The sequence below is a fragment of the Gymnogyps californianus genome, chromosome 15, assembly GCF_018139145.2.
Source record: "Gymnogyps californianus isolate 813 chromosome 15, ASM1813914v2, whole genome shotgun sequence".
Taxonomy (NCBI): Eukaryota; Metazoa; Chordata; class Aves; order Accipitriformes; family Cathartidae; genus Gymnogyps; species Gymnogyps californianus.
In genome coordinates this window covers 5,776,601-6,324,802 of record NC_059485.1, presented here as the reverse complement: position 1 = coordinate 6,324,802, position 548,202 = coordinate 5,776,601, and the positions used below count along the sequence as shown (strand labels likewise).

The window sequence follows — 548,202 nt, the reverse complement described above, 5'->3', positions numbered from 1 at the left end:
TACCCACCTGAGCCCCAACCCCAGTCCTGGCCCAGCAGCTGCTCGCCCCTCTGTCTTCCCACTCCAGGGGCTTTGCTTCATTAACTTTCTGATAAGCTGAGAGTCCAGTGCTGAGTCTTAAGAAATAGGCAGTAATGCCAAGCCTTCATACTAGGGTAAAAATAGCCCTAAAAATTTAGGCAATTAGTTAATTAGCCTCATTTACTTGAAAGCACAGAGTGGCGTGGGAAGACTTTTCCGCTGTTTTTGTTATGCTTTTCCCATTCACTTTGTTTGCTTTTCCCTTGCCATTTTCTCTGCTCCCTGACATAGATACAAGCACCCAAGGCACTTTAAAGTGGTGTATGCAGGGAAGTGAATGCAAGCCAGGACAGGATGCTGCACAGAGCCAGGGCAGTGCTGCAGGGAAGCAGGACTGGTTCTGGTACCCGGGCTTAATGTGTCGGCATGTCATATTGGGAAGCAGGTAGCTTCTTTCCATGCTGTCCCTTTCCCGTCCCACCTCTGACCCTTCATCACAGGTAAAGGCTGTGGCACATTCAGGGTGACTCACAGCTATTTGACAAATATCTAAGGGGCCGTACTCTGCACCTCGCTGTTCATAGCATCGCTCGTTTGTTCCCAGCTAGAGCAGTCTGTGTTAGTCCTTATCTAGTCCTTAGGCTTGAACTGACTGACAGGTGAAAGGAGGCAAGATAAAACAGGCATTTATTGAGGGGAACCGAGATGCTAGAGCAGCAAAAGGCTCAAGGCAAGGGGACTAGGTTGGTCCTTAACACACTGGCAGAGCAGCATCCGCTCTCAGCCTGCGCCTGCCAGCCCCATGGCGACTGCATCCCTTGGTCCTCACTGCTCCCACCCAGCCCCTATGGACCATGTATGGTCTCCAGGCAGAGCTGCTCAAAACCTTTGTCTTTGCCCCTTGCATGGCTGCACAAGCTCACCTGGTTTGGGAGAGCCGGTGGTCGGATCCCCTCCGTCCTCCTCTGACTCACACAAGTCCCATTCATTATTGACCTGGGGCGTTGAATGAATTCTGTCTTCCTGAATTATTTCTGAGGATATTAGATCTTCTCAAATTGTTCATCTTCCCCAGAAATGACAGCTTGCAGGCACCTGGGAATAAATGGTGCCTTGGAACGATTTCATTGTTTCTATTCCAGGCAACAGGAATTCCTCAGATCTTGACATCAGTCCCCAAACCCTGGCGTGTTAGCATAACCTCCAGACAGCTATGAGTTTCTTGACCCAGAAAAAGGATGGGATTTATTATGAACCCTGGGAGATGAGTGTCCTTGCAGCTCATGTACCCTAATGGTGCGCAGCATATTGTGTGCCCCTCTGGTTGGAATTTTCTTGTCGAAACAGCTCTCCGTCAGCAAATGCCACTTCCACGAAACAGGCTTTTGTGTGTGAAATCCAATCAATGTTGATTAATTTTCATTTTGAAAAAGAGGAAAAAAAAACCCTGTTAAAAATGTCAAGATGCCTTCTCTTTTCATTCTCGCAAGAAGGGCTTCAATTCTTTATCTCTTAATGACCTTTTGTTTAAAGCCTTTGTGTTTTATAAGAAGCATTCAAACGGGATGAAGCAAAATGAAGTGTTAAATATCTTTTGAAGAAAAAATTGTCCATTTCCATGAACTTTTTTTTATTTAAAGGGAGGAAGGAATCGCACTTCCTTTCTCTCTGATTTTTTGCCTTTTTGTCCTAAACCGAGCATACTTTCCAAGGCTCCCAGCTCTGCCCTGGCTGACACGTGGCAGCCTCTCCCGCTACACTGTGTGCTGCGGGGACAGCTCTGACTCCTGCCTTGACCCCGCTCACATCGTCAAATCTCCCTCGAGGTGATGGTGCTGGAGCCGAGCACAGGGATCAACCCTTTTAGCCCTGCTCGAGGCTGACACCGCTCTCTGCAGCATCGGAGCCACTGCGGTGACCGGCAGGTATGTCCCCTCTTGGCTCCTGGTGCTGCTACATGTGTTTTTGTCAGCTCAGGCTCTCTTGCTGCACCAAACCGGGATGACGGCATCCCAGAGCTCTGACTTCAGCCAGCATGCAGGCACAGACATGGTCATGCCGTCAAACCGTGGCTGCATCCCGCTCCCCTTCAGTCAGCAAAAAGCTCAGCCATCCTGAGGAGCTCTTAGCTCTGACTGCCTCTCCCTGGCAGCCCATCTCCTCCCTAACCACTGCTGCCTTCACAGGGATGTTATCTCATGCTGAGTGCAGCATTCCCCAGCAAGTCTACCTAACCAAAAAGCTTAAAAAAAAAATTGCCTTAGTTGCTCATTACTTTTTTTAATGAGTGTCTCTCGTTTGACTGGCTAAAGTGGACCAGCGTCTAGCACGAAGGATCATTTTTTTCTGCAAGCCAGGGATGATGTATCAGCATGTGGGTAGGACACTGAGCTTTCTCACCTAGCCCTGGAGTGGTGCCTTCGTTAAGAGATGCAGGGCAGCAGGATCACATGGTGGAGGATGTATTCATGGAGAGAAGGCGTTTGCGCTTGTGCGAGGTGAGCATAAATCATCATGGACCATAGTGTAGCCCTGGTTGTGTAGCACACACAGTGTGCCTTGTGCGTGCTTCAGCTGCAGGCTGGAAAGGCAGGAGAGGAATGCAGGGTGCTCAAGGCAGGAGAAGGTGACACCAAGGCGCAGTCAGTTGGGCCAAAGCTTTCATCGCTATGGTAGCTTATTTTTAGAGCTGGTCCACATTGTTTCACACACATTAAGAGTTTTTGTTTGGTTTTTTTTTTTTAATCCTGGGAAAAAGGTTTTTTGACCTACATAAAAAGGTTTGCATAAAGCTTTTGCATCCTTCAAAATCACTCATAAAACTTTAAAAAAAAAAAGAAAAAGAAAAAAAGTTGTTTCAAGTTATTTGAAACTAATGGAAGAAAGTTCTCTCTGATTTTCTTAGTTTTCCTTCTCTCATTTCCTTTTTGTTTAAGTAAAAAGCAGGGTAGTGGGAGAGAAAGGAGAAAGGAGTCATTAAAGAGAACCGAACATTTCTACTTTCTACTTGAAAGAACTAGAGTTGAACTGGAAAATGTTCTTTCAACTTAAAGAAAAAAAAAAATCAGGAAAAAGTTTTGGCTGAAGGGTAAATATAAACGTTTCCAGTGAAAAAGTTCTGAGGGCAGAACGGTTATTTTGGAGCATTTCTCTTCCCCAGCACCAGGGGATTCCCTTAGTTGTACACTTAAAAATGCGAGCTGCACGGATCACAGCCAGCGAACGTTTGGGTTCCTCCTTGGGACTGTGACTCTCCCGCTGTTGTGTGGGGAAACAAACTCTCTGGATGGGGGATGCAGAGTTAGCACAGTTTTGTTCCCAGGCTAACGGACCTACATGGACAGTTTTAACCTCCGGAGCTGGAATTTCACCCATCGGCAGGGCACGAGCACTCGCTCTCACAGTTAATGAAATCTCTGTCTTAACTGAGGCTATGAGGGACAGTTTCAAAGTCATCGAGCCTTTATTAAATCTACATCTCTTTCCGTTGCACAGAGCAGAGCTCTCCATGCATGTGTCACTTTTCGTTTTCCTGGCACCACATCCCTCTCTGCCTTCCGACACATATGTCTCTCGCTGGAATTTCTTCTCCCAGCCTCCAGCACTCGAACAGCCGAGCAGCGTTTGAGTGTCTCCAACAAGTAGCCGCTGAGCCCGAGAAACGCATTAGCTGCCTGACCTGGTTCCAGCCAGGTGTGAAAAGATGCAGTGGCTCTGGCTCTGCTCCACCTTTTTCGACCATGTGAGGAGAGGCAGAAGGCTTCTTCTCCCTCCACCAGTTCGCATCATTCAAGTCTACTTAAAAAAAAAAAAAAAAGAAAGGGATAGGAGTGGCGAGAGGATAGACAGAGCCAATCACGGGGAAAGCTGGGCAGATTAAAAGGCATTTACTGGGCTTTCTGTACTAGAAATGAAAGAAAACCCCTTCAATTAGCCATCTGCCCAAGGAGCTGAGCAGGAAGGGATAAAAGCTGAGATGCTTTTGCAGGAGCAAGGGGAAATCGCCAGCCACAAGACGGCTTGCGGGCTCTGAGTCAGGTGTTGTCGTCAGAGGGGTGTTCATCGCATGGCTGGCGTGAAAGCGGTGGTGCTAAGGGGGGACCTTCCCTTGGAGGGCTGCCAGAAGGCTCCGTCCCGCTTGTCTGCCTTCCCTTGCTTGCTTCTGCAGCTCTCCTCCTTCTTAGGGACGACCCGCTTTTGCAGTCCTAAATTCGTGCTCAGAGCATGGGAGCTTCACCTTGGCAAGGGCTGGTGCTCATGTCTGGAGCAATAAGCTTGCTCGCATGCTCGGGGAGGTGAAGTGGCTGCTGGGCAGCGTGGTTACATGTCACGATCCTCATCCTCCAGAGCCAAGGGCCTCCTGCCCCCATACCTGCACATCCCATATATCAGCATACCCAAACCCCTGGCCAGTACTTTGGGTCACTTGTTGCCATTTTGTGAAGCAAATAGGGCACCTGGGAAGGAAAGAAGCAGCTGTTCTGCCTCCCCGGGCTTCGAGCATCCGCTCCTTGCACACACACACACAGGTCCCCTTCACCTAACAAACAATTATTTAACAAAGTATGCAAATAGTATAATTACTGTTATTTGTTTAGCTCTTGTAAGTGTTTAAAATGTAAATGTCAACTTTGGGATTTTTGCAGGGTACGTGTGTGTTGTTGTTGGCTTTCTTTCTCTTGCGTGTGTTCTCCCTGGATTGCAATTTGATGAATTTCTCCTTGTCCTAGAAAAAAAAGCTAATGTGATTTCTCTGCGATTACAGCAGAAGATGCCGAAGTGGGGATTACTCACAGTAACTCCTCTTACTTAGCAGATCTGAGTGGGAGGCAGGATTCATTACACCGAGCAGAGAAACAAAGAGGAAATGTCTTTCAGCCGACTGCTTGTGTCTGCAGAGGCAGCATCCTCGCCAGTGCCAGGGCTTCCTTCCCTGGAAGGCAGAGGGTCAGGCAGGGCAGCGACAGCGATGTCGGGACCTTGGCAGCAGGCTCACGGGGACCTGTTTCTGGCCTGCCACAGCTTCTCCATGCACAGGATGAGCGTCGAGTCTGAACTCTGGTTTTCTAGGAGGTGATTTTTTTCTCTGCAGGAGGCTGGAGAAATAGAAATCATATTACAGCCACCCTGGTATGGATCTACCCCACTTGCATGCTCAAAGTAGAGCCCTGGCACTTAGTACAATGATATTTTCCAAGGGTATGTCCCACCATCACCTGTTCTGGCTGGCATTTGGTATAAATTGAGCACTGAGGAGATGGTCATCGGTAGATCATGGCCTGTAGTTCACACAATTGATCCAAGGCCTGTTACCATCGCCTGTGCAAGACTTGGGGAGTCAGTCCATACTCCAGATGCTACTGAGTGGCCCTCGCAGTCCAGTCTCAGCAGCGGGTCCATGCTGGGAAGGCTGTTGCAGACAGGGCAGGGCCTCTGCAACTGCAGCACCTCTGCTGCTCTTTCACGGCATCCCGTATCCCCTGGGGAGGACCCAACCATGCTGGGGCTTAAGAGCTTTCTCAGATGCACAGCTCCAAGATGAATCCAGTTGGATTCATCAGCTGGCAGCAAGCCTGGCACCAGCTTTCCGTTCAGTTGGCTCAAAAGCCAGCCCAGGAGTTGGCGTGAAAATGGAAAGGCTGCATCGCTCCCGCATCCCACCCTCCATCCCCTTCATGGCCCCTGTCCACACAGCATGCCAGGACATGGAGCTTATGGTTTCCATGTGAATCCCAGGGTGGCAGAGGGATAAAAGGTTTTCACCTCCAGTGTGAACCAGGGGAACTGGAAAGAGCGAGGTGGTAAACACAACTAACAGCTCAGCTCCCAGAGGAGCAGGGAGAGCTTCATGCCCAGCTCAGCACTGAGAGGTGAGCCCCAGAGCGTGTTGCACAGCCAAGGGCGCTCACTGCTTGTGGCAGGAGGGGATTCAGGACTTCTCCACACGCAGATGCTGTCACTGAACTGGGTGAGTCCATGCCCAGCATGGATCTAAGTCTACTGGGATCAATGGTTGCAGCTGAGGAGGGGTTGGGGTGTAAGCCTACACAAGGTGGTAGTGAAGCACAACCTGGGCCCTGTGGCATGGCTGCAGTACGGCAAGAAGATGCTGAACCAGGCTTTCCTGCTGCTTGAGGTTTCCCCTCTGCTCTCTGGCAGGGCACGAGTTGCTGGCCCAGGAGCACTTTGGCGTGCTGGCTAAATGCTAGGAGTTGGTGCATGGCTCAGACACGTTTATCTCCTAAATGGGGGCTGTCCATGCTCTCTGGACTAGCTTGTTAGTACCCTGCTGTCGGTGCAGGTACCTACGGCCGTGAGCGATGCCACGGGTCCCCGGACACCTGCACCAGACGGTCAGGCTGTGGGGTGGAACCAGCGAAGCCGCTTGTTTCTTAATTGCAAAGACAGGAATCCAATGACCTTTGGCAGATTTCATAGCCCAGCAGGCTCATGTAATTGAAGCTGGTGATGATTTGTCATGGCTCTAGGCTCTCCCTATCTATTTCGTTCCTGCTTCCTCCCTCAGTTTCTCTTATTCCCTCTTTCTCTTTCCTTCTTTGTGATCTCATTATCTCTCTGCCTCTCTCTTTTACTCTCTTCAACCATAGCACTTCCCAGCATGAAGAGGTACCTCAGGATCTATTTGTCTTCGAGGGATTTAGGTTTTGTCCCTCACACTATTTTCTCCACTTCACATCCATTATCCAAGAAACACTCTTTCTTCCCATGACCAGGAGACCTGCAGCCATCAGAAAATTTCACCCCATTCCAAGAGTAATCATAAATAATGCACTGCTGCAGTCAATACCCCCAAAGCAGCCACGAGCTCCAAGTCCCAACTTCCCACCCCCATCAGGTGAAGGTTGAAGCAACATTATCATTTTTATTTAAATTCCCTTGTAGGTGGCAGGTTCAATGCTATTAACATATTTCAATTCAAGCCATTCTTATTTTAATTAGCCTTAAGTAATTAGTTCTAATTCATTGCTATTTTTTGCTTTGCATATTTTGGGTTATTTACTTCCCTTGCTAAGTAACAATTTGATGTAATTATGTGCTACTCATTCTTTCTATTTACATATGCTCACTCACTCAGATTTCCTCGTTGAAATTTCAACAGATCCTTTGAATTCCCTCTTGAATTGTTTTCTGAGTTGTCAGCGGTGTGGAAATTGTGGGGTGGAAAGAGAATTGATACTCTTCTCTGGACATCCCTGGTGCCAAAGGCAGTGACAGTACATGTGAGCACCTGGGCTGGCAGTGGGCTGCTCTTGGCAGGGAAGGTCCATTGCCAGGCTTTGTTCCTGGGAGTCTAGATTCCCATATGAAAGGAGTTTGGGGATCGTATCCAACTCTCTCTGTCTTCCTCTTGGGCTGCTTTAGCTCAGATGCCAAAGGAACCAGTCGCTGTTGCCGCTTCCCTTCATTTTCGTTGTGCAGCCAAAGATGCTTTGGCTTTCCAGAATGGAAATGGCCTGGCTTTCCAGAAGTGCAGCACCTCTGTTCCTCAAAAACTCCGCGCCCTTTAAAATGCTTTATTTTTTTAGACATTTTGAGTACTTTGAGCAAATTTGCCACATTTATATGTGGCAGTTTCTTAACTGGAATGTACTTTTATCTCAGCAGCCATTTTCCTAAATCCCCTCAAGGACCATATTCTTGTCTTCACCTTCTTTCCTCAAGGATTGCCCTTCTCTTAGCACCTTCTCCGTAGCTGAGATTCTCAGAGGATCATGGTTCATCCATCTGAGGCTATTTGCTGATCAGCTGCTCTGAATCTATCTTTTTCACTCCCTCAAAACTTGATTCTGAAAGGTCTTAACATGACTTCCTGCAAAAATGTGGATTTCATGCTCACATGGAGCGTGTGCATACCTGTGTGTATATGCCTAGCAACTTTTAAGTGCATTATCCAACTCCAGCCGAATTTGATAGAAGGTAGCAGTCTCAAAAATAGCAAGTTCCCTCAAGGTTTGAGAAGACAGGCAGAGGTAGAAGAGAGATGCCCTACTTCTACTGAGGAAAAAGCTGCCATGTTGTGCTGAGCCTTTATTTGATGCCGGCGAATCCATTTGGGAGACAGCACACATCTTGGCACCCCACCCACAGGAAGGACTTCAGTCAGCACACGCACCTTCTTGGGTGCCCAAGTCGATCAAGCTCAAGGAAAGCAGCTTTTCATAGTTCTGGTACTCATGGAACTACTTGTTTTTTTCAAGTAGCTTTTTCACTAAAATCTTATCAGCCCTTTGAATCCATGTACCATTAGCAAATGCTGCTTGCTTCATGAATATGCACGTTCACAATGTGTAGCATTGGCTTAACTGCTCCCATTGAAGTTGATAATAAAACTCCTGCTGACTTCAAAGAGAACAGAGTCAGGCAATGCTGAGTGCTTTGGAAAATCCCACCCCTGGTTGTTATTTTATTTTTAACACATCTATTCAGGAGCTGTGGGATGGGACTAAATACTCAAGAATGAGTAAAGAGGAAAAAAAGAAAAGATCAAACAGCCAACAATGAAAATCCCGATTCTGAAGTAAATATTTAACAACCTGTCCTTGGATCTAAGACTCACAGTGGGACCATTTCTCCTTTCCTGTGAGGAAGGGACACAAATTGCTGCCTTGAGGCATGAGAGAGTCACTATGCACCTCACACTGGCCTCCATCCATGATCTTCTCACAGAGGCCATCGGTGGAAGTTTAGATCTGAACAACACAAGGTGTGGGACCTTCAAACTGTGTCAAGGCTACACACATGCTCATGGATTGGAGTGGAATTGATTCCTTAAATTCTTCCCCTACACTTGAGTTTTCCATGTCTAGGAGGGCCCAGAGAGGGACTGGTCCCCTCTGCCGGCACCAGGACAAGGCAAAGACCCAAAGCATCCCATGGATTATCAACTCTGCAAACTAGCAGGCTACAATTCTCTTCCATCTTAAATGATCCGTTCCTCCACTCCTCTCTTGCTGTGTGTTGTGCAGGAAAAAGGCGTTGCAGAGTTTTACAGCTCTTCAGCTTTTTTTCAGATGAATTACGTTCTCAGGTCTCCGTTTTCCCCATACTTGGTGCCATGGTTTCCAAACTGCCATGGGAAGGTGAAGGATCCCTACTACCACCCAATTTAGCAGAGCACTATGCATCCAACTGACTTCAAGGGGCATAAACATGCTTAAAATTGTAACACATGAGTGATTTCAACTGGGCAGAACTCACTTAACTTAAGCACATATTTACCTATTTTGCTGAATCGAGGCATGTTCTCCTTACAGGGACTTTGTGTTTTAGTGTCTGCTATTTTGGTACCTTCTTCTCCTAAGATTATTTCCAGTGGAAAGAACACGGTATTTTTCATTCCAACAGTATTTTTGGTAACAGTTACTATTTCCTGACAATATGTCTGTATTTTAGGACAAAACCAAATTACATGTTGGAAGCTCCTTTCCCCACTGCTGTTTCTCCAGCACTACTCACGAGCCAGTAACATCAAGACCATAATCTGAAAGAGGCACAATAGACACTATATTAAGTTTTATACAGACTTGCCATCAAATTACATGCAATAGCTACTTGATCATGTTATATCAATCCATTTTTGCCTGTCCATTTGAAAAGCAATTGCTTTTATCTTGATGGCTTATTTTTTAATTCAGACCTTGCAAGGATTTTACCTATAGTTTTTGTCTGATGACAGCAGAATTCTCCTGTTCATCTCTTTTAGTACACTATGATTTTGTTGGTGCATAGTTGCGTGATAAGGGGTATAGGCAAAAAGGACCCTCTCACCGTAACTCATTTTAATTGTTTTTCTGATTTTTGTCTTTTATTATCTGTTCCTTGAAGTGAAGTCTATAAAAATCTTGACAGCAGTTAGGACTTGATGCTGTAAACAGTCATGCTAAAAAACAGTGACAAATATTTTTTTATTTTGCTCTCCTGCCTGCCACCATGCTCTAGAAGACTGTAAATTTACCATCAAACTTCTGCAGAGTTAGAACCTGTCTTTTCAGCTCAGTAGATCATAGGTAAAATCCTACTCCCTGGCTACACCATATAATCGTTATTACCATACAAATCCTGAGTAGTTTGTGTAATCTTCTAGGCTGCTTTCCTAATAATCAAGTGCTTTAGGAGAAAACAGGAGGATCATAATTGTGGAAAATTGTATCATGTTGCATCTTCTGCCCATTCCCTGAGATCAAAAGGGTTAATTTTCCCTTGCTCTATACCTTATACAAACTTTGTATCAGTACAATTAACTCAATTTGGTGCAGGTGAGCACAGAATAGGGCATTATCTTATGGTGTTATCTTATATTACAGATTTTACTTGATGGTCGGTTCCTTAAACTTGGTCATGAAAAGACCAACAGAGATTGAAAGAGTCTCCAGTTTGGATTCAATACAAATTATTCCTAACTTCCATCCCAGATATCTATTGTTTTTCTGGTCAGTACTTTTACTTGAAGATTAATACTAGTTTGCTCTAAAAACAGTTGTGTAGAACTATACTTGACTCAACAGCTTTTATTATTAAAAAAAAGCCTGTAAAGTTATGGTTGCACTTTTTTCTAAGTGCCAGAGACATCTTGGATAGTTGCAGAAGTAATCCACAGAATGAGTAGAAATCAGGAAGACATAAGTTCATACAAAAGCTACATTATCTGCCTAGTTGGAACCTGCATACTTTGTTTTAGATTGCAGTTTTGTTCTGAAACTTATATAAAAACACATTATGGGATGAAACTTTTAGGTGTATTAAACCCATCCCATAATGTTTATTTTTGTATATGGACAAGAGATTACAGCTTTTGTTTTGAGCTTCCAAAGTCATCATCAAAAGCAATTGTTACTTTTTTGAATACTTTGTAGTCTGGTATCTGTCCTACACTGGTTAATTCATGTAAATCTAAAGAAATGGTTGCAGGCAGGATGGCATCAGAAATATGGAAATATAGCATCTGGGTAGAAAGGGTTGGGTTTTGCAACATTTCCATTGAAATTATTTTTTTCTGCCAGATGAACAGATGCAGTGAAAACAGTCAGTCTTATCTGCAGCCTTTCTTTTGGGGAGATTAAATGAGTGAATCATCTATCAAAATATTATTTCATTTGATTAAATAGAAGATATTTATAGCATTTCTAAATATAAACCAGAGACAAAAAAAGGAAGGTTCACAACGAATGGCCACTCTACACAGTCAGATGCTTTTTCTGTACCCCAAAGTATTTTTAAATTCCTATTTCTTCACCTAGGTTGGGTGAATGCAGTTCACTGTGCACTGAGAGTGTTTAACAGACTAGTCCTGATGCTCATATTTTGGTCTGATTCTGTGGGGTACAGATACGTTTGCTTATAGATTTCCCTTTGTTTCACATACTAATGACAACATACCTCATGGTTTTCAAGAGTCTGCCTTTTTCTTATATTTTGGTACAAAACATAAGAAATGTTTCCAGATACCTGGAAAGCCTGAAAATTTAGCAATGAGGTGATAGAAGAATTTGTATCTTGCAGGAAATTATAAGATTTTGACATTTGTTTGTAATCTGAATAGAATATTAAGTTAATATTAAAATATATTTCAGGTTAGTTTTAATGTCATTTAGATATGAATGTTTGAAGAGTTTATTATGTGATAGAAATGAAAAATTCTCCTGAAGTCTTGAAAATGAAATTTTTGATTTATCGAAATGTTACTAATTCTTTTAAAATGTGATTTTACCAGAACTAATTCGTGTCAGGAGAAATTTCAGTTCTGCTGAAATGCAACTTTCTGGTGGGAAAGTGAAGTAATGTCTGACCAGGACTTCCTGACTGTAGAGCTAGCTGGTCAGAGCCTTTGCCAGGAATTAAACGTTTTTTAGCCCTTTGACCATTGGTATGATACCGTAGTGTTGGGCTTTTTGGTTTTTGTCTTTTTCCTGACTGAGCTACATCTTCTTATTACAATAATTTTGCATTTGTTCTGAAAAATTTCCATATTTTTGTACATATATATAAACTCCCTTGTAAGAAGGCAAGCCAAACTCTTTTATCTTACTGCCACTTTCATGGAAGTCTCCTTTGGCCATTTTTATTTGTGATTTTGCCTTTTCCCTTGATTATGTATTGAGATTTCTGTAGGACTTTCTAGTGTTCTGTCTTGCTTTTGGTTTACAGTGTTCATCTTTGGAGCCTGAAGTCTTTGTACTTCTTTATCAAGAGAGGCAATTTTTTTATAACTATATCTTCTTTACATTGTTAGCAATTCCAAGAATTTTCCTGAAATAAGAGCTTTCACTGCTTCTTGTAAGATATCATCATGAGTAATCCTGAGTCATTTAATTTTACATATTCTGAAATATCTGTTCTAAGATGGTCATACTGACATTTGTGTTCTCTGTCAACATAGTATTTAATACTGAGTCTAATGCCGTACTTTCCCTGCTTTCCAGTGAACAATCTGAACCAAAAATACATCGTTATCTGAATGTTTTCGATCAAATATTTAAACGCTAGTATGGAAGATGATTATTGACTTTTCAGTTAAATGATGTAGTCTTCTGCAGAAATCAATTTTCCTTATATATTCACCAGCTGTATTTAAGAACTAGTATTTGGCTAGCACTTTTCAGGATTTAAAATAGAAAAATCTCTCATGCGGTGTCTTTCCTTAAGACATCTCCAACACTTCACAGTCACATTAGCCTGTTTTTAAATACAAGAAAATTGAGGGACAGCTGTAGAAACTTGTCCCAGGTAACTCAATGGCTGAAGCAGGCAGAAAAAGAGAAACTAAGCTGAAAAGGAGAAACAAAGCCATCAGTGCTGTATTTGTCCTGCTGGACTGTCATACCATTAAGTAAATCTGTTCAATTCACAGGAGTCTAATTTATATCACTATCTAAGGAGTCTAATTTATATCACTGCTCTAAGAAGCCTGTGTGTTGTGCATGTGTGTATGTTCCTAGACAGAGAGATAGATGCACACTTCACATGTCTACGTTACTTTTGGTATTGCACCGTGAACTGAAGGTCTTGCTCAACCCTGTCTTGAACACATTCCCATGAGCACCGTGAACATCCCCTTAAATAAGTATGATCCATCTTGATTTTCCAGACAAGTCAAGAAAAAACACTGTTTTTTTCTGACAGGCATAAGCTAATTGGTGTAGAGAACTGAAGTCTCCAAGGCATTTCCCTGGACCCTGAGGAACCCCTTGGCTTCCAGCCATCGGCTTTTTGTCATCAGCTGCATTCTGCTTCTGGCAGTAGTATGCCCCAGGAAAGAGCACAAATCTTTCTCCTTGTGAATTAAAGCCCACAACTCTGGGTTGTTAAAAATCCTCCATCTTTGTCTTTAGCCTCATGAATTTTATTCCCACTCTTCCTGCATGCTTGTTGGCTTTGGAGAAGGGTCCTGACATCCTTTTCGTAGTTTAGCTGCCCCACTCAGAACCAGTTGCAAACATTTCCTTTAGAAAGCTATTTATGGATGGCAGTCTAGCCTGCCTCTGGTAACTCTCCTTCCATTTATTTCCGTATTTCTATTTGATTTTTCTCATGTTGATCTTTGAAGTTGCAATGTCTGGTTTTCCTGTAGAGTTCCTGGATCTCCAGTCCTGGGTTTTGCACAGATAACCTGGCCCATGGTATATTGTAGGAGTGGAAGCTGGAGAGGTTTGGGCATGATGGCTCTAAAAGGTGCATAGGTCTTGCTTTTCTGAGAGGACTGAAATTGGCCACCACTGAAGTCATGGCAGTAATAATCTCATTGGTTTCTGGAAGACTCATAGCAAGAAGCCTCCTAAAAGATAGTAGGATTATTTTTGCAGTGTAAGTTATTAGCATTGACCCTGGACTATGGCAAAACTGAGACATGGAGCCTTCTGTATACAAAATAGCTCTCAAGGTTGTAACCAAACCCTTAAAATTGCAAGACATGGCTGCTCAAAACTGGGAAGATGGGTACAAGAATACAGCTGATTTTTCAGAACTAAATTGTTGATTTTTGGAAGCTTGGGTTTGCTAATCTCAGGAAAACCCAAGCTCAGTAAAAGGCTTGATCGTTTTGAAAGGCTACACTTAGTTGAGAGACCAGTCCCTGCTTTCCTCCCAGGACCGCAAAATTACAACTTTCAGGCCACACTTTGGAAGGGATTGGATGTAATCTGTACCTTTTGCATGACATAAATGAATTAGATGAGGTGATCAGGCACCAGAGTGTCCTCAGGTCTTAGTTAAATATTAAGATCACCACAGTGTGTGCTTATGATGAGAGAGGATTTCTCCTCATCCATCTCCTGCCTGCAGAGAGAACTGCTTCTCTTGTGTCTGTTCACCGTAGGTGTTGGTCAAGTGCTCCCAACCTACCATTGCTATGACACTGTGTTGCCACAACTTGGGTTGCTCTCACCAGTCAAGCACTGCCTGTTTTAGCAATATAAAGGTTAAGTGTCTAGGCTAAGTTCATCATCTAGACTCCTCCATAGTCGGTGGAGAAAGTTCAACACCTCCGGAATGTAATTCATCCCATCCAAAAATAGATGTCTAAGACGGGAAGAATGAATCACTCTCTGGGGGTTGGTGCGCATCTCTCTGTTCACTGATGATAAAAGAAGTCTAGACAATTACCTTAACCTAGACATCCAGCTGTAAGACACCTTCAGCTGTGTGAGATCTAGCTATGCTTTCAGGTCCCTAAAGACTGATTTCAAAACCCCTGTTCAAATGCGAACTAGCTTTCTGATTTCCCTGCAGCTTTCAAGCTGAAGTCACTTTTGACAATCAGACTTCTTCTGTCTCAGTGAGACACATACGGCAGTTTTACCATAACTGAATAGCTTTTTAATGAAAGGGTTTTTACCCTCAGTCCCATCTGGGAGTTATCCATGAGAAGCTGATGATGGTTTGGGGAATATTTCTCTCTATTACTTGCTGAATCATTGCTACCATTAAATATTACTGCATAATTTCCTCACAAGGAGCCTGTTCCATGTAGATAATATTAAAAATGTGGTCCCCGTTGGTTACTTTGATTGAATACATGCCACACAGCATGTCCTCCATGAGCAGGAGCACAACTTTTCAGCTGGTAGTTGCAGACACTCACATTTGTGAGTTCATTTCTCATGGCCTGAAATTAATCTCTCATCCTCGCTCTTGCCTTCCTGTGAGCTCATTTGTTAAAGCATTTGGGGAAAGGCAGTCAGGGAAGGGCAATGGATGACTGCAGAAGGAAAGGGAGAAGGCAATAGAGTAACAAGACCGTAAGGAGTTGCAGTGCATCCATGGAGTCCTGGAGAAAGAGGCTGCAGTGGAGGCAGCTGAGAGGAGGTAAAGCCTCTCACATTGGACAAGCAAAGAGCTGCCATATCCACCACTGCGGTTCCTCACTGCCCACCTTGCCGCATGGAGATGACCGTTGCAGGAACAAAACCAGCAGAGCAGCCCAGGGCGCTTGAACATTGGCTGCTCCCCTTTCCAGCCTACGTCTTAGAGCAAAGCCACCTTCAGCTGGTGTTTCAATGAAGAGACCAGACAGTAAGCAGAGGCAAGCACAGCCCAACTCCAGCCCCAGGTGGTTGTCCTTGTTCCCAGGATGGTGATATCTGTTCCTGTTTGATTGCAGAGCAGGTAGGTGAGAACGATGGTGTCTCCAGTGGGACAACATGGCTCACCAGCAGAAGTGGGCAGACCTGTTGCTTCACGGGCAGGGTGGACTGTTGGAGGGGGAACTTCAGGGTGCCAGTTTGTGTGTCTAAAGCTTCTGTCCCAGGCAAGTTAGAAGGAGGAGAGACTACTCGCCTTCGGTGGCTCTGCAAAGAAGAACATCTTGGTTCACCTTGAAATACATGAAGATTTAATTCCTTTGATTTTTGCTTTTGGATTATTTTTTGCCCTTGCCGTTTTAAAAAATTCAATTCAACATGGAAGCATAATCTTCAAAGAAAATACTGAAACATTTTGACCATTATGGTTAACGGAAAACATTCCTTTTTTCAAGATGCCTTTCGTCCCTCTTTTTTGGCAGAGGGCAGTAAGTTTGGATGAATCCTGAAATCTTTTTTTTTGTGTGCGTATGTGAATTTTCTAGTTGCCAGAGAAAATAATTTGCCCAGTGATGTTACAGGTGTCTCTTTGCCTCCCCTGCCAAGACATCTGCCCGCTGCTGCCTGCAGGAGCCCTTGGTGGAGTCTGAGCCGAAGCGATGGATGTGTTTCTCTCTGGGAGTTCCCTGCTTCAGTCCGCGCTGTGTCAGCTCTGAACGCAGCCTGCCAAGATTCAAGCAAATATTCAAGAAAAGGTTGAGGTATTCACCGAGCTCGAACTATTGTACAAGAAATACCCTGAAGCAAAAACAGAGCTATGAGACACCATCACACAGAGTCGCTTCCCCCACCCCGGCAGGCACCATGCTGTACCAGACAAACTCCTCCAGATAGGATCCAGGCAGAGATGTTTGCTTAACACAGCAGCTCTTTGAAAGGCAAATAAATGGACAGTGAAGCTACACAGACATGTCACTGTGCAGCGATTTCCGTTTAGCATTTACGTTTAGTGCCAGGAAACCCTGACTCATGAATATGAAATCAGAAGGAAAGGAAGAAAGCAGTTGTTCATTATTAGAGCTTCGAATTGGGCATGTGGTGGAAATTAGCATTAAAAAACGCACAGGTTAAAAAGAGAGGGGCTGGCCCTGATGGTCCAGGAGGCTTGAAGACTCCAGCTCTGCAACCAGGGGATGTGGTTTTCTGGGGTGCTCTCTGCTTGCAGGCTTTGCCCACGGGGTGTTACTGCTAGAGAAGAGCCCTGAAGCTCAGGGTTACCCGTGATGAGGCTCTTGCTCGCATAGAGGCAGGGGAAAGCAGATCCTGACTATTCTTGGAAGTCCTCCAAATTACAATTACACTGAGGCAATGGTGAGCAAAGGCAGAGAAGAAGAGCCACTTAATAATTATCAGAAATAAGAGAAATAACCAAGAGCAACCTCCAAGGGAAAGGAGCAACCTCAGATAGAAATCCCGAGGTCCAGAAAAGAAAGCTCACATTTAATTGAGACTCAGTACGGTCAAAATGAAGGAGCCCACAGCCCTGATCCTTCTGCAGGTGGGATGCCTGTCTCTGCCCCACACCTGTGCTCCGGAGCTGAGAATAGCCTCTGTGAGCCTGGTGCAAGCCTGGCTCCCTTTAACACGAGCTGTCTTTCTTCCAGCCGTGAAGGTGGGACACCATGCTTCTTTCTGCACCTATTTCCCCCTGCAAAAGATAAGCTTGTTCTGCCTCGAGCCCCCAGTGCCAGGCCCCAGGGAGGGATGTGGGTCAGAAGAGTGGATGCTATTGCAGCAAATATTTTTGATGGTACCGGGAAGGAAGAAGCAAGTAGAGACATCGCTGCAGGGTGGCAAGGGCTTGATTTCCAAAGCAGCTCTTTGCATATAACCCTGGGAGCAGCTCAAGGCAGCGAGGAAGCATGCCGTCCCTGCTATTGTCTTTGTCTGAAGCCACCCAGCTGTGCTGTATAAGTACCCCTCTATTTCCTTGCATCTTGGTAATTCCAGTGTCCTTAAAATATTATGAGAGCTAATCTATCAGCATGGGGTGCAGCAGCTCACAGCAAGAGCAAAACATGCAGCAGATACTCCAGGCCTGGAGCACGCGAGGTGCCGTAATGGTGGCCGCAGGGTGGGCTGGGCAGGCAGTTGGATGATGGGTTGGGTGGGCAAGCAAGTGTGCGTGGGACCGGGCAGATCTGCCACTGTGCTCCTCACCCAAGCGTCCCCGTGCCACCTCTGCCCTCAGTGACAACACCTGATCATGGCTGTTTTGCAGACCCAAGCTTTGCCCCGAGGCTGGGCCATGGGAAGCTGCCTGGCAGGGCTCTTCTCCACCCCACGCTGGCTGTGACAGCTTCAGAGAGTCGTTAGCAAGCAAGGAGCACTTGACGTGAATAATTAAAATACCTGCTGTGCTTTTAAATAGTTCAGAGCCAGCCTTGGAGCTGCATGTGTGAGCGATGGCTGCTGTCTTTGGAGGAGGCCTAAGGAAAGAGGAGGGAGGAGGGCTGATACTCAGTGGGAAATTAAGGGCTCAATGCTCCTTCAGGCAGGAGGAGGGATGGTGCTGGCAGCTCCCATAGGGATACGGGCAGTCCCGACCCCTGAGTGGAGACCGGAGGCTGACACAGCTCTCCTTGCTGATGAATGGGCATCCGTCAGTGCAAAACTCTCCAAAGTCTCCTCTCTGCCAAAGGTTTGAGAGGAGGCTGAGCTCAGCACCTGCCCTTCCAGCCACCCCAGGGCTCTCGCGCTGGTTCAGCTCTCCAAACCCGCGGGATGAGGACGTGGGGCAGGAGGACGGGGACAGCACCGCAGCCTTGGGGGCAGCAAGTCACTCCATCAATGCAGGCAGCGTGGGGTGCCTTGCCTGAGCACACACAGGCGGAGTCTGGAGAGGATGCGCTGTCTTTTCCAAAGATGCTGTTTCCCCAAGATATCAATTAGACACTGAAATGAAAACAGTTTCTGCATGAACAATTAACAAAGAGTTTCCCGCAGCCTCTTGGCAGCCGGACTCCCTCTGTTCCTGCGATGCTGTTGCTACCCCCAGCTGCCTCCGAGTTTTTATCACAATAGCACTGAAGGGCCCCGGCCCCCACGGCTGAGGAGCTTCATGAAACGGGGGAAGATATCAAACACCACGTCGGTGTCAGTGCCACTGGAGCGTGGAGCTGGGAAGCTGTAAATCATCTTTTCTTGCAAAAAAATGGATTTCTAGGCAGGGGATGGAGGGAAAAATTACATTCCCCATGAGTTAGTTTCAGGTTGAATTAAACAATTGGTTGACCATAGATATATGTATTTTTTTCTATATATATTTTGCCATGGAGAGCCTGGGAAATTCCAATTTGGGGTCACTGAGCAGTGATTTCTTTTCCTCCATTTTTTTAGTTCAGCCAATGATCCAAAAAATCAGTTATTTTCACAGCTTTGCCATAAATACCTCTAGGGCAGGTGAAAGCAGAGTTTCTAGTAGAGACAGGAAAAAAAGGCCATTTGGGGACTGGGGCATGGCACGGTGAGGAGGGAGGGAGAGGTGTGTGCCGGCAGCTTTGCAGCAGCACGCGAAAGGCATCCCGATGTTTGGTCCTTTCCCTGGTCTCACATGGGGAGTGGGAGCTGCCGCCTGCCCCCCTCACCCATGGCCCTTCGCCCGCGAAAGGCAAGGGCTCCGAAGCTGAAGATCAACAAATTAGTCGTCTTCTCCCCCTATTGCAGAATGCTATCTATCCAAAGATTTCCTTTAATTTAGAGCTGTGTAGAGTTTGAAAAGCCCTTCAAGTTCACTTGGGCTGATGAATTGGTAATTGAGTGTACCTGGATGTTGGTGCCGTCTTTGCCTCTCTCTGCATTTGTATCAGTCCATGTTTGTTTTCCCGAGCTGTAAATCACTCAGAGCTTGGAGAGGCTTTTATCAAATCCTGCTAGGAGTCAGTCGCTTTCCCTTTCACAAACACATTGCTAATGCCACGTGGAACCCACTGGCTTTGCTGCTCATTTAAAAACAATGAGGATGTTATTAAATGGAAAAAAAGAAATTCCTTAGCAACGGGGGGAAGGAGGAGGAACAGAATTGCTCCTGTCTCTCCGGTGCTTGCTCCTTCGGTCTAATATCTGTCCCATTGATCTTCTAATATGCTCTGCTTTGAAAGCCTGATTTATTGCCCCACGCTCTCTTATCTCCCTGCGTGTCTCAGTCCGTTAGAGCACACATTGTTCTCAGCTTCATTAGCAACCAGGCAGGTCAGCTGCCGGCCCTTGGTCCGGCCTCACACGAGCAGCGTGCCGCCTCCTGGGCTGGAAAGTGGTGCCCCTTTCTCTGCAGGATCTGGCCTGCCCAGGCCAGCGCTGGGCATGGAGTTAAGCATGCGGTTTAAGGGAGTCAGGCTCTTCATCTTAAGGTCTCCAGGTTCTCCAACGTGTCCTCGGCGCCCATCTCTCCAGTGGCCTCTGAAGATACCTGGCCCTCTCCATCAGCTGTAGAGGGACCGCAGCTGGCTCTGTTCCCACGCTGGCCATACCCAGGGCTGATACTCGGTCCAGTGAATGCGCTCTAACACTGACAGATTGGGCAAAAGGGAATTTCAAACGAGAGAGGTAACAGCCCTGATTTGCAATTCTTGGAGCCGCTCCGGTCCCTCACCCAATGGAGGAGCTGAAACAGCACCACGTGGCTGGCATAACCCATCAGTGCAGCCTACGTTTTGAATATAGATTGTTTTCAATGAACTGTTATAGTGCTATTTGCTCAGGGGAAAAAATGGCAAGTTATTTCCATTAACAAAGAAACGTGAAAACTTTGTGATCTGCGTGTGAACATTTTGTGAGCATAAAATGAGGTGAAGTTCACCAAACGGATTATTCATCACGAATTGTTCATTCAGCTCTAATTGCTTGGGTCTAGCTGTTGTTAGACAGACTGTGTGACACCTTTGTAATATGCAGTTAGGGTCAGAAAAGTGTTGGTAGAAATGACTTCATGTTAAGTCAAGCTTTTCTTTGGGTGTAATGGTACTATACCTGCTTAGCTTAGCAAGAGAAGTAAATGATGCTGCCTGGCTTCTTGTTGTCACTGTGCAGCCCAGATAGCTAATGGAGAGTGAGTTGTGCCTTATTGACTCCCACTTTCTCTGTAAAAGGAATAACTAAATTCACCTGCAGAATCCCCGTCTTCTTATGCATGGCAGCATGCAACTTCCCTGCATCTTAGCTAACTAGATTAGAGATTACGCATGCCAGGATCACTGATGGGAAAGCACAAGCTAGAAAGCATCTGGCTTGGCTTTCAGATCCCAGGTGGCATTTGCAGGACTTACGCTTAGGAAAAGCATCACTTTTTTTGCTTCTAACCTGACAAACTTTGTCTGGAAACCCAGAGGAACAAGCAACAGGGAGCCCCACCGTCTGTCTTTCAACAGCATTTTCTGAAAAGGAGCTACACTTTAAAGTCTCACCAGTTCAGTCTTTCACTTTACAGACTATGTGCCCGTCTCTAAAATACCAGGTTATTTTTTCTTACCCCCATAATATTCTCATCCGACATTCACTCTCCTGGAAATCACCAATCCAACATTCGCCTACTTGCATTCAAATACCTGTCATTGTTCTTGTGCTACTGTCCTTCTCCTTCCAATTTAGAGATTATATTTCATAACTGACCTCCAACTACCTATTGCCTCCCCGTGACACTTCTCACCCTTGTCTGCCTGATTGATTAGTCTATTATGCTCTCCATGCTCCTGATGACTTACAGATTGCCCAGTATCTGTCACAGGCTTGCTTTTGTTCTGTAATATTTATTCTTGGAGTTTTGCAACACCCTCCGGCTGTCATTCTCTTTCCCCGTTCACTGTCCTCTGCCTGCCTCTCTTGTGGACGTCTAGTTTGGAAAAAGGAGAAGAAATCTTTTGTGAAAAAAATCCTGCCTGCTGTGAGTTCACACATACGCTGGTTAAAAACCACGTTTAAGATGCTGTCATTTTCAATGGGGGTCTTTATTTTCTTTGCACCATTTGGAGGTAATAAAATGTCACCAGATCAGACTGCGATCAGTGACACGCTGAAGGCAGCTGTCTCCAGAAAATTTCCTCACCTGCATAAGTCAATGAAGCAGTGACAGAGCAGGGAGCAATGTTGTGTTTAAAGATGCGTGTAGGTAGGAGGGTTCTGCCTCCATTGGGGGAGAGGTCTGGGAGGTGTCCCAGATCCGTCCATCTCCCTGCGCTTGTCAGAGGTTGTCCAGCTCTCTGATATTGTTCCAGGCTTGTCCCAGCTCTGTCCATCACTCTGATGTTTAATTAACTGGCCTGTTCTCTTGGATCTTGCACTGGATTTGTGTTGTCTTTCTGAAATACCTCTTAGGTCATGCCTGAATATTACTAACAGGAGGAATAATAAAATGGTTGTCACTAATATTGCTATTATTGTTATTATGTTGATGATAATAAAACAAGACATTGAATATCACAAAGATGAGTACGGTTACGATCAGTGTCACTTCTTACTATACTGGTTGTCTCGCATCACAGGTGAGCAGGAGCTTGACAGCAGTGGTAAGCATAGAGAGCCCTGGCCAGCCAGGCATCCAAAAGTAAAAGAAAACCAGAGAGGAGATTGGAAGTGACCAATGAGGACAATAAAATCACGCTTAAGATTTAAAACCACATTTATGAGACCAATCCCCAGGTGTAAGGATGATTATTAAGCTTATTAAAATCTGTCCGTGCTGGGTGGCTGCCACCAGCACGGCGGTGGCAGGGGCTCCTCACTCCTCCAGGAGCTCTGCGCCGATGTCTGTCTTGTACCAGCTGCCCTGTGCATGCCCAGAGCTATCTGTCTGCCCTGCATCTCTTTCAGTCCCCGTCTGGCATTTGTCCCATTCTTCTTACTTCAGTCCCAGGTCCCCTTCCAGCATTTCCTACAGTCCCTCCTCCGCTGGCGGGTGGATTTCTTTTCCCTTTTAGTTACTATGTTGAGCAGCTGATCTCATTTGGACCTCCCCTTGGTCCTCTTCCCATTCATGTCTGGTCCCTGCGTCTGATCCATGACTTGAGTAGCTGTGCTGTCCCTGGGATGGCTTTGTGTTAATCAAGCCGTCAATCAATCTTTTATACCCCCTGATGAAACTCCCTCTTATGTTTTCTTTTTTTTCCTTGCAGTTCAAATACCGGGCTTGGTGACCATCTTGTGGGATCCTGAATGCTGTGTCCAGTGTGCCTCCCAGCCCCTGCAGACAACAACTGGGAGACGTTCATGACTGTAGCAGGAACCAGCAGCGACACACAGGCGCAAAGGTAAGGGGTGACCTTGTCGATTGCATCTCTGGAGTGAGAGAAGTAGCTGGTGTGAGACAGCTGGCCATGGGAGAGAGCCAACGAGGATCGCGTGGATGGAGCAAGTCTCTCTGGGGAGGGTTCAAGTACCTGGAAATCTTCCCCAAGAGTGCATCGCGAAGGGGAGCCTCATGGCATTCGTTTCCGAGGGGAAAGAGGCTGGTGCAGACATGGACAGCAATCCAGGGTTGTGTTTCTCACATTGCTGTTCTTGGGGTGATTTCTGGTGGGCCTCTTCTCTGAGCGCTGCCCAAGCATGGACCTTCCTGGGGAACCCTGAATGGCTGAGCTGCGGCTACTGCACTCCTGAAAGTGCGGTAGCAATGGAAGTTATCATGGTTATAATTTTTATTTTTATTTTTTTAAGATCGAATTCACATTCTTCTGTTACGATTTAAGGAATATCTCCTGTTAAGATTTAAGGAATATGGAAAAAGTGCATTTTTTTTCCCCAGATGAGAAGTGCAATGTGTGCTTCCATCCCAACTTCTACAGAATTGTGTTTTACAAAGCAGAAAGAGAACATCAGGTTCACGTTGGTGCTGTAACTTAGTTTTCTAAGACCAGAGTTTGCCCTGTGTTTCCTGTTGAAATGACTAGCTGTGCTGGACACACAGAAATTTTCTCCCTCTTTCTCATCTCCACCTTGACATTATGAAAAGGATTTTCATCAATCCATCGAAAGAAAGAGATAACTTTTGTATAAAAGTGCACAGTTGACAGGGTTGAGTTTTTTGGGTAGTATATAATTTTTTTTACACTGTTATTATTTAAAATATGCTTTTTAAGAGGACAAAAGGGAATAGTTTAATGGAAACAAATTTCTATAGCAAAATGTGCAGCTGGATAAAAAAAGATTATTTCTGTTATTGCTTGGGTAGACAGGTGAATTTGGAATTTGAGTACAAAAGGTGTTAAAAAGTGTGCTTAAACTTCTCTTCAGTGTGCTGTTGAGATTGAAAAGAGTAATCTTTGGAGAAAAACTTTTCTCTGAGCCTCCATTTCCAGCATTGTCAAGTCTGTAGCAGCAGCCTTTCCCACAGCTATTATCATGTTTTCACCTTTTCTTCTTCCACCTCATTTGTCCTTTTTTGAAGAAAATGCAGTGCTGGTGAAAGGCGTGCAGGTCTGCGGGCTGGAGCTGGTCTGGAAGGGAGGAACGGCGGTGCTGGAGGTGCTCAGGCATCTCTGGAGGCCAGATGGGACTAAAAGGATACAGTCCCTGATGGGAGGGAGGGAAAGATGGACAGCCTGGCCTGGGGGTAGTCATTTTGAAAGCATCTACAAGTCTACAGCTCTTAAGACCCCCTTTTCAAAGTGACTTTTAACCAATTAGGAACATAAGCATCATTGAAGATAAGCAGAGCTTAGGTGCTCAGGTCCCTGCGGGCAGACACAAATATCTCAGCAATGAAGACAGACAGACAGCATTGCCTGTCCTGATGGATCCAGAGCCAGAGCCAGGCAATGAATTACAAATATAAGTGCCAAAACAGCCGGCTTGGGACACAAAGAATAAAAGACAGTTATGTTATTTGAGCTGATAAGCCCTGCGTCTTGAAGATGCTTGCATCAAAGGCTCCTGCAGGGTTTTCACAATTGAGTGTTATACCATCCAGCATTGAGTTACCAAAGATGTAAAATGGAACTTGCAGAGAAAGCTTCATGCCTGCCACAAAGGCACAGAATAAGAGTTTGTTTTGAGAACTATTAGGCTGCATAATTGGGGATTGGTCTCCGTGGACACTGTGAGATATTGCTCCCCACAGAACAATGATTGCCGTTAATGTCTCAGCTCCCTGCCTCCTTCTGCCTTCTTCTCCCCAACCTCTGCAAGGCCTGGGTCAAATGCTGCCCAGCCAGCATGAACAGTATTTCCCCCTTCTTTGGTAATTATTGTCCCTTCTATTCATTTCTCAGAAGCCTTTTCACAAGCAAGAAGTATTTTCAAGGGTTGCAAGCATTCGTCTCAATGGACATTTTCATGGCTATTCTCCTTGGAAGAGCTGGAGAGCTAATTTACTTTATTAGACCAAATGAAAGGAGCTTATGAAGGTAGCCTGTGCAATATTGTGCAGGGGGTCAGGGAGCTAGAGAGGAGAGTCCTCTGAGATTGCCACTGAATTTCTTGCAGAAGCTGAAGAGTAGGTGTTGCTGTTTAATTTGGTGCCGTTCTTTACGTTGTGTAGGCCCCCTTTCAAACAGCCAATGCTGAGATCTTCTGCATGGTCCCGTCGCTGGTCTAGCGACGAAGGCTTAAGAGCAGTAACATTTGTAGGGAAGCGTAACATCTTTGGATTGGCAAGCCTGGAGGTAGCCATGCTTGCAGCACTGGATTGCTCACTTGGGGAGAAGGTGCCCAGGTGACTCTGGTGAAGGTCCACACGATGGGGAGCCCCGGCCAGCCCATCCCTGATGTGGGCAGGTAGCCGGCAACACCCGACGGCGTGGACCCTTCTACAAGCGGCTTCATGCAATGAGCAGATGACTAAAAATCATCTCCTGGACAATTCACTTCATTCATCAATTAAATTGTTTGCTGTGAACAGTTTGGCCCCATCGAGCTCCAGGATTTCAGCCTTTTAATTTTGCTGGCAGAAGACAACAGTGCCATGTCCGTGAAATCTGCCTGCCAACTGCTTCCCCTGCTAAGCATTTTCTAGGCTAACGATCCCGAAAACCTTGCCAGCAGCCCCAGCTCTGTCCCTTTCAGGGCAAGCCACTCATTTAAACGTGAGCACCTCTAAATGACTCCATCTGCTAAGTGACGTTAGTAAAGAAAAGATTATAGCAGGAGTTATTGCCGTGTCCTCGGTTATAACCCTCTTGTAAAATGGGCTGGAAGAACAAGGGGACTGTGAGGAGCCGACGCTCAAAACCACCTGGGTGGCTGTCAGCTTGATTTATTTTCTTGCTCATTAGATAAATTAGAAAACTGGCAAAAGAAATCTTTGCCCACTCTCAGCTGCTTGGTAACCTGCCATGTGGCACGAGATGCCGGCCGCAGGGAGACGTGGCTCCTTCCCACCTCCCTGGCCCCTCTCCCCCGGCCACCCCAGCACCTGGGCAGGAGAGCAGGGATGTGGGATGGGACTTGGGTTTGCTGGTGCCACACATCTCCTCGGCGGTCCTGTCATCCTAAACCACCTCATTGACCCATCTGACTGGCCGCTGGCAACCACGAGAGTTTCGCTTTTCTCTAATATTGTTGATTTTTGAATAGCAGCACTTTTCTAGGTGAAAACAGCGGTACCAGAATTGCTTTTGAACACTAGCTTTGACCTCAGAACTGTTTGTTACCTTTATTTCGCAAATCAGACAAACTAAAGCAAAATAACCCGGTTTGTGGCAGTATCGTCAGCCAGGATCTGCTGCCCTTCAGAGATGCTGGTCAACATTTCGGTCTTTGGTATTCGGGTGACTTGTGATCAATCTGCCTCCAGCAGCTGCCCCTCTTGCTTATGAACCAGGCTAATTTTTGTCTGTCAGAAGGATGGAGCTTAATGGTCAGACTTGCTTTAAATCCCTGGGTAAAATTCACTATCCAGGAGGTCAGACTACAGTTACAGTGCCTTCTAACCTAAAAACTCAATGAAATCTTCAGACTACATAACCAAATGTTAAATTTGGATCATTTAAGCCATCTTCAGTATGTTTAGCTGCATCTGATGCACTTCCATAGTATGAAATGAGGCCACTGTTATACACATAGTATTTATATACGAAGAAAAGCTTCCAGCCAGGATGAGCTATTAAGAGACTGCAATGCATTTCTCAGCCAGCGTGGAGGAATCCCCACTGCAAACAGATGCTGAAACCAGGGGAGAAACAAGGCGGGGACCTCCCGGGGAAGGACACCTCGGGAGTCCCAGCACCGCTGTGCCTGTGCAAGGAGGTAGGGCAATACCTGCCCTGTGGACCATGGTCGGAGCAGATTTTCTCTGCTCTCCATGCCCCTTCTTCTGCCCATGGGACTTCTGCACTCCCTGCACAGGGTCCTTGTCACCCTGTCTCCAGCAAGCATTGGGATGCTCGTGTGCCCATGGCTCAGCCTCCCACCAGGTGTGTGCCCATGTGTGCAAATGCTGCCGGGTGGCACAGGGTGGAGGAGACGGGGCTAATTCCTTCCTGAGACTCGCAAGGAATCGGCTTATGGCCCAAAGCTCTGATTACTCTTATCTTAGCCTGCATGATGATAACCACATCCTGAAATTACCCGGCTTTTTTCAAAATCCAGGGGCTGGTTTGGACTCAGCTGACCGACGTGAGCAAATTCCAGCCCTGCTTTTACCCCCAGTGGGTTTGAGGGGCTGCGAGCCAGCACAGACTCAAGGCTGAACTTGGGGGAAGAGGTCTGAACCCCCAAATGCACCCGATGGGAAGCGCCTGGGTGCGATGCCCGATCCCACCTGCCAGACCCGATGGAGCCCGGTGCAGAGCAGCACCGTCAGCCCCTTTCCAGCTGCCGTGCTGGAGCTGAGCGCTCAGGCAGACTCACCTGCTGGGATCCAGGCAGCTAACGTGCCTCTGAAATGGCTGGCAAGGGATAGATGCTGTCAAGTAAAACACGGAGTGAAATGTTTGGCTGATGGGATTAAACTGTGAATCCCACCCGTCTGCGGCGTGAGATGCAGCACCACACGCTCCCACCCACCGCCACTCCCCATCTCCCACCGCTGCCCGCCAAGCCCACCCTGCTTGGAAATTAAAGTGGGGAAATCAAAGTCCTTCTCCCCCGGCTCCTGCTGTGCTGCTCAGCCACTGACATTAACACCGAAATGGCTGACATTAGCTTTGAATGGATTTTAATAACCCCCTTGCGAGCCTGAATTACCCACGCAGCATGAGGTCCAGTGTGCGTTTGGAGACCTGGCGATGAGCAGTGCGTGGGGGGCTGAATCAGCTCCCCAGGCTGTGGACGCGGGGCCAGACCTGCTTGAGGAGCTGTGGTGGCTTTTGCCGCTGCAGCCCCTGGCACGGGACCCTGGCAGCTGCCTGGCTCCCGGAGAGCCGCTGCTCCGGCCCCTGCTGCCTGCAAGCATCCTGCCACCAGCGGGTCTCCAAGGGGCTTGTGAGCTTCCCAGCACTGGGGATGCTGGTCCAGGTGGCCACTTCCGTGGGATGTTTTCCCCTCTGGGGCAGCGTCTGGGCTGCTGCAGGGTGGTGGGAATCCCCCCGGTGCCATGAATGAGAGCAGCCCCAGCCCCTACCCCATGGCACGTGGCATAAAATAGCAGCCTTGGTTTAGCAGAGCCCTCTGGATGGAATGCTAAATGAGATCATGCCTGGCCCAGCTGAGACTCCGGACTAGTGTATGAAAATCTAGCAAGAAGATTAAAAGGTGTCTCCAGGCAGAAGAGGGTATTTATTTCTTTCTTTGTGGCTGAGATGCGCGTGGTGTGGGAGTCACAGGGACGGTGACCTCCCCTGAGCACCTGCACGTGGGCAGCGCCGTGTCCCTGCGGGGGCTGATCTTGGGGACAAGGCACTGGCCAGAAAAGCTCCTTCTGAGATGCAGGCAGACACGTCCGATTTCTCCTGCCGCGCCAGAGAAAGGCATCCTGCCCGGGCTGCAGGCTCGGCATCTTCACTGCCAGCCCTGCGGCTCCTCCGCAAAGGGAAAAACCCACATTTTCCTCCTCTTTTAGAAGGAAGAAAGCTAAGAAAGGTTGTCAGGTGGTTCTCACTTCTTCTGGAAGATGAAGGGCCTGGCAACATGCTCTAAAGTTACTTTTTCTCAGTCAAAGGTCCCGAGATCTGAGTGAACGATACAGTCTCCTTACTCGGTCACAAAATCTCAGCACCATTTGGGTGAAGAGTGATGGTTTCTAACTGCCGTCGAAATCCACATGTATTTCCAGTATGGAAACAGGAATATCCACAGGGATATGGACACCAGATCACAGCTGGGGTGGGCCAGCAGCTTCTCCAAGTCAGGCTCAACAGGGGCTATGAAATCATCAGGCACTTTGAAGAACTGAGGACTGAAAACAACGCCTTAAAATGTCCGTGATGATAATGATTGAGTTATATTTAAGAGGCTCATTCGTACTAAGTAAATGCAAATAGTTTACATGGAAAATATTTCCCATTAAGCTCATTTCTACATAAAATGCTAACAGATTGAGATTATGACTCTAATGATTATTTTTATTGCTGGTTTGTATTTAAATGGCATAAACTTCCCCCTACTGTTCTCTTTTGGGTTAAGTCAATAAAACCTATTAAGAAGGTTCATCTTCCTCTAAGATTCCTCCCTCTCTTCTTTCTATCTCATCTCCACTGATGCCCTTTTTATCCACCCACCACTAGAGATTTTTCAGAGCTGCCTCCACGATATTGGTGCTGAGGATTTGAAAATCCCCTTTGGCAGAGCAGAGTGAATCCGGTCTTTGCTGAGACGGGGGACTACAGAGGAACTCAAGTGCTGTTTCCTTCCCTCAACTTGGGACATATTGCAAGGAGATGCAGTTGGAGACAGCTCTTCTCTCCTCTTAGCCTCTCCCCTCCTGTTTTAATGGAGAAGCTATACCTACCTGTATACCTATACCTCCTCAGCTATAGATGCTTTTGTCGTGCTCCTTCAAACAGTGGCTGTGGCTCGCCAAGCAGGTGCTGGATTTCTGTTTGGAGAGGAATTATCCTGGTATATACACAGTGAAAGCCATTAAGACACTGACCTTTAAATTGGGCTTCTTCCTGCTCATGTAGGGAGGAGGTGGGTTGAGTGCCCAAATCTTATTCATTTTAATGACAAATCCCTCACATGGAGGCTTTGAAATGCTTGGCTTTAATGCAATTTGCCTCCCTCTGCTGCAGCTTGGCTTTACTGTGCAGGGGATGTCTCGGCTTCCTCTGCATAGTGACAGACCCTATAGATTTGCTCCATAACTACGGTGCCCAGGTACCATTGTGTACAGATTTATGAGCTTAGGGCAGTGCTAGCACAGGGATCTCCGTGCTCCTTAATCAGTATTGCTGACCTTTCTTTCCTCCATTACTCTCAGCATCACTTTTTTCTAGCTTAATTTGCATAGGTTTCATGTTATCCATGTTTTTGCTTTGTCCCTGTTATCCCATTACCCTGGATAATCAAAGTTGGCTGTAATAGAAACAGCAGAAACAATTTGCTTACCCTCCTATTACAAGATATTCCCTCACTAAGTCTGAGAATACCTGCAGTTCTGTGGTAATGCTAATTAACTGTGCATACATATAGAAAGTAAAGCAAACGGCACCGGGATCCTTTGGGATGGTGGGGATTAAAGAAAGATAAGATATTATTCTGCTCTTTCTCTGTGCTTCAGTGTCCCTACCCTCAATGGAAATTGCTTTGCACTTACAGAATAAAATGTAATACATGGTGGGGGGAGTCACTGACTCTGCAGAGAGGTGGAGTTGGAAGGAGCAGATTTCCCTGCTAGCAAACCCACTATGAAAGTAATGATCCTCCCCGATGTCTTGCTTCTTGTCCCTGTTCCCAGAGGGGGTAGGATGGGGCAGTCTTTATCCTGTGCTGGTCCCCAGGCCTCAGAGCCCTGTGGTACTGGGCAGGGTTGTACATGGGCACCGATTCCTCGGGGCTGCCGCTATCCCCCAGAGCTGGGCTCCAGCATCATATGGGTGGAAAACCTCCTGTCCAGCTTCAAGGGCTGGTTGAAATAGTGGCTGTAAATGTGAATGCCCGTTGCAGTGCAGGGTACCTGCTGTTGGAAGTGGCTGTTGCATCCATCAGGACACTTATGTATCCCTCCCGCATCTTGGGCATCTGATGCAGCAGCAGTTTCAGAACAGGCCAAAGTCCTGGGGAAAATAAGGAAGACGGGAATGAGAGAAGGAAAATCATCAGGAGAGGGGAGGTGCAGTGGCAGGACAGGGTGCTGGTACTGTCCCAGCCGCCCCTCTTCATTTTGCACTGCATAGCGCCATGTGGCAAGCTGCAGCCCATCCGTGAGGATACGTGGGGCAATCTCCCACCATTTGCGTGCAACATCCTCTAAAAGTCTCGCATGAGGCTTTCTCCTGAGTGTCAGCCAAACGAAGAGTGACTTACGCAGCCAGGCATGCGTGGAGGACTGTCAGAGCTCTCCATGTAGGAGAAATCCCACACAAGTCCACCCACCAGCTCCTCGCCGAGCTCCCCAGCTCCTCTGCCAGCAGCGTGGACAGACACCATCAATGCACCTCAATGGAGCATCTGGGACTGGCCCTGGAGCCACGAGCACAGACACACTGTGTCCCTGGGTCTGGACCCTGCGCTGCTGCCACCCCCCGGGGTGAAAGCTCCAGGAGGGTGGTTAGACAGGCCTAGCTCTCCCCCTGCCTCTGAAATTGTGAGGAAGCTGTTATTTATCTGCACTCTGATAATCACTGTACCTTTGATGCAATACTCATGTTTGGGATTTTACCACGTCTCTCATCCTCCAGGTCTGTCAAGGAGCTTTACGCAGCCGTGACTCAGAGAGAGGCATCAGTGGAGAGAGTCTGTAGATACAGCCAGCAGCTGTCATGTGGAGGGTATAAATAATGTATACGCACATATATATGCATGACCTACGAGCTCAGGACCTTTCCTTCCTGAATGGTACCAACTCCTTTAAAGGATGCTTGCATTATGCTATGGCTCTGGCCATGCCAGAGGGCTCAGATTACACACGCATACCCCACATCTGTCCTAGGTATATGGGGATGGACAATAAAAGGGATGATAGGGGTGAGGGCTCAGTGCTGCAGGTCCCTCCTTGCCTGCTTGGAGCAATGTAATAACTCCTTCCTTGTCGCTGAAACCTTCACTGCTTATTGCTCACCATCATTTCTCTGTGCGGTTTTAAGACTATAGGTACCAAAGTGCCTTGCTCGGCTCACAAGCCTTATGGTCAGTAAGATGCTTTGAAACTGCGCCCATGGTATTCATCCTTTAAAGCAGCCCAGGTGCAGGTTGTTGGTACAGGGAGCTGCAAAGGGCTTTTAAGGTGCTTGGGTGCGAGCCAAAGAGATTTGCTGGTACAGTCAGGGCCCAACCGGCTGCACACCGAGGGGCTGAATGGAGCTGCGCTGCGCCTTGCGCTGCGAAGATGCAGGTGCATCATCCCAGCAGAGAGCTCAGTCCTGAAATACCTGAACCACAGCAGAAGAAGTGGGGAGACTCAGATTTGAGTGCTGGCTGATGTCAGCCCTGAAATCAAGCCCTTTGTCTTATTGCCAGTCATCCAAGACATCTTGGTTCTGATCAGGCGGCGTAAGCTTTAATTGTAAGAGTGGGTTTAAAAATGAAAATATAACATGAGTTTGACTTGTAGGAAGGGATGCTTGGGATTGGAGATGGGACAGTGTATCACTATGGGCAGCTGGGAATTTCTTGTTGATTTTACATAGCTGAGGCAAAGGTAAACTTCCTATTAACTTCCCTGAGAGAGTTCATAATGATTTGACCCTTAAAATTAAAGATCTGGAGCTAAGCGGCTGGGCTACCGACTTCAGCGCAGCCTCCACCGGTAGAGTTCAAGCAGCACGCTGAAACAGCCAGCAGCTTTCGACAGCAATTGTGCTCAGCGCTGTTCTGTCTCTTCAACTCCTGACATCATTTGGGGGGAAAAAAAAAAAAGGCAAAGGTTGAATTCACGGGCTTTGTTTCTCCGCAGTTCAAAGGATACAACAGCCTGGATTTTAATTGGCACCAAGTTCTCCCGACTGGTACCTGGGGCAGTCCTGAAGACTGACACCCAGCCAGGCAGGCAGAGCAGCAGCCAAGGGGGGAGGGCTGTTTGAAGTGCTGGGTGCCTGCCACCCATCTGCAGGTGCTCAGAGGTCTCCTCGCCAGCGTAGCACTGATCCGGGGGCAGAGGAGCGTTGCTTCATGTCTGATCATTAATGCAACAGTCTCTTCTCTGGTTTCCTTCCACTGATCTTCTCTGTGCACAGTCCAGGGGGAGCCACATGTTGAGCGGTTTGTGCCGGAGATCACAGCGCAGAGATAATGAAGCTGTTTTCTTACCCTTTGCGTTTCCTGACGGTGCGGCTCAGCCTGGTCTCACACCTCTGCCCAGCACCGGGTCCGGAGCCGCAGGAGGCAGTGGGAGGCAGATGCTCTGCAAGCTGCCGGCAGCGTGGGCTGCGTGCCCCTATGGAGAGAAGCGGGAATAGCTCAGTCTGTGGTCACCCTCAGCTTAACCCCAACACCTTGGCCAAATGGAAGTCATCAGCGCTGACATGTAAACCTGCTCCAGTCTATGGAATGCAGGAAGCTCCTGGGATGGAGGGGGTGTCAGCCGGGCTGTGAGCTCCTCCAGCAGCCGAGGGTGGGCTTTGCTAGGGGAGCCCTCGGAGGTCAGGTCCCAGCCAGTGCCAGTCCCCACCCTCTGACAAGGGTCACAGGGAGACTGTGGCACCATGCAGTGATGCATGAAGCACGGGCTTATTTCAAGCACAGGTGGGATGGGGAGCAGAGTGACCCACTTCAATAAGCACAGTCATCTTCCACCCCAACGGTGCTTGGGACTTTCAAATCCCTTCTTGACTGAGATCTAACAACAGCATCTTTCCTGCCTCCCTTCTCCTCTGCCCAGGAGCAGGAAGGCTCTCCGGAGAGCAGCTCCAGCTGACGATTTCATTAATGCTTAGAATGGGGACCCACCTGCTCCTCTCTGCAGGTTCAGCATCGCTCCCACCTTTCGAGTTGCCTGCTTTCCCTGACCTCACTTCTCCTTCCTGAGCTGGCTCATGACTCTGCATCCTGCAGGCTTCCTTGTCCCTCCGTCTTTCCTGCTCATCTATGATTTGTCCCCAGGAAAGCACTTTTACATGTGCCCTCTGCTCTGTGTCATTGTGCTCCATGCAGATACCTGCTTTGCCCCAGGACCCTTTATCATTGCCACCAGCACAGTCTCAATAAGTCCTGTGCAAGACAAAAACCTCAGCAAAGCATTGTCAGCCTGCCTGTCCCAAGCTAAGCTGTAGCTATCAGTCCCAAAAGCCCAGTGGGGTGGATATAGTTATTGCTGGGAAGCTTTCTATTTACCACGACCTTTCTGACATTACAGTAAATGCATTGCAGAGCCCAAGAAGTGTAAAAATAAACTGCAAGGAAATCAAGACAGCTAATTAGCCAAAGGTTACTGCTGGGCTCCGTGACTGTCAGCCCTTTTGAAGTTCTCCTTCACACAGGCAGATGTGTGTGCAATGCTACTGCTCCTTTGAATAAATGTCTTGGTTTCCAGAGTGGCTTCATAGCTGGATGTGACTAAACACATGTGAGTCCTGTCACAGCAAGCCTGGGCAGGATGCTCACATCCTTTAACCTCGCACTTCTCCAGCGCTGAAGAACATCTCTTCTCGTGGAGTGGCTGATCAGCATTGCGCTACTTCCCAGCACCTTGTGAGCGGGGGTGAGCTGGGAGGTGAGGAGAGGTCAGAGAGCTGCCTTTCTGCATAGTCAATCCTCCGTCCTGGAGATGCTGCTTCCCCTTTGGTGTCCCTGCACTCTGCACTGTGGTCACAGTGGAGGAGACTGCTGGTCACCCGGCTCTGGCTGGGCTGAGGGCTGTACCAGCCATCCAGGGTTTGGATGGTGCTGTTGGGGTGCTGCTCCTTGGGGTGAGGAGCCTGGGGAAGTGCTGGAGCACATCCCCAGCACATCATCGTCTCACCCTGTATGTCCATCATTCCTCAGTATCCGATATTTTCCTGAGGATAAGCGTCTTGCATGGAGTTGCAGGTACACCAGACATCACAAGAGGAAGGGGAGCGGGGGTCCTAACTGAGCCGAGGGCTGAGAGAGGGGTACAATTGCCATGCCAAGAGAGGCTGAGCAGGTCATGACAGAGGCCTAGGTGGACTAGGGTACTGTGTTTTGTTCCTATTTGGGCAGGAGAGCTCTGGAGCAGCGAAGGACCCCTGGGACTTTGAGCCGTGTCCCTTCAGCCCAGCCATCCCCAGCCCTGAACTGTGGGAGCTTTCTCTTCCTGTGTTCCGAAGCGCTCTGCACAGGGATCAGGGAGAGTTTGGGCACAGTGACCTTATAGGTAACACAAGCATCATCTGTGCTGCCCTCTCCCTTCTCCTCTCAGGTTTTCCCCTTGTTCTGCTTCTTTTGAGCTCCATTTCCCCTTGGAAAACCCTCTTGCAGCTCCCTCTTCCCTCTCTGCAGGTTTCTCCTCTTTCCCCCTTTCCTCCTGCTGCTTCACTCCCTCTTGCTTGCGGCTCGTGCCGAGTGTCATGTGTTTGCTCAGCATCGCTCCTCCTGGAACGTTAATTTGCTGCTCGTTTCCTTATAGACTTTACACCACGAGCTGGGGCTTTGTGTGCATGTGTGTGTGTGATTCAATTAAACAAAACACAATAAAATCAGGGAAAACAGAGAGACACAGACAGGCAGCAATTCCCTGCTCTCTGAGGGCTAAGTCTGTCTGCCTGTGAGCTTGGCCCCAGCATGGCTTGCTCATGTCGCCACATGGGTTTGCTTGTAGCAACCCTCTGGATCTCGTGCTTGGGGTTTCCATCCCTCCACCGGGACCCTGGGACGGCAGCTACTTCTGCTCTGCTGTCAGGAGCCGGGGCTGTTCCATCAGATGAGAGGTGAACCTCGAGGGAGCTGGCTGTTCACTTCAAATAAGCCCTGAAATGCTGAGGCGTCTCCAAATGCTCAGCCTCCTCCATTCCTCCTTTCCCTCTGCACAGCTCAGTCCCTGCAGCCCTTGAGATCCTCCAAGCCTCCCCCTTCCCTCCTCCAAGCCAGCAACTTCCCTGCTCCCTGTCCTGCCCTACCCACGTCCCTTGTCACCCTCCTGGTAGCAGATTTCCGCCCTGCTAAGACCAAGCTTTCTCTCAAATCACACATTTTCCTTGCAGTGCAACCTGAAAAATAGCAGCTGTGCTGTGGTGGGCTTCATTTCCTTGGCTGGCTGGTGGGCTTCCCTCCTGCTGCCCTGTGCCCCTTGCTGCCTTCCTGCCTTGTTTTCTTTTCCCTTTTCCCCTCTAATCCATTCATACCATGAACATATGCTTTCTTAGCATCCTTTGCTCCCAGTCATCTCCCTGGCAGGTTTCTCGCCTCTCCCCATGCGCGCGAGTGTGGGTGTCTCTCTCCTGGAGAGACTGTTTCTGCTCAGTCGTCCCCGGCTGGCTCCCTGGCTCTGCAAATTTATTCTGTGAATCCAGCCTCTTCCCCCGGGTGAGCCGCTCAGCTGTAAATCTGATGGCTAAAGTGGGTCAGTGCAAGTGGAAGGAGGTGGTCCCGGGAAGGGCAGAGGGAGAGCAGGCACGAGAGGCCACCAATGCCAGATTACAGGGCGGGTGGGAGAGGAGAAGGCGAGGGCGATGTTCTTAAAAAGTGAAGATTTCAAGAGTTTTTAAAATGCACATGAAATGTGATTAATGAAATCCTGGCACTCAATACCCTCTCCTTAGGCAATACCTTCTCCTTAGGAAAAAATACCGACAGCAGAATTGACCCCCCCTTCCCGACAGCATCCCCCGCCACGCAGAGCCCTCCCGGGATGTGAAAGGTTGCGCTGTGCCATCTCCACTGAGTTTAATGTCCCTCTGGAATCCTGGCAGGGGCCTTGTGCTGCTGAAAGGGAAACATCCCGAGGAGGGCAGACCCTGATTAGTGCATTGGGGCTTGTGCCTGTTCAACAGGGCAATTGCCTCTTGCCCAGCTACCCACCAGCCACCCTCAGGGTGGGCTCCAGAAATGTTGTAGAGAGATGCTCCATGCTTTGAGCCTCTGCCCTCTGTCCCTTCCATGTAACGTCAGAGCTCCTTCTTGCACATTTGGAGGGCTTCTTCTAGTACCAAGGGCCTATCCTTATCTCTGGCCAAGCCAATGCTTATTTAAACAGCAGGAGGTGCTGCTCCCCATCCTCTGGGTCATGGCAGTCGTGGTGGCTGTGAGATAACACTGTCCCTGACTCCTGTCTCTGGTGACTGTATGCCCAGCAGAGGCAGGATGGATGTAATAGCATGCCCCACCTTAGTTTTGGCTCCTGGCTTTCACAGGCTGAGACTGTCCTGTCACTTAGTCCGTGTGGACCTTCTTGCTGAGCAAAGTTAAAAGATGGGGCCAGCTTTCCTGGTGTGCAAACCCAGGCCTGGAGAAAGGAAGGCAAGGAGGTGCCTTGTGGAGCAGAGAACCAAGGGACCGTCCACCTTCGTCCTGAGCTTGACCAACACCTCCACATGGGGACCCATGCTCCCCACACTTTTATCCTCATGGACCACATGCATCCACAGCACAGGAATAAATTTTAGCTGACAATGGTTCTGCAGAATTTCCCGTGCATGCAGCCAATGCACCTGGAGCCATTCCCAGATGTCTCTCCTCATTAATGCCCCCTTAGCAATTTTCTGAGGACCAGCATCTATCTCCAGCATTAAAAACAGTCCCTTCCTCTTTGATTTATGGATATTAATCCATGTGAGCAGGCAAGAGGCATGACATGTCTACACAATATATTCATTATTAAATTGTTTTTGTTCCTCTCCTTTCTCCTCCATCTCCAAGGCTGCACCTTTCTTATCTCTCTGTAACATTTGAACCTGTACGCTGCACTCAGAAAGACAACTTCCAACATGGAGCAGTCAGCATCACTTGGTAGGTCAACCTTACAACTCCATGCTTCCTCCCCAGCGGCCACACTCAGACTCCAGCAGAGAGAAGACCCTCTTAGCCCCATCTCCAAGGGTATGTGCTCAGGGTAACTGCTGGTGTGGTCAGGGCTGTGGGACGCTGTCAGTCCCACGTCACTTGTTCTGATCATAACACAGGACAGGCCAACTGCATGAGCGTGCTGGCAGCCATGCCTGAAACAGTGCCCAGGCAGGGATCCAGCGAGTGTTAGTTTCTTCTGCAGTCATTCAGATGCTGGCTCCAGATCAGTAATGGCTAGTGCTGTCCAGCCCCCTGATTCAGGGACCGAAACCCAGGTAAAATAGTGTTAGCTCTGCCGGCTCCAGTCTCCCACCTGCTCAAGCCATGCTCCTGGCTCTGGGTTGGCAGCCACCTTTGCAGCACGTTGCTGACTTCTGCGGTGCCATGCTGTTCCCAAAGTACATGGCAGATTAGATTTAGCAGCCAGCACTTGGCTCCTAGTGATCTCACTGTACTATGGCCTGGGAAGAGAGGAAAGAAAGATTTCAGGACCTTGACAAGGGGCTGCTTTCATTTTCCTTTCCCATGTCTGTGCTGTATGAGAACTCAGCCTGCTCTGCACCCTCTGGACAGCCCTTGGACTCCTTGTGGTGCCCAGGATGATGTTTCTGCAGGGCATAAATCTCAGCCCACCACTCTAAGTGCAACCTGCCTCAGGGGCAGCACCCTGCAGGAGAGATGGTTATCCCCTTCCCATGCTTGGCTGCTGTGCTCTCTCCCAGCCCTGATGCCTGATGGCAATGCTGTTCATCCCGCTGAGGTGCACCCTGCTCCCCATGGCAATTTCTGCAGACCCATCTCCCTGCTCTGGTTGCTTATTCTGGTCAAGGAGTGGAAGGCAGGCAGTTTTGGGGATCCCATCCCTCTACTTCCAGGCTTTGCAGGCCCCTCAGAACATTCATTGCCCATCTCTGGACCTTGCTGTTGGCAGTGTGACAGCTCTGATGGGACAGTGAGGTAGAGTTATCTCAGCTATCCCCCTTGATAACCCAAATCCAAGAAGTCCCTGCAGCTCATACACCTGCCCACCAAGCTGCTGTGGACCATACCTCTCAGCACAGTACCTTCACAGTAGCGGGTGCCCACTGTGTGCTCGTGGGCTCTGTGCACGCCAGGTCCTCTCTGGAAGTTATGCTTTTCTCTATTGCTTAATAGGAATTGCAAGACAAGCTTACCTGAATGGCTGTGCCCCTTGCAACACAGCCTGTCCCAACTCCACTCCTCAGGTCCACCTGGGCTAAGCCACTGGTTTCTCCAGACCTGCTGTCGCCCTGCCGTAAAACAGCAGTTAAAGCAAAAGAGTGCAACTAAAAACTGATGGCATCTCTTTCTCTCTTTGCAGCCTGGTTTAGCTGAGCCTCCCCCAAAGTACCTCCCTCTCTCTTGCCCACAGCCGAAGGGATTATCCCCACTTTGCACTGCCCACACGACTCTCCTCGTCCCCACTGCAGCTCTGTGCCTCCCGCGGCTCCCTGGGACAGATGAGAGGAAGCAGCAGGACATTAGCTACTTCAGGAACTCAAGAGCAGCTTGAAAAATATTTGTGTTCTTTTGGTAAAAATGAATCTGTCCCAGTGGTAATAAGGCTGCTTTTGTTCAGCAGGCTCTTAGCAGTGATTATTGTTGTTTTTCAATTTAAAAACCAGACAGTCTATTTATAATGTATAGTATGTGGACCAAGATTTTTTGTTTTCTTTAACCCAGCCTTTAAAACGTGCTCTCAGTTCCACTGTTGACAATCCAAGGAAGCAGAGGGCTATCTGTCACCTGCAGACTGCACGAGTGAAATGATAAGCAAAACATAGTTAATGGAGCAAGGCTGCAGAGATGCTTTGGGGAACTAGTGGAAGATGCCAGGTGGGAAAGATCTGGGGCTGTAGCCAGGAAGTGCTTTCGGTGGCATTGGAAGGGCTCTGGACACAGGGGCAGAGTACTTGCACTATCTATGGCCACACCACTGTCTATCTTTTTCTCTCTTGTCCAAAGCAGAGGTTGCTCAGAGCTCACATCAGCACCATCCACAGTGCTCTCAGCACGGAGACCGGGAGAAAAGCCAAACTCCGGTCTTTGGCCTGGCACTGGCTCCAAGTTGGCAGAGACCTCTGAAAAGTAGCTAATGCCCATGGGTGCTGAGGTGACGGTAAGGACAGCGGTCCCAGGGGTGCATTAAGAGATCCAGCAGAGCACTGCCAGGGGTTCTGGCCTGGGCTGACAAGCTCTTGCATACGTAATATGAACATCTACACGCTTTGGGCATTGGCCCAATGTTGGCCTGGCATGGCCCTTTCCAGTCTAACAGTGTGGATTACTCTGGCATGCCAGCCCTGAGTGCTAGTCAGCTAGCAGGGCTTGCTTTGATTTGCCAATGCAAGACATTTGGAGCATCCTCGCCAAGGATGCTTTAGCACAGAAACGTCATAAGATGCAGGCACCAAACAGCTTGTTGTAGCAGCGTTGAAGGTGCTGCTTTGGGTGCTGTTGAATGCTCCTATATAGGGCATGGGATGCTTTGGCACGTTGGTGTATTGCTTTCCATGCACAGTCCAGCATCATCACTAGGACTGAACAGGAGGGAAAATTCACACTTGCATATGAATGACCCAGTCCCTGTTGGCCAACCTTCAGCTCACTTGTTGACCCAAGAAGCTGCTTGTAGCAGACTTTGCTGTAGACAGGTCTTCTGCAGGCCAGGTTGCCTTGAGTTCGCAGCCAAGCTAGAGGCCGTGGCTCTGCTGCCTCCGCCATGCTGAGGCTGCCATTTGTTCCCCTTCTTACTGCAGCTTATCTGACAGGGTTTCTGTCTCCATTTCCCCACACAGCCCCTTTTACTGCCACCATTTAGTTATTTTCTTAATTAAATATAGATTATGGCACTGGGAATAAGGGATTATTACTTATTCATAAGCTACTTAGATTTTAAAGTGTGTGCAAAGCAGGGCTTATCACATGTCTGTGTCTGCCTCATTACCATGTCAAGGGCTAGAGTGAGCTCCTATGGCTGCCGGGGCTTCACCTGAACCTCGCTCCTCTTTCTTCTCTCCCCATGGTCTCCGCACCCAGAGGAGCTCTCCCATCTCTCCCTTGCTGTCCCTTTTCCAGTTGAGGCTTGCCAGCCTTTTCTCAAGGAAACCATTTTCACTGTCGTCTCCCAAGCTGTTCTGGCCCCTCCATTACGCCTCTGCTTTGCCCCCTTCCCAGGTTTGTTTGCATCTCTCTCCCGATGCTTTCTCCAGCCCTCCCGCTGTGCCTGCAGCTGAAGCTCAGCCATTTTGCCTGCACCCCCGGAAGAACAGGGACTTATCATCAGGAGCAGCTCTGCAGGAGGTGCTTTTTTGCAAAGTTTTCTAGGAAATTCCTCCCAGTACCTGGGTAATTGTTGACTGAACGTCAGCCTGCCCTAGGAGGCAGCAGGAGGAGGCAGGGGAAGGTGCTGTTGGCAAGTTGATAGGAGAAGCAGAGGGAGGAAAGCGCGGTGGGAAGATGGGTGCTGTTGCAGGTCCATAATGCTCCCCCAAAGCCTTGTGCTTCTTCAGTGTGCCCAAGCAGAAGGGTTAGGAGCTGCTCCTTCCACCCTGGGACAAGCAGAGGCTTCCCAAGCCTCTTTTTCTGCCTTATAACAGTGGAGCACTCAAACCTCTGGGCAACAATAGTAACAATAAAACCGTCTGACCTGGTTTGTGCACACCAGGGTGGACTTCTGTCTCCGTCTTAGTCCAGTTTTTGCTGTCCCCAAATAGCGCCATTAATGCCTGATGCTGCAGGGCTTCTCCTGGTCTGCTGGTGAGCCTCCAGGTGGGAACAGGGCAGCTCATCACACACTGACCTGAAAGAAAGAGGGAGCATTAAATCCCAGTGCTCATCTCCCCTCCAACCTCCCGGCTCCAGGGCTGTCCCCGGGGCTGCAGGACGGTCCCAGCATCTCTCAGCAGGTATCCCTGCTCTCACCCTCGGGGACCCATTAGCATTTCCATCATGCTCGTTCCATCTCCTCCTGTTGCTTCTGCACCTTGCCTGGCTGAGATGGCAGCGTGGGGCTGTTTCTGTGTAAGCCAGCCTGACACCTCCATCCTCCACTGTCCCCATGCCTCCCATGTGGTTCTTTCTGACTATTTTAAGGACTAATGCAAAGTCCTGGCTTGATAGCCCTGAGTACTAAAGACCTTTTGTCAACAGAGCAGATACAAGACAAGCTGCTGCAAGATTCCTCAGAGCAAAATGATCTTGATAAATTGGAGAAATGGCTTGAAATCAATACACTGAAATTCAATAAAGTCAAGTGCAAAGTGTTTCACTTAGGAAGGCAATATCAAAATCGCAGATATAAGATGGGGAAGAACTGGTAAGCCAGCAGGAGAGCGGTCGAGGCTCGAGCAGTGGAGTAGCCCTCAAACTGAGCAGCAGACAATAACCTGATGCTTTAGGAAGAGAAAGAAAAGGCACATCTTGCCCGCAGATGTATTTATAGTTTCAGATGGAAGACAGCAAGGTAATTTATTTGGCTCTATTTAGTGCTAGTGAGGCATCAGCTGGAGACATACATCTCCAGGTTTGGACACCACAACTTTAAGAGACATTCAGACAAATTGAGGGAGTTCAGAGAGTTTGGAAAACATGCCCTGGGAAGATGGACTGAAGGAGCTGGGTTTGTGCTCCAGGACAGAGACGACTGAAGGCGAGGGAATGTGTAACATTCATCCAGTGTGGAAAAGGCAGTTATAAAAATGATGGTGATCAATTGGTCGAGGGTTGGACAAGCTGTAATAGGCTTAAACTGCAGCCAAGAGGCCTTGGGTTAGATGCTCAGGAAAAGCTTCCTAAGAGCAAGGTTGGCTGAGAGCCAGTGCAGGCTGTACAGGGTGTGTGGGAGCCTGTCCCCTGGAGGGCTTCAACAACCAAATGAAGAAGCATCTGCATGGAGGTCACCTCCATGCAAGTCCCACTCTCTCTCCCACCACAGGGATGAGGTTTCACCAGCACCCCAAGCAGGATTAGCCATGTCCTTCGGGTTACCAGGCTGAGACAAGCAATTTGCTTCCTGTTGTCTCGTGTCCTCTTACCAGCCATACCAGGTCATGGCCAACCTCCCAGGGCCCACAGGGGTTATGTCCCTGGCGTGCCCAATTCATTCCACCCACCCAGGGTCCTGCCAGCTGTGTTCCTCACACGCCTGGGCAAGATGCTCCCAGCCACACTTCTGCTCCGGGTTTCTTCTGCTGTTGGACCACAATTTCATTTCTGTCCATCATGGAGATACCTAAAGAGCCTATTCAGGGTCTAAGATTGGGGAAGAAGATGGAGACGAGCATGACTTTGCAGTGAGCAAATTACCAGGTTGAGTTGTTCCTGTATCTTACAGTACTGTCTGAGAAGGATCTGCATCACCCATCCCTCCGATGTGCCTGCAGTGACTCCATGCCTGATCATGCTGAAACCTTTAGGATTTGGCTGTCATGACCAGGGGCACCTAGATATATCTACACACACATTAAATTCATCTGCTCCTCTGTTTGACTTACACCACGAGCTGGAAAAGCCAATAAAAGAAACCAGACACTAAAATGGTCATGCTGGGTGTCGCCAGGGATGCTTTGCTGTTTGAACCGGCCACACATCCCCATGGCCTCAGCCCCACTGACTTGGTTTTCAGTAATTTGGTGGCTAGCTGCAGCCCTCCTCCAGATCAATCCCTCTCAATTGCATTTTTTGATCATAATTAATGTTTGCTGTGTAATTACATTGATTTTTTAATGTACTCTGAGAGACGAGGGGAATTCATAGCCCCAACGCATGAGCGAGGGAGGGGGCATGACGTTGAAGCTCACTGTGCTGAAGGGGAGAGCAGCAGGGGCTGCACCGGGGGTGTGCAAGGAGGGGATCTGGTCAAATACCCCATGTTACACAGGGGCATTACCAAGCTGCAGTGGACAGCTGGACGAAGGGCTGGACATGGAAGTGTTTGCACTGCCGCTCCTTTATTCCCTGGTCAAACTGCTCTGCCAGCCCCTGCTTTCTACCCACGAGCCCTGGCAAAGCCCAGGGAAGGCTGGTTGTCTGCAGTCCTGGCAGCCCTGTTGCCACTACCGAGCTCAGCAGGGAACAGGATTTTATTTATTTACCAAGTCACAGTAGAGAGAGGGATTTCAGGGCAGCCTGAGCTTCCCAGAGCTGTGAGGAATGGATAAAACCTGCTCCAGCTTTGTGCAGGGAGGCTCCTGCAAGTAAGAAACCTCAGCCTGGGCACAGCTGGAGCTGTGTCCCCCCTGCTCCTCGCTCACTCATGCTACCAGCAGCTTTGTCATGAGCATGTATAAATCTAAGAGGCACCTGTAAGCCTCCCAGGCTGCTTTGTGCTTTCTGAACAGCCGAACTGTTATAGCCAGCACCTGCGCAGCACGCCCCAGGAGATGCTGCAAGGAGGCAGCTTTCGGTAGGAGCTGCCTCAGTGCTCAAGCCTGTCAAAACCATGAGGATTTGGGTGGCAACACCTGCAATGAGCTTAAGGATCTTCTTACTCATAGTAAAAACTACCTGGGGGGTGCTGGGGCTCCAGACCTCATGATGAAGGAGAAGGGTTCTGGGCTTTCGGCCATCCAGGGGTGTCTGCTGCCTTCTGCATTCGCTATGGCAAGGTCCACAGCTGGCGGGCTTGCAATGCCAGTGCTGCAGCGGCTCCCCGTGCTTCATGCAGCAACACGGGTGGTGACATCTCCCAGGCCGCATCTGGGATACTGCAAATGTGCAAATGTTTGTTAGAGCACGGATGCGCGTGGCGGGTCCCCGCAGCTATCACAGAGCTGCTGTGTAAATGGCAGAAGGGCAGTTTGTATTCACGTTGCCGACAGCCCCCTTGGGCTCAGCAAATACCAGAGTAGTAAGTCACTGCCGGTGGCGGCACATGCTGCTGTAAAGGGCTGGTGTAAGGGGGGGGACACAGCCTTGCCTGTGCCCTCATCAGGGAGCAGGCAGCTCCTGGGCTAAGGCTGGGGGCAGCCACAAGGTGGGTGCCTGGCAAGGACTGGGGTGCAAACACTGCCCACAATGCTGATGGAAAGGCCAAATCCCCTCTGCATCTCCTCTGACCATAACACCAGAGTTGGGTTGGCAGCACAGCTCTCCATGCGAGTGCCAGCAGGCGTTTCTTCAGAAGAGATATTACAAACTCATCACCTGCTCATCTCCAAGCTTTCCCCTTGTTAGAAGGGATGTCTCTCATATTTTTTTCACAACATCTTGTTTTGCATCGCCTGTTAATTACGTGCCCTCCAAGGATCATTCTTGCCTGAGCAGTTCTGAGGAGGCCACGTAGCACCGGCTCAGCACTGCCCAGATGAGAACGCTGTGACAATCGCTGCTGAAAAGCAGCCTTGTTGCGCACAGGTGTTATTAAGCAGCCACAGATGTTATACATTTTTTTCAATTAAAACCCCATAAATTAAAAAAAATAATGAGGCAAGCGTTGTGCTCGGCAGAGACAAAGGAGTAAGCCATCAGCGGCATTGTGCTGGGCATGCTTGCCGCTCTGGTCGGCAAAACGCTCAGCTGGTCGAACAATGCGGCGGCCGAACATCTGCAGGGACTTTGTGTTACAGCACTGGTGCGAGGAACATTTGATTTCTGCATTGGCGAGGGGCCTTCAGTCCTCCTGCTCCCCCCTCTTCCTGGCTGGCGTTGGGGAGAGGTAGGACCAATCCTGGAGCTGTGGCCGTTGGCGGCCACTCCTCGCATTTGGGTGGATGTTGCAGGAATTGGAAATTAGCCCTTTAAGTAGGCTGCGAGCCCATTGGTATAACAAAAGTTTTGTCTTCAGGGTTTGAGAGCTGTGGTGCATGGAGGTAGCTCTCCCTTCTGTGTTGTGTGCATGCCCTAAATGCAATTATTTGGCTCCTACCATGTCTGATATTATTATTGTTCTTGCTATCTTCGGTACTTTTATGGCCCCATCACCATAGTAACTGAGCATCTCAAAACCCTGTAAGGAGGGAATAATATTATTCCCATTGTAGAGTTGGGGGAAGTGAACAACAGCAAGGCGCAGAGCTGGAGATATAGGAGGACTTGGACAAGTCCATCCATGGTCAGGGTCTTGGGGGTCATACTCCTGCTACTTCCAATTTTAAGCCGTCACTTTAACTTTTCCTGGGCAGCCTCCGGCCATGTTTCCATCCCACTTCTCTTCCTCCTGTCTTGAGTTAGCTAAATAACAACATCCCACCCAGAGCTGCTCCCTCCTGGGCTCTCTCTTGCTGCCTCCCTGCCCCGTGGACCACCAGCGGACGGGCACTGCCCAAGGCAGGGGAAGTGTTGGTTTGCTCTGCTGAAGACCTTTTGTTTTGCACAGACAATTTGAATGCATCTCAGGCCAGTCCCTGCTCAAACGCATCTTTAAATATTGAATGAAAAACAGAGTAGCGTCAGAGCAAGGCATGTCAGTTTTTCTTCATCCCTGACCTATTCCAGACTAATTTCCACCCTGGGGGTTTAGCCTTTTTTCCTGAGAGACAGTTGATAGAGATTCAGAAAGAGGGATTTGAAACAAAGTCTTCTGCAGCACAAGCAAATGATTCAACAGGTAAGGGTAAGCCAATGTGGTGGCCAAAAGCCTGACCTGGATGTCCACCTACCTGCCTCTGGCCAGGCTGTTCTCCCCTTCCCTGGGCACCTTCTCCCAGTGGGATGAGGCTGCTCCCTCCCTGGCTTCCTGCACCACCAGCTCCCGGCTTGCGGTGTTGCCATCACGTTCCCCGACACGCCAGCTCCTCGCTGCCTTCCCTGCCTTGGGTCGTTCTGGAATAAAACAATCTTCAATTATTCCTCTCCCTTTTTTCCCCTTTTGTGCAATATATCATTTTTTAATTAAAAAAATGCCTCGTGGAAGTGTAACGGGCTATTAAATGTTTTGGTCCATAATTAACATCAAACCCCTGACTTAAAATCTTTATGGATTGAGTGAGCTCCATTAGCTGCTACATGAATAACACTGTACAACTCTCGGAGGCCCATGGAGTTCAAATCATCCTGTTTCCCCTGCAAAGGGGAAAAAAAGAAGTCCTCGCCGGGGACTCACTGCTCCTCTCCCTGCAGCCACCGCATCGTGGGCCACCCTGGGGCGAGCAAACCCCCCACCGCACCCAGCGCTTTCCCCACGGGAAGGATATCAGAGCCCTGTGACAGCCGGGAGTCCCATCGCTTTGTGCAGGGGAAGGCAGGATGCGACCCTGGAGGAAAGTTATCTCCCCGTACAAATTGCTCCCTGGTAAATACAGCAGCGGCGGCACGAGCAGCAGGGTGAAGATAACGCCATGCTATCTCTCGTGGGGATCGGCACGGTGGCGGCAAACTCCCATAGGCAATGACAGGCGCAGCTGATGGGGTGCTCTTGCAACCAGGCAGCAGCGGGCATGAGTTATTGGGGACTTGCAGCACATTTCCCACCCTCCTTCCCAGCTCCCAAGGGAAGGACAGGAGCTGGCAGGTTGCCTTGTGGTTTTACACGCATGCCAGCAGGTTGGAGACAAACCCCATGCATAGAGGAGAGACAGCAGGGTCCTGTGTGTTGTCCCTGAAGCAAAAAACCCAACAGGCACCACATTTTGGCTTGTGCCGGAGGTGGCCCCAAATTGCTGCCCAGTGCAAGCTGCTCCCCACCTCCAGCCCAGGTGTAGGGTGCCCAAAATGCAGGCTTGGGGCTGCCCAACTTCAACAGGTCATTGATCATCTTTACTGATGCATGTTCCAGGCACACGCTCGCCACCTTCTCCAGAGGACTTGGGGGTTGAGGAGGTTTGAATCCCCTGATGATTCTCAGCATTTGCTATAATAAATTAATAGCATTTCATACCCCTGGATCACCGTCTGGCGTTGGCTCTTGGCAGCAGTGACACATCTGTTGGGGCTACCAGCAAATTTCAAGCACTTCCATCCATACTTTAAAGGTGGAAATAACATTGGAGCTGAAGTACTGGATATTGCTGGATTACGGATGACCAGCTCTTGTTTGAGCTGATGAATGCAGCTGCCACCTTGCCAATTTATGGTATTATTCCTTCTGGGCATCTCCACTGACATGTTCATTATGGCCATCGGACACAAATTGACTCACTTCTGTATTCTTGGCTTTCTGAATTAAGCTGGAGTTAGGAGATACTGATGTTCTCATTAGGTTTCTGCTGTGTACTTAGCTATTAGCCTGCTCTTGCTAAGCGGCTCTGGACTGTCTTTCGGGCTTTGCTTGTACATGGAATGAGCTGTCAATTCAAAAAGCCTTGGCCGTATCTCATAGCCTGGCTGTCACTCAAATGCCTCATAACAGCGAGGACATCAGAAGCAGACACTCTCCAAGCTATGAGAAGATGGTTGACTTTCAGCACTCTTCTGTTTTTCCCTTGAGCCTAAAATGAATTTTTCCTTGAAGTAAAGGAATCTTGGTCCACCTGGGACAGGATCCCTCTGCAATCCCCAGTGCTACACTGGTGTGGCAGCTTGGCCATCCTCTGTGACCCATCTTCACCTTCCAGCTCCAGCTCTTGGATGAGGAGGAGAGCCTGAGGACGAAGGCCAGGCTCTAGCGCTGTGGAGGAGACACTTATCTCCCAAGCAAGAGCTGCTTGGGACAGCACCGCCCCGTGAACACGAACAAGCACAAAGTGCTGCCATCGTGTCCAGAAGCCAGGCTGCACCACAGGCACAACTAAGGCGATCGCAACGTGGGAAAAGAAAGGCAGAAGCAGGCTTGGCACCACGGGCTATGTTAAAATGAGTCCAAGTCCTGGCGTGCCCCGTTGTGATGTGGGAGGGAGCTGGGAGGACCATCTTCCCCTGGGCAGGACTTGCCTGTCCCAGAGCATCCTGGGGGGAACCAGAGTGATATTTTAATAAGCTAAGTATTAGTTGCATCCCCAGTCCCCTCCTTGAGACTGATGCTGGGCAGCGAGGCTGAAAATTAATCCCTTACAGGGTTTTAATTTTTTTGCATTATTTCTTCCTTTTTCTTCTTTTTTTTGATTCTCATCTCAGCTGTACTAAACTTTAAAAGTCAACAGAATATGGGATACACAGCAGGGAGTCTGCTGGCTCCCTTCTGCTCTCCTCCACTTCACCAGCCCCAGTCCTGCGGGTCAGCAGCAAGGTTTCCTGCACATAGCCAAGAGCCTGTGGAGAAAACAAAGCCGGGGGAGAATCCAGTTTCTGCTTCTTTGTTTTCAACCCTGCCCAGGAGTGGTATAAACTCAAATAGGCACTGCTTCAATCAAGCTAGCTTCTGCTGAGTCAGCTCCATTTAAAACTTGGCCTTTCTAAAAGACCGCAACTCTCAGAAACCCCGGCCAAGATTTTATGGGTAAATATAAAATGAATTAGGAGGCAGGTTTTAAAATAAAGGTTTGCTCTTGGAATCCAGGGATAATAATAATTTCTTACAAGAATGCAGAATCTCTTAATCTTTAGCCCAAAGGTGCATGCTCAGCAGCACGGCAGAGGTGCTGCTGAGTGGAATTGGATTGAGCTGCTCTTGGACACCTTGGTGGATCCCCCATACTGGCCACTGGCACACCGGCTGCTGCCCAGTGTGGGCACGCCTGGGTTGGAAGGAGCCCTTTTTTTTGTTTTCTTTTTGCCTCTCTGGTAGCAACAATCCTCCGAGCTGGTTGAAAAACATCACAAGGCAAGCCTATTCACTCCGAAACTGGTGATTCAACTCCACCTAATTGTTTGGAGGGGAGAGATTGATTGCATTGATGTTTTCAGCAATGACATTATCAAACAGGTTTCATTTGGATAGTGTCATTTCAGCTTGCCCGTGCGGCGTGGCTGGGATGCTCCGATTTGTTTGTGTTGCAACAGAGTGGCTGAAAGAGATGGAGGGAAAAAAAAATCCATTTTGAAGCATTTCTTTACTGCAAGAAAAATAACCCAAAATCTTGACTTGTGCCCCCAATCTGCCACAAAATCAAATTTTGCTGTCTTGGAAGTTCTCACAAGCCGAAGTGTCTGGGATTCGTCCAGCCAGCTGTAGCGATTGCTGCAGCACGATCTCACTTTGGACAATCCGGGAGCACCAGACATCATGTTGAAGGCACCATAGGGACATGGAGAAGGTGCAGTCCTGCCCCAGCACATCCCCTCTCCGCATGGATGTTTTCCAGCCTGTCCCCAAACAGTGTTTGTGTGTTTGTAGTGACAGAGCCCCTCCACCTCCCAGGTAACCCACTGCCATGCTGCACAAGCCGTTTTTGTCCTGATGTCTAACCTGATTTCTCTTGCTGTAATTTAAGCCGATTATTTCTTGTCCTGTCCACCATCGACAAAAAGAGCAGATTATTCTCTTCCCCTTGGCAGCAGCCTTTTAAGCACTTGAAGACTGTTATCACATCTCTTCTTCCATCATCTCTTTTAGGCTAAATAACCCAGTTCTTTCAATCTTTCTTTGTAGGTCATGTCTTGTAGACCTCTGATCATTCTGTTTCCTCCGTGCTGCCTGCAGCAGCGCCATCTCCTTTTTAATATGAGCTGCCAGTACCAGAATCTACTCCAGCATAGGCCTCACCAGCCCTGAATGGACGAGAAAGATGATTTTGTGGGTCTTGTAGGCCATGCTGCAGCTCGTATATCCCAGGGCACTGTCTGCCCCTTGATGTAACACTGATACCTCGTGTTCGGCTCAGGACCCACTATAATTCACAGACCTTTCTCTAGGGAACTGCTTCTGATGGTCTGTAGGCTTGGTGTTTCCCATGGGGTTTTGAGGTGAACAGCAAAAGGCAGGAATGAAGTATCCTGCATGAAGGTTGCGTTCTCTTGTACTTGTCGGTCTCCTCCAGATCCTGATTTTGGTGTGTTCATGTATTCAAAGTACACCTTTGTCAGGCTTTTGACTAGGCTGTGTGATACCTGGGTTGGATGCTATTCAGCTATTCCATGCTTTAAGATCATCCTTTAAGTTGCTGGCTCCCATTGCCTCATAATTCCTAGTGTTTTATCTCTTTCATGCATGTCCTTTCACGGTCTAAGCCATGCTTGTGTTTAACACTGGATAACCAGCATTTTATGCAAAAAAGATGAGATTTGTAATTTTCTGCAGTCCACAGGGCACTGAAAAGCAGACCAGCATGGCCTGGCCCCATCCCCCAGGAGCTGTGTTTAGAGTGAGCTGGGTGTCTTTCCATGACTTGATTTTTTTCCTTAGAAACTGGAGGTTTCTGATCGGAAGAACTCACTGGTGGAAAGCTGAAGACTGGTCCCCAGGGCTCAGAGCTAAAAGGACTCAATATGGGGACTCCAGACAGTCCTAGGGGAAGCACTTTCACCACCCAGACACGGAGTCAGTCTCTTGCTCCCGATGAACTTTTAAATCATTTACACAATGTGGAAAAGCCACAGCCCAGAGACGGGGCAGGACGGATGCTGCTGCTCAGTCAGACAAGGGGAGAAGGGGGGAAGGAAACCCCCATGCTCCAGGTGAGCCTCTGAGCCTGGGCCAGAGCTGACCTGTCAGCGGACCTATCTGATTGCCTGTCCTCCTCCCCTGGGACTATCCCAGCATCAGCTTTGTTCTCCTGCAGGCAGCAGCGCTGGAAATCCCAGCCATGGGAAAGGTCTCGAGGGGAAAGAAATGCAGGTCACTGCTGGGACAGACTCTCCAGGCAAGGGAGTGCACGCAAAGGTACTTGGGTTATGATAGTAATTAATGCGGACATTGCTGGTAATGGCAGAGCTGGTGCTTTAAGTAAGTGCACGGAGGCAGGAAATAAACCCCATCAATTTTTAAGATGTCAGCTGTTTCATGGGGCAGCTGCAGAGATGGGAATGACTGGACCTTGGTTTGTTAGGCACCCCCTGCCCACAGCCGGCAGCTGGATGCAAACACGTTCCTCCCGTGCCATGGGATGGACCTGCCTAGCTGCCAGCTGCCCTGGAAAGCTGGAAATGGTCCCAGTTCAGTGAGCGTGTTAGCAAGACTGTGGGTGACAGTGGGATATTCAACCATTCAATCAGAAGGTGCATTTACATGATGATGGTTTACATGAGGGTCGCTGTGTTGCTGGTTGCAGCTATTCAGTCCGTGCTTGCAATGGGTCCCAATTCAGCAAAACATGTTTGACTGCAGGTGAGGGCTTTTCCACACCAAACCCTTCTCATGCAGTGGAAGAACCTCTTTTTGGCTAGGACCTGAGGGATATTTCCAATATTTGGGCAAACACCCTGTTCCCACTGAAAACCAGGAGTCTTTTGTCCCCAGTTCCCGCAGAGTCAGGACAGAGACTGTCGCAGAGCGGGTGTTTTTATGGACTGGCTGCACTCTCCCTTCGCAGTTCTAATTACATTGTATATTTTGGAAATAAAAATGTCCTTTTTGATGATATCAGTCAGGAAAGCTCTCTAGCATTTCCAAGTACAGAGAGGGGGAGAGGCAAGTGATCAAAGGCAGGCTGTAGTGAGCTATTGGAGGCAAGCCTGAGGCCACTGGGGGCAGAAGGGCCATCGTCACACTGGCTTGTGATGCTCAGCCGGCTCCCTGCACCCGCACACTCCCCTGTCCCCATCATTGTAGCTGAGTGTTTGGGTCTGCACACCCTAAACACACACTGATGGAGAGAGACAGTCCTTGCCGTGTGGGCACCATGGTTTAAATACACACGGTGGAGGGGAGGGATGCTTACCTTACTTTACAGTTGGGACAGACACATGCCAAGACCAAGGCCCTGCTCCCCACAGGGGTGAAAGCATCCAGTTGCTCTCGAAGAGCTGGAAGCACTGCAGGAGTTGTCTGCTGGGAGAGGCACGGTCTTTGCAGCAGGCGGAGATCTAGGAACTGATGAGCAGAAATCTAGGGCATCAAAGAGCAGAGATCTGGATAATCAAGAAGAGATCTAAGGCATGGAGGAGCAGAGATGTAGGTAATCAAGGAGCAGAGATCTAGGGCATGGAGGAGCAGAGGTCTAGATAATCAAGGAGTAATGATCTAAGGCATCAAGTAAGGTTGCTCTAGGGCACCAAGGAGTGGAGATCTGGGGCACTGAGGAGTGAGACAGGATCTGTCTCACAGGGATGCTCCCAGAGCACCAGCATCACTCCCAGGCTCGCAGCCTGATGCCGAGGGTCATGCAGGAAGGCAGAGATGGGACTGACACCCGGCCCTGGGTGCTGGGTGCAGCCCTGACCAACCTTTCATAGTCCAGGGGAGAGGGGGACAAACTTCCACAAGGAACTCCACAGAGCATAGTAAGCTCACAGGGCTGTTCAGAACAGCTGAGCCTCGACTGGCAGCCACAGGCTCCTCTGAGGGGGAACTACAGAGCTGCTTCAGCCAGCGGGAAGGAGCCTGCCTCCACGTCACCAGCAGCAGTAAACATGATCTGTCTGAAAAATAGAGTCATGTTAACAGTTATTGATCTATAACTTTTAACCAATTTCTTTTTTACAATATTGGATTGCGTCCTAATTTTAGCTTTTTATGTTCGGCACTAGGCAAACTCCACTCCATCAGCAAAAAACAGCCCCTGTGGGCCAATCTGCACCTCCCATTGAGCTGAATGATAGAGAACTGGAACAATATTTTTCGACAGATCAGTTCCTGTTCAGGGTAGCGGTGGCCGTTATGCAAATCAAGCTATAAGATGTTTAAAAGTCTGGAACCATTATATTTCTTTATTTCATTAACATCAGTGTGAGCTAGCAAGTTAATACGACAGAGTGATCCCATTCCAGGACTTACACAAAACAGTCCCCCCATCATTTAACAATACTGGTGATTTCCCCTAACGGGTGCTCCCAGCAGCTGTACTGGGGGCACTGAGGCATTTTTCGCAGCATGCAGCTGGGCGAGGGGCGAGTGACAAACGTCTCTGAGCAGATTAGCGCACAGGAATCCTCTGCCCGAGCTGGCAGATGGCTGGGAGGGCCCTGCTCATTGCAGCAGGCAGACATCCAGGAGGATGTGGGGACAAGTAGGGGATCAATTACAAGGGCCCGATTTCCCGCTGGCTCCTTGGGGACTTTGCTGCCCCTCAGAGCACCTGCACAAAATCTCTTACGTGGTGTCCTCACCCGTAATTCACTGCATGGGCCAGGAGAAGTTGCTCAGGCAGAGATGCTCTGGTGTGCACAGAGGTATAGGCATGCAGGATTCAGATTTACAGGGCAAGGCAGGAAGCACGAAGAGAGCGGTGTTAACCCCATTTCCTCCTGCTCTGGTGCTGGACACACACATTTTCCCAGCACAACAGCAATATGAGGACCTGAGGACTGATATATAATACAGGCATGATGTTATAGGGCAGAGAGATTTGTGCTCCAGCATATGCCCTGGTGCCCAGGTGGTGGCCGTCCCTCCTCCTCCTCCTCCATCATATCAGCATTGTATCAGCACTGCCACAAACGTAAGCCATCACAGTCAGCTCTATCCTCCCATGTATCCCCCACCTCCACCCCACCAAGGCACAGATACATTCACTAAAACAGCAATGCAGAAAGACACACATCCCTCTTTGTGGCCCCATTCAGCTGAGGGTATTAGCAGCCAGCTCCTCTTTACAAATAAATAGAAAACTAAAACGTAGTGCTATCATGCTAGCAAGGAAATTATGGCGTCCTGGGACTCAGCACTTGCATTAGTGTCTTAAGGAAGGGAGTGGATGATACTTGGCCGTCCATAGAAGCCGGCCCACTCTATGTGGTCCAGCAACCCTGTGAGAAGCTGACTCTCTTTCCCATACCATACACCCTCTTCCAGCCATATAACTCACACAAAAGAGACACAGACATATGCACACTCACACGTACATATCTATTTGCATAGATCTGGAAAATAAAGATCACAGCGTGCCACACTAATGGATCCCAGTACTATAATAACTCCATTATAAATGGCAATGTCTCGGAGCATTACTGCTAAAGACTACCTTTTAGTGTTGAAAATTTTAATTGATTTTAAAATACACAATCAATCACAGTTAATCAAGGAATCATGAAGAAGCTATTGTACACAAATACAAAAAGACAGCATATAAACCACAATTAATGACCACTTAAACAATGGTAGGAATGAAAATAGGATTATTTATTAGTGTTTATGAACAGTAATGGATAAAGTAATGAAGCAGTAGCATGGGGGTGTGTTAGAAGCCAAAGTTTGTGATATTTAACACCAAGTGGCCATAAGTGACTTTTCAGTGAACAGGTCAATGACACAATTTAGAGCAATCTTTCCAAAGGAAGGAGACACCGTTTCTCCTCCCTCCAAACACTGCCATCGCCCTGCAGTTGCTGGTGGAGGTGATCTGTCCTGAAGCAAGGTGGGGACCAAGCCAAGAGCAATTCCTGGGTTCTCACCACAAACCCAGCCTCTGTCCTAAGGCTGGGCTGCAAACCTGTCAGGCACAGCCTTGCTCCATGGCAGAGGGACCTGTAGCCCCCTGCCAAAAATGCCTCCGGGCTGCCTTTAGCCAAATGTCCATCCATAACCTGCCAGGGAGGCTGTCTCTCCTCCCAGGGACTGTCTCAACATACACCAATGCAGCTGGACAGCTCTGTCTTTAATATTAAGTAGAGTGATTAAAATCCAGCCAGGTGCCGTGTCCCAGCCTTGGAGAGCCGATTCCTCATGTCTCAGGGTGGCACGCAGCCTGACGGGCCAGAAAACAGTGAGCAAAGCAAGGCCTGGAGGTTATTAAGCCTGTGCCTGAGCCAAGGACAGAGAGCTTGGGCTGGACAAAGGAGGTGAATTCCACGGAGGCAGCTCGGAGGCCCCTAAGGTCTGTCCTTGACCGCAGCTCCAGGTGGTCTGTCCAGGATTTAGTACAAAAGACTATTTTGCCTAAGCTGGCTTTATTCACGCAGACATAGCAAGAGACTTGCAAGCCCAGAACCATGCACTACCAAGGCACACACCAATACAATTGTACCTATGCTGCCTGCAGACCCATTTTGCTCTTCGCTGTGGTGGATCAAGATCTTCCCACGCCTCGTTGCAATGCCCGCTGTCCCCAGGGACAGGCAGAGGCATGGTGATGTGGCATTCAGCCAGCGAGCAGTGGCAGAGCCCTGCTCCCTCCTATAATACAGCCCTCGCCTTGCTGCTGTGCACACAACAGTTTGCAGCTTTGCAACCAGAGCCATTTAGTTTCTCTAAATTAATAAGCAGCACCCAGGACCCCACTTCCAGCTGCCCGGCACATGGTGCAATGGAGAGGCAGTGATGAAGTGACTCTGAATAAGGAGGAGGGGAGAGTCCAGAGGAACCTTTATCCTGTTGCACCATTCCCTTGAAGGCAAGTGCCATCTAACCCCAAAACACCACAAGCACATCACCCTAGCTGGTGTCCCTCCAGAAAATGGGTGACTGGGTGAGTCCCTCTTTCCCTCCTGGGGCAGGAGCATGGGGATATGCTTGTGGACAGACATTTCTGTAGTGAGATGGAGGTCTCAAGCTTTACCAGGGACAGCTTTTAGCACTGCATTTAAACTCCTATTAGTCACCGCAGATCACAACTTTATTGCAGTGTCAAGGCTTGGCACCAGAAGCCTGAAAAGGAGCTGATGGCAGGTCAGACCCCATAACCACACCTTCCCTGGGGTTTTGGTGTGGGGCTGAGGATACTGCAGCCCCTCACTTTGAGCCCTGCCCGCCAGCAGCCTCCCTCCCCACGGTGCTTGGGCTCACTTGCAGATCAACACCTTGCTCTCCTTCAGTGTCTTTTATTGCCTTGCAAGTTGGCCCCAGGATGTTTTATCACACCATAGCACAAAATACAAATGAAAAACAAAGGGGAAAAGTTTGAATCATTTTTTTAATATATTCATCCCTGTGCAGGGGAACAATGATCCATCTGATTAAATCTGCATGCTGGAGTTTATTAAACTGGGTTGGCCTCTTGCTTTCTCTCTCCTTTAGGCAGGGACAAGCTCATTAAAATGAACATGCTCTGCTCCCTCCCCATTGCAATCCTGCTTCACACCGCCTCTGTGCTGCCGCTATCTTGTAGGCATCGCCAGGAGCTGATGAATAGGGCTCTGCAATTCGGTTTTCTCTGGCAGCAGCACAGCAGCTGAGCCTTGGTATGGCTTTTTGACAAAGGGTAGGAGATGCCTTCAGCCTGCCAGTGCCTCATGGCTGCTGTGAACACGCATCTGAGAGGATGTAAGAAAAGGCCCGTTAAAATTGGAGGGAGCAGGGAGGGTAGCAACTGACCACCTTGCTCTAGCCCTGCCCCAGCACCTGATGTGTCATTTACCTCCTCATGGGCTCTGTTTCTCATCTGTAAAATGGGTTTGATGGTCACTGCTTCCCCATTAGGATAATTAATGGCTATAAAGCGCTTTGGATCCTGCACTAATAATAAACCCATTGGTAATGCCAAGGTGACAAGTGGGCATCTAAGACAGTCTCTCCCCTGGGACCAGGTCCTTGCACAGGCTCCTGAGTCTGCCGGCAGCTGCCTACCCTGCAGACCCTACTCTCCTTGGGCTACCCCAGGAGGGTCCCCAGCCCATCCAGCCACCCTCGCTGGGGAAGCATTTCCAGCAGGCCAATATTTGCTGCAGCTCCTCTTCGTCCTCAGCAGCCCTTCAGATGCAACCTAAGTCTGTTACACCCTGGTGATAACAGTGGCTTAGGCCATATAATCCCTCCTTTACTTGACTTTGGGTTATTTTGAGCAGGAGATTAAAGGAGATTATCTGCATCACCTGAGATGCTGCACTTTCTATCTCTATCCCCTTCCTTCCATGCCTGGGGCTCACCCAGTCCCAGGCAACAAAAACCCTCCCTCCTTCCCCTGTCCTCTGCCATGCTCTTGTCTTGGGGCAGCTACCTGGCTGCAGGGCACTGCCATGTGGGGGTCCATCATCAGCCTCGTTTCCTGGACCCAGCTTCTCACCTGGCCACCCGTGTATCCTGCACACCTGCATCCTGAGCAGAGTCCAGAGATGCTCCACAGCAGGGGAAGGAGAAGGGAAGGCACCCCAGCACACTGTAGCACTAATTGGGATTAGCTGTTCAGTGGGCTTCTCCTTGAGAAGGTGGTGGCAGAGAGGATAAAGAAAGTCCTCCTTTGGGCACTAGGAGCTTGTGGCCCAGTGTACTGCGTTGAACAGCAGCCACTTGTCTCCACAGCCAGAGGATGGAGAAGGATTGCCTGTTTGGAGCATCCCACGCTATAAAAAAAGAATCACAATAACACAGGAAAAGCACTTAATGTCTGTGTTTCATGCCCAAGGAGGAATCCCCATTGCCTGGCAGCACCCAGCCACGGGCATTGCCCAGACAGGGCAAGGAGCTCCTTCCCATGTTCTGAGACCATGTGCTGCTCTCCAGCTCACTTCAGCTTGGATTTAGCAAAGCACTTAAGTGCTGGTTTGAATTCCTCCCAAAGCCTTGCTGAAATCAGCAGCTTTGTTGAATCAAGGTCTAAACAGGCAGAGCTACTAGCAGTGACCAGGAAAGTTAATTCTCCTTCCTCTCGGAGGGAGAGATGCTCAAACGTCCCAGGAGTGGGGAGCAGCTACCAAGAAGCAATAGTTCCCCTGGAAAGCAAACACCCACGCATGGCATCCCACCAGCACGTGTGACCTGTGCACACGTTCACGGCAAGCTCACACCTTCATGGGCTGTTTTTCCTCATTTCAGACTACACCAGGCTAGAATCCATCTGCCACCCTGGAAATTAATAGCAATCATTAAACAAAAAGAGCTGGCAAAAAGAAGCCTGAGGTGAAAAGCAGCTATTTCTGCCAGAAAAAAAATTAAAACTATTTAGACATACACAAAGTCATTTATTACTGTGAAGTCCTCCCTCCACCTGGGGTTTAAATCTCATTACAGTTTGTCCAAAACAGATGTTACCCTTTTAGCAGTAGATTATTAACGATAAACTCCATTCCTCCAGAGAGGGTAGGTGTTCTGGGTTCACTTGCTTTTTCAACTTGGGTAACCTAACCTCCACAGGAAATGTTCATGAAAAGGACAGGCAATCGAAATCCTGGCATAGTTCCCCGCTTCTATTGTCTTGGACTCCAAAGTTTTTCTTTCCACTCTCCATATCTTTTGGAGGTCTCTGGACAAGCAGGAAAATACAGCAGCCCAGAGAGTGGCCGCAGACCCTGCTGAGGAGCAGGTATGATGTTGAGGAAGGGCTTTCGTGTGCTGCAAGCCCACGCTAACACACCAATAGCTCCTACTGCTGCTTCTCCACCAGCAGCTTGACATTAACCAAGTGTCAAGACAAAACCAGTTTCTCCTGGGTAAAGCCTGGCATGTACATGACCCATTTTTCCAAGCTTCTCTGCTTCTACCCACACGTTTTTGGGTAGAAGGCCATTTGGTTGGATTTTAGGCTTGCTGGCACCATAGAGGAGACTATATGGTCCCTCATACCTGTGGCTGAGCATTCTCTATGGGCAAAGATGGGCTTTGCTTATTCCCACAAGTGCATGGGCATACTTCCGTAGGAAGTCAGCTAGCCTCGAGAGGAACACTGACTGGCACCCAGTTTAACCAGCCAAGCCCACAGTAGAGCCATATTTTTGTTCTGTTTAGATTTAACTTAATCAAGATACCTGCTCAGGAATCTAGGAGCCACATTAACCATGCTGTAAACACAATCAAATGAGACATTAATATCAGCTCCACACAAATGTGGCCATCTGGCTGCCCAGCCATCTCCCTGACCGTTTCAGGTAGGGGGAAGCGCATCCCCAGCACTCTCCAGAGACCCTCCTAAATAGATGTTCTCACAATGCCTCTCGGAGTGCGCCTGGGAAGCCAGCAAGTACCTGCTATTTTGGGACTGTTGATGGTGAAGCCAGTACCAGCATCTCAGGGCTGTCTCAGAAAACACTTTTTGCTATCAGTACAATTTTTTCTGCACCCCGAGGGAAGCAGCAAGAGCTCTGCTGCTGGCCATGTATGTCTGAGTACTCATTGCCGGAGGGGAGTCATTCCCTCAGCACAGCATGTCTCAGGCCTTCAGACTTTATGGCTCACAACCAAACCCTTCATGGAGCCCTGAGGGACCCAAGGGGACCCCCAAGTAAGCAGTGTACTCATCTCCCTACAGTTGCGGGGTATCCTTGGGATGAGTCCATTGCATGTCCATTCGTGTTATGTCAAAGGCATGGCAGAATAACTGCAGGGGCTGCACTGGTGGGAGAAAAAGGCTGTAAGTTCATGGCTGAAATCAAGCTGTTAAACAGCAGCTGAGGTGAATAAACACCCACAACCATCTCATGAGCTCTGCCCTCTGCCAGAGGGTAGAGTCACTGCTATCTCACATCCCTCCGCAGCCTCATGTGCTAATCTGCACCAACACTTCATCCCCCATCCCAGACCCAGCTGGAGCACAGACCTGCAACATCCAGGCCCACCAAGCCGCCACCACCACCAGGCTGGGACCACTGCCCCACATCCCTCAGCTCATCCTAGCACTGCAGGGACCTGGAGAGTGCAGCAGGGCTGAACACCCTCCCTTCATGGGGGCCAACAAAGGTGCTCGTGGCATGGATTTTGTTGGTAGCATGGGTATTTGACCCATGAGGAGTGTCCTATAAAATTTTAGCAGGAAGGGCGAGTGCATATTTCCGCTGCTGAAACAGACCCACAGCCTGTTAAAGTGTTTTTCTGTAGAAACACAGCATCTGTTTGAGTTAAGAGGTCAGGACATAGGCAGGGTTGGGAATGTTGCAGAGGACCTCTCTTGACCTAGGGAAGAAGAGGGTCCCTCCTCGAAGAGCTGACAAACCTGAGCTCCTCCATCAGAGCTGTGTGCAGGAGTGGGGCCATGCTGGGTGAGCTGTGCGTGCAAGGTGGTCATGCTTGGTTTCCTCTGCAATGCTGTTATCCTGAATAAACATTAGATTGGTTTTGGAGAGCTGCCCAGATGATCATTAACCTTCTCCTGGCCCACATCAGGAAGCCAGCCTGCAGCACTGAGCTAAAATTAGGCCTGTAGGGCACTGGGGCTTGCCAGATATTGCTATGTCTGGGCAGAAACCCCCTTCAAAAAGTGGACAGTCAGAGGGTTCAGCCTTAAGCTGGGTTCCTCAGCTCTGGAGGACAAGAGCTAGATCATTACAATCACAAAATAATTTAGGTTGGAAGAGACATCTGGAAGTCTTCTCCAACCACAGAAGCAGGACCAACTGCAAAGGTGAACAAGTCAGTAAGAAGTTAACGAAGGTGTTTGCCTACAGCATAGGCACAGCGATTCCTGTGTGCAGGACACTTGCTGCTGAAAAGGTGAACTCCTTTTAGCCTGCCCAGAGATCACAGCAGACCATTACCATGAAGTCCTACATATGCTGTATATTTTCTTGTCCATCTGCCAACACTCAGCAGTACAGTCCACCTAGAAACTGCAACTGAGGTAGGCACTGGCCAGAGACCCCCACTTTCTGGCTTGAGACCCCTTCACAGGGGAAGAGTAGGACAGAGAGGGAAGAGTCCTTTTGAAAAGATGACCTTAAAAAAAAAAAATCAGAGCAAACAAAACACTTGCACCTCTGAAAGTAATTTCTAACAAAGCTAACCATTTCATGGATCCACCACCAGATTTCATCCTGTATAAAAGTGGATTTTCCTGTGTGGGATGCAAAGGGTTATGCAGGCCTCGTGCAAAAATAAATTAACGAATGAAAACAGTAAACCCCTCTTCCAAATAGCAGCAAAGATCTGAGCGAGGATGACAATGCAGCAGAGACAAGGCACAGTTCAGATTGTCAGTGCTGAGGAACACCAGCGGCTTTGCTTCCCAGCGCGGGGCTGGCTCCCTCCATTGTATCCGTGCTGGAAAAACATGCTTTGATCTTCAGCACTATTTACAGGGGGAAAATGGGAGTCCTGCTTCCACACTAGACCTCTGCTTTCCTCCAGCCTAACATCAGCATAACCGTCCCATAACGGAGCTGTGATTCAGGCTGATTATTTCTAAGGAAGAACCCCATCAAGTAAATACTAGAGAGGCTTTCCCCCATGGAAACACACTTTTCTTATTACTATTGTTGTACCTGATCAGAGCTCTTAGTTCTCCACATCCCCTAAAATCTTTTTCCTCTTCACCTTCCTCTAACTCTGCCCCTCTAATTGCACTCCTTGGCTCTTTGAGTGCTCAACTGCACAGTCACGGGCTGGAGCTGACATTTCATATCTGCCCGTGCTGATATTTCAGAAGGCTGGTTTAATGCATAGGTAACCCAGCTGGGCTTAAGAGGTTGTTCACCAGGAAGATCATTTATGCATTTACTTAAACTCAGTGGAGAATTTTGCTCAGTGGCCCACAGCAGTGTGCAATAGGGTTGTCATCTTTCTTGATAGACCCTGGAAGCTAAGCAGCATGAGATGGATGTAAATGACTTCAGACTGCAGCTGAGTGAAAAGCAGAATATCTGTATTTCCTGAAATCCTAAGAGATAACTTGTCTTGAAAACATTGTCCTTTTAACCCAGAATTTATTTTGCCATAGAACAAAAACATTCTTAAAAATGTTTGTGCAAACAGGTTTGTTATGGCCATCCCCAGATTGCAGCACTGGCCTCAGCCTGGCTGGTGGAGGCACGATGGCTTTGAACTAAAGCGCCCATCAGACACTACAGCACCCAGAAGTTTACAGCTAAATTGGCCTGAATCTCAACTTCCAAGAAAGATCATAGCTTTTCAGCCAAAGGTTTAATTTTGCAGAAAGTGCATTTTACACCAGAAAACCATTTTACTGGAGAATTCCCCATGCAACCAGCTGCAGAGTAAGCTCTCTCCTGTGGAAATCCATGTCAGGCAGCAGCAAGGGCTGGCTGTTCAAAGGGAAGGCAGGGCAGGAGCCAGGGGTGACCCCAGCACAGGGGTTCCCTCCCCACCCAGGGTGCTTTCTCCCAGCACATGAGCACAGCAGGCAAGGTGCTGTCAACAGGGTCCATTGACAGTCCCAGGCAAGAGAAGAGATGAACCATATCCAGGGTCCATCCAAGGAGTCCAGACAGGAGCAAAAGGAGACGGGGCCAGGGGCAGCACTGGACACAAGTTACAGTGCATGTCTGAGGGCTCCATCCGGGTGATAAGCCACCTACCACACAGGCCTGAAGTCTATCCTGGAGGCAGGACCACAAAGCAGGATCGGAGACAGGCATGCCAACAGCAGAGCTCAGGAGAGGACTGGAGGCCCAGGGCTGAGCTTACATGGAGCTCCTGAGCCCGTGGGCAGAGGGTGTGGGTGGAGGCCCCAGGTGAGGCTGATCAGGGTCATTAGTGTCTTCAGGGCCTTGACAACCAGAGGCATTTCAGGCTCCTCAGACTGACATTCATTTGGCCAGCGGTCTGCAGAAAGTGTCCCGTGCCTCCTGCAAAGAGACTGCAAAATGAGCCAGCAGCCAGAGAGTCTGCGGACACTAAAGAGCCATCAGTGTCTTGATCTCAATTGGCTTGTATTCCACTTGATAGGAACAACCCAAGGAGAGAAACATTGGCCCTAGCACCATATAGAGCCCATGAGTGTTGATACACCGGTAATAGTAATGCCCCTGTATAGAGACCAAGTGTGTAATTTCTGTTTGTTTCTCCCAGCCTACCCCAGAAAAGTGATCTCTTCCACATCCCTCCCACCTGGCTGCTTGTCATCTAGTCTGTGACCTCCCAAGGTCTCAGTAAAAGCTATCCTGTATGTGATGCTGGGCACTTCTCTCTCAGCCCCCCTTTACCTCTCTGCTTCATTCCTTCTTCATCTCTCTTCAAACCTCAGTGGAAAATATATCTCTTCTCCCTTGCCTATTTTTCTTAAATAATAAATAATAGCAGGAGAGAGAGTAGAATTGACTGGAGAACTCTATTATCTAACACTGTGAGGCATTTGGGAATAAGGTTGGGATGCACAAAATGCTGCCTAAACCCTGTCTGTGGAGGCAATATTAGTACCAGGACCTCTGGATATAAAATGAACTTGAATTTTACAGGCCTGGGCATCTTTATTATTCAGCATGATTGTGATTCTGACCAACATCACCCGGCAGGAGGCATGTAGCAAACACCAGGAATACGAATGAGCAGAAAAACCTGCCTGGAAGCCTCCTTTCCCCACCTGACATATACAGGATGGACGTCAACCCATTTAGGGGAGACTTCATCACTAATAAATGTTTTCTCTGCCATGTTGGAGCTGCCTCCTCGGATTATTTTATGCATAATGAAGAGCCAATGTTCATTTTAAAATTTGGTACCTGTTAGCCGAATTTTCCCTATCCACCTCTTTGGGTGACTAAACATTTATCATTTGCAATGTATCGCTCCCATTTTGCTATGGCTCTCTTTGTAGTGGGGCTCCTTCATTTATTGATAAAATGGCCCAAGCGGCTGTGAAAGAGGGTCTAAGAGAAGCTGAAACACAGCCAGCTGGAGATAGAGCAGCTAGGGAGAATGAAGTTACGGAGATGCAGAAACGCCAAGGAGAGGAGCGCTGTTGTGTGTATGTGTGTATACGCACACACACACATGTTACTGTGGCTCCTTATCTTCACTGAGTAAATCTAATCCTCGGTTTGAAATAACTCATTCAGTAGAATAACAAAAATTAGAAATTGAGTGCCAGGACAGCGTATCTGCTGCCCAGCTCACTCTCCCTCTACCTACCCCGCCCCCACGGCTGCTTTGTTTGCTTCCTTGCAGCTGCTGCTCTGGTTTAATTTACTGAGATGCCATCAGTTGGGAGGTGGAAGCAAAAACTTACCAGCCACCCTGCACTGGTTCTTGGAGCCCCAGCTTTGCCTTTTCCTTTCCGCTTCCCTTGCTGTGGGTTTTCAGCCAGGACGAGGTTGCTGCTGCTCATCCAGTGCGGGCTGCAGCCTCCTGGACATCACAAAATCACAGTGGTCCCTCTTTGCCACTGAGTTGTTGATGGGGACCAGGGCTGGAGAAGCAGGGACAGGTAGGAGGGGAGGACATCGCAGGTCAGGGCTGAGGATTAGCAAGGCAAAGCACGGATCTGGCTGCAGCGGGGATACTGGAGATAAGAGGCAATGTGTAGGAGCAGCAAGGAGTGAGGGAGTTGTCATTGCCCCTTTGCTGGCCTCTGTAAGCCACATAAGCCTGACATCTTCTCAGCTGGCCAAACCATGCTGCCTTGTGAAAGCAGAAGGAAAGGGAGCTACAGCAGTGTCTGCAGTGCACACATAACTCTGTGCAGGAATGATATTTTCTGTAAGGTACTGGGTGGGTACCATGGCCTCCCCATGGATGTGGCCTCTTGTCATCGTCAGCGTGGTGCCACAGTTCAAGATATCTCTGACTAAGGTTAAATTAATAATTTCAAATTATTCCTCCTATTGTTATTCCACACTGTCTTCATACCTCTCTTTTGCTTCTTTCTCAGTCAGTGAAGGAGAACCCCAAATCTCCACTTTCCTGGTTGCTCTTCACATTAGAGTTGTAGGTGGTTTGTTCCCAGGTTTTCCCAGGCAGCTCTGTGGAGGGTCAGAGGACTGGAAAAAGTGGTGTCCAATTGGGTTACCAGGAGAATAAAACCAGGACAGCTGGGCAAAGACAAATCAGTCAGGCAGGAGGGTCAAAACACTAGCTTTTCTTGCTGATTTTTACCCAATCTGTGGGGAAGAGGCGGGGGGGGGGGGTGGTGTGTCGCTCCCCTGCTCTCCAGAGCCACGTCCCAGCTGCAGGAGGTCAGGGACAGCAAAAGCTCCTCGGCTGACCGGCTGCTCTATTTCTAACCTGCAAGAATCACACCCAGGATTTCAGAAGCAGAAATGAACAGAAAAGGGAGATTAGAGGGGAGGTAAAAGGTAGAAAAGGGAAGAAGGCGAAACCTCCTGGATGTCTGTTATCTGCTGTTACAGGGAGATGAGTCGGGAACCACTGCGAGTGCCCCTGCTCCCGTCCTGCCTTGCGGGATGCTCGGCGCTTGGCTGATGTCGCAGCGCACACATGCAGGCACACACCCACATGCACCCGCATTGGCATGATGCTGGGAAGGAGGCTTTCGGAAGCCAACAAGATGAACAATTATGCCTTCTGTGCAAAGCAACAAGACCCACTTTTCTACTCCCCAGTCATGTCCCGGCAATCTAATAAAAAGGAAGATTAGCCCCTCTTTCCTCTCTTACATCTCCTTAATGCTGTCATTTTATTCACACTTTGCAAAGCAAATAAACTAGCAAATTGCTTGCTTTAATGAGCTGAAATTAAACTCAGGCTGCTGATAAAATGCCCTTTCTCCTTTCTGTTGTTGGGAAGGACTCATCTGATAGGCAACATCCAGGAAAGAAGAGAAAACGCACAGCAGGAGCCTTATTCAATGTGTTTGAGTCATTTACCATTGCTCTTCTTCATCCCTGACACCTCCAATTAGATGAGGGAGGCACATGGGTGATGAGAAGGCTATAGGGGATCAGCCTGGCAAGGTCTGTGGAGGGTCTGTCTCTGCTCTTTGCTCACGGGATGGTCCCGCTCCACTAGCTAACACAGCCTCTGACACAGGCTGCAGCCCACAGCCTCCCCACGGAGGAGTGACAAGAAACCTTCCTCTGCAAGAAAAAGGCTGGTTCGCCTATGCAGAGCAATCCCAAACACAAGCTTGCCCAGAGAGGATGGTTGGGTCAAAATGGGAGTTAGAGGAGACAGAAAAAGTGCTTGCTAAAGACAATATGCCAAGATGCATCACTCCCTGCTGCCTGTGTTCTCTCAATTTGGCAGGGCTTTCCCCTGCCTGTGGGAGGTCCCCATAATGCACAAGCCCATGGAGGAGGACAGGGAGATGCTCGTACCAAGGGCAAGCACTGCAGGGCAGCAGGCAAGGAAAGCACCCTCTGTGCCATCCCAAAGGGACAACTGGGGCAAGCCATTGCCTATGGCTCTGCAGGCCAGCACTACCCTTCTCCCACACCCTTAGGGGCAATGTGCACCCCCACAGGAGGCAGTCTGAGGAGCTGGAGACCAGGCTGGTCCCTGTGGCAGAGGAGAGCGGGCACATCTAGAGCCCCGCTTGCAGCTGGAGGGAGAGAAAGTCTCCACCTGCAGCACAATGCATCTGCTGGGATTTTCATCCCAACAAGAGGAGCTCGCGGCACTTTCCTTCAGTCTCCCACAGCCCCGTAAGTGCTATCATTATCTCATGGTACCGGAGAGGAGGCTGGAGCGCAGAGAGGTTAATTGAGTTGCCCAGTGCTGGGAGGGATGTAGCAGCAGACGTCTTTCAGCCTGGCACTGCAGCCTGTGCCTCCCTGTCAGCTGGGGAGGTGGTAAGGGGGGACACTCATCTGCAGTGCCCCTGGGAGCACAGTCCCTCTTCCCTTCCTCACTGGCTCCAAGGACTCGGCTATGCCAAAATGGGCTGCCAGGTCCTGGCAAAGCATCCCAGGGCAGGGATGGCACATCCTTGCAAATATGCTCCTGCCAGGGCAGCAGGTACTGTTCCCCAAAATGGGGTTACCCGCAATATCAGTATCACTGTGGTGATATAAGGGCTTCAGCTGAAATAGCAATGTAAAAGCATGCTAAAGTCCAGGTTTGTATGCCCAGGAAGGAGGAGACGTGAGGTTCAGCTGCCTTGCCCTCAGCATCCCTTCCACCCAAGCCCCATTTCTAGTAAACTTTTGAAAATCTGGTTTTGTTGAGCTTTCTGCCAAATGTAGCTGGGATAGGACAGCACCAGGCACTGGGGAGGCAGAGAGAGACCTGCAGGGCCCCACAGAAGCATCATCTTAGGGCCAGTACACCTCACCCACACGCGACTGCACAACCGCTGCAGACAGTACAGCCTGCAAGAAGGGTGTACTGCACACCCTGCCCTCCGTGGGGGCACTGAGTGTCTGGCTGTTGTTTTCCCCCACAGCCTCGCCTGCCCTAGCAGCTGGTGGAGGATCTGCTGGAGGACAAGGTGGCCAGAGAGTCTCACGTGCAGAGAGCTGACGTGAGAGCAGATCTTAGTATTCATGTAATGGAAACCCAACTGTGTCACCAGGGAATAGACTCATTGTTCACAATCCAGAAAGAACAAATAAACTGTTTTACTGCTCATTATTACTGGCCTGTTTACCGAGGTGTAAACTGTGAATGGTTAACAGGGATCTGTGCAGTGAAACAAGGTCTGCTTCATTGCCTGGTATCACGGGTGGAAAAGAACCTGGTTTCTTCAGGACAAGGGCGAGGGTATGGCATCTGCCTCTAAATGCCCCTTGAGAATTTAGATGTAAGATGTGCCCATCTCCTTCATGGATGCCCAAGAAACCTCTGGTTCCTACCAGCTGTGTTTTCAAGGAGTGCTGGTGGTGTCTTCCTTGCCTCCTACAGTCTGCCCTGGGACAAGGGAGACAACCAGAGCTCCTGTTCCCAACAAAAGTCCCAAGAAGGATTTTTCTAGATAGGCTGTGATGTTTTCTCCCCATTTGTGCGCAACTCCATCTCTGCCACAACACCTCACTGCATCTGTCCTACCAGCCCAGAGAGCTGTTTGGCAGTAGAGATGTCCATGGATGATATTTTCAACATCTTGTGGAAAAGCATGACCCAGGAGATGTTGACGCTCATGCAGTTCCGTCCTCTCCACTTTTGCCTTCCTGTTTCCCTACGAAATTACAAAAGGAAGTAGAAGTGCTGTCCATGGGTATTCATGTTTAGTCAAAAATGCAGGAAAAATAATGGAAAATGTGAGCCAGGAATGAGTTTTTTTTCTGTGGGAAGTGAGGCTGCTGGCAGCCCCATAGGTTTGTGTCTCATGAAGACTCTTCTTGGTCTTCAAACAGCTGTTTCTGGCTGGGGAGGGAAGGTCTTGTCCTGTCTTCTGCAAATACTCTTGTTATGCCAGTGAATGGTTGAGAGTCTTCCCCACCTCTGCATCATTTCACCTGGGAGGGAGAGAGAGGTCTTGGAGACAGGCAGCAAGCCCCAACCACAGACAAGGACATTGGATGGTGGACAATCACGCTAGCATGTTTTGCAGTCAAAGAGTGCCCTGAAACTGCTGCTCAGGTTCCCAGAAACAGCTCAGGTGCTTGATGCTGGGCTTTATCCTAGATGCCACACAGCAATGCAGTCTGAGAGACACAGTGTCCTCAGTCAGCATCCCCTTCTGTGGGCACTGCTGCGGCGCACACCAGCACGCAAGACAGTTAGGATTCCCCTCAGCAAAACGCTGCAGCATCAAATCTACATCAGAGTGAGTTGTCTAGACTTCATCTGCTCTCAGCAGAGAGGAACAGACACTTCTGGGGCATCACTCCTCTCCTCCTAAGGTAGACACCTAAATAGGTCAGACGAACGGTGCCCTGGATGTGTGTTGGTCTCTCAACTGCCTATAATGTGATGCTGGACAACGGGCTCAGAGGATGACCTCCACGGTCAGTGACCACCTTCCCTCGTGCTGCTAAATGCCACTGGTGGCAGCACCCAAATAAACCAAAGGCTCCTTGAAAAGTGGTAGCCAGAGTTAGAGGGCAAGTGCCTAACATTAAGAGGGAGTTGGATGCATCTCCAACACCTCTAAACGCTAACTGTCTTTCCTTTGTGTTTAGTTTGTGCTTGTGTTTTGTTTTGAGCAGGTGAGCCGAGGGACCGAGCGGGAACAGCCAGACCCACGGAAGCACGTGGAGATGGGGACCAGTGTCGCGATGGGCAGCAAAAAGAAAACAAGGAGATGTACTATAAAAAGTGAGAGGAACGCTTGTCTCTAAGCCAGAGGGACTCCTCCACACGGGCACCTAACTTCATGACTCCCTCCCCGAGATGCCACAGACCTGGTGATGTGGGACCAGCCTCAGCCACCCAGGCCTTGGTAGTAGCCCCCGGCCGGTGGCTGCAGAGTACCGTGGGCACAGAGGTCCGCTTTCTCCACGGACACTTCCCTTCCATCTCCAAGCCATGAGGAGAAGGGAGAGGCAAGCGAAGCTGCCGAAGAAGCACTAGCCCACGTCTTCCCAGCCCCTGTCCTGCTCCCCGCTTCTGGCAGACCAGGAACCCCTTCTCCGCACCGCCCTTCCAGATGGCAGGTCACCGGTGGGCCGCGACGTCAGCCCTCTGCGTGTGCGTGGCAGCCGTCTCTCTCCTGCACGCCGTCGGGGTGCGGGCAGACTGCTGGCTCATCGAGGGGGACAAGGGCTTCGTCTGGTTGGCCATCTGCAGCCAAAACCAGCCCCCCTACGAGTCCATCCCCCAGCAAATCAACAGCACCATCGTGGACTTGCGGCTGAACGACAACAAGATCAAGAGCGTGCAGTATGCCTCGCTCAGCCGCTTCGGCAACCTGACATACCTCAACCTGACAAAGAACGAGATCTCCTACATCGAGGACGGTGCCTTTTCAGGACAGTTCAACCTCCAGGTGCTGCAGCTGGGTTACAACCGACTGAGGAACCTCACCGAGGGCATCCTCCGGGGCCTGGGGAAGCTGGAGTACCTCTATCTCCAGGCCAACCTCATCGAGTCCGTCACGCCCAATGCCTTCTGGGAGTGCCCCAACATAGTGAACATTGACCTGTCCATGAACAGGATCCAGAGACTCGACAGCAACACTTTTCGGGGCCTAAACAAGCTCTCTGTCTGTGAACTCTACAGTAACCCTTTCTACTGCTCCTGTGAGCTCCTCGGCTTCCTGCAATGGCTGGAGGCTTTCACCAACATGACACGCACGTATGACCGGATGCAGTGCGACTCCCCACCCGACTACACAGGCTACTACTTGTTAGGCCAAGGCCGGACTGGCTACCGCAATGCTCTGAGCATGCTCTCTTCCCTTTGCACCGGTGGCTCCTACACTGTGATCCCTCGTTTTATCCCTCCCAGGTACCAGGTGACCACGGTGCCCTCCGAAAGCCCCTGCTCTGAGGAGGATTGCTCCTCTGGTGACGGCACGACCCCACAGTTCTCCCTCTTCACACCCATCGGTGAAACGGAGGTGCGCCCCAACATCCAGGTGAAGCACCTCAACCACAACTCAGCCGTCCTCACCGTGCAGATCCCCTACCCCTTCAGCAAGATGTACATCCTCTCCCAGTTTGAAAACGGCTTCTCCTCCATGATCACCAAGCTCAGGAAGAAGGAGGAGAACATCACCGTGAGCAACCTAGTAGCACAAAGAGATTACACCTACTGTGTAGTCTCTGTCCACCAATACTCCAAGTACAACCACACCTGCGTCACTATCACACCCACCAGACCCAACCGCAAGGAGCCGGTGCCCACCCCTTCCACTGCCACTCATTATATCATGACAATCCTGGGCTGTCTCTTTGGCATGGTGATTGTCCTGGGCGTTGTGTATTACTGTCTCCGGAAGAGGCGCCAGCAGGAGGAGAAGCACAAAAAGGCTGCCGGCAGCATGAAGAAGACCATCATCGAGCTGAAATATGGGCCAGAAATGGAGACCACCAGCATCACCCAGCTGTCCCAGGGACAGATGCTGGGCGGGGAGACGGTGACCCGCATCCCCTACCTGCCTTCTGCTGGCGAGGTCGAGCAGTACAAGCTGATTGACAGCAGCGAGACCCCCAAGGCCACCAAGGGCAACTACATGGAGGTGAGGACAGGTGAGCAACCTGAGAGGCGAGACTGTGAGCTGTCCCTGCCGCCGGACACCCAGAGCTCTGTGGCTGAGATCTCCACCATTGCCAAGGAGGTGGACAAAGTGAACCAGATCATCAACAACTGCATCGATGCCTTGAAATCTGAGTCCACCTCCTTCCAAGGGGTGAAATCAGGGGCAGTCTCCACAGTGGAGCCTCAGCTGGTGCTGTTATCAGAGCAGATCCCCAGCAAGCATGGATTCCTCTCCCCTGTCTACAAGGAAAGCTACAACCACCCTCTCCAGCGACACCACAGCATGGAGGCGGCCCCCAAACGCTCCAGCACTTCTTCCAGTGGCTCCATACGGAGCCCCAGGTCCTACCGCTCTGAGGGATCGGGCCACAAATCAGAAGCCAAATACATCGAGAAGACGTCCCCCACCACCGACACCATCCTCACTGTGACACCGGCTGCGGCCATCCTGCGGGCAGAGGCGGAGAAGATCCGTCAGTACAGTGAACACCGGCACTCGTACCCCAGCTCGCACCAAGGGGAGCAGCACGACAGCATGGCGGGGCGAAAGCCCTCCATCCTGGAGCCTCTGACCCGTCCTCGCCCCAGAGACCTGGCCTATTCCCAGCTCTCGCCTCAATATCACAACCTGAGCTACACCTCCAGCCCAGAGTACACCTGCAAACCATCGCACAGCATCTGGGAGCGCTTCAAACTCAACCGCAAGCGGCACAAAGACGAGGAGGAGTATATGGCAGCCGGCCATGCCCTACGCAAAAAGGTCCAGTTTGCCAAAGATGAGGATCTTCATGACATCTTAGACTACTGGAAGGGCGTCTCTGCCCAGCAAAAGTCCTGAGTCCTCACACAACTCGTGACTTAACACACTAACTGGACCAAAAGAAATCCGCAGCAGCTATTTTTATTTAGACTGTCTTTGAAACAAAATAAAATTAAAAAAAAAAATCAATAAAAATAAAAGAGAGAACAAATTATGAAAATCTATAAATATTCTATATAATATATAAAGTGAGATATTAAAATGTCCTCACATTGGTGAGACGCACCAAAATTGAACACAAACTTTACAAAACAAACAAACTGTGGAGTGAAAAAAAAAAGGTTTTGTTTCATTTGATTTTTTTTAAAAAAATAAGAAAAAAGAAAAAATTGAATATAAAAAGAAAGAGAAAGAGCGGGCAGAGAGCTGAGGTCTGGCATTTCCCAATATTGCATTGCATGAGTCCCTATTCCGTGATTTTGTGGATTCTTTGTGAACAGTTTGTGTTCTTCCTTCCTTCCCTTCCAAAATCAACAGCAACAAAAACAGCAACAAAAACCAAAAAGAGACCAGGAGATCCATCCTTTGGGCTGTTTTTGCAAACGGAGTCTTCCAGTTTAGACTTTTACCCGGTTGAAGGCCCGTTCACATTTTCACTCACTGAGAGGTTTTACCACACATTGTATTGTAAACTGAAGTCATTAATTGTACAGAGAAAATTTCTATATTTGCAATGTTTGCTGTATAATGAGAAAGAGAGAGGAGGAAAAAAAAACCCCAATACTACATCTACTAAAAAAATATATATATATATATTCACCTGTTTGTACCAGGTTTCAATCACGGATTTTAGAGAAGGAGATGGAGTTTGGTTTGAAAGACTCTTTTGGTGGTTGGTTGGTGGTTGGTTGGTTGGTTGGTTGGTTGGTTGGTTGATGGGATATTTTTTGGAGGAGGAGGGAGTGCTTGGGTTTCTAGGTGTTTGGTTTTGATTTCTCCCAACAATTGTCTGTGTCCAAGTTCTCATCACTTCCAAGTACATTGACAACAAAGGCACGTATCCAGAAAAGCGGAGTCCCCCACCTTACTCCAGGTGGGAGACCATCACCACCAGGAACAGGGAAGGGGATGAGAAGTGAAGGGTTCTTGGTTGAGCAGGTGCCACCATGCAATGGGATTTCTCCTGCAAATTAAAAGGTATCGGTCTCTCCCTCTAAACAGACATATCTGGAGAGCGGTGACCCTTGGGGCCAGCCACTGAGGGGTGGGTTATCCCCTTACCTTTCAAGATGGGGAGCCAGCAATGAGTTAGAGCAGAAAGCCTCTTGCCGCTCTCCAGAGAAGGACATCATTGAGGGGTGATTTTTGCTGAGGGAGAAGACACTAAGCATGTACAACTTGCCCGTATTGAGCTATTACAGTAGGCACAGGCCCTGGCCCAGGAATCCTACCCCTCACTCCTGGGACTCCCACCACCGCACACCACCGCACACCACCGCACGTCCGGCAGCTCCCCCATGGACAACCCCAAACGCAGCCACAGCCTCAGGCAGGGAGTGCAGCACCTCCTGCCTGCAGCCCTGGTGCTGCCCACGGGGCAGTTTGACTCCCATTTCACATGAGTGGCTTTGGAGATGGACACCCTGGGGAGCCCCTGAACGGCCCTTGGGACTCTGAGCCTGGAAGGGAAGGGGGCGGCCCTGTGTTCATGTCTCGTGTCCACCCAAGCAGCCACATGCCCTTCAACCATTGGTCTCCAATGCCTATCCAAGACTCAATAGCTTTTTGCCCCATCTCTAAAATACTGACAGATGATGCCCTGCTCATGGGGTGAGGAGGAGGAGGAGGGAGGCATTGAGGCCATGAAGGCAGTCCCAGGCCATGCTGGTGGCCGAAGGACACAATTTTGCCCTGATTAGCTCCAGCTGAGTCGCAAGCCCCCATGTCTCACCCCATGACCGAGACAAAGCGGGGGCCACACGAGGGTCAGGGAGCTGCTTTGCTCCCCCGGTGAGTGTGTGGGAGCCCAGCGAGCCAGCTCAGTGAGGTGATAAGCTCCCCAAATGCAGCCCTTTGGGGCCCTGCTGCTTGCCAGAGTTTTTCCCTTGCATCCTGCTCACGAGTCTCTTTGGATGGACATCCTGAGTCCTGATGGATGAGCACTAGGGCCCAGAAGCGAACGATATCCCATCCTGTTATTTCAATATTTCAAAGCGATTTTGACAGGTATTCTTGCAAAAGGTTATGTTTGTTCAGAAAGGAGCTGAGCCAGGAAGACACAGAGCAGGCTGGGAAGTGCACGAGTTCATTCCCTGTGGTTATTTGTGTAGACAACAAACCATTAGCAGGGTTTCATAATAAAAGGGAGGCAATTTCCCCCGGAACATATTCACTCTGCATGAGCAAAGGCACATTTCTCCACCTCCTCCAGGTGCCCCAGATCCTGCCCGCAGCATGCAGCTTCCCGGAGCTGCATCTTGCTCACCAGTCAGTGGGCAGGACCTGGAAAGGGGAGCTGAGAATCACCCCTCTCTTGTTTCGTGACATCGTGGTGGGTCCCTCCCCAAATCTCAGCTGTAGCACCTGGACCAAAGCAAACCCTTCAGCCGAAACCACCTTCCCTTGCAAACCCTGAGTGCCTCCTGGAGAAAGAGGAGTTGATCAGCAAGGATGGATAGGGGAAACGGTAGCGGGGCCTCCTGGCACTGCTTCATGGTCTCAGGGGATTCCTCAGCAAGAGGCTGGGATGGTAAAAGGTGGTGGCAGTTCATGAGTTAATTTCAGCTCACACGCTCCAGCGATGGCAGTCACTGATAGATACCGAAAGACCTTCCTCAATCACTCTCCCCATTGAGACCAGTTCCCACACCAGTTTGGAAATGACATCGTGACCATCTCCACAGCAGCCAGGAGCAATGGCACAACCAGCAGAGCGTAACGCCTCGCTGTGGAGGCAGCAGCACGTCAGCAGCGACTTCGTCTCTTTACCTGGGGCGAGTCATTTTGCTCCTCTCTGCCTCTGTTTCCTCCTCTACAAAATGCTTCCTTGTGCTGTTGAGGGTGTAGGCTGGTTGGGGAGGCTCAATTAATTAATTGCCTGTCTGTGAAGCCCGTTTAGCTCCTAGAATAAAAGCCGCTATAGAAATGCAAAGTTGTTAGTGGAATAAAACAGCAGGGGCAGATGAAATCAAAGCCTGATTCTGTTTTCACACCAGGATTTCACTGGTCATAAACCAACAGAGACCGACACAGGAAATGTGATACAGCAGCGCTGGCCTTTCTAAATTAAACACTTCCTAGAGGCAAACTCTCTGCAGTTGGAGAAAAGGAGGGTTAGAAAAGGTCTAGGCCCTTCCATCTCCAAGGTATCTCCAAGGGAGGTACCTGCACATGCAGCACCCCGTACCCCATAGTTGGGGCCTCGCCATGGGTCTCAGAGAGCTCCAGATGGCTCCTTGGGTGATGAACCAATGTCCGTGCTGCTGAGCACCTTCCAGCCTCCTTGCCCTCCCTCCAAGATAGGGCGCAGTCCTGGCAGCCATGGTCCACGTCCCTTGGCATGAGATGCCACAAGATGAGCTGAGAAAAAAGCCAGGCAAGAAAAGGGAAAGTCCCACTGTCCCCAAAGCCACTGCCCCATGCATGGACCTCCTGGGGTGCCTCTGCACAGGGCCTGGTGAGCTCTGTCCACAGCATCCTCCATCCCTGCGAGGCAGCTGCTTTACAGACCCCTCCAAGGGCAGAGGGAGAATTTCACCACCTGCGACCTGTTGGGTGCTTTTTTTCTTTATTTTGTCTCCTGTTCAACCACCAAAGCTCTGAAGCTGCTTCTGCAAAGAGAAGTGGTACCTGGTCCAGCCAGGCTGTTCCTATTGCCCCAAACCCACCCAAAGCAAGAGGGCTCTCTGCCAAGCAGAAAGGAGGGGGCATGGGAAAGACATGTCCGAGTGAAGAGGAGGGGAGGCCAGGGGAAAGGTTTCTCCTTCATTTTGCCCCACCTCAAGGGGCAATGGGGACCAGTGAACTGGGAGCCAGCACGCAAAGCCACCGCCAGTGCTGAGGACCCAGGGGTTCCCATATCCCTCTCCTGCAGCAGCCTGGGCTCTGCTGCTGGAGAGCGTGAACAAAGGGAAGGGAAAAGAAAGGGAGGGAGAGGGATGAAAGGCAGGGAGAGGCATGCGATGCAGAGGCAGGGGAAGGCAGAGGCGGTGGGAGCAGCTGTGCCCGGCACGGGACAGGCGGCAGCCCCCGGAGAGGCCAGCGAAGGCATCGAGCAAAGCTGCTCCGAGACAGATTTTTTTTTAAGAGAGAGCAGTTGTTTCCCTGCGGCGATGAAACAGAGAAAAGGAGCAGAGGGACCCGTCGCTGCTTCTGCCCTGTGCCGCTCTGAGAAATTTCCTCGCTGGCCAAGGTCGGAGGGAGCCGTGTCTGCTCCTGGGAAATGCTCCTGGAGAGCTTCAAAGGCAGCTGCCCATGGCCCTGCCGAGCTGCCCCATCACCATTGTCACCTCTCCAGGACACCCCCGATGAGCCCCAAGGGAACGAGCACTCCTGTACCGCAGGGTCCCCAGGCTGCCTGCCAGGCATGGGGTGTGTATAGGCTGGGGCAGGGAATGCAGACCCAAACCCACTTCAGACAGCACAGCTCAGACCTTCCTCTATCACAAGCACCAGCCGTGGCGTTGAAGGGACGCTGACACAGCCGATGCGCGACAGGACGGTGCCCTCCGACGTGGATTTCAGGTTCCCATCACCACTTCCCAGCCTCTGCTCCCCCAAAACTCTTCAGGCGCTTGCATGCCCCTGCGCCTGCTCTCCACTCCCACTGCTGGGCTGTCACCAGCGGCCCTTGAACCCCCGCCACCTTATTGCTCCCTCCCAGCCCTGCTCCCGTGAGCCTGCCCATCACTTATAGCTGCTATATGGGAATCCTCCTCCTGGAGGGCTCCGCTGTTCCCTGCAGGACAATGATAGCCCTGGGGCCGTATGTAAATGCATTCTGCTGATGCCCTTTCTGTGTCCACAAAACTGCTGTTGTTTAAACCACCGGTCTTCAAGGGCAAAACCAAGGCAGAACTAAAAATTCCCCCTCTGATCCCTCCCCCAGCATCTCAGCAAAGACAGCTTCTTGTTGGAGCATAAATCCAAGCCCACGTTACCCACAGCTCAATCCTCGCTCTGGTCCGGAGTCAGCAAAGGACCCTGCCACATGTTACAAAGTCTGTGTGACATCTAGACCCTGGATATTATTTAAAAACCTGTAAATTAGGACAGAAGTGTCTCTGTGTACAGACGTGGGCCATTTAAGCCCAGCATTCCTGGCGCACCCGCCTGTCCCGGTTTGCACACCAGTTGCGTCCATGTGTTTCAAAACATGGCCTGTGGGCAGTGCAATGTCCACACATAGAAACGTGGGGCAACAACGGGTGGCAGTGGTGGCAGGCACTGCCTGGTCAGATTCCTCCCAGAGGCAGCAAAGCACTTGAGAAGGGATGTGGCAGCCCTGGAGCTGGTGGCTGCCTCCTTCTTCGCAGCTGATGTGTGTTGGAGGTGTTGCACCTACTCCCAGTCTGGCATTTGAGCCTTCTGCTGGCTTCAGCTGAGTCTGCCATGAAAGCAGGTGACGATCCCACGGGAGGGCATCTGTGAGGATGCATGGGGGCCCTAAGGCAAGAAGGTGCTCCCCGTTCACCACCCAGACCATGACAACAGCCAGACTGTACTGGCTCTGCTCAAATCAAGCCGGTGACCTGCGGTGCTTGCTGGGCGGTGGGACCTTTCCTAGGGCTGCAAGCGCCACTGGAGCCATCTCTTTTCCAGCCCCATTGAATCTTATGGGTCAGCCTATGCATCCACACCCGGGCGATGTCCGGGGCCACTGGAGAGCCAGTGGCAGAGCAGGGCCCTGGGCACAAGCTCCAGCAGCCCAGCCAGCTCCTGCACCTGCATGCTCCCTCACTCCCAGTGACCCCAGCTAACCCCCCGTCCAAATGCTCCCCCCTGCCCCGCTTTTAGATCAGCCCTTCCCTGAATCAGGGCTGGGTCTTGGCGAACCAAGAGCTCCATTGCCTGAGACCCCCAAACTCATCACCATGGTGGTTGTGGCTCTGCAGAAATCAGGAGCTGCAACACAAACCCCGCGGTCACGCACTTGCTGCAGCCTGGCTGCCTGTCAGGCTCTGGAGCAATAAATCACCTCATTTGCAGGAGAAGGGAGTTAGCAAGGGCAGGGGACAGTGCGGTGGAGGTAGCCCGATCATACAAATCCTTTGGGCGAGGAGGGGTCCAGGAGAGACCGCAGGCTGCAGAGGGGTGCACTGCGGTGCTGCTGGACCGGACCAAAAAGCAGCAGATTGATGAGAGTGACTGAAGCCAGCATGCACTGTGTTGGGCTATTTTTAGCACAGCCGGCAGAGCAGGAATTTGGGAGCCCAAGTCAGAATTTATTTGCATCTGTGAGTGCTCATCAGGGGAAGGACCAACAACGCGTCACCCGGGCACAGCAGCACCCTCCCTGCCCATTTTGGGACCGGCTCACCTTGGCTTCAGCTCCTCTTCGGTGCACACCACGTCCCTCTCCTCCACAGCGCCCTGTGGGGACAGTGCCACCACCCCAAGGCTTGGAGCTGTGAGCACGTGGATGCACATGGACACAGGACGGGGATAGAGCAGAGGAGAGGGGATAGGCTTCAGGGGATGAAGGGGTTATTTGGGAAAAGCCCTGATCCTGCCTTAAATGTGCAGGGGGTGTCAACAGGTCTTGTCCTGTAGCAGTGTGGCTGCAATACTGCCTGGCTCCATGGAGCAGTGCCAGGCAGGTGTGGACTCCGGAGGTGCTCCAGCCCTCTCCTCCAGCTCCTCTCTCCCCGTTTACTCACCACAGGCTTTCCATCATGGAGCCCTAAGTTGGTTTTCCTGGGTAGGTGTCTGGAGATTAAATTGTTCTTTAGAGAGAGATGTATAGCACATCTCCGTTCCTTCATCTCCAAACCACTGCTGCCAGCCGATGCCCCGAGGTGCTGAAGGCAGTGAAGCTGCTGGTGGGCATGGTCAGTGGTGCTGGAGAAGCCAACCCAACAGCTGCTCCTTGGCTTGTAGCAGTGACTTTGGCTTCACTTGAATTTACTTACACTCCACTTCTTCACATCTTTGTGTCATATCCTCTGTTTTACCCCTCTCAGCCAGCTCACCAGCACCACCAGAAGGGTGGTAGAGATTATCCAAATGCCACCTTGAGAGTTTTACTCATTCTCACCTTTCCCCCATCCCCGCCCAGTACTTAATGAAGGGAAACCATCTGATCCAGAGTGAAGCCAGCTTTCTGGACTCAGTTTCCTCTGTGCAAGGGATGAGATGACACAGAAGTATCAGGGATGTGGATTTTGACCACGTGGGGAGTAGCTAAGCAGGATGCTAGTTTTTACTCTAGTTTTGCTGCCCTTCCTTTTGGTCCAAATTGGATGTGAATGTGCCTGTTTCCCTCCCTCTGCAACTTCTCTGTCCCTACAGAGTAACCAAAAAAGTCTGCCAAGTCTCTGAGTTTGCATGTGTGTGCCTTTTTAATAATTCAACGGGAACGTTAATGACACAGGGTGCGCTGTTGTTCCTCTATGTGCCGATCGCTTCTCACATCCCACCAACATCTGTTTTTTCACACTCAGCTCAGCTGTCTGGAAATAGCCATTTGCTGCTCACCTTTACTTGCCTTGCCATTAAAGAGCTCATTAATGTACTCCATCCCTGCTTTCTTTGGGACTAAAAGATTTCCATTTCTGTCTTTTATCAGCTTTCTCATGGTTTATATCCTCTCCTCTCTTCACCATGCAATGCCCTTTTCTAATGAGCTCTTCTCTCCTGGTCCATCTTCTCCATTAAGCTATACAAGTGCTGTCCCCCACGTTGTCCTGCTCATCTCCTGGGCTCTGTTCTGGGTCTATCGTATTCTTTAGTGTTTCCAGCTGTGAAAGGAAGCGATCAGCCCCACATACAACATCCACGCTTTCCTCCCACCCCACTCGCCTTCCTTGCAGCTCCCCAGCCCTCCGGTCTGGCTCATCCCACCACAGCAACCAGCCTTGACAGCCTCCTCCGTCCTTGCATGAGCCCCTGCGTGGCTTGCCCTGATCTGCAGGGGTGTGATGGGATGCCTCAAAGCTTGCGTGTGGTGCCTGCAGCTTGTCTCTGCTGGGGGCCTCTTAAATCTTTTCCTCTCTCTCAGCATTGCTTTTACACAGCAGAGCTCTCCTTGGGCATCTCCTGCCCTGCAATCAAGAGCTACCCAGCCCATCCGAGTGGCAGGATGCCTCTCTGGGTACTGTGAAAGCTCATCTGTGGTCTCATAAGTAAACACTGGCACTCTTCACACGATGCAGCTAAATTAATTAATCTCATTCCACCACATTTGTAGCCAAGACACAAAGGTTCCCATTCCCTGCAGTTGGGGCTTAAAGCCTGCTTCTCCCAAACGTGCCCTCCTGCCCCACCTGGGATTTGTGTTGCAGTAAGATTTGAGGAGCGGGAGCAGAGCAGTTGTTGGGAGTCGCCCCAAGGGGCTGGCAGAGCCAGCAACCCCCTGGCCAAGTGGCCACGGAGTACATGGGCACGAACCGTCCGCCACTGTCCATCCGAAACATCCCTGAAGCGTTCAGCTCAGTTTAGGCTGACAAAGAGCTTGCGTGCGCGAAAGCTCTTGTGTTCTGGGTTTTTTTCCCCAGCCATCTCAGGTGTTGCAATAAGAGATATTACCTCTCCATACAAACCTTACCTCAATTATATCCTTAGATCATTCTGGCTGTAACAACACTACCACCCACTGCAGAGTTCACACACATACATCTCTGCCTGGGAAATCCCGGGCAGAAACGTGGCAGCCCTACGCATGAGAAATCCTTCAAGCGCTGACAGCTGACAAGCCCCTGAGCTGCTCCACAGCCTCCTCCAGCCTTGCAGGGTGATCACAGCTCCTAAAAGACAGTCAAATGCAGACACCAGGGCTCGGGGTAAGACATGTGCCAGGAGACTGGCAGCAGAGGCTGGGGAGAGCAGATGCCCGGCGTGGCCATCCCAAACCTATTTCCATGGTGGAGCTCGCAGCCGGGAAGAAGGGTGAGCTGAGACGTGGGCTGGTTTCTGATGTCCCACCCACCTTGCAGTTCCATCCTGGAGACCAGACGGGTCCCGGCACAGCTGTCAGGAGAGTGGGGAAGCAGAGAAGGAGGTGCTGGAGCAGAGCTGGGAGCTGCCACTCACCACCAGAGATGGTCGAACCCTTTCTGATAGAGTCGGGAGGCTCCTCTGGCTGAGGGGACTGAGAAGTCCCTGCCCCAGGCTGACTTTGGAGAACAGCACTCCCAGAAGAGCCCATCCGTGGTGGTGAAGGACTCAGCCACCGATCGCTGCTCCGGAGCTGCCAGGAGAAGGGGTGGATTCACCCACTGGGTGTGAAGTCTGAGCCAGTCCCATTCTTCTGCAAAGCCATAGACGTATGCGGCTGGAGATTTCCAGTGAGACAAGGTAGTTTGGCTGGCACCAGGGTACAAAGCCCTCCTTTGGATAGTCGATCTTTCGCCCTTTCTCAAAGATGAAGAAACGAAAACAGCACAAGGCGTCACAGGAAGATGCCAGCAAGTGGGAGGAGACAGCTTATCCAGGGACCTAATTTAGCTGGAAGGAAAGGGGAAGGTTGCAAGATGTTCCCCTATTAAGAAAGAAAAATAAATATGCAAGAGCAAGGAGCCAGAGGTCAAAGTGCCTGTGGGGAAGTGATGCAGATGCATTTGATTTTAAGAAGCCAAAGCAGAGCTGGGGCAGATGCTGGACCCAGAACGAAGGCCGTTTCAGCCCAGGACTGAGAGGCAAAGGTTAGGATGAGGCTTACAGAGACCTGGAAACCATAGAGGTGAGTGAATTGTAAGCGGCACTGCATTTAATCTGAGCAGAATGCATGAAACTGGATAATGTAATTGGAAGGGTTATTTAAACTGAATATTCAGAGGGAAAAATAAAACATTGCAGGGAAAATAATAATACTTAGCACTTGTAATGTGCTTAGCATCTTCAAAAACTGGTCAGCCATTAACTGATTGCTTCTCTGCGAAGTCCAAAGGCTAATAAAAAGGGATGGTTCATTTAGTTATTTCACAGCTGAGCTTCTCAATAAGGCACGAGGAAGAGATCGTTGCTCTCCAACATGCTGGTAAATAAACAGTTGGAAGTAGGAAAATACATCTCAGCACTCGGTCACAGCTTCTTGCTCAGCTCCTTCCTTCCTCACCTCGAGCTTGTCCAGACCAGACCCGTGACAGGGAGCTTGTCTGGAGGTCTGGCTGGGGGGCATGCCACGGATGGGTCCAGGTCTCAAACACTTCCAAAACTTGGTGTCTCCTGCCCGGGAACTGCCCCAGTGCCAGTGTCTACAGGAGCATGGATGGGGCGTCCACAGGGCAGGAGTGTGGGCACTTTTCCGTGGGTGGATGGGGTGGGTGATTCGGGCTCAGAGAGACCCCAACTGCGCAGCCCTATTGCCTTGGCAAGCGCGGAGGCTGGAGGGAACACAGCAGCCTTTTGAACGGCAATAAAGATGGAGGTATTTTATGTTTGTTTTACTTAAAAAGTAAACAGTGCCTTTTGTGTTTGATGAGCAAGCGATTTTGTAAACACTGCAGAGAAAACATGACACAGTTGCACCTTGGTGATTTCTAGCCTGTTTTCTTGGCAGCGGCAGCGGAGGAGCAGATAAGCACCTGAGCGGCTGCCCCACACACGCTCCCCAGTTGTCTGGGGGTGGCCGAGGGTCTGGGGGCTGCTCCTCTTCAGGCCCAAAGGGAAACAGCCGGGAAGAGGAAACTCTCATCAGGATGGAGCCATTCAGCCATTGGCCTCATCACTTCAGAGAAAGGGAACTGCACAGATGCTCAGCTGCCCCCATAGAGGTGCCCTATTTTTGGCGCAGTGATGCTCCAGATCCTGCTTTGCCAGGGCATGGGTCTCCCAGAGACCCTGCTCCAGGTGTCCCAGCCCCATGCTGGAGGGATGTTTCCATGGGGCTACACAGCTGGGTCCCACCAGCTATCCCGGGACTGTGCAAGGTCTCCAGCTCACCCATGAGCTGCAGGGGCAGCAGCCAGGAGAGGGCAATGGTTCACCCACGACCTGCCCAACCCCAGCAGCAGAGAAGAGCTCCTAGAAGATGCTGGGGACCTATTTCCCCACCTCACTGTTGGGTGATCCAAGAGGAATCCTGCTGCTTTATAGAAGAGATGCACAAGTATTCATCTCTGAAAGCATTTGCTGGGCTAAAATACGCCCTCCCCCCAGAGCAGACCAGAGCCCACGGCTGAACTCAGCTTTTCTGGGACACGTCCAGCAGCAGCAGTGCCATCATCAAAAGCCTTTGGTGGAGACAGGGGTTGAGGGATCTTGCATTCCCCTGGCTTTTTGCCCTAGGCACTGTCTCCTGCTCTCTCAGCTGTGCTTGTGGGCTTTGTGTTTTCTTTCTCTTTCTTCAGGTTTTCTTCTTCTTGAGTGAAATGTTCCCCATCTCTGCCACTAGCATGGCCCTATGGACCCTGTGCTGGGAGGATGAGTCAGGTGAGAGCAGGAGGAGGTGAGCAGGGACTCCTTAAACCAGTGTTACCACTAAGTGCCTCTCCCCCGAGGCAGGTTTTGCTTGAGTGAGGCGTATGGGTCAGGACCTCGATGATTTACAGTGCAGGATATGTCCTCCTCGTTGTCTGGGGGACCTGGGGAAGACGCTGAGTGCAGAGACAGCAGCAGCCTTGCTGGGTTGCTAACATGTGTTTCTGACCGGAGGAAATCTGGGATGCAGCATGCTAAGGATGCCATGCTAACTTCTGCTAAACGCTCACGTACAGCCGGGTAGCAGATATATGGACTGTGCAAGACACTGCCGATTTTCCTCTGCCTGTTTTTGGCATAACGAAGCCCAATGGGTGTGTATAAACAAAGCAAGCATCTCTCTCACTGGACCTCATGCATCATTTATAGCCAGCTTTTCCATGGCACAAGAAACATTTACATATGCCAGCATTAATTCCGAATGCCACTTCAAAGCCATCTCTGTCTAATGAACCCTGTGCGCTGTGCACAGCAAATTCCACCCAAAAAATAATTAGCAACACACGCCACCAAAGCATTACAAGGGGAACACAGCACACCACCTGCTGAAGCAAAATGAATGCCTGATTTATTTATTTTTTCCCACTTTTTAGCAGCATTCAGGTGCTGACTCAAAGCTGTGCTCTGTTCTCGGCTTTGTAGGGCTCTGGGAAGTGTCACGTTCCCGCTCTGCTTTCCAGGCTAGGGGTATGATTGATTTGGGGCGGGGGTTTATATGTTTTCCTTAGATCACAACCGGACAGAGCTGTGCAAGACCCTGCTGGTTTCTCCGTGCTAGGGGTGCCAGCTGGGATTTAGGGTGCAGGCAGCTCTGTGTCCCTTCCCCTGAAGTTGAATGAGTCCCAGGCTTTTGGGATGCTGTCACCTCCTGAGCAGAGCCTCAGAGTGATGGCTGGGAGCAGGACAGGACACACCGAGTCTCACCCTGGTCTGACGTTCCCGTAGAGCCTTTAACCCCTGACTAGCATCAGCCTCACTGAGAAAAAAAGAAATTGGAGATGAGATCAGGAGACGAAGGTTTTGGTGTGCCTACCAGCCATGGGTGCTCCCACCCTGTGCCGGCTGCAGGCAGCCCTGCTGTGAACAGCTCAGGGAACCGAGCTGGCTTTACCGAAATTATTTCTTAAAGCTGTGTTAGAGCTGCCCAGCCCAGCTCATGCCAGGAGGAGCAGTATGTTTTGCTCAAGGCCTCGCGTGGTGGCATTGCCGTGGGAGAACCAGGTCACAAACCACCGTGGCAGACGGACAGAGGCCAAACCCGGGAGGTGGCTGTGGGCACAGGGGGACCCACCGCACTGGGGTGATGCTGGGATCCTGGATTCCCCCAGGTCCTGTCCTCCTCGAGTGGAAGGAAGATGTTCCGCAGGGCGCTGCTCTCAGCCCTGTGCTGCATTGCCCATGTGTCTCTCCGGTATCAAGCCGTGGTATTCAAACTGTCAGTCTCTGCCTTGCTAGGATGCAAGGGGTTAAACTGTTCTTCCTATGCAAATTAGGCTTAATTAATCCTTTTCATCAGTTGCAAATATACCTTCTGAACCCTATTAAAAACATGAATATGCAAATTCAGACCTTTTTTAATACTCATTTTCAAGGACTTCGAGTCAGGCTTGATTATTCGACTCCCGTTAACAGCCTGTAAAACCTGGTGCAAAATTTAATTTCCATTTTAAGTTACCAAGAAAAAAAATGAATCTGTTGGTAATTAAGCTAATTACAGTGTTACACTAAAGAGGAGACAAACAAGGAGGACAAGATCATTCATTACATTTAACACCGGTTACAGGACCTGGGGACTGTGCAAGGCCAGAGTTAACCGTGAAACCAGGAAAGAGCAGTGATGGAAATGGGGTCCATGTGGGGAGGCTGCGGCTTTTGGGGGGGCCTGGTGCCTTCCTCACCTTGGGAACATCTCTGCTTCAGCCCGATGAGCCATCCTCCTCCTCCTCCTAAGGAGCAAAGCGAGGAAGAGGAGGTGCAGCCAGGCTGGATGGGTGTTGCAGGTGTCGTGGGGTCTCTGCACAGGGCAGGAACGCGCTTGGGGTTGGGGTTTCAGGGCAGCCTGTAGAACCACCCTACCTGCCAGTGTGACTGGGACTGAGCATCCCATGCGGGTGGCATTTCCATCCTCCCTGAGCACTTTCTCTGTATTCAAAATACACGTGTGGGGTGCAGAGTGGCAGTTAGCTGAACTGGAAGCACATGGGAAGAGACAGGTCCTGCAGATGTGGGCCGCATGTCCCGCTCTCCCACAGGAGCTGTGATCCTGTCCTCGCCAGCGAAGAGCGGTGACCTCCCAAAACCTGACAACTCCCTTTGCAGAAGCAAAGCCATCGGGGAAGACCCATGACAAGACTCTGCAGAGGCACCTACAAACCACCGCTCCACACCCATACTGGGGGGGGAAACGGAGGTACAGGATGTGTCCCCCTATAGCTCATGACCATGGCCAGCATACGTTGGGAGATGCCAACCAAACCAACTCAGCCTACACCGCCCAAACCTCCCTTGGGGTCACCCATCAGGGCTGGGGAGTCAGTGCTGGTGGCTCCCAACTTGCCCATCAACCTTCCCGTGCCTCCCAGCTCTGCCAGTGTGTAATTAAATAAAAAGTGCTGCTATAGACTGTTAATTATGGTTTACCACCGCAGTGATCCCTTAAAATCAGTCATTAGCGTGCCTAGGATCTATTCTGCACTGGGTGTTTTCTAATGAGTTAGCAAAGTTAACAGGTGATTTGTCAGAGCTATAATCCTCACCTCGGGGCTGGCAGCTCAGAACAGCAGCACGCCGGCGGGCTCGTGCTGTCTCCGTACAGGGCAAGGAGTCCCACAACCTGGGTGGAAGCACACAGGTGACGCTCTGCCCGCATGAGGCCAGGGCTCGATGTCCAGGATACCGGTGCACAGGGCAGGAGACACCAGCATCGAAATGAAGTGCTAGTGTTACCTACAGACTTACCCAAAGACATCCGTCATCGGCAGGATGGATCCACCCAAGAGACCGGTGATTTTCTCATTCCTCCTCATCTCAGCATGGCTGCCAGGATGAGTGGCTCGGTTCCCTGTGGTTTTGGTTCATTCCCCGCCATCGCCTCCTCTCCGGGGTTGCTCCTTCCCCTCCCAGGAATCACAGCGAGAAGAGCTGTCACTTCAGAGCGTGCCACTCAAGGGCAGCTCTGCCTCGTAACAGCGAGATCGGAGCGGGGAGCTGATCACATACCTCCCCAAGGGCTGGAGCGTGACTCCCAAAACAAGCTGCGGAAAGACACGTGCACGCCGAGGAGCCGGGAGAGCTGCAGCGGGGAGAAGGGGTGAAAGAGGGACAGCACGATTTGCCATCACCCCGTTATGTATAAGGCTGGTCTCCTTCCTGCACTCCACGGTCAGTGGGGAGTGGGAGGCACCTCCAAACCAAAGGACCTAAGTGAGGTTCATGTTCTTAATTTCTCTTTAGGGAGACTGCTTCTTGGTAGTGGTTATGGGGACAGCCTGGCACATGAACCAGCTGCTATTACCAGCAAAGCGAAGTGCCTGCAATCGTACGGCACAAATGTTACCCAGTAGATGCTCGCGGAGAGAGCAAAGGTTCATCTGCCAGACTTCAGAGCCCTTCACCTGCCTGGAGAACATTTTCCATCACGTTGATACCAGAAGTTTCTGATCATCAGATAACAGGAGTGTGATGATAGAGGTGATAAGGGAAATGCTCTCGCCCTCTAGCCAAGCCCTGTGCCTTGCATGTCCTCCTGCACGTGCATCCTCCTGCCCTTCGACCTGTCTGGTGCATCTTGTCAAATGTGTCATATTCTGGGGAGAGTCAGGGATGCTGAATTACCTTCTCAGTCCCTACAGGCAATCAACTTGCTCCCCGAACCATGAGATATGATTGCCCTTATTATTTTAGCTTGCATAGCAGCGAGTCTTGTTAATGGTCATAAAATTATCTAGTCCTTATTTAAATCCAACAACCGTCTGTGTTTCAATGACCTCCTGATGGTCTCTGGCTTTGTTCCAGGTTGAAGAGGCATCAGAGGGATCGGGGAGGAAAAAGAGGCAGTGGGAGGATTAAAGAAAAACAACCGAAAACACAACAAGCAACAGCCAACAAAGAGAATTCAAAGTAAACCAGGGAATATTAAAGAGAGCTCAATCAGTCACATGGAGAGTTCAAAAAAACACAACCTGTCACGAAGAGAAGGAAGCAGCATCAGGTAAAATTAGCAACACTAATAAACTCATCAGCACTGGAGCCCAGGCCAGGAAACAGCACAGGGAAGACGAAGGGGCCAGGAGATGCTTGATCCCATGTTGGGGAAGCAGGAGAGAGAACTGACGCAACCTGAAGGAACGTGCTTTGGTGGAGGAATGTGGTTTGGGTGGAGACCAAAGACATGGGCTGCTCCCAAGCCCTCCAGCATCAAGGAGCTGCCTTTGCGCTCCCTAGCTTACATGGCAGCGTTTTCTTTAAAGTGTATTTTCCTTCTGTTTTGTCCCTTGTATTTGCTTCAAGGGAAAACATGCACACAAGGAATGCTGGAGACCCAGCCATTGTGGGTGGAAGGAGCAGGAGCAGTCACTGGGATGGCTGCCCAGGGACGGGGTCTGCAACTGTCCCTTAGTGAAGGCTTTGGCCAGTGATTTCTACATAGAGCGTTTCTGAAGCAAAAATCTCCTATTTCCTTTGGATGCCAGACCGCTCCCCTGTCCTTTCAAATAACATCTATGAGCCTGTGGAGTACCAAAAAATTTTACAATAATAATCCCCTCAAAGAGAAACAAGAAATGGAAAAACCCCAAGCAGCAGAGAACTGTTTTAATGTAACCAAGCTCCAACACAGATTCCCATCAATTTTGCAGCAAACCTGAGTCATGAAATTAAAAGTAGCATCAGCGTATTTCCTATTAGCTAGGGTTCCTTTTTCAGAACAGATCATACATTCCTACCCTATTTTTCTAGACACTTGTGTCAATGCGATATCATCAGATGCCGTTCAGTCACTCCTCTTAGCCTGAAAAAACCTTTTCTGTTGGGAAGGATGGGATTTTAATATTTAAAAAAGACTTCGTGAAAAAGCTTTGCTGATTTATTTATTTATTTATTTATTTATTTATTTATTTAATATCCCTCCCCTGATCAGAGTGGGTGCGTTTTGTAGCTTTTAAATATCATGCAACTTTTAGCATCGCTGCTATTAAATCCGAATCTGCTGTCACAGCAGGCAGCGCGAATGTGATTTACACCAGCGCAGAGAGCCTGTTCTGTCCTCCCCAGCTCCTGCACTTGCCTCCTCAAGAACGCACCCTCATTAGCCTCGGTCACCTGGCATCTGACACTGTCATCGTTTTCCCAACGTCTTCGAACAGCTAAAAGCTGTAACAGAACCAAAGCTGCCCTGGCTGCGTCATCTCCCACATGGAGCAGCATTGGCTGCCAGGGTCCGGCATTACCTTGGTGATGTCCTAGGAAGGCTTTTGCCTCTCTCCTCCGAGGCTTATTTTGACACATCCACCCGTCAGCCCAACTCACACCATTCTCAGCTGTCTCTCAGCCCGCTGCTGGGGTCGGGAAATGAAAAGGGCGGGTGCTGCTCCGTGTTTCTTCAGCACGCTGGAGCGAGCAGAGGAGAGGGATGAAGAACAGCCAGCAATGCCGGCGCCGCAGCTGCGGGATGCTGTGTCCGACCCCCACCGATCATGAGCCCCAGTGGGATGCTGCCACGCATCTAGGCTCCCCGTAGGGCTGCATTTGGGGTCAAATAAATAACCTTCACTGCTGGCTGGTGTTGGGAGGCCATGACCGGGAAGCGATATTCCCATTTCACAGAGCCTGCAGTGCAGAAGGGCCTCACTGGCTTGTTCCAGGACAGGCAGAAAATCCAAGAGCCAGGAGTGGGATTGCTCCTGCCCCATCGCTCTCCATACCCCAATCCTCTCTGCACCCCCACAAGCCATTGCAGCTCTCCCCCCAACCCAGCAGCAGTGTGAGGAGGTATTTGGGGATGCTCATCCCTCTCCATTGTGGCTCTCCTGCCCACCTGGAGCCCAGGGCTGCCCAGACAGTGGCTGCATCGGCCACCCCCAATTACCAACCCCATCTGTGCTGGGAGAGGCACACGGGAAAAGGCACTTTGCAAGGAGCTGTGGGGAGGGAAAGGCCTCTCTGCCCTTAGGGAGTCGGGAAAACCCCCGGGGGCTTGCAGAAGGGTGCAAGGCAACAGCCTCTGTACAACAGCACGGCACCCCCCCGGAAGGCTCTCATCTGGGCCTTGAGGCAGCGGCTGTTGCTCCATGCAGTGGGGAAGGGGAGAGGAGGGGGCCTCCAGCTGGAGCCCCGCTGCGGCCAGGGGCATGAGGGAAAACCAGTGACTTTCCAGCCCTCGAGGTGGGGAGAGCCTGGGCCCAGGCTGCCACACAGCCTCTGGAGACAGCATCAGTTGGCCAGCAGGAGAAGATAGCTTTTCTTTCTTTAGAAACTGTGTCCTCCCCTTCCGTCCAGTGCCCTGTTTCTTCCTCTCCATCCATCCCCAGCTCCACTCCTGCCCTTCGCTCCCTAGGTACCCACCTCCATCGCAGCTTCATGCTCTTCCCCCTTCTCCTTCCCCTCCTCCTATAGCGTTACATGGAAAAGATCCATAACTAACGTCTGTGAACCCCAAGCTTCTCATGGCTCATCCCAAAAGGGTTTCCCTAGTTCCTTCTCAGGCATCACACACTTCCAGGACAACTCTGAGGCTCATGCAAACAACATGCAATGATGCCAAGAGCCAGGAGACACAAAGCAGGAGCAAAAGGCTCCAGGTTCAGAGATGTGACCTTAGGAGAGGCATGAACTTTGCAATACCTGCCTTAGCCAAGAGCTCTGCTGCTTTCAAGGACCGTATGGCAGTACTTGACAGCTCTTTGCCCTGTTTGGTATTTATATATGCACGCAGATGAAAAGGGTTGATCAGTAGAGGAGCGGGGGCTCGCAAGCAGTTTGAGTGAAGGGAAGCTTCAGGCAACACTGCAAACAAGACAGTGCTCCGACACACACAGTCCCCCAGCCGTGCATTAATAAATCATATTTTACAGCTTATAGCTGTAAACTATAAACCTAGCAAGCGTGCATGGAGACCCAGCGAGCATACGCACACTTGTTAACACTCTCGCCTCTCCCCTCCAACCAACTGCAAATTTATTACCAATCTCCCAAGATTTTCTAAAAGGATTTTCCGTGAACGGGGCTGGAGCTTTGCAAGTGATGAGCTGAAGCCAGATGGGACTTGTGCCCGCACCACCTGGGGTGGCTGAAACCTGCTGTACCATTGGTGGCAACCAGGGTCTCTGTTTGCACTGCCCTGGGGGGCTGCACCCGCAGAGGGGGGATGTGGGGGGCGGTGAACACGGTGGCAGGGCCCTGCAATGGGCTGCCGAGCCCCACGTAGCTTGGCATGGAAGGAGCAATCACCGCGAAATTCAGCGTCACATTTACTCCTCGCAGCTCCGTCATGGCTGAGACAAGCAGTATAATGACGGTGGCAGAGACAGGAGCTGCTGTGGTGGCAGGGTACAGCCATATGTTTGGGGCTTCATCCTGAATTCAGTGTTGGAGCTAGAAACTGTGGAGTCTCAGCTCCTCTTCCCCGTGCCCAACCGCAAGCCCGTGTCGCACAGGTGGCCCAGGTGGCTTTGCAATGGTCACACTTCCACATGAATGCTCCCAGGCCACCATCAGTGAGCCTTAGAGCAGCCAAGCTTCCCAAAAGTCCCAGTTTCACCTAGTGCACCAAGCCTGCTCACTGTGCAACAGCGTAACGCCACGAGCAGGGCAGGGATGCTGCTGGCCAAAGCAAGACAGTTACTCCAACGGCTTCCCAAGCCATGAGCAGGACCAGGCACTGCACCACGCCAGCATATCTAGCCAAGCACCCATCCTCACAACACACCTCTCCCAGCCGCGCTGCCTTATTAAACTTAGTTGAACAAATCAGTCTTGCTGGGAGAACGGGGTGCAGAGCAGTAATTCATCTGTCTCTGCTCCCCACCAAAGGTGTCTCGGAAGACTAGTGTGTTTTCTACCCCAACTTATTATCCTTTCACTCTTGGGAGGCAACTTTCCAACAGGCAGAACGTGTTTTCCCTTGTCGCTCTCCAGCATCGCTCCTCGCCTCACTCGTGTTTTGCTAAGATAGAGGGTTTATTGTAAACTTATTAATTACTTCATTTCTCCTGCAAGGAGCCAGGAGAAAAATTTTCAGAGGCAGCCAGGATCTGCTATTGTGTTGGCGGAGGAGCCGAATGCGGCTGACGTCATGATTCATTTTCCCCATGACTGAGGAAGGCGACTCTCAGTGCCACGTCGCGCATATGAATCAGCCAGCGTTCCCCTGGCACAGCATGTCAGGCAATTCATCTTCCACCAGGACTTCTTCAAGCAGAAGAGAAAACGCCAAACTTTTGCTATTGCATTTTCCTGCGAACCCTGTGGAGAGGAGGGTTGGGGAGATGGGGGCTGCAGCCTCCCCAGAGCACGTGCTTGTCCCTCCACCTCTGATCAGTTGGGTCTATAGCAGCTATTTTCCGTGCCTGTAGACACATCGACAGGTCCCAGAGTGACTCCAGCATGCATGGCCAACCCTGCAGCCACTGTGAGCATCTAAGCTAACTGCCTAGCCTGCTTACTGCTACCTTCTCTCCAAGCTTAGGAAGTATGTTCCTGCTGATATCAAGAGGAAATCAATATACACAGAAGTTCATAACAAACTAATCTGGTTTACAGCATGAATGAGACTTGCCTGGAAAAACTGAGAGAGTGATGTCCTCCCTTCTCAAAGCAGTAGCAGCATCAGACCATGGATGGACGATCTGTTATCACGCTTTACATGTGGGACAGCACTGGGGGAGCACAGTGTATATCCCAAATAAAGGAGTCATACATCCAGTTTGGGAAGTGACACTTTATTCTTACGACAGAAGAGCAATATCCATTGTAACACAACATGTCAGACTTCAGGGGGTGCTCCATCCTCCACGGAGGAGAGGAGGAGGGAGACCCCCAGCAAGGTCAGCAGGTACCCACAGCCTGGTGGCAGGCAGCAGGCTAAGCCAGCGGCAGTGAGCACACCCCAAAGAGCTCCTTCCCACCTTCTGCAGTCCTGAGATGATAACCAAGAGCCCAAGAGTCTCGGTGAGGAACAAAAAGCACGCCAGCGACATCTGAGCACACCACACAACACAGAGGCGTCAACACAGGTATGGGGTCTTCAAATGGCCATTTATGCTTGTGCTTGTCTGCTGAGTGATGGCAGACTCAGGTAACGGGATATCTTGAAAATAATTCCAACCCTGTTGAGTGATGAGCTGTTTGCAAGAGCAGGAGGTATCCACAAAGAACCCGCTACTCATGACTGATCCTTCCCCAGGTCCCTGTCCTCAGGGACAAGCCCTTGGCTCCCATTAGGAGAGGACAACCATGGGGGCAGGAAGCACCAGCCTCCCGCAAGGCTCGTCTCTCTGCTGGGGCCCAGATTTGGGGGAGCCTTTTGGGAAAAGCTGCGAATAGTGATGCTGTGGCTCCTCAAACCAGCAGTTCCCAACATATTCCCAGAGAGATGCTGAGACAGTTGGGGCAGGGATGAACACATTTCCCAGTTCAAAGGCAGGGACTGGGTGTTGGCACAGGAGAGCCCTGGGATGGAGCTAGACTTGCCCTCCCATAGGAGGGAAATGATGCTTTTCAGAGGAATTGGTGCAGTTTGGGAATCAGCATGAAAGAAGGGGGAAGAATGAGTTCCCTGCAAAACAGAAGCAACCCAATACCACAAATTAAGGGTGGGAAGGGAGAATTTGTCCTCGCTACCTCAAGTGTCCTGCCCAGGAGTGCTCCGCACCTGGCTGGTGGCTGGCGGTGGGACACTAAGCAATGGTCTGGCGGCTGAAAAGGTCGAGGGTGAGGGCACTGAGGAAGGCTGGGATGCTGTCCTGACGAAGCAGGTGGAGTTCGATGAGCTCCCGGATCGTTCGTGAGAACTCGGTTTCCAGAAGCTGCATTTTTCCACCGGAGGAGCTGGAGGCCTGAGGGGAAAGAACAACAAGCCCATTAATATGGCAGGGTTTTAATTCACCTCCCGCGACGCAGGGGAGAGCTAGCGGCATTGCCCTGAAGCCTCCTTCGGCATGGATCCGCCTGTAATCAAGGACACGTTATCTGCTGCAGCGCAGGTACCCGGCACACGGCGTAACCGGGCTGTTATTGAGTTGTGCATTTCCAACGTCCCCACGCAGGACACCTGCGTGAGCCTCCCCCAGTGACAAACAGGGCAGTGTGGAGATGAGGGGTTTGACCGTCCTGGAAAGAGGGCCAGGCTGTGCCACTGGCACAGAACCGGGTGCCCACATCGGGGTCACCGTCACCATCACCACCCAGGTCTCCGGTGGCAGGAGCTACACACAAGGCTTTCTCTCCATGAAAACACTTATCCCTGAAGTCATTCCACTTCTGTAGGAGGAAGCAGACCTGTTCCTAATTAACACGACTCCTTCCCAATGAGCTGCTGATCCACCCCGCATCCCTAAAGTGTTTCTGGATGTTTAAATCAGCCTGGCAGCACATAGCCGAGAGCTCCAGAGGAATTATTCCAGAGATGCTCTCATGAAAATAAGGAAACTCAACATGTGGGAAGACATTACAAATCTCCTGTAACATATAAAACAAGCAAAAAAAGCTAAATGCGAGAGAAATAAGGAATGCTTGAAGCCTCTCCTGCTCCCGGAGGCACAAAAGCAGCTTGTTTATTAATAAACAGCAAAAACATCACAGAGCAAATGCTGATTTTTTCCCCTGCCATTTTCCTCTTCAAAATGCTCCCATTCCTAATTGCTCGCCAGCTCTGCTTCCCCTCGGAGCCAAGGCAGGGCAGCGCGGGCAGTGCCGGGCAAAGCCAGCATCCCCCCGGGGTGTGCAGGAGCGGGCAGACCCCCACCCCAATCAAAGGATGCCAAGAGCCAGAGTGGAGGATTGCCACATGAAGGGAAAAACATGGCTTTACCTGCTAGGAGAGAAGGGAAGCGATAACCACCGAGACCCTGGGGAACCTGCTTGTTTCTGATTTCATGTTCTCAGGAGCCTGGACACATTTGATTATGAACTTTTCATGTATGTGTCACTTTGGATTGCAAAGAGCACAAGGTACCGAGGATGCCCCTGTCACCCCTGAGCCAGGCAGGGAATCTAAACAAGGTTTCCACGTGGAAAAGTAAATTAGCTTTTGTTTAAATCTCCTCCACTTCAGCTTGGTTGTTTTTCAGCAACTCCAAAGGATGTTCAGTGCTTTAATCCGCTGCTTACTGGAGCTACCCGACTTGCTTTCTGCGCATCTGATGTACCACTGGGTCAGATTAAAGAGGCTAAGCAGGAAGAGGGCAGAGACGGCAGATGAAGAAGCCAGTTGGAGGCACAGGGAGGGATGTACATCCACAATCCATGTAAAGCCAGAGGCGCAACGCGAGGCTGTAGCATAGCTAGGAGCTAGTACAGGGGCTGGGTGCTGTGAAAGCAGCACAGGTTTTGTTTTGCAAATCCCCCCCCCGTGCCCCCGGATTTGGCTGATGGAAAGCAACGGTTTTGGAAGAAGGTCCGAATATTATGAATGCATCGCTTGTGTCTCCAAAGTCAGCGCTGACTTGGATTCATCTAAAATGGGAATTCAAGCTCTGTATGAAATACACACTGCCTCCTTCGCAGATTTAAAACACTCTTTGGGCACAGAATTAATTTTCTAAGAATTTACAAGTAAATCCATTAATTGGTTTACTAGTTTAATTAATTAAAGCAAGTTCCTTAAGAAATTTAGCATCCAGTGCCAGACCATTTGCTTGTGTTTTATGATCTCGGAAACAGAGTAACATAAATGTTTTAAATTTCCGCTCTACTTTGAGCTCACTGGTGTCGTGGGTGAAGGCTACATTTGAATAATTTCTTTTTTATGAGATTAATGGTAATTTCTCTCTACTATTCTTCATAACTGAAGTTTCCTCCTTCAGCAGAGGCAGAAGAATAACGTTCAGAGAAAGTTATGTGAACAAATACATGCTTCTGAGAAGACTGTTATTTCCCATTGAGTTCAATGGGACTGTGGTTTCTCTCGGTTGTTGGATGGCCAAGGGAGGCACCGTCCTCCCCGCCGTGGCCTCTATCTCCCCAGGAACTCCAAAAAATCCAAAAACCCCAAAAAGCTTCCAAACCCCAAACATCTCACCCAGGTTTCTTACGATCTCCTCTGTAACAGGAACAAGGCGAGAAGGCAGCCACTTGGAAAAAAGGCAATTCTTCCTCTGCCGGGAGATGTTTACATGCTAACTTTGAGGATGGATGCACTTGCAGTTCAGTTCATTCCATCTCACATTGCTTTTAAAAAAAATTTAGAAACTGTTTTTTTTCCTGGGAGTGTTTTAAAATTGCTATCACTGTTAACTTTCTTATTATTTGTTTTCATTGCTTTTTTTCCTTCACCCATCTGTTCATAATGTAGTATAGACTGGGATATATACATAGATTTGTTGCTTTGAGTTCAACAGCAGGAGTACCTTTGCAGTATGTGCTTTACAAATAAAGTGATTATATGAAATAATAGCAATATGTTCCCATTAATTCATAGGACTTCTTTTCAAACGCCAGTCTGCACCCTGCCTGGTGCACCCAGCGAGCCGCAGGCAGAGAGGGAAGCACGGGGGTGGGTGGCGTGGGAGCGGGAGCGAGCAGGGGATCACGACAAGGGAGGGGGATGCGCAGGGGTGTGCGGGGGCATGGAGGGGGAGGACGCTGGAGGGGATGCTCTGCTGAATGAATGCTGCAGGATCTGGTTGTTACACACTGTTGTGGATCAATGCAGAGCATACCTGCGATTCCAGCTCTAAAAACTGGATTTATGAAAGACACAAAGATGAAATTTCCAGCGGTTCAAAGCTGTAAGGGCGCTCGAGTCCTCCTCTTCACAGTTTATAGCTAGGACTCCCTCCACTCATTTTTAATCAATTTTTTAAATTAAAGGCTCAACCCTCAAGGAAAAACTCCTGGACACAACCCCTGCTAACAAGAACTTGCAGGTGACAGCCCATACCAACTATTCACATGACACACTCCATGTAATGCAATTGCCATTCACTCCAGTGATGCATCCCCGGGAATCCTAAGTTTAGATGAAGCCAAAAGCCACCCAAGCCCATCTCGGAAGAAAATGTGAAGCTGAGGAACCTGAACAAGTGTCACTGATCCACGGGGACAGTCCATGAGTGGGAATGGGGCAAGACAGACCAGAGCATATTCAAACCCAGCCCTAACTGCTCTGTGCCCAACGCTATTGACACGTCTTACTCAGAGCTACACCACTATAGTGTGTTGTCGCTTTTAAAGAGAAGCATGAAAGAAAAAGCATCAAGATTTAGAGTCAAACTGAATACACGGGATCAAAGGAAAAGCTGAGCCTGTGAGTACCCCGATCCGCCTCGCAGTCAATGTGTAGAGGAGTCAATGCAAGAGGAGACTTTGGGGACCACCATCACGCTGCACTCTTCCTTCCCCTACTGTGCTGAGTGAGCCAGCCGACTGCAGCACTTCACTAGAGATGCAAATATTCCCACTGCGCCCCCAGTTACCCTGAGCACAGAGCAGCCCAGGATGCTGAAGCGAAGTACTATGAGAATACCATCTCACAGGTACTCGTTACATAGACCTATATTGGTTTCTTCTAATTCATGGAAAAAATCTGCCTGGCTCACTAAACTACTGAGATTCAGGTCTGTGTTATGTTTTATTCAGATCTCAAATACTTGCAAAAGGAATGATTCCAGCTTTCGCTAAGCTCCGTTGCCAGTTCAGTCTGATTTAAGGCCTATCGGGACCTTTTCTAGAAAAGCAATGGAAATCAATCTTTGCCCCGTGTTACCGCACGCTTGGTTCTGCTGGTGGGGGGATGCAACTTCTGTCATAGATTTGAAGGGTGACACCCTGTTTTTCTCCTTGCAGGCTGCGCTACCCCATAGAGCAATCAGATCAGCGGGCAGATTTCATTATATTGTAAAACACAAGAAGACAGGTCTATTTACCACATGGCGACATAAACTTGCAGTAGCTGCTCCTGGATCTGCTCGGAGAAAGGAGCCGTTAGTACAATTGTTTTTCTATGAGAATCAAGATCAGCTGCTGCCTGCCAGAAGGAAACATCATAAATCTTCCTCTTAACCCTGGAAATTGGTGAATTATTCAAGGCTTTATAGTTTAGATATACATATAAAAGTCTCTCAAATAACCACCAGCGTGGTAGAAAAGCGAGTTCTCCTCTCCAACAGGAACCATCTCAGCAAGGAGCAGACAACGCAGAAGATGCGGAGGAGCAACAGGCATTCCCGAATGTCTCTGCTAGGGGATGGACCTGCAGCTGGCTGGACCAGGCTGGTAATGCTGCAACGTATGGACCATAAAGGAAGCTCTCTCCACTGTTGTCGCTTCAGCGTAACATATGCAGAGCTTCTGATTGCACTGATTCTGCCGAGACGGCTCTTTGCCCCCATGCTGCTGTTGCACAGAAACCCTCCCTGAAAGCCAAGTCCCAGCATTTACTTCTCCGCTTGTTCCACCAGCTGAGAGGTAGCTGTTTCAAAAGTGTGACAGTGTCTCCTTCGGTCACTTACAAGCTAACATATAGTTCAGAAGTGCACTCTGAACTAGATACACCAATTTTTTAGTTTCTTGTATGCCCTTTTCCTCTTGTCTCTAAAGCTAAAAACAATGGATGCCCCTACTCTGGCTCCAAAAGTGCCATCAGCTATAAACTGGCGTGCAGCATGACTTTAACCACATGAAGGATGCTTCTTGAAAAATACTAGTTGAGTGTAAGACCCAATGTCCTGTAGACCTTCAGACTCTGGAATAAGATTGAAAAGAGGGTGGTTGCATGCCCCAAGGAGAAGGCTGACATGGGGATGTGGTATCATGAGAAAACATGGTGTAGAAATGCAGAAAAAGGGAGAAGAGGGCTTCACCATTCAATACAACTTGAGATTTCAACATAAAGTGGGGATATTCTACCTCTGATTTCCACACCGAGAAAGCACAACTGCCTTTGGGGATGTGATCCATGCAGGACATGTGCTCCTGCGTCTTCAAACACACCCCACTAAGTGCTGGAGGTGGAGTTCCTGAATGGGTTTTGGCAAGTTGACAACAGTGATGGTGGAGCTTTGTGCCAGGCGCAGCAGGCAAGAGAGTTGTGTCTCAGCTTGGGAACCTCAGTTCAAACACCTCCGCAGCATGAGGAAGGATGAAGTCTAGGACTTTGGCAGGGCTGCCAGAGTGGCTTTCCACCCCTTGGCACAGTCACAAGCCTTTGCTTTGCAGATGCCACTCAGCCATGCTCTACGGTAGATGGTACTTTTCAAGGCTAAGATGTATTAGGGGTCAAAACGAGCAAGTGAATCAGTGCCCAGTGACATTTACCCAGTGAATGTATCGTGGAGGCACCATCTCATCTGCTATGCTCCTTCCATAAATCACTGTCCGTGCTGTGTCCCTATGCACAACTGCTCTGAATACACACAGCAAACAGCTCCGTGCGTGCCGAGGGAAGGGGCACCACGGCTTGACATCTGAGACTCCATACAGCGCTTCTCCCTGCTCTGTTCAGGTCCACAGGCTCCTCTGGCATTATGGGCCATGTTGTGGCCACATTCTCCTCTCTCTGCCCCAGTTCTTACTGCCATTTCCCTTGTCCTTGTGGTGTTCCCCACCCCACCTTGAAGCCTGCTGTGCTGCCTGCTCCAACGTGGGTTATGCACATCTCCCCACCAGATCGATCCCTTTGGCAATGTGCCTTCATCATTTGAATCTCTCAGACCTCCTCGTCACATGGGACAGTCAATCCCCCTTCCCAACGCCTTCCCCCATCAGCAGAAGTCCTCAGGGTCGGCTGCACCATCTGATCACCTCCTGAAACCTCTGCAGCACTATTGCCGTGTGTGCCACAGAGCCTCTGCCACCAAGCGCCTTGGGCACATTGGTGGCCCTGAAGGCCCCTCGCTCCCTCTGACGCCTTCCCCGCGGCGCCCACCGCCTACCTCGGCACCCATTAATACACATAAACCCTGTCACAGCCCAACAAACCTATTTGAAAATATCTTTTAAGAAGCTGCCGGCTCTGACCTTTAAATGAGAAAATCCTTTTGTTTCTGGCTCTTGCTTCGGATGCCAAGATTTTTCTAAATGTCAAAGGCCGCCTTCTCCACGTGCAGATGTTGAAGGGGGAAGCACTGATGCTGAGTGGGCTGGCACCCTCTCCCCGGGTCTGAAAAGCTGATAAATCACGACTACGGGTCACTCCGGGCAGGCGCACACACACACGGCAGCCCACCAAGCACAGAGCCAGCCAAAAAACTGCAGTGCCCAGAAAATACCTAGGGAAAACACGTGTGTGTGTGTGTGCACGTGTGGAAACTGCCTGCTGAAGTTATAACAATCCAAACACGAGGTTTTGAGATTTAATTGCGCAAACTTGGCTCTCTCGGGTGATGATATCATTATCAAAATCCCCCAATTGAGTTACGCCTCACCAATCAATCTCTCCTAAGCATCGTGCACTGCTCAAATACCACGTCCCCAGGTAGCCACTAAATCACTTTAATTAGAGGCTGTTCATTTAAAATTAGAGAAATATTAAAAAAACAAAAAAACCAAATTGTACCACAAGATGTGCTTACGGCTGGAAATATTTATGAGGTTATTTAGCAAACTGTTTACTGGTTTCCATCTTCTTTTTTCGTGGTAATGGGCAGGTTTCAGCTGGCCTGACAGGACGCCTGCCCAAGGTAGCTCTCGTAGGACGTGCAGCTCTTCATCAGTCAAGTCACCTACCTTTCACAGACGACCATTCCTTGTCTGCAGTGAAGTTTTTCCCCCTTTAATATCCTCTTTGTAACCCAAAAGAGGAAGAGCACTTCTTTATAATAATTGCTTCTTGCCAAGACCTCTGACCTCCGTGTCGCCAGCTTGCTGTATAAAGTGAATTTATGAGGCAGAGAGAGATGGATGCTGTAAAGGGCCTTCCAGGAAATGTAATGAAAAAGCTGCTTTTAGCTGCTGAGCAAAGAAAAGCAAACGCCTGGCAATGCCAAGAAGAAAATTGAAAGCTGGGGTGGGATAAGTGAGAAACAGCCCTGCGTGCACTGAGATTTATAGCCAACGTTTCCTTTCTCTTTCTTATTATTCAACATTGAGATGAACCACAACCCCACGATGTCTTTCGCACAAGAGGTCAGCTCGTATACTTCCATCTTAATCAGAAACATGACCCAGGCACTATGCGCACAAGTGACAGAAGTGATGCGGTCCTGGATGCTGCACCAGCTCAGCAGCAAAGAAACACAGAGAGGGGCGCATTGCATAGCAGTGAGTTTCTCCCTACAGTTACATGTTTTGATCTATGTGAGCTCTCCTGCACCCGATGTAAAAAATGCAACATGTAAAAGAGAGCTGGGACGTGCGCTGAAGTGCCTGCACCCCTCTCGATGGGGAAAACCGGTTGGTGTTAATCCTGGGGGACGGTGCTCTGCGCAATGGAGGGCAAGTCAGCACCTTCTCTCAAAAGGTTTCTCCTACAGGTTAATGCCCTTTAGACTGTCAAATGTGATGCCATAAAAATAAGATCAAAGGCTTTAAAATAAGAGAAGCATATTTTCTGATTCATACTATTACTATTTTATATCTGAATATTCCTATAGAGCTTTTCATCCTGGAAGACAGGTCTTTGAACTGCTGTGATTTCACCTATCACTGAGGAGCAACCCCCGGGGTAAAATGTGACAGCTATTATCGGGGTGCATTAATGTTACTCAACAGTTCAGGACAGACAGAGACAAATATATCCAATTTAAATCATGGGTTTGAAGAACTGCTGCTCGGTGTGGATTAATACCCATGCATTTTCCAAAAGTGCTTTGAGAGTTTTAAAGGACAAGTACTGAAACTAAAATTCCCCATCTCATCTGTAGGATGCATTCAGCCTCACACCATTACGCTGTAAACTGAACATCAGTATTGTCAAAGAGGGAAGATGGTAACATAAATGATTCACCCACAGCATCTGCTTTTGCATCCACAGATTCTGATGGGGACCTCCAAACCAACTACCAAGGAGATTCACCCTGTGGAGATTCGTTGAGGTGATACCTAGAAATGGTTCAGCTGAAGACAAGACTGGTGAGAGTAAATCACAGCAGACTATTCACATCACAGAGAAAGGAAAATGGCATGGGATGTCCACTCTAAACTAATACTGGCAGTAGGCTTTAAGTCAGAGCTTGAGATCATAAATTATAACTTTTTAACAGGCCTCAGAAGTGCTAAATACTGTTCAACAGCCAAATACGTTTATAAACATCAACCATGAAGGAGTGTAGATGAGAGCAAGGCACAGGGCTCACAGAATTTTTCCAACCCCATCCTATAAAAATCCAAACTATGACATTATGCCTTTAAAGCCAATACTTCAATAAAAGGCTCAGGATCTTCACAAATCAGTGTCTTTCCTTGACATACAGGGAAGCCGTGCTGATCCCCCAGCCACACGTCCCTCTGACCTACAACGAAGCCCTTCAGAAAAAGCAGCCAAACGCACGTTATCCCAACTGCTGTCACAATCACACGCTGCAGAGCTGGACCGCTCCAGCACCCAGGCTGCAGCTTTCCAACCATCTGCGAGGTGACCGTATTGGACTGGTCAAGCTGCAGAGTGAGTAGCTAACAAGCATTAACAACATCTAGCCCATGTGTTCTGTCTAGTAAAATGCCAACCCATCTGTCTGTAACATTAGCGACTCCATAGAAGCCATATGCAGGAGAGACATAAATTAGGGAGAGAAAAATCTCCCGTTACTTTCTCTGAAATGACTCTGCAGTTGTAGCCTGCACTGCTAGAGACTGGGTGTTATTTAAGTTCTGTTTTCCCAGCCAAATCACAGCCTCACACAGCTCTCCAGCCCTGCCATCCAGAGGCAGTTTCTGGTCTGTGCCTGGCCCCGATGAACGTAGTGGCTTGGCACAAAGGGAAAAGTAGGTGCAACTCAAACCAGGTCCCAAACCTCTCTCCCAGGAGAGCCAGAAGCAGACAGACAACTTGAGGGAGATACCAGGGACTTCGCAAATGAACCCAGCGCACAAGAATCCCTCATTTAGACAGGGAACTCGTTAACCAGCCAAGTTGCTCATCACATTCCTCTCCACCTCCCTTGCTGGGAGGAGAGCTGGAAGCAGTGGAGGAGCAGAGAACCAAGAACATGGACCTTCTGCAACACAAGAAGGAAGCACCTATGGGAGAAATGCCAAAAAATCATCTGTGTGGGCTTTAATTAAGATGGCCTGGTTCCCAAAGCAGGGAGATACTCCACTAGTGAACTGCAGCTGTGAGCATGAGGTCTATAAGAGAACATGAGCAGCTAAGTTTGCAAAACCCTGCATCAATGAGAGACGGCTGGAACCACGGTGAATTTTGATGGCAACTTTTTGCAAGCTGCCGCGTTGCCTGGGAGATAGGCATCCGCTCCCCAGAGCAAACCACCGCTCACCAACAGGCAGAACTTGCTGGAGCCTTCACTGCTCACTGAGTCACACTAGGCATGCACCGTTCCTCTGCTTCGCTGCTTCTGCATCATGCTCCTGCCAGGGGCCTCTGCTTTCCCTTCTCCAGATTAGAGCAAATAAGCAGGAAAGCCCAAGACTCACCCCAGCTGAAGTGCCTGCACATGACACAGGGTGCAAATACGTCACACAGACTTCAGGACTCAGCAGCTGCCAACTGGAAAAGAACCCCCTCATTTGGGACCTGGGCATCTAGTTTTGCAAGAGATGGAGGGTGAGTGCATGCGGCTGGGAACGGTTAAACGAGCAGATTACACACGCCTGCGAGGCACGTCTCACTGGAGCGACTGCTACTCTGCGATAGAGCAGACACCAGCGTGTGATTAACATGTTTATTCTCCTCATCTTTTTGGTATCCTTCTGGAAGTCTTGTCATAAGTGGGGCGGATGGAAGGCTAAAGAACTGAACAAGAAGATCCTGTGACTAATAATGGCTCAAGAGACCATAAGTGATAAACTTAATGACAAGCAGACAATTAGACCTTAGATATGTGGCTGAAGGATGGGACAGTATATGGAGCATGCCTGTTCCCGGCTCATTGAGTTTGCAAGGCTTGTGGGGGAAGGAGTAACAGATGGACCTGATGGCAGATTACAGCTGAAATTCTCACCATGTTTATTCATTACCCTCTTCTAGCTCTTGTTTGTCATAGTCTGGCACCCCGGGCTAAAATGCAGGTTTAAGCCTTACATCAAGGAAATTGGTGACATATATTAGTCACCTCTGTGCAGAGCCAGTGCTCTGCATTACAGTCAGTGCTACAGAGACCAAAGCCACTGCTCAACTAGGAGCAAGAAGAACTAGTCAATAATTACCTCCTCCTATGGGACTGTGTGACTTGCTTAATAGTTATGATCTACCAAAGTGGAATTTAAGTGCTGGCTTTGGAAATAACATTAGTTGCTGTTGCAACATGAATAACCAAATTTCACAATCTTAGCATGAGTTGAGGAAGGCGCTTTTATTGCTCTTGCTTTTTTGCTAGCTCACATTTTGTTCGTTTTTCTTCATTTGAAATCGCTGTCATCAGCACGACTGTCAACAGGACCAAAGTAAGCATGAGTTGTCACTACCCAGAAAGCCAAAGAAGGAAAGGAAACTTGATTTTGGACATGCAAAACATTTTTCTTGTGTCTTCAAGAATGAGTTTTAACCCTTAAAAGCTCACAAACCCCCTGTGGGGAAGCACATTTCTCAGACTGCATCTATAGCCACAAGTCAAGATTTATGCTGGGGGAGAAGATGTCATCATTTAAAAAATTTCATCATTTCTTTCTCAACTTCAAGACTTTTGAGTGCGTGGAGCTGGTGCTTACCAGTAGCTGTATTTGCGGAGTTACTCAACCAGACTGGTAGTCCACGGGCAGGAAAACCTGAAGACCAAGACAGTAAGGAAACCAGTCAACTGGCCTGTGCAGGTTGGGTATGTTCTGCTTTCACGAAATGGGCTTTTAATGGTAAACCCAGTGTGAAACAAAGAGTCACAGGACTCCTCTCTCCTCGAGCAGATCTGATCTCACCGTAAGAAGGAAGCCCACAGCTGAAGAGACAGAGGCTGCAGCTAAGGAGTGAATAAATAGGAAGATTTCAGTATTCAGTGAAAAAGGAAAAGAAATTCCACTGCGTCCCTCAAGGGGACACTCAGACCTTTGGGCTACGACGCATTTGCTGAAAGCTTCTGCTGTTGCCGCCTGTGCTGTCATTTGGCACTAACCTCCTGAAGAACATGGCAAGACAGCACTGCTGGTTCTCATGTCTGGATGAACATTCTCCTCTTCCCGTAGGGAAAAGGAGAGGTTTTCTATTTAGTGAATGCACCATGTTCGAGCAACCTCCGAGGAATCTGCCTCAGGCCCTGGCCCTCTCCATCTGACACACATCTGACTGGTTGTCTCTTCCTGCTGGTGTTCTCCCACTGATGCGCTGCCATCCGCCAGTCAGCTCCTTTCGCTGGAGGTGCGGGGGGGGGGAAGATTTATGCAGACACCATGTATGCAATTATGAAAACAGAAGACAAGACACCCGGATATCACACAAATTGATGCATTTTTGCTGGCAGGCTTTTTGCATGATCCAGTAACAGCTGTCATGCTCCAGCCTCTCTCATCTGAGCTCCGCTACCACTTCAGCATCCTTCCACATCCTTTAAGAGCGCTTTCTTCCCTTCCCTTGTGCAGCTTGCTCCAGATGCCACAGCAAAGCAGGCAGTAGCATGGGATGCAAAGGGGAGACAGTACGATTGGTTTTCATAGCAGCATTAAAATGTAATGTTCACTTCTTTAGGCAAGATGCCGCTAATTAGCAATGACCTCGAGGCAACCAAGCTGCTCAACCAGCAATCCTTCCTACTCTCGAGCTCTTTAAAATTTGCCCTTTTCTTGTGCCAAGTCTTTCGGCAATCTTCCCTAAAGCCCAATAGCGATCTGCAGACATACACATAGGCCGTCCGTTGCCTTCTGGAGAAAGGTGGCGGTGGGGAGTTGCATAGCAAAGGCCAACTCAAAGAGCTTGGGCTTCATATCTTCTCCAACCATGTCCCCGACTCTGCACAACGTTAAGGAAAGGAAAGGACATGCCTACAAGTTTCCCTGCCAGATCAGCTCCTGCCGTGAACTCTGCAGCCTGGGAGCCTGTTACTCCCCACATCCTCCTGGTTTTCATCACTCCACGCTTATGTTTGCTTTTGTAAATAGATTTAACCTTTCTAAAATTAACAGCAGAAGAGAACTTCTTTTGGCAGAAAATCAGCTTTAGAAAGATGGAGGAATATAACATTTTCCAAACATTTGAAAACCGCAGACTAAAGATATGTGTTAGTCTCTCCAGTGCATGCTGGTTTTGCTCATTATTCTGAATGTTAATACATTAATAGATCCTCTCCTGATTAATGGCTGTACTAGGCTCTCTTTCTAGGAACACATATGGTTCCTTCTTGCCACAATATTGGAATAGAGAGCCAAAATATTTAAACAGTGACACTAATAAAAGATTTTATCCCCCCCATCCTGATGTAAATAACTAAGGCTGGAGCCAGCTCTTAGCTCTAAATGCTTCTTATCTCTCAAAAAGTTCTTAATCAAATCTGAACATACTGGCTGAGGCCCATTTGATATAATTGGGCTGTCTGTGGTTACGACACTGCAGCAATAAAGCCACCATCTAACATTCACTCACCCTGCAGGCTGCTCTGCGTCTGGCTGAAAGAAGCACGCTAGTTGGGCATGTAATGAAACATGGCTTTTAAAGCTAGGCGTGTGTGTGCACGGGCTGTTTCTACCTGCAGATCCAGGATGCTCCATGCAAGAAGCAGGAACACATTTCCCCCCCCCGCAAGGTTAAAGTACTGCCCTGAATTAAGATGATTTTCAGGGGACTCCAAATGCTTCTCTCCCAGCTGTCCACACTCGGCAGCATTCATCCCACCTGCTGAAGGACATGGGAATTACCCAGCACACCGCCCAGAAGGTATGGTGAAAAATTCTGGTAGGGGATATCGGGCTTGTCTTGAGTCATAGGTCAGTTGCCAATGCAGAATTGCCTAAAAGATCTGTTCCTCCCTCACTTTTTCCCATGCTATGCCATTACCTTTCCTCTCTGCTGTAGGTCCGATACTAATCCTACCTGTCTGATGCCATCAGCTGCTACAATTAACAGCAGTTTCCACTTTGTGCTGCTTGCAACACAGTTGATCAGCCCTCTCACTGGCTAAGAGTGTCACAACCTGACTGCAAGCAAACCCCTGAAATTTAAAAAAACCTTTTTACATTTCAAGGAGCGAGACCTGCAACGGGAGGGGCTCCAGGTTTGTACTCCAGAAAACATTTATCACTATAGGAGTGAAACATGGTGTGAAAATAAAAGCTCTTGAAACCTGCTTTCACACATTCCCCAGCGTGCCCAGAGGTGTTCCTGCTATGATACACCTAACGATGCTCTTGAGAATTGTTTTCACAAGCAAAAAAATACAAACAGAACAGCAAAAGAGTCAAGAAGTATTTCTTCAAATGCCTCAAATCTAGGCTATTTGTGCTCTAAATACGTTGTAGAAACAGTGCTAATATATATTCAGATGTTACAGAAGGCCACAGGAAAAGACCTCAGCAAACAATGAGTGCCGTAATGCAGAGCACGTCCTGACTAAGGTGTCAGGTTTATCTTAGATCACTGACCTCTGGCCTGCTCAACCTGCCTGTATTTTACAATTCAAGTTACATTTATTTGTGTATATATAAATGTGCAAGAGATACTTGCATTCTTTCTTGTGTAAAAGACACACAGAAAGCAGAAGATGCAGATGAGAAAACAAGTGGATGAGTTTCCTTGGAGGTTTCATAGACAAAGATGTTTAAACGAAGTAATTTAAAATGAGAAAGAATCTTACAAACAAAGTGCTTCTAAGCATCGCATTTCACTTGCTTGTTTTCAACTAAATTTGAAAAAAAAAAAAAGCCCCAGAGGGAACCAAACCACTTTAGCTGCTGCTTCCTCATTCCTGATGTCCTCTGGAGAACTTCACCAATTTTCTTCCCTACCAGTTACACACCAAACTTTGCAGAACAAGTAAGTCTACAGCAATGAGGAGAATTAAAAACATTAGCTACTCATTGCTCGTCACACCTCTGAAGGGTAGGGAAGCACTAGCATTACCTGAGATTGAGAGACAAGAAGAAATGGGCTTCCTACGTCTGCAAGGCAACGCAGAACCATGCAAAGGACTTGGCGCTCGAGTCCCATTTGCCTCCTTTGCTGCAGAAACCAGAACTACCTCAAACCACGGGGCTGGAAGGGAACGTGCGAGATGTGGGATTAATAACATTTTGCAATAAATCAATCATAAACTCCACGTAACAGTGTAGAAAGGGGATGCTCGCAGAAAACCCCGCAGTGATGCAGAGAGGCACCTGCAGCCATCGCAGGCCGGCTGCGGGCGCAGGCCCCCGGCGAGGGCTCAGCCTGTCTCGGGAAGGGCACTTCAGCGTGCAGAGCGCTGTTCAAGCCCAACAACCAGCCCATTCATCCTAATGACTGCTTCATTCAGGACAAGCTGACACATCGTTCCCACAACAGGACCCCGCAAATGACTTTATTTAACCAGGAAAACAGATTTGTGTTGTTTCTAAAGGCAAATGAATCTAGCTTTGGCTGCAGAGGGCTGAGCTGTGTTTCTCTCAGTGCCAATAAAAGCATCGGGATTGCGGAGGAGACTTAAGAGACTGTGTTTGCCTTCAGTCTCCCATAGATCATAGCTGAACAGAAAAAAGGGCTCACGCAGCACAACAGATCGGGCTGCAACTGTAAAGAAGTTCAACGCTTTTGAGGCTGTTTCTCTCAAGTTCTCAATGAATTATTTTGAATTTAGTTAAAGACTTCCCACAGTTTACTCGTCTGCAGTGAGAGTGGGCATCTTGGGGAGGGGATGGTGAAGCATAACATTTCTCAGGCTGGTCAAAGAAGATGCTATTCTTTATTATTTTATCACTTTTCAGCACATACGTGGCCCCACGTGTGGCTGAGCTCTGCCCAAAGATGCAAATGTGAGTATTTCTGTGCTGGAGGTTCCTGCCTGTGTGCTCCAAACAGACAAAAGGTGAATGGGGAAACAGGTCCCCAGAGAAGCGATGCAAAGTGCCCAGGGTCACACAGCAGGTCGGCAGCGGAGCCAGGAGCCACGTACAGCTCCTGCAAATCCTCCCGAAACACCCAGGCTGCGGGGCCCCTCCGCATCCACACGGCCGGGAAACTTCTGCCGCTAAGGTGCAAAGGCAGAGGCGGATGTAATGAGATGCATTTATTAAGTTGCTATGCAGGCATGCACAATTCTTTACTTTTTAGTGCCCAGTTACTTAACCTTAATGCTCCACTGACATTATTTTTTGCATGGAATTTTATATACGTGTCTATGGACGAATTTGCAATATATAAATAGCGTAGATCAGAGGTGACCTTTACATTTGTGCATGTGGAGATTCATACAGCATGAGGGCTAGCTAGGAGGCTGAAGTCATTACGATATGTTCTCTTTTAAAGTTTCTTATGAATTATTTGTAAGCTATTTTCTCACTTATTTTGTTATAATACTCCCACATACTCACCAACCAGTAAAAATAGCTTAACAGTGAATACATGTTTCGGAAGTCTGCCTATTTTTCTTTTGTGCAGTAGCTGCTGTTGCCATGCTGTCGTTGCTATGTTTTCCTTTTTCTTTCTTTTTCTTAAGAAGGGGGAAAAAAAAATCTATTCCCTAAACACGCTAGACTAAGTTCATGGAACAAAATACCTGAGGTAGAGCCTAGAGGAATATAACGTAATCCGGCTGGAAGAGCATAGCTTATGTGTAGAAGAAAGTCTTCTTGACACTAATATACACATTCATCTCTGAAAGAGTTAATGAAACTACAAATAATATTTAGACAGACTATTAAAAAGCTTCCGGTAAAGATAATTAAAAAAGAGTATTAATGTATCTTAAAAACCGGGCAGTGAAAGGTAAAACTCCATGCTCAACTATAGGTTGATAAGGAGGTAGCGGTAAAAAAGATTAAAAAGAATAATGTGGCCAAGTCTCATCTGGAAGATAAGATAATGAAGTTGCTCAAGAAGCTTGTCAAAACAGTCCTTAAAGCTTGACAGCTAAAATTTGGCTCTGTGGGATGGCCCTGAGAAATGCACACACTCTTTCCAAAGGCCACAGGTCCAAGGTGCAAAATTTGATTCTGGGTTGTGGGTCCCAGATTGCCACCTTCTGCCTCTGGTCCCTGTATGAAAAGCAGTGGGAGTTTGCTGAACTGGGGTTGGGGCTCAGCAATTAAGCTCTGGGAAGACATTGCTTTGGGTTGCCCATTCCTCCGCCTCTCAGCTCCAGAGGAACTTAGATGATCATTCCATCCTCAGTCCCCTGCCAATCTCCATGGAGGTCCGTGGAGGAGAGTAGCAACATGATGACAAGAATCGATAGTTTCAGCCCAACGACTGATGACTTAGGAGACAGAAAAAACTACGAGATGGCAAAATGACTTAGGTGGGTCAGGAGTGTGGAGAACTGTGAGGGACCGGGAGGACCTGTGAAATTTGGGTCATTGGGCAACGCTACGGCAAAAGAAATTCAATACAGACAAGTGCAGCGTAGTGCATGTTGTTCTGCCAATTTAAAGGACTCTTAACACGCTGATGGGTTCAGAAATGATGTAACCTCTCAGAATAAAAAGCCAAGTGCCACTGTGGCCAGCCTAAAGACAACTGCTCAGTGTACAGTGTCACTCAAAACACCAAGTAACATGTCAAAATAAAATGTGTTTAAAAAACCAAAGGCTAGAAGTACCATGTCATGTTTTTATACAAGTTGAGAGCATGTCCTCTTCTCCTGGGCAATGAGTCAGCCTTGGTGAATTCAGTACAACAAGAGGGCAAAGATAAATTAGGTTTCCCTTGTTCGAGGCACGTGCTGTGTAACCTGCCTCTTTCCTCTGAAGAAGATCTCCATCACTGACTGCATCCCTGGGTCACCGGGAGAGACATTAAAAGCTGGAACAATTTACTGCAGAATTAAGAAGGGCAACAGTAAAATAGAGATGGGCAATGTGGTGAATGCTGAGTAGGATGCTACGCTAGAAAAGAGACTTCCAGTATTTCAGGTACTCTTCAGCTATTACGCTCCTTGACTGAGGTGGGTGATAGTTACAAAGCACAGCTGGATTGAAGATGCCCCTTTCTCTTTCTGGAGTTTGTCTGCATTAGCTGCCGCTTTTCTGCATGGAAAACCACGTTTCCATAGGTCAAAAAACCTCCAAGCCCCCACCTGTGTGGGGCACAGGTGCTACACCTGACTATAAGCTTAAAGCACAGCACCATCAAGACCAGTTCTGCCATTCACTGTGTATTAATGACTCCTGCCTTTACCTGCATCCTGTCAGCCCCGGATTTTGGGGTCTGACAAAGACCGTCTTCCTCATGCCACTGTCCATGAGGACCACCACTTCCAGCCATGCCAAAGAAATCATAGAGAGCTGCGTAGTCCCATGGTTAAGACCTGGGAGTCAGGAGCTTCTGACTTTATTCCTCACTTTGGGTCCCAGTATGAACTACACAAGCAGCATCATTTCTCTGCATCTCAATATCCTCACCCTCCACTAGAACTAATAACTCCTCCACCAAGCAGGCATGCTGTGAGAATCAATTGGTATTTGTAAAGGCCTTTGAGAAATGTAAGGCACAGTCTGTATGTGAAAATTATTGATATGATTCATTACCAGGCATTCATACTCTATTTATACAACTCCCAGTCTATTACTAAATATTATGTCCATTTGAATATTGAAATCACTGCTGCTAGTAATTTCTGCTAATGTTACACTGGTCTTTTGGAGGTAGCTTTTTCGACTTGAATGGGAGAATTGTGGAGGCAGTGAAAAAGGGAACAAATGCCAGAAGAGGAATTAAAAAGAGGACAACAGCTCTGTGCAGGCTTCTTGGAAAACAATAAAAAATCCATTTAACAAATAACTTTGTGCTAACATTTAGCTGATTCCTCTTTCCATGCCCTTTCTTCTCAACTGAATTTGTGTGAAAATCTGACCTCCATTAGCGAAGTATTAGCCCTCGTCTGTGAGATGAAAATGAGCAAACCTGAGCGCATTGTATCTCTCCAGACAGACCACTCGCTCCTTGCATGCTGGCCCGAGCGACGCCCGAGACCCCTCTCCGTGACCAGCCTCCTTTGCGGGGAGCGAGGATGCTCCATCCGAACCACCATCCTCCGACCCCTCAATCACCAACTCCGACTTTCTCCGCGCAAGCGCCCTGCCTTTTACTTTGCCATGCTACTGAAAGCAGCACAATCTGGGACTACTCAAAAAACGCCGTTTCTGAGAAGAGCGAGCATATGTCTATACATTATATATTTATTCACACACTGAGGCATGTTCCCACTCCCGAGACACACACGGTATGTTCCGACTTTCTCACTCCAGCATGTTTTGCAAATCTGCTCTCCACCCCCTCTATTCCCTCGTTTCACTTTATCAGTATCTTTTTTAAGGGAAATGCTGCTTACTGTAAACTGGAAACGTTAACATCAGGCCAACAGACCATTTATTAAGAAGCAGCTGTGGGAGAGGGAGCGATGGGGCACAACTCTTTTCCTGGCTTAGCCTCTTTTCCTTCCAGTTGGAATATTTATTTCCTTGCTGTGATCTTTCTACTCACTCTTTGCGCTGACAAAATGCTGCCAATATCTGCGGTGCGGGAACTCAAGGACAATCGATATTTTCCTTGAATCAAATACAATGATTTTTTTTTTTGTTTTCAAAGCTCAACATTTTGCAATTAAACCTCTCAAGATATGGGGAAAGTTGAGGTGGGGGTTCTTTTGTGAAAGGCAGGAGGGAGCAGCACAGAAGCAGAAACCAGAGCAAACCAGCAGTGAAGCCAATAGAAATATGCTGCATCGTTTCTTCTTCTTAATACATTTTTTACGAGAAGTGAGATCTTTGATTACATTTTTGATTAGGAGAGACAGGCATTGCCCTGCCCAATGCACAGTTAGAGGGAAAGGAGCCTTTCATGTTCATAGATATCAGACATCAAAACAGCCATTCCCAACTCTTAAGAGGATCAGACAAAACTGCAGCTCAAACTGTGCCAGGGACTTCGGTGCAGGCAGGTTCCCAGTGGAAGGCAGTCTTGGAGCTGTAAGAAATCATGTGGATGCTGACACTCCTGTTGAGTGTGGGGAGAAATATGGGGAATTTATCCCAGGAAAATCCAGGACCATTATAAGGGCATTTCAGGATGAGAAGACTGAGAGCCATGACAGCCAGGCTGCAAGGGGAGCTGCCAAAAAGGAGCTCCTGCTCGTAAGGAAGGAGTAGCTGCTCCATCAGAGGGTCCAGGTAGGACAGCTCAGTGGGAAAAGCAACCAGCCATCACAAATGATAGCAGGATTTTTACTCATATCACAAAGAGGTCACAGCTTCCCCTCTTTCTCCTTCCTAAAGACTCATGGACTTACTGGACCTCCCAAACATGCTGATGCCCAGTCGCAGGATGAGTACGCTGACAACCCGCTCCACTGTGCAACGCAACGGGTCTCCGTCTTTAGAGCTGCAGAGAGTCCCACGTGGCCTCCCTGCTTTAGAGGTCACCTTGATTTGCTGATAACCTACAACGGTTGAATCGCACAAACAAGAGATTAGAGTTCTGATCTTGTATGACTCCAGTTGAATACTAACAATGGCAGCACAGTGTCCCGGCTTATCCCTCACCATCACTGCAACGACCCTTCATTTGGCTGTGGGATCTGCAAAATCTCAATGGCTGGAACGAGACAGGATAGCAAATCAACTCATCAATTCATTCAGAGTTTAGTTCAGCCTGGATTCAAGCACCTTCTCCTGCCACAGCTTGCCAGTATGAATTACAGAAGCAAAAATCCAAACCCTTGACAATTTTTCAAGGTCCCAAATTTTTCAGGGGCTGCCTAGGTTGGTGGCAAATATGATGCCCGTCTTACCAGGATTTGGTGCGGCGGTGCAAACAGATGTCCTGAAAGCATCGGCTGCACCTGAAGCTAACTTGGATGCTAACTCAGGCACCTGAACCTTCGCCATGTGTGCTGAATACTGACCCTCAACCGTAAAATGGACTTGCTGGTGCAGAAGCAGTTGTATCTCATCGCACACAGTCTGGCCACCAGTCTGTTTCTAATCTTTCTTTACAGAGGAGTGTCCTTCAAAGTGTTGCAGCACCACCTCACCTCTGCCGTCACCCTCCATCTTCCTTCTAAGTCAGGGTATCACATAAAGATAGCACTGGGACTGTGCAGCCACCAACACCAGGACACTATCTAGCCCAGCCTGTCTCTGTCTGTGGCCTCCATCCTTGGCTAGCCCAAAGACCTGGCAGCAGTGATCTAAACGGCATTAAGCTGACTCCACGCTCAGACCGATAACAACCAGGTTGCGATGGACAATTGTTCCTTCTCCCAAGGCTGCTGCAGATTTTTATCCTCTTTTTCCCTCCTAATACAGCAATAATGTCAGACCTAGGGAGTCTGGGAGATGCCCACAACTCACTCTCAACAGTACATTGACACCCAGCCCTACATCTACATTAAAGATGAGCACAGCCATCACTCAAACAGCCGAGCGCCTGGGTAAGATAAGTGCTTGGATGAAAAACAGCTGGCTCCAGCTCAGTCCGGACATTGCAGAGGTACTGCTGGCAGCGAGAGGATCTGCCAGAAAATTCAACCCCATCTTCCGCTGAAGTGCCATATCTATCTGGGAGATGAATAGCCCTTATTTCCTTCTGCACACACCGCTGCTACTGATAGACACCAGAAGTGGCTGCAAACACCTCTTCCCCAGTTCAGACCAGCCAGGAGGTTGCAGCCTTTTCACTCCGACGTAGGCTTAGCTAGTGGGATCTCAGCCTCTCTTCCAGAGGGTATAATTCACAGGCACACTTCTCAGCTGCATCAGCTCACAGCAGCTTGTCCACTTAGCACACAGGCAGGTGAGAACACGCTGTAAACCAGTGCTGCGCTGTATTGGCTTGCCATTAAATAGCAGATACGCTGCCATTGATTTCAGTTAGATTTTTGTTCCTAGCAAACGCTCTAGAAATACTTAGCCCAAAGCCTGAAAGTGCTTCTGAACACACGCCCTCCTTGTTTTCTATTGTTTATTGACATGTTCAGTATCTCTCAGTGTAGAAGACAGACTGGAGGAATGCAGCAATCTGATTTTCCCCACCAATGTCACCGATGGGATCAGAGCAGCAATGGGAGCACCGCTATTCTGTTGCTCTTGCGGCTTTTTCCTCTGTGAGACATGTAGACCTCTGATTGTGTTTGAGGCTTTGATTTCACTAGCTGCACTGATTTGATGACATCACCAATTGTTATTTTTTAATCTCTAACAAAAAGTGGTGAGCTGCTGAAGCCGCAAGCACAGCCCCATGCAGTGATTAGCTGCGTGGTGGAAGAAAAGTAAGATTGCCCCAACATTTTGGCACGAATAACAATGAAGCAGATAATTTTTCTAGGGACGCTTTCCTGTAAAGCAGCATTTAGAAAAATGCCAGTAACATCCCAGGGATATTTGGTCCTCCGGATGACGAAGAAGAAACTGCAAATTAGTTCTTTCTGCAACCTGTAGAAACGTTGCTGTATGTGGTCTCAGTGTTAGAGGATGAACTCAAGGTACAGAAACAAATATAGCAGGCAACACGTGCCATGGAGGATTTGTGCAAACATCTCCTCCTAAGTATAGCTCCCTCCTGCAGACTCTTGCTCTAGGTCCTGCTTACCCACACACCATCAAAACAGACTAAACCCAAGACCCCAAGCTTTGTGCATGGCACGCCTGTTGAAGCAGGCTGGCCTGTATTCTTATGCTACAGAGAGGGGCAGAGTGAGGAAAAACAAGGAGAAAATGCACTCTCTAGAGGAAACCTGTGTTGGTGAACAAAGGAAAGAGGCAGGAACAGGATGCGGCACCAGGGAGTTAACAGGCACCGGCTGGGCATGTTCAGCTCAAGCAAGCATTATCCCAACCAATTTATATGTAACCACCTTAGTCGAAATACCACTTAATTTAAAACATCCAGGAAACAAAATAATGTCTTCAAGGTCAGGTGGGGCCAGCTTGTTAAGGGCAGGACAATTTTATTTCCCGCTGACTTGCCACCCATACTAATGGTCCCTCCACAAGAGCGCTGTCAAGGTGAAAAGAGCAGCATACAACTCCAGACTCAAAACAGCCTGTGACATGCGACAAAACCATCTGCAGCTTCACTCTCATGGCTGGTACAGTCATAACAGCACAGCTCCCAGTCCCAAACGGCCAACTGCCTGCAGATGCGTCTGTTAAGTTGGAAATGAGAACAGAAACCTTTGAGAAACACTTCAAAAGATGAGCCTCTGGTTCCCCTGCTCTTCAGCCATATATCTGGAACGGTGCCGGGCGCCAGGGGAAGGGACTTACCTCGACAGCACAATGGCACTCTAAACACAGTTATTTGCAAGCCACACTGGACGTAAATGGCCTAGAAGTCCCCCTTTGCCCCGGGTTCCTGTGATGCTGCTGGCACACACTGTAACACTAGTGAGGCTGAGGACACAAAAACTCAACCTGGTGGTGCCGAGGGACACCCAGGATCTCGGAGCAGCGTGAGCTGTCAACGAGGCAGCACACGGCCACATGGCCACCTTCTACCGCTCTCTTTTTCCTATTCATAAATGACTCACCGTTTCCATAAAGGTCAAGGTATCAGAGAGTAGGAAGGTGTGGTATGAAGAACTACGCAGAGTCAATCAGGAAACAGCTTCTGCACCAGCCGCAGGACTGCACCCGGTCAGCAGGCAAAGCCCAAAGGCAATGCCCAACTTGGTTAAAATAAAGACATTTTCCTCCACGTGCTGTGCTGCCTTGTACACATGCTGTTCCTCAGTTTTTCAGTTTGTAAAACAGAGGAATACTTGGTGTACCTCGCAACAGTCCTGGAAGGCTTAATTCACGTTTGTGGAGTGCTTTCAGATCTTAAATTGGAAGGCATGAGAAAGCACAAGTTGTTATTGTAATTGCATTATTAAGTGCTGTTAGAAAAAAAATTCAGCTTATGTTTCGTAGGATTCAGGTCCTTCTTCAGACTAGCTTTATGTCCCTTGACACATGTATTTGACAATAACCCAAATAGCCTTGATCTTTTATTCCCAGCAGGGTTTTCTTTATACCTTAATGAGGTCTCTTCTTAATCTTTTTTTCCAAAGGATAAACACCTCGTCTCAGTATAACCAAATTCTCTGAGCTGCTATGTGTGAGCCTGGTTTCCCTCTGCTGGACTGGGTCTGCTTCTGTAACACCAGTCCAGTAAGGGGTCTGGACTGGTCAGGAGGAATATGGATGGGATCTCACATATCCCTCGCAAGATGCCACAGTACACTTGCAAATTTGCATGCGGTATCTTTATTTCTGCCAGTTAGGACATTCCTGAAATATTTTACTGCTCCTGAGAGCTGTGCCAGGTTATTTAGTCCCAAATACAGCAGTATTTTTATACCTCTCGTCCATAATGCCTTAATCTTCAACCTTATCTCTGTTTTGTAGCAGAGGATGCTCCCAGGATATATTCCTGACTATATTTCTGTCTTCAGACTCCAGTATTTCACTACCCTTACCCTTACCATTACCAAATCACCCAGAGATCTACAGCCTTGTTGATACTGACTTTCTTCTCTCCTCAATCCTTCTCTCAGGTTTCCTTTTTTTTCCTCCTATCATCTGCAAATTGCATTGTTTTTATCTTTCACTATGCTGGAAATCTTATCATGAAAGAGAGACTTTTCTTTTTTCTTTTTTTAATTAGTACTTGGTAATATTACCAAGCTGTGAGTTTATGGCTTTGTAGATCTTGTATTTTTGACACTAATTACTCACAAAGGCTTTTAAAGCAGCATTTCAACATAGCAACTGCCATGACTGTAATTAAGTAAGAAGCAGCAGAAAAAGTCTCTAGCATTCCTGCCCCGTATCACAGCTCAGCCCCCAGTATCACTCCGAAGAACGAGACCAGACGTCGAAAACATATTACTCCCGACGCACGCACAACTCTCCCTACCCTCACCCAAGCAGTCGGCTGATGTATTAATAGTGCTGTCAGCACGGAGGATCCACAGGGATTCACCACTTGCCTATTGCCAATCTGAAGGGCTTGGCTAATTTTAGACTCGTGGTTTCTGCTTCTTGCGGGAGAATGTTTTTCCCCTGTTCAAACCTCAGAGACTCAGGTTGTACCGACCACATGACTGTGCTTGATTTATTTCGTCCCCATCGTCTCCTCACTGGGACCCAGAAGGAACGTGGAGGGACGTACTGGTTTCCATACCGATGCTGGACGTGTTGCCTGGAAGGTGCCAAGGCAGCAAGTGCTCTCATGATATGTTTGTGAACTAGCTGTTACAGGGATGATCAATTAAAGGCATCTCACTGGGGAGAGTTTGATTCCACTGGCCTAATTCATTTTCAAATTACTCCAGGATGCTGCCTTGTAGTATCACATTATTTGTTCTGAAACTCCAAATTAAGGTTTTATTGTGCCATTAATTTTTATGCAGAAATTACCATTAAAATCAATGTTTTCTGCTTAAAACTTGACAGTTTGAGATGACTGATTGTCTAGCCTGTTTCCGATTGCTTTACCGCCTCGGAAGTGGATGGGTCCATCCTGGTGTGCCGCTAACTCTGAGCAACATTTTCACTGCACCTTACCAACACTTGGGCGTATCCATCCTAGGCACCTGAGACACCCACGGCAGCACAACATATGTCTCCAACATCACAGGCTGCTGTTTCCAACATCTCCTGGGGGATGCAGATCCTCCTTCTGCTAACGAGCCAAGGATAGCGATGGAGCCAGGTCTCCAGTGCAGGTCGGAGCGCTGCCCTCCCTTCTGCCCTGGCAAGGAGAGCTCAGGGGAAGAAGCCGGGCACGGGCATCCCCAGCCGTGCCAGCTCCTCCCGCTGCGCTGGGAGAACTGCCCAAGCAAGGTCTGCACTGGGGGTTACAACCCCAGCCAGGCTGCCGAGATCAATGCCTCATTGCTCCTCGCTGTCCCTTAGCTGCCTGTCCCCACCTCTTGCCTCTTGCCCTCTAAATAGCCTGTCACGGTGATTTGTCGTGTGGTTTGTACAAGCCACCTTCCGATCTACGGCAGAGATACCCACGCACAACAGTTACACCAATATTGTGCAATACTGGTGGTAATAATGGCTATTCAGGTGCAAGCGATGCCGTTTTAACGCTACATTAGGAGCACTTCACACTGATGCTGGCGGAGCGAACAGCAGTACCGCAACCAGGAATCACTCACACCTTGCCTTCCCAGGACAATGCAGCAGGGCACACGTGTGACATCCTCCGCTGTCACGGGCATTTCTCCCGTATGCTGTTTGCTGATTGCGAGGCTCAGCCTTGGCAGGTGTATACGGGCATGGGGTTTGCTTCCTTTTTAATTCTTAAGACCAGTTATCTGGGCTTTTGTTTTAAGACAATTTTCTTTTCTAATTCTGGAGGTGCCTGCAGGGAGGTGGGCAGCAGGTAAGGGGCAGGGGAGAATTTTTCTTGAAATAAATAAAAGAATATTTGCCCATCCTGCAGCAGGCAGAGGAAACCAAGAGGAAAAAAAGTTTGATCCTCTAAATATAAGGCATATTAAGCAAAACTGAATGTGATACGTAGTGAGTATCTGTGACAAGAGCAAACCGATCCTGCTGTTGGAATATTCATGCAAATAGGAGCAATTTCACTATGATTAAAAAGGCAATTAACTGAAAAAAACGCCAGCAATTTCAGAAGCAGCCTGTGTGTCAGTGAGGCCTCCACGCAGTGCTGAACTGACATTTTGCTCACTTTCATATTCCATCAACGAGATACTCACTACTACAGCTTGAGAGTACTAATTACCCCAACTGGAGGCAGATGCTCTTAGAAAGACTCCAACAAAGTCTACACAAGGCACTTCACACGCGGTGCACAGAGAGGGGGTTGCACCAGCATCCTGCCTTTCCCACCCCTGCTCGCTCTGCTGCTCAGATGAAAGACACAGGCATAAAGAGCATCCACAAAAAGAATGGGTCCAAACTAAAAATTTTCAGCCTGTAACACAAAGCATTCAGGGAACGAAGCGCAGGCAGAAGCGCAGTGTCAGAGCCACTGCCTCCTCCGCTGTCTGCTGATGGGATTAAAAGCATTTTCCGCTCTGTGGTCAGATCCACAATCGGTAAATACTGATGAAAAATCTTAAATTATCTGTGTGATAATCTGCACGGGATGAATGTGATAGCGAATGATCCCTTACAAACCAGCAGGATGTTAAAAGCAGCATCTGCTGTTGACACCTTCTGGAGATGCCCAAATAACTTGCCCCCACTCCAGAGGAAAGCTGAGACCAATGCTGTCACCCAAGCACTGGTCAAAAGCGCAGAACCTCTCATTTTCAGAGCTCTTCAAACCCCAGATCACCAGAGATCACTGTGTGACCACCACGCACCCCAAGCATCGGGTGAACTCAGTGCAAAGCAGGCTGGCTGTCACCTTCCAAAAACAAGCTATTCATTTCCACGACCGCAGGCTGCACATGCTAAGAGGCATCAGCAAATTTCTCCCCGGCGGCTGCTGCTCCATCAGCATCCCAACGCCCGTACGGACGGAGCCACTGCAATATGCATGAGGCAGCTTCGGACTTGTTCCCTGTGCAAGCTGAGTGTCCTCTGCTTGTCTTTAATGATTAACTGAGCAAAAGGCTTACCCTCCGCTCAAGACTTTCTGCGGCTGAGGTATTTTGCAGCTAGTCACAAACTCAAATATATTTCCTGTCCAGCAGATACTGTCTACTCTTGAGAGCAATTTTTATTGGATTTGTAATCCCCTTTTCAGTTCTTTCTCTCCCCTTTTAATATTGCCTTTTAAGCCCTTTACCAGGAGTTCACTTTCTGAAGGCCAGCAAGGAACAGTGGACACAGCCTTTGGGTTTAAAAAGGAATATGCACAGAATGTTAATGCAAGAGAAACATGCAACACTCTGACCCCTTTCAATTAAGGTGCCATCTCTATCACCTTTAGCTGTCCTGTAAACTTCGACTTGCCCTGAAACAAACAAACAAAAGACCCAAAATATCAGTGCTTCGAGCTGAAGCTGAGACATTTAACCATTTATCTCCCCAACACAACATGCGCTGTGACTGCCTTTACTTATACAACCTCTCTAGACCAGATTAAGTGCCAAGTGCTGAACAAGGGCAAGCAAAAAATGAAACTGGAAGCTGTTAAGCAAAAGAAGAAAGGTAGTTATGTAGGGGTGGGTCCCACCACAAAAAACTGCAGCCTCTGGTACCTGGAGAAGCACTGGGACTTATGGCTGAAACGTGGCACTGAACGAGGACAGGATACACCTGTCTGGATAGACGTGAAGGGCAAATCCCAACAATCCAGGGAAATCTGGCGTTTGCCCACACCACTCCCCCTCAGATCATGTGTCCAACTTGCAGAGAAGACGGGTAGGCAAAGAAAACGTTCCTTTTGATCTGCCACACGGTAGGCTGAGAGGTCACATAAATACAGGAGGACAAGAGCAAACCCCTCATTTTTCTCCAAAGGAGATGAGGCCCCTCCACTCAGCAAGCAGCGAGGAGGATTGCAAAGGCCTTCGACAGGTTCTCCAGCCACGTGGGACTTCACTAAGACCAAGAGAGGCAGGAGGGAGGGCAGCATGCAGCATATGGCTGAGGCAAAAGTCTAAGGAGCAGATCTGGTGTGGTGCTCTTGGGAAGCATCCCTGTGGTCCCCTACTATACCATGTGCTCTTTGTCTTCAACTGAACAATACAAGACTCAAGGTCCTCTAAAGGCAAAAAAAAAAGTCATTTTTAGACCACTCTAGCAGGTAGAAGTACATGATTATGTCTCCTTTGTAGCTCTAGACAGAGCTTGGATGAACCAGACTTCTCTCCTCTAATCAAGGGTTTTGTGGACCTCTGGGGCTCATGGTGAAACATGTCTCCAGCTCTGCAGCTCGCCTCAGTGCTGCAAAGCCCTCTGCAAATTGAGAGGCACCTGAGGTTCACCAAGGTGCTTCCGACCTAGCTTAATTAACAGCAACGAAGGAGGAAACAGTATTTCCCCGGCTTGCTGATCTCTAGAGAGAAGTAACCGAATAAAGCGATGGGTGGAAATCCTTTTGTCAAAACGGAAAAGGAGGAAACTCTTTTCTCTTAATCAGCGCCACGGGAGATTGGGCTGGTGAGGTCTTCATGGCTGCATTGCTGACCGTGGCTCTGTGGCCCAAAGCCTGCCCTGGCTACAGCAAAGTAACCTAGCATGGACAATATGAACTCCATCCTCCCACACCCACATTTTCTCTCCACCTCTCCTTTCATGACCGTTCCAGTATTATCTATCTCCTTCACAGGTGAAGAAAAGCTCCTTAGGTTTATTTTTCCTTCTGTCCTTTTAATTCCTCATTTTGGCACTGGCCTCTCTGTACAGAACGGTGAGCGGGATGCTATAGCCTCCCTGCATCATTTTGCTTTATGTCTAGAAACATCTGTATGTGCAATTAGAGAGCCAACTCCTTTTATGTCCCTAAATGAGTAGTCTTAATCACCGCCACAAGAAGTCAAACCCTGGCTGGGCAGCACAACTCAATGATGCAATTCTCCGAGCAGGGCTGGCACTGCCTGCGTGCAGGATCAGCCCTCAGGAGAAATCTCCCACCTAGGAGCAGGTCCTCCAGGCTTGTCTTCTCCACGGAGGCATTTTCACAAGTGTAATTACAGGGAAGCAGTGAGATGCTTGTCTGCTCTGCTGAACGCGTTTCATCAGCTTTCCATGGCGCTGAGAGACTGAGCTCCAGGCACTGGTGCAGGCTTGCAGCGATGTTAGTTGGGAGCAAATGGCTGCAAGCTGGGGTTTGGCATGCAGCGATACACAGGGGCTTCCTCCGGTGTGGCTGAGGGAGTTATAAAGGGAATTGTGTGATAATTTAATAAAAAATGGTAGAAGCAATGGATGCCTGGATTCCTCCAGCACCACATCTCTTTTCTCCCCTCTTTTCACCTTCAGCCTCTGCGCCAGCCCTTGATGTCTTGCCCTCTTTTTTCTCCACCCTTCTCTGTCATTTCTCCATCACCACAATTGAAGCTCAGACCCTCACATCAAGCCCATTTCCCCCCAAAATTACCCATCTGTGTTCCACAGCCAGCCAGCCCCCACCAAAAGAAATGGGCTCAGCGGAGGCTTGCTGCCACCTACCCCCCAGCTGAGGAGAGCTGGTCTGCGTTGGGCCACGCCATGTCCAACCCAGCTCCGGTGCCTGCACGTCATGGGCCTTTCTGCCACCTCCTCCTCTGGCCTGAGCCTGCTTCTGGCTTTCTCTCACTCTTTCTAAAGTGATCTCTTCCTTCCACATCCATTTTCCAAAAAAGATCCCTCCTGAGGAACCTTCAAAGTCCATAATGCCAGAAAAAGTTATGGAAATACAATGCCTCTAGACCAACTGTAGGAAGCATTTTGTCCCCTGGAAAAGAGTACAGTTGATATAATTTGTGTATGTGCAAAAGGTATTAACTCCATTTTCCACTTCATCAGCCCCCTGTGCCTGCATGGAGCCTCTGCTTGTTCTCAGCATCCAGGTCTTGAGGAGTATTTTGTTCACCTTGCAGTTAGATTTTACGGCATGCTTTCCAGTGACCATTTTGGATTCAAAAGGAGTGCTCAAAATATATGCAGTCCCGAATTTTCTCCTTTAGATTTATGATCTGCTCCTTTAGTATGTAGCTTTAAGTCATTTTATTTCAAGCAGGAATATTTTAAAAGAGTAATCTGTATATGCATGTCAGGGAAAAGAATTAATTATCGCTCTAATTAAAAGGACAGTGTTGAAAATAATCTCTCTCTTTTCGTGCTGATTTTGCCCTTTTGCCGTGAGTAAGCTTTACATTTTTGCATGTATATGTTTCTCAAGGAGTTTGAAATTAACAGGGCTTATTTTATTTATGCAACAGTATCAACCAGAAGTTGTGCATCAGCAAAATGCACATTAGGCAGATGGCAAAGGCAAACATCAATGATTTTGTGTAGGTACCAGATAAGTAATAAGTATTATTATTATTATAATAATATAAAATCCCGGATTACTTTAAAGAAGCCTAAAAGGCACTCCCTCTCCCCCAGGCTGTACTTCAGGTTTAAGACTGTAAAATGTGTCAACTAAATTTTGTGACTGCAAAAAAGGCACATCCCCGGATAAATGCCCCCCCTCCTGCCCCGAGCAGCGCAGCCCTGCCGTCAGGGTCTGGTTGGATGGATCCAACCGTGGTTCAGTCCCCAGCCTGGGGCCAGGCAGAGGCCACCGTTGGCTCGGGGTCCATCTGCACCGCCAGCTTTCCTCCCCACGTCGCCGGCAAGGCGGCTCGCACCCTCCTCTAGCCCGCAGCACGCCAACTGGCTTCCCAGGCAGGGGTGCTCAGACATAAGGGAGCGTTGGCTCTGCTGAGCTCTGCCTCCGCTGGGGATGGAGGCAGCTGGATGAAGCCACCTGGCTCTGCGAGCTGCCGCCGAACTCGAGCACAGCTATCAAAGATAATGTCAGCGCAGCCTACGTGCATCTCTTTGTGTTTTGCCTTAAGGGAGTGAAGGGTTCTTTAACCACAGTTTTATGGTAGCGATAGACAGAGAGAGGTGGGAACTGCATAGGCCAGCACAACCCTCGTTCCAGGGATCTTAAATTAAGTAGGAAAAAATCAGATTAATCCATGGGAAAATGTTGTTATACAAAAATATCTGGCTGTCAAAAGGCTAATTAAGTCAGTCATTTGAAACTAAACAAAAAACTTGGGAACACAACGCAGGGAACAAGCCGGAGCTCACAGTGGGATGAGTGAAGCGATCCACAGAGCCCCAGGATTATATCAACAGTATGTAAAGCCTCAACACATAGAAAGACTAGCCAAGGTTTACATTTTAAATCATGCAAAATCCAAAGTCTCCCACCTAATCTAAAAGGCAATCCTGACCTCCCAATCGAACGCCGCAACTATTCCTCCAGCAATACTCAAAAAAGAAAGAGAGAGAAGATCAGGAATACTAGACCACTGCATAATTCAGCGTGTTTTGACAGTCACCTTCGGGGCATATCACACTTGACTGCTCATCATTCTCAAACATGGGTATGAAAGAGGCTGGAGAAAGGGACACTAGATGACATAATGGAGAAGCAATTAAAGACCACAGAAAACCAAAAGGCAAACCAGCTGCATCTTTCTCTAATTTATAGGACACAGAGCAGGCAGTATGATTGATTCATACGTTTCTCATCCTATCAGGAGGAGAGCGGTTATGTACCGGTAAGAAACGATGTACAGCATGAGAAGTGCAAGCTACGTGGCCCCCGTTGACATAGCATTTTGTGACACTTCTCCCTCTTCCCAGGGCGATGCTTGTCGAAAACCCATCAGGGTTTAGCACTTTCTCCAAGCATTAATGCTTTAATGAGACACCACGACACCCGCTCAAAATGCGGACTTGGTTCTTGCACAGAGCTCGCAGTACCAGGGGAATGGCTGCACTAAATGGTGGAGGGACTTCAGCACTGTAAGCTCCACACGCAGACTCAAACTTAAATAAAACTCATTTATAGTTCAGAGCCAGTAAAATAGTGCCTATTGGTAATCTGCAGTAGATCCTCTTCAGGTAATGTCTTGGAAGAACAGAGCTTTCTCTCATTTTCTCTCTCTGAATGTTCTTCAGGCAACTCTTCCTTACCTTATCCACTATCACCCCCTAGATGCTGACAGTTCACAGACAAGTATGTCAAATAGGTCTGCCTTTCCAGTGTATTAGTAACTGTTTCCTGACTGGCTTGATCTTCTGTAAAAATGTTAAAAATATCATAAACACACTGTTATATTTAATAAGGAGACAGAAAAGATCGGAAAAGCCGAGGATCAATGTGAAATAGCTTACACCCGAGTATCTTTAAAGTGTTCTCTGGAAAAATACAGATGATGGGGAAAAGAAACCATGCTGCAGAGATCTGGGCGGCTGCCCATAAATCCAGAAGAAAATTAAGTCCCCAAAGCTCTGAAAGTTGCTATTGCTCTCCTTGAAATAAGCAATTGGGTAATCAGCGTTAATATTAAACAGCTTGTTCTGAAAAAAAAAAAGACAATTCAAGAGATTCTGCCTTCCAGCATCAAGAGACAGTCAGAAAACCTTGGACTAAAAAATGGAACATTTTGCTTGTTCCTGAATCCACATATCTAGCTGTGTGACCATGATAATAAAACACCAAAAAATGAGGGTCATGCCAGCTCTACCTGTCCCCTTGCCCTCCAGCATCTCAGCTCTGTATGGAGAGAATTCACCGGGTGGGGAAGCAAAGGGCTTGGTGACCCACGGCAGCACTGCCTCGTGGTGCAACCTGCTTGCACAGCCGGTCCACCTAAGCTGGGCTCCCTCCTGTCCTGAGTATGAAACATGGCATCAAGTTAAAAAGAAATAGGGAAATGAGAGTCATAAGAGACTGGATATTCCAAAGTTGAGCTTATAAATGCTTTTAAGATTGGACAATTTTTATTCCACGTGTATATTTACATATAGAAATATATACGTATAACCTCTACGCTTGTCATGGCAAGTTTCCTTTGCTAGCTTAAGTCCAGAGACCTTTAAAAACAACAGCAAGTAGAGTTTCTGTCACTAAATTACAGTGCATTAAATTTAGGACTTTCCAGGCTAAATGTAAATTCTGGGGCCACTGGAAAACAATGCATCTTCCTTTCGCAACAGGATGAATGTCTGTTTCCTGACTGTGTGACACTAAAGGGAAGATTTTAAATCAGTCTGAAACAGCAAGCTTGTCTATTCTGAGACTTGAGCAGTCAAAATTATTTTAGGGGGAGAGAGGCTGGAGGGATAGATGAAGCAAAATACGTTAAGCAGAGCAGCTTTTCTTTTTAAAGTGGCATCTGCATGCCATGGCTGGAGCAGTCGCAATATTAGCATGAGTCCCTGGGGGGCGATTATGGGGGAGAGTCACCGTATTGCTCAACAGACACACCACCTTCATTCCTACATCCCCATGGATGTTTAGGCATGTTCCAGCTATCTCTGGCAAAACCAGGTATTTCTGTGTATTTACCTTCAGATCAGTATGACTGTAGCATGTGGGTAAACACAACCACGCACACATAGTGCCCACTGTACTGTGCAGAGCTGATACAACTAGCAACCATAGAGATGGCTTCATTCCCTGCCTTTTCAATGGTTACCTGCTGGCACCAGTGGGGTTAATTCTTCTTGGTATCTATGCATACCTGGGTTGGTAGTAATGAACCATCGAAACCTGCCAACACATGAGAACAGCCTCCCTGGAGAGGGTGCAGAAGGCTAACTTGGATATTAGCTTTTAATGAGGGCTGGCCAGGGAGGATGGAGCGTGATACAACAGCGTAAGCACAATAAATACCGGAGAGGTGGGGACACTGAAGCAGAGTCTGCAAAAACCGGAGAGACGGCCAGGACAGGCTCTGGGGAAGCGCGGGGCTGAAGCCAAGGCTGCCGGTGTGCCCGTGCCTTCCCACTCCTGCCTGCAGCCCCACTAAGTAACACCGGCTGCCTTGCAGGGCACAGGCTGCTGCAAATGTCAGCCAGCTGAATAGTTCAGGAAGGGTCTCCGAAAGGGTCTGAACTCACAGGAGCCCACTCGAGCCATGCTGACGTGAGACAGGAATGTGGAGAGAGGGTCCCAGGTTCACGGCAGCTGGGCTACAGGGCTGCTGCTGGAAAACCAGGAGACCCAGGGACCATCATTAGACTCCGTGAGAGCCTGTGCTAAGGGCAGAGACATGGCTCCTGGTGAAATAGCATTTTGTGCCATCCATATTTACAGGAAACCCTGAACTTAACTAGGCCTTTATCAGCAGATTACAGCTTCAGGGGTTGGAGACTCCTGAACTTGAAATAAAAATATACAGACTTCTCTATCCCTCTCTTGCTCCAGTGGCCTTACAGTAGGTGCACTTATCCAACTCAGCTCTTTCTCAAGAGGCTATTAATTTTTCGCTCTGTGTGTACAGGTCTATTACAGGCCCATTCATAACCAGCCTGTACAGCGTTTGTAACATTGCCAAGCCACGAACTTGGAAACAAAGGGTAATTGCACCAGGTTCTCTGAGTTCACTTTGCACCACCACAATATGGCACGACTCTGTCCAGGAGGCCAACAGCACTGTGCCAACAGACCCCTGATCCATGAGCCTAACAGAGCCGAAGGAGCAAACACTCCCTCCCTCCGGCTCTGGCTCTGGGAGTCCCGCTCTCTCTGTGCACCTCCTGTGCTCCAAGCATCGGGGAGCGAGCGCACGCCGGTCCCCAGCTCCCTCCTCCCCTTTGCCTCCCTGTCCCCTTGCTCTCGGTTTCACATTCACAGCCGCATGCCTCCTGCTCCTGAGGAGCCACAGCTGCAAACGCAGCAGTACCTGCCTGGAATTGAAAAGCTGGACATGACCACCTCATCCAGCTCTGCTGACTTATCATTTTGCTATCACCTATGCCTCATTATCATGCAGTTTCTCACCAGGTCTTGGCTTTCTTACCACTTTCTCCCCCTTCCCAGCCCTGCGCCTCTCTTCCCTTCTTATTAAACATGGGCTAGATGCTATCTCTCAGTCCTGCTCGCTCGTTCCCCATGTTCCCTCTATCGATTATTTCCAGGGAGCTCCCGCCGGCTGCTCCCCCAGCACCACGTTTGACCTTCCCCGGCATGAAACAAAGCACCAATGTCAGGCGACTCTCAGCAACGCAGCAATGTGAAACGGCCACTTCAGCTCACTCCCATTTCACAGACAGAGGGAAAAAGACGGAAAACTTGGTCGGAAAAGCTGTAAAGGAAAGAGATCAAAATACAGCATCCTAACCGAACGGCTCCTCCCTTGCTCAGAGCTGACTGCATGCCTTTGCAGCACTGAAGTGCGGCTCGCTCCAAGTATTTGCCATGCTCCAACCCACTTCTTTCCCTATTTAATGGAAATGGTGGAGCTTTTTAACTTGCACATTGACTGGCAGAGAGAAATCCTGGGAGCTTAATGACATCCTGCAAATTCATCATCACTTGAGCTGCCAAGGGCCTTGTAACAACCATCCCACATACTCTTGCAAGGATGACATTGGCACTACACACTAATGGTCTCAGGAATCTTTTGGTTTGACTTGCACTTATGTAGGTTTCCTGTTTCTAATGCATTCAGAGCAGAGCACAGGGAAGGAAAAAAAAAAAACCAAAAAAAGCTTAAGAATCACTTGGGTTTCTGCAAATCAGCTGAGCTGGAGGGTAACAACCCAGACGGTGAGAAACATACCATCAAAGGAGGGACCAGAAGCACAGCAGGATGGTACAGAGCTGACAGCAGCCCAGTTCGCTCACACTGCTGAGGCTGTGGAAAGAGCTCACACACAAAAGGAAGAACTTTAAATAAAGATGAAGCAGATGCAGCGACATTGTTGCATGGCCAATGCATTCAGTCTCCACCTCAGAGGTTATCAGAAGCAAGACCTTTTCAGTGACCTTTCCCAACCCCTCCATTTCTCACCAGCAGGTCTCCTCATACTCGGATCTGGACTATTAACCCTTAAAGTTTCCCACTTCTCTCCTCCCATTTGTTATGTCCATGCACTCCTTTAACCCAATGCTGACCTCTCTGTTTCTCGCTCCACAAACCCTCTTCATCACATCCATGCCGGGGGCAGTCCTCGGTTCCCTCTTCTGTAACACTGCCCCTTTCGGTGAATTCTCCCCCTCCCACACTCAGCCATCATTTGTATGCCAATAATTTCCAGGTTTAGTTCCCATCTCCTCTGTTTTTTCTCTTGGCTCTCTGCTTAGACATCTCAAAGGCATCTCTCAACCACTTCCTTAAATCTGGACTCTACTTAGTGCTTTCGGGGCACTTTGAACTTGGAAGTGCTCAGCAAATCCCAGTACCTTCATCTTTTTGCCTCCTAATCCTTCTGTGCTCCTCTTCTCCATCAGTACTAATAACTTCACTTTTTTTTTTTTTAAATAATGAATATCCTAAAGTATTAGCCCTAACAGTTAATATATGACTCCTCTGAGATTCAGCTTCCTGTGCACAGGGTGGACTCAGCTCAGTGCAAACAGCTTGGCTGTGAGACAGACCACTTGGATTGCTCTCTCCTTGGGGCCAAGGAAGGGACCAGACAATCTCATGTTTTAGCTCTTTCCCCTGTTATTCTGCTCTAAACGCCTACAAAATGCCATATGGATGGATGCTACCATATGCATTTACTGGCTCTGAAAGCCCCCACACAGGGAAAATGCACAGCTGGTGCTTTCTTAGGAAAGCAGAAACACCAGTACATAGGCAACTTGTATCAGAGAACAGCACAAATTAATATTAGAGACTTCCCTGCCAAGCAGCTTTAACCACCATGGGACACATTTCCTCCCTCTTTAATGCACAGTCCCCTCTCTGTCACCCGCTGGGCAAGACCATCTCATGATGAAGAGCATAAAATTGCTGTATGGATACAGAGCCTATGAAACCATCAGTATAAAGTTATTCTGGATGCCAGAGAGCTGCTTCACTGATCCAAAGTCACAAGGATACCCCCTGACATTGACTCAACAAGACCATATTTTCAAGCCCTTAAGCCACTTGTCACTTGATTACAGCATACTCTCTTTGAAGGAGAGCACATCTGGTAGGGAGGAAAGGGTGGAGGAGAACCCTGTAGCCTCCAGAAGGTGATTTTATCAAAGGTGGTAACTGAATGGAGCTACAGCTATTGCTGTCTCTTAGGCTTGTAGAATTTAGAAATGTATCCAGGTGACATTATATGATTTAAAAGTTAATTAAACTGAGTGATATAGCATAACAGCCCCAGGTGTTTATTTCAAGCTAGGCTGTTTCTACAGCATTTAGAAGGAAAGAATGGGGTGGGGAGGAAATCTAATAAAAAAACCTTGTGAGTGTTGCATTAAGAAGTAATCACACCATTAAATCATTCTGGTTCTGGAGCACTTCTAATACCTTCACATCTGGGCAATTCTCTCTAGCTCAGGCTCGTTTCCATCGTTGTGCTGTCCTCCTTCCCAGAGCTGGTAGGTTTTTCCTTTTAAGAACCCCGGGAGAGAGCTGCACAAGCCGGCAGCGTGCGCAGCAGCCCGAGGACTTTGTGCATCGGCTGTGTCAACAGCTACACCTTTGCTTGAAGGCATGTTAGATCCCTTCTGAGCGCTAATGGACCGGCTGGACCCGCACCATCCCTTCCACACTGCTGCTGGGCTGGAAGGGAAATAGCCCTGAGGTGGGACACAGTGTTGGGTACGCAGCAAATGCTGACAAACCTTAGGAAAATCAAGAGAGTGGCTGGAATGTAGAGGAGATGTGAGTAGGGAGGAGCAGAAGGATCCAGAGAAAAAGACCTTTCATAAAAAGGAAAGTTTGGGAGAGATTATTTTTCTCCCTCAAAGGCGTTTTTATGGAAAATGCAATGATAAGAAATTGCCTAGGCAAGACTGAAGTACAAAAGTTTCTGTTGCTTCTTGGTAAGTCTCCCAGAATGGGAACGTCTCCTTCATAGGCACAGATCTGTCCTCAAGACCACATTGACGGAGCCTCCTGTTTTGCAGAACATTTGTCCCACATGCCTGATAATTGTCTGACACCAACAGCTGACTCTCTTTTCAGAGGTTCACCACCTTTTCTTCCATAGTTCCAAAATCTTCTAAAACTTTTGATCTTCAGATCTCAAGATTTGTGAATCCCTAGCCAAGCACCACCTCACACAGTGTAAAACCAAGTGACATAGTATTTCAGCAAAAGCAGAGACGGAAGTCATAAGAGTCAGGGGTGGCAGGATGGGGAAAAAGAAAGAAAGGAGGTTTCAGTATCATCATCTCACCAAAGGCCCTGAGATATCTCAAAAGGCATTGCGTCTAGGAGAGCTCCTCTGCATTCAAAGGAAAAGTCCATTTTTCCATAATTCGTCAGGTTAATAAATGACTCCCTCTTCTCCCTACAGCCTCTCCTATTACCAATTCTCATGCAGCATGCCGGAGCCTCCTTTCACTATTAATACCACTCACTGTGAAATGTAATTACCAGCTCTATCACAAAGCGTCAGGCACATTTATCCACTGTACACACTCGCTGACTCCAGATCACATCAGTCACTGGCTGGCTTGTTCTGACAATGTTGTCCAAAGGAAAAAGTGTCTGCACAGCTCCCAGTTAACTTGGGCCACTTAAGTGGAGCATGAAACTGTTCTGGGGGTCCAAAATGGGTTCAATAGGCAAATACAAAAACAAGAAGCAAAGAGAAATACTTAATTTAATACAGACTCATAATTTAAATCCAAAGGAAAGACTGGTGATAGGCAGAGTGAACTGTTTGGCTGGAGAAGATGGATGAGTAAACGCTCTAGAAAGCAATTCAAAATGATGGAGTGAAATGAATGGCTCCCTCCTCCAGGCTGACACAAGCAAAATCCCGCCTTTGCTTTATGCTTTAACTCTCGTCATTATGTTTTGATTAAAGCCAATACAAAAAAGCTCACTTACTCTCCCTTGCTTGTGGCTTTCTTCTTCTGCCTCCCTCTTTGCAGCCGTTTCTAGCAAGCGCATAGGATACCCAGAACTCACATTGTTCAATCCTTTGCCATTTGGTGAAGCTGCAACTCTCACAAAGGGCAGGGACTCAGCCAGACATATCAGCTTTAGCTTTATTTAAAAATCCTATTAGTTGGAAGAGAAAATAATATACATTCTTACTGATATCCAACTGACTCTTACAGTAAGTGTTATCAATTCCATGGGGCTAGAGCCAGCCTTTCCTGTCCTGTCTGAATATCAAGTATGTGCTTTGAAGGCGGTACCTTCATTACACTCAATATTCTTGCAGCTCTTTAAAAGCAGGCAGCCTATGCTTATAATGGGGAAGAAATAAAAGGTGAATTTTATTTACAGTTGAGTGTTACCACGGGCCTATGAACACCGAAATAAAACCAGAGAAATGCAACTCAAAGTACTGCTGACAAAATAAAATAAAAATAATCAGAATACTTGAAAAGGAAAGAAGTAGAACCGAAACAGGATTAGTTATGTTAACTGCTTATCTGTTGCTGTGTCTCCAACTTTTAGACTCCGGTGTCTAAAGCCAGCTAACAATCTGCACACCAGTGCCCAGCGTTTTCCTAGACAGAGCCAGGAGATAGATGTCTTCTGAAAAACAAAAGGGGTTCGGAGTTTTCTTCTTAAGAAAAAAATGAAAACAGGAAAGAAGAGCTTGCAAAAACTTTCAGGTTCTAAAAAACAGAGGATTAAACTTCTGCAGATGAGAAAGGAAACGAGGTAGGCGTCTTCCAATTAAAATAAAGCATAACTGTGTGACCTGCTATGGCATGTTTGTCCTAGGTACACATCACAGCAACACCCCGAATAAATCTCTGGGCTCCTAAGAGTATCACAGCACTTCCCGGAGCCTAGATGGATCAGATGTGCCTCTTTCCACCTGACTGTGCTCTTCAATATTGACCAAAAGCAACTGGTGGGGGAGAAGAGAAGGAAACAGCTGAACTTCAAACCTTTCCCACGCCCTCATAATTTTGGTGTCACTTTCAATAATGATAAATTTGTGGATCATCTTCTTCTAACCTCACACAATAACGACATTTCCTGCCTTGATTCCAGCCTTTTTAAGCATGATGGTGGCAGATGGCAGGCTATTACACCGCATGGCCACACAGCAATGGAAGCAGGAAGGATTATTAACAAAAATAGTAACTCTTCAAAATCAAAAAGGTGAGGGTGCATGGAAGAGCTACAGTTTTATTTTTACACCTCAAATCAGTTATTTGAATGCATTATGAATGCTGTAAATATACCCAATAGATATAATGAAAATACATTATTAATTTTCACTCATTATTAACGAACTTATAAATTCACAAGTGATGGAGCCATGACGGTGTGAGGGAAAGGTCATGAATAATAACTGGAGATGAATAATATATGCACAGTTAGCTCACAGGATACGATGCTCATATGACTGTAGTCTCTCATGTTTATTTAACTCAACAGTGCATTGACTTTTTATTCTTTGCTAGATAATAGCAGAAAGAATTACAGGGACTATAATCCCTATTAATTCAACATAACAGATCACAACGGACAGCTGATCCTTCTGCGGGGATGCTCCTGCATCCTAACTAATGCTAAAAAGCCGGGATCCCCCTCTCTTCTCCATCACACTCTTCCTCCATGACATCATCTTGCTTCGCCTCATTCATTTTCATTGCTGGCACATGGAGAATGTCAGATCTAGAAAGAGCTGTAGCAGACCCAGAGACAAACTCACGACCAGCCCGTGTGGCGCGTGAGGGTGACTAACCTGAGATCAGTGGAGACTTGCCAAAATCTCTGGCGATCTCTCAGTGTGACAAACAGGGGAAGGCAAGCCGTGTGCTGTGTGCACATACAGACGATTTTGTTTTGGTTCCATCTGTTAGGACTAATTTGTTAATTATTAAATAGATAATTTATCATCGCTGCCTGCTTGATCGGTGTTTATTACCCACGGTCTGAGGCAAAGAGAGTGCTGTGTGAATAAGGATGGGATTAATTAATAACGAAAAGTTCAGGCAACTGCAAACTTGCGGCAGCTGCTTCCAGTCCCTGTCTATTCCTGAACAAAAAGGAGGCTGGGAGAGGGAAAAAGCACCAGGAATTCAAGTCTTTGAACGTCAAATTTCCTCCTTTCCTCACAAACTAACCCCTGCCGGATGATGGAAAGCAAACTCTACCTCTTAAGACATTCACCTCAGCACTTTCCAACCAATTTCTTCTTAGACTGGATCCAGCTACCCTGTGAATCACAAATGGTGAATAAGTGGTTCTGCAGGTCAGCATCACTGTGTCATCCCCAGTCCTGCGGAGAAGAACGGTGTCACTGTCCCCTGGCTACTGCCATTCAGGAGATCTATAAACCACAGTCAAAGCAAAGCAGCAGGTCATCCACCTTCGGCTTCGGTTGGGGACCCCAGCTCTGCCTTTTCTCCATCAGCCGTTGATCCATTGGTGCCCACGCTCCTCTCCAGGTCCTCCCGTACTGTAAGATTCATATTTTTGTGAGGCTTCTTCTTCAGCAGCTACTCCCTCCTCATTGCTTTAATTTTAGAAATTTGCACTTGTCATTCCTCGAATGGAGTCTCAAGACCGGCAGAATAACCAATGTCCAACCAATTGGTGGTAACAGTAGGAAGCAAGAAGTTTTCAGGGAATCCCTGATACACTGAACCTTGCAACCCTCATCTCATATGGTAAAAGGTGAAAGGAAAGACACACCTGTGATCCACCTTCTTTCATTACTGAAAGGTGTTCACAAAGGTTCAAACAATGACATTCCAAGAGGAATTTTAAGAGAGAAAAAAAAAAATCTTCCTAAATATGCCAGCCTATGCAACAGGCCACAGGCAAAATAAACACCAACTTGTCTAAACATACAGGAAAGATCTTGAAACGCAAGGATGCTGAGCTGCAAGAAACCAGAGAAAATCATTCACATGCTATCAATTGATGCTAAGAGCACACAGGTAAGTGATAACTTCCAAAAAGCCAAGTATCCAACTCACGAGCTATTCAGTCTTCTAAAGGGAGGCATCAAGGGAAATCAAAGCAAAGAGATGGTAAGTTATTTGATCAAAGACACTTTTAAGGTTAATGGACAGGCCACAAACAGCAATCATGCCTCCAGTCATGTAGTCTGAAAAAAAGATGCATCATGTTTGGTTCATGGTAGGAAAAGACCTTCCCATAAAACTTAATCAGCCAGATCTTTAGGGAACTTCAGGTGACATTTTGGTTAACCGTTGCTCTGCTACGCCTCCGTGTAGCTGCATCTTCGCTCCCTCAACCACTCATGATCAATTTAACAAGTATTTTGTACGAACAAAAGTTTTCTTGCTAAATAATTAATTATGACAGAGTAAACAAAAACTTTTTAAAAATGCATGTTTTGATGTGATTACTTCTTTAATTGGCTGGTTTAACATTTGAAATTTGATTTACTTTTCAACTTGATTATCCTCACCGCAGGGTCAGGCTGTCAGAGACACAAACGAGCGCTGAAGCCTCTGGCGCTCCCCATCAGGCCTCCCAAGGGAGCTCGCTCGGTACTTCTGCATTCCTCCAGCCCCCTTCCCTCTTTTATTATTCTTATTTAAGAAAGGAAGATCAAATTCAGGCCAACAGCAGACATACGTTTCCTAGCTCTCCATTAGTAATTTTAAAATGAGATGGTGCTCTGGAGCCCCGAGTATTAATCCCAGCTCTGACAACTTCTTTCCTTAATTGCCTGAATGAAATCTCCACACCACCCCAACTGTGTTTACCCATAAAACAAGCGATGATAACAAGAAGCCAGTAAGGTATGCCAGTGAGTGGATTAATTATGTTTGGGAATTGCTTGAAAGATGAATGCTATGAGCTGGGACAAACAAAGCCATTGAATTTTCAGTCCTGTGACAGTACACACACGGTATGACAAGTCTGATGAGGTGACAACATCTCCAGCTGCCTCCGATGTAAGGTGGATCCTTACATCAGCCCGATCCCTATTGAAGCACAGGAAAGCCATCTTCTTTTCAGCAGAATTACCAAGTTGTTAGTAAAGGCTGCCACAGATTTCTCTTTCGTACTTCAAAAGAGCCCTCTGCACTCTTTTACTACTTCCCGGTACCAGTATCTGCACTATCAGGTGCACTATCAGGTCCTCTGCTCATCAGCAGTATCCCTGATTTCTCATAGGTTCACAAATTGCGGAGCTCAAAAGAACCGTAAGAATCAGCCAATCTAAACTGATGAAAAGCACAAGCTGGTGAATTAAGCAAAACAGTTCCTGCATCAGGCTCATAATTGCTAGCTGACTGAGAACATTTCTTGTACGAGAATATCCCATCTTCATTTAGACACTTCAAAGTGATGGTGAATCCCCCACATACTGAGATAAATAGTTCCAATGGCTAATTACCCCTGTAGTAACAAAAGCATTTCCTTATTTCTAATCTTTCCTGGTTTCTCCTTCCAGTATTTGATCTTGTTACACTTTTGTCCGATAGATTAAAGAGCTCTTCACTAGCCAAGATCTCCTTCCCATATAGGAACTCAGACTATGATCAAGCTACTTATTAACCTACTCTTTGTTAAGTTAATTAGAAGGAAATTCTCCAGCCTCTCACTGGTTTTAGATCTTGAGGTAAGGCAGGAGAAACAGAGACTGCCCAGCAAGCATTTCCCCTCTTTTCAGAGAAAAACAGGTTAAAATAATGATGTGATAAAATAGAGGTGCATGTGCCACGTGCTTTATGCTGTCCATCACATCTTTACGTTACCCCTCCTGCCTCCTCTTCTTCTGGGATAGGTTGATGTAGGAGGTGATGCTGGAAGTTGGTTACAAGCTGAATTTGCACATCTTCTCAAAGATCACCGACCCTACCTCAATGGAGACAGAAAAGGAGGGAGGCAAAGACTGACATGCCAGGAGATTCTGCTGGAAGACCCAGAAAGAGGCACACGACTTTTTGTCAAGAGGCTGCTTTCTAAGTCGGCGCCTGTCTTCTCTGCAGGCCCTTTGCCAGCTGTTCTCTCCTCCCAAGGCTGCCTTGCTCTCTCCTGCCTGCATGGCAAATTACCTACACAGTCATCTCTTCCCCTAACGCTGATGGGAGCCCTTGGATCACTTCTCCCCTCTCCTCCCACTTCTCTCACACACGTGCCTTCTCTTCACTCTCTTCTTTGCCAAATCGCCTTAAAGCGTGCTTTCTCCCCTCCCTTCCTCTTTTCGCTTCACATCTTCTCTGTGGGAGGACTTACAGGGCTGGTGCTCTCCTCTGCATGCCATAAGATACCTCTTCTCAAATCCTGCTCTGAACAAGAGCTGGTTTTCTGCTCTGTCAATGAAGCTTTTTGGTTCTCAGGGCTGTGAGGTTACATGAACACACCTCCTATGTGAAACACTCCAAACCCAGACCCAGCATGTCCTCTTCTCCTTTCCAGCCCTTTGCAACACTCCTGCCCAACTGCTCAGCCCTGCTATGCTTCTCGCTGGTTTAGATGTGAACAGACCTGTCTCCAAGCATCGCTGTAAGCACAAACACGAAGCAGCACAACTCCAGGGCAAAACTGCTTTGCTACCAGTGGCATCTCCAAGCAGTATCATCTTCCTGTGAGTCACTTGCTGGGAAAAGAAGGTGGGAACAGCTGTGCTGTCACCTCGAGACTGACTCCTCCATACCCGTACTGCTTCACAGTCACAGAAATGTTTCTTCTCAAGAAGTATCTCATTCTGACTTGTGCTAACCACTGGTTGACTTCATTCATCATTGATTGTCTCCTCTCTGTGAACTGGAGTGCTGCTGCAGATGCATTTTGATTTGCTTTAAATTGAGTGGTAATGGTGGTTTTGTTATGCTTGTGTTGGTGCTGAACAGTGGCATTCCAGTTGTGAGCAAGCATGATGCCATGGTAGAGATCTGGTGGGAGGAACAGTGAGCATCACGGTAGATATCTGGCGGGGGGAAGCAGTGAGAGAAATCCACTAACCAGCAAATATAAAACTGGAACTACAAACCAAGAGGTGCTAGGTCATTTAACGGCATCACGCCCCTGATGAATGAGTTCTAGGTGAAGAGAAGGAGGATCCACCTTGCCGCACCAAAGGAGAAAACAGCTGGGAAACAGCAACCAGGCTGAGGGGGCTGGGAAGAGGTCAGACTGTTTCCCTGTTAACCTGATCTGGTTTCTGGGAACGAGGCAAACCTGGGAGAAAAGGCTGGGGTCACCTTGGTGTAAGAAAAGCAGGAGAAAAAAAAAACACTTGCCAGAAGACATCAGAGGATGAATTTAGAAAACAAAAATCCTGCCATTTGTTTCTTTTCTCTACCATCTTTTGGTACCTTCTCCCCCAAAACAATGACCCAACGCTTCACGCACTGCTCTCAGCAGTACTCGGGAAATGGTGGATTTCAAACACTGCTTGGCCCATCTACGGGGCAGGATCCAAAGACTGCTCTCCGTGGCTTTCTCCCCAGCAATTACCCACAGAGCTTTCTCTCCCCGCTAGCAGCAACAACCCTAACGCTCAGCACACACACTGCTTCCTCCTGGTCTACTCAAGTGGTTTAATTAGAAGTGAATTTAGTGCTGATGGGAAGGAACTAATGGCAAGCAGCAAGAATGAAATGAGCTATCCCCAGAAGAAGCGCGGTGAGACAGGAGGAGAGCTGGGCTCAGCCGTGCCACGAGGGGTGACATGCCCCAGTGTCCCGTGGATAGGGCAGGCTCAAGTACCCTCCTCTTCGGATAACAAAGATCAGCATGGTGGATCCTGGGCTGCTGACAGCAGGACACAAGGGTGGGATGGTTTCTGTTTTGTTCATGTATCTGCTGTTTAACAGGAACTAGATAAAGGGCAAAAACCCTTCCTGGAGAGAAAAACTACTGCTCAGTGTCAACGATTTTCTGTCACTTCTGGCCAGGACCCAGACCTGGCCTGGGGACGTCTGGGTGAAAAGGTCGGGTCTCTATTGACTTGTATTCTGGCAGTGCCAACACCGGCAAAAGACAATTTTTCCCATCAGTTTGAGTTATGATTTATTGGTACAGGGGTTGAAATTCAATAAAATGAGCTTTTCCATCATCACCTCCCAGCATTTGTCTTGATGCTCTGATAATTTCACAAAGACAACCTGGGAAAAAACCCAAAGCCCAGCCCCAGCGAGACTAAAGGCTGTCAGATACGTATGTCTGTGCAACCACATTTTGTAACCGGCTGTTGTGCCACAAAGCTGCCACTCGCAAAGGAGGCTGCAGAGACAGAGACCGTCCCAGGTACAGAACGATCCTGAAGTCCATGCTGGTGGCACAGCCAAGCCTCCACGAACTGAGCCCAGAGAGTCCAAGTAAATGCAGGAGGCTGTTAAAAGAGTCAGCGCATCTCCCACAGAGGCCTTTAGGCAATAGCAGCACCAGGAGAAGAAAGAAATCAGCTCCTAAGAGTTGGTTCGGACCAGTTGTGAAAGTACTCTGGACATAAATTTTGTTATATTAATGAGTCACAGCGGTCACATAACCCGCCATTCCATCATTTCTTCCTTTCTAACAGCCCCTCTCGGAGATCTAATCTCAGTAAAACGCTGGAAGAGCCTCTCAAATGGCCGTGTTTTACTGCTGTCAGTCTATCACCGGTTCCTCACGCCAAAGGGCCACGGGGGAATAATCTCTTACTTCAGAGATCAAAGTCCTGTATTAATGACCAGGAGCTGCCACTCACCCCGGGCACAGACCACCCGAGAAACCTGCTGCCTTTCACCAGCCAAAAGCCTCGTTTGTTTATAGCAGCAGCATTAATCTGGTCGACGGCTTTCCGTTGGTACAGTCATTTTTTAGTATTTATTTAGTGCTCAAAACACAACAGGTATTTGTGGAGACATGACAGAGGCAGAGTCCCTTCCTTGAAAAGCCTTCAGGCTGATAATAGAAAAAACCCTAAAAGGAGATGAATGGGGCTGAATGGACAAGCAGGATGGGCTTGCAGAGATAAAGCACTCAGTTGCTCCTCACTACTCACGCTCACAAAGCGATTTTATACAGCTTTCTATATGCATGTAACACATGCAATGAGATGGTTCCTTTATTTGGATGTAAAATGGGAGACTGAAGGGAAAAAAGGTGGAAGTGGCTGTATGGACTCCAAAGAGAACAAATAAGTGCAGAGGTGGGAAGGATAAGGAGCCTGAAGCCTCTTCCAAGCTCGCCTTGAGGCACCTGGACATGTTACAATGTCCAATTTTCCTCTGGATCCAAGGTTCCCCGTGCAAAGCCAGAACCTGCCCATCCTGCCTGCTGCACTTCACTTTGGACTGGCTAATGCTAAAATTTGCCAGTTCTCATCCAACTGCTGCGGAGCCATGTTATCTGCCCTCTTTCTCATGTCCCAAAGACAAAAGAGCCAGGAAAACCAGCTAGCGAACTACTGAACTGGCACAGCCTTCCCCAGAGAGCAATCCATGCTTTTGGACTTCACGAAAACAAGGACTTAGTTCGAAGCTCTCAAGCATTTTTAAAAATTTATGTTCTGAAAAGTGCTTCAGAAGAAACTAAAGAGTATCTTTCTCTATTTTACATGGGGCAGTGGTCTTCAATCTATAGCTCAACAGACAACATACAAAGATTTAAGGTAAGGTAAGGTAAGAAAAGCAAGCTTGTGGTCACTGTAGGTTTACATCCACTAGACAGCGTTCATATCTCCACCAGGAAACATTTAGATATCTATGAACTGAAAACAGCTTCCACAGGTTACAGCACGAGATTTCCAGACTCAGAGAAAAGCCACGAATGGAAGGGAGGTGGTGCCTTTGGGCAGCCCGGCTTTGCTCTGCGGTAAGACATGGCAGTACCGCTCCCGGGCTGCCTGCGCGTGGTCTGCACCCCAGCAGTGCTCAGGAAGGTTATGCTGTTGCTAAGAAAATCAACATTTATGATTGTCTCTTAGGCAACTCTGTCATCTATACCAGTCATCTGAACACTTTCAATGTTTATATGGATAGTTCAGGTAAATACAATCTCTGTATGTGCTAAAAAGAAAAGGATCTGAACTTAGAAAGCCAGCTTGGGCTTTACCAGCAGCCAGAAGCATGTATCTGGAAGCAGCAAGATCAAGTAACTCCAAAAATTGGGCTTCTATAGCGAAGATGGACAATATTTCTATTTTGGGTTTACTGTGACCATTCCAGGCCACATGCAATTTGCCCTTTTTTTGCCTGTGGTCCAGGGCTGTCTGGTAAAAACTATTTCAGAAAATACTTTGTGCACTGAAGGCTTTGGTGACTGCTGGCTGAGAGCAGGCCCAGCAGAAAGGGCTGAGAGAGGCCACCCAGCCTTGAAGGTTTAGGAGCAAGAGGAAATATCATTAGCATGCGGACTGGCACATTAGCGAAGGCTAGGAAAAAGAGGGAGGTAAACCTGAAAGTTTTGACTTTTCTAACAATGACCAGAATTATTATTGCCTTTTATTCCAAGGAAATCTCCTTTTTGCAATCCCCCCAGCAGGATTCCCATCAGAGCTGCATCTTCCAGATGAGAAGCTGGGGAATAGGATGCATTTGACACCAGGAGAACCTGCTCAGCACAGCCACGCTGCAGCCAGAGGCTGCTCTGCCTCTGCTCTGGGTGTGTGCCAGCGGACTGGCTCTCCACAAAGCCCAAATCCAGCGCAAAAAGAGGCTGCTGTACATGAACAGGAGCGTGAGCTCATCCAGAGAAGGTGTTATTTCTGCTGGGATTAGGCAATGTGCATGGAAAGCCATCTGCTGGGAAGCAGGAACATGCCTGGCCTCGCGAGGATGCTCCCTCGTGTTTGCCACTGTTCTCATCTCTCTGCTGGACTGGTTTCAGACAACTGCCTCACACTGGCTGCCACTCCACAGCAGCATCAAAACCCCATCGTTTCTAGTTCTCTCTAACATCCTTTATGTATTCCCTGCCCAATGATTCTCATTCATTTGTTCAGGTGGCCAAATGTCTACCGATCGTGCTGTCCTCCACGCTGCGTACAGCTGCCTCCCACCGTGCCCTCTCCACGGTCACCATGAGCCGCACGTCCTGCCTCAGGGGACAAGCCCAAGACCAGCGATGTAAAAGACCTGTGACCACGCTGTCACTCCTACCTCTCTGCCTCTCAGCTCGTAGATAGAAAGAGGCAGAGGAGGGAGAATAATAAACAAAAGAAAGGCATTGGTTGCAGAAATTGTATTGCTTCGGCTCCAAACATTAAAGACGACAGCCCACAGCACTCCCCTGGGGACCGATTCCAAATCCATACATACAGACCTGGACATTTCCTGGATAAAAGCTTCCCTGCCTGGGTTCATTTCAACTCTAACAAGACCCCTACTTAAGAGAGAGACTGAGCTAACAGAAGGCAAGGCCAGAGGCTGCAGGGCTTAATGGATTTGGGAAGAGCTGAGGGATTGCTAGTCCCTGCTGGTGTGTGCTCTGCAGCCCTCCTGCCCAGCACACCATCCTCTGCTCCCAGAGGACGGCCAGTCTCTGCACTGGAAGGTCCTCTCCAGTACGAGTGAAGGGAGGCTGTGGCTGTGCACATACATCTCAACCCTATGGAAGAGAGAACGTAACAAGCACCGGTGGTAGCACATAATGCAGGATACCATAATGCCAGACAAAACTGAGTATTTAGCTCTTTTGCTCCAAGAGAGCAGTGTGACCTTTCCTGTGTGCCTGGAGATACTTAGCACTGCACAGTTTGGATAAAGAGGGTTTGTAGAAAGGGAAAACAACAACAACAAAAAAAAATCCCAGTGGTCTACACTGACAAAAGCACACACATAAGGCAGAGGAGCAGCAGACGAATTTCATGCCTTGATGCAAAGACTGCATTTAAATAACATACAGCACCACATTTCCCTTCTGGCTCCACTACGTTGCTCATTGAAAGAAATCCATATGGTTAATCTGGCAGGGAGAACGTGCCTCTGTGATTTTCACTGAGCTAATGGAAGCCAATAACATTACCTGTATCTTGGAGGACAGCATTCCCACCCATCCCAATATTTGTCTAATAAAAGGTCAGCCCATTATATGGCATCTATTTGCAAAATTAAGAGCCTCTCTCCAGTAGCTAAATGCTTGCTTTAGATTTGGAATTACTGTAATTAAAGTTACATTGTGCTCGGATTGGTGCCAATCACTGCAGAGCTCCAGGCACGACCTGCCGTTCCCAGCGCCATGCGCCTGGGCGTCCCACTCCATTAGCTCCAGGGAATTAGCTGTCATTAACGAAGAGATGCACACTCCTTCGTGTTGTCAAACCGCAATCAAGCGGGTCACAGGTGAAGAATAAATACTTTCAGAACAAGCCCAATTACACCATTTACATTTCATTACAGAACCTGTTTAATCCACTGATGGGCTCCCAAGTTCTTCTGCCTAATAAACAGCATTTCAGAGGAATTAATAGGCCCTGCAAAACATGCTAATTACACTCTTTTGCATTGCATTTGCAATATTGATTTTAAAGTTGCCACTACCCCCTCCACCCTCCTTTCGCAGCCCCAAAGCCTTAACTTTCAGCAAAGTACACTCAAACCAACCTAATTACTGGTGAGTTTAGAAGCTAATGCATCTCTCTTGTCAAAGCTCAGTTCCAGCGAAGGCCAACATACAAGGAGGGATTTTCACGTCCATAACTTGTACAAGTTCCTCCAGACGACCACTGGAAACAGCTGCTGAATAGCAATTACAGGCAGAGAGCAGGCATCAGCAGAGACTTTGCCATAGCAACGAGCCTAGCTGGACCCGCTCCCCAAAGACGCCTCCTCCTCCCAAAGACCACAGCAGCGGAACGGGTACGATGACAACACAACCACTGCAATCTCATTTTGATTTGAAATCGAAGCTATTTGATGCTCTCCTGGGCACTGAACTGTTTAAAAAACAAAAGGAAAGTTTATTTTCAAATTGCGGGCCTCAGCTAAACCATTCGGAAGAGAGGAACAAATCAGACACGCTCGTGAAACACGCTGTCTGGCTGTTTATTCACCCTGGCTATTTTGCCCAGCTCCTGCCACCGGCTTTCTGTTCTTTTCCTCCTCTGCATGCTCACTGTGCCCTCCCCTCCACTTCTCTGAAAACCATTTTCTTTATTCAGTGGGTTTCGTTTCCAACCTCTGACTTTCTGCACTGGCTTGGTGGCTGTCACTTACCATTGTGGTTTTATCCAAAGCTTATTGACAGCTAAAAACGCTCAGAGGAAGAGATGGAGAGAGGGGCAGCAGTGCTTGCAGTGTTCTTCCACAGCACCTGCAGATTGTTTAAACAGAGCCAGCAATAAAGGACAACAACCTGCTGTGTTTAATTCCTTTGCTAACAACAAAGCAAGAAAGAAAAGCCAAAGGAAGCCACTCCTGGGCTATCAGAAGATGGTGAAATACAGAGCAGCCACGAGCTGAAGTGACAAGGGGGAAAGAAGACATGGTCACATCTGGGGGGACCGACAATACAAATGGTAGACAGCAGAAGGGAGCTCGCAGAAAACAGAGGTTGTCCCAGACAGCTGTTCTGTGAAATGGGACATGGCCTCAAGAAATGCAACAGAAACTCCCGCATTTACTCCGGCCCTCAGCAACTTTCCCCAGTCATAATACAGGTTTCTAAGGAATGGATACGGAAGCAGATACTGCAAAAATGGACATAAGGAGTAGTCACGGTTTAATGAAGATGACACATACTGCTCAGCTGTATTGTCTCTTGGCTAGGAATTTGGGCGCAGGAAAGAGAGCATGTCCCCAGCTGCACCGAAGAACAGCACAAGTACAACCCATGGCCAAGGATTTAATCTCCTGTGTATCTAGTTTACGTGAATGCTCATCCAGGAGCAAGTTATTGCACCAGTCAAAACCATTTGTGTTAGCCCAGTCATCCATGTAACCCTCTTTCTGAAGTGAAGACCAGGTGCTCCTCAGTGCCCCAGGTAATCCACTGCGTTCAGTGGCCTTCCACCACCTGGTCAAAGAAATGGCCCACGAGCCGCCTCGTACGCTCTTTGCACAACATGAGAAGCCTCCACCCCTACGTGCCCACACTTCTCTCATCGCCTTCAACGAGAACATCTGGCATGCAGGAGGCAGCTGTGGTAGCAACACATGCAATTGGCATCCAAGACATGTAGGAAGGTTGGCTGGCATCTTGTACCATTTTATAATTATCATGTGTATGGGATTTCTTTTGCCTCTCAGAGATTCTGGAGGGATTTACAAACTTAAAATGCTACAAATAATACCGTGGGATCTCTTTTCCCTCATAAGCACCAAACTGGATTAGTTAGTTATTGTCTGGAAAGCACTTTGAAGTATCACTTACGCTACTAATCATGCAGCTCCTGTTTAACACCACCTACCAATGCTAGCACAGGCTGCAAAGGAGATATAAATACCAACCACATTTTGTTAAACTTGTGGGAGTGGGGAATTTCAATAGGTAGAATGTAATTACATTAATATTTGTCAAAAATTACCCTTACTCTCATAAAAATGCCACAAGAATCAAAACCTACAAGCAGTTCTATGTCTCTTCCACAGGGCAGACCCTTAGGCAACGCAACATCTCCTGACAGCATGCTATGCCCATGGCTGCCTCAGACAAGCGTGCTTTTTAATGCAAAACCTTCTGACAAACCTTTACTTCAGATTTCCAAAGCAGGGCTAACCCAGCCTAGCCCTGCATAGTTTGCAACAGCAGAGAAGATCACAGTACAAGGAGAGTTTGCAACAGAACAGCTAAGACCACCTCTAATTTAAAGTGATAGAAAAGCAAATTGAGAAAAAGATATAGTCAACTATTTGAAGCTTAGCCCTTCTTAATCATCCATAGAAAGCAACAGCTCACTCTTGCCATCTCATTGCACAGGTAAGATTAAAGACAGGCAGGAGATTTTTACCCCGTAGTTACAATGATTAATGTTTCTAAACAGACATACAGTTTGAAAGCACTATTACAGGAAAAAGAAAAGTTGTTGCTTCATATTCTCAACCCACTATTTTCCCTGGGCATTGAGCCAGCGACTGAAGAATGAGGAAAGTTGCTATTTAAAGAGTTATCTTGAATTGCAAGGTTCGGTAATGAACATGACTTGTTACAGTCCCCCTTGCTAAAATCAGGGGCAAATGAAAAAGGCATGGATGAGTGCTCTGCCGAGCACTCTGTCCTCAGTCAAACTCGGAGCAGGAAGACTGGCGATATGCTTCTGACAACTGTCTCTCCATCCCAGTTTCCCTGGTGGCATGAGAACAAACTTCACTCCTTCATTGCCAGCAAAGAACCGGGAGCCGCTCTGCACAAGTTACCTTTCCTGTCTGTTGCTGTCAAGGAAGATGCAAGAAGATTATTCCACTGAATTCAAAGAGCAAGACATAGCAGCTTTCACTTTTTATACAAGCTACGAGGCTATATAAAGCTACCAGTCTCATAATTGTGACATAACACATATCCTACAGAGGATCATGCTGGGAAAAGAAAAGGTGTGAGCTTCCATGAAGCCAATGTTCCTTCCTCATTAGTTGCTGCAATACTTCTGAGAACAACTCCTGCCAGAGCTGGGATGCTACATGTGTGCTGGCTCCTTGCTAGGAGACACGGGAAATAAGTTGGAAGAAGTTCCTGCAAAACCAGCTTGAGGTCTGTCTGGGCATGGTGGGTTGCTCTCAGTTCCTATCATACCTCATCATGCCCCAATGTAATTTAAATAGTTCAATGTGGGAAATAGGAGGAGAATAAAGTCCATAGGTTTTGTTTCCCGCTTAGTCTCTGGAACACTGATCTTATGAGTTGTTGCTGTAAAACCTCTCAGAAACAAGTCCAGTGTGACCTCCTGCATCCAGGGCTTCCTGCTATTATAAACTCTGCAAAACAGCATGCCGTGTCCTGCCCGTAAGGCAGACAGACAACAGACTGTGGTCTAATTAGAAAAGACATGCTTCCCACATTCTCCGTAAAGCTGCCTCAGCCTACAACTAAGGACAAATAAATAACTGTCAGGCTAATAAGCCCAGAATCATAGAGGAGGGAAAAAACAGAAATTGGATCTACTCAGATCTCACTTATGTGATCATGAAGAACGTGTGGTAACAACTGTGAAGACAAACAAAACCAGCTACGGTCGAGCCAGTTCCTCTTCAGCAGACTCGGACCTGCTCCACCTCAACAGACTGTGCCAACCCCTCGGCATTTTTCTGCGTTTCCAAACTAGTAAGAGGCACAAACTGCCACAGGTGACTAACTGGAGCATTTCAGCAGCACAAGAGGACCTTCTCCATGTTGATGTGCCAGAGCACCATAAGAGGACAGGAGCAGATAACCAGTATGGACAGCTGGAGAGAACAACCCAGCAATGGTGAAGATTGCGAGGCTGGCACACGCCACCAGGGCTGGCCATATCAGAGATGTGTTTATGATGCTCTTGGGATAAAAGTGTTGCAGGGATGACGTCCAGAAGCTTTGTGTGCATTACCTGCATGGATCACAGCCAGTCATTACAAAAATCCTGAATCTAGAGCCCTCCAGTTTTGCATCCTCTCTCCCCATATCCCCATAGGGAGGGATCCACCAATTCCAGGCACTCTTTGGACCTTCCCCAAGAGCCAGTTGTGTTGCTGGCAACCTACACTGTACAACTTTACCAAGAAAGTTCCTCAGCCTGTTGCTGTGGTTGAGAAAAATGTAAGAATCTACATCACGAAGAGAGGATTAATCCCAAGTGACAGTTTCCAGCAGAAAACATGAAGATCAAGTTGGATTTACCAAAACTGCCTCAGTTCAGTCCCTCCGTTCCTTCCTCAACCACCGAATGACCATTCAGGCATCTGTTCAGAATTAATTTTCATTAATCTATTGCACCTTTCTGCTCACAGACCCAAGGCAGGGCCTGGCCCCTGGACATCTGCAGGGCATTGGGCCAGTTCACTCCCACCAGGAGCCTGTCCTTGCAAAGCAACAAGGGAGCATCCACTGGGACAAGCAGCGCCAGCTCCCACTTATCAGTAGTACCGGCTGTCAAGTGTCACTCCTTGGGTGTAACCATGCACTTGACAGAAACACTGGTGTTTCCAGCGCTCTCTTTTACTTAGTGAGGAGAAAACAGGGGCTGGACTCAAGACCAGGAGGCTGCTTAGAGCTTTTCCCACAAGAACAGTGACAGCAGGAGCCACCATATGGGATGAGACATGAAGCAACTTTGCCTTAGCCTTGCTGATTGAACAGGACTAATCAGGCTGAACTTGGGGCCCATCTGCTGACCACTCCGATCACAGGCTACGTAACCAAGAAGCTTCACCCATGAGCTGGCAGGACTATGGGCACGTATGGTGAGGAGGGAGCACCATCTACACACTCACTCACTCCTCAGTCCCTTTGACGCTGCTCTGAAGGAAACCGCTTCAGCTCTGTCCTGGAGAGATTAGTCTCTGGAAACAGCGAGGCAATGCCATGTGTTGCTGCTACCTCAGATTACTAATCAGCCTGGAATATGCATCATTTGAAGCAGAAATGTACTTATTTATTCTAAAAGAAAAATCTCCACATTGAAGAGACTTTGAAAGACTCAGTCCTCACAAGGTGCTGCTCAGCTCTCGGGGACCACTGGACATCTCCTGCTCATGGCTGCAGGGTTTGAAAGAAGCAGCAACCCCATTGCAAGGCTGTAGAGCCCTGGCTGAGCAGAGGTCAGTAAGAGAGCTCCGGGCGATGGAGCTGACTTCGCTCTGCCTCAGCTTCTTCTGCTTTTGAGAAAGGTGGCCAAGAGGAGTTGGTCCCAGAGCCATTCTGGTGGTATGCCACTGCATGAAAGGAGGCAGCCCTGGGGAGGTATGGGAACACGACCTCAAGAGACACAAGCCTTGTTAACGTGCACTTCATTTTGCCCAAAAGGCAGGCTCAGCACCACACCATGGGCTCAAAACCCTTCAGCTTTTGTCCCCTCCAACTTGTGGGTGCATCAAAGCATCAGCCAGAAGCCTGGAAGCTCAGAAGGTAGAGATCCACCATGGAGAAGGTGCAAGATGCACCAAGGTAGCAGATTACAGCAAAAGCCCTGACCTAGACTTTGGGTAACTGCAGCTTGGTCTCCATGACACCTTTGTATCCTTGCCCTGTGCTGAGATGGCTGGTTAGGGTGCCTGTCCATGCCAGATACGTTGATTGCTTTCTGCAAACAGCTTATCCGCAGAGAACTGGACTAAACCCAAACTCATTTCACGTGGGTCACTGACCAAGAGGGCAGGACGTAATGACTTCTCATCTCTATCTGCACAGGCTGGATCCAAACCACTGATCTATAGCACCACTGAAACTCCCCAGTTTCACCCCATCTCCTCAGTTAAAGGACATCTCCTTCCCACCGACATCCCCCTAGTGACTGTGTCAGAACTAGCAGACCTATTTCTCTGCAATGCCTAAAGGAAAATTCCCCTTTCATAGGCTCAATTATAGAGGAAAATCTCAGCATCTGCCCATGTGAGTCAGCTATTCTCCTGAATCCTAACCACTTTGTCTGCAGGAGCTGGTTGGGAAAGGCAAAACCAGAAAGACAAAGAGGGTTGTGTCCTAAATAAAAGCATGTCTAAACACTTGCCAAAAAAAAAGAAAAGAAAAGACAAGGGGAAAACCACATTTAGCTTTGTAAGGCAATAACAAGCACCGCAATATGCAGCTTCAAGGCTACACAGCCAGGTCAGAAAACCCTCCAGAGAGAAAGAATTAGGCCACAAAACTCTGATATTAGCCGCTAGAATCTGCCTGCATTATCCAGAATTTGTGGGTGAGGCCCCTCTGACAGCTGAGCTGGCTGGTTGCTCTCCTTCACACAGGTATTTATATGTTGATGGACTGCGGGATGCAGCTCTGAACTCTCCGAGAGAAAGACAAGACGTGACCAGGACACTGAGCGTTGCAGGAGTTGCCTCTACCTTCCCAGAGTCAACAGACCACGCCGGGTCTGTGTGAGAGGCATCCATTGATCTGACAGCCAGCATCAGGCTGCCGGTCTGGAGAGGATCCCTGTGCTAATTTGTACGGAATCTGGAAATCTGGAGAACTGCAATCCATATTCTGCTCTCTTTTGGATCCACTGATGCCCGTGGTACAAGTGCTTGCTGCTGGCCTATTTATCTCTGCCTCTAAAACATGCGTGCTACAACTCCAGTGAAGTGAGAGACGGCTTTGGCAGACAATTTTATGGAGGAAAACTCTTTGAGGTTATTTGTCCCTACTCTCCTCAAGGGAATCATTTCAATATTATGAGCAACAGCATTGCTGAAGAGAACATGCAAAAACCCGGAAAATGCATCATTTTATCAACAGAAGCAAGGTCATCCAAACCCGGAGATGACTACATTCAATATTAATATCTCCTTTCTCCAAGCAGGGTTTGAACCTCTTGGTAACCATCTATTCCCCAGAGAAACGTCTTCCAGTAACTTTGATGTGAACTAATTAAGTTTGCACAGCCACTAAGTGCCATCTGCCTGCCACAACACTGCCAGGGACTCCACGGAACAGGAGAGGATGGGCTGTCTCATCTCACACCACCTGCTGTACCAGCACCCGCTCCTGCACCCTCCTGTGTTTCACAAGCCCCAGTGTGACCCGCATCTGGCAAAGGGAACAATTTGCCAGGGCACAACTGCGAAGCCAAAGATGCCTCCTTTCTGACACATGCACCTCTCTCATTCGAGCCCCAGGTTATTCTCATTTTCAGGAACTCCATTTGTTTCTGCTGTTCCAGCCCTAAGCTTTTGTGTACAGTGTTTTAATGAGGTCCATTCCACTGATATAAAGGGCACATCGACCACATTGCTCCGTTTATTTCTACTTGGAACATCCAAGATCTGCTTCTCAAAGAGTTTGAGAAGATCTATTAAGAGTCCAGCCCCGATTGGTAAACAATGTCCATTTCTGGACTGGCCCTGGCAATCCAATCAGTGAAGGCATTTAAGGACAGGATGTACAATATTAGAAAATGAAAATGCTTTGAAAAAATTCCTCCTTGCTTATTTGCCAGATAATGACAGAAGAGCCCATGCCAAGCACAGCCAATCTGTCCTAGGGTGTTCAGAGAGACAGTCCTTATGCCGAGACATCCTTTTTTTCCTTCTTATCTGCCTAAACACATCCCACCCGTCGGTCCTCACCCTCACCTGGGCCCTGGGAACACCTCCAGAGGCTCTTTCTCCAGCAGTGCAGAGGCAGCAAAATTCCCAATGCTGCATGATCAGGTAAGTTGGTGCTTTGTTTTTGTCTCTCATTATAAAATGTCCTGAATTTTGCACTTCGCTCTCACTGGAGGCAAGGATATGTTGTTGAGTTGTCTTCCCCTTGTAAATATTTGCTGTTGAAAACCATTTGCAGTGTAGAACTTCTCTAAGGACAGGCAGAGAGGCTGATGCTCTGCTGTATTTGAAACTATTTCTTACGTCATCCACGGTCTTTCCCTACTATTTTTACAGGTACTTTTAAGAAAGATCGGATGCTATTCTGCATGCAGAAATATAAAGATAAAAAAGAAGAAAGGCAAGACAACTCAGCAAGATAAACTTGGAGAGTTAAGCCTAAATTTGGGAAAGCCAGGCTCAGCTCCTTGCTGTGCCAGACTCCCTACATGACTCTCCCGCCCATCTTACAAAGGGATTAACAGCCTTCCCTGACAAGGGTACAGCCACACACATCCACTAACAGACCTGAGAAAAACCTCGAGAGGGTTTTTCACCAGCAAAGTCTGAAGGAGCGCTGTTAGAGGCAGCCTTTGGCTACCCCAGCTGTCTTCCAGAGCATCATCTAATCACACCTCGCACTCTGCCCCATCCCTTCCCGCCGTGAACTTCCATATAATAACTGAAAAATGTGACAAGCCTAACTTTAATCATGTTCTAACCCGGGATGGTATCATTAATCTCGCAGCCACTGATGGGTAATTTAATTAGGGTGCATTTGTAATCAATTACAATCATCATTTAGCGCTATTGTTCCTAACACGAGCAGAGGGGAGTCAGAAAACTGCATAGCTGATCTTAATTACACTCACACACTATGCAAGCCACTCCCAGCCCCAGCCTTTCACTGCTGGTTTTGTAGATAAAGGAACACGAGCACCAGGGACCCTCCACGTCGAGCCCGGCAAACATCTCCGAGTGTGCTCCCCGCCAGCAACCAGTGACTACTAGGTCTGTGAAATAGGACCTTTGATGGAGGAGGTGACAAACTCTAAGCAAACAGCTCAGAGCTGAAGCAGAGAGAGAAATACAAAGTCAGGATAGAAACTGTGCTTCTTAGTTCTCTTTCTCACCACCTGTGAACATTTGATACAGATGTTAAGGTACAGCCAGACACTCAACACAAGTAAATGGACATATTGTAAGTCCAGAAGTATCCCAACTAAAGTATTGGATTTATTGAAACACTTGATGATGGTTGTATAGTCACACCGAAGCTACAGGCACATGAAAGGCTGTAGTCACTAACAACGTTATAATGGAAGGAGAATAATTTGCCCCAGAGCTTTAAATCCATCTCTACAAGACAGTATCAGAAATTTCCAGCCAAAAATCTTTGTCTCTGGTCAGCTCCTTCGCTGCTCTGTGCAGGGTGTGTGGCAGCGAGTGCATGTATTTATTTCAGACATGACTTCAGTCTGCAAAATAGGAGCAATCTGTCAATGTGGCTGAGAGCCAACCCATCTCCTCGGTATCTTGGTGCAGAATATACAGGCTCCACCACAGACGTTGTGTTGTGGCATCCCACTTCTGGTGGCCAGGCCAACCTGCTTTTGAATTGAATCGCTCCGAAGAGCTGCTCAACTTTTGTTGGTCTCAGTGAAGTATTTTATACAAAATGCAACAGCTCTTATGCATAGGACCAAAGGAAAGGAAGCCCTATGTATCTCCTCCAAGAGGGTGGCCAGGACACCTTTCTGGGTGTTTTGGACATTGGTCTCCACTCTGAAGAACATTTGAGTTTCCAGACCTCAGTGTAAGCAGGAGGAATGGCTATCCCCCAGCTGGGACACCCCTGTTCTGGCACACTCCTATGGGGAGGCAGAAGCGAGGTCAGATCTTTAAGAGCTGAAGAGAAAAAACAAACCCTGGGTTCCCATGGTCTGGGTCAGTGTCCTAAAGGCAACATGACCTTGTGTCTCCCCTCCTCAAACATATTCACTGAGGCTTCACAGCAACTCCATCTGAATTGACTAAAAGTGTCCCAAAGTGCTTTTTTCCAATTAATTTTGCCAGATATCATGAAGGACTCCTTCCTACACATGTGGGATTTGCCTTCAAATCAAAGGATTCCTGGGCAAGGCAAAACACTGGTTTTTGGCAACCTCTTTTTTAAATAAAGGCTTGAAACGGAGCTTATCAATTTGGACTGGCAAGCCATGCCCCTGTGCCAGCAAAATGAGCAAGGAAAAATTATTAAATACATGTGCAAATCCCCTGTGGCAGTTTAATATGGAAAGAGAAATAATTTGACGTGGCTCAGGGCAGAGGATAACCGCACCTCTGTGATTTGGTAGTGCTCTTTCCAAGAGTTAACAAACCATCGGATAAAGTACTGGACAGTAGTGAACAGAAAATAGGGAACAGTCTGGAATATACAATAATGCAACTTTTTAAATTGGTGGCTTATACTTATCTGAAATCTTGTGCACTTTATTTACGATAGGCCCAGGAGAGTACTGAAAAGCACTAGAGAGAGGAAAGAAAGAGGCTTTCATAAAACCCCCCAGAAATTCTGAGAAAACTGTATGAAGGGACAAAACCAAGAGGCTCATAAAAGAGGTCTATAAAATACTGAGATTATAATAAAGGAAGAAAGGGCACAGCTATTTGTCCTGGAAGAGGAGACCAGGAGAGAACTCAACTGAAAAGATAAAATTTAAGGACTTTAATTTTCATGCAACGTATGTGTTAATTAACCTGTGCAACCACTGCTGTAGGGGAGCAGAAGCACAGAATTTAATGAAAATTAGAACAGACAACAACATCCCATTTTCTAAATGGCATTTCTGCCATTTCCATTTTGCTTTCGAGAATGGGATATGGTCAAAAGAAACCTCCTTTTCATCACATTATTAACAATGCAGTAACTGATCAGCATTTCATTATGTTTTCCTAAGTTGAGAATAACTTCTGCGGCAGCACTCACAGCTGGTAGCTCCGACGGCGAAACGCTGCTGAGTTACTCTTTCTGGGCAAGGTTTTGCCCGCTCTGCCCCTGCTCTGCTTTAAGGGCAGGACAAGATGAGGGTGGTTGTCCTGTCCCTGCTTTCCTCGCTGCCATCCGCAAAGTGCTGCTGTAGGTGGGGATGGAGCGCAGTGGGGAAATGCGTGAATGCATTCATCGGTTAACTTCGTAAAACCCTTCCCGTCATATTGCACCTAAAGACTGAGACACGGCTAAGCCAGAGACACACTGCAACTTAACACAAAGTTTCAGGCAGACTTGTTACCTGCTCCCATCCCCTGCCATTATAAAAGCTGAAAAACACAAGGGAAAAAAAGTCTATTTATTGTTGGGTTGCTTGCCAAATGCAGAGTCAGCATTTTTGGTACGTACAATCAGCGTTTCTTTGTCAGTCACTTCTCCACCTGCTTTCACGTAGCGAGTGAAAAGGATAAAATACCTTTTTTCTAGCAAAATGATTGTAAAGCCACTTCAAATTAGTGGAGGGGTGCAGGCACAGGTGCAGCTCTCAGCTGCTGCACTCGAAGATGACAGGGTTACAAGCTGGCAGTGTCACTCTTTGGCTGCAGAACCTCTATTGCAGCAGCTCTCAGCCCTACGACTTTCCTCCACTCTCAACTTTGTGAAATTCTGACTTTTGAGAGCTGACATCATTCAATCCTTCTCCCTGCTGGAACTGATATATTTCAGAGATGCACTGGTAAAAGCACAGAGTGCTCATGAGATGTGCTATCCCAAGAGTAATTTTCCCTTTGTAAATAAATTTTGGCCACCACCCAGTCTGGGTGGGATGACTGGGAAGCAGCTGATATTTGAAATCTCAACCATAGCATGAAAATAGTCTTTAATGAACTGTGTGTCTGAGGAAAAAAGAATTGGCTGCAAAATAACAAGTGATAACCCTTGGAAAAATAAGCGAAGCATATGCAGGAGGAAACTCCATTAGAGCACTAGCCATGCAATTAAAGATGGATGTGGTAAACTCGTGTGCAAGCAGTTCACGGTGCTGCTGTGACCCACAGGCCCATTAGCTCTGGAGCAAGGGTAAGCTGATTAGCTCTGGAGAAGGATGATGGCAGAACTCATCAGCTAAGCTTGTTAGCTGCCACACAAAGTTGGTGTACCTTGGAAGCTTTGCAAAGTGATTAGCTTGGGGTGGGAGGAGGCAGCAGAGCCTGTTACAGTAGATGAATAACCCAAAGCAGTCACTGCGTGGGCACGAGCTCTGTGTACAGATCGGCTGCCTGGGCTCTGGCTGCCTGGCAAAGCTGGGGGGAGAGGGTCTGCCTCAGTTGGGGTACAGGGGAAAAGACACCCATTCCAGGCCACAGTATGTCTGCAGCCTGCCAAGCCCGTGTCTTGGTCACAAGCCAAGGTCTGCAGCCTTCTTGCACAATAGAATTGAGCCCCCACGGTCTGCAAGTCCTCCTAAATCCCTGCCTGCCATCGCTGAGTGAGCTGGGATCTGCACCACGAAAGGCTGGGGAGGCGGATGCTGTCTCTTTGCCAGCCCAGGACAAGTACCACCAACTCTCCCCAAAATACCTCTTGACCAAGTCTATTTTAAATGCAAACCAGAGGAGCAGGATAATTCAGCCCAATGAGAAATGACAATTTTCTTCCATCTCCCTTCAGTCTGCACAGTGACGCCCTGCAGTCATTCAAGAACAATTCCTTTCTCATTCATGAAACGAATTCAAAGAGGTACGGCTCTAAACACCTCTCTTCCTTCTGTGGTGGGACCCTGCTTCAGCCATCTAGCTGGGAATATGACCAACACTTTGTGCATTTTTATACAGTACGGAAACCATTTTGTCCCATCTTAAAATGGTTCATACAGCTCGTTACAAGCTGCTTCAGCTCTCCGAAAACTGCACAAACCTACTTCCACTCGAACTGCCTGCCCACAAGCTGAAGCAAAAAAAGAGCTTTGGTCTTTCTGCCAATTCACTATGGCTGAAGTCTTGTACATGTCAGCTTCTCTTTGCTGTTTTTTTTTTTTCTTTTTTCCATAAAAACAAGACTGGGACAAGAATATTAAATGTTAAAAACCCAAGGAAAATAAATATTTAAAAAGCTTTAATCACAAAACCACAGATTATTTAGGCTACATGTGGCTATAAGAGTGTAGCAAATGTCTATAAGGGTGTAGAAAGTTAATTCTCTAGGGTACAACCGAAGAGGGAAAATACGTGCTTTAACTTAACACTTTCTAATTTCGAAGTGCCTACCTGCAAAAGTTCATTGTGAATGCACAGAGATGTCTTATGCATTCATTAAGTCTGTTTGGTTAATCTGCTTTTACATAAAACCAAAATAGATTCATAAACTTCTCCAAACTGCCCCAGCATTGCCAGCATTCTTCCCTTTCTGACAAGCTTTGCAAGACTTGATTTGATTAAAACCTTTCCTTAAATTTCCATATCCCGAAGTCAAGGTTCTAGATGACAATCTTTGTTTTTGTTTCAAAATAAAGAAACTTTACAGTTGCAAAGAAAACATGATGCAAGTAAAACCGACAGCTCAAAACCAGATGGCAAATAAAATTAACTCAAAGCATATTGTTATTTTTACATTGCATTTACAATTTTCAACACTCATATTTGGCAATACTGCTGTCCCTCATTTTATGTAGGTTAAAAGTGAGAAGCAGCTGTCTGCTCACTCCAAAGTCAAGTATTTACCCCCAGGTAGGATCTATTTATGTGCATTTAACCAACTATTTATAGTAATTCGAAAACAGAAGGTTTTTATGAAAAGTGCTGTCACAGCCTTCACTATAACAGCATCGCTAACATCTTCTCCCTGCTCCCACCGGACCTTCTAATTTGGTAACTCCTTTGGTAAAGATGAGCTGGAATGTTGGGACCTGTGATATTAAAATTTCTTTGAGCAACCCCTCTACTTCCCCAGTTGCTTTTTTGCTGCTTGTAGCAATAAATCTTCCAGTCATGCTGCCAGGCACCAAAACACTTATTACTTTTATTAGATAGGCTACTAGGGCTTTGGGAAGTATTAATAGTCCATCAGAAGAGACACTGGCACCAGTCTCCAGGTACTCGAGGCAGAACATCTCTGCGCGACGTGGATGGTGATGAGCACAGGACGAATGCATAGCCAGATGAGATAGTGTGTCACCCACAGACATAATCTCCCTTCATCCCACGAATCTATTCTCCCTACTGTCCTTTCCAAGAAACATGACAGTCACACAGTGAGATTTCTAAAATGAGATATATGCCCCAGTCCCTTAGCAAAGCAGCAGTAGGAGGAAGAAAAACAATTCGTTTCTAGAAGCTGATATTCATCACTCTTTGCCCTATTCACTGCTCCTACCACAGCAAACAGGACTATTCTCATTCCCAAGCTTGACTGCGCAAAGATCCATTAGATAAAAAAATATATCTAAATGAGAAATGCAGCAAAAAGAAATGAGTTTAGACAGCTCCTCCTCTCTGATCTTGACTATAATAATTATGTCCATGTCGTGTGAATTCATGGCTGCACATCCTCAGCATAGCTCATTTTACCCACTAACTTCAAAATCCTCTTCCAGCTGTTCCTCCCTCTCCTCACCCACCCTTCCAGGTGTCCAAAAATTCACTCATTTCTCTTTATCATCAAAGCTTTCCGTGACATGGCCTTTCCTTAACGCAGGTACTCCTCAGCAGCCACAGACAGACCTTGCTCTGCTAAGGAAGGTTTGTAGCTTTGAAGCCCAGAAGACAGTTTCACCCTTGAGCCCTCCCATGCTTTTCCCTATGCTGCCCTTCCAGGCTGGAAGAGACTTTTGGGAGCAATCCATGCAGACATTAACACATCCTTCCTTCAAATCTTTCCAGACGCCCTCCTGCAGAGAGAGCTACAAAACTCTGGCAGTCGATCAAGACAGGCAGGTGACAAGCCAGCTCTGTCCCTCTTCCTCTTGCTGGCTGCCAGGTTCCTGCTGTGCCCTTCGACCTCCCTGTACTGCCAATTAACAAACCAAATGAACCAACAACCACAAGTGTAAACTCACGACACTGTGCCAACCACCACCTAGTCCGTTTGCTCATGTGCTGTTCCTTCCTTCGATACTCCTTCAGGTTTTGCTTTTCGACTGTGAGCTTTCCGGATAAAGCATCTATCTCCACTTATTTTTTCATACAAGAGCCAGTACTAATGTGGTTAATAATAGCAGCTAACCTTTGACTGCTAAAGTATTAGCAATGCCACCCATAAAGCTGTGTTCTATTTAGTGAGTTGTCAGAGCAGTAGCATCATTAAAAAGCACATGCACATAACTAATGTATGTAGAACACTGCGATACAATCAATAGGTTGGTTGATGTTTTATTCCAAAACTGATGGAAGCAAAGGGCTCGGCAGTGAGAACTGCTGAAAGCAGGGAAGCAAGGCAGGTTAACACTCTCATACCGTAATGGTCCTACCACCTGGTTTGCAATAGCAAGTTCTGGTGAAAGCAATACATGTGGTTTTTGAAACCCAAATGACCCCCACGGTCTGTGGACTTTCACTGGCATACTACTGTCCACTTCGTTATCCCACCACTTGCACCGGGGCTTCTCCTCTATTATCCCTAATTCTTCCTTCAGCTTTGTACTGAGACCAGTACTTTTACGAGTACCCTCACTCACTCTCCTAATGATTTCTGCCTGGATTTGCAAGCTCTTTATTCCTTCTCTTCTTGTTTCACATCAGAGGAACGAAGACTTTCGCTGCCTAGTGTTAGCTTTGTGTCTGTACACGATGTTCTCACTGGGCTCACTGGGACCTGCAGGCTTTATAATTAGGGCCAGAATTCAAGCAGCACCAAGCACACTTGCAAAGATTTTCTTCAAAACCAAAAGGAAACTTCCCCACTCTTTCCCAGCGCAGGCCCTCCCTCCTGCCGCAGCTCCGCAGGCTAAAGATCACTGCTAAAGAAAAAAGCAACCACCTTTCCCTCCCCAGCACAGCGAACCCGGCTTGCTCTCCATGAGCAGCAACCCACCAGCCAAGGCTGCAGTTCCAGGCCGCAAGCTTCAGAGCTCTTTCCTGGTGTTGCATTAACCAATCTCTTTGTAGGCAACCAGGGACTGCAGCAGCCTGTCTCCCCACAGAGCTGAGAGACCCGCAGTACTTCTTCGGAAGACCGATTCCCTCCCGCACAGCCACGTCAGCCGCTCTGCACACGCCGGCTTGACCCAGCGATCCCCAAGCTCCTGCCCCACAAGTGTTCCCTCCAGCCCGTTTGGCAGCTCCCACGGGGGGAAGATGGGACCTGTTGATTTCTGCAGTTTTGTATAAGTGTGAATTGATGAGCTACTTCAGGAAGCTAATATTAATTCCTGGAATAACGTGTCAGGGCTGCCTTGCTGATTACCCCTTATTCCTGTCTGCTTACAAACAATGATTACAGTCTAATCTCAGCACTCTTGGAGGAGCTGCGGAGAGTACCCTTCATCTAGTGTAATTATGTTCCAGCTCCCTTGGAGCTGAGGCTCTTACTCACTCCTAGCATTATCTGCAGACTAATCTAGTCGGCTGGAATGGAGGTAAAAATTACTCCAAAGAGCTGTAGTAAGCTCTTGCTCTGGCTCCAAAGCCAAGTTAAAGAAACCAAATTGTTTTGTAACGGTCAGACAAAGGCAGAGGATGAAGGAGAGATGGATCCAGCATATGGCAAAAGCGAGTGTTTGCTGGCACTACCGACAGTCGGGGTTACTTTAATACAACTCAATGAATCCCGTTTTCTGCAGAGATGCTCAGCCTGCTGTGTTTCCTTCAGCCTCCAGTGTGCTCCCACCCATTCCCAGCAGGATGGATACACAGCAGACATCTCTGGAAGCGCTTTTAAAAGAAAGCCTTTTCCCAATGGGACTTGGTCATACGGTCTCCCCCAAGTTGCTCCTCCACACTTCAGTGAGACCTCACACGGTACTATGAGGCAGTAAGTGCCAAAACATCGCCAGCCTTTCAAACATGATGGGAAGGCTTAGCTGTTTCCAGAACTTTTGTTCTAAATATCAAAGTCAAATACAGTATACGCCTGATTTAATCCTGAAAGGCTTCCAGGCAACTTCATTTTGCCTAAAAAACACTTCTAGGTAACTGTGTATGTCAACACCCTCTAAATCCATTTTCTGATTATGTTCTTTTCTCCAAGACCTTCAAATTATAATGTTGTTGTAACTGTTTCCCTTCAACATAACTACATTCTAGAAGGACATCAAAATTTCCTGCTTCTCTTGTTAAAAACACACACAGTTTTATACCACCTCCTTGCGCAGACACGACTACGATCCTCTGCTCAGCCACAGGAAAGACGTCTCCCTCCGAGGCTGAGAACAGGATCCTGTGCTGCCTTCCCTTGCTGGTGACACTGGTGGTGGCGATGGGACAGGACGACGGTAACATGTACTGGCAACCACAGCACAGGCTCTCCAGAGACCGCAGCATGCACTATGGTTGTCAGCACAGGCTGAAACTCTGACCGCTGTTTCTTATTCAATACTGCCACAGGTACCTGCTAGATTAAGCATGCAAAAAAATCTGTTTGCACGTGTTGCAATCACATTTTGCCTTTGCTGGGGGGACGTATCTGTGAGCAGCAACCCACCCCTGTGAATGAAGCAAAGGGATGTACTCCAACCATGCCTGAAGCGCACGCGGTTTAACTGCAGTAATCTGGGAAGTGAGACGTCACTCCCCAAAGCCTGATCTCCCAGAAGGCAACCTGATACCTGGGCTGCCAAAGGTCCTGTGTTTTAATTAAGTGTTAAATCTAGTTTGTTGGGTTTTTTTTAAATCTAGTAAGATGTTTCTCCTTCCCACAGTGCCGTCACTCTTTGCTGTGCTGTAATTCAGTAAGGAGAACAGTTAATTAAGTTTGAACAACAGTGTCTAATGACTTCTATTTAAAGCTGTTCATAAAAAAAATATTACAAGCCCTTAGAAATTACCTAACTTTGGAAGCTAACATGGTACCTTAAGAGAATAAAACAGTATAGTCCTGCACACTCCCACTTCATAGGTATATCTTCTACCCCAAGCAGAACAGTGGAGCAAGGCATCCACTACTGCCCTACAAATACTTATTTTAAATTTAAGTCCTGATGAGAACACCATAAAAATAACAAAATGTCTCTGGATGCAGGGATCAAAATGAGTACTAACAGCATCACTGTTAAGTGCAGTTTCATTTAAAATATTCTTCAGATGCAGGAGTAATACAGCTGCTTCTAACCTGTGTGGGGCTGTGGCCTTGAGGAAAGAGACAGAAAAGCAAAAAAGTCCTGAAGAGATGGGAAATACAGAGGAGACAACAAAATGAGACAGTCTAGAAAACCAGACAGCAGTCCAACCAAAGCAGAATCACCCAAACTCTCAACAGGAGAAGGTAATCTCACCACAAGTGGCTTGAAAAAGGAACTGAGGATAAGAGAAGGGGGAACGGAGGGTTAGCTATTCTGTTCGCCGTCTGTACAGCTTAATGCTTACGTTCATCTCTAGTATTCAACAACATGCACAGAGGTTATGCTGAGACATGTGATGGTATAGGGCCACTTCTAGCCCCTACACCAGAGGAACTCCAAGAGTAAAACACACACAGAGATTTAGAGATGTCACTGGTAGATGATAAACACTGGAATTAACAAAGAAATTAATAAGAAGGCTGTTCAAATATTAGCCTAATTTAGCACAGAAGAGGAGATCTAGTGCAGCATTAACCTCAGACAGACCCTTTAAAAACACATCCTGGAAGACGTGTGCTCACTACACCCACTCACCGAAGTATCTCTAGTGAGTTTCCTCCTACCTGGTATCTTGGATCTGGAGGGAACCCCTCAAGGTAACTTGCTTCCTAGTCTCAACTCCCGCTTAATGCATAGACTTGGAGTTGTTAGGATTGCAAAAGGGAAGCCTTATTTTTCTTATTCTTGTTGGCAGAGAAGAAGTGACAAAGACAACTATCCACCACTGTTCTTCATGAACATCACATAGCCACAACACAAGGATCACACCTGATTTATTTTCTATGCAGCCCTAATAAAAAGACCTCTGCTCAGACTCTACTCAAACTAAATCTTGCCAACATAATAAATAGAAACATGAAAATGAAGCCTAGTTTCATCCTCCTTTTTGAAGTCACCAAAGGGACATACTGAAGGGAGTTCAGCCTTTCCCCCAGAGAGGAGATGGATTCCACTGGTCCCCCATGATGGGGACACATATTTACCTCCTTGCTGTCAAAGCCATCCTAGGTGTCATTTCACCATATAGCTCTCCCTGTAACTTGGCAACTTTACTCACTTCACAAAATCACCTGCAAGCTCCCATACCACATCTCTTATCCTCAGAGGATCATGAATCACCAAGGCAGGATAATATTTGAGGACCTAAAAGTGTACTGAAGTTGTTAAAAAATAAATCGGCCTTAAAATTGAACGTGTATACCAGTGGACAAGAAAGGAGCAATATTGTAGCCTGACTCCAGAAGGTTTTCAGGAGCAATCCAGAGAATACGAGGCCTGTAAAACTTATTTCTGTACCAAATAAAACTAAACAAGAAACAATAAACCCCCAGGTGAAAATAATACTCATAAATAAAGAAAACATTCCTCTCCTATCTAGTAGAATTCTCCAAAATTCTTAAGGAAAAAAAAAAAGAATCCTTGAGGATTAGGTTTAATTACTTGGATTTTCAAAGCCTCTGTGACAAAGTACCATCAGGAAGGCTACCAGAAAACTGTCTGAGCAACGGAGCAAGGGATAGAGTTCTATTACAAATCTAGAAATTAACTGAATGAAATTAAAAAAGGAGGTATAATACCTGATCAATATTCAACATAGCAAAAGATTACACTGGCGTTCCCCGAGGACCCGTTTTGTCTAACATATTCTTCAGCTATTTGCATAGGAGAGTGAGCTGTGATGTGGTGAGACTGCATATGCCATTATTGGTTTGGGGGGCATTGAGCTGACCTTGGCTAGTTTGCCTCTTAGGAGCACTAAAACGCTTCGTCTTCACTGCGGGTTATCTTGGGAGAGGTTCACTTGCTTTAGTTACAGAAAATATAAAAACACAGCTGTTTAGCAGTTAAGGAGAAACCTAAAAGAAAGCACAGAATAATGAAGATATTTACTCTTTTCTTGCAAGATGCGAGGGAAATGATACCCAGAGGAACTGAATGGCAATTTTAAATAGATACAAACCCCTCTTTTCTCAAGCCCTGAATTGACCTCTGGAGCTCACTGTCACAGGCTGTCTCTCAGATCAAGAGTTCAGAAAAGTCCAAAACTGGATTAGATACATTCATAGCAAGCTAGTGGTGAAACACATTTACCACAGCTTATGAAAAACATCTTTTATAAAGATACCACGGTAGTTTCTTAGGCAGGTTTACACCACAATGTGTTTTGAAAACTGAAAATAAACCATCTTTCTATGTTTGAACAAAACTGAAAAACCTCCCTCTAACTTGCAAGCAATAAAAACTAACACTTCAATAGCAACTTGCACACCAGAATTGGAACACCTTGACAGACTAGCAGTCATTACTGCTCCCATTTCACAGATGGGGAATGAGACAGAGTGAAACAGTCAGTAGCGGAGCTGGATTACAGTCAGGGGATTCCTGGATTTTTCAGCTGCCTGCTTGCCAAGAGGCTACTGTATCTGCTGACCAGCGAGAAACATGCAAAGCGGCAGAGCGAATCTCAATGGTGAAGAAGAGGAGCATCCTCAGCTGTTCTCAGTCCCTCACCCATCCCATCCATGGCCCAAATCTGGGCAGCTTTGCACTGCGGTGGAGGGCTCCCCAGGGAGCTGCGCACTTCAACAGCGTTCGCTGGAAGCACATACCCCTCTGGGATATGTATAGGATAACTACGAACACTATGTACAGGATAACTTTCCAAAACCAATTCTATCAGTTCCCTCAATTCCCTACGGACTGTGATTTGCATGCAGATATTTACAGGCAGCAGAGGGCTGGCAGGCTCAGGAGGAGCAGGAGGGCTGGCAGGCTCAGGAGGAGCAGAAGAGCTGCCATCCAATTTGGCCAAGAGCTCCAGCAATGCCCCTTCTCACTTTTTACGCCAGGTTGCGCACATAGGTGGATGTTTGAGGTTGAGCCCGTCTACTGTCAGCTAGGAAGCAACTGTTCAAAGCAGTATACGGATAGCTGAGGAAAGCCTGCCCTTCACGGTTTCCTCTTCTGTGTCAAGCCAACCCTGTGGTCAGCCACCAGCTCTCTCCACAATCCAACCCCTCGCTTCCCTCCAGGTGACCATATTTGCTTTCCAAATGTTCTTCTGTCAGACACACGTCCTCCCGCTGAGCTGCACAATCCAGTGTCTGCACACATTCGCTTTTACGATTTAAAAAAAAAAAAAAGAAAGGAATTTATCTTTAAAACCTGTAACAGCTTGAGGAATCTCTAGAGTGAAACAGGAGGAGGGAAGGGGGAACCCAGGTTAAAAAAAGCTGTTAATTAGAGTCAAATTTGCTGCTTAACGTGTCAAGAACTAGTGAGTTACAAGTTAATCAACTGTTCTGAGTTCCTTGGGAGAGCAATAAACCTGATGCCTGAAAATGGAAGGAGAAGGACAAGGTCACGGTCTTCAAAGAAGGTGCCTTTAAAATTGCTTAACCCTAAGGTCCAAGCTGGGAGCATCCTCAAAGAAGCCAGGACTTCCCCCATTCTGAACATCCTGTTGTATCACTAATCATCAGCACTCCAAGTCTTCCACAGTACGGTCAGGTTCAGAGCTATTTCCTTTCTTCCCTTTTATCTGCACTAGTTGGGACTTCTATAACGTGTGACAAAAGGCACAGAAAAGATCGGTAACTCTTCGAACCCTTGATTTTTTGTTTCCGCTGTTCCTTTTCAAAGGATGTTGCAAAAGCCTAAAGCAAAAGGCAGAAAAGAAACATGGAAGAGTCAGAGAGTATCCATCAAGCCCTGAGTTCAGGATCCTGCATTCCTTGTGCAAGAGCTATGAACATCTCCCTACACCACGCAGTAAAAGGAGCTGGCACAGCAGGAACTGCCTTAAAGAATAAATTAATAAAAACAGCAGAGAAAAGAGAGTGAATAAAGCCTGTCAAGAAATGAAGGGTTTTGGAGATTGAGTATTTCCCACATTTTAATGCATCTGGGAGATAGAAGGCAAATGATGGGTGATTTTCTTTTGCCATTGAACTATGGAAAGATTTAATCTATTTTCACTCCAATTTACTCTTTGCAAGTCTAGCCTAGATGGAGTACATTCTTCTTCCCTGCAACGTGCTAGCCATCATTACCGTTTCTCTGTGATGGCTAAGAGAAGAAAAGCTGCAGTTGCTATGGGATCTCTGTCATCACCCAAGAGCTTTCCCAATGGGGGAAAAAAAAGGGAGCCAGAAGATAAATATTTATAGCAGAGGATTCCACCAGACTTTTAAACTTCTGCTAAAAGAGGAGGCATTAAAAACTTTTTTTTTTTTTTGATTGAGACACAGCAGTTGTGAACCCCATCAGCAAGCATACACTCAACTCCAATAAAGTTGTTAATCCACGAATATCATTCATCACTCAACAGCAGTTCAACTGGGCCATCTTAGTGGTGCAGGTGAGGTTTTGCCAAACAAAGAGGAGGAGGTAGGCTCTCTCATCTGGAGAACTTTTGGTTGTACTCCTTCCAGTGCTCTGCCCCCCGACAGCAAGCTCCTGCACAGAGGCTGAACTATTGCTCTTTATAACGATCAAAGACAACGATACGGCTGTTTACTGTGCTAGATGGCAGCGGGTGTTGCAGTTGTGGCTGCCAGGCAGGCAGACGACGTGGGAACAGCACGGCACGAGGCTCGCTCCCGGCTCAACACGGCATGGCAGAACTGGACGTTGCTCAGTGTGGGCACCGCGGTAGACCATGCTTTCTCTGCTTTTGCCACCATGCTCTGCATCCCTCTTCTCTTCCCTGCACGGATGCTGCTGGAAGTTTTTAAAAGAAAAATCCTTTTCCTGAGAGATTTCTTCTCCTGCCTTGCAACCTCTACTTAGTTTAGGGGGCAAATGTGCTATCCGACTGTTGTGGAGACAACATGGACTCCTGAGGTTGGGACTTGGCACAGAAAGGAAGAGGAACAGATGCTCATAGATTTAATTGCAAAATATAATTACCCACAGTTTTGAACACTACATACAACATATTCTTGTAAATGTAAAACAATGGGAAGTGCCCTCTGTGTCCTTGTGGACACCCTGGGTGTTCCTCCAGATCTTACCCATATTTTCCATACTGCAACATTTCAGCACTGGAAGCAGCAGCCTTCAGAAATGTGGGGAGCACGGAGGATTGCTTCACGTATAGCAAAGTAATCTTTTTAGCGCTAATTTTCTTGTTCCTCTACAACACCCAGATCCTGAGGGAAAGCAGAGCCCAAAGCTAGCTCTGGATAAAAAGATTAGTTGCTTCTGCATTAAGATGCTTGTAATGATTCAGCAACTTAAAGCCATCTTTCTACCAACAAGGAGTCTTTGTGGTTCCTCTATAAGCCGATAGTTCAAAGGGACAAATAAAATAAAAGAATTTGACAGAAGTCATTATCACCTACAAAGCTGTTGTACATTTTTGAGTACAAATGGGTCAATTGTGCCCCAAACTTGCAGTTTTATTCAGCAGGGAGAATAATCCCATCCTTCTTTCCGAAAAGAAATCTACAATTTTGCCTTCCCTAACAAGCAATTCACCTGAAGCATTAGCAGTTAAACTAGTAAGAGCAAATGCAGTGTCATCCACAGCTCCTAGGTATGACTGTCATTTCCCAAAAGGCAGGTGAAGTGCACTCAGGACAAGCAGATCTCCTCATGGGGAGAGTGACCAGCTATCTCCTGTCTGACATCCACAATATTTCAGACTCCTTTAAAACCAGGCACTTCCAATAAACTCCAGGAGCAATCAATCCTCTGCTCTTGCTGAAAACTGTTGCTGCACAGAGGAAAATAAACTACAGAATATCTCGGCAAACAATTCAGGGTCAGAAATTTTTCTTTTCTAACAATTAGTAGAGAGCCTTTGCATACCTCCTTCAGCAGTTGCCGAGTGCGGAGGGAAGTGGAGAGGGTCACAACCTTAATTCTGGACACAAATTGGCTGCTGGTTCTCCACTGCCGAAAGGGCCAGAGGAGGTTACGGCCATGCAGTAATGAGCGAGATTACACTGCAATCAGGGAACGGAGATGTGAGCTGGAGAGACGTGCTGAAGGCAGGGAAAACATTCCTTAAATTAAACCCCTATTGTTCACCTTGTCTCTGCCTCGGTGGATAATCCATGAGACTCTGAGCTCCTGCCAGGAGCCAGTGTGAATAATTCTAGGGCATTTTTCCTACCTGTCGGTAATATAGCAGTCTATGTGCACACGAGCTTTCCACTTCTTTGAGCCATATGTACAGGAAGGTAAATTTTCTTTAATCCCTGGGAATATCCTTTCCTTTCCCTTTTTCCCAGTAAAATCTATACTGTGGTTTTTCAGGATGAAGGTGTGCAAGCTGCACTGCTGAGCAATCATGAGTGCAGTACGTGACTCCTCAGCACTTTGTGCATCGTTAGAGCGAGGTTATGAACAGGACTGGGGGGGGGGGGGGGGCTGAGGGTAATGAGACTATCATCTGTCTGGAGGATGATGTGTGAAAGTAAGGAAGGCAAATTTGCAGAGGAAACATGCTCCGTTTGTGAGGTTTCCTTCCTCTGAGACAGACTGTGAAGAGCCTCACACCTGAAGATAACCTGGTGGTAGTAAAAGCCTTTCTGAAGAAGGCTGCAGGGCAAGAATTACATGAAGATGGCAGGACTAGTCTCCTCAGTGGACACGTGACCCAGCTTCCATGTTGACATGTGCTGTATAGAAATATGAATACAGCAACAACTGGCAACTCTGTAGCTCTCAATACCAGAGACTGTGTAAGAACTTGGGAAATACTGCATTGGAACTAATGCGATGTGCTTTGAGATCTTCATTCAAAAGACTTCGTGTAAGACTGTAACGGCGTACTATATACAGTATGCTGTGATGCTAAATATATCCATGCCCACTGAGAACAGCAGCAATTTGATTTGAGTTCTATCTTTCAAACTGCTATGGATATCAACTCTTGCTTCCTTCTTCTCATTAACACCGCTGTAAAGTGCCTGGTACAAATCTACATCAAATGAATATAATTACAGAGGAAAATACATTGCATTAACCTGTATGTCTGGCCTTCCCTTGCTTTTTCTGTCTTACCGCTGTTCTTTCCCTCTTTTCTCCTTTCATTTTTGTACGGCAGTTTTGTTTCTATTTTTCTTCAAAATTAATCTTCATTGTCCTTCTTTTCTTTCAGTCTTTCACCTATTCCTTGTTTCAAGCCCAAAGTTGATTGCTTTCCCTTTTTTTTTCCAAGTTTGATTGATTTATTCTGCACTTACATAAATGATTTTATACAAAGCATATAAACTACAGAACTCCCTGCAGAATATCATAAGCACTGCTACCACCCGGGTAGGTAAGGAGGAAAAAAAAGTGAAGTTAATGAAGTGCTAAATTAAGTAAGAATCTCTTACATCATACTTTGAAGCTTGCCAAAATCTGACTCTTCAGATGTACTGCAACAGCAATTTTCTAAGACACAGGTCCTTTGCAGGCAAAAATCTTTAGTGTCAGACAGGAAAAGAAATACAGATTCTCCCAGCTGCTATAGCAGGGACCAGGGGACGAGGTAATCTTTCAAACAACCAGGCCCCAAGTCATCAGAGTGTCGCTACTGCATGGCATCCAGAACAATGCGATTCTTCTTGCCCGCTACGGAAAAGAAAGGGAAGGAAGATGAGGGAAGGTATTTCCTTTTCATATCTCATCTGAAACACCTGCAGGACTTCAGGCAAGTGATCTCTGTTGAAATTCATTGCATTGCTCAATCCATCCTTGCTTAATTCATCTCATGAAACTCTGAAATGGTACCCAGGCTACAGGCTGGCTGTCTACAGAGATGGGAATTACATCCCTAATTACAAGATATGGTACTGCCCTAATAATAAGTACTGTGCTCAAGAAGTCCCCACCCAGGGGGATGAGCTTTGACCTCTTTTAACAAAGACTGCAAAATAGTTGATAAGAACATTAAAGCAAGTCACTGCTCCAGAAACCGCGCGTTCACTTGCTCTAAGCACTCTAGTGCTGGTTGCAGAAATTAGCTTTTGAGTACATCTCACTAGTTTGAGTTGGTGATAGTTGTCTGTCCCCCAGTGCTGTAACACAGATTTGGGGCAACAGCATACAGAGGTGTAGAAGGGGAACTAGAAAGGCAGATAGTTTTACCTCCACAGTATTCACTTGTTTTACCCCACAATCCCCTAATAGCACCAGGGCAAGTTCAGCTCAACAGGTCCATTCCAGGCATTGCTGGAGAAATTAATCTGAATTTTTCATGCGTCTTCACGATGAGCCTTCACAACCCCTGGAGATGAACGGCTCCTCTACAAAACACACCCTACCCCAAAAAGAACTGGGCCTTGCTAAGCTGTCATTATTGCTCCCCACCTTTCCTTTCAGACAGCTCCTCTTGCCCTAAGAGCGCTCTCCCTCCTCAGACCGGCAGCAAAAGACCGCAGCCATCTCTAACTGGGGACATGTTTTCTTCTCCAGCACAGATTCATCGCATTTAACAGCAAACCTTCGATTATCACAGCACATGACCATAAAACTTGCTCAACTGGAAACGTTCAGCTATTTCTAACCTTGCCTTCAGTTGTCTTCTTTCTTTTGCCCCCAAAGCCATCTAAAATAGTATTCTCCTGGAACCTCTGTGCAGCCTGCCTAGCACAAAGTTAAACCATAAGTCAAAATGATTAAAATTATATGGAAATATATACATCTCCTTCAACACTGTACTGGGAACATGGCTCCTAATGGGACATCACTACACATTACTCATAAGGCCAAGACATGTGGCATTTCCCAGAGAACCTGCACATTCTCCGTTTTATGCCGGATGACTTATAAGCTGCAATCAGTCTTTTCCTTTTGGGGCTGTGCCTTCCATACGCATAATTTGAGTCCTTAAAATGAACCCCCTGATCTGGATTCCACCTGCTTGTGAGAAAAAAAAATATAAAAAAAAATCTTGGAAATATACAGCAACAAGAAACTGGCAGGACAAACTCACACTCCCACTGTGCCAAATTGCAAGTTTAGTAATTCTGTTTTCTTCCCGCTGAGTGGAAGGTGTCATTAGCTGCTGTATTTAGAGCCACAGAAAAGGTTCTTGGAGCAATCCCCAGCCTCTCTCCAAACCAGGTGGCTGATGACCATGGGAGCTCTCTGCAGCTGGGGACCTTCACCTTCATCTTCCTGCAGTCACCACTTCAATTTTAACAGAAAGGAAATAAACAGGGCAAGTGGCATGATATGAAGAGAAACCCTCAGGCTATGTCATTCTCCTCTGGGCTGAAATTCATCCCTGCATCAGGGCCACTTTAAAGTCCCTGCACTGCATAAATCACTCTTGGGTGCTTTTAACTCCAGAATAGTTTTCCTTCTGGGATAGGATTTCTCCTCTAGGCAGGTCTCTGTGGAGTACCCACTGAACCAAATCCTCATTTCTGAAGATTAATATAACAATTCAAAGAATCATCCTCTTACTGTGAGCCTTGGAGGGAGCACAAAGGCCTTAGAAATGTCCTGCAATCACGCACATGTGCACCTGGGCTTGAGTCTTGTCTGCCGGCAACAATCCTACGTGCTTTTGAGAAGGTCAGCCCATCTGACCATGAGGAGACCTCCTGCTTATGCAAACGTGCCTGTCCACTGCGAATGCCGCGCTGGCTTTGCTGGCAGCGCTGTGCGACAGGGAGGAGGAACGGCAGAGCGCGGTTGTGTTTGCTTGACGAGATTTTGAATAAATAAAGATACAAATCCATAACCATAGGCGGTCTTCATGATGCATGCAATGAGAAGAGGAGGGGGAATGTGAAGAATTGCCCCTTTCATGTGGTGACCAAGGATGGGAACGCCCTGCTGTTTCCAGATTTGTTTGGGATGGTTGAAATGAAGACCACCTGCGCTGCCTGAGAATTGGGAAAATCTGTGCAAACATTCATTATTTATAAGATAGCTGTCCAGAGGCAAATTGCCTGGAATCCATTAAAGGGAGAAATCCCAGCTCCCTCTGGCAGTTGCCTGGCACAGGCCTTTTCCACTGACAAAAAGGGAGGGAAAAAAATCACTTTCATTTCTAATTAATCTTCTGGTATATAATACTTTTAATTAGGAAAAAAAAAAATCTGCATGCTCTTTGAGAGTGGAAGGAAGGAGCCAAAAACGAGGCAGAAAGCTCTGGCATCTTGGCTGCAGTTCAGGCCTCGTCTTCTTTAAATCTGCCGGAGCAGGTGAACCCTGCAGCCTGCTGCTTCGCTCTCCGTGATACGACTGAAGCCCCCGCAACGCTTCAAGGGTCTGCTTTGGAGACGAGGAGTAGGACCATGTGTGTACAGACTTGGCTATTGACCCTGGAAAAGACAATCCAGGTGAAGATAAGCAGGGAAGAAAAGTATTCGAAAGATGCCTCAGACAGAAATGAAGCGGACTCTGTTGGACAAAGCATGGGCAAGACAAGCAGAAAGGCCCAGGGACAAGGAAATACAACCCATACATTATCTCTTCAAAATAATACCCCCCCCAAAAGTTCATTCCCCAACCCCAAATTTCCTAGCCCTTCTTTCTCCTTGTAATGTCTCTCTTCCCTGCATTCATTATTAATGCCACTGGGGGTACAGATTTGCGCTTTCGTTTCTGAAAAATTAATTCAATGATTAAAATTTCAGTCCCTGAGTGATGGAAGCGGCTCAGGCAAGCTGGAGATGCCCCTTTGCAGTTTGAAAGCCTTTGGTATGCTGCCCGCTTACCCCCTGCATGAGAAGCCTCCCTGTAGACCTAGCTCAAGGGGGAAAAACTGGTAGGAAAATGTGTTTTCAAGTTGATCAAGTTCCGCTTTTGTGGAGAAGTCATTTCAGTTTAATACCCTATCAATGCTCAATTCAGTGCAGAGAGCAAACCCCAGGTTCTCCCAAAGCTCAAGTTCTCACGACTTTCTACGTGGTCCCCTGGGTAAGGGAAAATCTCCAAATGAACATAGATACTAATCAACACTGTACATCTGTCACTCACTGGCAAGCTGACTGTTGGCTGAGAGACTTTTGGTGTGGCTAATGAAATTTTCTATGACATTGTGCTTAAAACGAAAAAACAGCAGGGAAAGGCCCTCGGAGAAAGACACCTTCTCAACTCACAAAAAATGTGGATTTTCTCATCTGCACCCATGCCTATCAGCGGAAAGAGCAAGACCCAAGGAACCTGCGAACTGGCGAGGAAAGGGGGCCAGATCACACAGTGCCCACCCCGGGGGGCAATTTTGCCCCATTCCAGAAAAGCAGTGAACCCCACTGCAAATTCAGTATCAGCTCAAGAAGGTCCTTTCCTGGGCTGCAGCGGAGCTACCCTTCCCATCAGCTCTGCATCAAAGGAAAAAGCAGGCAAAAAGCCTGCGTAATTCTCCACTCTCAACTCCTGGCACTGTTATTTTTATTTATTTTAAAACAAATATGACAGGGAAGTCAGAGCTCTGAACGGCACACAGAGCTGAGGAGCTCAGAACCCTTCTCCAGATTTAGATAAGAGAAGGAGGAGGAAGGGCTGGATTTAAACTTACAGATACCGATTTCATTCCTAACGTGCTAAAAAATGGCAAAACAGAACAAACACAAAAAAATAAGACTACCTTTTCCATGGCACTTTACTGAGTAAAAACCCAACTAAACCTTGAAGCAGAATAAAGACGGCAAACTCCTCCATCGTTGGGAAGCAGCATCTTTCCACTCACATATCAGCAACAGGCTGAGAACATGGTGGGAACTCAGGGCAGCACTGGCAGGATATTCCCCACCAGCCAACACAGCACTGCTTGTGCTGCCGTCGTGGGGATAAGAAAGGGACAAAGAGGAACGGGAAGCGCTGCGAGGAATTCTGCCGAAATCCTCTGCAGGCAGGAAAATAGCAAAGCTCTGAAACTGAGAACCGATTTTCTCTGAAGCAACAGGATTAGTGACAGCCCACGTTGCACTTCATTGGGGTTGTGACAACTACAGGAACACTGCTCACTCAAAGCCAACTCCTGGATTCAGACACCGTGCGTTTGCTCCTGAAATATTTTACCAAAGCAAAGTTTCTAAAAACTCTACTAAATCGTGAATTTGGGGGAAAAACCTCTTTGCTAGCTCCAGAAGAAAACACGCTGTGTGTATCACCAGCACTGTGCTACCAGGAACAAAAAGCAACGCATGGAAACCTACTTTTTACCGCATTTGCTGAAACTTTGCAGGGTGAATGTGCAGAATGTTGGTTGCTTGGAAAACTCGCTGCTTTTCTTCCTCGAGATGTGGCTTTGTGGAGGTTTCAGAATACGTGGGGTTTTATGTGCTGGTCAACTCCTGAAGTTATTCTGAGCTGAGAGCCTTTAGCACTGTGGTCCTGTATCTACAGGACAGACAGAGCATCAGTACGTGCAGTATTGGCTCCCTCGCATGTTTTCATGTGCCAGCCTTCCTGCCTTGGGACAGGTTCATTCATCCTGCTCTTACAGGGTCCAGGTGGTTTTACTGAACCCGTAGCTATTAAATCTCCCCTTCGGAAAAGGCTCCAGAGCAGGATACATCCCACCTTGCAGCAGCGTTGCCTCCAGCCTCGTGACACCAACACACCTGAGCAATGACGTGCAGGGGTGCACAGCCCTGACGCTCCGTGCAGAGCAAAGAGGAAATGGAAATGCTGGAACAAGCACTTTGGCACAGCTTCTTGGCTGGGCTAAAGGTTTATTCCTGGGATGCTGCTTTCCTGCAGACTAAGGAAAATTAAATTTAGCACTTTGCAAATAAATAGGTTAAGGCTGAAAGGACACTATTTAGGAATTTACTGCTTACAGCAGCCTCAGAGATTATAGATCCATCACCGTCTATTACCTTGCTAGTTACTGCTTCCACTCTGTCTATCTTCCCTACTTACAGAGCGGTCCTTTCATCAGGTCTTTTTCTGTTCCAACTTGAAACTGTCATCACTCTAACGGAATTATATGAAGAAAAACAACTTTGGGCTGCAGTGACTCTGCCAAGAAGCCAAGGACATCTCCTGTGCTTTCCCAGGACAACACGGTGAGATTCTTGCCTGACAGAGACATGCACAGACGTCTGACAACCTCCTGGGAAATACAGTGACGGACAGCTGTTTAAACACATATACAAAATCTCTGGGCCTCCGTGCAACTGTCAGCTGGGCCCTTTCAACACCCAGAAACACAAGAGCTTTCGCAGGGACGGCAAACCGACAGCTGACTGGTAACCCTTGCTGTGGATTCATCGTAGCTACATTGCACATGGCATGAGAACTAGTCACTGAATGCACCAACATGATTATAAACCCCTGCCTCCTGCTGCATGCACCTCTTCCACTATCTGCTTCATATAAAAATCATCTGCAGACAGTCCCCTCCTCAGAGTCGGATACATCCCAGAAATGCAAAGTGACAGCTAGCACATGAAACGCTCTCCAGAGCCTTCCATTAAGACAGACAAACCCTTCAGTTTAAGGTTGAAATTTATGTCAGCTCCCCAGAACATGGTTGATATAGATCCACTGTTACCAGCTACCTACTTTAGCTGAAACTGAATACAGATTAGGGACAAATTAAAATTTTCAAGCCTCAGTTTGATATATTCCCTCCAAGATACAGGCAGACAGGCTTGTCGTCTTCTAGAAGCTAAAGATGCTATCAAAAGGTAATCTTGGGAGTTACCAAAGCTGGAGGTCATCCTCAACTCTCAAATTCCCTGCTTCCCCCGTGGAGGAGAAAGCAGCAATGTGATTTAGCTATGAATCCTTATAAGATAGGTTTGACATAAAATACCTTTCCGCACTTCTTCCTCAAAGGATGTTCTCATGCAATTGGCAAAAAAGAAAATACATTAAATCCAAAGTCCTAAAATAGTACTAAGTTACCTGCTCTTACCGCTAATATTCACATGGGGCAGAATGAATGCTTTTTGTGTGTGGAGTTAGGATGATTCATGTCCTTGTTTGTTTGAAGCAAATGTGAGAACAGGATAGGTTTTTCACCATTTCCATGTAGATGAATAAAGAGAGTTGTTACGTTATTAAATCCTAACATTAATCTGTATCCATGTTAAGTATTAATTTCTTAAGTATACAGAACGTAAAGAGCTGAGCTGCAAAAACTGTTGTTCTGTAGCATAGGGTAGGACTCCACTAGAATCACAGCAGCCAGTCCCCGTAACAAAGCTCTCCAGAAGGATTTTCAGTGTACTGCTGCATTCTGTCAATGCTCCACAGATACACCACCGTGGCATGGACACTAGCATTAATAGACTCATATTGCACCTCTGACAGGACATGTTATGATCCAGAGAGCCTGCATGGCATGTTGTGCTTAAGATTCCCCGATGCTGTGAAGTGCATCAAATCTTCGAGAAATGCCATGACTGAATGCTTGATGTGCTTCCAACTCTCTCCAGCAATAACTGCCTCCAAATAGAGGTGGGATGCCTTGGAGCAAAGCAGAAGGTACACTCACAGCGGTTATTATTTTTGCTTTCCTACAAGCAGTTTCTCAAAAAGAAAATGTAAGAGACCTCTGCGTAGGTAAAGGTCTCAGGGAACACCCAAACACAGCAGAGACTGGGATCCCATGAAGAAGAGCTGTCTAACAAGCTTTGAAATATGGGCTCTTATCTTAAACTGGCAAGCCAGTTTGAGAGAAAGTGTATTAACTGGTTTATGCAACGCTAACTTTATGGTTAAGAGCCATGTAGTAATTGAGCATTTAGACTTTGAAGCATGGAAGCAATACAAGGATGACAGAGGAACGTATGGCTGTGAGATCCCAGCTCCCGGCTCACCCCTGATGGTGCTGCTATGACCTGGGGCACTCACATGCTGGCGGGTGCTTTGCTGGATGTTACCAACTGCATCTCACCTCAGAGGTGTTTCCTGGAGTTAACTGCTTTTCCTAGCAGTCTTCTCACAAAGCTGTTCCTGGAACATACAGGGAAAAGGTGAAGAAGTGGTACAAAAGTGATCTTGAAGTCCCTTGGCAATGCTCTGACTGCATGCCCTCTGCACCACCAACCACTCCTTACAGCCAGCTAAAAAGAGGCTTCAGGGATGTCCATGTGGGATCACAAGTGGAGGAAAGGGCCACCGGGATTACTAAAGTCCCTGACACCATTTGTCACACAGGGATGGCATGGAAGATGATGTCGTGACAGTCTTGCTGCGGCTGAACACGCTGGCCTTGGAGCAGACCAACAGAGGCCCAGAACTGACACAAGGCAGGAGAGGTGGCCTGTCCCCTCCTCCTCATGTCCAAAGACAGACGAATAATTGAGACTGTGGTGCAGCCAGAGAACATGGCTGAGATGTGGGGTACTCAAACTCAAGACTTTTCCCCCGCAAAAGGATAAAAACCTCCAGCAATTTCCACTCCTTTTCATGTGCAGCTTTGAACATAACCATACACAAGCAACCAGCAGGGTTGTGGTTTGCTGACACGGCTCTGCGTGTTCTGCAAATTCACAACAGAGCAGGCAGGGAAAGCAACAAGCGTGCATCAAAAGCTGCTTTGCAAAACACCCATTTCATGCGTGCTGCAGCGAGGCCTTCGTATTCCCCCATCGCCCGGACTCAAAGGCATCGCCTTTTCCTTCAAGACTGCCGATCACACAGGCTCTAAGTAGAACATCTTTTGAAACTACCAGAGACTCAAATAAATAAAATTAAATACACTGAAGAGATTTAATGCCAGCTGAATCGGGTACCCACAGAAAAGGAAAGGAGTGGCCATACCACCCCAGGCCCCCGGCCCACGCTGGCTGCACCACGCGTCTGAGGGACAATTTGCTGCGTCCATTCATGTCTAACAAAAGCTGGCTGCACCGGTTACATCTCCAACCCATTCACACACAGCTTCCCCACCGCAGAACATTTTGAAAAGCTTCTCAAACCCCCGTGAAAGTCCATGAATGGTAATATCCTGCACCCAGGTGAGAGGGATAGAGAAAACCAGAAGGTCGAGTGACCTAGAGCAAAGCCATGCGGCGATTTAGCAGCAGAGATGGGAACGAGAATCCGGGAGGGGTTTTGCTTACGTCTCCTCTGCTTTATCCGTTATTTAACACCATCTTCATCTCATGGTGCGTAAACACAGTCCTGTCAGCCCACACAGTCCTTTGTAAGCTGTTCAAATACAGCAGCAGGCGGACACAGACATCCTTCTCTCCCGAGACCTCCCGCAGGGACACCGGGCACAGCCAGTGACAAGAACAACTCTTCTTCAGCAAATTGCAATCACACGGGTGCTGGGAATGTGGTGGGGGAGGAGAGGCTTTTATTGTAGCAGGTAAGTGAGCCAGGATCTGCTCTGCCTCCTGCTAACTTACGCTGACATAGCAGCAGCTTCTGTGTTGTCCGGGGCGCAGGGTTGTGCTGTGGCGTGCAAGGCTGCCTGGCTCTGCCATACGGCACGAGGATGGAGTCAGCAGCTGCCTGGTCTGGGGCACAGGCAGAGCTAGGGCACGACCTGGCCCGTGCGTTGTCCTACACCACGCATCCCTCCAGGGCTGCAGATGTTGCTACACCAGCCTGGATGCTCTGGTTTAACTAAATTCTCATCAGTGACCTGTGCTCCATGTTGGTGCACGTGACTCTCCCTAGAAAGCATGGGCTGTCTCTCCCATTTCATTAAATAAGAGATATTTTAATGAAGGAAAAGGGGATTTGGAGGGAGGTGAATTGAAAACTTATTAAAAAAAAGGTGTATTCCAGTAATTTGGTTACTTACTGTTATTGCACAATCATAGAAGCATTTAGGTTGGAAAAGACCTTTAAGATCATCGAGTCCAACCGTAAACCTAACACTGCCAAGTCCACTAGAAGCCATGGAAACAGATGCTGAGGTCCTTCAGCTGGGATGGCTGATGTCTGCCATGTCCTGTTGCCTGGATGAGGCCACCAGCAGTACTGACAGTGATGGTGGCTGAAGTCAGGTGCAGAATTTGTGGGAATAACTTGAAGTTGCCTTTTTTCAATGCCTTGCTCCTTTGCCGAGAGAGGGGAAGTGCAGATGGAGAGGCAGAGCTCATGCTACCACAAGCAGGGTGCTGCAGGGAGGGAAACCTGGAGATACAGCACCGGCACTGCCATGTCCGTGGGGCATGAAGGAGCAAAGGGAAGGGAAACTGCAAAGGAACTTGGTGGCCAACAGCTGACGATTACAATTCCCTGTTTGCTTTGCAGAGGGACAGCCTGAATCTCAGATGGCATCTGTGAGCCAACCTCACGTTTCCTGCCCAAAAACAGGCCTGCTTTTTTGAAGTGACGGGTTATGTATCTGCCTCACAGCGTAACACATCAGTCACTCCATCAGAGAGGATGCACCCACCAGTAAGACAAATCTCTGACCTTTCAGAGAGCCTCACACGTATCATCCTCCTGCTAGTCAGGAAAGACTCAGTCACTGGAATAATTCTCCAACATCATCAGCATTAATTACCTGCATGGCTGGGTCTACCCTGGCAGACTCAGAGGCATGGCAGGGAAGGTGAGCAAGTGGTGCCAACATGCTGGAAGCGGGTATTGCGCCAGACCAACAGGTAACAGGGGAGTGTATTCCCCAACCCAAAGTTGCTCTGTGTTCCCCATCAGCACAGTCTCTTTATCCTCACAACAGTCTAGTGACAGTGGCAGGAGCATCATCCACCTCATACAGATACGAAACAGAGGCAGAGAAAGAGCTTGGAACGAGGCTTCAGCCCAGCCTCCTGAAGTCTTGGAGCAGCATCTTTTTGCTTAGAAATTCTGCAGTAAAAAGAAAACCTTTTGTTAGATCTCTCCACTATCCTCGAGGTGACTGGTCTCATTTGAATAAAAAAAAAAAAAAAAAAGGAAAAAACCCTACCCTGCCCTAGGGGATAGGCAGTTGTTCAGGGAAGCACATGCAGTAAGAAACTGTGTTGGGAGGAATAAAAGCATGAGAAAAAGCAGAATAAGATGAAGACAGTAGCAAGAACTAAAGTTAGGTCCTAACATGAAACAAGCTGCTATAATATCTGAAAGAAAATGATGCGTAGGAAGTTTAAATACAGGATTTGATGCTGTAACACCATAGATTGTTCAACAGCTCCTGTTTTAGAGCTGCTGATTAGTGCAACCCAAGATAGGTCCTTGCTGACCCTTCCAGGAATCCCAGCGCAATCATCTGGCAGGAAGGCATCACGCTCGCACAGCAACGGCAGGCGTTCCCAGAGCTGAGCAGAAATCAAGTCTCCAACAACCACACAGGCAAATTGAAAACAAAATATAAAAATAAAATAACTTGTAATTAACAAGAATGAGGAGTTAACAGAGGCCTACAATCTCTAATCAATCTCTTGCTGCCTGGCCTGCTCCACCGATGAGTTCCATTGTTATTTTTGATTGTGCGTGCAAGAGTGTAAGACGGCTGCTAGAAGAATAGCACTCAATCAAAACTGTGATTTCTTTCTCCCCTTGAGACTCATCAAGGGTGCGGCAGTAGGAGAGGGGAGAAGATAGAGATGCAAAAAGAAACAAACAGCTAGAACATGCTTCTCAGAGATAGTCTGCTGGGTTCAAGGAGGAAATAACTGAAACTGCAGGTATGCCAAGCATGCGACTCAGATTCAGAGCTCCCAACAGTGCTGTCAGCTTCAAGACAAAACAGCAGCACTCAGGCAAGTAAAAGTAATCCCTGTATTAACCATCCTGCGTATTCCGAGATGTACATCGTTCACTGGTGTGCCCTGGCCAAACTGATGCTAAGGCTGCGCTGCAATCTCAGCAGACTGGACTCTCTCCGCTATTTAACCACACAAGTTTTGTCTCCCCCTTTCAGCCAGCAGTTTGTCAGCATCACTTTGTGTTTGAAAAATAGCCTCCGAGTTCTTTCTTATTCAATCTAGCCTCATTTCCCTCCTCAAGAAAAGAGAATTAAGATATTACTTCTTGTGCGCATAGCTGCCCTATTGCATTTTACACACCCTGTCAATATAGAGGTAACAGGATGGCAGGGTACACAGGCAATGGGGCAAGCAAAGGAAGACTGGGAAGTTAAAGGTGGTGTCTGTCCTTCCACTGTACCCTTCTTCCACACAAAGCCTTTATCCTTTTCACTCCACTATGTTCTGCCTCTTCACCCACGGGGAACCACATCAGAAGCAGGTGTTCACTTTTCAGATTGCCTTGAAGTTTGACAGTGACAGTTCCCCTTATAGATCTGCAAACCAACCCTTTATGTAACTCCTTAAAGAGGTGTGCATCAAAGACAGTGTGTGCGCACTGGCTGTTAATTTAACAGGTTGCAGAAAAGCTGTTGATTTTATTACCAATTCAACAGGACACCAATAAAGGTTTTATTTTGCAGCAAGAAGTGCCAGCCCTGTAGCTGGCAACATTCTCAAGCTGTGTCAAGATGCTTCTGGTTTTGTTTGCTGTCTGATATCTTGGGTATTCTCTTTCAAGGCATAAAGCCTATCAACTTGGGGATGCTCTTCAATGAGCTACCGCTGGTGTTTGGGTTTCCATTTGGTAATTTTGACAGAAAATAACAACATGGGAGAGACCTGGAAACAGAGAATTCTGTACGCTGCAAGGCTGGGCTCCAAGGATACAGAGAATATCTGTCTAAAGGCAGCCTTTTGGCCAGGACTGTTTATGAGCTCAGACACACAACACTGCTGTGATACTGGAGAGAGTTTGTCTGTGCTAACTTCCTTACCAACCAACTTAGACCCAAATAATTTAGACATGAATTACTAAAAAATCTGAGCACTCCTTTCTGAGAAAGTAGACGAATCTGAAACCAGAAAGATTTCAAACACTGCCAGATTTGAGGTAGCTGTTACACAGGATCAAATCGATTGCCTTTTCAGTCCAGGATCCTGTCAAGAAAGAGACCAGCACCACATTCATGCCACAACAGTGGAAACAGTTTACCTGAAGCACAGTGAATAACCAAGCACAGATTGCTCTCTCTGAGCACTCTTCTTGCTCTCTCTTCTTCACTCAAGTCTTCATTCCAGATATTTCCAGAGGATGGAGTTGGGTGTTGCCAGGTACAGCAGCAGCAAAACCATATGTAGACACAACCCAAAAAATAAGCAGCATGCATGGGAAGTTTCTTCCTAACCTATGCAGTAAGAGGTTGCCTTTACACCTCAAAGCAGAGCGCTCTGCATGTCCCTACTTAAGGTAAATGTAAATATTTAATGTAGAACTAGGTATTATTATTTGTCCACAAAGATATCTTACCATTTTAGAAAATGTACTGAGCTCCTGCTCTCAGCAGTACCTTGAAGCCATAGGGTCTATAAAATAAAAGGATTTCCACTCTTTTCATTTTAAATTGATTGGCTTCCAATGCTTTGGCTGGGATTGTGTCTTTAGGCACACAAAAAGAAAAAGCCCATGATTTAATTTCTCTACACTGTTTGTTCATTTGTACAAGCGTCTCCAAATCATCTCCTCTTCAAATTTGACCAGTCTTTCTGTTTAGCAAAAGACGTTCGTTGTCTGAAACAATTGTCATTGCCTTTCTAAAGACCTCATTTCCTTACTCTCATTCAGGATCTATCCAGAGACAGGGTAAACAGCACGATGTACACACGGCCAAGCAATGACATCCTGATTTGCCACCGCTTAATTCCAAGTTGGCTAAGCTGATTTTGAGGCTCCCCGGCAATGTTTGTTTGTTTTAACAGATATCTTTAATGGATTGTTACAAAGGGAGTCAATGCAGTTCTTGGATATCTCATGGGTGGGCTGGCCTAGACACACCAGTCAAGCATTACGCAGAATGCAAAGTCTGTGTCATGGCCTAACACATCTAATGTACCAGCAACGGGAACAGAATATGAAACTGTCAAGTGCCCCAATAACTATAATGCATTACATCCCACAAAAAAATCATCAGAAACCAAACTCCTGGTGAGGAATCTGTAACACTGCTTTCCACAGCATTTAATTAAAAGAATAAAAAAAGAGCAAACAAGCGAGAGCGAGCTGTGAAGTCTGAAATGCGCCTTGCTGCCTACGCACTCACACACAGAGGGTCTGAAAATCACTGGAACATCCTTCAAGTTGATGAGCTCATCTGTTGCATCGACAGGGATCGCCAATAAACACTGATATGGTTTCATTGGAATTCAGTGCTCATTTATAGATGCAGTCATTCATATTCGCAGCATGGCACTGTGATTAACCCTTTCTTTGAAGCTGTAATTCCAATTAATGCGAATCGGCTGGACTCATACAGCATGTAGATAATAAGCTCTACTACAGTAACAGCATACCTTGGTCAGGAAAACCAAGCACATCTTTCATCTTCATTTAGCTTTGAAGGGGTTACATTACAGTAGCTCCTGTTGCATCCCTGCTATTGAAGCCTCACTGAAAATTAAATGCCACCAGCAGTGCTACTGAAATATGCTCTAAAGTTTACAGACAAACTACAGAAGCTTGTAAAGTGCCAGGGGACTTCTCTGGTTTAATTAGAGAGAACCTGTTCCATAAATTGCTTGAATGGAATAAATACAAATAGCATTCCCTGCTTTGTGACCTCTTTGGGTTAATGAAATGCACACAAACACCCACAGTCTGCTGTGGCTCAGAAATTCCACAGCATAAACACACAACCTCGCTGGAAGCCATACTCAGGAATCAAGCCTTGGTACATACATGAGAACCAGCTGCCTGGACTCAGCAAGGAAATAATTTGTTGTTTATATTCTACTGCTATTCTAAGCTGCAGACAGTGGGAATTGTCTGTGATTTACTGAACAGGGAGAAAGAGTCTGAGATTTTGTTGTTCAGGCTCTAATTAGCAAATCTGCTTCTCCTATCCGAAGCGGTGTCTGAGGTAAGAGAGGCTGAGGAATTCCATGAATCAATAACCAACCCACCCTTGGCTTTGGGAAATGTGAGATCTGCTCTACCTGGTGACACTTACCTCCATCCTCTGGACATACTTGGGAATAAAGACTTGAGTGAAGAAGAGAAAGCAAGAAGAGTGTTTAGGGAGAGGAATCTGTAGTTTATTATTCACTCTCCTGCATGTAAATTATTTCTATTGCCATGAGATGAAAAAGAATTTGATCCGACTGGAGACAAACTACTGAGATGCCAGCCAGTTCTTGTTCATGTGTCCAGTATGCAATTTTCTCACGTTTTCTTAACTTTCTCCAAGCATGCCATCTCTCCTACGACGCAGAAAGAACTGCTAGTTGTACTGTCTGGCCATGGCATCCAACAGACATCTCCAGGAGTCTGCAGAAGTTTCGTTCACTAAACATTTAACACTACAGGTGTGAGCACAGGCCTCTGGAGGTGCTAGAGCTAACAGCATTGCACCATCTCAACAGAGAACTGTTTTCAGGATTCAAGGACAGTACCTTAAACCGAACAGAGTTATTCTCCTCCCTGGACTCTGAGCTTTCTTTTCTTGCTGCTGTTTGTCTCAGTCCAGAACCCTCGTAAGGCCAAGTAATACAACTGTTTTGGGGCTATTTTCCTAGTTTTAGTAAGGATCCTAGGTGCTGTCTTATACTTACCCTCACCTGCTTTATTTGTTGTTTTTTTTCTTTTTCTGAGGCTCTAAAGTTGCAGAACAGGAAAATGTTTGTCCTGTTATGTAAAGAAACAATACTGCAGCAATCCACATGCGGCACACAGCTGTAGGTCTGCAGAAACAGAACTTCTCCAGTTCCTGCTTGTAGAGTTCCCTCCTGTACTGAACACCTCCAAAACCCTCATCCTTCTCATAAATGAGACTTACCCAGGGGGATCAGTGGGAGGCAGGTATGATTTTAAGTGCCGCTGTGTTTGCCACCGAGAAGGAGAAAGTTCTCCCGCTGACCTGTAAACTTGGGCTGTTGACACTTGAACCAACGTAAAGATGGAACTTAACAGCCTGGTGACTCTAATGTCACACCTCAGCCTCTAATGCATCAGCCCAACTGTGCTAGCTGGAAGGTAACACAGAAGAAAAACAGCACCACAACCCAACCTCAGACCACCCAGCTAGACCAATAAAGGTATCAGACTGACAGAAGACAGACTGTTATTGCTACTCATCTGTGCTGTTCACATAAATGGCACTTCACACACACAAGGATGAGTTGCTGCTCAAAAGGGATTCCAATTTACATAAAGACAAGATGATGACATGCAGACAAGCTAGAGGATAGCAAACACAGCAAGAACATATATCTTGTAGTGAAGTAAGGATGAAACTTTGATGGTTACATAAGGTTTTATTGCCGCAGCATATATAACTGATAATATAAAAAGGCGAAGTGCAAGGCCAGATGCCTTAGGTATTATGCATATATAGTCTCTTCTCTTTACTCCTGACTTTGATATATAAGTGGGAGAACAAATGTCAAACCTTCTAAGGTAATTTTTTAAAAGAAGAAAGGATCTTTACTTCCCTCATAAGGAACACCCTATCACATAGCAGGGGGGCAGTGATTTTCCAGCCTAATCACTGAGAACGAGCAAATACATTCTGGCATGCTGAAAACCATGAACCCAAAGAAGCAGGTGCAGCGAGGGGTGCGCAGACCTACCTTAAAAAGCAGGCAGTCCCCTTGGTGCTCAGCGTAAATGGAGGTGAGTCGATACTGGTTCTCAGTCGTGATGTCGATCTGGTACCCCGTTAGTGTGTAGCACACCTTGCGAAACTCCTGGATCTTGGTCTGGAAAACTTCTTTCAGACGCTGATTTTTTAGTTCTGCACTTTCCACTTGCTTCTTCAGCTCTATGTAGGGGAAGAAAACGGGTACTCTGTTATACGTCATCAGCACAGAGCCCTTGCGCTGTATTTACAGTGCTAGCCAAACCAAGTGAATTGAAAAGGTTAATTAAATTTTTAAAAAGTGAATTAAGCAGGCAGAGTAAAGAAACAGGCAAGCTAGATTCCTCTCCTCCTGGCCCCAGCAGACCAAAAGATAATAAACTGGGGAATAAGGAAAACAGACGTGTCTTGGTGGGATGGATTTTTCTTTTGCTCAGCCAGCCTTTTAACAACGTACTACAAAATTCAAAGCTATAGCATCCATTTCCCCACATGCACACATCTTATTTTCTACACGGAACCCAGAGAAGGGTGTTACGCTACATGAAGCAAGGAAGTGGAAAAATGGTAAGAAATACGCCTCTGTATGGCTGCATCAGGAGGAAGCTGCCTATAAGGGAAATCTCCTCCAACGTACTCTTGATTTGACTGTAAGTGCTTTGATCTCAAATTGACATACTGCTTAGGAATCCCTCAAGATTCGGGAAGGGGCTTTTATTGTGATAAAAACCGAAGAGTACCACCGCCTCTTTGCATTTGCTACCTTAACTGGACTAGTCCCTAGAACAGAGGTCCGTGAGACTGCCTGTCACTCACCCTGTGTTTTATTGCTACAAAGGGAGCTGCCAGTACTGTGAATCCTTCAAGAGGATACACAACAATTACCATGAATCTTTCACCCAAGGTGCCTTCTGAGTAATTAAACCTCGATTTATCCCCCCATTAATTACAGAGATTGGCTTTACTTTAATATACACTAGAGATGTCTCCCAAGTCAGTCTGTTTTATCAACACTGCAGTCCAGGGTTAGAAAAAAACCTGACTCTTTCTAACAGCAAACAAATAGACTTCCTCACTCGGATACCTCTTTGTCATTCTGAGGTTGTCCTGGTTTTGTCTGGGATAGAGTTAATTTTCTTCTTAGTAGCTGGTACAGTGTGTTTTGGATTTAGTATGAGAATACTGTTGATAACACACTGATGTTTTAGTTGTTGCTAAGTAGTTCTTATCCTAAGTCAAGGATTTTCAGTTTCCCATGCTCTGCCAGCAAGCAGGTGTGCAAGAAGCTGGGAGGGAGCATGGCCCTGACAGCTGACCCGAACTAGCCAAAGGGATATTCCATACCATGGAACGTCATGCCCAGTATATAAACTGGGGGGAGTTGGCCGGGAGGGGCAGATCGCTGCTTGGGCATCGGTCAGTGGGTGGTGAGCAATTGCATTGTGCATCGCTTGTCTTTTCTTGGGTTTTATTTCTCTTTTTGTTTGTTATATTCCTTTTCATTACAATTATTATTATAATATATTATTATTAGTCAGTATTATATTTTACTTTACTTTAGTTATTAAACTGCTCTTATCTCAACCCACGAGTTTTACTTTTTTTTTCCCCAATCCTCCTCCCCATCCCACTGGAAGTGGGGAGGGGGGAATGGCTGCGTGGTGCTTAGTTGCTGGCTGGGCTTAAACCACGACAGAGGTTTAAGGCTTTGTCTGTGCTGTGATCAGAGACATAATTGCAGCACCTGTAGGCCATATGTCTTTATTTTAGCTAGTTCAGGGTCCAGCAGTAGGATAGCAGAAACTTCAGTGCAAAGCGGCTGCTTCAGTATGAAGGAAGGTTTTTGGCTGGGCTTATAGAGCCCATGCTAAAGCATTGTTGTTTCCCAAGCGAGCTCAAGAAGTTTTTGCTCGAGTATTTGCCTAAAAGTCTTTCCATCGGCCTCCCAAGCGTAGTGCAGGGAGGATGTAGGATGGTAACTGCGAGGCCATGGACTAGCCTGTGATTCACCTCTGAGCAGCTGCAAGTGCACCAGGAGAATGCGAGTCTCCTCTTATCTTCTGTACTGCCTTAGTTAGGCGCTCCGGGTGGGACAAAAGGATAATTCCATGTGTTAAGTTAAAGTGCCTTAAATGCCACTGAGGATGCCCCTGCTCAGAAGTACTTTGGCCTTAATCCAATTCAGCTTAATCCCCAGGCAAGGACAGGAACTCTTTAATGGTTAAAGACAACTACATGTCCCTTTACTTCTGAGTGAGAGCATCCACACAGGGAGAGTTAACGCTGGCCAACTCCTTACCTTCGGTTAATTCAGCAACACCTTCCTGAGCGGCTTGTGGAGATGACGTATGAGCAAAGTATTTCCTTTACTCTGGGTCTCCCCCCAGCTGTATCTCACTTTATCAAGGGCAGCAAGCTAGTCTTGGGGAACATCACCAGTCTGTTCATTAAAACACTGCTATACAGGGAACCCCAAATTGCTGGGGGATGTAAGGTAAGTAAAGTGTCCAAACCCTGCTTACAAGCCCAAAGGGTTGTGGCTTACACACTGCCCCTTCTCATGAGCTTGAAAAGGCTGTGTCTTTCCTGACCACCCACCTTCCCATTCATACCAAACTCATCACTGCATGATTAACTCAACCCTTCCTTGGAGTGTTACAACCTTTTCCCCATCATCTCAGCTGTGTCTGGTCTTTGATTAACCAAGTAATCAGCCTCTGAAATCAGGAGGTTAACTGGCAGCTCTGACCTCAATATTCTCACAGCCTTCGTTCAGCTATGCAACTGTTAAGGACAAAATCCTATATGTGAAAGTGAAAATGCAGTGACCACGTTGCAGTGGTAAATAACATTTCGCCACTGTCAGAGACAGCACTGCCTTTAATATATCACACATGTCCGATAGCGAATTTTTTTTTTTCCTAATAAATGCAGCCTAGCCTTGGAAAAGTAAATCTGCCTTTTCCTACCGCATCTCAGAGGCTGCCTTTCCTGACTTTTATAACCTTGGAGGTGGATGGCACCCTAATTCATGAACTCCTTGAACAGCTTTCATTATTCATGAAGAGTTAGTGCCTTCTCCACTGTTTTGTCTCTCAGACTTGGTACTGCTAATGGCCATCACAAGCATCCTCGCACCCGTTGGGCTGCAGCCTTATCACCCACCCAACAGCACTGGCCTAGTTAGACTACAACCATGTGAATCTAGGATAGCAACTAAGTGATGGCGACTGCTTTCCTCCACTACCCTCAGGGTGAAAAAGGAAAAACTCTGACTATGATCAGTCTTTTATGCAAGAAATCCTGAGCTTTTCAATTTAACTGAAGGACTAGCAAGCCTTCACTCCTGACAGTGTGCCCTCGCCGCCTCCCCGCCGTTCCTCCTGGCCCTCTTTCCAGTGCCTGCGGCAGTTTTGGTGTATTACCGCGTCAGCCGTCCTGGCTGAAGGAATTCATCTGCATGAAAAAACCTTATCTCCTTGTTAGAGATGCCTCGTGTCAGCCACTGGCACAAGGTGCTGAACTCAGTAACTGCTAATGTAGATGCAGCCAAATGTGCCAGCACCAGCCAGGGACAGGATAAAGCGTTGTCATCCCCTCTGTGGCTCCATTAGCCATTCTCCAACAGTGTTTCCTTAGCTTGGGGACGGGGCAGGAAAAAACAAGCAGGCACAGGGACACGATAGGAATGCTTAAGTTTGCAGCTGCCCCCAGTGAAAGGTCCATTGAACCCTGACTGTAAAACAGAGATTGCTCTTCCTTTACGCCCAATTAAATTGCAGTCCTCAATAGTTCAGCTATAGCAACTGCTGATGCCTACCTCCTGCAGTATTTATCCCGTGGAAACAATTCAACTAGGGGCTATTCCCAGATTAACTGAGGACAGCACTCAGGACTGTGACTACTCCCCTGCTTTCCATTGAGGCCTCTGCTGACACAACCAAGAAGCCACATTGTGAGGAGGATTCACGGAAGAGTAACTTGACAGGAAGGTAACCTGAGACTTGAGAAACGTAGGATGGGGTCCCACTGCTAAAACAAAGCCATTTGAGACACCCTAGGATATTTTTCACAACTTCCCACCACACTTCTGCAAGAAAGAGATTTCCTGCAGGTTCTGTGTCGTACCAGCCAGCCCTAGGCCAATGTCTCGGACACTTTGGGATGTCCAAAATGGCACAGGATGGCTATTTTTAGGCACGGGGTACCTATGTAGCCTCTCTGCACCATGGCTCTGCCCGCGTACGGCCTGGCACACAGATTCCTGCACCAGAGAACAGCACAAGCAGCATATGCACTGACTTGGGGACAGTAATTAATCTTTCTAGTATTTCCCCAGCCAAGTGAAGATGTTAAGCTAAGAGGCAGCCCATTGTTTGCTCTGCGTCTGAATGCAAAGATGTGACGGCACTAATTCTTAAGCCTCACCTAATACCGCTAATTCCCGCCAAATTTCTAGCACAGTCAGGAAAAATTGATTTAAAAGTCATCATCTGCACAGAGTGCAATTCAGCGTATTTCAGAGCAATGTTTAAGGCACAGCCACAGAGGCCACTGAATAGAGGGAGATCCTTTCAGGATGGGTCGAGGTGCATTAACAGAGCAAGTTTCTGATGACAGCATTACTGTTTCCACCCGTTTTATCTACCGCCTACAGAACATTGAACGTCTTGATCCTTTAAGATCTTTCACAACATTTGGAGACTTAGGTTTAATTATATCTTTAAAAGACAGTGTTTGAAAACTAGAATCCCTGTATTTAGAGTACCTGTTTGAGTTCCTGTGTTCGACTCTATTACACTTGCACAAAACAGGCAAGAGAAGTTGCAGTTGTGCTCTGCAGAAGCCATGGATGGGGAAAGTCACACATAAACATCCTTCATCCCAGAGAAGGGACGCCAAAGCATCCCTCACTGAAGCGTCAATGAAACAAATAAGAACTGAGAAAATAAGTGTGAGATTTGGCAGGCTATACCTTGGTCAGGGATAATGACTGGCTGTTTACTTTGCCTGGAAAAAAAAATAAAGGAGGAGAACAGAGAGAACAGGAAAATATATGGAAATCATACTGCCCCATCTCCTTTGCATTCAGGCCAAGAGTATGTACAAAAAGTTGCCTATCCTGAAGAGTTTGATGGGAGAAAAAAATCCTCACTGAAAAAATCAATTAATCTATTACAAAATTAATATTTCCAAATTATTAACTTCCCCCTAATGATGCTACTTCTTGAAACACCTTGTATTTTCACACACTTATATCAACTTTAATGAATAATTCAAACTATTTTGGATAAATAAATAAAATATGAGTTGGGCTTTTTTGGTCTCATATTGAAAATGTCACTGCTTTTTATTCTATTGCTTTTCCACTCCTTACATCTGAAAATGTTCACAGCTGCCTGGAAATACCACAGCTTTGGCTCTTGCTCCGAGTTCAGCCAGGTCAATCAATAGCAATAGCAGTCTCTACACCAAAGAAAACCAAATCCACACTTAACCTTTTCCCCAGGGAAAGAGGAGGAAACAATGTGGCTCTCAGCATGCCAAAAGTGGGATGAAATTAAATGTATCACTAGTCTTTTCCAGGAAAACACAAATTTGTTCTGCCCATCCTCAAAGATGCCACAAGCCATGTAGCTGCATTAATTCAGTTGTGATCCCAGCTAATATATCTCTCTCTCAGAAAGGCCTGAAGTCTTTTCTAACTCTCCAATAAAGGTTACTTTCCCTTAGTAATATGTTTGGGGGTCACTCACTCTGACACACACAGGATAAAGTATTTACACATGAATTCCCATCCTTGCTGACCCTGCCAGAATGCCTCAGACAGATGCCACCCAACATTGCTATGGAGGATACTGTATTTTTACCAACCCTGCTCTATTTAAACAACAGACTGCTTAGATTTTGTTTCCAGCCTACAGAAGGGATGCCAGTACCATCTTGTTCACACAAGGTCCGTAATGGGAAGAGGAAATGCTATTTTCTCAATTCCAAGAAGCAAGGCCACAATTACCCTTATTCTCTCCCACCTACACAAGCTGCTTCTCTCCATTTCCATAATGCTGTGCCTGCCATGCAATGTCACCCATCCATCACTCCCACTTGTCCACCCAAACTGTTATTTAATTACACTCTCCTATTGCAGGTCTGTCCTTCCCGTCTGACTCTCTGCAACTCTAACGCTGCCCTTCTGCACCTGACATCCTTCCAGTCATTCCCCTGTTCAAACCCCGAGCTGAAATTTTCTCTTCCAGCTTTAGTTTATGAGGAACAGTGTCTGAAAAGAGTTCTGTGATATTCTGTGAAGGACACAATATAAAAATAAATTGTATCGTATTAAATAAAGGCTAATAGAACAAGAGCTGAGCATTTTCTGATGTAGGCAAGTTTATGACCATTGCTTTTGAGAAATAAAATTCGCTTTGCTAGATTTTATAGGTGTGTTTTATGCCCTGGGGGAGTGGGACCACACAACCCGACCGGCGCAGCAGCCCCATGCCACCCTTACTCGACGTTACAGTCTGGCAGACTCAAACTGCTCTTTGCAAAACTTGCAATTTGTGACATTACAGCCATGAATTATAACTTTTCTTGAAGGTAAAAACAATTTTATATTCAACAGACTGCACTGGCTGTTCAATTTTAAACCTAAGTGGTATTTATTTGATCAGTCAACATTGGTTTATTTTTAAACTGTGTATGTACCATATGGTTCAGTGCACCTCTCAGCCCCCTCCTCCAGCCACCAGCTTGCCCTTCCAGCAGCTCAGGGAAGAGTTTTCAAAGGCAGCACATTACAAGTAAAGGTCTCCACCACCGTGGCCAGCTACAGCTCTTGCACTGTCCAAGAACTCTCGACTAAGAAAACTTCCCATGTGTTTCTCTTCACTGAAGATGGTTGTCTGAAGCCCCTATTTCAGCAACCCATGTATCTTTACAAGGGTACCATTTCTTGGAAAGAAGTCCATAATTAACCTTTATCCTCAGATAACCTGCACAAAGTGGGAGAGGACACCAGAAGGCTAGGGTGAAAGAAGCAGGACATTGAGGACCAGAGAGAGGAAGCTATGGAAGAGGATGAACTTTCTCTTGTAGTACCTACACACACATATAATATGGATTAGGATTAAGTAAAGGGTTCTTTTCTTTTCTTTTTCTGATAACGCTGAGATTACAATGCGAGGTTGCAAAATTCACAAGCACGCTTGACGTTGGCCTACGTACAGAATTCAGCCCTGGCAGATGAACCACCACCGAGCGAAAGGCTCCCTCAGGGGATCCCAGCGTGGGCACTGCTTGAAGCTTTCTCTGCCCTCCTTCTCCTTCTTGGCCAAGCTGTTTCAGAGTGAGGGAAGGCAGGAAACAAGTGGGCTTTTGGAAGCCCAGCTCAGCGCCTCAGCCACCCCCGCAGCGTGTCCACGTTGTTCTCAGTGAAGGCAGTGCAGTGTTGTGTAAAGAGACCCTGGGTAGCTTTAAAATCACTGGCTTAAATGATGTGAACAGCCTGCTTGCAGCAATACAGAACTCAGTGGGGATGGCAACATTCACCCCAGACGCAGGATAAATTAACCTCAGGAGAGCTATTTATTGCCCAAGGTGGACTTCACCAATTAGTATGATATGGCACAAACCGTTGGGAAGTTAGGATTGTCACACTGGTCATAAATTGTGAACCAACCAGGAAGACATCTCCCTCCGTCCCCCAAATGATGATTAAAGTCTTCTAGCCACATTTCCCTTCCATACGGCAATTATAGACCAACAGCACTTCCCAGAACAAAGTGATGTCAGCCAGAGCTGGAGCTAGTCATTAACTTCAGATGCAAAAAATAGCCTCACCTTCAAATACAAATATACTGTGTCGCTTAAGTTTACAGGAAAGTAGTTATCTTCTGCTTCTAGAACAAGCCAGCAAGTATGAGGCATAAGTCTTCCAGTCTACCTGTTTTCCAGGTAATCTATTTTGAAGTTATTAAAAAAAAAAAAAAAGTCACTGGGACTTTTCAGGGGCTGTAGTTCAGGGAAGTCTGGTAGCAAGAACAGTGGCATAACTTGTGTCTCTTGTCAGAGGAAGGAGAATCACTTCTCTGCAGTTTCCAAGAAAAAGAGTAATTTTGAAACCACTCAAGTGTCTAATGTAAGAATTAATCCTAGGGACTATACAATTAACATATATAATATGCATTTTTAATTACATGGGGTGGTCTGCAGAAGCATCTAATAGACAAATTTATCCCCTGTCTGATCACCTCCCCTGCACTCTGCCCATTATTTTGTTTCCACTGGCACATCACTACTATTACTACTACCCCAAAACACTGGATGCTATTTAAACCTCTGAAACAGCATCCAACATCTGCTATTAAAACAAACACAGAAAAACTGGTCCAGAAATATTTGTTTGTTCCCTCTCAAAGTGAAGATTTTTTGCAGGAGTTATAGTCATTCACAATGCAGGGTGGACAATATTCAATCATGCATTAGAGACTGCTTTACAGTTTATTATCTAATGATGTTCACTGAGGCTACAAACAGGAGATTTTCACCACTGGCAAGAGATGATTTCAAGCTTTCCCAGGAGCAAAGCCATTTTGCTCTTACTCCAGGAACTTTCTATGCTCAAATTCTGATGCTGAGACTCATGGAAATGCTATTTTGACTCAGTGATAGTGTCCAAGATTATGTTACTTACAGTATCTTGTCTCCCTCTCTTCCCTGCACTGTGAAGTCTGCGCCCACAACACAAAGATATCGTAGCTTTGCAGGCAGATGGATCTAAATATAGAATTAATAAACACCTAAAGAGATTTCTCCCATTTCTAAAGTAGCTTATCAAATAACTATGTGGTGTAAGACAGAGTCTGAGATGGGACAGGGCACCACACAGGCATCCTTTAGTTCTTCTTTGGGATGCACAGACTGAACTCTAAACCCTGCAGACTCCCTGACTATTTGGAGCGTGGTTGTAAATAAGCACATGCTGCTGCGTTGAACTAAATCCCTGCCTACCCATGAACTGCCTCTCTTCTTGACAGACATTATAACACCGTCTCCAGAGCTCACTTATCTGAGACAAAGCCTAGTGCCCCCATCCCCTAGGTAAGGCGGCTTTGCTGAAAGGTCAGCCTGCCATTTCATTTGTTTGCATGGCCTGCGCTGTGCGCAGCACGCAGGCAGGCTGGAGGGTCGCACAAGACGGTGAGGAAAAATGCACAGCGTTTTAGCCAGCCAGCGGGCATGAAAATAGAATTGTACTGCAACAGATAAAAGCAAGTCTCTGCAGCACGCCACCTTATTTGTGTTTTTAATGGGAGAAGATTGTGGAGTTTGGTTTAGGGCTTTTGTTCCAAAGGAAATTAAGCTCTAAAAAGCCTCCGCTCACTCCTATTCAATCCTTCCCCCCCCCCCCCCCCGTTTATCCCCTTAATAGTGTTTTGAAGTGTTGGCACTGGAAACATATTGCTCTTGGCCTGAAAGCACTCTGGATGCCAACTAGTCAAACTTTCCCCAGACCCTTCTCTTTGCTCTTCGTGCTCCTGCAGCAGGCCCCGAAGGCACTTACTCTGCTCAAAAATCACACCAGACATTTCCTCTGTGCGCTCTTCCGAGTGCCCTGGACCTCCTCTCGCAGGATAGCAGGTTCTGCCCTATTTTTATTGGCATATTTTTCATGTTCTACTTCATTTTCTGGTGTCCACTTTATGAAAACAATCCTTTAAAGATGATCGTGCTGGAGCTGAATGAAATGATGGTTCAGCATGCAGCAACAGAACAGCAAGAAGGGAAAAGGGGCTTTCAAGTAACAAAACTGCAGGAATGTGACACAGAGGTAAAGACGAGCAATCTTTTTTCCCTGGAGCATGAAAGATGTTTGGAAACAGAGCCATCTCCTGGATAATCAGGCTTTCAATCACATTATTCCAGCCTCTGGAGCTCATATTTCCATCGCAGGAGTCTGAAGTGTTACTATGGATAGGAAGGGTTATTTCCTTTAAGCTTGTGCTAATGCTCTTGAGCAAGAGGTAAAAGCTTCAGGTCTCCAGGCAATGCCCACAAACTGTCCCAAGACTGGAGGACCACCAAAATCATCTCTGGGCAGGGAGACAGGAAAGGTAACATCTGTCTCAGCCCAAGTGCCGAGTCTCCTCTCACGATTCTGAATTATTCATCAAGTGCTAACTTCCAAGCCAGTTCAGTTTTAAATTTTTAAATATTTAATAATTGGGTATTAAATATTCATGCAATTTTATTAGAAATTTTGGAAGATGGGCACTAAGGCTCTAATTATTAAGTTCATCATTGGGACTGACTGGCTACTCAGAGAGACTTTCTAGCTTCCTAGAGAGAGAGAAGGAAGAAGACAAAAGGCAAAACAAGTATTTATGGACCTCTCTGACTATAAATCACAAGACAACACAGATACCCGTGCCATTCGTTTTCAAAAAAAATCATCTCTTCATGAAAAAGCTGAGAAACCTACAGTGGGAATATGCTAGACAGCCCTCAGCTGCAGTTTATAGAGTCTTTAAGAGCTTAATTTCAGTGTCACAGAGAAAGACGTCCATCTCGGACATCTGCAGTGTATCTGATTGGTAAAAGGACAGTTGAGCAGCCTCTGACTACAAGAGCAACGAGAAAAACATGCAATAGGTCTCAGTTGTGATTCAGGGCAGATGCAGGGAAAGTTCAGCTCGATACACACCTGGAAGGAGATAAATTCCTCCCTTTTTCTGATGCCTGCTCAGAGGGGACATCAGGATGTACAGTTTCCCCTGAGCTGGTCTGACAACTTGGATTCATTAAATATCCATGCCTGTTTCTCTCCAAGTAGCTCCTGCAGACCATGTTTTCTTCTTTTCTACCCCCTCCTTTTTAGTAGATGACATCTCTTTAACCCTGATCCATGCTGAGAGTGAGCCCATGTTCCTGTCCCTCTGTATTATGAGCGCACATTCCCTACCGCGCTGAAAATTGTACGGTTTACACAAAAGATGACACATAAGCCCTGGAATTATATGCAAATGAACGGATCCGTTCCTCATTTCTTACCATTACAACTCTGACTTTCCAACAACTGCATGGGGTAATTTCGGCACCAGCTTTCAAACAAAGGGCATCTCTGTGTTATTAACATCTCACTGTGGCAAGCAGTTTGTCACCTTTCACAAAAATGATCCGAAAAGACACCAGCAATTATTCCTAAGGAGATTATTGGGTGGCTATGTCCCAGCACAGCAGCTGGAAGCTAAAGTGACATAATATTCACTGGGAAAACTCCTTTTTCAAGTCAAGAGAACATGGAACAGATTAAAAAATGAACTAAATTGGAAACAAACACAAAACTAAAGGAAGAGTCAAGCTTGTTCCCTTCAATTTTGTTCATCTCTATACCAACATTAGGAACACATCTTCAGAAGAGAATTAAAAGCTCCTGATCATGACACAAGATGTCAGGACATTAACTTTGGAGACTTATCCTGGGAAGAAGCTTGGCATGTTATAAATAAAAGACCTTGAGGAAGAATGACTCAAGCACCTCTTCCAGCTGATTTCTAGGTCTTGTATGGTTCTTCCAACACTTTTTAAGCACCAAGGACTAAACATCTGCAAGACTGACAAGTGTTCTCTTCCTGGGATTGCTGTGTAATTCCTGGTTGTATCTTACAATATGGCCCAAGAACCAACATTTACTTGGCTAATGTTCATGAGTGAAGTGAGGCAAAGAGCAGAAGCCCTATTAATTTCACGTAAACAGTTACTCATGGCTTTTGGACGGAAAGGAGTAAGTAGGGTCCATGCCTGTGCAAGAAGGACCAAGGGATCCAGTCACCCAAATTTCTTCAGCAGTGGGGAAAACGGTGTCGGAGAAGGTGATGTTCTACTGGCCGTCCTTTGAGGACAGGTCATTTCTAGTTACATGTCAAAATTATATTAAAACAAACAAACAAACAAACAAACAACCCCAACATAACAGTCTGCCCTTGGAGATAAAAGTACAAATTTCTTACGAAGTGAAAACTTTTGCTAGTGCTGAACCAGGTTGTTACCTTCACCTCTGTGAAAAATGCTTTTTGTTACTTTGATGGAAGCTCTTCTAAAGCCCAACGCCCATGTTTAGAGATCTCCTCTTTGGAGCCAGAGAAGCACAAGAAAATCTGGGCAAGTTTCCTGTTTGCGATGATGGGAAAGAAAGAACTATTGCTGCACATTTTGGGTGCGTAAACATATTAAAAAAATTATGAGCTTTGTCTATTTCAAGTCCAAGAAACATCTGTACAGCACATAATGGTCCAAAATGGAGCACTTCAGTGCGTTTGTTTCTTCACCAACATTTTAAAAAGTTTCTCTACATCATCTAGGAGGTATAGTCCCGAGTCAGACATCATGTTGCTGCCATACATTCACACAATACCTTCCGCAAGCATAGGACAAGAAAGCCAATATATAGAATAATACAGCCAGGGGACAGAACAGATCCACGAGGAGGCGAGGACACGCAGTGACTTTGCAAAGTTAACTTAACGGGTAATTCACAATAAATAATTAAAAAAAAAGGAGTAAGAATAAGATTTTCAGAGAGAGAGAGAATGCAGAACAGATTTCAGGACTGAGTCAAGCACTCTAAAATCTAAAAGAAAAAAAAAGAAATAGTGGGATTTGGAAGAATGAGAAAACAATGAGAGAAGGACAAACGCAGTCAGCCCACAGCCACCCAGAAGGTTGTATGGACCTACCTGCTAAAGACAACACCTTCTGTGGATTCTTAGAGCTCTGCCTAAATGCAGAACAAGGGCAGTTTGAATAAAGGATCTAGGCAAATCATCAAGGAGGTTAAAATCAGTACCGCTTTTAATTCTTATCAGCTGAGGGACTTTGGTGGAGGAACAAACAGGAGTGGTGACTGATTTCACACCTGCATGTTCAAATGACCTTAAGCAAGGTGAGCAGGACCACCTGGGAAGACCTCAAATCACAAAAGAATACTTGTGAAAGGATCTAATAAGACAGAAGCCCATTCTTTTTTCTAAGAAAGAGATATTTTACTGGCCTATAAGCCTTTTTGTGGCAGCAGAAAAAAAACCAACACCCAAATGACAGATTTCTGCTACATCGCAGAAGGCTCAGTATCTCTTTCTTCGAAGGAAGGCCACTGAAAGAGTCTAGTAAAGGGACTCGCTAGCTTGAGAGTTTACACTAGAGCTTTTGGCGTAATTTTGACTGCAAATAATAACAACAAAATGCTCTGACAGAGGGGGTTTGGGTGGAGAAAAAGGGTGAGGGAAGTAGAAACATTCTTAATGAAAATCTCATTTAGCAATTTTTTTTTTATGTGCTTAAAAATTCCACTGAGGTCACCATTATGGAAAGATGAGAAACTCCTGGGATAAAGGCTGGAAAATCCTGGTAGTCGTGTCACATTTAGCAAGTCAAAGATATGTTTGTATAAGGCTGTAGAGGGCTAAATCCATTTTACATGCTGTATGTATTATTAATTTCTGACAGTGGGCTTAGAAAAACCTAATTCGCTGGAATACGAGCTCCTTTTGAGCGGAGGGAAGCCTTTTCAAAACTCATCTTTTATTGACTGAGTCATTTTTGAGTCAATCTGTCTGCTTTCGGCAAGACAAGAGTTTTAAATCTTCTCTCTTTTTTTCCTCCTTTTTGAGTCGTGGCAAGTCTATTAAAACCTGCTAATGTATGCAGCAAGGCCTCTGATTTGAAATGTAATGAATTCTTCAGATAGTGGCAGATTAGGGGGAGAAGATGATAGAAACAGCCAGAGACGCCAAAAAAAGAACTCTCCAGAAAAAGAGGAGGAGAAGGGTGAGAGGGAATGAGAAAGATTAACTCTTTTTATCCAGAAGAAGAAAATCTTTAAGCTCCATTAATAGAATCAGTTAAAAAAGCAAAACTGGAAGAGGCAGAGCATCTTCAGGCTTGCCTGGGGCTGAACGAGACAAAGAATAAATGAATCTTTCCTCCTAGAGTCTCTTGTAAGATTAGGTAATTCCCTAAGTGAAAAATGAATAACTTAGAGAAAATTAGCTCCATCCGTATAAATAAGCCTTCATATTCCAAAGTCGTCACTTCCCAGAGCTTCCCAGGCGAATGCCCTGAAACATTTTTGCTGTTGTGTAACAGATGGTTTCCTCCTCCCCCCTTCCTTGGTTTGGTTCCAACCGCAGTATCTTTCAGGTGATCTTGTTTTAGCACAAAAATGAGCATTTTGGGTGTAAATCATCAGTCCTGTTAGTGAAAGGATGCTTGGCAGTTTTATTGTATTCAGCATCTTTGAAGTGCTGGACAAACATTACAGAGTTACACAAATGAGAGATTAGCACAGTCTCCATTTTACAGACAGAGGAGCTAAGGAAAAGAAAGTCAAGGATGCTACTTAATTTGACAGCACTGATCTAGTGATAGCCCAGGCTGAGAACGCAGAATCTGCTGAATCACAGCACAGACCTGGGATATCTTCCTGTTTAACAGGAAAATTCATAGCTCAGCCTTGAATTTGATGGCTTTAAAATATAAAATTAGCTCTATAATAAAGTTCTAACGAAACAAAACCTTAGAGAAAACAGTCTGATGGAGCACAGGTGACCCAGCGGATTATAATTAAAATTAAGCTCAGCAGAACTGATGCAGGTGAGTAAATATGGGAGACTGAGAAACTGGTCCTGTCGAGCTAATGCCCCTTCACTAATGACAGGCATTGAAACGTTTTAACAATTAAGAAATCCCAAATAACAAAGACAAAATACTTCAATTTAACATGCAGCAGAGGTATGTAAGTCCATGCATGTCTTGAAGGAGAGACTGTCTTTCCCTACAGATGGAAGGCATTCAGTCCTCTATCACACAAGTCAAACTACAAAAGGCAAAAAAAAGTTTAAAGAAGTGCAAGGTTAGCTCAAAAGCTGCTGGAGGCAGAGAGACTGTGGAAAGTAAGCATGAGCTGGAAAAAACAGCAGCAGGAAATCTTTGCAGTGGGATACAGGACACAGGTAAAAGCGTTATCTTGGAGCCCAGCAAGCTATGGGAGTTAGCCTGGCTTTTCAAATTGCTCCCAGGTATTGTCTGCTCTTGCTGGCAGAAACACATTTTTTTCCACCCTGGAGAACAGCAACGGCTGTATGCCTGTGCCCACTATCTCCTAAACTCTATCAGTCCCTTGATGTGATTCTCCCCAACTGGGAAACTGTCTTTTCCTACCTGTTTGCTTCACAACCCTGACTCGAGAGCCGCAGAATTCACAGATACAAACTTTTACATCTCCACATATTAGTGCTTTTGGAAAGAAGAGGTTATGCTTGCTTTTATGTACGTAGACACAAACCCGACCTTTAGCTTGGTCCCAACGCTCTGATTCAATAGCTGGCACTCACTCTCTGAATCAGTAATGAACTAAAGGTTATGGCAGGGAGCACGCTGTGCTGTGGATATACCATTTTTCAGAGAAGATAAGAAACTTAGACCTGGACCGTTACAGAAGAGGCAAAGCTTTTTCCTGGCAGAGCATTTTTATTTGGGGACAAGGGCACGAACCAGGACTGTGGGATCAGCCCTCATGTCCTGTACAAATGCCATTCACGTAACTGCATTCTGCCTCCTCCACTTTCAGGTTAAAAAGACTCTTCTCACTTTCTGCCATAAGGACGGTTCCTGTGTGGCACTAAGCGGTTACTATATTTCACGCTAGTCATGGATGCATTTTAGTGATGGATGAAGCAATCCCTGTGCATATTTCCTATTGCTGTGAAGTTTACAGAGCACTTTGGGAATCCCGAGAGGCTGACATGCTTATTGCAGCAAGCCCTGCCAACACCAACTGCTGTAGCAGGCTCTAAGAACAGCCTACCCCAGAATATCACTATTTTTCCTTTTCAACTGCAGTCTGCATTCCCCCTACACAGCCTCTAGATCCCTCCTTCCTGCTTGTTTGTTTGCAAGATCCTCTTGCTTCTTGGCATTGCTTGAACTCTTCCATCTCTCTAACTCCTGAGAGCTCTGAACCAAACGCTGCCTTGGTGCAGGACCTAGCCTGTTTGAAACAAGATCAGTCAAGAAAACGAGATCGACGGTGCTCAGTCACTAAAGAGAATATTTTGGTATAGAAAAAGAGCATAACATATAGGTAACCTTGACTTTTGGTCTCCAACAATCCACACCACACCCAGGGAGCAAGCGCACAGAGAAATCTGCTCTCTTGTATTGCAGTCTTCCACGATAAGGATTCATTTCAGTTTTAGGTTTAGAGAAGATTTCACACTCTGCTGCTGTGAACTCTTCTCACTGGGGTCAATGACATCAAGTGCCACGGAGACCTTGCTGCTGGCATGAACGGCACTGCTGGGACAGGTCAGCCAGAGGTTTAGGAAAAATACATGTTGAGGGACAAGTGAGGAAAGGGAAAAACAGCACGCACAAAAGGTCTCTGTGCATGGGATGTGTAAGCAATGAAAAATAGATTTAACCAACTAGGCTAAATCAATGAATTAGCTCTGTGCTCAAAGAAAAAGTTATCACTAAAGGCTGTGCTATTCAGTAGCTCACTTTACATCTGAGAAAAGTCTGCAAAAATCCTCTTGCATTATCCCTAGCCTTATAGATTTTTTCTTTTCATTGGAGGCTCAGAGTGGGGATTACCCATTAAGGTGCAGTGGCCAAATCACATTCAATCTATCTCTGTTAAAATAAGAAAAAGCTTTGGTCTTTCCTGTCCTCTTCCATCTCATTCCCTTCCCATGTCCACATCCAAAGCATTTAGCTCCAACTTGCAATAGGTGCACACGTCCTGAATACCAAGAGGGGACACAGGATGACATCTAAATAACAATACTCACTTCTCTGTCCTACAGGCTGCATCCTGCTTCTTCAGCACCAAAGAACAAGAGTTCATTTAAAATCTTCATCTGCTTCTAAACCCAGTAACGATACAGTTAGCAATCGCCAGTCAGCATTGACCAATTTTGACCTGCACAGTTTCCATGATTTCATCCCCCCTTTTGTGAACAGAGGTGTTGCCATAATGGTGACAGCAGCACTGGCAGGTCGGTAGCAGAGCATCTGGGCTCAACCACACCGCAGTGCTAAAACATCTGCAGTCGTTCACATCTGGCCACCCCGATGCTTGACCTAGCAGCACCAGCTCGAGCAGATGTGCTCAGCGAGGGATTAAGTGACCACGAGAGCCAGCTCTGAGCTGTGCCTCCTGGCACCCCGGTGGGACCATAACCAAGTGGAGTTAAACAAGGGAGTTAGTAAGTACAGCCAGGGTGAGGTAATAAAAGCAAAAGAAGACTAAAGAAACACCTTCACAGGCAGGTGAAGCACAAAACTACAGGCAACTAAAATGCTTTTACCACATTGAGTTTTTATAGAAACATGTTTGCTTTTTCTCAACCACAGAAGTCAGAGACTGTAAACATCTGCTCGTTCACGCAGTCTCTCTCCCACAATGTTTTGATTTAGGTATTTTCCTGTAATGTTTGCAACTTAAACACATCAGAATTGTGCCAAGGCTTCTGAAACAGTACAAGGGATTGGATTTATTAGAAAAGTGAAAAGTTAATAAACCCAAAGTCATTAAAACAAATTTACAAGAACCCTGGCATCGCTCTGAAGCATTCCAAAGCAGAAGAGCTGAAATTACCTTGAAAGCGTCTTTCCAGTAAAACTAAAATGACCTCCCTTTCAGCATGAGACCTGTTGAAGTATCCTGACCCTTTGGACATTATAATCTTCCTTCTGGACAGCCACGTGTCAGTTATAACATTAAAGTATTTTAGTTGATAGACATTATCAACAGTTGCTTCCAAAAGTTAGTGAGCTGGAAGCAAGGCATGGCTGTTGTACTCTCAGTGCTATTTATTCTGCTGCTTTATTAATTTTATTTATTTGTATTAGGATTCCAAAACAAAAGAAGTCAATTATGGCTTACTAGGAATTATAAAGAACTTGTGTAATTGGGTTTCTGATTTAGTTATCAATACAAATAGACATGCTGCACTAAGAAGTAAAAGATAAAACCATAAAGCAAGGTTTGCATTATTTGCAGCCGCTCAGAGTAAAAAAAAAATTTAGAGAAAAGCTAAAGAGATTTTTATTAATGCTTTAGATGATTTAGAAAAAAGTCACTTAATCATAACATTGTAAACAAGGAAGTTCTACAGCAGTATTTAAAAATATCTGAAATTGTTTCAGGAGCCCCATTGATTTGAATTAGGCAGCTGCATAATCACAGGGGCTGCAATTTTAATGAACGTTTCAACAGGAAATGTAGAGCTGATTATATATATCAAAACAGGAAAGATCCAAATGCTGCAGCTCCTCTTTTTTTTTGTTGTTTATTACCTTAGTCTGCATATCCAAACCAACTCTAGAACTAACACAGAACTTTCCTGACTGCCCCCCTCTCGTTGGCGGTAGCTCCCAATGCTTCTGGCTGCAGCTCTGATCTTCCTGTCTTGATACGTGTCATTAGGCACAGCATTTTGAAAAATAATTAGTGATTCAATCAGATTTTACACTGGATCAAGTGACTGGAAACTTCAATGCTGCGCTGCAGTTTTCCCTTAACATACTTTAGGGCATGTTATATATACTTAATTAGATAATGTTTATACAGTGCTTTGAAGAAATAAGGAACTCTGTTAAGGGCTAGGTCGTATTTTCAGAAAGGAAAAGAGCAGTGTTGAGACAGCATAGGCACAGAGGGAGAACAAAGCTCTGAGAAACTGAACACCACCTTGTTCTCAGAAAGGTTTCAGGACATCTGAGAAAAAATACATCAGTAGCTTCCAACATCTAGGCACTAAGAAAGAAACAAAAGTTGTAAAACACGGGATGCTGCAAAGGCACTTAAACGACAATGTTGCCGATACGGAAGTGAGAACAGTGGTAACAGTCAGAAAGGCAGCAGCACCCATACAGAAGAAAAGCTTTGTGTATACACAAGCACAAGGCATTGATTATTACTCTGTTAAGGCAATTTGCAAGATAAAGATTCAGACAGAGTCGTAGGACTTGATGAAACAAAAATGAATGGACTCCACTCCTGTGCACACTCTTATTCATAAGAGTGGGAACTAATGGAATAAAAGCATCTTGCTTCCTATTATTTTGTAGTGAGGGAAGCAGGGCTCTTTTTGCTAAAGATAGGGTGCTTTGTTAGCTGCATGCTAAAATACTAAAATACACTGCAAAATACAAAAATGTGTTCGCCACAGAAGTCTTCCTAGCAGAAACAGGGGACAGTGCATGGTCTTCACCAGACTAGGTAGCCAGAGCAAGCACCGACAGGAATGTAGATCACAAAGAGAGGGCGAAGGCCAGGTTCTCCCGTGGATCACGATGAGGCACCACACAAGTCCTCACAAAGGGCATCTGATCCAAACCTCTATTAAAAGAATTTGGAGAGCAACAAAGCAAGCTGTGGCTAAATCCACTCACAATGGCAATGAACAAGTGATGTTGCATCCAGCCATTTGCCTCCCTACGGGGCAAGCGGCACAGAGTGTGCTCCACAGAGTTTCCAGCAAGTGATGAAAGCAAACAATGTATGCAGGGAGCTTTAAAAACGATTGCAAAGAGAGCCCTGAGCTTCTGTTCTGTGCGTTTTTTTCTTTTTTTTTATTTGCCTATAACTAAATTACATGATTTCTTTGCAAGTCTAATTAAGCAGTTAATTGATGCTTGTGCCCTTTAGCATCTGGCATTTAAGATTAAGTAAATAATGGAGAAAAGTGCGTGCAGCACCCAGCAATAATTAAACACAGCAAGGGTTTGTTCCCCCACCCTCCCCCATTTTAACCTGTTATGTATAAATCTCCAAGGATAACTGTCTTTAATAGCCTCAAATACACTTACACACCATCTAATGATACTTGACAACAGTATTTTTCCTCCTAGAGGTGGTGGATAGTAGGTGTATCTTTGATCTTAACCAGCAGGTTTTATTTTACACCTTGCACTCAGGGGAAGGAAGAGCTTCACTGCCACAACTCTACCCAACTGAAGAGCAAGTTAAATGGATCTTCATGGGAACATACTTTTGAATCCAGCAATGTGAGTGTTGGGATCATGCATTAAAGATTTGTGGTCAAATTTCTCCCTTTCTCATGCGCTTACTCCTTCCCAATGGTCCATACAACGTTATTCATCCATTCCCTACAGACTACGGAAATGCAGATTATGGAAAAGCTTTCCTGTTAGTCTTCTACAAGAAAGACTGAGTTATATAAAACAAAGCTGTATTAAAAAAAGCCCTTTGGACAAAAAAAAAAGCATCTGGAATTCTAGACATCACTACAGAACAAGGATTTGGCTGGGGGGAATCTGTGTTATCTGTAGGCATTTGCAGGCACTGTCTCCAATGTTGCTGGTGCAAGGCTCACTGTGGATTGCTACACACAGGCACTTCAACTCACTGCTTGGAGGAAAGGAGCGATGATTTCATGTACAAAAAGTCTGATCAGGACACACGTCTGCTGGGGACTTAAGTCCTGGCTATGTTTAAGGTAAGCTCAAGAAGTAGGCCCATGTGAACCTCATGAGGTTCAACAAGGCCAAGTGCAACATCCTGCACCTGGGTCGGGGCAACCCCCAGTATCAATACCAGCTCGGGGATGAAGGGATTGAGAGCAGCCCTGCGGAGAAGGACTTGGGGGTACTGGTGGATGAAAAGCTGAACATGAGCCAGCAATGTGCGCTCGCAGCCCTGAAAGCCAACCGCATCCCAGGTTGCATCAAAAGAAGCGTGGCCAGTAGGTCGAGGGAGGTGATTCTGCCCCTCTGCTCCGCTCTGGTGAGACCCCACCTGGAGTACTGCGTCCAGCTCTGGAGTCCTCGGCACAGGAAAGACGTGGACCTGTTGGAGCAGGTCCAGAGGAGGGCCACAAAAATGATTAGAGGGATGGAACACCTCTCCTGTGAGGAAAGGCTGAGGGAGTTAGGGTTGTTCAGCCTGGAGCAGAGAAGGCTCTGGGGAGACCTTATTGCAGCCTTTCAATACTTAAAGGGGGCTTATAAGAAAGATGGGGACAGACTTTTTAGTAGGGCCTGTTGCAATAGGACAAAGGGTAATGGTTTTAAACTAAAGGAGGGTAGATTCAGACTAGATATAAGGAAGAAATTTTTTACGAGGGTGGTAAAACACTGGAACAGGTTGCGCAGAGAGCTGGTAGATGCCCCACCCCTGGAAACATCCAAGGTCAGGTTGGATGGGGCTGTGAGCAACCTGATCTAGTTGAAGATGTCCCTGCTTATTGCGAGGGGGTTGGACTAGATGACCTTTACAGGTCTCTTCCAACCCAAACTATTCTATGATTCTATGATTTTTCACATGTAGAGCACTGCACTGAGTCTTTGCAGTCTGATCTTAAGAGTCCAGTTTCCTCAGAAGGCCACACATTAAGGACTGGACTCGAGTTATAAGACCTACTCCAAGACTTACACTGTAAGAAACTCTGAAACAGCCACAGCAGACCCAGCTTCTGCTGCTCCCCCAACAAGCCCACTTAGGAGCATGAAGCTTAGTCCCTGCCTCACACTCCAGCAGGTTAACGCGAGTCAGACTGCCTCTCTAATACAGCTCTGATTTAAACTAACAACAGTATGAGAGGTTTTTAGTTCTTCCAAAGCTGCCTGACGGAAGGAATTGCTGCCCAAAGATTAGTGTCACAATCTCTTTAGACTCTGCAAGCAAGAAAAGCTAACGTGGAGACTCACGCCCACCTCCCATGGGTGCTGCGAGTCTTAATTAGTATCTCTAGCATACTCACAGACCTTTGGACAGAGGGTGCTACAGAAGTGGAAAATATTATCATCATTATGCCTGCTACCACAAGTGCTGGCATTCAAGGCAGAGACTTCACAGCAGATGGTGAAGTCACTAGCACGGCTGGCTGCAGTTATAATTTCCCTCATCACAGACTCTCCTTGTTGGAGCAGGCTTCACCTCTTGATGTCTGAAGAGCAAAACAGAACCTGCGCTGACAAGACTGCATCGTGCCGGTCAGTATTGCTGACACATTCAAACCGGCCAGCACTCAAATCACTAGAAAGTAAATCATCTAAGGGACTTTCTAATTAAAAAGAGCTTCACTTTCATGGCAACACTTTCTCCCGCCTGTCACAGCCAGCCCTCCCCTGAATTCTGATCATTAAAGGGAAAAAACAAAGAATTAGTCAGCTTTTGTTAAGTGTCAAACATTCCCACTCTAAACCATGAGCAAAACAAGGAGAGACATTTTATAGCTCTCAGAGCAACTTTATAACCTCCTAAACACTATTTCTGTACCTCTTGCTAACTGCTCATTTGCCCTAGTTTTATGGAACAGCCTGGCTCACTCCACCTCTGACAGAGGAGAACAGCAGTGGTTAACATGCTGCGGTAAGTGGGATATGCGTAGTTCTAATTTTTATCCTTATTTATTTCTAACTGTCGGGGTTAGCAGCCTAGGACTCAGAGCTACCTGAGGCATAACTAAGATGCCATTAGCTTTAAATCTGTTCACAAGTGCTGCAAGCATCCTCTCCATTTGGCTTAGGACATCACCTTGCAGATGAAGACTTTGCATACACGGGAACATTCTGCTTAAAATTTTTCGTTCACCAAAAACTTCCTAGGGACGCCGAAATACAAGCACAGGGTAATGCTCCCCTCCTCTTTCCGTGGGTTTTTCAGGTTGTAAAATGTGGAGGATCCTGTAGTAGAAAGAAGTGCTTTGAAATGGAAGTGAAGAGTAATCTCCGCTACTCCTTGTGGCACCATGGGAGTCCAAATACATTCTGTGGCGAGCTTGCAAACACATCAGCGCAAAGCCCACGTACCAAGGAAGGGACATCGTGGAAACAACCTGACCAGGAATTACTTCAAATGGTGGCTGACGATGAAAATGCCTTTAGCCCACATCTGTTACGCAGATCTAACATCACCAGTTCTAACTTAGGATTTATTTTTACCACTTTTGTAAAACAAGATGGAAAATTCCCCTTGCCTAAACTCTGCCTCATTTCAGGGAATTCAGTGCAATATGGCAGTCTAAAAGGGGAATCACACACCGTCGTCATTATCAGCCTATTCAGAAAACCCTTGCTGAATCTTTCAGATCTGCGCATCACCTTTGATGCCACTAGCGGTGAGATTTTTGATTACACATCTGCAGTCTCTAGCAAACGTGGATACTGCCTACGGTCCTTCCTTACGGAAGTCACTGATCTATTTAACTCAAACACTTCTGCTGCACAACTATGATGGTATCTGATCATAGCAGAAGGTAACTTTACAAAGCTGCATACCTACCCAATAACCCACCATGCTACAGTACTCCAACAGGACACATCAAGACTCTTCTATTCAATACAGACAGAAACATGCTTAGACAGCCAGAGAGTGAAAAGGCAATTCGTGAATCTGATTTCAACCAGCTTTTCATCTGTCTGATTTTCATCCATTGAGCTGGAGCCGGTTGTATAGAACAATTAATATGCTGTTCCCTAATGGAGGCTGGATTGACTTACTGCTCTCTAACTGGAGATCATTCCAGATAACCTGGCACTCAAATGGAGAAAACATGGAAACACTGAAATAGCGAGCGAAGACTGCATCAGCTGCTGTGACTACATAAACCACACCAGGTAGCTTTAGTTTAGTCTAAATAATGGATTGCTCCCAGATGCTCAGAAATCCCTGATTCACCGGCATTACTTTCCCCTGAGTTTTAAGACTTGCTATGATTTAACCCCATGCCTTCACCTCCTTGGCACAAAATCACACCAGAAGCACGAGACGACAGCACCAAACCCAGCGCCATGCAGAATGCTGCCATCTACTCACTGATCTGTGCCGTGCCCGGAGCTGATCACAGCAGCGCTCCGGCCGCTGTACTGTCCACCAGTGCATTCCCAAGGGGATTGCAAGGTGCTGGCTTTTTTCCAAACAAGCTCAGAGGATCTTACACCTTTTTGTTTAGGACACCGTGTGATTAGTAACCACTGGACAAGCTGCCCAGAATGCCTGGCTGTTAGCAAACCAGTTCGATAGGTGTGAAGATACTAAGAGAGGCTTCTCTCCCTTCCTATTGACATTCTCATGTCAGCACCACATTCAAAAGGCTATAACAACGTTATCACATCATGGTACTGATGTCAGTGCCATGATTAAGATGGCAAAGTAATTACAAGTGTCTGCTTTTATGCGCTGATTGCTTTCCAAATAAATGTTCTCCATTCCAAATAAATCCACTATGGATTAACATTTCTCCTACTTGCTCACCGCCTAGAATGTATTTGATTAGAAAAGCCTGATCAAAACTCTGCTTGACCATTTTTCAGAACTTCACCATTTTTCTTTTCTTCATCAGGAAGAAAAGTGTATCCATTAGTTAACCTTTTCAAACACATTCTTTTTGGAGTCTAATTCAAAGAAGGATTATAAAAAAATCATCAGACTTGGCATGTGAATAGCTTTTTGTGAGTGCAGGGAACAAGCATTCAAATATCAGAACATCAGCATGGGAAGATAAGGGTAGCTGTATACGTGCATGCTTATCTGAATGCAAGATCAGTACTGTGAAACCAGCATAAACACCAAGGACAGAATCCATATATTGATGTAATTCTTAGTGGTACTAGTGCATTTGTGTGAATTTGCAATTCAATAAAGCTTATTCCTTAAAAAGAAAGCAAGAAGTTAAGGATATAATTCAAGGTCTTTTGAGATCAACAGGAATTTTTTCCATTGCATTTGAACATAGCTCCCTCTCCCTCCCTCCCAACATGTCTACTAGAATATTAAGAACAAAATTACCTGGAATTTGTTTGTACCATTTTTAAACAAACCAAGAAATTCTCAATTCTCCTAGTCTGCTTTCTAACCCAGCAAATCCAAAGCTCCCCTTTCTTCCATGGCTAACATTTCATGTATTTTAATCCACATTAGTTTCATACCAAATAAAGCCATTGAAAATACTACAAATACATGTGGGTGACAAATGAACTGAGGCAGGAAACATAACTTTGAATCTCCTGACTTTTATGCAATTAAAATTTCAACTTAATTGTTGGATCTGTGTAGCTTCTCTCATTTTAATATGTAAATCAGTCTCTATTACTCTATAGCTCAAAGAATGTGTTACTCTGCTTACTTGATTAGGCTGGGAATTGCTGGTCCTGCTGTCACTATGTTTACACTTTAGTGACAAGTTTGCACATCAAATTCACATAATGCAATGTCATCAACTTACTCATCAAATATAAACTTCTTAAATACAGCCGCTGCTCTAGAATATTGAAACAGCCTTATTTTACTTCATTTACAGCCCCTAAATAATCAGAGTAAGTGAAAAGAAAAATTGGGAACACAACTGGAAAACAGTATTTCCCAGGAAAAGCAGCTTCCCACAGAGACAGGTGGGTAAATCAGAAAAAAAGCCCGTGCAAAAAGTTGTCCTTTGGCTTCTGAATTTTAGTTGTATGTTCCCCCTTTAAAATGTGGAACGAGTAGACAGACTTTCTTTCTCAGTCTCTACACATTCACCCCACCTCATTTGGGATTCAGTGTTAAGGAGTCCCTATTTATTCTGTGAAGGCAGTCAGATTTCAGCTCCCGGCCATGTATACTTACCTGGAAATTGAAATGAAGACTCCAGAGAAAAACAGCAAATTCAGTAATTTTTTTCCCGTTATGAACCTGCCATAACAAGAATACCGCCATCTTGGACAGTATTGAGAGGGAAAGTGTCAGTAAGTTTATAATAAGTTCAGTATTTTCCCTTTCCTGGCATTTTTCCGGAATCTAATAAACGTCCCCAACCAAGGGGACGTTCACCTTGCCAGCACAAGGCTTTTCAAGACATTCCGGGTAACCTCGACACCCCTTGCAAAGTTCCTCGACTAGATTTCCACTACTCTCTACTGCTCACAAAGGCATTAAGCTTTAATTTCCAGGAGAAACAACGCATTGACAAGATGCAGAGCAAAGATCTGAGGCTCTCCCCTGCCTGAGCGCTCTGCCATGCTGGCAGGCTGGTTTTTCTAATGTCAGGGAAATCGTGTCGGCCTGAATTTGAGACATCAGCACAAGCCTTTCTTCTCAATCCTGCTGATGAATGAAAGAGCATTTTCAATTGTGTACATCCAGAGGCCTTATGGCACATCGTTCCTAATCAAAAGCCGCTCTGTGATGCAAACTGCTGTAAGAGGCAGCTCATATCACAACCCTGCAGGATCCAAAGGGCAGCTGCAGATAATACTGCATTTCCTTCCCTTCAGGAGAAATGCTGGACTGGAAAGATCTAGCGGGAGCATCCTGACTGCTACATAGCCACCAAGAAGGCAACAACCAAATAACGAGAGCTTGACTCAAATACCCAAGCCGGAAAACACAACTGCCAAAGTTTACCAAGACCCATAAAGCTCAACAGCCTGTTGGCTTGTCTCCGGTTGATAAAGAAACCATCAGCACAGAGGGATACAGAAGAACCAGAGGCATGTAGAACAACTACAGCCATGAAGGGTGCTATCTGCAATGTGGCAGTTTCCGTACGGTACAAACTTGATGGTGTTTTATAGGGATTTGAAGGGTGGGAAGGGGTTAAAACACGGGAGAGAAAGATTTTGGGTCCTTCTGCTGCTCATTGACTTCTCTCCTTGCAAAGGCTCTGAACTTCCCTGGTTATAAATGAAGGAGCACAGCTACTTCTGGGGGCTACTGCTGGTAGTGAGAACAATTCTTCCTTGTGGTCCCTTTGTGTTTCACTCAGCTATTGATGGACTGGGAACTAGAAACCCACATCAGCAAGCTTAAAAATAGTTTCTATCACTGGTTCTCCTCCAAAGCCACATACAGAGTAAGCCAGGAGGAGACAGAATACTCCCTGTCAGCCCAGGTTTCTCCACACGTTTTCTCTTGATTTATCTGGTCCCAGAAGTTACCTCTAACCTTGCTATCTGCCTATCTGTAATGACATTAGCTACCTCTAACCTTCCCATCTACCTCAGCAAAGGTGAACTCTTCCTTCTCAGATGTAACACCACAACTTTACTGCATCGGTACTGAATAAGGAAAACGCATCCACCTAGGAAACAAGCAACCTTCTCCCCGGCAGTATTTTCTTGCGGTGCTACTCATTTCCATTACATCCAGATTCAAGGCAGGATCTCTAAGCCCAGAGACCCTTCCCTTGGGAGCCTCCTTCCTCATATTGCCACAGAAACCATTGCAGATGTTCTGACAGTTCAGTGTTTAAATTTGGTCCCCCTCATCACATATATTCTTGTATTTTCTTTTCCATTTCCTTCTCCCTCCCAACTTATTTTACTATTTCCTTCTTGGTAAAGTGGCTTTATTTTCTCTGGAGCAAGGCTTCTGCTTCTACTAAATATTTTGTAATCAACTTCTACACAGTGCCTAGCAAGAGGGTACGAGATGCTTTAAAAAAAAGCCCTCGTAAGAATCACTGGAGCCATATAGAGGTATTAAGCAGGTTCACAGGCTGTCTCCTAGATAAACAGAAAGACCGAGGCCTCCAGGAACTCCACACGTGAATTGGGTGGAAAAGAGGGTCCAGGAGGAAATGCTGCAGCTCTTTTGCTCTTTGTGAAGGCTAAGTACAGTCTGGGTAGTAACCTTTGACTGACACCAAGTTTTACACATTCTGTAGCTACAACAGAACTACGTTACAGAATTTATTACAAACCTCTGGCTCCCTGGACAGCAGACGGAGTCTGAAAGTCCCAGCAGTGTCTCACTGGCACTTCCCATCACAGTTTCACAAGAAGCTGCAGGCTTCAGGCATCCTCGGAGGTTTGTTCGGTCAGCAACCCGTCTGCCCGCTCGTGTCCCAGCCGTTCGCAGCACACAGATTAAGTCGTGCTCGGGGGCAAGTCTCTCTGGCTGTTTAACAGACTCATGGCATGTTGCCATAGGCAGAGCACACAGTTTTCAATATATTCAGTGCTGCATGACTTCATATCTGTGTTATCTCCAAAAAAACTTGGGAATCTATCTGGATGACAAATGCTATGTATGATAAAAGCAAGTTTTTTTTAACCTGGGAACATTTCTTTCAGCTTTCTTGAGGTACTATACTTTCATTCAAGCCAGGAAACCTGGTTCTTTATAGGCGCCTGCGCTGACTTCAGTAGTGCAGAGCACTTAGCACCAAAGGCCACACTGTTGCTGAATCGGGACACACGAAGGTTTCAAGGTATTTTCCCTTGTGGCTGGGCTGCCCAAATCTATTGACACCACTGTAATGTAAAAGGGTTTTGTAGACTCTGTCCACAAACTACCGTAACACTGTCAATACTGAAGTACAGGAGGTCCCAACTTGGCTATGGTCTTTTAGGAAAACAGGTATATTTAGCAGCCCCACCTCGTTACCTATAGTGCTGGGCTGGGACAAAGGGATATGGATGATAAGTAAGGAAATCAAAGTAAGCTCTATTTAAACTACCAGCTTATTCCCAGTCTTAATATACTATTCAGGTCCCAGACTGGTCTAAATGTCTTGCAGGAGAGAAACTAGCACCATAAAAACAATAATGATAATAACTAGCTGAGAGGTGAGGGGATTGCCCCAAGGAGGCACTGCTCTTCAGCTGCAGAGTCAGCACGGGAAGGCAGGCAGGCTCTGAGTGGGTCAGGCAAAGCAGCTCCCAAGGACTGCTGCTAATAACACTCATCCTGTGTGCTACTCTCCATATCATTTGTGTTTTGCACATTAAAGCTATGCAACATTTCTGATGCAGGTCGTAGTAGGGAATGATTTCTTCCCCCATCAAGAACATGTGGCCATCTCTGGAGTGAAAGAGGACAGAACTTCATCAGTACACAGCAAAACACCAGAGGCAAAGACAAGCTCTTTATAAACTTTAGAAGAAATCAGGATGTGCAGAAAGCAATTACTTTATTGAAATACAGGCAGGGCACAAAGGCTAACATCCTGCTCTCAAATGCCCTGGACCTTAACTTTGCGTCTCTTTAGAAAGAAGGCAATTCCTTCAGTACAAACTGAAAGGGAATTGGCATGTTAAACACCACCGAGAGAAGTGACACCTAATGAATCCTTCCTCCGCTTTAGGAACAGGCATTAGGTGACCGAAGAAGAGCTGCCCTCTGTGCACTCACCTGGCCCAGCCTTGTTTGACCAGCGAGATGCTGGGAGCCACCAGCACAAAGCGAGATACGGATGCTGCACTTGCACGTGTGCACCCACCAACAACTGAGGTCACAGAAAAATCCTTCATCAAGTGGACTCAGGTTTCATTTGCAGGTGCAGCCCTCATCATGTGTGGATTTCCTGTACGCAGATGGTAGGAAGCACCAAGGCTTCCAAGCACCAACAGCTCAGCCAACTGTGGATGGAGAATGGCAACTTCTAAATTCCATCTGCTCCTTTTTTGTCGCCTTCTGTACTCAGAAACACATTCATCAGAAGCACAAGCATGCTGGGACAGTGACAAATTTTACCATCTCTGGCTTGTCACTTCAACAAGATTAGATTATTTTAATATTAATTCATTACCCAATTTAATTCCAATTAATTACATTTTTACAAGGCCCTGACATGGCAGTGATGCTGGAGACAGCCTCTGCTGAACACCAGATGTAGCATTTCTGTTAGGGTCAAACACCTGCCTTAGAGCGAGATTCCCCAGTCCTTCATCAAGGACCCCCTTTTCTTACTTTTCCCTAACAAGGGAATAAGGACACTGAAACCATTGAGATGGATGAATAGCTTTCCTCTTTGGTGGGATTAGGTTCAGGAAAAGAGTTCACTTCCAAAATTCTCCACAGATGGTTGAAATCAGAGTTGATTTCCCCATCCTCCTTCCTGGTAGGGGTGCCAGCCTGTCTCTCAACAGAAAGAATATTAAAAGCACTTTTCCTCCTTCTCACAGGGAGAGGCTGCATGAAAGAAGGGAACGCTCCACTGTACCTATGGGATAGCAATAAATCATGACAGCTTATAGAAAATTCGCATTACTGCATTCTTTAGTCAGGAATCAGCTTCCACAGGTCATCCACTCTTACCTTCAAATATACTACTTTTAAGATGAGAACACAAATGGAAATAATCAGCACCTGAAGCATTCTCATTTCCACCTTTGCTTTGCTACAATACACAAGTCATTACTTCCGTCAGCTCCCCATTAGCTGCCACCTACCTATTTGCTTGCAACTAAGACCGAACTCTACCTCTAGCAGCACCAGAAAAGAAAAATCAAGAGGTCCATCAGGACCACAGAAGACAAAAAAGGAAGATCTAAACAGAAATGGCCTGGAGAGAAACAGAAAAATACAGGAAAAGCTATGGAGCTGAAAGAAAAAAAGCAGAAGATGCAGCCTGAAATAGAGAAGGGGGGGTGCGGGGGGAAGGTGTGAAGAGTACGGGAAAGAGAAGTGCAGAACTGGAACAGATTCCAAAGCTGGACAGTGATGCCCCACGCCACCTTTCCAAAGCTGTTACAATCTGCATCCCTGTTTCAGAGACAGGAGGACGCAGAGCCTCTCCCCAGATGGCAGCCTGACCTTGGTGCACCCTGCTCTTACACAACCCAGACCCGGGCAGCCACTGGGAGAGAAACGAAACACCCATAAAGCTACAGCCCATTCCCGTAATGCGGCTGCCACAGATCTGCCCCATTAATACCGCACAACCCCGCGTGCAAATTCATACTTTGAGAAAGGACAGCATGTTGTTATAGCTCACATTGTTCAAACCTCTCCTTTGCAATAGCCCTGGTACCCATTTTAATAGAGACTATTACAGCATAAATGAGAGGAAAGGACCACTGAACTACGTGGCAAGTTTCCAGGCTGTGCTGCAGCCTCCAGCGGTTATGCTCAAAGAGATTTAAAGTCCAGCATAACCTTGATTTTTAATAGAGTCACATTTAATGAGCTTTAACGTCCACAGTAATAATTTCCTTATTACCTATCCAGGAGTTGGAACCATGATCAGAAAAAACGTGCTGCACTCCAGTCCAATGAATGAATTTAATAATGGCCAATACATTATTATCAAAAACATCAACATCATTGTCCTTAATACTTTTTTTTGGTTGGTACAATTATAATTCTTTGAACCTTAAGCGTAATTGTTGCAGATCACATAAGCTTGCTGAACACAGCAAACCTGACTGGCAAGAGGCCACCCAAATCCCTCACCTCTGCCAATAAGCCATTCAGGCTATATGGCAAAATAGGACAATAAAATCTTACATTTACCTCTATCTGTCAAAAGGCAAAATGCAAACTTACATATGACCTCTGCTGTCTTCCCAGCTTTTATCCACAATTTTCCTACTCTGTCCTCGGTCTCCCTTCATCCCATTCAACTCTGACACGAGGGACCTCCCACCTCAAAAGCTCAGAGAACTGAATTTGCCTCTTGCATGTGTCATACGAATGAGATGGATAAACAGACATATGGGTATTGCAGCTGACAGAAAGGGGTGCAAGAAAAATTCTAATTCTTGTTATTTTTGTACAGAAACAGCTTCACAAACCTCACTGAAACCTGCTCCCTTATTATGCACAATAAACCTCCCTCCCTAAGGCAGCCAATTGCACAGTGACAAACAGAGCAGAGGGAGTTTCTGCCACATGCTCCCCATTTCGCACCTTGAAAATATACTAAAATGGAAGGCATACAGCAGCCGTTCCTGTGGGCAGAGCTGTTGAGATCCTAAGAAAACAGTGAAAGCTGGATCTTCCATTTCTTATCCAGAGGGAGACAGTGTAAGTTTTCTGGCCACGTGAATCCATGTTGTTAAACCACTCCTGGAACAGCTGTTGCATCCACACTGCGGATGCTGCGTGAGTTAAGCAGGATAGAGTCAACGCAAAAATGGATGCAGCTTGCACGGCGCGCTTGACGAGTTGTCTGCCCTGCCCCAGCAAGAAGGCCAAACCTGGCATTCACCTGGTTAATTTAAAGCCAGCTCAGATATGCCTGCTAACCTTGCAGTCAGTGCCGTAACATCCTCAGCATCTCTTGCGCATCCTAATATACACAGTCTTCATCCTCTGATACTGCTGAATGCTCCCGCAACAGAAAGGAGGGTTTAGGACTATTTATGGCAACATTCCCAGTGCATGACAGCGATGCACACAAGCACATAAAATACAAGAAAAAAACCAAGATCTTTCCATATAACCTGGCTTACTATACACATGCCCTGGTCTCAAAGAGAGTCATCCACAGGGCTCCTCCATCCTTCACTCACAGCTCTTTTCCCCATTTTGTTTACATAAACCACTTCCATATGCACTTACAGGCACTCTGAGAATGCAAAGGGCCCTCCTGTGAATGTGATAAATGACACTGAAGTGTTTCCCACCCTGCTAGGCTCTGCAACTGATGCTCTCTCCCATCTGAGTTGGTGACCAGAAGTCAGAATGATGTAGCACGGGACTGGGGCAAAAGGAAAAAAGCATCACATATATGAGAGGCTGGAAACACCCTGAAACCCGGTGAGCTGTTTGTTTTCCTGTCGGAATCAAAGGCAGAAGAGAAGACAGCTTTAAAAATGCATCCCTTATGAGCTAAAGACAAACCTGGTAACATCCCAGCACAGAAGCACCTCACAAACAGCTAAAAGCAACTGCGTGAAAGGAAGCAGAATAATAATTATGAATAACAAATCACAGGAGGCATACGTGAGAAACGCATTCTCCCAGAAGAAATAGTCTAATTACTGTAGATGATACCCCAGAGGTTCATTCATCAGCGGCAGAGACAGAGTTGACCTCACCTCTGCATCCTCTCTGCCCCTGACCGGCACTCTCCTCCCTGGGCTCGAGGGGCACTGTCAGCTGTGTGGATCTGCAGCAGTAGATGTGCCAGCTACTCGGGGGCATAACGACAGACAAGGGCACTGGGCAGCAGCGTCTACCGTAATTTAAAACGCAGTGCATTTCAAATTCAGATTGCAACACAAGAACTATCCCCAAGAACTGCTTGAGTCTTACCGGGGTCTTAGACTGGAAGCTCCTACGGGCAAAGGCAGCCTTCCTTACACATTCAGGAGGTGTTTAATGCTTATGCATTTGTTAGAGCATCCACTAACAACAGTGACAAACTGTCATTGTACCTCTAACATCCAGTCAGCTCTTCACTTTATAAACCACCCCATCTACACTTCTCGCCGTCATATTTTTAAGGCTATATAGTACCATAATCCACTCTGAGATGCTGCAACAAACACATTCTTAGCAGTAATAAAGTACTATTGTTTGAGCAATGGGAAAACAAGCAAGCTACTTTCAGAGAATTCTGGTGTCACAACAGTGAAAGATATTTTCTTCTGTGTATTTTCTTTGAACCAGGGCTCTGTCATTTTGTGGGTCTCAAGTCTCCAGCACACATAGCCTTCAAGGAAAGCTCTGCCCTTTTAGCTTCCATCCGAGGGAGGATCCTGACCTCTGGACACTGACCACGTACGTGCTGCTGGAACACAACAGGTTAGCTCCACATGGACCTTCAGCTCTCTCTTATTTTTCTCTTCTCTAACAAAAATGTTTTGAGGGCGAGGTACATGCGAGACAGTTGCAGCAGTAAGATCTCTTGGGCTCTGCAGCATGACTTGACTCTGCCTGGTTCCCTCGCAGTGTTGTAGGTGATGGGTCACGTTTTACTGATATCCTTATCTTGATTTACAGAGTCTGAGAGCATGTCTGGAGGTGCTGACTTTGGGGTTACGGTACTAAAAAGTCTCGTTCAGGTATGTGAAGGGAAGACGGACTGTACTGGAGGAGAGCCACAGATTCTGTGAAATGTATTTAGCTCAGTGAAAGAGGTACTCTATTTTCATGGAGTATTGAATGTAGCTGTGATTAATGGGGCACATATACACTGATAAACAATATTAATTTGTTTTAAGCCAGGTCTGAAAAGATTTCAACCACTTGCTTCCCTGCAGCTATGAAAGTTATTTCCTACTGTCTGTACTACCTCAAGGGCTAAACCAGCCCTGAAAGGAAGGAAATATTTCCTTTTACTCCATCAGCAGCACCAGCCTATGAAGGCTATTGTATTGGTATTTCATTTATCATGAGCAAATGATATGGATTATGATTATTTATCCTTACCACCTACCCTCTGTACCAAAGTGCCACAGGATTGCCACCACACATTCACTCTCTCCTGCATCAACCTCGCTTTTTTCATTTTCCTTATAACCATTCCATCAAGTACACTGTCTGCAATGTCTCCATCTGCTTCTGCAGTCAGTTCCTCTGGCAGTATGGATGAGTAAGTGCATCTTCATGACCAGAAGCCAGCAGCCTACCTGCAATTTCTTGTGGTGACTGAAAACTCCCGACTCCTTCCAAATTCCCAGGGATGGAGCCGCCTCCTTCGAGCACCCTCACCAGCTCCCTCAGCCTTTCACACTCCTCCTGGAGCTGCTGCTGCTCCTCCTTGCGCTGCTGCTTGGCCAAGCTCGCTGGGTTCATGCTGAAATGAAGAACTTTGGTTCTGCTCGGGTCATAGTCACCCTGCGTGGCAGAAACAACAGAAGCAGATTGAGTAACTGATCCAACCTCCAAGTCCACCCAACCTGTACCACTCTTTGTGTGAAGACAAAAAATATTACAGCAGAAAAAGGGACACTTATGCAGTGATGATGTTTTATTCCAACAGTTGAAGTCAGCCAAACCCAGTATTGCTTCTCCTTCTCTTGCTACTCTCTCTTTCAAAAAAAAACCCCAACAAATCCACCCACAAAAACCCCCCACTCAGCAGAGCTTGCTCCCTGGCTGACACCTCCACAGTTAAATTTAACTCCAGAAATGAAGTTTTATAGCGGTATTTTAAATCTCTTGATAGCAGGAGATTATAACGAACACACAGATACACCCTTAAACTACAGCAGGACACCCAGTACTAGCCTAATTTATTACTCGTACGAGCCAGCAACGTCCCTATGACTCCAATGGTGGAGTCATTAGCAAGTTGTATCAGCTCATCCCAAGGAAGTGAACAGATATTTAATTTTATACTTTTTTCTCAGAGGTGAGTTGTATTTATAGCAGTTTAAATAGTCAGTCAAGTCCTAAGATAGCAAATTAATAATCTTTCAAAGTGAGAGGAAAACACTGATGTTACATTTGTGATTTCAGAGAGACAATTTTCATGTAAACTACAGGAAGCCTCACGACCATAAAAGTAGTAAAGCATGTGCTAATGCTGGCTTCCACGGCACTCTGCCCAGCTGAAACCCTATAGCAGCGCCTGCATAAAAAGCCATTTTATATGGTAATATTTTTCCTTCAATTAAATCTCAGGGCCTAAAGTGATTTTGTAAACATTAATTAACCCTCAAGAGCAGCATGAGGTAGGTATTATCCCAATTTTATCATTTCATTTTCATTAAAGACGTGCTAGAACTTTATGTGGGTTTTTTTCATGCAAACCAGAGCAGAGACTGAGCAACTTCATCCTGAATTGCTGGTCATTGCTGGTTAGAGACCCCAGAAGATCCCATTCCCAAACATCTTTTATTGAAAATACTCCCTCCACAGACTGTAAAGCACCTCTGCCCACAGCAGGGAGCGAACTGCCGAAACTCGCTGCCCCAGAGCCTGGCAGCAGATGCAGCACTGGTTCAAAAATGGGTTTGACAAATTCAGGGACCACAGCTCTGTAACTGGACCCTGCCAGGGGAAGGCAGGGGTGCATCCTCCAGCATCTCTGGCTGCTGGGAGAGTGCTGGGGAGCGTGGCCAAGTTTCTGGGCTCTCCTGAGAGAGCATCTTCCATCACTGCAGTCAGAGATGCTCTTCTGGGCTGGATGGACCACGGGTAAGGGCCAGCTAGGCACTTTTTATGTTCACATGCAATGCTTGCTACATCTCACAGCTGTTCCAGTGCCTTCTTGCGGGAAGCATACTGAAATTCTCCTTTAAAACCGCACTTTCTAGATGTCAGCTGGGCAGAAGGCAGCTGGAAGAGGTGTGCTCACCTGCACAGACGCCGGCGCCCGTGAGCAGCGTCGGGGTCTGGGTCCAGCAGCGCAGCCAGCGACGCGCAGGCACTGCGGTGCTGACGGCTCCCCTGCGGTCCCCGAGGCTGGCTCCCCCTCTGCCAGCTGGCTCCCAGGGCCATGCCAGGCAGATGGGCCCCACTGCGGAGGAGAAGCAGCCAAAGCTGAGGCTGGCAGGATGCCGGCAGTTATGCAGGCAAAGGGGAAGCGCAATTTAGAGCTGGGAGAAGACGTGAAGTCCAAAGGCGCTTTTGGTCAAGAGAGCATGGGGTCCATGCGCTGGTGAATACGAGGTTAATGCCTTCTCGCATCTACCACCAAAACTATAATTTAAAACTGCACAGCTGGAAACCTTGAATTCCAGTGCGACTGGCATGGAAAGAATCAATGTACCTGGAAACCAGCAGATGCTCTCACTGCTGTGTTTCCCAGAGAAAAAGGGCGTACAGTTGTTCCTCATAACTACTCTGAGAAACCAATATGGCGCTCCTCGTGAGAAATCAGTTTAACCACATCTGTCCATCTAGGTAGAAGAGACACTCACTATTTCACAGTGTAAGTACAAGTTAAAAACAAAGGGAGATCATCTCTATATCTGTATGTCCCAGGCCAAGATGGGGTGGGAGGAACCCCCCAGCACAGGAGGACACGGGAATCCCCAAAGGGCTGTCCTGGTCCAAGGAGCTCACTACAGAGAACTGGGGAAACTCAGGCATGGAAAGCTTGGGTACCCTTCCTAGCTGTCAGCATTCCCCGCAGTGAAAGTACGCGGTCTTCCAGCCCTCGGCCACATACCAGGCAGGTGATGCACGTTCTCATACTGCCCAAGCCTCGCAGAGCTCAGGAGACCTACGGAAACATCTGGGAGGGCAGCATTGTCCTGCAGCCCCACAGCAACGGGGCTTCGTGACCCCATTTCCATGGGGAGGTCGAGACAAACAGCCTGGACCTGACAGACAGGCCTTTAGGACCAAGAGAAGAAATAATCCCACTGACAGCCTTGGCCAAGAGAAATTTAGGAGAGAACTGAAGGACTGGGACCACACGCAGCATCTTGGAGATGTTGAACAGAGGGAGCATGAAGACAGCTGTAACAGCAGCTTATCAGATATATGCTCCCCAGCAGTACACTGGCATTTACAAACCTGTTTCAGCACCCAGCTACCTAACTTCTCGTGCTATTTGCATTTCGGGACTCTTCCAGACAGGTCAGGGCACTCGCTCTCATGTTTGCCTTTCAAGGGAAGAGATTCAACCCCAAAGTTTGCAATGGGGTTTACGCTGGCTGGCAAAAGGATGCTCTTAAAATCAGAGCTGCGGAACCCGCTTCTCCCTGCACAGCCCGGTAGCACGGTATTTCTGACAAGCTGTGAAGGGCAGCTCTGGCCCCGTCTCCCTCGCCAGCTGCAGCGCCAAGGTCAGGCAGAGATCACACCTCCTCGCCCTGGCTGCCACCACCACGCTGGCTCCAGCGCACAGCGCAGAGATCGCCTGCGCTTTCATACTGCACCATCACTGCAGACGCTCACGCAAAGGCACGAGACAGCAGAAGGATCTCAGTGTGGAGGAAAGCCATGCAAACCTGGAGACTGCTGCTACCTCTCTGCTGGGACTGCTTTAACCTGTGCTGCACTAGTCTGTTTATTTTGCAGGTTGTTCACTCTTTTAAAACATCTCTCTGGCCTTTCTATACAGCTCTGCCATGAAACTGCAGTGCTTTGGCTCTTATAGCTCTTTCAGCCCATTTATCCTCTCCTTTTATAACATGCCCCCTTGAAAAATCATGCTCTAAAACTCAGCAGTAGGACTTAGCCTTATTTTCAGGGCTCACCAGCACTCCTGAGCATGTCAGTCTGAAGCTACACTGAGACAGGTGAATCTCCTAAAAACCCACTGTGATACGAAGGCTGTGGCAGAATCCATCTCGTTTAACATTTCTGGGAGATCACTAACATATTTGCTATGCTACTCACATTTTTGGGCTAGGGGAAGTAGCTTTCTCTTTATTCTACACAGCACACATCAAACCAGTACATTTCTCCCTACAGCTAAAATATTAGTGCTGCTGGTGTATATTATAGTAATGCCTAAAAGAAACCAAGTGAGACAGGAATCCCAGCATGCTAGGTCCTGTACAAACCCCATAAGCAACTACCACCTAAACCCCAAAAACAGACAACAAAGCCTGAAGACGCGGTATGTGAGGGGAGCAGAGGTATGGAAAGATGCAGTCTCCAGTTCGAGACTCCTTAGCAGCACTGTGTCAGAAATGAAAAGAAAACAAGTCTTCAGAGATGACCCTCCTCACCACCGGACCATACTGCCGCCTCACACAGTTGCACCAAGCAGAGCGTTACTTAAGTCTCCGGGAAATTTACTGACATCGCATGGATTTTTCAAATAAATGCAGGAAGCTTTCCATGGAAACAGTGCAGACCAGAGCCAATTTCTGATGAAAGGGATCAAACGCATGGGTATGTAATACCAGACAGCCAAAACGGTATCACAACTTCAATCATTTGGAGTGTTTTTCCAAATTTCTGAAGGTTGGGAGTGACTTTGGTTGGCTCTAGGAATAGTCATGGCTGGAAACTGCTAAATATAACAGACAACAAATCAGCATTAAAATCTCAGTAGCATTTGAAGAAAATGAAACCCTAATGTTGGTAAGAAACCAGGGACCGAAGAAAGCAAACAACCTCCTCCTGGAATCCCTTTAGCTCTGGAAAATGTAAATTGCTGGTCTTCTCTGTCAACTGCTCTTCCCCCCACAATAAATTAGTCTCACTGATCAGAATTTTGTCCTTTCAGCTCTGCAACAGAAGCCTGGAAAATGGTGTTTCGGGTGCCGAGAGAGAAGACCTAAACCAGATTTGCCCATTTAGAAAATCGTTTCTAATCTAGGGCCACTGATGAGGAAGACCAAACAGTAGCATTTGAAAGGCATGGTACAGAAGAGACGGCCACACTCTTTGAACAGGAGCTGGGACTCCCTGAGCAACTGCCCAGGAGCAGCTCCACATGTTCCTTCTGTGCTGAACCAACACATGCAAGGAGGTGTTGCTTAACAGAGTTAAAAAGCATCTTGCAACAAACGGTAATGTATCCCTGGTTTCTCCAAGAAGCATGAAAAGTGTGCTTCAGGTTTGGAAACTTGGCCCGAACGCAAGAATCGACCAAATCCACTTAAGCTCATGGTACCTTTATATAGAAATATGAGACATGTGGGGGATGCAATCAATATATGACTTACAGACAGTCCCTTTGTTGGAAAGCCACCCTGTCCCTGGTTCATTCAGTAGATAACTTGGTAGATCGTTCTGCTCATCAGCACATCATGGCTAGTTTTTCAGAAAGCGAAGATGATACGTTACTGCTAGTTTCTTGGCAGCACCCCCTCTTTACCCCTGTTTTTCCCAATACTTTAAAATTTGGAAATTGTAGAGATGCTGAAGAGTAAATAACCTGAACTAGAGAGAACTGCTGGCGTTCATTGATTCTTCTTTCAAGGCATAACATTGAGCCAGTAATTCAGATTTGTCAGAAAAATGTACACAGAGCTTCAATTTAGGAGGAAGCAATAAATACCTTGATTGATTGCAACCAAGTCTGGTTGACACTTAGTAGTACAGTGAATTATTCATTCCTGGAAAGCAAGATGCTAACTAGCTGATTTGGTGCTTAAGGCAGCAAAACCATTTTTGTGCTCTCAGAAGGGCATCGGACATTTTACAGAGATGATTTGTTGACTCCACATGTTAATATGTTCTACAATTTGTGAAATAACATTGTTTTGATGCATTATCCTCAGCCTTCCAGACACATGCCCCAGGGTAGGCACAAGGGAAACTCTCTCATAGACCACTGAGAAGAACCATCCCACCACTTCTGTCCCGATCGCGCAGTCATTATGCGAGACAGCCACCGCAGATGTGACACACAAATATTGTCTTAATGCAATATGTTCTAAGCACACACTGGGACATGGCAGAACTATTTAGTAAGACTCTGGCTATCAATAAACTTTCTGACAAAACACTATGGAAAAGAGAATTTGCAACAGGGCTAATTTGCCATCTAGAACAGAGGTACAAACTCAAGTCAGATGCTGCTGCCTTCCTTCCCACTTCCATCTCCCAGCTTGAAAAATAACACCCCGAGGAGATAATTGTGCTGATGCTATGTGTCATTTTTTAAAACTATATTATTGGCAAACAGTCAGTATGTTGGTCTACATGTTGAAATTATAGCTCAAAAACTTCCGAAGTAATCTCCCCATTAGGGAAGAATCAGTCAAGTGACGAAGCAATGAATGAAGACAGGATTGCTTTAATCTCTGAAAAACAGAAACTTTTCCTTTAGAAGAGGAGTTGTTTAGAAGAACAATGAAAGCTGCCAGTGACAGCACCTTGAAAAGGGCTGAACTTATTCTGGCATCTCTCCTCCTGGTTGTCTGAAAACTGCACAGTCCCAATTCAGGGATGTCTTTCTCCAGGAGCTATAAAAGCTTTTCTTTCTACTCAACTCACTTTCACAGGCCCACAGGTAAGAATGAAGTACTTAAAACCATGTAGACTACTTTACATTTGATGAAACATTCAGTGCTTAACAACTCCATTTAAGATCTATTCATCTACTGCAGATATTTCCAATCGGAAGGTAGAACTGGCAGCAAAGGGAATAGTCTCAACTGTTGCGAATACGTTTATCTAACATCACTAATGAAATTAAAGAAGTTCATACGTCCCAAGGAGGCAATTACTGTCAGGATACAATGTCAGCAAGCACTGTCAAGGATTTTCAACTGACTTCACATCCTCATAGACTCCTCCTGTTTAATGCATTTGAAAGCAAAGTCGTCAAAACCCATCGATGAGGCTGACATGCACTTAAGTGCCTTATTTTTTTCACAGTCTTGATGTCTATCAACCTCAAAAGATTGTGATTTCTGAGCAGCACAATAAATTCTGGTGGAGCATATGGACAGCTGAGCTTAATCGCTACTCGCTTGCAATGCAACAGATTGTGCTTGCCCCTGCTGAGAAAAGGCTGACGATTGGAAGCTCTTCCAGGAAAGGACCATTTCTTCTTTGTGCGACTCTCGCACACAGTGAGCGCCACCCAAATACAAGCAATACACACTGCTGCTTTCTTAGCTAAGGAATTCATTTCCATGCTGACTTCTTAAGAGAAAAATCTCCAAGGTTTCCGGACTGGGACGTATTATTCAATACCAGGGAACTTAAATAGAAACAATCTAAGGAGCTTAGTAGATTGTATCAGCTTTAAAGAAATAATGGGTCCGTAGTCACCTTGGAAGAACATCCGAAATAAAGACTGCATCTATCGGTAGGAGACAGATGGGAAAGTTTCTTAAATACAGATATAAAACATAAAGCACCAATTGGAGGGGTGGTAGAAGGGGAGGGTTTGAAAAGCATCCAACTGGCCAGGGAATGCTCTTGCTTCTATTTGCTACCTCTTGTAGGTAAAAATTGTGAACACTAACACATGGCAGATAATTGGGTATATGCATGTGGTGAATGTCCAAAATTGAACTTTTGAACTCTCAAGCAGAAGGTGCTACTTGCTCACTGCAAGCACAGCCTGGCTGTAAATTTTGGTAAGACCTGGACTAAAACAAAAGTGGCACATCTTGAATCCTCCAAAGATAGAGAGACATGAGACAGAATCGCTGCTTAGGAGGCTGATCAGAAGCTGATCAATGATTTAGAATATTTAGATGGGGCAAACCAGGGGCTTGGGATTCCAGAAAGAAAGGTAGTGCTGAAAAGAAGGGTTCCCAAAATGGGAAGTGGTCCCAGAAAGAAGAGGGCCTACAAAGAAGAAGGTGACGATCCTGGCTGAAGGAAAGATGCTGGAAGTAGAGGAAGACCCTGGAGATCAAAGATGCACAGGGATGAAGGCCAGGGGATGCCCTGGGGCCTTGGCCAGAAACACTTGTGACTGGTGACTGCGAGCAGACAGGACTTTCTGCCCAACCTTCCCACGCCAGCAGCGATCTCCCTGCGGGGGAGGGATGCCGAGCCCAAGAGAAGGCAGCACCGAGGTGGGGGAGCGAACAAACAACTGCGTAAAAAAACGAAGTGGGGTAAAACGTCTGATATCATTGGTTCTAAAATAAACCCCAGTGTCCACATCTACCATGGGTTGCTCCTTACTCTGTCCCACCCACGACTGTCTCCTGTCTTTGTTTTGTGACAAAATGTTACCCAAGGCCTCTGCCTGGTCTCTTGTTGTGTCAGGCTCCAGCTACTGAATTCTTGCACAATCCAAGTTTCTGATGCTTGCACTGCTAGAAGGGCTGACGCTCCTTTGAGGACCTACAAGCTTATTCTTGGGATTCAGTGCCTCCTCCTGACCGCGGATCCTTTACACAGTTCAAGCTGCAACAGGAACGCACACCTTTCCCAAGGCTTCAGGTTTCTGGAATTACTGTTTTGCTTTTCCAAAAACATGTGGTATTTGTCAGTAAACACAGCCACGCACGCACACAGGCTTTGCACACAGCTAATAAATACCCTGTTGCTTTTACTGAATTATGAAAGCAGAGAAGTCACAAATCATTAGAAGTTGTCTTTGAATGTATTTATCTTCAGCTTACAGTTAATAGTATAGCATTTATGTAAAGAATTGTCTGCTGTTAGTTCTGCATCAATACCCATTGGAAATTTTACTCGAAGATGGAGAACAAAAAAAATGGTGAGAAGACAAAATTGGAATTTATCACCTAAAGGGCACATGCAAGGTCCCCAACAACAACAGCTCTTGTTGCAGTAGCTTATTAACTACGGTCGGCCTGGCTATACAGGTGAGCAGCTTCTACCTTTATTTTATTTTTACTTTAACAGCTTTTTGAAAAAAATCTAAAAATTTGGTTACTCAACTCTCTCCTACAGAAGGATATAGGAGGCATTTCTGCACCCGGTACACGGCAGTCTCAGAAAGCTTAATCCTACCTCAGGAAATGCCATTTTAATGGAAATTCTGTTTCTTGGTTTTGTTGTTTTTGTTTCTTTGCTCAGGCTTGTTAGAGTAATTAGAGTAAAACCCAAAGTAAACCACATCCCAAAGAATTCCCTCTGTACCCAGTGCACAAAGTGCAGCCCACTAGCCAGCCCCGGCTCCCTCTGTCACAGAAGATAACTACACCAAGGGATCTTTAAAGCCCTTGCAACAGGAGCTGTATCAACAAAAATGGATTGCAAAGATGAGACAAAGCAAGCTAACAAATAAGCAACAACAACCACCTGCTCCTCATAGCTTTGCCAGTATGCGCACACTCGAAATCAGAAACAGTTGGGGAAAATAAAACCCAGAAGGTGCTGGATGTTGGGGAAAGGCTCACTTGTTCCCACCAGGTCTCATGCCGGTTCCCTACCTTCTTTCCCACATTTCTCTCTCCATCATCTTTGTGTGTGCACCTGCAGCACACACAACCCTGAAACCTGGCAGCAGAAATTCACTTGGGCAACCTTTTCATCCTTCTCTTAGCCAATTCTTAGTCCAACTCCTGCTGCTTCTTCCCCCAAACAGGAAGATCTTTCTCCTTGCCCCAGTGATGTGACCTCCTGTCCATACACCTTGATTCAGGCAACCCTTCTTCTACGGCCTCCTGAACACCCATGTTAGTCATGTCCAGAACAGCGAAGGTGAAGATAATCTGTGTTAGTCTGAGTTATGCCTCTTCATCCCCAGTAACTCCTCTGTAGTTCCCACCAGCACAACAGATTTCAGAGCCTTACCCTCACATGCAATGACATGAGTAATCCCACACTACCTTCCCCACCCCATCAGTAATGCCACCTCCAACACGGGGATCAGCTGCTCCTCCCACAAAGACTTCTACAGGGCTTTTTCTTTTCCTTCCTGAGCTGATCTGCCACACTACACATATTCATTGATATTCCTCTCTATGGCCCTCTTTTACCGCAGCATCTACAGCAAATTAACAATGAGACAGAAAGGCGGTTAGAGTTAGGATGTATCACAGACAAAAAAGCTCTAATCACCCTAATCACACTGCTCTAACACCAGACCATATCTTTTGGTACAACATGTAACACATTTTGCGCACTGCTGCAATACGAGTAATAAAATAAAATGTCTCACCAGTGGTGCCGAAGCCCTTCAGGTACAGTTTTAAAAAGGAGATCTTTTCTCTATACCCACTTTCAAATGCATTATCCCCTGGAGGATGCAAGACTATAATTTGCATTGAGTGAGGCATTCAGATGAGGTCTGGGATGCAAACAAACGTGACAAGAAGGTTAAGAGTCAGGACAGCAAGACATGGAATGGCACGGAGTTGGGATAATCTAGAAGAAAAAATGCATTCAAACGTTCACTGTCCTTTTCAATTGCTGCTCTTCCCTTCACTGAAATGGAAGAAAATCACAGTCGGCTCTAGGATGGTTTATTACCACCTAGAGATTTGAATTCCAGGGTTTCTACACTAGTTTTTTCAAGTCAAGGATTCCTGTCTTTCCGGAGAACAAAGTCCATAAAAAGTTGCTATTATTTACACTCTAGTAGCATGCCGAGGAGACCTGGGATGGTTCAAAAACCTCTGATAAAGACACTGAAAATAAAAAGCACCTAGGTTCTGAAAACAGCCCAAAAGAGCTTATAGTTTGAGCTATAAAAATTATTTTTCAGAGATAAGACTTAACTTCATGGTGAGAAATGCTGGCTTTCATAGATCTGAATTTCAAAAACCATTTTATCAACTTTCCCATACAAATGAAGTAACTTTGGTTAAGAATACTGTTGAGAAGTGTCAGACCAAAGCTAGCTTTTCAAGAGAAGTACACATAGTTTAAAAAAAAAATTAACTACTTCTTTGCTGCTCTGTTTTCTTATCCTGCACGCAACATGCACATACGGATAACTGTACAAATAGACCAGAACGACAGAAGACACTTGAAGTGAGATTTTTTTTTAGTATTTACTCCAATCCAGATATTCAACCACTCAAAGCTTTCCCTCCCAACAACACTCTATAAATCTCACTTTAATGCCTCCGTAATTCTGCGTTTCCTGGTAAAGCTCTACTTTGGAATGAATTCAGATGGGATTTCACGGGGAGATCTCAGAGGAGAAAAGCGGCACAAATCGGCTGTGCTAGCCTGGGACCCTCGGTATTCAAACAGGAAGGGAAGAGTCAGAGTGAAGTATGACAACAGAGGTCCCTCTTTCAAGGCTTTATAAAGGAAAGCAAAACTGCAATGTAATAAGATTTTCCAGTTAATATATCTCATTAGCAAAAACCAAAACCTCTACGGGTATTTTTTTTAGATAGTATCTTATATAAAAAGAAAGATGAATAATTAAAAATTATGTAAAAGCCACCGCCTTCACGATCTGATGGCAGGATGCATCAAAGTTCAGCTGAGCGTATACAAGCCTGAAAAGTAAGTGACAAGAAGAGCTGTCAATCATGTCATGTATTTGTACAGCAAACACATTGCATAGGCTGGTTGCTGAGGTCAACCACAACAGCATTAACAGCAACGCTGAAACTTCCTAGAGGCTTCAAGTACACCAGGAAGTTTTGATCCTGTAATTTAATGCATATAAAGGCACTATTATATGTCCTTGCATGTATAACTTTGACCTGGCAGGGTAGAAAGCAAACCCTGAATAGCTCCGCTGCCTTTCAGTGAAGGGACGTGCACTCTGGGTATTGGTTGCACCACAGAGATAACCTGCCGTCATTAACAGATTCCCTGCCTCAAGCTGGAAGCAGTTCCACTTAAAGAGCAAGTCAAGTCCCCTTTCACATCCTATAGAAACTGTGACAGACGCAAATGGTTTGGAGGACTCATTTCTGACAGTCTCCTCCAGCAGCCGGGCAGTGTCTGAGTGGGTTTTATAGCAAACGTGCTCCAGGTTAAACAAGCCTCACTCCAGCCTCTCACTACGAGAGGTTATTGCCTCCCACACTCCTTCTGCTTTGGCCAAGCAGAAGAGAAAAATGAGGAAAACAAAACATGTCCCTGCAACACACCGAGGGGAAGAAGAGCTAGAGAAGAATTGCCAAGTTTTATTCTTTTTGCCACAGTCACTTCTCTTCTCAGCGATGTGGTGTTTGTCTTGACACAGTTTGCCCCTGGGGAGAGCTCGTCTTCCCCAATACCACCTCAACATCCAGCCAGGTCCCAGGAGGAAATTTCTCTAGCAATGGATAATTTGGTAGAGGGAGAAGTGAGAGAGCAAATAGGGACCTTCCAACATCTCAGAAAAACATATATACATGTACATACCTTTCTTAATTACCATGTAGCTACCTACACTATTCACCAGAAAGAGTCACTGCAGTTTCACTTAGATATGTTGAATATGCAGAACCCTCTTTTGTTTGCCTTGCTCTTTCTCAAGTAAGAGACCTGAGTATCTAAAACATCCAAATATCGATTCAGAGGGTACATTCGCTTCCAGCTCCTCAGGGCAAACAGGCAAATGTTTGATTTTCCCTCCCTTTTCACCATTTGATCAGGTTACTTTATTTAAGCAAGTTGTACGATCCCTGATCAAAAGAGCTCTTTTCCCCTTCTCCAAGAGCATGGAAAAGGTCTCCTCCATCTACTTCCTCCTCCCCATCTGGTGATGATTGCCTTTTGGTCCCAGGTTTCCTCACCCAGCTCCTCGGGAGCTGGACTCTGCTCCCTTGGTCCCCGTGCAGAAGGGCATCGCTTTGTGTCCTTTTATTCCTTGAACATTAAAGGTTTCTACAGACTTGGGATTAACAAACATTAGAGAGGTCCCAGGCAGTGAGAACAGGGCTGTCATGGAGCAGCTTGCTGTGCATACAAAGAAACCCTTGACTAGAAGAGTCAGCAATGCAAGAGAATTAAAAAGCACCGTTAAATAACCCTAAATCCTCATGCATATTTATAAACTACATCACATCAAAACTAAATCAATACCCCTCACTAGTTACATATGGCCTGAGAAAGTAAGAGCTGGTAACTTGGTTTTGCTTTACCCATTGTACTGATAAGACCCAGAAAGTCTCCATACGGGAATTTCAAGCTGTTACATAGCAGGGTGAGACAGAGCAGAGGGGAGAGGAGGAGCAGCCATCCACACCATGCAGACAGCACAAGGGATCCACCTGAGCCTTGTCTACAGAGAAAAGTTTCAGTTTAAACCCTTCTACTCCCATGACAAAGAGACAAACATTTCTGGCACAAGGGCAGGTTTTTCGATTTATGCTGCACCTCTGTAGGTGACAGAAGCTACATGCCCCCACCATTTCATACCCCATGTGCTGGGTGAGGCTGTCCACGTGGGGGACTTATATCAGCACAACCATCTGCTTCAATACACTTTCTTGGCTTCCACTGGGGGAAAATACTTCTTGGTTGCCTGCAAAGGTTCAACTGTTTTTCATCCATTTTTTCTTAAATGCAATTTGAACCAAAGATACGGGAAAATTTAGGAACGTCACACTGGGATCACTGGCCCATTAGCAAAATGACTCTGTCAACATGCTGAACCTGACATATCAATTCATCTCCAACAACACATCATCTTTATTCAAGCTTAGAATGCTACAAAGTTGAGCCAAAACCAATTTGAATCTATCTTGAAATATATTTGGTAGACACAAAACTGTCCAGACATCAGTGCACGACTTAATGGTCTGAAATACAACTGTCCTGTCTCCTGTTTGATTTTATTTCACCAGTTTTACTTCACCATGCTAATGGACTGGAGAGCAACAAGCACATTTTGCACAGAGATGTGATGGGGCAATGATCTCAAATTTTACTGCCAAGTTTTCCCAGAATTATGACTGCCAGGTCAACCTATAAACTGTTAAGACCCTACAAAACTTCATTCAAAGCACAGTACTTCCTGCTGTATAAAATTCAGGCTTTGATTTTTATCATCACTTTCCTCACTGTCAACATGAATCACAATATTTTTATGAAATGAGGAGTGAATGAGGAGAAATTATAGTTTTCTAGTGTTTCTCAGTGGGAAACCAGTTCATATAACAAACCACTGAGGAGAGGACAGTTCAGCCTTACACAACAGCTATCACAACATGCTCTTGCGCTGCAGTAGTTACTTCTTTCCCATTAAGTTTTAATTAGATAACATATGCATAACTCAGAAACACAGACTAGCTGCAGTTGAGAAAGCATCTTTTCAACTTTATTTGAGCAAACCTGAGAGACAGCCTGTCCGTACTTTGCTAACTACGGATTTTCAGATGGCATCTTTAAGCACACAATCACACTGACTTTCAGGTGTCAGATCACATTTGCTATGGAGGAATGCATTTTTCCTTCGTTAGACTTCTGGAGCAATTACCTGGTCATTTTTCATATTTCAGTTACTGTTTTGTTTTTAATGCAGTTTTAATACCTTAAAATTACTGCTACTTCAGCTGCAAGCTTCAGCGGTACACAGGTTCTCCGAGGGAGCTAAAGGCATTTATTCCGAGTTGCTTTCACAGGCAGAACCCCCAAGTAGTCTTTGATGCATCTGGGATGTACTGACACAAACCAGGGAGTTTCTGCCTGAAACTGATACTGAATAGTAGACAAGCACCTCAGAATTCAGCTGCCTGAACCAGCAAAAAGTGGCCTCAAGAATAACGATAAAAATCTTACTTGCATAGATTTATACATTTTTATCCTCCAGCAGGTCAACAGCAAAAAAAAAAAAAAAAAAAAAAATCAAGAGAGGTGATAAGGGAAAAGCACAGTTGATGTTAGTGATTTCAGAAAAAAATATTATTTTCTGTAATCACTGTGAAACGAGTACAAATCTCTGCCATCATCTTGCTTAACAGAGCTCAACAATGCTTACATCTCACTTGAGAGGAAATATCCGTTTCCGTTATTTCAGCCCACTCAATCACTCCTTCCCTACTTTCTTCTCCAACTTAAAACCTTGAATCAGATGAATTCACTTACTGAAGTTTGCAAATTACTAATCACCCATTGGCAGTATTGATCGGCACATTTTGCATTTACTGCAGTCAGAATGAGACAGCACTGGCTGGTGAGTAGACTCCGAAGACCGAAAAAATGAGATTAACCAGCTAGCCTCATACAGATCAAGTTATCTGCTGCCTTGTTCACTTTTCATGAAGCTTCCAGAATGCAGCAAACTGAGTCCCCTTAACTCACAAGACCAGACTGATACACAACTCCATTAGAAGAAAAGCTCAGAAAAGGCAAGTAACACAACTTCATGGAAAACAGGTCTTGTCAAATAGACTTGAAGAGATTTCAAGTCTAGTTAATTAAGATAACTGTGTTGACATAACAGAATAGGAATTCTGTAAAATATTTGCCTTGGTATCAAAATCGCATTTTCTTTTAAAACTAGCATGATGCAAAATCAGACTACAGCAGTTTTTAAATGGCCCAAAGCTGATGAACTAACAGTGACATTTCCCAGTTACTTCCAATAAGAATTGCTTCTTTGGCCAATTGTATGCAGCATACATTCTCTAAGATACGTAAGAAAATAATAAATCCTTACTAAAATATGCAGATAACAAAGGCAGAATTGTAGCAAACAACAAAGCCCACAAAGATAGCTTAGAAATCTGATTGTGCTGGGCACAATCATTCCACATGAATTCAAACGCACCATGAGACATCCCAAAGCGCAGAATGTAGTCTCAGGTATATAACACAGCAGGTACTTTCTGGAAGACAATGTCTGCAAGGAGGGGTTTTGGCCATGGTTAATAACTAAGGGTTACCTCCAATTTAATGCTGTGGGGAGAAAAAAAAGGAACAGTGAAATCTTTACGTACCTATGAGTAGGACTAGAGAAACAATATTGTCTCTGAATGCAGCATTGATGACACCACTACAGCGATAATGCATCCAGGTGAGGTGTGCATGCATAAGAGGGTTGTTGAAAATTAAGGAAAGTTGTGAGAAGATATCCATGAATGATTCATGGTCTGAAAAACACGTCTCACAATGGGAAATGAATGGAAATCAAACTATTTCATTTACTATGGAGAAGGCTGAAGCAATTTGATCCGGGTCTTCAGTGGAAATCTGACTCTAAGATGGATCTTTAATCTAGCAAACAAAAGCAGAGCAAGAACCCAATAGCTCACGGTGAAGTCAGTGAACTGGAAATAATATATATTTTTAATAGGGATGGCTAACCAGGGAAACCAATACATTGTCTATTGCTTAGTATCTTTAAATCAATATTTGGTATCTTATTAAAAAGAGGCTGTGGAGCAACCACAAGTCACTGGGTAGAGATTTCTCCTAAAACTATTTTTTGTGTTATATAGCAGATCAGACTAAATGGGTATTCTTTTTGGCCATAAACCTCTTAAATCAACTCATTCCACTTCCTCCAATTCAAAAAAAGTGTTATCCAATACTTTCATCCATTCTCTCATATCGTTAATTCCCCCTCTTACTTTCTAAGCCTCCAGACAATTCTGTAACTTCAGCATTTATTCCTCTTAGACATAACAAGAACCTAGATGTTATCACTGACAGTTTAATCTTTTTCAAGGGGAGTTTTAATTTGTAGAAAAATTATATTAGAATCAATGCCTCTAAATACAAAAATACTTTCAAATCTATGTTCTTTTAATAGTTCAGAGTGGCAGAGCTGCTCAAATCCTCAGGTGATGGAAAAGCAGAATGACACTTAAGATACAGCCACTGAGATTGCGCTTTTTTTCCTCTAAAGGAAATATCTTTTTCACAGTCGTAACAACAACTTGAACACACGCATGCTGATCCATACAGATGTAATCCAGCTCATTGGAAAACTACAAAGGTTATTGGTGATTAGAGTGCAAAAAATCAGAGAATGGAAACAGGTTTGTCACCTGCCATCTTTCTTGGTCACTAGGCTTTAAATCAGGGAGTCTCCGTCCTGATTTAAAGGGAGTAAAGTTAATTTAAGGACTTCTACTTTTCTGGGAGACGGTGAAGAGAGAAACAAAGATGGATTGAGATGTGAAAGCTCAAGAAAAGAAGTCACGAAACACAAACACATCTCTACATACATCCCTCTTGACCACATGTGTACACATTCTTTGTAAAATAACCATTCTGCACGCATGTTCATCTTCATTAAAGCCAGAGCTTTAACAAACTATTTCTCATGTTCCCATCTAACATCCTGCCACCAGTCACCCATCCATCTTCCACAACTGCCCTCTGAAAGCAGCATCTGCCGTCTAGTTTTGAGCACCTTTGGAGACAATGAGGCACCTGAAGGATTACGGAGTGGAAGTGGAGCAGGGAAACAAACAGCTTGAACAAGCACAATTTATCCCTGTAATCCCAGATTATTTCTGTCCTAGCATGCGCGTGTCACGATAACAACAACATGATTGTGGTTCTTCATGTCCGTCAAGCAGAGGTTCAGACGGATAGATAATTATGGTTCTGCCCTCAGGAAACACCTGGAACATCATGAGCTGGCACACTGAGAAAGCCAGCTTCAGCAGTCAGCTACAAACTGGTCTTTTGTAACAGATAAACCTGGCCCACTAATCTCAAACTTGGTTCCCCCCAACTACCCCCTTGCCAGTGCTAGTAATTCTAATCCACATTAAAAAAGCCCTACAGGAGACTGTAACATGGCTGCCTCTCTATACTAAAAAGAAAAAATCCCAGACATCCCTGATTCCTCAATACATGCCTGCTTTCTCTGGATCAGTAATGAGTTTGTCCATGTTGAACTTGAGAATACTATTCAATTTTATGAATTCTGCCTGGATCCTTACCAACTGCAAACTCTAATTTGTTTTCTGAATGCTATCTCAACTGTAAGAACTGATCAGTGCCTTCACTTCAGCTCTGCAGCCTGTATATTAAGTTAAACCACACACAAATGTGTTTGCCTCTCTCAAAAGCTGTTAACCAAGATAGTCTCCTATTCAAAATGAAGCATTACTAGGCAAAGAACCAGTGAAATCAGGAGTACTGCTCTGCCAGGTGAGATGGTCAGCAAATACTGGGCTACCAGGTCGGGCAGTCCACGCAACCTCCTTGGGAGGAGCACGTGGCCCCGAGGGCTCGACTTCTGCAAAGATCAATCAGCTGTGCCCAAGAAGGGCCAAAACTGCTCAGGTCCAGGCAAACTTAACTGTACCAGAATCTGACAACGTACCAAATCTGGTGGATTTGGACAGGCGTAATAGATGGTCAAAGGAAATTTGTTACTGCAAAACCATTTTCTTTCAAAATTGAATTCTTTCCCTCCCAAACCACACTGCGTCAACAGGGGCTGCTATGGCCAAGGCCCTGACCATCCCTTTCGCAGCACAAGGGACCAAGTTTCAGGGCAATTATCCATAAATTCCACAGAAGCCACTTACACTGTCATACCCACAACAGAGCTGGGATTTGTATCATCTCCTTCCTTATTGCCTGCCAGACCCATGCACAGTTGATAAAACTGGCCACATCTCCAAACCTTTTGGTGTTACCAGCCCCTTGGCTCTGCTGTAGCACCACCTTCCTCTCGCTGCTGCTCAGCTTTCTCTCCTGCCTCTACACCTCATGAACATTTATGTGGGAGGTTTTACTTTTCCAGAAATAACCTTACTTGACCAAATATTTATAACTAAGTGAACAAGAGAGCCTGAGACCTGTTTTTTTTGCTTATGACAACCTTATTGCTGATCTGTGCTTCTGTCAGGGATGGGTTTTGTTAGGATGCTGCCACAGTGTAGCGAGCATCACAGCAACCAGCCAACCTTTGTTTTCAGGAGATTACCAACTTGTTCCTGTGTCCCTGACACAGGGTTGGAAGTGGGAAACTAGTCTTATTGTGCGTAGGTTGCTGTGCTGCACTGCCTGCCTCTATTTGGGCAGCTGCTGCTAGTCCAGATAACTCTCATCTCTGAAATAGTCGTGTGAAAATAGAGCGCAACAGGCACCCTCAAAGAATAAGGTACTTGGAGGCAGAAGGTGGATTAAAATCCATTTTTTTTTATATATTACTCCCTACAAGTGAGCTGTCAAGTGCTCAGTCTCTAAGCTTTTGGGAAAGAACAGTAGCTGAAAAAACACAGGGACACTGAAGAGCAACAGGGAAGTGGAGTAATGAGAGATTCGGCTGCTAGTGCTAAAATTTTAAAGATAAATTCTACTTATTTTCAAACAAGCAAAATATTTTCCAATTCTTTCTCAGGACATGGGAACGTGCAGACTGACAGTGGACCCAAGGCTGCTTAAAATCTGATCTACAGTCTGGCTGCTGTGGCATGCTGCAAGGGGTTTGCAACGTTCAGCCTTAGCTGGTCTCTCTCAAACATGCAGAACCCTTTGAGCAGCTGTGACAGGCATCCCAAACATCGCAGCAGAAAGGGAACTAGTGTGGGGGAGAGAAGCTGGAGTAGGAAGATGGAGGTAGCTTCCGTGCAAAGCACAAGTAAAGAGAGCTGAGAAGGCCCCGCCATGGGACCACGCTGTTGCTAGACATCAGCAGATCCCTCCTGGGATGAGCAAGAAAACCAGCATGAGGTAAGGGAAGATATTCCAGGCTCGATTTCAATGCCTCCGTCCATTGCAGTCACATCTACCAGAACCACCTGAAATCTCCATCTATCACCTCCCTATTTTAAAACTAATCAATACCACTGCGGGACAGCAACTTTCTGTGCAAGCAGAAAACAAGATGGCCTACAGCCCTTGGAAATCCTCCCTGTTCCCTACCAGCTTGATACCAACTCTGCTACTGTGTCTGCATCACGCACAGCCAGTGCTGTAACACGGCCTTAAACAATGCAGCAGCGGCGACTACTTTGCTTCCAGCAGCTCAACAAGCCTTGAGCCGTGAGTAGAGAAAGAGCCCCCTCTGCTTGCTTCTCAACAGCTCTGAAAAGTGTGTGTACAGACACTAAGTGTTTAATGAAAGGAAAGTACTCTTTTACTGAAAGAGTATATGGGACGTAGGAGCTGTTAGCTATGTTATAAACCCACGCGTGTGTGTGTTGGGAGAGGAGTTTTGAAGGGGAGAACAGCTACTTGAGAAACAGAAAAAGGTGCAGTCTACAGACACACACAGTACTCCAGCTGTAATTGGCTTCAAGTAATTCATAGTGGCCAGGTGGCTAAAAGCTAGAGAGAACGAGGGATTGAGAGTGCACTGCACTCCATGAGCACAGGCAGCAAAGTGCTATCCAACTGTCCAAACAGAGTTTTTAAGTGTTTGGCAAGAAAAGCTCGGAAGAAAGTTAACTAACCGAGGAGAGTCACCAAGAGAGGGATGGAGGGCAGTACAAGTCCAACACTGAAAGGAAAAGATGAGAAACAACTTCTGTGCCCCCTCGACCGCACCGTTTTTCTTCAGATGTGTAATTCCTATGGCATGGTGGTTCAAGTGTCAGAGCCCATCTGAACCTTGTCAGTACAACAGCCTATACTGATGCTACTTCCAGAGGAGATACACCCACTGGGAATTAAATATCCTGGCACAGAAAGGTTTTTAAATAATTCTACCCTTTCCCTCATTCAGTACTCTTGCTAGTAACATACACATTAAAAATAGCTGAGGAGCCACACACGCTTCTAAGACAAACCACAAGCCTTTGCATTAAGTTCTACCGACCTCATATGTAAATCAGCCTGTAAAGACTGGTAGCCCATTATATACTATTCAATTACTACAGCAGGCATCCATCCTGTGCCTTTCACAGTGATCTGTAGCCTGTAACAGGTTCATAAACAGCTCAGAAAGACGACTGCTGTAGATTTCACTTAACTCCTTATCTATCTGCTTTAAATGGATTAAATGACTGTGTCATTAAAATGCTTGAAGTAAGCCTTTGATCATAAACTTATCATTTTACAGTTATTGAATCTGATCCCTAATGAATCTTAGTCTGCCATATTTCTCTGTCTTCTGTTACCAGCCTTGCTCCCCATTAGTCCTGGCTCCTCAGTCCTAATGCGACTGCTTTGTATGCCAGACCACTGCCTCCTTACAGACCTCGATCGTATCTGCTGATTGCCCAACCCAGAGGAACGGATGAAGTGCAGGAATTTCATTTGAGGTGGGGTCAGGAGGAGAGAGAAAATAATCCACAAAATACAAACCACATAAAACACTCTTTACATATTCGCTGCACAGCTGCGTGACTGCAATTCCTTTTCGATGGCCCTTTCTTACAGCGATCCGAGGGCCCCTGCAAGCTGCACACCAGAGCAGAGAGGGGGAATTTGGGCAGTGCGCTCTACCACTCTTTAAGGAAAAAATGTTTTTTATTTACATAATAAAGGGATGAGAGGAAAAAAAGCACTACTGAGGTCAGGGGATTTTCTACCACAAAGCACCATCAGATTTTATCGGCTGTAATGAAGGATGTGCCTGATCTCTGCAGCGTGCAGAGGCAGGGGGAAAAGCCAAGCTTGTGCTGCCGCGAGTGCCCCAACACAGACAGCAGATAACAGCCGCCAGCCAACATCTAAGCACGGCAAGGGGAAAGCCACTGCAGATCCTGGAAAAATGTCACAAGCCTAGTCAGAAGCAACCAGTGAAAATGGGAGGGAGACAAAACGTCAAATGACCTGGTCCATGAGCAAGTGGGGTTGCTAGTAGTCAAAGAGAACAAATGTTCACTGATCTGCAACAACTAGTAGAGATGGGGGACCATGTGGGTTTCACTGAGGTTATTCTGGATTCCAAGTTTTGTTCCAAACTCAATCAGGCTACAAAACCAGTGATTAAATGTGGTGCTAAATCTAGCTTCTTGCACCAGTTTAGTCTTGGCAAATCAAAGGGACTTACTAGGGGCCCACACAGGAGGGCTGGCAAAGGGAATCTCCAAGTGTTAGGGTAAAGATAACAAACAGGCAGGGGCTTTTGATGCATTAGACATTTATAAAAGTCTTTTTTAGAAGAGAATGTCAGTCTCGGGTCTCCTGAATCCTTATATTTTCTCCTTGAGAAGACAACAACCATTTTCTGAAACACTTCAGAGATTTTTTTTTTTAGGGAAGTCCATTTTCGTCAGGCACAACAGAAAGGGTACACTTTAGGAGTTCACGTCTAGCTATCATTCAAAACAATGTAGGACTCCATGGTGAGAGTGGCTTTATCCTTCAGTAATCACTAGACACAGAAGGGAAAACAAGAAGGTCCTTCTAGTAGCCATAGTAGAGGAAAAGTACCGTGCAACATTACATGAGAACCGAATGTCTGTTTCAGTTGCGAACTCTATTAAAGTCACATGAAAGTGTTAAACCAAATGCTGAAAAACCACACGTTTGATATGGCAGAGGCCTATTATGTCAACTTGCATAGTCCTTGCCAATGCAGCACACTGACTAATGTTAATCATTCTGCGTTCTAATTATCTTACCATTATAGCAATTTCCCTGATGATCATCCTTTTTTTTTTTCCTTTTGCTGTTGTTCAGTGTTTTTCAATGGTGCAGGCTGTATGGCTTGGACCACCTCTTTGCCACCCGAGTGTTTCCAAAGAATATACCAAAGGGTGTGTTATTATCTCTTTCCGTCATTCCCTTGGCTTACCAGGACATACTTCGTACTTTTAAACAAAAGAATGTGAAAGAGGAGGATGCTGCTTTGCTTCTGTCCCCTCACATGCTATGGACTGAAACAGATAGGCTGTGGAAACCTCCCAGATGACCCAGTGCTAACCTCTCCTGGCACTTGGTCCAGCGACACAGAGCGTAGCAGTGTTGACTACGATGGGACAGCAGGAAACAGCATCCTTGCTATTGCCCAGCTGGAGTGAGACTGCCTTAGTAATTGCAGTAGAGCAAGAATGGATTTAATTTATTTTCTGCTTTACTCCAGAGACAGAAAGAGGCCAGACTTACCCAGTGGCCTCATTCCTACCCCGAGAGCATGAATTACTTGCAGATTTCACAGTGTGTAGATAGAAGCAAAGACACAGACAACTCCCTTGAACCAAGGAAGTGATCAGTCCTTTCTGCCTCATCACCCTCATGTACGTACAGAGACATTTTAATTAGCTTCCCCTATGTCTGACAGACATCCTGGGTCACACAGAGAAACCACCTTTCACTTCCTACCCTCACAAAATTTGGGAGCTTTAAAAAAAAAAAAAAAAAAACCAAACCAAACCCACAACCGAAAAAGCAACCCAGTCACCTCTTCCTTCCTACCCAAGCAATTCAATTACTTGCCAGACAGCACAAAGAATCCATTAGAGAAGAATATATTCTGCATTTGCTGTGGAAATCTCCTGGTGATCTTATCTGTCTCTCAGTTCAAGCTCAAAGCTCAATTGTTTTTTTCTGCCAGTACAAGGAGACTTCAAGCAGCACTGAAATCTTTTCAGATGGGAGAGTCACCTCTTCATTTAGAATTTACAAGAATAAGAGAGATTTATGGATAAACTGAAACAATAAGAGGAATGGCTATGGGGCAACCTACTGGATTCTGAAGGGCTTTGAGTTAACTGCTCCAAGCAGCAAATTCAACATTATCTTGATCTGACTGCCTAAAGAAATAAATACTTCAGAAGCAGCCTTGCCCAGTAACAAGTTTTCAAGCTATCATTGAGTAAATCGGTAGAAGGGCATCATCTCTAACTTTCACGCATATCTAAAGGACTCAGACTATCTTTTTGATCCCCTGGAAGCATGCAACATCAGTAAAGAGCATTAAGTTGAACAGAATAGCCAAAGAGCTGAGATGGGGGATGAAAGGGTAGGCTCAGGAGGAACACGCTGGTGAATTGACTGGTAGGTCTGTTTTGCAGTATGTCCAGTATTTTTTTCTCTAGGATGCTTGAGAGAATGGACCACACAAAACTCTTCAGGTGCAGACACAGATCTATCTTCTAAGCAGTTAGTGCCAACAGCAGCATCATACTCAGAAGATCATAATCATAATCAGAGACCCTGGGAAAGCAGAAAGGCCAAAAGACATTGCACATTCAATCCCTAAATTACTTGGATGTCAAAGTTAGTGTCTACGTACCACCACAGCATAGCCACTAGGCAGCACCAGGGAAGCCATTTCATATGGTATACAATCACTATTCCTTCCCACCATCCACCTGAAGAGGACCCTAATGAATATCTACGATACTGCCACCTCCTTCATTTCAACTTCTGTGAACCTTAAGGGAACAGTCTGACAACCGCCACGGTTGCTGCATGTCCAGGGAAGAACCCCCAGCCCACACCCTCTGTCTGTTCTCCCTCCTGAGCAGTTATTTCCCTCTCCGTTCAGCTGCCTTTACCACCCTCTGACCACACTCCATTCAGATTCTGTTGAAACAATCCGGGTGACGTTCCCTATTTTACACCCATATACATCAAGTCATGTCTACATGTAAATACAACTGCATGCATTCTAATAATTGTCTGCAAACATATATATCTCTATATATAAAAGATTAAATTCCCTGGTATTGTATTTAAATGTTCAGGCTGCTCCACCACGATAATATTAATCATAAGAACTCGCACATATCTAATCACGCTTTTCCTTGCACACTGAACAGATCAACCTATGAGCAAGCCCTGACTCCTAGGGAAATAACCTTAAGGTCAGCAACTCTAGCTGTGATGGATCTAGAGGGAAAGCGGTTCCACAGCTGAGCTCCCTTGCAGAGACTGCCCTGCCAACAGCTCTTCACATCCCCCTACTCATAAAAATGAGAAAATTTCTGTAATTACTACTGATTGCAACTGTGGTAGTATTGCACAGAGAGAAAGGATGTGTCCACTGGAAGACAACCAAAAATACATGAGAGGATCTCTGTGGAGCTCATCCTTGCTGCACAGCCTTCATGTTACTGGTTTTTCAAGTTTTTCATCTTACTAGAGCCAGAAGCACAATGAACCCCCTTTTCAAAAGCAGCCTCTTTGTTCTGAAAGGTCACAATCTCGACTGAACATCTCATGTTGTGTCCAACATGCACAATCGTTTTCAGGGACTTTTTATTTCATTTTAAATGTCCTGCCAAAAATGCAAAGAACAGGCACAGTTTCTGTATTATTTAAGATATGTGGGGTTTAAATGTTGAGCAGGGGAAGCAGCAGTGTTCCTGACAGAGCCAAACCCCATGCTTGGGTAAACACAGATGTGACAGATCACCTGAGAACCCTCCCATCTGTATTTAACACAACTGGGCTTTACAGACACCACCGCTCCTTTGTACACACAGTCGCCTCATGTGACACCACTGATTTTTAAAAAAAGATACAAAGAAGATGCTCTTTCCGCAGCATTTCACTCATCCTGCCATCCTGACTGTCTATCCTCATTTAAAGAGAACAGCCCTTCTACCTAAATTAGGCATTGTTTTCCATTCTACTGTTACCTGTCTTTCAAATCTAGGTAGGAAAGCTGTCAAAAACAATTACTTTTCTGACTTGTCTGGATCTCTGTCTCTCTAGAGTCTTACCAAAAAATAGCAAATGGAAATCGAGGCAAATTTGGAAACTTAGACTGGGAAGAGACTGTATCATGATCTGACTGCATTCGGGGTGTGCTGGCAGAGATGCTCTGATGTCGGGGTGCTACTTCTCCCCACTTACACCCCTAGGTCTCCCCAGGCACATCACAAGCTCCGATCCCTAGCAAGCCTGGACTGCAGATCGAATTGCTCAATGCCAAGCATTTGAGTGACAGAGGCACGTCAAGTTTCCCTTGTACTATTTGATAAAATTCTTTAGGGGAAACCCATTTTCTTTATGTAGATCTCTGCCTCCAGGCGTCAAATAGGTGGTAGGTCGGTCTGATCAAACGGAAGGGCTCTGGGATATGTAAGATAATGCGTCAACATCTCACACGCTTGAATCCCCCTGACAGAGGTCACATAAAGAAAACGTGTTTCACTGATGCACACTGCCACCTCCATCAGTGGCTCAGCTCAGAGCATCTCCCCATTTTCTCACATATATTTTAACATCATTACGACCGCTGCCCACTCTTCACTGTGACATGAAACAGGCAGATTTTCCTCTTCTCCTCATCACACACACACACAAAATTGGCTGAACTCTGACTTCATTTCCTTTCCATAATCTGGGTAACACATGCTGGTCTGTCTCTTAGAGATGGTGTCAAGTTTTCCGCATACCAAGTAGTAGAGGAAAAATCCTGCACCGTAACCAGAGTCTCCTTATCAGAAGGATAAAACTGTTGAAGAATATTACTGAAAACTTTGACTTTACAAAGACGAGTGGCAAAAAGCCAGACCACAACAGAAGAAGTGGCAAAGACAAGGGCAGCATGAAACTGTGACCTATTACTTTGTTTTAATCAAAAATTCGAAAATAATTGGGTCATCAAACAAAGGCTGAAATGATAACGAGTAATGAAAAGCTAAAAGTCTAACGTGGGGAGAGCTGTAACTTATGGACGTGGTATTCATAGAAATCTGAGAAAAAGCACAAAGCTTCAGTAAATAAACCTTGCCAGGCATTATTTTCCCTGTACGGGTCTAAACGACATTTTTGTTTTGTTTCTGTGACATCGCAGCAGAATTCAAAGCAGCAGAAGAATAACAGAAAATGAAGGAAAAACAACTGAAAACTAATTCATGCCATCAAATGATTACAGAGAAAACCCAGAAAACCATAAAGGGACAGTCACTCTTATCGTTTCCTGAAACTTTGCTTTTTCTTTGCTGTGTGATAAATAAGATTAGAGGAGCTTAAAAGTGAAGTCTTTTTTTTTAAATGGTTGTGTCTGTCTCCTCAGCCTTGGCTTTCACTTGCAGGATGATTCTGGGGAATCAGTGAAACGCTCTTCTTGCACAGAAGCCTTCTGTAGTTGCTACTTTCTACTACTCCGTCGGCTAGCATTGTAAGTTGTTGGGTGGGGCATTTTATAAACACAACGGTGTGTCTGAATGTGTAGTTGTAGCTGAAATTACTGATTTTCTTACATCCTTGCTCTTTTTACCATACAAGAACACTAACAGAGTGGTGTCTCTGTCACCATACTTTCCTTTCACAAAAGCAGTACACACACAGAGAATACCCCCAGATTTAGTGGTTTCGTGACCCCCTGCCATGCAACCAAGTCTTGCACGACTTTTAAAACCTCCCCATTCATTCTGCAATACCTGTTCAGAAAATCAAGGCTTGTTTCAAGCCAGCTTTCTTGTACCACAGCAGGACCCGGACAATTTCTTGGTGTTTGCCCCCTGCAGAATACATGCACTCTAGGAGCAACCTCCTCCTCAGTGTAGCAGCATACCCATCTGCATTTTGTGCTTGTCACCAGTTTCTCTACTCTAGCATGGATGCCACCTCTTAAAGTTTGTGCTTTGCGTGTACTGGTACAGCGATCTTTTCCAGCGGGACATTCCCCCTGCCCCAGCTCTCTCCCTGCTTGCTCTGAGGTCGCCATGCTGCTGCTCAGGTACTGATGCTTAGCGCACTAACCTTTCCCTGTTTCAGAGCTGTTCAGAAAACCCAGCGCTCACCCTTCCTCCCCTTCTGCTCATCTAATGAGCTGTGTGATGCCACACAACTGCTGATATTTTCAGGGATAGCGGCAGAAGTACATTAATGAATTTATGATGGATTTTTGTGTTAAATGTATTATGCAAATGTTAATCAGTTTCTGCAGAACTTTGAGAAAGGTGCTGCATGAAATAAACAATACGGTGGTAGCTCTGGCAGTAAAATTTATAGAGCTTCAGGTGTTTAATATTCAATGTGCAAATTTCTTTTAAAAAAATTTTTTTTAAAGGGCATGTTGGTAAAATTTCCCTGCACAAATGTGAATCTACTCAATCCTGGTCCCCGATGTTAACAAATATTAGCAAGTCTGTACTCTGTGTGTCCTTGTTTTATTCGACATCCACTCTGCACATCCCATTTATCAAGGCCACTGAGGCCAAGAAACAGCTTCTCCTTGAACCGCCTAATGACAAATCTACAACTTGATGACATGTTTATACTTCTCCTCTCTGCTCCCATGGAATGTTTCTAATTCCTGTTAATTCTAATAAATGTGATGTATTCAGAATTAACATGTACAAATATTTGCATAGCCCCAGCTAATTCAGTGTCACGTAGTCCTCAAGGCTTGGAGCATTGCAGGTGCTACTCTTCTTCCATTTTACACTGGTTCTAGGACTTTCCTCAGTACCTAATCCACATGGCACAAGACACATGATGTTTTCTCCTAAATAACACATATAACCCTTTTAGCACAATTTATAGGCACATTACAGGGACATTCTTTTCCCCCATGTTCATTTGGGTAGCACTTTAGCATATACCCTTAGCAGTTCACTGTGAAAACTAGAGATACCTACACAGCAAAGCAGTTTGATCGCAGTTCAACCAAACTAGCTCAAACAATAATTGAAGTGAAGGTGTAACAGCAGGGGTTTTTGCTTATGCTAACCACCAGAGTACACGCTCAGTGACTCCACAGCGCTTCTCTAACCCTTGCATGTTACTGCCTGTGCCATACCATCTCCAGTGCTATTGTTACCCACGGTACCAGATTCACTCAGTCCCTGCTGCAATCACAGCCAACTTGCTGCATGCATATTCTCCAGCGTTCTATGCAAGCATCACATACCTCTGATCTGTCATAAATGGATACCCATGATGTCTAGGTTATATGCTTACAGGGAGCCGTAGAGGCATTTAGGTCATGGGGAGATTCCTGAAAGTGTAAAGGTAGCTGCAAATACCTGAAAATACCTTTGCAAAGAGGCTAAGAATTAGGAATGCCAATCTCCAAATGAAATGCCTGTGCTACACTTGAGCTATTGGGTCAATAATTAATAGAAATGGTATAAATTTAACCAAGGCAACACAGATGTTTATCACATGTGTTTTTCATTGGTGTTTTGAGCAAAACTGTGGAGTAACCCCCAGAGTGGTCTCTGCCAATATACACTTGAGCAGATACACGCTTCCTTACATTAGTGAAGACTTGCTGCAGACTGTGAAATTTAGAAGATAATCTTTGCCTGTAAAAGATGAGCTTATTGCTGATAAAATCCAGGAGTCTGTGGAAAGGATCACAAATTGCTCTGTTCCCCATCCACTCCCACGTGCTCCCATGACACTCAACGTACTGAATGACTGGGGCAGCACAATATGATACGACCTTCTGCAGACCTGGACCTGCACTTCTCTGCTTAGTTCATCTTCTTTTTACTGGGTCTCCTGCTGTATATTCTCAGCTATTCTATCTCACAATTAAATCCCTCTGAAGCACACACAAATTTGTTCCTACACCTTGCCAAAAGCTATACCTGACTGAAGAGATGCCAAGTGGTTTGCCCAAAACAGTTTAAAGAAGCCTTTTTTTTTAAAAAAAAAAAGGGCTGAACTTGACCACCTGAGGTTTTCAATGAGGACCAGCTGTGCCACAGAGGCTAATGTGGACCACAGCATCCACAGATGAAGGCAAAAGGACAGGAAGTTTGTGCAAGGGAAAGCATGGAGATAATCCAGGCAGACGACTCATGAGTATTTGAGAGGTCAATTAGGGAGCCCTGAAAGGTTGACAGTGTCCCTTTAAGTTTTATAACAGTGTAAATGATTCATTCATCATTCTTCACTGGTCACATAATGAACAGTTAGACTGTTAAATGACCTCAACCTTGCCTGGGGCTCTTAACTCCAAGCTAGTTACTGCCTGGCCGCCAAAGTCCTAACTATAAAATGAGTCATTAATGCTTAAAGAGGAGAAACGTTCCCTGTCCACCACACAGAGGAATCTGCGCTTGGGGTACAGCTCCCAGATGTTTTGTTAGTCCCTCAAAACACAGCACTAGGATAAGAGGGAGACTAGCCCAACCACAAAGGTTGCAGAGACAAGGGAAAAAAGAAACGTGAGAGCACTCTGGATGCCCCAGCACCTTCATCGTCCATGGACATTTGACTCCTGGAGAACTTAATACAGCAGACAGCAGCCACCCACTCTCCCTGCAGAGCCTCCTCTGCACAGAGGCTCCAACCACCCCAAGTCCATGCTAGCTTAGGCAGGCCAATTAAAATGACCTAAAGTAGACAAATAGGACAAATCTTCAGACACTCACTCTATTTGTATCTACCTTTACCAATTATGTCAGCTACTCTTACTAAAAAAATGATCTGCTTGCAGAACTTGCTTATTTCTTATCTTCAAATCATTACAGCTACAACACAACTACCACTGAAGTGGACAAGTGGTTTACGCTTAATTTGTGCAAAAATAATCAATTTAAAGCCTGGAAGAAACTAAGATTTAATTTAACCAGGTTAATATCTTAAAATGTAAAGTGGTCGATAACAATAGCAAAGTTAGACATTTAGAAAGGAACTACTGCACATGCATTAATGAAGACCTCAAAACACATTAATAAAGCCATGCCAGCATGAAAAAATACCGCCAAATACTTTATGGAGTATGTTTTTCTCAGGCAGTTCCCTTGTGGACACTGTAATAGGGAATTCAGTCCCTTCTATTCTGACAGCAAAATTTAGCATAAATACCACCTTCTGGCTGGGGAAAGTTTTCTGATGACTGTCCCCATGCTATGTAGGTAGTCAACTCTTTCCGAGCTCTTTGAGATAATGGGCAAAAATAAATTATTTCAATATGTATGAATAATACTGCATTTTTATGAGTGTTGCTGTCATATTACTGACCAGCAGAAAGGCTAAACACAACTAGTTACTACTGCAACCAGGGGCATCGCACTCAAAGTTGATCAGTTCAGAGTTTGTGCCAAACCATGAACCTTTCACACAGCCAAACTACCCTTGTAGGGTTTCACCTAGTCCCTGAGATCCTCTCCCAGCTTTCTGTGACTCTGCTCAGGTTTCCTTGACTGCCAGCATCCCCAGGTAATTCCTTTTACTCAGAAACAAGCAAGAAAATAAAGACTCCTTCCATTTAGCCTCATAAATACACATGCACACGCTCAAAGGGATTAGGCTGCTAGCTTGGCTATGGGACTAGAGGCGATTTTCAAGCCCAAACACATCTCAGTGTAAAAAACATCTCCTCCCTGCCTTTTATCCATACAGATCCACTTATCTGAACTCTAACCGGAGTTTCATTTTTCTCACCAACCAGCTGTGAACTAATTACGAGGACTTCTAACTAGTCCTGCTCCCTCTCCAAGCATATGGATCCAATTAAGTCAAACTGCAGCTGATTTTAATCAATCTTCCTTGAAGCAGCCAAACTTGAAGAATCTCTTCTCCTTCAGCTCGAAGAGTAGAGGAGAGCAGGAAAAGCAGGAGAGTACTATTTGCATAAGGAACACTTCACATCCGCTTGGTTGCCTGTAAACACAAGGCTCCTAGCAGTAAGAAATGCTAATTGAACACTCCTCAGAAGTCTTTCCTCCCACTTTATCCGAAAAGCACTGATCAGTCTCTTTTGTTCCTGGCATCCAGTTGCACTTTTCCACCAGCAGCTCGGGAAGATGGTCCAGATCATTTCAGATAACTAAACAAACCAAACCTTTCACTGAAATCTCAGCAAGTCTGCCTACCATAGGCCGAGCAGTAACAATGCATTTGCTTTCCTGGAAGCCTTTTCTGCTTCATCGGAAGAAAGAAGGGTAGGGGAGAGGAGATAAAACTGTCTGGTTAAACCCACTCTTTTCATATATTATTTGAATCCCTCGCCTGAGCCACAGTTCAAATGTTTTTCTTAAGATAATGTCCTGAGCGATGAGGAGGCACCCTCAGCAGGGTGTCATTTCTCTACAGTTCCAACATTTCTTGTGTTTTTGTAATCTGAGGGTTTTAGTAGCAGTAAAGACCTGACCAGTGAGTAATATCCATGCTAAAGTCTTTATACCAGTGAAGGAAAATCAATGCAGCCTGCAGCTAGGTGTCAAGAGCCAAGGGGTTTTGGAAGAAGGGGTGTGTGGAGGTGGAAAGCGCCTTCAGCCATAATTCAAGCTGTCCCCACACAAGCAGAGAATACAGAGAGATGTCAGATGTTATATACGCTGCTGCAGACAGCTATCAGTATCTCAGTTTCTTTATTTGCTAATACCGAGCTCAGGGAGTGTGAATCACACAACACAGAAGTACCTTTCCACGTGCTCGATTGCCCTCTGGCCAGTCCATCAGGGTCCTGTAGTTCACAAAGTGGGCTACTGTTATCAGCAGCCAAAGCAGAAATGAGCAAAATTCATGTGCCAATACTCGGATACAAGTGGATGTGAGAGGAGGCAAACATTTTTGAAACTTTACTCCTTTCCACACATCAATACAGTCAAACATAGACGTTTTTAATTACCAAGTATTAGCCATATCTCCCTAGATGTCATTCACTGCACGCAGCTTTGTGAACTCAACAGACTTCAGTCCAGTGTAAAGCAAAGCCTTAATTCTACATCCTGCCTCTTCCAAATTCACAACTTCAATACACCCCTTCTATGTATCTTTCATTTAGTAGATAAAACCTCTGACTTTCTGGAACTGCATTTTAAAAAAGAAGGAACTGCAGATAAAGATCTGCCAGAAATCGCCCTCATCCTACCTTGTTTAATGTCACCCCCTACTTTCTCTTACACCTTTATTTGATTTGATGCCACGCTTTTCCCATGTTTGTAATTTCAATCATCTTTCTGTTCAGTAAAATTTTCTTGTGATTTCTGTATATAAAGTTTGTCTTGCCTTTTTTTCCCTTTGTGATAAAGAGACATTATTTTAACCCATAATTTCCCAGTGATTTTTTTCAGAGATGGGAATAAATAACATGTCAAACTAGCAACATTTCAGTGACCTTATCTGAGTGTATAGTAATATTTTCAGTGTATTTGCTCAGCACTGATAGAAGAGGTGAATTTCTAAGCTTATCCTTAACTTAGTGGGTTCCCACTGTAAGGAACCTTCTTCCAATGTGTTTATAAAAAAAGTCATTCTAAGCTTGGCCTGTCAAGATATTTGATTCTCAAGGTGAATAAAAAATGGGAAGGCTAATGTTTTCCCCTCTGAGGAGTTCTGAAATCTTGACCATTCAGGGGGGCACACACTGATCAATACTGACATTTTAGCATTCCGCTTACATATTCCTATATTTATGCTTTCCTCTCTACTCCTCCTCTTTTGGAGAAGCTGCTTTTGGCATCCAGTCCTCTAAGACACAAGTAAAGTGAGAAGCTGAGGAAGGGGGGAGCTACTTCTTGTTAAATAAAGAATTAAAGTCATGTCCTCAGCCTTGGCAAAGCAGATATAAGAGCATAATTACCTTAATTCAGTTCACTAACTAGCCTTTTGGGGGATTGGCAGGTTGCTCTTCCCTAGAACTGCTAAGCCAGATGACCACCTTCCTTCTCTTTTTCCACACCTACATGTTATCTCATCCTTCCCATATAATTTTTACTCCGCTCTATCTGCAGGTCATTCCTGTTCTCCCCCACTCCCTCCACAAAGCCCTGACCCGCACAATACTGCATTCAAACAGCAAGCACCATTAATGAGAAAGGTCACGGGAATCCTGTGACGAGCTTTCAAAGCCTTTTTGGCGAACAGTGCAACTGTTATTGTATAGTAGCTTTACCACAGTATGAAGGTCCCATCTTGTTCCTATCACCACGTTACTTTTCTATACTGTGAAAGCTCAGCTATCCAAACGGTAGCTGCTGCTGATCTCCTCCACCGACGGCAGACAATTAGCAAGACTACACTGAAGACTTCGGACCTTTCCTCTTTGAATGTGCAATTTAAAAAGCTTGGTGTTTTGGCATCTCAAAAGCAGTATGATCAAACAAAGCAGAGCATCTTGAGACATCATAAAGAAAATAAGGAATTCCTCTGGTCAGGCCTTCTTGGAAAGCCAGCAGCCATTGTAAAACAACGTTGGCAGATTAAATGTGACCTGAGTGAGCTGTAATCTGCTCTGAAACCAAAGCTGCTGTTGTGTTTGTTGGAGACCTAAGCATCCAAACCCCAGCCCAAAGCTTTCATCTCCTTCTGATGACTGAAACCCAATTAAAGGAGAGCCGGGTGACAGGTTTCACACTAAACATGGCTTAGCAGAGATGCTCAGCAGCTCTTAGCTCCCTGCTTTATCAAAGCTGTCACTTCCCCTGTCTCTAGGAATTGGTAATAAAAAAAAAAAAAAGATTTGATTTGCCTCTAATAGGTGTCAAGATAAAATCAATGGTCTGTCTGAAATCTGAGTAATTTCAAACCTGCAGGTTTTCTACCATGAAGCAATTTACACAAAAATGGAAAAAAAAGAAGAGAGAAAGAAAGAAAAATTAAGAGAATGAAATGCTACAATGCCGAATTGTTCGGCATATCAGAGAGAACAGAAGGGAGAGAGAACACTGTTCATAGCAGGATGGGCTTTGATTAAACAAACAGGCTCAGGTTCTTGTTTGCTCCAGCACCTTTCAAACAGGAAACACTATAAAAGCTTGAAGCAACTGCCATGCCCCTCCTGTGCACAAAAAAGCTGTTCCCAGAACGAGAGCAAGCTGAATAGACAGTCCACTCAACTGCTGCAGGTGCCCTTGCCCTCCTTCAAGGAGGGTGAGACTTCACGGATCTATCCAGAGCGAAAAGCTGAAGACCTTCTGCCATATAGGACAGCACTACCTCAGGAAAAGGTAAAACATCCGCAGTAGCACAGCAAAAGAAACACACCCTTTTGTCCTTCTGACTCCACACCTTCTGCTCTCCATGTCCGTGGCCTGGGGATGCTGCCATGTCATCCTCTCAACAGCACTAATGGTTCCTGGTTTGGAAAACTACTACCTACTGCGGCCACAAACTGGTGGTCTCTGTCTCCATCGCTGATAGCAGCAGTGGAGTCTTCAGTACAAAAGGAGCTCAAATTTTCATATCAGCTCCATGCTGTTAAGTCTTGTCTACACTCCTGCTTTGGCGTGAATGAATTTGGAGACAGACAACTTATGGTAGTGGAGTTATTTAAAATGGAACAGTTTTTAAGGCTCCAAGAAAAAAAAAAGAAGAGGTTCTAGGCAAAGCCATCGAGAAAGACAACTGCATTTGTGTGACTGCATCTGACATCAAAACACTCCAAGAACATGGTCAGAGATACAGTGTGTTGGTGCAGTTTGCACAGGCTTCCGAAAAATGCCTTGCCCAGACTGAGGGAAGTGAAGTTGCGTGCTGTGAGCATTCTGGCACATCTGTTAGACCAGCTACAGCGAATGGACCATGTCAGGCTCTCCAGCTGCTCTGGACCTCCACGTTTCCTACCTGCAGAGTTAGCTTCTCCAGTTTCATTTCCAGAGATCTGTTCTCCTCTTCCAGCTTGCTGCGTTCAGCTTCCAGCTCCTCAATTTTCAGCCTGGAGAAGAAAGAGAAGTTAATAGACACTGTTTCTGCACAGTCCCACCACAAATAATCAAGTAAAACACGAAATCACAAGCAGTATAAGATTATTCCTGTATTCAGTACCACAAAGCTACGCTACTGAGGCAGTTAAAACATATGACTAAAAGATACAAGTTTGTATGATGAAAATATAATTTGTAAAAGTATATTAAAAATATACAAATTGAATATAAAGCAAATCCAACTTAGATACTTCCTGAACCACAGAGTCGAGACCATCATGTTTAATAACCAACAACAGCTAAAATCTCCATGAGTGCATCAAATCTCTTTTTGATCTGATTTATACTTTTGGCCTTCACAGCACTCCTTGGCAGTAAGTTCCACAATTTAATTATGCGCTGTATGAAAAATTAGTTCATTTTGGTTTATACTTCACATGTGATTATTTCACTGAGTGCCTGTTAGTTCTGCTATGAAAAGTTGTGAATAATTGTACCATACTCCTCTCTCCACACCACTTTACAGGCCTCCTCTGTTTCCTGAAGAATCTCAATTTAGTCTTTCCTCACATCAAGGATTTTCCATATTTGTGCTCATCTTTATTGCCCTTCCTTGTTCTTCTTCAAGTTTTATATGGACTTTTTGCTATGAGAAAAGCTAGAACTACAAACAGCACTCAGATGTATTCAGTGGTATAATAAGGCTTTCTGTTTTGTTCTCAGCTTCTAATAATTCCTAGTATTCTATTTGTCTTTTTAACTACAGAGCACCTACCTGAAATTTTTAGAAAACTGTTCACAACAATGTAAGATCTCTTTCTTGAGTGATAACAGCTCATTTAGAGCCCACTATCGGGGGAGTAAAAGTAAAGGTGCTTTTTCTTATGTGCATGGGTTTTGCAATTACTGATGTACAACTTCATTTCCCATCTCAGCATCATAAGATTCTTCTGAAACTCTGAACGGTCTGATAAGCTGAATAATTTCATATCATCTCAAATTCTGTCACCTCACTACTCACAAACTCCTCTGTGTTGGATAACAAGTTCCCAATAAAAACCATTCTAGGACCTAGTGGAAAACCCTTGGTATTGTGAAAACAACATTTATTCTTTGATTTTCCATCTTTTAACTTTGTATTGCATAAGCAAATTAATGGAAGAAAAATGCATCAAGCTTTACAAAGTAGAAAGACATCTGGCTCAGGAAATCCTGGAGACAAGGCACTAGAAGCTAGGAGAGCCTTCTGGCAAAGCACCCCAGTAGCTTTGCCCTATTTGCACGGTCATCCACCACCGGCCATCCCTGCAGACAGTACACTGGGACAGCCAGCCCTCTGTGATTTTTATATTCTTATTAATCCAACAAAGAACCTTCTTTCTCATTCCATCAGAGTAAAGTTTCTTTGTGACCTCTGGCTCAAAGCTTTTTGAAAGGTAAAATATATTATATCAACCATATCGTCTTAGCCAAACGATTGCTGAATCCTTCAGAGAACTCTATCAAACTTGTTAGGCAGGAGATACTATTATAAAATGTTTGATATAAGATTTTTGCTTGCATTTAAGTACAGAGTACAAAAACCTTTATGCTGCTTCAGGAACCTCACCTTTCACGTGTTAACTTTCTGGGATTAACTGTGCAACTAATGCATATCAACACAGATTTTTGCATTCAATTTTCTCAGGATCCTTTTCCAGAATATTTTTAAAAAATTAATTATCTTGCTTGATAATACTCACTTTTAAATGATCTAAATTAAGCTGAAAATCTTTGCACCATGACAATAAACAATGCACCCATCTGCCAATATCCCAAAATTATGCAACAGAAATTTCAGGTACAATGAAGAAGTTGTCTCCTATTCACTGGGCAAAAGTTACAAACTCTTCCATAGAAGCTGGTTGTTCTACAACATGTTCAGTGCAGAAACATCTCCTTTATAAATATGCAGCTTGAATTGCTTAAATTATTTGTAAGCCCGACCCCTGCTGGTAATTTGCAGATATTATAAAGTATTATCTTTTTTCACTCTTGGAAGCTTCTAAAATGCCGAGGAGCAGCTTTTAGCATTGTCTAGGCCATTAAAAAAGATCATCAATAATTTCCAGAAGAGACGCAAAGCTAGCAGGGATGGAGGATGCTGAAGAAGCAGGAGTCTGAAAAGGTCGGAAAAAATGGAAATTCAAAATGGAATTAATGCTTTTAACAGCGTGTTTCTAAATGGACTGCAGAACAGGCCACAAGAAGAGTAACATTTTTCTCTGAGGAACAACAGCACAGCAGCTACTGAAAGGTCAGAGCCAGACACAGGACTCTCATCAGTACTTTCTCCATATTTGACACGCTGAATTTTAATTTAGAACACATTTCTCCCCATCCAGCCTCCCAAATAAGCTGTGATGTTGCCGTTATCTGCCTGCAGAACTTCTCTCCATGTGGAGGTTTAAGCTCAGGCCTCTTAGATGCCCTTTAAAAACCATTCATAGCAGTCACCAGAAAACACTTCACAAAGATCCGAGACACAAGCGAGCTGTAACAAGGGTAGGTTTAACACGTTATATTTTTGTGCTATTTCACCTGCAATTTTAAGATTTAATAATTTGTTCGTGCCCTCCATGCCTCACCAAAGAAAGAGCAGTGATTCAAAGCCCGGGGCGCTCGCAGTCAGGCAGCAGACATACCCAGGCCACGTATTTTGTGACCGGCAGCATGCACAAGAGCACCTGCGAGCGTGGCTCGAGTTCACAGCCTCTCCCCCGTGAGCTTGCCCTTGGGCTCATCCCTCCGATGCCTGCTCCTTCCCAGTACCCCAGCTATCAGGGTATCCTCCTTTCCAGATACAACGTGGGGCTTCCCGCTGTGCGCTGGGGGAAGGTCAGCCCACGGAGGTGCGGGGAGCTCCCCTCCACGCTGCCTCGGCTCCGCTCTCCTTCAGAGACAAAACTTGCCGATTCCTCTGCGCTGAGGACCGGTAACATCGCTGTAACCATTTTGTACCAGAGAGGTTTTTACGACTGACTAGCACTTTCACTACTTATCACTCTTCTAACCTATTTTTAACACTGTTAAGTGTCCTGGATCTCCATTGGGAAAACATTAAGAACCATTAGCAAACAGTTTGTGCTATTCTAGCTTTGCTTTCCAGCCCTGGGGAACTCTTCCCAATGGCAAAGAGAGAGAAGCAAAGGAAATCCTATCTATATATAAACACAGCAAAGCATTTGCAGCTGGTGGTTAAGATACGGCAGTCAAATATTGAAAAATATTTACTTGCTTGGCACTTGAATATTTTCACTTTGTAAATTCAGGTACAGGGCCAACCGGGTACTGCTTTTGGATGCACCAGCATCCACAAAGGCAGCCTTAGTCTGCATACACCTTGTGCTCTGTCTGTCCAGGGACATCTGCACAAGATATGTGATGCTATTTTATCACCAATTTGCATGCCTCAACTTGTTACATATAGGAGTTACTTTCAGGTAGGGAGAACAATCCAAGATAAATGAATGTGAGAACCACAAAAAGCAGAGTACAGAAACATCTAGGTACAGCAGAACCATCTATCAACTTAATATTTGGCCCAGAATGAATGGCGGTGCCCATTTTAAAAGCAGCCTTGCGGCACGAGGAAGGAAGAAACATCAGTTACTTTCTGAAATACTGACACTATTCTCAAGTTTTGTGATACAGGGAAAAATCATTTGGATTAATTTCTGGAAAATTTACCAACTTCTCTATACAGGGGTTTGGAAACATAAAAATATTTAAACTCTGGCAAAGATCTCTTCACATTTGTGGAAGACTTTTCCTGCATCAGATGCAGACAGCTTAACCCAGAGTCGAAGGCTCCGCAGGCACAAGGTAAATTCAAGCCACCGCCGCAGCCTTTCACAAGATCAAATTTAGTGCAAGAATACCGATTCCTCGGCATTTGCTCAGACTTGTGGATTTTACCACTTTTAAAAACTGAGCTTTATATTGCCTCCACTGCATGTTTCACTGTCCCAAATTAGAAGAGGGAACAAGAAAACAAAAACCAAAAACCAAAACAAAACCTACAGCCTCAGGTCTCCTGAAATGATACTTGTGAGAATCAGGAGACATCCGACCCGCGTGCATTCAGTCTATCTAAAAGGTGCTTAGATGGTGAGCAACGGCTGCTAGAGAGAAAAGCCAGGCTGCCTCTATTTTAGAAAGGAAGAAGGGGGGAATCTGTTTGATTTTCAACAGCATCTAGGCACTTCCAAAAGTCTCTCAGTCCAGAGCTTTTCAGTGGAGTTAACCAGTGACAACTCCCCACCATCACCCCTTTATCTTTCTTTTATTCGTTTTTCATGTTCTCAGATGTGTTATGTGATCGCCTGTAGAGCAGCGTGGATATCACCGACAAGGACATGTCTCACAGAGGCCCCATCTGCGAAGAGGACATGGCCATGTGGAAAAGCTATTGCTGAACAGGAAACTATTGAATGGAGCAGAAAATGTATGTGTTGGGAAGACGCTATTAAGGGATCCAGATGGCATTGAGATGGTGTTAGGAGCAGAGCAGACAGAATTCCAGCAAGTGTGACTAATAGGCATTGGCAAGGACATGAATTTCTTTTGAATTACTGTAACTCTACCCAGTCACTAAATCCACAGAAAACATTTAGGATTTACTGGGGTTGCAGTTTGACAGCAGAAAGAAGTTCAGATTTGTTCCAGCTGAAAAGGTCCTTCAGCTGTTGCCACTTAAGTCTTTAGTGAAGTTCTTTTTAAATATATTACTTTCATTTATAGGTTCCGAAATACTAGTTTCTGCACTGTTACCACCTTCCCCCTAAAAGGTGCTAATGCCTAAATGCTCTCTGCTTTGCTATACACCACAGTGCATGAACTCAACAGTTTGACCACTTTTTCTTTTCGTAAGATCTGCAGAATATAAACAAATATGATTTCAGAGGGAGCAGCAAGAAGTGTGAGAAATGACAGCATTAGTAGCGGCTTTTATTGTCTCTTCAGAAACGATGATGCTGGGAGAGAGTTTCACATTTAAAGTTATAAAAGGTCTGACGAAAGAGCACTTTGTTCTCAAGAGGAGCAGGAAAAACTGATAAAGTCTTTCAAGTTTCTCGCTGAAAATTTACTTTCCATACTAAAGAAAAATGAGACAAAAGATGTATTTTTAAAAGGTCTCATTCACTCACAGGAGGTGAATACAGATTCAAAGGATTAATATGGATTTTTTTTTCTCCTTTATGTGTCTCCTGCTTTTGTTTTCAGAAGTTAGCTTCTAACCATGGGGTGTATATGGAAATGCCTGGAGGCTCACAGTCCGTTCCTGCTCTGCAGACACCCTCGCTGGCTTCTGCTGGTTTTCCTCTATTTTTCACATTCCTTCATGACAGCAGCTAACTGGAGAGGCTGGGCTCAGTCCGGAAGAGCAGACGCATCGTACTGTAGGTTAGTGGGATTTCAAAAACCACAATAAACTACAGAAATTGAAATAACTCCCTCATAAGCTGTGGCATTTCTTTCCCCACTTTCCAATTTGAAAGCTTACATTCTTCCCCATTTTCTGCCAGAATTAATTTCTGGCAGCAGTCTGTAGAAGGCACAAGTAGCAGCTCCTTAGCAGCTACGTAGAATTGAGTAAACCGGTCCTGTTGAGGCCCACAAGGACACCGGAGGAGGACGAGCACAGCAGACCTACTCCCTTCCCATACTAATCTCTGTTCTCCTCCAAACCCCTTCTGTTCTTTAATCACAACTACCCAATTCATCTCTGCTGTACGGAGAGGACACATCCGGCCGAGCCACGAGGAGTGTTCTGGCGTGGACCACAGCACATTATTCCTGAACCCCAAAAGCCTGGGGGAAGATACTGGTTTATCTTGTGCTCCTTTGAGAAGGAGGCTCTTCTATGAAAAAACAACTTGGCCCGGTTTCTTGTCCAATGCACAGAAAATGCCAGAAAACACAAAATAAGGCCCAACCATATCCTTTGACCGCTTAAGTCTAGAAGCATAAGAAAAAAATCTTTATGGAGTCGATTCTGCAATGCTGAATGGAGTGTTTCAGAGTCTGAGAAGACACCTGAAGCAGTAATACTAGCCAACAGTAAGGAAAAAGGAGCAGGGACTGGCTTACCAGTTCTCCAAGCAAAGAGAGCTCCAGCAGAAAGAGAACACTTTGCACCAAGACATTTAATGTTAGAGCTGAGCAGTGAAAAGGGTGATTAAAAACAAACAAATCCATGCTTTTTAGAACAGCTTTGTAGCTAAATGACTAGCATCAGGGCCTGGGACAAGTATTTAAATCAGCCGTAACAACAAAAAGTGGTTCAGTAAAAAGCGACAGAAAAAACAGCCTGGAATTAGATCCCGGGACTGTGGCCTCTGTGCATCCATAGCCTCAGAAGCATGTGGTACTAAAATGGGAAAGAGAAGAAAAGACAAAATATCATTCAAACAACTGCAGAAGCTTAGCCTCTTTGCTGAAACAGCTTTCAGTGTACGGCTCATCACTGGAGAGTAGCTCTGCACCATCAACAGCTTTACTGGGAATAGGCCTGTGTTTCTGTCATACTTTGTGTGAAAGGTTTGACACAATTTCATGAAAGGAGGAGAGAGATGAGAGTAGTAGTCAAAGAAATTCTTTAAAAACAAAGAGAGAAAAACATTATCTAGGGGAGTTTAGGGCTACCTTTGAGCAGAACCAAACACCACAATCCCATAATAAGCATGTACTTGCGAGCTCCACTTGTCCCTGCCCAGGAAATAGATTTTTAATTCAGGGCAAAGCCAGACATCTCTATTCCCACTGCCAAGAGCCTTCCACAATATGAAGTGGCCCTGGACTATGTGGCAATCCAGCTGTTTCCCCCTACATTGTCCCTGAAGCTGCTCAGTTAATAGATGGCAAACGCTGTTCACTGAAGATAAACACCGAATAATGAGTCTTAGAGGTGAAAATAAAGACACTGAATGTCTCCTACATGAAAGGGTGCTGCAGCCCATACCAACCCAGGGAGGGAGAGACTGAGGAGGTACTGTAGAAATACTCTGAAAACCTTCAGCTCCCAGAAGGCAGCAAACAGGATGCTGGCTTTTACTGATATAGAGACATATTATTAATCAGGAGTGACGGGTTTAATGTTGCCGAGGAGGTGCTGAATACTTCTGCAGCAGTATAAACACCAGGTTTCAGAGGGTCCAGTGCACCTTAGCAAAGGAAAAACCTGAATGAGCTCAGGTCAAACAAACATCCACAATACGCAAAAGCAGATGGAGACAGGTTTATCCCCCTGAAAAAAGGGAAGCCATAGCATACTATCCTTTACCAGAACTCAAACATATGATAGAATAAAAAAGGGAGATGTATGCCTTGGGTCTCCAGAACTATTACACCACCTTGAGGGAACTATAGGAGTGAGTCCCTAAGATTAGGTGTACAGCCCTAAAACGTATTGGAATAGCTTAGCAGAACATGTGTTATTTTCAAACACCTCCCTGCTGCTATGGAACTGGGCTTTCAAAGCCGTAAAACAAGCTCCAGAGGCAAAGCACAAGAGCAAAGTCATAACGTACAGGCCCGTAATTTCTGCTTTCTGCAAGATTCTGCTTGCTGCAAAATCTTGCTTTCATTCCGATGAAGCAGTAATGCTTTATAGTAATGGAGCTGAAAATATAAAAGAATTAAGAAGTGAAACTCCAGCCAAAGTCTTACATCAGCTGAGAATAAAAAAATTCAGCCTGTCAAGATCTGATTTGCTCAGCTTAAATAAAAGGAACTTTATTAAACATTCAGAAACAGATGAACTTTTCTGTACTCAGTATTTATTGTGTCACCTGTTTTGGAATGGAAGCTGTAAATGCTTTAATAAATACATGGAAAGGTTGTCTAGCTTCACTGTAGCTTTTGTAAATGCTCATGTATCCTCTGCTGAAATGCTGTTTTGTAACTTCTCTTTCACTGAATCACAACAGGTACCCCCTCTGCCATCTGCAGCAATGCACAAGGGGAAACATCCCTCTTTTATCTCCAGTGCTACACGCACATCAGTATTACAAAAGCTAGATTCTAAACCTCTTCACACACATGCCAACAGATCCTGTATTTACAGTCGAGATTTGGTCAAAACAAGAAACAAACAGCAACGCTGCTTCCACAGGAAAGAAAGTCAACAGGGGGAACAGTGACGCAGGAGCCAGTCTAATGAATTAACTGAGAGCAAGAGACCCCGAAACATTAAAAGAAAAGAGCCTGCAGCCTCCCAAAAGATAGAAAAGCTTATAAAGTATCTAAATGCAGGAAAGATCAGGGACTGAGGCTTTCTGTTAATGCTTCATGGATTTCTCATGTCCATAAAAGCTGGCAGGAAAGCAAAAAGTGTGCTCGGGAAAAGAACATCTTACTTCAGAAATACAAGGAAAATATGTTCTGATCGATGCTACCATGCTGTTCCCTGAATAGGAGGCAGCCTATGTACATAGGCAGTCTATACGTATATACTTTTTCATGCATTGTAGCATGGTGAGGTCCTGTACCTGGTGCTCTACCACGAGATGGCAATAACCAGAGCAGGCAGTGAAACTACCCGGGGCATTTCCCTTCTCATTAGTTCCACTGAGAATAGTAAAATCTTCTCGGCGTTCCCCTTGCTTTGCCTACCTGAGCATGTCAACCTCCTCCTTGGTGATGATGGTACTTTGCTCAGCTGTGCACTCTTGAGACTTCAGGACCTTCATCTCCACCTCCAGCTGCAGAAGAGAAAAGGCATGAGTTCCTCCAGTACTAATAAGGGGCACACATGAATGGCAAAGGGAGGAGGAGGAAATCATGATGTTCTGCACAGATCAGACCTTTCTCAGGATATAGACGTGAGGCACAACTCTTCACGTGTTGAATGTCAAAACCTCAGTTAACCCTGTTTCCCTTTGCAATCCTTTTTGCCTTCCCCAACATTTTCTCCAAGGTAGATGAGGCACAGAAAGTTGATCATTTCTAAGCAAAGCTTCTGCTTCTCTTCCAGATATTTCCCCTACCCATCCCCGATGGATAATGGGATGCAGAGAATTATCTGTGTGGTATTAGGAGCTCGCTAGTACCTGAGATTCAGTATTGACAGTTCAACCTCATTTAGCTTCAATTCCTCCCCAGAAGAAATGAACCACAGGATTATGCTGTCTTGTTCAGGACAACTGTGAGGCACGTACATTGAATCAAAAAGACTGGGGAATATTTCCAGCACTTTCCAATATATACTTCTAGCTCAAGCTGCTCAGGTAGCTCTGGTGGAACAAACAATTAAGAATACTTTCTGCCTCTGGCCTTGTTTGGGAAGGAACTCAGAAGAAAGTACTTGAAAACTCTACAGACATGAAAACTTCTTACCCAGACTTTACCATTCCCAGGCTCCCTGACTTATGGGAAACTGCATCCCTAATTCAGCTATCAAGACAATGCATAGATTGATAAACTACATATGTTACTTGTTTCTAAACCCCTCAGAAAATGATTTATTATGAAGTGTAAGCAGAGACAAACTACCTAGAGGATACTCAAACTTCTGTTCCAGCACCTTCTCCCAGCTTAGACCTTCTTCACACTCATCCTTGAGATTTTGGATTTCCTTTTGTCATCTTTTAGCACCTAGCAACTAATTCCCCTAATAAATCTATTGACAGAAACTATATTTTTCACTCAGGAGGAAAACAATAAGCAATCCAGCCCTAATTATAGATGCAAAACTTATGACCACAGAGAGCTCAGTGCTCAGCATCAGGGAAATAATCCATTAATACACCGTTCCCTTCAACAGCACGGATTAGACTTGTAGAGCAAAATCACATTGCAACGGCAAACTTCTTGCAAAGACAGCAAGCTGGCAGAAACTCCCCAATTTTACAAGGAAGAGAAGCATATTGACACGTGCAGTCATATTGCTCAGCCAGAACTGAAATTTTGACATATTGCCTCTTTGCCCTTCTATGCTTACCAGAAAAGACAGACAGAGCATGGCAGCACTGTTAGCAAGAAAGGGCAGAAAAGGGATGGTTGGATTATTCTCTCTTTCCCTTTCTGATACCACAGGGATGGAGCAGAAGAGAGAGTGTAGAAAACAGGTTTTAGTCAAATTTCCCCCTGGCATCCCGAAGCCCTGCATTCTCCTCCTGCCTGTCAAAAGGCATCCAGGAAGAAAAAATAAGCAAAGGCCCACCTGCATCATCAGGCTGTACAAATGTTAATGTATATTAGCTGCCTGATAAGATTATCACAGCCAGAAATGCTTCCCTCAATTTTCTGATTACTGAGCTTATCTCTCCCAGCTCAGCCCATCACAGATGGCTGGGGATAAAGCAAGCACGCCAGATAATTCCAGGAATGTGAATAAAAGGTACCGGGACAAGGAGCAGGCTTCAATTCCAACTTACTTCTAGCATGAAAACACTCATTATATCTCCCGTTTCCTGCATCTGCTGAAGCCTGGATGTGTTTGCTATTAAGAGTTTTGTGCTGCTTTCTGGACTCCATGTGGACAGCATTCGAAGATGGAAGGGCTGGTAAATATGTTATTTATCATAGGCTAAGCGGGCTCAGCCTTGAGTCCAACTGCCACCTGCTCACCGACACGAGCAGATAAATCACGGCCGCCTTCTCGGGGGAGAAGGGGGGACAGAGGGGGTGGGCGAGTAATCTGCTGTTGTGATCTGGGGTCTCTTGTGTTGGCTGCATAGAGAGGAAAAAAATGGAGTGTGTAATGGGAAAAGGAGACAGGAGAGTGAATGCACACATGCTCAAGTGAATGCTGCCGTGAAAAGCATCAGCACAGGTCTCGCCTCATATACAGTGGTGACAAATTTGTGCCAGGTACGCTCAGTAGCAGTGTGATGAGATTCTGCTGGGTTTCTAAGAATAAGCCATTGAAGGAGAATGAGGAGGGAAGGGCACAGGGACTGTAAGAGCATTTTATGTCATTTCTGTGTCTTCCCAATTTTCAAGCACCAAAACTACCTGGACGGAAAATCTGATGTGCCTGACGTGAGAAGGGAGAGGAGGGCACAGTGGTATCTTTACAGATGAAACTGGCTTGAGCAGTTAAATGTTGACACAGACCTGCTTCCCAGAACTAGGATTAAAACTACTGGAGAGTTTCAAGTTCAAGCCAAGGCACAACTTTGTGCCATAGCAAATTATTGTCATTAAAACCTCACTAGTCGTTTATGAAAAAAAGAAAGTAAAACAATTAAGGTATTAAATATTTCATTCAAAATATGCTGCTTGTTTCCTTTAATTGTTAGGGTTTCAGTGAGGAAAACATCCCTGCCTGCCAATCTCACAGAAGATATTAAAAATGTTACTTATGTCTTTTCCAGGGCAAAAAGAAAGTTAGTTGAGATGAGTGGCTTATTGTTGGGATCCAATTCTGCGTTTTCCGAAGGCAGCACAGTGCAGGCAAATAGGTCTTCACGAAACAAGAATGAAGAGAGCAGCAAAAAAGAGCAAAAAATAAGGAATCCGTTGATAAAACTTTCCTCTTACTTGCAGTTTCGCCTGCTGGACAATCCAAGCAGAACATGATCTCACCAGCCTCCGGTCAGACCTGGCATACTCATACCAGCATAGCACTGTGTCAGACATTGCCACTACCCGCTCCTCCAGCTGGACCTTCGCTGCAGTTCTGCGCATGATGCAGTCAAGACAGAAAACAGGGAAAAGAGAAAGAAGCAGCAGAACTGAATGAGGAAAATAAGCAATAGGAAGGCAGTAATAGGAGAAATACAAACCCATATTCTACGTAATTTTCAGCACTATGTGCAAGCCTAAGAGGTGAGGAGGTTACCGAGACCGTTCCCTTTGACACAGCCTCTCAGCATAGCTCCGGGGACCGGGTGATAAGCATGAAATGACTCGCCATGGTGGCAGAGTTTGTCCCTTCCCGTTCACTTGTCCTCTTGGTACCAGTGGCAAAGAATGGCCTCAAGAAGGGATAAGGAGAGGAAAAGCCAATCTCCTCTTGCTGTTTTCTCTGCCTACTTCCCATCACATCCCTTTTCCTCAATTATTTTCCAGTCCTAGTCTCTCTTGTTCATCAGATGCCACTTTCAGCAGGCATTTTCCACTTTTCGGACTAACTCAATATTCCTGTCTAAATTCTTTCAATTTTTGTCAATAATTTTATATAACTGGCTGAGTAAAACTTTTATTACTTTGAATACATTAAACTAGTAGAAGCCATTACCCAGCAGAGAGGGGAAAAGGGCTGCTTAAATTACAGCTCATTGCTGTATTCCCCCATTCAGTACCAAATGACCTAGGTCAGGCTTGGATCCTTTAGCTCTCTGATGTTGATCTGTCTCTTCTAACTAGCATTGACAGCAGAAAGAGAACATCGTCCCAAAATACAGCATTGCATCTCTTATCCTGAAAACTGCACAAGAGGGACCTAAGTACCTACAACTTCTGCAGGAGCTTCGGGGTTAATATCACGCAGCATCAGACCCCCAGCGATATCCCCACTGTACAGAACACATTAGCAACTTGAAAAGAAACCAAGCTATTGGTTTTTTTTTTAAAGTTATCCAAGGTTTTTATGACACTAGAAAAGGCAGAATAACGAGTAATATCAGAGCCCATGACTTGTGAATAAAACACATAAACAGGTACTTAACATTTTAACTATGTGATGTTCTCTTCTCAGAATATACTGGAGCCTCTTGCTCTCAACCTAAAATGATCCCGTTTATCCCAAACCTTTTCTGCTCTCTTCACTTCATAAGCATGAATTTCAGTCCAGCTTTATTGCTCTCAATAGAAAGTGATCAGGACACATCCAGTACATAGAATAATTTTAGAATGTCCACTTTCACAAATACGCAAGTACCCCAAAAGATGAAATGCAAATACTTTTTCCAAAGTAGGTACTGTCATCATTATTTACAAACCGAGAAAGAGAGGAAGGAAGAACATGGATGGATTTTCGTCTAGTGTTTAATTAAATGAAATATCATTCATCTTTCAGCCTTACTTTTAAACCTGCCTGGACAGGATTTCAAGATGGTGGTTCTCCTCCAAGTGTTAATGACATAGCAAACACCCACAGCAGCGTAAGAAATAAGTTCCTTGCCCGTTCTCTCTTCTGGAGGAATTATTTAAAGATATATGAGATGACAGGAGAAACATAAAATTATAAATTCATCTCCTGACAGCTAGAATAAACAAACCTTTACTTTAGAGAGCTGATTTTCTTTGTATTTTTCTGGCATTTGTCATTTCTGACCCATATTTGTCCCCTCCAAGACAAGCACTCTGAGCCTCCGCAATGCCACGGACCCGCTGTTCCTCCCACTTGATTCCAGTGGGCTTCAGCGTTGATGAAGACAAGCCTTTCCAAAGCATCCTACTGACCACTACTGTCCACACCCCATCTTCAAAATGAGACTTATCACAGGACTTAAACTTCTAAATCAAATCAGTCCCCCTTGAAAACCACCTTTATGAACTTCTGAAAATTTTAACACACTACCCAAAATAATGACCAATTCTCTGTTCAGGTGCCTCATTTTGAGTAGTAAAGGACTCAAAATCTAAAGTATTTCAGCTCACTGCTAAATTTAGGATTTGCATGTTGAAAAAAAGGGGCCGGTTTATTCGCCCACATCATGTACACGTATTTCACAGAACACATGCTGGATACATACAGTTATTATTTGAATAATGAGTGCATTTTAGTGAGGGGCTGATACAGCAATCTTATCCTGATGAAGTGTGTCTGCACGTCATTCAGCATTCTTGGAATTGTAAAAAGCAGGAAATGCTGAATCCATTATAAATGTCTAAAGGTTCATTTAACAATGGGCTGATGCAACATCCTTTGAAAGGCCTTCCTCAGCAAAAGAGCTGATTTTAAAAGGCAGAGATAAATAGGAACTGAATTGCACAGAGCCAGCATGGAAAGGTGAATTGAGAGGTTGTGTTTGACTACAAGTCTCAACACAATTCAAGAAGCTATTTAAATACATAAATATTTAAATGTATGAAAACCAAGCAGACTTGGAAAGGAAGAGTGTACACTAAAATAGACAAGAACAGAGAAATGGGACCCTGAGTATGACCCATATGCCGAGGTTTGAAAACAGGCAAACTACTGTTCCCCAGGAGCTTGATACGCCAGTTATTCTAGTGATGCTATTTGTGCTTTTCTCCAAAGGATGTAACAGTGACTGAGGACCTTATTCGCCTTTCTTCCCACAGAGCAGCATGGCAAGCTTGGTGGCCTCCTGTTGTCTACAAGCTTATAAATCTGGTGTCAGGACAGAAATCAAACATACATGAACACCAGTGAGTTTAATTTGGGTGTCCAGCAATACTACAAAGTAGTAAGACACCATGCTGAGCACTTCCATAGATCATTCTGCTCAGCAAAAGAAGTATCACCTCTTCCATATGCCCAGCCCACTGACATTCTGAAGGGCTGTTCCCATAAAACATCTGCACAGAAGCACACATGGGGAGAACTAAGCCTCACCAGATTTCTTAGTGAACTTCACTTTTCTTCAAAGAAATAGGACAATACTTGCAAAACAAAATATTACTTGCCATTTAGAAACAGGCTAAGCAGCCCGGGATTAGTTGGTACATTTTCTTGGGAAAATTAATCCTTGATGCTGTTGTGAAACAAAAGCAATAAAGCCAAAGAAAATGAGATATTCAATAAAAAGTGTTTTAGAACTACCTATTTCCCACTTGGTTGAAGCAAAAAAATATTTTTTTTTTCCTCTTTAAAGACAAAGGCTAGCTGGATCAGAGTTGCCAGTTTGTACGGGTTACCCAATCTGTAACAAACTTGGTGTGCTTTTATCACTGAGAAGACAGGGCTAGAAGCAACCTTCCAGCAAACAGTTTCCTAAAAATGTACTCATGCATATATATTATTGTAGATACACACAAACTGGGAAATGGACATATGCTGACTTCTGCTTCTCTCCAATACAGTCTGGATTGTGGCTTTTCTCCTCCTGTTGCAGTAAAAAGAGAGCAATTTTTCAAGTTTATACCGAATGTCATTCTATTTCATTTCCAAATATAATCTCCCAGAGAGAAGGTTCGCTTGCCCTATTTCCAATCTCTAAAGTTAATACACAAATTTATATTCCTTTCTCCCACTCGATCTCCTAAATTAAGAGACGTAATTACTAGGAACGCTTGCTACAAACGAATAAAGTGCCAAGGGAGAAGGAGCTGTCACCGCTGGACGTCTGCAGCAGCCACCCTCCTCTCTCTCCCATCCCCGGAGGATCCTGCTTATGAGGCAGTTTCTATCTTTCCTATTAGCAGGGGTAGCTCACACACAGGAGCAGACGCCAACCCCTCCCTTTCCAGGCAGGACAATCACAAGGATCAAAAGGACAACATTAACTTCAGCCTGTCAAGGAGCCACTGGTGCTTGCAAGGATCATTCCTCCCAAATTCACCTTTTGCCTCTCCCCAGTTCTGCTGACCTCTTGGGCGACATCAGGTTTCCTTAATGACAGCGGAGAAACTCAAATCTGCGATGTAAAAATTCAGCCCCAGTCTCATCCCTCTCCCCCCTCCCCATCTCCAGCACCCTCTCAAAAGGAAGATTGATTATTATAATCAGACTTTAGCTCTGACACAGCATTTGCATTTTCAAAGCACAGCATAGTCATTAACTAATTCATCTACCCCAAGGGAGCCCTAACGAGCTTTCACCTCTCTCCCCTCTGATTCCCAATCTGCAGGCAGCCCACAGCTTTTCTTCAAACACCTCCCCTCTACATTGTGCTGCACAAGCGCAACTTGGTGAAACTCCAGACAAGCTCAGTGAGCCAAACTCAGCCCTGCTGCAGAGGAACAGAGCTCTGCTGCTAGCAGCTAAAGAGGACGAATGCACAGACATCCTATTTAAACTAGTTAGCCTAAGGTTTCCATATGTAGTCACAATGGTATAGGGTATTACAGGAAACAGCTTCTGTTCTGCAAAATAAGGCCGATGCCACAGGGGTCCCAAAATTACCATGCTCCCGTATGAGCAGCATCAACTGCGAGCCTGAGCTGCGTGCCCAGCTGCAGGCATGTGAAGAAAAAAGCATCATCACACCACACCATCCAAACCCCCAGCCTCCTCCCGCACAGCCCATCCAACAAGCTCTTCCCCAAACACCTACAACACTCCTTTGCCCCAGGACTCAGCCTCCTGCCCCTGCTTAAGTCTCTTCTCCCACCCCAACACTGCCAGATGCCAACCCTCCCCACTCACCCACCTCCCTTTGCTCATCTCCGCACCCAGCCCCTGCAGAACCGCAGAGCCTCGCACCCGCAGGTGCTCCACGCAACAGCAGATTATTGTTGATGAGCAATAATGTCTAACTGGAAGCGCTTAAGCCATATTCAGATGATCCATTTCAAATGCTCCTGTCTGGAATACTTAAGAGAAAAAAATCAGGAAAATACTTATTTTCTCTCTTACTTTTTAATCTACAGCAAATAGGGCTGTTACTTGAACAGGGGATAATGTGACAGTACTCAAACTGTTACCCTGTAGCAACGCACTAAGGACCAAGACTTGGTATCTCAGTTGGAGGTGCAGAAGGGTGTGCAAAAGCCTGCAGCTTTGAACAGCCTGATGCTCCAGCTGACCCATTCAGTGTAACACTTGGGGCCCTTTTTCACAAGTGGTATACACAAAACCATACACCGGCTCTGGAAGGAGCCTGTCCTTCTGTTTGAAGGACAGATGCTCTGCTGATGCTACAGCATGTCTGAAGGCAACTGCCCTGGTCACCAGCACAGACCCCATGTCAACAGCAAGTAATGCGCAACACCAGTCATCATGTGGTACCAACTTAGGATGGTTTTGACCGTTTTGTCTTCTTGAGCTTTGTTCCCCCTTTATGCTGTGCAAGATGTGACAGTTTGGAAATAGGCACTACTGGACAGTTCAGCAGGACGGAAGCTGGCTCAGAGCTCAAGATGAACAAAACTGGAAAGTTCACGGGGAAGAAGAGCAAATATCCCGTGCAAGAGACCCACTGAGCAAGGGAACTGGAGATGTTAACTTAAACCCGTGAGTTTATTCAAGTATAATTACATATTTCAGCTCTCACTCCCAGAGGAAGGAGCAGACAAGGAATCTTTTTCTCTCCACCTTGCTGCAGCCCTGTTCTGCCCACGCTCCCAGGCGCAACTATGAGACCCCACCATCACTGCACGACAGCAAAAATCCCTGACAGCTCCACGTCCAAAAACCCTCTCTTTGCTCTAACAGCTCATTCTGAAGAAGGATCACCTAATTTCCATGTCATTCAGCTCAGAGCCTCTCTGCTGTTATCAGCCTCGCTCCACCACTTTCACCAGCATGTAGATGACTGTTTCCTTTAATTACTACCGAAAGCTCCTCCCACCAGGGAGAGCAAAACAGCTGGTGTCCACGGAGAGAAGGAACTCTGGAGTAATTAGCCTTAAATGGCTGACACCTCTTACCCATTACTCCTGGTTAGAACAGCAAAACACAGAATAACAGTCTCTTTAGGGAACCTGTCAAGGTGTCAGACTGAATGTGTCGCAACCCTGTCCAGTGTGGTCACGGCACTGGTGCAATGGAGTTGTCTGTTCTCAAGAAGAGCATCACGCAGGTCACTTCTTTCACGCAGGAGTAGGCCCTTTTGCTAGAAGCAAGTCTTCTAGCAGCTGTAATTCACAGGCAAAGCAACAAATAAATCTGCAAAGATGTCATACCTCCTCCGTACAAAGTTTGAATACAGTTTGTTTCCTGAAAGTATATCCTCGAGGAGTTTCTGGAGCATTCAGTCAACAATTCTCATTAAATGGTAGCTTGTAATCCCACCTCTCACCCCCCATCCCCATCAGATTTCGTGTTGAAAAATCATGACATACTAAACAGTCAGAGAAGAATCTATGTATTTTACCGACCACCTAGGAAGATCAAAGGCGAAAGGAAAGAGGAATCTAACATCCATTTTTGTTCCTTCATCTCCTAACATAAATACAGTGGAATCAATCTCTGCTTAATATTGTAAGAGAGCAAAGGAGCCTTCACTGAGTGCTAGACTTGAAAATTGAACTTAATCCTCTTGCTCCAACTCACATGGAACAACCCACAGCCTGTACTTCAACGTGCTTTTAAGAATAGCGCTCTTGCTCCCACTGCATCTCCAGCCCAACTTTGCAGTTTGCTACAGCTGGGAGCGCTTTTTTCTGGCATGTCTCGGCAGAGAGAGGCAGGGCGAGCAGGGGCCAGCAGAGCTTCATGCTCAAGGTGCTTTCTGAACTCCCAGAGATGGGAAATACGAGGATGGGGCAAGGAATCCAGCTATGGGAAAGCAGCAGCTCTCTCGACAGAGCCTCCCAGCTGCCTTCAAGGAAGTGGCAGACACTTGAAGGAGTCTTGTTCCCACATCCTTCCCCAAAGAACAAGCTAAGAAGAGCAGATTTAAGGTTTTCTAGCTAAATGACCCATCCTGAGGCCCTCCTGCGACAACAAGCGGTAGGCTTTTAATGCATAAGAAGTGGGAAATTTCCTTCCTCGTGCCAAAAAGCAAAGGTTACAGGGCCCTGCCAAGACTGCTCTGCCCATTTTAGCCTCTCAGGATTATGCCTGCGGTCCCCTTCAGTTGCCAGCAAGCAATCACAGAACGAAAAGCAAAAAGCACTTCCCTTTCAAATACCGTATGTTCAGTTCTGGTGCCAAAGCAGAAACCTGGCATTTTAACCTTTGGTGAACATGTTCTTGCTGCCACCACCAATAAACTCCAAGGTCCAGCTCAGAGGGGAGGGAAGGTGTAATAGATGTGCGATGGATGACATTAGCACTGAATACAGCATCAACAGGACAGGGCCTGGCAGGAGCTCGATTTTATACAGCCAGTCTTTAGAGGTTAATGAAATATTCATAAATAAGTTAAAATTCTCCTGACGAGCTAGATCCTGTAATACAACAAAGAGTTGTCAGCCTCAATTAAGCGATTCCAAAGAGGCAGAGCACTGCCATTCATTATTTACCAAGAGGTCATAGGAAAAATTCTGCTCTATGATCTTCTTGTCCCTGTGGATAAATTACGTTTTACAGCTCCTGCTGGAGGACTCTGCTGCCCTGACAGAGCAGCTCAGAGAGACCCCAGCCTGCCACCCACTACCTACCCCAGCATCTATCAGCCAAAGGCAAAAAACACTGGGAACAAGCTCTTCTAAGGGCACTGAGACACAAAAAGATTGAAAGCAAAACAAATAACATAGCAAGCTGATTATGCTGTCAGTGCAAGGACTAAGACAGTCTTGAAACTTCATGTTTTTTCAGCCTTTATTTCCCTTTTTGTACACACAAAGCCAGCCCTGGGCAAGAAGAAAAGTATCCAGCAACCTTTGATCTGCAGGCAGGTCCACTGAACATGCCCTCAATGCCCCCCTAGATCCCATAACTAGAGATCTTCTCATCCTCTCTCATGCTCAGAATAAACTGTGCCTACAGAATTGCGTTTCTCAGATCAGAGATCTCAGGATGGTCCTCTTCTGATGCAGGTACAACTTCCCAGGACTGTGAAAGCAGGAGGAAACTGGTCTCCATCCTTGTTACAAGCAAGGTGGAGATTAATGATTACTTTGTCCCATCCTAACACGACTGTTCAACAGACCAAGTCTTCCTTTCCCTCTCTGGACATGCACTGGAAGCACATGTTCCTTCTACAGTTTCTCCAAGCTGCCTTTTAGGCAAGGCAGAAAAAAGGAGCAGAAATTACTGAACCTAGGGGTATCCGGGACCTCTCACCCCATTTTCCCCTACCTCCAAAGTGCTGAACATAGCAGAGAGCCCCTGCACCCTCCAGGAAATTTTAGCTCAATTAAATCGAACCATGCGAGTCTGAGGTAGCCTATAAACTTCTTACAGACTCCGTAAAGATGAAGTCTGGAAAAACACAATACTTGCATGCATATTAATTATGCCTTTTGTATCTCAAGGCTGTGCCTACTATAATAAGGTTTCTGATAATATCCCTATCCCATTCATTTTATTTAACGAAGTAACTCAGTGTAACTCAGATTTTACAGCAACAACAGCAACACTGACAACAGGACCACTCTAACTGCAGCACAGCAGTGTCCTCTGCACAGGAAAACCATCCACCTTTCTCCTCTGCTCAACAACTGAAGAGAAAAAAGCCCTACCCCTTCTCCCTCCCCAGTCCTTGTTCCAGTTATAATCCTGCAATGCAAAGGTGAGAGCACATTACCAACTCTCAGCCTATTTCAAGTTGAAAACTGGCGCAGTCGCTATCATCCTTTTTACCAAAAAGCAACCCGTTGCGTTTGTCAATACAGCTTGGGTTTTATGGGTACACCTGTAGCACGGAGGACTCTCCAAATGATGGGCTGAGAATCAGATCTGAGCTTGAATTGCTGTTCAGGTTTGGGTCAGACTATTTTCCCGCCATCCGGCAGTACCTGTCCCACAGGGAGCCCAAAGGGAGGAGCAGCAATAACGCAGCTCGCCACTTTAGGCAGCTACGTTTCTTCCTTCTGAAAGTCCTAACCCCATGTCAGCTGTTATTGCCTTCAATGAGAAAATGAAAACAGTCCTGCTGAAACCAAACGGTGCTGCTGCGTTCCATAAAACTTTCACGTTAATGGATCCAACAGCAGGTTCATTTGTGTAATGGGACTTTTAAACAGACCATTTATTTGTTTTTAATTTGAAGGGAATGTACTGTTTGATCCCATGTGCCTGGCTGGATTTTTAAAACAGAGATAAACCACAAGAATTGGCTCACTAAGTCTCTTCTTCTAACCTAATTAAAATAGCATTGAGATATTAACATACAGAAGTGTAACGTACTGATCACCTCTCCAGTCTACAGGCAGTTTGTCAGCGCTCATCTACCAAGATCCCAAAGCTTCCACCACACGCTCTGCTTTGCCCACAGTCACATGCAATAGATGCTTCTAATGTTGCCACAGTTTTGTGTGTTGAATGTGAATTTTCCAAGGGGGAACGTGCAGCAGATGCAACACAACCACCCGAGGCCATTCATCATTCCCTATGCTAAGGGGGAGGGGGGGAGGGAAATCCTGCCTCCGGTCCTCAGAGCTCAATATATTCCTACACCATGGGGAACAGCAAGGACTAATTTTAATGTACTTGTTTACAACAAGCACTGAGAGAGAGCTCTCAGCTAGGAAAAGGAGAAGAGAAAAGTAACTCTGAGTACTCCCATCCCTCTGTTCCATGGTTTACTCTAGCTGGAGAACCAAAGCTCTACAATAAAAACACAGGGACAAAAGTTGAAACAGAGCATCGATGACTCCTGCACACTCACCCGCCTCGTTCCAACAAATCACATTTCTAAATTAACAGGACCACATGATAAAGTGAAGAATAACACAAACGCTGGGAAGTATATACAGAACAAACAAGCAACAAAAGGCTCTGCTGAAACAAAATAACCTGATAGAGAAAAAGATGTCTCAGACATTGATCATGAAAACATATTTAAAACAAACAAAATTCACTGAAGATCTTGGGTCAAAAAATATAAACACACAAACACAATTACTGCTAGCACAAAGCAGGGAGGCGTTATCATAGAGCAGCATAAATAGATCAGACAGAAGAAGCTAGCTGAAAACTGAAGGAACAGCAGCAGAATTGAACTGTAATAGTGCAAGGCCCAGAACAGCTAGAACCTCTCCTACAGACTGAGTCTTCATCAGTCAGAAACTAGAGAGGACGACAAAGAGCTGGGTGGATTAATCGATCACAGCACGAACGTCAGTGCCACGTGGCAGTGGAAATGGGTAATGTGGTTCTGAAATGGAAGAGCTGAGCTATATCCAGGACAGAGAGGTACCTGCCTGTACTGGATGCTCCTGTAGAAGATCCTGCTGTACAAGCTACTGCTGGAACATCACCTGGACTGACGTGACCACTCTGGTTACTCGTCTCCAAAGAGACACAGAAAAACAGGAAGAGATTTAAAGAAAGCTGCAGGATTCATGAGGAGACTGAAGAGCCTGTTTTAAGAGAAGACTGCAAGAGCTTGATTTGTTTAACCTAGACAAATGAAATGCTGGGAGAGAACAATTGTTTTCTATAAATATGTCACAGCATAAACATGAGGGAGGAAGAACAGTCACTGTAGTTTAAGGAGAACATTAGCACAAGAAAAAAAATGGATATTAACTGCACATATATTTTCAATTGGAAGTGGGAAGATTTCAGCTATCAGAGCAGTCTTTCAATGATAGTAATGGTACAAACAACCAAAGCAGTTTCAAGACAAGCTTGATAAATTTATAAACTGAGGTATATGCTGCAATTGCCTCAGTTACCGAAGGACTGGCCTTTATGATCTAAAAGTCCTCTTCCAGTCTTCTGTTACTATATCATGTCATTCTGGATCAGCTTTTTTTGCTGTCTCTTTATAACCAGATTCATGTTTTTCAATCTGATTTGAGAACTGCATATTTCCCTAAAATTGCCTTACTAAAGCTATTGCCGTGTTCATGCTGCTGCTCAGCTGAGTGCCACACTACTCATCTGTCTTGGGTTTGCTAGTCTCATAAGGTGTTAGGATAAAATCTGTCAAATGGTAAGGAGATTTGCTGTCGCCTTGCTAAATCAATTCAGAAATGATGAAATACATTTTTCATAGATGGAGACTTCCTGCACCGGTCGGTCATCTCCTGTGCCCTCCCAACCTGTTGGTTCTATACATGTTCCAGCAAAACTTCATTTTTATTTATAACTACCGTGGTTCAGTACTCTAATCCCACATTTAATTGCCATCCCATTGTAAATAATACAGAGAATTTACATTTCCACTACTGAACACCACTTTTGTTCTTATGCCTGGTCCGTTGTATTTCTTGCATGTTTAATAACTCTTAAACAATTAAATGATCTATATTGGCAAGCTATCCAGGGCAGGTCTTTCTATACTCAAGTTCACTTCTTTCGTATTATCATTGTTATCACCTGTAAAGTAAAATGTAACTGAATTTTTATCCTTGTCAGGTATTTCTCTTAAGTATCAAAAGTTACAGTTCTTAAAAGTCTGGAGGTCTGATGCAACCACTAGAAAGTAAAATCTTTCAGTAATAATGCAAATGGTTTATGAGCTGTGTGGGTCTCTTGTTGTTTATGTATTGAGGCCCGTTGCAATTTTCCCAAACTCTTTGCGATTCTTCCGTGTTGCCTTCCAGTTAACAGCTAGTTCCCAACTACATCACGCACAGTGTTCTCTGAGTTTCTTTCTTTCATGTATTCTCCTTTCTGTCTTCATTGCTTCTGCTGATAACCATCAGTGTACGTAGTCACTGACATTTAAGTTAATCCTAAACATTATGCTTTCATCAGACTGAACACAAGATTTGGCTCCTTAACTATTCCTGACCTGCTGCCCTTAAATAAAGGTCTCCTGTTCTTTGCAGAGGGTTAACCAACACTTTTACTCAAGGCAAGGGGCATTCATTATTTTCATTTTAAGGTGTCTTTATTTCTTCTGTAAGGACACTCAATTTATGCCGTTCATTTTGTGACGGCTACATTCTTGGACTTCAAATCTTCTTTATCTCCTACCCTGCTAAGCAATTCTTCTGATTCTTATATCCATCCTTTTTAATCTGCTGGAGGGTGAAATATAATTTGTTCCAATGAGCAGTCTATAGATTTCAGAGCCCACATGGGCCAAGCCGTCTTTTGAAGATGAAAGCCAAAAGATATCCAGAGCACCTCAGGGCAACGAAAATACAGGTGATACTTTTTTAATACCAAGTTGACTTCCCTCAGGGATTAATGATGGAGAAAAAAAAAATCTTGACATGAATGCCCGCTGCTACAGAACCAGACTGAAAGAAAGTGTAAGATCAGGGATCACAGCCGTTGCTTGGATGGCAAGCTTGAGCCAAACAATTTCCTCCTGTCTATAAAGGGATATGAAAAAGGCAAATGAAAATTAGAAAAACTAACACATCTTCTGCTTCCCTCCCTCAGGGAGAGAAAGCAAAATAATATAACAAACAAGAAAGCATTTTCCACAAATAATATTTTGGTGTGAGCGAAGCTAGCTCTCAGCTCTGCGCCAGTAGAGCATTAAACTAACGTACCATAAGTAGTAAGATCCTGGGACCACAAAACAGGGAGCCATATGTGTGAACTCTATGAGCAATCTCCTGGCACATCCTGGAGATAAAGATACTGGAGCACTAGCCTTGATAAAGAAAACATCCAGTGCTGATAGAATTGTCAGAAAAGTGCACATACATACACAAAAATTGCAGGAAAGAAGTGTGCTTAGGCACCAAAAAAAATTCACAACAAAAAACATTCTTTCAGCAAATAAAAGAAACACAAACCCCACAGATCTGTGGGACAACTAAGTCATCTGAGCCCTATCAGACTGGTGACTCTGTTCTGTACCACCTCTCAGAAGACTGGGCAAGCACTGTTCCCTTACAATAGGAACACACTCAAACTGTGAATAAAGAAAAATAAATAAGTGAAGGGTTAGAGGGAGAGAAAAATCAAAGTGTCATTGTTATAATTACACAGCACAATGATAAGGGTAATTTTTCTTAAATCAGAAAATAAATTCTAGGTTCAAGTTCCCTGAAGGATATAAAATATTAGAGGATTTTTTATGGTTGTAATCACAAACTCATTTCTCCAGCCACTACTGGCCGTGTCTAATTAGGGCAAAGTATGTTAATGATACAGCAGCACAGCCCAGAGACGTCTTCAGTTGCAATATTAATTGCATTTAGGGAAAGAAGCATGAATTGTGCTTATACAAGCTAATTAGTATGGGTTTGCTAATTAATACTGGAAAGTCAAACTGCCTTTGTCTTGTCAACTGCAATTAGCTGAAGATGTTTAAATTTCTTTTCTTTTTTTTTTTTTTTGTTCTTCCAGTAGTAAACTCACTTTAGCTGACAAGCAATGAAATCATGTGCTGGAGCACTCAATAGCAGTTAGGGCAGCAAGTCCATCCCAGTTTCCTCTAGCAAGACCTTGTGCCCTGGCCTAGCACAGTGTCCCCTATAGCACACACCACCCTTCATCTCGTATTGTCCCCGTGGACACAATTCCCTGAACTAGGGCCCTCTCCTCCCAAGGACACAGAGCATGCAGACAGATACTGTCTTATTGAGGCCACGATCCTATCAGATTTATCCCACAAGTATCTTACTTTTAAATATTGCTATGTAAAGAATGAATTATTTAGCAGGGCAGCTAAGATGCTCACCATCGCATACAAGAAACCCCATCAAACTCATCAGTGAGATCCAATCAGCTAGTTCATTAGCCCCAGAGCACACCGCTTCATTTCCAGTGCTCTGGGGAGGGTGACAAAGCCATTAGCACTCTTCAGGGTGGCAGTAGCGATGTCACCTACACAGAGGTTTATCCCAGAAGCATCCCAAAGACCCCTCGGACTGTACGATAGCACCTGACAGGTGTTTATTCCGTTTCACTTAGGGCCATAAGCCTGTTTGCAGAATGGCTGATGAAAAGCAACATCCACATCTGTCAGCACCCAGAGTAGGACGAGCCCTTCTGCATCCCCCCAGCCACGGAGGCTTAACGTCAAACTAAGCAGCAGCGGATCACGGGTGAAAAAGGGAGAGAGGGATGAAAAGGAAGGCGAGATGCCAGGAATCCAAATCAGGCAAACAATTGCTGAAGCGTCAACTTTAAAAGAGTCTGAAAATAAGGCCATCCAGGTGAGACCCTGATCTGGAGAGAGGGGAGAAAAAAACCCCAACATGTAAAGAATATTTTGTTGGGTGGCGGGGAGAAGAGTGAGGCCGATGGTACAAGTGCTGGAGCCCTTGGGCGGGCAGCTAATGGAAGAGCCTCATCCAAAGAGGACAGACCTCTGCCACCCCTAACATTGTAGAAGACAAGAAGTGACACATCTTTCCCTACCAGGGAGGTTTCACCTGGGGGTGGAGGAGAACCATCTACCACCAGTGAAAAGGTGGAACTATACTGTCAGTTTCTCCTCAAAAGGGAAAAAGAGGAAAAACAATCTCTCTTCCTCCATATGAAGCAATTTTCTTATATTTACTGAACAAAATTAAAAATGCTGAATAAAGCCCACCTCACAATCTGCAATCCATTGTCTAAACCACTACAAAATACAGCCTATTCATGTGAGGCTGATGGAAGCTTTACTGGAAGATCACAAGACCTGCAGTTTTCCACTGAGTAACCCAAGGGAATAGGCACTGAACACTGACTGCTGCTTTATCCTCTGCTGATGGATGATGCACAACACCAATTAATGCTTTAACACTCCAAGTCCCAGTTTCTCCAGCTCTCTGCTAGCCTGTTCAATACAACAAACTTATGAAGGCAAACAAAGAACTCAAAATCCAGGCTTAACAAGCCAAGAAGAAAAACTTTGAAATGTTTAAAAAAACCACACATCAGAACATTTAAAACATAACAGCAAACTTATCCTCTGATACATCTAGTGAGCACAATGCAAAATTGATTGTATAGAACTTAAAACTGTAACAAGGCAGCATGTAATGAGATCAGATGGTAAATAGGATTAATTCAGTTTTCTTTGGAAATATCAGTTCTGACCTGTGTCACCACAGAAAGCGGCTGAGCATACAAAAATGTTTGCCCACAATGTAAGACCACCCCAGAACCGGAATCAATTAACACTCTCATTACGAAAAATCTGATGTTGAAACAGCAAGGAGCACAAATTTAAAAAATGATACCAGCAGACGTATGGCAACCTATTAACAGTACAGCAGGGGCACACTAGTTCTGCCCTTCAGTGCCCTAGCAGAGTTAAGCAGAAGTCTAAAGAGACTAGTGTTGACACCGTAGTTTATGATTTGGATTTTAGAGCAGATGTCTGTTTAGCACCTACTTACTAGTCAGTGATGCATGCCTATTTTTTCATTAGTAATAAAATTAATCTAAGTGTAATTTTAATAAAATTAATACTAAGTGTAATAAAATTACACTTAGTAATAAGTGTAAAACACGTCTACAGAATGACTGTCTACATCTTGGATACTGCTCAGGTTTTTCTTGTGACTAGAAAAAGTTGCAGGAATCCCACAACTCACCCATTAGCAAAAACATTGGTTCACGAAACAGCTTAATGCTGACACTTCATTTATTCCCAAGTATGAAGAATTGTATACAACAGTCATGAAACTGCACATAAACCTCCCTACTGCCTGGTTTTGTGGCCTCTATTATTTTTGATCCTTGAGGGAACTGCCAATAAAATAGATAAACCCAGCAGAAAATTAACAGATATTATAAAAAACTAGTTTGTGGTAATTCTGTCCCATCTCATCTACTTGTCCTTTGCACACTTGAGACTGAATCAAAGGTCCCCAAAAGAAAGGAGTTAATTCAGTATGAAATTAAATGCTTGCTTCTGATCTAGAACTACTAACAAAGAGAAAGGAAATTGCCAAAATAAGGAAGACAGACCTCTAGGTCTCATCCAACACTTGTTCCAGGTGAGTACGGAGACAGAGAGTGCCAAGACTAGCAGTAGCGATACAAACTTTTACAATGCTTATTTGCTATTTATTTCTGAATATTTGGAACTGATCCACTGTTTAAATGAACTGAACTTTGCATATGTTACTGCTCTGTAAAACAATTTTAAAAAACCCAAAAGATGAACACTTACCATCTCTGCTCTTTGCTTATGATTTCCCACTTCTTCCAGAACTTGAGACAGCTGAGCCTTCAAGAGAAAAAAAAAAAATAGAAAATGAAGTCTAGGATGTATTTTTGGAAGTTTAATAAGACTGCACTCCTTCCCCTCCAACTAAAAAAAGCCACTGAGGGCACCATGATTTTCACGGCATTGAAAAGGAATTATAAGCGTTGGCTCTTGTCAGCATCCCATTCCATGAGACAATCCTGTCCCAAAGAGCCCGAAACCTACATGCACAAGAAAGAAGAGGTTTATTGCAGAGAAGAATTCCACTGGATTAGTTATCCCAAATTTCACTCCCATGGTCCAGTCAGAGAATCGTGCCTCCTCTCCATTTCTTTGGAAGTTACAGAAAGAGTGGTCTAAAACCCACCCAATTTTGCCAAGCTTAACTTCAGAGAAAGAAGAGGCTTGCTCCACAGCTCCTGAAAGGTGTGTGTGTTTCAAGATAACTTCACAGAAAATGTTCTGTTGAAGTTCTGGGTATAGGGTTGGATTTGGAAGCCTTCAAAATTGTTATGGTAAAATACCAAAAAAATCTTCTCTGAAACATAACCCTACTGAATTTCTGTGAGAAAAGATACCAACACAAGAGTTTTTTTCTTTTTTAAGAGGAAATTTGAAATCTAAAGAATCTCAAACCAGAGCAGAAATATGTTATCCCTGTATAATTTGGGGAGAAATGGGAACTTGACTCAGACGAGGATCTTTCACAGAGTTTTGTTTATGAACAGGATTTTAAATGAAATGGATATTTTGGAGATGGTTAAGAGAAGCCACATATACTACTTGAGTGCTATTACTTCCCACATGTTTTATTTCACAACATTTTGCTAGCCTGCAATCAGCCTTTCTCTGGCTAGCAGAAAGCCCCCAAAATAGTCACAACTGATGACAGAGAAGCTAATTTAAACACTGTAAACAAACAAGACAAGAACTAAAAAAACTTTCCTACAAACTAATTCACGTAATTTCAAGCAGATATTCATTAAAACCCTCCGGAGTCCCTCTAACAATCTCTTGCCACACATGAAATGGGTCTTTTGAGTACTACATCCAAACCAGAGACAAACAGCAAGCAGTTTATTACAATGAAAAGGAAAACATTAAGCTTTGAAGGCTAACTGCACTGAAATGCAAGCAAACAAAAAAATTACAGTCTTAGGGTTCAGCACAGCAGAAGTTCAATTTTGCAAACAAACAACCAAACAGTTCAAGACTTCCCTGGCCCCAGAGCTTAGTAGAAACTGAAAAAGTTACAGATTCTTGCTGTGCAGGGCCTGGGATGATGTGACATTATTTAAGGAACAGACACTCAAATAAGATGAAAAGGGTTTTAATACAAGCCTGGGACCTGGCACAGGGAAATGAAACTCACTCATTAAACACCGCGGGAGATGCCAGTCCCAACCAAACATGGAGTGCATGTACAAGCAAGTGAGAAGAAAAAAATGAAATTATCACCAAGTTTGATGCTGAAACATCAGGAAACTATAAATTTGCAGACACCTGGGAAAGACTTTTTTCCCCTTTGCTATTGAATCAGGTAGAATTACACCAGCAGGCTGGAGCCAGAAGAGTGTCGCACGGAGAAGAATTAGAAAACATGCCTTCAGAGATGTTGTTTATGAGAGATGCTAGCATAGCCTCTGCAAAACACCCCAAGACCGACTGAATATTTTTGATCAAAACCACCCCCAACTTTTCTGTATATTTATTAGCCTTAGCTATATGATGATGACCTTTAGATGGGAACTACTGACCTATTCTAAACTAGATGTAAAGAGCCATTAAGAATTACATATCTGCTTACAGTAGCTACCATTCCTGAATTTGAGGGTCATGTCTCTGTTCAGCCTCCTGTTAGTACAGACTCCTGTAGAATCACAGAGTAATTCAGACTGGAAGAGGCCAGTTCAATCCCCTGCCCAGAGCAGGGTCAGCTACATGAGGATTCTCAGGGCTCTTGGTCAGCTGGGTTCTGAGTCCCTCCAAGGAGGCGAACTCCAAAACCTCTCTGAGCAATCTGTGCCAAGCTTTGGTCACCTTCACAGTGGAAATATTTTTCTTTATAATATCATGACAACAGTATGCTAGGAACCTGTTTAATTAGATGGGTATACGAGCATTTTAAAGTACAAGACTTCGATAAAATTCAGAAAAAAAGGATAGAAAAGACCCTGACACATTTTACTTCAGGAAGAGGCTGCAAAAACTTTTTGACAGGAGAGAAATAATACAAAGGGATGGGAGAAATCGGAAATACAAGCAGGAAATATCCCATAATCTACCTTATATATAATATGGCTTGGGGAAAATAACCAAATACAAACCTCTTGAGCTGCTATGCCAGCAGAGACCTAGAGGCAAACCTGGACAGCAAGTCCAAAACAGCAGCATGATAATGGCAGATCAATACGATTTGAAGAAGTAATCAGATAAGAATTAAATCACAAAGTAGGTTTTCTTCATTGCATTTATTTCTAGGCAGCTCATCTCAAAGGGAAAGAGTAGCTAACTAGAGGGAATTCAGAGAACAGCAACTAAACTTACTAGATTGCTGCAAGAAATGATTTATGAAGATTAAAAGATTTTTCAACATATGGTTTGACTACAACTCTCACAGAAGAGCAAAAGGGACATATTTAATGCATTGAGAGCTGGTACAACGATACAGCTGGAAACAAGAAGGCTTTTCCAGCACGGCTGATGCTGACTGATGCACTCGCAGACTGGAGCGGGGATCCTCCCTGCCCATGCCCACGTACCCAGGCAGGCGCAGAAGCACAAGACAAAGCCCAAACTTTCGGTGGGGTCCCCTGTGCCTGCTCTCGCCTGGCTGCGAAACAGATGATCTGAATGCTTTATCACAGCCAGTCTGTAAACATTAGCCCTACCCCAGACTTTTTATTAGCTTAAATCAAATATTGAACCTAGCTCAGCTGTTAGAGGACAGCTGCTTGCAAAGTGATTCACTGCCATATTCCTTCTAGGCCACAAGAAAATACAACCTAATCACCAGCAGCATGACAGATGCACACATTTTTAATTATGAAGAAGAAATTAGGCTCTGAACTTATCCCCACATCTCACTTAATCAGAGTGCTTTGGAGGAGCTGCCAGCCACCACGGCCATGGAAGGAAGGAGCTGCAGAGGGCCCTGGAACGGTGCCTGAGAGCGTGCTGAGCCCCTGCACCCAGCCCCGCTTCGGGCACTTACCAGGAGAGAACTGAAAGAAATAGTGTTACGTTGTTTCTTAGAATTTACCTTTTCAGAAACAACCTGTTGGATTTCTGGGTTCAATCATCTCTGGCCACTTGCAGCCAACAAAAGCATGAGCAATGAACCTGAGCCGTTCAGGGTGGTTAGGAAGGAGATGGTGTGCAAGAGTCCTTGACCCCTACACCAGCAGCCATGGGAGGGTTATCTGCAGCAGATGCTGAAGCAGTTTGCTAGTCCCATCTCAGAGTTTCGCACTGGGAAAAGCAATGTCCTAACTATATGTAGCTCAGCTCTGTTTTATGGGCTTTTCGATTGATGACATTCACCTCAGTATCTCAAGAATCTCTCAGTAGTATAGACTTGTGTGTTGAATTTTCAGACTATGCATAAAAGTTAACTTAAAGCTCCAAGGAAATTCTTGTTACTTAATACACATGTTAAATTCCCACGGTTCACTGAGCTCAAGCAGTAAGAAATCTGATAAGCAAAGAGATATTAAGAATCAGATACACAAATACATGTAAAGTCCAATTTGCCCACTGAAGGCAGCACAACCAGGTAAAAGAAAATCAAGTAGCAAAGCAGGAAAAAAATTCCTCTCAAGTATTCAGTCAATTACTTTAAGCCTCCAAAAAAAGGGTTTGTCAATTCAAAACATTCATCTTACATGACAACACAGTCTAATCTACTGTCAATGCTACTGTTATCCTCAAAAGAGAGCGGCAGGAAGGGAAAGATAACCTGTGCTCTGGCCTCGCTGGGATACTGCGGCTCAGGGCTGAAAGAGGAGCAGGAACGGTTTCCAAGGAGAGGAACCGATTCAGCTCCTAAGGACACATTTCTGAACTGTTTAGCTTGCTTCCCTGCATCAATCATTTGTCTTCTATACCTTCCAGAAGTCAGCCTTCACTGACAACGCTGGAGGAGGCTGGTCAGGGAGGGTTTAATGAATGAAACTAAAGCAATCTGGTGGTTACAATGCAGGTGTTAACACCGACTGCATCAACAGCCCCTCACTCTTCTCCGGGGGCTGAACGTGAGCAGACTGCCCTGACCAATACACAAGCAGCTCAAATGTGAGACTCACTTGTAGGAAAAAATTAGCTACTCAATCTCTAATGAACAGTCTTTCTCTACACAACAATAACCTCCGCTCTACAAGCAATTAGCAAATCGAAGCACTCTCTTTGTGGACCTGCATTAATTTACTCCTCGATGTTGCACATTAAATAGCTCATAGGTACGGCACAGCACAGTAGTAGCAAGAGCCAAAGCCATAAAATTAAAGCTTGCTTCAAAGAGTTAGGGAAGCAAAATTATGCGTGCTGCATACAGGGAATAAATCAAAACAACCTTCATTTGGAAACATCATTTTAGTCTTATGCTTTCATCAAAAAACATGATTATCCTAACAGTCACATTAATACAACGTATGTACTTTACAACGGAGAGAAACAAGCGGCACATTCACTACCTCAAATTAAACAGAGTCATTTTTATTCTTCCTCATCAGTGTGAAATACCTGAGAATATACATAGCCGCCTATTCTGGGGTTGTGCTTTCACAGCTATAAATCCCAGCTGCGGGTCCCCAGAAGGAAGGCCACTTGTTGGAAGGGCAGCACCACCGCATGGGAGGGGAAGAGGAGGAGGTTCAGCCTGGCAGAGCTGTAACACAGCTGCAAAACATGGCATTTTTACAGCACGCCGAAGCCCAAGATACCCTTAGCAGCATTTTATATGCAACAGTTGTATGCAAATTCAAGTCAAGTGTGATGATTGGCAAATTTAGGTATAATGTTAATTAATAGCTATTTCAAATTAATTAACTTCTAAGATAAATTCTCGCCTCTCCTCTTTGAGAAAGTTAACACACAATTTAAATTTACAAGGATATATCGGCTACCGATCAAAGAAATATGGAATCTTGTATGTTCTAACATGCCAAATCATTTCAGTTTCCTTGTGCTGGCTGCCCCCCATTCCCTGGGTAATTTCACAGTAACTTACTTATCTGATCGCTTACAAAAGAAGATATAAGATGAAGCTTCTTGGCTCAAGCTAGATGGCCTTAATGTGTGGCTAAAATGCGATGTGACCTATAACAGGGTCCAAGCCAGCATATCTTATCTGATGCCAGAAGCTGGGGAAGAAGTAAAAAAAAAAAAAAAAAAAAAAAAAAAAAAAAAAAAAAGGCACAACATCACCTCTTTCTATCAGATTCAGGAGACACAAGGAAAACACGGTGCATCAAAGCTGCAGCTGGAATACAGAAGGAAACCCGAAAACATGGCTGCACTCCCAGGACAGTTCTGATAAGGACAGCACTGATTATAACACTTACAATTCAATCAAATCTAAAAACATGTAGCTCTATGCAACACACCGATGAGTTACATGGAACAACGTAGGAATATTATGAGAAGACTTTGAAGAGGAGGTTGCAGTCACTAATTATCTCGCACACAAAGATATTTTTATAAGATTCTGGCTTGTAGGGAAAACAGGAGGAAAACTTTGATTTCACAAAAGCCACAGACAGCTTACTTATGAGGGTGGCAGAGGCTGAGACAGAAGTAACTCATCAGCCACTTGCAGTTAGACTTCAGTTTATTTGCATACTGTGATCCTGCATATTAAAATATTGTGAGAACTGAAATGAAATTTTCATTAGTGTTCAATCTGAAATCTCACCCATGGGATTCAGCTTTCAACAGTTAATGCATGCATTTGCCTGTTTATACTTTAAAGTTATATATCCATTTATACCATGCTCGCCAATACCTTCCGCCTTCAATCCATTAGCACACCATTACTGCAGATTGGTAGCAGTACAGTATTGTTTTAGCATCTCTGAAGTGCACCACAAAATTACACTGGGTTAAATGGTCATTTCTAATTTAAAATATTTTGATGCTTTGTAGATGAAATTACTGATCTTCCACAAAATTGCATCAGTTGAGATCACAACCAGGAAGACAGTTTAGTATCAGACATTGCTGAATAACTTCCTTGCTGCTTTACAGATTCAATTTTGCTCTTCTCAAGAAAGTTCTCCTGGTTATGAAATCAAATGCACATCCTTTATAAAGTGGGAAATAACAGCTACAAATAAACTCTGGTGCTGTCTCAAAAGCATCAAAAACACCACGATACCTTACAGGAGCTGGATTGGAGGCAGCGGGGGGCTCGTTCTGATCAAGGGTGAGGGGGAAAATTCCCCAACAACTTTTGAATGTGTTTCAGAAATTTATATACAGTGAAGCGACACTCACTCTGACTTGCAGAAAAGCTGCAATAGGCAAAACAGAGACCATTACTTACTGACATAATTTATTTTATGTGGATAGGCTTACAGCTCAATGAAAAGCATGTGTCTCAGGCCACAGCTTATGTGGTTTTCCATGTAATTTAGTCCTTCTTAATTTTACCTCAAGCAAGGACAGGAAACACAGGAAACCAGAATGCCTGTAAGTAAGATGTCCCACATCTCCAGGGACTCCTGCTCCTGGGCATCACGGCAAACCGCAACACCCAGGGACTGAAGGCTACTGCTTTGTGCAGAGCAGTGAAGGGTGTTTTTCATCAAAAAAGCAAGAGCTGCTACTTCTTTGAGAACCAGTTTTCTACTGGATTTGATGTGCAGCAGGGAAATGCCGCCCCCAAGTGAAAGACAAAAAGCAGCTGGTTACCAAAATGAAGGATGAATAAAGCAAAGGCTCTTGGGTGCTAAACAAAAAAACGATACTGCAAATTGAAAGATTGCTGAAGTCATAGTTATAATTACTGAAGATACAGGGAAAACATCTGCAAGATATGGGCTCCTGTCAACACACTATCAAGATTTACTGGACAAAGAGATAACCACGAAACCTTTCTCTTGCTTTTAAGTCTCAAGGACAGACCAATCTCTCTCCTTCTCTTTTAAGAGACACAGTCACTTATTAATGTCAAGAATTCTTGACAGTAAGCTTATTATCATGAAATCACCCCAAACTCTCACTGGTTAGGCTATGAGAAAGGGGTGTAAACAAAGTCACTGTGGAACAACTGATACGAGGAAGATAGGATTTCAAGCAGAAATTGCCCACATCCTTATTCCTGGCAAGTCACTTGACCTAGCTTAAAATAAGCTGCATAGTTCTGCAGCAGAGACCTGGCTTTTGTTCCCACTCTGCCTGACAACTGCTGAGAGACCTGGGGCAAAGTACTAAACTCTCTGAAACTCCTTTTTTCTCTCCCTCTCTAATGTAAAGATAATACTCACTCTGTAAAACCATTCAAAAATCTTTGACCGAAGGTAATCTCTGAGCACAAGGTGCCACTATTGACACAGAACGCACCTGATGGGCCACACCACTTGGGCAGTAAAAGGATTAAGCACCATATTAAGTGCAGAACTCGAGCACCTCCACGTTCAGAGGTGGCGGTAACCTAATCTCCCTGATCCTCAAAGCAAAGGTGACCTTCACAACTGCAATAAAATGTAAAACTTGGAGAAAGAGTCTGAACTTCTCAAAATCTATTCCATCAACACTGTTTGCATAATCTCCCAGGCAGATGCTGTCAGGTAAGTAACACAGTACCAAAGCAAATTGGGAGATGGAAAAATGCACAGCATTATATTCAGGAAAGGATGAGTCCCTGGAGACTGGACAGCCCTATGCCAGACTGAAACACTTAAAAAGAAAGCAGGTAGGTGCAGGCAGGTAAGAAAGTAAGGGGCTCAGGTGTTACCAGATTTCTCATGTGACAAAAAAGCATCAGATTTGCAAAAACATCTCAAAACAAGAGCAAGCATTTGTTGTTTTACTCTCTGAGCTGCAGCCAAGGTTGAGGCGAGACTGAGGGGCAACAGCTGAGCGACTCCTCTCTCCTCCTGTTTTTCCTTGATGTTTTCGTTCAACACCTTGCTAAGACAGAGCACAGAGACCAAAAGATTAGCACGGCTCTGCTGGGAATAATACACTTTTGCGATAGGTCTCCTTCCCTCCACCCCAATCAAATGGTGCTGTAGTCCCTGGGGAGAGAATACGCTGCCAAACAAAAAATGTGAGTTTGCAGCTGCTTCCTCAACAGCAAAGGGCAGCCTGACTGATGAAACTCTGCCAAGCCAATTGCTTCGAGCATTACGCAGTCAGCCAGTACAGCATCTCCCGGACGCACACGAGTGACTGCCGGATGCTGATGGACTCTCCAAAGGAGTCATTCCCCATCACTGGAACACCCATCAAAGAAGCCTCTGCCACTAATATTCTCTTTGCGGGCTCAGAAATATTCCTACCTCAGAAAAGCAGCTGAGTGTGCAGTTGTAGCAGGGAGTCCCTTCTCTTTTGCTGATCCCCTAGTAAAATTTTAACCCAACAGCAGAAAGATAACCTGGCATAAAATCTGTCTGTTGAGGGATGACCACAAATCTCTTGCCAGGAGTAAAACAGATTATTAATATATTAGTGCAACTAAAAAACATTAGGAGAGTATCAGCTCATTCCACTGAGAAACAGTAAAAAGGGAAAGGAATACAAATCATTTGGAGGACACTAAAGAGAATTAATTTTACTGTGCTATGATCAAATCTCTAAAGCTGAAATGAAGGGATACCAGCACGAGATTCTGAAATGAATGTAGCGCCTCTGGGAATCTGGTTATTCATCACTATTTAAAGTGATCTGAAAACTGGTACTATAAGCGATTCTGGGATCCAGCGAGCACGATGTTTTCTTCAGGTTGTATTAACCCTTCTTGAACTGGGAAGCAGTGCTAGAGACTACAAGCAGAAGACCCAGTAGCTAATGGGAACACAATCCCTTGCTATTAGATGTAGTAACGAAGTTGGTTGGGGAAGGGGGGAGCAAATGTTTGTGCATTTGTTTAATTTTCTGGCAAAATTTTAACTCCAGCAATTTTTTTTTTTTTTTTTGGTCTCCTTTAGATTATCAGCAGAATGAGTTCAGGCTCCAAAACCCCTGTCCTGATGAAAGCAAACATTAGCACTCACCCAACCCAGAAAAAGGGAATCTCAAAAACTAAAAGTGGTGGCAATATGATACCCAGTGACTCTACCAAATTGTGAACTTTTCTGCCACTCCTTCCTACGCATTTTTTCCAGTACCACCTCCCTGGATCTAGGTTCTCCCCTGTCAGTTGCCTCCAACTAGGTTTGATAGCTAGAGAGAAAGAAACGACATTTAGTTGATGAGGTCTGTAAATTAGCCAACAAAAATGTTCACTCTTATCCATTCATCAGAAAAAATGGTGGAATTACATCTTTACCTAAAAAAACCCTTCTAATTTCAGCCCGATGAGTCAGCAGTGCTGCATCTCATCACTAAGAATGATTCATTGTCACTGCACTTCTCAAAGTCAAGAATAAGGGTATTCACCCCAATTCACTGTCATCTCATAACTACTCTGGATCCAGGCACTGTGTTTGCATACAGTACTGTTGTAATGATTTATGTGAGTGTGTCACTTTTAATTTAAAGGTATAAAGAGCTATTGTCAGTCTACCAACCATAAAGCAACATTTTCTTTTCAGTGGGCTGACAGTTGAATACCTGGAAAATATTCTTGCTTGCCAAGAAGGAGAGGTCTCTACACCCCTATAGCCTAAGGGTGGCAAAGCTTCTAAAGACACTGGTGCATGGCCAGTATCTTTGGAGAGAAACAATACTTGGTTATGAGCTAAAAGAAGCTTTTCAGGGGAGTTAGAATCTGAACAGAAATTCAGACAAAAGCAGTATGGATGGAAAGCCTCTGCCCCAAGTGGAAGCAATGGTGAGGAAGAGGGTTTTGTGCATGGATTAGACCCCAGCCACAAGATCTGTAGCTGGATGAAACAAAGGATATCGGAAGCTAAGCAGCAGCACAGCTGTAGTTTTCTTTTTATACAAGTCTCCTAATATCACAGTCGCTTTGATTAACCTTTCTAACTATTAAAACAAGGCTACTGAACAACTTATACTGACCTTAGCACCCCTGAGTACTCAATGGCAGTACCTTCCTCTAAGTTGCCCAAGGCTGTTTGGCAGCTGGTGATGTGCGGTGATAGTTCAGAAAAGATGTCTTTAATGATATATGTGTGCTGTGAGCCCTGTCCCTAACTATATCTCACTGCTGTCCCCACAAACACGCTCCCAACAGGAGCCCTCAGGCGTGTCGGCACACTTCCCAGTGCAACTGTTGTGAGCCAGCCGGCAAACGCCATCGGGGAAGTGAAGATCCATATTTAAATCCAACTTTTTTTTCTTCTGGGTTAATTTTAATCTAGTTTGGTTTCTTGTCCTGGTTCTCTGTATTACTGCACAGGTTGTGCTAGCTCAAATAAAGGTCAAGGAGGGGCTTAAGCCAGCACTACCCTTGGCTTGCGAAATTACAGCCAGCGTATTTTTGGCATCCAGCAGAACAGTGGGTAAAGTGCCTAAGCCTCGGAGGGTCTCCAACAAATTTTAAACACTCTTGGAAGTTGCTAGGTAACAACGTTCACCCCCTGGACAAGGTTGTGCAATGTTTGCTCTGACAAAGCAGTGCTTGTATTGCCCTTGCTTCCGCCCTGGGAACGTATTTGCTGAGGACCTGTCTCCTCTGCTGCCAGAGTATTTCCAGTCTCCAGTCTGGGTGTGTAGTTGTATTTTGCTCAATAAAGCAAACATTACATTTTAAACATAGCTATTATAATTAGCAGAAGCTCATTGCTCAATTCCCCTTCCAGACAGGGATTTCCAAATGTCACAGAGTGCTTAGCACAGCTGATCTGCGCAGACGGCTGCTCTAAATGTGACTGACCTAGGAGGGTCCAGAGCAAAGAATCAAGTCCTATCATGGGAGGTGAGACAAAAAAACAAATAGGATAATTGTCCTCCTTCATCCTGTACCTTCATTTTCTTGTATTATCTGTACAGCACTGTGTGCAAGGCAAGTTTAGCAGAGAGACTCTCCTCTTGAACACAGAAGGTATATTCACACTTGAGGCCAAGCAGGAATTTCTCTTGGAATTTTATACCTGTTCTCTGGGTCAGGCCCCCAGATGACTCTACCTCATCCTGGTTGTCCTGCCAGGGTATCATGGCATAAAAACAAAGAGCAGTAAGGGGGGAACAAAAAAGGGAAAAAAACCCCAAACTAGTACAGCTACTGGCTGCTAAAACCATTTTGCAGAGGCTCTGGCAAATGCAGAGACACAGCTTTAAACAGTATTTGCTTTCTAAATCTGTTTTGGAAAAGCAAAAACAACCTTAGTCCTCACCAGTAATATGCGGCATTAAAAAAAAAAATCGCAAAGTATCTTTTCCCAACACATACCTACCCACAACAAAGAGCTCCTACCCTTGAAGGAGAATGCTAGCACTTACATTTCCAGGTATTGAAAAATCAGTGGTTTCCAGCCTCCTCGCAGACAAGCTTCACTTCAAAAACCCTGGCAACACTCCACACCTCAGCATGTCCCATGGAGCCAGCAAAAGTCCAGCTAAGTTTATTAATGTAGGTCTCATGCAATATCTCACCTGTGATGTACTTGTGTCTCACCCACAGCTCCTGCCTCACTGTTTGGGATATGCCAGTATAAACTTCCTACACCTCTCCAACGCCCCATGAAGGACTGAAGATGATTAGCACCAACCCTGCTCAACAAAAGGAGAAACCAAAGCACAAAGATCATGTGTCCTTTGCAAGGCCAGAGAGGCAGCCACAATTTACAATTCTAATATTATACCCCATCAGTTTTGTACTATAGACTAGGATTTAGAGGCAGAATTTGCCTTAAGTTGTAGGGGAAAAAAAAAAAAAAAAAGAAAAAAAAAGGGGGGTTAACAGTACCTTTATCCAAAGACATTCCTTGCATTGAAAAAGTAAAAAATCCCCCGAGATGACAACTGGAAGAAAGAAATTGTGTAAAATACATTTTTACCACCCTCAAAATAAAACATCTCTGCGCACCATGGTCATGCTCCTGTAACTTCCTTGAAGAGAAGCAAAACTCTTCTACTTTTACTTGAGAATTTATTCAAAATAAACAAATCCCAATAGAATTTAAGCACGCTGTAGAGGCTCCAGCAAAAATCATAAAAAAGCAAGCAAACTAAAAAGATCTTCCTTGGCATGTTCTTGAAAGAAGGATTCACCACATTTCTAATTGACTGCCACTGTGGCTTAAATGAATAATCTATAAATAGGCAACAAATGCAAAGCAAGCACTTGAAGGAAACAGCAAGGTTTTTTTTGTTTTCTCTTGTTATTGCTTAATGGTTTGTTGGGAAGGAGGTGGCTAACAAGGCAGAAGAAACGTGGTAAAAATATAAAGAAACAGAAAAGGATGGGGTGTAGGAAGGAGGGACAAAAAGACATGAAGACATTCAAATGTATGAAGTGCACAAACATGTTTTTGCCTCTAGTTTTCCAGAGGACTGAAGGACGAGGAATGGGAAAAGGCACACAGCTATGTCAGAGCATCAGCTAGTAACTGTACCACACTTGAGGTAAGCAGGGACAGAGAGACAAAGAGGTAACAGAGGCAGCATCTATCCCATGCAAAACACAACACCCAACCATGATGCTGACTTTGGTGCAGTTCATTCAGAAACAGCACTCGGGCTCGATGGTATGATGGAACTATTTTCTGTAGGCAAACTGAAGCTGGTATTTAAACCATGAGTACACAGGGAAAACATGCTTGTGACTTAAGACTGAGGATACCCTGAAGATCCCCACATATCCACAACTTGAAGAAGGCTTTTATGTTATCAATAGTCTTATCTGAAAACTCAAGCTCCCGTGGGCCATCTTGGACTGATTTCTAGTCTTTTCTACATATCAGATTCAACATATTATTAAGTGGAGTCATTAAAGTAAAGCACTGGGAGTGTTCATGCAGCCGTCTTGTGGTAAGAGTCATCCAAAACAGGAGTAAATTCAAAAATATTAAAGTTAAGCAGACATCCACATCACAAGAAAAGTGAAAATACTCATGTCAATGAACAACAGAGCTGGGGGAATGTGAGTCATTCCCAGAGAGGATCTAGTTTCTGGAAAGCATTTGCAGGAAAATTTCTAATAAACTCCATTTTATAATATTGAATAACCATTTCTCAAAATAACTGGAATTTTTATTTCACAGCTCTTGTTCCAACCTGTCTGTTCACTCTCCTCCTCTCTCCCACAGCTAGTCTGACTGCCCACAACATCCCCAGTCTCCAGCTTTCCAGCATTCATCAAAGCAGCCAACTTAATTATCCTTTTTAATTACTCCTCTTAATCCTATGGTCTTTCTTTCAAGCCTGAAGGAGGCTCTCGCAGAATCCAAGGAGCAGAAAACCTTCTGGTTTCTCTTTCCAAGGAGTCTGACTAGCTTTAAGGTCCTTCACTACTCCTGTAAAGTCCTTCCTTGCAACTCTGTGGCAGATCTTGTCCAGCAAGTGGAGTTTGCCAGTGAGTAGCCCAGGATCTCCTCAGAGTCTTCTCCTCTGTGGGGATGGAGGCTAATCCCATGCCAGCTCTGCACAGATTTACAGCTTTCTCAAAGTTAAATTATTTCCTCCTCTAGGGAGGTGGAGAAGGCTATCAAAACAGCCTGTAATCCAAACTTTTAAACTCCATCAGTTAATATCTCCCCTTACTTAAAACAAGGTTTGGAAAGGGTATGCAAGGGGTAAACAAACCCCACAACTATAGTGACAGGAACAGAACAAATAAACAAACCATCCTTGCATAGCACAGGCGTGATACATATTCTGCGTTTGCCAACCACCAGTTTAATTTTCATTGTAAAAACTTGGAGGAGAGTTACTGTGAGGGCAAAGTGCAGGATTAATCAATCTGGGGCCAAAGTCCTTTGTTTATCCACGAAACAGACAGAGCAGAAAGAACAGAAGTGTGTTATTTCCTTACATTGCCCCATCAGTGCTTCTCAGTTTTGGGCTGAAAGGATTAACTCCAGAGGGAGCACTGCAATTTTATCTTAGACATGGTCCATTCGTTCCTCGGCCCTTCTGCTCAGACTGCCAACAAAGATGTCAGACAGGATGATATTTTTGAGATGCGAATGTTTATCTTCTCTGAGTGAACCAAACAGCAACTCATTTCAGGAAAGCAATCCAGCAACTCACAATCGCTTCTCGCTCTAGCAAATGCAGACTGACAAGGCAAAAGGTGAAACAGCTTGATGGTCCCATTAGAAACCTTTGAGTTTCCTCGCACCTGAATGCCTGTCTAGCAAAGCCATGCTATAGAAACATAAAAGATCTCCATTTGGCAAGGAAAGGAAAGAAGTCAGAACATATGCCAAGATAATCTCAGTTATTAGCTCCCGCCACAAAGGTACAAGATGTATTGAATTGCTCCTCCATCGCACAGCATGGGATGCTCTGAGGCCGGGAGTTCTATTTCAGAGGTGTGTACAGGCTTGCCGGTGGATGGGCATTACAAGGGATGCGGTGAGTACGCACACAGCTAATGCTGCAGGCAAAATTAAATCAAGCAATAGAGCCGGGTAAAGCAACATGGAGCAAGACAGATAGCTCCCTTCTGTAAATATTTGCAAGTAAGACTTGTGAACACTTTTTTTTTTTTTTAAACCTTCTGTTCACACTTCAATTTTCTTTCTTCTAAACTAAGCGGATAAACAGCTATGAAGATTCACCTTTGCCTAAAAGTGGCTGACCTCAGGCTTGATACATGCCAAAATGGTGACTCACTCTTTGTGGAAGAGGCCATATAGGAAGGGTATATAAAATGCACATTTGTTGTAGGAGTGGCTGTATTTGTGCCATGCAGCAGCTCCCAGATGTTCATGAAGACTTGAGCGTAACCTTTTCCCTCTCTCAATCCCCTTTGCCACTCAGAAACAACAAGTGGAATCCAAAGAGCAAGTGGAATGCAACAGAAACTAATATCTACAATAATTACAGTAATGTGTAAAGTGTTGATGGGCTATAGAAATCAGATACAATGAATTTGGGTCTTGCCTGGCCTAAATAAAAAGTGCTCATGATCTTGAGAGGAAATGCCACTTATGAACAATAAGGTCATGCTGCACTGTGAAGATAAATGTCATTTCTCTACATAGCTGTGATAGTCTCACCTACTCTCTTCAGAAACATACGTAAACAGCAAAGCAATAAAAAGCCTGCAGAATTAGCCTGGGACACCGTGTTATTTTAAGAGCATAAAGTCAGTCATCTAGAGTTCTTTAGATATGCTTTCCTGAACACGCACTAGGAACACGTATGTATGTATGTATACATGTGTATTTACATTGTGCTTTTTGGCAGTAATAATAAATTTAAAAAATTAACTGACACTTTCAAACAAGCTTGGATATGTTTGGTATCATGTATGTCAAAAGAATTTAAGACTAATCATGTATTTTATACTGTTATAAACATTCCCAGGAATTACATACATCTGCATAGGCAGTTCTGCACTCAGCACAAGCCCCCACACAGCCTCTGCCAAGCACAAGGAGCAACTCTACTTTAAATAAATACCATACATAATGCTAATAACGTCTCTCTTTTCAACAGCTCTGCATCCTGCCATGCTGCAGCTGAGATACAATTAAAGAACACTCAGATGATCTTTGAGCAAACGGCACAGACAGAGCAATCTCCACCTATTAAGAACGGCAGCGTCAGAGGCGCAGGTACCTCCAGGTGAGGCTCTTTGAACAAGGGGGTTCTCCTTGCAGCACTCTGCAAGCGGGTGCTCTTGCCTTTCATACCCACACACGTGGAAGGCAAATAACAAGTGAACGTGGTTTAGCCACTGCTTGAATGTTCCCACCTAGAGAAATACGGGTTTGTCACCACAGTCATGCAGACATCACTCCTAGCTGTCCGTAACACCTTTCTTCGTACAAAAGGTCACAGAATGCTTCAGAAGCCAGCCACCTTATTGAGCACACATTTTATCTGAATATTTGAGAAATCGGGTCAGGGAACTGATCTATCCTAAGGCTGTATTTTCCACTAATGAAATGACCTCTTATAAAAGGGAATAAACCAGATGATTAGAAAGTGAAGAACACTGCATCTGTATGAACTGTTAATAAAACTAAGAGTAGTCAGAATATATTTGCCAAAGACAGGGTTGGTAACAACTAGCTTAGCAATATCTGCCACATAAAGATCATTGGTTTATGGTCTCTACCATTAGGCCAGTTCCCAACTGCATTGCACAGCCTTGACTTTAAGAAAAATTCAGAGTTTGTGGGCTCTCAAGAGATACTCCCATAAATTAATACTGATACAGACATTCATCATTTCTTTGTGTACATAAATAATGTACGGTGGCAGTCTTTACACAAAGAAGCCTCAAAAAACTCTCCCATTACACAAGATATTCTACTTAACCTCTACAAAATAATTACTCTGCTCATGTTCATAGCTACTGAATATATCATTGGGTTTTTATACACCAATAATAGTGTAACATGTAATCTTTCAAGCTTCTTGTTGACTTCCTTTAAAAATTAAAAATATTCAGGTTTAGCAACTCTTCCAAGAATCAGCTTTCCAATGGAAAAACGAGCTGTTTCTACAATTTTCCAAAACAAAGTAAAGTTGATGTTACAAGAACTCATGTTTGCGAGTCTGATGTGTGGAATGCAGGCAAGAGAACACAGAATACATAAAAATCAATGCTTTAAATCAGAAATCAGTTCTGTTTTTAATGTGGTCTTGAATAGAACTGAAATTTGCGTATACGTCTGTCAAAGCTATAGCCATTATAGTGGTTTAAACAAATGGAAAACATAAATCAGTTCAATACGTCAAATCGATGTGCCGTGCATTTCATATCTATGTTACTGTCACCACAGTTGGATTCATGGCACATGTATTGTACAGTAGTACTGCCTGTTTTATTAAACAGCATAAATAAAATTCAAAAGAAAAATGTTACAACTTGTGTTACAGGAAGACTGTGGCTTTTTCCAAAACTTAGGACTTCCAGTTTGTTTTGCTGAAAAGCTTTTAGCACAATCAAAGCACATTTGACATTAATACTGATTAAAGCAAATAGATAAATTGCAAAGCCTCTGAGAAAACAGAATTGTTCCTTACAATTTAGTTGGACCACCCCTGAACAGAGGAGATCTCTATCAACAGCTTAGTTTTTATTCACAGCTTGGTGAAAACCGCTATCAGCTGGCTTTTTCACTTACTCTGTTCCCAGCCTTTTCCAAATATTAGCAGGCTAGTCACGTTTAAGTGAAAAAGAAAGAGAAAAAGAAAGAGAGAATTCCAGCCACCTTCCTTTAAATTCTGTTCAAGTTATGACTCGCAATTGTGCCGTACTCTAATTCATGACCTTAATATGAAACCAAACTGGGGAAATGGAGATGCTGCAGCCCGTGGACAAACCAGTCTATAGTGGGAAGACAGGGTGAACGTATGGGAACCAATGCAACTCATAACTATGGAGAAGTATTAAGGGTGAATAATTATGTATGTTCTGAAATAAAACAATTGCAATTGGCTCTTGCATTTAGGCACCATTCAACGAACTGTGCTCAAGCACTATGCTGAACTAGGCTTTTTAGACTAATTAGTTCCTTGAAGAAACACCTCTTCTGCTACTGGTAATTAAGGTCAAAACAAAGAATCAATGGACTTCAAAAAGAAAACCAGGACAGCAACTACTGTTGTTCTAATTGCCACAATAACCAAAGTATTAAGCGTATTAAAGTGGATCTTACAATCTTTGCAAACTACAAAGAGCAGGAGTGCTAGGATCCACAAGAACATGGGAACAAGCTTGTGTTGATGTTGTTTTCTCAAAGCACTTTTTCTGTTTATATATTATAACTATTTGGTAACAGGATTTCAACAAAACTGTGTAGCTGGAGCCCATAGAAACACAGTGGGCAGAAATGTGTTGAGCCATGTAACAAGCCTGCGTAGAGGCTCTGCAGGAAATCTTTGGAATCTTTACACCGTGTTTTAAAATATAAATTAATTATTAAAAATATTAATCCCTCTTTCTTACAGGAGACCATCATTGTGAATTAAAAGATGACACGAAAACACTTACAAATACATACTTTAAATCTTAAATTATGCAGAGATGATGTAATTATTCTGAAATGAAGCACTACAAATCACAGAATTCAAATCCAATCATTATAAAAATCAACAAATCTCAACAAGTTCAGAACATCTCTTAAGACGCCCAGACAAGCACTATTTAATGTCATTAATACAACACAGAGTTAGGGAATAGCTAAAATTTCCATGGCATTTTCCATGTAAAACGGTATCCCGATGTGCAGTCTTAGCTTTTACTTTTTTCACAAGATATTTACCTCCTTTCTCCCCGAGAATTGCTTGGTTTCCACGAGCTGTTAAAACTTTCAGCAATGCAAGAATGTTCCTAAGTAGTAGTTCTAATAATTAGGAGATATTTAACATTAACCCTACGTCTGTGCTAGCATCGAAGCCTGAATCACCAATATGGTTCAAAAAAGACGAGATGCACTGGCCTGAGAGCACCTCTGGCAAATCCAACATAAATGAACCCGGTTTTTAGTCTGGAGAGAAATTGGCCAGGACTGGCCAATTTTTCCTTCCCTAATGAGCCAGGCACCAAAATATTTATCTGGTGGTGAGCCACATGAACACCTACCACACACTTCAGGCAACGTTGGGCTGGAAGTGCTCCGGAGGATGTGGCATTGCCTCCAACGGGATCCCATCACCCTGCTCCAGAAAGAGACCATGTACCCTGGAAGCTGTTGGGAAGCTTTGATCATTCCTGTCCAAGGATCACTCAAGTACCCCCAAAGACAAACCCTGCTACCAGACATGTGGCACAGCACTGACATGGGCTGTAGCTGCACAGTCCACATGGATGAGACCAGTGCTACACAAAATCACCATGCTTTCCACCTTGGAAGAGATTCAAACAGGTTAAATCTCTGAATTAAATGCAGAATGCAGTTTGTTCTATTTGTTGAATGTTTCTCTAACATTGCAAAAACCCAAACAATTCTGTAATTGTGGAAAGCAACACTGGAAAATGGTGCAAGCACTAGAGGAACCTGCCCAGCAACCTCCCTACTGTCTCCCAGCCCTTCCCTCCGCACTGCCTGGCTTGCAACAGCAAGCAATAGAGACCAACGTAAGACGTAGGAACATATTTGTACATTTGGAAAGCCTTCCCTTTGAAAAGCTGGAAGCTACCTGTTCCTAACCCCATTCCCCAAAGATGCTTAATTTGCCTTTTTCCTACTGTCTTCTGCCTGTGAGGGAAGAGACATGTTATCACTGCGCTACTTGCATCCCGATTTCAGCTCCCTGCTCCCACAGCTGCACACTCGCAGCAGGAGGTGATATGCACCATATTGCACAAAAGCAGCTCTTTTATGCGACGGCTTTGTCTGCTGCCATTTGCCGCGGATGGGGCCACTGCTCCCACTCCAAATGTATTCTTGCTTCCTCCTCCACCTAAAGACATCTAATTGCAGAGCCTGTATCTCTAGGCACAGGCATGCAGGCTCTCCAGTGCAAAGCGTTTTAAAGCTCTCAAAACCGTATGAAATGCTCTCCCCTGTTCTATTGTGGTAAATATGACTCATAACTGCACATCAGTTATCTTCTCTTTCCAAAACATCACAAAGAAAGAACCCAATTTTAAATCTTCTGTAGGAATTTAGACCCAGTGCATCTGTTTCTCTTGTCTCCTATAGCCAGGTACATCTGAAGCTAACCCAAATGCCCTAGGTCAAGCCTCGTTTGTGTTTGGTTATTCATAACATCACCAGAAGAGGCTACAGCAGGATTTGTTCATACCAAGAGCATTTTAAGGGGAATATAGTTAGGGAGGAGGGAGAAATTTGTTTGTTGCTGGCATCTATCAATCTGCTTGGGGCTGAAGTGAGATCCTTCAGAGGCCGAGTACAGGAGCATTCCCACGTCCTCTGAGCATCACACCTAGACAGCAGGTTGATGATACTAGCACAGTCTCACCTAGGCTAGGTATGCTTCCTGCAGACTGAAAGACTTCAGACAGCAGGAGTCCATCCTAAACTCCCTGCATTGCTAGCACGGGTGATAATTTATATTTATCATTACTAGAAATTTTTATGTTGAGGGAGAGTCAACACATGATCTAGTCAGTAAGAGAACTAGGGGCAGAGTGTCATGGACTGCACCTACATCAGGAGCATGACTTTCAGCAAGAGGTGATGGCAATTACAGTGTCTCCCCTTGTTCTTACTGCACTCGAAGCACAAGAGAGCAGCAGAGTTGGAAAATGCTTGTCTGTCCCATGCACTTCAATAGCCTACTTCAATACGCAGCCAAGAGAGGCAAAAGGGTCCTTATGGCTACTCGTTGTTCAGCAACTGGGGGCATTTTTCTGGGGGCTTGTCTATAAAGCAGTTTATCATAGGCTAGAGATACAGATATTGTCTTAGTTAATGATTTAATTTACTCTATGCAAGTTGGTGCCAGGACGTTCTCATTTCTTGAGAATGATGGAGGCTTGCTTCCAGTTAGCTGTGGTCCCTAGGAACTGCTGAGTTAAAGCCGTTCTTAAACTGTCAGAGCATCCACACACTAAAAATAGCTGTAAAAATCTATGTGTACTGAAAACAATGCCAGTTTGAGCAGAATATCTCCAGTATAAGGCAGTGCCATGGACTACTTCTCTTGACCAATTACTAACTTTCAGGACAGATCCAAAAGGGGAATCTCCTCAAAAAAATTAATAGTAACTGAGTTTTAAAATCTAGTTCGACCAAACAAAAAGTCTCAGATACGCAGAGACAGGCTCTGCTGCAGCATCAACCAGTTTTAAGAGGCACTCTTCTTCTACATAGCAGGGACTGTCACCTTTAACAAATCATTAAGCCCCTCCGTGACTTGACTTCCTCACTTATATGATGGTTATTTGCAAGGTGCTCTCCCAAAACACAGCCACTGGCAGGTGTAAAAGGGAAGGGAGGAAACTAATGGCTCCCTGACTTGACAAGGTCACTCGGGTCTGCAGGAAGATGAAACATGTGAAAGAAGAGAGAACCCAAGATAATCCATTTTGCAGGACTGCCGGAGGACACGGAGCCTGACCTACTCTCCTTTAGAAAAGAAAAGAAACACAAAGGACCACAGCGGTTCCCGGGAAGGCTCGAGTCTGCCAAGAGATGCCAAAGTGTTCGAGTTCAAAACGCTATTTCGATAAGATGTTTGCTTTGTCAGAAGATGATGTCCAGCCCTGTGACTGCTTCAGCAATCAGTGGTAGCTGATGCATGGAGCACATTAGCATCATCTCCAGAGAGAGCCTGTTTTCTCCCACATGAGTCACAGATAAGATGCTACAATGACAGCAGAAGTCTGGGCAAGTGAAACATATGCCATTCTGGAGTGGCAGGAAAGCTCTAGTGACTCGGATTTGCTCATTATGGACATCCGAAGCAAGGAGAGTAATCTCACTGCTTCTTACAGTCGCCACCGAGAAAAAATAGTGCACAAAGGTTGGATGGCAGCAGAGAGGTAGAGAAAGCAGGCAGAAGAAATCTGAAAATTAAAACAAACTCCTCTGTACCTTGCACAGATGGGAAGAAATTTCCCTGTAAAGTTGCCATCCTCGCAGAACCCCCTTCTGCTATGTAAAGAAGCAATTTACCTTTGAGGGGGAGAAGAAATACGGCAGAGGATGGATAAAGCAAGATAAACATAAAGTGTGGATGAAAGAGAGAAAAAAAAGAAGGTAAAAAAGTGGAAAAGCACTGATGGGGGAAGCTGGGTGAGAGACAAGGAGGAACTGTTAACTGCTCAAATAAACATTTTATTGCATCCGCACGTAAAATTTAAGCACTTTAAACACCGGGGTGACTGCTAAGTAACTCCCTTTGCAAGGAGCAGATTTGTGGCTAACATCACAAGAATCAACAATGCCCAATTTTCACTGCCAGCAGATGTGCTACAGTTATCAGGTGCAGATAAGGTGACAATATTTGGTCAATGAGTTTTGAGGTCACCAGTAATGCCCATGGTGGAACAAAAACACAGAACATATGGCATTTCATGTGCTGAAACTGTCAGACTCATAATTAACTGATTAGAGTACATATGGTGCTCACAGACAGTGTAAATCTCTCAATGTAAAAAATGCTGGAGACCATTGAAGGTGTCAGCATGAGTCTTCCTTGCAAATCTCTCTTCATTAAAGTTTCATATGGAGCCAAGTGTGTTGTAATAAAATCGCTATTAATGGAGTTATATTTATGACGATTTCTCTTTTGTGCAGCTGGATTTAACTTTTCAAACACTAAACTCCACATCAGAGCTTTTTCACAGTAGCTGCTGCATGCACAGAAGCTTCTTGTTTTGTCATATTTACCTTGAAATTAGAAGTAATGGGAGCTAAGGTAGCAAAAGTTAACCAAGATTGGCAGGAAAACTGTTAATATCACCAGTATCAAAACAAAAATTCATGCTGTGATATAAATATGGCTACAATTCTGTTTACTTTAAGTATTTGTAGCAGGCTGGCCAGGGACAAACTCATTCCCTCTTCAGCTCCAAAACACACTTTTAAGAAGATGGTGAGTGACACTTCATTAACCACGTGAAATAGGCTGACACAGCCTGCTTGCTTTTCCAGCCACCATTTCAGATGGCATTTTTCTTTGCCTCTCCCCCCTGTTTAACATTCAACACTCCGTAAAGTGCTTTCTTGAACCTGTCCAGCCAGATCGGTGTTGTGGAGTAGGGCATGAGGCTGGGGGCAGGCAGTTCTGGGGAGGATAAAGCAATCAATTTTGGTCCCAGAACAGACTACGTGTTTGCATGTCCATGCATTAGAGATCCAGCTTTTCTCATCAGTCATCAATGAAAGGGATATAAAAAGTTCCCCATCAGCCTTTGTTCGTCTTCCAGTCCTCTGCCCCATCAGGCTCTGATAGGACTAGTTCTTATGCAGCGACACTGCGTCTCTGAAGTGATCCGGGATGAAAGCATCCTTCTGTATTTCAGTTTCTGGAAAGGTGCCTGTAAATCCAGGCGATGTCTGCGATGCAGATGCAGCAGCGCTCCCAGCAGCTGTCCTGCCCAGCAAGGGCTGGGGAATGAGGGAGTCAGGCACAACTCAGTGTATCGCCTAACTCCATCCTCCTAGCATACACTAATAAACTACTCACACACAACCCTCCAGGGCTTACACGCTCCTCTCATTCCTTGTGTTCTTTTGAACAGCTTCCCACCTCCATTTATACATCAAGCAAAGGACTTACCAGAGACCTCATCTCCCTAATGAGTTAAAAGCTGTTGCCTCAGCCCAAAATCTTCCTAGTGCCACGCACTTTCCTCCTCTTTTCTACTGTGTTATCACTATCACTCCGTCTTCACCAGAGAGCTTCCTGCCTCACACAGAGCTGCTGCTGGAATGGATGGGAAAATCTCCATTTTCAGAGTGAGGAAAAATCCCTGTTAAGAACATCACTTTTTCCCTCCATGGCTTGTTCAGAGGTGGGGCTGCTGGTAACAGATTAGGGCAGCCAGAAGAAACAAGGAAAAAAAAAAAGTATCAAAGGGCTCTCTGCTAGGGAACACAGAAAGAGGTTTTGGTAAATTAAGTATTCTGTAGCAAAAAAAGAAAAAAAACTGTGATAAAAGAAGTCAGGGAAGAGCGACATGGTGCATGGTGTGAATTTTAAGGTTTATGAACAAAGCTGAAAGGTAGAAGCTACAAAATGTCATGCAAGAGGATGCATTTGCCTTAGACGCTCTAAGGGCTTTTTTAAACTCAGGATGCTCCTGGACCACGGCAATACCTGCAGCCTCCCCAGCAGAGATGCAGTGCACAGGGACTGTGCAAGGGCTGCTCCTGCAACAGGCGCACAGCTTTCCCAGTGTATGCTGAGCTGCCAGAAGCACTCCTCTGTGGGTGTAACTGTGGTTACCCGCAGTGGTATATCCTCTGTTAACTAGGGATCTTAATTGTTTTCCACAATTTAACCAACTTAGCCTAGCAACAAGTAATAGTGTCAGCCAGCCTTTTCAGCTCAGATCCATCACTCTCCTTGCAGCATCCCCAGATCTTACCTAGATCTCATCAGAACAGTTGTGCACATTGCTGGTTTGCTGCCACGTGCATGATGCTCGCAGATGGGTGCTTCTCATTCTTCTGTGGTACTCTACAAGCCAGTTGTGTGCTGCCCTCCCAGCCCATCCACACCAGCGGCTCCCAGGATGCCCCGACCCTTTTGCCACACTTAGACTTAAACGTGTTGAAGTTCCCTTTTTCCTTCCCTTCCCAGCCCTCCCCATCAGAGACTGTTTCTTCCACATCTCAGAAACAACTGAGGCTCCAAGGTGCCTCATTCCTGCCGTCTCCTCTGTTTGTGAGATGAGTCATGCAGGTGTCAACATTTCTAAAATTTGTACAGAGCTGGGAGGGTGCAGAGCATTATGTTAGAAGTTATTAATAGCTGCTATCGACCAGTTCTTTGATCTACAGGCAGTTGATTACAGCTGCTGCTCCTGATGATGAGACACCAGGCGTCCTGCCCTGTACCTCAATTTCCCTCTCCAGTTTTCAGATTTTTACTAAAACAAAAAACTTTCCCTAAAAATTTCAAAATAGATGGGATTCAGCAGTCAACACTGCAGTCAGAAAGGCAAACACAATCAAGTGAAGCATAAAATTTTACTTTGCAAGGGGAATATCAGGTCTTTGAATCCTGCTTCTAGCAAAGTCTTTGAAAGGCTTAAAGGTTGACATCACACAAAATAAACCTCCAGAGAATGCAGCTCCTTTCTGAAATTTTCCATGTAGCCCTTAATCCATAACCACGAAGACAAACTTAGAATTTGTGCCCTATAAATAATTAGAGGGGTGTAGCAATTGGTTCCCAAACTCTTCCATGTTTTCACCTGAAGAAGAAAAGGTAATTTGCTATTGCCCAAAGACACCACGCACATTTGACCTATTCAGTGAAACAATTTGGGAAATCTCCCTCCAACAACCCAGAGCCACTGCTGGAAACAACTAAGAAAACAGGATAAAATAGCCACCTATCACTTTATGTCAGCATCATCTAATCCTGCTCTTTCTGGTGGTAAGCAATATGGTGATCAAAAGACAACACAGAGAAATATTCTGAGACAGACAAATTCAGGCAAATTTCCATTTTATCTGATGTTACCAGCTAATTCTCTATCAACTTGCCCAAAACTTCGCAGAATTCCTTTTCTGAGAAACAGGGATGAAGTGGATCTATACCATGATACTCATCTATACCACACTACTCTGCTCTGCCTGCTAGGGCTTTAAAGGTCATTGGAGCCAGTATTGCCTGGCTTAAGTCCCCAGCTACCAACACAAGAAAAGAGCATTTTTAAGGATGCCAGAAGCAACAGAGAGGTTTGTGCACAGTGGGACAATCCACTCTATGGCTTCAACATGAACCCGAAGAGCATCAATTTCTACAAGTTTTACTCCATTTCAATTATGGCATCTATAAATCTGTATGATGGTGGAACTAGGCATGAAGAAAAGAAAACTCACATACTTATGACTATTGTAAAGCCTATGTAATAAAACTGCCAAGCTTTAAGATCACAGACGTATTCCAAATATTTCAACTCATGACCATAAAGCCCACTCCACTATGACAAAGTCCAACAGAGAAGAGAGGAACCATTTGGCAAATGCATGTTAACATTTACCTCATTACAGTCACATTTCAGATTACAAATTTTCAAAAAGAGAACTAAAAATAAGATAAGAATTCCTTCAAGAAATACTTCTATCTTTGGAAAGAATGGGGTTTTTTTAGAGAAAACCTAGTAAAAAGCATTTAACAGAGTTACTGGTATTCTGGGGTTTTCAGGCCCAATGCCAAGAAGCAAAGAATTGACAGCAGACACATACTTTCCTTCTTCAACCCTTAGAGTAAAGCTCTTATAAACACACACTCACTCACACTGTGTACAGAAGAGCCTTGCTACACATGCGATATAGTGAATCACTTAGACTAGACCACAGAGAAGACACCACACCTGCTGTATTTCATTACCCCTTTACACAACCCTTTAATCCGCAGGGACTAGTTGTCACTCCAGCCGTGCAGTACAGCTATGCTTAACACAAAGCAGACTCATCACACCCAAAGATGATTATTCTTGGCTTCTGCCAGCTTCAGGTGCAGAATAAGAACTTGTGGGTCTTACTGATCCTGGAATTTTGAAGTCTGAATTTTGCAAATCTGTCTTCTGTGAGAGCAGATCACATCGCTAGGCAATTCAATTTTAAAGGTCTCAGCTACTTCACCTCTGGGGTTAAGGCATGATGGTTCTTTATTACCTCCAGCTCGGTGTTATGAGCATGCAGCTTCTGCACCATCTCCTCGGCCTCACGCATACGCCGGTTCAGCTGGGGCGAGTGCTCTGAAGGGGTCAGCTCGCTGTCATACGACTCCAGAATTGCTCGCATCCCATCACGCTCCTGTCAGGAAGAACAGAAACCACCTTTAGGGATAAAGCCCCTGATCTCACTCCGAGGAGAGGGTTCCCAGAACGATATTCAACATTTTTGCCCATTGTTCTTTTATATGGCAAAGAAACCCTGATGGATATACACTCATCATCTTCATATTGGCATCAAGCCACAGACGTGAACACATAGTTCTAATAAAATAAATGTTGCTGCTCTGAAAACTGAAACATTGGACTGTCTTGTGTATATATAAAACCACATATCCCTTGCAGGAAAGAAACATGCATACACTCTAACAAGCAGATGGCAACTGAAAACAGAGCCTGCCTTCTTTTTGGAGACATTATTCTAATTCAACATGGCTGAATGGGTTTCTTCAGCAAAATATTTAGTGTAGTACTTGACATTTTTCCTGCCAAAGAGTTCCAGCAATGAACGAACAGAATTGTCACAACAGAAATGAAACAGATTTGACAACAAACAAAGCGGCTGAGAGCAAATATCCTCTAAATGGTATGTGACTTATCACTCGTTAAACATTGCAACATTCAGTTTTTTCAGAGGTTAATATCTCACAGACAATGCGTTTGGCTCACTTCGCTCTTTGCTGGCAATTATAACTAAGCATTTGCAGAGAAGGACAAAAAGAAGGATCCCTCTCCCCTCCCTGAGAGTGTTTGCACTCCCAAGTATAAAGCTTGGGCTGAAAGCTAAGGGTAAAACTTTTTGTGTGGGCCCCTGGTTGAAGTATTTCCTAACGCGTTCCCAACTTCAGACAGCACCTAACACCTACCTCCAAGGCATTGATGGAGAAGAATGGGGACAAATGGCTGAAAATTTCAAAGTCAGGTGTGTTTTAAGGAGATTACTGTTTACAGTGCAATATGCATACAGGGATTAGCCAGCTGATGAAGTGTTTTATCTTTTGACTACATGGAAGAACCTTGATGTTTGCGAGGCTACAGAACAGAGTCAAAGAAGCACAGGCCCCTGGCATAAATCCAAAGAGCAAAAACTCCTAGGAAATCTTACAGTGCTGCCTCCCTTTATTGCTGAAGTTTGCTACCTCGCCCTGTTACAGAAATGCTCAAGTGCTCTGGACAAACCAGTTCTCTTGTGTGAATTCTGCCACCACAAAACCGGAAAATATTATTAGAAGATCACTCAGCTTTACAGCTGTGCAGTTCACATCCAGACCAGGCCACTGCCACTACACTGAACCTCGAGCACTTCATAAACCCAGCTTGGCCGCGCTGAAATGCTTCACTGGGATCCTGCTCTCTTGGGGAAATCAGGAATTGCCAGGGTAGAAAAAGATGTCCTTTCCCCTCACCCCTCAATGAAACAGGTTGTATTTCAGATAGTGAAGGTGATGCTAACTGCTCAGCCGAGCAAGCCTGTATGCAAAAGTTATCTCCTCCTTCAAAATCTAAAGGTCACAGACTGAACATGGATAGCAAGTGTACGTGTGGAGAAGGGAAGGAACATTTGAATTCAAGGTGTGAAAATAAGACGAGGGGCACTGCCAGAGGTACAGTGTGTGTTCAGAGCATGCCACGGATTGAAATGTCAGCCAAGATGGTTGGGTTGGTCAGCAGGCAAAAGGACCCCAAGACCAAAGGACAGCCTGAGGCTGAAGGAACAGAGATAATAAAATAATAAAGAAAAACAGGTTTTAACATAAATAGTACTAGAAGCTATTACTAGCTCCTTGCTCAGGTCTGAGTGAAGAGAAATACTTTTCCAGGGAAAGAACAGTTTTGCCATAGTTTAGAAAGAATTATTCCTCTGACAGACATATGAAAGGACATACTTCCATGTTACTGCAGAAGGAGAAAACCCAAACCCAGCCACACCACACCTGCCTTGTAATGAACTTGTGTAGCAGAAAGGCAGCAGCACAGGATCGCTCCATCCTCCTCCTCCCCCTCCAGCATACACACACATCACCCAGTCTGCCCAGTCCACCCTCCATAAGGCAAACTGCTTTTGCTCAGGAGATGACTTCCATTCCCCATTTATTGCAGAATCGTTGTCTAAACCACAGAAGAGAACGTAATGACAGCATTTAGCAAAGGTATTAGTTTGATCCTTGCATGGTGTTGCAATTAGATCTGCAATTACAGCATCCTCTCTCTTTCTCTGTACTCCTAGCTGCTCCACTATCCTAATTTTCTACTAAGCATCTTTCATCGATGTGATAATTTAACACTGCAATGTTCTCTCCATTACAGCAGGGCAGTCACAAAATCCTTAGCCTTTTTTCAACAGCAAACAGGACCTCTGGCAATTCCCATCACACTTGGCTTCCAATTAACTGCTGAATATTAGGTCATTCAAGTCATCCCCAGCAAGATCCTAGCAGTTCCCCAAGATGTTCAGCTGCAAGGGGGACAAACTTCTGCTTTCATGTTAGGAAGGGAAAACTGCATGGGAGCAGGACATCCCTACAGGCTCTTTCCCCTAAAATCAACTACAGACTTTGCCCTTCAAAGCCTTTCTCTTAAAGGAAGAGTAAACTTCTCAAGAAAAAACACGCACGGTAAACACAGCACAAGCTGTATTGGAAAAAAAGGTGCTGAAAAGCTGAAATAAAGGGTGGTACAATTAAGCACTTGATCCTGGAGTTTAGTTCTCCTCTTTAATTATTTCTAAATATTAATACTGTAATGAAATCAATTCTCAGCTTCCAACAAGTGGTCCCCAGCTCCATTTTTTAAATTTCTCCCCATCAAGAGCACTTACTGAAAGCTTTTTGCTCCCTCCTAAAGATCTTGTTAGTTTGGCAGGAAACAGAAGTTCTTGTTGAGAAGTCCTCTGTCTAAAAAGATTCTCTAAAATGTAATCCTAATTTAGTAATTGCTGCAATCTCCTCATCCCACACGACAGGATATTCCCCAAGCCCCATTAAAAACCTCCCCAGGGACTTTCAGATGCCCTTTCTAACCTTTTTCCAACACCTCTGCTTTCCTGCTTTCTATCAGGAGAGTATTCATCAGAATTACTAAAAAGCGGTTCCTCTGGGAATTTCCAAAATTTACCCAGCACAGGGCATCTCTGCTAACTCACCATGGACCTTACACCGGCTCACTTCCAGGTGCTCTTTACCTTGACCAGTTTCAAATCAACACCAGAACAGAAATGCAGCTTACTCTAAACATGCCCTAAAAGCAGAATAATTGGTTTTGATGTTCATTATAAACTTAGGAAATTAATGCCCTACAGCAAACTCTGGTGCTGCAGCTTGCAGCTGTGTTTGAGGAGATGTAAGTTTGAAAAAGAGGAACGATAGTGATTTTTTGAAAGGTTGAACAGTTTCCCTTCCTTCTGCCAGCAACAGCCAATTCACCAAACAAATACGCCTCCTACTATTGCATAAGTAACTAAAAAGAAAACATGTTTTATAATCTTAACCACAAACTAGAGCTAATCCCATGAAAATCTGCTACGGGAAAGTACAGGAAGGCATCTCTGCAAAATGCCATCCCTAAGAGAAGACTTCTCTCCAGTCCTCCCACCAGCTCCTCTATTCCCTCTACGTAAAGCCAAAATTTAACCTGATCGTCGAGTAGCCTGAAGCTAAGGGAAAGTCTCTTTCCCCGGCATTCACACACCAGAGGGCTACCAGAGTGGTTTAGAAACAGCAGTAATATAAGTGGGCTCCTCCAGGACTTTTGGGTTAATTTTAGGGAAGGACCTGAGAACCGTTCACATAAGCACCATCATCATCATCCCTACCAACATTCCCCACGTCAGTGAAGCAGTGCTACTGCACATCTCCAAGGGCAGCCCGCAGCTTCAAATATCTGCACGCTGAGGAATGCGAGAGTGACTCCCAGCTGTGCGCTGGAAGCACCTGAAGAGTAAAATATAGCCAAAAACATTTTAAAAGCCATCTGACCTTATATACATACATATAAAATCAGGCCCTATTCCTGTTGATGCTTGTTAGCCCCTCCTCAAACATACATACACACAATTCACCACAGACTTTCTAATTAGTTGAAGAAAAGAAAAAAATCAATAAGAAAGAAATTAAAGTTACAAATCTAACTGAAGTCAGTCACACACCCAGGGAAAATTTGTTCCTGGGGTAAAGTTTATCTAGTGTCATAATTTTATTGAAATCCTATATCTTCCTATTGACTTTTATCGTTTCAAGCTGGATGCCAGAGTTATCATTATTAGAGTCTCAGTGTTGCTTGCAGGCCTGAGGTTTGGGGTTTTTTTTTTCCCTTTTATAAACAAGCTGTAATTGTCTGGTTTATTGATCAATAAATCTTTCAACTGCCTCTCTTCACCCAGCTTCTGTTCTGGTAAGTCTCCTGCACCATTCTCTGAAAAAAAATATAGGGTTGTTGTTTTTTAAAGAACAGATTGTTTTGTCATTAGCAATGAAAGAGCAGGAATTGTGCCGGTCGGTTCCGATAATGGCTTTTTAATGAGAGATTCTAGTCACAGTAAAATCTGCTTTATTTCCACATGAGTGAACTTCAACTATTAATCCACAACCCAAACGCACAGCTCAGTTGCTCTCTCACTTCTGCATGGGTTAGAGCCTGGCAGAGGAGACAGACTTTGTAAAGTGGAATCGTAATGATATTTCCCACTTGGTGCTTTTTTGATGGTACAGAAATATTCCTGTTCCTAGCGCTAGAGGAGGTTTTTGTTTAATTAATGATAATTTTTGGAGAATGTTAATAGACTGCTTCATTATAGGAAATCAGTGGCAAGATTTCCCCCTCCTCTTCCTCTCCAGACTCCTAACTCCAAATTAGTCATAATAAGAGAAAATTTCGAGACTGAAGAAAGATATGGAGCTTCAACATCAAACAGATGCTATTTGCAATCAGGTATAATTTAGCTAACTATTCCTCATAAAAACACAAATAAAAGAGAAAGATGACTCTTGATGGAAGTGTAACAGAGGTCTATGCTTTCTTGCTTTAAGCTATACAAATACATACATAGAAAAAGGGAGATGGTAACTGGGGCTCGACCAGATGTTTAACATTAGTAAAATTAGCAGTGTGAGGTGTGGGAACATAAGCCAAAATATGGTCAGAAGTAACTGAAGAATACTTAAATATATTAGACTGTGTCAGGACCTATCGACAAAACATATCCTTAGGATACTTCAAAAATTAGTCACGGTAATCTCTGGTCCACGAGCAACTATCTTTGATGAACTCACAAATGGCAAGACAGGCCCTGAAAATAGGACAGAGGAACAGATCCAACCTTTTAAAAGAAGGATGGATGAGAAGATACAGACTCTGGCAATTATAAATCACTTCAACGTTTTGGTATCTCACAAAATACTTGAAGAAAACATTAAGAATCAAATTGCAAGCAGCTAGAGAAGAATTAGAGACAAGAAACAGTCAGCTGAGCCTTAATGTGAGTAATATCAAACCAGTCTAATTTCTTTCTTTGACAGGTAACTTGTCTGCTGAATAAAGGCAAACAATAAATGCGATAAATCTCAACTTCAGTGATGTGTTTATCAAAGAGGAGGATTACAATTCAACATCATCTCAGTAATTTAGAGAAATGAATTTGTATCAAGGTGATGAAATTCATGAAAGCAAAGCACAGAGCCCTGCATGTTGTGTAGCAACACAGGCACCAGGTACCATTAATAGCCTGCAGCGTCAGCTGGCATCTACCCCTTCTCCAAGCTGCCCGTTTGCATCTTCCTCACAGGAAACACGTGCATCCCACTTCAAGCTCGATGGGATACAGGCAGCTGCCCTATACACCACAGAAAAGCATTAGCCGGGAAACGCACAGGGCTACTGACAACAGGTTCTGCCCCAATCTGATGGCTGGAGGAATTGATAAGGAATTGATACATTGTTAAGCGTTACTTTGTAATTAGGCTTCTCTCTTCAAAGACTATGTTCACATCCCATTGCCTTACGGAAAATGGGGGGAAAAAAGTAAAAAAAGCGACAGCAAGACCCAAGAAACAGGGGTCCGAAGGCAGAGCTGTGGCTAAAGGCACATTCGGTCAGACTTTGCTATTACAGGAACGCATCTAAGGGCTCTGCATCCCCTCAGCTCCTGACTCTCTTGGAGCACTGCTAACAAGCGCTAATCAAGTCTTCCAGAACAGAAAAAATCCAAGAGTTCTATGCCAAAGAAACCCAGCAAAAATTAAGTTACCAGAAACTTTGCAAATCCTCCTTGTCTACAGCACCATCTACTATCACCAGAAGGCAAATGTTTCCCCCTTCTCTTACCACCCTTAACTTTTGTACTAATCATCTTTAAACCAAAATTTTCTATTCCCAAACCTCCAAACAGCTTCCTTCTCAGCTACAGCCGTTTCCCAACATTCTTCTCTGTGGCTGACCTATTTTCACATTACTTTGCAAATTAGAACTGACTGCAGACACATATGTATATACACACCATTGACTTTCTACTCAAGACCTCAATTAAAACAGCATTTACAAAAAAGCCCGTTAACTCCATTAAAACATCCAGCAGATTTCACCACCCTTACATGGACAAGAACGTTAAGGAATGGTTTTTCAAAATATCATTACCTCTCGAATGTGACTTTCTATATATCACACCTCTGCTTGCATTTTTGCCCCTCAAGCCAATATAAGACTATTGCAGGAGTCTAAAGATGGATTTCACCTATAAAGAAGTCCCAGTACCTCCAGCCATGTCTAAACTGAATAGGTGGGAGAGAGGTCAGAAAGACTGATGTACTCTGTAACCACAAGCACACAGCAAACCAGGAATTAAGCATCCCTATCTCTCCCATCATCTCCCTACAAGCGATGGTTTTTATCACTTTTTCTGATACTCTCATAACGGAGCCATTTTCTTGCTAGGAAAAGTAGCATTAAGGTTGAACACCAACTTTTCACTCAAGGTTGGAAGTCTGGGGAAAGCAGCCACCAGGCAAAACTGTGGTGAGAAGAGGACACAACCAGGCAGAGAGCCTGAGAAAGACGATCAAAGGCTAATTTTAGGTGCCAGAACAAGGCATTCAGAGACACTCTTAGCTTCCCAACCATCATTTCTTAAATTTTGGAGAGACTTGGCAATCTGACTGCTCTTTTGGCAAACATTCAGCAGGCAGCTTTAAACGTACACCTACAAATACCTGTGTATTTTACTTGCTCTTATATTCCTAAATTTATTTCCAGATTTATAGTTCTTCCTTTCTAGCTCTTGTCCCTCACCTCCAACATTCTCTGCAGAGGGCTCAGCTTGCCTTATATCCTGGCAATGGACCAGAGGACATAAATCCACTGTAACTCTTTTAATCTGTCTCTGATAAATCCCCTGCTTACTATCTTCTGGAACATTGTGCATGGTCTCTAAAAGCCTCATTTTGCTTATAGCACATACATATGCCAGCTGACAAGCAATCATACAACTGACACTGCAACAAACTAAATATTATCTGACTAAAATATCCCTGGGGTCCTCTTACTTCACAGTGAGTTTAACATGTTTAGTTATGTTTCCTAACCTCCTGCTGCCGTGAAATAATTTTATGATTTTTCTTCATTTAACTCCCTTGTACTGGAACACTCATCATTGCCTCTCTCTAGCATGAGCTTGCTTTTCTATCTCGGTGTATTTCTCATCTCTTCATTCAAAAAAACCTCTCTTCTTTCTACCATTTTTCTTCGCCCTGCTGCTCAAGCGGTGGCGATCTTCCACAAGTGTGAAGCTGCCTTATTCACCTGCCTCAGCACAGGGCCACTCTTCGTCTGACACTGGTGTCTGACACAGTGTGCACAGTTCACATTTGAAAAACAGTCATTTCTTTAAAAAAAAAAAAAATTAATACCATACCTTCTTCAACCTAGCCACTAGATTACCATCGCTGACAGAGGGAAGGCATACAACTGACAAGTAAATGTATTCATCCTTACTGGCAACAGAAAACTAATATCTTATTCATCTATTCAAAGAAAAAAAAAAAAGAAAAAGCCTTATTCAACCCTGAAAAGAAAGTTTTTGTGAGGCTGCATCAGATTCTTCTATTCTGCCAGTGTCTACAGCACATAAAAATTCAGCCCTATGTTCATTCCTTACCCTCGGATTTCTTTTTCCTCCTGCCTACTAAGTAACCCAGATATTGGCCTCTAAATCTCTTAACAGCCGGTTTCCTGCAGTTTTAACCGCTTAAATATCATTAACTTGGGAGAAAAGTAAACTGAACTGTGCTCTAAGCCGGTGCAGTTATCTCTGCAAAAATAAAGGAGGAGGAATCGCACCACCGTCTGGGCTCTGTTGCTGGGGTATTCAGGCTAAAACAGAACTGAAGCAGGAGGGCAAATCTCTCGCATCAGATTTTGAGAGGATAGAAAAATCAGAGGCCTGAGTTCATCCAATCAGCTCAACACAGCACGTTTCATTGAACTTGAAAAGTAATTTCTTGGTCCCCTTACGATGTGTCAGCAACTCTAGAAATATGGCAGCTGTGGCTTTTTGAAAAAGGCAAGAAAAAGGACTTTTAGCTAATGCTTCAGAATATACATCACCTGACTGCTTTATTAGAAAATATTAATAATTTCCCATATTTTACTTAATTCATAAAACATTCCCTCTACCTCCAGAGTATAAAAGATCAGCGACTTCAATAAGAGTTTCAGAAATTATACATCAAGTTATCTCCTAGGTCACCCATAGCATATCTGCATTATCTTTAAAGGATTCTCCTGGGCAGAGCGGATACAGCTCCTTGCCCTCACAGCCCAGCGACATCTCCTTAGGAAGAGGACACCGTGCAGAGAAGACTGAAAAGTCTGGCTACTTATCTGCTGCAATAGGACTGTCTCAGGCAAGCAAGTGTCGTGGTTTAACCCCAGCCGGCAACTAAGCACCACGCAGCCGCTCGCTCACTCTCCCCCCACCCCTGGGATGGGGGAGAGAATCAGGAAAAAAACCTTGTGAGTTGAGATAAAGACAGTTTAATAGGACAGAAAGGAATGAAAAACAATGATAATGATAATAATAATATGACAATAGTAATACTAAAAGAATTAAACTATACAAAGCAAGTGATGCACAATGCAATTGCTCACCACTCGTTGACCGATGCCCAGTTAGTTCCCGAGCAGCGATCCACCCTTCCCAGCCAACTCCCCCAGTTTATATACTGGGCATAATGTCATATGGTATGGAATATCCCTTTGGCCAGTTTGGGTCAGCTGTCCTGGCTGTGTCCCCTCCCAGCTTCTTGTGCCCCTCCAGCCTTCTTGCTGGCTGGGCATGAGCAGCTGAAAAATCCTTGACTTAGTATAAACACTACTTAGCAACAACTAAAAACATCAGTGTGTTACCAACATTATTTTCCTACTAAATCCAAAACACAGCACTATACCAGCTACTAGGAAGAAAATTAACTCCGTCCTAGCTGAAACCAGGACAGCAAGTTAAGTAACACGCGCCTTAACACACGTGAAGCCTACAGACAGACACCCACAGCACCTACACTACAAATCATCACATCACGTCTGACCAACTTTACAAGCCATAGGGTTGAATGCATCTATACAAAAGGCCTTTCTGCCCACTATACATTGGGGTTAAAATGTTTTCACTTATCTATAACAACTGTTGGAAACTTCCTTCAATTACTGTCTCATAACTAGTAGGGAACTGCCCAGAAGCCCACAGTATTCATAGATCTACCCTGATGCAGAATACAGAGGGTAAAAAACCCAAACAGCCCACACATACAATACCACATCCAGTGCCTACCCAGCCCTGATGCTCAAGTTGTTGACCAAAAACCATAAAGCATTTTGGTAAGTACAGGAGGCACAGTGTGCAACTCCCATGCTACATAAGCCATCTATGAGGCAAAAGAATACATAAACTTATTCTTCTTGAAATGATAATGACCATAAGGCGTCATTTCTCACCCAAGCCGTGCTCCCAACAGTAAGACTGGGCTAGCTTAAGGGACAGCTTATTTAATCACACCCAATGATTTATCTAGGGCAAAGCAATAATAAGCCACTACTTTGAACTAAAATTCTATGATTTACTTGGATGTGGTCAAAATACTAATTTCACGTTACACAACACACGTTTCACATTACCCACATGATGTGGGTTACATGTTTTAACTTGTACCCTTTGAAAATATGAATGAACAATCATTTTAATGCTTTGAGTATATAAGCCAACTAAAAAGGTTGGTAAAGGTAAACACAAACTGTACCAAGCAACACTTCCTCGGCTTTTTTTAAGATCAGTTTATTCTCTCAACCCAGAGCACAGTTCAGACAACACCCACACAACATGTCTCATTAGCTTAATCAGGAGCCGTCTTCAGGGTTTGCTCTCAGACAGCAAGTAAACACCATGAAGCTCAGCTACTCTTTAACCTTGTGAACTGCACTTCTGAAAGTTTGCTGCATTTAAAAAAGAAAACGTGCCACCTTGGTGCTCTGGATTGCAGCTTCTCGAGCAGAGGCTTGTCATACGCTGGCACTCAAATCCCGTATAAACATCAGTGCAGGCTGGCAGAGAAGACCATGAACCATCCCTCTGTGCCTGGGATCCTGTTCCTCGAGACCCAGATATGGTGAAGAAAAAATTGGATGCTTAAGAACCAGGTGCAAGGACCACATCAGGCAGGTACAAGACTATGGTGCTTTACCACCATTCCAGTCGCACCTTCACCTTGGGCTTCCCAACTCCAAAAAAAGACATTTAATAAATACTTTTGAAAAACAAGCTCTCATTGACAACTCCTCCGGATATTTTTATTGATCATATAAATATCCAGTCTCATTCTGAACCCTGATAAATTCCTGACCTTGCCAGTTTTCTGATGGAAATGAATCCCATTGCTTTTTTCATTGCTTGAAAATGTATTTTCTTTTATCAGTTTTTAATTTGCCACCTTTCAGCTTCATTGAACATCTTTGTTCTTGCATTGCACAGACATGGAAAACAACAGCTCCCAAACAACTTCTCTAAACCATTCATTCATTAGACTCTGCGCTTTCAACTTGTCACCTCTTATTCAACTACTTTTTAAGGTAAACAAGTCCAATTTTCAGTTTTCCAGCATAACTGCTTTGCCAATCTTTCATACTCTTATCACCCGTTTCTGACTGCTACTCTCATTCTGCAGCATCCTTAGCTGAAGTGGGTTGATGAGGAATAAATGAAGAGAAACAGTGAAGATGCACCGCAAGTCACTGGTCCCTTCCCCACCTCTCTCTGTAACGGGTACACCCTCACCGAGCTCCTGGCTGGCTAAAGAGCTCATGATCCCGATGTCTGCTGCCCATCAAACTCTTTCACATACAAGTTACCGACAGACCCCACTCCACCAGCACGTCCCCACATGCGAGGACCCCCTAACTGCGCTCAGTGCCAACTACACAGGTTGGCAAACACCTACTGCGCAACAACTTCAGAGGGCTCAGCCCATCGTCCGAGAAGCAGGACAAGATGCTCTCCCAAAAGCTGCTGAGCCAGGGGATGGCAAAAGCCCAGCGATTTGCAGTTTGGGAACACAGCAGGCAATAACCTCCTCAACCACACCTAGCAGAGAACAGAAGAGAAGAGGATGCATATATACTCCCAAGAAAGAACCTCCAGCTCTTGTGACAACAGCCCACATACAGATTTCCTCAAATTTTAAACATTTCAGAAATGAAACTATTACCTTAAAATAGCCTACAAGTTAGTAGATGTAATATTAATATTAGGTGCCACTCAGTGAACACCTTCCTTTTACAGTGTCACCAGAGTGCTGGTTAATTCACGCAGACAAAAACGACGTTCCTTTCTTTGTTCTCCCTCCACTGCCTCTGCAATATTAAGTCAACAAAATCTTTCCTCAAAACCACACTGACATCAGGAATGTTATGCTCAAACCATTAGACAAAATGTGAAGCACTGAAGTCATGCTTCATTAAAAACAAGTGGAAAAATCAGTTTACCGGAAGAAAAACATTATTTAGGAAATATATGCATTATATACATCTGAAAGAGAATGATGATTAAATGTATAAGACCAAAACATTCATCAGTCTTTTAATTAATATTTGACCACAAAATTATGCACACTCCCATTTCTTTATATTCTATTTTCAACAAAACCACATAGCAATAAAGAGCAGAACAATAGTATAAAAAAATCTACTTTGTTGCAAGCTAAAACCATTGGTTTGCTTTCATACTAATGAACTGCCACGTATTAGAGAACAAAATGGACTATCAGCTTTTCTACTTCCGGGCACAACTTCATCAAAGTGAATAGAATATGGTATGATCACAGAAATGATTGTCAAAAGAAAAGACACAGTAACAGAGGGAAGAAGTCTCTCCCTGCCACATAACATCACGGCAAGAGCTGGTAAATAGCAGACAGTTAATGATGACCTCCTACTTCCATACTGCAACACACCCACAATGAAGAACCTTCTGGATAACTTGGAGGCACTCAAGTTGAAATTTAGCCTTTCCTATGTTCCACATACCAGAAAGACAATCCAAAGGACACCCAATCCACCATCGGCAGAATTACCGAATTTTTAGTTTGCAATCAAGTAACTCCTCAAGAAGACAAAAAGGTGAGAACAGACCCATTTGCACAGCAATATTTAAGCATACAACACTTATCACTAAATTTGTCCCATCTCTGGAAAAAAGTCCATTGTGATGTGTCAGGAAATACTATCAGTGCTATTTTTATTATTCTAAAAAAAAAAAAGTTTAAAATGAAGTCACATATCTGTTGCTATATTTGGTTCTTCTGCTATGTTTCGTTCTTCTGCTTCCATTTGTGAAATACCATTATATTATTTAATAACATGCCTTTCTCTCTAAGTGCCTTACAATAAACCTGGCCAGAACTCTCCTGACTTAGTACAATCTTTCTCAAATACAGCTTTATCTTACCAATGAATGTTATATGAGATGACGTCACGTTCAATATAGTCTATTATCAGCAATAGACAGACTCAGACTTGCACAACAGTTGAGGTTTGAAAGCTGGTCTGGAGATTGTCTACCCCAACCTCCCCTGCTCTCCTGGATCCCCCTTCTCTCCAGGAGCATATTCCATGGGATTCTTCCGAGCAGGTTCATGAACAGATCAAACTCCGCTCTCCTGAAGTCCAGGGCTGCGATCCTGCTGTTTGCCTTGTTCCCTTCTCTCAGGACTCATTTTAAACTACTTTAACAGCATCCTTACCATTCCCCTTAGGTTGTTCAAAAAAGCCTCCACAATCAACATAAAATCACTGGATACCACAAACACAAAAAAGGTTGGTTTAGAGATGAAGGGAAGACAAAAGGTAACAAGAACAAATCGTTCAGCTAGAATTTATGACCACTTCACAATCCCTCTCCTCAACTTCTTCCAAAAAGCTGTTCCTATTTTGCTTGCAAGTATTATTCTTCAGACTTGTCCCTATTATTTCACCTCCAATAACAACATACATGAGCTCTACCACATTAAAAGAAAGCATGACCACTGTATTGTTTTTGTCAGTGCAGTCTCAAAGATGCTACCCATGATTACTAATTCACTAGGACTCTTCAGCTTACTGAGGGTAAGAACAGAAGCACCCAAAAAGCAGCAAGTGGTAAGTTTCTGCCTCTGTCTTCCTGTGCGCATCAAGGATGCTGAACACACGCACAAACAAAATCAACAATCAAGGCTATGCAAAAGACTTGTTGTGCAAAATACCTGCCTCAAGTCCATGGAAGAAGTAGTGCAAATTTTACAGCATATGTCAAATCTTTTCAACTTTTTCCCTGAATCAAATTAGTTACTAATGAAACAGTTTATGATTAATACTCACTTAAGTCAAGAAGTAAATTGGGGAAAAAGCTATTAGTTGAACATGAGCAAATCAGACTCGCTCCAGATATACATAATGAAATGTGCATATGTGAAGAAAATACTATTGCTGTATTTTTAGAAGTCTTCCATTTCTGAACACACTCTGTATTAGATCATCACATAATATCCTCTAGTGGCACTTCTGAAACATGATGCAGAAGGTACAAGCAGTTCTGAAACATGATGCAGAAGGTACAAGCAGTTGATGCACTTGCAAAATACATATGTACCTTCTAATGATGTACTTTCTAATGATCTAAATACGTGAAGTCTCACAAAGGCATGCATGTATCTCACTGGCCACATACACAGGGCTCCAACAGAGAGCTCCATTCAGAGAAATATTGATCCCATCCATTTCAGGCTCGCTTGCCGAGACCAGGCTGGCTCGCAGGCTCTGTCATTTGGATTTCCCCCTCGGTCCAAGGCGGCAGCACACAGAGGAGCTATGGTCATGGAGGGAGGAGAGGGCAAACCACAGTTCACCAGTCCTGTCTGTACTCTGAGCTGCTGGGGCAGCGCATTGGAAGAGTGAACAGAACAGAAAATATTGGCTAGAAATGATCTCCTAAGCCTATAAGCACAATACTAGGCAAAAATTTATTACCTTTTCCTCTAGAGCAGTCTTTTACATATTTGAAGATATGTTTCTCCACAGTATTCGCTAGTGTAATTCTTCACTCTTTCCTCTTACTTTTTACCATTTCACTAGATAGTTAATAAATATCCATTCATCTCCAGAAACTGAGAGGAACCACTGTAGTATCTCTCACACAGAGTTATCCAGACCTGACTGGAAGGAGAGCCAAGACTGAATGAGACGAGAATTAAGGACAAGAAATCGCTTTGTAATTGAAAACTCAGGGCCAGTCACCATGACGTAAAATGCAGGAGACTTGCAGAGCCATACTAAAAATCAAAGCAGAGAAGAAATGTCTGTGGTCTAATAATGGCTCAGGCCCCAAATTTTATTAATATTCTGTACTTGCACATCCCACAGGTTACCCCACATACCTAATTTTAACACCGACCCCTAGAAGCTTTGAATTTAGAAACAAATATGGTACTAATTGAAAACCCCTCCTCGTCAAGCCTGTGGCGTAGATTGTATAAAGACCTGTTTCTCCAGGGGACACAGAATGGAAACTGTAACTGTAATTTAGGTTTTGAATGCATCGAAAAGGAAGAAAAAAATACTGTCAGTTCAGTATGTTCAGCATGTATGAAGGAGGAAGACATGAAAAGAATAAATAGCTTGAAAACTAGGGAGCTCTGAAGTTTTCATCTCAAAAGAAAAAAAAAAAACTTTACACAATTTTAAAAACTTCAGAGGAACACAATCAAATAAAGGAATTAATCTCCAGCTGAAGTTTATCTGCTTCTAAAAGAACGTACCTATTCAAACATCTTTTTCTTTATCAACAGTTTAATACTATAAACAAAAAAACCCCAGCAGCATAACAAGTGAAATTTTTAGAGAGAGCTTCTCCCTGTCTCCTCCTGTGGTACCAAAAGGCAAACAGCTGCTCACTTTCTGCATCACACGTGCCATTCTCACACTGGCACACAAATGGGTTTTCTGACAAGCCAAACTCTAATATTAGATACCGCTCTTATTAGCTCAGATCAGAGAGTGTGCTGTTAAACCCTGCAGGTACCACATTCTGCAGAGGTTGCTCTCTTTATTTCACAAATCATATGTAATTGCCTCTTTAATATCAGCCACTGAATTGAGTTGAACACTATCATTCTTCTCTAAATTAAACATTCCTGCACTTCAAACATATATATTTCATACTTAAAGAATACTTTTTACAATAAAAGTACTTCAAAAGCTTAGAATTGAAGTTATTAGACAATTTAACCCACTGATACAAACAGCAGAGGGAAAAGCAAAGCCACTCCTCCCATGCTCCAAACAGCAATTTCTTTTTCACTAGCCACATGAAGAAACAGGGGGTCTCTGAAGTGGTTTTAAATTCTTATGTTTGAATGAACTGTATGTGATTGATATGGCTGTTACTTGTAACACCACAGGAGCGTGTTATAAATAACTTGGTGTTATCTATAAGCGTTGTGTTGTTTTGCACACCAGCGCAGCCCGAGAGGCACGGCATCCCACAGCAAACGCCAGCTGCGAGAAAAGTTTTTCTGTAATGTTTGCACAAACTTATGCACATGCTAGCCTAAGTTTGCTAGCAATTGCTGGAGGTTGGCAGAAACCACGGCACCGGGGACGGGCACACGCCTGCGCGGGCATCGCACACACGGGGCTCAGCAAGTGCAAATAGGTGAGATGGGAAACAAATACGAGCTGGGCTTGCTTCTGCTTTCAATGTTAAGAAAATTCATGTGGTCTCTACTGTGTCTGTTACCAGAACATTTTAAACAGCCACGAGGCTGCTGACCAAGAAATGACAGCCTGTCTGTGCTGGGTGGTTAAAGCAATCATTAAGCACTTGCTTAGCGTGGACCTGGAGCTCGCTGAAAGGGGAGGACAGTTACTCATCACTAATGCTTACTTTCACACCACTCTCCTACTAAGCTTGCTAACGGTCTGGCATGCTAATGGATAATTCAGGATTTTTTTTTTTTCCTTTCTTCTCATCTACAGTCTTATCCGCTACGTTAGAACTGATTTAATTACTGCTAAATCATCTCCAACAATGTATGCCAAGTCTAGCCTTGAATTGCTTCAAGAGGTGTGATTTTATCCCTTAGTATCTCCTGCTTTTTCACTTATTGTGGGAATAGTTAAACTGCATTTCTCCAATTTGCTTTTTAAATGGAAAAGATTACTGTCAAGAGGTGCAAGTTTCATATTTCCCTGCCACTTACAGATGACATTAGTCTCTTCCTTGTTCATACCTACTGAAACAATGCCGTCTCCTGGCATGTCGACTTTAAAAAGTAAATGCAATTGAAGTTTTCACCATGCAGCTCACAAAGAAAGATATCTGCACATTATAATTGATTCCTCTTCTGATCTCACTGGTTAACAGAAATAATTGAATTTGGCACCCTTTTTAACACATTCACATATTCCTTTACGGTGAACATACTCCCTGCTTTTGTCCTTGGTCTCATTTTCAAAAACTTTTATCTTTAGTTCGCCAATCTAGCACAAGCAAGAGACTCTCCAGTCTGGGAAAACTGGAGCAGAGACAATTAAGACAGGAGAGAAGCAGGAGGAAAAATGCAGTATAATATATGCAAAAGCAGATGTCTTATGAGGACACTGTTATAAGTAACTTGTTCATGGAACTCTTCCACTTAGCAGTACAGAAGTGTAGGACTACCTTTAGGTTTTTATGCTGCACTCTTTAGCAGTCAATCTTAAAAGCAGCCTATTATGGAAGTTCAGCATCACCACCTCCATTTTCCAGAAGGGGAAACTGATGCCCCGCAAGATGAAGTGGTTGTGGTCATTCAGCAGCTTAGAAGAACTGGGCTAAAACACAGACCTCTTTCAAGTCTCTGTCTGGGGATCTTCCCAGTGATTAGGTCATTCTTATCAAAATGAAAAAAAAAAAAAAGTGTTTATCAACTACACCCCAGCTCTGTTTAGGAAAGGGTTGCCACCATTGTGCAGCCACTTCTGAGATGCTGCCTCTCCTGAAGTCACACCAGAGAAAGGCAAAAACAGAAAGAAACAGTAAAAGAAAGTAGAGATGTTAACAAGTATGAATATTCCCAAGTGTTCCTGTTACACGTGCTCCAAATTCTCGACGTGCCGAAGTCATGAAAGACGGAGGGAGGTCTAATTCCTTTCTAATTATTTTTGTAGAAGAAATGATCAGTACCTACCAGAATCAACCAAAATATGGCTTTGAATTGTAGGAATAAAAGAGGAAATACGAAGATGCTGCTTTGTGACACTGCAAGGAGACCAACCCTCTAGAGATGAAAATCAACAGTTCTACCTGTAGCCACTGACACTTTGTCCTGTCCCTCGTATGAGCAAAGGAACTCATACAAAGAAACCATTCACAAGCAAAAAGCTTCTCACTTTCTTCTAGAGTTAGCTTTCTGCTGATTTAGCTTCAGAAACTTCATTTTCAAACCAGTTCTAAGCAAAGAAAATGACCAGAGCATTTAGTTTGGGAAGGGAAGAAGGGAAGAGGGACCATCCCTTTCACAGCGACATGTTGGATAGGCTTAGCTGTGCTGTGAAACACTGCATGTCAAGTGGAAAAGCACAAGTTTTAGGTCACAAACCCAGAAATGACTTCCAGCAGCACAAAGCCAAAGACTTCCCTGTAATCTGCACTTCACACACAGGCGAGGAAAGAAACCATTCCTGATCTCACAGCCATAAAAAAAGCCATCCTTCAGCAAAACTGAACAGAGCTACATTTGCAGGCTAACTCGTCAAGCTGCTGAATTTATATGCAGCAACAGAACCATGTAAAGATCAAATAAAATTAATTCTGTCAAATAACAAATTAATTGTCCATGCCAACCTCTAACGTCTCCATCATCAAATGAACTTCCATGTTATTTACCCACCACAACTTCCCACGGGGAAGGAGAAAGACAGCTGCTGAGATTAAAGAACGAAACAGAGGAGCCTCCTAGACAAAGGATCTTTTCATTTTCTAAATGATTGCTCTACTCCAAAACGTCTTATGAGAAATAATGTTTTTTTTTTTATTCTTTTAACAAGACCAAGATACAAACTGCCTGATTTGATGCTGCTACTTCATTGTCTCAGAACTGAATGCAACAACTTCTAGTGGTAAGGAGAGATAGGCTCATGTAGAAATAATGTTCCCATTACAAGAAAAATAAATTGTCAACAGACCTAAGAAAGTGTATTTTTCTCATTTTTTATTTTTTGAGGCATGGATCACTGTAGTTCTCACCTTATTTGTTGACAACAGGAACATTTTTAAAAGGCATAAGATGACAACAACAAAACCCACTTTACGGTAAAACTAGGCTATAAATTCTTTCAAAAGACCAGAAAAGTGACACATGCTGCCAGATCCCCACTGCTCTTATTTTACAATCTTATTTTAATGCCTCTAAAGCAGTCAAAATCGTCCAGTTTGACCACACCAAAGAATACCTCTCAAAATCATCATCTAATGGACAAGTGTTTCTGGGAAATAAAAGAAAGCTTTCTCTAACAGCAATGTCAACACTCCATCCCACTTAAACAATCTACTTCTGTGCCTGAGGACTGCCCAAGCTTAGGAAACCAGCTCATAACAAAGAGCTGATCCATTTAATCCTGGAGAAGTCCTGGGAAGAGAAAGGCAAAAGGGGAGAAGACAGCCCTCACAGAAGATTTGGAGAAACTCAGGTCTTTGACCTGATCAATCCGACAACTCACTATTTTTGATCAGGCAAGCAGTAGTAAAAGATACAAGAGATCTCTTACTTAGACAGAAGTCTAAGTGCTTTGTCACACAACATACAATGCTTACTTGAATAGGGTTTTAAAAGGTTATTACTTGCAGAGTTGTCATGGGATAACTGCCCAGTAACATCTTTCAATTGTATTGGGATATCTTCACTACAGAGCCAAGAGCAGGACTGTATACTGTGTTCGAACTTGTCAGACTTACAGTGGTCAAGAGTTCTCTAGATTACAGAGTGGTCCTACCCAAGTTCTGACCTGAATGTCCCTGCAGCCACAGAGGAGAGCAAAAACTTGTGCACAGCAAAACGACGGGGCATGACCTGGAAGAAGTCTTACAAAAATGAGCACGATCTATCAAACAGGGATTTAATTTATCCTAGCTGCAATGTTTTTCTACACAGAGATTAGGAGCAACAGAGTCACTCTTCCAAAGCAGAAACAAAATAACTTTTAGTTAAGAAATAAAGCAGATGGTCCATGTAGATTAAAGAGTAGGTACACTGCAGTGCAACAGCACACTGCTGCGCACAAATCCCACAGTAATTACAGCAGCAGCGTTATTTCACTAATGATGCTATGCCTGTGAACTGGGACAAATTAACACAAAGACACACATGCTGGTGACTTGCAGCCCAAGGGAAAGTGAATATGATGGAGACACAGACATTTAAAGGAATCACAACAGATTCAATGCTGCAAGGTACAGGCAAGCAATATGCAGCCCCAACAAAAAAGGAATATGGGAAAGGATGTGTTCCTCATCTGTCCTAGATTTGCATGAAAATTGACGTTCTCCCTAGAGACTACACAACGGATCTTTCTCATCCCACTTCTATTTCAGCATCTTTACTGTTAGTCCACTTTCCTCTAACTTCTGGAAAGGCTGGAGATCAGAATCACTGTCACTGGGATACGTCCTCAGTCAGGCTGAAACAGCATTACCTGGCCCATGGGCTACTTTGGTCCAAGTGTGAACTTCCATAAAGCAAAACCATAACAAACTATATCACCTGCATTGACATTTCACTTCCAAACATCATGAACTACCAGAGCAGTTAGTCCAGGGCCTTATGTCTAATGAACGCTGCACAATTCTCCCAGCGTTGTGACGTACAGGAGGACCTGAGGGGTGTCCAGCACACCTCCAGCCACCGAGCAATCCAGCTCACACACTCACTGCTCTGCACACACATCCACGTAAAGCAAAAGTGCAGCCTGGGCTCTGCTTTATACCCACAGCAATGCCAGTGTGCTCCAGTTCAAAGTATTACTAAATCCAAGTCAGAGGAGGGTGGGGGAATGTGAGCCCAATTTCGGGAAAAAACAAGAAAAAGCCATTTGAGACAAAACCATGAATCCCCACTCAAACCAGTCCCTGATTTAAGTAACATGACACAACCTACATCATATCTGAAGAGGTGTGGCAGCTAATATCCCATGCCAATGATTTCAGGCTGTTCAGCCTGTCAGTAGTGGCTCGTTTTCTCGGACCTCTGGGGATAGAGGTGCAGTTTGTAATGTGGCTTATTGGATGTTATTGATGCTGACTGTTTCCGGGCTTCAAGATTTGGCAGGCAGTAAGAGTTTTCCTGGTCTGGACCAGTGGAGAGCAATTCAATATTATTTTGTACTTTGGATGATTTTAAGCTAATGAAGGTCCTATTCTTTTTTATAACTCCCCATGCAAATGTTAATTTTTAATAAACTTTGCCCAAGTAGGATTTAAAGCTTATCTCACAAGACATATTTAGAGCAGTGCCATGGTGAAGTAATTCTGGGAAAAAAATATGTGCGGCTGAAAATAGGATATTTCTGCATGCTTGCTTTAAAGTCTACCAAGAGTTTTCTGCACAGACTGACTTGTCGTCAGACTAGTCGTTGCACAGGACTGGAATTATTAATTAACAGTCAAAACCTGTGCCTCTCAGGCATGCTGCAGATGAACTCCATTGTCACCGCGAGCTCTGCACTTTGCATCAGTGATGCAGGAAGGCTGGAGGTAGTAGAGAGGGTGGGAAGAGCAGACAGATTTTGTTTAAACTTCACACGGCTGGAAAGGTTAATCTGATGCTAACAGGCAGCATGTTGACTGAGCAAAAGGCTTTAGTATCATCAGTCTTTCTCTGATGATGGGGATAGGAGCTGCCCTGATGAAACACATGCAGAGTCTGCAACATCTTGTGGGCTAGCACGGGCCATGCTGCCAAATAAGCAGGAAAGAGGACCACTGTGCTTGGCTAGCATCCAACTGAAGAGGGCTTTAAAAAGTTGCTGTTGCTGAGGGACAACATAGAGCTTGTTACATATCTGTGCTCAAGACCTTATAATTAATTCAAAATAATTAAGCTTAATTATGTGAATGGCAGAAAGACTTCTACGTATCGTTTTCAAAACCTGTTGAAGAGTCTCTTCGAATCTATAACCCCCGCAGCCTTGTGTTTTATTCTATCAGAAGTTAATTAAGAGAGAGAGAGTTTCAAAATGTATTAAGAGCTATCACACATCTAGGGGTCATTTGCACTGAAGACAGGAAAACACATTAATGGGAAAGCTGCTGCAAGCATCTGAGCTTTCTTTGCAACATTCACAGATGCAAGGACAGAACTTATGACCTCTCTTTTCTATCAGAGCCATTCAGAAAGCTAATGCACAGAAAACACTGTCCTATTGAATCAGACCCTCTTTAGTCCTTTCATTTGCTAATTTTTTATATATATATTTATATATATGTTTATAAGACTGTAAGTGCTGTGCATCACTTCTTCCCCCACAATACTACTATTGTCAGCAATTGCATTCAACCGGTACATAGAAGTTTCCATGAGGGAAGAAAAAAAGGCTGGAGATCTCTCTCAAGCATCAGGATTTACCTTATATTTCACAGCTTTCTTAGCACGTCTCATCAGGAAATGAATCCTTTGACTTCGGAAAATCATCCTTTCCTGGGCACAGGTCATCAACAGATGGTAGCATATAGAAAAAAATGCTGCTTCTGAAATATTCATGTTGTTTACTGCTCTAGGTTGCTCCTTTGCTTCCTATCTTGAGGGAAACCCAAAAATTAAAAACAAAAATCTAATTTCGGTATTAGGAGTCTTGCCGTGCTGCCTGGTTTGCTCTACTTAAGTTCCAGAAATCAAACTAACATAAAATTTTAATTAAAAAAAAGCCAATGTAGTGACAAAAAAATTTTTCCTCATTATTTGAAACTCTTCTTTTCATCTGTATCTGTAAAATCACCTTCTGCTCCCAACATCCACGTACATCACGAAGAATCAGAAAGTCTGAAGGAAAGGATGCAGAATGAAGGCCCTGTGACCCACAAATCAGACATATACCGACACTGGAGAATTTTAGTTCTCAAAAAAGGTTTATGTTCTCCTCCCAGCAGCAAAGCAACTGTTGCATTGCAACTAAATATCTCACAGAGATTCGTATATTTACAGGTGCCAGAAAAGGGCTATTAAAGAAAGCAGCAAATATGCATGCAATACCTGAAAAACTGACAAGTACTTTTTCTTCTCAATTCTTTTCTAGTAGATTGCATTGTCTGTGGAAAAATGTTCAACCTTAACTATTCATCACCACTGAAAATACACGTATTCTCAAGCCCACGTAACCTATTAAACAATTGCCCCTTTTTGGCTGAAGTGGTCTTGATTGGGTTTCTAATTTTTCTCACTCACTTTTTGCACATTTTTGCTTTTTAATTCAAGTAAAATCTCTCAGATGTGTTATAGAAAAATGTCAATAGACTGATGAAAAATTAAACCTCACTTTAAAAAAAATTAAAGCTCCACTAGACATGACCTTGTATGAGCTTAGACCTCAGGAAGGTGGTAAGAATGAACGCCTATAAGCACCAAAAAAAAGTTTGCTGTTTATGTTACATTGTCAGGTTTGAAAATTTCCCATCTTCTTACATCTGTAGCAGATCACAGTGCAGCTGCACGTCCTTTTGACGTTTCTTCACAGCATCCATCCACTCTGAGAGGCCACAGGCTGCAGCAGGTGGAGAACGTGAAAGATACAAGACGGAAAAATGTACGTATTTAACAGAAGATACCTATAAGGGATGTGTCTCCAAAGGCTGAGAGTTCACTCCTTTTTGAAAAACAGCTTCTTCTAAGATTTCTAAGAGTGGTTAGTGCAAATATTTTGAAAGTCTTGGCCAAAGGCTGAAATTTTCCCCCTGCTCTCTCCTCTGTGCAGCCACTCAGAAAATTACTTTGATTTTTTCAAGCACCATCCATCCCAATCAACTACAGCAGAGTTGATGTCCTAATCCCTGCTTGGAGAGCACTTCTGCACTGTGTGACCTTACAAATTTGGGGGTGACTAGAATCAGCTCTAGTCCTGGTGACTAGACCTACCCCCAAGGGGCTATCATTGCTCCCTTCCTAGCAGTAGCTCCAAACTGAATTATTTAGTGAGACAGAGTGTACCACATGATGTGGCTCCAATACAGTCTCAAAATAGACCAATTGTTTTGACTGAATAAAGAGACCATTTGTTAGAGAGCAAAAAAGGTCTGGATCTCTTTCTACAACAATGTAACACAGAAAAAAATTCTCCTTTGAGCATGTGGCAAGATACAATTGAAGAATTCCACATGATATACAAAATAAAAACCTCCCTCATGCGAAGTACAACATAGATGAAAGGGAAAAAAAGTGTATATATTATCTATAGACACACACACACACACACTTATATCACTGTTAGGAAAAGCTTGAGAGTAGTTCTCTGCTTTTGTTAAATGTTTTCATATTTGCCCAAAACCAATATTGCACACACAAAAATCAGAAGTCTTACCACTTGTGCAAGAGAGATGAGCTTTACAAATTAAAATACTATTATTTTTTATTTTTTTTTTTAAGCATCGGTTCTCGTTTCTATTTGTCAGAGTTCCTGAAAGCAGCATCGTGTTGGCCCTGCCAGGGACAGGCAGCCCAGGCAGGGACCGTACAAGTTATCTGCTCCACATGTGGCTCCTTTCCTTTCGACTACCACACAGACGTCTCCCATCTTCAATAAATTCTGAGTGCTCAGTGTCTTTTCTGCTGGCAACCATATCACAGTCCCCCAACCACACTTAGCAATAGGATTTAGTCAGCAGAGACACTGAAACAATATTGGTTTCCTCTGCTACGAGGAACCAAGTACAACATATTACACTCTGAATTATTCAGACCTCCACAGGCCTGGGTAACAAGCCTTTAGCAACATCTAGACACCAGGGACAACATTTTCCCTGGTGTGGCTCAGATGATGTTAGCAGAACCACAACAGGGAGAAATTCAGCCTTAGGCTTATTGCACGGCAGCATTTCATCTTGGTCAGCCCCACCAGGCTCGCTAAGGAGAGGATCTGGAATATCAAGCACAAGAAAAAACCTCAAACACCAAAATCCCAAGGCATCTCTCGCCTGACATCCCTTTCACAGCATCTGTTTAGAAGGCTGTGCTACAAAGCCGTAAGCATGCAGGGGATCACTCGTGACTTTTCAGTGTGGATGACCTCCTCCCCCTGCCTGCCCCCAACTAAGTCTCCTAAAGGTATTTCCCTCTCCCTCATCTTTAACTCTTTCACAAAATGTCACATTGATTTTCAAGGCCAAAGAACAGCCGTCTGACATCTTAGAGTAAAACCATCATGTTTTCCACTAGGAAAACCACAAAAGACTGAAGCGAAGAAAAAGACTAATGCCAAATAGATGTTTCACAAAGGTCACATGAAACACAGGGACTCTGGCCTCAATGGCAGCCCATGGTAAGACCATGTCTTGTTTTGCTAAGCTAGTCACTTCGTATTTCACTTGCACATTGGGGAACAAAAAGCTGCAGGAAACAAATCTGTCTTTGACTGCCCTTGGTCCTTGGAAGCTTAATTACCTTCAGTACCCTCAAACTATCTGGACTGCCTTCAGCAGCTGAAAAAACTCTTTACCTATGCTCAATGATACAGATGGGTTTGATAGTTTTGTTTAAAAATGCAGACAGCAAGTCTTCTCATTTTCCTAAAGCATTAAACTCCCTCTTGAAATGTAACCTGGGATCAATTTTATTTCATCTGTTATGTAGTAGTTTTAATAAAGTGTTAAAATGGAAGACATTGAAAAACTACACAAGAAAATAATCCTCTGAAATAATGTGAAAATGGAATGGGCAAATAATAATGCAACTGGAGCAGAAAACTATTACATTCATTCTCGGTTTGCTCACACACCGAGCACCTACTCTGCTTAATCTTTCCAAGAGAAGGCAACAGTAGACACCAGTCCCCACCACAGTCTCTGCTCCCAGGTTTGTACTCCTAGTAAAACTACTCATTACTTCTGCAGAAAAGAAGTTTCTTCTTTAGAACAAGGCAGACAAAAAAACCCCTTAAATCTGTCTATTTATAAAACTGCTTATGTAAAGATACTATAGTGAATGAAGTATTAAATTATGCAGTGCGAGATGTAATAGAGTGAATTATATTCAGTAAGATCACACACTACTGAAAATATGCAAAAAGCAGTGCTGCTGACTGCTACACTGCTGCTTCCACTTCCAAGCTAAACACACACACATATATATTGCTCATCTCATTATTTTCTACTGTTTCCATGTGTGATAACATGCCCAATGCTGACACTTCTCCTATTCTCCCTGGCAGACCCTACATTAGCATGTAAATAGCTGGCAGATAGGAAGAAATGAAAGCAAGGAAGAGCTCTTTAATTAACTTTAATCCTCTGAAAATCCATACGGCAATCTGTTCTGACAGTTTTCTACACGGGATCTTCTTAGGAGGTCCCTAAGTGCTGCCTGCAGATCACTGCCAGGCTAGAACGAGGAGAAAGAATGAACAAACCAATTTTGGAGACAATATTTAGACATTTTTCTGCTATTAAACGATGACTGGTGACTGCCATCTGGCATTATCAGAGCTGTCATTAGTCCGACTCTGGATGGGAAACAAAGAGATGCCATAAGCAAGACGACAGCGCACTTCACATCCGTCTGACAGCCAGTCCCCCGCGCCTGGGGTAAGCGTGCCAGAGCTCACACATGCACACTCAGATACACATATACACATCAAGCAGCCTCCTCTAGTTTCCAATGCTATACATGCTATACACCTATGCCCTCTGGCCCACATTTTCTCAGCCTGTAGTAAACACAAAATCCTCAAGGTTGAAGAGCAAAGCAATTTCATTGTTAGAAAACTTGATGAAACAGCTCTATAGTAGTACACAGTCCTTCAAATCTTGAATGGCAAAAAGGCTGGCAGACTACAAAGGAGTAAGCTGAAATCATTCCTCAATGACTTACATTTTCCAAATGTGACAAGTGTTATTCATAACCCTCTATTACAGGAAATCTCAAACAAATTTTGGTGGGGGAAAAAATCTAAGGATAAATGGAAGGAGATGCAGTGCCACAGTCTTCAGCAACACAAGATTGTCAAATAACTCTTATCTAGCAGGTTAGATTCAGCTCTGGAAGTGGTATCCTGCTGGTTGATGGGAGCCAGTACAAATCTCGCAGAAAGATCACTGGTGCCAGCCATGCCTTGGAGTGACCACTTTGAGGCCACTTACAGCTCAGAGAGCTGACCTGTAAAACTCCCCAAAGAGCTGCACAAAAATTGAGTTTCTTGCAGGGTGACTGGGAGCAGCTTAAGAGCGTGCACCAGCCAGAAACGCAAGGAGTCAGCTCTCAGTCCCCTGGGTTTCTTCGGAGCTGAAGGAGGGAACAGCAGAACTCCTGAGCGTCCAACAGGTACATTGGGGAAAGCCCTGGCTATAGCACAAAGCCACCTGCACGAGGAGCCTGGAGAGCTGGGGGGATGCAGGAGGGAATGACATTAGCAGCCTGCTCTCTTGCTAAGACTTCAAAATCAATGCAAGATAAACAGGCAGTGATGCAAAGATAAGAACCTTGAAAATCTACCTGATGAGGTGATATAAAAGGCAAGTAAGGCTGAAAAAGGAGGACAAAGTAGAAGGGATGCATCTTTAGGGCAAATCTCCGGCTTTTATAATGCAGGAATAGGACTGCTAAGTCCAGGTCAGACACCAAAAAAATCTTGTATCAAGAGGGTCAAAAGTACGAATTTCTACCTGCCACACTCAGGTTCCCCCCATCCTTTTCAGCCTAGATTTCCAGAATATTTACAGAGCGGTTTTAACAAACATAAATGAAAATAATGCAAAAGATAAATACAAAACCGTACCTTGCCAAGTCTGCTATTCCCAGAGGATTCAAAGAATAAAGATACAAGAACAAGCGAAAGGTGCCTAGATCACAGACATACCGCTAAGCAAAGAAAATCTGTTATACAGCATCACCCTATAACTATCTACAGACTTCCCCAAGCCCATCAACTAGTTCTCCCATTCCTATAATTTCGTGTTCTCCTGCCAGTTGAACCACACTAAGTATAAAGACTGTATGTCATCAAAATCCCCCCTCCTAATTTTTTTAATGCTGTAATATCAAAAGCAGACATTTCACTTTATTCATCATACCAGATTCCAGTGCTAGAAGATACATAAAATATCCAGCATGGCAACTTCAAAAACTTGGTGACTGATAATGCTCAGAAGAATGGACGCTTTTATGAATATGTAAGCATGAATTTCAATAAAATGACCTTTAACACAACAGATTCCAGCTGAAGTAAGAAGGAAATCTCTACTGACACATAAATTACTAAAGATGAAGGTGTTCCTTCTAAGATTTACCTTACACAGAATAGTCCTCATACATACTGATCACTAATCCTCTTTAAACTATGCACCAGTTCCCACAGCTCTGAGAAGTCATGTTCTAATCTGATCTAAATTTTCCAGTAAACACCATAAAAAGTGCATTTAACAGCTATGAAGACAAATAAAAGATAAAATTGGAATAAGTTCATAAAAACATTATAATCACATCCATGATTAGTTAAAAGATTGCACTTTGGCCATCTGGTAAGAATACTGGCACTGATTATATCTGAACTATGGCCTCTCAGCTTATCTGCCATCTGATTGCTTCATTTTAAATAAGTATGCAACCACTAACCAGACAATTTCTTTAAAAAAAAAAAATTAAAAAAAAAAAATTTAAAAGGGGAAGAAAGGGAAAATATCCACGAAGTAATACCCCAGATAAAGCATAAAAGATTTGAAATCTCAATCTGATCATAAAGAACAAGACTACCTAGCTCTATATACTGTCCACAGGTGCACATTTCAGCAGACTGATTCATCTTCACTCATACAGGGAGAAGACAACGAACATTTCAGAAACTGCTAGTTGCAACACATGAACTTGCAAGAGTATCTCAAATCGTTATCAAAATTTGAAAGAAAACAAACCTACCGATCTCCATAGATTTTTTTTTTACATTACCAGTTTCATAAAGATGAAAATAAAGACAAACATCAAAACATAGAAAGTCGTGATGTTTGCATAAAGTGAGAAAAGGTCACGTAAATGTAAAACATAATGGAGAATTTCAAGTAAGTAAAAGCCACAGCAATAATAATAATTTATATTTTAAAGGCAGACAAATTTCAACACAATGAAAACTTAAAACCCCAAAACAAACTGAGATGGACAACTGCATATACAGGGCAATTCTTCAAGTCTATCAGAAGTTAGAAGCACGAGTGACTGTAGCTGCACTCTGACTCTGACCCAGCAAAGATACAGGCTCTGAAAAGAATTAACACAGGTCCTCTGCTGTATTTTAACCAGAGAACTGTGACAGAGGCAACTAAATGCTTCAAGAAATGAAACTGCACTAAGGAGAAGATATAATAATAATAATCTCAAAGCTAGATATTCACCCAAGACCAAAAAAACAAAGGTGTTAACAGACAAAAGGAATAAAATGATTTATCATTAAAAATGACTATTGTATTGGAGATACTAGACAGCAGACATCCTCCTATCTGTTTTGAAAGAGGAGATAAGGTTGTTCTGGGAAATTAGAGTCATTGGCAAGGAAGTTTCACCTGATCATTAAGAAAATCAGTTTAGAAGGTTCAGAATTACAAAGCGTCATTTTTAGTTGAGTGTAACAAGATAAAATAGAGAAAGATAAACATAAGCTTTTGTTAAAGTAATTTAAACTGAACTAGTTAACAATTCTCTGAGAGAACTCACAGGAGAGCTAACTAGTGAATGCAGGGTTTTGAAAGTCTATATAAATGACCAAGCATCCCTCAGTTTTAATCGTTATACGAGAGTCAAATACCTGTCAGTAAAAGCTGGTTAATGGAGGAGCACGCTATTCTTCCTTGCCATGGAAAGCAATTAGCGGCAGGCTACGCTAGGGATTAGAGCCAGAAGTTTCATTCAGTATACTTATTAGTGTAGAAAAACGGGGGGAAATAGCAAGATGTGTGCTGACAACATAAAATATTAATGTTAGCAGAGTCTAGAGAAAACGGTGAGGCATTCTGGAGCACCTAAAAAAATTAATAATGAGGGAAGAGCAAAGGCTGATAAGCAGACTGAGCACACACAAATGCAAGTTAATGCAAACTGGAAGGAAAAAAATATTAGATTTCATGCAATGTACATGCAAGCAGCTTTTAAACCACAATCTCCTAGGTATTTGATTTGGACACCCTTTGGAGCTATGACATCCCTACGGACGTGTCAGCCAGACATGGCCTACAGAGAGGAGGGAAGGGACTCCAACCTGGGCCTATAAACTGGGCCACAATCTCCACAAACAAAATCACTTCAGCAACACGGCTCCAGGAGAAAATCAGATCCTTGTACTAATATAGGTTCACCGAAATGATAATAGATGCTTCCAGGATACGACAAGAGTCAGCAGATGTAGAAAATCAGTGAAATGCTGATGCTAACACAGTGGAGCAGGCAGTATCAGGGAATACATACACACATGCTACACCAAAGGACTTGCTATCTGAAGGAAGGTCATTGTCACACAGGTAAGGCACAGAAAACTGCAGTCTGCATTGCGGGACTCGGTAAAAACCCAAATATTCTCAGTAAGAAATGCAATAAACATTTAACAGCTCTTCCACAGAACTCCTGTTTGACTTGGGCTCAGGTCTTCAGCCATTTCATCCGAGCATCTCTGTTCCCCATCCTCTTTTATAATTGAGATAACGGTGCTTCTCTATCTCACAGGAATGACAGAAGGAAAAATGCAACCCTAAACATCGAGTACTGCTAAAATATGAGTGACAGTGTCATTCAGGTTCCCAAAATAGACAGTATTTAACCTTCATTAGTTGTTAACAGCTCTCATAACTCTACCAAGCATTGATGTTCAGCTATTTATAACACATTTAACTCCAGACCAAGTCTCAAGACAAAAAAGAGAAAGGACAGCCAACGTAACAAGATTCCTCCCCCCAGAGTTCCATATCACTACTTCTTGGGGGAAAAATTTGCACAGAAAAAGAACTCATTGGTCTGGATGAATAAACTTTGTAATTCCCAAAGCTCTCCCTGGGGAGAGCAGCAATCTTGCTTGTTACATCTTAAGCAGCAAAATGAGAAGATACCATTTTTCTTAAGTTGTATTTGTATGAAGAATGTGAACTCTCTAATTTACATTTAATTTTATTAGCCTTCCTTTTAGCATGTTAAAAGTTAATTACAAATCAAAACTTTTGATGCAGATCATTGGGCATCCATTCATTCACATGGAGGTATAACCATGATCCATGTGCAGAACCACAGCAGAGGAGGAACAGCTTGCAGGTTCTGTCAGCTGAAGAGCATCCAAAATACAGCGGATTCTCCATAAAGCAAACAAAGTATGACCCCACGCCTACCGGGCCGGGGTCAGCAATAAGTCCTTTATCCGCTGTTATTGCTAATTCAACTGGAAATGCGCACTTTGATGTTCTGGCTGCAGTTAAGAGTTCCAGTTCCTTCAGTGGAGCAGTTTGACATTAAAACTAAGCCTGTGTAACTGCTGGCTGAGAGGCAACAATTCCACATCCCTGCTCCTTCTCCTTGAAGGAAAACTAATCAGACAAAAACTACCTCTGCAGAGGGAGAAGCAGTGAGTACATAAACAATGACAAGGAAAACCCCAAACTCAGCCTAGCTAGCTGAAATGTAAAAAGGCCTCCTCAGAAAGTGAGGATATTTTTGACAGGAGACAGATTCAGAGGAGCCAACTTTAACTGGTCCCTTAGAGGGATCAAATCATTCCTAACGTTAGGGAGCGAACGCCAACAGAGATCGCGACTCAGGACGCAGAGGATGTGCCAACAGCTGCAGCAGAAGGACCGTCAGAACCTCAGAACTCACTAATCCATGTCCAGGCAGGGAGGAAAGTGAGGCAGGGAAGGTATGCACATTTAATTACTTCTGTCTGTATTTCTGGTTTACTTGTGTTTTCTGAAGGAAAACATCAGATTTAGAACATCAGATTTAACATCCTTCAGTTTGCATATGCCTCTAGAGAGTTAAATTATAAACCTGGCTATTCTTTACAGCTGTTCAGCATCCTATTTAGGATATATTCAAGGGATTCAGCAGTTTTCTTTTTACTTCTCTTTTATGCAAGTAAAAAGCCAATATTGGAATGCAAGGGCTACAAACATAGCCTCGGGTCAACATCACACATGACAAATTCATGTGCATAGATATTACATAAGAAACACGTTGGCTAGCATAAAAGGAGGGGGTGGGTTAAATAGGTTTCTTGGGGTTTTTAATCATTTCTTTGGTAGAAAAGATTTCATTTAAAGCCTTTAAAGTGTGATGAACACGCTCCATTACGAACAACTCACTGAGCTACCCGTGAACTGTACCTCTGTGACAGTTACACCACAGGGAGAAAGCACAGGGACAAGCAGAATCAGACACTCAACATCTCTTGTAGCTCACACATTCAAAGAAGAAATGGCCACTAAACTAAGTGGTACTTTTCTGCTCAGGAGTGGAGAGGATTATTTAGAGGCATATGAAAGCAGGCAGCTCTCTTGCAGAAGGTAATCACCAGTGCTGTTGAGCAAAGCTGTGCCTGGATGGGACACTGAGGTAGAGCAGGAGGAACGTGCAGCTGCTGCTGTTTAGGGAGGTGTTTAGGGAGGACAAGTAATGGCTCTGACAAAACTAATAGCTTTGTGGCTTTAAATTGGGAGGGAAAGGGGACAAGCAAACAGATGAGTTGCTTGGTATTTTGCTAGAAGCAAACAGAAGAGCTGAGATTTATTTAAAGGACTGGCAGAGTGAACTGGAGGTAGGAAAGAAACCGCTTCCAGGGAGACCCTCCAAGCACCGTGGTTGCAGAGGCTACCCCCACCCCAGCCCATGCGCGGGGGCTTTGGTCCGTGCAGGCTGAGCCCGCACAGCCTCGTGTGTAGAACGGGTAAGAGGGGAGAAGGATGATGGTCAGGGTTACAGCAGGCTAAAACAGGGAGTGGGAGAGATGCCACCGGAGTAAGTATTGCCACTTGTTCATGTTCACTTCATGCAAAAGGTCAAAAATTCTCTCGCACGGTGGTTTTTATTTTTAAAAAAACACCTAGAGTGGTTCACGAGCATTTTTTTCCCCCAGCACCAAACTCTTACATATGCTATCTTAATAAACATCTTCACGTTGGAGAGGGATAAAAGGCATTTTGTTTTGATTTCATTATATTTCCTGAAATTGCTTTTTTCTTTCTGCATTTTTTTCTTGCCATTCAGTTGTGGTGGCCCTCACAGAGGGATAATGCAATAACACTTCTGACAAGGTCAGCTTTCCAACAACTTTGCAAATGGCATTTCCCAATGACAAAACAAGCACAGCTTTTCTTTTGTAATTAATATAATAGAAATGTCAACCTGGAAAGTTGGTCTCCAAAGGTAGTATGTTATCAACAGAAAATTAATTTTTTAAAGCCAGAAAGTGTTTCCTTATCTGTAAAACTGAAAATACTATTTATGTAGTAGAACTACTGTTATAAGCGCACAACATAAAATTTCTGCAGCTTATGTATGTGTCTGAAAAAACAGCAACTGGGGAGAAGAAGAGTTAAATTGCTTAAATTGCTAATTCAGACACTAGATAATTTTGAGGACTGCACATTCATTTTGCAAATTCATTTTGCACATGCCCTGTAGAAGCACACGGCTCTATGCTGTGTGCTCATACTGAAAGAAACATTACTTCACATCCACGCTTATCTTTAATTTAATTTAATCACGTGTTTAATGCACAGAATTAGTCTTCCCAACTACTCTCCCATCCACGTAAGCAATAACAACCAGCTGTTGGTCCTGGACCTACCTGTAACCTAGATGTCTCCCATCTGAGGCACAGAAGGAAGGGTGCAGGAACAGGGACTCTTCCAACTGCTTCTCCCAGTGGAAGGAAGCCCCTGCTGCTCAGAGGGAGAAAGGGAATAAGAGGATCTCCTCTCCCTGAAAGGGGAATGAGTTCTTGGCACTGTCCCACAGAGGGACATGGAGGCATTGTCCCATGGAGGTTGAGCCCATGGGGCTTCGGGCACACTGGACTCCATCTACCTCGGTCCAAACCTACATGCTATACAGTCAGGTAGGTCAAAGCTCTACCTAGGACCTGCTGCTTGTTGTAGTCTGAATCTCTCCTTCAAATGCGCACAAGGACAGTGAGCCCTGAGTTCTGTCATCCAATTCTTTCTATATTTAGTTTTTACAGCTCCTTACAGGCACTCAGGGCAAGAGAACGTGAGCTTCAGAGTGCCATCAGCAGGGTGGAGAAAACTGAACGGAGGAAGCTGCATGCGCATCTTGGGTGGAGCAAAGGGGCGGAGGAGAAGAGTATTCAGCTGCAGCAAAACAACAGATCTTGCAGTTACAGCATGGGCTGTCACAGCAAATTAGCAGAATGCAAATTTTTCTGTGAAAAATATTTGCCGTCGATGTCAAACCCAGCCCTCCAGGTGTTTGCAGCTTCTAGGCACGAGATCAGCACAAACCTTCTCAAACACTTGCAGAAAAGTGATCAGTTTAAAAATGCTCCCCCCTTCAATTACTTTCACTTCAACCACTTTGTCTCAATTCCTTACACACAGTCTTGTGGCACCCAAAATAACAGTGACTCGAAGACCAAGTAGGGTGTAGTGTCCTATTCCCTTCGTGCTCCATACGGGAGCAAGTACCTGGGATGGTACAGCACTGGAGTAAGCACATTTCACTTCCTATGGACCCAACACAGTGGCAAGCAAAGGGACACATTTGCTGGAATCCTTAGACAATCTTTTCTTCACTACCCAAGGAACGTGAGGAGATGTAGACACAACTACAGACAGCGTATTTAAACGTTGCTCTAGCTCTGCTTCCCTACACTTAAAAAGCAGCTAGGATCTTCCTACATACAAACTCTACAAATCATAAGACTCTCATAAAAATAGTCCTCCTCCTCCTGACAGGAAGAAAGTTAAACATCATCTTGATGTAAAAAATCTTATCTTCTTTTCCTGTCTCATGCTTACACTTTGTCTACCTATTAATCCCCTTTCCAAATTCCTGACTTCAAAAAAGGTAGTGATATTTCTGGGGAAATCCTGAGGCTCTGGATTCATACAGAGGGAACATCGAGCCTCAGTTCCCCCACTGTCCCAAATTGCTTCCACCTGAACAGGAAAATTTATAGTTAATGGCTCTTCACAGCTCCTGGTCTAAATGTCCCACACAACACTAAAAAAAAACCCAGCAGATGTCCCGTATATTGAGAAACTTGTAATGTAATAATCTCATGACATCAATTAGAATTCATTAAGTGAAACTACACCAGTTCTTCAAATTAGCTATAGTTTCTATTAAATAATGTTGTTGTCTCTGAAATACTACCTAAGCAAACATGCTCATAAAATAGGGAACAGTTCATTTCTCCTCAGTGCACCAAATCATGGGGCAAAGACCATTTCCACAATGCTCTGAAAAAACTCATTTGAATTCTAATATATTCATCAATTTAAGCAATGCTTGACCTGAGATGTTGTGAACATACATTGAACAAAATAGTTACTACTGCATGATACTGTGCCAGGAGCAATCCAAAACTCCTTAATTCTCCAGACAGTCCTTCAGTTTTATAAAAATTTTGGGTCTTCATTTGAAAGGATGCTCTGAGTGACTGGTGTCTGAGTAGTGCAGCTGTTCTTACCACAGGCTCACATCACGTGTTGAAATAAGCTACTGTGCAATTACTTAATTATCTCTCTCTCCTATCCTTTAAAAAAATCCACTGCGATTCAACTTGAAGCAAACCCAGTTAATCCAGTTTTATGGCTGAGAATTAAAACAGAGAGAAGTCAGAGATTCAAAGCTGCAGTTCTTGTGGCAATACCACCACTCTAAGAGGCACAGATATTAATGCCTTCAAACCATAAGTATTTGAGGAACAAAGAAATGCAAAAACCCCTTTTTTTGTGCAGCTTATCCTAGCTAGTAATTTAGAGCCTGCTGTTCAGAAATCCTAAGTCCCTTCCCCTGTCCTTGGATGCCGCCCAAGCCCATGCCTAGCTACCTCACTTGGCCACCTCTTGTTGTTCACCCTTCCCTTGCTTGCAAGGCACAGAAGTGAGGTTTGTTCTGCCCGACTTCCCTTAACAATAACTCCCTCATTCCAGCCATCCATCTTCCCGCTTGCTTCTCTGCCATAGCCGCTCGACCATCCTTCATAATTCAGGGCTGAGGAGCTAAGGAATAAATGTTACAGCACACGCATCAAGGGAACTATAACTTTGAATTACCTGACCTGGGTGAGTTTAAATTCTCAGCCATAACATTGGATTAACCTAATTTCTTTTTATTGAATATTTTACCTTTAGAAATCCTACAGCCCTTTCTCTCAGAGAAATATGAGAACTGAAGGTCAAATAAATTCTTTTATGGGTATATTTCTAATTTTCATAATCTAACCTCTTAGCATTGAGCATTAATATCTAGTGGTGGTAGAACAAAGCAGAATCCAGTCAGCGTTCCGGGAAAAAAGATCACATTTCTATAGCCCTTCAAAAATACCTCATAAAATAACACATAACTTTTGACTTTGCTGCATATTCTGAATTGTTATAAAATTTTTAAAAAACCTCTAAACACCTTGCTTAAATAGAAATTATGTCAGACATAACATCAATAAGAATACAGAGGCTGTCCTTGTGCCTCCACCTCAAAAGCATCAGATATAAAGATAGTAATGAACTCCATATTTTTATCATTACAAGGTTTACCAGATACTTAAAAGAGAAAGAATTGCACAGAATTGATTCCCAAAAAATTGCTAAGGTAATTTTTATGAGCTCTTTCATGCTTCTAAAAGGGAAAGGGAAGCAAGGCCCACGAGTCAATTCATCTTCTGCCTCCAGGCTGGTCATTTGAAGCCAACATTCACCATTTCCATGTCAAAAGCCCTCAGGTGACTAAGCTCTACTCTAACAAAGCGTATCACTTTCACGCCTCTGTGGGACAAATTCCTATAGGTACCCATACAGATACACAAAGAACTAGAATATCCAAAGTCAGTGAAAAGGCAAATTTATCTACTAGCTATGAAGAATTAGGGCAACATCAGATCAAGAACAAAAGATCTTACTAGAGAGGATCCAATGGAAAGCAAGAAGGCAAGGGCAGACCATGCTCCCAAACATCTGCAGTGCCCACAGCCAGGGAACAAACTCTGTCATCTCGGATCCAGAGATCCCTTCAACAGATGCAGACAAGTCAGAAACTGAAGGAACTCTTAGGCTTTGAAAAGTCATTTTGGAGCAGGATAAGGAAGTGAGAACTCAACAACTCTGCTACTTTCTTCATTGTGTAAAAAAATTGAGTAGTAAACCTATGACCAAATCGGGCAAAGTAAGGAAACTAATGTCAAACAAAGAAAACCAAGTAAAAGACAAGCATGCATTTGTCTGGGAGCCCATGCCAGAAAACACGCATTTCTCCTCTCTTCCAGAAATCTGCAAATCTCACTGGAGAAACAGTAATATTTTCCGGCTTAAAGATACTTCCTCCTTCCAAATGGTCTTTAGGCACTGCTTCGAAACTACAGACAGCCGCTGCTCCAAACACATCGATTTCAGCTCTCCTTATTCATTCCTTATAGAGAGATTCTGCAATTGTATTAGTAAATTATATTAGCAGGCCTCGTGGAACAGCCTGTTTCAAAGGAAAATGGCTTGTACTCACTTTATTCTGGAAGACAATTTCCATTTGCTTAATATAGTCATGATATTTTACTGAGGTAATTATACTCTTAGCTATCAGTAACAATTAAACCCTTAGACTGAGGTTGCTTAATAAAGGTCTCAAAATAAATAACACATTCCAAACACAATATTCTTAAATGTCAAGCATGCAAATAAGATCTTGTAATGAATATAATGAAGCATCAAGTATAAATCAGCACAAAGTTAGTCTGTCATTGTACAAATCTCTGCAAAAATTGCCGTTAGAGTATTGTGGGATTCTGATCAGCATGCTACAGAAAGGGCAGTGCAGGCACTGCAGATGAAATAATTTCCTTAAATGTTATGACTGGTTCATGAGAAAGGCAGGGTGAAGCCACCAACGCTGCAATGTTTCTATAGTTGCAGAGCTGAGTGACTTGTGTAACGCAGTCAAGACTATGGTGAGGCTGATAAAATTTAGATTTGTTCTTTTGTATTTTCTGTAGCAACTTTCATGAAAACTAGAGTCAGACCATTCCGTTACAAGCTAAATAAAACCCAGAAGCAGACAAATTAGGGGGTACAGACAAAGGAGAAAAATCACTCTCAAACTGAGATCTAGAGATATTTGAAATCAGGTCAATAGATCCTAGAAAGCTGCTACATATGGAAGGCGAGAGCATGGTTTAAAGGTCCTTACAATGCAGACAGCAAGATGACTAAGAAAGGTAAAGTAGACCAGTGACAGACATTTAAAAAAACAACAGACAGGAGAAGTGTTGTCATAATAAATATTTGCAGAATCTCCTTGTAGAGCATCCATTGCAGGCAAAGAGTGGTACAGCAAATTACCTCCAACGCTGCTACGTATGGGAGGCAGCTGCCTGAGCTCCAGAAGGTGGTTATGTGGATCAGGACTAAACCATGACACAGCAAGTAACTGGAAGAAGTTACTCAAAAAAAAAAAAAAAAAAAAAAAAATCACAACACATTTGGGTTATACAGGAGGAAAAAAAACCCCTAGTGTTAAAAGAAATTCTCCCAGAACTCTCTTTCCCTGAAGCACCTCCACCTCACAAGACACAAGGCTGTCAGAGACCAACAAAAGCAAACACAAAATGTGGTATTTCCTCAACCCCAACAGAAAATGTCTACAGCAGCAGTCATCAAACCCCCAAATACCACTTTCTCCTCACAAAAATTAGCATGCTTTATCCAGTAACCCAGACACTCCTGTGTAAACCACAAACACAAAGCCCAACAACCACCCTGCACCAGACTGAACTCGGGATCAATATAACACCAGCTAACGGGGCGGGGGGAGAGGGGAGATTTTTCATAAAAGCATCTACCTCTCTCTGACCTGCTAGTCCTCATCCTTTAAAAAAGGCACCCTACAAGAGGAGTCTGGGAATTAAAATTCATGATGTTACTGGATACTAAAAATTACAATTCAGCAGAGACCTGTTCAAACCCCCTGTACTCCGCAGGCAGCAATTACCTCTTTCTCTGTCCTACAGAGCTTAATGATCTTCTCTCTTCCCTTGCTATCATCCCCCTCCACCCATAACTACCAATCACCTTTTCTCTGAAATTATTTAACTGATTAATATAATCAAGTTGAAATTAAAGGGAACTGTGCTCAATCGAAAAGGGTGTTGAGTCTCTTTCAAACACAAAGTGCCTTGTTTCTCCTCTTCTCAAGCATGCAAGATGATCTAGTAAGTACTACCTCACCTGACAAAACTTGCCTTGCTGAATCACAGAATAGGGAGCAGTGGCATCGCTTTAAAATGTATTTATTTGCAGGCATAAAAAGGAAGATAACTTCCATGGCTTTATAAAAATCTACAAAGGGGAGACACAGTGAGCAGAGGGAAAGGATTGGCAAGGGTCAGGCTGACAGCAGTTAATAATCACGCGTAGAGTGGCAGCACAGCTGGTGATGCATGAGTAATGGTGCTGCTTAAATGACAAACATGGAGTCACAAAGTGGACTGAAGGAAGGAAGAAGCATAGTATAACAGCCAGGGAAAAGGATTCAATACTACTCATAACACAGAGGAGCAGCTCAGTTCTGCCCCAAAGACATCCGTGCTACCTGGACGCAGAGCACAGGGTATGATACCCAAAAGAAAGTCTGTTGCAAAGCATCTGTTTGCCAGAGTGGCTGTTTTTATTGCTACTGAGTGCAATATTGAGTGCAATATTTAAAGCTAATTTTTTACATATCCCAGGAAAAGGGTTAATTCACCTTCTTCACTGAACCCCCAGAACTTTAAGATCCTTCCTTGTGCTTTAAAATCATGTACCTCCTAAGAAAAAACATAATGCAGGACCCAATATGACAGAAAAACTATCAGCATTATTTTAAATCTTTACTGATTACAAAACAAAGCAGATGGCAAATCAAGTCATGAACTCTGCATCTGCCATGCTTAATGAATGGTTTAATTACCTAGTCCCATTTCTGATGCATCTCTGCCATTCTCAGCTCTGGGAGTCACTTACATCCTTCGCACTGACTCTTGCAAAAATATCTTCAGGAACATGTGGTATGAACAGTCAGCTGGAGCTGGTTAATCAATACTTCTTTAATCTCCAACTTTTATGGTGATGGCCTAAATTATGTCTCAATAGAAACAGATTTCCTATCAGATCACATGATCTGGCTGAAAGCTCAGAAAACAAAATGGAATTTTTCAGCTTCTTCTCCAGGCAGCGGAGTACCCAAAGGCAGACAAATGCACAGACGGGAAATAAACACAGAAAAACAACAACATCCAATACAATCAGATTAATTCATTTGCTGCGTTATGCCTTACACAAGAGCGAGGGATGCAATTAGGACAGTGTACATTCACAAATTCTACAATTTGAGAAGCAAACTGGACTCATTTGGAGTAAGTGACAAGAAGTAACTGAAATTGGATTTCACATTTTGAGTTTTGGTGTATGCAAATAGGCAAGAGCTTCCCGCGAAGGATCACGCACCAGCTGCAAAAAAGCAGGGCATTTTGTCTCTGGTCAAATCTGCTGCACATGTTACAGGCTGTTCCTACTTACTCTACAGCTACATGCAGTTACGTCCACCAGCTCTGTGCACAGAAGAAATAACTGTTTTAAGGAGACACTGAACTGCACACGTGCAGAAGAGGCTGGCAGGTCTGAACCCTAACAGCAGCTGAGTAAGAAATACAGCTAAGGGCTGATCACAACCAGGTAAAATCACACAAGGAGAAGATGAGGTGACAACCCTAAAAAGATCCATGCAAGCCAATTTTTGGCCCTCCACATCAGAAGGCTTTGGGAACCCTTTTACTGCTTTTCTCCAACCTCACTTCTGCTGCACAAGGTCCATTTGTGCCTCCTGAAAGCTGCCCTACTGAAACAAATAGACAAGAGCTTTCTTTCCATTTACTGACTCAATCAGCTGCTTGCACTCGGATAAGGATTTCAGAAAGGGTTTTTCATTTTAGGAGACCTACATGTCATATAAAATTTCCTAAGAGATTCAAATTTTAGCCATTCAGTAGCAGAGCTGACTGTTTTTAATAAGCCTACTTCATAAACAAAGACCAGGAGTTGTGTGCAAAGCTCTCCGAAGAAGAGAAATACTCACAAGCTTAAGGACAACACAAAAGTTAAATATAAAACTGTGTAGGTAAACATTGGCATTCAAAGCCAATACAACAGTAAATCAAACAGGAAAAAGGGCAGAGGTGGACTAGGTCTTTCCTCAGCATTTCAGATATCTCCCATTACTGCTGTATCAGAACTACCTCAGGTAATAAAGCAAAGATTAAAAATTTTCCTAAAACTCTGAGCAAAGCCAAAGCAAAAAGACAGCACAACAGACAGCAAACCCAGCCAAGTGGATTTCTAAAAGAGCAAGTGAATACATCCCTTCAAACATCAATTTCTTTTTCATCACCTTAAGTGAATGGAGTGACACTCCAGGCGATGCCTTCAAGCCGTCAATGTCTGAAAACCTCTAGGGTGTCCAAATCTAGTCTTATGTTTCACTGAAAACATGTAAATCAGAAAACTTAAGTACTGCCTTGATTTACAAGGACATACGGGAGAAAGTAATCAACTAACATGTTCTAAACAGCAGTTTGTCAACAGGAATAACCAGGACGCAGCTCCTACGCCAGCCCACTGTCAGAGGTGGAATCAATTGGGCTGGACCACTGCACTAGTATGTCAAAGACTGGAAAACGCTGTTCTTCAAGTCTGCCAGGGAAGAGAGATTTGTAGTGACTCACAGAAGTATCCTAGACTGACAACTGTGCCAATTCCAAACAGTAAACCAACTGGAAAGGCCCAAGTAAGGTCAAGAAAGCCCAAAAGAAGCAAATGAGGCGAGGAAGCAAGCAATGGAGGGAGAAGTTAAATGCACTGAAATGGAAATATGAGAGCAACCAAGAAAGACAGAGACTATGGCAAGTAGAAAATGAACAAGACTGAACAAGTGAGACAGGCAATTTGTGAAAGCCAAAAAGTATTGTTTGAATCTTGAGGAAAAAAATTCAATAGCCATAACAGTAAGCTGAGACGGAATCAGATTGGCAAAGCAAGGACCTCCTGAGGAGAGTATGTTTACTACTAAAATATTAGGTACTGCTGTTATGAAATGAAGAACAGCTTATCGTTTTCTATTGATCTTTTAAAACATATTCAAGGCCTGAGACTTCCAGGTTACAAATTGAGCCCAAAGAAAGGATACCTGTGACTGCATTAAACTTGCATTGTTAAACATGTCTGATGCCTTTCAATCCTTATTTGCTCAGCATACAGGAACAGATTCACTGCCCTACTAGGGGGTCAAATATACACAAATGCAAAAATCACACTATCAAAAGCAATAGCAATTCAATCATATATATATATAATTGTCTCCCCCAAATTAGATTTTCACAGTCCTATTTAACAAGACAAAGATTCAATAGAGAGAGCTCATCTTTTCCATTCTCAAATTACATAGAAGCACACTGTACTACTGATGCCACTAATTAGATGATTAAATACCATTCTAGGTGATACGCTTTCAATGTAAAATAATTATTTTTAACAGGCAATATATTTGCTCAATCTCATTTTAAATCACAATATCATACTTTTTTAATTAAATGAAATTCTTTCTTCTGATTTTGCATGAGAAGAGCAACCAGTAGGAGAAATAGTGCCAAGGACGGATTGCCCAAGTACCATAATGCACGTACTCCTTCACAAAGGACCCCTAGCATTCCCTGGGTGGAATATAAATTTTCAGAGAACAGCAAAGTCTTTATTCCTTTAAACCAGGTCAGCTGAGGAATCATTGAGCACTCTGAAAACTTCCACTGTCAAAACACAAGTTTATTTGCCATGGTCTGATGAAGGACATTTCCAGCTTTTCCTCTACTCCTCTTCAGGGGGAGGATAGCAAACAAAGCAAAGGCTCTGTCTTTCTATATAAATTAGGGTACAATCCATTACATGACAAAGTACTGTTGTCTTTTTGTCCAGCACATAAAGAAAAGTAATGATATTTTGTGTTGTATGACAAAACATGTTTCTGCTGAGGACTGGAAATAAGTTAACAAAGGGAATATTTTAGAAACCGTCTGAGAAACTTTCTTCAGGGCTGAGCAGCCCAGGGCAATGCTAGACAGCTGAGAAGGTTGCAAAGGAAGGATTTTTATGGGGTTCAGTATCCACCTGTGTCATATCCAGCCAGGCCAGTACCAAACTAGAACAGTATGCAGGGCTGGCTGCTGCTGGGGGTATTAGAAAGACTGAGAAGAGATGCCTTTTCTGTTTCCATGGAGAGAGTTTGGTCCATCCACCCTGATTGCAGTGCCTACCTCGGTGTGAAGCAGAAAGAACTGCTGTCATTTTTCTCTTCTCACTTATGTGACTCTCCGTGGCATCAAATTCTGCAGCCAGAAGATCTGATAGAATATCCTGTTGTAAAGTGGTTGCTTCATGCTTCAAGAAGCCCTGCTTACCGCACCATATATCACAGCTTCTTTGGCTCAACAATGACATGGAATTACACAGAATTGGGTGCAGCACAATTAAAATCAATCAAAATGCTTTAGTTGACACTGAAAATTAAAGCCTAAAGCACAAGTAACACAACAGCTCCTTTCACTCTTGCTCAGACACTCCCATACCAGCATCTTTCCTCCCCCTACACAGTGACGTGCCTGGCTCCCTCTCATGCGCTCTAACTACTCAAGCCTGACCTTATGCACACACATAGGCTTACTTACATGAGCAGTTTTATAACATCAGGGAGATTGCTCAGATGAGTGAAGTTTTGTAAGGAGTATTCTTGGAAAGTGAAGTAACCATCATTCTGACTATAGAGAATTATTATTCCCTTTGGGGAAAGAGCGCTCTCAGAATTTAATATAAAGTTTTCAATGCTCTACAGACTTCAAAATTATTGTATAGAATTTCATCACGAGAGCATACCTGATATAGGATAATGCAGACTTCTTTGATATATCCTATAGAAAGAATCTTAAAACGTATTTTCAATTTACTGGTCTAGTGCCTACCATTACATTCGAACAGACTTTCAGCGTAAGAGGACGGCGAATCTCTTACTCTCTGTAAATTGTTTTTCCACAGGAACAGTTGACAAGGTGCCGTCGTTTCATTCTCTTTAGGAAAGGAGGCAATGCAGCCAAAGCCATTATAAATTCCCTTCAGTGGCTCAAAACACTCTAGTGACAACATGATTCAATTCTCTGCCCTCGCACAATTGCCAAGCCTGAGACGAAGTCACGTATTGCCAACACAGCATGAGCCCAGATGGGGGGAACACTAGCAAAGCCTTAGGATGTACTAGTACTTTTATTCTAACGCAGTCCTAAAGACAGGTTTCATGTCTCTCATAGCACCCACTCTGCAAAGACCCCATAACAACTTTGTAGTACCAGTTACAGAGGTGAACAAAGAAGAAATAGCAACGACTGCACCTGGAGGAAAGAAATAAGGACACAGGCTTTTCCAAACATTATCTAGAAGCTCACCTTGGTGAGTAGCAGTACACGTTTCTGCAGCCGTCTGACCAGTGCTTCGTGCTGCTCACGTTTCTTCTTCTCATCCAAGAGCTGGCTCTGAATCCGTAGTATTTCCTCCTGTAGCTGCTGCCGGGCCTTCTCTAGTATTCGGGCACTAAAAAAGACAATACAGACCTGTGAAATCTTGACCACTGCCTCTTAGTCAGATCAGAAAAACCTGAGAGGAGAAGCATCACCATGATAGCAGGACACTGGGGCTGGTGCCATTTCATCTTATGGCTGCACCACTGGAAACCAAGTAGCTGCAGTCTCATTATCAGAGCTGTTCTCAGAAAAAGATATGAGAGAAGAACCATCCCAGTGACAGCCTTCTTGTTCAGCTCAAGACAATTACTGGAACCTCACATATACAAAGCATTTAAATAATTGCATATCTGTTTCAAAATCAACCAGTTTGCTTTTGAGAAGATGCCTCATTTTCAACAAATGACACACAATCTTGGGTTCTACTGTATCTTTTCATCTTTTTCTAACGAAGTAGAAGTTAAAACTGAGGTTTAGTGTGATCTGCTTTGACAGACAGATAATACTCAGCAAGTAATTATAGCCACCACCTGCACATTGCTCTTGCCAGCACTCTATATTGGAAGCGAAATGCCTTCTGAGGCCAGGTGATTAGCACTTCTTTTGCAATGCGGACATGATTCTCAATTAAGCCAGAATAACTTTCTCCATCTTCTTCTCGGGTCTCTGTGCAGCATGACATGGTGACGCACAATTATCCATGTATTCCTGGAGATGTTCTTCATGCATGCCCTTCAGACACTCAGTCTGCTGCTGGGACACTAACGGACAGCTGTTCTGAGGCACACATCAAGCAGCTCATCACAGATCAAGTATGCTGGCAAAGTACTTGATAAACAACAAAATAGGAGTGAAATAATTCTTGTGATTGTTAAGAGTCGGCTCATAATTTAAGTATGACAAGTTTATTCAAGACTGCGCTAACCTTAAGTATTTAAAGAGTGAGCAGGACATGAAAAAAAGTATTGCACACAAGTCAAAAACCCTCAAGCAAGCTGGAAAGATCAAAACCAACATCTCTAGCTTACTCAGGAACAGATGATCTTTGTTTCTCTGATGCTAAAAACAACACTGGAAAATTTATGAGTGTTTCAGAGGGGTATTCTTTATCATTATAATTAAAATAAATAAAAATGCTTTTAAATAAAATAGCACTATTGTTAAGGTACTGTTTAGATAGATCTGAAAGGGAACACTGCCTTAAAAGACACTCTTAGCATAAATCAAGTACATCCTGCACTGCCAGGTCACAAAATTGTACTTCTTGGGAAATTTATGTAGGAATTCACCCAAATACCCAAGCATCTGTCCCCCTACCTCAAAATCCTCCTCCTTGAAGAAAAATATGCATTTTGAAACACTGGGTGAATTAGAAGCTTGTTTAAAGCTCCAGTTCAGTTTGGAACCTTTCACAGACCAATTTAATAATCAGGGACTGTGAAACAGTCTCTTCATTGTTGTGTTCAGGTGGGAAAGTTCATCAAGAGGGCTTCAAATCTGCATTTGAAAATGGGTAATTTCATTACCAAGGCACCACTACTTCCTTGGTTCTGTTTTAATTAATCAGTTAAAAGGGGAACCTGTGCCCAAGAGTAGTATCTATGGTGATGGAACATGAAGTGGCACCAGCCTTGTACTGGATGCTCCCTTCCTCATCCCAACCTCAGCAAACATCTCAAATTCAGTCTCGTGGATACTTAACAGAAACACTAGCCTTTTTCCTATTGAACAATGCAAGAATTCCACAGGATAAAGTAGAGAATCAACTCTTGTCGGATTCTACAAAATAAATCCATATTAAAAAATTTCCTAGAAGCCAACATCCAAAGATGACAAACAGCAGGTTGAATCCTGGCAGACTGTGAAATATGGGATAAAATTAAGTGGTATAACCGAGACGTCAAATGTCACAAGCATATATATGTCACAAGCATATATATGTCACTCAAGAAGTGATTACTTGCAGTGTACAAAAACCACATCATGCAGAAGTTACAGCTGCCAAATTATAAAGCTACCCACCACTGCTCTCCCGCCCATCCTTTTGTTGGAGGTTACCACTTTGCAGTACAGCTAGCAAACTCAAACATGTGCTCACACCTCAGCTGCTCCGTTCACAGTACAGCATCCTACACCTTAAACACCCCTTCAGGGGCAATTTAGGCTGACAGTAATTTCCAGTAGATGGACACAACTTGGGCAACATCGTAAAACGTAACAGGAAGATTCATCACACCATGCCTCTCAAAATCCTAGGCTTAAAACACTTATCCCCCTTTCCATGGGGCTTGTACTAAGACAGACTTTGCTAAGCTTGTGCTAAGACAGACTTTACGCCCATGCATACGTGCCAGCCTACCAAGTTTGCAACAGGTCAGCCTCCAATACAGGGCAGAATGGATGGGTGAGACCGGGTAACCTCAGCTACTGTCTTAAGATTCATTAGAGTTTGTTCAACAACATTCTTTTTTCATGCATAGGGTAAATATAAGTACAAAAACCTCATCAACTGTATTATAACATATTAAATTGCACTACAGAAACCTTACTGCAAATTATTTGCTCTATCAAAGAAACTTAGTCCTGATTAGAGTCAGAAAAGAAGAAAAAATGCAAACGTAAGATTAAATACTACAAAACAGCCTGAATCTTGCATTTGATTATTGCAAAACATTTTGATAGGACAATGGAGAAATCTTTTTTTCCTAATCTCCCAATATTGTGACCTATTTCTATAAATGCTGAGTGGACTGACGGATTATGATTGAGTTGACATTCACAAAGAAAAATGAGATATGTGCTAGGTTTCCTTCTTGAATTAATGAAAAATATTTGAGATTCACATCTCATGGAGAGCATAGACATTCAGCCACATGCACACCTCTCGAACTAGGCTGGAAAATGACTGTTTTAAAACATGAGAAAAGTTAAGCAAAGAGAGACAAATGAGCAATTTCCTCAGCTATTGCATGGTGTTCGGAAAGAACACCATCATCTGTTTATATTTCAGCCTCAGATCAAATGTGATGTTAATGTACATAAAATTTTAAATGCCAGAGATGTCTATGAAAGCAGAGACAATACTCAAACTCTCTGAACTGACTCTGTTACCATAGGTTTCCTTGCTATAGGATGCATGAAATTCAACTTCCTTACAACTCTCCACACCATGCCAAAGCAAATCATTGAGATCCTTTCTTCCTCTCTTCAGACAGATTGATAATTCTTCCAGAAACTGCACCAAATACAACATAAACTGTCTCTATAAGAAAAAAATCCAAAAAGAAAGTTATATTCCTTATTGACACAAAACAGGATTTGAAAGTAGGTGCCCAGCAGCAAATGCCATTAAAGTTAGACGGGGGCACTCTTCTTCCACACTGATGACACCTATGGCTTTTCAAAAGTAATTGCTCACTGAAAACGAGCATTAAAAAAATAAAATAAAATAGGCCCAAAGTTCTCTGTTCAACGTAAGCTTGGAGAACTGGCATTTTTTAAAATCTTTGCAAGTTCAAAGTAAACCTTTTAAGCCTTAAAGAGAAAAAGTCATTTCTGTTTATCAGCCTATTAATGTTCCTTGTTCCACATCCCAGTGAATGAGATGCCAACATCTTTCTGTTCTGAGCTGTTGAGACTCTTCATATGTTGCTCTTCCCTTCTGTAATCCACTTTAATGTAATCTTAATGATAAAACTTCATTTTCCAGAATGTTCTTTGAAAGACTGAGAACAATGACGGCAGACAGTGAATACTGAAGCTATAAGATACATTTTAATAATCTCCTTCAAAAAATTACAAAAGCAGCTGACAGCTTCCTCCCCCGCTCCCCCCAATGATCCATAAAACATTATTTTAATTACTCCATCCTTTCAGTAGCCAAGTTACCACCTCAGAGATACTAAAAAAATAACAGGGAAAGCAAACAGGATGCCAGAACCAGTCTGTGTGTCAACCTGAGAAGAAAACAAGAGGTCCACTGCGGCACAGAGACAATTAGAAGAGCAACACTGTCTGGATCATGTTGCACCTCAGGAAAAGATGAGACACTTGCACATACCAGGGCCAACTGTCAGAAATGAGGATCACATCAAAGAGAAAGCACCGAAAACCAGAGAGCGTGGATGGGAAGAACACTGAGGATGCACAGAGAAAAAACACGATGACAGTGCTATTGCACATACATAACAAAGAAACACGCTGCAACTATCAACATCTTCATGACTGAGTTCAAAATAAAAAGGTTAGCACACAAGCTAATGAGGCAAAAAGGAGCAAGGGAAATTGTTTTGCAGCAAGACATTTGGACGAAGAAAAGCACACCCTTTCCTGAGGCTTGACAACTTGCAGCCTTCTCAACATATCTACACATTTATAGACAGTACACACAAAGACATAAACCACACTGGAAACTGATAAACAGAGAGCTTGAACAAAAATGTTATTTTTCATTCCAGTTCTTCTCCCCCGGGTTTTATAAGCCAACATGAAGGCACAAGTAGCAAGAGGGTAACTCCAGCATGTCTTCATATTGTCCAGTGGATAGCAGCAAAACATCCCTGTCTGTGCCCTCCCTCAAGGCTCCTTCCAACCTCCAGTTTGTGGCACAGACTTCTTCCCCCTCAGCCTCTGCCTAACCCGCCTCGACAGGAACCACCACCATCTGGGATGGGAATTAAAAAGGAAAAACAGAAGGGAGAAGATGATGACAACAATAGTCTGCCTTAAAAAGGGACAGCACACAGGAAAGAAAAGGTGGGGCTTGGCAAAACAGAAAAATTTCCATCGTATGTTAAAAAGGAAAAAAATTGATCCATTATAAAATGCTGCTGAAAAGATGGATGGGAGCTCTGAGAACACTGCTGCAGAATGGAGCTGGCTACACTAATAAATTTAAGGCAGGTAAACTAGAAAAACAGACATCAGGAAGGAGATGATTTTAGTGCTGCAAGTATTTCAGCTCAAAAGTCAAAGGTCCGGGCGCTAACTTTTATTAAAATAAGATTGTTTGGTATCTTATTCTGCTTCCTTTCTTCTTCACATACAGAACTGCGAATACACTGAAGCAGCAGCAGCAGCATCTATCCCTGCTCTCAAACACTGCGCTGCTACTGCGACATGCACAAGTGAGAACTGTGGAGGCCAACATTTCCATGTTATCTGTTATTTGCTTACTAGATTCAGAAGAAGCAATGATACAAAATATTAACATGTTTAGTGGAAGTTATCACATGGGCTATATTTTATTTAAAGCTTGAACTGCGCGCCTTATAGAGAGCCATATGAAATACTGCTACAGAAAATACTACACGAAACAGTCTACAGAGAGTCAGTAGGAAAACAAGCTTTCTTCTTGTATTTATTTCTCCCAAGCCTTCAGCAAACATCTGCAAACTTTCTCTTGGTTCACACTTTGTATTGTCTCAAAGACCTTTTATATAACTCACCATCATCAGGCTTCCATAAATCACAAATCATTCAAAAATAAGCAGTTCATACATCACGTTGCTGCTCTACATACAAAGAAGATTTGAATCATACTGAATTTATAATGAGGAAACAACATAAAGAGAATTATTTTGCTAGTGTGGACAGATGAAATGGGTAAGAAACAGACAGATGTTTGGAGCTTTATTGGTACACTGACAATATGTTATATCGTTGAGATAGTATTTAATTTTACTTCCTAACCAGCAGCATAAATATCAGGCTCAGAAATGCAGTTCCTTCAAAGTGAACAGTTACAGAACAGAAATAACACAATTTTTATGTCCCAGCCCCGGTACAATAGCCATAATTGACTGGCAGGAGTTAGGATTTACGAAAAGAAATTCACATCAGGCACCCTCTGCTTCCTTTCATTACAGGGTCAACACGCTTGCTGCAACACGCGCAGCTTTGCTGACCACAACAACCCAAAGGAACCAAAAACAGGAACGCTGCCAAAATGCAAAGGCCAGTGTGGCTCTATCTGAACGGACGTTTAATCAGCCATTCAACGTGAGATTTACTGTCACATAAAGAAACATGCTTTCCACATCCACCATCAAGATGAGAATGAAAGCAACGTTTCAATTAGTAAATGAGAGACTTCTGTGGTTTGTTTTGGTTTTAAGTTGAAATATGAATAGTTTGTCAAATACATCCATCACTGAATTCTGGAATGTAAAATATTTCAAGGGTGAGAGAACTACAGGCATAAATGTCCTTTTCCTAAGCCTCCAAACCTGAAGTATTCATAAGGCCAAAGCTTCTATTAAAGGCATTTATTTGGTGAATAAAACTTTTACTGGTATTTAAAAACCACTGAACCCACATTGCTTGTTGTATGCTTACTAACTTGAAAATGCTGCCGTCTTCAGTAAAACTGGCTACAGGAGAAATCAAGCTGATAGTTGAATACACAAAGTGATTTATAATAGCTTATGTAGACAAATCTATTGAGGGCTTTTGGTTTGTCCAAACGCTCATGGCTCTTGTTCTGAATCAACAAGTCAGACACACTTGCATTCTGAGCAAACTGATTCCCTTTGCAGCGCTTGGTAGAGAAGCAAATACTAGACGTTACTAAAATGCAAGTAATTAAAAAGCAGGAGTTAAAAACAACAGTCCTCTACGATTATTAACACAGCATATAGCCTGCATAGCATGCATCATCTATCTCTGTATCATAATTTTGTATGTGGCATTTGGCAATTACAGAGGACTGCCTATTTTTAAAGAGCATTCACTGATAAGGATTTTCCACTCCCACTCTGAGATAAGAATAATTCCCCCCATACAAGTTAAAAGTGTCTTTCCAACACTGCAGAGAACAGGACGCACACAACGGCAATGCCTTCTGAGCACAGACTGATACACCGAAGTGAGCCAAGATGTTCACTAAATTGTTCAAAATGCATTACAGTGAGCTGGGAAGAGAATATCTCCATTCCGACCATTTCAATAAGAGAGCCATGCTCATTTGGTCCCCTGTGCAGGTCCTAGTTTTTGCTCTCCTAAAAACACTGGCTGGTGAGGAAGGTCAGCCTGTGGGCAATATGTCAGTAAGGAAATGCCTGGAGCTTCAGCACCAAAAGATGGCAAATGGCTGCTCCCTTCCCCATCACACACCATGCCAGCTTTGAACATTCAGTTCAATGCAAGGGAGCAAAAAACTGGAGAAAGGGAACTGTCACAGGAGGGAGGAAAACAAACAAGCAAGCAAGCCCCAAAAAACCAACCCCAAGGAAGAATTTTGAAAGAAAACCTTTTCTCCAGCCAGGATCCAAGCATCCTCTCTGCAGCTGGCTTTATTTACATCATCTAATTCAAATTCTAAATGCTTCAAAGTGTTATTACACTTTTTTCTTTGAAAACAAAAATGACAACAACTGAAACAGAACTGGGAATGAGAAAACCCAAAGATTGAAATAATTACTAATCAAAGCAGAGGCCTGTACATGGGATGGTGAAGTCACTGGCCAGCTCTACCCAGTAATTTCTCTTCATGTTGGCTCTGATGAGTTTTATATTTCTAACATTTCATCAATTTGAATCGCTAAATTCAATTTGCATTCACAGATAAACAGAGAGGGAATAATAAATACTCTCATCTGACCTTGAAGTGTGAGACAGAAAATTGCCCTCCATGATTTCATTTCAATCTGAACCATAATGAATAATGCAGTTGGCCCCATCAGTTACCAATCTATAATCACACTTGTGGGCTGGATGAACGCACAGCCGTGCCTAAATATGATGAAGAAAGTCAAAACTTCTCACTCTTTTTGTACTAGTCTTTTCCTGCTTCTCCCTCTCTATAGAGATTAAGCCTCTTCCTCTATCCCTCCCCACCAACCCCACTCACCCCCAAATACACGTCAAGGATTTCAATTTGTTGCACAGTCAAAAGTGGGAAGTGAGGTGAAGGCATTGCATAGTTTTCTCAACCCAATCCAGTATTACGTACGTTGTAAAAAATCTCCCCTAAATGCTCTAAATTCGATAAGTATTCTCCCTCCCAGCAAGCTGTCAAGTCACAGGCCCAACTCTCCAGCACTGGTGTGAAGCACAGCAACAGAGCACAGACAACTGGTGACATGAACATCGTGAGTGACTAAGAATATTTCCAATTTCTGTTATACATTCAAACCAACGCTTACATTAAAGTGGAAAAGTCATCTGGGAATAGGCAGCATGAGAGCTGAGGAGCTGTAAAGGATAACAGACTGATAAAGAGGAGTGAAAAAAAGAAAATTTTGTTGAAGTAGGGAAAGAAGTGAGTAGGACAATGGTTGTGCTGAGCCAACTTGTCAGCAAACAAATCTGCTGAAATTCTAGGCTCTTGACAGTTAGATAATAGCTTATCTTAATAAAGAGGGTCAAAGCGTTTAGATGAGAAAAACAAAACATTAAACGCTCCATTGCAACATAACAAGTGAGCCCTCACAGACTCGTGACTCATTACAGCTTCGTGAAGGTTCTGCGGATCTGTTTCAAATGACTTTTTCCAATGAGACCTCATTTCCAATGTGCATCACTATACTCCACAGTGAAATGAGTATCGAAATGAGTATTGTATATTACTGTTCAGACACTTTCTTTTTTTTTTTTTTTACATCTGAATCTAAGACTACCTGAATGAATTTACAGAAACACAATTGTCTAAAATATTTCTTGCAGAAGAATTCAGTGATGGACCCCCACCATAATTCTCACTAAAATTCAAAGCTACGGCTCAGCATTTCAGCATCAGGCTTTTGTCAGGGAAAACCCCTCCAGGTTATGTGATGAAAACCTGTCTAGGTTTTCACTGCGGACTCAGAAGAGAATTCATAACAGATACTTGTTGACAACAAATAAACCCAAACAATTAAGTACTACCCCCTAGCACTTACCCATGGGACACTGGCACAGATAAAAGTAAAGGAATGGCTGAAAAGTCACTTAGCTACCTATGACAAGCACTCCAACAGACTGCTGTTCTTGGCTTTTCTTTCTCGGAAGCACCAATTTAACTTCATCTCATATCCGCCTCCCACCTGCTTTGACTCAACTTACGTCAAAGCAGTCTACCATGATCCAAGCCATATTAAGCACAGCATTGTAACGGACCTGCTAATCGTTAAATCCAAAATATGGAAGCATATTAAGACTGCAAAGGTCTTAAAAATTCCATGACCAAATAACCTGACCTGTAACCTTGAATTTTCCAAGTGCCACCGTGTCTTTGGGCACAAACAATGTGACATGGTAATGTATGATCTTTTCTACCATGCTCTAATAACAAAACAGGATTCGCTGCTAACTGCATCTGTTTTCCGCAAGATCTCTGCCTCATTTGCTGCAGAATTTGGAAGATTAATGAACAGAAATTGCTTAAAGAGAATGGTCTCATGTTAAGGCAACTGAAAGTCTCCCCCAAAAAATGGTTCCAATTCTCGCCTGTGCCAGAGCTCCCAGCTGATACCATGAACTTTTCAAAGGTAGTCCTTAGTGCTTAGTCATTAGGTAGACCTTTGTGCTGAGTTCAAGTGCTGGGCACAGACAGTACTGCTGAAATCAATAGCAACTACTCATAACACATGAAGCCGTGGGTAATGCTAAGTGTTTTGAAAGAACAAGTTCTAAATATTCCAGAATGGCATCCCCAAAATAAGGCTACACTTTCTCCTTGGTTTGCATCTGGTATAACAGGTCTAGCATAAGAAATAACAAATTATTAAATTTTTTCCTGTAGAAAAACATGAATAGCTGCTCATTAAGTCAACATAATCCACCATCTCTCCCAAGTGAAACAGGAATCCTGCATGGAATATGAAACTAGACTAAGGAGGCATCAGGTGACTTTAATTCTGGCATTTCCTGCCCTCTGAGAGCTTCACCTTGCAACCCTGATGTTGCCTTCGAGGTATCTATTTTCCATATGGGGCAAATATTACATTAACATTCAAAAAAAAGCATAAAAGCAAGAACATATATCTAAGAACAAGAATGAGGAAAAACAGAAGAGTTAGCTGAAACTGCCCCCAAAACATCCAGTGTGGAGTAAGCTTCATCCCAGTTAAATTACTTTTCATTCTCATATACATCCATTTCGGGCATGTATATAAGCAAACACAGACCCACAAAGGACAGAAGAGCTGGTTTCCAGCCATCTGGTGTCAGATAATGAGACTAAAGAGACTGGGATCTTTCCAAGCTAGACTATCGCACGATGAATATCTGCCATTCCTTTTGCAGTGGCTCTGCAGCCCCACGCTCCGTAAGCCCAAGAAATACTATACAACTGCACACTCTCACTCTGCTCAGCCGATACATTTGGGCAGCTGAGCAGAGGCAAACAGCTTTCTCAGACACTGTTTCCACGCAGTGATTTCTCCCCGTGAAAAGGACATGCCCAGATCAGACTTATTAATGAAGTCCTGCTAACCTTATTCCTAAAACATTCTGTGGATGTTTGTTTTCCCTGTTACCACCCAGAAATCCGCAGCACTATTTGAATCTTCCACTGGACTGTTCACACTATTTAGGACTTACCTGCAGGGCACAGAGACCTACTTTCCTCTAATTTCCGCCCCTCAAATTAGCTCAAAAGAACTCTTAAACCAATATAAGGCAAGAGGAATAAAGCTGTCACTGTAGAAGGAGAACTGCCAGAACAACTACATTTATAGCCCTGTTACATCAATTCTTCTGCATCAATATTTTTAAATGTTTAATAAAACAATACTACATGCTATGCAATCTTTTTGTAACGAATACTTTATAGAGAAACCAGTCAGGTGGACATGTAAGTAGCCTTTATGCAGCAGTTTCAGGTTTCAAAATCACTAGACAAGCAGAGAGGTCAGATGCTTTATTTTGAAGTGAAGTTGTGATAGGGAAATGAATTTTAAGACATGGCAACCAAGTCATTTTGTTTCTGTACCACTCATAAAAGAACAGCTCTGTTCAATGTAACTTGGTTTCAGCCAGTTGGCCTCACGAATCACACATCAACCAGCTCCATGAGCCAACACTGAAATGCTGGAGGGAAGGGATGGTAGTGCAGCGTGGATTCAACAGGTACGATGTGAAGAGTTTCTGCCCTCAGCAGTGCAGCACCATAATTCATCACACAAGCATTCAGATTGTTTCCGTGGTGCTTTTAACCCAGCAGTTTCAGACTGGATTAAAACGCAGTAGGAGTCCTTGCAGAATCAGTGAGTGTCTCAGCTGTAGGGTTTGTAACAGCTCATACCATCGCATCTACATCCGGAGCACCGTGTCTGTATCCAGAGGGATGCAGAACCCGCCTCTTCCTTTCCAAGCCAAACATCAGCACCGCTGAAGTCGCACAACAGCCACTAATTTAGGTTGCGTGAAAGCTCTCTTTGGGCTAATCTGCCTCAGTTTCCTGTGGAATTGCTTATGAGACCTTTTTGGACACAGTGGTTGATTCAACACTCTTCATCTCTCTCTTTCCTGGGATGTGGAAGAAGCACGGCCTTTTTGCACCTTCATGAGATTCTCTCCATAGCAAAATCAACACAGGATTACAGAGCTACTTTGTGGGATACCAGTGCTGTTTGCAAACATTGCTTCCTGCAACGCAAAGCAATACCAAGTGTTGTGTCATTCCCAGGAACGGATGGCATCTGTCAGACCCTCCAGTCACACCGGGATCGGTCTGCTTCATCTGCTCGCTTCTCAGCTCCCAGCCCACGGTGATTTGGGCATGCATTTCTAACACAGCAATCATTCTTGCTCCCATTCTGCCTTTTAATACTCACTTGACCATACTGGCATCATTTCTCACCTCTCCATGTAATGGAGAATAATGAAGACCAGCCCTGATAAACCTTTACCACCCAAACTCTCATGCCCCTGTCAGATATTACTCTGGCCAGTACTCAACAACTAGGAAGAACTGATTTGATACAGAAAATCACATGTTTAGCTGGACTATATTCTGCTACAGCAGTCTGAGAAGAACAAAAACAATTGTGAGTCTGCAAAATCATGAGTGGCAGGAGGTGAAGAAGGAGCAATTGTTCACTGCCTGTTTCAATAGAAGAACTAAACAAATTAATGGAGAAAAATTCATCATGGGCTATTAAATACAAAAAGGTATCACCTTCAGCTCAAGAAATCCTTAAGCTTCAAACTGGTGAAAACGTGAGAAGTATCACTGCACATTTGCTCCTTTATTAGACTTTCCCAAAGCTTCTGGCATTGATTCATTGATTTAGGTTGATTTTTTATCTGATTGCAAATCTGGGGAAGAGAGTTAAAAAAGAGGGTTTGCTTATTTTTAGTGCACATCAACAGATCTCATCTAGCTTAAATTTTACTCAGGTGTGCATTTTTGTTGCATTTTCTTAGGTGAATACGTTGTCATTTAATCTCTTTCACACGAGTCATATTCAATTTCCAAACTATAAATTAGAAGCTGGAAAAAAAATTTCTGTTCTCACAGCTGCAGTTTGCCAGCTCTTGGCTATGGCAGCAAGTGGTCCAGCTGATCAGTCTCTGCTACCATAAGCTTCCCATGGAAAAAAAAAAGGTTCAAAAACTGTCAAAAATCTCCTAATATGTAAGAATTGAGGCCATAAGTATCTATTGTATTTGAACATACTTGTGTTCAGGTTTTCTCAGTGTTTGGAACGGTTAGGGCATTTCCATAGAGAACTGCTTCATTTCCTTGGCAGTACGCTGTATGCCAAAGGCCACCGCACAACACAGCTCCAACTAGATCATGACTTTGCTATCCAAAAGGTGCAGCCTTTGCAGAGGACAACAAAAAAGGATCACGCACCAAAGAGGAGATAAAAAGTGGCTGCAGATCACAGGCGTCCCACAGATGCATATAAAGATAAGGTTGAGGTGCATAATCTGTGCTGTTCAATGGATATAAGAGGTGACTGGAGCAGCAGATGTTACGGACCAGAACAATCAGGCTGATCCTCACCTTGCCCTGCCTCACCAGCCAGGACTCTTCACAGCACCTGTCTTCATGTATTTCTGTTAGAATACACACAGGAATTAAAAGGACCATGAATCAACTTCTCATGCAAGAAAAGATCTGCTTCTGATCTTCTCTCTGGTTAACAGACACACAATATTCACTTTCAGCGATCTCAGGTGACAATAACAAGTAGGACTACCAAAGAAAAATTTAAAAGACCCAGATTTTCCAAAGAGCTCTTCTTTTAAATATGTATCTAGAGAAACCAAACATAGACAAATATATAAAAAAAATAACACCATGTGTGATTTCACATCAAGTGGCCACCTGCATATAGAGAAAACCAGAAAATTATTCCTATTTTAAAGCCATTTGGAAATGCAGCCCTTAATATACTATCACCACCATTTTCCACAATATAATGGGCAGGCAGAGCATTCCTACATTAAGAATTCATAGCTGCACCAGCCAAAACAAGAAGTTCAAGAACATACAACTGGAAAACGCAGAGATACTTGGCAAGGCTCATTTATCTATCACTTTAAAGAATAGTTCGTACCATGGCGCTTTTTTTTTTTTTGAAAGCAAAGCAAGAAAGATAATGCTGCTGATGTGCTTATTTTTGCAAACTCCTTTACGAAGAAAAGGAGAAATTTTTAGGCTGAAAACCTTCAATGAGAGCTTATATGGGCCAGCAAAACAAACACACAAGGAAAAAGTTGCCAAGACTGAAACTAAAAACCCAACACAATAAATGGGATGCACAGCTCGCTCTCTCTGGAGCTACCCAACATCACAATTAGCAGTGCTGGCCCCTCCGTAGCCTTCGTCTCCCACATTCAATATGGGCACTTTGGCAGCCAGCAGATGGTCTATGCTCAGCATGCCCTTCGATTACCACCTGTCTTCCATTATCATCTCCCCTGCTGCCTCCATTGTACCTGATTAATAAAGCCCATTCTTCCTGTTTATTTCCTTATCGATCCACTGTCTCCTGCATGGGAAAAGGCGTCAATGCAGTTAAGGGCAAGCACCTGCTTGGAGACTTCACCCTTCAGCTGCTTTCTGAAAGTGCGTTTTATTCTCACTGGATAATAAGATTCTGTGGTTAAAGGAGCTTTTAGGTATTGGCGTTGTCATAAAACGTTCCTTGTGTCCTACTTCACTGGAGCTGACAAACTCTCTGCTTGCTGTCAGTGGACTAATGAGAAAAGAAGCACTTCTAAAGAGCTTTGGATACTTTTGCATTGCAAAGTGAAAAGGAGAAAGTGAGATATTTCAGTGATGTTCCATTTCATTCCAAAGCCCCATAAAGAGGAAAGAAAAAAGGGAATGTTTCTGCACAATCACTGTATCAACCAAGCAGCTCACTTATTAATCTCTCCTTCCTCTGCATTCACTGGCTTGGGGGCTTGGAAAGTTGACACTTGACTTGAAAAATGCCAACTCTAAGCAGTTTATTTCCTCTTGAACTTTAAGAGCTGACTGAGACAGAAATGACCTTTAAAAAGGCAGGGTTAGTTCTTGTATGAATTGATAGAAGGATTCTTTGCTTACACAGCACAGCGAGGTACTGAGCAAATCTCCTATGCAAACACTCCTTTCTCACCAGAGGCAAGTAGAACACCACGTTCCATCAGCCACAAGATGCATAAGACTGGAGAACCTAGGACCTGGTGACCTAGCGTGTCTACATCAAGAGGGGAAGACTATGTTACAGCCATAGACTGATGACCTTATACATACACAGGACAGACGCTACACCAATATTTGTAACCTCAAGACACCTGATCTTCCATCACAAGGGAGCAGTGCAGGCACAACCAAAATTAAGTACACCCACTAACTTGTACCTAAATCGCACCACCAGCCCAGACTACAAAACAGCCAAGCAGGCCTGCTGCCAGTGGGACACGGCAAGATATCAGGACTCCTATTTTGGGACATCTAGCTGGTTGTTGCGACTTCGCTTACATCAATCTCTACTGAAGCTGCTGAAAAAGAAACTAATCACTACATGGCTCATTAATGGTCTTCAATGAAAGGCAGTTTGAAAATGCAAATCAATACACAACAATAACTACTAATAATACTTGCTTCCACACTAGTAGCCAGAAATGTAACAGGGCAGAATATTCTTGTCTGAGGTCCACCACACAATTAGTACCACCAGATGTCCAAAGAAAGGCAATTGAAAGATTTTGTGGCAGCAGAGGATAACCTAGGAGTTTTGATAAAGGAAATTCACAAAGCAAATATCTGGGATGCTAATGGGTATGGGAATACACTGGAGACAAATAAGTTTAGTTTGCCTGTGTGCTAATAATGACACTTAGTTGAATGTCATTTGAAGACAAAGTGCCCTGCTGACAGGAAGGCCAGTGCCTAAACCTGTACGTTAAAGCAAGATATCTAAATTATACTTCATTTATCCCAAATAGTGCAGAAGTATTCACCTGTTTCTCACTCTGTAAGGAAGGCAGACATAGCCATTTGGATAACAGCAAAATGTTAATGCAGAAGGTGAGCAAGCCTTCCACTGCTAGGCAGAAAAATTCCTGGAAGGTAGAGTTGAAACTTTGCCTTTTTTTTTTTTTTTTTTTTATTTTATTTCTAGTCTTGATCTTCATCTACCAAGCCATGCTGACTCCTAGCAGTATAGGACTGATGGAGTTCAGAAATCTCCAGCAAAGTATGAAGTATCACTTTGCCATCAGCAGCAATGAAATGCTTCCAATCTATCATCAGCCCGCTTAAGCAGAAGCGGACATTTTATAAAGAGAACCCCACGGCTATTTTGTGCAGAATTTACTTTTTCTTTTTCTCTGGAAGGAAAGTACACATCAAACTCACCAAGGCAGACAGAAGAAGTCAAGCCCTATATAGTCTAGGTTAACTTATTAATAATGAATCATTTTTGTCATTATTCCTAAGGTTTCGTATCAGGCAGTAGGCCTCGAGAAAAATTAGGGGCGGGGGAGAAGAGATGGGGAGCGATATTTTGCTCTCCAGTGCAACTGAAGTCACGACAAAGAACCACAGCATCAGCAGGATATTGAGTGGGAATTCTCAAATGAGAGCTTGGCATCTCACTGCTAGTGGAGACTTGGAAAATTCCTGCACCTGAAATATATGTATATTTATAGGTGTGTGTGTCTACATATATAGACACAAACACACAGTACTTATCAATGCATATTGCAAAAGAATACATGTACTGTTTTATCCTACATAGCTTCACAAAAGAGGCAAGTATTAGGATTAATTTTTTTAAATACTGACTGATGTTCCTGATGGGGCTTTTCCTACGTATATAATCACCGGAGGTCTCAGAAACCTGTTCATTCCTGCAATGCATGAGAAAGACTCCCACTTTCAAAGTTACTGTACAATCACTTCTTTTTAACGGTCAATTTAACAGTGTTTAGCCTCCAACTGTTGCTTTCATGCACAGAATACTACATTTGGGAATCTGACTCCTGCATAAACAGGCTTCTTAACATCTGTATGGCGATATGAAAATACAAATATACAAATTTATACGGTAGGTGTATAACTACTGCAAAACAGATTTGCTCGACTGTAATACACATCAAACAACACTAAAAAGCAGTAAGAAACTGCCATCTTATTTACATGAGCTGTACTTTGAGACTTCTAACTTTTGCCTGAAGGTTTTAATTAAAGCAATTAATGTCCCAGGGCATTTTTCTTGTAGTAAGTTGTCTTCCTCATTCAATTGCTTCAAGGACTCTGCTCTCTATGCTTTGGCACAATCTAATCACTCCTATGGGAGCAAATGATAACATGAACACAGATCAGAAAAATTTCTTTGAATGAACCCAGAAAGATGAAGAACTAGATGTAAAAGAAGAAACAATTTTGCACCCTTTATTCGAGAGTCTATTAGATCTTTGGAACGACAACAAGGGGGGGGGGGGGGGAGGTACTGGTCTGTGTAAAATTTGAGACTTACGAGTTCAGTCAGCGTTTGTTGAAATACTCTTAACATTTATGTTCCCAGATTTAACTTTCAGCAGTGATCACCTTAAGTCAGATAGGGAATTTTTCTCTCTTATTTATTTTTTTGAAATAACATGCAGAGAGAAGAAGAAAGAAGTGATCAAGAATCCACATTTGGCAGCTCTTTCCTTTGTCATTTAATTCAGTCAGAGGCAGGAGAATTTACAAGTCGCATCCACTTTGGTTACTCCAGGTATTTTAGCAGAAATGTACCCAGCGACTCAGAATAAAGGGCAGAATTTTTCCCCAGATTTCACACAACAATACAGAAAACAAAGTTTACTGAAGGATAAAGAAATGTCAACAGTCGTAGGCAAGGCACAATATGTTACAGGTATGTTGTGTAAGCTAGCTTCTAGCAGCGTAACGCAAAGCTAAGCAAGGCTTTCGTTTAAAATGGGGAATCCATCTTTACCATAAGGACTTTGACTCAAATACTGCAATAACACACTGTTGGATCGGGGCAGGGGGTGGGCAGGGAGAATACAACACAACAACAACAAACTCGCTCAATAAATTGGACAGAGTAGGACGGTTAGAAAGGGCAAAACTTCTGTTAAGACAATGCTTCTTTTGGCTGTGCCATTAAGGTACTGATAGCTGCACCATTCCCAAAGGGTGGGGGTACCAGACTCCCTGATGATGCTTGCTAACAAGGTGTGCCACTGTGCATGTCCCTCCTCTAATGTCTGTGCAGTATTAGTCTAAGTGGACTTGTTAATAGGAAGCAATGCAAAAAAAAATTTGTAATTGTTGAAATTCTTGTCAATTTTGCACAAATACCTTAAGCAAACCCTCTTACCAAATTCATCAACACAGTGAGGAAAAAAATTTAAAAAATTGTCTTTTCCTAAAAACTTTAAAAAGGAATTTGAGCAGAAATCTGATCATTTTATTGCAAATATAGCTTCGCAAATTCACAAGAAGCTTGTAAGAATACAGAAAAGACCTAATTCCACAAACAGCAACAAACAATGTCACCCTTGAATGCCAAGAGTTACTTGTGGATTGACTACTATTTGGTGATGCTTTAAAGAGAGCAGCTGTACCAGCTGTAAGTGATGTTCCAAACCAAAGAATATTTGGAGGCACTCCATTATATGCAAGTGTCAGCTAGGAACAGCCAGGAAGTGCTCCACAGGCTTTCTAAATTGCTACATAAAGATGAGGTTACATATAAAAGATAACTTGCAAAGCAGCTATATATGGCCATCATTCTTGTTAAAAGGTAAAAAAAAAAAAAAAAAAAAAGAAAAAGAAAAATAATTGAAAAAGCAATCAACCAAGCAAGAAAACAAAACAAAACAAAACACCAGGACAGAATACTAAAGTCACACATAAGATCATCAGGATTTTAAGGAGGTTCTTTTGTGCATGTACATTGCCTGAACTGACTGCTAACCTGGGAAAGATTTTTCTTTGATGTTATGGCTGTTCAAAGTTATTCTCAAATTGAATACAAACAGTACATAGCAAAAACCCAAATCTATAAAAGTTTCCAAATATACTACACTGTATAGTATCATGCTATAGTGGCATACATGCCTAAAAGTAAATATTTTCTGATCTCTGGCTAATTTTATGACATTTTTAATATCTCAAAATGAGTATATATTGAGAAGTCTACTTGGAATCACTTAAATCAGTCTAACAGTCAGTCAATTTCAGCTGAATTCATTAATCTATAAATAGATTATTGATTCCATAGCTCCAACTATTAATTACTGATAGCATATATATATATGACAATGATTTAAAAATCCACAAGCCTGTAACTACGTGTTACAAACTTCATACAGGAGTATTTTAAAAGCCTAATCTAGCTGATTTCACTAGTGCTTTTCTGATACTTCTCTACATCTAGACAACGATAATCAAGTCATTCCAAGGCTGTTCACGCTCTCATTTTCAGGATCTTGGTGTTCCAATATTTGCGTTTCTATTAAGGCAGGACAGTCTAGTGAAACAACTGTTTTCATGGTTTTATTAAAATGTATGGAAACATTTCTATTGATTGCAAGTTATTAAAGGATTCTTTTCGAAAAAATATAAATTTAATGTTTGTAGTTTACTAGTAGTGTTTACAGAATAAAACCACAGTTTGACAAGTTCATCATTTTTTTTAATTGGATTTGTGAAATAGTTAATTTCATCCATCTGTGGTGCAGTATATGGGATAAAAGCATTGCATTGGAATTAAAGAGAATTAAGGTACAATCCAACATTTACATTGCACTGAACTTTCAAACCACCACTGTTAACTACAGGACAGTGAATTCTTGCAAAGATTATGTGGGCAAGTGGATATTTTTAAACCAGATGAGAAACTTATATTTGGTTTTCTGCCACCACCATCAACAGAACAAAGGCTGAGCAAAAAGATTTTGTCTGTCGGCTCCTCAGAGTGTTTTTTAAGGCTGAATTAAAGTATTAAACTGAAATAAAAGATTGCATCTGAAACTAAAAACATATTCTTTCCCAGGTTAACCACAGGACACCCAGAATTCCAGTAAAACTCTCACATACAAGCAATAACAACCATGACTGAATGCATGAAATAACACCTAGCTTTTAGATACACTGAAAGAATAATGTCTTGTAAAATACCAGTAATTCCTGCCTGAAACATTTGTACACTACCAAATGTATGTAATTTTCCTTTGCTTATCAGACAGCTCACCTCTCTGACCCTGCTTCAGCACATGGAACTACTACTTGCTTATTTTAGTAACCAGCGTTTACTTACTCCAAAGCTGTAACAGAAAATGTAACTGCTTTAACCTAAGGCACATAAGAGAAATAACTTCAGCTTTGCCCAAAACTGAAGACTAAATTTAACCAAGTCCTCAGCATTTATTTTAAATGTGGGGCACAAATTTATTTTGCAGCCTTTACGGCCTAGGTTGGCACATTCTCAAGTTTTATTTTCGGTTTTGGTGGGAGTTTTTTTGAAAATGCTTTTTTATCCCCTAAGAAAAGTGCTGGCAATTTGGTTTGAACACACATATATAAGCTTCCTATGAGGTCTTACAACAAGTTGTTAAGTAGGAAATAATGCTTTTAGCACTTTGCACGTTTCTGCACTGCTAAGTGCTGGTGCAGAGTAGGGAAGCGACGCGAGCAGACACGCTGGCATTCGCTCCGTGAAAAATACCAAAAGGCAGAGCGCCAATATTGAATATTCAAACAATTTCCAGTATTTATTCCACTTTTTCTTCAAGCTTCTATAAAAACATCATAAGCAATCGTGTTAAATAACATCAAATCTATTTATATAAAGCTAATTGCAATGCCTGTTTTCACTGACATCCCAAGACAAATCTTTCAGCCAGGAGAGAGCCCTGAAGAGAGACATAAACTAATCCATACAGCCGCCTGAACAATCTTCGCTTGCCTTCATGAGACTCCCCGCTGAATCTTGAAAACCAAGATCAATTTGACATCAACTAATTGTGGTTATTCTCACCATCTTTCTAAGCGAGGGCTAGACAGAAATCCTAGGCAGCACAAGTTACCAACACTGCATGCAGCAGAGTTCTGACCTCGGAAGGTAAAATCTGGATTGCCAAGAAGATTACAGGTGCCAGACTTACAGTTTCATTAGAAGAAATTAGTGTGGTTTTGCACAAGATTCAGTGTGCATTGATTTTTAAAAAAAATCTGAAATATTGAGTATAATCAACTACAAGGCTCTGCTGGTAGCTCTGCATTTTTAAAAATCAATCTCAAAATCCAATGCCTCCAAAAAATAAGGTAAAAATACCTAATGATTACATTTAATAGCATAGTAGTAAATCTAAATGTAAATGCAAGGAAGAAGAGACTACAAATAAATATGAGACTGTAATAGCTGTAAATGTCTTGCCTTTAGGAACATCTAATTTATTTTTAAAGGTAGGTTCTAAGTCTCCTGTTTGCTCTCCTCTGGGTCCCATAAACTGTGATTGTGTTAAGATAAAGCTTAGTCTACTCTTAAAGAACAGTTGAGCAGCTTAGTTTCTATTCTAATTTTCAAGCAAAGGTCATATCTCAAGTAGGCTTTTTCCACTCTTTTTTGTGTTGTATACAGGAGCCATGCTGGGGTGGGTTGCCTTTCTTCCGAACAATTCAGATGAAGTTTCAGCCTAAACTGGTTTGCAGGAGACACTGACATTTCTCATCCAGCCACGTCTCTTCTTAAAGTATTTCAAATCCATTAAATTCAGAGCTCATATGCTTGGGAGGGTCCCCTGACAAACACATTATCTGTGCTGTTTTACACAGCCTGCAGATACAGTTCAAAAACAAGAGTGAAAATTTCCTATTCATTTCATGAGTTTGCTGTGGATAGTAGTGATAATTAACCAGAGAGATGTAAATTAATTTCATAATGGATAATTTCAGTGGAAACATCCAGCTGTCCTGAAACTGGTTTGTGCCTGGAATTGAGACTAGAAGTGGGCGTTTCTCCCCCCCCCCAATTCTGAATATTCCCCAAATGTATTCATTCCCTAACCCCTGCGCAGTGGGGAAATGGACTGCTTGAGAAAAACTACTACAAAAATTGTGGCAGCTGACCTGGCCAACTAGGAAGCACGCCCCTAACTGGAGGGTTGCTGGCTGACCAAGTGGCTTAAGCATTTACTGTTAACTTACTAGCAACTATGCATTATATTCTCTAATCCGAAGTGTGTGTGTGTGTGCATGTATGTACATGTGTACACAAAGTCATATTTTAAAGTATGACATTTATGAATAACAGCACAGCTTAGAAAAGAGGAAATTTAAGTTTTAAATCATCCATAAGCCTGCAATAACACTTAAACATCACCACTCCACATACAGAGCCCCATTGATAGCATTCATCCTCAGACATTTGTGTGCAAACACCAAAGAAAATAATATAAACATTTTTGCTTTGCTTCCATTCAAGATACATTAAGCCAGAAAAGCAAAGAATGGCATCACATTATGCTAACTAGGGAAGACGCTTCCAAAACTGCCTCTGAATCACAGCAATTAAAAGAATTAGATGGTGACCCTTTGAGTCCGATCAGCGTGACATTGTTCGGATATGGAAAAAAATTAGTATGAAAGGGGAAAATGTACTTTGTCTTACATCTACAGTCCACCAGACTTTTTCTGGTCTGGCTAGTGATTAGGCTCTTACCATTATATTCAGAGTATCTCTGGCTGTGTTTCACCCTCCGTGCGTGGTCATTTCTCCCTGAAACAGACAATGCCTTTCCTGAACAGATAAGCCAGCAGACTTTGGATCAGATGATTTGAAGTGCATTTCTCAGCAATACGTTTTAAAGCTCTGCAGTTCATGACTAAGGGCTTTACCAGACATGGCAAGAACAGTGCTAATGCCCTGTATTTCTGTACCAGTCCAGGAAACCGAAGAGAGAGTTTCTGGGGAAAAAAAGGTGCTGTGTGAAGTGCTGCTCTCCCATGAGCGACCTGCTGTCAGCTGTCAGACAGCCAAGGCAGTCATCACACAGTTTGCAGGGTAAATAATTCTGTTGCGGCATGCAGGTGCCAGGACAGTGAGACCAAGATCCATGACCCCCAGTTAGTTCTGTCCTAATGCTTTATTTGCAGAACTTGGTATATTTTGCCCCTTTTTTCCTTAACTTATTTCCTCAAATTGTTTTTTCTGTACATGAAAAATTATGAAGAGATTGAAACTGAAGGTAAAAAACCTCCAAACTTTTGTTAGGTCCCTGCCATGCCGTATTTAACCTGCGAGAAACAGCCCAAACCCACTAGTCTTACTTTCCACATGAACACAGAACCAGGTTTGAAATAAAACTTTAAAATATACAGATTCAAGAATTCTCTTTTTACTTTTCTCATGGTCAAAGACAGCAGGCAATGCAGCCCCACTAAAATGAGACAAAAGGCCATTCTATGCTGAAACACTAAAAGCCCTTCATATTCACAAATTCCTCATCTCATTTTTCAAGGAGAATCTCTTCTTGCAGAAATATTACAAAACCATTTTCTTCCTCTTTCATCTTCATGAAACAGCACATTATTTCCATGCAGGGAGCTAAGGTGCAAGGGCATTAAAATCCGGAGTCATTATAATGACCAACCAGGTAGCAGTCATTTCTAACAAAACTCAGCTGCAAATCTCTTGCTCCAGACCACGACACCTCTGAAGCTCCCCAGACTGAACAAAGGCTGAAGAATTTCATCCTCTACCCAAACATAAGTAATAAAGTACATAATCCCACTGTAATTTCCTTAAATGGGACTGAACTGGCAGACTGGTGGTACAGGGAGAACAGAAATGCTGGACCAAGTTAAAATACCTCTATAGTTTTTATACTGTATGACAGCTGCTAGTAACACTCATTCATATGGGAAAAGGATCTTCGATACTGTATTTCCAGTGATATATTTTTGACACACAGGAAGTATGTATAAACAGAAGTCGATGCATAGGAACAATTAAGAAATTTAAGCCTCCAGCATCGCTCTATTCCATAATTTCATTCTGAACATTGAAAACTCAGTACCAAAACTTCCAACATTACAAAATATGGTGAATACTTCTATAGTATTTTGAAGGCAGACAAACAGGCATTTCACCTGCACTCTGAGCTAACTAAAAAGTTATGTAGCGGCTGTTACCACACTAAATCCAGGAGATCATGTCCTGCTGCAAAGCAAGATATGTTAAGGAATCTCCCTACAGTACTAGGATGGGTTCTGGTCATCTTGAAGCACAGGCAAAAGCTTGTGCATGTCTGCCTAAAAAAGATGACAAATGTATCCACCGTTTCTTATCCAAATGTCCCAAATTCCATACACCAGCATAGGTGACTTGTTTTAAGAAACATCATTCTCAAAATGCAGTCCTAGATATCCTCTTTTATGATCCCGAGCCTTCATTTCAGTGTTCTTGTCTATATAATGGGATAACACTATTGAACTCGCTTGCAAAGCAATTTCATTTCCACAAAGGAGACATTCTCCAGAAGACAAAGTAGAACTTGTTACATCTTCAATACAGGTCTAGGAAGGGGACAAGCTTTCAGACATCTCAGCCTTTTTACAAGGCCTGAAAGCTTGTCTGGTTTTACCAAGATTATTAACTGCGCTAGTAAGAAACACTGACACTGCATACAAACCTCTTTTACATACTCAGGCCAACAACATTACAATAATTTCACTCAAATTTGTATTTAAAATTTGATCGACTTTGCTGTAAAGATGATGTGAGCTCTAATAGAAACTCTGTTAATGACTAGGGCACTTCCACATTATAAAGGCTCCTACTGTATGTTCACAGGAGTTTTACAAGGTTTGCACTCACTGCACTTCTTCCCCTCTGATAAAAAATTCCCAAGTCCTCTCTCCTCTATTCAGATGGTAGTTTTCACAAGACTAGTGAGAACTTCATATCTTTGAAAACACTGTGACAAAGAATTAAAAAAGTTATTGGAGAGCACATTTATATGCATATTTCCTGTGTTTTTTGCCACGAGAAGACACTTAGGTACACACTGAGCTATAGGCTTCTAGAGTCAAGGCTTAGCCAACTACCTGTTGCACTAGGCTTCAGGAGATAAGCAATTAACACCAAAGTTACACTTGGGAAGCAAAGAAATCTATTCTCTTAAAAATTAAAAAACAAAACAAAACAAAAAACCAACCAAACAAAAATTTAAGGAGAAAATAACTTTGGAAAACTAAAGTGCTAAACAACAGTGTTAGCAGTTTAGCCCATCTTAGAAAAACCTATCACATATTTTGACCAAAGAACAATTCAGTGGATATAACAGGCTTTCACAACAGCCACCATGGGAGAGAGGTCTCTGCAAAGTGGTCACCTTCAGTCTCAAGAAATCAAAACGGTATATAAAATCTCCCAGGTAACTGCATGTACACAGTTACAAACAGGGATATCTTTAGCCTGAAGAAAGACCTAAGACTTAAAAGCAATTTATTTTCCACTTTCCATAATACTTTGAAAATATTTATTAGTGGTTGTCCAGTTCTTAAAAGTAAATTCCATCTAAAATTGATAAAACAACTCTTTTGTGTTTAGCCACTGAAATATTTTGCACTTGATGATACGGTTATAAATTAATTGCAGCAGCAACAGATGTAAGAAGGAAAATTAACAGGTTAGGGCTCTTATCTGGGATTCAGCAGATCTAAGTTCAAAGCCTCACTGAGCCTCAGGCTTTCAGCCTAACCTCAGGCAATTCATTTAACCTCCCCTGTACCTCTGTTACTCATCTGTACAACACTGTATTTAATAAGAATGTCACAATGCTTCTTATCTACAGTGTTTATATGATAAACATGCAAAAAAATCTGGCACTAGGATCTATGTGGGTATCTATAGACATGCAGAAGACTCAAAACCCAAACATTTCTCAACAGAACCTTCAGGGCACAAATAATACCTCCTCTCTAAAAGAGGGTAAACCACCCACATCTCCCAAAAGCCTAGAAATTGTCATAAAAGAACTGTCAGAAAGAAGACATAGCAAAGTTTTCTCTCAGCATCAGTAGCCCTAATGCAAGAGTACAATAAATGAGATACAGGTCTGAGATGCGGACAGCCAGCTCAGAGGGAAAAAATCACCTTAATTTCAGATAACAAGAGAGAAATGAAAGGAGACAAAACCAGTTGGTTCTGCTCCAGTGTTATGGATGTGGAAATCAGCTATTCCCTGCCATTACAGAAGGAGCCAATGCTAGAGGCAACACACAGTGCCTGTGGTTTCCAAAGGGGAAACCGAGGTGGCAAGTAGGTGGTGCCAGTTAGTGGCCAGCATAGCGGTATCTTCAGGAGAAGCATTTTTATTTTCCACCTGTCCTGGTGCATCGACTTCTTTGCAAAGGGAAATCTGGACATGGTTGTAGCAGCGGAGTCCAGGACACAGAGAAGGGGGTGGATTTTGAACCATGACAACAAAGCCAAAAATAAAAATCAGCAGCTTTCTGATAACCTTAGCACTTTCAGTCAGCTGTGGTCAAGGATGGCAGGTAATAACATACAGTGTATTTTATCAGATAAAACAGATTTACCTTACGGGGCTGATCCATATATTAGATTTCCCAATATATGGCTGTGATTTAGCAATCTACTAGGGATGAGGAGGGAATGCAAAGCAAAGAACTGCACTTTTGCTTCCTTACAGACCTTCCACAAAGCAACTTCTGTCCAGAGATAAGGAGGAAAGGCAGCCAAGAACTGATCAAATGAACCAATAGAAGATGTTCAGGCATGTCACTGGAAATAAACCACTTTAAAGAAACGCAGCTCAATTAAAGTGAGAAATCTAGACAAATACAAATGCATTTCAAAAGAAGATACTCATAACAGACTCTCCATGGGCAGTAGCACAAGCAAGTTGGCTGATAAAGCAGATTCAGTTACTAAAGCAAATGGAATTCACATTCGCATTTAGTTAGTGGAAATCTACTGGATACCCGAGGGTGATGAACATTAAACAGTGTGAAATTTTATTGCATTTTTCTGCTCCCCTCCTGGGATTTTTATGACGATAACTATTTTTTGCATATAAACAGTGTGAGCTCCAAAAGCTGCATTTTAATCAAAGATGTTCCATGAACATTTAACATGCGCAAAGGCTTTGAGTGCTAAGGTTTCTTCGTGAAGAATGCCATATTTAAACAGTTAGTGAATTAAACCCACATTCATGTTGTGACTGGTAAGGTGACTTAGAGATTCAAACCCAGCAGGTTCTGAAGTACAGTGAATTTGCTCCATCGATAATTTGCAATTTATTTGAATATTCCTGGTGTACAGAAACTTGTTTAACTGTCTTGTCATGCAGAAGATGGATTTCCTGAACACCCACCTACATTACTATTAACATTTATATACCGCCACACTTTGCACTCAGTACACACATATTCCATTTTTAAAGACTGTCACTATTCTCCCCAAAACACTACTCACAGCGGTCACATTGGGTCAGACCAAATTTAATCTAGCCCAGCACTCTCTCTTCAATGGCAGCCAAGGCAGATGCCTTTGGAAAAATACAAAAGCAGGACAAAGGCATAGCAAAACTTTTCCAGAATATTCTCCATGTCTCCAGCATTTGATTCTTTTTGAATCAAATGTGGTACTTTTGTAATAATGAACCAAAATGTATTTTTCTTCCTTTAATGTTTTCACTCTCTTTTTGAACTTCTACAACATTCTACAGCACGGTATCTCAAAGCTTAATCACTACTCATTGTGATTGTGCTGGTTTAAGCCTGCAGATTTTATTTGCTGGTCTCTAGTGCCCATAGAGCAGACAGACACTCAACATTAGAGAAAATTGTGAGTTATCCTGAACGCAAAAAGACAGTAACAAGAAAGCATGCAAAGGAAGTTGAGGTGATAAAGATGCACATCCACACTGTGAAGAGACAAGACAATTCTTCAGTAAGCAGATATTCTACCTAGCTGCAGGAACTACTGCATAGAAATGAACAAAAATTCCCTACAAATTAAATTGTTTCAATACATTTTTTACTGGTAGCACACAGATAACAAATCTCTAAAGAAAATCCCAAACCAGATTACAACTAGTTTTTTATAGCCCCAAGTATTGGAGAAGTTTTATGAGACAGAGGAAAGTCAGCAGCTGCACAGAACACCTTTCATTTAAAAGACAGGATAATAAATGAATATAAACACAACGGAAGGAACAAGGAAAATAAATACTGTCTTGTTGTCCTTAGTCATGCTTACAGCTTAAAAGGCGGGTTGGGGGTTGCAGCTATAACGCATCCAAAAACTAACCAGCACTTGGATTTTAAGCAAGGAAGACAAATGACAAACAGAAGGGACTACAAGAATAAAACATTTGTGTGTAAAAGGATGGGAAAAACAGAAGGGAAGAAGAATCTCAGCAATATGAGCAGCTCAAAGACTTTAGAGCAAATGAAAAGGTGATAATAAAAGGAAACTAGCCACCAGTGAAATGTATGTAAAAAAATAAACCAACACTTGCTACTGAAATTTGAGCACCAGTCAGGAAGCAATGCTGCAGTCAAGAAGTTACAGAAGTCCCTCTGGATAACAAAAAGTCACTCTGAACTCATGAGGTTGAGAGGGACATGCTCTCAGGGCCACAAGAAAAGGAGCACAAAGCATACCCGGTGCTTCCTGCTTCATAAAAAACATTGCCCCAAAGCAGCAGAGTACCAAAGGAAGGGGTACACGGTTTCTTCTGCAACACTATGAAAGGAGACTCGGGAACATACAATGAGGAACGATCTTGCATCGACAGAATGCGCTAACACCTTAAATTGAATCCCCAGCACAAAGCTTAGCGCACTGTGAATTCGCAGGATGTACGAGAGAAGTAGCTTAAGAAACCTTCACCCCAAACTGAAAGCACTCTCTCTCATTTACTTAAATAAGAATCCAAATAAAAGACACAAAGGAAGATTTCATTCCCACTTAGATTCCTTTATTCAAAAGAAAGTGTCTTCTACTGCCTTCCATCTCTGAATTCACAAAAGAAAAAACATACATCATTTCTGTCTACTCTAAGAAAACTCAGAGCAAAATGATCGGAAGCCTGTATGAGCAGAGGAAACCAGAAAGTTTCTGTACCAAAACACAGTTTCCTCTACCCCAGAATCTCCCCCACTGCCTTTTTTTGGGGGCGAGGGGGGGAACGTTTTAGCTACATCTATTGATTTTCCTCCTCCTCCTTCAGGGAATATTCACAGATGTGCAAAGCCACCTCTAACAGCAACATTAGCTGAAGCAAAAAATGAAATTTACACTTGACTGCCTTCTTCAACAATGTGCAATCACCATTTAATAGGAAAATGGAGCAGAGTGCAAACAGGAAAAGGAAAGGCCTGATTAAAACCCACCAGTCCTAGAGCTGACGATACCCCCACTACGGAAACAAGGCACACGCTGAGCTCAGAGGAGCACGAGCTCTGCAGTGATCCACAGCCCCTCGCCAGCACTGAAAAACTCAGACAAAACTGAAGCAGAAGTACCACGGGGAATTATTTTTCATTGAGAAGTGGGGTGCTGCCTATCACGATACATCAACTTGCTTTCCTTTTTGTTAAGGAAAACAAAGCACGTGCTTAAGATACATAATCATGAAACCTTTTCACTAGCGAACAAAAGCCAAATCCATCAGGAAAAGCCAAGAAGATGGGGTTTGAGCTCTGAGCATTCCCAAGTTCAGCAGTGATATAGCCCATCCTTTTCTACCCAAAGGCAATAGAATTTGGGCTCAGCTCCACTATCTGGAAAAAGAGTAAGGCATCCTATCCAAGAGAAGTTGGCCATCTCAGTAGCATGACTTCAGTGACGCCTCTCAAATCCTGCCGCTGCACGCAGCGCCCTTCGCAGCCCACGGGCAGCAGAGGCAGGTTTCAGATGCCCCCGTCAACACTCGGTACAGGCTGGGCTGCCAGTGATAATCCCATCGCGGCAGGACTTCTCTCTGTTCCAAAGCAAGCAACTGAAGAGCCAACCCCTTGTTTTGACTTCACGTCAAAACCACGTACACACATCCCCCACTCAGAAAACTATTAGCTAGATCTGAGAGGGTGCACTAAAGGATAGGCTTCTCACTGCCATCTACATCTTAGTGACCTGCGGGATGGTTTCTGAAAAGACAGCACTGACTTGGCCTCACAGCTCAAGCTGGGTTATCAAAGAGTATTCGGTTTACAGCGTTGCCCAAAGATTACCTTCACACTCAGATCATACTTGACAGGCTGATTTTTTTGTTGTTGTTTTTTTCATTATTGTCATTTATATTACAGTTCTGTTAGTAATGGAGTCTCATTTACACATGTCAGAAGATGAGAGAAATCACCTAATTACCTGCTTTCCCATCAGTGAAGGAACAGGGGGCTACCAATTTGCTTTCCACTCCTTTCTCTTCTTTCTTTTTATATGTGTGAGATTTACCATCCCCTGTCAGCTGTGAGCTGGAAGAATCATTTTCTAATTATCAAGATTTCTCACACACCAACTTTGAATCATTGTGCTTTTTTTTTCCCTCTTAAATTAGGAAAATATTCCTTTGAAACAATGTTTCATTTTCAATTGGCTCTGAGAAAAGTCTGAATTTCTGCTTAGCTTTTAACTGATATTCACAATACATTATTAATGACAAAACCAAAAGAAAATGGCTAGAGCAAACAAGTAAACAGCCCCATTTCTGTAACTTACTGGCAATCTGAATAAAATTATTAGAAAAAGCCTTTAATTTTTTTTAAGCTAGGTAGAAACTTTACCTTTTTATTTTGCCAAGTATAGTTTTATTTGTAATATGAGGGAATTTTAAAAACTGCATTTTTTTGTTAGCTTACTGTCTCAGAATCTTAGATTATACATTTACAATCAGGTTGGTGCTGTGATGCTACACAACCAGAAGACAGCAAGATCAATGTGGGATGAACGTCTCCCACAACTATCTACTGCTCCAACCAGAGTCTTGCAGAAGTTAACACCAAATATCCCAGTCACTGTAGGTGAATCATTTGCCCCATTGCAGTTACTGAGCACTTTCAGAGCATCTGATTCTCATAAACCTGCACATTCACATGGCTTCGCACCTCACACCTCCCTCCTCAAGTTATTCTGCCGAGTTGAAGGCAGCTAACCCGTCCTCTGAACTGAACAAATGGGAGACATTCCATGGGTAAAACCAGCTGTAATTACATATTCTAGCAGAGCTAATACATACAACAGGCTCCTTAAGCAGCTGTCAGGATGGTAAATTATTAGTAAAAGAAATCTGCTACCAAAATGGGCTTCTAGGCAGTGCTTCTGACAGCAAGAAACGCCGCTGTGCCCGAGCAGGAAAGATGCTAAGAGGCAAAGGGCACTGCTAATTTCAATCTCACTCCTGTTTGCCCTTGCAAACTGAAAATACTGACAACATCTCACTCACGCACATTGTAAATCTGCAGTAGTAGCTGCAGTGTTATCCAGCTAAACTCAAATTGCAGATCCCTTCTAGATCCCTAGACTGATACTATGCAAGACTAAGTAACCACTACAGACAAGCTTCAGAGTAAAAGCTTCCAAGAGAAGTATCACAGAGAAAGGAGTACGCTGCTAACATCTAGAAAACGAAAAGATAAAGATAAGAATTTATCTAACCAGCTGCCTGGGGCAAAACATCTACGCTCAGATAAGTAATGATCAGAGTTTCACTGCCCAACTGCATGAGAGACAGTATCTGTTATTACAGTCAGTAAAGTCTGATTACAAGAAAGCTGTATTGAACAAATATGGATCACCCTCCATTTTAAGTGAACGTGGGAAGAACAGCAGAAAGGATAACAGTGTCTGAGCACTCAACAGCACAGTGATTTAACCCAGCTCGTCAGTGGCAGATTCTAGCTCTGTGTGTAAATTGTATGTCCGACATACAAAACAAATCCTGGAAAGATTCTACCTGTTAATAAAATATCATTCATTTTCCTCATCTATTAAAAAAAAGTAGAACAAGATTCACATCAAAGCAGTGCTGGAAAAAGTGAGCAGAAAGTAAGAAGAAGAGATGTAACACAAGGCTGGGGTGACTAACCAAGGTGTGAGCAGCCGAACGAACACAGGCACAAAGTTCAGACGTAGTCTTTACTAAGAGATGTTATTCAGAGGACAGGACAATCGAAACAGCTAACTGGAGCTCAGAATCATTTCAGCTATAATTTCTCTCTTGAAAGAGCTTTATATAAAATAATTAAATGGATGTCAGGAATAAAGCTCCAGTTATATATTTTATAATCAGGCAGTTCTGTTAAGCCAACTGTCTCAGTGAATGACTTCATACCTGGACAAGTTCTCAACTTAAAAATGTCATTGCTTTATTCTTATCCATCTAATTCCAGCGTTCCCAATACATTTAATATAAAAGACAAGTTCCAAATCTCAGAAACCAGATGAATCCAAATCTGGCTGGCTATTTATGATCAGCAAAACCAGACAGTAACCAGCAGCATCTTTTTGGGTTTGGTTTTGGTTTTTTAACGTAAGTGATAAGGATGCTGGAAGGTCCCAGGTTCTGGAGCATTACAGGGAATTAGTATCCCAGAACTGGGACTCCTCACTTATCCCACTCACAGGCACAGGCAGCAGCCACAGGCTGCAACACTTTGATGCTTTGCTACCCAAATGGAAAAAGATTTAACCTAATCTGTAAGAAATTAAGTCAAAATGCGAGCATCTGGTAAGTGAAAAGATTAATCCTGCCTTGAATTAGATCCAGCACAATGACACAGTGGCCAGCAAATTTTGCAGTAGTGCATACAGCATTGAGTAACAGATAAGATTTCTCCCCTCTATAACATATTCCATTTTGGTTCTCGCACTTACACTGTCACCATGGCACCAAGTATGTTCCACTACAGTAGCAGCATTACAACTTTGACATACGACACATAGCTTATGGGTTTCTTTCCTTCTTTCCATCCCCGAAGAAGCATGCAGTTTTAATTAATTATACGTTTTTTAAACTATTTGAAACAGAATTGGTAAAGTTATTTTAATCATGCAGGGTAATATCAAAATATACATCCCTCTGAGAAAGGAAGAGCTATACGGTGGGTTTAGATCCATAAAGAGTTTAATTTTTTTAACAACCTGAAGAAAACAGTACCTCTTCAAAGTGATCTTTAACCTAAGAAAGTTCTGTTCTACATGAAGAGCTGAGATGTCATTACAAACCAGGCACCGATAATTAGAGTAGTGAGCAAAACCATTGAGACCTTAGGTTTCTCTGGGAGGAGAGTACAAAGATTTAACAGTAGATTTGATCTCTGTGCCACAGACCGTGCAGATGAGCCTGAAACTGCTGCATTTTGTAATCCCAGGACAGAATCACGCTTCAGTAAATTGCTGTATATTCTAGCCCAGTCAAGAAATTACAGAGGTACGTACAAATGCGGACAGGTTGCCATCCAGCCGGTCACAATACAGTCTCTTAACCCCAGTACAGGGTAGAACACAAGGCTTACCAAGACTGAAACAGAGAATTTTGGCTTAAGAAACAGATCAGGAAAATTGCTGTAGGTATAAATCAGCCCTGACATTCGCCAGAGGCTGTACCATAGCTCCAGACTCTTCCCAAATACTTTAGTCTGCAAGCCAGCATTACCTCTAGCGATATTAATAATTCATTTTAATATTAGCTGTTAACCCAAGAGTTGCTTTGAGGCAAATACGGAGACAGATTGAAGACAAATGGTGCTGCCATAAGCTAACAGAAGTTGCAAAAGAAAAACACACTTAATGAAGACAACCCATTCTCTAAGAGGTTCAATTCACTACTAAAAGACAATATTTTGATTAATTCAAGCAGTTATTTTTCTGCATATAGCTTTTCTGATCTGTAGAGGTCAGCTAATCATAAGGCATCACGACAGGGTAATAGTTAGCATTTAACATTTCCAAAATTCTATTTAAAAAACTACAAACACCCTCAAAAGACAAGAGTTATACTTGTTTAAACAACTGGACTCCCTGCCACAAAGAGAACCCAGAGTTTAGTACATCTTATAATATAGGACAAATAAAAAAGCCCCAAGGGTTTCCACCTATGAGTAATACAAGAACAAATTAAACTGTACAGGAAGAACAGAAAGGAATTTTCTCCTTTCTTTTCTAGTATGTCTGTGGACCTTCCCTTTATAAAACTGCCCTGGCTGACTGACAATATGGTAAGTCCTCAGTCATGCAGACAGAAAATTTACACTTGTATGGCAGAGAAAATAAATCTGACACTGAGTTGGATACATTACTGGCAATCTGGAAAGACCAGGCAACAGCTTTTCATACTGAGCTTTAGCATGCAGCAAGGACCTCTGGGGAACATTTTACGGGGACCTTCTCTAGTTTCCTATTTAGGATCTAAGTCCATTTGAAGTGCTCTGACCTGAAGTCTCTCTGATTCAGATCCTGGCTAAGAAGCCAGCTGTCCTCCACATACCTGTGGCATATGAGTTCTTGATCTGTCACCAGCAGTCATTTAATAGAAACACAGGAATCAATTACAGGTACTGACATGGCATTTCATAATAAAATCAGGTATAAACCTGAAGAGATGGTTAGATTGTGCTCCTAAAGCCCTATTGATCTGCACTAAGATCCATCAGAGGCTGAATCTTTTGCCTTAAGGTATTCTGGTAGATAAACTACTGAGTTTTCTTGAAAATAGAATGATGTCTTCACAGCTATGAAAAATTTTGTTTTGATTATGCATCTTTCGTGTTTTGGGGGTTTTTTAATTCAACTGATTAAAAGACGACTGTCTTCTATCCCTAAATATACTTTTATTTCTTCACTCATAGGTACAGCTTACCAACCTAGCTTCTACAAGCAACTGGCATCTACATCTTGTCTCCTCTTTCCTCATCACTAGCTGTGATTTTACACTCTGTCCTGCTTAAAGTATCCAGCAATCATTCACCCTCCTGCCGATGCATTGTTCTGGATGATCATTCCAAAGAACATAATTAAAAAATGATGGTATTAGATGTTACAGTCAATCTTTGTAAGGGGAAAGCATCTATATGTTGTTTTTTGTTTAGGGTTTTTTTTTTTTATTTTTACACATACACTATATTATAAAACATTAAAAAATTATAATGTTTATGTAATAATATATTGTTTATTTTTATATGTAAATATATTTACATGTGTATACACACATATATTTACATCATGAATTCCACATACTCCACGTCTTGATCTCACAAGCCTGGGGGATCTGTAGTGAAGTAACTCCATGTAGTAGTAAAGTAACTCCATCTGTAGTAAAGGAACTCCATGACACACACATGGCATGAACATGCAAGAGAACTCTGAGCTGACGAAGAGTTCAAACACCTACAATGTTTGCTTTCAATCTGACATGAACATAGATGATAAAACCAAGATTAAAAAACTGAGACCCAGTGTACAGCTTCTTTAACCATATCCCCAAACCGAACACGTTTTGGGATTTTGTTGTTTTTATTCTATGCCTGGAAATTTTAATAGAAATGTTATTGTACATTTGAAAACAGAACAAACTTGAGGGATTATATCAAATCAATTCCACTGGGATTTGTGTCCGCTCTAATCCCCTATTCAGTCTCAATCTCATTAACATACCAGGCTTAATTGGCATTTCATCCCTGCATTGTGTCTCCAAAATGAACAAGGTGTAATTATGTTAAAAAGAGCACTTCAACGGTTTTAGTTTAATTCATGTCATTCATCCACGTCAGAATGAACGCAGATGTTCTATTGCTGGATACAGCAAGAGATGAGCAGCTTTGAAACCACACTTTTTAGTTGAAAACTTTATGTTAAAAAAGTTATTTAAGTGAAACTTAAAACACAGTATTTTCTTCTTTTGTTTCAGTTGCTATACAACATTAACTTTCAAAAGCTGGTTCTGCTTAATTTGATTTTTCATTTTCAAATGAACAGCTGTGTTTAAGTCTAAAAGCCCTTTGTTTAAGCATACAGAGCCCCAGAAAAGGTTTGAACAAAGCATCTTTCTGTAAACACTTGATTACCAGGAAAGGCCTGGCTTTCAAAGTAATCTAGGGGTGTTTTTGCTCTAGGTTCTCTTTTAAAGGAAAAAAATTGCATCACTTCTCAGATGTCAAACAACAAAAGCAACAAATGTTTTACTAATTGCATGGGCTTCTTGTATTCAAGGTAAGTAAGGGAAGACAGAAGAGGGTTTTCCAAACTGCCATTTTCAAACAATTTTTCCCCTTTCCCCAGTTACAGGCACAAACCCACGTTAATGAAAACCACAACTAATTGGCATCATATTTTAATTGTCAGCAAATCAACCATTCTTGAATTTTGTGGTCAGATGGGTCCTCTCTAATACTGATAGTTCCCGAACAAACAGAGTATTTGTATAAGATATGCTATTTTAATTAATATTTAGGTTCAACAAAGCTACTGAAAACAAGGATGTCAGCTAAGAGTCATTTTATAAGGATTCTTAGCCAAATATTATTGCGCATTAAGAAAAAGGCTCAGCGAGGAGGCCCAAGTATTTGCCCAGACTTTCAGTTTTAACATTCATTTTGGTAGTGCTGTACTCCCCATTTCACGGTTCTTGTGAGGAAGTAAATGCATAAGTATAAATCTCTTTATTAAAAAGTAGGTAAGCTTTCTTAAGTGATTACTGGTGAAAATACTTTGGACATTTAAATATACCTATTAAGTCATTTCCTATTATATTCTCCCAACTAGGAAACATGAAAAATACAACATCTATTGTATAAATTCTGTAATTTCCTAATTACATGGCATCAGGTAAATATGAGACAATTTAGAGTAGCAGGTAAATGTGTAATTAGGGAATTAAGATTTATTATTCAGAATGCATAATAATGATGACTGATTCAAAGCTGCATCCAATCAAAGAAGCAAGCAGTACCACCTCTATAAAATCACTGATACAGTAGGCAATGGTGGCTCTTAATTCATTACAGGTGACTGGAGTATAATATCCAAATGCACCCTGAGTAATTCATTCACAAACTGATTAAAAAGATCATGTAAAAGGTTCTGGTCAAAGTCAGAGTGAGGAAAAATCTTTAATAAAAGCACAGACACAGCATTCACAAAAAATATTGGTGTCTTTTTAATAGAGTAATAACCAGTTCATGATGCTTTATCAAAATATGACGTAGATTTGGAAATCACAATGCAAATTCCTCCTAGCAGGTACATATACACAACACTGCTTTTATCATCTTCTGGAAGGAAAAGAACATTAAATGTTACTGTATCACTTTGTATGCAAAAGATTAAGTTCTAAGTTATTCTCAAAACCCCATAACATAACTATAAGCACCTCTGGGTGCAAACCCCATGTTTTTAGGGTTTTTTTAATCATTATTATTTAAAATCAAGGTTAGACAATCATTCTGTGCATCTTTTTCCTCCCCTATAATACCTGCTTGCAAATTTCATCTACATACGATAGACAGTAGACATCTCAAGGATAATTCTCTCCTACAAGTTTTGTGAAAATAAGCAGGTGGTGAGGGGACAATTTGGAATTCACAAATTCACCCTTAATTCTTTAGTCCCCGATCTAATCGCTGGTATTGAAATACAGCAGCTCACTTGCTGCTATCCAAAATACTCTGCAGGAAAAGAGCAACAGGGAGAAAAGGATGGAGGTTTTCCAGGCTAGTGAAGAACCAACAGAAAAATTAAGCACAATTCAGTTTAAAGAAAGCTAATTAACCAAGACTGAGAAATCCATAGGAAATTAAAGCTTTTTCATTGCTCATGAACCTAGTTGGTCTTTCTGATAAGAGCTGCTAAAAGGTCTGTTCAATATTTGACATACTTAACCCTAAAAAGTACTTTTCCCAGAGGATTGGGAAATCTCAGGCCATGAGTTCAGAGACCTTTAAACACATGCTCAATCATCTTATCCAGTTTAAACCCAAACACACAAGTGGTCCAATTCTTCTTTGGACTGAGACCCACACTACCTGGAGACAGTATTAGACATCACTTGCCTTCCTTTCGCTACTAACATACACAGGAAAAGCATAAAAGCAGCAGGAGCTGATCGAGAAGTTCATTTCAGGTTTATCTTCAGCTAAGTCAGATTTAATACAAAACAAAATGTATTCATTGATTGCCAGTAATAAAAGTCTGTTTATTTCATGCTACTGTAACTTGGGAGCTAGAACTTATCTCTAGCAATACCATTATGTTTAGTATTCAAAACTTATAAACAACATCTGACCCTCTAGGCTTGGAAACAAGTCCAAAATCTGATCTGTGTTTTTACTTCAGTATTACATTTATGACCATACAGTGCAGTTAGAATATAAACAGTTTTAAAGCCACCTGCTTTTGCAAAAGTTATTTTCCATAATTAAATATTTTCATATCAAAGTCATCCAGGTTATCTAAAAACAGTTGTTTTTCCTTCATGCATATAATCAAAACCAGCATATGGTATGAAATAAAACCATAACTATAAGAACACAAGCAAAATAACGTCACTAAAATGATTATTGCAAATCTCAAACCTCAGAAAAAGCAAGACCTCAACTTGCATCACTGTCTTCATTCCAAGAAGAGATGCCATAAAACTCTAAGTTATCCTCAATGCCAGTTGCACATTTTTAGATCTGCTATGACTGTGCTTTTTGACAGGGTCTAGCATTTATCCTGTTAAACCACATCAAGCCTTCTCAGCAAAATCCCATATACTTCATTACACATCAGTGAAGGGCTGTCTTACTTGGGACACCAGACTGTACATTCCTTGTCTCTGGATACCACCCCTCCCAGCAGGTTATATTTTGAGTTCCCTGATCAACATTAGCAACGGTGCTTATTTTGCATTGCATCTCTCGGTGAGCACAGGCCTCAGTAACCTGTTACAAAGCACCTGAAGGCAGGAAATGTCTGTCTGTCATGTCTGCTCAGGAGATGGCAACTATCTACATCTTCTCACATAGCAGACAGATGTCCAAAGCACTAAAGAGTATACACCTCATGGCATAGCCATAAGGTAGCCATTACGCCGCAGCATTCCCCATTACACCATAGGAAGCCCATGCACACACCCATCGGATGAGATAACAGGGGTCCAACACGTGACAATCACAAGCCTTTGTGAAGCCCAGGAGAAAAGCTGCAGGGAGTGGACTACTGAAATAATTCATATGGCTTGCAACTCACTCCTGCCCTTGTCTATAAGTTCATCAAGAAGCAAAAAGCATGAGCTAAACTGTTCCTAAATGCCACATACAGGTCACAAGTGCCAAGTGAACCATCCATTCTAATAAAAGAAGATTTCTATGAAAATCAAAAACCATGCAGTTTAGCTGCTGAAGAACTAATGAACTTGCAATAAATAAGATGTAGGTAAGAGACTACATAGGTATGCACAGGAGGTACATAGAGAAGTCATGCAAATACGGACTTCAAATAAGAATTTTAAGCTTGCTCTTTAAATCTTTAACTCTTAAAAGACAACTTGTCTAGGATTCATGGTAAAGTAAACGTAAGCGCATGAAAAATTTTTAACATACAGCTGGGGAGGCTACAAACCAGTCGTCTTTCCTGTAAAATCAAACATGCTAAAATAGCATGATAAATCAATGAAGCTAGGTAGGGAGGTAAAGAACAGTACAGGGAAGCTTGCTTAACACAAAGAAAATGGAAATGCAGAGGACTGGTAACACTACTAAGTGAAGTCATAGAAGAAAAAAAGATAAGATCAACACTTATCTTCAGAAAACATTGAAAGCATACAGCATATGGAGACAGGATAAAAGAAGCAGTTGTGTATAATGATAATTTTACCAGGCATGAGAAAAATGCTTCTTTATATAGGCACAGAGTGCTCTACTTGTATATGAGGAAGATAAACTAGAATACCACCTATGTGAGCAATCAATTTTCCAGCAACATCAGGAGGTGGAGCTGGGTATTGAATAGGTAACAGAAAAGATTAGGGAAAAGTCAGGCATACTGAAAGCAAACAGAGAACCACATTTAGGTAATTTTCAACTACTGCTATTAAAAGCAATCCCACTGCAGCCCCTTACACAGGACAGGAGCTGTAACAAGTATTTCCTAAGAGCTCCAAAATTCAGCTCAGTTTCAGGTACAGCATCACAGAATATGAGACAATTAAAAAAAAGGAAGACATCATTAAATTATAAAGCAAAATATTTTGGCACCAGATATTTTTAGCTGGGATTGGCAGAAGACAACGTTGAAGTAAATCATAAGTAGCAGAACTGAGAGAAAATTCTACAACTAAACCGAATTTATGTTAATACTGCCTAGGATAAAAATTCAAGGATCTGGCAGAAGCTACCCCGTAAGTCAGTTCTTGGCTACAGTACTGTGTATATAACTTTTAAATATTTTACTGAAGCTTTCATTATACGTAATCAAATTAAATCACCAATAGGCCAACTGTTCTACTCCAGAAAAAACCTACCTATAGTCATGTGGGATTTATCAAAAGTTAAATATATCATGGATTGTGACACAGCCATATTGGTCTTTCCCTCAAATACAGATCAGAGGATGAAATGCAACATTCAAAATCTCAATAAATCAATTAAAAGGATATGCCATGATCCCTGCAAATCTGGGGTCTGGTCTAGAATCCAAGAGGTTCTTGCCAGTTCCTTCATTTCCATGACAGTCATGACCAAGCTGCAAGCTGCTGAGCAGTACCTGCCTGTATGTAACCACACAGTGTGCTCTGCAAACCCCCAACTACAGAAAGGAAGAATATTATTCCAGGAAAGGGAAAGCACAGGTGCAAAGACTTAATGTACAGAACAACATTAAGACTGCATCCTGCGTGATAATCACTTGGGGTGCTTGGTCAGGCCTGCCTCCTGGTGTCTTGATCAGTCCCTGCTGAGAATAGCAGCAGTCTGGTGATTTATAAAGCTTTTTTGTTGTTGTTTTAATGCCATGTGTACTATGCCAGAAAAAAATGAAGGAATCTTTTCTAGAAATGCCAGGGAGAATTGCATATAATATTTCTTTAAATTTTAATGAAACATCAAAATGTTTGGGATTCCCCCCCCTTGTATGGAAATCACACTACATTATTGGGAAGCATGCTTTCATGGTAGTTCTATTATTAAACCATCATGAAAAATGCATCAAAGACAGTTCCACAAAACTAGTATTTATTTTCTCAAAAGTGAAAATACAACACACAAAAAAAATCCCAACCTATCAGCGTAAAACCATGCAAAAACACAATCTAACAGAACATTAACAAAAAAAATCCAAACTGGAAATACTGTAGAAACAGAAAATTTGACAAGCTTCAATATACACATTCTCCTAATGTGAAAAATTGCACACATCTAGCCCAGCTGTTACACCATCCACTGACTTTCTGCCTAGCCATTTTCCAGGTAACTCAACAGCTGCAGTGCCACGAAGGAATGCCGTCGCTTCTGTATTAGAGTCAAAATACTAATTTCCAAAAGCCACTTTTGGTGTCTAGGGTTGAGGTGTATGGGGAGATCCAGTTTACAGGTTACATCCTCACATGGATTACCTTAGTGTTCTCTGGACTGTCCACGTTAAAGATGTTTCTTCCTTGTGGCAACCTTGAGCAAAGTCCTATGGCTAAAATGGATGATGAGGTAAGCACTGCTGCGGGCTATTTTTCACTTGTGATCTTTAAAAACTTTCAGGCCCTCACCAGTGTCAAAAGCCTTTCCAGTGTTCTCTGCGAGGACTTCCAGAACGCTCACTTTCATCAAGGACTAAGAGATCTCTGATGCTCGCAGGGTGTAACGTCATGATGCTTCCTCTCTGACAACGCTAAAATTTTCATGACTTCAGAGCAGAAGTCACTTAAGGGAAGAGACTGGTTAATCCTTTCAAGGTACAAATCACAACGGTAAGATCAAATCAGTGTGGAGGACAGCTGCATCCACTAGTCTCCATTGACTTAATGGTGAATAAAATCATGTACTTGCACACTTGTTTGAAATGCACATTTTCAGGTCATATGATCCTAGGAATTGCAATGAGGGTCATTTCAGGAGTTACAAGTGAAGTTTGTTACCTCCACGTTCCCCATCCCTATGTAAGTAACCCCCTAGGAGATGTTAAATCTGCCCAGACAAATCCTACATCATCACATGTCTCCCACGATGGAGCCTGGGCTGAATGAGGTCTCCTGACAGCAGCAGACAGCTCCCAAAGAGTGCCCATTTTCTACATGCTCTGCTCTACCTTCATGTAACAAGATCAAAATACATATCAGGAAGAAACCACAAGCTCCTGAGAAAGAAGGCTGAAAAGCAAGATGCCACATCTGCAACAATTCCTCCAGCTCATTGCCTGCGTCTGAAACAGCACTTTGGGGAAAAGCAACAGACACGACTAGGCTGCTATCCGTGGCGGCCCGCTCCCAGAGACCCATGAGATACGGCCAAACAAGTCAAGGCGTGTGTTGTGTAGCACATGTAGGTAATTTTGATGCTTGTGAGACATGTCAGATCCCTGGTGCACATGTTGCACCACTGATTAAAAAGCACACAGTAAATTGGACATGGCACATCAACATGTCAGTAGGACCATGTACAGGGTACAGATATGGGACCATAGCATATAGGTTTTGAGAGCTCCCATGCTAGGCTCTGAGGAGCTGCAGTACACAGCATTTTTATTTCAGAAAGAGACATCTCCCACATTCTCCCACATATGGTTTATTAATAAGTCAATGAAACTTATTTACAGAATATATCGATGACACAATAGTTCCTGGATCTCCCGACATCCTCTGATCAGCTAGGCCTTGCATGTTATAAATAGAGCATGTTAAAAATTAAATAACGAGAAGCCCTTGAAATTTTTAGTGTGCTAGAAAAAAAGATTTCAAGAACACACCATCAAGTTCTAGCTTCCTGGATGCTGCTAGGAAAACATTTCTCATTCCCTTCAGTTTTTTTCCTTTTTTCTGTTAATACTTCTGTCACCCTCCTTTTGCCTGGGACAAAGTACCAAACAGGATTTCCCAGCACAACGCACACCCATTCCTCAGCTTGGCTGTTCTCCTTAGACATGAACAGCCTATAATCAAAAATAAATAATAATCATAATACAAACTGCTGGATTCATATTCCCCTCCATAGATTGCAAACCCATATATTTTCTGTTCAAAGAGGTGAACTCTGTATTTCTTATGGCTAAATGGTGTTTGTGTAAAGAAGGATTGCTTCATGCTGGGCTGATGGTTTCACGTTTGCAGGGTTTTATTTTCTAGTAACTTTTCTCTTACCAAACCACCTTTTTTCCTCCAGATGAGGAGGGGAAAGCACAACAGCAAGGTAAAGTGGGAAACACAAATACTTTCAGACTCACAGATTTAAGGGTTAAATACAACACCTATTTGTTCTTGTGAGATTAGGAAGTGCTGGCTTGCTGCAGTCACCCTTTCAGTTTATATTAGAAATTCTCAGTGTCTGTTAATACTTAAGTCATGACTTTGCTTCCTGAAATATTCATTAATCCTGCATTGTAGCCTCAGTTTGTAAAGGCTCCCCCAGAGCCTTTTGTTCGAAAACTATGAAAGATAGTCCCAAAATGTTTAAGTATCACAGAATTTCTGTAAAACTTCGGTCTCTAAATTACTTTGATACTTAAAAATTTACCTTATGTTCACAATCTGCTCTAATGCAAATCACATTCCTTTCAGCTACAGCTCCATTTTATTTTTCTAGCGAGGACCTTTTATTGGCAGTAAAGCCTAAGAGAATAAAACTTGGCCTAATTAGATTGTTCACAGTGTCTTTCCTCCAAGAGAAGCACGTGCCATACTGACAGCCATTGAACCTTGGGTGTTTTCTATCTCTATTACTCCAAGGGGAAGTTTCACTTATAACAGCAGCAGATCATCATCATGTTACTGTATATGGAGTATTTTACAGTACATGAGTTCAGCAGTCATAAATGTCAAGAGTACCAATGGCAAGAGCCAAAGGTCCTTTGCTTTTCTTCACACAGCTCTCATAATGCTTTGTAACACTACCCCTATGCTATACTTGGGCAGCAACTATACCAGAGATTTGAGATCGTCAACAGAATCCCCCCAGGATAGTGCGAAGAGCCAGTCCAACCAATGCCAAGGATTTTATTTGGATTTTCTGGGGTGATAGGAAAAAAAATGAAGTTGTTTTCTTGGCAGTTGGACTAGACGATCGTTGTAGGTCCCTTCCAACTGAACTATTATATTTTATTCTTTTTACAACTTGCAAGACTGTTTTCTTCTAACGTACCTGTTAAACTGCTGTCACCATTCCAAAACTGTCCCACTACAAAGGCTCTTCAGCGCATCTCCTCTTAAAATTAGTCACCCAACAGTTATCCCCACAGTTTATTAAAGTCCGACTGCTCTGCAATCAACTGCAACGCAGCTACGCAGTCAGAATGATAAATACCCCAGAAAAGCACACAAGAATCCAAGATACACTGCTTCATTTTGTTTGCTCCTTTGCCCGAAGCCACTTTCTCCTCTGCCACAATATTTGATATTGGCTCAGAAACCTTGTATTTCTCCAGGCCATTGCAGGAGTCTCATCTGTGCACAGCCCTGACAGGGGGACTATAGAGATCAAGTAAGGACTGTAAACAAACCACATCCTGTTTATGACAGTCGGCACAGAAGAGCCATTTCCCTCCTGCTTGGCACTTCCCAACATGTCACTTGGCATCTCCTCACTGTTTTGGGAGGAAAGCTCATTAGCAAATTCATTTACTGCTAAGAAATTCTCCTCCTGGAAGACTGTATCTCAAGTGGGAAGCATTGGGAAGGGATTGCAGCACATCCATGGGAGTCAGGATGCTGGTGGAAATTGTCAATTTTCCAGGTAAAAGAGATCAGATGTTTCCAAATCGCTGCGTTTCCACATGAAAATAAATGGGTGAGAAGCTGAGCTATTCACTGGCTTCTACCACAGCCTCTATGGCAGATGCTGTGTGCTTCAAAGGCTATTTCTAACTAATGGATCTTTCTACGATGCATTTTAGTCTTATGACTATTCAATCCTATCTTTCTCTACTAAAATATAGATAGCATAACACAAATTCACCTCCTACAGAACGGACTATTGTTAGAATGTCCTTCTACCAACCTCAGCAGGAGCCTTTCAGAGACAGAAAAAAAAGCACACATCTTCCTGTTTTCCAAACTACTTTATCCATAATGCCCAAGGCTGGATTGAGTTTGGCAGATAAAAAGTTGGAATTTTATCTAATAAACTGCTATATTCTTTCCATCAACTAGTGCCAGCACAAAGGATGCATACAATCAAGAATATGATAACATAACCCTAGGTCACATTGCACCTGGGGGTAGGAGAAAGGAGAAGCAGCCCATAGTCCCAATCAGTGACAACAGTCTACTCTGTACTTGTCTAAAGGTGACTTGAAAATGGAAAATAATACCAGGTGAATGCTGTAAAAAAGAAAAAAAAAACTAACAGTTGACAAAAGCAGCTGTCAAGATTATTGAAAAATTTGTAAAGTTGGATTTTTTTATTTTTTAAATTTACCTTAGAAGCAGATCTTCGTTACCATGAAGGGCTTGAAGACTAGCAAGGAGTGAAATTATGACATGACATGAGAGAAACCGAGGCCACAGTCATGAAGTCATTGCATTCCTGACACCGCAGGAATAGTGTAGGATGTCACCATGCCAGAGGTGAGGCAGCAAGGGGAACGGCAGCAACTCAGTTGACTCCACAAGGCATTGAACAAGTAATTAGACAAGACTTTACAGAAATTCCTGTAAACACTCATCCGTTAATAACATTTTAAAATTATCAGATGACTATGTTGAGTCACTACAACAAGATTATCATACAGTTTATACTCCAGATATTGTGTTAATTATTTCACTCTGGCACAAAGCAGACATGCAAAGCAATGCTCTTTGTTTTGGTAAACATTCAGTACTCCTTCGGCCTTATAATCATTTATCATATCGAAGTTCTTCACTAAACCCAGAAACATTATTTTTAAATGTAGGGTAAATTGGGAGGTGAGGGCTGTCGGTCAAGTAGCAGAAAAGTTACCATTCTTTAGATCTTATACACCTTTCACAAGGTGGTGCACAAAGTACACAAAGATGTTTGTTTACAGTCTTTCCAGGTCATCATTAAGAAAAATCCTAGCTCTGGAAAAATTAAGATCCCAGCCTAAGTACAATGAGTGTTAACACAAATTAGATATAGAGTTTCCATATGAGGTACCTTAAATCTCCATAAAGGCAGGAAGAAAGAGATAATCCCAAATATCACCAACAACACTGGAGAAAATGGAGACTGCGTATCTGGGACTTTGCCAAAAGTAACTTGATAAAAATAGCTAAATCTGTAGCAGATGTGTGTACACAGACACACCACACACCAAAAAAAAAAAAAAAAATCAAAGAATGAGAACAAACAGCAGCCTGTTCAGAAGATGTCAGAGCAGGAGAAATGGTGCAGTTAAGGCTGGAAAGGCCAGTCTGAAGGAACCATCTAGAATCTAAAGACAGGAATGTCAGATGGACAATCGGACGACACGGAGACCTGGCACAGCATTAGTACCTGCTTCATCTCTGAAACAGTTAAAACTAGCAGTAAGTCTGCCATAATACACACATCTTAAATATTGCTGCAAACTCAGAACATTCTTTCTAAAGTTAGATTGGGTAAAGTGTAGTCTGTTAAAGAGCAATTAAGTATATTACAAACTGGGTTCAGCTAGCTGCGGGGAATCGATAGATCCCCCTGGTTCTGTGTCCCTGCAAGTAATGAATCAAGCAAGCAAGTGCCTCACTCTACTCCCACACAGAAAGCAAATCTGTTTACAATCCTGGAATAAATAAATAAACAAAACTCAACACTAGACAACACCCTAAGTTTTCCTCAGTGCATGATATTAACAGCAGAGGACTGAACAGCCAATTGTAGCAGTGGCACTCCATTAAAAGAAAAAAAATGAGGGCGAGTCTGATGTCTTTGTGTAGCAATAATATGCCAGCAATGCACACAAACAAGAAAACATCTGATATAAACAAACATTACTCAAAGGCATGAGGGACACAGACATAGCAATATTGTGCATCTTACATCTGAAAGGTTTGATTAGAACTACTTCATCACTGTAGAAAAGTTAACTAGCACCAATCTGTTCCAAGTACTGGACAACTGATGAACTGGAGACCTAATCTAGACCTAAGCATAGTTGCAATGGGGATCTTCAGAAAAAAAAATGCACTTTTAATTGTTATGGAGAGAGAACCATATTTACACCCAACTCCGCCAACTTCACTTCTGCACTGCTTTGATCCAATCTACACTGGACTTGGTCTGCTAAATGCTAACTTTTGATGCAGCCGAGCTACTGCAAACATCTAGGGAATACACAAAGCCTTTAAGTATGTACCTCCTGTATTGTTATTTACCCAAAAACGGAAATAGAAGCTTAATTTTGTACAAGGCTTTCATATCTGGCAAGAAAAGGTACAAACTTTGAAGGGAAAAGAAAGGAGAAATACCAAATTGTTCTTTTTATCTTAAACCACTTTTAGAATCATTTGGCAAGGAATCAGTTCTGGACTTCTTCAATCCTGTGAGAGAGATTAAAAAGGAATAAAAATAACCTGAATTAACTATACAGGATTAGTGAAATCCAACAGTCTCTTGGGAGTTGAGCCTCAGGCTCAGAAGAGGTGCAAACAAACTCAGCTCAAAACACCAGCATAAGAAAAAGTCTGTTACAAAGCAAAAGACACAGAGCAGCAACTCTCCAGAGAAAAATGACCGAATCTGAATTTTGCCATTGCTTCTATTATTATCCATCACCCTCTCAACCTAAGGGAAATGGATACCAATACAATAAATATGTCAATGTTTTCTGAGCACTTTATTAAGAACTGTATCATTCTGTGATGCAAAATGAAAACCAAATCAGTACTGCTTGGTCAAAGCTCTAAACCCAGCTTATTTAACCCTGCTTAAACTCTGTCTCAGCTGTCTCATCTATAAAAGAGCTTTTGCCAGATAAGGGATTTCAACACTCAAAACAGTTAAAACAACTAAAAACCATCTAGATGTACTTACTATAGTCTACTCAGCGAGGCTTATCATTCCTTCCTGTTTTCCCCTACTCCCTGTTTTTATACCCACTTGTTACATCTTGAATGAAATTACATTCTAAACTAATTAAGATAATAACCACTTTGTGTTTTTCTTAAGCAACTGGAACAATGAGATCCCTCTTGTCTCTGATGGGTTCAGGGTAATAAGGAGCCAAACAGTAACTTAGCTGCCCCAGAGATGAAGTTTAATGTCCTTAGATGTATAACACAATATTAAGGAAAACAAGCTGAAGTACAGAAGAGAGCCAGCATGCAGCCATCTGATGTACCAGGGCCTTTCCTCATTTTGTGGGACCAAGTATTTTTCCAATGAAAGTGAAGGGTGATCATTCAGGCAGATACAAGTCTTCCAAGACATATGATGTACCCAACATCATTTCAGCAAGCTGTGGCAGGTGCACCCGCCCCAATAAAGACCGAAACAAGGTCTCCGCGACAGAAGCTCTCATGCAGAAAACTAGAAACGTTTCGTTTTTGTCATCTTTCACAGGTCTTCGGCACTAAGTACAATCACAATACTGAGGCACCAGCAGCTTTTAGGAGGAACGCACAAGTACTCAACTACTTTGGTTAAACAGCTTGAGCAAAACACACCCTCATTGCACTCCCACTTTCCTGAAACAAATTAGATGTGAATACTTAGATGAGGGCAAAGAAAATCCAACTCACTAGTGGGAGCACTGTTTGAATGTCAGTCTTGCAGCACGCCTACTGCAGTGACTGAATAGTATAACATTTTCACATAAAAAACGGTTTCATAAGTCTGTTTTCCAAAAAAAGTCAATTTAATTGGAAAACCTCTCTTGTTAGACCTAAGTGAGAAAGGTTTGCACACATGGACCCAGGCATCTTCTAGGAAATAAAGGACACATCTGTGCAGATGACATTTTACTTACTGGTTCCCAAGGATTCTGTTTGCCCTAGGCACCACTTATTGTTTTGGGGATTGATCTAATTTTATTGTTTATTACATTTCATAAATTGCTATTCTGGGTACAAATGATTAATAGACATAATTCTATGTATCCTCCCTCCAGAAGTTTTCCAACAGAATAATCAGAATAAACGGAACAGCATTTTCATGGCTTCCTATATTAGTCTTTTCCCCCTCTCTGTAAAACAGTAAAAGTTAACTTCAAAAGTAACATTTCAATCTCTAACAGGTAAGCACACATTTTATGAGTTACTGCAAGAGTTCTGTAGCCTTTTTCTTTTTTAAAGAACAAAATTGTATTTGACATCTAACAAAGCCATATAAGTTATCGTAAGACTTGGCAGTATTCAGCACTTATTTTTAACGAAAGAGACTGATTTTTAAAAGTCAACAGTTAAAACTGGAGGTTATTTTTGGTTGCTGGCACTTAGCTCAGCTCTAATTTCTAGTCACTTTAGCTTCCCTTTCTGCCACACAAAGCAGGTGGATCCCGCTGGCAAAGGCAGTACTGAGGCCACCAGAGAGGAAACCAGAAACTCTTTACTTGCCCCAGAGAAGCGAGACAAGCACAAAGGATGCAAAAGGGGAGGAGGAGAGGATGCCAAAGAAGAGGAAATATTTACCAGAAATTATAAATAGGTAGGTTCAGGGGGGAGAGGCAGTGCAAGAATTTAATTATTAAATTGAAATCAAACCCATTCAGTCTCACTCATAGGCATATCTGAAGGATCAAACCTTTTTTTTTCTTCAGTGCCTGAATTTTCCCCCTCTCAATTCTGTCCATGTATCAGTCCCTTCTTGACATTTCTAATGCTCTTGCTTGGAATAGAAAGCAAATGTCTGAATTTCCTACTGAGACCGCAACCTAGATGTGGTGAAGGAAGCTGTGCAGACATTTTGGTCGACAGCTGAACTGGCAATTTAGAGCCAAAGAGAAAGGAACTCAACATTTAAGATATGAGTTAAAGCCAACGGAATTCGATTCAAAAATACAGAGTACATTTGAGTCCACCCACTGCAATAGTCTCTCTTTCGTAATTTTCTGCCACGAAGTTCTTTATAATTAGCACACCACCAAGCCTGTTAATCCTCAGAAAAATCAATGGATTCAACTTTGGAAAACACAAAATGAAATTCTCCATACCGAAATGTCTCTCTTTAGCTGCATAGTCATTAGGAAAAAGAGGGTTTAAGAAAATCAATTATGGTCTTAACCTGCTCAGTCACAAAATACATGTCAGGAGAAAAATACAACTCTCTTTCAACAGCTGTTATTAAGCAAGTCACCTTACAGACAGCCTTCTCTGCCCATGTGAAATTATCTTATGCACACACACAACATCAGATACTTCTGTAGTCCACAAAACCACCTAACTAGTAAGGCCCAATTTCCTTTGGATTTTTGTTGTACATCTACTAATTCTTCCCACAAGGTAATAAATCAAATGTCCTCCCACATCACCCTCATCAGCCCTACATTGCCCACACTTCCTCTTCCCTTACCTCCCCAAGCTTTCTCCCCAAATTCTCTACGTAGTTATGAATGTGTGGGCTAAAGAACACACATACTCTTCTTGCCACTGCCAAACTAAATAGAGCAAGCCAGCTGTCTTTACATTTTGCTTGAGTGAAAACAATATACTTGCTCCCTCCTTTGTTGGTTTGCACAAAACTTCCTGGCTTTAAAAGACCTGCTTGTCTCTCCAGTTTGACCAAGCTAGCCAAGAGGCTGAGAAGGAAAGGCCACAGACCAATGAATACCACAAACTTCACAGCCATATGAAATTAGTGCAAACATAATTTTTTCTTCTGTTTTTAAATAAAGAAGCTGGTCTGACAGTCTAGAAAAAATCCTGCAACAATGCAGTCCATTCAATGCAAACATCTCTGCATCTGTTTGCAAAAGTGGTGTTAAAACTGGAGCCTAGTACAAAAAAACCCAATCATCCATTTTAAACAGTCAAAGGCTCAAACCCATGTCATCTACAAACCCAAGCCTGAGATTTAACAAAACTTTGATCTCCTATTAAATCTGGAAACAAAGATGCTAATCTCAGCATGACATTTTAAAAGCAGATGGAGACTGCCCATGAGAATGAACACGCACCATGTCTTCTCATGGAAGACACCGACAGATGAATAATACAGGTAAATTAACAAAAGGATAGAAAAGCTTTTCACAGTTAAATGCCCCGTTCAAACTCCACCATGATTAACAGCTTAATTGTCAGGGTACCTAACAGCAGAATGTCACTTCCAGCATTTATTTGGCAAAGAGACCTACAAATCAAGTAATTATGTTGTCCCAGTCAAGGGATTGAGATACGATTATTTAGCAGCTATATGAAGCTCACACAAGGCCTCTGTTTGAACTTGCTTACACCCCAAAAACCGATGGCAGCCCTGACAATAAATCTGATCACAACACTCTTCCTTGATAAGATATTTTAGATGAATAATAGCTGTTTGGCCATGATCAAAGATTTCAATAAAAATCGCTATACTTGTATTTTTTTAAAGAACAAGCTTCTTCCAGCTATGTTGACTCTAACTGTGATTATCAACCAATCTGTACCTTGTCACATAACATTTGGTAAAGATGCGAAACTAGAAACAAAAGTAATATTCGTAATACTCATATTCACAACACATCTGAAAAGTGACTGTCTATGGAAACTCCAGACCAAACTGCTAATCCTCGATTCTGAATTCACCATTTCTGTTGGCCCCAAAGTGACTTGACCTCCAGCCAGAACAGCCTCCATCTGCCCACAAAGACTTTCTACAACCAGATTAACTGTGACGTACCTCACTTGTAACAACAGGCTGGAGTTTTCTACTGCATATCCACTCTTTTACGGAGGAGAGCAGCTGCCACACCTACCCATACCAGCTCCAAGAGGTGGCCACTGATGTTCGGAGAATTATGGATGTTTGAACCCAGTACTAGCTGACAGCTTGCTGAGGCTGCACTGCAGAACTGGAATTATGTTAATTGAGCCAGGCAGGCAGTGTGAAAAGAGCAACAGTTCCCCCGTGACTTCCAAGTTTGGCATGAAGAAGTCTCAGCGGACCAAGCATGTGTACACCTCTGGTGCGATCCTCAGCACAAGGTAGGCTCAGAGAAACCAAATGTCAGCTTGGGCCAAGAGGAACAAGACCCGTGCTTAATCTTACAAATACTACCCCAAGTATAAGCCTTGCTCTTGTAGGGAACTTACATGTACAACAGATAAAATGTTGGAATATGCTGTGGCTATAATAAAAGCCTACTCTAGAGAATTCTCCTCTTCATTTAGAGCAAAACTCAGCACTTACACTTTAGCCAGGAATGGATAGGAATGAAACATTTTGCCTATTGACTGACATTCTTTTGCCCTGCTTAACAGTGAGTAGATAAAAACAGAAATACAGTATTTTCAAAGAAATTTAAAGAGGTTGATTATTTCAACATCTGAAGGTTTTACAGAAGCAGACACATATGCCATATTTCTGAGCATCACCAGATGACAGTCTGTGGGAATGCCCAGGCTTTACAATAAACCGTATGTTTCCTCTATTTTTTTTTATTTTATTTTACATGGTCCTATAAGTTGCATTTATATGATCTGTCTTCAGTTTTCTGTCATGTTTTAGTGGGTCATATCATGTAAAGTGACCAAAATATTCTTTTTTATAAGAACCGTAAAAACAAATTTGAACCACTACAGCAAAAACCATGCAAAATTTACATCATACCACACCACATGGCTACTACAATAAGGTAGCCAGGATTCAAATTTCTGCGGAAGTGCTGTCCCTGTAACTATCTATTACCAGCACCTCCTCAAGCTCCCCAGCCAAACACTGGCACTGTGCAGCCCATCAGTGTTCCACCCCAATGCGGTGGAAGGCAAAACCAAGCAACAGTCAAAAATTACACCAAATCTGAGTCTTAGTGCCATAGTGAAGAGGCACCAGTAAGATTGCTTCCTGCTGCAATCCATCATTAAATTATTGTGACTGTCTTCCATTCAGCATTCTAAAAGGTGTTTGTCCTTGTTGAATATCAGAGTAACTGAAGCAGTTTAGGTTTAATTTTAACAGTGCAGTATACATTCTTGATCATTTATGTATTGTTTGGGCACAACTTAGAGCTAAGGATAATAACGAGAAAAGCTCATTCCACTACAGTTATTACACACATGAAAAAAAATTGTATTTGAGATTACCAGACCACATAAGACCTGTGAAGAACATACAATATGAAACTTCATGTAATTAGTATTACGTGTATTCTAGAGGTATTTAGAAAAGGATTGTATAATACAGTAGCAACAATTGATATCTGGACAAAGAGCTAGTGTAGGGTAAACAAAAATACCAGCTAGTATTTGAAGACAAAAGGAATCTTAGGAGTAAGTTAGGATTTCACAGTGGCTTCCCAAACTACAGTGATATATCAAAATATATCAGACAAACCAAAACCGTATTAACCTTTCTCCAGAAAACATGAAAGAGAATTTACACACCAATAGGGGAAAAGAAACCACACTGAGGGTTTTAAGAGTTGGGATATTTAGCTTGCCATCTTGTGGCTGACTTTACTGAAGCTTTGATCTGCAGTTATCCTGATCAGAGAGCTCTAGAAAAATCTCAGTACCAGATGAACAATACATTCACCATTTTCTTCATTTACATTTGTTTATCATTTTTATTTCCTCAACGAATAATAGAATCAGATATATGAATTACTACAGAAGCAATTGACACAGATGAGAGAAGCACTGTCCGAGGGGACTTCTGTGCTTTCTTCAAAATATTTAACATCTGGAAAAATCCTTTATCCCTACTGTTTTTTTTTTTAACTACTTCTACATGCTGTTTCTCTAGCAGCAATAAAAGTTTTCCAAAGACAAAAGGCAACCAAAAAGGTAAGTATCTGCCAGTAAAGCTTTTAGCTCAACTTGCCAGGATCTCATTTGAAATTCAGTGTCAGATGTAGCCTCACTAAGATACTCGCCTGTGTAACTACGTCCTTCACCAATGGATTTCGTATCTCCAGAACAATCAGGCAGGAATACATTTATTGTATGTTTAGGTATGAAGGTTTTAACTCAAAGAAAAATATTTGAAGCAGGAAGAGAAAGACGACTCCTTTGTTTCCCTTCTCCTGAGAAGATCACAAAGGAAAGGTTATCTCTAGGGAACTCTTCAGCTTACATCATTACTCGTCTGTAGCATGGGTTTAATATTTTGGCCTGCAGTGCACTGAATTATGCTTTTTCCTTTTTCTAGTTCTACCCAAGTCCAGTGCAAAAACAGAAGAGCTTTATGAGCCAAACAAGGCAGGGCCCCTTTAGAAATGTATGCAGATGCCCATTTTCAATGAACATTAAAATGCCACAAATGCTCATCAGCTGAAAATTACAGAACATCCTCCTCATCAAAAAAATAACTCTCAAACAAAAAGCTAACTGAAAACTTGTTCAAGGAAATAGGCCTTTCCTTACCCCTTACAGTTTTTTCCCCATACGTATAGCACACATCCATGCATAATCTAACTTGGTCTAAGCACTCTCGTTCATTTCTATCTTTCCAATATTTAATTAAACTACTCATTTGTCAATTGTCAACCTATCTAAATAACTTTGCCAGCAGCACAACTCATCTCTTTCATAATTATAAGAGATACTAAGAGTCTCCTCTCATCTTCCAGTGAACATATATTTAGCTAGTTTCCAAATACCTGCTGCAATTTGTTATCCAAGGCTGCTTCTTGCCCCCAGCAGTCTCCTTTCTGTAATTCAGCAACATTCTAAGGATCCAACAATGCATTGTACTGCGGCAGTACATCACTTATTTTAAGATATTCAAATTGTTTCCTGATACCAATGAAAGTATTTCTTCAGCCTTTCAAACTACTGCTACATATCAGAATGATTTTTTTTGAACCACTGAACACAAGAACACCTAAAATGGTTTTTCTTCATCTGGGTGTACAGCCAGAGTATCTTTCCAGTGGGCTCCTTACTCACTAAAAACTGGTTTAAAATTCTCGAATACACACTCCGTTTATTAAGTAGCTTAAATGATCTACATCCTTTTGAGTCTGGGTGAACTATTATTACTCAATCAGAATTTGTTCTGCCTTCCACTTCCAATCACCTTCAAGCTTAAATTTCACTTAACACACTCATTTCCACTCTTAATGTGGCCAAATCAAGGAAGCATATGGACCTAGTACAATTATTAAAAATGGAGGCACTCTCCTTTAATAGTGTGATCAACTAATCAAGCAAAAACTCGTAAAGCCAACATTATGAAACATTATAACAGCATTATAAAAGACAACAACCCGTCTTCCACCAATTTGACAGCAGTGAGAAAAATCCAATTACTAGTATCACAGAACACATCACACAAAACAAGAAAACATATTTCCATCGAAAAAGAGTTTATGACTATGGGTCACTGTCTTTCTCCTGTAGGCACATCGAGTGGTTTGGTTAGCTATTAACTCTCTTGTGTGTTCACCCTTAATGCTGTATTTCTTATCTTACAATCCCTATTGACATAAAATCTCTTTCCACTTTGTACCGAGTCTGTCTTCTGCTTCTGCCCTATTAACTCATGTCAATATAGCAAAGGGAGCAAAATAAAGCAGCAAAGTCGATACTCATCCATCACATTTTTGTGCAACTGCTGCAATGAAGAGGAACAGATAGGTCAAAATTAGAGAAGCCTCAGGGAGCTGCCCCAACCCTCCAGCCCGGCTTGGCATCAGATGCGACCACACCATCACTTTCCTGTGGCTCATGCAACAAAAGAAGTAGCTGCATAGGTCAGAAGTTCATCTGCCAAATTAATATGGAGCATCCTGACTATTCAGAGCAAAGACCATATGCTGAAGCAGAAGCTGCTCTGATCTCCACTGTGCTTTTGCAAATACAAGTCACTCACAATACAAGCTGTCCTTGTTTTAGGAAAATTAGAAACTGTGGTGGGATCTACCAGATAGTCCCACCTTCTTTCCTATGCTTTTTCTGCCCTTCCCACAATTGCACTTTTCTAGCTGAATCACAAAGTATCTCTGGGAATAAAGGAAGGCATCATCACTGAGCACTTAACTGGACAGGATGATCTCTTTTCTCCCCCAATCCTTGCAACAATAGGAACACTAGAGATTTGAATTCAGAACAAAGAAGAAAGCATTTATCAGACAGAATAGAAGAGATTAAAGCATTTCTACCTCTGATTGAATGACCACAGTATCACATTACCTCTGCTCCTGCTGCTGCAGAGGAAGTGATTGAGCCCTGGCACAGGGGCCTTGCTGAGTGAGGAAGGGGGCAAATCCTCTCACCAGAATTTTAATCTCCTGCTCCTGGAACCAGGAAATCATTACCCGATGCAGCAGAGAAATGAATGCTACATGGCATCCAATGGTCTCCCTGCTGGTAATTTCTACGTGAGATACAGTTTATTTCAAAGAGATTGTATAAGGTATTGCAGACCTTTAAGTTATACGGGACTGATGAAGGGCTAAAAAAACAAAAGGACAAAAAGAAAGGAATGAAAAAAGGGAAAATGGAATTGTGAACACTATTTAAAGACAGATGAAAAGAGCCTGCATGAAATCTGTGACTTCCACTGTGGAGCAGTAAAACACATTAACTCATCTTGCCAAAATACATGCTGCAAAAGACATTATTTTAGTACCTTTTATACACACCTGGGCTTAATTCAAGCCTCATTTCTCCTTTCCAGTGGACAATGTTGGGGGTGCCAGGAAGAGAAAAAGGTAAGAATCCGAGTGCTGGACTGATTCCCAGATGAAGAGACTTGTGACTCCTCTCCAATTCATGCTAGTTTTCTGCTTAGCAGAGCCTACCGTTGCACACAGAGACACGCCAGAAACACAGCTGTGCAAGGTGGGAATGCACCAGACCTCACAGCTGGCTGGACAGGTCCCTGCTTAAAATTCAAAACTTGTCCGGTACCAGAAAAGGAGGTTTTGGCTTTCCTTTGTCCCCACATTTACAAGGACAAACTCTCCAAAAAGAGGATTTTTTTCTAAGTTACAGAACTATTCAGAGATAGGTCTATCAAGCCACATGAAGCCGGCCATCCTCTGTTACAAAAGTACCTCAAATGTAAGATTAGAAACCTTAACAACACGTGTACATGTAAGAATGCTTGAGATGATACTATCAAAAAGCTAAATGTTTTTTTCTAAGAAACCATATCATATTTAATTAAAGGAAAAAAGTTACACAGTGTAAGTAAAAGTTGGCTACTGTTATCACAAATCTTACAATACTTGACGGTTTCTCTAAACTACCAGTTCCTAGATGTGGATTTTCATAACTTCAGAACCAATTTTCATAGTAAATTACTGACCTTCATACTTACAGAGAAGAACCTTAATAAAATGGCAGTGTCAGCAAAAATGAAAGCAAACAGAAAGATTTTTTTACTTTAAATACTGGGGGGTTGATTATTTTTGCATTCCTGAGATGCAGCATCAGCTATTCTGTTGGGCAGAACGTCAATCTTGAAGAGACGTAAGGCTCCCCTGTAATAAGGACAGATTTCCTTCCAACTCCATTCAGTTGTGAACTATCATACTAACATACACTGGAGAATAGGTATACTCAGGCAAAAAAAACCCAATTCCTGAAGTTTCATCTATTTATAAGTTACATCATAAATTTACTGATTTTTCTAGTCAAACAGCTTCTTCCATAAATATGGCAGGCACAACCTGAATGTTTTTAAAAAAATAAAAAGTTGCAAGCTTTTAGAACAGAAAAATTTAAAGGTTTTAAAGAGCAGCAAATTGGGCACCTTTTCCTTCCCATTATCTTCAAAACAACAGTTAAAGGTACAAGAATTCAAATGCAACATGATGCAGAATTTACACAGGAATGCACATCGTCAAGGCTTTCTAATTTTCTTTTTTATTTCTTTTTCTGCTGTAGAAATCAAGGAGCAGTGGGAAAATGCTGCAGGTTTAAAAGAAGGAAAAGGTTCGCTATTCAGATATTTGTTTAGATGTGGACAAAGCTGAATGAGTGATGGGATATCTGTTTTGCACACTCCAAAACAAATCTGTGTTAGCTCCCAGAATGATTAAATGGATGCAATAAAGCAATTATTAAAATAATTTTATTTAATGCGGTTCTGTGTCCAAGTTCTATGACCATTAAATCCTTTGCACAAACAAAAAGCAGACTTATTTATCATGGACATTACTGGCAGCCTGTAGCGTCATTAAATTTTACATTGAGGCTTCAGGTTAGTGGACAGAGGATTCCTCCATGCTAACTGTGCCTCAGACACCATGTTTTAAGACGCTCCCCATTTGTGACATTTTAGACAAACAGGCGCTGGTTTAATAATTCTGATGGATTACGGGGTTTTTTGTTTGGTTTTGTTTTGGGTTTTTTTTGAACAGAAGCAGCAAAACAAGTAGTCCCTGTTCTAATATGGTAAAGGCTCCAAGAAAGCTTGCTCAGTCTGTTTCCTCTGCGCCTCTCAGTCTGTACTGAATGCGGAACTTGGTATAAAGCAGCTGCTAAGAGATACAAGTTTGTGATGTGGGAACTGAAGTTGTCACTTGCAGAAATCATCATAAACATTTTACAGGAACATTTACTATCTGTTAAACTGTGATGAAATCAGAACTAACAGACAATACCACAGGCACCAGTTCTCAAACAGTTTTAATGTCAAAAGGTATTAAATGAAGTTCTGACCCATGTGGAGATCACAGAGATCAGCCTTGCCACTCTCTGAAGGAAGTTTCAAAGCGGAATACTCAACAGTTCAGAAATGTCAGATATATCCATGGAACCATCCTCCAGTAACTGCCTATCTTCCCAAGCTATTTTAGCTTTAAAATGCAGCAGGAGTAATTGACCTCCTGAAAGCAGATGTATGAAATCATATTTTTAAAGATTTGTGAGTTGCAGAAAGAATAATTGCAATTAATAGAAAAACTGGAACTGCTCCTCATCTCTACATTTGTAACCCAGCCTTGGGTTGGGCAGAGAATCCCTGGACTACAGAGATTGCTTGCTTACTCCTCACCTAGCAAGGGTCCTTGTTTAAGAAGCCAGGCAGGAAGCTATGAACAAGCTTCCAATGCTTTTCATCATTCGGCTCAATTTGCAAAAAGCAAAAAATCCTTACTGATGGCTTAGAGCTTGCAGGAATAGCACCAGTATATGCATATGTCTCTCGTAGCTCAGAAGTTATAAAGACGGTTACATTCATAGCTCTTGTTTAAAAATGAGCAGTCAGCTATGAAGGGTCTCAGCTATGCCATATAATAGCTATATATATATAATGTACACCGTATAGCTATATATATAATAACTTGCTGAACCTTTTTATGAAAAGGAAGGAAAGGGAGCCTCCCTCCCCTCCTCACATTTGGATTGATGCCTCAAAGCGTAAACCAGCTCCTCAGATGAAAGGAAAAGGAGGAATTTTTTAACAATGAAATTCATTCTCAGCTGTGACAGGTTTTTTTATTTCTGAACTGTCTTCACTAAGCAGATGATCCTAGAGTTTCAGTTTAAGCCTTTCAGTGACTTGCAAGCATCCTCCCCGCACTAAAAACATGACTGCAGTGGACACTACCTCTCGTTTCTTAGATTTTTATGACCTACTATATTAAAACCAGTTTAAATGTAATAAAGTCTGCAACATTTACAGCTAGAAAATACGAGAGGACAATAAAATTAGCCAAGCATAAAAATAAGGGAGTCTTAAACATCCTCTGCTCACTTTCCAGGGACAATATACACAAAACAGGCATAACTGCAAAATCAAAAGGACTTTAAATCAATTTAAAATTCAAACAACCTTTTCTCCTGCCTGCTAGGGGCTCAAGGGACATTAACACACACAGACTCGCTCTTCTGCATTGTTTCCTCAGGTTTTCATTCTCATTTTCTAAAATTTGTTTATAAAGTGGTGATCTGAAATATTGATGATTTACTCATCTCTCACACATGGTTTTGCTCAGCTGTGGCCGGTTTTGCAGTAATGACGTACTTCTTCACACTCCACCCCTTTTCTCCAGAAGATGGAGTTGGAACATATGATTTTTAGATTGCTCTCTATTGCTTCCTACTTTACCTACTCTCTCATTCACTTAACACATACCATTACAGTATGTAAGGCAAACCAGCAAATTCACACTGAAGCAAAACTTTGACTGTCATAACAAATTCTTGTCGTAGTGCCAAAACAAAGTTGTTGTCACAACTGTTCCTATCCCTCTGTCACTCCTCCAGTACAAGCATGAACTGTACAGGAGACTAAGGCAGGGTCTCTCTGCATAGTAGTCTATTCCAGAACCACAAAATACTGCCAGCTTCTTCCTCTCCTTAGGAGGGTTCCCACAGTTTTCTTAATAGGATGCTATTTAATGAATGGGATACAAAGCTGACTGAAGCAAAACACAATTTATGTGCTTTAACATGCTTGTATTAAGCAGAATTTGAAAAATCTGTTTGGGGCATAGGCAAAAGCTTTAGGAATTGCAAGTGACATGAACTGCACTTTGGGAAAGCCCTGCACAAGCAGTGACAGAGATACGCTTTAGTAAATATTATCATAAGCCTTGTTAACTATCACTTCCACAAGCCAGAGGACAGATCACTGACTTGCTCAACATCACACAGAAGTCCCGGGTCAGAACCAGAGCTGGAAACAAAATTGCTTTCAAAGGTCCACTGAATTTTGAATATTTCTGCAGTCGAGTCTTACACAGGTCTCTCAATTTCCATCCAGCCTCTGCCTCATCCTGTTTACCTTAAGCAGCTCTAATGCTTTACAGAAGGCCTACATTATAGACCATAAGCAGAAACACATATCCTTGTACACTTAGAAAGAATGTAGGTAACATTTACTGTACTTCAGAGAGGATCCAGTCTAGGCCAGGTGTAAGTACACAGCAGACATACATCACTCATACCATCAGCCTCCTTCTAAGACAAAATGTTTTTACAAGTCCTGTTTTGTCTCTGCTGTAGGACTTCTGTTGGTCCCAAATTTCCTGCTCGCCACCTAACCTTCACATAAGCCTCTCCTGACATAGTGATGAGTACATAGTGGTATAAATCCCAGTATGGGAATATGTAAATGGCTTCTGTATCAGTAACAATCAGCAAAGTGTCATGGATTTTATGACGTCTCCAATTCTTCTCTCTTTTAAATAGAAACACAACAATGCAACACTTTTTTTGCACAGGTGGTGATTCAGATGGTTGGTTGGAAAGATTTGTTTATTTTTGAACCACAGAGAAGGAGTTGCATTGGATACAGCCAGCCTTACTTCAGTAATTACCTCTGCTACAATAAAGTTTTGTATTTGGAGACATGGTTAATAAAAGACCTCTTATTTTGGGATTCAAATCCCTGAGTCCCAAAGCAGTATTCTAAACAGGGCTTGTTTCTAGAACATGGCTTAATATCTTGCAGCAGACACAATGATGGTCGTCGTCTTTGAAGTAAGGTAACTAGAGAAGGAACTTACTCTTTGAAAGTGCTGTGGAAAAAATGAATTAAAAACTAGCCTGACTGATCAAACATGGTAGCATCTACACTGACTCCTTAGCTTGATTCAGTTCTTTAAGGACATAAGGAACTTCTTCGAAGTCTGTACACGTTAACAAAAGATGCCACTCACTTTATTTTTAAAACATCAAAACCAATGAAGTCTGAGGCTGTCTGACCAGAACTGCTAGGTTTACAAGGAGAAGGACACTGTAACTTCTGTCAGCCTCAATGACAGCCACACTATCCATGAGAGCTGCAACTACCCTTCACTCTCTTGTTCAGTTCTCATTCAAGAATTGGACAACAGTCTCCAGAGGATGGGAAAAGAGAAACTACTAAAACTTCACCCAGCCGCACTCCCCTATATTCAGTTCAAGGCCTTCAGCATTAATTCAGGGAAGAGGTGAAGTAACTACTTCAAGACAAAATTAAAAAATCCAAATTAGAAGCTTGCAAAAACTCAGGTATTTCTGCCTTATACTTGGCAGGTACATTTGAAATAAGGTCCGTATTTCATCATTCACAAGTTTGCCACTGAGCCACAGATTTCCCAAGGGAGTCAAAATGAATTTCAAGTTTCCTCTGCCTTTAAGTATTAATGAATACTTCCTCTGTAAGTTCAAGAATGTCCTCGTGTCGCTGTTTATGCACAGAACCCCCACCTTCAAGAAGCAGCATTGTAAGATGACACAGCCTGGGTGCTCATCTTCTCCACCAGGCAAAGCTCTCCCTGCAGTTCAGAACAAGCATGTTATGCAGTTCTTCTGAAAAAGGGCACATTCTACAGACAGTAGACCTGCATTCTGGGCTTGAGGAGACAACTGGAATGCATTTTCCCTTTGCATAAAGGCATTTCTTAGGAGGCATCTGCAATCCACGCAAATGAAAGGTTTCCAAAAGGTCACTGGCAATATAAAATGTAATTAGCTTAAAAACATCAAGTATTTTTAGGCACCACTTTGCCCCAGGTTATCTTACTGTTGCTTGGTTTTTATAATCACAGTTCTTATTATCAGCATTTTTGTTTTCCCTTTTGGATGTAATCAGGAAAGAAAAAAATCTGACAAATACACGGTTAAAAGATATTATGTTACTCTCCAATAGGCAAGTTAGAGACTTACCACCCATGGCTGTGCACTACACTACACATAATGATACTAGGCGTGATGGATGCACTCGACCCCTTAACTAGTTTGGTACAGGCTCCAAAGGAGGTAAAGGCCTGAGCTGTAGCTGGGCCAAGAACTCCTCTAGTTTCAACCTGTTCTCGGAAAACCCACAAAGGAGCAGAGTGGCACAGTGAGCATCGATGCATATGAGCTTGGAATACTGATCATGCGATTAACACATGAGTAGCGGGTGGCTTTTCCAAGACTCATTTATCACGGAACAAAGAAAGTTGTGGGTACAAGAAGTCTCATGCATACCCTTCCCATTGCACGTAATTTGACTATGAGACAACCAATTTATTCCATAAATATGACAGCCTAAGTGCGCCTTCTTTGAGCTCTCCCTGCTAGGCAGTGTGGCTGCATGGCCGTGATCTCCCCTTGAGCTGGGATGCCTCTCAAGGTTGCTCCTCGAGGCAGAAAGACCTTTTACCAATGGCAGATCTTTATTAAGCAACCAATATCGCACATAACCTTGTAGTATGGTAACTTTGATTTAGTACCTTGGTAACTTTTGAATCATTGTTCAAATGATTGTGCCATACAGTAAGAGTGAACCTTGCCATCGAACTTTATAAGTCACACTCTTACAACATCATATTAAAACCATTTTTGCTAATACCTTTGACCGTGGTTCTTTAAGCGATATAAATCACCCAGTCGCCACACTAGGTAACGCAGCAGCAGGTGCACTTTTATTAAATAAGACAGTTTAAAAAAAAAAAAAAGAAACAAGCCACATTATGCTGTCCTATTAAGTCCAAATGGTTACTCAAAATTGACAACAAATTTTGCCACAAACACCAACACCCCATTCGGTTTCTACAGCTGGCCTTTCCCAGCATCAGCACAGCCCACAGTACTCACAAGTGCAAGAGGCAGAAATACTGCGTCTCAGGAAACAGGCTTCATCCTAGAACACTTTTGGACAAATGAAGCAAAACTCATTCAGCAGTCATTGTAATGGCAGGTTCAGACTTGCTGCTGCAGCTGAGTGCCCAGAGGAGATAAGTCAAACAATAAGATAAAATTATTTTATTGACAGTATAGGAAATAATATTTTTGGTTAATATAAAATTGAAGTTCTAGCCCGTTAATTGTAAGTCTGACATACCAGTGCTGAGTCAGTGAAACACAGTATTTACTGGTATATGGCTCCAGCAAAAGATGACGCACACTGTCTATCTGCTTCCAAGCTCCTTCTATATGGAGAAAGTTCATACCACTAATTGTTTGTCTTATCAAAGTATCCAAACCCTGGTCATGTATCAGAATGATTTAGACTGAGTCTCTCTTTCTCACAAATGCCCTTTCATCTCTTCTGTCTGATACCTCCCCCCTGTTCCACATGTGCCCACTACCTTCTCTCTCAAATTGTCTAATTGATTAATCAAGTTAAACTCAGAGCAATTGTTCTCAGCCTGCATTTAGCTTGAAGGCTTTTGCTTCTGTATCAGATCTGAGTATTGGCTGTGTGCCCAAACGCATGTCTATCTTCTAATCCTATCAGTTGGTCTAATAAAAGGTATTACTTCTCCCTACAAACCTTGCTTTGCTGATTCTTCTGTGAATCATCAAAATGCACTCTGACTTCAACAAGCTCCAATTCTTACACCAGTGCAAGATTTGTAGAATGAAAACCAAGGCATAAGACCCAGATGAGCAAGTTCACTCAATAAATTGGGAGTGTGACACTGCCAGACAACCTGTGTTGCAATTATATCCTTGGTGGCACAGGATTCGAATTCTTTCAGCTGGATGGGATGTAAGCAGCACTGCTCCACACTCCAAGCTACATGACAAAGGGCTACAAAATTACTTCAGTCTTGCTCTTTAAGTAGATAAAGGTGCATCAACAAAATGATACATTTGGTTCCCAAGAGTCAATTCATGCATTGTCTTGGTGACAATTTTTACCTCCAATGCAAGGTGCAAGAAGCGGGATTTTTTTCACTAGGATAACCTATGGATATGTGCTACTTTGTCAGTAGAGTCCCATTTAAAAAAAGAAAAAAAACAAAAAAACCCACACACCTCACAGTATTTCCTTAAAGCATACACTCTGTTATTAGTTGATACTTTGGACTCTATGTACTGCAACTGCCATAGGCTAGATCTGATAATCCTGTATTTGTACAGCCAGAAAGGGACACATTTTGGTTTATTTCCATAAATATTTCAAAAGCTTTTTCTGGCTGAGAAACAGAAAGCCTCTTCAGTAGTTATTCCACTCATAAGCATTTGATTTTTGTTATTTGAATAAAAGGAAAGCTAGGGGGTTTTGTTGTGGGTTTTTTGTTGGGATTTTTCTGTGGGTTTTTTTTACTGATTTCCATCTCTTAACAGTGAGAACGTATTTTAAAACTTATGAATATGTGAACATTGTTTTAAATATTGAAAATATGTAAAATCAGTCCATACATAAAATATGACAGAAAGGAAATTACATTTTGCTAGAACACTGTTCTGAACTCTAGCAGAGCACAATGCCTAAGCCTTCTGACCAAGCATCCGGCCCCAAAGGGCCCTCTGAATGTCAGATCCTACTACAGTTTTTCTCGTATGGCTAAAGTTAAAAAAAAAAAAAGTCACCACCACCAAAATAACTGGACCAGTTGCCAATCACCCCTCCTGAACCTATCTCCTTTCCTAAGGAGCAACACATTCCTGGAAAAAAATGACTGCACTGAGAAATTGTCAGAATTTCTTCTAAGCAACAGAGCATGGCTGCACCACTATTGCCAGAAAACACACCAACTACTGTCTTAAAAGAGAGACAGAGAGAGGAACTGACTATAAATGTTTCTCCTCTGTCATGCCCATGCAAGAACTAAGCAATTAGTCTGACTTTGAGAATTAAAAAAAAAAAAAAAAACCAAAACCACAAAACCCAACACCAAACAGGAATTCAATAAATTTCCTTCAACAAGAAATCTTGTGGACAAGGATGGAGAAAGGAGAAAACACTGTCAAGGCACAAACACACCCTCAGGATCTTGCCAATGTTTAACAGAAGACCTTATATTATCAGCACAATTTCCAAAGAAGGCCTTGCCTTGTTTCCCTGGGCTTGACTCCTCCAAACCAACTACTTCCTTAACCAGATGCCTCAAAAGTATCTGATGCTTCACTGAAAGCTGCACCAGAGCTGTAGTAAAAGGCTACATCTGAGCTCCCCACAGGAAGTTTCTGAGACAGGCATATTCACATCAAGATATTCTGCAGCTTTTCGTTTCTTTCCTTTCACTTGTAACATTTTTTAGCTAATTGGCTCCAGAATTTATAATCCTGGTGACAGCACCCTGGCTGTGCAAGACAGAAAAGGTGGAGGAGGAGGGGAGGGAAGACAGAGCAGCTGCCAAGGCTGCCGGCACCATCTTCCGTTCTCGGCACGTTACTGCAAAGCACCAGCTAGATCTCAGGATGCTGATTCTCCCCTCGCTCACCCAGAAAGCTCAGGGTATCTTACGCTTAGAAATATCACAAGACAACTTGGGAGGTTTTATGCAGACTCCAGAAAAAGCAGGAATCCAAATATGAAGTGCAACTAAACCCACCAAATTTGAAAAGGAGAAAATTAAGCAGACGGGGGGGGAAAAATGCAATTACAGCAGAAAAAAAAATTTGTTTCACCATTAGCATTGCACAATAAGAAGGTTTGTCAGGCACCGGTTTAGCCTACACATGTTCACATCCGTCAGCATTTCCATGATAAATCCTAATTTTCGCCATTGTTGATCACATTGAACTAAAACTTGGTATGCAAGTTTTCAGCACAGATGCTCAAATAAATTATGCACATTAGTCATTTAACTTTCAGAGCAGCAAAAGAAAGCTGCTTTTTGGTGGGGGGGGTTGACTGCAATTTATGACAAGTTTTTTTTGCCTTACACTGCTAAAAAAGACAAGGCAACTTACTTTTTATTTTTGATTAAACTTTTCAAGCAGTATGTCTTTTGTATAGATGATAAAACTTTGACATTAGGAAAATATTTATAACTAAAAATGCCCTCCCCCCACCAACAGCTACATACTTACAGTATTTCCTCCATTTACTATATTGCACCATGGTCTATACATTCACATGTGCATACAAGCAGACACAGAATATTAAAAAGAAAACACATAATGAAAATACCAGTAATAGCAGGCTGAAGAAGTCATGTGGTAGAGTTGATGTGATCCAGATGAGAAATTATTAAACAAGCGATTAGCTATAGAGCTGAACAAAGTTTACATGCAGATATGATCAACGGATTGAGACATCCCAGCCAAGACAATCTATTTTTTTAGACATAACCATATTCTGTGCAGTATTTGAACTGACACTACTTCACAGCAGTTACAAAATCCTACAGAATTCTTGTTTACCTTGGTAAAATGTCTCTGTATTCTGGCTGTCCCCTCTCCCCTCAAAGCACTGGGAAACCATTGATCTGTTTAAAATAAACAACAGTATTCTAAAATACTTTAGAAAAATCCATAGTCTTCGATACCCCTGTTATTAGGGCAACTACAGGGCAATATTAATTGCTGGCATGTTCTGCATTCATGTATAGAGTAATATTATGAAGAAATGACTAGTAGGTATTGTTTTTTCTTTTCTCCAAAATGGATCTTTCATGCATTTTTATACCAGAAGGTAGTGGATAGTGTCATGAGTGTAAAGGGACAGAAAACTCATTCTGCATTCTGCCACCAGTCTTCCTCTGGCTTCTCATGACTGCTCAGGAAAGCTAATGCAGTTCTAGCATTACAAATTAAGAGACAAAACGGTTATATGCAACCTTGTTTGACTGTTGATGACTTACCATAAAACACTTCAAAGGAACAGTTCAAGAGCCACGGTCAGTACTATAATTTTAAGATACTATATGGGAAGAAACAAATGTGTATCATGTGCTTTTGGGGGAGAAGCGAACAAAAAAATCTTAACAGGTACAGATAGATAGGAACTAATGTATTTCATTTGTCTTAAAAATAATCAGGTGCAGACTAGACTGGATATATGGAGTAGAGATGTCTGTTTTCATTCATGTGGTCTTCTGGATCTGCATATGAGAATATGAGAAACTCAGGTCACTGTATTAAGTGACTCAGCAGAACCCAAGCAAACACAAAGCTTCTCCAGAAACTAAGTCCAGACTTCTCAGGCCACATTCTTCTACCTTATCCATGGGACCATCCTTCCGACTTCAAGACTGATTCTAAAGATATTACCAAACCAAAGGGCCCTCATCTTTTCCAACTCATATAAAATTTTTCAAGGCTTACTGCCACATTGCAGAGGCAATAAAAGACAAATCCCTAAGCACTGGAAATCTTAAAGCACTACAATTCCCAGAGCTCTATACAAAGCTTGGCAACAGGCTGAATTCATGATTTTACATAATACTACTGGTTTCAAAGCAGAATATTTTTGTACTGCTGCCTACTGCATAGCTGAGATTATAAGTCCTCCCTTTGTATTCATATCACAAATATAACATGGACATGGGGCACTCTTCCTTTGGCCCATCAGCCTCACGTAAATCACTAATTTGATCATAGCATCTATCTGCTAAAAAGGAAAGAATAAGAATAATGAAAATAGATAACAAGTTTTGACTTCAAATTACTTCAATCTAAATATTCATTCTAGTTTCCGAGAACTGTATACTAGTATATATTTCATCTAGGATTTTTAGGAATTTTAGTCTCCCAGAAGTGCAAGATTTATAGCGCAGATCTGAGTCATGCATAGAAGAAATGCTAGGCAGACTTCTCCTTCCATAACTTTTACAGTGCAGCTCCATGTTGAAACACAGTGTCTGCTGTACAACACACCATCAAGAACAGTCTATGCTTCCTATCAGATTAACTGATTATTTTTACACATTTTTCTGGTCAATAATACACACTGCTACCTGGACACCTAAGGGAATGCTGAATCAGCATCTCCAGAGGAACACTAATAAATGAAAGCTATTTTTCATTCTAGTAATAAAAAGATGCACAAACATCAGGGATGCTAGTAGGAACACCAAGGGTCAATCACAATCCTGGAACAAGAAAAACCATATTAAGAAGAGAGTTAAATAGCTTCTACAATTTTTTAATCATTAGAAGTGATCAGAGCACTGAACAGAGGCAGATTATCCTTGAATGTTCTCCAAGAAGCAGAATCAAATATAAGGTAAGAAACCAAATACTAATATTTGTACTAGTTTTGCACTATACAGTTTCTACAGAGCTCCAGGCTGAAAAGATGGTACAATTACAGCTGTGTCTGTCCCCGGTAGGCTGTTCTTTAGGCTTTCTCTATATATTTTCTTTTAAACAGAAAAAGAGGCTAGTTCCATGAGTTCCAGAACCAAAGTTGCCTGGTTTCCTATGGATTTCTCTCTCCAAAGGTGTATATTGACTCAAGTAGACTTCCATTTCTCATACCAGCAGCATGAAAACGATACCAATACCAACAACATTAACACAGCACTATCAAATGCCACGAGCCTTTGAAAAACATGGTATAGCAGAAATTATGGATTGTGATACTGCCGCGGTATCAGAATAGTGCTCACCCACTGCCAGTCTCAAGGCTGAACGAGCGGCGGCTAAGGAGGCACGATCTCCGATAGGAGCCTTACTGTCAATGTGACATTTAAGAGCGTCTTTTGCGTGCAGGGCTCTGATACCTAACAAGGCATGACCTCTGGTTGCACCAACAGGATGTGTCTCGTGGAGATGGAGACCCGTTTTCCATAAACTTGCTGGAATTTATTATTTTTTGAGACCTCTACCATCTGCCAAACTTGACAGAACACAACTAGCAAGTTCAAAAGTGTAGGGTAGGCACAGACAATCTCATCTACATACACACACAAAGCACAGTAATAAGCCTCACTTCCTCAGGAAATCAGACTAAAAATGGCACAATCATGAAAAGCAAAGGTCTGGGCAAAATCCCACATTTTTAGAATTGGAAGCATAAGTCAACGTCTTGGCTAAATTATTTTTTGCCTTCCTATTTTCTGCTAGGGGCTAACTATATGATAGAAAAAGATTAGAAAGGTATCTACCCAGTTAGAGTCACAAATAACCAGATGTTGCTCTGGAAGCTTACTATTTGAATATATTTACTTGGAGAGAGTAGATTGGTCACTTAATGGGACACTATCAACTACCTTCTGGTATAAAAATGCATGAAAGATCCATTTTGGAGAAAAGAAACGCAATACCTACTAGTCATTTCTTCATAATATTACTCTATAAATGAATGCAGAACCTGCCAGCAGTTAATATTGCCCTGAAGCACTGTGAATAAACATTTGTCTGGTATTAGGTACGCACACACCTCCACATATAAATCAAGGTGCAGTGTGCCATATAGATGAACAAGAGAAGAAAAAAATTCCTACCTTGTCCTATATTAGACATTAAGTGCTTCTTTTGATCACAAAATAACTCATAAAGCCTATCAAAAAGCTAGCACTTCTCTCTGTCAGATAAAAGATATTTCACTGTAATTAAACTTCTGTCCAACTTTCCAGAAGATTAGGGGAAGAAGTCTGACAGGCTCTATTTATATTTGTGACTGACACTCCTTGGGACATCCAAGGAAAAGAGAAGATGGGCAATAGATTTACAACACTTCTGAGCTAACAGCACTTACGGAGACGGACGGTTCTGAGCTTATCATCACTCATTCGTTTTTTTTTTTATTAAAAAAATCCCTGCTGCCCAGCTCAAAAAACATTTTCTGTTCAGTTTGCAGTCTACGTTCCCCAGTCTTCAATGGTTTAGGTTCTTATTTCATTTTTAAGCAACAACACTCACAGCAGGTTGTTCGGGTAAATCAGCTTTACATTATTTATATGAATAAAGGTGGTAAACAACCATGTCTCAACAGAACTCCGTGAGCACTTGGAGAAGGAAAATGTTTTTTCAAACATACTCTATGTATCCCTTTTCACATATGAAACTATACGTCAAAACACATGGCTGGGTTTCTGACACTAGGTGATGGGAATAAGCCATCAGCTCCAGGGCCCCAACACCAGAACCAAAGATTTACTGCTCTTCTGTTTTTCTTTGCGTCCTTCATCCTGCTCAGTACTAACTTCCCCTGTGTGTTCCCTTGTATTTGACTTTCTACAAGATACCTCAATGGTCCAAAGTCAATATTACACTTAGACAACAAGAGCAAAAGTAGAAATGATCACTTTGACCACAAGTAACCAAAAAAGTACATTTTCATAGCTTGTCTTTCAGAATTGAAGCAAAGATGAAACTGTAAGCAGCGTCATTCCTTCATGCTTAGCCATCTCAGAGGACAACACTGATGAGAAGGGAAGTTCTTCCCTACATTTCGAATTCTAGAATGCTTTGCCAGGATTGTTTTAGGAAATCTCTCCAGAGACTCCAAATATGCAGATAGGATGCTGGCAAAATAAATATGCAGCTTTTCTCACTTAAAAAATAGTGCAACTACTACATCATTTTTCCATAAGACAAAAGCTTATAAACTGCTTGGCCAACTTTCCATATTACAAGCTACAACTGTCAACTCTTCCTGAAAAAGTACATTTCAATGTACCACGCCTATAGCATTCACACTCTGGGGGGAAAAATGTGCATAACCTAATGATGGCTGCATGGTTAAACTGACCCACTAATTAAACACCTTTCTTTCATTACCTTTTCCTAAACAGCAGAGGAGATACTCTGCATGTTCAAAGTGGCCCTAAGCAATCTTCTTTTGAGCTTTTAAACCTTTGCATTGTTATCTTTGTGCTGCAGTTACAGAGCTCCACGATACTTCCCGCTGTTACTGCTGAAAGTATAATTTACTCTATTTACACAACTTGTAGCAACACACTCCAAAACAGCAGTGAGATTCCATCATGCGCTATTAATGGCACTTTCAGCTACATTACTCAGCGATCCTGAAGTTGCGAAGAGAAGTGAGTTGCTGCTCATGTGTTCAGTGCAAGAGTGACCCTCTCCTCTTTCCCCATGCTGGCACCACAGGAAGGTTTTCCTCCCTAGCAAAAACAGCAAGCTCCAGGGGAGTCTAAACAACTCAAACATGTAAACAATCACTGTTAAAAGAAATTGATTTAAACCCACTGTTCAGGAAATTCAGTCCTGTGGTTCTGTGTCTAAAAGCATCCAATCTGAGTGATACAGCAAATATGATATGCATCATCATTTGATCTCTGGGAGGCCTTGAGACACTGGCAGTTGCACAGGTTACACAAAACACAGATTGCACTTCAGATCCCCAAGCCAGAAGCAGGGGGAGTATCAATGCAAAGGCTGATTTGTAATGATGTAGCCTTTTTGTGGTGAGATGACCTCTATTGCCTTTTTAATAACAGAAACACTGGCTCTAAAAAATATACAGTCATAAATGGAAAGCAGTTCAAGAATGGAAGAATGAGACAAAATAAATTCAGTCTGTTTAGTGAAGCCATATGCCATTTGGAAAACATTGTTACCAGTGTTTGTATACCATAACTCTCCATTCTAGATCAACTAAGGAACATTGAGAAGCAGTTGAGCTAGATCTGTCTCCAGTTTTACAGAAATGAATGGGACCTTACACAGTAAATTGTTCCCCTGTGATACCTTTTCCATCAAGGTATCCTTGGCCTGGTTTGTCTTCTGAAGTCAAGTCCTGCTCATATTCCACTACATATTCCTGCTTCGCTACCAAGCATTTCCTCTTATCAGAAAGAAACTGGGGACTATTTATCAGGTTGTGAGACAAATAGTAGCTGGCAAGTGTCTATCACAGTCACTAAACAACGTGGGAAAGGTACCATCACTGGGAATAAAAAACAAGACGACTGCAGTGTAAAGACTGAGAGAAAGAATAATCAGCTTGCAAAAAACCCCTCCAGGCACTCTTCTGCCTGTGTTTAAAAGCTCATTGGTGACCAAACATATATTCATGGCACAAAGACTCAGTATCAGCCATTTAGGGAAGAGGGTCGTATCACCATCTTTAACACCACACTCAAACCTCTTCTACTAAACTGAATTTTGCACTGTAGCAACAGGTAAGCCAGGACTTACCATAACATTAAATTCAGATGCCAACTTCTGATGATGTTTTCTTAAGTATCTACCAAGTCATTACTTTTAATGGAGAAAATTAGTCAGAGCTTCTTAGGGTAGGCAAAAATTCTTTTGTCTTTGTACCGCACATCGCTGTATACACATATAACCACCGACTTCATAAAGCAAACATAGCACTATCAGTACTGAAGACTTAACACATTTCAACTAAGGGCAAAAGAACTGAAAAAACAACAGAAAGCTGAATAACTGCTGGGCTCCATCACTAGAGGGAGTCATGATCACATATTAAGTTACTGTAGTACACAGACTATTCTGCACACAGTTATGAAACAAATAAAAGATAAGACCATCAGCTAAATCTGGATGTCATTCAGGGAAAAGAGAAAATTAGATTTGCTTCCTTAACAAGGTTTATTTCCAAAGACTCAAGACCTTCTCCTGGGAACTTTCAAATCCTCTGTAATGAAAGGTTTTTAAAAATCTATCTTGTTGTCTACATTTTAAGACAGAATAAGGTATGTGACAGAAGAAAGCCAAAATTATCAGTTTTGGAAATGACACGCAGCATTGCATCAAGAAAATGTTACAATTTTAATTTAAGCAGCTTCACAGCCCATTTCACTTGAAATCAAAAAGTAATCTTAATCATGTTTTTATTTTTAAACTAAATTGGCACAATTACATCCAGCATGAACAGGCACTACCAAAAGGCTGCTTTTTCAACAGATGATTCCCCTTGGCCATTAATAAATTTATAAAAAGCATTTCTCTGACAGGCTGTGAGAAGCAGCCTGAAAAAAAAAAAAAAATCAATAACTCAAACCAAGCAAACCCTCAAACCCACAATTGATCAAATGATCAAATAAAAGAATGATGGTAATGTTTATTTTTAATATATGAAATGTCTTTTTTATATTGGTGAGATTTTCCCCCCCCCCTTTAAACTTCTTAGCAAAAACCACAAAACAATTTGGCCGGCCGCGCTCACGGGAATTTACACTTGGCTAAGAACTTTACAACTGACTAAACAGTTTCATTAACAGTAGCAGCACACGCGAAGCTTTTAACACCCAGCTTGAATCCTGCCCATCATTAGTAAGGTGGAGCCCAGAACACGATCATCTCTTGAACCAAAATCTACCACATACCTCAGGAGACACATTAGCAAATGGAGCCCAAGACAAACTAAGCGTGCTTGTACAGTGCTCAATTACACAGTATTTGACTGCTTTACATTCAACATGTTTACACCAAAGGCTGGAATTCTCCACACTTCTGTTGCTTAGACAAGTCAGCTAACATCTTCGCAATGCAAACAGTCCAAGAGCCTTTTTGAAAGACAGAGGTATTATTTTTAACAAGAACAGACACCGGGTTCCTAATGTGAGGAAATAAAACAGTGTGAGAAGCAAGAATACGTGCACCGAGGATGAGAAGCACTTTCTGGCATGCTATGGGACCGTGTTAAGAAAGGCTATGTGTAACCAGTGCACTCCGGACAGTTAAGCTCTGGCAGACAAATCCATTTCCTGTATTAGCTTAAACACCCTCTAGTTTCAAATACATATCTCACTCTATAAACAGACTGCTCCTCCCAAAATCTAGCAGTACTTTGCCACCAAAACTGCAAACATAATTTTCCACCACCATCTATACAAACTGGTCCTTTAAGCAGTCAAATCACAGTCCTCAGGGCTCTTACTCCCTTGCCCTTACCCAGATAACTACTTTGCACATTTTGCTGTGACTTTGCCTTTCCAGATGAAATGGTCTGGGAAAGCAGCTCACTTCCCCTTGCAAACCCTTTAGCTCATAAAATAAGGCTGAGTAAACTTTTCACTGCATCCGCCCACAGTTCTTCATCTTTTTCTTCCTGCAAGGATTTAAGTTAGCAAAAAACTCTTCATCAACAGGGGAAAGAATAGAAGATAGCATAGAAGGCTCCATGGAACAGCAAGGAAATCTAAAGAGCCGTTCTCTCAGTTTGCAGTCCTTGTTTTCTTTCTACATGCTTTAATATAGCAGTGTCTTGCTACCAGCATCCACTATTGGTATCACTCACCTGTTCGTGATGGTAGAGTTCTGCTCTTTCAGCACAAGCTCCCTTTGCTGCAGGGCCACAATTTGCCTGGAGAGATCATCAGGTGTCCTACACAATTAAAACAAAATAGAAACTTTTAACAAATCCTTGGTTGAAAAACTATGTTCCATATATAACCATAAAAAAGGTCTCACCAAAAGCAGACAAGGCAATTTCACCAGGCCAAAGCTGCTGCAGTCCCTTAGAACAACACAGGGTTGCATCCTGTCCAGCTTACATAAAAGCCTGTTTTATTAAAGCCATTGCTGTAGGCCGTAATCACCATCCAAGTCGCAGCATCTCACCACTGTTCACTTCAACCCATAAACCAACTCTAAAGCCGTAGAGTCGGCAAGACCAAGTTCTTCAAAGCAAGCAGCCTGCATAAACATTCATACCAGATGAACAGACAGCTTATCACTTGAACACATACACCTTTTTTTTTTTTTTAAACACACATAAGAATAGGTGTTCACAACCTCCTCCCCATCCTAGTGCTCAGCACAAATACACAGGGGTGAGCACACCCAGTGTTACTCTAATTGCTACTCAACTACGGAGTCTCAGTGGAGCATGATCACAGGATTATTACCAAGAGGGTAAGAAAAGGAGGAAATAAATGTACATATAGACTGTACAATGCAACAACTCTGGCTACTGCTGAACACCCTCTGATAGTGTAGAGGTTCAGCTACATAATAGGTGACTCAAAGCAGTGTTCCCACACAATTACCAGTGTGCTGACTTTACAGTCCTTCATACAAGCAGTGACTCCAGAGCCATGGGGGGGAGGGGAGGAATATTCATCAGCTCTAGATAACACTTCAGATACTACTCTGCTAACCTTTCCTTGTCAAAGTGACCAAAGATTTCTACAGATCCACTGGCAACAGCTCTGCAGTTGTCAGGAATAGGTTTATTTTTCCATCAAATCCAATGACGAACTCTTAAAGCTAGTGGAATGGGATCAAGATAACTCTACTCTGGCAGTCCCAGAAACCACTATCCCACATCAACAGTCTCTGCAGGAGATAACTGTTCTTTTCGGAGACCTCTTTAAATCATGAGTGTAAGAGATTCAACTCTAAATGAAGGCAGCTTACCAAAAAAAAAAAAAAAAAAAAAAAAAAAGAAAACACAAAAACCAAAAATATTTTTCTCTTGAGCCACCAAAAAGGGTTTCCCATCCCAAGAGAAGCATCTGTATCACACTTCTCAAAGGAAAGGAAGCTGGAAAGGGCATCACAGTATGTACTGGGTACATCCTTTTGCTACAGCAAGATGCATCACCCCCAAAGGGGAAGAGTGACCCAAACCTTGAAAGGGTTTTTTCATAGGGAGCGAGTGGGAAGCTAGTTTTGCAGAAGTGAAACCTGTAGAAACACATTTTGTCGTGTCCCCCAAGATGCAAGTCAAGGCTTCACTGTTGCTAGCAGATGAAATTAAGCCTGGTCAGATTTTACATTATTCAAACACAGCCCTGGAATGAGGCTCCTGCCACTCCAAAAACTGAAGAGGTAGGAGATGTGCCTCTAGCTTGACCATTGGGATTCTGACTGAATCTAGGACTAAAGAAGCCATTTCTCTGATGATACTACTTTTCAGCCAACTATTCATAAACAGAAAAGTCACCACTTTTTCTCTTTAAACATCTGTCACTTCCAGCCAAGTGAAAATCAGTTAAACACTGAGCTGGTGCAGATAGTCAGGATTCAATAGTGGCAATCCCAATTCAAAGGTTCTTGCTTTTTGCTTCCAGAATTGCACACTTGTAGCCTTCCTCAGCAGAAAATTTTGAAGCCTCTAATATCACTTGTGTTACATGCAAGTCTTAACAGTCAATATATAATAAAACAGATGGACGTGGTCTCCCCTCAAACAATGGAGACACATACTGCAGCAGTCAAAGAAATCTGTCAGAACAGGATGAAACACTGTCCTTCAAAGACATCACACTCAATGGCCAAGGAAACTCTGAGAAGAAACCAAGACACCAACCTGGAGATGGTTGACTAAAACATCTAAAATTCAAATTCTGGTAGCAGAGACAAGTCAATTTTAAGCCAACGTGCACCTGAGTTTTCATATGTGTTGCACCACTAGATAACACGCTTCAAACTCCTGTAGCTGAGCCTGAAGGGTTTCTTAATTTCATCCGTTCCCCATCTCTTTACTGAGGGCTATTTAATGGCTGGGCTTCAGAGCAAACACTGGAGAACTAATTTAACCCAGTGTGATAAAAGCCACATCTCCACATAACCCAAAAGCAAGGGAAAAACAACACTGGTTTCTTCAAATCTCAGCTCTGAAGAGCTCAAATCTAACACTACTCTAACTTTGTTTTCCAAGCTGGAGGACTCAGATTCTTTCTACTGGTATGTAAATGGAGAACTAAATGATAACATATGCCAGAAAGTGGAAGACAGTTGGTTTCACATACTCCACAATGTCTGCAGGGGGGAGAAAATAACAGCAAAAAAAACTACAAGAGAAGTCTATAAAGCTACAATCTGATTTCAACATGGGTTCTGTCTGCAGGAAGCGGACCTCTGACTCAGATTTTTTTTCCATGAATTAAGGAAGTAGATGTTCTCTTTCCGCAGTGGTTTCTAACTAGAAAAATCTAGAGGTAAGGTAAGGATAAAGGCAACTTTGTATTTGTGCTGATTAGAAAAAAAAAAAATTACCAATTATGTTTCCCTTTCCACTTCACCATCTTTCACCTACTAGAGTCACCAGAAGCTAAAAATCAGAAAACACCAGACAGAAATGGACTGGGTATGCTTAGTCTGTTTGGCAAAAAGAAGCTGTAAGCAGACACATCAATTTCAACATGGACAATCTTTATAAAATGTAATGCCAAGTCAGCAAGGCTCTGAAAAATGCAGTTCTAAGCCTCTCATAATTCACCCAAATATAGCAGATCTATCACAAGGTTAGTATCAGGCATCTCTCTGGGCATGTTGAGTGCCAGCCCTCAACACCAGTGTTTGGTCCCTGCATCAATGAAATAACTGCACAGATTTTTTTAAATGGGCAAAAAAGTATATTTGCCTTGATTTTTTTTCTCATTTTCTCAGAAATTCAAATCATAATGTATTAGGACTGAGATAGAGAACTGAAATTAATCCAATAGTAAAATGAGACAGGATTATGAAAGCCACAGATTTCTAGTAATGATAGCTACTGACAGATTTCCAATAAAAAACAATCACCCTCATCTGTTCGGCAATTCAAATCAACACTCAGCTTCCAATCTCAGTTTCAGCAATTGGCAGCATTAGGTTTATACTTAGTTCTGGAGGATGTTTTCTTGGCATTAGATACTTTTTTTTTTCTTTTTTAAGGTGGAGCAGCCTAGATATATAACAGAAAATAAAGTCAATGGGTATTAAACCCCTCTAAAGAAGAGTTCACTTCCTGTAAAACTAGATCATGTCAGGTGATCAGACACAAAGACACCCCTTGCATGCACTCTGCTGTCAAATACCTTCATTGAGAGGTTTCAAAGCCTCTTTGAGGTCTACATCCTATCCTGATCACACACAATTTGCCAAAAGCCAAATTTACACAGTTCCAACTAGAGGAATGACACTGCATGCACAACGAAATTAAATCAGATGAGCTTTCAATTTGAAGAGAATTGGTCAACTCCCAAAGCACTGCAAATACCAACCAGCCCTCATTGCTGTAAACAGCCCTCTCATTTCACAAGTTTCTGAAAACAATGCCGCATAAAGAGAGAAATTTTTGAGCATCCCAACACACACATAACGTGTTCTGGCCTTGAGAGCCCTTGTCTGATGGGCTAGCCGTATATAATTTTTGCTAAGGTCCGTCCATTTTCTGTGGAACAGTTGATATCAAAATCAGTATTAAAAAGCCAAGAAGTCTCCTTTAAGAGAATCTGTATGATAATATAGCTTACCAACACTACTTGAATCACCACAGCTACTTGAGGGAAGTTTGAAACTCTATCTTCACATAAACATAGCCAGACCAGCTGAAAAGCTGCTGCTTTGTGCACTGTCACTATGTTTGCCCTGCAAACCTGCAGACAGCTTCCTTCCCCATGTAACGATGGAGCCTGTGGAACCACGAAAAAACACACACCTAGTTTGCATCAGCCGTGAAAAATCCTGTAAATTAAACACACACACTTGACAGTAAGATTCAAGAGCAGTGTGTTATTAAAACCAAATCATATGCTATGTAATTATAAAGATAACATGAAGAACAAATGACAAAGCGGCTTCCAAAATGTGGGTGCAGATTAAATCACTGACTTCAGTTCCTTTCTCCTGGGTAAGGCACAAGGAGCCAAAAGCTAGAACTTTCTTCCTCTGTCGCACCATCTCATCCTGAGACCGCATTTCCTTCTGCAATAACATTTAAGCAAAAATCAAAAAACCAAACAAACACGAGAATTTAAGCCTAATTTGGAAACAAGATTTTTTTGCCCTAAATGAGCAAATTAGTCCAGCATAGTTTAGCAGCACAGTAAGGCAGGAGAGGGACAAAACTGCTGTTAACCAAAGCTCTTTGACTTCCTTTGAAGTGCAGATAATTTGAAAAGGAGCAATTTAAGAATGATAAAAAACCTAAAACTGTTCAAATGAAGTGAAAAATTAACTTAATGGGATGCCCATCCAAGTCACTCAATGACTTTCAAGCACCCACTGGCACACTTTTTTAACTTCTGACAAGGAAAATGGTTTCTGCAATTTTTTTAATGCACACAACTGACATTTCATAGGCATTTGCTGGACAGCTCTGTTGAACTGTCTTAGTTAAAGATCTATTACCATTTCAGTATAAACTATGACAGTTACACACTGAGAATTAGCTGTTGAAGTAACATTAAACCAAGACTCAGTAAGCAGATGAAGATGTTAAAGTAAAAATTGGAATTTTTTTAATTTATAATTTACTAGAACGTCAACTTATTGCTTCTATAAAATGTTTCAAAATTCACAGCAAAGGAAGAGGTTTGATTGTAGCTAGATATCTGACATTAAATTTTAACTATGGAAGGGCAAGACAAAAGTAAAACTAAATAGAAAAACAGGCATTTAGTCAACTCCGGAGGACTAAATTCTTCACTGCTTTCTTTTTTAATTATATTTGCTTGAAACTACCAAAGTAATAACACATTTATAACAGTAAATTACTCAGAATTACCTAGTTTTGGAAGTCTGCTGAATTAACATTTCTCTCTATAGTTTTAACTCAGTATGAATATACAATGACACAAATTTCGTTGCCTCAACTAAGTCATATTAAATTGAAATGGAGCATTCCCAGATTTTTGGCGCAGCATTTTAGGTGAATCCATAAACTGTTTTACACTTAAGCATAATTAACTGACAAAGACCAGAGACAGAAGTCTTTAGTAAAGTGTTTGTTAAGAGAATCAGGCACAGAAAGGGAGGGCACATCTGCTTCTTTCTCTACAACTAAAAAAAAAAAAAAAAAAAAAAAAAAATGTCCAGGGTTTTTTGTTTGGGTTTTTGTTGTTGTTGCTTTTTTTTTTTTAAAGGCAGTCTCCTAAAAGTATAAAACCTGGATTTTGTTCCTTATCTGTTTTTATATTATATATAAGAAACACAGGAAGATTTTTAAATTCTCCTCTCCCCAAGAAGGACCTTTTCTACTTTCAAACAAGAATTTAATCTTCTTCCTAGGCAGGAAAACAACAGCATCTGAAGAACAAACACAGAATGATAACATGACAACAACAGAAGATTTCTGGAAAGGCATTTTAGTTGTTTTAAATATTTCTGTATGATTAGAAAGGCTGTGGAATGTCTGTAATAGTCTCTGCCTGTATGTTTGAAGTGAGTCTCCCAGACATACTTGTTGTATATTTGAGATCTACGACTGCTTTAACTCCTCTCTCTCTCGTTTACAGGACTCCTGCTTATTTCTTAAACTTCACCAGCAAGTCCAAAAGCAGCTCAGTTCCTATGATGCCTTGCCCTTCAAGAGTACAGCAAATAAAAATAATCACAACAGCACATACAGACTTCCCAAGATACAGCAACACAGAATCCTTAAATTTAATTTGGTCATATTAACTCAAAGTTTGTATCAGAAAACTGCAACTTGCTCAACATCCCTTTCCCCTCAAAATATGCATCACCTCCCTAGGAGCATACCTTAGCTCCCCTTCACCAGACCAGAGGAAAACATTGCCACTAAAATCTGGTGTCCAGGTCCTGGAAATTCTGAGAGTTAAGTTTCACAACAGTACTCCTCTTGCAAAAAAGCCCCTTCAAGCTCCAGCCCAGGTAGTTACACCTATTTGTTAATGTCTTCATGCCTACATTCTCCCTTTCTATTGCTAACTACATTTACTAAACCATATGGTAAGGAATCTGCTACACATATTGTTCACAAAAATAAATTCTCAAAATTTCCTAGGCAATTAGGACACATTTAGTGTTTTGTAACACTTTGATTAAAATGTTTTGAAGAGCAATCACTTACCTTTATTCATTCAAATGAAGGTGCTAAGAGCTGTCAAAAAAGCAAAACTAAGGTATACCTTAGACTGTTTCTCCAATAAATTGCATGCTTAATATTTTATGTACAAAGTGAACGGAAGAAATCTGAAGTGTAAACTGAAAGCCATAAGCAATCTCAGCTTCCGAGGTTCCCTTCATTTAGAAAAGAAACCTCATATTTGTGTATATAGAATCAACAAATCCAATTTCTCTTTACCAAAGCAAATGTCCCCACTAACCACTTGAAGCAGAAGAACAACTTATTTATAAGAAAGCATTTTAAGTGTTTATAAGTGTCTTGACAATTCTCAAGACAATTGGTACATCTCTTTTGAAGCAACTGCAAAATTAGCAATTTAAAAAAAAAAGGGGGGGGAAGAAAACTATCTTAGATTCCAGTCAATGGACTTTTTTGGGTTTTAATGAAAAAAGGTTTTTTCTTCCCAAAGTTAACGATATGGCATCATAACAATGGCATCATAACAATGAATCTTTCAAGTTTCATTTCTACTTTAAAGATATATTTAAGAGCTCAACTAGATAAAATTAATCTTACTTTTGAAAAAAATTAATCATTTGGCAGGCATTTCAACATTTCAAACTTCTTTCTCATCCCTACCACTGCTCTAACAGCAAGCACAGTACAAATCACTGAAACTTCGTAAGCACACACATTGCATAGTTGAATGTAACCTTACAAGTGAAAGGCTTTAACAGACCTCAAGGAGAGGGAATGTATACATAGTAGTATCAAACCTGCTGATTTGGAAGGTAAGATAAAAATAGTCAGCTTTTTTTTTTTTTTTTTTTTAAATCTTCACCCAGAAGTCAGGTCATTGCATACTGAATCACATGACATGCAATTTAGAGCTTTGAGAGTTCATGGTGAAACAAAAGCAATTTTCTATAGATTGACTGAAAGTGCTAGAGCACATGGTTGAGCTTTTTACACAGCAAACCTAGAGAGTGTTGCCTTTCTAAAAGGGGTCCAGCTCACACAAATCATCATAGGCTTCCAGGCTTCTCTTCTCCGGGTGCAATTCGGTGACAGCAGTGGAGCAAATCTAATTGCCTGCTGCCACTGAAGTGGCAGTCACTGGCTTTGCTTGGTTCATTTTCTGCCACTGAAGGTCTGAATCAGCTTGCTGAAATTCCCCCTTTCAACAAGAAGCTGTTAACTGGCTCAGCTGTCTTCTCATCAAAACATATCCTCAAGCTCTCATGGAGCTTACAGTGCTACACTCTGAGTCAGGCAACGTCAGCCACATGGAAAAGGCAATAAGGGGGCTCAAGGGTGAGACACATGAACTGTCAGTCTGACTCTCAAAAACTAGTGAGAAGTCAGGCTACCTACGTTGCAAGAGATCCATATCATGTCATCATTTTGGTAATTGGGGTGGATGAATAATTGTATGCTCTCTCTCAAAGACTTATTTTAGTACTGTCAAGACTAGACTTCATTAAGAGTCAAAACTAAACTATGCTTTAAACAGAAAAAAGATGTACTACTGCGGAGAAAGTACCTAAGTAGCAAGGGAAACAGACAGTTAACTAGAAAAACAGAATAAACTATCTTGAGCTCTTACTAATGACAAGTATATCCCCACACAAGCTCAATTTATACTGCTGCTAACCCACAGGGATGTCCTTTAATTGCTCTGCTCTTTCACATTACAGCACAAGGCTGACCACTTGGTACGACCGGAGCAAAACATGCTTGGCTCTCCACTTTACTCAGCTGCCACTCTTCGGGTTTTTTGGCACAAAAGCTAATGATTTGTAGCATAAATAAAGAATTTTAAAAAAAAAGTATTGACTTTAAAAGTCTTACTTATGCTTGACATTTTCAAAACAATCAGAGCATACTTTGCCATGCCCTGTTCTTGACTCTCTCCTTAGACAAAACCAAAAAACCAATCTTTTTGGTATTATGATACAGATGAAATCAATTCCTTCTTGCAGCATGCATTGCTATGCCTCATCCCACAGGAAAAAAAAAAGGGGAGAGAGTCCACATATTTCAATCATGATGTAACACAAAAGAATTTTAATTCGGCTTAAACTCAGTTGCATAAAATGAAACAGTTTATAAAGGCAACAATAAGCCATTTAATATACAACTCAAGAAACATGGAGCATATCTGCAAAGCTATTAAATATTCTGTATCCTATGTTTTTCCAATATAAGAAAACAAACAGTTCTTAAGGTCTTCCCTTTTTCCTTTACTAGGTTATCAAGAAAGCACAACAAACCTAGTGCAGTTACTAATCCATAAGAACCAGTGTCTTTGAAATGCTTTCAAACCATTGTTTGGTACGACGTGAGGAAAATCCTTGGTCTCTAGCAACTGAGACTTCCTATAACAGCAACAGCATTCTTCAAGTCAGACAGCACTGCTCACAGCACTGTATTCTCCATCCCACTCTTCTCTATTTTTTTACTGTATCTCATCACTGCTCCATCTCTTATTAAAAAAAAAACAAAATCCTATATTAAGGATTGCCCTCCTTAAGTACCTTAAGGATTCATTCACAATCAGTTTGAGATTCTAAACCATTTATAGCCTTGTACTATTCAAGGCTCTAAGATGACACCTGTGGATAACAGTTCTTTTTGCTTAACTTTTCCCAAAAAACCCACCACAGATTAGAGATCAAACAGAAAAAAAAAAAACCCAACACAAACTTCTAAAGCATCTTTTAGCTATTTACCAGCAGTAGCACAAATAGTGAAGTTGGAAATGATCATAAAGGATTTTCAAAAATGGCTGTTGCTGCTCACATACTAGAGTAGATATCAACACGATCTTTACAATTAAAGAAGCAAATGTTTTTTCTCAATTTGCAATTTAATTTAGTGAATGTAATTACATATTAATGATGCTGCTGAAAGGAAATTATTGTGGCATACAATTTCATACCTACTGCCCTTAAGATTTCGAGCACAAAATGTAAACACATTTAATAATGTAATGTTTCATTTTACTGCAGCAGCAGCAAAAGCTATTTTAAGTCTTTTACCCCATCATGAACTTAATTTGAGCTAAAGGGAAAAATAATGCTGTGAAATGAATAAAATAACTTATTTTAGGGAGTCATAACTAGGGTAGTTTCTCTTATAGTTTCCATTTGTCAATGGAGTTGCAACAATCATCGTGACAGTCTAGAGCTGGGCGGAGAGGACAGTGTGAACTATTTGCTGGGAAAAATTAAGGCTTCACAAGGGGGCTGAGGAGTGGGGGTTAAATCAAACTAACCTAAAGAACAGAATCGCAGCAGAATACTAATTATTTATTCTAACCACATGGGTATCCTAAGATTTTCAAGGCATTTGGATAATTGTAAGTAATCATAAGCAAAAAATTAATATCTGAAAACCACAGACTAAAATACAAAGATATGCTCATTGGAAACAAACTCTGAATAGACAGATACTGTATCTTTCAAAGAGATATCATTCAACAGAGGATCATTAGAAACCCTGAAAGCTATTCCAGGCCAATTACTGGAATTAAACGAAGCTGGGAAAGTGTCCTGACAGCCAAAATAAAGGTAATAAATGAAATTTCCAAAAGATCAGGCAGAAGCTTCTCTTTCTAAGTTTCATGTCAATGAATAAAAGCTAGTTCAGAAACTTGCACCTCACTAAGCTGAGGGCCAGCAGGGATGGCTGGTTACAACAGAAGGATCTCAAGTAAAACACTTAACTCCTTAGCTTTCAAATTAGGCAAGAATGTTTATGCAAACAGACCCAGTTAGTAATCCTGACATAATTTTACTGAACCTCTGCCGATTCTATTCTGCTACGTCACTTCCAAGACATTTGAAGACACTCGGACCAGCCTAGAAATCAGACAACATCAGCTTCTTTTCAAGGAAGGGGGGGACACAACAAACCACAAAAACAACACCACCACCACCCAAACAAACAAACAAAACCACCAAAAACCCCAAACCAAAAAAACCCACAACTCACATGTATCCAACATACCCTTCTGGCATAACTTCTACCCACATGGAAATTACTAACACAGAGATATCACTTTTACAGATAACCAGGGCTTCTGTCTGATAAGAAAGGGAGCCAATACTGTAACAAAGACTAGGTATTGACAATACATGTATAGTTGACTATTTTACAGATTTCACTAAATTGATAGTCTTGTTCTTTTGACACCTGTCTGAGATAATCCTTGCAGAATATTAATTTACCTAAGTTCTTGTATTGTTTTCAACATCTTTATTGATCACATTGTTTTCCCAGACTCTTATCAGCTGAAAATATTAGCCAGCAGTAACACAAAATCCCTAATCTTGAGCAAGAGGAAATACTATTAATGACTGCCTACAGGTCCTTGTGAGAGTCTAGACCATATTTTCAGCTACTTTTATATAAAGTGATTTGACATCCCATATATTATTCTTCTTTACTTCTGATTACAATCACATACCTCTTCAATCTCATGGCAGGAATGGCCACTTTAACTGCAACTTTAAGCTACAGTAAAAGTTATTTTAACTGTTTTTTTAATATCATCCAATAACATCAGTCACAGGTAAATTTATGATGACAATTTTAGAAAGAACAAAAAGCATACTGCTTATATGTTCAGCTGGAATACTAAGTTATTCTTTCAGACAGAAAATTGAGGTTAAGCCTGTTGCTTTGATTAATTAAAAACTACCCAAACTCAAGCAAAGATTATTTCAAAGCTTTTCACAGCAGATGTCTCACCTCTGGCAGAAGCAGAAAGTAAAACATCCTACTTTCAGCAAATATGGGAGGTTAAAAACCTTATTGAAGTACAGAAAACACACAGCTGATAAATGATTATATTTATCATGAAAATCAATAGTGGAACAAATAAACTAGAAAATGCCTAAGGAAAATGCTTGTGTTGTCATTGTCAGTAACAGCATATTCCCACAAGTTTTTTGTATTAAGATGGCACAAAAGGCATCAGCTACCACTAAGGCTCCGTTCATGGTGGATACCTCAAGTGCATAATACACTTGGGGTAAGACTAGATTTCTCTAGAAACCAGACCAAAGCAAGGCCTTAATTTTAGAATCTGAGGCACAAAAAGCTTAAGCAATCTGACTAGGGACACCCAAAAACCTCTGAAATTCAGCTCCAATGTCAGAAAATTTAACCCCATATTGATTTAAAGGATGATTGAAGCTATCAACCATAAGAGTTGTACCCTAAATCTTTCTTAACTTGTAAAGCAGTCAAATATCAGTACGCAACACTATTTTTGAGAGCCATACTAATAAGTTAATCCTAAGACATGAGTTTAAATCCTAGCTTTTTGCTTAGTCTAGCCTCACATTTAGCTATCACATCATTTCCCACTGAGTTCATTTACCATTCAGAGCCTGTTGCTCAGTTACTGGTTTTAACAAATCCATAAGCACGTGAGCTCACTATCTATAACCCCCCACCATCTGTCTCAAGCCTCCTCACTTAATGAAGCACATTTCTCACTCAGCTGTCCACAAGCTGGCAAGTGAGCTTAACTTCAGGAAAACGAATTACACATGTCCCCAGACACATGTAAATAAAACGAAGAAATTTCAGATTTACAGTGCTGCCTTCAAACCCTCTCCCCCAGCTCAGGGAGGATTAAAAAGGACTTCAAAGAAGCCTGAGTTCCAATTAAAACACTGTGACCACCCCGGGGACGCAAAAATGTTCCTCTGATTAGTGAGATGCGCTCTTTGAACTATTTAGCTAAAAAAAGCTTTCAGGACTTTCAAAAAATGCAGTAATTCTCTCTCATACTTTTTTTTTTTTTGGAAGTTTCTAAAAATTTAATATTCAAAGTGAAGGACAAATAACATTTCAGGCCAAAAGCTTTATGGAAGCCCATTAACACATCAGCTCTAGGCATCTACTAAAAAACATGAGACATACCAAGACCTAAACATTGCAGTCCCAGTACAAACCAGATGACACAAGTCGTTAGAAGAACCCAAAGAGTGTCATTGTTGCTACAGTGGTGCTGGCACCCCAGTATTACAGAAAGACAGTACAAAATCCCGATCTCATCAGCCCTCAGAACCACTCTCTCTCAAGGGCAGAGCACATCAATCCCACCTCATTTTGAAATTCTGCTTTCTTTCCTTAACATCCAAATCTCAAAGCCACACATATAAAGCACCTCATACCCAAGTCCTTTGACACACCGTGACAATAAAACAGTTGCCCTCAGCCTTGGCAATAAGCACAGATTTAAATAAAAAGCTCTTCCTATGCTTCCCACAAAAAAAAACACAAAAACAAAACAAAAAAACAACAAAAAACCAACCCAACTCACCCCACCCCTTCAGTCTCTCATTCCCAAAACCAGAGTTGGATTACATACTCTGAAAGTTTTAACATCAAGAAGAATGATGAACATTAAGAACAAATGCTGGGAAAATAACTGAGTCTTAGAGCATGCCAAAGCAGTCAGAGCTAAGTGGATATAATAAACCTGCCTGTGAAAGCCAAACCCCAATCACCATCATCTATAAATAATGAATAATTCATGTCAGAAGGAAATAGAAGCAGACTATAAGACTTGTTCATAGAAAGTTGAACTGATACAGTGTAATTGCATTAAAGATGTAAACACTGGCATTTCAGCAATTACTGTTCTCCTTTTGCCAGCTTGCTCTCAAAAACCAGTACATCAGCTCAGCTGTCTGCATCAAGCACAGGGTTCAGAGCAGCCAAAAGCAATTATGACTTCCCTGTGTCTTTGCCACAGGCTCCTGTGAATGGGATTAAGATAAGGACTGGATTGGTGTCACAAGCTCTTTGACACCATCTTGGCTTACTGCTATCATCAAGTTTTAGTCACTTTCAATGCCTGAAGCTACTAGGGGAGGCACTAATAAAATTAGATGATAAACAGTTTCCAAAATGTGAAATGTATTCACAGAAGAGAAAGAGCTCCTATTCTTTCCATTAAAAGAAACAAAACAAACATCCCTGTTTCACACCACATTTGCATCCTTCCTTGCATGCACATTTATCTTCAAGATCTTATTTCATCATACAGGACTACCCACAACCAGTTACTTTTTCTTTGGTGAACAGATGGTACAGAACCAACCAGACAACAATAAAGAGTTAAAAACCATCCTTCTAGAAGTCTTCACAATGTCTACCCCACTGGAGATCTCCTCCTCCTAGCTGCTCCAGGATCTACAGTTTCCTGATTCTGCTTATTGCTGGCGTGACTGCAGTTTTGTACAACAGCTCCACACTTGAGGAAAAGGTGCATCAGATATTCCTAACTCCTCAGATTCCACTTGAGTTTGATTGGGAAGATACTGCAAAGCATTTATAACCTAAGTGTAAATGGGAGTCCTATTTATACAGTAAGTATTATATAACTGGGATGCTAAAGGTGTCTACTTTGGACAATAGTTTCAGTGAGCAAGCACAAATGAAAGCCACAGCCATTAAACCACAAAACAATTTAAAGTCACTGGTGCAGGGCTACCTCAGCTTCTTTCCTCCTAAGCTTGCCTGAATTCTCAAGTTTTCCTGTTATGTTACTGAGAAAAATTTTAATTTACTTCAACCATTCTGGTTTATAACTTGAGCGTTTGCCAGCTAATAGCATTCTCCAATCTCAGCTCAACCCTCCTTCCTGTGCTGAACCACAGCTTCCCTCATAAAACTCCCCACTTCAGAAGCATCTCAAAGAAACAGTGGCAGAATTAGGCGTTTCTTGTAGAACCTGATACCTCCACTATGATTTGTATTTAACCTTTGCAAAGACAGGATTAAAACAAAAACACAAAGGCATATGGAAAACAAGTCCCTCTGCTCAAAAGTAACTTTGCAAACGTAAATGCTTACAGAACACTTGGCCACATGCTGAGCATTTACTCTTTGCAGAGTCATGTATCAAGTCCAGGATTTCAGAATTGCCAAAACACCTTTTTTCTACCACATTTACTGTAATTTTTTGACAAGAAAAAAAAAATCTGCACACAGCATATGACAGAGAGAAGACACTCTTAAAATTTTGTAACTAATGCTTATGCGTGCAAAGAGCTTTTTGTAACCTGGGTAAGAGGATGACTGACCAAAAGAAAAAAAAAAAGCCACATCTTTAAGTTCTACCTTTCATGTAAGGAGATGAACTGTTCAATCAGTGCGAGAATCATACAGAAAGGTTCAATAGTACAAGCCTCCACATGAAACCAATACCTCTCTGCACAGGCATCTTGCTGCCCTCTGCACCTGCTTCAAAAAGCTGAAGTCAGACAAGCAGATACATCCTCCACTGGCACTCCTTCTTCCATAGAGGACCACTTTCAAAATCCTGAGGGAATGGGCACAATTACTGTAGCGAGAGATTCAAATATATCCTACAAAGAAACTTTTTGCTTCAAACCCAGGGAACTACACAAACAATCACAAATCCCATGTGCACATTCACCACAGTCTGTAAAACTATCCATTTTTTATCAGGCTTAAAACAAATGCTCAAACATACAGCTTCTCAGAAAGGAGAAGGGAGAGCTGCCTATTGATTTTGTATCAGGGCTACCTCAGAAAAGAAGGGGAAGAACATAATAGTTGAAACAAATGTTGCCCCTCCACATCCTCCCTTCAGAAAGCACAAAGGCTTTAAATACATGAAACAAGCTCAACTGTGTAGCTACCCTCTGAAAGGCCATCAATTACCTAAATTGGGCTGTGTGGCAGAGAGGAATAAAAATGAGACTGGGTCAAACCAGCTCTGGAATTAATTTGGGGGGAAGAGGGTATATTTCAAAAGAAGGAGGGTTTTTATTCTCACCTTCCCTCCTCCTGCCTCACTCTCCAGCAATCATCATGGCCCAGAGAGACAGCAGAAGATTTCATTAATAAATTTATTTCAACTTTCTTTTCAATGGTGGTAAAAATGTATGCAAATCCATTCATAATTAGGTTTAAAAATTCCATTTCATGGGATAATCAGACTTCAAAAAACTCAATTTTAGTTTTAATCAGATTTTAACAAGGATATTAAGTCCATTTCGTTCAGAAGAGGGAGAAATGGTGAATTTAACACAAAATGTATTCAAGCTTAGCCCTGGGAGATAATTAAATAAAATTAATTTGGCAAGGGTTGTCTGTAAATGGAAACGCTCCAGACCGCAGAGCACGTTTCTGAAGGAAACAAAAGCAGTTCATTACTGTACAAACAGATACAAAGCTTATTGTTCAGACAGAAGGGAATTGCAGCTCTTCCGCAACAGCAAGACAACCCGAGCCCTCAAGCTGCCCCTGACAAACGCAGCAGTTTGTGGAGGAGGGGAAAGTAGTTATTTCCTTCTTGTTTCAGCTAAGTCCCTTAAACTCCCCTAGCACAACAAGGATGGAAAATACAGGGGACAGCATACACAAACCTAATGATTCCAAATTATCAAGCACAGAAAAGGATAAGAAACAACCTAGTGAGAGACAGTTCCTTAAAACTATGAACACCCATGTGCAATTTGAGGCTGTCAGCAAGATTCTTGTCAGATACAATTCCATCAAATTCCATGTAGTGATTTAGTCTCTACACCATAGATCTGAATCCCAACTTAATACCAAAAAGCATCCCGTTCTCCCTGACGAAAGCCATGGACTGATATGGATGCTAAAACTTTGGTAACTGTCCTGATGTTTCAATTCTGAATGGCCAAATATTTATTCTGTAGCACTTACAATCTTAGACACAAAAGTGCAGTTCTTTTAACACTGTGTATTACCAGATTTGTCTGACACTTAACTACTAACATCATACAGTACTAGAGACTGTCCATGAAAGTAACTTCTAGCAAATCCTTAACCAACATACATCATGAAAACATAAAACAGAATGGCTGACTCTAAAGCAAAGTTAAGGGTTTAATTTGTATCCTCCAAACTTTTCCCCAACATTGAACACTTTTAAGATTTGGCTGGACAGGGTGCTGGGCCATCTTGTCTAGACTGTGCTTTTGCCATGAAAGGTTGGACCAGATGATCCTTGAGGTCCCTTCCAACCTGGTATTCTATGATCCTATGAAACTCGACTGACCTAGACACACCATCATTGAAAAGAACAGTATAGGATACAAGAAACGGACAAATATTTTCAAAAAAAGCTATTTTAAATATCTAACTACAGTCAAAAGACTGACATTGAGAAATAGCATGTTTATCTTTAGCAGCTATCATAAGCCATATAGACAGGAGCACAAGCATTTTCCAAGATCTGCGTCTACCCAATTGGGAAAAAAAAACAAATTCAGAGCACTTTTTCACTCTTCCTCTCTACCAGCCTTCCAAATGTATCAGTTATTACAAAGTGCCAATTGCATTTCCCCTTGCCAGCTACTTGCAGACAGGCAAGCCGATAGGTGTTCTGTCACCTTCACAAGTGGGCCAGCTATCCAGAAGGCAGATGATGTCTTTGCCAAAGTCACACTGGAAACCATCAGGCCTAAATGAAAGGCTTGTCACAAAATAGGCTTGATGCCATCAACCTCGGCTGCTAAACTTGCAGAAAACCACCTGAAGCCACAAAGCTTTAACTCTGGGAATATAAAGAGCATACAGTCAGAAATGTTATTTGCAAGTGTACTAGCAAAACTGAGTAAAAAAAAATCATAACTAGGTTAAAATATCATCTTCTGAACCGAGCTAATAGCAGAGCTGTGAAGTATCACCAAAAACTGTCCAAGCTAACTGATGAACAGCTGACTTCTCTAATTGAGGATACTGATACTGAACACATTCTCAGTCAAAGCCAGACACCCCATTTCTGTCCTTCTTAGAAAAGTTAGTAGGATTTCAAGCCCTCACTGAACAGCTTCATGTGTACCACAGAAAGATTGTTTCATTAAAATAGAAAAGAAATTAACTTGGTCAGCAGGGTATAACTCAGGAAAATCCAGAATGTCATATTTCTTCCTACCCAAAAGATTGATCTTCCTTTCACTATGCTGTTCATACCAGAGTATCTCTGGAAGAGAGTTTAAACAAGTAATGAGAATTCAAAAGCAATTCCAGAAAGAACAACTTGTGCTAGAAAATGGTTCTTGCAATAGGTGCTCATTACTCCCCACAAAGAGGCATAGCAATTGTTAACTTTGCTGACAAGAGAGTTGAGAATAATGTAGAGAAAGGGAGTCGGTAAGGATTGAGTCAAAGTGGTACTAGAAAAGGAGAAGAGATGCTCGAGATCTCAAGTAAATACCTTTCTAGAAGAGCCAAAACTGTACCCACGTTGGAAGGTTAGGCTCTCTGACAGATCCTATTTCCGTTTATAGCAAAAGGCAGTAAAAGTTGAGAGCTGCTTCAACGTGCAGAGCTTTCTAACACACTATTCCAAAATGTATCATCCTCTTACAAGACTGCCATTCTGCAACAGACATGACTTCATTAGAAGAAACATTTCACTGCCAGGTGATGACCAAAATACGTGCAGAACACATTTTAGTGCATCAGCAGCCACTAGGCCAAAAAAAAAAAAAAAAAAACCACCCCCACAAAAAAACCACAAAATTTGAAAAAATAAGCTTTGCCAATGCACTCCCTGCATTTTACATCAGTGGCAGGGAGGGAAAGAAGGTTCCATACACCTTCACCTCTTAACTGCCTTGGCTACATGGAATAGTCGGGCATGTTTTATCTTCTTTCTGCTGAAAAGGCCTGGCTCCATTTTCTACAAGCTATTCTAACCCCACAGAAAGCTTAATTTGAAAACAGGAGCCCTGAGCTCTTATTTCAGCTGTCCAGGGCAGCACTTTGAAAATCACCTCCAGACACTAACTGATTCCAGGTGTTCACTAAACACAGGGATCCGCTCAGCCCCCAACACCTCCCATCTTCGCTTTCAAAATGGGAATCTTTCCATTTATCACAGGCCCAATTCTCTCAACAGCCTGGTGCAGTGCCTGCTCTCATTCAGGCAGCTCACTTCAGGCTGGGCTTTCTAGCTTACAGTTCTTCCTCATCAGTTCAGGGATGTCCTGGGGTTAAACCACGACAAGGGAGAACAGAGACATACACCAAACCAACCAGCGTAACGCACTTAACAGCATAGTACATAGAGGAAGGAGCCACACAGTAAAATCTGATCACAAGTTTAAGACAAAAAACACTTTTCATTTTGTCTCAAACAGAACTGCAAGAGAAAAAGGCATCATTTATATAAACAGCAGCAATTTAAGCAGCTCACTTCTCTCTAATACTTTACAACTTTGTTGCATATTGTTTCAAATAAGAAAGATTATAACTGAAAGAGTATCAAAGCAAAACATTTTTCTATTTATTCTATGCACATAATACATAGTATCTCACATCTCCAAGAGTTTTTACTTTTAAAAACGTGGGGGGGACACCAAATAAAAATATTTATGCTTAAGTAACATCCATGCTGATGAAAGTTAACAAACTTTCATTCTAAAAGTCTGCTTCATGTCTTGCACGTTACTCTGGATTTTCCTACCTAGACCAGGATACCATTTTCTCCGACACTGGACCAGAGATGGATTAGTAAATAATCCAATCCAACATGGCAATTTCTGTGCTATAGGTTATTTTAAAATAACAAACACCACTTATGTAATCACAACTAGTTCAAGAGAACCTTGAGGCACTTATCACATTAATCTTTTAACTCACTAACATTTCAAGTTCACTATGCCCTTTAAGAAATGTTAGAAAATATTGTGCAGTGCTTTTGCTACTACAAGCCACATTAATTTTTTCTCTCCAAAGAATGCATGCACAAAGGTATATTTACAAGCATATTCCCTTTAATAATGTATCTTGTGAGGAAAGAGAATATAGCCCAGGCAAAGACGTGCTTTGGTCAAAAATATTCACTGGCAAAGAGGTCCCAAGGGAGGAAAGATTGAAGCTTAAGGACAAGGCTTACATAATAATACCACAAGACATTTAAGCTAGCTTGCCAGAACTAGGAGCATTTTAAAGATGCTAAAAAACTGAAACAGTCTAATGTTCATACATTTCCAGTTTTCTCCCGCCCCATCTTGATGTTGCTACACCAGCTACCCTATTAAGTACAATTAAAACTGAAAATTAGACCTTTCCTGGCTTATCCAGTACAGAACTCCCCCCTGCACCGATGACAAACCAAAGACAAACAAAGTAGCACCTTCCTAGCTACCATCAGAAGTATGAATCCTTGCTCTAGGCATTGATGAGGTTAAGCACTAACCAGGAGTGAAATAATTTTCAAAACGCCATCAAGATAACCTGCACCAAATAGGCTCAGAAAAGCTTCTCAGACGATACAAATCATATTTCGGTCTTATCTACACTGGCAGATAAACTCTTCTTAATAGTTCAGTGCATTTTTCAGCAAACTGCTTATTTCTCAACATGAACAAAGGTCAGCTGTTCTCACGCTTCAGGTCCCCGTCCACAGTTGTTGTTCTGTGTGGGCAGAAAGATGGACATGGTCTACTTTTACTCACTAACCCCACCCGCCTCTTTCCCAACTGCAGTTTTCAGAACCCTGGTATTAAACAACGCCTGCAATTCCAAACTAAAATACACTGCTCCACTCTTCCTATTCTTGAGTCCATTCCCTTGCTTACAGATTGGTACATACGCATTCACACAGAAGTAGGACTGAAAAGGATCTTTTAGTTTAGGTCCTGTCTAGTCCTTTGCTATTATGAACTCGAGTCATCTCTTCCATAACCTTGTGGAGCTTCAACTTAGAAGCAGTAATTTGTGTACTTTTGACTCTACTGGAAGCTGCATTCAGAACATAGTCTTTCTAAAAGTTAGAACCTCCTTCTAACTGTATTCATGGCAGGGTTACAGCTATTTGATTTAAATGCCAATGCCAGTCTTTAGATGGTTCTTTTTCTCACTGGTATTGATCCCCGTTCCTTCTCCTCCCCTCCCATCCATATATGTCTTGGCAGCAATTACATCTCCTGCCAGCCTTTGCTAGAGGAGGCCAGTCCTTCCATTCACCACTGGTTCAGGGGGCTCTCAGGCTCCTACCAGCAACACTTTTCTGCATTTAGTTCCCACTATCTTCCTCCACAGTGGATGACCAGAACTTTGAGAAGCGTCTCCCAGGCCATCTACAGAGGCAGTTGAACACTTTCACCTCCATGGAAGTTTTTCTCCTGGTGCATCCTATGTGTAAGAATTAACAACCATCCTGTTGTAAACAAGTACACAGCCCTTCTTCTAGTCCTTTCCACTGCATGTGCTACATTTTACAAAAGAAGTTTGTATTCAGCTCCCAGTTCCGTGGAGTCTTGTGCTTTGTTTCACTGAATTTTGTCCCACTTCTTCACTCTAATCCTTAGGGTCACTCAGTCCTGCATATCCAGCTTTTGTGTGTTTATGAATCCTCTGAACTTGGCATCACTAGCCAAGTTTTATCAGCACACACCAAATTTTTGCACCAAAACCATTAATAGAAATACTAAATAAAGCAGATCCTAAGGCTAATCTTTGAGGAATTCTACTTATCCTTGCATTTTCCTTCCCATAATACTAAATTCATCCCTGCTTAAACAATTCCTCATACACCCTACAATTCTTCTATTAATTTCCCTCTTCTCCCGCATGGTTTATATTTTCCCAAGTGGCTCTCTTGATCAAATGATTCAGTGAAGTTCAAATAAATAAGATCTATTGTGTTTTATTTGATAAGATAATCAATTCTCTAGACAAAGAAAGCTGTTACACTAGTCTGGCACAATCCATCTTGGTACTCCTTGATCCCATGAAGAAGGTAGATTCCTTGCCCTGTAGATAAAGGCCATGCCCACTAGTACAAGGGAGTACCACAATACAAGAGTTTGAATGCTTACTGAAGCGCTTTGTGTTGCTTCTATTTAGAAAAGGCCTGTGCGTTTTGAGAAGGGTTTTGGAAAAGGCATTGCTACTCTAAAACAAAATCATGCTCAATAAGCATGTACAGGATCCATTTTTACATTTTTGTTTAAAAGTTTCCCTGCAAAAACAAAACTTTGGGGATAAATGAGGTATAATACACTGCACAGCTAAGGGAGAGGGAAGGCATAGCATGTCAACAGCCCCAGCAGAAAATTTAGAACTGAAATACTGAAAGACACTGAAATGGAAATGGAAAGGTAAAATTAAAAATGAGCTAGAGATTATATTGGTTATTGGGTTTGTGGAAATGACCAAATGAGAGGCTGAATAAAAATCAAGCACGAGCGTTTGAGCTCTCTGACAGTAGCAAATCATCCCCTTGCTGATTAGTCTCTGCTATTTAAATGATAATTTCACTTTAAGGCAAACAGGACTGCTTAATGTAAGGAAAGTGGCTCTTTATAAAAGTGTCTGTATTTTTGAAAGCTTCTTCTTCACAGCAGAGTGAGCACCTAAGTTCAAGCTATTTACACATAACATGGGTCACTACATGCTGGAAGAAAGCAAGCTACTTTTACCCAACTGTTTTTCAACAGCATCTCAAACACTATTTGCAAGAAATATGGCAGCAACACAAAATGAAGTGTCTGACTGGTGAGTCCCCCGTGGCAAACGAATCACCTGCTACACAGAAGAAAACACCAGCTCACATTTCTAAAACCACTCCTGTTCCTAGCGGAAAAAGAGCCTTAAGTTTATTGGTTTGGGAAATGCACCTTATATTCAAGCTGGGACAATGTTCTATATTCTGATAAAAAGAGTCAACGGAAAAAGAAGTGATATTTTCCAGTAAAAAAAGGGTCCATTTGCCTCTTCACTTCCAAAATAAAGTTCTTATTCCCCTAGTAAGAATTGTCCATTTTTTCTTCGATGTCATTATTCTCCATACAGTTCCTGTAGGCAAACTACCAAAGTTCCTCAAATTACTCTTCAACAAAGAAGATGGATAACATGCTAAGCTATTGTTCAATAGTTTACTCCATCTCCAGAACGCTAGATCTGTGATCCTGGAAAGATAGCTTCTTTAACTGTTCCCAGAGCTTTGAAATGCAAAGCAAGGACAGACATATTTTTGATGTGAGCTTGCTTACTTCTTTCTCTGATTCTCTGATTATACATTACAGCCTCAGTCTGCCTAGATGTCAGGTGCTCATCCATTATGTTTTATGCTCTTCCGATCTTTCCTTTAGCCTCAAGACTTATTACTCTGATCTATTCAAATGGAAATAAAAGCATTAATGGCAAAGGAGAAAGAACACTAATAGTTTTGAACATCAGAGAAAAGTACAGCGTTTTTGGAGAAAATTAATACTGGGTAGGAAAATACGGCAGGAAGCTTTGCCCAGCATTTCAGTGAAGTACTGGCAGGAACAGACCTACAATATTTTAAGAAATCTATGAAAAGAGGCGCAGATGGTTGCCATATTAAAATTAAGTGGATCAACACCATGAGAATGGGAGAAGATTAAACTCTAGCTAAAGCACAGATTTGACATCAGGCTTCCAAACATCACATTTAAATACATTACTCCCTTCCAACAACACCCAAACACGGCCTGAAGTCTCCCCAAACTGGATTCTGACTACTCTGAAAACTGGAGCTTCAGATTTTGAGATGACAAAGGAACATTTTCTCCCCACCACGCACAAAAAGCATTCTGTCAAGGAAAGCTAAAACCTAAGGCACTGCGGAAAGTGAAAAATAATGTACATTTTAACATAACAGGATAACAAAGAACAGAAGAGCTTAGAGCAATACTCCAGCATATGCTGCATGTCACATTCAATAGGTGACAGCTTCCTCCAAGACTTCTCTATGTAAAGAATGGTGGCTTCAGTACACATACAATTATTGTAAGACAACCACAATTAGTTTTCTCTTGAAACTTCTACCTCACTCTCTAAAGACAAAGATCTCCTTTGGAACTGTTCAGGCACTCCTCCCTCAAGAAGATTTTTAAATGCTTCTAAAGCAATGCTTTCATCTTTTACGCATACCGAGTCCTACAAATACTGAGCACGTAATCTTTATTTCTAAATAAACACAATGATTATCCTCATCATCCCTTCCAACCCTGGCTACTCATTGCCACTTGCTCTGTCCTGCTTTGGAACAGCACAAGTATTTATGCACCCACACAGTAAACCTGACGACGGAACCGATCTGGCCGAAAGCTGTTTTCCATTCTAGATTACTTTTTGCTATGCAGGACCACCTCTTTCAGCTGCAGTGCTCACGGAACCATTAAGTACCAGGTAGGAACAAAATATTTTCACACAGACACTTAAGTCAGAAGCCCCACGTGACAGGAACGGTAGAACTGCTCTAAGTTGAGGCTAACTTATCCTGGCAGAACTATGCAATAGAAATTCACAGGACATTAATCCCTGTGCAGAAGCCAGCAGAAAGCCCTATTTTGAGGGATTTTGTGGAATATTAGCAACCTGCATACATTGGCCCTCTTCACAGTGTGAATTCTTTAATATTTATCAAACCTTCAACTTCAGTGGAAGGCAAATTTTTTGATGACAAAATTAAGCTCTTAAAAGTAATTGTAAAATGTAGTACTGTGTCTATACAGGACAACAGCAGATAATCTTTCTATGAGGTAAGCTGAGACCTCATAACTATGAAAGTTTCTCTAACAAGGACAGCTTTTTTTGTTGTTGTTTTTGTTGTTTGTTTGTGGGGTTTTTTAATTAGTGTTTCCCCCTGCATAGTGTTTATTTCCCTTTCTGGTGCCCTGGGAATTCCCACTGTGATGAGACAGCTTGTTTTACACTGGGAATCTCGTAAACAGCAGTCATGCAATTTTCAGTACGTTCACAGATCATAAATTACAATTATTTACATAAAACTTAGATGTACAAAATGAAGTTTCAATACCCTTATACTATGCTAATTCTAATTTTCTTCTCCAATTAGGGACTTAGCTCTAAAGTAGGGGGCCACCATTAGCCAACCCAGACAAACTCACCCCCCACCCCCCAAACATAGAAATTAGCACTTAAGTTCAGGTCAGTGGTACAGTTATAGACAGCAGCCACCATCAAACGCTTTTAATTAGACTGATTTCTTGCTTGGTGACAAAAGACCAGAGTGCTACAATAGGCTACTCCAATAAAAATATTTGCTCAACTATGGAGCAATCATGTCAGAATTACGGCATTACTGGAACTAGCAACAGTAACCCCCAGTCTTGTCTTGATTGGTTGCAGTTAATTAAGTATCCAGAAATGCATATGAGCAATTCAAATTATTTCAACATTCACTGCTTTGTATATCTGTGAACAGATTTATTTTTTTTTAAACCAGTAACCATTTATTCACAATGGACATTCAGAGAAAGGTAAATTACTACCTTGTGAGAAAGGAGAAGATTATGAGCTTCATTCACTACTGCAAAGATATTCAATGCCTTGGATGGAAGAGAGTGCAGAGTAGCTAAGCATAGTTAATCAAGATTCAAAAAGGAAAGTAGAGAACTCTAATATTCTCCCTTCTCTTCTATTCACTGGAAAAAAAGAGCACTAATCCATCACTAAATGCAGAATCAAGAAATCTGATTCCCTTTTCCCTCCCTCTCTCCTCCCCTCCCCCCAACTCCAAAAGCAGAATCTGCATAGAAGGACTTCCCGTACTGAGTGTAGCACCTGTGTAATTACAAATTACAACTGTGCTAACCACTGTACTAAATAGAGATGCTTGCCACTTAATTAAACCCTTTCTTAGAGAGGAAATGCATACACATTCACACTATCTCCTCTTCTTAATTGGTCTCAGACATTGCAGGAAGCTAGTCCCCAAGATTTGTCAGCCAGCCAGCCCACAGATGTTTCAGAAAGAAAACCAGGTCAGCATTAACAGGTTCACTTCTTTGGCTCTAGGCGACAGGTCAGCAGATCAGTGTCTGCTGTCTGCAGCTGGCAGGCCCCACTAAGTGAAAATGGTCCTTAAGCATTGGCCTGAATTCCTGTCAAATCTGCACTTCTCTTTACAGGCCTGGACAGCAAGCATGCGAAACAGCTACAGGAGCTTAATGCGATATCATCACTGAAGCCAACTAAATTTACCCTTGCAAACTGAAGGACGACTATAGGTACTCTCCAAACCCGTGTTTCATTAAACCTAAGAGTCCCTCCAGGTCAGCCTTACACTGTAGGCATCAGGGGGCTGAGACCTGCCTTCCAATATAACCGCAATTAGATGTGACTCAGGAATGTCCAAGACCATGACTGGAGCCTCTGAGCAACACAGAAGAGTCCAAGCACACTACTTTTCTTTCTGATATGTCAGCCTCACCTTTAATTTCCATACTGTATTCCATGGCCCTTCAGAAAAGGACAGCTGATCTCTCCATTGCTTTCCTGTGATGGGCATGGAAAAAAGTAAAATGATTCTGAAAAGTAGTATGAACAAAATCTTTTGTTTTATCTTCCACACACAAACACCGAGCCCGAGTTGACAGTACTATTTGCAACAGAAAATGGTGTCCCAAAAAGGAAAGACCTACTTAAATACGTCATTATCAATAATTTGATCACCTTCCAACCCTTGATTACTCTAACATCAAAAATCTATCACTGATATAAAATAATTCTGCTGTGTATACAGAGATCTTTGAGCCCAGCATGTGAAAATGTAAAAACTTCATATAGTCACTACTTCCAATTAAAAACCCCAAACAAAAAAACAAATAAACAAACAAAAAAAATCCAACAAACCCCACATCACACATTACTATTTATTCTCTCTCTCTCAAAAAAAAAAAAAAAGCTTCGACTAAAACTCCTCTGAAGCTGTTGCTTGTGGTCCACCTGTCAGCTTTCACAAATTTGCTTAACTTTTCAGCAAAACTTCAACCTTTCAAAACTTGCAATCTTTGCCACTTATGGATAAATACAAAGACAAATTTAGCATTAATCCTTGTCAGCTGTTATCAATGACTATCAGTATCTTCAGCATCTGCCTCATCTTTAAAACATACCGATGCACATAATTTTGCATCATTCTGTACTCCAGGGTGTATCTGTTTATGTATAGCAAAATCACCTGCTTAACATTACAGGACAAAGGCAATACTGGCCAAACATAGACAAGCAGCAGCAAAAAAGGCTTATTTAGATTAAAAGCTCACAGAACAAGAACCCTCCTTTTTTATTTGGGTATCTTCTACATGTTGCAGAAGGGAAAGTCAGAACAGTAACAGTGCTGCTCTAGAGGATGCAATTCTAAGGCTGGGGGTGCGGAGAAAAGAACCAGGCTTTGAAGAACTCCTATTAAACAAGACAAAATGAAGACTGTGTGGCGTAAATACAAAGTTTACAGAGCTGGTTGGAAAAACACTCTACTCCGTATGCCATTAGAGAAATACGCACAAATCTTTTTCATACTAAGTTACTACCCTAAGTACTGGACAAGGAGACAGTGATTGCATGCATGTAGCATTAAACAGATTTTAAAAGATTTGATAGCAACAATGAACAATTTTCCTTAGACTAGCTGACCCTTCTTAAGGCGCCCAGTTGATGGTTTTCACGTCAGGCTGAGCCTGCCAGACTGGAGCAGAAAGCCAGTTTTCTCCAGCAGCAGGAGAAAGGATGCCATCTCCTGGATGGTTTTGCACACTGTCACCCAAATAAAGCGCCTGCTTTCTCTCACACACAACCTTCCACAAATATTTTTCTGCTAAAATACATGTTGTTTAATGGCAGTCAAGAAACTACTTGGAAAATATCTCTAAGCTAATAGTCCAACTCTGAAAAAACAACCAAGTCTGTCATGATTAACATGGTTCTTCAGTGAAGATGGTCAACAACTCAATTACACAAATACTGGATTTTGAAGAAATTGAAACTACATCAGCACATCCTGGAGCGACAGAGTACAAGCAGCTTGTTTTCTCAACACATCTCTTTCCTAATAACAAAGTCCTACAATAGCCATACATGAATATCCTTCTCAAAGAGAGTAAACTCCAAAATAAATAAGACTTTCTACTTACAAAGCAAGAATTTCAAAATTTAGTGTTTTTTCCTTCTACAGTTGAAATCAAATCCTACAGCAGGAATATCAAGTCAGACCAACACATGACAAATGTATGAAAATCCCTGGCAGCATAACAGTAACATACAAAAAAGACCTACAAGACAAAATTACATCCACAATAAAAGACAGAGCCAACTATACCGGAAAGTAGGTAGTAAGAAGATCAGATATCAAAAGGACATATAATTGAACACGAAAAAGATTATGTAGATTCATAATGCGTATACATGAACCATACATAACTATCGTGTGTATTATTTTATTATCTGGGTATTGTGCAGGTTACAGGTATATTATATAACGTTTGTATGAGGCAGGCATAATTCCAAGTGCAAATTCTGGAAAGAACACTGCACAACAGCAATGCAAACACACCAACATGCTCTAAAGCTAAAGCTGTCTTTGTTTCCATAGTTTATGAGAGCAAGAGGAAAACCCAGGAGCTTACAAGTGGAATCCAGAACTAGCAAATGTAAGATTAGCCTTGGAGTAAAATGTTAATGAACTTGTTTTCCCCCCAAAAGGTGAAGCATTATAAACACTTAGCTCTTTCATTGTTACCAAAAAGAGACCAGTACTAAAAACAGTAGGATTACCACTACACTCCTAAAAGCTGCACCTCCTTTCCAAGTATTATTACATAAAATTACACTTGAAGGTCTGATCATAAGCCAATCTGACAAAAAGCCTGCTGGGACCAGGCAATCAGTGAACAGAAACCACAGAGAGCAGACACAGAACAAGCCCTATGGAAGTGCTGGAGGAAATGAAAAACCATCCTCTACTAAAACACCACACGCTGTACGCGCTTTCCTTACATTCTCTGTACCAATGAAGAACGTGATAAGAAAAGATGAGAAATCCTAATGCACTCCCTTTTTCCTTGCTTATCTAGTTATTAGCAAACAGCACGTTGCTCTGGCTCTTTGGGACAACCATCCAACTTGTTCCTATTGTCTTCTACTGTGAGATGGGCAATTAACTCTTCTCAAACTTTCACCAACAGCATACTCCAGGAACCTAACTAGGACAAGGATCTCTCGTCATCTTCATAACCCTGACCAAAAATTAACATAATTCATGCTGTAAGAAGTCTGAGCAACAAAACAAAAAAAATCCAAAACAACAAAAAACAACAAAAAAAAAAGAGGGAGGGGGGAAATCATCCAGTTGCTACAATTGCATGCAAAAGATGATTTTTCTCAAGAGCAATTCCCTTTTCTGTATGAGAAGACACCATTAATAGCACTAAACAATATGGCTCAATCAAAAACGTAACACTTTACAGCGAATATCCTGATTTTAAATGAAGGAGTTATTAGACTTCAACAGGCAGAATCACTTGGTTCCATTTCTCTCCCAGTGTGAAATTACCTCATTAAACCTTTAACAGCTTGAGGTAAGTAAAAGCTTTTACTCCACTGTCTGATAGAACAGGTTTTGTGAAAAGGATTCATACTATTTCTGTCCATTCCTTGCCATAAGAGATTCAGCACAACTCTTAACTTCATCTAAATGTATGTATCCTCAGCAGATGCAGGACAGAATCTCAAGCATGCTACCTACTAGCATGCCTCTAGAAAAAGGTTCATGATCCTCATTAAACAGAAAACACTAAGAAAATTAAGGGGGCTTTCTCAGGTTGAATACAAGTATCTTTTACATGAAGCAGTAATGTGCCCAAACCATACATGCATATCCAAACACTCCTACTTGCAAACAATCCCAGCAGTGTGCAGACATAGCTCTGTTGTTGGGCACATGTAATGAATGGAATAAAGAAACAGTTGGTATAATTATGTTCTGCCATTCATGTTGCAGCTCAGGCCTTCATCCAATATGAAACGTGATCTGTACTATAACACTCGTATCAAGAGAGTTATTTACGAAGAAGCATCTCTCCTTCTAGTGTAACTACTATGTAAATATTTAGAGAAAATAAAGCAGTGCTGAAAGGTATGACACACAAAAGCATCGTAGCGACACAGAAAACCTTCTGCAGTGGAAGAAAATTATCAGAAGATGTATGATTTCCAGCCCCTCTCTATACCACATACATACCAGAGACCTTAAAAAATCTGGTTCAATGCTCCAGATGTCAGAAAGAGTTGTTAAGTAACAGTATACAAAGAGACTATCTGGTGTTACAAAACACCATTGGGGGAGTGGGGCTTTCCCCCCCTTTTATAAGAAACTGAGTTTATTCCATTTCTCTTGTTAGGAAAAATAACTAAATTAACAACAGTTCTTCAGCTGCTTTAGGGAAGAAAAGTCACAACATGATCTGGCAGTTTATTTTGATACCAGATTTCAAAGAAATCATATTTACATCAATTTGTCACAAGTAACGTACATTCTCTTCTCTGGACATATCCTAAAATTCTTAAAAGTTCACTTATTAAGCTAGCAGAATCTCTAACTAAACATGAATGTAGCTATATGCAAGAAGTTCAAAGAACTCAAAATTGAACCTCAGCCTCAGAGACATCGGTCAAGCTGACTTGGTGAAAAACATTTGTTCGTTCCCAAAGATACTTTGTAACAGTGTGTATCTTATGGTTCTTCTCATATATAATAAGTAGTACTGGAAGAACTTCCACATGAAGATGATAGCGCAAGAAAGCATGACGAACACACTTCAGAGATCAGATGATTAAGAGGAAAGGAAAGGGGTTTAAAAGTTTTACCTCCCTCCAGAGCTGTGAGCACATACCTGATATTCAAGCCAGTGCTCTGGTCCAGTTTCTCCCAGCTTTTTAATTTTCCCAGAAGTTTCTAAAGTAGAGATCAAAAGAAGAGTTAGACACATAGACGAATGTTCTAACAGCTCATTTTCCACACAGTTTTCTCATAATCCTCCATTCAAACTCAGTGTCTTTCCTTTTCCTCCTGTGGATTTCATTATCTTCTTATCTAGCACTTTGGTTTGTCATTCTCCAGCCCTCACAAACATTTTCCCTGTCACCACAGCTCTATGACACACAGAATCCATGTTACACTTCAGCACTATAGATTATCTAACCCTGTGAGCTACCATCACTGTACTAGACCTTGGTAGACTAGACTCTTAGTAGCAGAGAAGAAAACAAGCTGTATTCTCAACACCGTTTCTGTAGCAGCTAAAGTGCCCATTTCTCCTCTTCCAGTTTCTCCTATAGCTTTTTACTTTCAGTCAATACCAGATAGTATTATCTAACCCTGATCAGACGCCAGTATAGTTCTGCAGATCAACAAGTTTACACAATTAGGTTCATCTCTTGACAACTCGCTGTATGCTTGATATAGGGTGGGATGGAAGCAAGACGATTTTATTCATCCGAGACCACATTCTGGCCCTGCTAGCACTGGCAGCAATCCAAGTGTGCATCAAGGTTCTTGCCACACGCCTGTACGGCAACACCATGTCTGGGCAGAGCTTAATGCCAAAAAAAGCATTTCGAGCAGAAAAAAGGTAAAAGAGGAACAGTAAGGCCAAAAAAGACACTATGATGAGATTGTTCTTTACATAAAATCTCCAGCTGAACAGCAGATATCCTTTTGCCTTTTTCACCTTCATTGCCATAGCTCCCCTCATGCTGACATTTAAGTTTGGGAATGCCTGGTTCCAACCCATTAATTAAAACAGGTATCGTATCTCAACTAACACAATACAGGAAGAGCCTAAAAGACCGGACAGGCAAAGGAAACCCCGATTCTGCTCATCCACCAAATGTTCCCAGCTCCTCACCTCATTTTCCAATTCAACGGCCACTAGCTGTGCTTGGACTTTCTCATAGCGTTCCAGTTTTCTTTGGAGACCTTCTACCTCCTCTTTAAGCAATCCATTGTTTTCTTTCATTTCCCTATGGTGAAAAGAGAGACAACAATTACAGCCATGCAACTCAATTCACTCTCACAAACTTCCAGATACACATGGAATTACAAGGGAATCATATGACATTGAACAGACATTATGACATTCAACTGACTCACTTCTATAATCTTCACTGCAAAGCCACTGCTAGAAAAAAAAAAAAAGCAGCTTTATTGAACTGATTTTTTTCTACTCTAAGTGCCATCCTAATTACGTCCAAACAACCTGAAGTTTCGTATCTGCTTTACTGATTGGCAAAACAGCATGAAGGGTAGCAAAAGACTCCCAACTGATCTTCAGTCAGGCTGAATGCAGGGTTGGAACACAGCAAGCAGTAGACACTCGGGCTTTTTGAGTACTCTGTGATGACTGAGCAAGCATCGAGACTGCTAGTTTTTACTGTAATACAGGTGTGCAAGGGTGAGATAAAACTGTTTTTTAAAAAAAAATGACCTTTAATCTGTTGATATCATGTTTCTGTGCTCAAAAAACAAGCATGAGAAAAGATTCCAAGATAAACGATTTAAAATGATAATGAAACAATAACAAGAACAAAGCCAAGGGAAATTATTTAATTTTAGAATAAGAAAAAGCTGGCAAGATCACTTGTGTAATATAGGCTTTTTTTTTTTAAAGATGCACCAAAAGATGGAAATTAAATTTACTCTTAAAAAAAAAATCTTTAAGGCAAGTTATTTCATAGTACACAGGAATTTAATTTTTCAAATTAATTGCCACTTCAGAAACCCAGAAAGTCTACTCTACCAAGGGCTATATCAGAGTGCTTTAGAAATTTAAACAAAAGGCTTTCCAAACATTATGCTGGAACAAGCAGCCTTTAAAATAGTGGTAACAATAACAAAGCAAAAACAGTTATTAAAGAAAAGTTCAGCTGTCTCTTCTCTCTACAGGGATTTCTTTCCCAAAGCTGTATAGAGTTCATCACTATCTTTAAACATTGACTTTTGTTCTACCAAACAGGTATCACCATCCAGAACGATCAATATGCATTCTGTGAGGCTCTTGCTGCGTTCGGGAAGATTACCCAGATCTTGTCAAATCCTCTCATCTAGTAACCATCACAACACTGCTTAATTCATATGCAGTATTTATATGAAATATTTAAACCTCCTCCTAAAGTTTTGCATATGGAATCCCAATAGAGAGATTTGAAAGTGCATATAGTGCAATTGTAGCAGGTACAGGAGAACACAAGATAATCCTCTCAACAACTGAACCCTTCTTTCACCTGAAGTAGGCATTTTCCTCCCTGAGTTGGTGCAATTCCCGCTCCATTTTTGGAAAACGGGCCAGTTCTGCCTTCATGTTCTTGACAATTAGAGCATCATGTTCCTGCTGGGAGAACTTCTGTTCCAGATCCTGGAAAACATGGAATGACAGGAGATCAGCAATGACTAACTTGGAACTCACAAGAGCTACTTCTCCATTGTAATTTTTAAACTCAAATCAATGACTTGAATGAAGTTTGAAGGGAACTCAGTAGGTCATCTGGTCCAATCCATTGCTCAAAGTAGGGATGACTCTTGTTCTACTTGTAACACCCGGGCTGACCTCTTCTCTACACCTGTTTACCCTGAGTTCATAACAAAAAAAGATCTCTGCTAATCATTAGAAGGACATTCTTCTATTGACTAAACCAAATTTGTGATTTTCTTGTCCTCTATCCCTCCATCAATGAAGTGTAGAGAGGGGCACTTGGATGGCCTGCAAGAATTAGGAATGAAAAGAAACACAACCGTGCATTTTAGCATTATGGTAAATGTTGCTTTTTTTCCCTCAAAAAAAAAAAAAAAGACAATTTATTTAGAGCTGTATTGCAGTCTGATATCCTGTTTCCCGACCTTTCCTTTCAATGGAGGAAGTCTCTTCTTACAATTGCAGAACTGGCAATGAGGCTGGCTTTCAGTGTAGCTTTACTTTACAGCAACCACAGGCAATGCCACTATCAGCACCTGCTCAAATAAAAGTAACTCTCCACATTTACCTCCCCCAGGAAAGAGAAGTGAATAATATACACTCCCACCAACCTACATGTTAATTTGAAAGGACATAAAGCATCTCTATACTCACATTTAAGTCAGTGTGGTTTTGAAAGCTTTGCAAGTAATTACACTTTCTAAAAGAGCTAAACCCAACTCCAGAGGAAGGATTTTCTGGGAAGCAGAGAAGTAACTGCAGCTGCTAGGTTCATCCTTCACCATTTGAAAAAATGCTCTGCTTTTGCAGAGCAACCTTGTGCTCTGGCACAAGATCAAACAGAGCATTCCTCCAGAGCACTGCATAAGGATATAAATCACCTTTCTATAGAGAAAGTATGGGTGGATTTTTTTTCCAATCAATTGATACAACAAGAGTGAAGAGTGTCATGTTACAGCTAATTGTAGCTAGCCTGGTCCATCCAATTGAATTTACCCAACATCAGCTCTTGCTTGCCACCAGACCAGATTGTCATATGACAAACTAACCTTTTATTTCTGCAATAGTCATTTTTTTAAAAAACACTGTTCTGTTCTTCCATGGAAGAAATTAAAAACTAAAGCTTTATATAGACCACAAAGTTTCTTACCTTAATCTTCTGTTCATATTCTGCCAGTAGGGATTGGCTTGCTTGCAACGCCTGAATTTGCTGACTAGCCTCTTGCCATTTTCTATTAGATGTAGACACAAGAGGCATTTAGCACCAAGGAATCATGTACCAGAAACAACCTACATGCAGAAGTATCTCTGACAAACATTTTCAAACACCACTAACAAGGTATATGGTACTGTTATAGAAGATTGTCTCTCACGCAGTTTCACACTCGTACCATCTCCCTCTAATTTAGAGACAAAAACATCCATTTTAATAAAAAGACGTATCTTGAGAAATATCCAAAAATCAAGCCACCTTAACTCTGAAACCAACAAACATACACTCAAAGTAAATAAACAGCACCTTTGAAATTGAAGACTTGAACTTAGTAAGCAAGGAAAAACACACTCACATCTTTCAACTACCCCTCAACTATGATTTAAGGTTTGATATTTTTGTTCTGTTCAGCCTATAAAGTTCAGATTAGCCTTTCCCACCCACATGCCTTCTGTTAACTCTCTACCATGAACATGAGACATCACTGAGATTTTAAGCTCAAGTTTTTTTTTTTCCTCAAGGTACAATTAAATTGCACCTCAGAGTTAGTTTCAAACAACGGTTATAACCTGCACATCCAGATCAAAGAACCCCTTTGAAGAGCGGAAATCAAACGCTGTTGAAAGTTTTCTGAGTGACAACAGCTGCAGAAGACTGAAGTTTTGTTTGCCTTTTTCTCCCTACAGTCATTCATCCCCTGCTTACTTATGTTGAACATCCAGCTGTTCCATCAGTTCCTGCTTCTGAGAGTCTTGGCTTGTCATCTGCATCTCTTGATTCATTATATTCCATTGCAGCTCTGATATTTTCCCTTTTAATACAGTGATTGTCTGAATTAATGGAAAGAAAGAATAAACACACAACGCTATGACTCTCCAAGCTGGACATTATGGATGGTGATAGACAGAAATCATATCCAACTGAAAAGTACAAACACCGAATCTAGAAACAATCCCACACTCTTGCAAACCTTCAGACCTGCAAACTGACCTCAAAAACGAAGGCAAGAGAAAATGATTTAGTCGCTTTCATCCGTCACCCAAATTGTCATTTCCATTACCTATTAAGTGGGCGACCTCAAAGCGGCATGAAAAATATCAAGCTTCAAAGCTCAATGATGATAAAACACAAGTATATATATTAAAGTAAAAAAATTATCCCACAACCATTCCAAATATATTTTGTCTGGGTTTCAAAATTGAAAATGTCTGGGTTTGCCTCAACCAAATACCAGATGTATTACGCTTTCATTAAAAGTAGAGGCCAGTGGGTTTTAGAATTTTGTTCTAAGTATCTTAACTCTAAAGAAAAACTCACAGGTTTGTTTCAAATAGCCATTAGTCAGCTCCCTTTAACACAGAAAACGAGAAAAATCTCAAGACATTACATATGTAGGGTGTTTTCCAGACAGAGAGACATGTAGGGTTCTCATCTTGATACTGATGGATATGGAAATAAAAAGAACACAGAAATAGAACTGCTGCACACATTTCATATGTGGGTTTAGTTTCTCTCACATGCCATCACTGTTTCCCTGTTTTTAATCACCAATAACTGGCACGTTAAATCTGTTTACCTGCTTTATCACATAGATACATTTCCAGTGACACCTAGGCAGGAGGAAGGCTTAAGGACTTAGTGGTTGTTGATCCACAACTGGTGCAGAAAACCAAATTAAACAGAAAAGTTACAAATTAACTACCTGAACTTAACTATAATGATATCTGAAAAGGTTGAGGGTTGAGAAGATGGTCTGTTCATCCAAAAGAACTGAAATTACTATCCAAGCATTCTTTCTACAGTGGAACACACAGGCATTTAAGACACTTCAGGAAGACATACTTTGTACATAACTTTGGTCTCATCCACTCTACGGTTCTCCCTACTTCCCTGAACACCTTCCCATCTTATCTCCATCATTTCCCCTTTCTTTACTCAATGTCATGTAACCTGGCTTCTAAATCTAGATGCTCTATGTTGCCTTGCGCTTTTTTCTCCTTCTCCATATCAACCTAAGAAATCTTTTCTCATTGTTAATTAAGACAGCAACATCTTCTGACCTGCTCACTTGTGTCTGGACTTGGTTAGGTTCTAAACTTTGACAGCAAAGACGCACACCACCAGGGTTTATTCATTTCCAGATGATGAACATAGTGATTCCAATTTTATATTTTTTTTTTTAAATCAGAAGGGGCATTTTCAATTCACAAGAACTGCAGTCACCTGAAGCTATGAACGGGTTAAAATATTACTCTGTTCTTACTTCATTAGCTTCAGCTAATTTGCTCTCTTTCTCTTGCAGCTTCTTACTCATTGTCTCCATGCTCTTCTTATAGGATTTGTTCATCTCCATTTGTTCTTTCAGTTTATTTTCAGCTTCTGTTTCCCTTTCCTGATATTGCTTTATCCGTGTCAGCAGCTCCTGGTTACGGTCAGCCTCTCGCTTGCAAAGAAAAAAAATGCAGAGACACGTAAGAAGAAAGTAGCACAAAGGTGAAGCCGTTTTTGTTTCTCCTGTCTCCATTCCTCATTACTGTAGTCACCAAGGCATCATCATGAAGCAATGTTACTCAGATCATAGCTTTAGCCTTTGCAATAGCAAAGGCAAAAATCTTAGCAGAAGCAACTCAATGTCAAGGAACTACCCAGGGCAATGGAGCTAGAAAATCAAGAGACAGAGTCTTTCAAATCTCTTAGACTGAGACAGGAATGTGGGAATACAGACATGGCTTCACAGACTCCACTGCACACTCTCCAGCAGATCAAAGATGAAAACATTTGATGCTCCAATTTAAAGCTGACCCATGCATAGCAAATTGACTTTCAGAAGCTCAGATCTCAACAGTTGGCTTAATAAGACAAACTTCCCTCTGCAACTTCTGGAAATTGTATGAGGCTATTTAATAGAAAAGAAATAGAGTTTAAATGCACAGTATTATCAATGAATACAATAAATATTTTTGCACTCTGACAACCTTTCATACACCATTTCAGTTTATTCCTACCACAAATTGAATAACACTTATTGAAAAAATGTGTAGTAAATTGCTTTGCTAATCAAAGCAAATCAAGACGCGGATTTCCATAGTAAGCAAGGATTATGCAAAGCAATGCGAGGTTCCTAAAACCTTTATCCACATGACTCAAAAACCCCACAGAATCTGAGCAGGGTAATTACCACAGTGCTGGATTAGTGCTACTCCCTTTTTTTGTATCAGTATTTCAAGGGTTTCTGTGACTGACTCAGCTACATTCCAGTTTGAACTCTTCATGGTTTAATCCCACATCACCTGACTTCAGAGGAACGAGGAATTTAGTCACTGACTCGCTATTTCACAACTACACACTAAATCTGTCACCCAGCACCCTTGTAAAATACAACAAAACATGCTTATTACTTTTTAAAGATTTCTTTTTAAATAATCAGCTGCATGTAAGACCTTTATTATGCTACAAAACCCACAGACCTACTACTTATTTCAGTAACGTAGTTAAGCAAACATATGTGGGCATAAAACCAGAAACTAATAAAAGCTATTAGCCCCCGAGTGAGGCTCACTTTTATCAGTGCAAGCTCTCTTGTGTGACAGTGCACGGTTGGCACTGCTGCCATTCCAATTAATTACAGTCACACAAACTAAATGCTTGCAGTTGTGCCAGGAGAAGTTTAAATTCATCTGGGAGAAAAACACTTAAATACTTCTGGGAGAAACAAATAACAAATCCCTTTTGTTATTGCTACTCATGACAACTTCAGTGCTAAACTAACCGAATCTAGTGATCAGATCATCAGTTTGTCAACCCAATAAGGCTTCGATGTTCACACTCTTGTGTACATTAGCAAGCCAGGCAATGCACTGCGAGGGCATCTGTAGAGCAAAATGGTGCTGGGAACTTGACACCCACACCACCACCACATTGGCAGTAAATACAACTGCAGTAAATGTATTCCAGGAGCATTTACTACAGATTCGCTGAAGTCTTGCTCCGAAGACAGTGTCCATTAGCAGTTGGAGAACACTAGGCTTGCTCCTGGACTGCATCTTGCAGTTTAGTTTTAGCCAAAAAAAGTTGACTATACACATTCTGAGACACACCACTGCAAACCAAAGCACAGCACATGAGAAGTCAAGAGCATATCCCTGATCCAAACTAAAACACCAATGTAGATGCATTACATATGTTCTGACTTAGGCCTATGATATCAGTCCATCTGCAATAGTCATACTTACCTCATAGTTTCTGGCATTGGTATTAGCTGCCTTCTCTAGCTCAATGCGAGCTCGTTTGTGGCTAAGCTCCATCTGCATCTTCTCTCGTTCCACCTGCAGGAGCTGGGACTTGGAGTGGATCTGCCCAGCTTGTTCTTCCAACTGGCCAGTTCACGTGTGAAAAGGGACATTACAAAGCATTAACAGCATTGCAAAAATATCGTTATCTCCCACCCTGTACTATTCAGCTGACACTTGCACGCCATTTTACAAATTACAAGGAAACTATCACCTATTTGTGGTACTTCTCTCACCAGCTGCAGATGGGGAAACCAAGAGTTCAACAACACACTCAGAAACCCACATCAAATCAATGTTAGTTGGAAAGAAGTGAATTTCCAAGTTCTTCATTCAGAATTTCTCATTCGGTCTCCAGAGGTACTCTGACAAAATGTACTTCTCTATCTAAAAAAAGGTTAATTATGAACTCCCCAAGCCTCATAAGAGTAACAGCAGCTAACCAAGAAGCAGAGATCATGCTCCCCATTAAATTTAACTGCTGAGCAAAAGAACATGTTTTTCTACTACCTGCTACAACATTACACTTCATTTTTTCATTCAAATTACTTTAGAGCACAGACAATATTAATAGAATACCTCATGTCTAAGCAATGTACGTTCAGCACATAGCTAATGAAGACTCTCTAACCAGAGAGAGCCTCCTCTAACCATCTCTGTCACCAGAGATGTACCACAGACAGAAAATGCATAAATTTTTGTCAACATCCAAATGCAAAGCAGATTTACATTAAAAAGAAAGCAAGCTTATTTTACACTTAGAGACTGAAATAGAAATTGTATTAAGATACAGAATACAAAAACTTCATTCCAGCCTAATAAACAGTCCTTATGATCCAAGATGCCCACTTACTTCATGCTTTATGAGCATGAGGCAGCTCACAGGAAAAAGTAAAAAAAAGTGGATACGAACAGAGGTGACCAAGAAAGTACAACTGGTTAGCACATCAAAGCCATAGCACCATGCAAGTCTCCTGTATGCATCCAGGCAAAGAAACTTTAAGGAAGATTGTGAAAAAAGGTAACAAAGTGACTTACTAGAAAAATATTAACAGATACAAAGCTCCTTTGTTCAGCAATATGAAAACAACTTAGAATTTAATTTCCTGAGCTGCTATACAGATATAACTAGCAGGGAAGAAATTCAAAGGACCTTGCTTAAATTTTTACAAAACAGAAATAAATATTTCTGACACTTTAAAAAATTTAAAGATTCTACAATGTTGACCAAAAGCAAGCTTCTATTATTGAGCTTGCACAAATACCGATTTTAGAAAGAACGGTCAGATCTTAATGAAATCAATCCCAATTCCTGGAATCAAAAGGACTATACAACCACACTGAAGTGATACTGCAGGCATCACCAAGCTGAGGACACCTCACCTGCATCCTCTGCTGGTACTGAATCTGTAAGGAGCTTTGAGATGAACCTGGCGTAGCCAGCCCAGACACCCCCTCCATACGCTGTGAAATAAAGTTGTTGAGGGATCTCAGGGTGGAGAAGACAGTGGTATTATCTTCCAAGTCCTCCATGGCTCTGGAAATACACAGAAAGTCATCAGCAAAACATTCAGAGCAAGCTGCTGTATAGTGGCTGCTTTGCTAAAAAGAGATACATCACTGCCCTGAGGAAACACTAAATGCAAGGTCTTCCAACTTACAGGGTACAAAACCCAATCTGCTAGTCACTGCTGGGATCCACAGATTATTGCTGGGATCACCTTGAACCAGAAAACACTACCCAACCAAGGCTGAAGTTGTAGGTCTCTGAAACGAGACACTGATGCAAGAGAGTCTGTTCTTCCCTGAGCTTTCTACCCGAAATGGTTTGATGTTATTTAAATACATTCTCCCCTGAACCTCAGCTCATAAGCATACAAATAAGAGCTGTCATAAGTCATACAAAATTGAATTCTCCTTTCCTATACAATCAAGATAGATTCGGGGCTACAAGTTAACATTGTAGGACGTGAAGATCTTACAGCATGTAACACTAACAAACAGAACTCATTACTCTTCCTCCAAATGTTTGAGGCTGATGGGGGCAAGGAGAACTAATTCCATATTAGCAGCAAAACCCTATCTTCTACACAACTTGATTCTGGTTTCCAAAAAGCACTTTGGAACCTAACTTCCAGCAAAAAGACTTCCCAAGTTCACAGATCACTTCTATAAGTAAAACTGTGTCTCCTCATTCACATAAAAGTTTTTGCAATTCTTCCTTCAAATTTGGAAGGGTACTAACTAAAAGGCCAAAACCAAATCAAACCTGGAGCTCAGAAAAACCTGCAAGGTTTCCCAGGCAACTTCAGGAAGCCTTAAGTGAGTCCCTCTAGTGACTGCATGCCCCACAAAGCCCCGGAAGCATAGAAGAAGGTTCAGGACCAGGAAAGGCAACCCACAACATTCACACAGGCTTGTACCAGAGACACAGACGTGGGGCTAACTTGCAGGCTTGTGCACTCTCAGGGTAACACAGCAGTTATTCTTTGGATTTATATCATCACGAAGAGGAGACATAATAGAAGCACACAGGCAACAGATCAGCCAAAACCCAAATAAAAACATTTATTCTAAATAAGTACTTCAGTACCACATGCAAATAAATTCGAGAGAGACCGCTGCCAACAGGTAACCGCGCTCCAGCAAGCCTGTTTTGAAATTAAGAACAGCGCTAGAAATTAAGACACGTACGTCCCGCCTCCCCGCTGCAGAAAACCCTTTGGCAAAGGCTCCCTTGCAGGGCACCGAGGGACCCCCTGCCCTCACCACCCAGCGCCCGGCGGCAAGCCCCCGAGAGCGGCCGCGGGCGGTGCAGGGCGGCTCCCCCGCAGCCGGGCCGCCCTGGGCACCGGGGGGTTCGCCCTCACGGACCCCCCCCCGAGGGCGCAGAGGGGGAGCGGGGCCCCAGCAGCGCCCACAGCCCTGCCCCGCCTCGGGGACGGCGAGCGGCCGCCCGGGGGTGGGAGGAACGGGGACACGGCACAGCCTCCCTTCCCCGCTCCCACGCCGCCGGGCTCGGCCGGGCGCGACGGCCAAGCGGTGGGAGCGGGGTGGGAGCGCCGAGCCGGGCCGAGCCGAGCCGGGCCGAGCCGGGCCGGGCGGAGCGGAGCCAGCGGCCCGCCCGCCCTCACACGCTCCCTCGCTCCCTCACTCACCCGCCGTAGGCGGCGGCGCGCGCCCCGCTTGGATCTCCCTCCTCGCCCCGGCGCCGAGATCTCACGGGAACTCGCGCCCAGCTCTCGCGAGAACAGCGGCTCGGGCCACCGTAACGACGGGACTAGGCGCGCCATACCGCCGCGGCCTCCGCACCGTACCGTAATGCCTCGCCTGGGTGCGAAAGAGCTTCGAGCTCAGCCCCCCCCCCCCGCCGCCACCGCCCCTTCGCAACCCACCCCCCCAAAACCGCCCCGTCCCCCGCTCCGTCCCAGGGGCTGAGCTGCGAGGGTCCTGCTCGGGCAGAGCCGTCCTGCCCCGCCGCCGCTGTAGCCGGAGCAGCAGCAGGGAAAGCGCGCTCTCAGGCAGCGAGCGCCCTGCTCGCTCCTGCTCCTGTTCCGAACCGCGGGTAATCGAGTTTCTCCAAGAGCGGACTGACATCATTTTTTTTTTCCTTCCCAAACATATACAAAGCAACACCCAGCTCCCCAGTTTAGGCTATTGGGCTAACGCTTTCACACACACACCGTTCAGTATGGAGATCCCAATCGAGAGGTTTCAAAGCAGTTAAAATTTGATAAATCTGTAAGCAATCCCAAATGAGATGTTTATAATGAGAAAGATCTGGAAGCCTTAAAAACAGACAGTGCTACCAGCCCCTCTTATAACTCATGCCACAGTCGGCCTGGTAAAAGTGCTATTTAATGTAAAAGTTGTCACTTCCAGATAAGGCAGTGGCTAAATTTATTTTTGCAAACGGAATTCTAGCAATTCCATCAGTAATTCTCCCTGTCTGGGATCCAAGGAACATCTTGTCATTTCACCTAAGAAACGTCATTGGTCAAATATAAAACATGACTGAAAACATAGGGGAAATCATCTTCTCAGTAGCGATGACCCTGCCCCACTGCCATTTACTGGATTTTTGAGTACCATGAAGTAGCAATTTCTAAATATAACCTGTGTCTTTAGAAAACGCAGCGGAGCCAGCCGGCTGAATATCCCAGAGTCACTCGTGTACCCTGAGCAGCTGCGTTACAGATCGTACGTGACGATGCAGATCCTGACATGCACGACAACGTTATCTATTTTTACATGTGCTAATAAATTGCACCAGCTTTTAAGAAAGATGAAGAGGCAATAAATTGGCTCAAACTCCCCTTGCTGTTCCCTCTCATTCTGACAACCGCCTTTATGGTTAGTCTCATATATGACAACATTAATAGGGCAATGATTTTCAAGCACACATTAAAAACTCATATAATCACTGTTTTATTTTCATTTCCATTACTCCAGCCCCAGAGGTTGCCTTTCAGATTATTCCTCTCCATTCCCAACCGTTTTCTCCACAGGTGAGAAGCTAGATTGGATGTCTCTGCTCGTATAATTAGTGGATAAACTCAGTAGGACACCACTCTGGTTTATTTTTGTATTTGAAAAGCGTGATGTACTTCGTAAGAATTGTGGCAGATTTTCCCAGGGTCTTAATGGTGGGATTTTTCTTTAAACACACGCCACGTTCAGATTTCCAATCAATGTCTGATCACCTGTTTGACAATCCGCGGTTCTCAGCTTTCATTTCCCTTTGTACAGTCTTGCCAAATAATAAGATTCAGCAGAGTCCTTCCGGCTGGCCTGAGGCTTGAGAGTTCTCACATCTTGGAACTGCTCCTTCAGTCTGTTTTGCAGAAGATGGGACTCACGTCCATCCCAGAATTTACAGAGCATCGTTCCTTTCGGCTTTAAAATACTTCGGGACAGATTCAGAAGGCCTAGACACAGATTGATCAGCTTCTGATGATCCAGTTCTTTAATGCCTGTCGCATTAGGTGCCATGTCGCTCAAGATAACATCCACCTTCTCTGCAGGAAGCAGACTCTGAATCGTCCTCAGCGTGCTTGGGTCTGCAATGTCAGCCTCCGACAGGAAGACTGCTCCTTCCAGAGGAGAAATCCGCAGGAGGTCAACGCCAAGGACGAAGCCGGTGGGGACAGCAGGATCTAGATTATAAGAATGAATGACACACTAAACACTCATAATGGTTGCAAACAACCTGCATATGCATAAGCTCCATACTAGTCAATAAACAAAAAACGTGTCACCTGCCACGTCTGGTCTTCTTGTCCTTAGACAGTTTGCTGCGTGCATCTGGATGGATGGTTTGCTATAAGCTAATCCGTTCAAGACACGAAAACTCAGTTACTTTGGATAAGCAAGGGTTATTTTTCTCAGTTTTCTTCTGCTCTTTCAAGGCTGACAGTCCAGAAATCCTGGACAATAGTACAGATGATAACACCTTATCTTGTAAATATTAATGGCTTAAAACACATAAACCATACGTAGTGGTTACTACTGTTTTTCAAGAAGGGAAATAAAAATTCAGAAAAGCCAAGTTACCTGCTGGAGGCCACACCAATTTCAGAACTGCATGAAGGGATCTTCCCCACAACAGTTAATCAGAACACTAGCACCACATGGTACGTTTTTATTTCACAAATATGATTTCTCCAGACTGTATGAAGATTTACTGTTCTTCACTGCCACATAGGCACACACATTCACGCTTCTAGTGACTCTGGCATTTGCCAGTACCCACGTCCCTTCCCCACACCGCCATCATCACAGCTGAGTTTTCTCACACACTTTGAGTATCATCCCCATCTTGCCGGCCAAAAACATGCACTTACCGGTACCTAAGGCGTTGACCCTCTCTACAGCAACCTGGCTCCAAGCACCAGGTGCCGCTCCACAGTCAAGAACAGAAAGCCCTGGACGAAGAATATGAAGCTTGTCATCAATTTCCAGTAATTTGAAGGCACTTCGGCAACGGTAATGCTGCTGCTTCGTTGCCTTGACAAAGGGATCCTTCAAGTGCCGCTCCAACCACCAGTGCTCAGTTCCAGTTTTCTTCAGAAACCCTACCGTGGTGTGGAGACATTTGCTCACCAAATGCCAACAGCTGCCCGGGAAGACAGGCGAGTTAATCAGTGCATTATCACCATGTATTTCAAAAGCCTCTATGGTAATTAATTCTAATCTCAACTACAGCTCCGCCCATTTATCACCAGGTTCACAAAAAGCCTCCAAAGTTGAGATTCTAGCACCTTTACTTATCTGCTCCGATCTCAACAAAAGGGCCGTATTTTGGATGGAGGCCTCACAGGCTACCCCCTGAGCGAAGGCAGGGAAGAGGGCCCCACGCCTAGGCAGCTCTTTGCTTCTGCTCTGGTGCGTGCGTTTCAGGCCCGCGGGGGCACGACATGGCAGCCTGACCCCAGCAAGGGCCTGGGCTGCCTCAGAGGGGCTGGCGGCCCCCATGAGAGGGGAGGCCGGGGGTAGTCAGCCCCTCAAAGGAGGGATGCCCCAGCTCCTGGGGGCTTCTTCATGTCTCCGGGCAGAGCACACTGACAGCCACAGCCACTGCTACCACCACTTTCCAGGTAACTAACCCCCGCTCCGCCATTTCCAGCAACGACAAACCCCAAACGCCCCATTACCCCTTCCTGGTGAAAACTTAAGGCGCCGGGACTAACGCCGCACCTCCCCGGGGACACCCCACCAACCCCCAGGTCAGGGCGGGACCCACCGGCCCGGCCCGGCGCCGAGCTCTCCTCAGCGGCCCCGCCACGCACCTGCCCCCGCTGGCGATGGCGGCGCCCCCCGCCACGCCATGGCGGCCGCCTCAGCCCGCCCCGCCTCCCCTCACTGCTGCCGCGGGGCGGGGCCGGAGCGGCGGCGGCGGCGCGGGAAGAGCAGGGCCGGGCCGGGCCGCTTCTGAGGGGGCGACGCAGCGGTGGGCGGGAAAGCCGGGTGTTTGGGGCAGAGGTTCTCGGGGGACAGGGACGGGGGAGCCTGGCCCTGGGGATGGGGGTGCTGGGCGGGGTCAAGGATTTGGGGAAGGGGTGCTGAAGGGGGTCGAGGATTTGGGGAGGGGGTTCTGGGGGGACAAGGATTTGGGGAGGGGGAATCGAGGATTTGGGGAGGAGGTTCTGGGGGGACAAGGATTTGGGGAGGGGGAATCGAGGATTTGGGGAGGGGGTGCTGGGGGGACAAGGATTTGGGGAGGAGGAATCGAGGATTTGGGGAAGGGGTTCTGGGGGGACAAGGATGTGGGGAGGGGGAATCAAAGATTTGGGGAGGGGGTGCTGGGGTAGCCGGAGAGCAAGGGTCAGTGGGGAGTGTTAGCGAAGTAGGCATTGGGAGAGGCACTGGGGGACCGAGGGTTTGGGCCAGGGATGGGGGCCAGGTGGGGACCAGGCATTTGGGGAGGGGGTGCTGGGTGTTTGGGGGGGTGAGGAGCAGCCTGGCCTCCCTTCTCTGAGGGCTGCCGCGAGCCCTTGGCGCAGCGTGCCCTCCTCGTCTCTTGCCCAGGAGCTATGTGCACGTCCAGGCTCTTCACCCTCGTCCTGGTGGTGCAGCCGCCCCGCGTCCTCCTGGGCATGAAGAAACGCGGGTTTGGAGCTGGGCTCTGGAATGGCTTCGGGGGGAAGGTGCAGCCGGGGGAGAGCATCGAGGAGGCTGCTCGCAGGTGAGGCCTGGCCCGGCTTGGCCGGCGCCCTGGGGAGAGGCGGGTATTGGGGCACAGGTTGGGCCGTGGAGGTGTTAGACCATTTGTGGTGGGCTGCAGGTGGAGTTACCGCGGCTCGACTGATCAATAATGCCCTTGTATCCAGTGTGTTACCCACCACTGCAGTCGTGAGCCATCTCTGACCAGAGAAAATCGCCTGCTCCACAGCTGACGAGGGATTGTCCACATGTACAAAGAAACGGGATTGCTCCCCATTGCCCGTCATCTGCAAATCTTGTAACTGTTGTCCAGTCTATGAGTAACTGGAAGTTACCGAGTGTCCTCCCTCCCATCTCTCGGACTCTGATCTAAACTGAGACTTAGTTTGCTAGTGGTGGGCAGAAGTTCTTGCACTGTCCAGAAAGGTGCAGAGTTTAATTTTGGCTATATAGCAGAATTACAACTTATGCCATTGTACTGCTTATTGTTTAAATTTTGAAGCTATTGAACAGGTGCTGCCTTCCAGTAGCATTTTTAGTACTGCGTGAAAATGTAGTGACAAAATACTAGAAACTCTCAGAGGTTCCTTGTGAAAGGCACTGTAGAAATTTGTTATTTGACTGCATCACGGCATTTTTAAGCCCTAATGCTGAGTTCGGAAATTGAATTCCATCAGTACAGAGGTACAGTACCATTTTTGAAGCTTTTAGTACTGATTTCTTGAAGTTCTTTCTTCTGTCTAGTCATTAAAATGAAACAGCAGATCGCAGCTGAATTGCTAAACTCCTCTAAAAAATACGTACCTCGTTCTTTATATAAATGTTGCTGATACAAAGCCACACTTTGCCACCTCCTCACTTTCTGATATATGACCAAAATTGCCCTTGCACCTGCAGGAAGATCAGTGTTGGTGTGCTCAACAGCTATCTAACAGCTTTTGCCCTGAACCACCGCCTCAGCTGTGCCAGTGCAACCGCCTGGGTTCTGTGGTGAGCTAATCCAGGGGACAGAAGGGTCCCCTATGCAGATGTGCACCCAGCAGTGCATGGCGTTAACGTACCTGACGCTTAAATCATGGCTTTTCCTGTAATTTGTCATCTCTGAGTGGAGGGAGGGAGATCAGTTTTGTTACTTAAATCAGGCCTTCATTTGCTAGGCTTACGTTGCCACTGACTGTGGTGTAAATTTAATGATTTAATTTAGCATTTGTTTTCCTAGGTGCGTGTTTATCTGTGCTAGCCCGGAGTTAGAAACCGGAGCTTTAGTCCATACAAGATGTCAAGTGATAAAAGTTTCAGCGACCTCAGTGCAACGTGCCACAGCACAGCCAGTGCCTGCTGCTGTGGACTGTGGAACAGTCCAATCCTCATCCGTTTCAACGTGGCTGGTAGGAGTTTACTGCAGAATGACACAACCGATTCCTGCCAAGGTCAACCGAGCAGGAAGCAGTCCCCAGAGCCAGGGCCAGCTAGGCATGCAGCCCACCTTCCTGGCGGGAACGACACCATTGCAGTGCTGCCTCTCCCGGGAGAAAGCCTGGGGTGCAGCTCTCCTCCAGGAAGCGTCACACAGTCCAGCTCAAACTGAACTTGCACCACCTCCGCTCTGTATTTGGAGTTGAGGTATTAGGCTGTGGTTCCATGTTGCAGTGTCTCAGTTGGGTTTGCAGTGGCAAAAGCTGTGAAGTGTCCTCACAGCGCAGCTAGTTAAATATTAAGCGGAAACATGAACAAAAGTTTCCTGTATCAGTAAGATTTCTGTCGTCTACTGGGTACGCCACATTCCCCTGAGCACCCACGGCTCCTCAGTGGCACATCTTGTAAGGAGAACATTTAGCTAGTTCATTATTTCTAGTTTGCTACTTGTAATGTTTCCACTTACTATATACAGAGCCAAACAGCTGACAGATAAATTACTTGGAGAACCATAGTAGTGTTGTGCTTTGTTGTTCAATTATTACAGCCTGTAAAATGAGGCTTTTAGCTTTGTTGCTGGAAAACTGCCTCTATTTTAGACATAGATAGTTTCTCAGGAAGATAAACTAAAATTAGCTAAGACACATTAAGTTGGAATATAATTTTGAAGGATGAGATCCATGAAATTGATGCCAAAGAAAGCTGGAGCCTTAAAGATCATTTCCATTACGTTTTAAAATTGTTACGTTACTGCCAAATATGCAACTACATTAATTATTAACCTTAACTGAAGATACACTGTTTCAAAGTATTCCTTATTTTTGTACATTAGAAAAACCATGACTAACTTCAAGCTATGCTGATTCTGTTAGAGGTAGGTAAAAATAAAAAAAGCCCTAAGCGCGTAGCATAAACAGAGCAAGTAATTGAATGTGCTTCAAGTAGCTGTGCATGGTGATGCACGGAAAAGAGCTGTCTGGCAAGTCTCTCAAAGTGCTCTTAAAAGTCTTGCCTTCTAGCTTCTCGTTACGCTAAATGTACTTCCAAGGAGCAGAAATGGAAAGTTTACACAATTGCTTTGTGGTTTTTTTATGGCATTTGAATGGGAGACAGTATTCCCAACGTTCTGCGTGCAAATCGTGTTACATAGTGTGTAGCATTAAATAAGCTTCCATTAGCCTCAGAAGTAGCTGATTTTGTAGCAAGTACAGATGGTCTAGTATTTCCTACCTGCTTCTCTGCAGTTCTCAAAGCTTTAGCTTGAAATTGGTAAAGCCTTTTGCCTAAGTAAAGTGTATCTCAGTTCTTACGCTACATCCAGCTAGTCTTAATACATGTGAGTGTTAGCCCACTTCTAACCAATCTCACCAAAGATCATTGTGTTGCAAGGAGCGTAAATTATACTAAACAATCAATTTCCCTCAATTTTCCCCTTCCAACATAGACTATTTTCCTACCAGCCTTTAGGAGCTTGAAATAACACACGAGCCTGTCTGACATGGCTCCACATGGCTAATAGTTTGGTGCAAGCCAGAACTCTGCTGTGCCCTGCTCTGTTTTACAGGTGCAGCTTTCACCTTTGGCTCACTGGAAGTGTTTTCAATGCGCGACTAAAGCTAATGACTGCTTTTTTGTTCTCCTGCTGCTCGCCTTCATGTAAAGAAGTCTATTTCTTGTGCAGGGAGCTCCTGGAGGAGAGCGGACTGACTGTGGACACCTTGCAGAAGATGGGTCAGATCACATTTGAATTTGTAGGCAACTCTGAACTCATGGAAGTTCACATTTTCCGGGCAGATCATTTTCATGGAGAGCCAACAGAAAGTGATGGTAGGTAGCTAGTGGAGGGGAAGGAAGGATGTGCATTCCCTTCTGAGACAGTATTACTCTTAAGAAATGCAGAACTATTGATGCCAGAATGCCTTTGAGAAGGCAGGCAGCTGGGCTGTAGAGGGAAGCTGCTTGTTGACAGATACTCAAAGTCTAGGCAGCAAAAAAACAAGAGAAAGTCTCATGCAAAGTTCTTCTGTTTTCTCCCACCAGAAATGCGTCCACAGTGGTTTCAGCTGGATGAGGTGCCATTCAATCACATGTGGGCAGATGATATCTATTGGTTTCCCCTGTTGCTTCAGAAAAAGCTGTTTCGTGGCTATTTTAAGTTCCAAGGACAAGACACTATCCTGGAGCACACCCTGAAAGAAGTGGAGGAAGTTTAAGAAAACAGAAGCATTCAACCCATGTGCTGCTGCCCACATTGGGCTAGAACACCATGAGCGCTGCTCGTAAGAGTCTCCTTTCTCAACTCTCCAGCAAAGGAGACTTACTTGCCAGGTCACTGGGAAGTAAGGAAAACAAGGGGGTTTCTTAGAGCAGAAATAAAAGTAATGAGATTTTCCATGCTATGAAGTCCCTGGCTGTGGGACTTTAGTGGTTACGTGATCAGAACTATTAAAAATTTAGTGTTAACCCTCTTCTTCGCAGGTGGCTAATTTTTTAGGCTTTTCCCTCATGGCTGGAAATGTTTTTAAAAGATTAAAAATATTTTTTAGTAAAAGCATGTGTTGTTCTGTTGTAAATAGCTGGCTACCTTCTAGACTGTTTAAGGGCCTTTCAGGAGTTGGCTTCCTATCACAGAAACATTAAGTGGACTGTGATGCAGCACAATCAATTATCTTCTCTATGCCAGTTTCTATAGAGTTCCCTATTCAGCATTACTTCCTGGGACAAGGTGAGGCCTGACCAGCGCTGTGAAAGCCTTTTGAAAAGTTTAGGTAGAGATCCCTTCAGGATTCTCCAGCTGAAGGTAGTGTAAGGTTATAGGAGTTAAGAAAACAAAAGTCAGAGGTAGATGTATGGCACTGTTGAAGCCCTGCTTTCTCTCTTGCAGCTCCTGCTGTGAACTTGAACTGTTTTGAGCATTTCAGGTAAAAACATGCTCAACAAAATCAACTTTCAGCAAGTCTGTGTTGCAAAGTGCCATCACCTATGGCTGCACACTTTGCCACATGTCGGTAGCAGGTGACCTGTTCAGCACTCGGGTCAGCCCAACTCAGCATGCTGGGCAGCAAAAGCTTAATCAAACTGTGCTAGAAATAACACATCACATATGTAACTTCTTAAACAAGTTTTGTTTTTTTTTTTTTTTCTTTAAACACTTTTACAAACACATATAACACAGATAGAATCTTGGAATGTAATATAGGATCTGTAAACATTTCCAGTCTACCAGCTGTAGTAATAGTTCTTTAATTCCTGCGTTTGGATAAAGTGCTTCATACATAAGGCTATTTGAGCAAAGCAAAGATACAGGATATCCCAGGCAGGCAAAATTCACACCCTCTGAACAAGATTGTTTCTTCTTGTCTCCCTCCAGCAGTTCTGAATAATTTATACCACTCAAAAATGCCCTTCTTCATATGCTCAGTAAGCCACAGCTCAGACTTGGAGGATAAGAGTTAACACCTTAGACTCTTCCTTTTCCTTTTGTGCTGCACACTGAGTTATTTATAGAGTTTTTGATACTCACCTCTGCTTCTGACACAGCAGTAAGGGTTTCTGGCTGTTCTAATGGAGAGAACGGCTCGAGGCAAGTAGAGGAGAGAAAATAAGCACAAGGGGATAGGTAGCTTGTAACAGGATGTAAGACCTTACTGCATGGTAGGAAAGCGACTGACTGGCAGCCGATACCTGTTATGTTATCTTGATTTATTTCCTGGTGGAAACTGTAGATTGCATGGTGAGAGAGAGCAAATTACTTTCTGTTCCTCCAGGAGTTTAGGAAGGAAAAGAACAAGTGCGGCTCAGGCTTGCACTTCTATTTGCTATCCCCTCTTCTGCAGTCAGTTCAATCGTTTTATGGAGATGCTTTCACCAGCACTGACTTTTAGCTCATGTCAAAGAGTAGTAACATTATTGCTCCTGCTGCAGTTGTGGAGACTGACAGGTTTTAAGTAAGTTCTGTCCCCAGCTGGTGATCTTTGTCTTTTAGGAAACAGCACAAACTGAAGATTGTAAATCAGCCTGTTACAAATTCCAGGAATTACACCCTTGCATGATCAAAGTAGAAGAGTAAATGCACTGGAATGCAGCAAGGCACTGTTGAAAACATGTTACAACTTAGGAGGAGCAACTTGCAAGGAAGATGGAAGGAGAGGGAAAGAAGGATCAAAGATTAAGGTGGTGTTGTAAATATAGTTTGGAAAGCCTTTCAACACACAATACTGGTCAAAAAGCCTGTATATTGCCACTTCACAGCTTGAAGCAGAGGAGACCTCAGGAGTGACAAAAACATATAGCCCTTTTGATAAAACAATTTTCAGGCAAAGTTTCAGGTTCTCAGCTGTTTACTACCCTGGTACCTCCACAACAGATTTGACAGAGACACTGACAGAAAGGTTGGAGGCCTTTTCTATCATTACTATTTCGAACACATGAAAGTCCCCATGACCTCAAGCAATACACAGAAAGCTTCCATTCAAGAAGGCACATTAACTCTTTGGTGCTACATCTTACAGGAGCATCAGTTCTTGGATAGGCAGCATGCACTCTTCAATTAGTCTTCTGATTTGCTTAGTGTTAATTGCAATCTACCCAGCTACCAGCAATGGCACCGACTTCATGAAGTCTTGTTCTCACCCTTGCGTATAGCTAGGCTGTTTGCTGCAGAAGGGAATAGCATGGAGGTAACTAGAACTGTCTCCCCTACATTGACTAGGGGAGACAGACAACTGAAGTCAACTGGATTGATTCCCTGCTGCATTCCTCTAGAGGAAGGAAGCTGTACTTGATGCTGCTCTCCAAGTCTGACAGATCCCTAAACTAAACAGAACAAATACAGTAAGGAAATCCCTCACGGATCGAGGTAAACATAATAGTGCTATTTGCATACTGACCAGTCTCCCAAAAATAAGGTTTGCAAACTAAGGGCTGTATGAAATAGTGTATGCATGTATTTAGGAATGAGACAGAAGCTTGACAGTCCAGTATGAAATAAACTCTGAAAGTGCCATTAGCTGTATCAGCTTTGAGAATACTAGGCCTCTGTTCTCAAAATGCTAGGCAAACAGAGTAAAATCAAAACAAGAAAACCCCACCCCCAAAACAGCTCTCCTCAAAGAGGCAAGGGCTGACAATGGAGGAATGGGTGTTTTCTCAAAACAACATAATTCCAGTTTCTTTATAGGTCATGTGGTCTGTGTTTATCATTATTACAGTCTCTGCATTTGGACTGTAGAATTCTTGCTTTGAAGAACAGGAAAGAGGAGTTAGCCTAAAGCCCAAATGTGGTTTTGATGTTTGGTTTTTTTGTTTTTGTGTTTTGTTTTTAAATAAAGTCCAAAATTGTAACTTTTTTCTAAATGTGAGAAGTGCAAAGTTCCATTCCGGCTAATACTTTGCAAGTGCTCCTACAGAACGTAGCCCAGGCATCTACCCCAGCCAGACAAGTTACGTAGAAGACCCATCACACAGATATCAGATCTTGCCCCAAAATATACAGCATTTTTTCAATTTGACTGTTCACATCAGGCAAACAAGGCTAAATGAGGGAGGATGGGTACTAAGACTAAGCAAATGACAGGCCATAACCAGCCAGCACCTTCTAAAGATGCTAGGAGTGAAGAGCATTTAAAAATATGGTAACACGCTTTCCTCACTTTAACCACAAACTCTCTTCCTAATCAAGATGAGGTCAAGCAGAAAAACCTTTTGTGCCATTCTTGACATAATTACCTTCTTTGTTACTGTACTGTAGAAACATTTACCTCCCCAGCCAGTTTGCTCTGGCTGGTGAGCAGAATCTCTTCTGCATCACTTTGGAAATCTTCAGGAGACAGAATCAAATCTGTCACAGCCATTTGCAGTTAATCTGTCTCACTGGACAAGGCCAATACGCAGGAGGAAAGACTCAGAAGAGTTAACATTTGAATTGCTACAAAAAGCTCTTAATGCATTCTGAGCAAGGTTGTTAAACAAGACACCCTACACACTCCTTAAGGCCCTGCACCCAAGAAATTCACCCACTTAAGTGCACTTTACCACATTTTGAGGGGTGCGTGTAATGGTTATGCCAGTCTCATGAATCGGGGCAAGTAACTTACTGTCTTGCTCCTAGCTGAAGAAACTAACCCATAATTTCCACCTGGACTGTGAAGAGCTTCATGTTGCATTGAATTTTCTAAATTTAAAAAAAAAAAAAAAAAAAGGAAAAGAAAAAGGAAAAAAAAAGCTTTTGTGATTGGAGGATTTAAATATATTTCCTGCTAATGGGGAAGTTCCCCAATGGGAAAATACTGTAACGGTTCCAGTTTGACAGCAAGCACTCATCCTTGTTAGTGTGCTTCCTTTTTACCCACTCAAAGAAAACGCTAAGAAGCCAAGTCTCAAATTGCCCTTTGGCAGCTATTTTGGCCCCAGAGAAGTTAGGTTCAGGGGAGTCCTGTTCATGTAGAGTTTTGCTGCTTACATTTGCAGTTTGTTCAATTATCCGTTTCTCTGGAGGATATGCACAATTTCCCCTAAGGTAACATGACATGCAAGTTCTCCTCCCCCTACCCTTTGCCTCATGAAGGAAAGTCACCAGAGATACAAAGTGAAACATGCAGAATGTTTAGTCCCTTTATCACGACCACAAATCATTCTGAAAACCCCATTACCAAGGACCGTGCTATTTTTAGAGAGATCGAGAACTGTCACTTACTTGTCTTCTCTCCTTCACAAACACACTGCAATGCTACCCACAGCCAGAAAAAAGAATGACAGTAACATCCTGATAAATACTGATTTTTTGCTAATGAACTTTATCAGCATTGTGTCCCAGCCTGCTGGTGTAACAGGATACTTCATCTGATATTAGACCAAGAAAACACCAGCCTTTGGGTCAGCAGCTCTCCAATAGTCCTAAACAGCTACTCAACAGATGGATGTCAGAACCTCCAGAGAAAATAAACAAGCTACCTTGTAGCTGTTCTGCTCGTATAGCATGAGTTGTTTACAATTAAGGAGTGTTTTATTCAATTATTTTCTCATTTATGTCAGGCAAACTCCTATGAGTTCCTGAACCCACTTGTCTTTGGCCCCAAACTGAAAAATATGACCAAGTCCCTAGGCTGCCCTGCAACCGTGAACTAGAACACACTGACAGTACAGTCTGCCTAGCCTCACTGAGAAAATTACTGTCACACAGCAGCACTAACCCCTGCCCAGCTGGGTCAGTGAATCCAACCCCTTCATTCACGTATTTTGTGCTAAAGTCTAGCAGTAAGAAATCAAATCCAGACACCTATCAATGGGATGGGGGATGGCTTTCAGCTTTCCTTATATGCCCCTAACACAGGCCCTCCCAAGCTTAAAAGGCAATCCATCTCTACTACAAGCAAGTGCTTCACATATCCTGTTCATCTCAGCACTTCAGAGATGTGCAGAGATGTGTCAGCATGTGTGCAGATAAACATTACTGGAGGACTGTTAGTACTAAGATGCAGAGGCATCAGCAACAACACTGCAGCACTCGCTGCACCAGGTCACACCCTGACCCCATGAAGAGTGTCTGCAGGATAATGAACATCAGCTCTGCCCCAGAGCACTTCAAAATTAAGAGATTGTCTTTATATCTGTATGTTCTGCCCCACATCCACTCTGTCTAAATCAGAGAGCAGCTCAAAGCAGCGGTATTAAAATAAAAAAATAATAAAAAAAAATAACAGCTGTTTGGAGGATTCATTCTAACATCTGGAGGTAGAGGTCCCACCCCTTCCTTGATTGCACTTCTTGCTCCACGCTAGATGCTCAGAGCATTAATTGGAGAAGAAGTTTCCCTCTGGAGGTGACAATGGTGGAGTTGGCATATTGCTAGATCCCACAAAGAGGCAGCTCAACTTCGGCTTCAATTCATTCCAAACTTTACTCATCTGTGAGTGGAAAAGGAGAGAAAACAGGCATGACAACATGGTAGGTAATCATCTCACCACACTATTTTAGCAGCAGTTTCAGAGTACTCAAAAGCACAACACAAATTTGCTGAAGTACTTTGGGGAAGTCCAGTGGACCCAGACTGTCCCTTTTAGACTGGTGCTATAATGCAGCTCTCTGAACATTTTACTGAGCATGCATGGAAGGGAGATTTCCCATATCTTGGTCAAATTCCTTCACTGAAGGGAAGGAAGGGAGCTGAAGGTGGAGACTTTTCTAATATAACGAATGCAAGAAAGTCTGTATATGGGGAATGCTGAAAGTCATATTTAGGGGTTAATAAAAGGGAGCTCTTGGACTCAGAGAAAAAACAAGGAAGTTGTTCCTTGTCACATAATTTCTGTGTAGCACAACAAAAATCAGATTCATCTAGCAAACACACATTATTCATTACAGAATAGCTAGTTATTTAATGGTTGGGTTGTCTTCAATTACCTGTAGGGTGAGGCCATCTGCAGACAAGAGAAGAAGAAAAAAAAAAAAAAAGAAAAATACAGCAACTTGCTGCAAGAAGATACAGTCTTTTAGAGGGGTTAGAGGCCAGCCTTGATCCTCACCCCAAATTGGAAAGACCTCAGGTGACTTCTTAAGAAGTTATGAAAGAGCCCAGCTGGACAGATGATTAGAGGAAGAAGGCCCACGGGTGAAAACAAATACATTCAAATTCTCATTCGTATTTTGGGAAAAAGAATACAGTCCAGAAGAACTCACCTCTTTGTGACCTTGGATCTGGGAGTTGACAAAGGCCCCCAAAATGTGAGACGTGAGAGGCAGATAGATGTGGATAAGCTGTGTCTCCTGATGCAGGCAATACAGAGAGAAGTAATTCCGCAGCTCCATGGTTAGGATAGCATTTTCTTGCTGAAAGAAGAGGAACTCGGTGAAATACATTGCCAGGAAGAGGCTGCCAAGGAGGTTCACTTGCAGCAGGAGAAAACAGCATTCCTCACCATACTAGCAACTCAAACACATACCAAAAACCTAAAAAGGCAGTTCCTGGACCCATTTGATATGACAGCAACTGCACTTTCCATCATGCAGACTGTTGCTTTCCACAGCTCCGGCAAATGACATGTTGCCAAAGAGCCAGTAATAAGTGTTGAGGAAAACAAATGCGTTTTCCGTGTAGCACAGCAGGTAGCTCAAATTACCCAAAGTACAGGTTACCCTTTCAGCCTAATGGCTTTCTGCAAATATGACTGAGCTATGTAGCGGCACCATTATAGGAGTCCAGTACCACCCTTTGCTCTCCCAGGCATCTGCCCTACCTCTACAATCCGAGACTCCAATTGCTCCACCGATTCTGGTTCTTTGTTCTGCACGGTGGCACTCATCATCTGCTTCTTCATCATGCTGTACTTATGCAATGCTCGCTGGTGCTTGTGCAATACCCCCTTCTCATGTCTTTCACACAGGTCCTTTATGGGAAAAGGAAAAAACAGGTACTTAGTGCAAGCTAAGAGACAGCAAGCCCGCAAACCAAGTACATCAGGAACACAAACACAGGGTCACGCTTTATGTAATTTCTATGTTGCAGATTTTTGTTTCTTTGTTTTCCAGAGGGCCAAAAAAAAGTTGGCAGCTAAGAATTCAAGAAAGAAAACTGCTTGGACCCAGATCAGTCAGCTTAAGAGGCAATCTGGAGCATCACTTCTGCCAACATTTTGGATCTTATCAGGCCTCTTATCTTTTGTGCCCTTCTCAATATTAAGTGCTGGCAATTAACTGTGGTAAGAGCTTGCCAGTGTCCTTCTATTTCAGTCCAGGCCTGGGAATGTCAGGAGAGGCTGCCACATACAGTCTCAGTAGGTGCTTCTAAAAAAAAGTACCTTTGACTGAAAGATTAGCATTAACAAAAATTCTTTCATTTGTAACTGAACTATTGTCTCCACGAACAAACCAGTAGCGATCTAATTCACTGCTTTGACTCAAAAGCAGCCAAATCTGGAAAAAAGTTAGCTGATCCATATAGTTCAAGCAGTCATATTTTTAAATTCCTTGCAGGGTTTGCTGTTTGGCAAGTTCTCATCATAAGATGAGGTGATCAGTAAGGCTATAGAGCTAGCTACAGCCAACAGCCACTCCCCTCCCTCTGCCAGATGCCCAGTTTGCTGCTGAACTGGCCTCCCAGAGAGTTTTCCATCCAGTTGGCATTACACCCTCTAAAGAGCACAAGCTTGCTCTAAACAACTTTCTCATTGGCAGAAAAACAGCAGAGCTCACTTTATAGGACTGGAGTAAATCCAGGAAAAGGTTCAGCTTCTCCACCACATCATTCTCTTCCTGTTTACCCTAGAAAACAAGAAAAAAGTACATTTTATGTAAGCCTGGCAAGAACTGACATCACAGTTCTTCACATCCTTACACCATGCAGGCCCTCCACTGTATTTTCCAGTGCACATCAACGCTTACACAACTGCATCAAAAATCTTTCAGATGGCACTGGAGTGTTTAGTCTTCAGTACGCAGAACAAAGATCTGACTGGAGCAGGAACAGCTTTTCCAACTGAGTGATCATTGTAACAAGAGGAGTTAGTGTCACAGTCCTGTGTGTCGGTCCTTTCAGCTCGCTCTGCCTGGAATTTCTTGCTCTTGCAGACTCCTCCAATCTTTCATCTTCCCTTCTTACAAGATAACTAATCCATTAAAGCTATAAACATCTGCATGTTCCCCATAATAGTTCATGCATTAGAAGGCAGAGATGAGACACTAAGCTAAATTTCACTACTTGTTTTTTTATTTTACTAAATACTGTCTTTTCTTCCTCTATCAATAGAGCTCTCTGGAGCATAAACTCTGGAAAAAAAGACCTGGTCTGACTGATCTATGAAAGCATGCTGAGTATTTTAACACAATGAGATGAAGAGAAGTGAAGACAAAACTATTACTTTTCCTTCCCAGACTGTCATGTTCTCACATTATTCTAACAGTCATTATCACACTGCAAGCTTACACAGGAATATGATGCTTCTGCCTGAATGACTCCCATATAATGTTTAAGTACATGAATGTCAAAATTTGATTCAAAAGCAACTTCTTCTGGACTCTGTAGCAGATTAGTAAGACAGAATGCAGGACTTTTGGACAGCTCAGTATAGTAGTACAACTTAACTTGTCCAATAACCATTTGAAATTAAAAAAGAAAGCAGGCTTTTCCCTCCTTTCCTTTGCCCATTATATTTTTTCCCATTTAAACACAGTCCAGGTTTTTCATTCATGCTTGAACAAGCAGGCTGGTGGTTGAGGATGTGAGTTTGGACTACAATCTCCCTTATAACTCTTTAAGTGCCTATGTCCACAGAGCCCATGACTCAAGATGAAACTTAAGGCAGCAATGCACCTCCTTCATTTCACAAAAAGAGGGGGGGGAAAAAAAAAAGTAAAGAACTCACCTGCTGCACAGCCTTATCTGCCAGAAGTGCAAATTCAACAGACAGACCCTTCAAGGCTTGTTTCAGAGTCCCCCATGTGCTATTATTCAAAGCAGCCCATGAAGGAAGCGGTGTAGTGTCCGAGCCCAAAGCACTAGGAGGAGATAAGTAGTATTCAAATCTAGGAGACAAATTCCACTAAGTAGATACGCTTATTTGCAGAGAGCGGTTCAGAGTTTCAAATCTGTCTAAATAGCTCGCAGTGCTGAGCTGCTACTGCACAATCACAAATGCAGAGCTGTGTATATACTGGGGGAAGAGACAATAAAACCAGTACCTGAATGTCAAGGTATTTGTATTTTCTTTTCTCTTGCTCTACGGAACGCAACTTTAGTGGAAAGCATGCATTTTCTTCTTTAATAGTAGGAAAAATTTTATTATGACCTACAGCATGCACCGAAATACTCATTCTTACCAGACCATTTGCAGGTAAACCTTACAACAGTTTTGAGTTCTGAAACAACAGCAGAAATGTTCACATTAGCAAAACCTCTTCCTCCGAACCTACCTTAGCTCCTTTCCAAATATGAGAAGATCTGAGGCATTATCAATGGCTCGAGAAGCTATCCTCTCCGCACGGTCCCGAAGCTTATAAAAGCTATTATAAATATTTCTGATGAGCTCCCTGCTGGCAGCAAACTGGGCCTGTATGTCAGCTGGAAGGAAGTCCTGAAGAAGTGCAAGAGAGATTACTAGTGGACAAATCAGAGGCATATTCGCATACGTTAATTGTGGGCACACCATATAGTCAGCAGAGAGAGACAGGTTTCCCTCTTGTGTTTGCTCTCTCACGCCATAACAACCCTGCAGAGGTTAGCTTCACAATTCAGGCGTCCAAGTCAGATGTCATACAAATGCTCCTAATTTTCAGAGGCAGAAAGAGGTTCAAATACTAGGTGTAGACAGAATTGGCAAAATCTGCAATTCTACTATGCCGTTAAAACAGGGTTTGTGAGGTTTCAAGCTCACAGGTTCTGATCTGATGCTACTAGTAACTGCCAGCCTGGCAAAGTCAAGCATGTTCTGAAGGTTCAGCTCTCTTTGACCTGTGTATCACTGGTAAAAGCCTGAATTAAGCTCCAGTTGCAAAACCTTCTGGTAGCATTGCAGGAACCTGAACAACAACTTGCTTTAAAATTGCTCAATGAACACAGTGAATGTATATTTAAAACTTGCCATAGCACTAATCACTGGGATAAACAGATATATGGAGAACTTGTAACTAACTTCTCTATAACAGTCCACATTACCCTCTCACAGTGAGAGGATGATAGACAGAATGAGGGCACGAACACATGGGGAAGACATCAATCTAGATATTAGCTTTTAAATTGCGCAGTATGTGCATTTGTTTGTTATGCAAGTACAAGTAATTACTGAGAAACATGTTCTGAGCAGGATTCATTGTTTAATCTTTATCATATTCATGAACCACCATTTAGCTAGATATATCCAGCCCTTAAGAGTTAAATATTTATTTGATCTTTGTGATAAAATTACAAGTTTAAAAGTCCTTCAAACTTTGGAAACAACTCTCTCCTACCTAAGGTCTCCAGCACTCAACAAATGCCATAACTGATCCACCTGGAGGAGAGCACCATTTAAACCAGAATAATACGTTGCAAGAAATTCATATACATACCTTCGCCTGGGTAGCTAATCTGCAGGTCATAAATTCATCTCCTACTCCCTGGACCAACTCTCTTAGCTTATTCTGTACATCCTGGAGAAGATACAGAATCAAATGAGCATGAAAGAACCAAGTAACGCACAGGCAGTTCACACAGGTCTCAGATATACTGCAACAGTAAGTCACAACTTAGCAGATACAGCTTTACCCAGGTTAGGTTTAATTTAAGGAAAAGCATAATATGTATTCCCCTAAGAACAGTTATCATTTTCAAAATACTGTACTCCTGGCACTGAGTGAAAGTACCTTACACTTTCCAGCTGTAGAAATACGTATTGAGAGAAAATTCTCCTCATCACGGGGAGCAACAGCGTGTCGGTCAAAAGCAATTCTGAACTCTGTGCCCCGTGAAGCAGTTACAGGAAGATATGCAAACTCACAACTATTGCTAACAAGTACTCACTGAGCCACTGAATGACAGAAAGAGTTTCAAGAGCACATCTTCTGAGAAAGGGGGATGTCGAGCCACCAGGTTTATAAAACGCTTCAGCGCTCTCCTCCGAGATTCTATGAATTCTCGATCAGCTACAGGAAGAAACATTAAATCTCAATTAATGCACCACACCACACATTACAGCTGCTCAGAAAAAGAAACCACTCAGTCCAACAATTTCCTTGTACTTATAACCCTTGCTAAAGCACTGCAACAAAACCAAAGAATGGTTACCTATAGTCTGTCAGCTCCCTAAAACAGATCTTTTGGATTGACCACCAGAACAAATATTCCTTCAAGTGGTTCTTTACATCTCACTGAAATCCAGCATATATATCTACGTGTGGTTATTTCCACAGGGTGGGTCAGGTAAGCAGGATAAACAAGTCTCAGGCCTGAAGCCTCCACTTACAAACTGTGGGCATACAAAGATTCTTCTTCCTCTGAATCAATTCCACAGCTGGTCCCCAGAGGGGATCTCAGTCTGTTTGGGACCCCAGGGAAATGCAGCACAACACACTGCTTCTTGCCACTGCAAAGATCACTGCCACTTGCAAAGTGATCATCCCACGAATAATTATGTGGTTTTTGCTCACTATTCTGAAGAACTAGCTTCATTGTGCTGTACCTTCATCTGTCCCTCCTCCACTCTTCTAAGCTTTTTTTTTTTTTTTGACTTGTTTGTTCAAGATCAGTACCCATCTTTTTCATGCAAGATGTCAGAAAGTACTTTGAAAGACCTGCACAGCAATCTGCAGTTCATTCATCCAGAGTCCTTACTTGTCAAACTAAACAAGTTCCGCTCATCTTCCTGAAACAGGAAGAATTTCAATCTGGCAATACTGCAGTAAGGCAGTAAATCAAAGTTCCTGGAGTTTTTCAGGAAAGATGAAAAATTAAACCAAAATAAGACTGAAGGAAAAGAAAGCGGCACAGAACAAAATTAAAGGAATGCTCTTATCCATGACAACACTCTCCTATCATGAAAGGGTATTACTCCTTTGCCTCAGTTTTAAGCTGGGAGTTTGCTGGCTGCACGGACTCCGTATAATGATCCTTAGTACAGTATCACCCATCAAATGATTTTTCAGTCATTAAGGCTGCAGATCTTGATTTTGCTTTGTTCATACTTTAGCCTATGTGGAGATTTCTGAAGTCATCTACACACTTCCTACATGACCTGCCTCAGTTTGCTGCTATCCTCCAAAATGAGCAGAGCAGATTATCAATCTTTCATCACCTGACAGACGGTTGAAAGTAGACCATCATGAAAACAAGAGTGTAACTTAGTAGAGCTGCATACCGAGTATAAAAAGCGCGCAGCTTTGCCCATCCGGCTCTGGGACTAAGGAGGTTGCAAGAGTCACACATCTATACTAATCCATCAAATCCTGTGTCCTGCAATTCCATTTGTCAGTCCATTAACCTACTCAGAAACAAGAACTACCCATTCCATTTCCTTTTTCCTGTTTGTAGTTTCTATTAAGACCACTTACACAGCTTTTCTATATGCAGAGTCACTGGACTAAAGGCAATCATCACTCTCTGCCTTAACACACTTTTGGACTGTACTAGGACTGTACTCCTAGCACAGTTTGGGAACTAATCCTATCAGTTTTTTCTTTAACATATGATATCTGTGGGAAGAAATGCAACAGTGAATGCACAGAAATATCAACACACCAGCAATGCAAGGAAATAACAGTGACTGACAAGTGATATATATTGGTAGCTTCTTTCAAGCATCCTCTCTCCACTGAGATTAATCAGAGGTCACTTTGCTTACAGGTGTTGCATGAAGTGGAAATTCTGGAAATTCTGGCTGAGAACACTCAATCAGGTCAAATTCAACAGACAGGTTTTCACAACACCAAAAGAAAGGTCTTCACAATTTACATTCCATCATAAGAATATATGACCATTGAAGCTTTTCAGCACTATTATTTTGCTTTGTTCCAGTTCACTATACACCCCGCTCTGCTCACTGTTTACCAATTCCTCTTTACTGTGGCAATATATGGACTCCTTGACTGAAATCAATTATTTATCGAAACACAGTAAGCTTAGCAGCATGGGCGGGAGACAAGACAGTGAAAAGCTTGTTCTTTCACAGATAAAGTATAAAACAAGACAGGATTTTATACAGCTATGCAAAATTTGAAATAATAAAAGTTTAAAACCAGTGCCAATATTTCAGATTAGTGAAAAATGTACCTGAAGGAGCTTTGATATGCTTTCAATCTTGGGATACTTCATTGGTTTCTATTCTAACAGCTAAAATATACTTGAATGAACTGACACTTCAATTCCAGCCTCAGTTTTCAGTTTCTCATTATCCTAAGCAGATCAACAAGCTCCTTTTTAGAATAGGGGGGAAAAAAAAAGGGGGGGGGGGGGCTATAGCTACTTTCAGGCAGTTAGTTCATCTGCCAGAAAGACACCTTTTTGTACATAAACCGAGAAAGTGTAATTACCATTACCTGCATCATAAGGCTTCTGTGCAGGGTAATACTAAACATGCAGTGCTGAAACCGTTCACTTAACATCACTGTTCACTAGTCCTTTTTAGGTGTGTGTGAGGTCAGGACCCTACACTAACTCAACAGGATCAAGTATGCTCTCACTGGAGAAGTGATTTTGCTGGGTTTTACACAATCAGCTCCTCTGCACTTTTAAGCCTTTTAATATAGATTTTTAATCTTTACTCTTCTCTCGTTATAGAAAAACAATGGGATTTCCACAAATCTTTTCTATTCTGAACACTTCACAAAACAACACACTACCACACCTGTTCAACAGTACGGTAGCGATTCTACACTCGTAGCACTACAGCACTGATCATCATAAGCTGTTTTCCTAAAAAACAATACCTGCAACTCTGCAACGCTCTTGTGTAGAATTATGTCTCAAATCTTACCAAAAAAGTCATTAGATACTGAACTTCCACGGAAAGAAACGCCACTGAAATTTTACATTACTGTCTTACCTATAGGGAATTTCTAGGATGGCAATAATTCACACCTCCAGATTGTGTATTATAACCTCAAAGTTCTTTTCCGAGCCAAGCAGAAGCAAAGACTTTCAACCTTTTAAACATTTATTTTCAACAGTATCACCTTGATCACGCTTGCACCACAACCCCTCCAGTCAAAAGAAAGACCCAGGTTTACCTCCCAGCATCCTCTTTGGTGGAAGTGCTGGCACCATACGATATGGGAACTTCTGAAGCAGCATCTCATGGAACACCACAAAATCGTTGTATCGCCTGTAGACTGAGCATTTGAATCTCTGCAATTAAGGAAAAGGGGGAGAACAAATCAATACACAGGCTGGACAATCAGCAGCATTTCCATAATTTTTTTTGCTATCAGCTGCACTAAAAACAAAAGGAAGAAGAGAAAGAAATCACACCCAGAGACTGCAGAAACAACATATTTCTTCTCTTTAGAGGCCTTGTGGTGGCAAGGAGGGAGAAGACTCCAAAGGCAGCCGCCTTTCCTTATGAATAGAGATAGCATTCTTCTAACTACAGTCCTTCTGAGAATAAGAATTTCAGTTAAAAATATAAGTCAGATTTCATTCACACACAAGATGAAAGAGACTATGAAACAGAGAGGAAGAGGTTTCCCAAGAAATTACAGATATCCCTAAATCTGCCGTGGTTCCATACCATTACTCCCTCAAACCCTCTGGTCTTCCAAATTAGACAGAACATTTAGAAATAGTGCCAACACTCTTAAAGTGCTCTAGAGAGCTCTTTTCTTGAAGTACTGCAAGGCCCTGAGCTCTAGCTCTTAGGAACTTTCTCTAAATCAGTTTCAAATCCAGAGGTGGCAAAACAGTCTCAGATCATGTTAAGTATTAGCCCAAATGATTGATGTTTTAGGTGAACCTCACAAGAGAAAGAGAGACCTCTCGCTGATGTTAGATCTATAAACAAAGATGGAAAGTTCCTTTAAAACCTTAGTCCTTCACTCTGCATTTCTTAGATCAATATGTAGAAGAGGCCAAAGAAACTTTTTTTTTTTTCATTCCAAAAGGAGTTAGGTAGCAGCAAGAACAAGACGTTTAGGAGGTAGAAATCCTTTAAAAATAATAAATAAATAAATAACCCACACACCCCCCCCACTATTACTACAGTTTCAACTACTGGAGCAGCTAATAAGAAAGACTACATAACACTATACTCATTCTCACTACATTTGCATTGCACATCATCCACCGCTTATTGTGGCACTATGCATTTTAAAAAATAAAGCAATGAGGCACATAACTGGAGCACAACGGACACAGCCACCAGGGCCTCCCTCTGTCTGCTTTGAAATCTGATGTTGATTTGTGTTCCAGATCTTAGATGAAGGTCAAGGTCAAGCTATGCTTCTTTTTGAGGAAGTATTCTACAGCTACAACCATAGGAGAGATGACAGCAAGTCAAAAGGAATCGGTAATGGGTTCTTAAATTCAAAACCTAGAGAGACCACCAGGGTCACCAAGTCCTGTGCCCTGAAATCACAGGCAAAAATAAACATTGAGTCCTAGAAATCCCACAGAAGCATTCCCTGTGTCTGCCCTTTCCCACTCACAACACTCTCTGACAACTTACAGACATCAAGCTAAAACACCTAAAGCCCCAAACGTCACCCCAGACAAGTGACCCAAATGTGTCTCTGAATATGTACAACAGTGACTACAACAGTTTGAGCGCTACTCAATAACTGATGCTTTGGTGGCCTGGAAGATGTAAATTGCTCATGGTCTACTCCGAAGGGGACAGATTTCCTTCTTGAAAAAAACACAGAGAAGCTACTGGTGAGCTATTTCACTGGCCATTCTATAAATAGGAAAAGATACACCATCTTCAATCTTCTCTTATACGAAGAGACAAATCTACAGGTCAGGATTGGGGCAAGTAAACTGGAAGTGACCTAGACTCTGCAGAAGGATTTGCAGTACCTTTTCTGTCTGTAAAGGATTTCAGTTTAGCACTGCCAATACGATTTCTTCAGTAGCTCAAAACAGTTTGAAATATCCAGTCGCCTCCACCAATCCGTTACGAAAACATTCAGTTTTCAATGTTATACATCTGCTTTTGTACAGAGCTCAGGTTTCAAGCGAGTAAACTAGCAGACCATCCATCAGACCTCTGTCAGAAGGTGCTCCATACTGCAGAAGCTCAGGTCAAGAAAGCATAGCACTACTGCATTAGAAGTAAGCCCATACAACTGGCCTACTCAAAACCAGCATCACCCAACACATCTATCAAATCACTCAAGACTTTGGCAACAGCAACTGTACAGACATTCTTAAGAGGATACATTCTCACTAAGACCAATGCTTGTTCACATTACCTTGCTGGAAACCTCGTATTCCACATGTTTCAGAAAAAGGCCCTTCTTCTCAGGTATAAGCTCCACCTGCACACTATCCTTGCTCAATAGCTCTTGTAGGGTGTGGGAAAGCAGCAGTGGATTTCCCTGGGGCGCCTGCATTAGAAACTGTTCTGGTTCCCTTGGTTCATTTACTGGAGGCTTTGCCAAATCTAAAAGACAAAAAGGGAAAAACAGTCCAGTAGACCTGATAAGATAAAGTAAAAGAAGTAGCCTTAAAATATTCTGTTTCCTTGCTCGGTGCTCCCACAGTGGTGCAACACAACCAGAACAGTCAAGCCACTCCCCCAGGAGGCTATGCTACTTCGCACACGTTCAAGACATTGGTACCTCCCTCTTCACAACACCCAGGAGCACCGCCAATTATACAGAGTCAGAAAGACATCTCTACTAAGCAAAAGAAGAATCACAGGCCAAATTTGTTCTGTGAATCAGCTACGAGGCCTGCATTTCCTGTCTGTCCAGCTCCCACCACAGCAGGATCTGCCAAAATGAACGAAATCCTAGCTCAGCACTTTTGGATCCTGCCTAGAACAACTCATGGAAGGAAAGAAAATGTGTTATTTCACTGCACTGCAGAAATTTAATACATTAATTTACATGTCATTACAAAGGAAGGAGACACTTCATTTGACATAATTTTATTAAACTCTATGACAGTATGCTAGAGTGGGTGTGAATTACAATAATTTACTATGTCAATATGCTTAAGTTCAAGAGCAGGGGAAAAAGGTTCCTAATAAGGGCTACCAACCCGACAATTCCTCAATCACAGCAAGCTCTGGCAAAATCTTTCAAATACACCTATTCCACTGCTCGTAGCAAAAAACCAAACAGCTTTTGACAGTGAATTCAACCACAGCAGGACAGCTTTGGACAGAGAGATTCTAACTGACTCTCAGCCAGATGCAAAAGTCAGAAAAGATGGCTCTTAAGAATATGGCCCTGGAGGACAAACTACATCAAAGGAGGGGCAAAGATGATGATTCAGAGTACTCTCTTATCAAATAATTGACTGCAGCCTATTATCTCAACTTGACTTCATAACTACACATATTACATGACTGTAAACTAAGCTTACCTTTTTTTTCTCAAAGCAATCCTTTTTTCCCACCCATTTCACACATAAGAAACAGGGTGAAAAACGTGGATATAACCCTGGAATCTATTCAGCCCATACCTTAGTTCTGTTCTCCAGTCTGGAACAGGTGGGTTGCTTCCTCTTTGTATATGTCTGTTTAAGAGGGATAATGTGAGCAAGCTCTTTTACAGAGCAAGTCGAATCCACTGATGAAAAGTTACCTAGAGAAACTAGGCAGTATTAATCGTCCCTTTCTTGCCATTGTGCAGAAGTTATACCCCTTCTTAAACATATCTAAAATTTTGAGAACACAAAGACAGTAACACTGTAGAAGTAAGAACCATTTCTTTAAGCTTTGATACGTAGTTCAAAAAGTTGATAACTGTGTAAAAGATTAATTCAGGGAAGATAAGAACTCATATCCTTAACTTGAAAGCCCTGACCTCCTCCTGATAAGGATTTCCCACCCGTTCCTTCATGTGCTCTAGGCCCTGATAAACGGGGAAAACAGGTAATCTCCGATTCCTCAGATACACAGCTTCAGAATAGACACTTCATTCTTTGTTCCATAACATGGCTTAAGGAAACCAAACCAAATCCAGGACAAATGACCTTATCCCACATGTCTCATCAGGCTTCAGATTCCTGCTAATGTGACTCAGAGAAGCAAGTCTTAACACCTCTGCTTTAATAGACTAATGTATCACCTACTAACCCGACCTACGTAGCAGCTTCTAAAAAGTTCCAGCTACCTGCCAGAAATCTGTGGTAAGATAATGCAAGCTAATTCAGTGTTGACATGGGATACTGCTGGATAAAGTGATAATATATCTGTATAGCTGCTTTTCAGATAGATACTGAACTGAGAAGGAAAGAAAATGCAGAATACAGATAGCAAGGCAAAAGGTTTTCTAGTGTAAAAAAATCCTTTCCCACCTGACCTTTCATGGGGCAGCAAGGTATAATAAACTACACTATCAAGAGGAGTGTCAAAAATACACACAAAAAGAACTATGGAAAGCACAAGACAGCCTTGCTCTCCAGAGCAGCGGTTCTCTGGGTGCACACCCTTGTAATTTTCGGTTTTAATTGCTCAAGACACATCAGTGAAAGGCAACATGACACAGGAGATTTTGTTACTCCTCCAATGCACACACACACACACTTACACAGAATTCCACAGTCCTCCATCGTGCTAAACCACTGGCTCATGTTGCAGAGGCAGTCACTGCAAGCCAGCCTCCCAAAGAGAGGCTAGCCAAAATGCAACCCACCTACCTCCCCAAGAGCAGTGCCAATCCGTACTAATACAACACTGCTCCTGCCTATTGATTCACTCTCTGCTTTCTATCTTTCTGCTGGCCAACCGACAAAGCAGGGCTTTCATGGCACAAACTGTTCCCTAAACTGGGGCTCACCACTATCTGGTAAACTACTGAAACTCCCAGTGGCAAAAGATAGGTATCAGGAGAAAAGATTTATAGGATGAACCCTGAATCCTTCAGTATTTTATCTGTAAGTCCTGGAACCTGCAGCATGATCAGCCAAACTGATGTTGAGAAGGACTCTCAGATTCATTACAGTGATCTGAACCCACATAACCTGTAAGACAACTACAGAGTGAAGCCCCATAGAGAGATCTAGACAAGACTCAGCATTCCTTTGACAATTCAGTCATGTCGCTCTTTTCATTTGTAATACTTTGCCAATTTTCCTCAAGTTATTCTCTAAATTTGCTTTCTGAAATTCACCTACAGGAAATACCTTCTCTTTATCAGCAGTTCACACACTTGGCTCTTCCTGAAATGTTTTGTAGCTTCTTTAGATCTCAACCTTGTCTAGGTGTGTGAAATCATACAACTGAGACAACCATACAAACAATTTTGAATAATTAGTGTTTAATTAATAATCTCAGCATGTTCCATATCAACAAGACAGCTACTGAGTGAATTTACACCCTCAAACACTGGTCTGAGAACACAATAAGATGACTTTGGAACAGCTGTTAACCTGTTTTAGAAAACACTTATCGCAGCATTAACACTAACCCTGCAGAGCAATATATACTGAAGCTATTTTTGAGCCCATTCTTCATTCTACTTACTAAAGAGTCAATTCAGGAACAGCCTCAAGAGCCCTGGCCAGGAATAGTGGATAATAGTGGGAACTCATTGGTATGAGCTCCTGTGTTCAATCAGTAAAAGGATTTACATGCATTGTAACAAAATACTTAATGCTTCCCATCACGCACTCTCTGCTGGAGAACAGCTAATTTTGAAAACATTCCCTTTGGTTTCAGCAGATCATTATCTAGTGAAGTTTATATACATAGAGCAGCAAGTGAATACAGAAATGAGGTATGAAATGGTCCCCTGGAACACAGGGAAGCAGACAAAATAAAAATCAGCTTTTTTGTGCAAGCTGGCCTTTTGCTACAGCAGTTTCTCAATCTGTTGTCAATAAAATACCAGGAAGTGGCCTGGTATAACTGAAAACAATTTAATATAAAATTTAAAAAGAATATATATATGCATACATATGCAAACAAGAAGACAACAAGATGACACGAAATAAAAGTTTAAGGAAGCATTCAAAGCATGGCCTAATTTTTGTTTGGTTGTAAAAGAAAACAACTATGAAAACACTGCATAATACTTTTTTTTTTTTTTTGGTAACAAGTCAAGTAGCCTTTGGACTGAAAGGAGTTGAGAAACCCAGAGAACAACTGAAATAGAAAGCTTCGCTGCTTTATGCCACACATTTCACGCTTTAGTTAGTGCCCGACATTCATTACTCCCATTCATACAACTAGACAGCAATCTGCCCTCCACAGAGTTACCAGTTTCCTCAATCAAAATTTCTAAAATCATGCATTTATGAAACCCAAAGTAGAATTTCAAGTGTCTGATTAGCTGCACAGAGGTTTTACATGGGAGAAAGCACATATAGTAGAGAAGGGCAACGCAAGGGCTGGAAGTACAGGTGGTAAATCACAATACAGATCTCCCTTCCCTATTTAAGTTCTGTCAACCAAATTTGGAGGCCTTATCTCCATTTTACAGATAGCTGCTACTAACAACTCTTTATTACACCAGGGTGCTAACCAGCTAAATTTATTAGACGCACTTAAGTAGAAGGTGCCATAGAATTTTTTGTTACATTAGTAGCAGATTTTCTAGAAGGAGAAAGGAGTCTGAAAGGAAGCAAAGCCTTTAGGAAAAATAGTTAAGATTTCTCCTCCATCGTCACAGGCCACGGCCGTGCGGAGCAGAGGTGATCCAACTCACAGGAAACACAGAGGAGTACAAGAACTGACTATTTTTGTACACAGATACCACAGATTTCTCCCTGGCAAAAATGAGGGCTCCACTACAAACTCCTGGGCCAGGAATACTAAAGCAGCAATGTAAATATCATTCATCAGCATTTCCTTTCCTTTCTGTCTTCTCATGAAAAGCCTCAGGAATTATGGAAATGCCTTTCCCCCTTACTGTGTCAAACACATTTCTCCGTAATTCCAGAATTCAGTGACCATATCAACCTCTCGGAAAGCTGGTGCAGACTTCAACTACAACTTCAAATATCCCTTCCTCACTTTTTTTCCCCCCCAAATTCTTAGGTAATTTCAAATCCCCTAAAAACAAGAAAAGAAAAAGAGAAGTCCCACCACAAAAAAAAAAAAAAAAAACCAAACCCAAACGCAACAAAAACACCCCTTTCTTCCTATTAAGGGCTTTACATATTTTTGAGACAACTGTATGCAACTTGTTTGGGGTTTTTTTAAGGAATTTAAACCCATCCAATTCTTATTTAGAAAGGAGCAACACAAAAGAATCAATCTATTTTATCTAACAAAGCTAACCGATACACAGATCTATGTTCAATGTGGAAGAGAGGTCTGTGTTTGTTACTAGGTACAAGAAAAGTAATTGTATTCAACTTCACTCTGATTAAAGATAATGCGATAGTGTCCTTCCTTCTCCCTCCCAACAATTCACTTGTAAATATAAGCTATCCAATGCCAAAGCAAGACAAGATAAAATAATACACATACAATGATAACATTAGATGTTGGAAAACAGGCTCTAATATTTTGTTTTTCTCATTAAAAAAAAAAAACCAACCAAAAAACCACCAAATCAAAAACCACCACAGCTTTCTCAGTGCAGATGTCAAAAATGCATCCTGTGCTGGCTGCTCTGGGTTTTTTCGGTTGTTTTTTTCTTTTGGTTGGTTTTTTTTTTTCCCCTTTGTTTATGAGGTGTTGGGGGTAGTTATGGTTTTGGGGGGTTTTTGGTGGTTGGCTGGGGGGTTTTTTTCCAACTAAGTTTCAGATTGCTATTCAGCTTTTCAAGATGAAGTGGAGATGTAATGGCACAACTCAAAAATAGGTGAGGTTATCACAGCTTTATTTAATAATTAAAAAGCGCTAGCATTTCCGCATTCCCCTACAGCTGTAGACCTCTAACTGCCTCTCAAAATATCACAATCACATACTACAGCAGAAAAAACTCCAAGACCAAGTTATCTCCTTCCAATGTCACACAATAAATCTGTGTGACAGAACAAAGAACTAACTTTAAGCCTAGTGCCCTGTTCTTTTAACTATGCTGTTAGATCACCAAGTGATTAATCAAACGATTTCCCAAGTCTGGGAATACAAGGAACACATTCCGTTCGCAAGTCAGCCACAGAGCCATAGTCCCAAGCTGTAGCAAACACAATAAACGGAGCTACACACACTGAAGAAATAACAGCATTAGGGGAGAAACGTCCATCAAGGAATGTTCCCAAAGACTACAGAGAAAAAAAGTCAAATCCTCACTAGGGCAGTTTCCCAGCTCACAATAGAAGATTGCTAAACTACCATTTTCCACACCCAGCTCTAACAAAGAGGTTGGAAGTGTAAAAATTCACACTCAAAAGGTAACCCAACAAGTAACAACACATACAACTGTTCTCCAAGAAACTTCTACAAGGGCATTTTAGCTTAACTACAAAACTGCCAAGTTTTCACAATCATCCTTCCTTACACAGGTCAAGAAAATCCCATCAGAAGAAACTGTTTATCATTTTGTTTCGCTTCTCATCCTCCTTGCACATTTCTCACCCTCTTAATTATGCTGGGGAAAAACTTGATGTTAGCATTTAAGTATTAAAAAAAATGGTGCGCCACTCCACACACTACATTTTCCCAATGGTCTTTTCACACATTTTATCGTTAGAACAAGCTCATTGACATCTCAGATTCTGTTGAAAAGCAATCATCACAGCTCCCCTCCTTGTGGACCAGTTCCACCTGTCTGTAACTGATAAACTTCTCTCCACCAACCTGCACCAACCCACTAAAACTTGAAGATTGTGGGGGAAATCAGAGTGGTTATGCGCAAATTCTACTGTCTTGCAACTGGTACAGCGCTCCCTACCAAGCCCTCCTTACAGGCTGCACACACAGTTAAAGATTTACCACTAGAAGAAAAGGAGACACTCCCCTCCCTCCCCAGCCAACACACCTGGATCAGCTCCCTGCAGTCATTGCAAAACAGGATCAAATGGGAGCAAAAGCAAAGGAAAAAAAAACAACAGTCAATACAAGTGACTTTGCAAAACTGACTTTAATGTATTGAACATTATCCTTTTCCTTTTCTCTCTTGATTGTGTTAAAGTACTTTTAACCCTGCAAAATAAAAAAAGACAGCATTTGCATGTGCTGTCATAGGTGGGCATCAACGATCCCTGTCAGGACTCTCATTACTCAGATGATTTAGCTCCTCCTAGAATATTCACTGACAAGCTGCTGATCTCCAAAAAAGTTACATATGGGTGTGAAACTTCCAAGATCACTGAACCCGCATCATGATGCTAGAAATAAAAGCATTCCTGCTTTCACAGCATTATTTTTCTTTTGCTAAGATCATTAGATACCTTCTCTCAGTGTTCACAATATAAGCTTTGTCAAAGAAAGCCAAGTTTTCTAAATAAGGCTGAGTAGATCAGTTACAGAAGCACCATCACCAGTGCAGAGGTGAATCAGGTCAAGAATACTCTGCTCAGAGACAACTGTTTCATCTCTATAAGGCTCCTGAAGCAGATGGTAAATCCATAATAGACATACCTGAACAAGCTCTCTCTTTGGTACAGTAGGACATTTTTTCCACAAAGGCTGCTGTTCAATATCCCAATATCTTACATCAGTCCTGGACAGAAATATTCCAAAATAATTTATTTATAAGCATTATCCACATCAGGACCATCACAGGCCTATTAAAAGCACACTCACACTGGATCCTGAATACAATCCAACCAAACCATTTTTCCCTGCATAAAGCTTACCCACTTGTAACTCCTACTTGTTTTTCTTTCCAAACAGAGAAAAAGAAATACTATGCACAGAGCAGTAATTGCCAGTACGAAACTTCAGCCACTTTAAGAGAACTTTAGAGAACTGTATTATCCTGTTTCCCTCCAAAAGTTCCCCTCAGTTTAACTGTTATGAGCCTAGCATGTTATTTTCTTAATTAACCCAGCAGCTCCCTCCATTTCTCATTTCACAAGTGCTGGCAGCATTTGGGTGCAAGTTTCTCGATCTCAGATTCAGCTGCACGCTCTTAAAACTTCAGCGTTCATAACTGCTTCTTCCTTTCCATGCTGGATCTGTTTTTGGCTTGGATCAGTAAGGAGGAGACGTGGCCTCCGCCCGGGACCGACTGTGACAGTGCCTACTGAACCGCTTCGGAAATCGTCCCCGCACGCTTTAACGTGCCCCCGAGTCCATTTTCGCCGGCGGGTACAAGGAGACGAAATAAAGCCATTTCAGCACCCACAGGCGCGCTCAGCCGCATGACTCCCGAGAGGAAAAGTTCTGGTTCGCGCTCCGTCCCCGCGTTAAGCCCCGGCAGAAGGGCTCCCCGGGAAGCTGACCTCCTCCCGAGCCAGCGGGCACTGGGACGCAACCGCCCCACGAACGCTGCCCGCCGCGCTCCCGGGCCGACCTCCCGCTGCCCACCCCGGGGCCCGCCTTCCCGCCGGGGCAGGCAAACCCACCGACCCGGGGCGCCCACCAACGCTCCCCCTTACTTATCACCAAGGAGCAGAGGCCACCTTCGCAAGGGGAGGGGAAACACCCCCCTCCGCACCACGAAACGGGCACCGCCGAGGCCCGGCCGTGGCCTGGCGGCGGGCCAGCCCCCCTGCGGGCCGGGGCGGGCCCGGCACCCGCCGCCCCGGGGGCAGAAGGGGAAGGCGGCGCCTTTTTACCTCAGGTTTTGGCGGGGGGAGCGGCCCCGACCCCACCCGAGGAGCCCTGTCACCCTCCCCGAGCCGCCAGCGGGAGGGAAGGGGCACCGCGGCGGCGCCCTTGGAGCCGGGGCGCGGACGGCGCTGCCCCGCCGCCCTCACCCGCCCTGCGGGCACCCGCCGCCCCGTACCTGTGCCGGCGCCCGCGGTGCCTGGGGGCGGCTCGCCGTCCATCGCGGCAGCAGTCATGTGAGGCCGGGGCCCGGCGGCCGCCCTCCCCTTCCTCCGCAGCGCCCGCCTGTCAGCGCGGGCGGAGCGGGCGGGGAGAGGCCGCCTCCCGGGGGCCGGGGCGTGCGGCGGCGGGGAGGCAAGGGGCGGCGGGGGCTTTGCTTGTGGTCACAGCCCGGGGGGGGGACGGGGACTTCGGCCGGGCTCTCCTCGTCGGGAGACATGTCGAAATACCGTCGCTTGTGACAGCACTTGACGATAACGTCCCTGGTGAGGCAAGACACTTCAAGACACACTTGAGTTCTGGGGGCTCAAGGCTGCCGGGAACGTGCCGGCTTTTTCACAATAGGGGCTCAGGCACTCACAGAGGGCAATAAGCCGTCCCTGCTGTTGACTGGATTGCTCAAAGCGCTTCTAAGCCACTTCAAGATTAGTAATAAACCTTTCAAACATCTTAAAGCGTAGAAAAAGAAGTGATCGGCTCATGGGCTTAATACAGGCTTTATTCCCGAAAACAAATTAATTTTTTTTTCTGAAAACTGGAAAGGACGGTTGTTGGGAACGTGAACTTCAGGCAGATTGCATTGCACGTGACAAAAAGTAGATAAATTGTTGGCAGTAGTAATAAGACAGTCCTTCCAGTCACGTGGCGATTGACGGGGAGGCTGTACTTCGTATTTCAAGTCAGATGAGATCCTCCACGACGATTTTAGTATATTTGCTTTCATTGAGTTACCTTTTCCCAGGGCATTTAATTTCTGCTGCCATCTAGTCAATCAATCAGGGTGTTTCCTACACTCAATATTTTTGATATTTGGGATGCATTTGGATTTTTATGAAATATTCTTGATGATAAGTTAAAAGTAGATATTTAATGTTTTTCCAAAGGAAAAGCCATTGTAGCATTTTATGCTATGCACCGGAAGGAATGCACTAATAAAGGTAAATATGGTAGAAACGAACATCAACCTATTCAGGAAAGCACAGAAGTACGAGCATTTGGAATGCAAATACACTTTCTAAAACTGCATAAAAATAAGAATTTCAGGCATGAATGCCTCTCATTTTATTAGTGATTTTTTTTTTCACTTCCTGTACTTTATTAGTCAGGAATGATATGGTTGACACTGGTGAAAAATAAGGCATATGTTTTCAACAGTGGTTTTCCTGAAAACACCATCAAACAAGCAAGACACAAAAATATGTACAGATTCTGGACCTCCAGATTAAGATGCTACCAATCCATAATAATGCTTTATGTCTTTACTATCCAAACAACTGGATGCATTCACTAATTAATGTTTCTGATATTTATTCATCATGGGAAGATAAATATTTATCTCCACTATATGCATAAAGAACTAAACCAGAAAATTAAAGTGAGAATTATTTCAGGTGTAAGTAATTTCGATCATAATGCTCTCCCCTGAAACTTCATGCTGCTACAAAGATGTGAATGACTTGAGTGATTCTCCTTTTCCTTCTGCCTCTTGCCTCAGTGCTATTTCAGCTGAGATCCCCACAAGCGTGGGTGCAGACTAAAGCTGTGTATAAAATTAAAAAAGCATGGCATTATTTAAGCTGAGAGGCCCTTCAAATCATGTTTATACAGCAGCCGAGTGGAGAGTTTTGCATGCTCAGCACTTCTGAAAACTAAGCGCTACACAATTTTTCGCCTATATAGCATTTTTTGAGAAAATGAATGGAGGAATCAAGATGTTCTCATTTAGCTATAGATTTTTGATTGGTCTGTACTTAAGCTAATAGCATAACTATTTATTTGGTATAAATAAGACATTCTCAACTGAAGATTGCTTTTGCAATCCATGGGAGGCGTCCTGAAGAAAAATACTGTGAAAAATAATTCCATTGCAGAAATAATTTCTGAACAGGGCCAGAAAGATTGTGCTTGACATAAGTTATTGAACACTTCCATATTTGCTGTAAATGCAGCAAAAGCTTCTGGAAAACCTGTAGCATAAAGAAACTATAATCACCAGAGAAAGAAAGAAAGGGCACATGTCAGCAGGTTCCAGGTAACAGATGTAATGCAAAAGTACGTGACTACCTAAGGCCCCGGCCTTTCAATGCGTCATTCTGTGCGTGTCCTATCAGTATTAGATAACATTTCATACAGACCACCAGAGCTTGCTTACTCTTTCAGAATTCAGTTTAGGAAACAGTGCTTCCGGCTCCACTATTCTCAGATCACTTGCACTCGGTAAAATTCATGAGACATTGCTGGTTTGACAGTTGTGTTACAAAAAGCCACTCCTCCTAGATTTGTTTCGCAAAACTTCCCATTGATTAGGAGTTTTGCATGTGGAATACTTACAGGAACAGGCTCCAGCTGCCAGTGCCAAAATCTCTGGTTTTAAAAGTTGTTCCACTCACCCTCAGGTTGCTGAGTAAGGACTGGAAGAGAAAGAATAGCAGTGAGATAGTAGCACAGGGACTGAAGGGAAATTTCAATAGAAGAAAGGAAAGGAAGAAGGAAGGAAGGAAGGGAAGATAAATCAACAGTTGCTGTAAAGTAAGGGAAAGTGCAAATAGCAGGCCATGCAAAGATAGGAAAGGAGGATCCAACATTTAGATTCAGTGTTTAACCAAAGTGATTCTACAAGTAGTAGTTAGCTTGCAAACAGGAATAAAGGTAATACGCAAAAATTGCACATTCCAACCACACAGGCAACTGTGAGAGTGGTGAAACACAGGCGAGAGAGACCACATACATGCTCCTGGAAGAGCCATGTAATCTTGAGGACCCAGCTGGGACTATGGATTGAACCGCAGCATGTCCTCACATTTGGAAAAATATATGGTTGTGATGGCAGGAGAGGTAACAGCATTTTCTTTATGCTTCAGCGTGTCAATGCTGCTGCAAACCAGGAAGTCAAAGTCTGGTCAACTACCATGATACAAGGAGGGGGAAAAAAACAAACCTGCACAAAGTGCCAGTCATCGTTTCCATTCATAAGCATTGCCCACAGCTTAAATACGGAATTGCCACACTCATCCAATTGAATTCGAGTGGAGTTAGGATGCCATCTGGTGACTGGCTGATAAATTACAGAACTGGGGTGTCTCGGCTTAATTTCTTAAAACATTTTCTCTCAAGATTTTATCGAAACATGAAAGATACTGCAAGATAAGATAGGGTCTAAATTTAAAATGCTAAGTACAGTACCTGTTCTGTGCTTCTTATGAAGTTTTTTATGCTGGAATTCTTATTCTGTATGTTTTCATTGATTGATTGAAAGCACTGGGCTAAAAACAAGCCCAAAAAACCCTACGCAAAATGCAAGTGTTCATCTTGGAAGTGAACACAGATGAACTATTCCTCAAGAACTGTTCTGACCTTTTCCCTCTAAAAATATCACCAAAACCTCAAGATGGTATCCAAGACAAATTCCAGGTTCCCTTTGCCACTTTGAATATATTGTATTAGCATGCGTGCTGAAAAAAATGACACTCCACATATTTTTGCATCAGCCTGAGGTGCCCGAGACAGAAGGTAATGGTTTAATCAATAGAGAGGTCAGCTCCCTCAGGAAGTTGGGTCACATTGGTAGGCAGCATGAGAGAAGAGAACTTTACCAGTTTAAAAATCATACTAAGATGTTAGGATTATGCAAGGTAACACTTCAGATCACTGCAAAACACTACAGAGGGATACTCGTCTCGTCCTTCTGTCTGTACCACTGCACCGAGAGATCACTGTGTCGAGCCAGGTTCTCTGCCCGTTTAGGCGGCTTCTCCCGCTAACCGGAGCGCTGCAGCGGTGATGTGGGATGGCGAGCGTCATTTTTTACCTCACAGAAAACGTTATTTAAAAAACCCACAAAGGTCTTGTAGGGACTAATACAACGCTCGGAGACGGCCTGGCATATTCGACCCACAGCTGGCCTGGACGTGGCTCGCTGTGAGCTAGGAAGGCGCTCCCGTCGCTTGAGACCCCACAGGCCTCGCTGCCCCCGCCGCCGGGACAGCCCGAGCCCGCCATATCGCCTAGCCCGGCTGGGCCCTTCGCGGGGCTGATGTGGCGGCTGCCGTCGGGCCGTACCATGCGGCCCCGCCGCCCGCAGGGGGGTGGGGGGCTGCTGCTGCACCCCGTGTCCTCGCCGCGCCCGAGCCCAAACGTGCCGGTGTCGGCGGAACACCGCGCGCCTCCCCCTCTGCACGAGCTTGGTAGCGCCCGCGCGGGCACCGCCAGCCTTCGGGCGAGCGCATGGTGGAAGGTTTGTAGGGGGGCGACGGGTAGGTTTCGCGTCAGTGCGCTGTCTTGTCACCTTCCGCCTAGCGCTGGACAGGGAAATACGCTGAGCTGCCGAAAACGCAGGAAGGTTTCACTCTGCGTCAGCGCAGTTAAGTGTCACTGCGCCTCCCGCTCTCCGCTTCCCGAAAAATGGTTCGGCCGAACCCCACCTCAGTAGACTGGAAGGAGGCGCCATCTTGGGCTCAACCACAGCGAGGCACGAAATGGGGGGAGCCACGACTGCTGTAGAGTGAGAAGGAGCGGAAGCCGCCGCTGGCTGAGCGAGGAATGGGCGGCGAAGGGGGCGGCAGCTGCCTCTCGGCGGAGCGGGGAGAAGGCGGCGGTGGGCAGAAGCTGCGGCGGGGCAGGGATTCCCCCCCCCTCCCGCCCCGCGCCAGTTGGTAGGCGCCGCCGCGCGAGGCCCGCTGGGCCTGGCGCACATGGCCCGGCGGTAGGAGCCTCCCCGCCCCTCCCCCGCTCCTTTCCCCGTCGCGCTCGAGCTGGGAGCGCGCGGCCGGCCCGGCCCCGCACCGACCCCCATGCAGGACACCGAGGAGAGCCCGGCGGCCGCCGCGCCGCCCGACGCCCAGGGGCCCGGGGAGGAGCCCGAGCAGACGGACGGGCCCCCGCCGCCGGCGGAGCCGCAGCAGCAGCAGCAGGAGGAGGAGGAGGAGGAGGGAGAGGGGCAGGAAGAAGAAGGCGAGTCTGAGGCGCCGCCGGGGCCCCCCGAGCCGCCGCCGCCGCCCGCCGCCGAGGAGCCCGCCGCAGCCCCCGAGCCCGAGCAGCCGCCGCCTCGGCCGTCCTCGCCTCAGCCGCCGTCCGGCCGCGAAAGCCCCGAGAAGGCGGAGGCGAAGGCGGAGGCGGAGCCCGAGGCCGAGCCGCCGGCCGGGGCCGAGCCGGCGGCGGAGGCGGCCAAGACCGAGCCGGCGGCGGAGGCCGAGGCCGAGCCCGGCGCGGCGCAGGAGAATGGGGAGGCCGCGCCCGCTGCCCCGGTCGAGCCCGAGGACGAGATTTCCTTCAGCGACCCCGAGGACTTCGTGGACGACATCAGCGACGAAGGTGCGGGCTGGGCCGGCGGCGGAGAGCGGGCGGCGGCGCTGGCGGGAGGGCGGCCGGCGCCTGGGCCTGGTCAGGCCGGCCGTGAGGGGAAGGGAGGGGCCGCGGCGGGGCGGGAGAGCTCCGGCGGTGGGCCCCGGCCCTGCCGGCCGCGAAGGAGAGCTGGGGAGGCCGCGGCCGCTCCGGGACGAGCCGGCTGGTGCTGTGAGAGCCCGCCGCTCCCGTGGCCCTGTCAGGGGGCGCGGGCAGCGGGCGCCTGGGGGGTGCCTTGTGTACGAGCGGTGCCCGGTCGTACCCTCCCGGGAGAGTGCGTGGGGAACCGGGTCCTCTGCTGCGAAACGCTCCGCTTCCCGGAGCCCCTGTGGGCCTGGCAGCTGGCTCTTCCCGCGTGTTCCGTGGCAGCCTCTCCGGCGTGGTAGTAGACTGCTCGTAATGCTAAGCACACGTCTTCATCGCAGCAGTGTTTCTTAAATGAAGCTTCTTCTGGTTTATCTGTGCACCGTACAGTACTGCTTAATAGCTGTTCTAAAATGTAGTATTAAACGTCAAGTATCGATCTGTGGGCTGCCCTCACAAAGTGGAATCATCAACTTGTGTGCTTTCCGTTTGCCTCCATTAGTTAAACTCAACTGTAAAAACAGAAGTTTTAAATTGTTGACCTGATGTTTACAAATTAGATTTCATCATTCTATTTTTTTCTGTGCATCCAGAGTGAAATCCATAGATAAATAGTACGCGTTTGAGAAGAGTTACTGGTCGTGAAGATGTGACATAGGTACTTCATGACTAGAAAATACGGAAAAATTATTTCTGCCAGTTGAAAATTCAAACTGAGGCTCTTTTAAAAGGATTGGATATTGACTGTCTTGAAATGGCTAAGCCATTATGTAACTGCATTGATAATTATGGGAATACCTAGTTTTGGCATACAGGAGTTAAAACTCTATTTTAATATTTTTCAGATAAATCTTTCTAGATAAATTATCTCAGTTCTTGGAATAGCAAAAATACTTATTTTGCCAGTATTTGTTCAAGCATGTGTGCTGTTGCAGGGTCTTATATACATATATTCTTCATGTTGTAGGGTCTTATGTTACATGTATCAGAACTGGAAAAATGTTTCTTAAATCATGTGATTGTAAGTCAGTTGGTTATTTCAATAGGCAGTGAAATACAGGTGATATATGTGCCTTCTAGTGTTCCAGTCCTGTGTTTACCTTAGTAAAACAGCAGAAAAATATCTTAGATTAAGAAAGTGTTTGCTGTTCTCAATTTAGCAGTCTATATAGCTCTTTGAACTTGTACATTTGTTTCTTAAAGAGACCTTGACTAAATTGTCTGCAAGTATATGGTTGGATTCTTTTTGTCTAGTTAAGTGTTTGTGCGATACACTTTGTCTACATCTAGGATTATTATGTTCATTTCTGTCTATTCAGAAACTAGGCATATTTTCCATCTTCACTTGTTTTATTGTTAAGGATTAATCTGGTTAACTTCTCAGCTGTATGAACAATACAGCGTTAGCGTCTGAATTACAGTATTTAAGTTTAGTCACTCTTGCTGGTCTGGCTTTCCATCCGTGTGTTACTTCTTGAGCTTCCTTATTCCTTTCCCCTTATCCTGGTGACTCCCCAAGGAGAAAGGCAGTCCATCAGTGTCACTGAGCCAAGGCTATTTCAATGCTTATGATAACATTACATCTTCAGGAACACCTTTGAGCTGGAGCAGCTTTAGGATTGGACCATCTCAGATGCTTTACTTCAACTTTTTTTTCCAGAACGGTGTTGGCATGGCAGAACAGCTGATCCAAGTTCAAGCAGGAGAAGGGATGTGTCAGATAATCAATTAGGTGCAATGAAGCTTTAGTTCAGACAATGGTAGTGGTCCTTAAAATATTGCTAGCTGAAGATAGCTGTGTACCCACCACACCCTGCTTTTCTTGTGGGTAGAATAAGAGCTGGCTAAACCAGCTTCTTACCCTTTGAAGATTCCTTTGTTCACAACTTTGAACTTAAGGTAGAGGAAGGGTACAATGTAGGTATTTATCTTTAAACTTTTACAGTTTTGATTCAATACAGGATATTGCATTCTTGGACATGAATCTAAATATGCATTCCTTGGTTTGTCTGTAGGCCTACGAAGTCCTTTGTGAGAAGTGGTTATGAAAAAATGACTAATAGAGCCTAAAAAATTACACTTTTGTGGTTTTTGGGGAGGGGGTTGTTGGTTTGGTTTTTTTTTCTTGTAGACTTCTGTGGAAGTGTCCTTGTGGGACATGCTTTCATTTCATGTGCAGGGAAAATCTAAGAGATGGAATTATAGGGTAAATAAGAAATTTACATGTTATTTTACTGTAATACCAGATTTTTAAATTCCTCCTTTCAGTCCTTACAATTTTTGTAGGCATAGCAAACAGTTCACTCTGTGTGTCCTAAATCCTAAGCAAGCGATTACCTATCCACAAGTTCAGTGTATTGTCAGCTACTGGGAGAATGGCTTACTCCTGAAAGAATATCTTGAGATCCAGTATATACTAGGAAGTTAACTTGCAGCGCTCATCTGTGTTGTTCTCTTCTGGATGTGTAACAGTTTGAGTCAGCTTTCAACTTTGCAGCAAAAAGTTAAAGAAGGAGGGGAAGGTGGTCCAAAATACCTTCAGTAGTAACTTAAACTACTTTTAGGCTGTGCGGTAGGAAATACTGTCTGTGAAGTGATTCCGAATACCCACTACTGTACTTTTGAAAGAGGTCAGGTTTTTGCTCTATGTTCCATTTTCCTTCTACTTTTTCTACCTGTTTGTTCCAAATAGTGCTCTTAAAGTTGTCGTCGTCTGTGATTGTGCTTATTGGGACTGGTGCCTCTCTCTTCCTGTCAAGTTTTTTACTTATTGGGACTGGTGCCTCTCTCTTCCTGTCAAGTTTTTTGCTCCTCCTCAGTGATCTGTATGGTTTTGTGCTATCAGAATATCCGTTAACTCTGGGGTTTTTTACGAACTTTTCCTGTGCTTGACTTTTTATTTTCCCAATATTTAGTCTGCTGCTCCCCACTAAGGGCTCTCTTCTAACTTGTTTCTTAAACATTCACTTCTAGCAAGTCCTCCTGCTCTTCACTACTCTTTGCATTGTACACTCTTTGCTGAATATTTGACTTGCTCTGACGCGTAAATGTGGTCTTAGCCATTTTTGAATAGCTGCTACAAACTAGTAAATAGTTGCTATAAATGGGAGAAGTTTGTGGGTATGATCTAAAGCATATGGAGTAAGTAAAATGATGTAACATGGAGGATTATTCCTCTAACCTCTTCAGCTTTCTTTAGTTGCTGCCATTAATAGTAGGGTTTCACAATTTCTGGGTCTTTGTTTTTATTATACAAGTTAGCATCTTTTAACTTTTTATTTGTAGTTCCTACATGCACACGGAGAGCATCTTTTTGAGTAATAAATGCTACAAACGACATTCTGTGAGTACTACATAACCTTGGTGGTGATAGCATCTGTTTATGCATAAACTTTTGTGAAGCATATTGCCACAAATCAGTTGAAAGCTTCACACGTAATAACCTGTTGAAGCTTAAAGTTATAGAAGGCTAAGGTTTTTTGGTAGTTTGAAATGCAAAGTAAGCATATTTCTTCACTGCTAGAGATCTTTCCAGTGCTGTTTCTGGGCAGAATAATTTCTAGAACTCCAAAACCAGCAAAATTCTGTAAAAATGTCTTCAAAGTATCAACACATCTAACACCCTTTTTCATTTGTTCTCATATTTTAAATGTTTCTACATGTGTTTGGATTTTTTTCCTGGTCTGTGAATGCTTTCTATATAGTCTGACTCTCCAAATTTCATCTTTATATTCTAATTCAGAAGTATAGTGGCATGCACTTATTTTCTGTCTAGTCTTGCATTTTATAGTAGTATTTACATAAGCTTAAAACTTACTGCAGATATGCATATGTATTTTTTCCTATTTATATAGTATGTGTGAAACTTTGCCTTTCATTTCAGCACGTTTGGCTTTTTTTGTTAGCAGGATGTCTATTCTGGTCCATTTAAGTACACAAAACTAAAAATGTCAATAAAACAGAAGTAATCTGCCACTGCTAACTGATGTTTCTTTAGAATACAATAATGCAATTATATTAATAAGCTGCAGGGGCGTGACTGATTACACTGTGAAATGATCAGTAATCTAGACAAGAATTAACACATATGTGTTTGAACAAGATAGCCAGGGATAGTGTGGGATTTTATTCCTGGAAAGATTTAAAAATAACCTTGGGTTAAAGTTATGTGAGAGATTGTTTGGAAGTCCTTGCCTTTAGCGCTTCTAGTTCAATCCGTTGAGGATTGAATCATTGATGTAATTTTTCTGACCCTTCTTGGATCTATAGGTCAGTACGTTTCTGTAGTTAGGTAATGTTAATTTGAGAAGTGTGTTTAAATTCGTACATTACCAATGGGGTTTAGCTGGTGGATACAGAATAATCTAACAGAGTTGACTTGAGGAATAAAGTTAGATATGTCTAGAACTCTACAGAATGTATGTCTAGAAGCCTACCACATAAAAATAATGCAGCATTGTTGTTGAAGCTCCTAACTTTGTGCACAATTTATAGGTATACTTCATACCTTTTAACTGTTTTTATCCCAGTGTGGTATGCAAGCCATAGCTGCAGGGTTACAGTCCTTCTGAATGTTCTCCCTTCTGTGTATGGGAACAGAACTCAATGATGTTGTAAGCAATCTCTTCCCAGTAGAAAGAAGCTTGAAGCTGACAGTGCAGGGACTGAACAAACCATCCCACCAGCAAGTACTCTCAAAATTTATGAGATGATATAGGAAAGGGGAATTAGTATGGTTGAAGAATATCCAGAGCATGAAAAGGTGTGTGCTTGTCTTCACTTGCTGCATACTTAAATATGGCTTTAAGTGTCTTGTCTTAAACCTTCATTTTTGTGTTTAATTAAAGGTTTAGAAGGAGTGTGAGTTCTCAAGCATAATTATAGTGATGCTAAGGCATGCAGAGCTTCCAGTATGGCAGATAGTTTTGAATAATGCTAAAACTCGTGTAATTTGGGGGAGAGGTACATGGTACGTTTCTTTTTATCAAAGTCATCCATTTATAATTTGAGCAAGGCTACTAATCAGAGCTTGGGTAGTAAATCTTATAGTTGTCTGCTCTGTCGTCAATTTTGAGGACTTTGTGAGCCAGTTCCAACTCCTGAAACAAGCTAATAGTGCAAGTGTTGATGTCCTCAATGTAAGGTATTCCTTTAAGAAAGACTTCAAGAGTTAGCTGCTTGAAGTTTGTCAAGAAACTGCGTAATCATACCTCTTAGCGAGGAAGTACTGTTGGAGTATTGCGTATTCACTTCAGTTGTTTCTCTGATAGAATGTTCATTCACTACCAAGTTTCTTAAATGATTCTTGAAATTTCCTGAAATTTGAAGTCTTCCTGTTCTCTTACTATCACTATTCTTTTCATCTTTCTGTCTTCCTCCTTAATGATGCAGACTGGTGCCTTAGTTTCTTGTATGCTTTTCTGCAGAATTACTTGGTGATGTGCTGAAAGATCGGCCGCAGGAAGCAGATGGAATTGACTCAGTAATCGTCGTGGATAATGTTCCCCAGGTTGGACCAGACCGACTTGAGAAACTGAAGAATGTCATCCACAAAATATTTTCAAAGTTTGGTAAAATTATCAATGAATTTTATCCAGAAGCAGATGGGAAGACAAAAGGGTAAGACATGGTAACTCCTACTGGAAATAGGATTGAAACACTGCTCTGACTTACCCTTGATTATTACTGTCAATACTTTTTGGCTAATCTTTATGGTGACCTCATAGTCATGCTCTTCACTTTCTTCTACCTTAGTCTGTACAATCCTGACATCTAGTCTCAGTGACAAACAGAAGTTCCTGAGGGAGCTGAGAAGCTTAATAGCTCATTAAGCTACAGTGTGTGGGGAAGATTAATTATGGAAACAGTTTAGTTGGGTTTGGAAGACAAATTTCTGTGCAGTACTAAATGAGGTTGTTTTGTTATTTTTCTGCCATGGCTAATAAATAGGTTAAAGGTCCATTTTAGTTAAAAACTTAGTAGCAATGGATGTACTGTTTATTGCAAAATGGACTGTCAGTATTCTGTCTCTGGTTGCCAGTGCTTGTGCTTACATTGGTGACTCCAACCGCCTTAAGTTCAGCGAGCCTTTTCCCCTTTGCCAACTTCCTGATCCCTGTTCCTGGTTAATTGCAGCATCTGAAATTGAGAAGAAAGCTAACCAGAAATGATCAAGCCCAAAGGGAGAGGGCAAGGGAAAGAAAGTTTTAGGGGGAGAAACTAGGCAAAAATCAATCTGATAAATATGAGGTTTTACTGAGTCTTGTTACTGTGGTTGGAATAGCATATATTCCTGAGTTTGGGAGGAATCCATAGTTTAGAAAGCATTAAAAAAGTGGATTTTCTGGAGCGGAGGGATTGTTGGTTCTGTGAGGTCAGCATGAGAAGCATGAGAAAATTATTCTGTCTCTTTGTGTTCATGCCTCTCTCTGAGGCAGTGTATGACAGCCTTCAGGATACTGTTAATTTTAACTTTGCTGGGCTACAAGCTAGATTGTATTAGTAGCAAGAAGAAAGCTGAATTATATTCAATGTTATTGAAAAACAAGAGTGGTGCTTTGAGATGCCTGTGACAGCAAGATTCACAATTTCTAAACATGATCTGTCATTCAGCTGGAGAGAGCTGCATACTTAACCTGCCTGTTAATAGCTCTCATTGTTGTTCTGTGTTGCATTGAACTTGCATTCATCACTTAGTCTAGCCCATTTACAGAAAGAATGTCAGTTTAATTCAGGTCAAGCCCATACAGCTAAAAAATGTTTATGTGCCTGTGGCCAAAATGGGGATTAATTGCATTTGACCCTACTTGATTAGGGACAAGACAAGAAGTTATTTTGTAGATGCTCTGTACTGAGTTCTTAGTTCATCCCCATTCTTTTTTATTTTTTTTTATTTATTTATTTTTTAATTATGAACCTGTTATGTAGTCAACAATGACTTCCTCCTTTCGTCTTCCTTTGTTGTAGGTACATCTTTCTGGAGTACATGTCTCCATCTCATGCAGTGGATGCTGTGAAGAATGCAGATGGATACAAACTGGATAAACAGCACACTTTCAGAGTCAACCTTTTCACAGACTTTGATAAGTGAGTGCAGCTATTGTGTGTATCTGTTGATTTTGGGATTCTAATCAAGAGTGCCTGCATGGAGTGTAACCAATCAATTTGCTCTTTCAGGTACATGACAATCAGTGATGAATGGGAAATCCCTGAGAAACAGCCGTTTAAGGATTTGGTAAGGATTTTTGGAAAAGTGGAAAGAATATTCAGCGTAATGTGAAATGATTACTTCATTGCTGGAGTGTTCATATGAAAATAGAAATGATGTATTAATAGTGTTGTTATAAGTAGCAGTAGTGATCATGTGCTCCAGTTCCTTCATTCTCACTGTCATGAAGTGACAGGAAGAACTTAGTGGTTCTGCTTAGTAGTTCCACATAGGGTAAAACTTAAGAGTAAATAATGATTTTGCACAAGTCATTTAAAAATAGAATTTTGAAAGCATCTTCTTATATTTTTAAATGTTTGAGGCAAACTTCTGTGTTTGTTACCACTAGCTTTGTAAAAAGTCCTGTGGAGGAAGGGATAGTTTTAAAAAAAAAAAAAAAAAAAACCAAACACCAAAAAACCCCTTAAGTTATTTTAGGCAGGAAGTATTAAACATCATCAAACCACCTTGAACATCCACCTTTTTATGATCTGTTCTCTTAGCCTCCAGTAACCAGTAGTTTGAATTATTTAATTTCACTTTAAAAACTTGCTTGCAATGGTAAGACTCCAAAGTTGCACGCTCTGTGTAAGACCAACTTCCACCTGCCAGGTAGATATTAATTCGGGAAACTTGTCGTCTTAGCCTTTGACTCACTAATGATCTTTTTTGGTTCTGTTTTTCTTAGGGGAATCTCCGATACTGGTTGGAAGATCCTGATTGTAGGGATCAGTACAGTGTGATCTTTGAGTCAGGAGACCGGACCTCCATTTTTTGGAATGATATCAAGGAACCTGTTCAAATTGAGGACAGAGCAGTGAGTGTCCTGGAAGTGCAGTACATTGCAGATACACTGTCAGTCTCATTCATTTTATGACATTTCAGGTTTTAAATTTTTTTTCAGCAATGGGGAAAAAAAATATCTTTTTTAAATACTTTTTTTCTTCCTTTCAAAGAGGAGTGGTGAAATTACACCCTTTAGAATTAGACTGAGCTGCTTAGGTAAAACAAATGTGGAGTTAACTTGTTTGTGCTGTTCTGGTTTTTTTTAGCTGGTCCATGATGCCTATTAGTTTCCTTCATCTGTATATTATAGGTGATTCAGAAAGACCTGAAAATGCAAAGTCAGTTTGAGGAGTACTATTCATTAGAGCTGAGTATGTGCTTAAGTATGCTGCTTCTGATCACTTTTTGCTTTTTTGCTGACTGCAGAGGTGCTAAAGAGGAATAGCTGGTTTGGTAATAGCATATAAGAGGGAGAGTTAGTGTGCCTGTCTGCTGCAGGCAGTTGACTTGCTGGGAACTGTTGGTACCCAGAAGCATTTTCTTTAATAGCCATTGTGCATTACAGTAGAAAGAAGTTGAGTCTGGGACGATGAGTAATTTTGCACATTACCATGGTCACTGGCTATGGTCTATATTGCTGAAACCTCTCTAACTTAGCTGAAGGTCAAGAGCTGTATTGTTGTTAAGAAATTTGAAATACTTACCCTTACTTCTGAGAAGAGTATGTTCTTACCAGGGCTGAAAGACAACAGGGAAGCCCAAGCCTCTTAGGTGTGTTTAATTGTTACAATACAAAGGTTGTCACTGTACCTGGAAAATGTTTTTGGTGATCAGTTAGTTGAAAAGGTCTCAATTGACAGTTTTAAACCTGAAGAATAAGTACTGTGCATGATGTGCATGAAATTAAACTCCACAGCTAGTCCAAGGTATCACTAATTCTGAGATCGTCGCTTAGTAAATGAATTTGCAAAATGTGATGCTACAAGCCACACATTAATTCTTTCCCCTTTAGGAATCCAGCATGAAATTAAACCTTTGTGTATACTTTTTTTTTTAAATCCAGCGGTGGACAGAAACCTATGTACGTTGGTCCCCAAAGGGTACCTACTTGGCTACATTCCACCAGAGAGGCATCGCACTTTGGGGTGGAGAGAAGTTCAAGCAGATTCAAAGGTTTAGTCACCAGGGAGTGCAGCTTATTGACTTCTCGCCCTGTGAAAGGTATGGAGTATGACGTTGGTTTGGGCTGAGGGATCAAAAGCACGAAGCACGCACATTCTGGCTGCTGTGCTTTCAAATCTCATGTGATTGGGGTCTTCCGTTCTCCTTTGCCTTTGGAAGTACTGCTTTTCATGCATAAATGCTTCTTAGAATGAGTGAAACTCTGCCTGACTTTTCTTTGACTTCAGGAAAGAACATAATCTGGAATAATTGGTCTACAAAACTAGGCTGACAAGTTTCCTCAAAGACATTATTATCCCAGGGAGAAGACAATTTTTTTTTCCTCTTTAGCTGAATGGGATTTGTGTAGTCTTAGATTTCTAGTTCTCTGAAAAGTTTAAGTTGAGTAACATACATCCTCCAAATCTGTAGTACCGAAATGAATTCCTTAAGCTTTCTTTAATGTTAAAGAACTCTTTAGAGAAGGCTAAAAAATTTCAGGACTGAGATGCATCTTGTTTTGCTAGCTTTCAAGTAACATATTTGGAAGCAATTAAATTTTGTGTTTTATTGTATTAAAGAGAGATTATTTATCTTTAAATGCAGAAGTCTAGCATACCTATAGTTCAGGTTGGCTAAGGTCAATGGATTTATATTCTGTTCGAAACAGATGATGTTCTCGTGGCAAAACTATGTGGTAGGTAACAGTGTATTTGGTGAATTCCACTATCTTGTAACATCAATATGGGAAGACTTGCACATAAACCTGGAGTCTTTTTAGCCAGAGGGATGCCAGGGAAATACTGTGTCTTGGAAGCTTTCTCCCCCTTTATCATACTGTTCTTATTTTTCCCTCCTCTCCAAAAAATCCCATTAGAGAAACCGCTGTTTGAAAGTGCGTTGTATTTAAATATTATTTGGATGAAAGCCTGCTTGTACTGACGTATTAGATGAAGTTTTGATAGTGAAATGGATTATTTCTTTTGCAGGTATTTAGTGACCTTCAGCCCTTTGATGGACACGCAGGATGACCCTCAGGCTATTATCATCTGGGATATTCTGACTGGGCAAAAGAAGCGAGGATTCCACTGTGAAAACTCAGCTCACTGGCCTATTTTTAAGTAGGTTGAGAAACAGAATTAGAATAGAGAGAAGTAGTCCCAGACTGCATTTAATAAAAAGGCAGTTCCTATCTAATACTCCTTTTTTCTTTTTATTTGCTTAGATGGAGTCATGATGGTAAATTCTTTGCTCGAATGACTTCAGATACGCTCAGCATCTATGAAACACCTGTAAGTTCTTGCTTTTTTTTTTGCATGCGCTTATTGCATTACAATATCAGTCTTTCTCATGGTATCTATTTTAAAGGATACACTTTAATAATACACTCTAGAGCTGGGCTTAAAAGGGGAGAAATCTATTTGCTCTTGTCTTGTTTTTTCCTGGGTGAAAAACTTCAGCTGAGTCTGACAGTAAATTTCACACCACACTTCTAGAAGGACTAGACAGCTCAATATACCACTTATAAGAGTCAATAGGATCGAGGTTATGTGATGCCTCCCAGCTCTCAGTAGCAGGTGAGTGCCAAAGTACCCAAAACGCACTATAAATTGCAGCCTAATATAGTCTGTTTCCCTTTTTCATTATAATTCAGGCTGCTGTACTCATTAATTCTGTACAGCAATTTTTATTTTATTTGTAATTGTGGTATATGTATGTTCATAATAACAATTAGGGATACAGGATCTCTGAAAACTGTACACAATTTCCTAGTTTATGTGCTCTAATGATAAGAGTAGAAGGTGCGTGTGTAAATATAAGAATGTTACTAACTTGAAAATTCACACCTTTCTCTTCTTTTAGTCTATGGGTTTGTTGGACAAAAAAAGCTTGAAAATCACTGGGATAAGGTGAGTCTATTCCTTTGTAAAGATAACTGCTCTCTTTATGTGGAAGCTTTATGTCTGGGGCTTTGTTATGGTGAGAGGAATATTTAGACTGTTGACTAGAGCAAACGGCCTAATATGCTGAAGCGGTCAAATTAGACAAACTGGCAAAAAGGAATGGAAAACTCCATTTATCGATGTCCACAGTCGACAGCTTGCATGCTTTGAAATCCTCTTTGTGGTACTGCTTAATCCAGGGTCTAGCTTGGGAGTCCTGTTCCTTGTCTACAAAACCAAACTGGAATGCAGTTTGTTAGGGAATATCTCCCTAACAAGATTTGTATGTTGGCCTAAAACAATGTGCTGTATGCTGCCTTTTGGCAAGGAACAGGTTTGGTTTTGTGTGTGTCTGCACAATAGACACTGACTCCTGTGAGAGTTTTTGAGGTACCTCTCTGTAAAGCAACAAGAAAATTCACTGTACCCAGGGGCAAGAAGATTGTCTCCAGTGTAATTTAATAGGGTTTTTTTGCTCATTGGTTTAACTAGCCTGTTTCTTAGATCTTTGGCGGTTATACTGGGTGTGGCCCCTACTCTTTAGTGAAATGTACTGTTTTGATAACATTGGTCATATAGCAAGTTTAAATAGCAGTTTAAAAATCTGTTTTGGTATGATATGTGTAAGGTTATTAAATTGTCTTCAGTTGCTTGTCTGTATCTGTCTTTATTATTGAGAGTTGATATTTGCAACATTCAGATACAATGATGAAAATGGTTTCTGCTTGTAGTATCTCTAACTAAAAATTAAAATGGCATATTTTTAACTTTCTTCCTGTAGAGACTTCTCATGGTCTCCAGGTGGTAACATAATTGCTTTCTGGGTGCCTGAGGACAAAGACATCCCAGCAAGAGTGACTTTGATGCAGCTGCCTTCTAGACAAGAAATTCGTGTGCGGAATTTGTTCAATGTTGTAGATTGTAAACTACACTGGCAGAAGAATGGGGATTACCTGTGTGTGAAGGTAGACAGGACTCCCAAAGGCACGCAGGTATGTGGATTCTGATTATATTCATAAAATTTGGTTCTATCTCATGCTGACACTTCATTTTCTTACAGTACTGTCTTTTAATGTAGACAGTGTAAATTACATGATGTTAAAAGTATTTTTCATTTTTCCATTTGAATTTGAGGCATGTGGAGAGCAAAATGTATGTAATGTTTGCGTCCAAGATTTGCTTTGACTTTAGTGGCATTGTGGACTTGGGTGAGAGCTGTGTGCCTCACTTCTTCTCCTACTCACTGCTAAGCAGTTGTTCAACGACCCATAGGTCATGCTGCACAATGTGCCGTATGTTTATCTGTCTCAATTAAATTTCATAACAGTCTGAAAAGAAACATGCTTTTGTACAATTCTTCAGTTATTCTTTATCAGAACAGAAAAATTTAGAGTGTGTTCAGTAATGAGGCATACTGTATTTGTCTGCTCTCATTAAAGAAACAAATCTTGACTCTGTCTCTCATCCTGCGTCCTGACAGGCTAATTGTGTAGTTGTCCTATGCCTAGTGATAAAATTATTTGCTCTGCTGCTTCTGTGCTGGTTAATGAGCTGATCTTGGCCTTTACAGGGAGTAGTGACCAACTTTGAAATATTCCGAATGAGAGAGAAACAGGTGCCAGTGGATGTGGTGGAAATGAAAGGTAATGTCAAGTGTTTCCTTACTTCTGATCTTTAACTTTTTTGAGTAGGCACTTACTTCTGTGTTTCTTAGAAATTCCTGTCAACATGTGACATGATTAGGAAATTAACTCTTTTGATAGGAGCTACAGTATTCATGTTGCAGGGCATCTCATATAAAAATGAGAAATCAAAACTTTTGTTGCTATTCATGCTTGTGACTGACTTGAAAAATGACAGAACTGAAAATCTGTTATTAATAAAGATGATAGGGCTGATAATATGATTGTATTTTGTAGAAGATAGGAGACTTTGGAGCTACTGTTTGAGTGAAACACTTTCCATAACTCCCTGCATTTGCCTTATCAACCTGTGTTTTAAAAGATAGTCTATATGGCAGAGTCTATTAACTGATGGGTTCCCTCTCTTCAGTGTCTTGGTTTTCTTTGGTAACTGCTTGAAATCAAAGCTTTGTATTGTGTTTTGACCCCTCTTTTTTTGTTACAGAAAGCATCATAGCCTTTGCTTGGGAACCAAATGGAAGCAAGTTTGCTGTGTTGCATGGAGAAACTCCACGAATTTCAGTTTCCTTTTACCATGTTAAAAACAATGGGAAAATAGAACTCATAAGTAAGTGACTGAAAAACAAGCGAAAAGTGCAGATATTAAGCATTTTGCGTGGCAATAGATGCAGTAAACTCAAAATTGTGGCTGTTTGTGGTGGATAGTATGGCAATAGGTGCTATGCCTGACATTGTATTCTAGAAATCTAACTTTCTGGTGACAGCTAAACTGTTTTCACTTTGAATCAGTCCAGGGTCTGGGAATAAAAGGCCTACAAGCCAGAATAACTTTGTGGCCTTGTGTTCGTGTGAGGCGATAGCACAGATGTCGTGGTTTAACCCCAGTCAGCAGCTAAGCACCACGCAGCCGCTTCCCTCTCCCCCCTCCCAGGGGGATGAGGAGGACGAAAGGAAAAAAAAGTAAAAACTCGTGGGTTGAGATAAGAACGGTTTAATAACTAAAGTAAAATATAATACTAACAATAGTAATAATGAAATATAATAATTGTACTGAAAAGGAATATAACAAAAAAAGGAGGGGGGGGGGGAACCAGTGATGCACAATACAGTTGCTCACCACCCGCTGACCGATGCCAGAGCCACGATCCGCCCTCCCGGCCAACTCCCCCCTGTTTATATACTGGGCATGACGTTCCATGATATGGAATACCCCTTTGGCTAGTTTGGGTCAGCTGCCCCGACTCTGCTCCCTCCCAGCTTCTTGCACACCTGCTTGCTGGCAGAGCATGGGAAACTGAAAAGTCCTTGGCTTAAGATAAGCGCTACTTAGCAACAACTAAAACATCAGAGTGTTATCAACATCATTCTCACACTAAATCCAAAGCACAGCACTGTACCAGCTACTAAGAAGAAAGTTAACTCTGTCCCAGCCGAAACCAGGACAACAGACTTGGCTCACTTTAGATAAAATTTATTCCCAAGTTGGGTGTTGAGGTCTCCTGATCTTCTCTTTCTTCTGCTAGCTTTGGATGTTCTGGTGCTACTGGGGTTTGTCTTTAGAAGTATAGAGCTAAGGGCTGTTGTTAGGACTTGCTTGCAGAATTCAGAAATGTCTTTTGAGGAATGGATGGAGTTGACTGCTTGTAAGCTAATGGATGGCATTGGATTGAGATCTTTTTCTGAATTTGCCTTGTTTGTTTCCAGAAACGTTTGACAAACAGCAGGCAAACACGATATTCTGGAGTCCTCAAGGGCAATTTGTAGTGTTGGCTGGCCTCAGAAGGTGAGTGTTGCACAAGTTACTGAACACCACATTCATTTTAAGGAGGAAAAAGACTAGAGTATCTCATCAAGAAGTGTTTGGTATCTCCATGAATGTTGCATTACTGTGTAATCCTGATACAGCTTTGCAAAAGCAAAGGAAGAGATGCAATTTCATGATGTAGCTTAGTTCTTTGTAACTTTTACTTGCTATTTTTGCCACATCAAATGAAGAATGCGTTTTTCAACAGAAAAGTGGATATTTAGAAACACTTTTCAGCTGTTTAAGTTAAATACTGACTCTCAACTAACCCAGTTTGCACAGTGCGTATGGCTCTTATAATGCATTTGTTGTTGTCATAGCCTTGTGCCCCCTCATGGGCAATACCACTTAATGACAAAGCTGTTTTGTAAAAGAGTTATCAAGAAAGTTTCACGTTAGAGCAAGTGAAAATAATTTTTATTAACCGGTTGAGTAGTATTTGCCTTTACATACTTTCAGATGAGCGCTGCTGTTCATCTTGGAAGTCTATTTTTTTTCTTTAATCTTGTCTTCACTACTTAAATATGTCTAAGCATAGGATTGTTAAACTTTGGCTGTAACTTGCCTATAGTATGTATTCACTGTGACTTTAAGAACAGAAGTAAAATGGGTTAAGGGTCACTGAACATAGAAACAGAAGTGTCATTCTTACTTGGATTTTTGTTTTTATTCATTGCATTGCTTTCTAGCCACAGAGAGTGGTATGAGCCTGTCTCTTGGTTGCTGTGAAAATTTATCTTTGTAGTGAGGAGTTGTAAAGATGCAGCTTGTGATATGCTTTTTAAAAAAACAGGCTATACTAGCGTGTAAAACACTGTCTTGTTTTGTTTTTGCAGCATGAACGGTGCCTTAGCATTTGTTGATACATCTGACTGCACCATGATGAATATTGCCGAACACTATACAGCTTCAGATGTGGAATGGGATCCTACGGGCAGATACATTGTGACTTCTGTGTCTTGGTGGAGCCACAAGGTACTAATGCTTGCTTGCTTCCCCCCTGCTCCTTTCTCTTCCAGAGGTATTGGAAAGGGCTATTGGTTAGGAAGAGAAAATAGACACCTGTCACTGGTCATATGACTTAAAACCTGCACCATAGTTTTATACATTAATTTCTGAACATCAGTATTTATTTGGGCCGTTAGCTTAACCGGTTGTCCAACATAAGTTCTGGAAGGGCAGTTCATGAGTCTAAACTGAGTGTCCTTTTTCTGAATTTTCAGTATGTTTTTAGCGGTTTGAAACTTGATGTCCTTGTGGTCCACACAGAACAGCAGGATTTATTGCACCTGTCATTACTTTTGCATAGTTCCAGCCACTGCACTGTAATCCTCTCCTGTACAAGTATAGAATCTGAGACTTAAGAATATGATAGAAGGGCTGGCTTAGTTTCAAACTGTTGTGATTCTCCAGAAGGTAACTTCTTGCAAAGCTTCAGTGGAACAAACATTTTGCTGAGGAATTTGACTTGTGCAAGGAAGGCACTAACAAAAAGAGCACCTTGGTTCTGTTGACTAATGGTGCTGATTTTATAAAAAAGACCCTTAACACTGTAGTCCTCACTCCATGTCTTAACTTATAGCTTGTCTTGACTGAGATGGTGCACTACTCTTCCAGGTGGACAATGCATATTGGTTATGGACCTTCCAAGGCCGTCTACTTCAGAAAAACAATAAAGACAGGTTCTGTCAGCTTCTCTGGAGACCACGACCAACGACCTTGCTCAGTGAGGATCAGATAAAGGTAGTGTATTCCACTGACCCTTGCTGCTGACATTGATTTGGTGTATAAGCATACTTGGTTTACTCCCTCTTCTTGAGGATGACGCTTGAACTGTTAGAGTTATGCAGCTGCTTTTCACCCTGAATTTGTGAAAAAGCATATTGCTGTAGGGGATCTCACTTCTGGGAATGACTGTAAATATTAACTGTTCTTTAAGCTCAGAATAGGAATGGTTACCAGTTGTTCTTACAGTTAGGGTACAGTGGAAGGGTATAAAGAATAATAAAATTTAATTTAGCTGTCCAGACTTCACTAATTGCATATGTACAGAAGCATTTACATGATCTGTAAGCCAGGAAGAACAAACAAAATTATAGTGAAGGGAAATTGCCTGGAAGAGAGATGTTTTTAAAAAATGCATAGCCTGCTTAGGCCTACTGAAGGAGTTCTTACAGAATATGATTGTTGTGATTGCTAGTCTGATATCCTAGTTGAAATAAAATTCCCTGTTTTACAGCAAATTAAGAAGGACCTGAAGAAGTACTCCAAGATATTTGAGCAGAAGGATCGCCTGAGCCAGTCCAAAGCTTCAAAGGCAAGACGCTTTTGGAATATAATAACGTAGACAAAACTCTTGTAACCTGTCCTTAGTTATTTTGTAATGGTGATATGTAAGTTAAATTTCTTTTATAACAAACATCTGTGTTCATTTGAATCCAGATGGTTAGAGTTAGTTCCAATAGGTAGTTCAGACATGCTACTAAACTGTCAGGTTAAACAGTAATGAATCTGGAGAGGCACTGGTGTTACCTCATTTAGCAAAGGTGGTAAAATTTTGGGGTTCTTAGTGAGTTGCTGCATTAGCCAGTCTTTAAATTAAGAAAAGATCTTTAAATTAAAAAAACTTCACCAAAACAGCTTTTTGACTACATAAGAGAAAGATCTTTTTTTCTTTTGTTTAAGTCAGTAGAAAGTATGTTCATGAGAAAAAAGTTTGACTTGCCAACAAATGCATCTCATGTGGATATGATTTACTGGGGAGGTTTAACGACCTCTTCCTGCCTCCGTAGGAGCTAGTGGAAAGGAGACGTACAATGATGGAAGAGTTCAGAAAGTACCGCAAAATGGCACAAGAATTGTACATGGAGCAGAGGAACGAGCGTTTAGAGCTTCGAGGAGGTGAGTGACACATAGTACTTGTAAAGACTTGCCGCTAGATAACTGCTGCTTCTTACTGAATAACTACCCTGTTCTGGGGATTCATCCACCACTTTTCTCCCTCCATTTTCTGTCAAAGCTAGTCCCTTGTTCTCTGAAGGTTATGTATACTTTTTATCCTGAATCACAACAGGATTTTTGTTTGGTTTTTTGGGGGTTTGTTTTGTTTTTTTTTTTTTAAATGGGAGAAAGCTCAAATCTTGCTGGCTGCCAGATTTTGGTATCTGTGTTTTACCTCACCTCTTTATGCTTCAAGGCAAGCATTGGCTTGACCTTGGGATAAGACTGAAGAGATTTGGGTGTTGCATTTAACCAGAAAATCCACAGAAGCCCTGTGGTGAAGACAGTAATGCCTTCGTTGTCATTTAATGAATTTAGCATGTACTTTTTATGATTTAAAGCACCAAATACTTCTTATTTCACTGCTGGTTTAAGGACTATTTCTGCCAAGAGCATCAAATCTTTCCATTGTTGCCTTGTTTGATACATTCAGTGTTAATGTTTTTTCCATTCCAGGGGTAGACACAGATGAGCTGGACAGCAATGTCGATGACTGGGAGGAGGAAACTGTTGAATTTTTTATCAATGAAGAAATTATTACCCTTGCAGAACCAGAGTAATTAATAAAACTGTGGTAAGATAGCATACCTCTCAGTAGAGAGAAACTTCTTCTGTCAGCTATTGCTATAGATTCAATAATTTGCTTGAGAAAGTGTTGTACTTCAACCCCAGCCAGCAAATAAGCACCACATAGCCACTCACTCACTTGTCCACCCTCCCCCCCCCGGTGGGATGAGGAGGAAGAGAATTGAAAAAGTAAAACTCGTGGGTTGAGATAAGAACAGTTTAATAATTGAGATAAAATAAAATATAATAATGTAGTAGTAATAGTATTTGTAATGAAAAGGAAGATAAAAAAAGAGAGAGAAACAAAACCCAAGAAAAAAAACAAGTGATGCGCAATGCAGTTGCTCACCACCCAGCTGACTGATGCCCAGCCAGTCCCCGAGCAGCGATAGGCACCTCCCAGCCAACTCCCCCCAGTTTATATACTGAGCATGATGTTCTATGGTATGGAATATCCCTTTGGCTAGTTCGGGTCAGCTGTCCCGACTCTGCTCCCTCCCAGCTTCTTGTGCACCTCCTCGCTGGCAGAGCATGGGAAACTGAAAAATCCTTGACTTAGGATAAGAACTACTTAGCAACAACTAAAACATCAGTGTGTTATCAACGTTATTCTCACACTAAATCCAAAATACAGCACTGTACCAGCTGCTAGGAAGAAAATTAACTCTGTTCCAGCCAAAACCAGGACAGAAAGTTAGGTCTGTTTGTTGCATGAGTGTATGTGTTGTTCTCTGAGTTGGTTTATGTTTTCGCTGTGGCTAGACAGGACAAAAGCTTTTTTTAAAAGTAGTTTCAGATAGTCAGATTTATGAGTTGTACTGAGCAAAATACTGTGTATGTCCTGTCTTGCCAGAGTGATCAAACCCACAACAGAGTCAGGGTCAACTTCTAAACGCAGTATTGCAGACTCTGTAAGTTCTGTCAGTAGGAGGAATTGTAGTTAGTATGAGATAGAAATTTTGCCTTTTGGAAGAATTGCATGTTAGTTCAAGACTGGACAGTTTAAATACTGTACTAAAGATTATATAGCAAGTTGACTGTGGGCTGATAAAACTTTGAGTAGATGTTTAAATATCCACATGAACTCTGCTATCATTTTCTAGAAATGTTGGGTAGAATTCAGGTGGTAGCAGATTCTTGTGTATTGACTGTCACTGCTTGTTGCTGAAATCTTTTATTTAATCCAGTGCTCTTCCCAGTTCCTTTTTGTGAATTCATACTATATATTTGTATGTTGAAAATAGAGGCTATTTTCAGCCCCTGTTGCAGGAAGTGTCCTTTAGGGAGCTTGACATTATTGTATTGAGGAGGGAAAAGATATTTTGATAGTGAAGGCACTCACATAGGACTTAAGACCTGGAATGGGTTCCTGCTCTGTCATGTTTAGGACTTCACTTAAGGAAGAGGAAGGGGAGACTGGAAGTATGCCTTTTACAGCTGTAAGTCACCCTACAGCTCTTTAGCCTCCAGATACCTAAGGAGTTCAAGTAAAATATGAGCAGTATACCTCTTGGACCTGTAGAAAAACTAATAGCCTTGATACCTTTGAATATATTTGGATCTGGCTTATCTGTGTCCCATACATGGGAGATCCTTTTATAGAAGGAAGAGGGAGAGAAGCTGCTTAGTGTATGGATTTAAACAGATATCGGCTAAGAACAGGTGAAACACATGCTTATGTAGCCTTTCACCAGCTAGCATCTGTGGTGAGGTTGAGCTGTTTGTATAAAAGCACAGTAACTAACTCACCTCTTTTTTTCCTTTTCTGCAGCACCACCATATCTTGTGCTGAAAAGAAGTTCGTTCATTTTCAGAAAGCCTACATCAACTTTGGAATTTTTAATACATATTCTTGCACTCTGGAAGGGTGGATGCACCAGATTTTCTCCATTCTGACACATTGTAGTGCCTTTAAGTCTTGCTGCCTGCTGCAGTGAGATACTGGAAAGGCGCTGCTTTTAAATTTTTATTCTTTTGGGGGGGGGGGATTTTTTTTTTCTTTTTAAATTCACTACTACCAGTATTTACTTCCTGGCTGCCGTACAGTACTTGCCAGCTGGCAGTTTTTGACTATTGCCAGTGAGGTGAGATTCATCAGTGCACCTCTGTCTTACACACACACACACATATGATGTTACTGTTTCAGGACTCTTTCTATGTCCCGAGTGCATGGACAGGTGTTCATTTTGTCTGGGGAAAAGTCAACAGAACCATTTTTCGTATGATGTGTTCTAGTGTGCTGAAGCAGCACTACAGTGGGCTATATCCTCCTCCTTTCAGATTGTGAAAGGATGTCTCCCTCAAAGAGCTGAATATGGAAATAAAAGCAGACCTATACTAAAACCAGGCTGGCTACGCGTTGTTTGTAGGGAATCTTTCCCTGAATGAAGAAAGTCAAACATACCCACAGTAGTAAGAGTGTGTTTGCTACATTGACTATATGGTTCCTTTGGATTTTTTTTTTTAATGTCAGTTCCTCATGGCTCTTCTGGTTTTGTGTTGTGGTTTGTTTTTTACAGTGATGGTATGGCTCATTAATCTGACAAGTTGACCTGGTCACTATAGTGGAGTGACTAGAGAATGAGTGGATTTCTTAAACCATTTGCAAACTGATACTAGCCTCAGGAATTACTGGATTAGTCTAAGCCTTATTAGCAAACATTGCAAACTTTGAGAGAAGTGCTCTGTATACACATGCCTTATGCTCCCTATTACAGTACCTAGTTTCATTTCTAAAGCCCTCTGCTCAGAGGGGAGAAGTGTACTTAAAGCTGGTGGAGCAACTTCTCTGTATTTGTATTTGAGTAGAAATTATTTTCTGGATATCGTCAGAGCAGTGAGAGAGAGCGGCCTGCTGCTTGCCCTTTGAGGGCCAGAGGAGAATAAGGATGTTCCTGTCTCCTCTCGTGGACTGGCCACGGAAATTGCTAATGTGAGCCCTCTTGACTCGCTCTTTTTAAACGCTGAGCTCACTTACATAGCAGTGTCTGACAGATCTGAAGTGGAAAGCAGAAAGTACCCTTTGGGCGAAGGGTAGCCCCACTCAGCTGGAGGCAGCCAAGGGACAGTAATGTTTTTAGCACTCACTTTTCTTTGTCCTTAGGTGAACTTGCTGGGATAGCAAATGCACAAACCCCTTAATTAACTCCCATGTGCTCTTCACCAGGAAGGCTCTTCAAAATGATTGTTCCATAATGATGGTATTGACTTAGTTTCAATAGTTCACTCTTAAACCAGTGGGTGTTTTTTTTCCAGAAGTCTGTATTAGTTTCTGGTTTTCTGCATTCATAATCCATATATACAGATACATAGGTGATTAAAGTTTTGTCCACAATATTTACCAAGCTCATCTCTCAATGGGACTGGAAAAAAAAAAACTTACTTTCTGGCAAAACAATGCAGAACTTCTAGCACATCAAAGTTCTTCAGTAATGGCTTGGACTTCTATAGCAGGAAACATTTTATTTACCCTTTAGTTGTGAAGAGCTGACTTCTCAAACATTTTCTAAGTTACGAATTGAGTTGAAAGGTTTTTTTTTTCCCCCGTCTCCATGCAATGAAGTTTTAATAGGCGACTGTGTTTTATTCCTGGCCATTTTCAAAGTAAAGAAATGTAATGCCAATGTTAAATGAATTGAGTTCTCTTCTAAGATACTTCTCTGAAGTGTGGATCATCGGTGAGGGAAGGGGAAAAAAAAAAACAAACCACCAAAAGTTGATGCTCCTGTAGGAGCTTTGGAAGCTGACAAGATGTTGTCCTGACCAGCAGTTAAGGCCTCTTCTCATCTGTAATGCTGGCATTTCTGACACTGCTCCCTTCAATTACTGTGTCTTTTCTGTAATGCTTCTTACTTCAAATGCTTTTTGCAAATTATGTGCTACTGAAATTGCTTTATGGGTATGTATTTGGTAAACTAGTCTATTTGGCATATCGGAATAACACGAGGAGTTGTAGTAGGCAGGAGGGATCTTGTTGGATTGAATCCATGTTGGTACGTAGCTTCAAGTACTCTATGCCACTGGTTTTTAGCCCGTGGCCGTTGTAGGGGCTTCTGAAGGACGGTTAAAACAGAAGCAGGTTTGTAGGTACTGTATAGAGAGATGTGTGGGTGCGGAAGGCGGCTTCCAGCAGCAGTTGTACCTCCACTGAATGCCTTCAGGGGTCCAGAATTTGGGCGGGGGGGAACAAACCTTAAGCATTAAGTAGGATAGTATCTCTTGTTGTGTTTGTTAAAGTATTGTTTTAAGTATTTTTAATGATTGTTCTCAAATAGCAAGATTAACTGGAACAATTCATGTAATCCTGGGCTAGTCTTCACTTTCACAGTCTTTATTTTGAATTTGTAATAAATATTCTCATGACCTTTTAACCATCTACAGTCCTTAGTGCAAACTTCATAGAGCAAGTTTTGTTCACTTGCTATACTAAGTTTTAAGTTCTTAAATTCTAATATTTTTTAATAAAGCCTTACTGTAACTTTTATGAGATTTGACTTGTTTCCTGTCAATAAATAATGAAGACAAAAGGTGATCTTGTTGTGGTTTTTTTTTTTTAATAGGTTGTTGTAATGAATGGACTGACACTAAAAATGCTGAAGGATTGCGTTCCTGAATGTAGGAGTCATGAAATGCCACTGTGCGTGAAGTGACAATACAATGGAGGTTTGCACTTAGCTCAGGGAGGTAGCAGACTGTTTCCTGACTGTGTCTCGATGGCTGTTGTCAGTTCTTGTGCAAGACTGGAGGGGCCAGGGTGCTTCTTGCTCAGCTTTTGGTGGAGCTGTGGGCCCCTGTACCTGGTTGTGCTGCATGTTTGATCCTACGGGAAGGAGAAATCTGGCATTCTAGAGGGCAGAAAATGAAGGCTGTGGTCTGCTCACCAAGGGTGTGTGCAGATGGATGTGCATGTAAAGAACTCATTTGGGCTTGCAGGTGGGTCATTTTGTTTATCCTGGCCCCTTCCACTGTGTCCCGTGCAAGGTGCAGTGGTGGCACACCGCTTCCTGCAGCCTGGAGGAGCAGGGAGCTGCTGCAGCCCCTTCCTGCCCTGGGGCTCAGCATTTCACTGCTGCCTCTCCTGCTGCTGTCCCTGCAGTCATCACCCACCTGGAGGAGCGCAGGTGTTGCCTCCCTTCCTTCCCTGGGGTGATTGCTGCTGCTGCTGCCGCCTCTGAACCGTTCAGTCTCCTGCCTCTGCAGTCTCCTTAAGGGCTCCAACTCCATGTGCGCTTCCCCAGGCAAATCACCCAGCCCTGAGCTGGCATCATCTTGCAGCTCGACCATGAAGGAGCAGCAGCTTACGGTGAGTCCGCTTGCTTAGGGGGGACACGGGATGGGGAGGAGCAGCTGGGTTGTACCCAAGCCTGACATCCTTCCTATCATGTTTGCCAGCTGTCTTCTGGTGTTCCTGGCCTCTCTGGCCCAGCCAGAGGAAAAAACCCAGACTTGCTCTCTTTGTGCAAAGCTCTGTGTGATTTAAAGCAAAAGTTGGGTATAAGTATCCTGCAGAGGAGAAAAACGTGTAGTAGGGGAGGTGAGGCTGGGTAACCTGGCAGGAGGTGGTGGTTAGTCCTCCTTGAACAGTGATTTTCAGCGTGCCCACCTCTCTGGGATCTGTTTGAGTGACAGATTCATAATAAACAGCTAAAAGCAGCTGGGATTATAGTCCTGTTGGAGTCCTCACCATTGCTGCAGGACCTCGGCATCTGTCTGTGTTGATCAGAGTAAGAGGAGTGCTTTGAAAATGTAATCCTTTCCTAAATTTCAACCTTCAACCCTGTGGCTCTGTTAAACTGAAGCATTGCCCTTACATTGTGCTGAAACACAACTGAGGCAGACGCAGAAACCTCTGCTCAAAGTGGAATCACTTAAAATAAAGTCAATAATATCTAGAATACCTTGCATTCCTCTCTAATGCAAGAAAAAGCCTTAGTACTTGGTGTGACCCATCTCCACATACTGCTTATTTGGGTTTGTTTTCTTACCCTCAGTGGCTAGGCCTACCAAATACAGTGATTAACCAGACTATTCCAGAGGTTAAGGCTGTCCAAGAGAGGCTTGCGCTATCCCCTACTCCTCCTGCAGGACTTGGGATTATGGTGTGCAAGATGATATTTTCAAATGCTTCTAAGATGAGTTCAGCCGCTGGAAATGAGATGCTCATAACAGTATCACCAAGACGTGTTTAGGGATATGATGAAGCTAAGTTAATTGTTGTAGTCTTGTGAATATTAAAAGCTATCCAAAGCTAAAGAGCTCACCTTGTACTCTGAGATATTCACAGTGAAGAAATGTTCTTTGCTGTTGCTGGAACTACTCAAAAATGTCTACTACAGTGCTCCAGACTTGGAGCTGTTCATGAAACCCTCATTAAATTGACAGGTAGCTTGACTTGTTATTGTGGAAATAAATCTGGTTCCTATAGAAACTAGTTGCTTGTGACTGGTCGGGCCATAGAACAAGTCTGTTTCAATAATTGCACACCCTCCTGATGAGGCATCATTTATGTGCATTATGCAGTGTTTTATCAGCATCAGCTCTCCTGTTGGGAGCTGCTAAGGGGATGCTGCTGTATTTTATGAAAGGAAAAACAGCTGTGGAAAGGTGAAAATAGAATTTTTCAAATCTCTGTTATTAGCTGAGATGCCAAGGGCAGTTTTTAGGTGGGATTTCAAATTGGCGGTCTTCTCTGGAGACGCTTCACTGGGTGCACAGGTTTGGGATCTGGGACTGTGCAACTCGCCCACAGCTGCAGTGAGTCAGGGCCAGAGCAGGACCCCAGCTTCAGGGGGCCCAATTAATCCCACAACTGATCCATGACACCACACTTTCTCTATTGCTTCACTTATAGATTAAACATGCTGAAATATAGGTGCTCTGTACATTATTAATACCGACAAGTACAGCCTGTATGTTTTAAATCTTTGAGTCAAATTATTGTCTGTATGGAGTACCGTGTTTCTGACTGATTGAGTTGTGGCAGAAGGTACTGGCAGTTAATTGCTACTTTATAATCGTTCCAGTCCTGCGATGAATTCCAGCTTCCGAGGAACCCCGCAGGACCTGCACAGATCAGGGCCAACTTGCTCTGATCTGGTTGAACAGGCTCATAATGATTGCTACCTGGGATTAAACAAAATGGGTACTTAGTGAAATGCAATTCCCTTTCTTTGTCACGGATAACTTTAATCAGTGTTTTGGGAACACCAGGGGAATCTGTAAGCATGCTCAGCTCTATGGCTGTTGGTACCATGGTCCCAGATCTCTGAAGGTTCCTGCTGGCAGCAGCAATGACACGGCTGAGTTCATTCTGCCACCTTCTCTGTCAATCAGTTGGAGTCTTGCTGTGTTAGAGGCAGAAACAGGGGAAGAGGGAGGAAGAATTTGTCAAGATAAAAGTGCAAATCATGGGAGAATTAACTGGTTTAAACTTTATAAACTTCCTTAAACTCTCCAGGCCCTAAGCTTAAGGTTTTAAGATTGATCAGCAGACAAGATGCAGCAAGAAGCCGTAGGTATCGCTGGTGCTTGCACAGAGCTGAGCCCTGTTGCAGGTAAGTCTGGGTGGCCTCAGCAGACGTAAGCCGCATGCGTGTGCTGTGTGTGCAGGTGGCCCTTCGCATCCGTCCCATCAACGAAGCAGAAGTGGAGGAGGGAGCTGCCCTCGTTGCCCGCAGGGTGGGCAAGCAGGTGAGCTGGGGGGTTGCGCGTGGGCTGCAGGAGAGCCCTCGCGATGGGGACCGGGGAGACTACCGGGTAGCAGGCGGACCACCAGTCTGGCTCTTCTGGTTCACATGCAAACACTTGCTTTCAAATCCTGCAAAACTCCTGGCCTTGCTGTGACACAGCAGGGATGCAGCTTCCCGTGCAAATGGCACTTCTTTTCTCCAGTTCTGCATTTTTCACCTCTTGCTCCTCTTTTTAAGAGGCAGGGATTACAGGAGGTCCCCACTTGTCTTCTGTACATCGCTACATCTACTTACATATTTTTATTGTGCCCTTGTTATTTACCTTCTCTTCCAATGTAAATCCCATTTTTTTTCTGTTGTGCTTCAGCTGATCTTTCTCTGAACCCTTTCTGAATGCACACTAATTCTGTAATGTATCTTGTCTCTTGTCTCCATGCAATAGTCAAATGATAGCAGCCCTCAGAAGGAAAGACAGCATGAATCTCTCTTTCTTCTTTATGGATTATCTTACAAATGCAACTTTTGTTTAGCACCTTACTGGTGAAACATCCTTTTTTTTTTTTTTTTTTTTTTTCCTCTTGTCTTTTTTTTAGAGCAGCCATTAACCTCACAAGGATATCAGCTTATTTTTATACAGCTTATTCAGCCTTGCATCATGTGCCCTGAGATCTATTTTCTCTAATGGAAATCTGGGAAGGAAATGTCCATTACATTAGTCTGAGTAACTTCTATATATGAGAACGAGTTTCTCTTAATAATGCAAATAACTGTAATTATGAAAGCAAATTAATTGACTGGGCAGTTGAAGTACTTAGATTTATTGGTGTATTTTGATTTACATCATGTTCCTTGCTATTTTTACTCCCAGCCTAACTCATTTAGAACTGCTTCTGTCTGCTTATTAATCCTAACTCAAAATTGACTCTGTTAGTGTCTTGTTATGTTTTAATGCTTCCATGCAATAGCAGAAGATTTATGCTTTTAGAATACTGCTAGTTCGACAAGGTGTTAGCCCCAGATTGGAAGAGAAGGACTCTTAGATGCTTGGATACACTGCGAGCAAAATTTGGACACTACAAGGACTCAGTAAAAGGGACCTGAAAGTGTTACAGAGCAAATTTCTAAAGGAAACATGCTGACCTCATTCCCAAGCTCTGCTCTTGGCTGTCACACTTGCATGTGCACATGATTACGTGTCAGCCCATCTTTTGCAGGCAAATGCCGCCGCCGAGGATAAACCTGGAGTTCCCTTCAGAGTTTGTTCTTGTGTTGCTTCAGGTTTTAAGGCCTGAGCTGGACCAACGAAAACTAAAGAATTAAAAAAAAAAAAAAAAAAGTTACTCTGGTAATTGAAAACTTGCAGATCAAAACTAGAGATACTCGTTACTGACTTGGAATTTAGCAGGAAATGCAAAAGAAAAAGAAAAACCAAAGTCTTGACGTTTCCTGAACGCCCATGGGCACTTGTGCTAGATACTTGTCTCTCTCCCATGCCTGGCACACCAATGCAGTTATTCTGTAGGTCAAGTGGTGGTTGATCTATGCTCTAATTGCTTATCTAATGGTCTGTTTACTTGAAAGAGAGTGAAAGCTGCTCTGGAGTAGGAGGCACAGAGTTCTCTGTCCCTTCCCTTGAGGCTTGAGCATGTCCTTATGAGCCGTTTCAGTGGAGGAGAAAGAATACCATTCTCCACCGTAATTATATGCTGTGATAATTATGTACTAAAATAGATCCTAAGGGACTGAAAAGAAACAGAACTGGTTCTGTAACTGCTGCAACTCCTCTCCCACCTTTGTTTTTTCCTTAATAAAAGCCAGAAATGGAATGAAATTTCTGTCCTTGAGCAATGCAGATATTTCTATCAGTCCTTCTGCAGGAAAGGCTTTGGACGATGACTTTGGGCACTTTTGCTCCTGAGGAACTTCACTATTTTCTTTCACAGCTCCTCTGTTTGAATCTTGGCTGAAAATCGAGGTAAGAGGTCCTGTCCCCCTCCTGCTTGCATGGGGGTTGTTGGGGTGTCATGTCCCTGCAACCACCGCTGTTACCCAATGCCAGCGACTGTTTCACTGCACAATGGACCTTCAAAGCATTTTGCAGCAGCTACTAGTTCTCCAAATTACAGAAGTTGTGACATCGGCCTCAACGTTGTGTATGTAAGTGTGTTTTCCATGCAAAGCTGTAGTGCAACGTTCCTCTGGCCAAGAGATGCAATGGTGATAATGCTGTAAGAAATCCCAACGGGCTGTTAACCAAACCCAGACATAACGGTTCTTCTTCTGACTTTATCTTATAACAGAAGGTGGTCTTGATGGATCCAAGCGAAGATCCAGATGACATCTTGCGAGCTAACAGATCCCGAGAAAAAACATTTGTATTTGACATGGTTTTTGATCACAGAGCAACCCAGGTAACATCCTTCCCTTTTTTTTAACCAAAAGGCCTAACATTAGAATTGTTTTCCCTGCTTAGATGAATGTTTTTGGCAGGTGAGTAGAACTGCACATCTTAGAGGCCACTTGTCACCCAGATAAAAGGCAACGGTGCTGAAGGTGAGAGGACTGTGAGGGTTTTTCCTTTTGTCAGAGAAGTGGGGAGCCACGTGCAGTATTCAGTCTGCCTCTCCCTCCCACATCGGGACTCCCCAGGTGCAACACACCTGAGCAGAGATGAAGAGCTTTGTCTCCCAAGGTCTCCGGTGAATGAGATCATTGTCACGTTGCTTGGCTCTATTGCTCACACACTTCTTCCCTGTGCCTCTTTTGTTTTACAGGCTCACGAAGTGAGCTCTAGTGCCCTTACTGAGCTGTGTTTTGCAGACAGATGTAAGGTGCAGTATGAGGATTTCATCAGCACCTGCGTTTTGTGATCACCACAATGTGACTGCAGCCTTGCTTCTCACAAGCAATTCAGTTATCTGTGTTCTCTTTCACACGAAACTTCAGTGTAGCACCCTTGTATGCTACCTAAGACATTTTTGGAGGCCCAGTGGCACTTCTCAATAAAGGATAAGGTCAGGGAGAGAATTTACTCCCTTCTTCAGCAGGCACAAAGAAAAAACAAAGCATTCCATGTTCAGAGTCCAAGAAAATAATCATATTTAAGGACATTATTTTAGTAAGCTCCTGTATCTTGCCTGCCTTCAGAAAATTCAACAAACCTCTGTGCTTTTCTGCTCATTTTGATGATGTGTCAAAATTCAAATGGCTCACAAATTGTTCCAAAGCCCAGGAAATTTGTAAAACAGTGAGAAAATCATGGGGAATGCAATTAGGTATAGATTATTTGGACAGCTGTTGTGCCTGACCAAAACTTTACGCTTTTTTGACTGAATTAGGAGGAAGTATATGTGTCCACGACCAAAAGCCTGATAGAAGGAGTCCTTTCTGGCTACAATGCAACTGTTTTTGCATATGGTCCAACAGGTAAAGTAGTTCCTGTAGCTGTACTGCTCCAGATGAATAAAATATAGCTGTACGAACCAGAAATGAACTATAATGCCAATTAATTGCTTACTGTGAGGACAAGACTGGAGCATTAAAATACCATTCTCATTGGGAAGTGTGGATCTCCCTTAAATGCTAAAGTAACAGTGAAGTTGCCCTCTTTGAGAAGTCACTTAATTGAGATAGAATTCAGTGGAGACAAATCTTCCCTTTAAAAAGGAGGAGATGAGGGCATCTGTGTAGCGCTGGAGACTGATCTCAGGAGAATAGATGTAGCTGTAGAAAGCACCTACAGACTACATGAAAATATATTTCTACTCTAGCTCTGAACACCTAGGTGAGCAGTTAACCTACCTATCTGCCCGTCTGCAAGTCCTCTTCCTACCCTTTTTGGATGGCACGTGCCATGTCTTTCCTGAGGCAGTGTCATTGTGGGGTGAGAAACTGGAGTAGCTGGAGGAAGTTAAGGGATAAAGGACAGAAATCAGTAGGAAACCAGGCTTCATTTATTGTGGAAACTTGCTCACATGGAAGTTGGGCTTTGCTGCTCTTTGTTGTATCTTTAACAGGAGCAGGAAAAACCTACACGATGCTAGGGACGGACTGTGAACCAGGGATTTACATCCGCACTCTTGATGACCTCTTTAAGGCCCTTGAAGCCACCACCGAGGAGTTGGATTACACAGTCTCCATGTCCTACCTGGAGGTGAAGTGTCTGTGTTGCCTTGGATCCAGCCTCTGCGGAGCAGGCGTAATGGGAAGTGGGAAGTCCGAGTCTGTCCGTTGAAATGCAGGATCAACTCAACCCTCTTCGCAGATCTAAGGACCCAATGCTAGTCTCACACCAGCCCCTCGTTTCTTACCCTCAGATCTATAACGAAGTGATCCGTGACCTTCTGAACCCATCCTCGGGGTTCTTAGACCTGAGAGAGGACCCTAGAGGCAGCATCCAGATAGCAGGAATTACGGAAGTCTCCACTACAAATGCTCAGGAGGTACCTTGGGCTATGGTCCACAGCAAGGGTGAAGGGAGGGATTTTGTGCTTTCATGCATCAGTGCTTTAAAATTTCTTGACGATTTCCTATTGCCTGTGCCTTACTCAGTAGCAAGGACCTTTTGTAGCAGGACCTTGGTGGAACTGGATTAATGTGATGAACTGTATGGAAAGGGCTGATCATGGAACCATGTGAGTGGTAGAAACCAGGCTAAAATCCCCTGCTAACCTCCTGCTAGCTCTGCTTCCCCAGGGTGCACGCTGCTTTCCTGGAAGGACAAGAGTGCTTTGGTTTGTGTACACATGTGTCAACAAACGATTTGGAGAGGGAGAAGAAATAACGAAACTCCCTTCAGCTACACTGATCTGCACTTTTACATGTGCCTTGGACATGAGATAAACAGGCCTCCCAGGAAAACAGCCCCAAAGCCAACAAACCCGCACTTCCAAGGTCACAAGCCAAAGGGGCAGATCTGGGGAAAATCACCAGCAAAACCCCTGCTAGCATGAGCGGGACCAGAGTTTGCCCGTGCCCTGGATGAGGGGTTCAGTCTGCAGGGAACGCCATGCTAAGGCTCAGGCAGAGCTGTACGCCTCTGTGTGCTTTTCTGCATCATTTAGATCACGCAGCTGTTAATGAAAGGAAACAAGCAACGCGCCCAGGAACCCACTGCTGCCAACAAGACGTCCTCCCGCTCGCACACGGTGCTGCAGGTGACGGTGACGCAGAAAAGCCGAAGGAAGGCGATCAGCGAGGAAGTGCGAATTGGAAAGCTTTTCATGGTCGACTTGGCGGGGTCGGAGAGAGCAGCCCAGGTATGGCTGGAGCTTGGCAGCTTTTGGTGAGACCAGGCTGGATTCCCTGGCCTGCCGTGCAGGGCCTGCATGCCCGTCCTCATCCCTGGGGAAACCAGCACTGTGTGTTTCTTCGTTGCTTTAGAGCAGTAGTTTGTACCTGAGACAGCCTGAAAATAAAGACAAAGTTTGATGATACTGCTAATATACTCGTTGGTCTAATAAAAGAGAATTGGAAAAATGTAAACCAGCTTTTGGGTGCAGCCTTTTCTCAGGTCTGAAAAAGCAGCAGCGAATTTCACATCAAAAGAGAAGCAGAGGGCTGTTAGGCAGGGATCAGCTGGGCTGTTAGACAGAAAGCTGGTACCAGTGGAATAGAGGGATGCTGGTGGGTGGAAAATAAGGCAGCTTGCTCCTATGGGAAGGAGGAGATGCTGGAACTCAAGGAGGTGATTTGAGGGAGAGAGATTTTACATACCCAGTATTTCTGCTGAGACCAGGAATTCTGGAGTGATGTAGTTATGCATCTTAATTTCTGAAATAATCTTTAGAAGATAATTAATAGCTATCTTTTAAGAACCAAGAGGTCACAGCTGGGTCATCTTTTCCAAGAAATGTACTCCTACCAGCACCTCTGTGCCTCAGAGTGGGGTTTAACCCTGCACTTTCAGGTTGATTTTGCAGGAGGCATTGCTTCGACATCCAAACCTTGACACTGGTGATGCCACACATCTTCCCCAGGTGCAGACCCGCTGTTCTGAAGCGTGTGCTTTGTCTGTCTGTCCCTGCTCCCTCCTTACCCTCCCAACAGACTCGGAACCAGGGCAAGAGGATGAAGGAAGGAGCCCACATCAACCGCTCGCTGCTGGCTTTGGGCAACTGCATCAACGCTTTGAGTGAGAAGCGGGGGAGCCGGGCCCAGTTTGTCAATTTTCGAGACAGCAAACTCACACGCCTGCTGAAGGTACTGTACGCTGCGGGTCAGCGAGGAGCTCGGCCTGTCTGTTGCTGGTATCACCGCTCAAATCAGACAGGGCTTGAGAGCTGATCCTTGAATATCTCTGTGCATTGTCTTTATCCAGCTTGGAACGCTCCTCCAGGATCTTGCGTGAGCTTTGCAATGCCATCAGGGCTTGACTCGGACAGTGCTGTCTCTATAATAAACATGTTGTCTTGTCATCTGTGCTGTTAAGGAAGGACCTCCTACAGGGTTAAGGAAATCCTATAGATTTGGGTCATATGTCTCTAAGCTCGCAGGTGACCATTGACTTTTTTAATTAACGTACTGCCTTTGAATGTTCAATCCCTTCTATAAGATTTGGCTTAAATTGGCCAATAAATTTGGATGTTGTTGGGGCAGGAGGAAGAAAGACTGAGAGTAACTATGTGTTGTCATAAGTTGCCTCTCCCTTAGGAAATCAGAAAGGTTGCAGCCACGCTCTTTGTTTGCTACACTGGTTATTTTATGGATACTTTACAACCTCATTTATGAACCTCACCTCAAGCCTTAGTTCTGAGCTGCCACTGCATGACAGATGTGTTTTCTAGAGGATAGTGGGGAGGAGAAGAGATGGAGAAAAAGGCAGGCTTCTGTTGTGAGCAGAACTGAGAGGCTGCCAGCGCATTTGTGGAAATTGCGATTTTCTCGCAAAAATTCTTCTTTTGTAGAAAGTTAATTGCTTATTGATTTTGCTGTTGATGGAGAGAGGGCCTAACGAATGGTCTTTTACCAGCACTTCCTTCACTCCTAATTGGGATTCTCCACCAGAATCTCAATGAACTGCAGGGGTACCCAGCCACGGTGGTTACCACTGAGCAGCAAGCCCCTGCCTTGTCCATACTAACCACACCATCATTGTATCCCTCTAGGACTCGTTAGGGGGCAACAGCAGGACTGTTATGATTGCACATATCAGCCCAGCCAGTACCTTCTTTGAAGAATCTCGAATGACCTTGATCTATGCTTATCGAGCAAAAAACATCAAGACACAGGTGAATGAGCGAACAACTCACAAGGAGGCGGGGGTTAGAGATTAAAAGCTTGCAAAGTGGAAATAGAAGATGTAGTGGATGAAGGGAGAACAAACTTCAGGAGGGGGCAGTGCAGGATGGCGTAAAGGCTCAGTGTGAGTGAGAGAAGAGAAGAAAAGCAGGTGAAGGGAACAGTGGAAAGCAAATTGTGTGGGTCGTGGATAAGAGGAGGAATATGAGGGTCAAAACAAGGGAACAGAATAACGGAAAGGCAGAGGATGATGTGCCTGGTACGGACCTGGGTGCAGAACATAAGGAATGACGGTCGGATGATAGCTATTGGGAGGACAACGTATGGAGAATGTCCCAGTGGGGATGTTGGGCCTGGAAGAGGAACTGAGGGGCTGAAGAAAGGAGGAACAAAGTGGAGAGGCTTGTGGGGTGAAGGAAGATGAACAGTGATCCTCAACAGGGTTTTCATTCTTTGTGGGTCTCTGTGTTTTCCTAGGGTCCCTGGCTTTTCTCTGTTACCTTTTGGGAATTTCCCAGAATTAGGGAAAACCACTAATTTACAGTTTCCCCACTCATGAGGGAAAATTCTTCCCTGTCACAGGATTCAGTGCCCCTCCAACTGAAAGCATAGCTTTGTTTGCAGCCATTGTACCAATAACAGACTGTGGGACAAATGTTCACGTTATTCTGGCTCACCAGGTAAAACGTAACCTGCAGAACGTCTCCTACCACGTCGACCAATACACCAGCATCATCGCCGACCTCCGCAGGGAGATCGAGTGTCTGAAGGCGAGGGTCGAAAACCAGGAAAAGGAGAAAAGTGCAGTCAGCTCCCACCTCGGGGATCTGCAAGGTAGAGCCAGGAGCAAGAACTGTTCTGGGGTATCTGGAGGGAAGAGAGCGGGGAGAGGAGCTGTGTGGACAGGTTGTGGTAGCGCTTGGTGGGCCTCCCTGCAGACGTAGCTGGGGGAAGCTGGTTCAGCAATGCTTGTAGAGAAGCAGAGCGGAGAACACAGTCTGATGGGCAGTGGAGGCAGGCAGGGGAGCTGAAGTTGTTTTTCTGTGTGAGCCTGTCTCTGATGTACTTCATGACTCTGGACAACACATTCAACTTTCTCAGCATCTTCGTCAACATTAAAATGTGTTAAATTTCACAAACCTGCCTTTGAAAAGAGCTTTGACGTCAAGTGGTGGTATTTGCTGTGGGAAGTCCTGAGTCTTACAGAGAAGTGACTGAGTTTGTAGCCTGCGTCATCACGGGCTCTGAGGCCGTGTCAGGACACGGAGCTCTGTTGTATGGTTTGTTGCACTTAATTAAAAAAAAATAAAATAGGGAGGGGGGCAGGGCGAAGCTTTTAAAACATTGATTGTTCTGCCCTGGGGATTGTTCCTTTTGCCAGTGAATCTGGCAAGGAATGAAATAAAAATAGTCAGGTTCTCTGACAGACAAGACATGAGGTATAACAGGACTCTGCTACCAATACCCAAGGTCATTTCTAGGTAACGAGCACAGAAAGCTGATACTTTTTTCTTTTTGGCAGTGGGAAAGGGGGAAGAGATGTCCCTGCAATGCAGTATCCTCTTAATACTCGCAAAAGCAGTAGCAATGAGACCTATTTATTGCTAATAATACAACCATAAAGATATATCAGATTTCTTAAGCACATGATTAACTTCAAGAGACAGCAGAATGAAGCAGAGTCCTAGAAACAAACGCCTTGTAACACATGGACTGAGTGGCTTGGTCCCAGAGTAGGTTGGGGGGGGGCTTGGCAGAAGTTTACCTGGCCTAACATCAGATCAGAAATGTGTTCTGCAGCAGAGAGGCACCAAGGCTCTGAGGCACACAGTGGCCAAGTAATGAACACCTTGTGGGCGCAGCTGATGGGGGCTTTCAGGGAGCAAATGGAGATGCGCCGCAGCCTGACGGAGCTGGAAAACACTGACGTTGAGCGGGACATTGACACCTGCAGGCACCTCCGAACAATCACAGAGTGAGTAGCTCCTTAGCTTTGAGCACAGCTTATACATGGACCTCCAAACTCACCATGAGAAATGCTAATATCCAATGGTCCCCCCAACAAAAATGACAAAAGGATGTTAAAGAGAGTATTCAATTGTTCAAGCAGAAAGATCAAGTGTAGGTTTGAGATTTACCTATGTGACGAGGAAAAACTTGGAAGGGTGGTGATCTGCAAAAGGCACCCAGGGATTTAAGGTAGAATAAGTCCGTGCAACTCTGAGCCTTACATTAAGGTGCTGTATTTGCAACGGGTGATTTCTGCTATTGAGAAACACATCCCTAATCCCTCCTGGTGCTTGTAAAGAGACTGTAACCTGCACATGGTGCTGCACTGCAGTGCAATTGCCTGATGTAGCTCTGTAAGGCAACCAGCTACCTCTATCATAAAGTTTAAGCTCAAGACTAAAAGTATAAATGGCAGATACCTCACCTCTATTTAGACCTTACTCTGGACTTGTGTTTTAATGGAAAAACTGGGTGGCAGTGCAGACTGGGATTGTTGGTCCTTCCATGTTCCAGTCACCCTGTGTTTGTGAAGTGTTTTCCATCCAGATGCATTGCATCTGGGCATAATTTCATGTCAGAGAAAGCAGCATCATCCATTTCTTCTGGATAAACTATAAGTAGGTATCAGTTCCCTCTCATTATCGCTAGTCACCCACTTACTGCCTCTGTAAATTTTATAGTCCCTTAGGATTTGGGTCATTTGTAGTTAAAACAGTCTTCAGGACATTAAAGGTCTTCAACAAGTACCTGTGAATTGGCAACAATTTGTGATGAGAATGGGGAAAAGCACTGTTCTTCTTGCCATGGAAAGATCACATAGGAGGCCTGTCTTACACATTTCCAAACAGGAGGAAGCTAATTGTCCTCTTCTGCGTGGTTTGTCCAGCCTCAGAGCAGCCTGGAGTAATTAGCTCTGCTGCTGCCATGCCAAGAAGAAGTTGGACAGATACAATGAAGGGCTATGCGTGGATCATTAGAGTTATGTCACTGTGTCCCAGGAGTTCCTTTCTTTTTTTGCTGGCAGCTGGGAACAAGAGAAGGCTCAGGGTGCATGCAAGCATGACAAGCCAGCAAAGGAGGAGAAAGATGAAAACGCAGAGGAGGAAGACAGGGAAGTGGATATCATAGATTCACCTGAACCTCATGAAGTTACAGTAGCAAGAGAAGAGATCAACCTGCTGCTGGCAGAACAGTGCAAGACGGCAGGCCTGAAGGTGAGGAGCTGAAGGTGCCCTTACGGTCGCAAGTCTGACCTCTGCCCGGCGGGTGCTTGGGGGCAGGATGGCAGCAGCGTAACCCAGAGAGGCTCTTGTGGTTTCGGGCTAGCACTTGCAAAAGCAGTGTGGCACCTGTATTGCAGCTGGACTCATAAATACTTTGGGCTGCTGAAGGAAGCAGCATGGGAACATTGATGTTTGCATCCTGCCTCTGTCCCTATGGTTTTTAGGATGAGGGAAAAGCACCCACTGGGCTTATGCACCCATAAGTGAGCTAATTCTTCCCATTTCCCCTTCCAGGGACACTTTGAAGGTTTGTCACTCACTGGCTGTTCAATGTTTTGGTAATTACTTTTGGTGATTATTTTTTTGGTAGCTAACGTTAATGTTTGTGAGTTCCTCTAGGCAGGGACTGTGTGTCTGGATATATCTGCCGTGACTGAAACACGGTGGCTGCTAGTAGAATAAGCAAAATACTTTTTGTAGATGTTACTTCAATCTCAGTGTGAAGGACACAGCAGAGAATTGCTCAGATGCCTTTGTTATCCCAAGAAGCTGAGCTGCCTTGACAAACCCCTATCTATCTTTTTCAGACAGAGCTGGAGCAGCACTTAGCAAATGCGAAGGAAAAACCTTCCCAGATGGAGTTTTTCCCCAGTGAAATCACCAGTGAGGATCAGCAGGAGGTGCGAAGTCTCCTCTGCAGAGCCCATGAGCCTGAGCTTGGCAACACGGAGCTGCAGGCAAATACACTGTACAAGGAGAATCTCTTGTGCCAGAAGGATTTTGTGATCCAGCAACTGCAGCAGCACATGTTACTCTGTGAAGAAATTATTCAGCGGCAGCAGATGTTGATAAAAGGTAAAGCAGCACCTTTGCTCTTGCTCTGTCATTATCTCCAAGCTTTGTTTTCTGATGGCAAACTGGAGAACAATCCACCCAGAAAACCTTGTCTTGGATGTCATGACTCCACGGTTCTCAGCTGTTTCTCTGGAACTCTTCCTCCCCATCTCTGCTCCAGCCCAGAACATTCCTGTCCCAGAGACACTGGCGAGGTTACACCACCTGCACCTCTCTGAGTTGGAGGAGGGGACGCTGAACCGCCTGCTTCTGCTACATTCAGCGGTGTCCAGCATGCTCAGGGTAAGGCAGAGCAGACCCTTGTGCTGGAGAATCCACACTGTCTCGTGATCTTGTGTTATGGCCATAGATTCACACTCATCCAAAGCCTGGCTGGGTCCTGGTGCCAGTTAGGAGCTGTACAGAGCTTTGTTTTATGGACATGCTGTCTCTGGAGCTCTGCTCTCCTTCCCTCCTTCCCTTTGACTCAGAGAATTAGTAAGGCTTTTAGCGACAGAAAAGGACCCAGGCAGTGCTGCGCATGAGTCAGTGTGTCCATCCTCCCAGTTGCTGTTGCATCAGATTTGAGAGAGATAACTGGCTTGGTGGCAAACAGAAAAGCAAAGGTTAGATGGCCAAACATGCAACTCTCCGAGTGACTGCTGAAGGAGACTCTCTTATCTGGAGGCCTCCGCTCGCTCATGGCACAGTTGTTATTGAGGTCCTCAGGTCTTTCCTGCAAGAAAGGAAAGATGCTGCTGGCCCCTTTGTCTTTGGAAAACTTGTGTGTGTTTTGAGACAGTAAGGGGCTGCCAGGAAATTGCCAGTCCTCAGCAGGGAGTCCAAGCAGCAGTGTCTCCTGTTTATTATGATTGCCTAGAATGAGCGGGGCAAGGAATGGGGTTTCACCTTGAATAATAAACTTAATGCTAGTCATGTTGTTATGTGAGAGATTAAACTACTTCGGGTGCCCTTCCACAGGAGGGGAGCAGATAGCAGGTGGCTGGAACTATGGAAAACAACATGAGGTATCAAGAGTGTCTTTGTGACCGCAGGCTGGGAGCCAGGGCTAGAGGAGGGGCTTTACAGTGAGAAAAATCTGCTGAGGATCTCATTCTTCCCTCTTCCTGCAGCCCCACAACAGCCCTTCTCTGGATGTAAGTCAGCATCTGGATCCTAATAAAGATGAGATCAGAAAGGGTCTACCTGGGAACATGAAGGATATTTCCTGGGGGGTGAAGTTTGACGTTCCCTCCATCACCCTTGAGTCAGACAGGTAATGTGAATCTTTCTCATTATTAGATTTATTCTCTAGGGCTTGGGGACCTAGCAGCTCCCAGCTAAGTCCCCAAAGCTGGGAGATATCAAACTGGAAGAACCTCTAGAAACTGGAATCTGTTAGAAAAGAGTTTCCTGGTATACTGCTCTTGCAAAGTAGCTCTGTGTTTTAGCAGGAACCTTCTCTACAGAGAGGGCTACGGGAAATGTTTGGATTTGCTTCTGTTGACTGGCAAGCATTTAAACCAAAGAAAGCAGCTAAGTTTGTGAGCATCAGGGGACAAAATCTCTCTCCTTCATGAATCCTGAAGTCCTTCCTTTTTGTGTTCTTTATTACCATGTTTACCAGGCTTGTGGCTTTCCCCACAGCTTGAGGGCTCTCATCTAGACATGTTTCATCTCTCCCTGTTGATAAAGGGCCTGTGCTTTTGTCTATTAACCTCTTGGCGTATTCTTTTCACAGTGGCAGCTGCAGATCATCTGAAATGACACCCTGTAGGAAGGAGGGGTCTCTGGATACCCATCTCAGCCCAACTTTCTCTGGTTTGCCAAAAAGCCCACTTCAGCAGGTCAGTATAGCAGGAACTGAATTCAAGGCACACTTGTCATGGATAGCGCCTTCCTCTTGTGATGACAGAACACGCATGGCAGCTGAATCTATTGTATGTGAGGAAGGTAAACCTTGGCAGGCAATAAAATCACTCCTAGAGCACTGGCCTTCGGTTTAAAGCCTGGGATTTACTTAAGAGGTCAAGGCTTAGCTGCCACCTCCAATTTGGGCTCACCCTCTGTGTGAATCACCCAGTCCCCAGTGTGTCCAGTGGAGTGATGGGAGTTGTAAATAGAGATGCATCATGCGATCTGGTGTGAGGGGACCTGTGTTGTCCAGGATGATCACCTCCTTTTATGCCATTAACTGATCTGCTGGGCCCTGATTTGATGACTATCTGGTGAAACCAATTTCACCCAGCACCCTGGAACAGGAAGGAGAGTTAGGAGCTCATCAGTTTTTTGCTCGCCAGCTGACTCCTTTTGTAGCCATGGCTCTATATGGGAGATACACAATCAAAAAGCTTTGCCTTTGTTTCTCTATACATAGAAGTTGTTATAACAATGTTTCAGGTGAAATTTAATGTCTTCCAAAGGTTTGAAAGTGCTTTGAAGGGAAAAAGTATAAAAGCTTTGAATGAAAAGTGGATTATGCTGCAATGGCTTTGCTTTTTAGCAGAAACCAACAGGTGTTGCTGCAAGAAAGATGACTCCCAGGCTGCATTCCCCCACCTCTCTGGACTTGCATGGGAAAAAGTCACCTGCAGACATTGCTGCTGTTCCACTGAGTCTGGAGACCTTGAAGGAAATTGCTGCCAACACCAAAAGCATCTCCCTCATTGCAGCCAGTCGCCGTTCCAGAGCCCAACACAGAGACCCTGGGAGCGAAGTCTCCTCAGCCCACTTCTCTGAGGAGGATATACTTGAGCTGAAGTATCTAGAGGCCAGTTCCACCCCAGATTGTCAGACCAGAGACAGTGCAAGTACCAGGAGTTTGCTGTCGGAGCCTGCAGCTGGGAGCCAGCTGTGCTCCCCAGCCAGGGGAGTGCTGCAGAACAGGAAAGGCCAGGAGATGTCTGCTGAGAGGACAGCCAGAAAGAAAAGATCTTGCTCTCTCGAACCAAACTTCCACAGGGTAGGTCCTTTGTGTTTCTTTCTAATGGGAATGGGTTGAGCAGAAGGCATAGACCCAGTGGAGCTAGGGTGGTTTTTAAATACAGTAGGAGAAACATAGTACAAACTGCATGAGGAAATAAGTTAAATAACTTTATTCTTCAATAATGCCCTTGGCCTCCTGCCTAAACAGCAAGCTAAGCCAAAGTCAGGTGTGAAGGGAATCTTTTTGGTACAACGTGGCAACAATCAGAGGTGA

At 43.6% G+C, this 548,202-nt stretch overlaps 7 protein-coding genes across 15 annotated transcripts; 4 read left to right on the top strand and 3 right to left on the bottom strand.

Annotated features, from left to right (window-relative positions):
- The first annotated feature begins 69,493 nt into the window (after positions 1-69,493).
- ELFN1 (extracellular leucine rich repeat and fibronectin type III domain containing 1) lies at positions 69,494-71,902 on the top strand. Its single transcript, XM_050905944.1, has one exon. It carries the CDS (start codon positions 69,500-69,502, stop codon positions 71,888-71,890), a length of 2,391 nt encoding a protein of 796 aa, XP_050761901.1. The 5' UTR covers positions 69,494-69,499; the 3' UTR covers positions 71,891-71,902.
- A 20,473-nt stretch (positions 71,903-92,375) lies between these two features.
- MAD1L1 (mitotic arrest deficient 1 like 1) lies at positions 92,376-469,144 on the bottom strand. 7 transcript variants are annotated; one of them, XM_050905938.1, is made up of 19 exons: positions 469,100-469,144; positions 467,325-467,478; positions 465,885-466,025; positions 463,916-464,095; positions 462,358-462,482; positions 461,590-461,671; positions 460,252-460,382; positions 458,877-458,991; positions 457,863-457,924; positions 427,660-427,746; positions 353,196-353,340; positions 308,686-308,826; positions 282,131-282,187; positions 263,094-263,182; positions 254,359-254,449; positions 219,510-219,717; positions 185,194-185,384; positions 93,318-93,501; positions 92,376-93,221 (listed from the first exon to the last, which is right to left on the bottom strand). In XM_050905938.1, the coding sequence occupies exons 2-18, from the start codon at positions 467,472-467,474 to the stop codon at positions 93,343-93,345; spliced, it is 2,154 nt and encodes a 717-aa protein (XP_050761895.1). In that variant the 5' UTR covers positions 467,475-467,478; positions 469,100-469,144; the 3' UTR covers positions 92,376-93,221; positions 93,318-93,342. The 7 variants fall into 7 exon arrangements, with proteins under 7 accessions (XP_050761895.1, XP_050761894.1, XP_050761900.1 ...); XM_050905937.1 differs by having other exon boundaries at positions 92,376-93,501; XM_050905939.1 differs by lacking the exons at positions 92,376-93,221; positions 93,318-93,501 and adding an exon at positions 171,943-171,999.
- A 920-nt stretch (positions 469,145-470,064) lies between these two features.
- Positions 470,065-472,359, bottom strand: MRM2 (mitochondrial rRNA methyltransferase 2). Its single transcript, XM_050906185.1, has 3 exons — positions 472,355-472,359; positions 471,785-472,056; positions 470,065-471,097 (listed from the first exon to the last, which is right to left on the bottom strand). The coding sequence occupies exons 1-3, from the start codon at positions 472,357-472,359 to the stop codon at positions 470,673-470,675; spliced, it is 702 nt and encodes a 233-aa protein (XP_050762142.1). The 3' UTR covers positions 470,065-470,672.
- NUDT1 (nudix hydrolase 1) lies at positions 472,279-477,567 on the top strand. The gene is made up of 4 exons (XM_050906056.1): positions 472,279-472,537; positions 473,469-473,625; positions 476,701-476,846; positions 477,060-477,567. The coding sequence occupies exons 1-4, from the start codon at positions 472,414-472,416 to the stop codon at positions 477,230-477,232; spliced, it is 600 nt and encodes a 199-aa protein (XP_050762013.1). The 5' UTR covers positions 472,279-472,413; the 3' UTR covers positions 477,233-477,567.
- Positions 477,568-481,258: 3,691 nt separating this feature from the next.
- Positions 481,259-502,491, bottom strand: SNX8 (sorting nexin 8). Of its 3 annotated transcripts, XM_050905962.1 has the most exons (12): positions 502,434-502,491; positions 496,208-496,213; positions 493,887-494,077; positions 491,709-491,826; positions 488,509-488,630; positions 488,058-488,138; positions 486,924-487,084; positions 486,377-486,509; positions 485,208-485,276; positions 484,253-484,402; positions 483,696-483,845; positions 481,259-482,923 (listed from the first exon to the last, which is right to left on the bottom strand). In XM_050905962.1, the coding sequence occupies exons 1-12, from the start codon at positions 502,489-502,491 to the stop codon at positions 482,810-482,812; spliced, it is 1,353 nt and encodes a 450-aa protein (XP_050761919.1). In that variant the 3' UTR covers positions 481,259-482,809. The 3 variants fall into 3 exon arrangements, with proteins under 3 accessions (XP_050761919.1, XP_050761916.1, XP_050761917.1); XM_050905959.1 differs by lacking the exon at positions 496,208-496,213 and having other exon boundaries at positions 502,434-502,482; XM_050905960.1 differs by lacking the exons at positions 496,208-496,213; positions 502,434-502,491 and adding an exon at positions 501,122-501,155.
- A 4,742-nt stretch (positions 502,492-507,233) lies between these two features.
- Positions 507,234-528,352, top strand: EIF3B (eukaryotic translation initiation factor 3 subunit B). The gene is made up of 19 exons (XM_050905829.1): positions 507,234-507,784; positions 513,325-513,517; positions 514,865-514,984; positions 515,075-515,132; positions 515,794-515,922; positions 516,955-517,112; positions 518,042-518,173; positions 518,278-518,344; positions 518,916-518,962; positions 519,777-519,987; positions 520,566-520,638; positions 521,123-521,245; positions 522,343-522,421; positions 523,279-523,417; positions 524,060-524,185; positions 524,682-524,759; positions 525,235-525,343; positions 525,899-526,016; positions 527,781-528,352. The coding sequence occupies exons 1-18, from the start codon at positions 507,265-507,267 to the stop codon at positions 526,000-526,002; spliced, it is 2,466 nt and encodes an 821-aa protein (XP_050761786.1). The 5' UTR covers positions 507,234-507,264; the 3' UTR covers positions 526,003-526,016; positions 527,781-528,352.
- A 2,938-nt stretch (positions 528,353-531,290) lies between these two features.
- LOC127022553 (kinesin-like protein KIF19) lies at positions 531,291-547,757 on the top strand. Its single transcript, XM_050906184.1, has 18 exons — positions 531,291-531,311; positions 533,618-533,698; positions 535,998-536,108; positions 537,036-537,123; positions 537,714-537,850; positions 538,014-538,139; positions 538,761-538,955; positions 539,746-539,898; positions 540,804-540,926; positions 541,617-541,770; positions 542,737-542,911; positions 543,971-544,160; positions 544,757-545,024; positions 545,185-545,306; positions 546,137-546,279; positions 546,745-546,850; positions 547,510-547,714; positions 547,747-547,757. The coding sequence occupies exons 1-18, from the start codon at positions 531,291-531,293 to the stop codon at positions 547,755-547,757; spliced, it is 2,409 nt and encodes an 802-aa protein (XP_050762141.1).
- Positions 547,758-548,202: the final 445 nt, after the last annotated feature.

What these genes read in the sequence shown, in the direction of transcription:
- ELFN1 (XM_050905944.1), top strand. Translation starts at nt 69,500, where the DNA reads ATGGCAGGTCACCGGTGGGCCGCGACGTCAGCCCTCTGCGTGTGCGTG.
- MAD1L1 (XM_050905937.1), bottom strand. Translation starts at nt 467,474, where the DNA reads ATGGAGGACTTGGAAGATAATACCACTGTCTTCTCCACCCTGAGATCC. An exon ending in AATATGAACAGAAGATTAAG is followed by an intron (nt 460,383 to 461,589) that starts GTAAGAAACTTT and finishes CATGTTTTCCAG; the next exon opens with GATCTGGAACAGAAGTTCTC. An exon ending in CTCATAACACCGAGCTGGAG is followed by an intron (nt 282,188 to 308,685) that starts GTAATAAAGAAC and finishes TTTCTCTTGAAG; the next exon opens with GCTCAGCTGTCTCAAGTTCT.
- MRM2 (XM_050906185.1), bottom strand. An exon ending in GGTCAACGCCTTAGGTACCG is followed by an intron (nt 471,098 to 471,784) that starts GTAAGTGCATGT and finishes CTTATAATCTAG; the next exon opens with ATCCTGCTGTCCCCACCGGC.
- NUDT1 (XM_050906056.1), top strand. Translation starts at nt 472,414, where the DNA reads ATGAGAGGGGAGGCCGGGGGTAGTCAGCCCCTCAAAGGAGGGATGCCC. An exon ending in CTGCTACCACCACTTTCCAG is followed by an intron (nt 472,538 to 473,468) that starts GTAACTAACCCC and finishes TCTCTTGCCCAG; the next exon opens with GAGCTATGTGCACGTCCAGG. An exon ending in AGAGCCAACAGAAAGTGATG is followed by an intron (nt 476,847 to 477,059) that starts GTAGGTAGCTAG and finishes TTCTCCCACCAG; the next exon opens with AAATGCGTCCACAGTGGTTT.
- SNX8 (XM_050905962.1), bottom strand. Translation starts at nt 502,491, where the DNA reads ATGACTGCTGCCGCGATGGACGGCGAGCCGCCCCCAGGCACCGCGGGC. An exon ending in TTCTGTCATTCAGTGGCTCA is followed by an intron (nt 488,139 to 488,508) that starts GTGAGTACTTGT and finishes TATCTTCTCCAG; the next exon opens with GATGTACAGAATAAGCTAAG. An exon ending in ATTTACTCCAGTCCTATAAA is followed by an intron (nt 484,403 to 485,207) that starts GTGAGCTCTGCT and finishes TTTCCCATAAAG; the next exon opens with GACCTGTGTGAAAGACATGA.
- EIF3B (XM_050905829.1), top strand. Translation starts at nt 507,265, where the DNA reads ATGCAGGACACCGAGGAGAGCCCGGCGGCCGCCGCGCCGCCCGACGCC. An exon ending in CTTTTCACAGACTTTGATAA is followed by an intron (nt 514,985 to 515,074) that starts GTGAGTGCAGCT and finishes TTGCTCTTTCAG; the next exon opens with GTACATGACAATCAGTGATG. An exon ending in TGTCTTGGTGGAGCCACAAG is followed by an intron (nt 523,418 to 524,059) that starts GTACTAATGCTT and finishes CTACTCTTCCAG; the next exon opens with GTGGACAATGCATATTGGTT.
- LOC127022553 (XM_050906184.1), top strand. Translation starts at nt 531,291, where the DNA reads ATGAAGGAGCAGCAGCTTACG. An exon ending in GGTCGGAGAGAGCAGCCCAG is followed by an intron (nt 538,956 to 539,745) that starts GTATGGCTGGAG and finishes CCCTCCCAACAG; the next exon opens with ACTCGGAACCAGGGCAAGAG. An exon ending in CACCTCCGAACAATCACAGA is followed by an intron (nt 542,912 to 543,970) that starts GTGAGTAGCTCC and finishes TTTTGCTGGCAG; the next exon opens with CTGGGAACAAGAGAAGGCTC.